Consider the following 576,716-nt stretch of genomic DNA (forward strand, 5'->3'; position numbering starts at 1 on the left):
CATTGGTAATAATAGAGTTTTTGTCATACAATCTTCTTCTCCTGAACATTCTTGATTGCTGCCACAGCCTTTAACTACCAAGTTAATACCATCCAGAACTAAAAACTGCAGATAGCCCTGTTCTTTCAAGAAAGGAAGTTAGTTCCTTTGTATGGAATAAATAACATTTCCTTCATCCAAAGTTTACTTGTGGATGAGAAGGTGATCTGATAAGTATTCCCAACACCTGGAGATATTAGGAAGTGTAGGCCATTCCTACATGTGCCTTTCTAGAGACTCAATTTAACACCTACTCAGTGGAGAAGTTTACTGTGCTGTATGCCAGACACTCATGGCAGTACTTCCCAACCTTTGGTTCTTCAGCTCCCCAAATTTTTGACTGTTGATCCTCTTGGTGGGGGCTTCTAGGGTTGAAGTCCCAAACACCTGGAGGACCAAAGGTTGGGAACTACTGCTCTATGGGCATTCCCTCTACCTCTCCTGGTATACTGTTCTTTTGAGTGCCCGACTGCCAATTTTCTGTTAAATAATGGTGTCACATGGCCATTGTTCATGCTAGCTAGGGATTGTGGGACTTGTAGTGAGGAGGACAGATAAAGAAAATACTTAACTGGTTCCGGGATATTACAAGTATGTATTATATCTCTTCAGGAAGAACCAAGTCTTCCATTAATCCCATAAACAAAACATGTTTTCTCTAAATCCTGGATTTCTCCACGGATTTGGATAACTTTGGGCCTTTACAAATACCCAAAGTAGGGGAATCACCACACCATGTGTGAGAGAATTGCTTAATCTTACTATATGTGGAGTTGCAATGCATGTAAAAGTTCCTTTTTTACATTAATTCCTTAAATTTAGTTCTGCATGATGTTGGAGTAAGGAAAAGCTACATACTTGTTTGCACACCATGCTTCCATGGGACTTCTGGAGGCCGTACTTCATAAAAGGTAACTATAACTATTCTATGACACTCTTCCACTGGACATGTCTGTGTTCCTAAGAGTGTAACTTCCTGCCTATAAAATAAGATTTCTGTGGCTTTAATCCAACTAGAGTTTACACATTTATATGCATACACCACCAGGATCTATATATGACATTCTGTGAGGAGACAATCTGGTTGTCATTACATGTGAAAGTCTCCAGCATCCAGTTACCCACCATCATTAACAGCATTAAGTTCCCAAGTATGCTGCAGGCTAACACTGCATTTGTCATCATACAAGAGGCAAGCACTCTGTTTACTTGAGTTCTGATCCACCTCCAGTCATCACAGCATCTGGTTAGTAACTGAGGAATGTAGTAACCAAATAATGTGTTTATTGATTCCCATATGCTATGATGAGGCATTTCAAGTATTAATTAAGCAGTGTAAACAGTGGCATTGCTGAGAAGTCTACATGCCAACACGGTGTGGACAAACTGAAACTCAGCTCAAACTTCATTGGCAGAAAAGCAGCTATTCTACTAAGACAATATTTTAGATGAAGAATCTTGTAAAAGCTGGTCTGAGGAATTCATGAATATACCCGAGCCTGAATATTGATATATTTTGCATATCATTAAACCAAGGTAGGTGGTGAAAAATAATTTTCATTCCCAATTGGGGAGAGAGAACGTGTGGGATAAAATGTAAAGTGGAGAAAATAAGAGGAAGAGCCAGAATAGACAAAACAAAATATTTGACTCAAGAACCTCTCTCACTCCTGCTGCTCTGTAGACATTTGGTACATCAGTCATATGATATGAGTGGCTGAAATAGTTAATACATTGAGTATCCCATGTATATGAATTACAACGTGTATGAATGAAACTGAGATAAAGCTGATAATAAACTGTAGCCCTTCTTCAGTCCATACCATTAGTCAGTGAGGGGACTACTTCAAGTGGTAGATGTTGTAGCCGGTGGTGGTAACCTAGCTTTGCTTATGAACTATTTGACTTCTCTTCTCTGCAGGAGAGCAGAGTGGTTTGTGCACAACAGTCTTTCCTGGCACTTTGCAGATTACCTATGGATTCAAAGTAGACTGTGGTGGAGAAAGTTTTCTCAGTATAATTTGACTAGCTGAATTCTGTAATGTGCACCAGGGAGGAGGCAACATCTTGTCCTTATGCTCAGGCAGGAAAAAAAATTGTCCTAGATTAATGATACCATTTATTTTATTCATTCACATTTGTTTATGTTCCACCTATATAAAAAATTAAATAAAATGTAATATATACTCTGTAGATAAAGTCACAAAACACAAGCACGGTTTTGTTGAAGTTCAAGAAGTAGCTGTAAGGTTGAAACATGCCCAAATAAGTACAAGTATGTTCTGAATTAAGGAACAATGTTAAATTGTTTCTGTGTCTTCGTCTCTGTCTGTATGTCTAATGGCATTGAATGTTTGCCATGTATGTATACATTGTGATCCGCCCTGAGTCCCCTTCAGGGTGAGATGGGCGGAATATAAATACTGTAAATAAATAAATAAATAAATAAATAAATAAGGACTTTTGGAAAATGTGACATTTCTGATTAAAGACTCTTCCACAGAGCAGGTGCCACTACACTGAATGTTCTGCTCCAGACGACTACCAAATGAATATCAGGAGTATGTAGCAATACAAGAAGGGCCTATTCAGATAACATTGTGGGCCTGAAAGATTCTCAGTCTCAGATTCTCTTTGGTTCTCTTTGGACTTCAGCTCCCAAAATCTCTTGGTGTCGAATAAACTGCCTGAGGCTTCTGGAAGTTGGAATCCAACCCATCTTGTGACTTGAAGTTTGGGTTGCTGACCTGAAGGCTGCCAGGTTCGAATCTAACCCGGGGAGAGCGCAAATGAGCTCCCTCTATCAGCTCCAGCTCCATGGGGGACATGAGAGAAGCCTCCCACAAGGATGGTAAAAACTTCAAAACATCCAGGCGTCCCCTGGGCAATGTCCTTGCAGACGGCCAATTCTCTCACACCAGAAGTGACTTGCAGTTTCTCAAGTCACTCCTGACACGAAAAAAACCCCATCTAGTGGAGAACTACTGTCTTATTAAATCAGGTTCCAGTTGGCATGACTTCCAAACACAGTAATGTTTATATAGTAAATCCTGGTTATGTAAAATCATGTTTCCTCTTAATATCATATGGCAATCAAAACAACCTCAAGATCCTGAAGGTTTCCATCTAATGCGAAAGGAACCCTTTTATACCTGGCTCCATAATGTGAAAATGTTATTTTTGTGCATACACTAATTTGAATCCCCACTGGTCATCTTAGTTGGGAGATTTGGGGGAAATAAGGTCTATAAAAGTAATTTTTCCCATCTCTGTTTATTCCAGAATAATCTGACCTACAAAAACCTGGCTTTTGAGAGTGGCATTTTCATTGGTCTCCATTTGATTCTGTCCCTTTTGATGCAGTTCTGCTTTGATGCCATGTTTTGTTGACCACTAACAGGGACAAGACTTGAAAACATCAGAGAACTGAAGACTTATTTCATTGCAGAAGGTTCCGGCTTTGCACTGTCCTGACAATTTGACACAATTTGTCACAGATGAGATGGTAGGAATTCATTATGTCAAAATGAGGAGATTAATTTTGTGTGCAGAACAGCTTAGCTGGAAGCTTGTGGGATGTGGTTTAATACTGTGTACCTTGTTGAACAAACCTGTTTTATAACATAACTGCCTCCCAGAGGTAAATCTTTTTCCCTTACTGGATTCTCCTACAGCCCACAAAGTGGGTGCACTCTATCATAATAGGTGAATTCCTAACCAGCTGTTAGAAATTGTGGGAGTTGAAGCCCAAAACTCCTGGAGGGCCCAAGTTTGCCCATGTCTGCTTTAATCCATTGCTCCATTTCACAGAATACAAAGTTGCAGATAATTGTCACTAGTAGTTCATTAATTCAATTCCAACAAACTAAAAACTATACAGAGAATTAAACTCTTTGGCACTGAAATCACCATGACAGAATGTTTGGGAGGAAGAGAGATAATATTCTGTTTTGCAGTTTGTATTTTTGGCTTCCCTTCTCCCTGCCATGAATCATTGCATGGCTTCTAATGTTCAACTTCTTCTCCTCCAGACAGGATTCTAGTGTGGAAAGATTATGGATCTAATCTGAACAAATTGTACTCCAACAGATTTCAAGAAAAGCTGAGATTTATTAGAAGGGAAGCATATTTAATTTTGAAGATATTTTATGTGTGCTCTTTTCCTCAAGCTGGCAATAGAAGCAAGAAAGAACTGTAGGTTGTTGGTTTGTTCAAAATGAGAGGAAAACCCCTCTGAGTTCTAACAGGATGTTTTACAGAATGTTCTGCTATATTTTTATAATATATAGTTATCAAGATCTCATTAAGAGTTTGTGAGGTTTTTTTTTAAAAGGTTCAGAATATTTAATGATTAAATCATATTTTGTAAAATTATAGGGAAACTAAACAGAAGTTTGTGTCAAGCATGCACCACACAAATGCTTGACACAAATACTTGATTTGGAGCTGATTGCATAGCCTTGTGATGTACGTCATTCAGCAATAGCATCTGAGCATGGCTTCAATCTTGTTATTCCTAGAGTAGATTCACTGAATAGGATTTATCTATATGGTGACTCACAATGCAACAATTGGTTCAATTGATATACTCTAGCTGGCAACAATTGACACGGAAATTGCATCTTTTTTTTTTTTTTGGCAGGGGGATGTTTAATGCAATGTTTGATATACCAAAGTGATAAGCTTTACACAACATATGACTGCCTACCAGTAGAAACAAAATGCCAAAGACAAGTGAATGCTGGGTGTCATACAGTAAGGTAATTTGTATGTTCTTGGGTGCTTTTCAAGAATGTGGGATATTTCATCCAGAATGATTTTCTCCCTCATAATTTTTAAATAAAAATATTTATACCTTGCCTTGTGTTGTGAGGTCTCAGAACCCATGGAACTATGAAATCATAATAAAGGATTAAAATAATAAAAATAATTTACATAGACTGAAAATTTGATGTTTGAAATGTGTTCTACAGATACTGTGGACTGCTAAAAATAAATGGTTCTTAGAGTCAATTAAATCTGAACTCTCTCTAGAAGCCAAGATGATCAAACTGAGACTGAGTTATATGGTCAGTGTAGGCTCATATAACTGCAGTGAAATGGATTATTTGGCCATCATCATAGGCTTTCACTCGTGGCTGAGTATGATTGCCTTTCAACTGTAGGGTCTTGGCAGTGGATCTGTAGGTGACTGTAGAGACCTATTCTTGATCTGCATGTTCTTTCGCGGTGAGGACATCAATTTCCAGATGGAAGGCGGTCCTGACAAGGGTTGGCTTGACGCACCTTTTTCTTGACATGTTTCTCCATTTCTCCCTCCATTTGTGCCTGTTCCAATTCCACAGCACTGTTGGCAACAGCTGGCCTCCAGTTAGAATGCTCGAGGGCCAGGGCTTTCCAGTTCTCGGTGTCCATGCTACAGTTTTTAAGGTTAGCTTTAAGCCCATCTTTAAATCTCTTTTGCTGTCCACCAACATTCCATTTTCCATTCTTAAGTTGGGACTTTAGTTAGTGCTTTGGGAGACAATGATTGGGCATTGAAAGACTCAATCAATGTGTTTAATGGAACACACACAAACAAAATATGTATCCTTCGCCAATGGAACAGCTTGGAACAGTATGGAAGAGCTTAGAAATGGTTCAAATGTCAACACATGATGGACTGTTTATATAAAGAACATAAATAGTAGTTCACCAGATCATGTTCTTATTTCCATCCCCAGTTGATCTTGACTGAATACACAGCAACTGCTCTGCCAATTCAGCCAATGCATTTATTTATTACATTTCTATCCCACCTCGCATCTATGGAACCGCAGGCAGTGCACACATGGTTTCCAGGCAATCTTGTCATCTAACAAGCAAGCTGATGAACTAAACCTTCCAGATGAAAAAAAATGCTGTACTGATACACCTGACTTGACTCATTTGTGTCCACCCCTGCAGTTTTCCCCTTCCTCCTACTGGTTTGCCTTTAGTGGCGCAAAAATCTTTCACAACAGTGAAATCGGACTGCTAAAAATTAAGGGGTGGTGCAAGAAGAATTTTCATCTTAAGATGTCATGCCTTTGCAATTCATTTAAACTCTCAGCAATTTCTGAATTGTGTTCTGTTCACCTCTTCTAACATCTGCTATAACCTCTTCCCCCCCACCCAAGCCTTTTCTTACAATAACATGCAAGCAGGTTCAAGAGGTCTTATTTCTCAATAGACTGCAGAACTGTTGAGCTTAAAAGGCCGTACTTTAATTTACCTGCTACCTCTACTGAGGCACAATTCAATCCCACTCTGGGAAATTTGCTAAATTGTTGTGTTTGATGTTTTAAAAGAAATAAATAAAAGAACTGACAGCATTTCCATTCAGTCACGACTCTGTCACTGATTTGGTAAGCCTTTGTTTTTTATCTTTAAAAAAAGAGAAACAAAGAGAATAGCTTTTCGTGAAGAGGAAATCTTTTTTTGGGGGGGGGGGGGCTATATATGTACATGTTGTTGTTTTAATCTGAAGAATCTTCCCCATCAGGCGGTACCCAAGAACATATAACTTTGGATTTCTGAACTCTTTTAATTAGGTTTTAATTCTAATAAGTCATCTTAAGAACATCTCATATTTTTTATGGCTTTGATAATAAAAGCAGGTCAGGTCTGTTGAATATTCAGCTACCTTCCAGAAGTGGGGACCATGTTTTCTGAACTACAATCCCCACCATCCCCAATCAGCCTTGTCACCAAGCTGGATGTGGATAATGGCTTCATAGTCCAACACAGTGGAAGGGCATCAGCTTTGGGAAGCTAGTATAAAGTGTGCTGCATAACAGGAGTAGGTGACACGTGGCTCTCCAAACAAACTGCAAGTAAATTGCAGTTTATCTGGCAAGCATAATCTATGATTGGGGACAATAGGAATTGTAGTCTAACACATCACATTATCTTCCTCGGTTATACAATATGGTTTTAACAAACATTGTGTTGCTTAAAGACTTAGTTATATGGGGGTTTTCATGTCAGAAGCAATTTGAGAAACTGCAAGTTGCTCTGGTGTGAGAGAATTGGCTGTTTGCAAGGATGTTACGTGGGGATGCCTGGATGTTTTACTGGATGGGAGGCTTCTCTCATGTCCCCACATGGGAAGTGGAGCTGACAGGAGTTCACCCTACTCCCCGGATTCGAACCTCTGACCTTTTGTTTAGCAGTCCTATCAGCACAAGGGTTTCCACCAGGGGCTCCATATAATCTAAATTATATGGGACTTAGCCCAGTCACTTGGGGATACCAATTAAAACGCACTGAAAGCATCTGTGAAATATGGAATGCCACATCTGTCAAGAAAGTTCTCCAGTTAGTTGGAAAATCCTATGCACCAAAGTGAGATGAGAAGATGGTGTGGATGGACTGGTTCACAGTGCTACCCCACAGCCCTGGAATTCCCAGCTTCCAAAGGTGCACTTGCCAAAGTAACTTTTTAAGCATTTCCTATTAACTCATAGTTTAGCTTTAATAGGTAAGCTTACACCGGTGGCATATATATTTTAATTATGACTATGTCCATTTTCTCCAGTCATACGGGAGGACCTAGAGATTTCTCAAGAGAACATCTTTTTAGAAATCTCTAGGTCCTTCAATGTGATTCCTGTGGAAGGTGACCATAAAGTCAGGCTGGAAGACCTAAGCATTTCTAGAGAGGTGCTCTCTCAGGTAAAAAAAAAAAAATCAATGTGTTTTTTACAGGAGCAGAATTCAAAACGATCTTAAGAGATTAGAGAGATAGGCCAAAACTAACAAAATGGTGAGCAGGGACAAATGCAAGATACTCCACTTAGGCAGAAAAAATGAAATGCAAAGATACAGAATGGGGGTGCCTGACTCAACAGCAGCACGAGTGAAAAAGACCTTGAAGTTCTCATGGACAGGAAGGTGAACAAGAGTCAACAATGTCATGTGGTAGCTTAAAAAACCAATGGGATTTTGCATCAATAGGAGTATAGTGTCTAGATCTGGGGAAGTCATGCTTCCTCTCTATTCTTTTTTGGTCAGACCACACCTGGAATACTGTGTCGAGTTTTGGGCACCACAGTTGAAGGGAGATGTTGACAAGCTGGAAGGCGTCCAGAGGAGGATGACTAAAATGATCAAGGGACTGGAGAACAAGCCCTATGAGGAGCAGCTTAAAGAGCTGGGCATGTTTAGCCTGCAGAAGAGAAGGCTGAGAGGAAACATGATAGCCATGTATAAGTATGTGAGGGGAAGTTATAGGGAGAAGGGAGCAAGTTTCTGGTGCCCTGGAGACTAGGATGCAGAACAATGGTTTCAAATTACAGGAAAGGAGGTTCCACCTGAACATTAGGAAGAACTTCTTGTGAGAGCAGTTCAGCAGTGGAACTCTCTGCCCCGGAGTGTGGTGGAGGCTCCTTCTTTGGAGGCTTTTAAACAGAGGCTGGATGGCCATTTGTCGAGGGGGCTTTGAATGCAATTTTCCTGCTTCTTGGGAGTGGGTTGGACTGGATGGCCCACAAGATGTCTTTCAACTCTATGATCCTACTTTCCTGTGCCCCTAAGCTTAGTGAATATGGATGTCTGACTGTAGCACAAAAAGTGCTATTTCACAGATGCACTATACTTTTTAACAAAAAAAGGGAAGAGACAGGAACATATGCATTTTTCTAATACTCTAAATCTTAGAATTAAAAATGAACCAAACTGAGGCTAGAAATAACATGTTGTAACTTGTGCAGCCAACATGTCATTTGGATAGTTAAAACCATTTGGATAGTTAGAGACACAGCAAAAAATACTCAGCAGCCTCCTGACCTATTTCCCCTATATGGAGAAACTCCTCAATGGTTGGTTTGAGGTTGATCCAGTTCCTTTCTTTGGATTGTAGCACTCAGGCAGGGATTTTGCACAATCTGTGTCTGGCTTCTGGGTAACAGGTGCACTGATTCAGCAGACTTATTGCTCAGTAAAGTGTAAGAAAAACTGGAGGAAGCAGCAATTTGAAAGAATCCTGTAATCATCAGAAAACACATGTTCTCTTTAACAAGATATTGCCTTATATGTCTGTGATAAGGAAGACAGAAGTAACTGGCTAATTATGGACTCTTAGTGGCAATTCTCAGGTGAAGATGTTGAGTTCTCCAATTCCTTGAACTATTGTGAACTCCAACTGTTTCTTCCCATAGCTATGAGTCAAAGCAACACCATCTATGTACAAAAAGGAATCAAAAGCAGGGTTAGGTAGGAAAGATTTACAAATTACCAATTGCCAAGGAAAAACAGAAATGCTTGATAAGGACTGAATATCTTCAGTGTCCATTAGGTGTTAACTGACTGCTGGTGGGAAAATGGCAAAACAGATGGAGAGTGAATGAAGGAAGCATGTGGATAACAGAGTGGAAAACCAAACAGGAAAGTTCCACACAGCATCATCTTGTTGCAGGTCTCACTTTGTGTCGCTGATGGCAGGGGTTGTTAACAAGTTAGCAACATATTCATGACCCCATCTGATGGAAGTGAGTTGGAGACCATGAAAGCATATGCCGAGTCAACCTTGTTAGTCTTTAAGCTGCCACAATATCTTAGCATATTCATAGTGGACTTGCAGTCATACTGAGATGATGTGGGATGATGTCTATTTTGGCCAGAATTTAGTTTCAGCCCCTTTGTTCAGTATACTTTCCTGAGTACCCTTAACTAAGCAATCTCTCTTGGACTGATCTCCCTCCAAGACAGATGAGTAATCTAGAGAACTGTTCTGTGTTTGCAACCACTACTTAGTAGAGATGTGCATGAAATTTTTCCTTCGTTTCCTTGATGCTATCATTTCGTTTCAACTGTTTGTCTACACAAAAGAATGACAACATTTTCGTAGGAAATGAGAGGCGACACAAAACTGAAAGCCGCACAGTCATCGTGCTTGCTTTCATTTTCCTTTTGTTTTGGCCCCATGACAATAAGCAAATACTGACAGAGGGCTGCTTTCCTATTACAGCTTATGTGTACCAATGGGTGTTAATAATATTAATATAAATAATGATAGTTACTCTGGGACCCTAAGCTGAGTCTGGGAGAGGAGTGCTTCTCCATTATATATGATGTGTACCAATGGCTCTTAATAACAATATTAATATATACATTAATAATGATAGTTACTCTGGGACGCTAAACTGAGTCTGGGAGAGGGGTGCCTCCCTATTACATCTGATGCGTACCAATGAGTCTTAATAATAACGATAGTTACTCTGGGATCCTAAGCTGAGTCTGGGAGAGGAGTGACTCCCCATTACATTGGATGTGTACCAATGGGTCTTAATAATATATATATATATATATATATATATATATATATATAAATGATAGCTACTCTGGGACCCTAAGCCGAGTCTGGGAGAGGAGTGCCTTTGACTGATGGCCCCACTCCTGCCCATGAGCAATCTCTATTGGAAAAAGAAGAAGCAGGGTGTCTCATTTTTAAAAGGTGTATGTAAACACTTTGTGAAGTTTGCCCAAAAGCCGATATTTAAAACAAATAAGTGTGTTTATTTTATTTCTTTGTTACAATTATATCCCATTTTCCCTCTAAATCAGGGGTTCTGACCCCTTTGGGGATCCATGGAAAGATTTCAGAGGGTCCATAAATTCAAACCGAAAAAAATCAGGACAGTAAATAAAGAGCAACACTCTGAAAACAGGGGAATTCCAGAAAGGAAACAACCAGAGCCAGCTAACACCTCCCAACAAAGGATTCCCCCAGGAGGAAGCAGCCAGGCTTTGAAGCTGCAAGGCCATTCAATGCTAATCAAAGTGGCTAATTGCAGTGTTCATACCTGTCGCACCGAGACTATTCATTATTATTCAACCTGGCCAACCAAGAATTCCGCAAGGTAGAAAGCGGCCCAGCTTGCAAGCAGCAAGGCTATTCAGTGCTGTTCAACCTGGTCAACCCAGATTTCCCTAGATAGAAAATCCTCAGGTTTTGAAGCCACGAGGCTACTCCAACCCATTCAACCTGCCCAAGGAAGGATGCTCCTATATAGAAAGTGGCCAGGCTTTGAAGCAGCAAGGCTATTCAGTGCAATTCAAATTGTTAAAAAAAAAACCCCATTCTCCTAGAACGCAAGTACCCAGCCCCCCAGCAGCAAGCCTATTCCATTGTATTCCAGCTCACCAAACAAGGATTCACATAAGAAGAAAATGCCCAGGCTTTGAGGATGCAAGGCTATTCACTGCTATTCCACCGGGTCAACAAATGATTCCCATAAGCCACAGCAACGCATGGCTGGGCACAGCTAGTAGCTGAGAAAACTAGTAAAGGTAAAGGTTTCCCCTGATGTTAAGTTCAGTTGTGTCCAACTCGGGAGTTGGTGCTCATCTCAATTTCTAAGCTGAAGAGCCAGCGTTGTCCGAAGACGCCTCCAAGGTCATGTGGCCAGCATGACTGCATGGAGCGCCGTTATCTTCCCATCAGAGCGGTACCTATTGATCTACTCACATTTGCATGCTTTTGAACTGCTAGGTTCGCAGAAGCTGGAGATAACAGCAAGTGCTCACTCCGCTCCCCGGATTCAAACCTGCAACCTTTCGGTCTGCAAATTCAGCAACTCAGTGCTTTAATACGCTGTGCCACCCGGGGCTGAGAAAACTATCTGCTACTATATTCTGAGAAGGGGCTGACTGGTCAAGGGATCCATGGAACAAAAAAGGTTAAGAACCCCTGTTCTAAAGAGACAAACCAGTACAAATGATCTTCATCCCCATTTTTTAAAACCTCAGTACAAGCCCTCTTGAGTTACATTAGGTCTACGACAGTTAAATATTTCCATCTCTTCTCTGATGAGCTTACTAAAAATGGAGATGGAAACAGCTATTTCTATTAGAGAACTAGATTCCATCCCTGGAAAAGCACAAAACAAAAAACATAACTTTACAGAAACCTCTGAGAATAACACCCACTCCATGCTTTAACACATTTTTGTAACAGAAGTGCAATCAGAGACTTATTATTAGTCATTTTAAAAAATGTTAACAGAAATTGTCCCAGCTTTGAGCATCAGATATAAAAACACCCTCAGCCCGGCACAAAGAAGAACAGTTTTACATCATTTAATATAATTATTGGCCTCCATTGTGCTTTGCTTTTTATCATCAGCACAGAGTACCTTAAGATAGCCAATGGGTGAAATTAAATATATCTGAGTAAAATTGAGGATAATCAAGACTCCCTTATTGGAAGCTTTTTAAGAAGGCAATTTCTGTTGCAGCTGCTTAGAAAAGATATATAATCTGCCAGAATGTTGGCAAGACGAAATAATTAAGCATGTAATAATTTTTTTTAAAACCCACAAGTTGTAGAAGTAGGTGTTAAAACAGAATTAGCTTGCAATTATGACAGTGGGTATGGATATGAATCAGAAAATACACTGCCTGCTTTCAAAAGAGGAACTTCAGTGTAACACTTCAAAACCATCAATTTAGAAGACAAGCTTTGGATTTCACCTTGACTCATCAGCCTAAGCTCACTTGATTGCAGAGATCTGATAGAGTACTTAATTGTTTGAAATAACAGGTTTTACTTTGTGTGTGTGTGTGTTTTAGTGCACACTGCAGTGCACACGGGGGCCATGGTGATTGATCAAGCAGAATGCAAACATATTCTGTTGATCAAGAAAAGAGGAGCACTAGATTGAAATATACAAATAAAAAAAATTCTGATCTCAAATAATGCATTGGGACAGCCTAACCAACATGTATTGATTAGAGCTTATCATACCTTAAGTGTTTGTAGAAATCAATGACTTACCCTGTTTCCCTGAAAATAATACAACACATGAAAATAAGACCTAGTAGAGGTTTTGCTGAATTGCTAAATATAAGGCCTCCCCTGAAAGTAAGACATAGCAAAGTTTGTATTTGGAAGCATGCCCACCAAACAGAACACCAGAGCATGCAGGATCAGTAAATGTACGTACCATAGATCGTTGTACATGAAAATAATGGTAGTAACAAGAAATTCTTGATAGGATTCACAGTTTGTCTGGTTATGCTGGTTTGTGATGACAACTACTGTACAGTATATAATAAATGTTCATTTTTTTGTTCAACTATAAATGTGAATTCTTCTTCATGGAAAAATAAGACATCCTCTGAAAATAAAACCTAGCACATCTTTGGGAGCAAATATTAATATAAGACACTGTCTTATTTTCGGGGAAACACGGTAGCTATGTTAGTCTGGATTCGTATGCAAAAGGATCTAGGAGCAACTTTGAAACTGAAAGAAAGTAGTAGCTAACATACATTTTCATAGACTTAAGTCTACTTAATTAGATGCCTGAGGTGGATCTAAAACAGATATAGGCAAACTTTGGTCCTTCAGGTGTTTTAGACTTCAGCTCTCAAAAATCCCAGCCAGGTTACCGGCTGTTATGAATTGTGGAAGTTGAAACCCAAAACATCTGGAGGGCTGAAGTTTGCCCATGCCTGATCTAAAAGGTGCTACAAGATCCTTTTGCTTATGCCAGTGGTTCTCATCCTGTGCGTCCCCAGGTGTTTTGGCCTACAACTTCCAGAAATCCCAACTCTGGGAGTTGAAGGCCAAAACTCCCAGGTTGGGAACCCACAGGTTGAGAACCACTGGCTTATGTGTTTGAAATTCAAGAAAAAAAAAAATCTAGGGTAAGGGTAAGATAGATATGCTGTCTTCAATATGGGTTGTGAATAGAATGAATCAGAGCAGAAGGGAGAGAGACTACTCATATTTAATTTCAAAGCTTTGTGAAGCCTCTGAGAAATATGTCTAACAGCATCTCCAATTAACATTATTAAAGGTGCGTGGATTTGGTGTCTACTTTGAAGCACAATATGGAAAAATATGAAGAGTGCTCACATGTTATATTCAGTGTGTAGATATAAACAGATTGGTGTATACTTGTACAATTATTCATCCACAATGTACACTGATTGCTGACTCATACACCTTTTGTATAATGAACAAAGAATGGACCCAAAGACATATAAACTAGTTTTTACAGCCAGCTGAGTAACAAATATAAAAATGTTCAGTGTTATTTGTGAATCGTCTTCTGAGCTTCAAAGGAGACTGCCTCCCACAACAGCCTGGGAATCTATGTTAGACACAACGACTGAAGACAATGAATATAGGGGGGGGGGAGTACTGCAGGCACAATTTAGACTTTGAACCAAGTATTCCTGAAACAGAATATTCTCATGCAAGATTGTAAAATCCTTCATAGATGAAAACACCTGTTTACAGCCAAATCCTCTTTCCTCCCTCCCTAATTATATACTGCTGAGGGTTGTATTTTATCTTCTGTAACATGAAATAATTTACTCTTCAGACATTTCTCATTCCCCATTGTAAAAACTAAGAGACAGTCCCCCATTTCTGGTTAAATTTATGCTAAAGAAAATATTGTTGCACAGTTTCTTGCCATTTGTTTACAGTCAGTTTGGCTAGGAAATAGGAAGCTCTAGCAGATGTTATGATACCTTAGTGTTCAAATGCAATCTAAATCCTAGGAACACAGAGAAGGAAATATAAGAACCGTTTGGCAGTGGAACCAATTGCCGAGAATGGCAGCAGACATTTCCCCCTTTTGAGGTTTTCAAGCATCAGCTAGACAGCCATCCCTTCGGGATGCATTCGTTCTGAATTTCCTGCAATGATCAAGGGTGATTTTATGCATAGACATAACAGAGACCAATACAGATACCCAGGGACATAACTGAAACACCGAGGACAATTATGGAAACTTCTGTTAAGGACGTTTTGAAAAGGTATATCTGGAAAGTGCATAAATAGGGACATGGATTTCCTAGGGCTATATCCCAGAAAAAGATTGCTCGTGACAATTAGAATCCACTGGCATTCATCTTTTCTTTTTCTCCATTATCCTTTGAAGTTGCTTCAGAAAGTATGTTAACCACACCTCCATTCCTCTTTCCCCTGCTCTCTCTCCCATTGCTTTTGGAGGAGGGGGCGAGACCGATCTTGAGTCATTTCAAATGTGCCATTCTAAGAACTCTGTAGGCTACTACCAGCAAAAGACTAAACAATTATGGCTTAATAAGAGCCTGTGCTCTTGGAAACCATTTCCCTATTTATAGAACATCAGTTGCTATGGGACAAAACAGCTCCAAGTAGTCCTGAAGAAGTTATATTTATGTGGCACTTTTATAAAGGAGTAGATTTGTAGAAATCCTTGGCTGCATAAACAAAGTTTCCTGGTTCGGGTCACACAAGTGTCACTTCTTTGTTACTGTATCTTTGGGTCACTAGGAAATATCTTGCTTCTCAGGGATTTGACTAAAACGAGCATGCTCATCTCATAACCATCACAATCTAGACGTTTTTGACAATTCATTGGAATGCAGTTATTTGGATGTTAATCTAATTCAACAAAATCTTGCCTTTTACACCACAACTTTCCAGAAAATCTTGATTTATTTTTTCCACATGTGGCTGACCTTCCGAAACAGTCTTGCATTGCTGTGGAGTTTGGGGAAGATGATAGTGGTAGCCGAAAAGGTTGGTGGGAGGTGAACTGGGAAAAGTGGGAATTGGATTTCCCAGTGTGGATTATAAATTTTCAGTTTGCCAGCATGGTTGATTTTCTATTTTATTTTATTTTATTTTATTTTATTTTATTTTATTTTATTTTATTTTATTTTATTTTATTTTATTTTATTTTATTTTATTTTATTTTATTTTAAGGAGAGTCTTGCATATCAGTATATCAGGATTAACACCACCACCCACCACCTCACACACTGCTTAACAGGAGTGGCCAAAGTTGTGTGGCCAAAAATAATGTGAAGGATCGGAGTTTGTTGACCACCCCCTTACACCAGAGCAAGTTTGCCAAGGGGAAAGGTATGGCATTCTCACATGATGTGTTTGATGTGCATGGCATTAACGGTGGTACTGTGAGATGTGGAATGTGGATTGAAAAAAATGTGGTTCTAAACAGGATTTTTTCCCCATCAGTCTAAACGGCCCTCAGATAACTATAAAGAAATCAGAGGCAAGCAAAATGAAGCACTTCAGATCTCGTTGGACTATAAGTTCTACCAGCTTCAGCCCCTATAGCCAATGCCAAGAGATGCCAATGTGCTCAGTCCAACTTTTGAGAGGTCACACTTTACTCACCCTTTCATACTGCTAATGTGCTAATCTCCTGATAGCTGAGAGATCAAAGTGCATCTGGCCAAAGCATATCTATGCTGAGTATGACGAAAGGCCCTTCTATGCTGACCTTTTAAGCAGGCTTGATCCGGTGTCCCAGATGCCAGGCCAAGTCTGCATGGTAGCCCACAAGGGGCTCTCTGAGCGGCAGGGAATCCCCACTGCCAGTCACAGAAAACACCGTTTGGCACTACTGGGCAGGGGCTCTAACTGTCCCCCCCCCCATGACATGACTACCTACTATATACTTGGTAGGTGGTGCAGAAGACCTCTGGACCTTGCAAAGGAGGCTGGGAGGAAGAGAGGGAAACATTGAGTAAAAACCTCCATGATTTCATGGGCAAAAGATCTAGGGAAAAACATAGACTTCGATAACTGGGAAAACCTGTGGAAAAAAATGCTTCAAATTTACAGTGGTGGCTTCAATCAGAGACAATTTATATAAAATGTTTTACAGATGTTACATAACCCCAGCTCTGCTAGCCAAAATAGACAAATCACAATCAGGATGCTGTTGGAGGTGTAAAATACAGAACGGGACCTTTTTCACTTATGGTGGTCTTGTGAATTGGTGCAGGTCTATTGGAAAAGAATCATAAAAGAAACAAATGAAATGATCCACAACAAAGTAAAAAAAAAACCCAGGGATATGCCTATTAGGGTTATTCAGTGATGAACTAGTGTAGCCAAAAAGAGAAATTTGCCTGTACAGTTTTGCAGCTGCACACATAACGATTGCCAGTGACTAAAAAGGTGAAAAAACATTAAGTATTTAAAACTGGAAGAATAAATTGTGGGATTATGCACAGATGGCCAAGATTTCTAGCAATCTGAAATATGAAAGTCATGAAGTTTTTGAAAGAAATTGAAAGCTGGCCTTAGCATATCTGATGGGAGAATTTAAGAAATAAAAACAAGGGGAATTTATTAATCCAGAAGCACATAAATTCTGCGTAGTTCAGTGTCGGGAGCTAAGGTGGTGGGTCGCACTGAGGGTGGGCTGAGGGGTAATTGTATTGTGGGTGGTGGGTTGTCTATGTATGTGTATGTGTATATGATTGTAATGTGTATTGTGAGTGTTTTACAATTTTAAAATAAAATTCTATTAAATAAAAAAATTAAAAAAGAAGAAGAAGAGAGAAATGCTTAGGAATCAGTCCAGTTGTCTTGACTGCCCCTAACTTGGCGGCAACCCAAATCCTGCTACAGAATTTGGGTTCTCCCCCAAGTTAACCTGGATCAGCTCTGCACTGTGGGGCTGAATGAACCACACATTGACCTAAGTGGTCAGTGTTGATGTGCCCTAAGAGAAGAAAATTCTGCAGAAGTACATACATACCTAAATACACCACTGGACAAATGGGTACATTGTTTTAAGGCCAAGTAGTCATTACAATAGGTAAAATATTCAAATAACAAACAGCAGCAATAATTTCATCAGCAAGTTTGGGCAACATGTTCTTGGAATGCAGCTCTCATCAGTCCTAGTCAATAAGCAATGAAAAGGGATGATGGGAATGCCAGTTCAATGATATCTGGAGAGCCATGCATATTCTGTCTCTTTTGAAGGTAAATGTGGCACACTCTGGCACATTTTATGGTATGCTACTAAATTACAACATTTATATAAGTACAGTAGAGTCCCACTTATCCAACATAAACGGGCCAGCAGAACTTTGGATAAGTGAAAATGTTGGATAATAAGGAGGGATTAAGGAAAAGCCTATTAAACATTAAATTACATTATGATTTTACAAATTAAGCGCCAAAACATCATGTTTTACAACAAATCGACAGAAAAAGCAGTTCAATACACTGTAACATAATGTAGTAATTACTGTATTTATGAATTTAGCACCAAAATATCGCAATGTATTGAAAACATTGACTACAAAAACATTGACTACTAAAAGGCCGACTGCTTTGGATAATACAGAACGTTGGATAAGTGCAGGTTGAATAAGTGAGACTCTACTGTATTATGTAAATTCAACACATAAATTGGGGGTTTTTTTGGTACCAATGGGTTTCATTCCTGTAAGCAAACTGCCCCAACCTGATTCTCCAGATGTGTCAAACTGCAATTTTGTGATGTGTGAGGTTTCAGTTCCTACCACCTCAAGTCAGGCTAGATGGGGATGATGGAAGTTGTATTCTCACACAACTGGATGGGGTAAGGTTGGGGAAGACTAGTGTAAGGAAATGTTTTATTTCCCAATTGTCACCCAACACTGATAGCTTATGCTTGTGACCTTCACTTCAGAGTTCCTCTGTTTCACTTCCATAAGAGAATGCTTAAATATAACATGTGATTATATTACTAGCTATGTTTGGCCAAGTGCTACATTAACGAGAGGAGAGAACAGTTATGACAAGACCAGGACAGCTGGGGTTCATATTAACTCAATGCATTTTCACTGCTTTGTGTCTTCTCTGTGAGTTGCTTGCTGCACCATTTTCTCATCCTGGCACCAGTTATTAATATACTGTTTCAACTCAGACTGAGTTGTGAAACCAAATCTGAAATGGTACATGAATCCACTGTATTCTGCTTATCAGCAAAGTGCTGGCTCTGAACGATTATTGAAATGGTGCTACTGCAAAGTGTGGCCATGAAGTGTGATATATATATCTGCATAAGTCCACCTCATGTATAAGTCAAAGGCAGAGTTTGAGAGTAAAATCATGGATTTTTATATAGCTTGTAGAATTGAAGGCAATTCCACAGAGAGGAGAAAACGCTAGTACTACCTCAGTGGCCAAATGCCCCTGGCTGTCACCACCAGCATTTTCCTACCCAGACATTCAAAAAGCCCAAAAGCAGTACCACGGCAAAGAGTTAGTGCTTCTTTTAGGTTCTTCCATGAAGGACTAAGCTCATATCTTTTGCCACTCTACTCAGAGTTAAGGTATAGTATTTACATTGACCTGTTGACAAGTTGACCCAGTTTGTTTGGTTCAAGTTTTCTACTAAAACTCCTAGACTTATACATGAGTATGAGTATACATAGTAAGTGGCTTCATGTTAGCACACTTTCTGGAAAATGCATACTATTTTTCAAATTATTTTCCACTCCAAATCCACTTGTGTGAAGAAACATCTGGGAAATCACTCTCTGGGTAAAAATCCAGGTGAGCATATGTGACCCAGTGAAACACAAGACAAATTTGTTTCGTGAGATACCTGAATGGCAGTATTTTCTTTCTCTGTTCTCCTATTGTCATGTATGACATAAAACTGAGCTCGTGTCAGGGCCAGAGGAATGTCACTTCTTTTTATGACACTTGAGATGGTAAAAAAGCTCACTTGTGCATTTGTTGGCATTTTGGAGGAGTTTCTGTCATCTTTTGAGAGCCACCCCAGAATGTCACTTCTTAAATCAGCCTCTGTGAGTCACAGCCCACACATAAAGACAAAAGATATCTGTGTTTCAATCTAAGCCTTTGTCCTAATGACACATGAAGGTAGGATGGGGAGGTCTGGTTTAATTTTGTTTTTCCTATAGCAAAAGGGGAGCATTCAAGTAGGAAGCTGAACCTTCTCCATCATGGTGCCAAAATATGACTTTCATGATCCCTATCTTATCCAGTTTGATCACCTCTAGAGTCAGAGCTTGACTGGGGAGAAAAATATTAGAAATGCAGGGAATGTGGAGGCTGTTTGGAAATAAGATTTAGGCAGTGGGAGATTTTAACAACCACACTTTTTTGCTTCACAAATTTGGGCAGGAAACCTTTTCTCAGTTAAATGCCACATTATGGGAGTTAACCGTTGTTGAGGCATACATCCCCCCCAAATGTTAGGTATGGCCTGAGAAAAATGTGGGTAGACATAAAATAAAAGTAGGTGAAGTATGCCTATGGATGAGATCCATGTGAAATTGTAATGTGGCCTGTGTGCAGCTCTCAGAATGCATTTTCACTATGATGCATTTTGTACCAGAAGTTGAAACGTTATCTTTTAGATTGTAAATTCTGGTATTCACTCTACCAAGGCCACTTTTTTGAGTAACTTTTCCAAGTTGTGCGTTGTTCATGAAAAAATATGGTACTGTGCCACTATCTAGGCAGATTCCAAAAGAGGGCATATACAGAGAGAGATAATCCATTTTATTGTGGGAGGGGAGTTGAAGGAGGAAAACAATTTCCCCCATTTTTGCCGGTCTTTCCCCCTCCCCCTTCTCATATCATAAACAAGGGTTGTTTCAACGACGAGGACATGGGTGGGGGGAATAACAGGAAAACAGGGGGAAATTGTTTAATTTCTTCAACCCCCCCCATCCCCTCCATAAAATGGACTATCCGTCCTTTTCTTGTGCCCCTTGTGGCCTCCACCCAAATGATGGAATACCTAGTACCAAAAATATTTTTTATATCTCACCATCACATCACCATCATCTCCAACCCATCCCCTGTTCAGATATCAGCCAGCATGCCAACACCTTAAATCAAGAAATAGCTTTCTAAGATCTACAGAGATACATGCAAGAACACCACTGTAAGCAAGAGTCCAAAAATGGCAGGCTAAAACCCAGAACCTTAATCCATGGCTGATACCAGATGAGAGACTTCCCCCTGGGCACACAGAAGACTGGGTGACTTCAAAAGTACTGATCTGACTGTGCTCTGGCACCACAAGGTGCAGTAACAATCTTCAGAAATTGGGCTACAAAGTGGAGTCCACGAAATGTGAGTGAGGAGAAGAGCAAACCACAGGCAACGTACTACAATGCAGCCTGAGCCCTGCCACATGCACAATGGAGGACCTTCTTACAGCAACACCAGAGGTAGTCCAAGTGGCCAGCTTCTGGTCAAAGAACATTTAGTATAATACCAAGTTTTTAAACTTTGTTTGTATATTTAAATACATTATAAATAGATCCTCAATTCGCTTCTGATATGATAAATAAATAAACCATCACTTCTTTGCTTTACAGTCCTCCCAGCATGCTCTTGCACTCTTGTCCAACAATGGACAAGTAGCGAAGATCTGCTTGGAAAGCTATGCACATAGGAAAGATTTGTATCCCCCCCCCCCCACTCAAATTATGTACCTGAATTGCCTGAGAGGGAAAAGCAGATGAGAGGCACAGCTAAATAGAAAATAGCTGGTTGCTTCTCAAAACTGCAACTTTTGGAAGCTGCTTGTCATTGAAAAATATAAAATGGGGCTATGTTGCATGCATCCATGACTGAAATTTGCTCCTGATTTGTCAACTGAAACACCTAAGCAAGAGAGTTTATTAAGAAGAACATTTATGTATTTTCATTCTAGGCATTCTGTTATAGTTTTTCTCATTTACAATCAGTTGTAAGGACATGAGTCCAGGTGGTGAGTTATCAATGCATAATGTTATGCTATGTAATGAATTCGGTCACAATTCCCACAACCCCTATTTACCAGGAAGCAACCACTGTGATCAATTAGCGTCTGTTCTCTTGTTTGTTGGAAGCACCTGATGTTCCCACTCACTTCCCTGAGTGCTTCTCCACTACAACAGGCAGAAGCAGGATTCTGTTACAATTTCTCCTTGGGCTGGAAACCAGTTGCATTGGGACTATGGGGACGGACGGACTGGGAGCTGTTCAGTAAGTGAGGTCTGGGGACTTTCGCATGTTCTATTCATCACCTAAACTAGGGGCTACCTAGGGATCATGAATACAAAGCAGTCACAAGCTTAGGGGAAGACTAAGATTATAGCCATTAAAATTGTAATAGTATTGCTGCGAGTAGAAACAAAACAGAAATAATAATTCCACTAGGAGCCCCCAATGGCACAGTGGGTGAAACTGCTGAGCTGCTGAACTTGCTGACCAGTGGTTTGAATCTGGGAGCGGGGTGAGCTCCCGCTGTTAGCCCCAGCTTTTGACAACCTAGCAGTTCGAAAACATACAAATGTAAGTAGAACAATAGGTGCCGCTCCAGTGGGAGGGTAACAACGCTCCATGCAGTCATGTCAGCCACATGACCTTGGAGGCGTCTATGGACAATGCCGGCTCTTCGGCTTAGAAATGGAGATGAGCACCAACCCCCAGAGTCCTAGACAACTAGACTTAATGTCAAGGGGAAACCTTTACCTTTTTAGTAGCTGAAAATTCTTATAAAAAACCAACTAGATGACTACTCTGTTGAAAACCAGTGGCTTGTATGACTACACCAGAGTACTGTAAAAAATCCAATTTAATATGATTTAAGTACTTCCTTGAGGGAAGTTGCCTTACATTCTGTTTCAGACTATGGGTCCATTTAGTATATCAACAGCAGCTTTCCAGGTTTTCATTTGGATAATTTCCCCATGGCAGAGATGCCAGAGATAAAGCCAGTGAACTGCGATGTGCAAAGCACCTGCTTCAACATTTGAGTTATGACCATTCCCTTAAGGTTCTTTTCTGTTTCCATAAATCATGGTGAGTAGAAACCAAAGTATCCTCTGTTTCAGCAACTAAGAAGGTGAGGTTAAAGGATTATGGCCAGCTCTTTGGACTTTATCAGACACATTGCAGAAAGTGTTTGTGTGTAGGTGTGTGGGAGAGGGAATTATCTTCTTAGCCAAGCGTATCATTCCCATTTGTTTTAAAAGACTTCATTTTGTTTTACAAATCCCATCAGACACTTTATGTTCTCCCATTCTGTTCTCCATTCTGAACCATCACATGGCTGAGTGCAGTTCCCACCCACCCCACATTTTTTTAAATCAGGGAAAACCTCAATATCGAAAGATTACTATGACCCTCATCCCATTTGGGGGTGGGGGGGGGGTATTAAAACCCTTTGCCACTGTCTGTCTTTCCCATGCCTGTCTTCCCTCCATTAGACCAGTGATATTATAAACCACTTTGTCACAATCTCCTCCCCCAGGCTTTGTTTCCCAGTGTTACACTCAAAATCTAGCAATAGCACAGTTTTGAAAATGCACTGAAAATAAAGTGGTGCTATCTTACAATAGTGCTGTTCTCATTATTACACTAATTTAAAAAAATTATTCTTCCAGGCTCATGCAGAAGAATTTTGTAAAAGAAGAGCATAGGAGACTGTCCATAGAAACACCCATTCCTCCATGTCACTGAAACTATTCAACTTTGAACACAGTCCCCTCACTTGATTTCAGAGAGATGTAGTTCACCCGCATCTAGAGGAATTGGGACCAAACTTGACACACAGACCCAACATGGCCAACTGTGAGTTTGGGGGTGTTTGTTCTTGGAATCTGGGAGATGTAGCTCATCCTTATCGAGAGAGCACTTACCTAACATCCAAAAATAAACAACGCCTTTTTCAAATAACTCGGACATTGCCGGGTACCCAAGCTAGTAGTAGTAGTAGTAGTACTAGTAGTACTAGTTGTAATTTTAAGGTGGCCTTTTGCAGTTGACAGATAGTAATTTTTTCAATGTTTATTTTGGTTTTTTTTCATATATAGTTTTTATTATGAGGTTTATAAGCAACTTGCACATTTCTTGTTACAATAAGAATTCTCATTTTCTCCATATAATAAAATACATACATGAGATCAGGGTATTGGGGGCGGGGGGAGACAGGTTAAGTAACCTCAACATAAAGGGTGACATTGACATAAAAGATAAATGACAATATTGAAACACCCAAAAAGCAAAAACAAAAAAAGGAGAAAAACCCATAACTACAACTTATGATTTACACGTATACAGTTGCTTTAATATCCTTGTTACTTCCAGAGCTCTAGATATGGTTCTTTTGTTTTGTTTTTCCTGTCTTTTAGTTTTGTAGTTACACCTATTTAACTACCTTAACTTTATATTATTATCCCATGGAATTTCCTTAATCCAGCTTTATACAAAAGTTAATTTTCTCTTTTTGCAAGTATTCGATCATAGGTTTCCAATCTGTTTTGTTATCTGGTGCTCTATCCTGTGCCAATTTTTGTGTTAATATGTCCATATTCATCATGTCCATTATTTTATTGAGCCATTTCTCCATACTGGGTATATCTTCTGATTTCCATAGTTGTGCCAGCACTATTCTCACAGCTGTGGTGAGATAAAATATTAGTCTGTCTGTGTTTTTATCTATCTGTTTGTCAATAATCCCTAATAAAAAACTTTCTGGTCTAAATTCAATTTTTTGTACAATTTTTGTCATCATTTAATGTATTTCTTGCCAAAAATTCTTTATCTTCTTACACTCCCACCACATACGTAGAAAGGTGCCTGTGTGCTTACCACATTTCCAACAATAAACAATAAACATTGAAAAAAATTACAATCTGACAATTGCAAAAGGCCACCTTACTGGGATCTGCATGCATCATCCGAAAATACATCACACAGTCCTAAATGCTTGGGAAGTGTTCGACTTGTGATTTTGTGATACGAAATCCAGCATATCTATCTTGTTTGCTGTGTCATTAATAATAATAATAATAATAATAATAATAATAATAATAATAATAATACGAAGAAGAAGAAGAAGAAGAAGAAGAAGAAGAAGAAGAAGAAGAAGAAGGAGGAGGAGGAGGTGGTGGTGGTTTGGATCATTGATGTCGCCATCCCAGGTGACAGTCGCATTGATGAAAAACAACAGGAAAAACTCAGCCACTATCAGGACCTCAAGATTGAATTTCAAAGACTCTGGCAGAAACCAGTGCAGGTGGTCCCAGTGGTGATGGGCACACTGGGTGCCATGCCAAAAGATCTCAGCCGGCATTTGGAAACAACAGACATTGACAAAATTACGATCTGTCAACTGAAAAAGGCCACCCTGCTGGGATCTGCACGCATCATCCGAAAATACATCACACAGTCCTAGACACTTGGGAAGTGTTCGACTTGTGATTTTGTGAAACGAAATCCAGCATATTTATCTTGTTTCTGTGTCATACAATAATAATAATAATAATAATAATAATAATAATAATAATAATAATAATAATAGGGTTTTCCTATCATTGCTGCTTCCAAGCAAGTGGTTTTCAGGTCAGATTTTGAACTGGATTCTGCTGGTGGATGTAATTGTGCTTAATTTCATCTTTCTCTTTCAGTGACATTGACATTTGTGCCTCAGCAACTCTATCACTTGTGGTGCATAACCCTGCGTTTGCTTCATATAGTTTATTTTTCAACTGTGGAATCAGGACTATGTGCCTATTAATACTTTATACAACTAAGGAAAGATTACACAGAGAAACATTGGCTTAGATAGAAACTAATACTTGGTGAAATTATGTCTTATCGATAAAGGTTAGTATAATAATTAGATTCTATATTTCACTTAATGATATCTTTGCATAATCCAAGCAATGCTATTTTTATTGTCGGGTAAGACTAATTAAATGTGTTATAACATCTTCCCTCTTCTCTGTAATATATGAAAGCATTTTAATACCAACATTTTATTGAAGATAATTTTATTATTCAACTTCCAGACAGAGGATCAAGTTGACTGTCAAGAACTGGGTAGTTTCCAGCAATCTTACAGTAGAGGGGAGATGAATGTCTGTGTCATGTTTGGTGTTCTTTCGAAATAATGTTCGCTATTCTTATTGTTGTTCTGCTATTCTCTGTGAAACTTTAACTTGTGCTCCTTTCATTTCGCTAGATTGTGAATCCACATGGGTGCAAGGATGAACCCCCCAGAAAACTCTTGTATACCCAGGATGCTAAGAAATGCTGTAAGGTGTAAATTATTAACCACTAGCTTATGTACCTGGTGATGCTATCTAAAAATAAATACCCATTGCTTGTTATGTATATGATATACTCAGTTTGCATTTGTTTTTATGAATGGTCTCACTAGAAAATGCGTAAGGATGTGGGTGAACTACAATGTCCAATATCATTGGTCTATTCCCCTCAAACTCTGCAATATTCAAAGTTGGTCATGTTGAGTATGTGTGCCAAGTTTGGTCCAGATCCATTGGTGGTTGGATTCAGAGTGCTCTTTGATTGCGGGTGAACTCCCAATATCGTGGGTCAATCCCTCCCAAAACCTCCAGTATTCATAGTTGACCATGTTAAGTATGTGTGCCAAGTCTGGTCGAGATGCATTGTGGGTGGGAGTCACAGGGCTCTCTGGATGTGGGGTGAACTATAACTCCTAAAATCCAGGGACAATCTCCTTGAAACCCCTCCAGTATTTTCTGTTGTTCATGATGGGTCTGCGTGCTAAGTGTGGCCCAAATCCATCATTGGATGGGTTCACAGTGCTCTCTAGATGTGGATGAACTCTAACAGCAATTCTCCCCAAACCCCATCATCATTTTAAATTGGTTATGTTGGGTATGTGTATCAAATTTGGATGAGATTTGTCATTGGTGGGAAACATCTTTGCCCATCAATCAGAAACAGAATATCTCTAACAATTTAAGTAATTCATATCACACTGCAAAAAATACCTTACAGAGATAGCTTTGGGTTTTTTTATTTGTTTGTTAGTTGATAGGTAGGAATATAGAAAGCTTTTCAGGACAGTGACATTTTCCTGTTTTGCTATTTCTGTGTTTTGTTTTGCTATTCCTGTGTTTCCTGAGAGCACAACTCCATTTTATAGCAAAAGAAAGCACATCCTTGGCACTTTTAAAAAATTCCTATACATTTGTTCAGATGCATTGGTACCTTTTGGAAACAAGTTCCCTAATACATCCCCTCTAACTGTCCTGATTTGTTAGATATACTGTACTCCTGAATTATCTTGTTGTCCTATTTTCTTAGCTGAAATGTCCTAGTTTCTTTCTCCTCCTTTCCTATTTGTCCCCAGCCTACTTCAATTGCTGGAAATTAAGGGTGCGTCTTCATTGTAGAATTAATGAAGTTTGACACCACTTTAACTGCCATGGCTCAATGCTGTGGAATTATGGGAGCTGTAGTTTTACAAGGTATTTCACCTTCTCTGCTAGAGTGCTGGAGTTTCACCAAACGACAACTCTCAGGATTCTATAGCATTGAGGCGTAGCAGTTAAAGTGGTGTCAGATGCCATTAATTTTAAGGTATATAGTTCAGAGTGAAAATGTAGTTTGCACTCAGTTTATTCAACAAGGAGGAGAAGTTTCCCAGTAGGTGCAATTAACCTGAGATGGTAAAAAGACCTGGCACATGTGGCCCCATTTCATCTGTGGAAACTTTGGAGGGTACGTATATATTTCACAGATCTTTTTCAGGGACTCTCAAACCAAGTAAATGGTTTGAGAGTCCTTGGTTCCTGGTCCAAAAATTTCTGAAAGTTGATTCTAAATAATATCTGAGAACGTCTTGGGAATGCACATAGGCCTAAATGCCTAAGACTTATTTTTAAACTGATAAAACTACTATCTTTTGAACACCTTGAGGCATGTGTTCCAGTTTAACCTGAGGTTACATTTGTTGCTCCACTATTTCTTTTTCTTCTATCTCTCTCCCCAAAACCACTTCTTAGTCATTCTTCATATCTCCTTTCATGTTAAAGAAATGGGGGGAAAGCTCTGCAAAAGCAATGTGTCTATCTGCTAAGAGAAGCTGCTTTCTCCTTTGCATACTATTAATGACTTGGGCCCACTCAGCACTTTGGCTAAATAAGGGGTATTGATTTCATTCCCTGTTGATGCACATATGAGAACTCTCTTCTGTTAAAAGCAATGAGTCAGCTAGTTTGCACATAGAAGATAAAGGGGGGGGGGAATATATCAAGTGGGTCTCTTTACGTCAGAGATCCTTTTAAATGGAAGGTACAGGAACAATCTCTTCAAGTGAGTTTCTTTTAATGAAAGTTCCTTTTAAAATGGAAGGTATTGGGATAATCTATTCCATGTTCCAGAATCTAAACTTCTTATTAGGATAATGCCTTAATGACGACAAACTAACAGACAAGAATGCCCTCCCAGGTAAAATCAAGCAGGCTTCCTCCCTCCTTTCCTTTAGTAAAAAAGTTAAGACTTGGCTGTGGGACTAGGCTTTCAATCAATAGTGGCATTATTAATTATAACATATGGCTCAGGATGAAATTTACAGACCCGGTTTTGGACTCGGAAAGCGCCTTAATATTCACTTATATGTGTATTTATGAATGTTTTTAATGTAATCTAATTTTAAATCAAGTTGAAATATTACTGTAACTGTTTATATATGTGTTTTATATTGTAAGCCACCCTGAGTCCCGTACTGGGTGAGAAGGGCAGGGTAGAAATCCTGTAATAATAAATAAATAAATAAATAAGAAAGCACAACATTGTGTTCAAGCTTTTCAAATGTTGCAAAAGGCAGGGAGAGGGGAGCACACCAAAAAAGGAAAGACAAAAAGTGTGGGACAGTGGTTGGAGCAGGCATGAGCAAACTTCACCCTCCAGGTGTTTTGAACTTCAACTTTTAGAAATCCCAGCCAGTTTACTGGCTGTTAGGAACTGTAGGAGTTGAAGTCCAAAACACCTGGAGAGCTGAAGTTTTCCCATGCCTGGGTTAGAGTGTTGGGCAAAGTCTGGGGATGCTCAGATGCAACTTCCTACTTGTCCATGAAGCTCATTGGGTAACCTTAGAGCAATTGTCATTTTTTTCACTTACCTAGCTCAAAGAATTATTTTGAGCATAAAAAGGGATAGGAACAAGTGTGTATACTGCTTTGAATTCTTTAGATATCCCTGCTACTGCTGCTCATTGATGGGAAGGAGATTATAGAGAAGCAGCTGACCTCAGTTCTGAGAGGGAAATGAAGAAATGGGGACATGCTCAGATATGGAGTGCATCGTTCCTTACTCTCCTCGCAGGCCCAAGCCACTGCATCCTCACTGTTGGAATTGCTTCCCCAACAAATCCTCTCTGTACTGTAAGCACTAGCAGCAACAAAAGTGACCCATCCTAGGACTTGACAGCTCTTGAGGAACATTTAAGATGGAGCACAAAGGGTTAGATAATAGCTACCAAAGAGACAGAAAGGGACACAGACCTAAACTCCCATGAGCCATAGCCAGTGTAGCCAATGGCATGTATGTCACTTGGTATCCCATGCTATTTGATCCTTCTTACCAAAGTTGGGAAGAACCAGGCCATGCAAAACTGGAGCTAATGGCTCAGGGTGTTCATTTGGGTTGGGAGAGCCAGTGGAAATGCACACCTCAGACTGCAATTTTACCCTGCTGTGATTGCAATCATCCAAACTGATTTCAGTCTAGGGCTTTTGAATGTGTGTGCTTAATCTTAAAATTGTGGCCCCTTCTACACTGCCATAAATTCCATATGATCAAATCAGAGATAATATACATTATCTGCTTTGAACTGGATTATGTGAGTCTATATTGCCATATAATCCAGTTCAAATAAGATAATCTGGATTTCATATGGCAGTGTAGAAGGGGCCTGTGTTTTGGGGAAATGCCTTCTGTCTATGCCTGGTTCCATCTACTGTCAGTTCTGTCCCCTGTTATTCTTACCGGTCCTGACAATTATGTTCCTTGCCTTCATTCCATTAGCCCTGATAGTCACCAGTCACCACAGAAGAAGAAACTCACTAGATAATAGTCTTTTGACATGGAGGTATGTTACATAGCCTGAAGACTTGTTAATACAAGATGTTAATTTCTGATAAAAGTAGCCAAGACGTTGATATCTGATAAAGGCTAGGGCTTCTTTTCACTTTAATATAACAAAAAATGTTTAAACATTTACAACTCTCATACAGAAGAAGAAGAAAAAACATTTATCATATGTTCTACAGCTTGGCCAAATGTTCTGCTTTATAAAGAGGAGGGGGAATCCTCCTCTTTTGACTGGCTGTCAAAAGAGAGACCACACACCCATCTCTCCATCCAAGAATTAATCAATAAATTAATCAAGTGGGGGAGGACCTGAACAATCATAAGAGAAACACTACTTTAAAACAGATTCAAAAGGCAGTTAAAATATAGTAATAATAAAAACACAGCGCATCCCAATGAAAATAAATCTGCAAGAGACAACAGGGAAAGAGAACAGGGGGAGGATGGGAGGAAGCTATCCTCTGTTTAATGGGCTGCCCAGTTTACATCTAGTAGAAAGACTTAAAAACATATCATAGTAAGAGAAAGACCTACTGACGGTTGCCTGTTAGCAATTCTGACCTGAGTATCAGATTGAGCAGGTCCACATCACTTGGTTACAGGTTTCTCTACAACAGGGGTCCTCAAACTTTTAAAGCAGAGGGCCGGTCCACAATCCTTAAGACTGTTGAGGGGCCGAATTATCATTTGGAAAAAAAAATCCAACAAATTTCTATGCACACTGCAAATGTCTTATTTGTAATGCAAAACAACAACAACAACAACAACAACAATGAAAGAACAATACAATATTTAAAAATGAAAACAATTTTAACCAACATAAGCCTATCAGGATTTCAATGGGAAGTGTGGGCCTGCTTCTAGCCAATGAGATAGTCAAGTTAATTAGGATTGTTGTTGTTGTGTGCTTCAAGTCATATCAGACTTTGGGCGAGCCTAAGTCAAAAATTATTTATTTATTCATTTACTACATTTATTTACTACATTTATATCCCGCCCTTCTCACCCTGAAGGGGACTCAGAGCAGCTGTATGTACATACAATATATTATATTATTAGCATAGCACAATATTAGCATTATATATTACTATATTGAACTATACCACTATACTGTCATATTATATGTAATATATAACATATAATTAATATTATTATGTGGTATTATTAGTATTATATTGTATAACATAATATTATTATCAATATTATATGTATATACAATATATTATATTATTAAAACTGATATAAAAAATATTATATTATAAAACTGAGGGCAGGGGCCAGGTAAATGACCTTGGAGGGCAGCATCCGGCCCCCGGGCCTTAGTTTGGGGACCCCTGCTCTACAATGTAGCATTTCTCTTTCAGTTACCAATTCCTTGTACATCTAATTTAACTCATGCAAATTTTAGGCATGTCTCTGCCCTCTTTTTTGGTGATTATTTTTTATTATTTTCTGAGACAATGAGGGGATTATTTTCTCATTGGGTCAGGGGATGTTTTATTTGGTTTTCTAATCTTCAGTCTCAATAGAGAATTAAACTTCTAAGTTTATATTAGATTTTGAATGTCATCTTGAGGGCAGGGAACTGTTTTTATATTAGAATCACAGAACCATGTTCTTTTACTTATAAAGCATCATGTATAGTGATGCCATTACATACATAAATGATATTAAAATTGTTATGTGCCTTCAAGCCATTTCTGACTTATGGAGATTCTGAAGCTGGTTTTCTTGATAAGTTTTGTTTGGAGGAGGTTTAACTTTGTCTTCCTCTGAGGATGAGAAAATGTGACTTATTCAAGGACAAATACTGGGTTTCCATAACTGATCAAGGATTCAAACTTCTGTCTCCTGGTTCATGGTCAAGCACTCAACCACTGCACCATGCTGGCTCCATAATAACAAAATACTGGAGAAAATGCCATTTTCTGGCTTTCAGTTCAGTGGTGTTGAACTCTATGATAAAGCTTGTATGTGTGGTCTTATTTTATTTTATTTTTGCTGATAATGTGTTTACAGAAGAGTTGACAATCTTATCATCCTGAATCCAAGCTGGGACAATGGGAATAATACTGTATTAGTCCTTTCAGTTGTGGACCGCCATTTCAAAAAATGCATAAATACATTGCAGCTGCTGACAAAGATATTGTCACACTTTCCCCCCTTAATGAGATTCCTATTGCCTTCAGCCTTAACACCAATTTTAAAAAATAATTAGTGCAGTGTGACATCACTTCAACTGCTATAGCTCAATACTATTGAATCCTGGGGTTCATAATTTGGTGAGGCATCAGTATTCTTTAGCAGAGGAGGCTAAAGTCCTTTGTAAAACAACAACACTCATGAGTCTATAGCACTGAGTCAGGGCAGTTAAAGTGGTATCAAACTGCATTGATTATTCTATGCAGATGCGCCCTTGGAGGCAAAGTGTTTAAAACCTCCATATCACAATATGAAATGAGGCTATCTGGTACACCCAGAGCCAGTTTCTGAAATATCAAAAGAGCCCAGGTCATCCTCTCCTCTCATCCTCTTTTTTATTATTAAAACCAAAGGATCAGAACTTGAAAAGAAAAGATTAGAACGGCTTTGGCTTACAATAAAGCACAAATTAAGAGGTGGCAATTGTTATGACTTTGACTTGCCATAATTTTTCCAGGAGGTGAACAGATTCTGGCTATCCTCTAAGAATTAAATTTCATACTTGGATTGACACCTCCTGCACCTCTTCCCCTTTGGCAACTTCTGACAGCCTTCTGGCAAATATATATTGGTTGCCTTTGCTTCTGTTCGTTTATGCCCCTGGTTGTCTCATAGCAGCTGTAAAATGTTTCGAAAAATACTCTATTTGGATGGAAGATTTGGTGCAGGAATTGTTCGATAAAGAAACTCTGTTTCAACAGGTGCAAGTTATGAATGACAAGAAAAGCGGTTCTTTTGGATTTATGCTTCTCATGTAACTATTAAGGCCTTGGGAACCATGTCAGAATATGGTGTCCCTTATTGGCACAACCTATGCCAGACTGTAGGAAAACTGCACATATTCTAGAGAATATCGACCGGCTTTCATTTTCATTTCATTAGGTTGGAAAGGTACCATAAATTTAGAGTGCATGCAGAAAGTTCCAAATTGAAATTCTTGCAAGCCACAATGAGAAACATCTATACCTCAAAAGCAGCTGACTGCCAGTCAAAGCAATTCCTTCCTTTGTTCCTATAGCCAAAGATTTTTTAACTCTTCTGTAGAGATCTGTATTGTTCCAGAAACAATTTCTGATCGAGGCTGTCTGTCTGAAAGATGTTATAGCCTTCGCACAAATCAGACCATTGGGTCGATTTAACTCAATATGGACTAGCAGAATGTTCTCCAGGATTTTCAAAGAAACATAGAAATGGAAGGACCACAAGGAACATCTAGTTCAGCACCCTGCCATGCAGAAAACTCAATCAAAGCATCCCCAAAAGATGCTCATCCAACTCTGTTTTAAAGATTTCCAAAGAAGGAGGGTCCAGAGTCCTCTGAGGCAATCTTATTCCACTGTTGAAACATTCTTACAAATTTAGACAGAACTCAGCCCCTTCTGAAGCTCCTTAATTGTCTCCTATCCAATTGGTCACCACAGTTGACCCTGCCTAGATCAGATTAGAGGCGCAGGGCTTCCTAGAAAAGTGGAAATAGAATAGATAAAAATGCTTTTAAACTTCAGATACCACCCCTCTGGAAACTCAAGGACCTCTAGTACAACTTTATGGTCAATATCTGACAGAAGTTGACTACACAGACGTATTCTTTCTAGGGATCTCTAGATCGTTCAGCAAAATTGTATGGTCAACATCTGGCAGAAGTTAACCATGGAGTCATAATGGAGGACCTAGACATTACTAGAGAGAATCTGTTAATCAAATCCATTGAAAATAAAATCTGCGAAAGTGAAAGTTGCAAATGAGGAAAGCCAACTGTAGGTTAGATGAGTTCAGGGCATGTATCAGCATTGTTGTAGAGCATATCTATACAGTCACATGTCTGAGCATGTGTATTGGAATTAGTGTGGAAAGCTAGTGTGGTTTCCCGGAATATTTTAGATTAGCACTTTCTAAAAGTAAATTTTCCAATTTGTGCTGGCTGGGGATTATGGGAATTGTAATCCAGTGTGGTTTCTTGTGAAGAATCCAGGTACCATATCTTTATTACATTGGTGAATCTGATAAATGGAAGCAACCACAATTCTAAAATGATCCATCAGAAACAGTGAGAACAAAGCATAACAGAAGCTTTGCTGTGCTTCACAGGGCACAGCAAAAGAGACAATTATTCTTGCAGTCTCTCTGAACAAAAAAAGTAAACAAAAATTACTTCTCATTCATGGCACATACACTGTTGCAGGCAAATGAAAAACAATCCCAATATTAGTATGTCTTTATACCAATTAAAATAGGATTTTATAATTTTCAGAATACAAAATGTTAGAAGCAGAAAAACAATATAAGGGTTGACCTAAAACACGAACAAGCAAAACCAAAGAGCCCCAATTGTCTCTGTTTGAGGTTTTTAGGTTCTGGCTTGATCCTCTAAGAAAATAATGATGTAGCATAATTGCTAAATAGAAAAACTTATCTGAGAAATCCTTGTTTCAGCTCCCATTTTTTCCTTGCATACACTAAGAATGGAATCTTAGGGTACATCTACATGGTAGAGATAATACAGTTTGGCACAATTTTGACAGTAATGGATCAATGCTTGAAATCCTGGGAATTGTGGTTTGGTGAGGCACTAACGCCCTTTGGCAGAGAAGACTTTTGTCTCATAGCATTGAGCCATGGCAGTTAAAGTAGTATCAAACTCTATTAATTTTATAATGTAGATGCACTCAATGCCTTGTCAAAACCCTTCTATACAAGCACTAAAATCCAATCTAAAGACAGCCTAATGTTGGGGTGTCTACAAAACATACATATTCATTCTGCCAAAAACAGTGTATTTAAAAAACTTACAGGAAAATTTAGTTTGAACCATAAAATCCACTGCACTCAGTTAACGTATATCCCATGGAGAGCTAGAACCTAAGACCAACATTCAGAGTGCTTGTGAGGACAGGGTTAGCACTAAAACATTCAGGGTAATAAACTGGATACACAGTACAACGAGAAGGTAAACTAAACAAACACTTCCCACTGGAGAGGAAGCCACAGTGGAATGCTCATTTTCCCTTTCTCATTGGATAGGCTGCTTCTTATCAGTGTATCCTACTGGAGGAGGTAGAGAGAAATATTCCTTGGATCTGCAGATCTTTTTGGCCATCATTCCAACTTCCAGGCCTGCCTGTGTAGGTACTCTGCAGGAAAAACAGATCTCTTTAATCCACATCCTAACTCGGTTTAAATGGCTGTGTAGAATGACAACATTTTGGAAGTAAAGGTTTCTCATTGTTTCTTTAAAGGGTTTTTAAGAGTGTGCTTTACTGTTCTATCTGAACACTTATTTACACTTCTGTTTCATCGTTTCAAAATGTTGCAGTTAATGCAGTTCCATTTTAATGTTGATCTTATGTATTATATAATTGTATTTTAATTTGGAAGCAGCCTTGAATGGTGAGGAACAAATAAAGATGATGATAATAATCGTATGTGGCTGAGGCCTCTTCCACACAGCTGATTATATGGCAGTGTGGACTCAGATAATCCAGTTCAAAGCAGATATTGTGGATCATCTGCCTTGACATTCTAGGTTATATAGCTGTGTGGATGGGCCCTGAAAAGTCATCACGAGGACCTATTAAACACTAGTTTATTCTTCTAAATTTTTGTTGTGGAATGCAGAACATACTATCTCTACTACTATTAAATTTTTAAAAGAAAAATAGGGGGAGAGAAATCTTCTTATGCACCATGTTTCCTCCCCATGGAGCAATTCCACTATCCTCTTTGCCTGGCTTTTTTTGCTACCAATGTACAGCTAAGTCATGTAAATAAAGATGACAAAGTAAGTCTTAAAACTGTAATTCTGCACACCGCATAATTTATTGTATTTGACTTTCCCTTACGTCCTATTCAGTGACATTTTATATCATATGTGATTTATAGACAACAAATCAAATATAAGGGGAAACTGCTAGCAGATTTCAACTAATGTTCAGGGTCCCTTAGCGCAATGTAACTTCTTTTGAAATGGTAATTGTATGTTCTAGTGAAAATTTAGATGGTAATTTAATTTTAGAACATTTGGGCTTTGAATGAATTAATGAGAACATTTGGGCACATTGGCATTTGAGATGATAAACAGAATATCATTTTCGTTAATTGTGGCTGAAATTTGTGTTTCCTTCATCTTCTATGTTAATAGAACATAGACAATTTCTCAGTTAATACAGCTTCACAGATGCAGCAGATTTCCCCTGATAAAATTCAAAATATAGGTCGAACATCCCTGATCCCTAATTCCAAAATCTGAAGTTCTCCAAAATCCCAATTATCCACATGGGCGGCTGAGATAGTAACACCTTTGCTTTCTGATGTACATAAACTCTATTTTATGCACAAAAATATTTAATGTATAAATTACATTCTTACTTACTTAGGCAATCATTCGTTGTCTGAGTATGATTATCCACCAAGTGGATAATGAAGATGTTGAATATTGTCCAGGAGCAGGAGAAACAGCTGGTGCAGGCAGTCTTCCAGTTGCCAAAGAGGCCTGATGAAACTGGTTTCAAGACTCTGCAAAAACAAAACAGCATCATCAGAATTTTTGAATATCCACAAATAAAAGTATCTTAGCTATTCTATATTTTGTAGTTCTCTCTCCAATTTCTTATTGTACAAGAGAAGCCCCATGATGATTTGCCGTGTTATGAATTTCAGAGTTTTGGGCCCTCTCACCTTGGGGATTCTGTCATTTTTATTCATTGAACAATGAGACTCTTCTTATATGTTAGCAGATGAACCAGCAAGGACTGGATTAGAAACTCCTTTGTGTCATGCCTTACCCTCTTTTGCTTTCCTTCTGCTATCCCTCCCATCCCTTTTAATTTCTCATTTATTTTCTCTTGCGTACCCTCCACCACTGTGCTCATTTTCACTATTCTTCAGCCATGTACCGTATCAGACAGAGAGAATTTTTTTTTTTGTCCAAGCAGGTCAAACCAAGCATTGAACCTCGGGGTGCATTAGGAAAACAAAATGTTTACAGATGGTTCTGCATTGTGGACAAACCACAGGTTTTAATTAATGGAACACATTCATTGCAATTAACTAATCAAGCGGCATCTAGATAAATTTTGGCCGTCATATACTTGTTGCTTGTTGTATGCCTTCAGGTCGTTTCTGACTTATGGCGACCTTAGGGGAATTTGTCATTGGTTTTCTTAGTAGGCTTTATTCAGAGGGGGTTTTGGCTTTGCCTCCCAGTATGTTTCTATGGCTGAGCAGGGATCCAAACCCTGGTCTCCAGAGTCATAATCCAATGCTAAAATCATGTTGTGAAGCCTTTCATGAGCAGACAAGAGTTTTTTCTCCTACCCTGGATCTTCCACAGATATATAAACCTCCCTTGCTTAGTTTCCAATGTACCTCACAACCTCTGAGGATGCCTGCCATAGATATGGGTGAAACTTCAGAAGAGAATGCTTCTGGAACATGGCCATACAGCCCAGAAAACTCACAACAACCCAATGCTAAAATCACTACATCATACTTGCTTTTTATACTTGATCTAAATTCTGGTTAGTTCCAACCAGCATAGACAACTTCAAATGAATGGGGATTTGGTACATCAACAAATACCGGTTGAGTTACATCTATTAAGCAGACATGCTGTAATTGGGCCTAACAATTGGATTTGGACTTTTCTGAATTTGTTTTAAATGCCTTTCTGTTTGGCTACCTAATAAGTGAAATGAATATTGACAGAATAAATCAATGGCTACAAAAATAAAATCATATTAGATTTCAGATGGTAAGATGAAATTGTTTATGCTTCTGTTTAAGACTTGGTCAGAGAATGGGTAGAATTAATTATACATCTTGGAAGGCTCACTCTGAAATAGTCTTTCATTGACATCTCTTTAATTATTATCCCTGGAAGGAAGTATTGCTTAGGTGGAGGCATCCAGCAGATCTCTGCTAATGCCTCCAGGTTTTAATTTAGTTTGGTTTTTCATGCATCTTCCACTTCACTCTCCTGTGGGAATATCGCAAACTGATTCTACTGCCCAGTACTCTGACTAGTGCAGTAATTTTATCCCCAGATTAGTAGAGAGGAAATTGGATATCGAGGAAAGGAGGCTTCTGGGAGGGAGGGAGTAAACTCTATGTTACAAACAATTAATGAATACAGTGGGATCTCCATATTCACTGGGGTTCAGGGCACAGGGCCCTGCAGATGTGGGAAAGCCCATAAATACATCCTCCCTTCTTTCTGTTTTTACCTGACAGAACACTTTTGTGATTAACTTCTGGCCGATACTGAGCACAGAGCTGTGCTGGAGGAGATAGGGATTCCTAGAGGAAACATATTGATCAAATCCATTAATAAAATTGTTGTTGTTGTATTTTAACTTCTGTACTATGTGTTTTAATATATGTATTTTATGTGTTTTTATACAGTGATACCTTGAGTTAAGAGTTTAATTCGTTCTGTGACCAAACTCTTAACTCAAACTGCTCTTATCTCAATGCAAAATTGCCTACTGAAATGCACTGAAATGCTGTTAATCCATTCTGACCCCCCATTTTTGTTACATGTTTTAAAATTTATTTATTTTATTTTATTTTATTTACTTTGTTTAATATCCTGCCCTCTCTCGCTCATAGAGGGACTCAGAGTGGCTAACAGTCGGCAACAATTTGATGCTATTCAAGCATAAGACAATATCAACTCAAATTACAAACCATCAGATATACAAAAATGACAGTACATGGTAAAACAGTATTAAAATCAACAATATTAAAACCAGCTCCATCTTATTGCCATGACCAAATTCCATTGCCATTAAGCACCGTCAGTCAGTTGTTTTCCCCAAAGGTTTTGGTTTTTATTTGCTTTCTGAAGGACAACAGGGAGGGAGCCATTCTGATGTCCTTAGGGAAGGAGTTCCAGAGCCGAGAAGCCACCATTGAGAAAGCCCTCTCTCTCATTTCCACCAGTCATACCTGAGATGGGTATGGAACCAAGAGTAGGGCCTCTCCATAAAATCGTAGTGCTTGGACAGGCTCGTTTTGGGAGATGTCAGATAGGTTGGGCCTGAACCATTCAGGGCTTTAAAGGTTAAAACTAACACTTTGAATTATGCCCAGAAGCAGACTGGTAGCCAGTACAGTTGTCATAAGAAGGTTGATTGTTCCCAATGAGCAACCTGGCCACAGATCTTTGAACCAGCTAGAGCTTCCAGACGGTCTGAAAGGGTAGCCCTACATAGAGAACATTACAGTAATCTAGTCTGGATGTGACAAGGGCATGGACCACTGTAGCCAGATCAGATTTCTCAAGATACGGGCTCAGCTAGTACACAAGTTTTAATTGTGCAAAGGCTCCCCTAGCCACTGGTGACACCTGGGCCTCCAGAGTCAGTGATGAGTCCAAGAGAACACCCAAGCTGCAAAGATGCGTCTTCAGGGGGAGTGTAACCCTGTCTAACACAGGCTGTAACCCTATATACCCTGATCGGCTTTCCAACTAACCAGGAGGACCATTGTCTTGTCAGGATTGAGTTTCAGTTTGTTTGCCCTCATCCAGTTCGTTACTGCCATCAGGATTGGTTCAGGGTTGTAACAGCTTCCTTAGAATTGGGTGGAAAAGAGTATTAGAGTTGGGTGTAATCTGTGTAAAAGTGATACCACATCCCAAACTTTTGGATGATCTTACCCAGCAGCTTTATGTAGATGTCAAAAAGCATGGGAGAATAGAAGTGACCTCTGAGGAACCCCACAGGACAAAGGCCAAGGGTTTGAACAGGAGACTCCCAGCACTACTTTCTGGGACCGGCCCTTCAAGCCACTACAAAACATTGCCCCTAAATAAGAAAATGAACTGTATAAATAACAAATAATGTATAAATATGCGTTCACATGGAACAATAAAAAAGAAAGATCAGTTTTAAAATAGTAGAAGCACAAAGTTGTGGCAAGGAATCACATTTGAGATGACAAAATGTGTGTTTGCCAGTATAACTGCAAGGCAAAACCTGCACATTCATATCAAACAATAAAAAGAAAGAAAAGACCAACTTTAAAATGGTAGAAGCACAAAGTTATTGCAAAGAAACACAAAGTGGCAAGGCAGAAGCCTCACTCCCTCTCTTGCTCTTTCTCCCTCTCTCTCTTCATGAAGCCAAACATGCTTGGAATAAAAATCACACAAAATCAACTAACCCAAAGCTTTTCCAAGCAGATAAGAGCAAAGCAGACAACTTTGCAGACAAGGTGGACAAGAACACGAGGCATGAAGGCACAAGGGCTGGAGGCTATTCCCTTGAAGTCCTAAAGCCCTGTACCCTTGCACTAGCGTTCCCTCTGGCACTAGCACCATTAAATCCCTGCTTGTATGTCAAAGCGAAACCTGGGTTGAGACAGCTCTTAACCCAAAAGCTCTTATGTTGGGACACTCGTAAGTTGAGATTCCACTGTATATGTATTTATGGTACTGTGTTTAAACTGCGTTGTAACCGACCTTGAGCCATGGGGAGAGGCAGGTAACAAAAATATTATTATTATTATTAGTAGTAGTAGTAGTAGTAGCAGTAAGCAAATATGTGAAAGCCAAATCTACAAATGGAGAGGGCCAACTGTAATAACAATGAATTACTTTTTAATTTAATATGTTTTCAGGATTTATTCCTATTCCCTCCTCCATCATGGGACTTAGCTGGGAAGTTAAAATTCATCTCAACACCGGTATTAGAGCTTTGGACTTGCGGAGTGTTTTCACTATACAATGGGCACTCTGAAGCATTATTAGGCCTAGGAGAAGGCTTAGAAAAAAGGACTTTCTGGGCCAAATCAGAACCAAAATAACATGAAACTGCCCCTTATTACCTAGTAGACTTTAGGGGCATTCAAGAAGAGGGGATCAATTTTGGAAAACAGCAAAGAGTTAGGCTCTTTTCCAAGTTTACTGAGAGTGCAATGCATTCCTCTTAATCATGGCAGTTGCCCACCATTTTTAAATGGATCTAATGCTACAAAATACACAATGCTTCAATGTTTCCTTTGATCACTGGGCTTAATTCATACCCTCCAACATGAAACCCAAGACATTTGTGGCCAAGTAACATCAGAGTATGGTCAAGACAGCAAAAGTGGAGGAACAGACAATGAGGAAAGCAGGGGCTGCAGCAGTTTCCTTTGCAAGAACCTACCGGGAAAAGCAAGATTTTGCCCCTCCAAGAAATGGTGGGCTCTCCTCTGGATATCCTCAACCAGACATTGGATCCTGCTGCTGTGGATGCTTTAGCTGGAGATCTGAGCTGGGGATTGGGCTCAATGGTCCATTAGGTTCCTTCCAACTCTATACGTCTATGATTCTCTTCTCTCCCCTTGCTGAGTGCAAACTATTTTTGTACTTTGAACTCAGACTGAACAAAGGGGGGGGGAGGAACAAGGGAAACCAGGAGAAAGAAACTGGGGCAGTCAAAAGAAGCTGAAATGGTTTTGATTTTTGCAGATTTGATTACTTACAGATTTTTTCTTTAGGGATCTCTAGATCCTCCAATGTGACTCTATGGTCAAATTCTGCCAGATAATGGAGGGAATGTAGACGGCTGATTGCACTTATATTGGCATGAATGAAAGAAAACCCTCTTTGTTGAACACTCCTGTACTTGTCATTGTGATTTTTAGATGACACCTGCTGGTCAGTTACCAGCAAAGCAATTTTCAAATTGTTTTATTTGCATGCATTTCCCCAGTCACTGTAAATGACATCATACACAAAAGCAATCTTGTTTCTTTCACTTTCTATTTTCTAACCACCAGGGAACCTGTGTTTCACCCAAAAGAGGAGATCATTCTGGATTATAACCAAATTTTACATTTTTAAAAATCGATGTTCAAACACTATTGATTTCTTCATCCCTGCAACCCTTGGAACAGCTCTAGGTACAATCTGAAACCATCACAAACCAGGAACACTCAAATCCTAATATTTGCAACATGCCCTACATTCTGTCTTAAGGCTGTGACTAAATGCACATGGCTTCAACATCAACCACTGTTTGTCCCTTTCCTTTGTTGGCTTTGTTCACAATCTGCCTGGGTAAGAGTCCTGATACACTCAAAAATATGCACACTGTTTTGTAGCTTTGGTGTTGGACTAATAAAGTATAACCCATTCTAACACACACTATGAAAATAAGATCTTTTTACATATATCTTGCTGAAATTTCTTATTTTCCTGGCTTCTTTGTCTTTTCTTGCTTCTTTGCTATTGACTTCCTCTTATATTAGCAAAATGAATTTTACTTATATATCTATTTTGAACGCATTTTTCCTAAAATCATTATGGTTATTATTCAATCAGGAGATAATGAGATTTTCTAGTTGGGGACCCAGAGAACCTAGAGATTCTTAGAGAGAACACTTCTCTGGTAACACACACACACACACATGCACATATTTTGCTGGAGTTGCACTTCAAAAATGTACCTATTTTGAATAACATACAAATTCAACTTAAGAACAAACCAACAGAACCTATCTTGTTTGTAACTTGTGCACTGCCTGAATTAGACAATGGAGTATTGACACAAATCCTTATATAAAGATAAATATCTCCTTTTCATATTTTTTGATGGCAACCAGTAAACTTCAACTGGACTACAAAACTACCATCCCCCAAAGCACATGGTTCGTGTCAAGGACAGAACGCCACCAGATAAGATTCAACACAGTTTATTAAAGATACAGAACCAAAAATGCTCATAAAAAACAAAGAGCTAGGCAAACACTCGCCTTCAATATGAAAAGTCACTCAAAACGGTTCAAAAGATAAACCGGATTAAACAGGAGTTTAATCCGGGTTAAACAAAAAATGCTTACTTCAGCCTGGCACTATAAACAAACAAAAGCTGGTAAACAAGATTCAATAAAACATAAATACTGGCAGTAGATTCCTCTCTGCTACTCGACAGCTGTGGTTGAGTAACTAAGTCGTTACTCCTCCGTGCAGCGGGCAAACTCCGGGTCCAAACACATCAATCAGGGTTGCAGCGGTCAGCGGGGTCCCAATCCGGTCCGAGGTCGATAGCCAGGTGCAGGCGTCTTAGGTTCCACGAGTTCCACCGATAGCCAAAGAGAGGGTAGTCCAAGGTCGTAGTCAGTCAATCAGTCAGACAGTCAGTCAGTCAGTCCAGCGTCAATTCCGAGTAGGTAAATAATGTCCGTCAAGAAGACGACGGAGGTCCAAGCTAATAAGATTAAACACAGGTTGCACAACAAAAGCCCACACAGTTCCTCCCACCGTCTATGCCCAGTGTCCTTGGTAACTTACGTATTCAGCAAACGAAACACACCCGTCTTCAGGAAATTCCCAACAAGAGCCCAAGCGTTCGTCCAGATTACCTTGCCCAACGCAATTAACCCTGGATTCAAGACCCCATTTTATGCCAGTTACAACTCCTCATCGCTATCAGGTGTTACCCTAATTCCAGGTGCCTCATCATCATCATCCTCATCAGAGCTAAAACATCTTTGACTACGCCTCACAGCATCCCCAGCTGTGGATCCCGTCCCATCCCTCCAACTCGTCCACGGGTCCGATCCTGCAACCCGCCAGTCGCTTCCCATGCTATCATTACCAGGAACACCCAAATCCTCCCTCACACGAGTCCATTCCATGTCATCCTCCTCTGAGTTAACCACCTCTTCTCCATTCTCTCGGTAAAACCCTCAAAGGAGTCTTCGTCAGATGGTTCTGCAAATATGTCCCGCAGCCGTTTCCTCTCTCGCTCCTCAAGAGAGTCTGACTCTCGAGGAGTCTTACGACCACGTCTCCCAGTATTGGAGCCATAAGGCTCAACCATAACAGTTCGTGAATGCAAAGGATGGAAATAACTATTTTCCTCTTGCCTTCCACAACCTGACATTCTCCAGGTGCTTTAACCCACTGTTTCTTAAACTGTAGGTCCCGGCCCCAAATGGGGTCCCCTTAATTCAATGTCGGGGTCCCAAAAAATTGGTAACTGTAAAAGGTTTCTGACTACCACCCATTGATACAAATCTGTTAGCAACAGTGTGCAATGTTTATAGTGGACTCTGCAAAAAATGCTTTGGTTGTACTTCATACAAAGGAAAACCGGCTTGTTTCATGAGCCTTGCAAATGCTGATTTATTATCAGTAAATGTTTGGCTTTTATACCAATTTTTATACCTATGATGTCTCATGGGCCATGTAGTCCTGTTCCTAGTATTATTGTGGCAGATGAAGAGGAAAACTTGGATTTCCCACCGTTTCAGCCAGAAACGGAGCCCTTGCACCTGCAGGATATTTGCCCTCCAGAAGTCAGCCAAACAAGCCTTGAGCAGAAATCTCCCCCATTTTCTCGCCGAGATTATTATAATCAAAAAAGAGGCGCTCGCGAGGCGACTCGCCGGAGCGCCAGGATTGCTGCCAGACAATTAGCTGATTAAGTCTGTTTCCCTTGGGAAAGTTTAAGGAGTCCTGCATCTGGACACAGTATAGGTTTCGATTCTTGTTCCCCAGAGAAAATGTGCTTTGGCGGGAAAACAAGATCCTATATAGGTGTTTGGCCACAAAGGAATCCTTGCGGAGTCAATTCGTCAGCTCGTGGAGTGAGATCGTGTGTAGACTTCGTACCCCAGTTCCCAGCTCCTGAATCAAGTTCCCAGCCCTGTCTTGTTCCACGGATTTGTATGGACTCAGTTCTTGTTCCACGATTGCCTTGTTTCAAGTTGGCCCTTGCCAAGTCTCAAGTCTTGCCTTGCCTTGCGTTTTAAACCACGGACCCTGCTTCTCGGATTCCAGCCTTGTTTTCTTTTCCTTCGGATTTACCTTGAGCCTCAAAGACTATGGACAGTTCCCCACACTATTGCTTGCCAAATAGTGTGTGTTTCGGTGAAGTGGATTATAACTTTGGACTTTAATATCATATATTGGACATTGTTTTCCTGGACTATATTTGACCTTCCCTGAAAGGTCTACTTCTGAACTATATTCTACACTTGTTTTTATTGACTTTAAATATTTCTTTAATAAAGATATTAGATAGATTCTGGCCTCTGCGTATGGTTATTGGTGCTCTGCAGCCTGGGTCCTGACAATACCTATATACCTGGAATCACATACATTTCCCAGGCAGAAAGGGGTCACGAGTAGAAAAGGTTTCAGAAGACCTGCTCTAAACTACACCTCCCAATATACCAAAGCTGGATTCCTGCAACTATAGGCCCCAAATTACAGGTTTGTTCTTAAGTTTAATTTATAGCTAAGTTGGAACAAGTACATTTTAAAAATGTAACTCCAGTCATACACACACACACATAGGGGAAGTTTTTGGTAGCATAGGGAAGGATTAACACCCACGTGGTGCTAATTTCGCTGTCTGTGTGGCTGTTCAGAAACGTTCACTTCACTTCTGTCCCTGTAATAATTGGATTTTGAAAAATGTGGCTTGTTTTGTAAACAAGGACTGGTGATAAAGTTTAATGGTGACACCTTTTCCCCATATCTTTTTCAGCAGTAAATTTCCCTTCCTGTTGTCTCACCCCCATTCTTAACTGAAAGTTAGAATGATAGAATGATAGAATCATAGAGTTGGAAGAGACCTCATGGGCCATCCAGTCCAACTCCCTGCCAAGAAGCAGGAAATCGCATTCAAAGCACCCCGACAGATGGCCATCCAGGCTCTGCTTAAAAGCCTCCAAAGAAGGAGCCTCCACCACTGTGATGTCTTAACCTAGCCTTTTCCTCCTGTGCTTCATTTTGTAGCGGAAGCCAGACTTCCCCTCTTCTCGGCTTCTCGTGTGTCTGTGCGGACGCAGTGGAAGTAGGAGACAGACAACTGGAGTTTTTTCCAAAGAAAGCAGTTTACTAAAGTTCATGCAGCTGCAGAGGTTCATCCCACGCACAACTAGGTGCTGAAAAGGGAGAACCCCGCCGACAGGGTCAAGTGTCTATTTATACAATTCAATGGGTTCGGTTTACGACCGCCCACATATCAAACCATTGGTGCATATTTGTGGTGCAGTATTACATTTCATCATTACTTTCGTTTCTCTCAAAACACATGATTTCGGGGAAATCATGTGATAACCCATCGGCTGTGTACCTGGCCTGCTCGTACCTCCTTATATGGCCATTTCCTCCTACCCCTTCATTCCTGCCTTATTCCCCCATTTTTTTTTTTGCAAAGCGTGTATACAAAAGCTGAAGCAAACCAAATGAGCAGACTTATGGGTCCCTCCAATCCCTTCTAGCTTGCAGCCGAGCTATCTTTTCAGTGGAAAATGAGCGCAGAATAGCATTTGTACATAGTTTCATCACCAGAGGTAAACAACACATGAGGATTAAAAATATTAATCAGGTTTTAGAAAGGATATAGTCCACAGTAGAATTCTGATCTAGCCCAGTCATTTGGCTTCTTCCGATGATGGATTTGTTGCTATGGCCAGAGGTGGCCATTCACATACATGTCCAACTTTCTGGTCTTTTCAGTCTTTGGCATAAGGTCAAACTGGGGGTGTGTGTGATGACTCATGGGCCATGTAGTCCCATTCCCAGTACTATGGTGGCAGATGAAGAGGAAAACTTGGGTTTCCCACCGTTTCAGCCAGAATTGGAGCCCTTGCACCTGCAAGATGTTTGCCCACCAGAAGTCAGCCAAACAAGCCTTGAGCAGAAATCTCCCCCATTTTCTCGCCGGGATTATTATAATCAAGATAGAGGCGCTCGGGAGGCGACTCGCCGGAGCGCCAGGACAGCTGCCAGACAATTAGCTGATTAAGTCTGCTTCCCTTGGGAAACTTTAAGGAGTCATGCATCTGGACACAGTATAGGTTTCGTTTCTTGTTCCCCAGAGAAAGTGTTCCTTGGCGGGAAAACAAGATCCTATATAGGTGTTTGCCCGCAAAGGAATCCTTGCGGAGTCAATTCGTCAGCTTCGGGAGTAGATTGTGTGTGGACTACACTACTCCAGTTCCCTCGGACCTTGTTCCAGTTTCAAGCCTGCCTTGTCCTCGGATCTTGCCACGGACCTCGTTCTTGCTTCTTGCCTCTTGTTGTCACGTATCAAGCCTTGTTTGCCAAGCATCTAGTTTGCTTCCAGCCTTTGTTGTCAAGCTCCATTGGACTAAAAGGACCCTGTCATTTCCCCACGCTTTGCTTGGCAAGGTGTGTGTTTCGGTTATTGGATTATAACTTTTGACTTTAATATCTTATATTGGACATTGTTTTCCTGGACTATATTTGACCTTTCCTGAAAGGTCTACTACTGAACTATATTCTTCACTTGTTTTTACTGACTTTATATATTCCTTTAATAAAGATATTAGATAGATTCTGGCCTCTGCGCATGGTTATTGGTGCTCTGCATCCTGGGTCCTGACAGTGTGTTTCCTCTTCCTTGATCAAAGGAATAATGTTCAATTAATTTGAAGAAAGTCTCTTTTCGTACAATCAAGTCTCTAGTCTCTAAGAATTGTCTCTGTGTAAAGAAAAGTCTGTAAAGAAAATCTCCATCTCTCACAGGGCTTTAGCTGTCATACCCAGTATACCCAGCGTGTGGTGTGGGGTAGACTCAACCCCTGCGGGTTTTGGATTCCAAAACAGGCCTTCCAGTAACAATGCCTTATGGATCTCCATTTTGGAAAACAGGCCTCTCAGTAACAATGCCTTATGGATCTCCAATTTAGGAAAACAGGCCTCTCAGTAACAATGCCTTATGGATCTCCAATTTAGGAACAGGAGTCCAAAAAACTGAAAAAGAAAGCAGGAAGATAGTGAGAGAGAAGGGGGGGGAAACGGATTACCCATCTGTCGATCATCCTGTTCGGCTTCACTTTTGTCTCAGCCAGTCTTGTTGAAATCCCTTGTCTCTTCACGGGTGGGGCAGGTAGGCCACTATTCAGCTCCCAAACGACCCCTCCATGGCCTCTTGAGAAACGATTCCTCCATGGGCCTTCTTTCGCGATCTGCAGCAATCCTTTTTACTCTGGTCCTGCTGCAATGGTTAACTTATTTTATTCTTTGTCACATTGTCTCCGTGCTATATCCTCCTTTTGGCTTAAAAAGCAAGGTTGTTAGATGGCATATGAAAAAGTCCCTCATTGTCTCTCAAATCCGGCAAAAATCTGAATTATTTGCAATGTCCCTTTACAAAAGGTCCTAACCAGGAGAGTTGGGTCAAAATAGAAAATTGTATGTTGTTGAGTTGGTCAGCCCTTACAGCCTCCAGCCTGATGCCACATTCCATCACAGCCTTAGCACTCAGCAACACCTATAGGCCCTCCCAGGCCTCTCAATAAACATGTCTCATAGACTTCTGGGTTTATCCCATACAGGAGTTCAGGACCTGTAAGAGACTAGCAAAAAACAATGAGAGGGAAAAGAAGGGGAGGGAAATACTCATTCTTCCAGGCTGTATGGCTCTTGAAGCACTCTCTCTAGTCGTTTCGCTCACATCCACGGCAGGCCTCCTCAGAGGTTGTGCCTTCGACAACACACTCATCTGTCTTGAAATCCAACAAAATCTTTCTTCTCTGCATCTTTTTCTTTTCTTTTCCGCAAACGATTTAACAATCGTCTATCCACTTGCTGCAATGCAATCTTCCACTCCAGTCCTGCTGCAGTGTTAAACTTACTCAACTCCCCTTTTACACCGACTCGTTGCTACATTCTTATTCTTCAGCTTTAACAGATAAAAATTTGTTAGTAACACACGTTGAAAAGCCTCCTGCCGCTTCTCAAATCTGGCAAAATCCAGGCTGGGGGCGATGGAAAAAATGCCCCTATTTGCATGATTTAATGTCCCGTTTACAAAAGTCCTAGTCCTCCCTTTCCGTAACCTTTAGAAAGAGCTGGGCCAAAATCACAAAGTCCAGAATCCAAATCTCACAAAATTATTATGAAGCAACATGAGATGTAGCCAATTATATCATGCCTTTGGTTCTCAAAAGGATAACTTTTTATCACTTGGGCACTAGCTCCCTTTTTGAATAAAATGTCAATCAAAAATTTAAAAATCAATGTCAGTTCTTAATCCTTCTGTGTCAGGAATATGGGATCATTTTTTTTCCAAAAATAAATATATATATTTTTTGCACTGCCACCTTGTGACAGTTTTTCATACAAAGTCTCCACAACTAATAACTCCTCTCCTTGTCCTCTCTTTTCAGTATCCATCTCCTTTCCAAAACATTCATTCACATTCCTTCTCCTTCTTCTTGACTTACCAAGATTACTTGTATTCCAAAGTGCTGCAAAAAAGAACTTTTAACATTTCCCTATAACCTGTAAGGGGTTTAAACAGTCTGTCAAACAGAAAAAGGGGGAAGTAGCCCACAGAGGCTTGAGTTTTCAAAAGTACACTTGTTCAGGCTCATTTTTTTTTTCTTGAGATTCAATTTCTGGGCAAATGTCCAGCTCTTATCTGTTGTATCACCATGTTCTCCAAAAACACTGAAGCATTGTTCTTTCAAAACAAGGATTTTTTTTCAAGCCTAAGACCATTTTTTTTTCCAAAAAAAAAAGATATCTACAGCTTCCGAATTGCTTCTGAACAAACATGTTGGCTTTTTCTCAAGACATTTTCCCAGGTCAGAATGCACAGCACACAGAAACCAGGATTTTTTCTCATTTCAGGAAATAGCAGATATTTACACACAGAATGATTTAACCAAAATCACTCTACATCTCTTATTTAGAATCACATCACTCAATTGTCATCTTTTTTCATTAAATTCACATGTCCAACATACATTTTAAAATCTACTAACATTGTTTATAACTCTTTATGCATTTTGAATTCAACACATACATCTCATTCACACAAGGTCAACAGGAATTCTGATTAGTGGTTAGTTGTTTAGATAAAGTCACACACTCTCTCTCAGCTCATGAAACATTCTCACCCAGTTGTCCCAAAACAAGTCCAAAGCAAGGATTTAAGATCCAGGTGAAAGACAGAACCCCAATATATAAATATATACATTTACATCATCACTCATTTATCATAATTTTTCTTTTGTTTTTGTTTTTTTCATATTAAATTTACATTACATTTTTAAAACTCCACTAGTTCACAGCGGCTTTCGTTGACCTTGGCTGTCCACTGGAATTCCATTATCTTTCTCTGGGCATTTAGCCTGAGGGAAGAAATATTCTAACAAACTTGGATCAGGTTTTTTTTTTTTTAAGACACAGTTAACAAGTTCATAACTTATCGTTTTTACCTTGGACTGTCTGCCAAGATTTTCCCACTATCTTTTTTGGCATGAGGCCCAGATGCAAAGAAAACTTTTTAAGAAAACATCCTTTGTTTCTCAGAAATAACAAGGAAAACTCTTTTGAAACACAATTTAACCTTTTAAACATTTCTCATAGAAATTATATGCTTAGTTTCCATTTATGCCAAGTAACTCAAAATAATTCCAGTTTTCTTGCACACACAAAGTCCTCATCAAAGGCTCTCTTTTGAAAGACAGTCTCTGAACCTCAACACAATTTTAACAGCCTCCCTCCCTTTTTCTGGCCTCTCTGCAGCTTGTCAGCAAAAGCAAACTAACAACACAGACAGACCCTCTTCGATTCAGATTTTTTCAACCGTAATAAAACATTTCTAGATATTTGTGCTCAACATTTTTTGTATAAATCTATAGACTCATTTTTTCATTTTCACTTCAATATTACCACGAAACATGCAGAACTTGAAACTCATTATTCCCCACACATGACAAAGAAATCAAACAGTTTTTTTTTTCAAAAGGGTATGCCACCTTCCCTCTTTTCATTTTTTTTTCTTCCTTTCCCCGGGAGTTGCGACTCAGTCTTGAATGGATTTGCATCCTCATGAGTCCTGCACGACTTGGTCTTGGGGCACCCTCACAAGTCTTGTTCTCTGGGGAATTCCTTCTACGGCTCTACTTGCAACTGAGCCAAAATTGTCTAACATACACTGTAATGGGGTGGTGGATTTGAACCCACTGCCTCCCATCCTGCCTAATAGAGGGGACTGCCTTGGCCTGGGCACCCGGACACTCAACGGTATGCGTCAGGAATCACAAGACAGAACCCCTTTCTACCTCCCTGGGAACCTTTGTGTGTCCCTCCCGGCGCCGGTAACTGTGTTCCCTAGTGTCTTACTTGACCACTATACTTGCCAGATTGCTGTAGACGTCGGACCAACCTTCGCCCCTGGACTTTTCCCTGGATCCTTTTCCTCCTGGCTGGTTTCTTTGGAACCTCACTGGCATTGCGGCTCCCACCGTCGGCCGGCGTTGGCATCAGAGGCAAGTACCGCAGCTGGTCTTGCAATATTCAGGGGCCCCTTCTCGTCTCACGGTAGTTGCCTCCGGCCCCCACCGCCGAGTTGGGACCGTCCCGCCAACGGGATCCGTCTCCGACCTCCTGGCCCGTCTTATTGTGGAATCACGTCGGGGTCACCAGAAAATGTAGCAGAAACCAGACTTCCCCTCTTCTCGGCTTCTCATGTGTCTGTGCGGACGCAGTGGAAGTAGGAGACAGACAACTGGAGTTTTTTTCCAAAGAAAGCAGTTTACTAAAGTTCATGCAGCTGCAGAGGTTCATCCCACGCACAACTAGGTGCTGAAAAGGGAGAACCCCGCCGACAGGGTCAAGTGTCTATTTATACAATTCAATGGGTTCGGTTTACGACCGCCCACATATCAAACCATTGGTGCATATTTGTGGTGCAGTATTACATTTCATTACTTTCGTTTCTCTCAAAACACATGATTTCGGGGAAATCATGTGATAACCCATCGGCTGTGTACCTGGCCTGCTCGTACCTCCTTATATGGCCATTTCCTCCTACCCCTTCATTCCTGCCTTACTATAGGCCCCAAATTACAGGTTTGTTCTTAAGTTTAATTTATAGCTAAGTTGGAACAAGTACATTTTAAAAATGTAACTCCAGTCATACACACACACACATAGGGGAAGTTTTTGGTAGCATAGGGAAGGATTAACACCCACGTGGTGCTAATTTCGCTGTCTGTGTGGCTGTTCAGAAACGTTCACTTCACTTCTGTCCCTGTAATAATTGGATTTTGAAAAATGTGGCTTGTTTTGTAAACAAGGACTGGTGATAAAGTTTAATGGTGACACCTTTTCCCCATATCTTTTTCAGCAGTAAATTTCCCTTCCTGTTGTCTCACCCCCATTCTTAACTGAAAGTTAGAATGATAGAATGATAGAATCATAGAGTTGGAAGAGACCTCATGGGCCATCCAGTCCAACCCCCTGCCAAGAAGCAGGAAATCGCATTCAAAGCACCCCGACAGATGGCCATCCAGGCTCTGCTTAAAAGCCTCCAAAGAAGGAGCCTCCACCACTGTGATGTCTTAACCTAGCCTTTTCCTCCTGTGCTTCATTTTGTAGCGGAAGCCAGACTTCCCCTCTTCTCGGCTTCTCGTGTGTCTGTGCGGACGCAGTGGAAGTAGGAGACAGACAACTGGAGTTTTTTTCCAAAGAAAGCAGTTTACTAAAGTTCATGCAGCTGCAGAGGTTCATCCCACGCACAACTAGGTGCTGAAAAGGGAGAACCCCGCCGACAGGGTCAAGTGTCTATTTATACAATTCAATGGGTTCGGTTTACGACCGCCCACATATCAAACCATTGGTGCATATTTGTGGTGCAGTATTACATTTCATCATTACTTTCGTTTCTCTCAAAACACATGATTTCGGGGAAATCATGTGATAACCCATCGGCTGTGTACCTGGCCTGCTCGTACCTCCTTATATGGCCATTTCCTCCTACCCCTTCATTCCTGCCTTATTCCCCCATTTTTTTTTTTTTTTGCGAAGCGTGTATACAAAAGCTGAAGCAAACCAAATGAGCAAACTTATGGGTCCCTCCAATCCCTTCTAGCTTGCAGCCGAGCTATCTTTTCAGTGGAAAATGAGCGCAGAATAGCATTTGTACATAGTTTCATCACTAGAGGTAAACAACACATGAGGATTAAAAATATTAATCAGGTTTTAGAAAGGATATAGTCCACAGTTCCCTGATGTTAAGTCCAGTCATGTCTGACTCTGCGGGTTGGTGCTCATCTCCATTTCTAGGCCGAAGAGCCGGCGTTGTCCGTAGATACCTCCAAGGTCATGTGGCTGGCATGACTGCATGGAGCACTGTTACCTTCCCCCCGGAGAGGTACCTATTGATCTACTCACATTGGCATGTTTTCGAACTGCTAGGTTGGCAGAAGCTGGAGCTAACAGCAGGCACTCACTCCGCTCCCGGGATTTGAACCTGGGACCTTTCGGTCTGCAAGTTCAGCAGCTCAGTGCTTTAACACACTTCACCACTAGGGCTCCTCCTAGCTTAGAATACCTTAGTCATCATAGTCCAGAATTTACCATAGCAAAGTCCAGTATTTTACCACCAAAATAGTATTTTACCAATATAGCTTAGTGTACTTCACCATAGTTCTGTACTTTAACATCTTAGTTCTGAAGTTAACTTTGTCTTTTGTTTCCAGTAAACTTATTTGGTTAACTTTATTCTGCCTCAAGAGTCTTTATTTTAAAGAACTGAAGTACATCAGAGGGTATACCGATAGCCACCGGGTAGAGCCAGACATTATAGTTTCCTTTTAACCCCGGCGTGCCATCACAACCACAGTTGTTCGTAAGTCAGATGTTTGTAAGTCAGGGACTGCCTGTATACAGAAACCAGGCCTGCACTCTTCATTTCAAGCAAATCAACTATTTGGATGAGGCCTAAGACAAAGTTTGAAATACCTTGCAACCCTGTTCTAACTTTAGAATAGAATGACAGACAACTCGGTAGAAAAAAACCCGAAGCAAATCTTGTATAGAGAGAACAACATGTTCCCCTGGAATAACAGTGGTGCAACTTGAAACAAAGGATTAAACAGCACTGCGAGTGACACAACAAAAAGTATTTCCAATCTACTTGGTGGAACAATCAATAAGAACAATTCACTTTAATGTGCACTGATGACTATTTTCAGGCATTCAAATGCTTCCCACTACTTGCTAATTGCCATTCAACATGAAATACATAAAAATCTCCAGGACAAAAACATCAAATGTAATTGCAGCTGTGCCAAGGAAAGGGTAAAAAATACAGCCGGAAAGTGCTCTGAAAACATCCATTAGACAGCGTGAACCATTTGGTTTGCACCTATGAACAATCTTTGTGTGCTACAGCAGGAGGGAAATGCAAAAGAACAGAGGTGGGGCATTTCTGTACTTTGACTTTTGTTATCTGACTGGTAGAAGCAGGAGTCTAATAAAATGCACAGATATAAGATGAGTGACACTTGGCTTGGAAACAGTCCATGGAACAGGGATCAAGGAGGCTTAGTAGATCACTAGCTGAACATGAGTCAATAGTGCAATGTGGCAGCTAAAAAGGCCAATGTGATTCTAGGCTACATTAATAGGAGTACAGTGTTGAAATTAACATTTTGGTCAGAGCTCAGCTAAAATGCAGTGTCAGCTCTGTGCAGCACAATTCAAGACGGATATTGACAAGCTGGAATGTGTCCAGAGGAAGGTGACCAAAAGGTTTGGAAAACAAGCCCTATGAGGAATGGCTTAAGGAGCTGGGTACGTTTAGCCTGGAGAAAACAAGGCTGAGAAGGGACATGATGGCCATGTTTAAATATCTAAAAGGATGTCATATTGAAGAGGGGACAAACTTGTTTTCTGCTTTTCTGGAGACTAGGACATAGACTAAATGGATTCTAATTGTAGAATAAAAATGATTATATCTAAACATCAGGAGGAATTTCCTAATGATAAAAGTTGTTCAACTGTGGAATATGATGCTGTCTCAAAGTGTGGTGGAGTCTCCTTCTCTGGAGGTTTTGAAGCAGAGACTGGATGGCCATCTGTCGAGGATGCTTTGATTGTGTTCCTAGTTAGACTGGATGGCCCCTGTGGTCTCTTCCTACTCTGCAATTCCACAATAGCTATCATCAATTGTATTCCCCTTAAAAATCCTCATATAAAATTCCCAAAAATGGCAGATGTGATGCAACAATGTGATGCAGTAGCTAAAAAAAGCCAACGGGATTCTGGCCTGCATCAATAGGGGTATAGCGTCTAGATCCAGGGAAGTCATGCTCCCTCTCTATTCTGCCTTGGTCAGACCACACCTGGAATACTGCGTCCAATTCTGGGCACCACAGTTGAAGGGAGATGTTGACAAGCTGGAAAGCGTCCAGAGGAGGGCGACTAAAATGATTAAGGGTCTGGAGAACAAGCCCTATGAGGAGCGGCTTAAAGAGCTTGGCATGTTTAGCCTGCAGAAGAGAAGGCTGAGAGGAGACATGATAGCCATGTACAAATACGTGAAGGGAAGTCATAGGAAGGAGGGAGCAAGCTTGTTTTCTGCTGCCCTGCAGACTAGGACGCGGAACAATGGCTTCAAACTACAGGAAAGGAGATTCCACCTGAACATCAGGAAGAACTTCCTCACTGTGAGGGCTGTTTGACAGTGGAACTCTCTCCCCCGGGCTGTGGTGGAGGCTCCTTCCTTGGAGGCTTTTAAGCAGAGGCTGGATGGCCATCTGTCGGGGGTGCTTTGAATGCGATTTCCTGCTTCTTGGCAGGGGGTTGGACTGGATGGCCCATGAGGTCTCTTCCTATTCTATGATTCTATGATTCTAAGATGTGCTTCCCTGTGTGGATAAAGCTAACTCCTATCCACATCAGCCGCGTTCATCTTTTTTTCATGGCTCTTTTGGGTTTTGAAGCAAAACAAACATCCTACTGTAGTATTGTAGAGGAGTGTGGCATTAACTGCCATGGTTCAGTGTAACAGCATTTTGGTATTTGTAGTTTGTTGTGGCCCCAGAGCTCTGGCAGAGAAAGCTAAATATCTCACATGACCACAAAAGCCATTAATTATTCTAAGCACCAGGCCATGGCTCAATAATACTATGGAATCATGATTGTTGCAGTTTGGCAAAGTCTTTCTCCCCCTTCGAGGAAGAGTGCTGGGGACTCACCAAACTACAAACCCCAGGATGCCATAGCAATGAGCCATAGTGTCAAACTGTATTAATACTACAGTATAGATGCCCTCTAAGGCCCCTTTCACACAACTGAATAAAATCCCACATAACCTACTTTGAACTGGGATATATGGCTGTGTGAACTCAGATAACCCAGTTCACTGCGGATATTGTGGGTTATCTGTCTTGATATTGTGGGTTATATGGCTGTGTGGAAGGGCCCTAACAAGAAAGCCCTTGGAAAAAAGGGTCCTTCCACACAGCTTTATAACCCACAATGTCAAGACAGAAAATTCAATAATATCTGCTTTGAATTGGGTTATCTGAGTCCACACTGCCCTATATCCCAGTTCAAAGCCGATAATGTGGGATTTTATACAGCTGTTTGGAAGGGCCCACAGAGAGAAAAAGAGTACAAAACGCCCCAACGGCACTCCTCCCCTCCCCTGTGACGTCACCCACTCGAATAAGACGCAGCGCCTGGCGTCGCCCCGCCCCTTCACTCGGCTTCCAAAATGGCCGCCCTGGCAACGAGGAGCCGCGGAGCGGTCGTCAAGGGCCGCCAGGTAAAGGAGGAGGCCGCCGACCCCAGCCCTTCCTTTCGACCCCCCCCCCCCCCCCCCCCCGCGCCTCGTCTTTATTCAGCCTCTTTTCCCAAGTGGCTCAGGATGAAAGGTGCCCGTTGTTTTGCTCGCGGTGGTCTTTTGTGTATGTATCTCTGTCCGTGCACCTTTTGCGCGGGAAAGTTAAATTGGACTCTCGGGCTTCACTGGTGTCTTCGGTCTCTTCCACACCGCTGTATAAAATCCCACGTTATCTGCTTTAAACTGGTTTATATGGCAGTGTGGACTCAGATAACCCAGTTCAAAGCAGATATTGTGGATTTTCTGCCTTCATATTTTGGGTTATATGGCTGTGTGTGGAAGGGCCCCAAGTTGGCTGAAAGACCACATTCTGTCATACGAGTCTTACCATGTTTTATGGACTTTGGAGGAGGCCTTTCTCTGAGCCCAGCAACCGTCAGAGGTACATTAACCTAAAGATGCAGTGGACTCTTGGGCCCTATCTACACTGCCGCATAAAATCTAGATTATCTGCTTTGAGCTGGATTATATGGTAGTGTAGATTTATATAATCCAGTTCAAAAGACATAATGTGGATTATTTGCTTTGATAATCTGGATTATATGGCAGTATAGAAGGTGTCTCAGTTAACCGGCACCCAGGGTGATTGGTAGGTGGTGGATAAATGTAGCTTCTGGTTGCTGTTCTCAGCCGGCAACCGTCAGAGGTACATTAACATAGAGATGCAGTGGACTCTCAGGCCCCATCTACACTGCCATATAAAATCTAGATTATCTTCTTTGAACTGGATTATATGGCAGTGTAGACTCGTATAATCCAATTCAAATCAGATAATGTGAATTATTTCCTTTGATAATCTGGATTATATGGTAGTATAGAAGGGCGCTTGGGTCTGCTGTATAAAAGAAGGTCATCCTAGTGGCTGCTCATAGGTGCTTGAGATCTTTCTGACGGATGGTGGCTCCTTCTGTACTTCTTTGCTTTCAGGCAAATACCTTTTTTTTGGAGGCAGGCCTTTTGACTTGTAACATGGATCTACTTTGAAGAGCATTTCATTTGTTGGGTTTGGGTTGTGTATTGAATGAGCTTCATTTTCTGGCACAAAGGCAAGCTGTATATTTACTTAACATATAAGAGGGTTCTTATTTGTTTGTGGCAAGAGACGTTCTGTATTAGCATTCCTGTTGTGCATATACAGTGAAGACAGAAATACTGCAAAAGAATGTTTGCATCATCAAACCCTCTGATAGCTCTGAATTTTCTGCTGTTTTGTTTCTGTTTGCCTCGCTCTGCTGAATCATCTTGGGGATTCAATATTGTAATAAATTGTCATGCTAGGATTGGGCATGATTGCCACCCAATCCTAGATGATAAACTATCAAAATGAACTGTTAACCACCATGCTGGTTGTGGGGGGCGCAAGGGTGGGAAATGCTGACCTGTATAAACTGGTCTAGTGTAATTAACATGAACAATATTTTTCAGGCCAGAATTATCGTTTCAAGAAGAAATATAACATGTTTAATTACTATTATTCTTGCCAATATTTTGTTCGGTAGAATGCCAGCAATTTCAATGGTCAAGGTACTGTTCAGCCTTTTCAGAATCACAAGATGAAAGCTGACCAACGTAAGAAAGCTGAATATTTCAGAACAGGAGATAAGCTAAAGAATCAGTAAGTTCATACATTTTTATTTGTTTATTTCATATATTTATACTTTGCCTTCAGCTAGAAAGGCTCCCAAGGTGTCTAACATATAATTAATTTGACAGTTCCCTGCCCTTAGGCTTACAGTCTAAATGAGATACAACACATAAAGAAAGGGGAATGCCAGATGATGGCTGCTCTTTACCCCTTCAGGACCAAAAAAAATGCCACTTGCAGCATGGAGGAAGGGGCTTTCATCAGGTGCTTGTCCACAGCAAAACAGACCTGTATCTGGATGCTGTTTTCTTCCTCAGAGGCCAGAGCAATTTTAGAGGAAAATTTCAGAATGAAGTTATCTTTTCTAAAACAAGTAAGGCCGCAGAGTAACAAACACATTAGAGCAACATTAACTTTAGCTAGGTATTGTAAGAAAGAATAGAATTCTCAATACATGAAGATTCATATTCTTTTTAAATACTAATAGTTTGTGAACCTTTACAGAGATCTATCCTGAATTATAGGCATAACCCTCCCATAGCATTTATATACATTTTAGAAAATGAGTCAGCCATCCCATGAATGTTTTCTCAGAAATAAATCACACTGAATGCTATAAGATTCACACACCCGTAAAAAGACTTCTTCCTGAACCCTGACTATATTATCCTTATATGTCTTATCTTTCAAGGAAATTAGCCTCCAGAGCATTTTAATTAAGAAAAGACTATAAGAAAAGCCCCCTCTTCTAGATATTTCTCTTATGACTACTTTTTAATTTAAATTTTTAAATGGTAGCAATTCTAACTGCATAACCTTTGCCTATCAGTGAGTGATGACTGGTATTTATTTATTCATGTTTTTATATTGCTAGAATAATTTACACATTAGATGGATTTATTAAAAGCATCCACTATGTTTGTTTTGTCTGAGTGAATGCTTTTAATTGAAAATGATGAGTAGTATTTTCAAATTTTTGTTAGAAAAAGATCTGTGTGGACAGAACTTCCAAAGTCAGCTTTAAGTGGCATTAATATTTAGCATGTAATTTACCAAATATATGTTTCTCCCTCAGGCTGGTGAACATTGAAAAAGATAAAAATTTCCTTCTCTTCAATAAGAAGAATGAATTTAGAACAGAATATTGCACACTGGAAGAACTGGAACACAAATTGAGCAAAAACCGCAAAGAAGAAAGTAAAATACTGTTTCTCCTTATTTTTATGCATTTTCTTACTACTTTGTTAATAACAGGAAAGAGTTTCCAGTGGCTTTTATAGCCTTTGAATAAAAGTATATGTCTATAAAATTGTTTTGCAAGATGGTTTAAACCTTCTGCTTCCAAAAGATTCATATGCACATGTTATAGTACAGATATTTGAAATGTATATAGTATTTTCATAATATCGTATTTTGGAAGCATTTTAAGAGTATCATGTATTAATCAAATGATACCTTAGTCATGTGTACGTTTTAGCAGCGTATGTATGCTTAATTTTAAGTTTAGATTCTTATTAGCTTCTAATGCTTTTTAAGGTAGATGTGGACTTTTCATTAAAAAAATGAAATAGCAGTGATTATGACATTGCCCTACTAGCCTTATATATCACCTGTCACATCAGCACTTTTAATCTTGTACCCATTACTCTGGCCCGGCCCAGTTCTATTGTGTTTTAGCGTATTGTTATTGCTTGTGGTTTATACTGTTTTAATTGTTTTTAATTTGCCTTTTGTTTTGTATTGTTATATTGTGTGTTGAGGCCTTGGCCTTTGTAAGCCGCATCGAGTCCTTCGGGAGATGCTAGCGGGGTACAAATAAAGTTTAATAATAAGATAATAATAAAAAAGGCATCTTCTACATCTGGCAGAGAAGAGCCATGGGCATATTTCTTAACAGAACAGTCTTGTGTAGGGTGTAAGTTCCATGATGTTCAGCAAAAGTAAGGCTCAGGAAAATGTTCACAGGATTTCAACCTATAAAACTTTATCTGGAGCAAACACTATTGGGCACAGAAGGACAAACTTGAATGTAAGTATTCATAGGATCAGGTTGTCTGTATTAACGGATGCTGTTGCCATTAATGGAGCAATCTGGAAAAGAGAATGGAGTGAATATACAAAGAGTCAGAAACAGGAGGTATATATCACAAGAAAAGCTATAAAAAACTGTCTGTCTAAAAGAAAGGTAATGAAATAGTCTTACAATGAAAAAGTAATGAGATTTTGTGGGTTTTGTTTGTTTGTGCAGAAGCTAAAATCCAGCAGAAACTAGCCAGAATGTATAACAATGTCAGGGGATTTCAGCGACAATTAAAGGATGTGAAACCAACCCCGGAATGTAAGTCTTTACTGATGTTTTTTCCTAAGAAAGCAAAATCTTTGAATAACTGTATCTAAACTCTCTGCCTTTGTTTAGTCTTAGTAAATTTTAATATATTTAAATCTGAAAGGAATTTGATTGTGTCCTTTTTTTTTTTGGTCTGGGGGTGGTAAAGATAGGTCTGATGAGAGTTGCATTAAATTTTCAAAGATGGCCTCAAGTTGTGAAGAGAGGCAGGCAAAAAATTAAACTATTATTATTAGTATTATATGCAAGCCCGTTTGTGCTTATATGAAATCAGTGTCTGTGAAATCACTGAGAGTTTCTTCTGAGGGAATATATGTGGGATTAAGATAGCTTAGTTCAGTATGTAAAACATGGAAGTTTCTTAGCTTGCTTTCTTATAACTTCAATTAATTCCAGTTTAGCAGTCATGGATGGAAATGTTATTTCTTCAATAGAAGGCAAGTCAGTGTAGCCAGATGGACATGAGAGCAGCCCCCCTGCCCCCTTAATTGTTGTTAAAAGGAGAAATTTCAGTCAGTAAAGGTTATGCAGTATTTCTTGGGATGAATTCAGATAGCTGTGAAAGCTAGAGGCATACATTTTCTCATTGTCCACAATTTCCTTGTTCATTAATTTTTTTTTAAAAAAAAATTCTTTAGAGTATTTATTCTAAATAAATAATATTCCATTTATTTCATAGTTGTTGACAAACTCAGAGAAATGATGGAGGAAACTGAAATGGCAATAAATGCTTTTAAAGAAGAACAACGACCAATGTGTGTATTTATGTTTGTTAAAGTATTTGTAACAGTTTTTTCAGAGCTCAGAGTAACTAACAACAAACAAGTCTAATAATAATGAAAAGTAAGCATCTTTAAAAAAGAGTGGAACCTAACAGCAGCTATAAACCTGATTTCACTCAAACATTGTTATATTATTATTATTATTATTATTATTATTATTATTATTATTATTATTATTATGTATTCATTTACATCCTGCTTTACTCCTAATAATGAAATTTGAGGCTGCTTACTGGTATTCTTTGTGCTCTAGTTTTAAAGCTAGTCATGTCACTCTAGAACAGAGTTTTCCAAACTCTGTCTCAACCTGTCAGTGTGTCAGATGCAGTGTATAGGTGTGTAGCATGAACATAACATCTGAGTCTATGTGAAATAAACAATACCAACTTGCATGCATTTGATTTTACAAATCATATATTTTAAAAATATAAATAAAAGGTTTTCATGAGATTTCATAGACCTAGAGATTGAGAGATAGAAATCGTAACATAAGCTTATGCTACCAACGTTGTTTTCTCTAAAATGTTATAAGGTTTAATGAATGTTTATATTATCAGACTTAATGAAGTCATAATTCCCCCTCTCATTCCCCCTTATAAATACATAGTTTATTCCATAAGAATGCTCGACCCTGAGAAACATACTCCATGCCAGATCATGAACTGCTTCTTGAATGCCCTGTATTTCAAAACTAGTCATAGGAGTCTTTGTTGCTCTTGTTGTTGTTTTGTTGGATATTTATTTTGGTGATAGCAAGTTAACAATTACTTTGTTCATCTTATTAGCTATGAGGACCTTATGCGAGAGGAAAAGTCTGCTACTAACGAACTTAATGCCATGGAGAGAAAAATGGAGAGGTGGGCATTGGATACTTCTTCAATGGGAAAGATTGTCAAAGAAGGCTTACTTCCTCTTGAAAAAGATGTCCAGAGCCATCTGCCTAAAGAAGTACTTGAGCTTGAAAGATTCCTTCAGCAGACAGGAGGGAAACAAGGTGGCTGGGATGAATATGATCATCAAATCTTTTTGAAGATATTTACAAAGCATAAAAGAAAACCATCATATATGGAAGAAGCCCTTGATTATCTTTCTGACAGAACAAGGGAGAACATTCAACAGCATGAAAAATGGTATCAAGAATTTCAAGTTTTAGAGGCTCGAAAAAAAGAGGTAAGAGTGATTTCTAATGAAGCTTGTTTTTTAATTCTTAAGTTGTGAATATCAGAACTAATGCAAATAGTTCACCTTTTTCTTTATTTCTACCTCTTTATGGTGCAGTGATGTCTTCAGCTAGTAAACAAGACCTACTACCTGCTAAATACTTAGTAGGTACACATAAAGGTATTCTTTCACTATGTATATGTTGTGTCCTTGCAGTCACAAAGAGGATTCTTTGAAATATTCTTTGAAATATGCCATGTTCCTGCATTGGTTATGGGTAGAACCACACATCTATCCTAGCAACTACTTCCTTTTATTAAACGTGCCCAGTGCTTGCACCCTCAGAGAGCATTGCCACTTAGCTGTCCATCAGACAATGATTTCTTCCCAACTTTCTTGATCTTTAACTAGACTAGAAATTTGTCCCTGGCGAGCATGCTTAGCCACAACTGAGGATACTTTTCTGCTTCCCTACACAGTTCCCTGAAGTTACATCTGGGAAATTGGGAGGTTTCAGCCTCACTTATGTCCTGTCTGAGCTATAACTTGGTTCTGTTCTGGTTGTTTCAACAACTGATCTTTCCACAGCCTTCTGTATCTTTAGTTCTTCTTATGCAAAGAATTTTTAGATGCCTCTTGTCTACTGCCTGGTGTCTACTGATTACTGCTGAAGCATCCTATCCCCTTTGACCTCCTCCTTCACTATAGGGAACATTTTATGAAGTCATCTGTATCACAAAGTAGTGTGCTGATGGGGCTATTTTGATATTGTCTGGACAAGACTTTACTTTCTGAATTGTGCTGGGTGATGTCATTTTGATTAACATAATACCATTTATATTTCAATGTAACTTATTTCAAAGCATTCTGTTTAATTTGGCAACCTAAATGTGGAGCTACACATTCGTCTCCAAACATGTATTTCTAAATTCAAGTTGCAAATCCTCATATGTTATTGGACCTGGGAGAATATGATTTACTATGTGTAAGATCTAGAAATGTGGAAGGAATTTACATCACTCTGAAATCTTATTATTTAGACCAGGATAAAAATAACAAAATCTATTTTAAAAATAAACTTGATATAGAACTACATGGAAAACATGATGCTCTCCAAATACTGTTTGGTTGCAGTTCCCAACAATGACAAATGCTGCAAATTTTGGTCCAACAGCTGGAGGGCCACAACTTCCTGCCATCTGGTTTAAAAACTGAATTAGCGGGAAAAAGTGAGTTTCATAAATGAAACTTGGCAACTGGTGAAAGGGTTAATTATGCCCTGCGTCCAAAGTTCTGCACTGCAAATTGTATTTTTCTGTTCGATTTGTGTATGAGGAGACATGCCCAGCATGACAGGATTTGTTCAGAAGGGGCTTGCCTTTACCTTTCTTTAAGGCTAAGAGAGTGACTTGCCCAAGGTCACTTAGTGAGTTTCCTTGGCTGAGCAGGGATTTGAACCCTGGTCCCCAGAATTGTAGTCTAACACTCAAACCATTACACCACACTGGCTCTTTCCATCATTGAATCAATAAATGACTTACTGGGCTTTAATTTATCTAATAGGCTTACTCTAATTGGAATTAACAATTGAATTTAGACCATAATTTGTTTTTACTATTATCCCCTAGTCCATTCAGAAATGGAAGTTGAAAAAGCAAGAAGAGAGAGAGAACGTCTTAGCCCAAAAAGAGAATCCAGAGCAATCTCTCAGTGCAGTCCACCACCTTCACCGTGAAGAAGCTCAGAAGCAGAAAGCCAAAGAAGAAAGAAAGAAACGACTGGCAGAACTTGAAGCATGGAAAAGACAAAAAGCAATTGAACATGCAATGAAACAAGCCACTCAGCTACAAGAGGAAGAAGAGAAAGAGAAGAAAAAACAGTGGGAACGTCGGCGGCAGTTTCAGATCAAGTTGCTGCTGGAAAATTACAACAGACAGAAAAAAGCAGAGGAAGAGCTATTGAGATTTGAGAAGGAGAAAAAGGAGGAAGCTGAAAGGGAAGAGAGGAAAAAAATTGCAGCAGAAGAAATTCTTAAGTTCCAAGAACGAGTGAGTGTTCTCATTTGTCTCCTCCATATTTATTTCAGGTTTGCTCATTATGGAATACAATTTCCCCAACTTGTTGACTTCCAAATACTTTGGATTGTATTCTAATGCAAGGCTGGGAACAAAGGGAGCTGTGCTGAATACAGCACCTGAGTGCCAGAAGTTCTTTGCTTATTATCTTTAGTGCTCTATAAGATCTGGTGACATTTTTTTATTGGGGAGAAAATACCACTAATGTCCCCAAAGATCTCTTTCATTGCTTGTTTTTAGACATATGACTAACAGAAGTTTAAATAAATAAAGGAGTGAGTGAATAAAAATTGAACTGAGATAACACAAAATAGCCCATTCAGTTTTCTTGTAATTCTGAAAGCAGAATGTTAGGCTGCTTCCCTTGTTAGGAAGGAGAGGGGCTAGTTATATTTTCTGCCTTCAGAAGGTATCTTTGGCTTGAAGGCCACATCCTGAGTTATGCAGCATGAGGAGCAATGGGTGAGATATACCGCCGTAAATGCTGCCTCTTGGATGGAAAATTGTATTATGGGGAGTCCGTTTGGAGGGATGTGGCCAGCTGTCTAAACTTACCAGCTCTTTTCTCCACAGTTTTGCTTTTCCACCTCCCATCACTAGAAAGATAGGTAAATACAAGGTTTTTCTTTTCCTACCATTATTAGAATACTGGGAATACAAGTCAATCCTCAGTTTTTATGGCAAAACTGAGACTTGTTTGCAGCTTTTAGCTTTGAGTGGAATAAAAGTAATGGCCATTTATTCAAAATTTTATTTTTGGAATCTTTTCTCTTAGGCTGCAATGTCCAATTGATATCTTCAGAGCTACTTGCAAATAGTAAAAATACAAACATTTTTACTAGGATGAGTAAGAATTGGATTTCTCTTGCTTCATGTTCTGAGACTAGTCCCATCTCCCCTCACAGCATTTATTAGAACCTAATGCCCTTCACAGCAGAAGAGAAAGAATAAGTGAACTGTCATCGCCAAGGCCTCTTTAAAGATCCTAGTATTACTGTCTTAATGGTATGTTGCTGTTCTTAACAATCTGCTGTCAAGCCATTCCAGGCAGCTTGTTGCTCAAGAAAGAAGGAAAAATACTACATAAATAAATACTTCAAAACGGTACCACAGTGAGCAATTACACTCTATAAATAAAAAGATGTTTGCCAGGCATGAAATGATAACAAGGCGTGACCTATCCCTGAGGTGGGATGAAAACTCTATACAAAGGTTTGAATTCCACTCCATTTGTTTTCATAGTGCTTTACAGAATATTCTATGATGTAAATCTTCACAAATATTTTGTTTGATATAAGAAAAGCTAATCCAGTGTGGTCAAATCCTAATGGTACAGTATACATGTACAGCATGCATGTTGTAAAAGAAGAACTATGTCCTAAGCTGTGGCTATTTTGTGTAGAGGTTTTTACTAAAGGTTACTATTAGAAAATAAAACAACTGTCACAGTGCACCACTATAAAATCACATCAGTATTCAAAATGCTTTCGTACTATATTAGAGTTCTTATTATTCCTACAAATGCTTCATTGTATTTTTGTTTAGGATTTGCATAAACTTGAGTTAAAGATTCAAGAAAAGCAAGCAAAAGAAGATGAGAAGACAGAAAAAGAAAAAAGACTGTCAAAGCTAAGAGAGAAGGTAATACTTTCATTTGTTACGCTCCTCGGAGGTGCCCCACTTTGTTCTGTTACTCTCAGTGTAAGATTTGCAGAACGCTATAAATAAAATATGTTTCTCTTACCTGTTTGCTGTTATTTTAAAGATAAGGTTTACACATCTAATCAAATCCAAGTCCTAATGAGTTTAGTGAAGCTTTCTCCCTTCTACTGCAGTCTCGGGTAGCAACTCTATAAGCTGAATTGGCCAATGTTTGAATATACAAAGGGATCTTGTAGCAGCTTTAAGATTAATTGAGAAAAGAGTTGTATAGAGTGGTCTTGCCCTTAGATATAAATATCCAGTAAAGAACTGAATCATGGCATGTTTGTAGATAGTTACAAAACATTAGAAGGGTGGCATATATTGGTCAATTGATTAACAGTTGAATTAAAAGTTAAAGAAAATAGAAGATAATGTCATTACTATTAAAAGCTGGCGTCAGTTATTTACGAGAAAGATTTTGTTCATTATTCATCAAGTTAATTTTGGAAATCTGTCACACAATTCATATGTTAGGTTATTATAGTGTAAATATATTAAAATGGCAAAAGCACTCTAGAGCAGTTCTTCTTATAGAATCATAGAATCGCAGAGTTGGAAGAGACCTCATGGGCCATCCAGTCCAACCCCCCGCCAAGAAGCAGGAAATCGCATTCAAAGCGATTTAAGTTTACTGGTAGTTACTTTTTCTCAGTGTACCGGGGACTGGCAGTATATTTGTGCCCATTGGCTACTATTCTTTCCTGGAAACTTACCAAGCATTGACAGCCAATGACTTGGAGATCAGTGCTGGTCCAGGGGCCACAATTTTGAGTAACACTCTTAAGTTTTTTACAGGAATATGTCTTAACAGTTTATTTTTATTACTTTAAAAAAATCGAATTTAATAGGTTGAAATTAATGTAACTCGGGACCCATATCGGTTGTACAGACCTACTAAAGTTTGGGAAGAACGGATCAAAGAGATTGGACCAGAGGGTTCAGGACCACTTCTGCATATTCCACACAAGTAAGGAAACAAAAAAAAGCCCCACATTTGAATGTTTAATAATAGTCATTAAAATTTAATTTAATTGGTATTTTTTTCTTTATAGGGCTGTCCCGAGCTGGCGACAAGGGCTATAACTCGGTATCTGCTCAAAGAAATATTAGAAGATATGTACATTTGTACAATTACTGGCTGTTTTATGGTTTTATAAGGATTATTATGAGATTTTAAAATGTTCATTTTGAATTGAGAATGAAGTTATGTAAACATGAATTTTATTTCATGTTTATAAAAGAGCAAATATAAACTGTCTTTATAAATCGCATTGTTGTTGTTTTTGTTGTTAATAATTCCATACATACAAACGGTCCTAATGTTGGTGAATGGTAATTCCTACAAATGGGCATTCTGACTTCCTTTGATTTCATTTTCCTTTTGCTAGAGTCTGAATCTAGCGATGTGGGTTTTGTCCTATCTTTGGAACACAAATTAGTTATCACACACCTGAATTCTGAAATGGTTACAGTTAAAGGTTTTCAGACCGGCAAATATTAATTCTAAAAAACAAAACTTCGCAGAAGTTTTTCAAAACAACATCTAATAATTAAAAAAAACCTTTTTAAAGCAAAAGTCTCACTTAAAAAGTATGAAGGTTCACTCACGTTAAGAAATGAGATAAAAAAGATTTTCATTGGGAAGCAGAGGTTCTTAGGGTGCCTCGACAGTGTTGGAACTAATGCAGTTTGGCACCATTTTAACTGCCATGGCTCACTCAATTCTGTGGAATCCTGGGATTTGTAGATTGGTGAGGATTATCCAATGCATTTTTGTAGTCAATGTGTTCAATGTATCGTGATATTTTGGTGCTAAATTCATAAATACAGTAATTACTACATAGCATTACTGAGTATTGAACTACTTTTTCTGTCAAATTTGTTGTATAACATGATGTTTTCATGCTTAATTTGTAAAATCATAACTTAATTTGATGTTTAATAGGCTTTTCCTTAATCTCTCCTTATTATCCAACATATTCACTTATCCAACATTCTGCCGGCCCGTTTATGTTGGATAAGTGAGAATCTACTGTATATATGCCTAGTTTCCAACAGAATTCATAACCTCTGAGGAGGCCTGCCACAGATGTGGTTGAAACGTCAGGGGAGAATGCTTCTCAAACATGGCCATACAGCCCGGAAAACTCACAGCGACCCAATCCTATGGAATACTGGGAATTGTAGTTTTACAAGGTCTTTAGTCTTTTCTGATGAAGATGGCTGAGGCCTCACAAAACCGCAGATCCCAGGATTTCATGGTATGGAGCCGTGGCAGTTAAGCTGAATGAAGTCTGACCTCACTTTAACCGTGTGGATGCACCGTGTAAGAAGGCAGCTTTGCGAATATCTCCAGAGAGGGAAAGCAGTGAGCTGCCTGGCTCCGCCCGCTTGAGCCGCAGGAGGGGCGGGACCGAGGGCCCTTCCTTTTCCCCGCCCACCTCATTAGCATAGCACGTGAGCGAGTGCGCCCGGCGACAGGACGGACGCTGCGCGCGAGGGAGGGGGAGCTTCGGGCCAACATGGCGGCGGTGGCGGCAGCGATGGCGGATGCAGCGGCGAGCAGGACGCCGGCGGCTGCGGAGGAGGAGGAGGACGACGGGGGCTTCGGGGACGGGGAGCGGCTAGATTTCCTCAAGGAGAGGCACGTCCGCTTCTTCCAGCGCTGCCTTCAGATTCTGCCGGAGCGGTATTCCTCCCTGGAGACCAGCAGGTACCTCTATGACAGGAGCGAGGGAAAGAGAGAGGGGCCTTTCCTCAGGAAGTCTGGTGGGCCTGGCTTCCTCAGAGGCGCCACGGGAGTGGGCTCTTCCCCGCAACTGGAGCCATGGAGCCACCCCAAAGCCCCCCCGACGGGTGACCTTCCACCTTCTGCTTAAAAACCTCCAGCGGAGGAGACCCCATGACTCCCTGGTTTAACATGCCCCACTTTTGAGCAGGTCCTGTCGTCAGGAAGGTCTCCCAAATGTTTGTTGTGTGCCTTCCAAGTCGGTTCCAATATAGGGATTTTCTTGGCTGCATCTTCACTGTGGAAATCATGCAGTTTTGACGCCGCTGTAACTGCCAGGCTCCCACGTTTTGGGATTTGCAGTTGTGATAATTGTAATTGGTTTTAAGTGCTGTTAATGCTTATTATTTATTTATTTCTTATTTTTGGACGTTATTATGCTTTGTGTCATTTTTGTCTTGTATTTTATGTTAAATGTGCTTTGATTTGTATTGTATTATATTTTTACACTGTGTTAGCAAGGTGGCACAGAAGTGGGCAAATTGTAAGCCGCTTTGAGTCCCCTTCGGGGTGAGAAGAGCGGGGTAGAAATATAGCCAATAAATAAATAAATTAGTAGTTCAGTGAGGCACCCCAACTGCTTGGTAGAGAAGACCAAAGACGTTGTAAAACTGCAAAGATTCCATAGCATTGCACCATGACAGTTAACATAATGGGTTGCTGTGAGTTTTCTGGGCTGTATGGCCATTTCATGAAGCATTCTCTCCTGACATTTTGCTTGCATCTATGGCAGGTATCTCCAGAAGTTGTATGATCTGTTGGAAACTAGGCAAGTGAGGTTTATATATAACACCTCCCAACAAAGGATTCCCCTAGGCAGTAAGCTTCCAGACCGTGAAGCTGCAAGGCTATTCAATGCTAATCAAGGTGATCAGTTGCAACATTCACGCTTGTCTCAAACAGACAAGAGTTCTTTCTCCCACCCTGCACTTTCCACAGATATATAAACCCCACTTCCTTAGTTTCCAACAGACCTCACAACTTTTGAGGATGCCTGCCATGGATGCAGGCGAAACATCAGGAGTGAATGCTTCTGGAACATGGCCATACATCCCAAAAAACTCACAGCAACTCAGTGATTCTGGCGATGAAAGCCTTCTACAACACAGTTAAAGTAGTGTCAAACTGCACTAAGATGCATCCTGAGTGTGACCTGCTCAAGGTGGAGCCTTTTTTTTCCTGCAGTTTGGATCCACTGCTCCGTGTCCTAGTTTTTGGAGCAGCAGAAAACAAGCTTGCTCCACTTTCAGTATGTCATCCTTTCTAATATTTGAACACAGGTATCACATCCCCTTATAACCTTCTCTTTTCTAGGCCGAACATACTCAGCTCCTTAAGGCTTGTGCCTTCCAGACCTTTGACCACTCTGGTCACCCTTGGTGTGTAATCTTGACTGCATATTATGGGAAGTCGCGACCCCTCACCCCGAAAACTTTCTCCTTAGAGCCTTGTGTCTGCAGTAGCTCACGTACTCTGGGAGTTCACTTTACATGGACTCAGAGATAATCTGATTCCTATGCTTTGAGCCCTTAATCCTACTAACTCCAACCAGCTTTGGTTCAGCAGCACAATCTGATCGCCTGAAATTGTGATCTGGTCTGTTTTCTGTTTTTTACACGTTTGTTACCGTTTGTGCAGCTGGCCGCTGATTGGAAATACTTGGATTTCGTGGGAATAGCATAAAGAGTTGGTTAGATGTTGAAATGCCTAGAAGCATAGAGTTGGAAGAGACCCTAAGGGCCATTTAGTCCAACTTTCTGCCATGCAGGAGCACATAATTAAAATACCCCAACAGATGGTAATTCAGTCTTTGCTTAAAGACCTCCTGAGAAAGAGATTCTACCACACTTTGAGGCGGCATATTCCACTTCTTAGTTCTTACTGTCGGGAAGTTCTTCCTAATGTTTAGGTGGAATCTATTTTCCTGCAACTTGAATTCATTATTCTGTGTCCTAATCTCCAGAGCAGCAAAAAAAAAAAAAAAAAAAACAAGCTTGCCTCTTTATCAAGATAGAGTCATTTCACATATTTAAATATGGCTGTCATATCTCTTCTCAGCCCTTTCTCCAGCTAAATATACCCAGCTCTTAACCCACTCATCATAGGGAGGAAAATACTGAAAATATTTGTTGTTCCTCTTTCACAGCTTTAGCCCAAATAGGAGCCACACTCCACCTTCCTCATGTAGACATAGCTTTTAGTGTGCCCTGTATCCAAGCAGTTGAATTTATCTGCCACATTTCCTTTCTGATCCAAATTAAGTTTCAGTATGCAAGGGGGTGAGTGTTGCAAGCAAGCTACTGGTAAAATAGCTTCATGAATGGAAGATTGTAAGCAATTTCTATTTTTCTCATAGATCTTTTAAAAATTAGATTTAAGCAAAGGGCTCACAGGTGGTCTTAAGAAAGCATGACTAACCAAGAGATAAGTATATCACTTTCTGTTTCACTTTGTAAAGCAAATTCAGGTCTTTTGCAGCCTTTACTCAGCACTCTCTGGGTGTGCAGATCAAACTTTATAACCCCATGCTAGCTGGGACTTTTTAAGTCCAGTCATTTAAAAGGCTCTGGTTTGGGAAGGGGTGCCTTAAAGTATCAGCATGGAGTGAGGCCAGTGTGGTATAGTGGTTTGAGTATGGGGCTAGGACTCTGGAGAGCAGGATTTGATTCCCTTCTTCTCTGTCAAAACTTACTGCATTACATTGGGTGAGTCACATACTGTTGGCCCAGAATACCCCATAATAAGTTGTCTTAGGCCGGTCACCATAAATCAGCAAACACCTTCAGGCACACAACAACAACAGAGTGAGGCACCTGCAATTTTTCTTCCACAGTTGCCCTAAAACAGTGTTTCTCAAACTGTGCGCCTTCAGATGTTTTGGACTTCAGCTCCCACAAGTCCTAATAGCTGGTAAGTTGGCTGGAATTTCTGGGAGCTGAAGTCCAAAACACCTGGAAGAGCACAGTTTGAGAACGCACTGTTGTGGGGGTTTTTTTGGGAGTAAAACACCAGATCCCATCCGATCTTGGAAGCTAAGCAGTCAGCTCTGGTAAACACTTTGACTGTCAGTGAATACCATATACCATAGGCTATGTGTCAGAGGAGAGAACGGGCAAAACCGTCTCTGAGTGTTCCTTATCTAAAGTATCTTCAGTTATATGACCTGGGAAGATTATTTGATAATGAGCAGCCTGTGGCATGGGCATTGTGACTTGGAGCTGATCTGTTTTTCTTGGGGAATTGGATTTGAAGGCCTTTAAGGTGATGTAGGTTTATCTACCTGCTTGCTTCTCAGTACTTACAATTATAAGCAAAGCAAGATTGATTCATTAGAGGAAAAGGAGTTATACAGTATATAGCCTGCTACTGTTGTGTGCATATATGTTGGTTTGTTCTTTCATAGTTGTCTCAGATTTATAATGATCCAGACCTAGACATTTCTCTGCAAGATTTGTTCAGAGGAGCTTTGTCATTTCCTTCATAGGCTGAGGGAGTATGACTAGCTCAGCATCACCCTTCAGGTCCAGAATCTCAAAGCTTCTAATCCAGCATTCAAAGCACTGTACCATGATGGGGTGCATCTCACACAAGTAGGAAAACATCTTTTTGCACACAGACTCACAAACCTCATCCGGCGCACTTTAAACTAGATCCACTGGGGGAGGGGAACAACAGCCTGGCGAACACTATATTACCCACGACCACAGGGAACCGCCAAAAGGCTAAACGGAGGGCTGAACAAACACAACAAGGACCAAGTACAGAGAGCACAATAATCCAAAATAAACAGCTCGAGGGGAGGTCACAGGGGGCTTACATGTCTTTACACTAATGCACAGAGCATGGGAAATAAGCAAGACGAACTCCAACTCTTAGCACAGCACCACACATACGATGTCATAGGCATCACTGAAACCTGCTGGGATGACTCCTATCACTGGAATTTAGCCATTGAGGGTTATAACCTCTTTCACAGAAATTGAACAAAGGGGAGAGGAGGGGGAGTAGCTTTATATGTCAAAAACTGTTACGTTGCAGAAGAAATGCAAGACTGTAATCTGGGAAACTAGCTTGAAAGCGTCTGGATAAGAATCAAGGGAACCGGGACTCAAAAAGATCTTGTCATGGGTGTCTACTACAGACCTCCGAGTCAGGATGAAGGATTTGATGAAGCCTTCTGTCAACAGCTTGACCAAACCGGCACAAAGAAGAGATATAGTAGTCATGGGCGATTTCAATTATCCCGATATCTGCTGGAAAACGAACTCGGCCAAGAGTACAAAGTCCAACAAATTCCTCACTTGCCTTGCAGACAGTTTTATGGTCCAGAAGGTAGAAGAGGCAACAAGGGGATTGGCTACTCTTGATCTAATCTTAACAAATGTGGAAGATCTGATCAATACAGTTGAAGTGGTTGGTTCCTTAGGGGCAAGTAACCATGTGCTCCTGCAGTTTGCAATACAAAGGAATGCTGAAACTAAGACAAGTCAAACACGCATTCTAGACTTTAAGAGAGCTGACTTCCAAAAAATGAAGGAATTACTGAGCGGCATTCCACATGTATTAAAAAACAAGGGAGTTAAGGATGGATGGGAGTTTTTCAAAAGTGAAATACTCAAGGCGCAAATGCAAACAGTGCCAACAAAGAAGAAAAATAAGACAAGTGCAAAGAAGCCAGAATGGATGTCCAAAGAACTTCTAACTGAGCTAAAGCTCAAAAGTGACATGCACAAGAAGTGGAAAAGGGGAGAAATCACCAAAGAAGAATTCAAACGTATAGCCAACTCCTGTAGGGAAAAGGTTCACAAGGCTAAAGTGCAAAATGAGCTCAGGCTTACCAGGGACATAAAAAACAAAAAAGGTTTTTTTGCTTATGTTGGTAGAAAAAGGAAGAACAAGGAGGCAATAGGGCCACTGCAAGGAGAAGATGGGGTGATGGTGACAAGGGACAGGGAAAAGGCAGAACTACTTAATGCCTTCTTTGCCTCGGTCTTCTCACAAAAAGAAAGCCATCTTCAACCTCAGCAACCTGGAATGGACGAAGGATTGGGGGAAATCCAACCCCAAATAGCGAAACAAGTTGTCCAGGAACACCTGGCCTCTCTAAACGAATTCAAGTCCCCAGGGCCAGATCAGCTACATCCAAGAGTATTGAAGGAACTAGCAGAAGTTATTTCAGAACCACTGGCAATTATCTTCGAGAGTTCTTGGAGAATGGGAGAAGTCCCAGAAGATTGGAGGAGGGCGAATGTGGTACCTATCTTCAAGAAGGGAAAAAAGAACGACCCAAACAATTCCCGTCCGGTCAGCCTCACATCGATACCAGGCAAGATTCTGGAAAAGATCATTAAGGAAGTGGTCTGCGAACACGTAGAAACAAATGCAGTCATTGCTAATAGTCAACATGGATTTAACAAAAACAAGTCATGCCAGACTAATCTGATCTCTTTTTTCGATAGAGTTACGAGTTGGGTCGATACAGGGAATGCTGTGGATGTAGCGTACCTGGATTTCAGTAAGGCCTTCGACAAAGTCCCCCACGACCTTCTGGCAAACAAACTAGTAAAATGTGGGCTAGACAAAACTACGGTTAGTTGGATCTCTAATTGGCTAAGCGAACGAACCCAAAGGGTGCTCACCAATGCGTCATCTTCATCATGGAAAGAAGTGACAAGTGGAGTGCTGCAGGGCTCCGTCCTGGGCCCGGTTCTGTTCAACATCTTTATTAACGACTTAGACGAAGGGTTAGAAGGCACGATCATCAAGTTTGCAGACGACACCAAACTGGGAGGGATAGCTAACACACCAGAAGACAGGAGCAGAATTCAAAACGATCTGGACAGACTAGAGAGATGGGCCGAAACTAACAAAATGAAGTTCAACAGGGACAAATGCAAGATACTTCACTTCGGCAGAAAAAATGGAAATCAAAGATACAGAATGGGGGACGCCTGGCTTGACAGCAGTGTGTGCAAAAAAGACCTTGGAGTCCTCGTGGACAACAAGTTAAACATGAGCCAACAATGTGATGCGGCAGCTAAAAAAGCCAATGGGATTCTGGCCTGCATAAATAGGGGTATAGCGTCTAGATCCAGGGAAGTCATGCTCCCCCTCTATTCTGCCTTGGTCAGACCACACCTGGAATACTGTGTCCAAATTGGGCACCGCAGTTGAAGGGAGATGTTGACAAGCTGGAAAGCGTCCAGGGGAGGGCGACTAAAATGATTAAGGGTCTGGAGAACAAGCCATATGAGGAGCAGCTTAGCAAGCTGGGCATGTTTAGCCTGCAGAAGAGAAGGCTGAGAGGAGACATGATGGCCATGTATAATATGTGAGGGGAAGTCATAGGGAAGAGGGAGCAAGCTTAGGAAGAACTTCCTAACAGTGAGAGCTGTTCAGCAGAGGAAGTCTCTACCCCAAAGTGTGGTGGTGGCTCCTTCTTTGGAGGCTTTTAAACAGAGACTGGATGGCCATCTGCCGGAGTGCTTTGAATGCTATTTTCCTGCTTCTTCGCAGGGGGTTGGACTGGATGGCCCACAAGGTCTCTTCCAACTCTATAATTCTATAATTCCTTTAAAATATTTTTTCTTAAACCAAAAACTTTTTAAACCATAGAATCAATCTAAATAATGGGGATGTAAACTGTAATTGATTATCTTCTTAACTGAGAATAAGCTCCATGTAACTGAAGAGTAGTGAGTGTAATATTTATTGTGGAGCTCTTTGTTGGGGCATCTATAAGGAGACAGTAAAACATGTTCACCACTTGCAGAGCAACCCTCATGCTAATGGTTGAAAAATGCTTGCCCGTTTAATATTTAATGTAAGTGCTTCCTCATCAGGGTTTGTACACTTATTCTTGTATCATGGTTATTAATAAGTAAGGGTACAAGAAATATAATTAATGAGGAATCTTGCCTCAGCCTTGAAATAAAAAAAAAAGTTTGAAATGTGTGTAGCAGAAATTAGTCTCCATGTAGTTATTTATTACTTGATAACTACTATATTGCAAAACCTGGATAGATAGACCTAAGAGTATCCTTTTAAGCAAAGCTGTAAGCAGATGTGTATCTTGCACAATTAATGGGCTGTTATGTGAAGATCCTGTTAAACGTGAGTGTGTTCTAGATAAATACTGTAATGGAAAACCTTATTATAATGGGGATTGTTGTCTATGTTATTTAATATTGGTTATATGACAAAGGTATGCAGGAATTAGCTACTTCTTATTGGTTGTTGCATCACCATGGTAACGTGACTACTGCTGTAGAAATGTATCTATTCTGAGAGGCCAGCAAGAAAGGGGCGGAGTTAGCTGAATGAAAAAAGGAGGGAACATTTTAAAAGTTAGCTCAGTCTCTAGTCTGATGAGCTAGAGGGAAAATGATATGTGTTTAATTGTGTAGCTTCCAATGTTGTATTGAAGTATAAAAGGACTAGTTTAAATCCAGGTTCTCAGTTGGGTAAAGCTGAGGGAAAAAGAGAATCTTTTGAGACAAAGTTTCAGTTGATTTATTGATGTTAAAGAGTGAAAGATAATATCTATTGTATGCAAGTGGAACTGAAGGAAAGAACTTTGTAACAAGATACGCTTTATATGCCAAAGAAGTAATAAATAAACATTTCTTTGTTTCAATATATATAATTTGTAGTTGTGTGTCAAGTTACAGGAAGAAAGTTTGGAACCTGAGAGTCAGCTAGTATATATGTTGGAGTGGCCTTTCTGAGGAAAATTGGAAGCTGCGTATTCGCCCCAGGTTTGGGTTATGTGTATGTTGGAGAGACATATACTGACAATTTGTAATTAAAATCCTGTAACATACTTATAAAGAGAGAAGACACAGAGACAAAGGGAGTGTCTTCTAGTTGTGAACTGCAATTCACGTAATCTACATGGATTCATCTATCACTCTCCTCTCATTGCCTCGCGCGCACACGCACTCGCTTATATGTTTATTGTTGGCAGTGGCTGGGATCTTGAAATAAAGATCACCCCCTGTCTCCTGATTGTGGAGTGTGTCTTGCGTTGCAAATATTAATAGCACACTGCTGATGTTTTCTTTCTACACAACATTCAAAATAAAGTTAGGCAGCACCTAGGTTCCTAAAGAAAAACAATGACACACAAATTCAGTAGTGTTGTTAGTATCTATAACTTGTGTGTAGGAATGCTATTGTATTGAGAAATCACTGGCTCAACCTGTTGTGTCCTACTTAGAAATAATCTTATCAGATTTAAATTTGACTTGCTTACTGTGTAAAAGATTCTGAGGTAATATGTTTTTTCACTAACTCTGATACATGGAACAGTGTATGGAATGCATATTAATAAGACATACCAGGGTTAGCAAAGCATCTGACAAAGATGTTCCTTTTTGCAGACCCCCCACCTTCATGTACTTTTTCTGCTTTCCGTCTCATCTTCTGACTAATGTTGTTTTTGTTTTTTATTTTTTTATTATTTTTCATCCACCTCTCCCTAGGGCTGGAGGCAGTGTTAAAATACATAGATTAAAAATACATAATTATAAGATTAAAGCACACACTAAAACTCATTAGTCCCTATAAAATATCAGTTTACAATTCATATTTTACAATTTATTGGATAGGCAAGGGGTGGCCAATGAAATGCTCCTTTAGGTGACAGTTATCAGTTGAGTTCTATCTGGTTGAAATAAATATCCCCCAGAGGACCTGTATGTATGGTGCAGATTGTCTGGAGAAGGTGATCCTGCTAGTAACCTGAACCCAAACCACATAGGGCTTTAAATATAATAATCAACACTTTGTGCTTTGCCAGGAAACTAATTAGTAGTCACTAGAGTAATTTTCATATAGTTGTGATGTGCTCACTGGATCCATTCTGGTAGCCATATTTTGAACTAATTGGAGTTGTGAACTTGGTTGTAGAGATAGCCCAGTGTATGGCGACTTGCTGAAGGCTAACTTTGAGGTCACCAACACGTACACTACCATCTTTAGATCCTCCAGTTCTAGGAAAGGGTGCAGCTTGTGTATGAGCCAAAGCTGGTAATAACCAGTCCTGACCATCGCATCTACCTGGGCTTACATTTGGAGAGAGGGACCTAGGTGCACTCCCAAGCTGTGAACACACTCTTTCAAGGGGAATGTAACTCTGACACATCTCCATCTCTTGGTTAGGACCCTTAATAGCAAGCACTTCGATCTTGTCTGGATTCAGTTTCAGTTTGTTATTTTCCATCCAGCCCATTACTTCCTCCAAGCATTAATTCAAACATATCCCATTATCCTTAGCTAAGGTTGTTTTTGAGGACATGAAGAAATATACTTGGGTGACATCAGCATTCTGATAGCGCCCCACCCCACATCTGTGGATGATCTCTCCTAGTGATTTCATGTAGATGTTAAAAAACATTGGAGGTAGATTAGCACCTTCTGGAATGCCACATAACAGCTCCTTTGATGAGGAGTGGCTGTCCCCAAACACCTCTGTCAGGAACCTGCCTGAGAGGTATGACTGGAACTACAGCAATACAGTGCCTCCGATTCCCAACCCACTTCCTGGTGTTCCAATAGGATACCATGGCCAATTATATCAAATGCTGTTGAGAGATCGAAAAGCACCAACAGGGACACACTACCCCTGTTAGTGTTAAGATGGAGATTATCCACTAAAGTGACCATAGCAGTCTCAACTCCATAACTTGCTCTGAAGCAGTTTTGAAGTAGTACATGGAAGTGTGTGTCATCCAAGACTACCTGGAGTTAGAAAGCAACTGTCTTCTCAATCACCTAGTCCCAAAATTGAATATTAAAATAGTTATCCAGGGAGAGATTTTTCAGAACTGGCTAATCCCTGCTTGTTTTAAACAGGTTGAAAATTTCTCCTTCCTAAAGAGATACCTTAATATTATATAGTATTTGAAATCTAATTGTATCTTCTCCCTGTGTGACTAGGTAAGAGAGGTAGGGATCAAGAAAGCAGCTTGTCCACATAGCAATACTTACTAATTTAAAGAAACCTGATTAATAACAGGTTGGAGAGCATGTTTGGGAGCAAGTGTGTCAGTAGCCCTGGTTAGATTTAGATTCCACTTTTTCACCAGGTCTTCAACAGGATAATCAATGATACTCGCTATAAAACCTTCTAAGGCCTCCTGGAATCTCTTTTTAAAATTAATTTTTATTCTAAAAACAGACCTATAATGATACAAACAAACATGGACATACTGAAAAACAAATTATACTGAATAAGTATCTCAGTTGTAAACAATGCTATAAAGCTTGAACTGGGAAAGAATAGGATTAGAATAGGATTCTAGCCGATCATACTATACTTGTATACCACCCTACAGCAAGAATGAAGTGAAAGAATGAAAGCGGTATATAAACGAAATAAATAAATAAATAATAAACAGCAACTGCCTTCAGAATACCTCACTGAATCTTTAGAAACCACAAAAGAGAGAAAAGGGGGAAACTGTTAAGCCCACACCATCAGTTCTCCCAACATGCTTTAAAATTTAGCTCTTTCTTGGTTACCAAAATGGAAATCATAACAAAAGTGAACGCTGGTGGGGAAAATAACCTCTGCATGCATTTTGAAAGAAGCTCTCAAATGGTTTCAAGAACATTTACAATGTTTTTATTAAGTTACGGAAAATTTATCTGACCTGGTACATTTCACATCTGTACATGAAACGTTTTAAACTCTTCTCCTTTTTGTGGTGCAGGAACCTATTCCTTCCATGTTATTTGTCCTTCTGGTCCTTCCCAAAAACACCTCTACTTGGTTAACTGAGATATACTTGTGTTGTTTATCTATACATAAATTGATTTTTAAAAACAGACAAAACTGTAGCTCTAAGTGATGATCGATTCCATGTAAATGTTTAATATGTAGCCCACAGGTTTATGCAAGAGCACTGTATCATATTTTAATGTGTAATTCTAGTACACTAATATCTATCACTTATGATTAAAAAGATAAACTAACACTCTTACCTGTCTCATGGTAGTTTGTGAAATGGCTGTAAGTGCTGAGGAAGTTGTGTGTGTATTTGTGCCTTTAAATTGTCCATCAGCCTACAGCAACCCCATGAATTTCATAGAGTTTTCTAAGGCATGAAATACTCAAAAATCATTTTCTCATTCTTTCCTTTGAAATACAGTTTACATCACCTTGTCTTTGTTGGCAGTCTCCCATCCAAGTACTAACCAGAGCTGACGCTGCTTAAGCTTCCAAGATCATACAGGATCTAGTGCTTTTATGGAAATTAGGCTATTGCTGAAAAAGTTGCCCTTCCCTGATTTTGTTGTTAATTCATTGCACAGCTTTTTAAGACATGTTGTGCATTCTCTGTGTGTGGCCTTCATTTTTTGCCTTCCAAGTGGAATCAGTAAACTGTTTGAAAGCCATGCAGTTACCTGCTTGCAAAGTTGTTATGTCAGCAACTCCCCTGCAGCTGATTGTCAGATTATAGCACCCACATCTGCTTCATCTTATGCTAGAAGCTTAGAAATGTGAGTTTTGTGTGGTTTGAAGTATGAGTTTTCATGCTTGTGGCCAGTTTGATACTCTTGATGAGTAATAAACTGCTGGAATTTTTTCCCTTTTCAGGTTAACAGTTGCCTTTTTTGCACTTTCTGGTCTGGATATGTTGGATTCCTTAGATCTGGTGAACAAAGAAGATATAATAGAGTGGATTTATTCTCTGCAGGTCCTTCCGACAGAAGATAGTGAGTGAGTTTTTAGCTTTTCTCATATTTTTAAAATATATTTTTATTAAAAACGTATAACTAGATTAAAAGTATACTGAAAAAGAAGAGAAAAATGCAAAGTAAGCTTAGTTAAAGACAAACGGCAACAACAAAAAAGGATTGCAATGAATTCAAACTTTCTTTAGAATTGTTATAAATCTTAATATAAAATCTTTAACTAATAGAAAATACTTCATACACTTCTAATTATAAAAGCTGATGACTCACAAAGCTGCCAGAACTACATTAATTCTCCAGTGTCAATGCACCTATGTTCTGTCTTTGACAAACTTTCTGGGATAAAGTACTGGACTGGAAACACTTTTCTCTTTTTTCACAGTTTCTAACATCAAGAGTTAATGGTGGGTGAAAACAGTTCAAAAACATATATATGCATGTGCATTTGTGTATATAACCTCAATGGGATATGTATGTTGAACCTCAGTATTATTGTCATCCTTCCACATTTGCAGGTTTAACTTTCATGGATTTGATTATTTATGAGTTTGCTATTAATAATTAAATGAGAATAATTAAATAGAAGGAGTGGTGGTTGTGAGTGTCAGACTACATCTGGGACAGGACCATCTCTGCATAGTGAAAGGCTTGGTAGTGGCAAATCAGAGAACAAGCCAGTTGCTTGCATCTGATCCCATTAGTCCCTGCAAATCTGGAGGACCTACTGTATTTTATCTTTGGCTACCAAAATGCAACTGAAATATCTAAAGCTACTTTTAGCTCATGACCTGGCCTGACCTAGGGCTTGGGAATATTCCTGGGAGATTATTATTCCCCAATTCTGTTTAAATTGGTTTTGATAATTGTTCTAACTTCCTTTATAGTTATACTAATGTGGCCGTGGCAGAAATACTGTACAGTTTAAGAAGAGACAACAAGAAAATATTGAGAAAGCATCCCTTGTTTGCAACTTATTTATTTATTTATAGTATTTATATTCTGCCTTTCTCACCCCGAAGGGAACATAGGATGGATCACAATGTACATATATATGGCAAACATTCGATGCCATTAGACAAACAACACACAGACAGACACAGAGGCTATTTAACTTTCCAGCTTTTGGCTTTTGTGAGGATATGCTTGATTCCGGCCACAGGAGGAGCTGCTGCTTCATCATCCACTGTGTCAATGAGTCCTTTTGATGGAGAACTTCCTCATCCGGCACCCACACTGCTTGATTTTTTTATGGTGTAAATTAGTTAAATTAGCCTCCCCGCATAAGCGGTCCCTAAATTTTCCTACTTGACAGATGCAACTGTCTTTCAGGTTGCTTTGGTAAACAACGATCTGGGGCTATTTAACAGTCAGGCTTTGAACTCACGACCTCTCAATCAGTAGTGATTTATTGCAACAGGCTACTAACCAGCTGCGCCACAGATTTCTTTTTGAGGTTTCTGCAGATGACTGACTTTAATGCCAGTACTTTGTAAATTTAAATATTGAAGTATTATTTAACATTAAACATTAATAGTTAGCAAAAGATCAGGTACAATATTATTTTTGCATGGGTTCACATTACAATTTCACTTTATACTTTATGGAATGTATTGAGGTAGTTTAACAAAGTTTAGTGTAAGGAAATCCATAGTCATGTTTCATCTTCATTGTGTTCAGGCTTAATGGATATGATATTTTACATTGTGGCAATAGTTTTCTACCTCTCTTGGAGCTCTGATTTTAGCTAACCTTAAAATATGTTATTTTACCTCTAGCACAAAATAGGTTTTATGGCACCTTAAAGGCAGATGTCTAGCCTTACAGTGATATAAGTCTTTTATCGTCTTCCAATAATGGTACTGTAGGCTATGTTTCAGAGGAAGAAACTGGCAGTCATTTCTAAATATTTCTTGCGATAAGAAAACTAAAGTTCATGGGGTTACGTAAGTCAGCATGCGACTTGAAGGGTCATATATACAGACATACTGGTGTGCCTTCCAACTTATTGTAGGTACTGTAGTTTTTTCAGGTTCTACCATAAACAACAAAAGCAAAAACTTTTTCCTAGTCCAAGTTCGGTATGGATTGAGGATAGGGAACATCATATATCAGTGAAAAGTATGTAGGCATAGAACAAACACTAGATGGTGCTATATCACAGTCATGTCTAAATCTTACAATTATGAGTGTGATTTTCTTCTGCAGAGAAGCAACAAAATTTTGTAGCACCTTAATCATGAAAATATGCATTGTGCTATATGATCATGCCATGTAATTGTTATATACAGTAAATCTTCTGCTGTTATAAATAGAACCAGAATCTTATGATATAAGTTATTTATTAGTCATTAAAATGCCAATTTATGTTCTTAAATGTCATGAAAAGTCAGTGATTATATTCAGCATTTTTCTTGACTGAGCTATAAAAATCAGGTGATGCTAGAATTCTCTATGTTTAGACATTGTGTTGAAGTGTAAAGATGTACTACTTACTTGATATTTTATCTCATTTTCTTCGTCAGTTAAAATAAATTCTGTACATGTTTTTCTATCATCTGCTAATTGAGTCTCGATAAAATTTATGCCATAATGAATCTGTTGTCTTCCTGTGATAAGTGTCAGATTTTGGTTCGTTTTGGTACAACTGTTCAATTCCAGTTATTTGGTAATGTGTGTGATGTGTAGTATTCATATTGAAAAAACATGTTCTTGGTTCTTTTTGTGGAGCTAGACAAAAATGCAACTAATGATGTTTAACAAATGAGTTCTGCTGATCTTCACCAAATATTCACCATTTAATTACATATGTCATGTTCTGTTCTGTTGAGACGTTTCTTCAAACACAAATGTGTTGACATCATCAACAATTTACTATCTTTTTGTGATGGTGATATTTATTGGTTCATTTGTCTCTTACAGCAAAAAATGTCAGACAGTACAGTCCTATACTGGCACTATCAGAATTACTCCTATCTATTTTATGGGGACCTAATAATTGGTAAATGTGTATATACCACTTTTCTTTGATTCCAAGTTGCCATTGATTATAAAATGTATACTAATTGTAGTACCACCAACAGAAAAAAAGCTTTATTAATATACATAAAATGCACCCACAGTTCTGAGATGCACCCTGTTTTTAGAGATGTTTATATGTGGGCGGGGGGGGGGGGGGAGCACATCTTAGAATAGAAGGAATAAAGTTCTTATATATGTGAAGGACAAAGTCTGGCATTAAAAGTGATCTTAGAATGTCTTTAGATTTAAGTTGAACTGTAAAGGAGCCCCGGTGGTGAAGTGCGTTAAAGCACTGAGCTAGAGACCGAAAGGTCCCAGGTTCAAACCCTGGGAGTGGCGTGAGCGGCCACTGTTAGCTCCAGCTCCTGCCAACCTAGCAGTTCGAAAACATGCCAATGTGAGTAGATCAATAGGTACCGCTCCGGCGGGAAGGTAACGGCGCTCCATGCAGTCATGCCGGCCACATGACCTTGGAGGTGTCTACGGACAACACCGGCTCTTCGGCTTAGAAACGGAGATGAGCACCAACCCCCAGAGTCAGACATGACTGGACTTAACGTCAGGGGAAAACCTTTACCTTAAACCTTTACCTGTAATCCTAAAGGCTGCTAATTTGTGGATGTTTCTTGCTGCACAAATGGATGTGCAAAGTTAATTTCATTTTCTTTCTTTCTTAGGATCCAACATGCATCGCTGTGGATTCCGTGGTTCTTCATATTTAGGAATGCCATTCAATCCATCCAAGGTTAGTGAGAGCTTGTTTTCTTTTTTCCATCTTTGTCTAATATTTACATGCTCATGAAATAAGTCTCTGAAGTGGGCATAGTTGCCAAAACATTTTAGAAACTTGACAGTGGGAATTGGAATAGTGAAAGAAAAGAAACACATGTTACCCTTTTTTGCTGAAAACCTGTGTGTTTTCTAAACAGAAGTACTTTAGAGTTTCCTTGAGAAATTGAAGATAGGTATAAATGTAATACTTCAATAAAAACTAAAAATTATTGCGATTTTAATTTTATTTCTTACATTATAAAACCAGTGAGATCAAGAATTAGAAGTGGTAAGAGCAGCTTTTTACCACTCGTTAAGTAATTCCAAACTATAGTTCAGTAGCACAGGGCCTATTCTTGTCCCTCTTCTCTTGGTATATTCTAGTCACTTCCTTATTGACAAAAAACTGTAATTCGCTTATGTTTATTTCAAAATACTATCAGTCACTTTGGATTTTGAAAAAGCCTCATCTGGCCTAAAAGAGCTAAGTGGAAATTGTCCATAACATTCTTTAGAGAGCATAGGGTACATTTTAAGTGTGATATTTAAAATACGCTTTAAAAAACTGGCCTTGGATATCTGGTCTTCCCCCACTTCTGTTCTAAATAATGGTTATGGGATTGTGTGAACTTTCTAGCCCAAGGATTGCAAATTGACATGAACATGAGGAGTACAGATCTTGACATTTTCATTATGCAATTTGCTAAAAAGTACAGTTGGTGCAAATGCTGTTCATCTCAGTAAAAATTCAAAAGCCATTTATGTTCTGTTGTCTTGAATGACAGTTGCTGCTGTTATTTGGATTTATATTCCCTTTTGACTATTTTGAGGGAATTGACAGGATTTTTGCAATATGTCACACAGCATAATACAAATAAGTGAAATATCAGTTTTATTTCAGAACACTTGCTTTACACAGAAATAAGCCATGGTCACTTGCAACTCTGGTTCTTGGCACTATAAGAAAATTTGCTCACTTTGCTCCATTCATAGAGATGGAAGCAAACATGGGTGTTCATGAATAGCTTTAATACAAGAAATGCTTCAGAATATTCCCAAAATGCATTTGAATATTGTACATTAAATCAGAATATGTTTCACTCAAAATCTTTCACTAGTGTCATTAAAAAGTTACTCGTTTGTTCTGTAGAAGGGCTAATAAGCTCAAAGTAGCTGACTGAGCCTATACTTTGGTGGTTTAGTAACATATTTGGAAGACGTTGCAAGTGACATTCCTAGACAACAGGAATACTTAACACTAACATAAGAAGAGCCCTGCTGGCTTAAGCTTATGTAGTCTGTCATTCACTTTGTGCAGTAGCCAACCAAATGCCTTTGGGAAGCCCACAAGCAGACCACAAATGGAGAAGGACTCACTGACTCTACTTGGGCAGATGGCATTCATAGCAATACTGCCTTTCTATACTGGAAGTAACACAAACATTTGTAGCCTTATTTTATATGGATTACACAGCTCGACCAAGTTGGTTGTTATCACTACAGTTTGTGGCAACTTAACACTAACATAAGAAGAGCCCTGCTGGCTTAAGCTTATGTAGTCTGTCATTCACTTTGTGCAGTAGCCAACCAAATGCCTTTGGGAAGCCCACAAGCAGACCACAAATGGAGAAGGACTCACTGACTCTACTTGGGCAGATGGCATTCATAGCAATACTGCCTTTCTATACTGGAAGTAACACAAACATTTGTAGCCTTATTTTATATGGATTACACAGCTCGACCAAGTTGGTTGTTATCACTACAGTTTGTGGCAATGAATTTCATACTTGTGCATTGTGTGAAGAATTCACAATCTTCCTTTGAACTGTCCTGAATGTCTTGCCATTTCCCTGAGGACCCTAACTTCTAGAATTGTCAGAAAGCAAGGAATTGTTTTTCCATACCATACACAATTTCAAATGTAGTGATCAGAGCTCCCCTTGCTTGATATTTTAAAAATCTAAAGTTTCTAAATAATTCCAAATGTTGTAACCTTTCCTGATACAAGAGTTGGTCCAGCCCTTTGGCCATGTTGTTTGCCTCCTTCATCAATGTTTTCAGTTTCTTAATGTGTTGTCCAGAACTGTACAAGTGTAAGACTCAAGGAAACTGCATTCATGGTGTCACTCTCCTCACAGTTTGGATCCGTAGCCAGACATTCCATTCCTAACATTTCTTCTTACTGTACAGCATCAGTTTATGTCTTGTGCACAAGGCCCAAAATAGATGGTCTCCTGATAAAAATAGTATGAGTGGCAGACAAACCCCAACACATGATCACACTTTTTTTTAGTTGTGAGGGATAGAATGGTCTTTAAAAGAAATGTAGTAGGTTTAGGGAACAATGGATTCTATATATGCCATCTGAGTTGTAATATATCCACCTTGAAGTGTCTGGCTCTTGTGTTTTTTTGGGTTTTTTTTTAAAAAATCATGCCCACAGAATAATATAGAATATATTCATTTTATTTATTTTTATTGAACAAATTTCCAGATATATTGAGAATGATTTTTGATACTAAATTCGCAACATCTCATTGCACCTTAGATTATACTAAATGTAAATCCCAGAAAATACTATAAAGATAGCAGCCTATCATGTTCTGTGCCATCATGTGTTGTCTTTCAACAGGATTAACTCCTAAACATATGTACTTCATTTTTGAGATCTTTTAACTTTCTGCATTTGCAAGTACACCAGAAATGGTTAATGGATTAATAGATTCAGTCAGTTCATTGTTTGTTTGTTCATTACTCATTACCAATTGATACGGTGTTTGAGATCTATCACATAGGAGTAAAGTGTGACATAGTGGAAACACCCATCTGTTTGAAGAAATCTGCCCAAAATCGTTTGGGTATTAGAAGCATATCCTGGATATAACTGCATTCTATTGTTGCATTTTTGCTGATGTGTGTGGCTCACATGGAGGTGGGCATTTATGTATAACCTTTCAGACTAATTTCCGTGGATGTGTTACTTCTTACCATTTCCTAGAAAGATAGTTCAAGGAATCATTCTTAGTTTTTTAAAATAAATGCTTGTGTCTTATAAGTATACAATTATGATTCTGTTTCACAAACTTCAACTTTCTTGTGTTTCAGGGGCCTGGTATTTCTCATCCCTATGATAGTGGGCACATAGCAATGACTTACACTGGCCTTTGCTGCTTAGTTATTCTTGGCGATGACTTAAGCCGAGTAAATAAAGAAGCCTGCTTGGCAGGACTCAGAGCACTCCAGCTGGAAGATGGAAGGTACAGTAAATTCAGTGTTACAGAGTGCTTAATATTTTTAGAAGGGAAAAATTGAGAACAAATACATAAAGCACTCTACTGTAAAGTAGGAATTAGCCAGACTGAGACCAGCTTGGAGAAAGAAAAGACTTGAATACATAAACAAGAAGAAGGCATTTTCTCTCGCATTTTTTATCCTGTCTTTTCTGTGGGAAAGGCAAATTTAGGGAAGGACCTGCCAGTGAATTGAGTGTTTTTTCATCAGTTTACATAGTATAGAGAGGACAAGCATATGTTCCTGCTTTTAATGATGCCAGTCACTGATGGTTTGAAAGTTCAGTCTTTACCGATCAGCTTTTGATTCCTTATGTCTTCTACCACCACAGTGGATGAAAAGGCTAGAACTGAGAGATTGTAGGCTAATGGTAACTGCTTCTAGAAAAGTACAGCTAAAAACTGAGATTCAAGTGTAGCATTTTGATACTGAATGCTTTAAAAGATGCATTAAAATACTATCAGCATCTAATGTGCTGTCCACTTCTCACCCTATTACTTCCTATACACAGCATAAAAATATCCCCCCCCCAAAAAAAAACCCCCCTTGATTTTGCCATTTTATATGAGGAACGCCCTTTTAGTATGTCATTGTATAGAATGGAACTTGAGCATTCATGGATTTTTGTCCGGTCTCTTTCCTCTTGAACTGGTGCAAATGTGCAACCTTATTCTTGAATTCTAAGGTAGCACAAGATCTATCTTTGGGATGAGCTCACAAAATTCATAGCTGAATATTGGATAATCTGGTATGTCAATCTGTCCCCAAGCTGAAGAGTATTGTGGCTTTGCACTGAAAAGAGCAAGCAGAGGTCTTACAGTCCCAAGTCAGGTTACTGGCCTGCAATGTGTGAGTTGATCATTACTGCATAGAAATTAATGTTTTGTGGGGAGTGTAAGTTTTTCTTTAGCTTTAAAATAAACTGGTGATGACTTTTTTATAGTGATTGTTGACTATTACTTATCTCTGTTTCAGTTTTTGTGCGGTCCTCGAAGGAAGTGAAAATGACATGAGATTTATATACTGTGCTGCTTGTATATGCTACATGCTGAATGACTGGTCAGGGATGGATATGAAGAAAGCCATAGATTATATTAGAAGAAGCATGGTGAGTTTTCCCAAGTGTCATCTTTTGAAAGATTTCTCATTCTCAACTTAGTTTGGTGGGACTTAACAGCCCAGTAAATAGGCAGAAGTTTATCGGTCTTGGAAGTTCTTGCGTGACTGGAGTTCAAGTTTGTTAATAAATCATTCAAAACAATATAACTATTCACATTTATGCTGACACACTATATTACTATGATTGCACCAGTGTGGCACACCTCTTAATATGATGAAAATATGTCTTCTTTGTCAGTTTTATTTAATCTATAAATCTGGCTTAAATTCAAACAGTTTAGGATTTATGAACAGTTAAAATTAAAAGTCTGACTTTGCATAATATGGAACACAGAATCATGCAGTAACTTGTCTAACATAGTAGCATTCTTGGTGTACATTCACAAATAATTACCTACATTCTGTATTTAATCTTTCCTTTTGTCTGATTCAGCAAATACTAAATTTATAGTAGTCATTTAAAATGTGGAGGTAAAGATAATGCACCATCTCACACATGTCCTTACGTCACTTTTTTACCAAATTAAGAACCCTTAACAGTGCAAAACAACCCACTACATGCAAATCATAGTAAGTAAGTAAGTAACTTTATTTTTCTATCCCGCCTCCATCTCCTGCCTGGGACTCGGGGCAACTAACACGAGGCAAAGGCCCAAAAACAATGAACAAAGTACCACAATAAAACATATTACAATGAATAAAACACAGTAAAATCAAGATTATGCAAAACAATACATTAACCATACAAACTCATTTAAAACATAAAATGAGTAAAAATTAAAATAAGATGGACCACCAGGTTGGTGGGGGATAGCATTGAGTTCCTCTGTGTGCTTCTTTCAGCAAATCAGGAAATTCAACTGGTTCATCTGTCCTCTGTAGTCCAAGAATCTGGCAGGGAAGTATTTTAGTCCTAATGTGATATGGAGAAAACACTTAGGTCACTAGAGTAGTACTAACAGTGAGGTAGCAGAGTTCAAGAGCACTTGAGTACATACTTCAAAAATCAACCGTCCTCCAAAACAGTAGTCTTGAAAAGCAAATCAGCCATCCATGTCCTCCCTCCAATTAAAATTCTATCATAGTGCAGACAGTTAGAGTATCAATTGCTTTACAGAAATAAATAGTTAAAACTATATCTTAATATAAATATAATATATATAAATATAAATAAATGTAATATAAAATGCTGTTGAAACAAAGATTACTGCACTTAATTTTACTTCCCACTAGTACTTCCATAAAGATTAGTCTTGTCAAATGGCAGATTTCTTTTTAAATGAAATATTGGAATTGGAACAGCACAATGCCATTTTAGGTTTAATTGATAAATTTCTGTACTTCAGTATCAAATTTATGGGCACATTACAAATAAAGTGATTAGAAGTTTATCAGTACAAAAACAGATAATCAAACACAGTAGTTAAAATGCAGCATAAAGTTCAAAAGATTGGGAAGTTATATAGTTTTAAGAACTACCTTTTCATAAATTTTGTAATTTCATATGTGTTAATGAGGAAAATTTTGCCACTAGTAATTTTATTGGATGTTCAAAGGGTAATTCAAATCAGCAAGTTCGACCTCTGCATGGATGTTACTATAACACTGACTTACAGACACTTGAACACAAGTACGAAAATGATCTGATACCATGGCTGACATTCTTGTGGGCTTGGTTAATCTAACAGGATGGACTGACAATTTTACTCAGTTTTTCCCCTCCCATGCATTCCTTACCTTGAGTCTTACATTTTTTCTCTCAGTTGGTTTGGAGCATTGCCAAGTTCCTATTTACCTGATTTAGAAGTAGTTCCATGTATTTACTGCACTTGAGAGAGGTGAGCAAAGTCCAAATTCATACCTGAGAATTGCATGTGGTTTCTTGTCCCAGAGCTTGTTTAAAATGTGTCCAATTTTATTCAAATGAAATTTGAGCTAAAAAGCAGTTACCATTCTTTCCTGACCCCCATGATATTGTTATACCACAAAAATGTGTAAGGTAGTGTTCTTGGAGAAAATGTAATTTGAAAGCTGAAACATTGAAGTCCTGCCACAGAGGTTGCTGGAAAGAACAAATATGCAAATAGAAGATGAAAATGTTGTGCTTGTGTTTGTGAGAGAGAAAATGGGAGATAGAACAATGCATGTATTTTGTGCATTAATTGCCTTGCCCTATGTTTATGCAATACAGCGCAAGGCAGTTCACTGTAATGATTGTGTATGAGGACAGCTTAGCCTTTGGCAACAAATAAAGGATTTCCCACCCCATATCTTGCTCCCAGCATGAAAGTAGAGGCAAAGGTCATTTGGGGAGAGGTGAAAGATAAAGAGTTCTCTTTGATCTTCTCCTCCTAACAAGCACCTTTTAAAAATGTCCATCCCTCTTAAGTACAGGTTTAGAATCCTGTTTACTGAATGAAGTTATTAATTATGATGCATGTTAGTGTTCATTTTATTTTCTGACTTCATAGAAAAATGCTCTGATAATCATCATTTTCATTCTTTCCCTCTTTGGATTGCTGAGTTATTTTGCAATAATATCCTTACCGTCCAGTAATGGTTTTTGGACTACAGTTAATTCAGATATATTTATGATACAGGTGTTTACTTGATATCTCTCACATTTTCCATCACAACTTTGATGGAAGTTGGTTTTTCATGGTGGGAACCCATATAGTAAAAGTATTACATAATTAATTTAAGAAAATAATATTCCATACTCAAGTTAGTGTATAATACTTGTCCAGCATTCTGAATGGCAGGATCTTGTAGCCTGACATTTTCTCAAAAACAATATTGTGGATAATAGAAAGTGAGATTATTTCTCCTCAACACTGTATTTACATGGAGAAATATCTAATTGTAATGGAGAATAACTATCATGGATGCAAATGATTGTGTTGGCTTTAATACAATTCTAATTTGTTCTGCTATGATCATTTTCATTATAGGCAAAATAGATGTCCTTGTCTGGGAGACCACTACATAGATATGGCTTTGTTTCACTAAGAAAACGAGGCTTGTTAGAGTTTTTAAACTTAATTATCTGCAGTGCAAATTAGCTTACTGCTGAGGTTCATATAGTTTGCTAAAGCAGCCATTTTTGACCTGTCAAATATTTCAAGCCAGTATTTTCATAGGCTTGGATGCATTGTTGCTCTTAGACAAACAGAAGACAGTATGCCTCTCCCATGTACAAATTTTCCTTCCTTTGTGCAGATTGCTCATCACTTACTGCAGAAGGTTCCTTGATCTGCTAGAGGCTTTTCAAGCAGATAAAATGAAGTCATCATGAAAACAGAGTAATTCCTGAAGAGGGATGTTCAGTTCAGTTCAACGCATAGGCCAAAATCAGGCTTTTCACAGAATACAATACTGTAATAGTTAAGGCTTGTCCTAGAATAAAATATAGACCATCAACAAGCACATGAAAACTCCTTTCTTCCTTTGCTTACTCCTTTACTGTACTGCCTCCTTAACTATTTTGGGCTGCATTTCCCCTATTGCATCATCTGCTCCATTTTCCCCAAGTTGAGCTCTTTTCTTTTTGGGAGAAGGCAGAGGCATAGGAGTGTTGAATAGTTCTGTCTTTTCTCTGTCCCCTGTCAGCATTTTTACCATCTTCTCCATGCAGTGTTATTCCTATGGACATAATTTGAAAAGCCCCTTTTGCTATTTTAAACCTCTCTAGCTAAACTGAGCTCATTCTGTGCTTTAGCTTTTCTGACTTTCTCCTTACATGTGCTGGCTCCTTGTTTGAATCCCTCTTTAGTGATTTCTCCCTTTTTCTATTTTTTGTTCATATCCCTTTTAAATCTTAGCTCAGTTGAAAACTTTATATAGCCATTGGTTTTTAAATCTCCCAGTACATTGAATGCTTTCTGTTCACTGCTAAATGTGAGAATGTCTCCAGGTTATTTGGGATATTAGGTGCCCAGTTTTGAGCATCATGTTAAGAATCATAATCTTGTCATTCACTTTGTCTCATATAGTCTACTTTTCTTTTAAATTGCTGCTTTGAATCAGTGAATACTTTTGTACTACAAGACAACATGCAAGACAGGGCATTCATTACTGGAAACATTACACAATAAGTCAAGCTATTTTAGTGTTTGTTGGTGTTACAAAGTTTTAATTAATAATAGTTGTAGTTTGGTGATTTTGAAGCAGATGTCTTTACAGTTCAGTAATGGAATTAGGATTGTGTAATGAGGGTATAAATTACATTCTAATTGAACAGTGAAATAAAAACTGTTACTTGGGCTCTCTGCATTTCCTGTCTTGCAGCAGTTTAACATATGATCACAGTCTCTATTGGAAAGTGGAGGCTTGCACTTCCCCCTTTTTAAAAGGGCAACATTTGTAGTTATTTTACTGGCAGCTGTGACAACACTCACAACCTGTAGATAAACCAATATCAAGCAATTTGTTTTGCAATCATTCATATAACTGACTACCTCCCCTTGGCTAAGTCTATTGTACAGTGTTTGTCCTCAACTTGGCAAAGTGTTTTGTTCTCATTGTATGCTTTGTGCATCATGATTTTATTCCAACTTTCCCTTTCACAAATGAAAAGACCTTCTCTGTTTGCAGAAGTACTTTTGCTGGATGGAATTGGGGAGGGTTCCCTCTTCATCCATTCATTTTCCCCTTTGCAGTAGCCAGTAATCGTCCTTGGTCTTTCAGGAGCACATTTACAAGAGACATTGGATAAAAGAGGCGCTAACAAGAATTCTCCCTACTCTCTTTAAAAGGCGCATCCTGTGAGTGGAGGCTCGCTTGCAGAAAATCTGGACTCTATCCTATATTTGCAACTAGACTATTCTAAAGTTGCTGATAGCATTCGTGATATGTTCCCCTTCATTCTTCTCACTACCCTAACCATAATTAGTGCACACAATTGCATTTAAGTAAGATCTTTGTGTACCCTTATTTTTCAAAATGTCATTCTTATAATTGCAAGAACTATTTTTGACCTTCCTTTAAAAAAGTGATCTCCAACCTGTTTTTATAAAGTAGAATGGTAAGGTACATACTTCAAATTCATTCATAGCATTTACAGATGAACCCTTTCACATTCAACTAGCTAGAATGATTTTGGTATTTCTGCCTTCTAGGGACTACTTGAACATTTCCAGAATGCATCCAGGGATCAGTCTTTCTTCCTTTCACCAACTTCCTTTTTATGATTTCCATTTTGCTTGCCAAACTTTCATATCTATCTTTCTTTAACATTCTAATGGTAGGTGATAAGGCAGAGTTATCTGCTTCCTCCTTTCTTCTGGTTTTATACTTCCTACATACAGAACAAGATCCCTGAAAGCACCTTCTATTTATGTTGCTCCTTGCAGACAGGCAGATAAAACTACAATACGTTCTTAGAATTTAAGGCTACAAAAAACAAACAACTTCCAGATACTCAGTGGCAAGCCAGAAAAAGGAGTCTGGGAGCACATTAAAAGACTTTGGGCTATGTCAGAGATTTTGTGATTTTAAGTATTTATTTATTTATTTATTTATTTATTTATTTACAGTATTTATATTCCACCCTTCTCACCCCGAAGAGGACTCAGGGCGGATCACATTATACACACATAGGGCAAACATTCAATGCCCATAAACACATCAAACAGAGACCGAGACAAACAGACGCAGAGGCAATTTAACCTTCTCCTGAGAGGATTCTGGCCACAGGGGGGAGCAGCTGCTTCATCATCCACTCTGATGGCACTTCCTCATTCCAAGTCGTAAATTAGTTAAACTTGTCTCCCACTTTTATAAGTGATACCTTATTTCCTACTTGATAGATGCAACTATCTTTTGGGTTGCTAGGTCAGCAACGAGCAGGGACTATTTTTTATTTTTAATTGATGGGTGCTCACCCCGCCACGGGCTGGCCTCAAACTCATGACCTCATGGTCAGAGTGATTTATTGCAGCTGCTCAACAGCCTGCGCCACAGCCCGGCATGTAACTGAAACATAGGATAAAACTATCCCACTACAGAAAGTGAATGTGTCACATTATGTTTTCAGTGTTCCTGATAGGACCTAGATTGTTTTATAATGAGTTGAAATCAGATTCTGGACGAACAGCTTCATTCAAATATTTCAAAAATGACTATTAATATTTGTATTCACATTTACATTTGTCTCATTTTTATTGCTTTTTTCTTTTTTCCAGTCCTATGATAATGGACTTGCTCAAGGAGCTGGACTTGAATCTCATGGTAAGAATGCTATTTACATTATCAGCTACTTTAAAATAAGCCAAATTTGATATCATTGTTAATTAGAGTAGTATGTGTGTTTTAGTAATTGGGATGTTTATGATTAATATAATTTCTACGAGTTTACTTGTAAGTAAGTCTAAAATAGGCTGTAATCCAACTGCATTCAAATTGCAGATACTAAGTGTACTCAAATAGAATACATATTGTGTCCTGTTTGAAAATGAGATTGCACATTCAAATAATCTCATTTGTTGAGCTTGGCTTTGACACAAGTGCTGAGAAAATTTGGAAATTGTGACTCATGTGTTCAGAGTTCTCTTCATGAAAAAATGGAATGCAAAGACACAGAATGGATGACGCCTGGCTCGGCAACAGTACATGTGAAAATGATCTTGGAGTCCTTGTGGACAACAAGTGAAACATGAGCCAACAATGTGATGTAGCTGCTAAAAAGCCAATGGGATTTTGGCCTGCATCAATAGGAGTATAGTGTCTAGATCCAGGGAAGTCATGCTCCCCTTCTATTCTGCCTTGGTCAGAACACACCTGGAATACTGTGTCCAATTCTGGGCACCGCAATTGAAGGGAGATGTTGACAAGCTGGAATGTGTCCAGAGGAGGGCGACTAAAATGATCAATGGTCTGGAGAACAAGTTCTATGAGGAGCGGCTTAAAGAGCTGGGCATGTTTAGCCTGCAGAAGAGAAGGCTGAGAGGAGACATGATAGCTATGTATAAATCTGTGAGGGGAAGTCATAGGGAGGAGGGAGCAAGATTGTTTTTTGCTGCACTGGAGACTAGGACGCGGGACAATGGCTTCAAACTACAGGAAAGGAGATTTCACCTGAACATCAGGAAGAACTGTGAGAGCTGTTCAGCAGTGGAACTCTGCCCTGGACTGTGGTGGAGGCTCCTCCTTTGGAGGCTTTTAAGCAGAGGCTGGATAGCCATCTGTCGGGGTGCTTTGAATGCGATTTCATGCTTCTTGGCAGGGGGTTAGACTGGATGGCTCATGAGGTCTCTTCCAACTCTACTATTCTATGATTCTATGAAAACAGCAGCTTCATTGCTCATCCAGTATTAACAAGAAGAGCAACCTCCTCCTATATTTTGGAATTTTTCTGCCCTCATCCTCTTCCTTGGTAAACATGCCTATGCAGTTCTTACCCCGCACATAAACCAATACAGTCCTGCTTTTTCCAGCTGAAGAAATTAGAGTTCAAGGCAACTAAAAACCCAGTGTTTTGGGGTGAACTTAACATTCAATTGCATTGAAACTGGTTTCACAAATACAGTAGGAAAAGTGAATATGCTGGATAATAAGGAGGGATTAAGGAAAAGCCTATTAAACATCAAATTATGATTTTACAAATTAAGCACCAAAACATCATGTTTTACAACAAATTTGACAGAAAAAGCAGTTCAGTGTACAGCAATGTTATGTAGTAATTACTGTATTTACGAATTGAGCACCAAAACATCACAATGTATTGAAAAGATTGACCACTAAAAGGCAGACAGTGTTGGATAATCCAGAATGTTGGATAAGCAAATGAGGCTCTACTGTAAGTATTTAGGCTCTTGATCTCACAATGTTAAACCAATAGTTAAGTGGGTTCTGGGTTGTACAGGCATGCCCTCAGCTGCCATAAACTACACCTTCAGAAAAGAATAATGGTTTGATTTGACTATATAACTTCCATGATAGAGCTGTAGCAACAGGATACTAATAATTTTATTTTCTGTGTTGTTGTAGAAATGCTAATGCTTTACTGCTGAGAGATTCTTTTGGCAATCAGATATCAGAACAGTGATGCATATGTAGCAAATTCTCCAACAAGAGTTACCTTAACATTTTTACTGGAAAATTGTTTCTCAAGCTACATGCTCTTAATTCTGTCCAAATGAATGTCCTTGGATCATCAGAAGCGACTTGCAGTTTCTCAAGTCACTCCTGACACACACAAAAAACAACAGAAAATGGTCTCATCCTTACTTATCAATAACTTCTAAGATGCTGAACACCATATTGAACTAATTCTTCATTTTATAGGTGGCTCTACATTTTGTGGTATTGCATCACTGTGCCTGATGGGTAAACTTGAGGAAGTCTTCTCTGAGAAGGAACTTGACAGGATAAGGAGATGGTGCATCATGAGGCAACAAAATGGTTACCATGGACGGCCAAACAAACCTGTGGATACATGTTACTCATTTTGGGTTGGAGCAACTCTTAAGGTAACATAAAAATACAAGCGATGGGGCCAAGGTGCACCATGGAAACTTTAGCATATGTCAAATTGTCAGTTCTGTATCAAATGCTTTATTTTCTGTTGCCAACTCTAGTAATATATTTTGGATATAAAATGTAAGGGTAAACAGAAGTCTTTAAAACACTTTGCATGTACAGTAGAATCTCACTTATCCGACATAAATGGGCGAGCAGAACATTGGATAAGCGAAAATGTTGGATAATGAGGGATTAAGGAAAGCCTATTAAATGTCAAAGTACATTATGTATTAACAAATTAAGCACCAAAAACATCATGTTTTACAACAAATCAACAGAAAAAGCAATCCAAAACACAGTAACGTTATGTAGTAATTACTATATTTATGAATTTAGCACCAAAATATTGCAATATATTGAAAACATTAACTACAAAAACATTGGCTACTAACAAATTGACTACAAGTAAAGATAGAATTGCAACATTGTCGCAAATTAAATCCATAAAAAGTTCAATCCTTGCTGCCTAGAGAAACAGCTGTGGATCGGGGTGGGAGGTACACTGCGTTGGATATCCAGAAAGTTGGATAAGCGAATGTTGGATAAGTGAGACTCTACTGTATATAATCTACTGTATATAATCTTTTCATAGTGTTTTTAAAATGGCTTATTTGTTCTTTCAGCTTCTGAAAATCTTTCAGTATACAAATTATGAAAAGAACAGAAATTATATTTTATCAACCCAAGATCGCCTTGTTGGTGGATTTGCCAAATGGCCAGATAGTCATCCAGGTAAATTCATTTTCTTGCCTGTCTATAGAAAGGGAATGTGGGCATAGTATGTGAAAGCGATGCCTCCAGATACTCCTCTAAGTTGACAAAGAATCGTTCATTTTTTAAAAATTGAATGTACATCAAGAAACTAAGGAAGGTATATGGAACGAAATAGAATAATGTGTTAATTCTAGGACAGTGGGACTCTTTTCTTACAACTCTCTCCACATTTCACAAAAACATGTTCCAGGACATAAACTTTCAAAGTAGTTTATGTACATGTGGAGCAGAAGCAGTGCTATTAACTGAAGGACTAGATTGGTTATTAAGCCATTTTTAACCTATTTATACAAGAGTTCTTTAATGTTGAATTGATTAAACTTCAAGTCATAGTGTTAAAAGTTGTTATAATTTTTTTAAGCAGAATATGCAACGGTTAAAATACAAGGAGAAAGATGTGTGCAGATGTGTGTTTCTTACATTTGAAGGGCTTTGTCAACAAATACAATAAACACTTCCATAAAGAAGTTTCCATAAAAATTTTGGTATAATCTCTCAAGGTTCCTGAAGATTCATAGCATTCATAAGCAAACTTTTCATCCTCCTAGGGATTAGAAATAGTTTATAAAACCAGAAGCAGGCATTGAATGAATGGAAGTTGTCATAATAAAGGGAAGTGGACAGTGGGCACCTTCAAGGGCTTGAATTAGGAACAGTGTGTGAATAAGTTAACTGCTCATCTGATTCTAGATATTAATGAATACATTATGTAACAAAGTTTACAGATGATTCAAGGTGGTGACTCAAATGGGCCATAAAGAGTATTAGAAGGTTCTTGGAAAACATTATATAAATTTAATATTCCCCAGAAGCCTGTTTTCATAGATGACAAATATGGCCAAAATGTTTGGAAAAAGCCTGGAATCTAGAAGCTGAAACAAAAGGCATCTTGTGTGAGTGAAAAGGCAGTGATTCTCATTCAAGGCACAACCCTTCACTTTCAATTCTGTGTTTCTGAAAGTTTTTTTCAGGAGTTACTATCTCTTGAAACACTTGTGTGTCAGTGAGAGCAACTAAAAAGAGGACATAAGTCAAGCTGTCAAATGAAAGTGGTGCAGTGGCACATATCTGCCCTGTTCATATAGCTTATGCTTATTTGTGGAGTGTTTCAAAGCACTCTGTAGACTTAACTATTTTAATGTCAATTTCTTGACTATGCTTGACTATTATACATTCATGGCTTGACCTGTCAGAATCAATGTCATATGCTGAGTATGTGTTCTGCTCGCATAGTAATGAAAGTTGACAGGAGCTGGCTTTCATTAAATGATATTCAATTTTGTTTTTGGTGTGTGCCTTCAAAACATTTCAGATTTATGGTGACTAAGGCAAACATATCACAATTAGGGGAGGGGGAGGGGTTGCCTTCCTCTTAGGCTGAGAGTGTGACTTCTCCAAGATCACACAGTGGATTTCCATCGCATAGCAAAAATACTATTAAAAATGTACACAACAATTTGTTCACTTAAATGGCTTGATCTAAATTGAAGATATTCAGATTTAGCACTCTTGGTCTGTATCTTCTTTCCACATACCCAAACTTAGGACCTCTAAGCTTAGGCCATGCCGTTTCACTGGTAGTCACCAACAAAAGGGAAGGTTTGCAGGGCGGCTCATTTCGGAGCTACCTAAAACACACTTTCCTCCCCATAGTGGTGGAGGAAGCGTCTTTCTGCACTTCCCCTTCATTTTGGGAAGAATGTGGGCAGGCCCTGCTGTGCATTGTGTGATGGTGCACAGCAGGCCCCAAAGCTGCAAATAAAAATTGGCAGATCAAGAAATTACTGGGTACTACTGCACAATTTATTCCTCCATTATTCTCATTCATTTTCCCAGATGCTCTTCATGCCTACTTTGGGATCTGTGGCCTGTCATTAATGGATGAGTCTGGCATTCGCAAGGTTCACCCTGCCCTGAATGTAAGCACAAGGACCTCAGAGCGCCTTCAGCACCTTCATCAGACTTGGACAACTAAAGACTCTAAATACTGTTCAGAGGAGCTGCCCAATGCCACATGACTGACTGACACACCAGTTGAGCTTGGTAGCATAATTGTAGCCCAAGGTTAAAAGCCATGTATAACCAATGTGCTCTTTTCTAAAGCGCTGGACTCATACAATCAGATTCATGTTACTGTCAGTATTTTGACAGCAAATGGCCTTCAGTCGATTCTGGATTGGGAGTGAAAAAAAATAGCATCCCACTCTTGGCAGAGTAACAAACTCAGTTTCAGAGAATCCCTTCTGAACAAAATTAATCATTTAGTTCTATTGTATTACCTTAAACAGTGCAATGGTGGAGTGTAACAATAGTAAAAAAGGCTCTTCAAAATGTATTTGCATATTTTCATACTTAGTCGCTTGAATCTAGAGACACCTATTTGACATATACTTCATATAAAATCTTATAAATTAAGTCTTGATTGCTAAAAGGTGTTCTAAATTAGAAAAGTCTATAACCTTTGTAAAAAAAATAAAATTATTTTATTGATTCTATACTGAACCTTTGTGTGGGGTTATTTTTGTGGTGCATCTTGTTTGCTACCACTTGGGCAACGGTGGAAGGCAAGGAGGCGGGGTCTTGAGATTTACTTGTATTTTTAAAAGAATTAACCAGTATGAAAACCAAATAAAAATTGTAATCATAGATCACCTTTGAAAAAACAAAGTGATCACATAGTTCTGAGCTAAGTTGGCATTTTTTTAAAAAAATGAGAATGTTCCTATTCCTTTCTAAATTGTAATTTATAGTGGATGCTGGCTTTTTGCCTTTAAAATTTTTTTGTGCTTTATATTTTTATTGCTGTAAAATGAGGCAAATGATTCTTTTCCCTTCTAGGAAGAACTTGTGGATAGTTTGTAAGGTATCCAGTTGCCAAAGAGTGCCATCCTTTCAAGAGTCATGACTTTTTTAAAGTCCCATAGCTCACTTAGGATGTAGAGATGTGGGAAGTACTTTTCTCCCTTACAGTAATTCTTTATGTGGCTAGGTACCAAAGAATGGGCTTACTGCTTGTCTCTTGTGACCCACAGCCAATTTCTTTTCATCCTTTGTGATCTCAAAAAGCACTGAGCCATGATAAAGTTGAGGTAATTCTGGTTTAACTCAGCAATTAAACTTTATTATGAAACACACATTTTGGCTTTCATGTTATTTGTTGAGCACAGCACTTCCCTACAAGCTGTCAGTGCTCCCTTGACAGAAAATAACATGGAACATGACTGAACTTAGAAAAATCCTTGGAACATTTCCTATTTCTATTCATCCCATCTAGTCCAGCCAGATCGCAATACAAAAGACAACGAACTTTAATTGATGTTTTGTAAAACTAATACAGACTTTGGAGTATTTGAAAATTTGATTAAATATATTAACTGTAGTTGGAGTATCAGACATTGAAGATATTCTGTAACAATTGAAGGAAATTTTTATTACCATTAGTAGGAAGACTGGAAGTCAGAATATATTTTTTTTCCCTTCATTCCCCCACCCCAATCTTTGGCAGCCTTTCATACCTTATTTTTAAATTTTCTTACTTTTTATGTATTTGTTCTCTTCTTTATTGTATGGTATGCTTTTAGTATAGTTGCAATATCTTAAATTTAAAAACATGCAAAAGACAAGCCCGATGATAAAATTTTTAAAGTAGGCATCAGTGGGAAAGTTAGTAGCCTTTTTTCTGGGTTGCTGTATGATGATGTTCCAGAAGCATTCTCTCTTGATGTTTCACCCACATCTATAGCAGGCATCCTCAGAGGTTGTGAGGTTTGTTGGAAACTAGGCAAGTGGGGTTTATATATCTGTGGAATGTCTAGGGTGGGAGAAAGAACTCTTGTCTGTTTGAAGCAAGTGTGAATGTTGCAGTTGATCACCTTGATTAGCATTGAATAGTGTTGCAGCTTCAAAGCTTGGCTGCTTCCTGACTAGTTACTTTTAGTTTTTGTTTTTTTTTTAAAAAAAAAAATCTGCTACAGGCCATTCACTTGTGGTATAAAATTACTGAAGAAGGAAATTACAGTTACTTAAAGTAGCAAATTATTTTGAACTATAGTTATTTCCAAGCTCTGGAAAGGATGATGTAATGTCTGTTGCAGGGAGTTATGAGATCTAAAGTATTGCGTCAATAGAAAGAGTTTATTTTTAAGCTGTTAAAAAAATAATTATGAAAAAGCAAACAGATGGCTCTTAATACATCATTTGGCTGCTTGGACGATTGACTGAACTAGCCTTTTAAAGCAAGTGTTCCTTTTTTCATTGAAATAGCATTCTTTGCCAATTGTCAACGTACTATAGAAGTTTTAGTGTATGTCTGCTTTTTTTCTCTTCTATGTTAATTGCAGATGGTTAATTAAAATTCTATGTTGATAATAATAATCAGTGTGTAAGATGATTCATTATTTACTAGCTTCATTGCTATTGCTTTTATATAGAACAGAACTTGAGAGGCAAAGATATCATCATCAAAATTGTAAGAGGATTCATCTAAGCGAATCACATATACCAAAAGTTCATCCAATGTTAATTCGGTAATTCGTCCATCAGCGTAGAGTCCTCTCCCATTTCTGCTACAGGAATCCCAACTGTGTTGCCTCTATTCAACCTCTTTAGTCTCTAAAATAACACAGGTACAGAAGAAATATCAATTAAGGCCAAATATTTCTACCATAAGATTTTTTTTTTTCCCTGAGTGGAAGATAGCCATTACCTTCCTCAAAGGATTAGGAAAGGGGGACTTGCCCAAAATTACCCAGTGGATTTCCACAGCTGAGAAGGGATTTGATAGTATCCACTGGAGTTGATTCCAGGACCACCTTCATCTCTGGATATGGATACCAAGGGCCCACCGTATAGTGGTAGAATATAGCTTGGAAGCAGATAATTAAAAATAACTAGTTATTTGAGATTCAGATCTTTTTCCAGCAAGACATGCAAAAGGATATTAAGGGCACGATGTATGAAACAGGATGTTTAACAGATTATATGTTGCCGAAGGCTTTCATGGCCGGAATCACTGGGTTGCTGTGAGTTTTTCGGGTTGTATGGCCATGTTCCAGAAGCATTCTCTCCTGACATTTCACTCACATCTGTGGCAGGATTCCTCAGATGTTGTGAGGTATATTGGAAACTAAGCAAGGGAGTTTTATATATCTGTGGAAGGTCCAGGGTGGGTGAAAGAACTCTTGTCTGTTGGAGGCAAGTGAGAATGTTATAATTAATCACCTGGATTAGGAAACCATGAAAATGAACAAAATCTGGCTACCAGTATTTAGAAAATCAGAACAGTAAATAAAGAACAATACTATAAAGCAGGAGAATTCCATACATGGAACAATCAGGGCCAGCTAACACCTCCAAACAAAGGATCCCCCCAGGCAGGAATCAAGACAGGCCTTGAAGATGCAAGGCTTTTCAATGCTAATAAAGGTGATAAATTGCAACATTCACACTTGCCTCCAACAGACAAGACTTCTTTCTCCCACCCTGGACCTTCCACAGATATATAGTACAGTAGAGTCTCGCTTATCCACTTTCACTTATCCAACGTTCTGTATTATCCAATACAGTTTGCCTTTTAGTAATCAGTTTTTGTAGTCAATATTTTCAAAACATTGTGATATTTTGGGGCTAAATTCGTAAACACAGTAATTACTACATAATGTTTCCATGTATTGAACTGCTTTTTCTGTCGATTTGTTAGAAAACACGTTTTGGTGTTTAATTTGTAAAATCATAATGTAATTTGACATTTAATAGGCTTTTCCTTAATCCCTCATTATGCAACATTTTCACATATCCACCGTTCTACTGGCCCATTTATGTTGGATAAGTGAGACTCTACTGTATAAACTTTATTACGGCCCATGGACCTGCAGCTGTTAAGTGGATAACATATAGAAGTTTACAGAACATTCAAGATTGGAGGAATGTGCTAAACAAACACATACTCCACAAAGTCAGGTAATGCCCTGATCGGAGACTACACTCTTTCTCAGCCTTGCTGCCACAGAATATATAAACCTCCCTTGCTTCATTTCTAATATACCTCACAACCTCTGAGGATGCCTGCCATAGATGTGGGCAAAACGCCAGGAGAAAATGCTTCTGGAACATGGCCATACAGCTAGGAAAACTCACAGTAACCCAGATTTATTATAACTTTCGAATGTTTGTTTATTAAACATATTTATATATCATTATTTAGCTCCTGTTTGGTGAGTCGTGTGCTATACCTCTTTCGTTTCTTGGGGTCTTTTACCAAAAGGAGACAGAAATCTCCTTATAGCATAGGATGCCAAGTCTGATATTTCCAGCTTTCTTAAATGGGTTGCAGGTCCTTCCATTAGTTTTCCACACCTCATATAATTTTATAATTTAAAAATAGCAAGTTTTTCTTTGCCAGACAGAAATTACATTTCTGTCCATTTAGCTCGAGCGTAATGGTACTATGGAATTTGGATACATGTCGTGTGGGCCCCTTGTATGTTGATCTCAAGAGCACATGCAGATTGAGGAATGCCATCAGGGCGGAAGAGTTCCCACGGTTTTCGTTCTAAAAAAGGCAACGAAATTCTGCTGCAGCTGTTGGTCTGATCCCAAGCTTGGATTCGGTTCTCTTGCTTTGCTTTCCCGTTCTCCCTCTGCCCCCTGTCTCCTTTTCGGCAGCTGCAACACTTTTACTACTAATGAATGAAATCTTTTTTTTTTAAGGGTTAAGTAAATGGGCAGTGAAGAATCTCTTTCTCTCCTTGTGTTTAGACAGAAAGGGGAGGCAAAATGAAGAAGGAAGGTTTGCCTGTGTGTGGTGCCTGTTGAACAAAATACTTCAGGCAGGCTATAAATAATTCCTTTTACTAGCAAGACCACCTTCCGTTCTTATAATGTGCATCTTAGCATTTCTTTTAAACCCCACCTCATCTAAAACATGTATAATGCATAAGTGGTGTGTTTAAACTTTTGTAAGGTGTTACCTCGGATTAAAAATCAAGGCAATAATTGTACCCACACCCATCCTACATTCACGCATTCATCCATGTTTATACCTGTCCTTAAGTCAGAAAGAAAGGCTCCCAGGGCTACTTACAAAGTGTAGCAACTGGCTCTCAGGTTTACCATCTAATTTTGAGATAAAAAGGGATGGGGAAGGAAGTGGGGGAGAATTAAATTCAAGGCTTATAATGGCCATCTGAGTTGAAACAGTTTAGATAGCCTGAACAAGTTGATGCTCTTTGGCAGCAGAAGGAAGGAAACAGCCAAGTTTTTCTCTGTTTGCTCTTCTATTGGAATTGTACTTTTCTCACTTGAGTTGTTAATATGTTTTCCCAAACTGTTGTAAAGTATACTTGGTTCTCCACAATTTCGGGTTTAACTTTTAAGGATGTGGTTACTTGAAGATTAAATTAATAAGTTCTCTCTAGGAATCCTTAAGTTTTCCAGCATGACTCTATAATCAATTTCTGCTGAAAATTGACGATAGAATCACACTGGAGGACCTAGAGATTTCTGTGGAGGTATTTTCTCAGGTTTAAAAAGTGGGTTTTCTATTTGCATTTCTCCACTTTCACAGGAGTCTGGCACCTCTAGCCCCAGCTGATATTAATGACTTTGCACTTTACTGTATCCTTTTACTGCTTTTGCTGCATCTTTCCTCACTATTAATGCCACCAAATTTCTTATTAGATTATGTTTTCTGAGTAAAACACTGACTCAAAACATCCCATTCCTGTCCAGTTTTGTTTGTTCATTTGTATATCCCATTTTTTGTTTTGCTATGTCCAGCTTCTCCTGATTCATGCTTCTTACACCCCATGGCATGTTATGTGGAGCTTTGAACTTTCATTCACCCTTTCGTACTTCAACAGCTGGATGTCTTTTTTGCTTGAATCCATTTGCATCATTATGCACAGACCTATTTGTAGTTGACTTCTGCTGTATGCCAATAGCTCACTGAGTGCAATCTGACCTGGGAGTTTTGTCTTCTGACATTATCTCTTGCTTCATTTTGGATTGCCTCATCATAGGGGCCAGGTGGTGCACCACCTGACATAGAATCATAGAGTTAGAAGAGACCTCATGGGCCATCCAGTCCAACCCCCTGCCAAGAAGCAGGAAAATAACATTCAAAGCACCCCTGACAGATGGCTATCCAGCCTTTGCTTAAAAGCTTCCAAAGAAGGAACCTCTACTACACTCCAGGGCAGAGAGTTCCACTGCTGAATAGTTCTCACAGTTAGGAAGTTCTTCCTAATGTTCTTGTGGAATCTCCTTTCCTGCAGTTTGAAGCCATTGTTCTGTGTCCTAGTCGCCAGGTCAGCAGAAAACAAGCTTGCTCCCTCATTTATCATTTATCATTTTAGTCTCACTCCTCTGGACATATTCCAGCTTGTCAACATCTCCCTTCAACTGCCGTGCCCAAAATTGGACACAGTATTCCAGGTGTGGTCTGACCAGGGCAGAATAGAGGGATAGCATGATTTCCCTGGAACTAGACCCTGGACTCCTATTTATGCAGGCCAAAATCCCATTGGCTTTTTTTTTTTTTTTTTGCTGCCGCATCTCATTGTAGGCTCATGTTTAACTTGTTGTCCATGAGGACTCCAAGATCTTTTTCACACATACTGCTGTTGAGCCAGGCATCCCCCATTCTGTATCTTTGCATTTCCTTTCTTCTGCCTAAGTGGAGTATCTTCATTTGTCCCTGTTAAACTGTCAGGAAGTAGCAGCCAATTCGCTTCTGACACAATAAATAAAATCATAGGGGTTTAATGATAAAAGATATTTAACAAAAATTTACTGTGCCAGCTTCATAGCATTAACTTGTATTAATTACAGTGTCACTGCTGTTGTATCTGAGCGATCCTCTGCTAGCATCATCCCCCACTACTGTTGCTGCCCAATAGCTGTTTGGCACATTTAGTCTGGCTCCTCACCAAAAGCATGTCTGGCATAGGAGACCCTATCAGCAGCATTGCTACTATCTACATAGCCTGTTCCCTCACAGGAACATGCAATCTCACCACCACGGAAAGGGAGTGCCATTAGTGCAAGTAGTTCCTTAGGCAAGGAATACTCAGAGTTGGTTTTGCAAGATCCTTCCTCTGAAAGATAGCCTACAGCACCTGGGATTCATTGGTGGTCTCCCATCCAAGTATTCCCAAGGTTGAGCTTTCAAAGCTATAGCTGACAGGCATCCCAGCTTTCCCTGTGCATGCTTGCTCAAAGAATTTGAAAATATTATCTCTATCACTGGTACAGGAACTGATGTAAGAAGAGAGGCAACATTTGTTATTTCTAAGATCTGCACATGCCCTTTATTCTGTGTTCCCAAGTTTTTCTCCTTTCTGTTTTGCTTCATTTCATTGAACAGGTATTTGGCCAGAGCCTATAAAGTCACCCTTGAGCGCTACACCTCTCCAAATTCCTCTGTAATAATTCCAAGTTTCTGTTTATCTATAATATACTCTTTCCCTTAATAATGCCACTTGTCCTTTTCTATTTCTCAAATAGCACCATGATTTTTCTTAGAATGAGAAGATGTCCTACAGTCGTCAAATAGTTCTCAGCAAAAAGAAATAATCTTTTTGTTTAATGCAGGGCAAACAAAAAGGATGTTAAGAATTGATAACAACCGTTAGGAGATTGATATAAATAGGGGTGTGGGTGATAAAAGAAAGACCTAGAAAAGTGGACAGTGATCTCAACCCTCTCCTCTGTACATTTATTTGTGGAAGAACCAGAGGTGTCCTGCTGTTTGATACACTTCAAAGCAAAACTGATTATGCAGGAAAATCTTCTGAGAGATGCTGCCTTGAGCCTGGGTTACTGTTAATTGCCTCGGAGTCCTCCTTTCCTCCTATTTCCATAAATCTTTAATATCATGTTTGTTTCTTGAGCACAATTAGCACTCTCAACCAACACTTCTAAAGCCAATTAATATTTTTAACCCTCGCTGCACCTGCATTTCTTTCAGATGCTACATCAATTCTATACATGATTACTCTGAAGTAAATCCCACTGAATTGAGATGGCCTTCTTTCAAGATGAGTAGAGCTGCAGTGAACATTATCTTCCAAGAAGGCTTCAATTTGGTTTTGAGTTGCTTTTCCTTCCCAACCTGCTGCGTATTTATTGCATGTGTGGCTGTGTGCTTGGGATTCTTCCTCATAAATATGTAATAGCAGGTTGAACATTATGCATGAAATATTTATATTGGTCTACATATTTAACCCATATTTCTGGCATGAACTTTCTCTTGCATGGTATATGGATCTTTCAGGAGAGTTGCTGAAAGGATAAATCATGCAGTAGGCATCATTTTCAGCTCTAGAAATATGACAGCATTTTTCTTCATTGTGTATATAATCCTGAGAACTATGCAACACTGGTTCAAAATCTTTTTCCAAAGCTTTGATTACAAACTTCTGTGAAATATATTCCCAGTTTGCATTTGGGTGGCCTGTCATGAATATGAAAGTTGCATTGGCAATCAGTAGAAATTACATTATATATTGTTTTCCTTAAATGTATATTTCATTTTCCCATAAAACTGGAGGAAGGAGAGACGGATAGGATTAATTTGGCTTTATTGTTGATGCTACTCCAAGCATCTTCCAAAGGCCTTTCCTCTGAAACAGGAATAGTTGATGTAAAATTAATAAACTGCTAATGTGAAAGCACTTAGATACCAAATGATCTGGACATAGAAACATAAAATATTTTCTCTTAATGCAAGTGGTAGAACAAAAGCCCATTCCATTACTGCATTTTCACCCCCAGGCAGATATTGTAATAAATAAGATTTACAGTTTTTTGAAAAAATTGGCTCTGCTGGATCAGGATGTACTGGGTTTATGAAAATTAGATGCATATGAGATACTTTATAGTCTTGCTTGATACATTCTCAGATCACTTTTGGCCATGGCTTTTTTAATTTCCAGAAGAACAACTACATTAGTCTGTTGTGGAATAAATGTGTTGTGAAGATACAATTGTGGGAGGGCCAAGGGCCACTTTTCAGGCTGGCCAAATGCTTGAGATGATGATGACAATGATTATTATGTTTATGCATACTCTGCTTTTTCTCTCCACAAGGAGAGTAGGAGCCACACATTTTTTGTTTGGGTTTTTACAAACTTTGTTATTTAAAACTTTTCTTTGCAGAAGGCATAACTGAGACACATTGCACAACAACAGAAATGTGTCTTTGTTACCTTTTTAATGTTAGACTTTTGTTACTTTTTTGAATGTTAGCAAAATAAAGTGGCCCACCATTCACAAATAATCACATTAATTTTTATTTGTTAAAATTATTCATTTCACCAAACTGATTATTTCTCAGCATAAGAATGACTCCGATATAGTTGTTATAATAAAATTTCTTGGTATTAAAATTAATTTGCTTTTTGAAATTTATTTATAGTAATATTTAATTTAGTATTCAACATAACTTTAATTTGCAATGATGACAATATTGACTATGGAAACTGGCCTGTGATGATTACTATGCATTTTACCATCAACTGTAATGTCTTTAATGACGGTGGATACCACAATGATAGATCATTCGGAATAAATTTCTGTAGCATTGGGGATTTGCAAACTGTGTCTTGTAACCTGATTATGCAGTGCTCCTGTGATTCCATAGCACTGAGCCATGGCAGCTAAAGTATGATGCATTAATTCTACAATGTAGATAGTTACACCTTTCGTCTTCCTCTTAGGGAGGGAAGCATATAGATAGATGAATGCTGGTCTTGTCCTAGGTAAAGGTAAAGGTTTCCCCTGACATCAAGTCCAGTCGTGTCCAACTTTGGGGGTTTGTGCTCATCTCCATTTCTAAGCCGAAGAGCCGGCGTTGTCTGTAGACATCTCCAAGGTCATGTGGCCGGCATGACTGCATAGAGCGCCATTACCTTCCCGCTGGAGCAGTATCTATTGATCTACCCACATTTGCATGTTTTTGAACTGATAGGTTGACAGAAGCTGGGGCTAACGGCAGGCCTTCACTCCACTCTCTGGATTCAAACTGACAACTTTTCGGTCAGCAAATTTAGCAGCTGAGCAGTTTAACCCACTACGCTACTGGGGGCTCCTCCACCGGGCGTGCCTGGTCTTGTCTTGTAGTCAAACCAAATCATCTTTCTCAAATTTAGGATTATATGAAAGGGCTATGATATTTTCTTTACTATTAAAGGCATCCCCCAAGTTACTAACAAAATAGGTTCCGTAGGTTTGCTCTTAAGTTGAATTTGTATGTAAATCAGAACAGGTACATTTTTGAAGTGTAACTCTTTCTACATATGCTCTCAATGGCATAGGTAAAGGTTAACACCCACGTGGTGTTTGTTTTGCTGCCTGTGCTCTGTTCAGAAGATTTCACCTCACTTTCTGTCCCTATGATAATTGGATTCATGTTTCAAACTGGCATGGATGGGGTGGATGAATTGGAAAGGGGACATTCCCTGCACTTGGCCAGCCCTGTCATGAAACGTCAACACGAGGCTACTAAGGCAAGGATAACCAAGGAAGAAGAAACAGTTGAACAGGGAGGACTTAGCTGGAGGAGCAAACCATGCCAAAGTTATTTGGCTTTTTATGCTATAACAGTGGTTCTCAACCTGGGGTCCCCAGATGCTTTCGGCCTTCAACTCCCAGAAATCCTAACAGCTGGTAAACTGGCTAGGATTTCTGGAAGTTGTAGGCCAAAAGCATCTGGGGACCCCAGGTTGAGAACCATTGCGCTATAAGTTACATCAGAATTTGCATAAGCTCCTACAACTCCAGGTTCCCCAATCAGCATCACCATGGAGGGATTGTAGTCCAAAAATAGCCTCTTTCAGTGCCTGGTGCCCACCACAGCTGCTGTTCCATTCCAATGCTGTGGCCAAGTATTCTTCCTTCTTGCTCTGCCAGAGGCACAACAGGGACTATTTTTGGAAAAAGAGAGTAATTTGCCTTCCTGCGTCCAGCTCTAGGATGTCTATTGACCTGTTCTGTAACTCAGAAAGAGGTGACAGAACTTTGGCAGAACTTTGGAAAGGTCTCATCTGCCATGAACAGAAGAGTTTATCTGTTTTGCTGTCCAGATACAAACAAAGCCAACAGTATAACATTACCACTTTTATGAAGGCCTTCTCCTCTGCATTGGTTGATGGCTGTCCTGGCTTCTCCTTAGAATCATATTGTTAGCCTGCATCCTTTGTGACAAGAGCAGAAGAGAGTGCTGAAAAAGGCACTGGAGATGTGCCGAGAGAGCTGAAAAGCAAGCTATTTAGCTAATGCATGTTCGATTGGAACTGCAGAGTATCTGGTAACAAATGAGCCTGATATCTATTCATGCTCTCAGTTTCCTGAGAAATAAAAGAGTATTTTATGTCAGAGACAACCTGTAGAATGGAAATGGAGTAGCATTACTAAAGTAAGCTAAACCACGGAGCCATTGAAAGGAGCCATTCTGCAGTTCTGAAGAGGAAGAAAATAAATTCAAAGGGCAGATATAATAAAATTAAATAAAATGCTGGGCAGGGGACAGGTTCTCATCAAATTAGCTCCCAATCTCTAAGGATGTTGTGTTCTGCTGAAAAATTAGGACTATCTAAACCAGAGGTCCTCAAACTGAAGTCAATCCTTCAGACTGTTGAGTGGCCAAATTATCATTAAAAAAATACAAACAAATTCCTATGCACACTGCACATGTCTTATTTGTAGCACATACCAAAAAAACAACAACAGTGAAAGAACAATACAATATTTAAAAGTAAAAAACAATTTTAACCAACATAAACCTATCAGGATTTCAATGGGAAGTGTGGTCCTGCTTCTGGCCAATGAGATAGCCAAGTTAATTAGGATTGTTGTTGTTGTTGTGTGCCTTCAAGGCATTTCAGACTTTGGGCCAGCCTAAGTCTAAAACTGAGGGTGGGGGCCAGGTAAATGGCCTTGGAGGGCCGCATCCAACCCATGGGCCTTAGTTTGGGGACCCCTGATCTAAACAGTCAAATGTTTAGCTATCAAGAAAGTGTGACATAACTGCAGGACAAGCCAGCTGAAACTGCAGAAGAAGGAAGCAATCTATATTCTTCCAAACATGAAAGACTAAAACTTATTGCTCTTTAGAACATTAAACCAACCGAGATTGAATCTACATGAGGGTTGTATCCCAGCTCCACTGCAAAGTATCCGAGCCCTGGTTTGACCTCTTTGCTGCCAAGCTCACCTGTTTAAATCCAACTTAAAATCTGTTTGGGAAGCCACACAAGACCCCTATTATGTACAAGAGGGAGCTTTTGTTTTTTTATTCTTGCCATATATGGGCATATTTGCTTAATTCACATTGTTCTGATTGGCCACCTGCACTTCTATAAAATGAAGCCGGTATTGCTGGTGGAGGTGAAATGCTGACGTGCAAAATTGTGCACAGTATGTATTCAAAGGATCATATTCATTATTCAACACAAAATCTTCCCTAAAAGAGGTGACATTGACTTTTCCAGATACTCATACAGAGTTGCATTTCAGTGGTGGGAGTGATGAGGTGACCTAAGTTAAGGCTTCTTAAACTCTTTCCACTTGTGACTCCTTTCTGACCCATAATTTTTTACATGACCCTGAGAATGTAGGTATGTAAAATCATTATTAAGATTAAATATTAACTGATATTAATCAGCATTTCCAAGTTTTGCTAAACAAACTGATTTTCCTTTTTATGAAGTACAGCTGAAGCATTTCCTGCAGAGTTCTCTGTAAACACTGCATGTTGTTGCTAAAAGACTTGTGAAAATGTCTAGGTGGCACTCAGAAACCTTTTACTGTTGCCATATTTTTCATGAACCTAACATTGAGGTAAGGAGACCCCATTTGGGTCTGGATCCATAATTTAAGTAGCAGTGACCTATAATAATATAATAATAAAACTTTATTTGTATTTTGCCCTATCTCCCCAAGAGGACTCGGGGCTGATTCCAACATACATTCAATGCCTCCATAAAACAAACAAATAGTGACATAAAATCCTAGGGCAACCCTACATATGAAACAACAATTAAAACCTAACATCAAATTAAAGCTAAGATCAATGAATTAAACCTAACATCAATAAATTAAACCAACATAGTCAGACAAAAATTATATAATTACATAAAATCTGAACAAACGTCCATATTAATTTCCAGAAGCCAACCTAGGCAAGCACTTGACTGAAATGACCACCCAAAAACCTTTGTCCCCCTCCAGATTCCACTGTGATCCAATTCATACAATTAAATCACATATTTGCTAAATTCCAAAAGCCCCCTCGAGCATCAAAAAGTCATCTTTTCAATGAAATATTGTTTATATGGAAGAGGGTGGCATCAATACAATTGTATTTCTTTAATTAAACTGCTTTCCTAGGAACATATCAAAAACATCCCATTAACAACGACAACACAATTGGCAGAGTGTCAACAGAATTAGATCCAGAACAGGCCCATAGAGAAATTCAGGGATAGTGTCAGCATACCTGGGTGAATCCTGAGATCAACAGCATTGACTTTGATATCGGGAAGCTTCTATGTGGTCCATTTCAGAGCTTGGAACTGTTACTTTTTATTACTGTAGTTCCTAGACTCCCCCAGCCAGCATAGTTACCAATTATATATAGTTGAGTGATTCTGGTTGTTGCAGTCAAAAGCTACCTTTTTCAAGATCTCATCCTGGAGCAACTTATTGTAACAAACTCAGAATTCTTTTCTGGCAATTTGCATGGCATACATTATATCTGAACATTTCCTGAGCAAAACAAGTGCTGATTATTTGATTTGCAAATCTAAAAGGCACCATTGCAATTCCTGAATCTCTAAATGCAAATGGAGATGCACAGCTTTCTCCAAAACATGGCACCTTACAACCTAACATTCAAATGCTGCTAAAAATATGACACTGGACCCACATTTAAAGATTTGAATGCTTCATCCACAACATTATGGCCATGGAATCATCCTCATTATTCCGTATCAGCATATTTATTTACTTTAAAGTAAGTACCACAGCATCCAGTGGGATCTATTTATTGGAACATAAACATGGAATATCTGTGGGATTTCTTCAACTAGAGTGCTACAGATACCTTTCTCTTCATCAGTTGTCCAAAACGCCGGTCCTCCAGGTGTTTAGGACTTCAACTTCCAGCAACCACAGTCAACTTTGTCAATGATCATAAATTCTGGGAGTTAAAGTCCAAAAAATCTGGAGCACTGAAGTTTGGAAATCATTGTGAAGACCGACTGAAGTAGTGAACTGAATAACAGTACCATAATTCAGTATTATTTAACTGAATGGTGCAAGCATAGACAATCACATGAATCACAGCTCATAAAAGTTACTTTTTAACTACAACTCCTAGAATCCCTTGTCTTGGATGGTCAGTGGTCATGCTGGCTAAGAGATTGTGGGAATTGCTGTTCAAAAAGTAACTTCCCCAGCCATTGGATTTTTATTTATTTATTTATTTTGCTGCAGTTGCTTTACACCCTGGGTGGTCTAAGATATTTCCCTGTCTGAGCTAGACTCGTCAGTCTAAGTCAGGATGCATAGTATCCAAAGCCCTGTTTAGGACAATAAGGCAGAAATTCTAAACACCTGTCCACAGTCCTGGCAGGAGAAAAAAACTACAGTCAGTCCTCCACATTCACTGGGGTTAAGGGTGCAGGACCCCCACAAAAGTGAAAAAAACACACACACACAAATTAAAAATGACTTTAAAAAATCAGATAACTTAGGAATGTTTACATTCTCTCACAAGTTCACATAGAGTCACACTAGAGGACCTACAGATGCCAGTGCAACTCTATGGCACAAGTTGTGATGCTGGAGGATCTAAAGATCTACAATACTTAGAATGAAGGTAGAACAGAACCATCAGATATGGATATACAAATAATTAATTGAATAAACAATTCCTGGACTATTTGCAAACCTGTGTCTCCTCATAGGAGTGCGCCAGAGCCTTATAATCTTTAGAGAAGAGCTTTCTGTTTTATTTGGTTTGTTTAATGGTTTTTTAAACTTTTATATTATACTAGCTGTGCCCAGCCACGTGTTGCTGTGGCAAAGTGGTGGTGGTATTGGTTAAAAATTGTTGTGGAATTTTTATTTGATATTATTTGTATTTTTTAATTAATTTTATTGTAACTTATATTTTTTATTTATTATATTTTATTATTTTCTTGTATTATTGTTAGTTATTTTCTGTTATTATAGTATTTTATTGTATTTTTAGTGTTTTTAATTATTTTTAGTGTTTTTTTATTATTTTTATTGTATTATTTGTATTTATTTTATTTTTATTCCTTCATTATTATTTGTGTTTTTATTATTTTATTTTATTATTTGTATGTATTATATTTTATTATTTGATTATATTATTTTTATTTATGTTTTTTTAATTGTATTATTTTATTTTGTTTTTTTATTTGTTTTTTGTATTTATTTTATTATTTTTGTTTCTCTTTGTATTGAGTTGCTTTGAGTTCTGTGGTCTGCCTGGTCATGTTCCAAATGTATTCTCTCCTGATGTTTCGCCTGTATATATGGCAGGCATCCTCAGAGGTTGTGAAATGTGTTGTAACAAAAGCAAGTGGGGTTTATATATCTGTGGAATGACCAGGGTGGAAGAAAGAACTGTTGTCTGCTTTAGGCAAGTGTGAATGTTAGAATTGGCACTAAATAGCCTTGTAGCTTGAAAGCCTGGATGGTTCCTGCCTGCCTGGAATGAACAAAATGTGGCTCTCAGTATTAAAAAAACCTGTGAAATCAGGACAGTTAACTAAAGAACAGCACTGAGCAATCAGGGAATTCCAGACATGATGTACTGAGGGCCAGCTAACATCTCCCAACAAAGGATTCCTCTCCGAAGCAGGAAGCAGCCAGGCCTTGAAGGTGCAAGGGCATTCAGTGGTAATCAAGGTGGCCAAGTGGAACATTCACAGTCGCCCCAGACAGATCAGAGTTGTCCCATCCTGGATATCATTGGTGAGATAGAAATAAACATCCCACTTGTCTGTTTTCAAACAGATCTCATAATCTCTGAGGATGCCTGGCATAGACATGGATGGCCATTTGGCAGCAGATAGGGTCGTGGGGGAATGTAATGTTTAATCGGCCTTTCCTGAATCCGTTCTTATTATCCAACATATTCAGTTATCCAATGTTCTGCCAGGGTGTTTATGTTGGATAAGTCTACTGTATATGTTATATTATCTGCTTAGAACTGGATTATATGAGGCTCCTTCTACAGAGCTGAATAAAATGTACACTGAAGTGGATTATATGGCAGTGTGGACTCAAGATAATCCAGTTCAAAGCAGATAATATAAGATTATAAATGGGTTCTATAGCTGTGTGGAAGGGCCTTGAGTCTACAATGCCATATAATCCAGTGCAAAATAGATAATCTGTATTTTATAGGCAGTGTGGAAGAGAGAGTGAGGCCTGAGTAGGTTGCTAGGAGACCAAGTGGGCGGAGCTTAGTCTTCTAACTGGCAGCAATTGGCTAAAGACAATTATTCCTCTCCCTCTAATTAGGACTTTATTTTTCTTTTCTTTTTGTTGTCGGAACATAGGGGCAAGGATGGTGGATTGTGCTGCCAAATTTCTAGGTTCTGGGGCTTGTACTTTTGTTGTTTAGTGGCAGGGGAGGACACCATTTGTCTTTTATATATATAGATATTGCTTTAGCTAAACATTTGAATACCATTCCATTATCTGGGCAGAGGTCACAAGGGAGCGCTAGAGAGAGCAGCATAGTCCATTTTACAGGGAGAAGGGGGTTGAGAGTTAAACCATTTCCACCCTGTTTTCCTGTTATTCCTCCCATCCATGTCGCCATAGTCAAAAAAAATTCTGATATGGGAAGAGGGGGGGGATAACCAGCGAAAATGGTTTTTCTCCTTCAACTTTCCCCCTCCATAAAATTAACTATCCTTCTCTATCTAGGCCCCCTTTTGGAGTCCGCCCGGATAATGGAACAGTACCAAAATTTGTTTGAACTGATATTGGAAGCTGCTTTGGGTCCCATGTTGGGGAAAAAAGTTGAAATATAAATTAAATAAATATAAGCTTTTGTGTGTGTACGTATGTTCAAAGACAAATACATAAAGTAGCTTCAAAATGACTGTAAGTTGACAAAGTTTCATAAGAATCAGCACTCAGATTTATTGAAATGAAAACAGAGAAGAAGGTGAGTCACATACTATCTGGCTTCTTGATGTTGCTCCTTGCCTGTGGCTCATTGATTCATGCACAACTGATACCATTTGCAACATGATTTGTACATTGTTGTAAACTTGCATGCTGGAGTGTTAGCAATGTCCTGAAAAAAAAGCAAAACAAATATAGGTATTCTGAACATTACCGGCAGAGAGCATAACATATCCAGCAATCTCATGCCACTTGTATGGAAACAAAGTAAAGTCACCCCTGACTAGTACTGGAATAAGAGCCCAATGAAGAATGCCAGGTCCTGTAAGTTTCAGAGGGAGGCATTCTTTGCCTAAGAAAAGTCTGTGGAATTCATGGGGTCACCAAAGGTTGACAGGTGACTTGGAGACCCATGTACACATGAACCTTATGATCACATGAATCTGAGTCCCTTCGGGGAGATGGGGTGGGATACAAGAATAACATTATTATATAAATCAGTATTCACACATATTAGTTAAGGATGCTTTGAGATTATTAGAGATCCTTCTACTATAGCTTGGGATATAAAGAGCTAGTTACGTCCCAGGACTAGAGGTGATGCTAACGGGAAAGACTAAAGAGACTATCTGTTGTTTATAATGTTGTTGATGAAAAACCATCTTTAAGTTTGAATTTTATTAGGGTTTACTGCAACAAATTGAAAGTGTTTTATCTTTGTGTATCTCTTTTTGGAAGATCTCGCACAACAGATTGACCCTAGCCAGAATTATGTTACCTATTTACTTATTGTAATGTCTATACGAACAAATACTGTGTAAGATCTACATAATGGCAGAAACAAGTTCATCTAACTCTTTAGAGAAGAGTTGAAAAATGTATGTTCCTCCGGACATACTTGGGTTTCAGCTCTCATCGGCTTTAGCTGACATGACCAATGAATAGCAATGATGGGGATTGTAGTCCAACCAAGTCATAAAGCTCACGTGTTTCCCCACCCCTGCTTTAAAGTATTGGGCAAAGGTTATTCTATCCCTGATATCTTCTTAGCAGTGCAAACAAATATGAATCTGAGGTTACATCTGTATGCAAACATACTTGGGAGCAATTCTTATGATCCAAGAGATTTGCCTCTCAGTAACATTTATAGGATGGGTTTTGTAAGGGGATTCTCTGTCTCCAATCTGCTGAGGTGTATAAACAAACCCATTATGCCTGCGAGCAGATATTTGGAACAAGACATCCATTATACTCTTCATGTATTTTAACAAAGATGAAACGCTTTCAGCTCCCAAACATGAAAAGGCCTGATCTACCCAATCAATACTGTGCTAGTTTAATTGCAGTTAAGTACCCAGTCATTTGCAGTGACCTGGTTGTTATTAGCTGGCCCTTGTCTCTGAATTGGCCTTGAAAGAGGACTGAGTAAAATGGACTGTGATGGTCTCTCTCTATTATAGTGAGCCCTGGTAGGGCACATGAAGAGCTGCTATTTGAATTTCCCAAATTATTCCAGACTTATATTACCACCAAGACATTGAAGGAATACAAAATCTCAACAAGGATCAGCAATCTGGCACTACTGAATGGACTGGGTGACAATAAAAATAAAACCACTATTTTGTATGGGATTGTGCTGTAAGACTACACTGCTGTTCACATTTGCATGGGAGTAAGACATTAAACTCAATGGCCAATACAGTACAGTCTTGTTTATCCAACATAAACGGGCTGGCAGAACATTGGATAAGCAAAAATGTTGGATAATAAGGAGAGATTAAGGAAGAGCCTATTAAATGTCAAATTATGTTATGATTTTACAAATTAAGCACCAAAACATCATGTTTTACAACAAATTGACAGAAAAAGCAGTTCCATGCACTGTAACGTTATGTAGTAGTTACTGTATTTACAAATTTAGCACCAAAACATCACAATGTATTGAAAACATTGCCTACAAAAACATTGACTACTAAAAGGCCGACTGCGCTGGATAATACAGAACATTGGATAAGCGAAGGTTGGATAAGCGAGACTCTACTGTAGTTTTGAGTAGAAATTTTAAGACATCACAATACAAAAGATGGAAATATTGACTGAGTAAATGAAAAACTGAGTTTAAATCCAATTGCTAGTGCTAACTAGGCTAAAACCTACCAAATCAATGGAATTTACATAAGGATTGACTCATGGTGTCCACATTGATTCAATTTTAGATTGAATTAACAGTAAGCTGTGGGTTTTTTAAATTTTTATTAGTTTTTGATGTATTTAAAATTCAGAATAAAGAAAACATATCAAAAAAGCAATGCTCAAATAGAAAGAAGCAATTTTAATAATATGTATTGCTAAAACTGTGCAGCTATTTACCTACTACAATCTACTATAGAACCAAAATCAAAACATACGCACTGGCAACATACCTACATTAACATACAGTAAATATGCAAGCTATATGAACCAACACAAACATAGTGAATGTGAGGTTTGTAAAACAGTCTCTATCTGTTGATAGGGGGATCTATTTAGAGAGATAAAGTGGGATAGAAATAATAATATTAAAGTTAATCATAATAATAATAATCTGTTATGTCATATATTATAAAAAGATAGCATCGAGCTCCTTTCTAGGGCCTTGAATAATTTTTCCAAGTGTTTGCTTTTATTGCATTACATATACATTATGCCTTTTCTCCAGGGGATAAATGGATCCTTATTTTTACCTTCATAACAATCCAGTCAAATTAACTGGTGCTGATCCAAGGTCATCCAATGAGGCATTTCAGGAGAGAGGGGACATACTTGTACCATTTTAGGCCAGTTTTTGTCTGCCTTTCTTTGGCCTCTGCCATTTGGCTTTCATGTCTGAGCCAGTTTGACTCTTTCTGCAGCTTGTGTTATATACGTGATAAAGTTTGTGTATGTTTATGTTTTGGTGTCTCTGGGTTCATAGGCTGTGTGCAGTAAAGGGAAGTGAAAACAGCCACTCCTGTCTGTAACTTGACTTGCCTACCATTTTCAAAGAATTTAGTTTTCAGGAAAGCATTTCTACTCAGATGCATGTTAAGAAAATGTTTTTCTGTTGTCATTGCCCATTGTATGTGTATAAAGTACACACACACACAAATGTCATCTGCACTTTCAGCATTGGGTGTAGATTTGGATGGACATTTTGGAGACACTGAATCTATTTTGGGGACAGATACTAAAAGTAATTTTTTTTAAAAAAAAACCTTTTATTTGTCTTATTTCTGTCCCACCTTTCTCCTGATATAGGGGCTTAAGGTGGCTGTTCCCCCACCCCCTATTTATTATATATATGATAATAATTTTTAATGATTGGTTTTAATGTTTGGTGTTTTTGACTGCTTTGATTTTAATGTATTTATTTATTTTTATGTATTTGTATGGCCTCAAATCGTTGCCCACTGTAAGGCCAGTCTGAGTCCCTTTTGGGGTGAGAAGGGCGGGATATATGTGGTAAAGAAATAAATCTTGTTCCTATTATTTCCTCTTTCACTTGTTTCATTTGAAACACAAAGGCGTATTAGTCAGATTACAACTCGTGTTTATTTTTGTTCCTTTTCTGGTTAAGTTTTATTTTTTTGGTCTTGTCTGTGAAAAATAAAATTGAAAAGCCTGTTTTGGAGGACAGGGTTCAATACCTTGGATAGCTCCTACAAAACCCAGATTCCCCAGTTTGCTGATATGAAAGCCAACAGGTACTTTCCTCACCACTCTTGCCCAAAGGAGATTGCATTTTCCTTCCTGCTAAGAAACTGAAGCTGTTTTGCATGATGTTGACCTCCAACTACTGAATGATGATGACGATGAAAATTATGTCAATAATAACAGATGTTTAGTTGCCAACACCCCAAAACAGCAAGCACTACCAAAGGTGTACAATCTAAAACAGGGGTCCCCAAACTTTTTAAACAGGTGGCCAGTTCATGGTCCCTTAGACCGTTGGAGAGCTGGACTATAGTTTGAACAAATTCCTATGCACACTTCACATATCATATTTTGAAGTGAAAAAACAAAACGGGAACAAATACAGCCTCAATGTTAATCATCATCATCATCATTGTAAAAATAATAAAGGGGGTTGGAAGAGACCCCTTGGGCCATTTAGTTCAACCGCCTTCTGCCTTTGTGCACCAAAACCAAAAACAAAGCACCCTGACAGATGGCCACCCAGCCTCAATGTTGTTAATAATAATAATAATAATAATAATAATAATAATAATAATACATCACACAGTTGTAAACGCTTGGGAAGTGTTTGACTTGTGATTTTGTGATTCGAAATCCGGCATATAGCTCTTGTTTGATAGCCATGTACTTGAAGGGAAGTCATGGGGAGGAGGGAGCAAGCTTGTTTTCTGCTGCCCTGCAGACTAGGACGCGGAACAACGGCTTCAAACTACAGGAAAGGAGATTCCACCTGAACATCAGGAAGAACTTGCTCACTGTGAGGGCTGTTCGGCAGTGGAATTCTCTCCCCCGGACTGTGGTGGAGGCTCCTTCTTTGGAGGCTTTTAAGCAGAGGCTGGATGGTCATCTGTCGGGGGTGCTTTGAACGCGATTTCCTGCTACTTGGCAGGGGGTTGGACTGGATGGCCCGTAAGGTCTCTTCCAACTCTACTATTCAATTATTCCATGATTCTATGATTCTATGATTCTACTGTGTCTTTGTGTCAATAATAATTCTAATAATAAAGAGGTTTGAAAGAGACCCCTGTGCTATTTAGTACAACCCCTTCTGCCTCTGTGCACCAAAAGCACTAGCAAAGCACCCCCTAATAATAATAATTAAATAATAATTAAAATAGCACTATAACGGCGCTCCATGCAGTCATGCCGGCCACATGACCTTGGAGGTGTCTACGGACAACGCCGGCTCTTCGGCTTAGAAATGGAGATGAGCACCACACCCCAGAGTCAGATATGACTGGACTTAACGTCAGGGGAAACCTTTACCTTTATAAACAAACAAAGCTTTGGAAGGCACGCACCGGGCGAGGGAGGAGGAGGGAAAAGTGTGAACCTCCCTCATGCCACACACGCCTTCCTCACGGAGGAGGGAGCTGCCGCCACGGGGGCCGGATAAATGTCTTCAATGGGCCGCATGTGGCTCCTGGGCTGTAGTTTGGGGACCCCTGATCTTACATACATTCACACACACACACAGGGGAAGGAAGGAATATAAAATTATATAGCTGTAAAAGGCACACTGACCAATACACGGCTGAGGGGGGAAAGGAAAGGGCCTGAGGCTGTTAGGAATGGTGGGAGTTGGACCCCAAAACAACCGGAGGGCCCAAGTTTGCCCAGGCCTGCTATAGAATCATAGGGGTTGCTCTTTGGTGAGACAGCAGCACTCTTTTGAAGAGGGACAACAGCCTCCTCAAACTGCAACTCCTGAGATTCTATCCACAGCATTGAGCAATGGCAGTGGAGGTGGTGCCAAAGTGCATTAATTCTACAATGTAGATGCACTCTATGAGTCTCTGAACGTGATGTAAGGAAGGGGGGGGAGGCGGACAGAGAAGGAGCCAGGCTCCTCTAGGCGGAGCTTAAGCGTCCCGAGATGGAGTTCAGCTAATGAACAATTAAGATCTCTTTTCTCTCCCCCCTCCTCCCGCTTCTTTTTCCGTTGGCTCCTCTTCGCCTCCTCCCGCCTCCGCTTTCTTTCTCCTTGTCCTTTGGCAAAGCCATTGCCTTCCAGGGAGCCCCGCAAAGTGGGCAAGCAGGCGGTATTATTATTATTATTAATATTAATATTCCTTTGCAGTTGGAGGAGAGGTCTTTGCCCTCGCCGCCCTTTGCTCTCTTTTCTCCCTCTTCCTCCAAGGATGATGCCGGAGGCGGAGGAAGGCAGCAAGTTCGGCTACTTGGTGGAGTTGCTGGAGAAAGGCAAGGTAAGGCTTCCCTCTTCCCCTTTTCGTTAACTGGAACTCATTGCAGATGCAAAATAAAGGGGAAACAAATGTGTGCGGTGTTTGATCCTGGTCTGGGCTGTTGTAGTCTCTCTTCCACGCCGAAGGGGCGGGGAGGCTCACCATCACCACCATCACCATCCTACTTCTACCACTAAGAGGAGAGAGGAGCGATCTATCCTCTCGGATATTAAAAGTAGAGGGTGCATCTACACTGTGGAATGAAGGCAGTTTGATGCTGCTTGAACTGCTATGCATCTGTGCTTTGGAATCCTGGGAGTTGCAGTTTTGCAAGATCTTCCCCCTTCTCTTAATAATAATAACAACTTTATTCTTATATCCCGCCTCATCTCCCCAAAGGGACTCGGGGCGGCTCACATGGGGACCAAGCCCAGCGATACACAATAAAATACAATCACATAAATACATAATAATAATAACATAAAATAGTAATAATAATACTAATAATAATATAATTTTATTTTCCTATCCGGCCTCCATCTCCCCGTAGGGACTCGGGGCGGCTAACACAGGGCAAAGCCTGAGAAACAATAAAACAGATGAAACAGCATATGCAAACACATAAGACACAATAAAATCAGGCATGAATACAAATGCAATAAAATAACAGTAAAAGCCAATTTGGAAAATAAATTAATGAGATAAAAAGGACCACCAATTTAGAGAAAGGAGTGACAGGGAGGGCAATTAGAATTAAGGTGCAATGGTGTATTCTAAGTTGCTTTTGGGTGAAGGAGACAAAGTTTGAGCATTTAAAACATATAAACATAAAATCATAAAACATATAATAAAGATAAAGGTAAAGGTTTCCCCTGACGTTAAATCCAGTTGTGTCCAACTCTGCGGGTTGGTGCTCATCTCCATTTTTAAGCCGAAGAGTCAGCTTTGTCTGTAGACGCCTCCAAGGTCATGTGCCGGCATGACTGCATGGAACGCCATTACCTTCCCACCGGAGCAGTACCTATTGATCTAATCACATTTGCATGTTTTCGAATTGCTAGGTTGGCAGAAGCTGGAGCTAACAGCGGGCACTCACTCCGTTCCCTGGGTTTGAACCTGGGAGCTTTCAGTCTGCAAGTTCAGTAGCTCAACACTTTAACACACTGAGCCACCAGAGTCTCCAAAACATATAATACATTAAAACATACTCAAGCAATAGCTAATAGTCAGGCACAGTGAACATAATTCACTGGGGGCAAGGCAAATGTTGTCTGTGTACAATATCTTACAACCTCTATTGAATGGTCCGGAAGAAGAGCAGTAACTGGGTCTAAGTGGAGGTAAGGTAAGTCTCTTCCCAAGAGGGCTGGTGCCTTGCCAAACTGCCACTCCCAGGTTTCAGTTTGACACCCCCCTTTGATTGCCATAACTCAGTGCAATGACATCATGGAAGTTTTAGTTTTACAAACTTCAGTTCAACATCTGTATTATTAGATCAGTGGTTCCCAACCTGTGGGCCCCCAGAGGTTTTGGCCTTCAACTCCCAGAAACCCTAACAGCTGGTAAACTGGCTGGGATTTCTGGGAGTTGTAGGCCAAAGCACCTGAGGACCCACAGGTTGAGAACCACTGACTTAGATGAAGGGCTAGAAGTTTGCATGATCATCAAGTTTGCAGATGACACCAAACTGGGAGGGATAGCCAATACTCCAGAAGACAGGAGCAGAATCCAAAACGATCTTAACAGATTAGAGAGATGGGCCGAAACAAACAAAATGAAGTTCAACAGGGACAAATGCAAGATACTTCACTTCGGCAGAAAAAATGGAATGCAAAGATACAGAATGGGGGACGCCTGGCTCAAGAGCAGTGCATGTGAAAAAGGTCTTGGTGTCCTCGCAGGGAACAAGTTAAACATGAGCCAACAATGTCATGTGGCGGCTAAAAAAGCCAATGGGATTTTGACATGCATAAATAGGAGTCTAGTGTCTCGATCCAGGGAAGTCATGCTACCCCTCTATTCTGCCTTGGTTAGATAACACCTGGAATACTGTGTCCAGGGGAAGTCATAGGGAGGAGGGAGCAAGCTTGTTTTCTGCTGCCCTGGAGGCTAGGATGCAGAATAATGGCTTCAAACTACAGGAAAGGAGATTCCACCTGAACAATAGGAAGAACTTCCTAACTGTGAGACCTGTTCAGCAGTGGAACTCTCTGCCTCTGAGTGTGGCGGAGGCTCCTTCTCTGGAGGCTTTTAAGCAGAGGCGGGATAGCCATCTGTCGGGGGTCCTTTGAATGCAGTTTTCCTGCTTCTTGGCAGGGGGTTGGACTGGATGGCCCATGAGGTCTCTTCCAACTCTATGATTCTAAGTCTCTAGTGTTCTCTGACAAAGAGGGCTGGTGCCCCTCTGAACTGCAAATCCCAGGATTCCATAGCATTGATTGAGCCCTACCACTGAAAACTTTCTCCTCTTTGCTGGATCCTCTTTTCCTGGCCCCTTGGCGTGAGATGCTTAAACTCTTCCTTCAAATGGAGGTTTTAAGTTACCCAGCTGCAATGGCAGGCATTTACCGAAGGGAAATGTCATAGCAGGGGCAGAATTCCTATTTGGAAGGCAACACTCTCATTTTGCTCCCAGTCTCATAGCCATCCATAAGCTTTAACATTTTGTCTTTTGGTCACTCAATGGGGGCATCCACATTGTGGAACTAATGCAATTTGACACCACTTTAACTGTTCAGTGGCTCCATGCTATGAAATCATGGAAAGTGTGATTTGGTGAGGCACCAGCATGCTTTGGCAGAGAAGGCTAAAAACATTGTAAACCCACAACTCTATACAGGTAGTTCCTCAAGTTACGGACAAGATAGGTTATGTGGGTTTGCTCTTCATATGCAATTTGCAGGAGAACAATTTGCAAATGCTACCAATTTCTTGGTTTAGGGGTGCATGCACACTGTGGAATGAATGCTGTTTGACACAACTAACTGCCATGGCTTAATGCAATGGAATCTTGGGAGTTGTAGTTTGCTGGGTCACCAACACCATTTTGCAGAGGAGGCAAAAGACCTTGTAAAACGACAAATCCCACGATGCCATAGCATTGAGCTATTGCAGTTAAGATGGTGTCAAACTGCATTGTAGATGAACTCTGCAATTCATCCAAGGTCATCCATAACTGAGCAGGGATTCAAACTCCAGTCTCCAGGGTCCTAGTTCAAAGCACTATGCCATAGTTTCTTATTCAACAACTTTAGAGTCTTGTCTATTTTGATTGCATGTATAGGTCAGATGCCCCTGCGTCAAAAATGACAGCCACAACAGCTGTTCCCAGCAAAGGAAAGGCTTTGGTGGATTCAGCTGGCTTTCCCCTCTTTGGCTTTTCAGGCAAAGCAAACCCAAGAGCAGTCACTTGCTACATAGCTGTTGGCAAGAATAGTCCAAGACCAAGGTTCAAATCCTTGCTCCCTGGGTGGCTATGGACAAGTTGCACTCTCTCAGCCTCAAAGAATGGCAACGGCAAACCTCTTCTGAACAAATCTTGCCAAGAAAAAACTTGAAAACAGACAACAACCACCACCTTGGAAAACTATGACAAGAAAAGCAGAAAATCATGTGACACCTTAGTCATTCCGTGCCCTCTAATCCAATTTGTAGTGATCCTACCATAGTGTTTTTTCCCCCAGTGGAGGTTTGCCATTGCCTCCCTTTAAGAGAGAGAGAGGGTGACTTGCTCAAAGTTATTCAGTGGGTTTCAATGGCCGAGAAGGAATTTGAATCTTCTCCCAGAATCTCAGTCTATTACTCAAATACTGCATTACACTAGCACTCTTCTTTCAGATTAATTCAACCCAGCCATTCAGATACCTACAGTGTGATTTGTTGACATTATCCTGAAATAAACTGTTCTGTCTTTAAAAGTGCTACAAGACCACTTTATTGCGCTTCCAAAGTCTGTATAACTTTCATCTGTATTTTTAATATACTGTTAGCTATCCTCAGTCTCAATAGAGAAAGGTGAGATATAAATAGTAATAAAAATAATACTGAAACATACCAATGCAGTAGTTTTTTTTAAAAAATAATTCTTTTGATAATGAATAAGCATGTTTTTGGTGCTTCTCTTGGGCGGTGGACCTTGCTGCCAACCAAGGAAGTCTGGTATGGTGCCACCCTGTTTCCCTTTAGCCTCATAGAAAGATCCTTTTATTCAAAGGGACTTTAAGAAACTCACTAGCTGTTGAGAAAATGGTGCTATACTTAAATATGTTTTAAAGTGTTTTTAGTAATAATGTAGTAGTAAAATTGATGTTGCAAGTCACTTTTTAACTTTTTAAAACTTTGTTTTTTCAAATGCATTACAACTTGTACCCTCGGTTTGCTTCTGACACAATAAAGAAATTGATTAATTGGAACTTAGTGTTTTAACTTTCTGTTTGTTTTTATTTTCCTCTGTTTAATTTTGGATGTGTGGGTACATGCATTTGGCCATTACATTCATGCTTATTTTTAATGTTGATCTGTAACAATTCAAGTTTTTGTATGCACCTTAGTAACATAGGATGCATATATATTCTACACTGTAGAATTCAATCAGCTTGACACCACTTTTATTGCCACTACTCAAAGCCAAAGGAATTGTATTATTATAAGGTCTACAAATCCCAGGATTCTATAGCATTGAGTCATGGCAGTTAAAGTGGCATCAAACTGCAATGTAACTGCACCTTTCATCTATGAAATCATATACTACAAACATCATCCGCAGACTCAAAGGTGCTACAGGATTGCTTTACATACTAATATTCCACGGTGTGTCTTTAATTTCAGGTTTCAATTTTTTTAAAAAAAATTTGATGTTAAATTTATTTTGGAAACTCCTCCAGTGAACTCAAGAAGGGGCAGAATATATATATTAGACAAAACATAAAACCCACATTAACCTGGGTGTCAATAACACAATCAGAAGTATTTTTGGTTAGCCATGTGTTAGTAGTGCACTTTGTGAGTTGAGAAGCAGAAACCATATATTAGGGATCTCCCTTGCCATGTATTTGACCTTATGTTCTTTATAGCTGTCTTGTGTAAGTGTATATGTGTATGGTAGACTCTGCTGTCTTAGCAAATGTTCCGCTTTGGCCTTATGCCACAGAATAATGGAATTGATGGGAATATTTTCATAAACAGTTTTTAAAATGTCTTCCAGTCTCCTCAACAGAGTCATGGTTCATATGCACTCTGTTATGTGTTAGCTAGAAATTCATTTAAAAGTCAAATGAGGGCCTGCAATGGCTGGAGGATGGGTTCACATTGGCATTCATTGCTAGATGAGCTTTTCAGTCCCCTGAGAATTATGTGCTTAATAGGCTTGAAATGTTTACCATAGAACTGTATGCTCTTGTACCAGGAGGGGCAGTCCTCGTTTGGTGAATAGTGTGGTCCTGCTGGGCAATAACAGGTGAAGGGGGTTGGTAGACTGGTGTACCATTTAACCAGAAATATGGACAAGAGGTATTGCATGTAGAGTTTTTGAACCCTCAGTGCTGAAGGCTGAAATTGCTCCTATTTTAGCCACACAAGGTGTAGCAAGCTATCAAAAATGGTTGGGATTTTATATATATGCCTCCATCCCCCAATTCAGTATAACTGGCCCTTAACTTGCCCAGAGGCTAAGAGCGCAAGATAACAACAAAAGTGGAAAAATGTAAATATCTTAATCCTCTCCCTGAATATGCACACTACTGTCTCCTCTCCTGCCAGTAGCCTCAGCCCATACCTCCCTTTCCTGTTCTGGTACAATTATGCCTCCGTCTCACTTAGAGGCCTCTTCTGCTGCACTTCTATCACGTCCACTGGTCTCTAAGCTTTTTTACCTCTGATGATGATGATGATGATGATAAAACTTTATTTATACCCTGCTCCATCTCCCAAAGGACTCAGGGCAGCTTACACTAGGACAAGCCCAAAACAGTATTACATCAATAAAAACAGTAACACAATAAAATCACAGTATAATAACACATCTTACAAAAGTTAAAATAACTTAAAACATAGATAGTAATCCTAATCAATAGTCAAGCATCATAGGACATGGGCCATTTTAAGGGGAAATGGAAACCTGAAAGTGCATAATCCAAGCCCTTGAAGGCAGTTTTTGCAGTAGCAGGATCTGGCTGTGGCAACAGTGGCCCTCGCTCATCCGTGTCTCTTTTCCTAGCTGTGACTCACACTACCCTTTCCTGCCTTGGCGCCATGGCATCGCTGCCTTGTTCAGAGGCTGCCTCTTTTTGCCCACCTCCATTCCCTATTTCATTTCACAACCCATCAAAACATAGTGAGGAGTATGATAGAATCATACAAACACAGAATTTTGGAGTGGAAAGGGATTGCAAAAGAAGCAGATTTATTGCCTCTCATGTGTACAAAACCCATTTTGGAGAGCGCTTGGAGATCCCCCCCAATTCTGGAAAGCAGTTGAGGGCTGGATGTAGTTCAAGTGACTTAGAGTACATCTACACTATAAAATTCAGTGTGACATTACTTTAACTGTCGTGACTCAATGCTATGGAATCATGTGATTTGTAGTTTGATGAGGCACCAGCACTTAATGGCAGAGGGGCTAAGCAGGCATGGGCAAACTTCAGCCCTCCAGGTGTTTTGGACCTCAACTTCCAGAAATCCCAACGCTTACAGTCTGGAGCCATGGTGGCACAATGGGTTAAATCCTTGTGCCAATTGGACATCTGACCTGAAGCTTGGGTTGCTGACCTGAAGGTTGCCGGTTTGAATGTTCAATATGGGGTGAGCTCTCATCTGTCAGCTCTAGCTTGCGGGGATATGAGAGAAGCCTCCCAGCAGGATGGTAACACATTCCAGCAACAATAACACATCCCCTGGGCAACATCTCTGTAGACGGCCAATTCTCTCACACCAGAAGCAAATTGTAGTATGTTCTCAAGTCACTTGTGACATGATAAAAGAAACATTTAAAATGCTTTAATGAGTTATACCTGAATATACTTTAATGTATTTCATAAACCTTAAGGGCAAATTACATGCACATCTTTTGGAAGGCAAAAAAGAGGTCCAGAAACTTTTTCTCCAGACTTTTGTTTTGAGTTCCATATGTGTAGCTAGCTACTAAACATGACCAAAGAGCCTTCAGTTTATTTTATGTTTTCAATTTTTCACTTCTATCAAGAGATGATTGGTATGATCAGGGAGGTGAAATAACTGGCTTAGGCAGAATTAGGAATCTGCTAGGTTCTAAGAAAGGAATGTATTACCTTGATTTCAAATATTTTCAAATGGAACACTCTTTCTCTCTAGTTTGTTGGCATACTTTGTCATATTTAAAGCATCTGTTGTCCTGAAACTAAGCTGTTTTTTCCATGATGGTATTACTTCTAAAAATGAATGAAATTGATATCTCAGTGAGACACCATTTCCTCTCTCTGGCCAGGAGTTTGATGTATTAAAGATCTGTCACTTGAACAATTAAGGCATAGCACAACTGCCAATTTTCAGGATCACCGAGCAGCTTTAGTTGGAAGGACACTGTCTGTCTTTATGTAGTTTAGTTCTGTCCACTAGAATTTCCTAGGCTGCTCACCTCAAGAGGACGCAGTGAGGTTGCTCTAATTTAAATGTATGGGAAAGGTGCTTCAGTGATCTGTGCACAGCGCTAGGCCAATTCTATGCAATATAGGTCTTCCAGCTGATCTCTGAATTTCTTTGTACGGACTTCTGGAAGACCCTAGACCACCTCTTCAGGTATTTTATTTTTGAATTAGTATAATATGTTAGACCTGGGGAGGTAAAGTTCAATTTGGAAAACCTAATGTTGTGAAGCTTTACACCAAATGAACAAAGCTATTATATCATATACGTTCCTTCTTGGCTACAGATGTCCAAACAATAATTGTACCCTGGCTATTTGACTCAGATGGCAACTTGCTCAGGTTACCATCGTTCTTTGCCTTCAAATTAAAGTAAAAATTCTCCTTGTTTTATTACAATGAGAACATCAGCAAATCTTTTTTTTTTTGGGGGGGGGGGGAGGGGTAAACTTCAATGACATTTTCAGAACACAGCAGGGATGAAGCCTGCCAGATTTCTAGACTTGTAGGGTTTTGTAGGAGCCTCCAGTGGTGCAGCAGGTTAAGCTGCTGAACTTGCGGTCTGTGGTTCGAATCTGGGGAGTGGAGTGAGCTCTCGCTGTTAGCCCCAGCTTCTGCCAACCTAGCAGTTTGAAAACATGCAAATGTGAGTAGATCAATAGGTACCACCTCGGTGGGAAGGTAAATGGTGCTCCATGCAGTCATGCCGGCCACATGACCTAGGAAGTGTCTATGGATAATGCTGGCTCTTTGACTTAGAAATGGAAAAGAGCACTAACCCCAGAGTCGGACGTGACTAGACTTAGTGTTGGGAAAACCTTTACATTTATCTAGGGATTTTGTGCTATGCATCTTTAACATTTGTGGTTTATTTTAAAGAGTTGTTCTCTGCAGTTATATGTGCTGTTTGCATAAACTTCACATACAAAATATAATAGTTGTGGAGTAAATTCGCCATACAGTTTTATAGGTATAGGTGAACTCTTACAAGGAGAATCTAGAAAGTTGTTTTTAGAGGACTGTTCACATTTGGTTTCAAAGTATTTTGTTATGTTCATTTGTGAATTGCTTTCTATAGTGATAGAAGAGAGCTTGGAAGTTTGTTGTTTTGTGTCTTCAAGTTGTTTTTGGCTTATAGTGACCATAAGGTGTTTTGTGGCAAGATTTGTTTGGATGCAATTTGCCTTTACTCTCTCTGATTTGCCCAAAGTTACCCAGTGGGTTTCCAATAATCAAGTGGTGATTCAAACCCTGGTATCCAGAGTCATTCCCCTGTTTTTTGCGGAGCTCAGCGGGCTAGCTCATCCTCATGGCTTTACTTCAAGTAGTGAAAAGGAGGTAGCAGATGGGAAAAGATCATTGTACACCTGTTCCTCCAGCTATGCTACTTTTATGGATGCTTGGAAGGATCAGCAATGTATTGTAAATTAACAGTGCATATCACTTTTTTTTTTTTTAGAAAGAAGGGAGTACTCTATACTAACATCCAGGGGGAAAGCACTACAGGAGTTTTATCAGGTTGTGGTTGGATAGTAGGTGCTAGGTAGATACCAGTAGGACACGAAAGTGGTGAATTTTTGAAGCACTGGCTGGAATTTGGAAATAACTAGTAAATAAACAACCTAAAGCTAGTTATTTTTTGGTGACAATGAGAGTGTAATGGGGTGACATTTTTTAAAAATTAAGTAAGAGTGAAGCTTCTTTACTGCTGTAAGGAGTAAAAATGTCTAGATTCATGTAAAAGTTACTTTTAAATCACTTTAGAGGCACATTGTAAGAGGATTTTCAAGTTTAATGCCATTCTCGTTTAAAAACTGAGGGATTTCCCATCAGAAAAATAATACAACAAAATTGGGTGAAAACAGCAAGCAAAGTAACAACGAACTTAAGTTACTTTTATTATTTCATTACCATAGTGAATAATGGAAACAGTTTATTTTTTAATTAGTGTAATAAATCTTAGGGACAAATACCTAACTTTTCAATCTCTGGTCATGAGCACTAGCCCTCTTTGCCACAAGAAAACAATGAAATAAATTCCTTCCATGCTTCTAATTTTGATTAGAAGTATATACAAGATCTCTAATACATCATAACTTGATTGGAAGCTGGAGTTGTCAGCAACAAAACTACCGGTATTTCTCTATGCTCACATTTTCCATTTTTGAGAGTTTGTTGGAGGTTCAAAAATGAAATGAGAAAGGTCAGAAAAATTTAAAAACAAAACCAAGAAACTTTTGAATTTTTATCTCAAAGATTTCAAAGCTTTGGAATAAATGCTCTTCACACTGGACTCAAGTTACTTGTTAACTGAAAGTTATGGAATTGCCTCCAAAGTGAAGCTATTCATTGTAGGTTTGTGCGTCATCCAAGGTGGCTGGCAATTCTTTTCCTTTCCCTGTATTTTAAAGGGTTGACAGCTCACTGTTGGCATCAAAAAGGACTAGATGTAAATCAAGAGTACATATCTAGAGTACAGAGTGGGAGAGAATATTGTTTTGCCTAAAGCAGAGTGTTTTTATAGATCGTAGCTGACTGAAATTTCATTATGTTACAGCAGCCTGGAGGATGAGAAATTAGATCTCTCTGGTTCGTTGTCAGTCATTTGATCACGGCAGCTCAAGGCCTGCTCTGGAGAGCTGATGGTAAAAGGACAAAGGTTCTCAGCAGGGAAGGATTGTATCATGTGTACATGCTTATCCATTCTACTTTGCTGTGTTATCTTAGGATGCTCAAGACAGCTCTAATTGCAGGATTTGGAAATGCTTTCCTTTGAACCTTCTAATTCTTGTAGCCCATATTTGTAGGGAATTTTGGCACACACTGGCCCCTTGTTGGCGTGATGAGCAGAGCCAACAAAACATAGTATAGTTTACATGACTTGCTTTCCTGGCTCATCTTAAAGAGTGTTCCAGTTTGACAAAAATACCCAGAGAAGGTATAAAGAGTCTTCAAAAACAGGAGTGCATTAGTGTTACAGAACAGATTGTAGAATTTGAAGTAGAAGAGAAGGACTTGCAGTATTATCATGATGCAGTGTAAAGTCATCCTTCTGAAAGTAGCTTTTCCCAAAGAGATATTCTGCCCCTAACCTCCACCTCTGGATGGTATGGAAGCTGTTCTGTACTGAATCTTTACTGGAACAATGTTAAACATGTCAACATTTGGCAATGCTAAACATTTACATGTTTAACTTATTAAATGTATAGCAATTAGAATATGATACATTGGATGTAGCTAGCTATGTCATAGCAAGTCCCTGCCTAAGGGCTCTTCTGCACTACATTGCATGTTGCAAGATGTTCAGGGAATTAAGATACATACTCCCTCAGTCCCAATATATCTTAAGGTTTACATTCCCAATTAGAATTAAACAACAACAATAGCAACTCCTTTGTATCTTCACAGTGTTGAATAGCATGTATCCCTCAAATAGCAACAATAAAAATTCCATTTTCATTGCAGGTTGCAACATGAATATAGAGAACATTTAAAGAGAAAATGAATACAGTCAACCCTCCATATCCACAGATTCAACCATCCACATCTTGTAATTAATAAAAAAATCCCAGAGCAAACCTTGACTTTGCCATTTTATATAAGGGGCAGAATTTTACTATGTTATTGTATACAGCGAGGCTTGAGCATCCACAGATTTTGGTATTCATGGGGGATCCTAGACCAAGTCCTAGTAGATACCAAGGGTTAATTGTATTTCGTTAAGGCACTGCAGATAGGGTAAGCCATGGCACACATTGCATGCATGTACAGTGGTAACCATATGTTCAGTTGCACAATATATGACTTCAGGGGCTGTTCTGGATCAAGATAATGTTAACAGAATGTGAACTCAATTGGCAAAGTTGACTCGGGACTTTAAACTTTTCTGTTTAATTACCAATTTGAAAACCTTTTTTCATTTTAATTATACCATTCTTTACAGTATATAAAGAGGCACTGCACAAAAAAAATCTGTGAAGAACTTAATTCGGTGTGGAATTTAGAGCATTTTTGGCTGGCTATATTTGCCTTTATTTTCAGATTTGCACATCGCTCTCAGCCTGGAAAAGGGGGGGGGGGTGCATATGAATTGTGTCAGTGCTTCTCATGCCTACTAGGAGTTAATTATGGTTCCTTAGGATTCACTGATGCCACAGCAATGGCCCCATGTTGCTAAGTGAAAGTCCTCAAAATACTTGCATTTTTACTATGACAGATAGAGAGTATAATAGGAAAAGGCTGTCATCTTTCAAGGAAATGATTCAGGGCCTGTAAATGTAGTTTAGGAGGGGAAACCAATAACGGTTGCATCTTTCTGAAACTCTGAAAACCAAATCCCATTTGGAGTGATGCCTCATGTCAGTTCCTAGTACTTCTTCTCTCTTCTATCACATGAAATGGGCAGCCTATGTTTTGTAACTTTGAGATTGAAAGTTAAAGTGGGGTCAAGTTGTATTTATTCTACATTGTATATACACTTTTAGCCTTTGCTGTCAATTGTAGTGTGATGTATGTCCTTGGACTAAAATTGAGCATTTGGATGAAGAGGTTGTAACAGATGTGTGGCTAGATTAACCCCCCTGAACACAAAGGACAAACATGATCGTGAGCATATTAACATGTCTCAGTGGCTGCTTTGAAGCTTCCTCTTTTTACTGTTTGTGAGCCCAAATCCTTTCCAGTAGGATTTGGACTTAAAGGAGGAAACCACTTCCTCATCTTATGCATACCCTTTATTTACAGGAAGAAAGTTTCCTTGTCTGGAATGGTGCTTGTTGTCTGACAGCAGGAGTTTGAAATACACAACTTGTGATAGTTTTTGTCTTGTTAAATGACAGCTCTGGTTTTGTTTCCTTCAGGATAGGGTTTCAATACTACAGAGCATAAGAAAATGGTTATATAAATATTGTGCCTGTTAACAAGCAAAGCATTTGAGATTTTTCATATCCTGTAGTATCCATTTGCAAGAGGATCAGATATCATTAACTAAAGCTTCCCTCCCTGCCTCTCAAATTTACTCTAGAAAATTGGGGTTAGAGAAACAAGAGGAAGGGAATGAAATCTATTGGGATGAGTGGAAATCTAATTGCAGGACCACAGCCAGAAGAAAATTTGGGGGAAGGGGGAGGGGGGTTAGCGAATGATGAAGAGTAGTTTCATAACGCAAAATAATTTAGAAATCAGGCTCCATTGATAAACTTCAGTGGACACTCATGGGGATTTGATTAATCAGTTAAAATTCATGAGTAAACCAGTTTTAAAAAAACTGAAAAATTGGGGGGGGGGGTTGAACCCCCCACCCCAGTGGCTACAGACCTGTCTGATTGTGCAACAGTGGCAGCCACCCATTATTTTGATGCCAGCAAGGGTTTCTGTTTTTTAGGCTTACAACTTTTCTTATGATCCCCAAAGACGTTAAAGTGCTTGCCCCTAATCATACTCAGTTTATTTGTATGCCATTTTCTCATAATAAATCTTGTTCAAATTAGCCTACAACTTCATAATTCACAAAACAGGGAGAGGGGATTTCCTGGTAAGAAAAAAAGATGGAAGAAGTAGAAAATAGAGGGCAACCTTTTGTGGCCCTGCTGCCGAATTGTGTGAATGAGAGAAAGCACCAAAAAAGCCTTGTCAAGAAGTGCCCATACTTTAAGGGAAAGAAACAGGTGCATATGAGGTAGGTTTTAGAGATACGTCTTTTAACTTGTGTACTCCTCAGTTCTAACTCATCAAACCCAGAATGGGGAATATGCCATCTTCTTGCTGTTTTGGATGTAACTTTTCAGACTCTTATAATCACTGGCTATGCTGACCAGGGCTGACGGGGCAGTAAATAGAGGACCACATATTCGTCATCCTTGCCCTACACAATAAGGTCAAGAGAAAGATTTTTGTGACCTCGGGGACTAGCGACAATAGCATGACTTGTCCTTTTAGTAAAATTGTATCCCATCTTACTTTCCTTGTGGGCACAAATGAAATTTGGTTTGGTTTATGGACAATTAGTTATAAAAAGAGGGCTGTTGCTCTTGTTTTGTATTTTCCTTGATGTTTCAAACATGACCTTTTCTCCTACATTGGCAATGAACAAACAGTTCTCATGTTGCTGAATTGCATCTCCCAGCATTCCCCACCAGGTTACAACTGATTCTAGTTGCAATCCAATAACATCTGAAAAGCGTTGTACTTTGCCCATAGCTGGTCTACGTGCTGCTAATTTGCCCTGTTAAGTTTCCTGATCTGACTTCAGAAAGAAACAGAATAGATTCCCCCTCCAAATTTGCATGCTTCTTTAATTAGAAATACTGTATCCTGTAATATGTGAAGTGTCAAAGATAAGTCCATTCCCAGATTGTGAATTCTGAGAGGCTGTTTTCTCATATAAGTGTCTTCTTCAAACTGTTTCGTGTTACTGTAGCCTATCAATATTTGACAGGTGCAATCCTATCCAAAAGTAAATGTCATTGTGTTCAGTGACATTTACAGTGCTCCCATGTAACAAGCATGGGTAAATTAGGAGGTAAGCATCATTATAGACTTAATGGGGGAAAAGCTCCATTAAGCACGGGAAACTTACTTTTGAGAAAACAGGGGCAGATGTCGATGTATCTGTGCTGGAAGCAGCTCACAATCTGTCATTTCCAGGGTCTATGAGGTCAGGAGAGCATTCAAGCCCCTTCTTCTCCCAACAGGCAGCAGTGTAATTATGTCAGCAAAGCAATTAATCTGTCTCTCCTGGAGCCCTTGTGGACTAGAATTGTTTTATTCAATCCTAACAGAAGTCAGTGGAGGGTGGAAAGAGTTGGCTTTAGCCTGTAACCCTATAATGCTTACTTGGGAATACTCTCTATTTTACTCATTGAGACTTACTTTTGAACAACTGAGGACCTCATCACATGGGGAAAATTCCTTGTCGCAGAACACTTTGCCCATGCAGACAGCTTGGAGCCTGCCAAATCTCATCACATGACGCACGTCTACTTCCGGTGGGGCTCCATGCTGACTGCGCCGGCAAAATGTTCTATGAGGGATAAATCTGAACATGGGAGACTATCTGTGTTCAGAAAGAAAATAATGGGGACAGTGTGGGTGCATGCTGGAAAGGTATGCTTTCTGGTATGTGTTGTGGGGTGCTGGGTGACGGATTTGCCCCACTGCCCCACAATTTGCCCCGCTGCCCTGTGGATTCCCTCAGTGTCCCCTGCATCAAGGAGGTCCATATGATGATGTCCACAATACTAATGTTTGGGCTTTCTTGTGAGTTCTGCTAGATTGTTCTAAGATCTTGAATTATTCTTTTATTCTGTTCATTTTATTATTTTATATACATTCCCCCAGTTTCTCATCTTGAAAGGCAGTTTATAAATGTATGCATTCATAATGAATGCAATAGTAGGTATTGATTTTTGTTGTGGTTAAGTACCTTCAAGTTGTCTCAAACTTACAAGAACCTAATCATAGGGTTTTCTTAGAAGATTTGTTTAGAGGAGGTTTGCCATTCTTGTTTTTAGACTCAGAAAAATATTGTTCTGTGGCTGAGTAGGGATTTGAACTCTGGTCTCACAGAATCCTATTCCAGCACTCATACCATTGCACCACACTGGCTTTCATGTGGGTAACTGGTATTCACATGTAATCACTGGTATAAAATATTTTATTAAAAACTTAATGTGATTGGAAATGATATAGTAAAGAAATAGGAAAAAAGCACATGATGTCACAGTGTAGCCCAAGACTCTGCAATGGGCAAGAAACAATTGACTCATATCGCCCAACTTACAGCTAGCTTCATCCCACAGAGAGAAGCTTCCACTGCCTGGCTTTCCCTCATTGTTTCAAAGGCAACACGACAACAACAACAACAGCAGCAGCAGCAGCAGCAGCAACAACAACACTTTATTTATAACCCACCCCATCTCTCTGTGGGACTCAAGGTGGCTCACAAACATAAAGAAGCAAATATTCAATGCCTTGTACTGTAATAAATAAGTAATATGTGCACCGTGTACCGTGTAATGAGCTCAGTTGCAAAAGGGGACAGCAAGCAGCATATGATGGGCAAATTGCCCCGTCTGATGAGGTCATATCTGGTTCTTCACTACACAAGATAAGAACTTGTGATTACTTAGTCTTTCCACTGAAGTAATGGATTGCTGCTTTGAACATACAATGTTGATGCATCTTAAAGAACATCTAAGACAAGTGGCGGATTATGAAACGGCACAATTGTACAACTATCCAGATTAAAGTGGTGCTTTGAAATATGCAGGCATGCCCACCCATCTATTCATCACTTTATTTATATTCCATCTTTCTCCTAGTCTGAGATTCAAGGCAGCTTACAAAAAAGAAAACAACAACAAACCAGAATGCACAATAAAGGACATGTAATAATACAAAATCAAGATAAAAAATAGTGTTAAATAACAACAGAATTAAGATAAATTAAAATCTTACTTTATGTTATATCAGCTAGGTGAAATGCATTCTTGACCTTTTGATCCATGGCAGTTTGAATGTGTATGGTAAACAAACAGGATAGTTCAAACTGATTTTAAAAGCACCTTAAAGCCCAAACAAACTGGTATATCAACAGGTTAATCCCTTTGATCTCTCAAAAATAGAACTCCCAGAGTAGTCTCTCACAAGAATTCTTCACAATAACAAAAATTGGGATAGGCAGCAGAGCAATTTATAATGGATCTACCTTGTGTACACAAAATAACCTATTGTTGTCTAATGCTTAGTGAATACATGCTGATTGTGTTAACTTAGTCTTAATAAGGCTTTGTTTATTCTAAAACTGGGACAGCCCAAGGTTTTCTTTTTACTGTCCACAACAATTGCACAATGATCTATTCTATATGAATTAATGGTTGTTGTTAATCATGAATATTCTTGAAAACAGAGAAAAGACTGAGAGGTAGGTTAGCTTAAACAGCTGTGAGTGCTATTGGAAAAAAAATTCTGGAAGGACGAAGATATTATAACAGATTATCTATCTATCTCTGTTGTAAGACCAGGATGGTGTAATGCTTTGAATGTTGAACTACAACACTGGAGATCAGAGTTTGCATCCCCACCCAGCTGTGGAAACCCACTTTGGCCAAGTCAATACTCTCTGCCTCAGAGCACAACAAAAGTAAATCTACAAAACAAATATTGACAAGAAAAACACTATTATAGGGTCATCTTAGGGGTGCCATAAGTCAGAAACAACATGAACTAATATAACAACAAAAGATCAACATCTTGGAATGCCTTGAAGGTTTGCAGGTAAGGCTAAGTTGAATGGCAAAACTAGCTCTATCACGTCAAAGTGCAAATGTGCTGTGGAACTACAAAACCTATTCTACAAATAGAAAAGTAGAGGTTCTGGCCTAGTACTCTGTTTTATTGATTTCCTATCAATAACACTTTTTAACATGAAGAAACTCTTGATTCAATATTCCTTTCAATTGCATAATACAAAAATGATATTAGTGATAGATGAATAACCTGTTTTTATTCATTTTGGAACCAGACATGGAAAACTATTTTCCTACCACGAAGAAAATAGTTCAGCTTACTCTGAGCCTAATTCAGACTCCATCAAGCTCCTGAAGTTATAACTAATAGTATGACTTTGTGTGCCTCTCACTCAACCCCCTTTGCTCCCAAACTTCTCGTGTTATCTTTCTGATTGTTTGGCCTGGTGGACACCCGCTTATCACTGGTACTGGTTGCAAAAGTAGTAATGATAAGGGAATGCTATTAGAACATGGTCATACAGCCGGAAAAACTCACAGCAACCCAGTGATTCCGGCCATGAATGCCTTTGACAATACATTGATAAAGGGACTTTTTAAAAACATCCTTTCCAACTTAGCAGCTGTGGGTGGGTTGCTACAGCTGTATTCAGACGTGAAATAAAGTGTAAAATATAATGTTTTCCAAGGCACTAGACAATCGTGCAAAAGAAATAAAGAGCTAAGTGCTAAGGAAAACTAAAATTTCTAGGCACAAGAAAGCCTAAAAATCTGCAGTGGCAATATTTTAAAATGTCAAGAAAGGGTGACCTTGTTCCTGTCACCCAAGTCATGCCAGGTGCCAGGCAAATAGATGAATGGGAGTGAATTCTTCTCTGGTTCAGATTACAGTTCAAACCAGAAAAGAATTATTTTGTTGCACTACTTGCCTCAATTCAGAAGTGTTATGTCTCATCATGATTTCTATTCTAGTTTCAAGAATAATCACTAATTGAGACATAACTCAGTATCCAGATTATAAACTGTTAGGATTACTTGCTCATATTAAAACCACTTGAAAAAGTTCAGTTTTGGACTATAGCCAGCATGCATGCCAACGGCCATGGCAGCCAACAGGTTTAGGCAGTTGCAGTCCAAAAATAAGTTTTCCAAGCTCGGGGTAAAATTAACCATAGGCATTTCATGTTTGCAGAAGAACTGCAGAAACAGAACACTTGGAAGCCTAACAAAGAAGTACTTCTTCTCAACTTTTCCTTCCATTTTTTTTAATGCCACTAATTTTATTTTAAGAAGCTAGTATTTTAAGATGTTAATTTTATTCCAAGGTGCTGAGAATAATAGTTACTGTAACCTCTTTACAATTTCAAACTTAAGCATATTGTTGCTCGGATAGGCTGCTAAGCAGACAAAATGTATATTGTACAGAATATTAATGTGGTAGTGGAGCTATACTACACAAATGTATGCTGTGTTGATGACTGTGGTCACATTCACACTGTAGAATGAATGTAGTTTGACACCACTTTAACTGCAATGGTTCCATGTTATGGAATCCTGTTTGGTGAGGCACCAGCACTTTTAGCAGAAAAGGCTAAAGACATAAAACTATAACTCTATTCCATTGAGCCATGGCAGTTAAAGTAGTGTCAAACTGCATTCAATCTGTAGTGTACAAACCTTTGCTCTGCCCCTAATGATTCCCTCCACCTAGCTGGTCTCATTTCCATGTACGAATTGTAAACAATTGTGAGAATAAAACTTGAAGTTTTAGTCGCTTTAGTGAGCATGAAAGATCTCAATCATCGCAGAAGAAGAAACAAATGATAATGAAAACATAAATGCTATGTCAATAATCAACTTTATAAAAATACATAGACCGGATTGAGCAGTCCTCTGGGTTTTTGAAATACTAGTTAATTCCTTTTAATTAAACCCTTTACAGTATATTAAAATGAGAGAAAGAAAGCGCTGAGGACACTGTTGGTCTAAATGTGTGGCTATTGTGTTTTTAGAAGGTTCACTTTACCTAACTTCAGGTAGCATTTCAACATCCTCCCCTCCCCTCTATTCCTCGTGATGGATTGTTTGCTCAAGGTAGATAAAGATGTCTGCTGCCTAGTTCTGAAGATACTTCTCTGAATTGTGTTTCTTTTTAGAATGAATTATAACTTCATGTTAATCAAATGGAATTCAGGATCAGCAGTAAGAAGTATCTCCTGTTCTACCTCCCCTTTCCATTTTATCTTTAAGCAAGTTTATACAGAGAAAGCATAAGCAGCTTTTGGATCAAGTGGAAGTGGGGCTCATAACTCCATAGGACATGGCAAGATTGATTCCCAGAAAATGCTTTAAGCCAGGGGTCCCCAAACTAAGGCCCGGGGGCCGGATGTGGCCCTCCAAGGTCTTTTACTTGGCCCCTGTCCTAATTTTTAGACTTAGAGTTGACCTAAGTCTACCTGGTCTTTGGAGGTCTTTTTGCTTACCTATGGTCTTATGGGATCATCTAGATGGTCTTTGGAGGTCTCTTTGCTTACCTTTGGTCTTATGAAACAATCTAGATGGCTTTTGGAGGTCACTTTCCTTACCTATGGTCCTATGAGACCATCTAGATGGCCTTTGAGGGTCCCTTTCCTTACCTATGGTCTTATGAGACCATCTAGATGGTATTTGAAGGTCTCTTTACTTAGCTATGGCCTTTTGAGGCCATCTAGATGGCTTTTGGAGATCACTTTCCTTACCTATGGTCCTATGAAACCATCTAGATGGCCTTTGAGGGTCCCTTTCCTTACCTATGGTCTTATGAGATCATCTAGATGGTCTTTGGAGGTCTCTTTGCTTACCTTTGGTCTTATGAAACCATCTAGATGGCTTTTGGAGGTCACTTTCCTTACCTATGGTCCTATGAGACCATCTAGATGGCCTTTGAGGGTCCCTTTCCTTACCTATGGTCTTATGAGACCATCTAGATGGTCTTTGGAGGTCTCTTTGCTTACCTATGGTCTTATGAAACCATCTAGATGGCTTTTGGAGGTCACTTTCCTTACCTATGGTCCTATGAGACCATCTAGATGGCCTTTGAGGGTCCCTTTCCTTACCTATGGTCTTATGAGACCATCTAGATGGTCTTTGGAGGTCTCTTTGCTTACCTATGGTCTTATGAGATTGTCTAGATCAGAGGTCCCCAAACTAAGGCCCATGGGACCCCCAAGGTTATTGACCTGGCCTCTGTCCTAAACTTTAGACTTAGGATTGACCTAAGCCTGAAATGACTTGAAGGTACACAATAACAACAATCTTAATTTGTGACTATTTCATCATAGTCCAGCCCCCCATTAGTCTGAGGGACTGTGAATCGGCCCTCCACTTAAAAAGTTTGAGGACCCCTGCTTTAAGCATTATAGCCATAGAAATCACTAGAGGCAATACACTGGGCCTTTGATGTCTACTGGGATTTGGTTCCAAGATCCCTCCATGGATACCAAAATCTGTAGATGCTCAAATCCCATTATATATAGTGGGATAATGAAAGGGTATCCCTTGTGTAAAAAGACAAGATCAAGGTTTGCTTTTGGGACTTCTTTATTTTATTTTAGGCTCAGGGCTGTGGCGCAGGCGGGAGAGCAAGCCAGTGCAATTAACTGCAATGAATCACTCTGACCAGGAGGTCATGAGTTCGAGCCCCGCTCGGAGCCTATGTTTGTTTGTCTTTGTTCTATGTTAAAAGGCATTGAATGTTTGCCTATATGTGTAATGTGATCCACCCTGAGTCCCCTTCGGGGTGAGAAGGGCGGAATATAAATGCTGTAAGTAAATAAATAAATAAATAAATGTTTTCAAGATGTTGAATCCATGGGTGCATAATCCGTAGAGACATAGAGGGGTTAACTCTGCAATAATCTTTGTTCAGATGTGATTTAAATTTTAGTAACACGATCTTAATAGACTTCATATGCCCCACATAGCTATTTTTTACCATACAGAAAAAATAAAATCAGAAGAATAATAGAATAATGAAGTTGGAAGAGACCACATTGGCAATCTAGTCCAACCCAATGCCATGCAGGAAAAGCACAGTCAAAGCACCTCTGACAGATGGCCATCCAGTCTCTGTTTAAAAGCCTCCAAGGAAGGAGCTTCCACCACACTCCAAGGCAGAGTTTCAGTGCTGAACAGCAATTATGGTCAGGAAGTTCTTCCTAATGTTCAGGTGGAATCTCCTTTCCTGTAATTTGAACCCATTGCTCTAAGTTCTGGTCTCCAAGTCACCAAAAAACAAGCCTGCTCCTTCTTCCTTTTGACACCTTTTCACATATTTAAACATGACGATGCGAATATCTTTGCTAGCTAAAAATGTACACTGTTTCTATTAATCTGATTTTGAAATCGTTGCAATTTGGCATTTAAATAGACCATCCTGTTATTATTTAAAATGTTTAAAAGCAATGCTTTTGGTTGGAAAGATCAGCCTTTTACAAGAAACATGCCCTTACTATTTTCATCCTAAATATCTCAGTGTCATCTTAGATTGAACACTAACATTTATGAAACACTGTATGAATACCAAGCACAAGGTAGCTGCACGCTTAAGCGGCTGAGGGGGAAAAGGAAAGGTCCTGAGACTGTTAGGAATGGTGGGAGTTGAAATCCAAAACACCTGGAGGGAGGGCTCAAGTTGGCCCATGCCTGGTGTAGAATCACATAATGTAGTTCAACTACATTATTTCAGTCTACACCAGGCATGGGCAAACTAAGGCCTGGGGGCCGGATGTGGCTCCTGGACGCTTACCTCAGGCCCTCCTCATTTTCCTTGTCTTCTCGGCATAAGGACACGGTGGCCCATCCTTATGCAGAAAGGAGGGAGGAGGAAGGCACACAGCAGCTGGGAGCCCTCTGGAGCACTCTCAGCCGCCACATGTCTCGCCCTCCTCCCGGCATAATACCAAGAGGACAGCCTGAAGATTGGGGGAGGAGGATCGGTGGAGGGAGATCGGGGAAGTTGCTGCATGTCTCGTTTTCCTCCCGGCATAAGGATGGAGCAAGCAGCTTCATTCTTATGCCAGGAGGACAACCTGAGGATGTCCCATGCCCTGCCCCACTCCCTCCCATCCCCACCCTCTCATGGCCCTCTCCTTCCTGGGACCTTCCCACCCAGTGTGTGTTCAGGTGCCCTTCCTCCTGGCCTGGCCCGGCCTTCTCAGTCAGGCCCACAATGCAGCCCAAAGGCAAAAAAGTTTGCCCATGCCTAGTCTACACTGACCATATAACACCATTTGGACCCTCACCAACTGCAAAGGAACAGAACTGACCATTTAATCGTTACTCTCAGTATATATATATATTTGCAATTGATGTTCTTCATTTTCTACAACCCTGTTCTCAAACACATGCAACAATGCTTTTTCTTCCATAGGCCTCTTTGGTTTTGCTGCAACAGTCTGCAAATAGCCATACCATCAGAAGGTTATGAATTGAAAGACAAATATATCACAGGGTTTGGGTACAACGTAGACAAGGTTACCCAAAAATAATACCAGTTTTTTTTTAATTTTGTGTCAAAAGCAATGCATAAATAAGTATAAAACCCATAAAAATAGAGGAAACACAAGTGGTTAAATAATTTTTGGAGCCTCTGGTGGCCTAGGGGATAAAAGCCTTGTGACTTGAAGGTTGGGTTGCTGACCTGAAAGCTGCCAGGTTTGAATTCCACCCGGGGAGAGTGTGGATGAGCGCCCTCTATCATCTCCAGCTCCATGCGGGGACACGAGAGAAGCCTCCCACAAGGATGGTAAAAACATCAAAACATCTGGGCGTCCCCTGGGCAACGTCCTTGCAGACGGCCAATTCTCTCACTCCATAGGCAATTCCGCTTGCTCCTGACACGAAAAAAAAAAAATTGGACCAAAAACGGCGACAACAGTGACCGCATTGTCTGCAGCTTCAAACAGTTTTTCCTCTGTACATGAGGCAGGGCATAGTGGGCAAGCAAACATATACGGTGTTTGTTGTGCTCCAGTCACACAAGGTGGAGGATTCTTCTAGGTCAGTGGTCCCCAAACTTTTTAAACTGGGGCCAGTTCATGATCCTTCGGACTGTTGGAGGGCCGGACTATAGTTGGCCACTAAGCAATAATAATAATAATAATAATAATAATAATAATAATAATAATAATAATAAAGAGGATTGGAAGAGACCCTTTGGGCCATTGAGTACAATCCCCTTCTGCTTTTGGGCACCAAAAGCACAAGCAAAGCACCCAACAGATGGCCTCCCAGCCTCAATGTTAATAATAATAATAATAATAATAATAATAATAATAATAATAATAGTTGGAAGAGAAGAAGAGAACCCTTGGGTCATTTAGCCCAACCCCCTTCTGCCTTTGTGCCGTGGGGGCCGGATAAATGGCTTCGATGGGCCGCATGTGGCCCCCGGGCCTTAGTTTGGGGACCCCTGTTCTAGGTAGTAAACACCTGGAGTCCAAAACACCTGGAGGGAGGGCCCAAGTTGGCCCATGCCTGGTCTACACTGACCACATAATGCAGTTTTAAATTGCATTATATGGCAGTGTTTGTGGGGCCTGGGCGTGATCTGTGGTGGCCTGGAGATTGTGGAGATGTCAGGAGGACAGCACCTCTTGTCACAACCCAAAGCTTGAATTAGGGGATTATGGGGTTGTCTACACGGTTAAAGCTGAAGCAGTGCCAAACTGCATTAATTCCACAGTGAAGAAACGTCCCCTGAGGGAAGCCCACTGGGCCTTTTTCTCCTCTTGCTTCTCCTCAGTGAGAGAGACTGGCCTACCAAAGGTGCCAGGTGGCCGCTTCCCATTGTGGCGTGGGCGTCGTTGCCAGGGCGACGTTGCCGCCCCGCCCCGCCCCCTCCGAGGCCCCGCCCCTTCCTCTGCTTTGGCTTTCCTTGCGGCCAGTGAGTGGCAACGGCAGCAAACAAGCAGCTGCTGGGCGCCTGGGAGCCGCTTCTCGCGCGCCCGCCCCTCTCTCGCGCGCGCGCCCGCCCGCCCCACTCGCTCGTTCCAGGCGGCTCTCTCGCGCTCCGATAGCGCGCGAGCGAGTGAACGAAAGAGAGAGCGAGAGAGAGAGAAGCAGGCACGAGGCGCGCCCCGGGAAGGAAGCAACACCAAGAACCGACTCCAGGATGGAAGGGGACCGGCTGGAACCCGCCGTGAGTTATAGAGAAGGGAAGGGGATGAATGGGAGGGAAACTCAAACAGACTGGGGAGTCAAGCACTGAGGGGAAATGTTGCTCTGTGTTCCAATCCAGTCTGAGGCACTTTGAGGGAAAAGAGTGGAGCCCTGTGGTGGCAAGCCATCGAGGCGCCCCCCTTTCTCTTACACTGAGGGGGCGTCTACGAACGCAGTTTGGCATCACTTTAACTGCCCATGCTCAGTGCTATTGAATTAGTAGTATTTTGAGCTGTCAGAGTGCTCTGGTGCCACAAGAAGCTTCAAGTCTCAAGATTATGTGGCATTGAGGGCACATCTACATTGAGGCCCCATCCACACAGCTGAATGAAATCCCGCATTTTCTGTTTTGGACTGGAATATATGGAAGTGTGGACTCGGATAACCCTGTTCAAAGCAGATATTGTGGGATTTTCTGTCTTGATATTCTGGGATATAGGGCTGCGTGGAAGGGCCCCCTGTTTTAACTGCCATTGCTCAGCACTATTGAATTAGTTTTGTGAGGTGGGTGTCCTTCCCTGTCGCAGGGCCCTGGTGCCACAAGAAGTCACCAATCCCAGGATTTTGTGGCATCGAAGGGCACATCTACATTGCATAATAGTTCATGCTGGTTTCAATGTTGAGGAATTGTAGCCATTGTAGTTTTACAAGGTTTTCCACATTCTGTGCTAATGAGTGCTGGTGCCTCACAAAACGACAACAACGACGATGATGATGATCATATATAATAGTAAAACTTTATTTATATACTGCTCTCTCTCCCAGAAAGGACTTAGAGTGGTTTGCACACAGAAAAAGGCAAACATTAAATGCCCAAAATAATGCACACACACCAATATGAAAGAACTGTAATACACAATAATAACAGTAAACTTAGACCAAAAGAATTAAATCAGTATAAATTAATCCAGTAGACATGATAACGCTAATAGCACAAATTAACATTAAAACATATATCCTGTAAGACAATTAAAATACATATTGTGGGTGTTCACTTAAAATATGTCATGATTCCACAGTATTGAGCCATGGGAGTTAAAGTGGTGTCAAAATACATTCTTTCTGCAGTGTAAATGCACCCTGAGAAAGCCTTCCCCAGCTTCTTCCGGGTTTTTTTTGTAGTTGTCTCCTTAATAAACTGTCTTTCTCCCGCCCTAAGGCTGATTCCTCTTTCCTCTGTTTGCTTAACACAAAGTAAGGCAAGAGCTGGGTGTGTTGAGCCTTCCTTGCGCCAGAGGTTTTGTGCAGACTCATGGTGCTGCAAAGGACCGCTTGGTGGACTCTTACATCAAGGAGGATCTCTGTCAGTTGTTTCCTTCAGACTGGGGATGGGGAGGGGTCACCTAGGATCTGTTAAGATCCGCAGAGGGTGGGGCAGGATCATTGCAGTGCAATTTATGTGTATCTGAGAGAGCTAGAGGCGCTTTTCACATGTGCTGGGAAGATGCTGACTGTAAAGAAATCTGCAAAGATCTTGCCCAAGGGATGCCCAGATGTTTGATGTTTTATCATCCTGTGGAAGGCTTCTCTCCTGTCCCTGCATGGGGAGCTGGAGCTGACAGACGGGAGCTCATCCCACTCCCTGGATTCGAATCACCAACCTTTTGGTCAGCAGTCCTGCCGGCACAAGGGTTTAACCCATTACGCCATCGTGGGCTCCATGCTTGACCATTAAAAATTGTGATAAGCATATCTAAGAAACTAGAGCTGATGTGATCAATCCAATGCACTTTTCTGAACCAGTGCACCAAGTGACTCCAGAAACAGATCTAAAAGCCAAGGCACCAATTTCTTTTTGGTTGGGCTGTGTTATTTTTTTGAAGAGAAACAGAAAGGAAATGCAGACAACCCTTTGTAATAGCCACAAGATCTTCATGTGAGATATGACTAGTGGGATGCCTCTGTCCTAGGCCTAGTCATATTTAATATTTTTTTTAAAAAAATAAATAAATGACTGTAGCCCCATCTACACTGACCATGTAATGCAGTTCGAAGCTAGCTTCAAACTGTAGCAGTCAAACAACAAACTCCCACCAAAGCGCATGAAAGAAAGCCCTTAATGCACATCAGTACTCTGGTTTGTGTATTCAACATCTGGGCTTCAGATTGGTTCCAAGGTTCCCTATGTAATCATCTGCATAGTGAAACCACTTTCTTTAAAACTGGATTAAATGCTCCATGTAGATGTGCCCTGTGATAATGAAATAGAATGAAAATTTATCAAATTTGCAGATGATACCAAATTTGGGATGGGTGAATAAGATAATACTGGAATGTTTGATAGACTGGAGACATGGGCGAAGTCTAGAAAAATGTTGCAAAGTAGATATGCAAGTGATATATATGGACATTTATAAGAATCGGAAAATATCAACATTTGGTTCCAGAGACCTGATCCCAATACTAAATATTAGTTTAAAATGTTACACAAAAACAAAGGAGGCAATTGTCAGTTGTTGGATTTATAAATTAGAAAAGTGTTACCAAAAATAGATGCATGGTTATATAATATCAATTAAAGGGAGTAAAACAATAAGGGGAAAACCCATGCGATAGTGAGTGTGATGTTTGCAGAACTGTTTTCTTGCTATTTAAATTTTTGCTTATGTGTATATGCATAGGTATGTGTTTTGTTTTGTGATGAATTTTTAGCATGGAAATGTATAAGAATGATTTATGGTGGGTTGAAGAAAAAAATTACTCATCTGGTTCTAGAGACCTGATGCCAATAACTTAATATTTGTTTGAAATATTATTTAAAATTTTCACTATTTGAGGTAAACCCACCACAAATCACCTTTGGTACTATGTGAGAAAAAAACGTGTTTTACAAACAAAGCATGACAACTAAAAAGACAAATTGGTTACAGTAATCAACTGAACTCTAGTTGGAATAAAAAAGTTACTGTTTTTTAAAATCCTGTTCAATATTTAACAAATTTATTTAAAATTCAGTGAGGAGATACATGCCTTTTCTGAGGTGGGTATAGTGAATTGATGAGGCTGCCATTGAATAGGGTCTGTTTGCCAAGAATTGCTGGCTTGATCTACAGGCGAACTCTCATCTGCATAGCTGGCTCTTCAGAAAGAATGCAGTTCCATCTATTATTGATTTTAAATCTACATACAGATTACTTGTGTTGGTCAACACTGTTGCCTGAATTAAGCTTTGTCTGTTCTGGAACTACATGCAAACACTTATTCAAAATTTTTGCTGTCGCCCTAGGATTATTAGATGGAATGGAGGTATATTACCATCACTCAAACCTCTCAATAACATCTGACCAAAAATTCATATTAATGTAAATGGAGCTAGAAGGCAGTGGTCTTGGAAAGAGATAGAATCCTCACAATCAAAAAATGTTCTGCAGAAATAACTGGAGTCTGTGTAAAACCTACAAGTTGTATCCCAAAGAAGCAGACTAAAAAGATACCACAGTCAATTGCAGCAAGAGTTTACAATAGGCATGGGCAAACTTCAGCCCTCCAGGTGTTTTGGATTTCAAATCCCAAAAATCCCAGCCAGTTTACTGGCTGTTAGGAATTATGGGAATGGGAGTCCAAAACACCTGGAGGGCTGAAATTTGCTTATGCATTGTCTAAAGCAGGAGTCCCCAAACTAAGGCCCGGGGGCCGGATGTGGCCCTCCAAGGCCATTAACCTGCCCCCCGCCCTCAGTTTTAGACTTAGGCTTGCCCAAAGTCTGAATTTACTTGAAGGCACAACAACAACAATCCTACTTGATTATCTCATTGGCCAGAAGCAGGCCCACACTTCCCACTGAAATCCTGATAAGTTTACAGTATGTTGGTTAAAATTATTTTTATTTTTAAATATTGTATTGTTTTTCATTTACCAATATTGTAAATGAAATACTGTAAATGAATGATATGGTAATAATATAATATATTGTAATAAAAATATTGTGTATACATATAATATTGATAATAAATATTATAATGTAATAAAATATAATATTTATTTATTTATTACAGTATTTCTACCCCCGCCCTTGTCACCCAATAGGGGACTCAGGGCGGATAATAATAATAATCATAATAATATATAATAATATTGTATAATATAGTAATATTAATTATATATTATATATTAAATGTAATATTACTAATAATATTACAGTATAATGGTATAGTGCAATATAATAATATGTAATGCTAATATTGTGTTATGCTAATAATATAATATATTGTATGTACATACAACTTGTAAGCCGCTCTGAGTCCCCTTCAGGGTGAGAGAGGGTGGGGTAGAAATGTAATAAATAAATAAATAAGTAAGTAATTGTTGCTGGGGTTTTTTGTTTGTTGTAGTTGTTGTTGTTGTTGTTTTGCATTACAAATAAGACATGTGCAGTGAGCATAGGAATTTGCTCTTTTTTTTTTCTTCAAATGATAATTCGGCCCCTCAACAATCTGAGGGACCATGAACCGGCCCTCCACTTAAAAAGTTTGAGGACCCCTGGTCTACAGTGTATCAACAAGGTTATCGTTTTCCTAGCCATTCCCCATGACTTCCCCATCAGATGAAAAAAGGGTTTCCATTCTCAAAGCAGGTCAAAAGAGGGATGGAATCGATCTAAATAGCCAGTGTCATCTAAAATATCATGTAAAATATCTTCAGTGCACTTGAAGAAGTGTCCTGAATGAACCGATGGTTTATTAGTGACATGAAACTGTCTTTGAAATGATCTCCGTGTTGCAAAACACCCTTAACAAAACAATGGGACAACAAACAAAAAAAGAGTTTGTAATCACAGGCAGTGATTATAAATTTCATAATGCTTTTAGTTAATTTAGAAAATATTGTATACTTTTACAAATATATTATGGGATAACATATAAAGCCACCTTTCTTTTTACCTTTGAATGAATGGAAAGTGAAGCTTTTGCTTCTGGAGAATGGATAGAAAATTGATCATCACTCACTGAACCAATGGCAGCACAATTCTCAAAGTGCTATTCCCAAAAGGCAAAGAGTTGGGCATTGCAGAGCCTGGCTCCTAATCTATTCAACCAGGCTATAACTTATTCTGACTGAATTGTAACAGGGACAAACATCTCTCTCATAACAATGTGTTTTCTTGTTCTTCAGATTCTTTTGGAATAGAGGCAAAGCATACTGTTGCAATGCACACTAGAGTATGTCAATTTAAAGGGCAAACAGTGTATTTTTGTATGCAGCTTTTCTAACCAGTTCTAGGAAATAAAATTAATGATATAGTTGCTTGGAGCTCCAGGTATCAGTGGATTGTTTTTAGTTATACCTAAAAGTAGTTATATAAATACATTACAATTGTTTCCATATCGAACAATGTACAGTAGAGTCTCACTTATCCAACACTCGCTTATCCAACGTTCTGGATTATCCAACACATTTTTGTAGTCAATGTTTTCAATACATCATGATATTTTGGTGCTAAATTCGTAAATATAGTAATTACTACATAGCATTACTGCGTATTGAACTACTTTTTCTGTCAAATTTGTTGTATAACATGATGTTTTGGTGCTTAATTTGTAAAATCATAACCTAATTTGATGTTTAATAGGCTTTTCCTTAATCTCTCCTTATTATCCAACATATTCGCTTATCCAACATTCTGCCGGCCCGTTTATGTTGGATAAGTGAGACTCTACTGTATTTGTAAAATGTGTTGCTGATGTTTACTGCCATACCATGGAATCACTGTGAAAGTGTAGCCTTCAAAGCAGAACTTAAATACTGTAGTACTTATTATTGGTACTTTGTGGCATTGTATTTGTTTTCTAACTTCATAGTGGAGCAGGATGTAATTTATAGTTCTATCTACAGTTATGGCTATGGTTACCATTTTAGTTGTCACGGTCCTATCTACAGAACTCTGAGATTTGTAGTTTGGTGAAGTGTTTAGACTTCTCAGAGAGCTCTTGTGCTGCAGTCTAGTAAATAGCTTCCTATTAGAGAATTTTAAATATCTCATTGAGTGCAAATCCTTGTCTTTTTCAGGATAGGATTCTTTATGACAAAGTAAGATGAACATGTCATTGACAGTATGACATGCATGCATACATATATACACATATATGTATACATATATGCTAGTACTCCTAAAAGTTCAATATGTGCCTAGAAACTGAGTTGAGAAAATATGAAAGAAGGAAGTTTTCAGTTTACTTTGGTTTTGAATATTTAGTTAGAGGCTTTTGAGTAAGACTAGTATTGTTTTAACAGATAATACATTTTAAAGATGCCTGAACAGAAGGAAGCAGGAACAATAACTTTGATAATCATGACAATGTGATAATTGTTTGTAAAACCCAGAACATCCAGTTTTTTTTGAAAGAATATTACCAGTATATTGATACTCTTATAATAGCACTAAATCTTATGATACTACAGATTGAGTCTCCTTTATCCAAAATGCTTGGACAATCAGCTTCATATATACATAGTCTGAATTTAATTGTATAGATAACATTTATTAGTAATTTTGTGCATGAAACAAAGTTTGTGTATGTTGAACTATCAGAAAGCAAAGGTGGCACCTCAGCCACCTACATGGATAATTTTGGATTTTGGAATTCTAGAGAAGAGATGCTCAACCTGTAGTTCGTTCTTGATTGAATTTACTTGTCTTCATTATTACTTACAAGACTGAATTATAATATCAGTGTACTCTTTGGATAATATAAAAAACTACAGTGGAATTCACATGATCTTTCTAGGTACTGAATGTTTTACATTGTACTAATTATGTTAATGTTTTACATTGTAATGTGTGTGATTGCAATTCTATGGTTTTATAGTTTTAGATTTATATATTGTCTATATGCGGCACTTCGTTGTATTTTCTTAGCCGCCCCAAGACCCTTTGGGGATTTGGTGGTGGGGTAGAAATTATTGTTATTAAAATTATTATTATTATTACTGAAACAAAACAGGAAAAAATAGATACATAAATCTAATATTTCAGGTTTAAAATGAACTGATTGAAATAATATGTAATTTTTGTTTTTATAAGTTGTTTCATTGCTAGTTCCATTTTAAAAATAACACTTAAAAGTCTGTCTTATTTGTTTACAGGTTACCATTAAGAATATTGAACGAGAACTCATCTGCCCAGCATGCAAGGAGTTATTTACCCATCCAGTTATTCTCCCTTGTCAACACAGCATCTGCCACAAATGTGTAAAAGAAATCCTCTACTTCTCACTTGAAGATCCGTTCAATGATTCTGCCTCAGAGACTTCCAATCAAAGTAGCCCTCGCAACCGAATGCATTCCCCTAGCTTGGATAGAATTGACAGGGTTAATAGATCAGGTACGTGATGACAACAACACAGATCATTAGCAAAAAATTTTAATTACAAAGTTTATTTTTAAGTTGTCAAACCATTTAAATTATTAACATTTAAAACCTAACCATTAATTACACTTATTTCCAAGATTTCTTATAATCCAGTAGAGTCTCACTTATCCAAGCCTCGCTTATCCAAGCCTCTGGATTATCCAAGCCATTTTTGTAGTCAATGTTTTCAATATATCGTGATATTTTGGTGCTAAATTTGTAAATACAGTAATTGCAACATAATATTACTGCGTATTGAACTACTTTTTCTGTCAAATTTGTTGTATAACATGATGTTTCGGTGCTTAATTTGTAAAATCATAGCCTTCAACCCACCCTCCACCCTCATAAAATGGACTATCCTCTTTCTAGCGCCCCCTAGTGGACTCTGCCCAGATAGTGGGGCAGATCCTAGTTTCTATTGCATAAAGTGACATTTCATACATGATACATGATACATAATCACCTTAAGGAACCCCGGTGGTGAAGTGTGTTAAAGCACTGAGCTGCTGAACTTGCAGACCGAAAGGTCCCAGGTTCAAACCCAGGAACAGAGTGAGCGGCCGCTGTTAGCTCCAGCTTCTGCCAACCTAGCAGTTCGAAAACATGCCAATGTGATTAGATCAATAGGTACTGCACCAGCGGGAAGGTAATGGCGCTCCATGCAATCATGCCGGCCACATGACCTTGGAGGTGTCTATGGACAACACCGGCTCTTTGGCTTAGAAAGGGAGATGAGCACCAACCCCCAGAGTCAGACATGACTGGACTTAACGTCAGGGGAAACCTTTACCTTTACCTTTTACATAATCACCTGTGATATTCTATACATAAGACTGTTTTTGCCCATCTTATTTACTCTCCTTAGTTGATTATATGTTAATGTCTCAAGAGTAGGAAACCTCTATTATCCTGAGAGCTGAACTAAATTTCACAGCAGTTCTCAGGGGATGAATGATAATTGATCCTATCCCCTAGCACTTTTGAATATGGGGGTTCTAATAAACTAAAAAAAACCAAAACACCGGACTCCCACAGTCTGAAACTTGTTCAGCCAGAATTGAATACAGTCATACCTTATATGTTCTCAAAATAATTTATGTGACTATCTGCATATATGAAATGTCTTTTAAATTAATGCATTAGTATTGCTGTTGGATAAGCACCAAAATAGGACTTTAAGCCTATATGGAATGCATAAACTGGATACAAAAAGAATGTAAAGTTATTGGTAACCTTTTTTGCTGGAAATAAATCTAAAATTTCATTGTTTGTAGAAATCATAACAATAATGCTTGACACTTACATTACTATATCATGTAGATAAAAGCATTTTTTCTTTCAAATAATGAGTCTATCAGTGAGATATATTGGTGTCTTATTGTTATTAAATCAACTTTTTTCTTATTTCAAGCCATTTAAAAATTGTACAGCAAAATCTGATGTTTATCTATGAAAAATGAGAATCAGAAAATGTGGTGGGGCTTATGTCTAAATTCATAGGGTTACCACTGCAACTCCTTACTCACCATTGGTTATGCTGGTTACGACTAATGGGCAGGGCACTAAAAGCCAAAGACATTGTGAGGGCCATAGTTGCCCATTTGTGTTTAACTTAATAGAAAGGAGAATGTCTGATATATATCTTGCATATACATTAATAACCCAATAGAAAATCCTTTCTTTTCAGCTTCTAAAAACAAATCTCTGTTCATTGTTTACAGCCTCACAGAGGAGGTCACTTGGGTGGAGAGGTAGAAATGCTTCAGTTTTGTATTGCTTTAGATAGCTCTTATTAGTGCTTGGGTCTTATCTTTAGATTAGACTTCTCTTAAGGATCAGTGGTCAAGTCCAAGCTTAGCAGGTTGATAGAAATACATTTCTCTGGAAATACTGCTCTCATTTTTGTGCAACAGCTATGAAGGTCAACTGGATTCAAAGGTGCAACTTGAAACCTCTTTTTTTGAAAATGATTTTAAAATTTCCATGCAAATAACACTCTTATAAATAGCTAGTTTTTAAAAACCAGATCTTGGTATGCTGCTGTTGCTTGCAAAGTAACAAATTAGATTCTCAAATGTAGATTATCATGTAACATACAGTGCTGTTATTAGTTGTCATGTTCAAAAGTGCAGATGTGACCCAAAGTATTAAATAAATGATTGGCAAAATAATATATTATGATATAATGCACCCTCATTTAGAGCAAAGTAAATTCTAAGAAAAAGTTATGTATCAAGAATTAGTTTTGTGGTACTGAAGCTGCAGCTGAACCCTGGCAGGTAGAGTAGTTTCCTTTCTTTAACATGCCTATGCTTGGAAGGAGTGACACAATACTGTTTCTGGCTTAAGGAAAATAAATAATCCTTAAGTTGTTTAAAAAGATTTTGCTTAGTATTTCCTATTTTTCTTTACATTTCAATCCGTTAAAACTCATTGGTCATAATGCTAAATCAGTTCATTATAATCTGCCTAGATCTCTCATACTTATGTGTTTCCTCTCCTCTTTCATTGTGACCGTGAGAAGGAATTGAGAAGTTTTGACTACATTTTATGATCAACTTGCTCTGCCATCTAATCCTGTACACTGGTGATTCTTACCTATTATGTAGTGAGATGGGTAGGTCTTTAAGGTTCCTGTCATAGCACAGCTCTTTGCATGATCTTCCCCATCCCAGAATGGGCTGCTCTGTATATGAGAGCTGTATGGTTGGCTCATTGAAAGATACCTTTCAATGAGACAATACTTATGTCACAATGTTTGGGGATTCTACCAACTCTTTTTGGTTTTGCTGAAGATCTTGAGTCCAGTTTGGCTTATATATGAAGATATGTTTTTCAAGTACCATGAACCCGAGACATTATAATCAGCATTGTGCTGGTGATAATTATGACTTCTTATGAAAGAGCTGTATAAAAGCTTTTTCAATAATATCAAAAGTTACATTTGAAAATGCAGACAGATGGAAGAGGGTTTACACTGCTTTAACTTCAGGTCTTCTTTAAAAACAATTATTTGAAGACGAATAATACCAAAAGTTTGCATATTTAATTGTAAACTGGATTTGCCTTGAACAAAAGCAACATACATGGATATAATTAAAATAAAGGATTTTAGTTACTTAATGCACTCAGTCTTACTATCAAGATGTGATCCAAAGGATTTTCAAAAAGTATTTTTTCCTGAGAAGAGCAAATATTTATATTTAACTTAATACATGAATCCAGTTGACTATTTAACAAAGTCTTAAAATATGCCCCAGAAATATATTTTTAAATCTTTATTTTGCTGGTGATATTGCTGTATTCAAAAGCTTAAGCTCAATTAAAGATGTATTATCCCTTTTCTGGTTCTTTTGGCATTTGTTTGATACATTCTGTTTTTAAATTATGCCCATTTCCTCTTTTGAACAAAAAACCTTGAGCTGGGATAGCAAAATTTGCACCCCATGTGCAATTTACTGCATATGTGTAAAAGGGCTTACTGGATTGCAGAAACTGATGCCACTTTTATCAGTCATGTGGAAATCAGAGGAAGACAGATGGTAGGGATTTATTTTTTACCAGAAGTCTGAAACATTTTAGGCAATGTCTGTCTGTGAAAAACATAGAAACAGATTTTGATTTATTTTAAACAATTGCATATTATATTTTGATTATAATATGCAAAGCAGTTTACAAAAAAGCTACATTTTAACAAAACTATATTAAACTATATTAAAATTGAAACATATTAAAGGCCTGGTCCAAAAATAGTTAACACACATTTAAAACTAGACAAACCAAGATAAGAAAAACCAAAAGATTGTAACTGGTTGCCCAAATGATAAAATAATTGATAACAGTCAAACACATTGTAATACTTCCTTCCTGGATACTTTCTGCCTAGCCTTTATGAAAGTAGTAGCACCTGAGTATATTTAACATATCTCTTAAAGTCAAGATGAGGCCCATATGGGATATGTTGTCCTTCAATAATCTATTGCCTATTCTGTTTAGGGCTAGCATCTCAAATTTGGTCTGGAAGTGCTGAATAGGTTTTTAACACAAATGCCACATGATAGAGGATGTCCACATTAAAAATGAGAAACCAGTGTTGAGAACAAGATGAAGTTTTAAAACATAAAGCATGTTTTAGATATGAAGCATAACTGCAGATGAAGATAAATTCAAAAACAAACTTTTCCTCTTATTTCTTTAAAACTTTGTAAGTTTTATTATCAAAAGCAAATAATAGAGGCAAATAGCTATTTGCTTCAATGCTTAATAATGGATTGCCAGATCTCAGTGCACTTTTAAAATACATTTTAAAACCTCAGTTCTTTACATCACTGTGCATGATAGTAGAAACCCATGTGCTTTAATAGGATAGCTTAAGCCAAGCTAACTAGACTCTGAAAAGGGATGGGACATCTTAGATGATCTGAAGTATTAGTCATCAGCATGGTGTCACCAGTATGTACATAATAACATGCATTCATTATCATGCTTCCCATTTTTAACTAATTGAAATGAAGTTCTGGGGTGTCTCATATTTTGGCTTGAATGAATAAAGTTCACATTTGCTGACACTTCAGAAGCATGCTACAGGCTAAGCATTTTAGATGTATAATCTAAACTTGACCACTGCACACAATTTTTTGGGTTTTGTTTTCAGTGTTTGTCTTGTTGTTGTTCATATGTGTTCATTGATTGCTGTAGTAGTCAGTGTAAAACCGATACTGCCATTTTCTATTAACTGCATGCTGCATGTTGCATTTTCTTTCTACTTAAATTTATCATTTACCTGAGGAGTAAGCCCCATTGAACTCAATGGGATTTACTTTTAAATGGAAATGCTTGTGCTTTAAATTAGTCAAAGTCTTCATAGTGTATATTGCATGTATGCCTTGTTGCAGTCATGTGATTTCCAGGATTAAATTTGCTTTAGGTGTGAAAATACTTCAGGATTCTCTTTTACAGTCTGGGATTAGGTTGGATCATAAGACTTAACATGGACATTAATAATTTGTTTTGAATTTAAGTTTAACCATTTTTCTAAAAGCTCCTTAGTGTCTTCTAAGAGATTATTTGTATTCATTACCTTCCCATTACTCATTCAAAGTGATATAGCTATAAAAATTAATTTCCACTAAAAATTAAATTAATTGATTATTTAGAAAGTTAGGGTTTGGGCCCAAAGTAACCTTCTTCTTCAGATGTCCAGATGTCTTGAATCCTTTAGTATTCAGAAAATGCACCTTTTGAGCTAAGACAAGATTGTACAGTACTGGCTTACATATGGCATATTTTAAACAGTTGATTTGATCATGGTAACCTATATTTGGTATGATGGTAACCTCCACAGAGCTGCTGCATGTGGTATTATGTCATAGTTGACATCTTGCGGCCTAAGTTGCATGCACACATCTTAAAACTGAGGAAAAGTGCAAGTGAAATCTCTGGTGTAGCTTATTTATTTGTCCTCATGGAAGTTTTTTTCTGCTGTCCACCAGACATGTAATACAACACACACACACACACACACACACACACACACACACACACACACACACATATATATATATATATATATATATATGAGAGAATTTGTCAGGACTACTGTATTTGGAATACATTTTGCTGGAAGTACATGGCATCCGAATGGACATCCTTGTGAGCACCTGGCCTTTAAAAAAAAAAGATGGAAAAAGATTGCCCCCCCCCCCATATATACCAAAACACCCAACCCTCCAGCAGTCTACAGAATGATCAAAGAATTTAAAAGAGATGAAATACCAAGGAATTAATATAGAATCCTATTTGCGAGATGGTGCAGAGTAAGTAAGTAGTATGGCATCCACATAGTGTTTGTCTGAATGATACACATACTGAGAAGTATAGGAGTCCTAAATAAAGATCTATTAGCTTACCAGTTGTTTACCTTACAGTTTCTCAAATAATTGTTATTGAACTGCAATTAAAACAAGTCCTGCCATCTACACAGGTTGGAAACGCAATTCATTGACTCCTAAGACAACAGTCTTCCCTTGTCCTGGATGTCGACATGACATAGATCTCGGAGAGCGTGGCATCAGTGGCCTGTTTCGCAACTTTACCTTGGAAACAATTGTAGAACGATACAGGCAGGCAGCAAGGGCAGCTACAGCCATTATGTGTGATCTCTGTAAACCCCCACCACAGGAATCCACAAAGAGCTGTATGGATTGTAGTGCAAGTTATTGCAATGAATGCTTCAAAATTCATCATCCCTGGGGAACTTTAAAAGCCCAGCATGAATATGTGGGACCAACCACCAACTTCAGGCCTAAAGTAAGTGTTTTTTCTTCTTCATTATGTAGTAGAATTGTCTTGTCTTTGAGCATATGCAGTTTGCATGTGAACTGTTTCTCTAAAACACATTGAAACTTATGAGCAGCAGCCTTTTTACTTTTTGTTACGTGGGATAGAGATGTTGAGAGGAAAAATAATATTTTGCAAATATTAAAGATGACAAGGTTGGGTCCGCTACTTGTAAAGTGGAATAATAGCATATAATAGTACTGATTCTCACATTGTGGATTTTCTGAGAAAATAATTCAAAGCTATCTTAACAGAACAACAGTTGTGGCTTTGGAGAAAAAAGGTTTTTCTGCCTGTGACTGATTTGGGGGCTTTAAATTATATTGTGTTTTTCCTGCATTATAGTGACTATTCCAGTATTATATTATATACATGTTATTATATAGGACAGCTGCAAGGGAAATTAGTCACTAGCATCAATGTAGTGCATTACAAAGTAAAACACCTTCTGATTCATTGGATGGGTGTGATAATACTGGGACTCATGGGAGCTGTGGCCTATCTTGGAAAGTAGTGTGCTATTGCATACTTCACATGATTACTTCTGTTTATAGCTATTTCTCTCAAGGGAAAATGGAACCCACAATTTGTTTCAGTTTTGTTGATTCCATCATTGTATTGTTGGGAGAGAAGCAAATCGGAATGATAGCTGCACTTGATTTTATATGATAAAGGTTAGGTGTTCTTGCTATGATCAGGTAGTGATCTGGCAGTACATACCAGTTTATGGCTAGTAACCGATAAGACAGGGTTTCTCTGATCGTGTTGTAATGTTTCAAGCATACCTTACAGCAGGCATGTAGCCGGGGGGGGGGGGGGGCTTGAGGGGCTTCAGCCCCCCCCTCTCGAAATTCTCAGGTTGGTCCGCGAGAAGGCCTTACATTTAGTATTTAAACTGTTTATTCATATCATGATCTGATCACCATGCTCAATATATCCCATATGCATGGGGGTATTGGGATAACAATACAAAAGGTTTGCTAGGGCAAATCCTCTCTCAGACTCAGCCCCCCCCCCCCCCCCGAACCAAAATCCCAGCCGCTCCCGAACCAAAATCCTGGCTACGGGCCTGCCTCACAGTATAGCTGCTCAGCATCAGGTTCAAGCAGGTAGGATTTCTTGTCAACCCATAATATCAACACAAAACCCCATTTATTATTTAAATAAACAGTTTAATACAGTAGAGTCTCACTTATCCAAGCCTCGCTTATCCAAGCTTCTGGATTATCCAAGCCATTTTTGTAGTCAATGTTTTAAATATATCGTGATATTTTGGTGCTAAATTCGTAAATGCAGTAATTACAACATAACATTACTGCACATTGAACTACATTTTCTGTCAAATTTGTTGTATAACATGATGTTTTGGTGCTTAATTTGTAAAATCATAACCTAATTTGATGTTTAATAGGCTTTTCCTTCATCCCTCCTTATTATCCAAGATATTCACTTATCCAAGCTTCTGCCGGCCCGTTTAGCTTGGATAAGTGAGACTCTACTGTACCTTGGACATTCCACAGATATATAAACCCCACTTGCCTAGTTTCCAACAAACCTCAAAACTTCTGAGGATGCTTCCATAGATGCAGGTGAAACGTTAGGAAATAATGCTTCTGGAACATGTCCATATAGCCCGGAAAACTCACAGCAACCCAGTGATTCCGGCCATGAAAGCCTTCAACAACAGTTTAATATTTCCATTCATTCTACCTGTATCAGCCTCTAAAGGAAAATTCAGAATCCTTATAGTTGCTACTTGTCTAATATTTTAATTTGGCCACTGAAGTCTCCATTGACTATAAGCTACACACTTGTGAAATATAAATGTCTTTATCAGAGACCTAATGCAATGTCAAACTTGCCTCTTAGTAATCATATCTGAGAATATTTATTTCTGAGATTTTATCTAATGATGCCAGAAATTAACATTTGCTGTATAGAGTTTTATCAGCCTTTACAGTTTCATAAAGCAAATTAAGTTATTTGCTTTCAACTTTATTGAGCCTGTATTCCAGATTTTAATTTCCCAGCTGGGTAGTAACTTCCTCCCAATTTCCAGTTTATAAATCACCCATAACTGCATATATTTACAATGTTGATACTGAAGCAGAGCAGTATTTATCTACTTCAAACCTATGTATAAATATTGGATCCACAGAACTATGAATGACACTGTTTAAATTGGTCTGGGAAATAAGTGGCCTTTCTGATGTCCTTGGACTCAAATTCCCATTACCTCCAGTCCCAATATGCGAGTTGTGGTGCAACAGCCTATTGAATTTACCAGGTTTGGTATTAATGCAGTATGTTTTTTTCTATTTCCTGAACAGTAGCTTTTCTAAGAGTTGTGGAACTCTTCATGAAAAATGTGGGACAGGCTAGAGACTGACAAGCAGGGGAAGGGGAAGAAGGTATGTGGAAATGGGCACATCCATGCACGTGATTTCCATTCAGCACACCTTCTGTTCATGGAAGCAGGTTTTTCAATAGTAACAGTATGGCAATTTTATCAGTTATTTCTTTACTGGTAACACCCAAGATGGAATAAGCTTTTCTTACAGCAGCCATATGCTGGGTTGATATTTGCTCTGTGGTGACCATTATAGTTTCAAGATCACTGTTTTGGTTATTTGCTACCAGCTCCAGTCTTACTAGTATATATGATAAGGTGACCGTTTTATTGTCCCCAAATATGTGCCTTTACATTTGCTTGGACTAAAACTTGATGTTTCAGTACCACAGTTTGGAGAGATTTTTTTTTAGCTCTTCAGAATTCATTCTAACCATTGTAAATAATTGGGTTCCATCAGCAAACTCTATTCACACTTAACTCAGTCTTATTAAGAAATTAAAAGCATTATATCTTTTCATTGTTTGCAGTTCTCTGCTACCTGTTCATTAACCAGTGCCACGTTTATCAGAAAACTTTTTTCTCTGTAATATCATGGCCAAGAAGGTGATCACATGAAGCCAGTTTCCAATAATGTGTGCCATTTTAAATGGAAATTTATGGTTCTATAAAGAGAGAAACAGATGGAACCCTATAATTGCTTGTAATCCTATTTAAATGAGTGAATCTTAAAATGTTAAATTGCAGGCTGACATGGGGTTATACTCAAATCTAGTTATATTACATCTCATATTTGCATTGGTGCTATTAAATCTAGAAAAGTACTATACAAGTTTAATCAAGTGACATAAAAATATTAACGGGTTAAACAAGTAACTTGAGTGAAACAACTTGCTTCCATCTGCTGTCCTTTAACCTACATTTCCCCAAGAAGGAATAACTTTTTTTCATCCCCTTCTGCAGAGCCAGATGGCTTGTTTTTAAAACAATTTTGTGTGGGTTAATAGTTTCATTGTTTACCAGTACTCCTTTGCTGTGTCTTAACCAATAAATATTTGATGGCAATTACTATAGTATAGTTTTTAGAGGTACTGCTTCATGGCTCTGGATTTTTCTAGAAAGCCTAAAAGTGGAGAGGTGGGTTTTGCTGGCTACATTGTTCATCAGTTTATGGAATCTTGCAGTTGATTATTTTCTCTCCTATACTGTTTAAACCTGACACAGAGCCTCTGGAAAAGGAAGTTCAGAGATGCTGAATGAATTGTTATTAATATGCTGCTAATATGCACAGCTCTGTTATTTCCATCACATTACAGGCAAGCTGTTGATGTTCTGAATTAGTGCCTGGCAATGATAATAGACTGGATGTAAGCCAATAAAATAAGATTTATCTAGCCAAGACGTAAATGGTCTTGTGTTTTGGTCAGGAGCGGGATTGATCATGGAATTGGATTTAGCTTCTCTGAGAGAGAGAGCAATACTTCAATTAAAAAAAAACACAGCTCTACAGTTTGGGCATTCTTGGACTTTGCTTTCCAACTAGGTTATCTAAAATGTGGCTATCACTCGTTATCCTTTTGTTAATATTAGATAATTAACCATCGGTGTTGATTCTTGCAAGGTCTTATTTAGCCATGATATATCATACAGTTTCTTCCATATTAAATTATTGCAAGGAATTCACCTTACTTACTTAGATGATCCCTTGTTGTCCAAGTATGATGGCCCTCCAAGTGTAGTGTCTTGGCAGTGGATATGTAGGTGGTTGTGGAAACCTATTCTTGACACGCATGTTCTTCCCACAGTGAGGACATTGGTTTCTAGGTGGAAGGCAGTCCTGGTCAGGGTTGGCTTGACACACCTTCCTCTTGGTATGTTTATCCCTTTTGCCCTCCATTTGTGCCTCTTCAAATATTGCAGCACTGCTGGTCACAGCTGACCTCTGGTTAGAGCGCTTAAGGGCCAGGGCTTCCCAGTTCTCTATGTCTATGCCACAGTTTTTAAGGTTAGCTTTAAGCCCATATTTAAATCTTTTTTCCTTTCCATCAACATTCCATTTTCCATTCTTGAGTTGGGAGTATTGTAACTGCTTTGGGAGATGGTCATCAGGCGTTCGGACAATGTGGCCAGTCCAGTGGAGCTGATGCTATAGGAGCATTTCTTCAGTGCTGGTGGTTTTTGCTTCTTCCAGGACGCTGACATTTGTCCATCTGTCTTCCCAAGAGATTTGCAGGACTTTTTGTAGGCAATGCTGATAGAAGTTCACAATAGATCTTTGAATAAAGGATATCTCATTTACTCCAGAGTTCAGGCCAATAACACCTGGATAACTACATGATTATACCATTATACAATTTACCCATTAATAATATTGATTACCTATTGTAGTGAGTTGCTTATTTTTCATTGGCTCTCTAACGGCCGCCAATACATGTAAGTCTGGGATTTAAATAAACAGTGCAGCCAATTCCTGCATAGAAAAAGATGACATGGCAGGTGGTTACTGCAGTTTGTTCTTGTATTATATAAACATCCACATAATCAGTGTGAAACTGGGGAAATTAAGATGTTTTTAGAAGTTTAGGTTTCAAAGAATAGGTCAATGCCATTAATGAATAACATACAAGATATAAAGTTAGAGGGACCAATTTAATAACTAGATAGCTGTACTTTCGAAATAGACATATTGGACTCCAGCAAGCTATTCATGGAAAACTGTTTCCATTTCCTGTATTCATTACATAAGCAATGATTAAGAAAGAAATCCATGATACTTATGTAGTTTATAACAGCATTCCATTCCCTGGTGCCCATCAGTTTTGAGCTTCAACCCTCATTGACTGCAATGTGCACAACCACTGATCAGGAATCTGGGAAAATGCACTCTTCATTTGCACTCTTATGATAAAACATATCTGCGAGATGTAATCAAGAACAGGTCAAACTGTATAAATATTTGGGAGTAACTTTTTCAGTGTCTTGGTTCCTGGAGAGTTCAAGTGTCTTATGTCATAGTGAATGCACAACAGAAATATAATTCACATCTCAATGTTTATGTTTTTGTCCTTGTGAGGCAGAGAAAGTAGAAATAGTTATGTTTTATTGCATTGTTATTTCTACTGTTACCTTCAATGTCATTTTATTAATCTAGTTTTTCGAACTTTACCAAGGAGTTCTGAAATGATTACCTTGCAGCTGACCAATTTACTGAGATTACAGCCAATGTAGCTAGTTTTTGTGTGTCATCAATAATATGTTACCACCATATGTTGTCTTTTTATCACTGTAACACAAATACTTTAGGATTAACAATATTTTAATTTTATATATAATACTGTATTCTTATGCATTGTATTGTGTTCTATTTTATTCCTTTTTTCTCCTTGTCATTGACTGAAATAAATGAATATCTATATCTTTATATATATTTATAACCATCTATTTTTTCCAAAAATTGTTAAGAAGAAACTGAGTTATAATTGTTATTTGAGCTTTTTATCAAGAGCTAAATATATTTGGAAGTATTGAACTTAAGTTGAATTTCCTTTACATTGTTCACGTAATCCAAAATAGGAGTGTATACATGCAGACAATATAATGTATTTTGTGTTCAAAAATTATTAAAGTACATTTTATGTTCTGATATTTCTTTGTCAGATTCTGATGTGTCCAGAACATGAAATGGAGAGAGTAAACATGTATTGTGAACTATGCAAAAGGCCTGTTTGTCATCTTTGCAAACTGGGTGGCACACATGCAAACCACAGAGTAACTAGCATGAGCAGTGCCTACAAAATACTCAAGGTAGGTAGAAATGCTTCACTTTCTATTTTCAGAAATAAAGAAACTTTATATTAATTTCCAGTGTATGTAACACATACACATTTGATTCAATGCTGCATACAAAATGATTGTTGCAGCTGCAAATATACAATCTCTTAAATTCTGTATAAGTTTTAGTCTTGAGAGTTCGTACTTTGTAGTAATTCGGGTCAAAAATAGTGTCATTAAAGAAATGGCATTAAAGAAAATGGCTAAGCAGTCTGCCTTCATATCATACCATATCAGAGATGGCATCAAGCATTGACCTGTAGTACAAAGTACAGTGTTCCCTCACTACTTCGTGGTTCACTTTTCGCGGATTCGGTTTCGCGGTTTTTCAATAACCTCTAAAAGACTATTATAAATCATTAAAAAATTACAATTTACAGCCTAAGGGAGGGAGGAAGGAGAAGCCAAAGGGAGAGAAAAGGAGCCCAAGTGGCAACGGAAGGAGAAGGAGGTGATTTATCAACACACGATTGGTTGATAAAGACTTAAAATAGTGTATAACTACTAAAATAATGTATAAATATTAAAATATAGTGTCCCTACTTTCCGGATTTTCACTTATTACGGGTGTTTCTGGAACCTAATCCCAATGATAAGTGAGGGAACACTGTATTGCTTCTGGCTGGTGATTAGAAAGAGGAGAGAAACTACAATTTAAATGTTCTAGAGACTTATATATAGAGATATACACAGCCATATAAAACCCTTATTATCTGCTTTGAAGTGGATTATATTAGTCTACATTGCCATATAATCCAGTTCAAAGCATACAGTCTGGATTTTATATGGTAGTGTAGATGAGGCCTTAGTGGACATTGTTGATAGCATAGGTTGATGGGGTTAAAAAGAGCAGTGGGCCTTTTTTGGGACAGGCCATGATTTCTGTTTTCCATGTACACAGTGTTGAAAAAGTCATGGTGATTTTGTGTGATTACTTTAAATAGAAGTTGCTTTCAGCTTTATGCAGCAACGTGGTCTACATTATTTTTACTGTTGAGCAGTTTTAATTAGATGGTGTTAAATTTACCTCATAAAACATAAGGCATATAAAATTCTTAATGTTCTTGAAGTGTAGAAATGTAAATTTAATTAATGTTGTTGACTACCATAGTCAGGCCATACCAGCTGTTCAAATAGACTTGGTGAAACAAATACCATCTTAAATTATTACTTTGGCATAGGCACATTGGAGATATATTTTACCTTCCTGTCTATAAAATAGTGTTAAACTTGTTTTGGTTATATTGAGTGTAGTTCCATTTTTCAAGCCTGTCTTATGTTTCATGGCAGTTTTATGTAATATATGTATATTTCTCTTATTCTATAGAAGAAATACAAATTTATTTTATAATCTAAACTCTTGAATTTTAGTTAATACTGTTTCACTTTGAAAATAATTTTGCTAAATAAAGAGGCAACATGGTGTAGTTGTCTGAGTGTTGAACTACGACAGCAACAGACCAGCATTTCATTCCTTACTTGACCATAAAAACCCACTGAGTGACCCTCAGAGAAAGACAGTGGCAATAAACATTTCCTAGAATAACTGATGACAACCTGGTGTTAGGATCAGCATAAGTTGGAAATGAGTTTAAGGCACAACCACCACTAAGAAGTTTAGTAATGATTATAGATATTTCTGTAAAATGAAGAGGCACTTGCTTTTAGGAGAAAAAAGTTTGTCTTCCTTCAGTTTTAGAAATCCTTCTCTGGTTGGTGTATGTGTAAGTCATGCCTAACTCCATCTACTCCTCCCCTGTGTTAGCTATGCTTTTTTGCCGTGCAATGTATTACAGCTGGTGGCAGTTAAATGCAGTAGGTACAAAACTCTTGTTGGGCTGCAATTGTGCCACATCTGGAAACAATAACTCTTCCCCCCCCCCCCTGTAATTGACTTGAATTATCTTTTTTTTGAGCTTGGATCAAAATGTGCTTTTTGTGGGGCTGCCTTTGAAAAGTGCTCAGAAACTTCAGTTGGTCCAAAGAGCAGCAAGCAGACTGAAAACTGGAGCTGGTTACATGGAGCCTACAAATTCTCTATTGCAACAATTCCACTGACTATCAACATTTCCAGGCACTATTCAAAGTTATGGTTTTGACCTACAAAGCCCCCTATATGGCTCTGGTCTAGGTTATCTGAATGACCATATCTCTTTCTATGAACCTGTCAGACATCTGCGATCAACTGGGGAGGGCCTTCTTTTGGTCCCACCACCGGCTCAAATACTTTTGGTGGGAACACAGGAGAGGGTCGTCCTGTGTTTACTCCTAGACTCCCCCCAAGAGAGACCATAGTTGCCCCATCTCTGCTTGCCTTCCTCAAGGCCTGTGGCAGCAGTCTTTGGGAAAGGATAAGGCGCATGCTGCTGGGGAGATTGTGGCTGGGATTCTGGGAGGGGATTGTGAGTTTTAAATGTAATTTTAATTCTATTTACTATATTTTAACTGTATTTTAACTTATTTCCATGACACAAATACTCAATTGTTTTTAAATTTTTGTATTCACTTTGTTTAAACTATGACTAAATGTTGCTGCTGTTAGCCACCTTGAGTCCCTATAGAGAGAAAGGCAGGATATAAATAATGTAAATAAAAAATAAATATAAATAAAATATTTTACTGCTGATTAAATTTTTAATGGAAACCTGCCTTTTATAATAATAATAATAATAACAACAGCAACAACAACAACTTTATTTTTGTATGCCGCCTCCATCTCCCCCAACGGGGACTCAGAGCAACGCACATGGAGACCAGGCCCAATCAATACATTTAACATCATAGTCATCAATTTTCTTTGTTCTGTACATGTACAAGCTCCTGCTCAATTATTTTTCATCTTCCGTGGCTACACTTTATCAGCATTTTGTGGCATTTGAAGATTTTCTAAACAATATTTGCAAGCCTGTTGTGCAGTTCTCTCATACATGGCTTTTGTATTCCAGTTCATAATGCACAAATATAGTCAAAGCATTCTTCTGACTAGTATTGATGTTTTTAATAGGAAAAACTTTCAAAGGACATAGACTACCTCATTAGCAAGGAGAGCCAGGTGAAAAGCCAGATTACGGAACTTGGTCTTTTAATGAAAGAAGCAGAGGTAAGAATCACTCATTGAATTGGGCCAAGCTGGGTTTTTTTATGAGACTCTTAATTTCTGTATGACTGGATGCTATTAATTTCTGTACGATTGGGTCTTGATCTCTCTTCTAAGGACAAAAACCTTCTGTGTAGGTCAACCATACAAATCTCCATTTAAATGAAATTGTTCTTAATAACAGTTCCCAGACTATTATATAGCTGCTGGAGTTTTGTACTAGGATTAGTGATAGCCACATTTACCCTATATTTAATGTATACTCATGTGTAAGTTAAAATTTTAAAATAGAAATCGGTCCAAACAACCTAGCCTGAATTATCTATGGGTCAGTGTGAAGTCTGTACTTTAACTCCTATCACAAAAATAACAATCTCCTTCTCTGAATAGAGCAGTGGTTCTCAACTTGTGGGTCCCCAGGTGTTTTGGCCTACAACTCCCAGAAATCCCAGCCACAAGGTACAGGTTGAGAACCACTAGAATAGAGTGATGAAAGGCAAGAGCTTAGTTTGTTCTGGCAAAATCTAAACGAAGCATAATCCCCCCCCCCCCCAATCTTTCTGCTGTGGTCTTTTGAATGCATGTGTGGAGAAATGGCAGCAATGGTCAGGGGTGGCTGATCCTCTGAACTGACATTGGTGCTTTCCCCTTTCCATTAAATGACCCTCAATTTGCCCACATGACATATCAGAACCCATAATTTTGGTCTAAGTACCTGCCCGGACTTATGCATGAGGTTGCCTTATATATGGGTATATACTGGTAGGTAAATCACCACTTAGCTGCGAAGTTCAATGCGTGTATTACTTCTAACCATAGCTTGCCTCACAGGTTACTATGATAATAGAAAGAGGGGAAATTATTGACTTGATATAAATGGAAATATGATTGACTGAAATGTTACTTATTCCAGTCTGTAACTTCAAATATCTTTTTATGTCATCATAAAAACTTTGAGTTTGAAGAGTCTACAAGTCCAACTCCCTGCCATGCAAGAATCAAAGCACTCTTGGTAAATGGCTGTCCAGTCGCTGTTTAAAAACTTCCAGAGAAGAAGATTCCACCACACCCTAAAGCAGCATATTCCATTGTTGAACAACTCTTATAATCAGGGAATTCTTCTTAATGTTTAGGTGGAATCCCTTTTCCTTTAGTTTGAATCCATTGCCCTGTGTCCTACTCTCCAGAGCAGCAGAAAACAAACTTGCTCTCCAGTAAAACATTTTTCCATATATTTAAACATGGCTATCATGTCCCAATTTTTCTTCTCTACACTAAACATAGCCATCTCCTTAAGTTACACGGTTTCCAGACTTTTTTTCCTTTTCTTTCCACTTAGGGAAATAAAATTATTCACCAGAATTGCCGGTAAATGTGCTTCTGAGGGAGAGCTAGGTACTATGAAAAATGAAGCACACAGGAAAACTAGTCTGCCAGGGGAAATTAAATTTCAATGAGATTACAGTGGCTGATAGGCAGCATGGTTGTGCATCACTGCTGTCATTGAAGTAAAATCACACGAACAGAATTGTATTACTTCTGTGTGCACTTATATAAATACGTAAAGCCAAACCAGGTAAATTGCTAGAATCCGTGATGAGATCTTATGTCTTTTAAAATATTTTTAGAAACATTTTTCAGGATGGTATTAAATTGGAGATATTGTGTATATTTCAGGGTGATTTGGTTTAACAATTTCTTCCATGAAATCTTCGTAAAAGATATCCTGTCCTGGTCTTTACTTGCCATGTTAGGTACAACTTATAAATTTAGTTCGAATTCAGTTATGATACAGCAAGTGTTATTTTGGCTAGAACTAATCAGTCTGATGTACTAGATACAAGTATTTGAAAATCTATATCCCCTTCAACAAATAACTATCCGCAAGATACTTAGTTTTCAGTTGCTGAGTTGGGTTTAATAATTTGACTCTTTTTTAGTGGTATGCAATGCATAAAGATTTGTTAGATTGGCACTGTACATAACATTTGCTTTTTTCTAAAGAACCAGATTTATGAACTATAAAGCAAAGTAACTCGATTTTTAACACTGTGCATTAGAAATATAGTGTTTGAAATAGTTTCAGATATCACAGAGATACTTCAGATCAGTCACACTTTCACCTAAAAGTTGAAAGAAATCTTCATAGATTTTGAGATTTTTGAATTTTTAAAAATAGTTTCTTATTCAGGTGAGAATATTTGTTGTCATTCATATCATCATGCAGAGCAGTGATGAATTTGATTAGACTAGAAATTGTTTACCTAACTTCTTTGTTATTACTAATGTGTATTTTGCACCAAAATCTTTTTTTAAAGACTGTAAAACTTGTTGTTCTTTTAAGAAACAATAAATTTATAATTATGCATTATAATACATCATCAAATATTTTAAATGTTTCCTGAAGTTGGTAGGTAAATATGTACATTGACCTAAATACCTCTTTTTGTTGCAACTCATCAGTGTAGTTGTATAACTGTCTCCCAAAGCAGTTAGTTTATTCTTATCTCAAGAACGGAAAACAGAATGTTGGTGGCCAGCAAACAAGATTTAAAGATGAACTTAAAGCTAACTTTGAAAAATGTGGAAGAAACACACAGAACTGGGAAGCCCTGGCCCTTGAGCGTTCTAACTGGAGGTCAGCTGTTACCAACAATGCTATGGATTTTGAGGAGACATGAAAACAGGGTGAAAGGAAAAAACGTGCCAAGAGGAATTTGTCAAGCAAACCCCTGTCGTGACCACTTTCCATCTGCAAATATATGTCCTCATTGTGAAAGACCATGCAGATCCAGAATAGTTCTCCACAGTCACTGATGGACTCACCACCAAGATTCTACCTTTGAAAGGCAATTATACTCAGCCACGAGTGATTGTCTATAGTAGAATAATAGTAGCCGTACCTCTAGTTTTCCTAGTAACTGATGAAAACTGTTCTCATTGGTTTTCAATATTAATGTAAATCGTGTATGTTAATTGTTTTTTTAATAGTGCAATGGTGAAAGAGCCAAGGAAGAAGCTTCTAACAACTTTGACAAGTTGTTTGATGTTTTAGAAGAGAGGAGAGCAACTGCACTCAGGGCTATTGAAGCTTCCAAAAACATGAGACTGGAGAAATTGCAATCACAAATAGAAGAGTATCAGGGACTTCTAGAAAATAATGGTCTGGTAGGATATGCTCAGGAAGTTCTCAAAGAAACAGACCAATCTTGTTTTGTTCAAACAGCGAAGCAACTTCATGAGAGGTATGCCATTTAATTTCTAAAAATCTTTAAATAATATATTTTAGAGTATAATTTGTTCTGGAGGTCCCGGTGGTGCAGCATGTTAAATCGCTGAGCTGCTGAACTTGCTGACCGAAAGGTTGGCGGTTTGAAGCTGGGGAGGGGTGAGCTCCCGCTGTTAGCCCCAGCTTCTGCCAACCTAGCAGTTTGAAAACATGCAAATGTGAATAGATCAATATGTACCATTCTGGTGAGAAGGTAACGGCACTCCATGCAGTCATGCCAGCCACATAACCTTGGAGGTGTCTACAGACAACGCCGGCTCTTTAGCTTAGAAATGGAGACGAGCACCCACCCACAGAACCGGATACGACTAGACTTAATGTCAGGGGAAAACCTTTACCTTTTATGGTTTATTTTAGACTTTGGGCTGGATATAAAAATACTATTCCCAATTCTTTGTATGTGCATCTGTGTCTTCTTATTGCCCTCTTGTGATAAAATGCACTCATATCCCACACCAAGCGCTAATATCTCACAGTTTAATCATTTGGAGGAGTCCCAGCATTAATACGGAGTGCTGTAAGTGCAAGAGCAAAAATTGGTACCTTCCTTTTATATCAGCAAAATAATTTCTATGCAGGGATTGTAGCCCTTGGATCTAAGTCCAGATTGTAGTCATAGGACTTCCATACAGTTCCCATTCATTTTAATTGGTTTACCTAGGAAAACATCCCAGTGGTTTGTGGTCCCACCCTCTTTAATTCTACTTATGTAAATTATACCGTAGAACTTTACGAGTTAATTAATACATACTCAGCTGCTAGATTCCATTTCATGGTAACATAGGAATGTGAATGTGAAATAATACTTTTTCAAATGATTAATTTACTGATTTAAGACACTAGTAGCTAGTAATTATAAAACAAAATAATAATTATAAATTATAAAAAATGTGTTTTTAGTGTGATAGAATTTTCATTAATAGAAGCTTTCCTTTTTCTCTTGCTTACAAGAACCTAAAAGCTAATTTGTCATAGAAAATGTACATGTTGCTATTAAATCTTTGTATGCTTTCAGAATTCAAAAAGCTACTGAATCATTGAGGAGTTTCAGACCTGCGGCCCAAGCTTCTTTTGAAGACTTTGTTGTTGATATAGCAAAACAGCAGGAGGCTCTTGGAGACCTGTCTTTTCATTCAAGTGGTAAGTTTAATGGAAGGACCATGTAATCGCTCTCCACTCCATCTTTCTGTTTTCAGCTTTCTTTAGAAGTTGGTGTTGTGCTATGTAACTATGCTATCTTCATGAAAATTTCTAATTACATGTTGAAAAAATGGAGGAAAAAGCAGATCCTATATATTTGGGAAACAGATCTTGGGTGTTAATGTATTTATTAACGTATATTCTGCCCAAGATGTGGACTCTGGGCCAAGTGTTATGATCAAATTAAATTTCAATACCTGCAAGATATGTGTATGCACACGGAAGCATGTGCTGAAGTTCTTTTTTCTTTCAGTATTGGTGTATTAAGCATGTTCAGTTTGATAATGAATCAAGGAAAGGTATTAGTAGAAGGAGCCGGGGAAAGATGGATGTAAGAGCAGAACTATTGTTGAGTAAGAATGATAGCCCAGATTTTGTAAATTGCAAAAGGATATCTGTTCTACTAATGAAGTGCTGCCCCCTACCTTAAGACTTATTTATTTAATGGAGTGAAATTAAACTGATTTTAAAATCTAAGTTATTTCTTGTATGTTTGATTCAGGTGTTGATATACCAGAAATCAATGAAGAACAGACCAAAATGTATAACAAAGCTTTGATCAGTTGGGATCAGCCACAAAAAATAAGTTCAGCTGATACGTACATCCTTGAATACCGTAAACTTAATAGAGAAGAAACTCCTCCAGTGTGGCAAGAGAGGGAAGTCTTCAGCAAGAGTGAAATAGTCTCTGACCTTGACACAAACAGCAGTTATGCCTTCAGAGTAAGAGGATACAAAGGATCTATTTGTAGCCCATGGAGCCGAGAAGTCATCTTGCACACACCACCAGCTCCAGGTATTTTAGCAGTTTCTCAGTGGTCAGCTAAAGCAAAGCTTAAACTGTGGGTTCCATAACTGAATCGGAATGTGTGTGCGACAGGTGCATACTTTTTCTTTTACACAGAAGACCTAGAAGCAGCTGAGCAAAGCATTGGGGAACCAGCATGCCACCCAGCCAGACCTTCCATCACTCTCTCTCTTCCCTTCCTCTTTCCTCTCTCCCTTCTTCCTTTTTCTATCTGTAATTCAGAACATATGCCAATTCCCGAGAGAGGAAGACAGAGTAGGAGGCATGGAGACAACTTCTTTTATCTCGGGTGCAAAGTCATCATGGGCTCTTTTTCTCCTCCTCCTGTTTTTCCTTTCTGCTTTCTCCCCCCTTCTTCTCTTTCTTTTCACCTTCCCCTCCTCCTGAGACAAAAGTACCTTCCATATAGGCTTCCTTTTCAGAGGGAAAAGGGCATCTGCAAAATCAGCTTGCCTTTTTAGCAAGCCTTGCAAATGCTGATCTTGCTTAATTGATCTTTTTAGTTTCAGAAATACTTCCCTTCAAATTTTGATTCTGAAAAACTGAGTTCAGAAACCATAATAAGATGAATTTTTTAAAAAAATGTCAGTCACCTGCCATTAAGAGTTTAAGACTTTACCTGTAACCTGTGCAGTGAGGGATAGGTAAATGCCACCTGTTTGTTTTTGTGGGAAACAAATCGGAGAGGAAAGGATATGGATTGCACACACATATGTAAACATGATGGGAACAAGAGGGAGGTTGACGTGGGTCCATTTTAGGTTGGTGGCCCACTCTGCTTTTGAGTTGGAGGTACAGATCTCATTGTGGTCCCCCAATTCAGGGGGAAAAGGAGAGCTTTATGTCCTCCAGCCAATATTTAATTTTTTTATTTTAAAATATACATCTATTCAATTAGTATGCAAATTGACTTTAATCTTTAATAAATGGTAAAATTATATGTATACCAAAGGATTGTTTTACAGTAAGTTTCTTTGTGATTTATTATCAGTAAATGTTTGATTTGTATACCTATTCTATATACCTATATATCCAGGGTCGCATAAAAAATGTGAAAAGAGGTCATTAATGGATAAAGTTTAAGAAGCACTGAGCTAGAAGAGGTTGAGATCTTAGCATATGTACCTGCGCATGTATGTATGTTAAAAGTGTACTCATGAGCAACTGATAATAAACTTGGAATATGTTAGTTCAGTTCCTGCCATCACTGCCATTTTTCCACTCATATTTGAAAAGGCCAGAAGTGGTGCCACAGTAGACTGAGTATGAAGATTGGTGCCTTTTAAAAAGCTCTCCTGGGACAGACTAAGCTTTTGGCTTTTGCCATTCTATTCAGAGAATGGGAAGGTTCCTTTTTTGATAAGAGTTAAGGTGTAATATTCACATTGGTCCATGGATAAGTTGAGCTTTGAGAGTTTTGTGATTATAATTTCTAGCCTTATACATAAATATATGTATTATGACTGATTAGAAATTCTGGAACTAAAGTCCAATATTTATTTTTCAGTTTTTAGTTTTCTTTTCGATGACAAGTGTGGTTATAATGCTGAACATCTCATACTGAATATGAGGAGAAATGCTGTGGAAAACAAGGCTGGATTTCCTCTGCTTCTGGGAGCTGACCGTATCCAGGCAGGCTGCTATACAACCTTAGACTACATCATTGGAGACACTGGTATTGTGAAAGGGAAGCATTTCTGGGCTTTCCATGTGGAGCCATATTCTTATCTTGTGAAAGCAGGAGTTGCATCTGATGTTAAGATCCAAGAATGGTTCCATAATTCTCGAGATTTAACTAGCCCAAGGTAGGTAATCTTTTCTTGGTTGTGCAATGTCTCATTTAGATGCTGTTTTCCAATAAGATAAAATGTTCTTCTTCCAAATAACGCCTAGTTTATTCCAGTTATATAATAATTGGTTATTGTGATGGATGATTGTTTCTAGCTGTCCACTTGCATGCAGTCAATTCTTCTGCTTGCTCAAGGAAACTTTGGATCTTTATGTGTCAGTCATTATCTGTCCCTATCTTTTCTCCAGCTAAGAGTTCTAAAAACACTCAGCAATAGCATTGGGGCTGAAGTGGGACTTCCATTTAAAGTTAAAAGTAAAATAAAACAAACCCATGTGCACACTGACACAATTGTGTGTTAATTTCACAAAATTGTTAGGGTACTTAAGTTAGAAACCTTATATGGTCGACAGACACACACAAACCCCCAAGTTGTTGTAAGTGTAAAAACCAGATCATTTCTCTGCTTGGAAAGAAAAATCCTGAAATACTTAAATTATTTCCTAGAAAACAGAAAATTAATGTTATAATCCCCTAGAAAATCCCTAGAAAATCTGCAGTCTATGTTTGAAATCTGAAGTATGAAGTCTATGCCAGACAGTAGAAACTGCTCCAAAACAAGTCACATCAGCTGTGGAAATAATTTCATTGTGTTAGCGTTTATTGTGCCTTCACATCAATAGGCTTTATCTAGAATAAGACAGGAATTTCATTTATGATTTTGCCTACCTTACGCTGCAATGATTTTCTAAGGTGTTTGACCTTCATAAAAGTGTCTTGATTTGTTTCTTAAAAGTAGATAATTTTAGAAGAGAGTTTTACTGCAGAAAATAATGTTAAATGGGAAGTTGGTCATTGATTCAGAAAACAGACCTCACAAATGAGAGCATGCAACAAAGCATTGCCATTTGTTCTCCCATCTTACCAAGTTATACTCACGTTTACGGTTCTTACCATCCAGTTGTGCCATTTTGTGGTCCCATAACTTAATGCTGTTGGGAGCTCAGGTAGAACATGTCCCTTCCCATCTTCCCAGTTTTTCATACTTACAGAACAATTCAGATTTCTCCCAAAAATGATGTTCTGTCCTATTTCCCTGTGATCCTGTCTGGGATCCATTTCCATTGGAATTCATACCCTTTTTTAATCAGAGAGACTTTTAAAAAAAATGAGTACATTGAAACAGTAATCTACTTTGGGTTAGTCTGATTTTTCTGAGTCTTTTGTAATAATTTTCCCTTCTGAGTATTGGTCACTCTGAGGTACAGCTACATAATTTATATGAAAAAAGTGATCTAAGTAGGCACTGGTAATGCGGTATCCTTAAACTATTTAATTTAAAGAGTGAGAAATTCTCCCAGAAGGAAATTCTCCCAGGTAGCTGCTTACTTTATGATTGTAAATTTATGATTGTACAAAAAGCATATTGATGGAGAAGTTCATCTGCAGGAATTGCAAGTCACTGTATTACCTCAGTTTTCCCAGTTATCACTAAACATATGCTATAGATGACACTGCAGTCATATATTACATTGATAAAGACTTTTTTTTTAAAAAGTAGATCCAAAGTTGGTAGTTCATTTATGGTTACTTTCCTAATTCAATACCAATTTTTTTAATCGGAAGCATTTGGAGGAGCTAGTTAACTGACAATCTCCCACTGGATGACTGTTTCCATACTGTGGCTGCCATAGGCATATTCTGAGTCCCCTGCAGAGTGAGAAGAGTGGGATATAAATTAAGTAAATAATTCATAAATAATAAATACATTCTGATACATATTTGTAGTGGTAGCTACCTGAGCTTGCTTCAAAGCAATTAGTTATTTTGTTCATAATCCTTGTTCTCTAATAATAATAATACTGACAAGTGCCATTTTTTTCCCTTAAGATTTCAGTTACGTGACAGGGGGAGGAAAAACTGTCATCATGAAGAGAAGGGCCAGAAGGAGGTGGAGGGGGGAAGAATGGAGAAAAGGTGGACAATTTTTAAACGTTAATATAGTTTGGTACTTCTTAGTTTTTTACTCTAATGAAGTAGTCACTGGAGACATACGTTTCCTGTTAGATCCTCCCATAGTCTTTGACTTAGTATAAGTAGTGATAAGACCTCTCAGCTGTGTAGCTGTGTTCCATTAAGCCTTCCTATTTGCATTTTCTTTAACAAAGTAAATTGACGATCCTGGTACAAATTTTACAAAAAAATATTCATATGAACCTTAATACAACGAGCTTACATTCATCATACAGAATACACTATGATAAACCGTAGCTAAGCATGAGTTGGCCAAAGTAAGGGTTTTGAAAGTCAGCCATGCAGTATTTTGTTCATTTTCATAATCCCAGGTGATTTCTCTTAAAACTATGTGCTAGGACCAGAGCATGATAACAACATCACACAAAATGCTAACCAGTTACTTTGCATTAAGTGCACACACAGAACAGAAGCCACAGGAAATGCTTGTCTCATGCATATTCCCTCTATCATTACCTCCTCCCGTATAAAGGTGGAATAGCCAGAATTCAGTTTTGTTGTAGTAGATATCTAACCTGTTATTCATAAATAGTGGGTTAAAAGAAAATAAATCAATTATTAAACCAACCAATGCAGTTGCTTATCTGGTTGGCTCAATAAAACTGATATCACAGTCTCGTTCTTGGTGTCTTGGTTTTTAGGCCTATTCCTAGGGTTATTTGGGCTGCTGATTTAGAAAATTGCATTTGATAGACGGCATCAGCTTTATTTTATCAGATATGGTTATCATGGTTTTCTATGGATGAGCTGATAGATGCCATATGATCTGTATCTCAAAAACTAAAGCTGATAGGGGAAAAAACTGATGCAATTTTTGAATCAGCAGGTGTAACTCACAAACAGCCAACATTCATAGAATCACAGAGTTGAAAGAGAGCTTATGGGCCATCCAGTCCAACCTCCTGCCAAGAAGAAGGAAAACTGCATTCAAAGCACCCCTGACAGATGGCAATTCAGCTTCTGTTTAAAAGTCTCCAAAGAAGGAGCCTCCACCACACCCTGGGGCAGCGAGTTCCATTGCTGAACAGCTCTCACAATTAAAAAGTTCTTCCTAATGTTCAGGTGGAATCTCCTTTCCTGTAATTTGAAGCCATTGTTCTGCATCCTGTTCTCTAGGGCAGGAGAAAACAAGCTTGCTCCCTCCTCCCTATGACTTCCCCTCATATATTCATGGCCATCATGTCTCCTCTCAGCCTTCTCTTCTGTAAGCTAAACATGCCTAGATCTTTAAGCTGCTCCTCATAGTGCTTGTTCTCCAGACCCTTGATCGTTTTAGTCGCCCTTCTCTGGGCACATTCCAGCTTGTCGCCATCTCAAATTGCAGTGCCCAGAATTGGATAGGCTTCATATGGGTTGTTTCCATTTGTTTGCATAGCCCAGAATCCAAAATGCAGCATTACATGAAAACATTCCTATATCTTCTATAGTTACCTCAGGAATCTCTCGCTTTCAGTATTAAATGGTAAAGTTGGGTCTAAGTGTTTCTTCAACCCTATTTTCCTTTTTAAGTGAAAACTGGCAAGGAAAGATTTAACTCCCCCTCACCCCCCCTTTCCTATCATTTTGCTGCTGGTGGTGATCCTACAGTTTTCAAAGTTATCCCTGAAAGCGCTTTTCCTTCAATTTTCTTAGCTGTTTGTTTTCCTCAACTTTATTCTCAGAAAATGAAAGTAAGTCTGGTTCGATATAAACATTTCAAGTAGGTATTGATTTTCTCTTTTTCTATCTCTCTGTCCTTTCTCTTATGCACACCACTTACAAATATACTCACCCACCAGGTCTTCTCTCTTTCCTCCATGCGACCCATATAGACACTGCCTCAGCAAAGTGAACTGGGTGACATTAGTCTCCTGAAACAAGGATTTGAGTATGGTCATAAAAGAAAATCAATGTCACAGAATCTATTATATTTGTGTGTAACTATGCATATTTTATGTTAATCTTTACCCAAATATTCACTTTGAATGCAGCAATCCTTTTCCTTCTCTCTCAAGATCCAAATATTATACTATAACTATCATTGAAATAATGGTGTACGATTTATCTGTATCCAGGAATTATGGAAATAATGAAAAATGTTACAAAGTTCAATTATGGTAGCATATGTAGAATGCAATATTATATAAAGAAAGCATCTAAAGAAAGAAGCAGTTTTTATAAGCCATGCCAGAGATCCACCTTAGAGATCATTGATGATGCCATAGATCGTTAGGCTTCATCTGTAGTTAATATTGCCATCAAAATATTTATAGAAGAGCAGTAATTTTATGGTTAAGGAAAGAGAATCATTAGAATTATTTTGTTCATTCTCCTACTATCAAGTGGTTAATGAGAACAAACCTCTTTCCTCTACCAACATTAATTAAACCAGCCTAAATCTCCCCAGTTTTTATGCTGTGATGGGTACTTTTTCCTTTGACTGCTGTCCACTGTGGAATAGATGCTTCTCTCTGTGTGTGTGTCTCCTGTACTCTGCAGTTACATGCCAGAAGATCTGGATTTATATAAGGTTTTAAAGTTTGGGGCTTTATTTTCCAAATGTTAATGTGTTTTACTATACTGGAAATACTAAAAATGTGACAGTACTTCTAATACATATACATTTTCTTGTAGATATGAACAAGATAGTGGTCATGACAGTGGGAGCGAAGACATCTTTGTTGAATCCTTGCAGCCTTTTACCCTGGTAACCTTAGGTATGAAGAAGTTTTTTATTCCAAAGGCCTCTCCTGCTCCAGTTACGCCTAAAGATGCTGTGAATAGAATTCTTCCCATGCCGTCAAGCATTGGCATCTGCCTTGACTGCGACAAAGGCAAAGTTGGATTCTACGACGCAGACAGGATGAAGTGTCTCTACGAGCGTCAGGTGGATTGTTCTGGTACAATGTACCCAGCTTTTGCATTGATGGGAAGTGCAGGAATTCATCTGGAAGAAACTATTGCAGCAAAATACTTGCAGTACCAAGATGAAGACATGTAATGCCCAAGACACCATCTTTTGCATTACGTCTTAATTACACCGTATCTCCTAAGTGCTTCTGCCGCACCCTTGCTTCTGAGTCATTCTGTTCTTGTTTGTTTTCTAAATTGCAGAGAGAAACATTCATCTCTTTCAACTTTACTGCCCTGAACATTCTTCCTGAAGCCACTCAGTTGGCATAGAATGATCCTAGGTGCTTTGGCTCAGTAGTCTCACTGCCCTTCATAGACTGGAAACCTGCCTAATTTTAATAAGTCCTTATATAATCATCACTAGCATTCACACTCAATTTTTTTAAAAGGAGGTAGGCTTCTAATAATAATATTTTCCTTTTGGCTATGCATTTGAGTATGCTCACTTTTAAAGGAGCTTATTTTGACTACATTGAGTAGTCATTTGTCTTAGGAAGTATCTTAGCATGGCAACAAAGTAGACTGTAAATCCATGCTGAGGTAGCAAACTGGCAAATAGGAAGGCGAGTCATAATGACTGTATCTAAGACAGATTTAGTACTACTTTTCAAACTGCTATAGCCGTATCAGTGATTAATAGCAAGGTTCCCGTATGTGTCAGTGCTGGAGGTAGCCTATATACGGTATTTTAAATATATTTAAATAAGTGCAATTTCTCTTGAAATGTCAGATCTTGGTGTTGAAAATTCTGCATAAATAACAAAGTCTTCTGAGAGAATAAATGCAGTCACAAATAATATTTATGGTTTTTTTTTAAAGAAACACTTTGGTTTGTGCATTTTATATCTTTGTAAAATAAAGGTTTGTAGTGTGTTTAGAATAAATGAACTGTTCCTTGCATTTGAGACACTTTTGCCTTAAGGTGTCATCTTTGGTCCAGGTCTGTTAACTAGAATACAATCTATACAAATTGTTCAAAGTTCCATATAGTCTGCTTAATGTGTGAAACATGTTGCTCTGAAAAAAACATTTGTGAAATACTGTACTTCTGATTAGAATTTTCTTTGGTGTAAAATGTATTTAATATATTTTCCTACATACTCTTTAAAAAATTGAACATGCAGGAGTTTCCCAAGATTTGGCAATTGTTTGTCCTTCTGGATCACTAAGAATAGTTCAAAGTTATAATTTTAAGCTATGTTTATTTATTCATTGTAATTATGCCATAATTTATTTATTGTGATTATATTCCGTTTTAAAAATCTTTAATCATAATTTATCAACATGTGGATTTGGGTGTTTCTGCTTCCTTTATACACCCTACTGTTTGAATTAAGACTGGGATTAGTGCTAGGAATTAGTGAAATGCTTGGGAACTACTCTAGGAAAGTGATTATTGCTGTTCAGTTTAGGGACCAGAGAAAAATCCATCCGTCTGCCAATATTGAGGTTCTTACTTTTCACCAAAAGGGAAAATTTCTAAACTGTCAAGAAGGGATGTGTGGATTCTTTTTAAAAGAGAAGACACAAATTTTCTACCCGAGAGAGGGAGCACTTTACATGCAAACTGAGCTGAAACATGTGTGGATCATTCACAATATAGCTGCTACAACTAACTAACCTGTTAGTAATCACTGTGATCTGCAAGGCTCTATACAAGTGAACATCATGTAGACAGTTTTCTGAAAATATTATTTGAAGCTTTAATGAAAACCATAAGGCCTTGTTTGAAAATATTGTGAATGAAAATGTAACTTTTTCATTTTTTTCTAATAAAATATGACAAATATAATTGCTTGCTCTTATTGCATTCTCCAATTTCTTTTAAAGTTTTTAATGGATCCAACAGACTTCTGGATTGTAGATTTAAAAGTGCTGATTCCACTTTGGGCTTTGGAATTTAACATATCAATCTATTGGTTTTATACATTCAAATGAATTCAGCTGTAAATTTGTAGCTTTCCCCACATGTTTTTGGCAAAAAAAAAAAAAAAAAAAAGGAATTGCCAATTGACATGCATGAATTAGGTCATCTCAAATTGGAAGCATTCAACAGTACTGTTTTTTCTCATTTGATTATATGAAGGCAAGATGTAGAAAATTTTATCTATGCAATATACTTGTGTTGCACTTCCAGAACTCATCTGAGTCTTGTTCTTTGTTAGAACTTATCTCTTTGTTACATTTTAATACAGTTAATACAGACAGCAGTGGTACAATTCCGAGAAGGAAAGCAGATTTTACTGAAGAATTTGCTTGCTCAAAGTCGCATCAACTTTCTAGAATATGTGAATTGAAACAGTTGATATCTGAAAGCTGCTTAAAAGTCTTTTGTGAATTAGGTGACTGAGAAGCTAATTTTTCATCTTTTAGAAATCTTAGAAATATCCAAATTTCCAAGGAGTATTTGTATAGATGTTTCAGAAAGAAGTGTATGTAAGTATCTTCTCCAAATTGGAATGTGTTTCTGAATTTCTGTGGTCCCAGGGAATCAGTTGGAAGGGCCCCTAGACCGTCTAAACCAGTGGTTCTCAACCTTTGGGTCCCCAGATGTTTTTGCCTTCAACTCTCAGAAATCCTAACAGCTGCTAAACTGGCTGGGATTTCTGGGAGTTGTAGGCCAAAACGCCTAGGGACCCACAGGTTGAGAACCACTGGTCTAAACCAAATCCTGTTGATGCAGATGTTACAGCACAGCTGATAGAAGCTACCCTTCTGCTTCAAAATTGTCAATCAGGAAGATCACATTTCCCCAAGGTATCTGTTCTATCACACAACTTGTACTATGAGAACATTCTTCCCAATATTTATTCAAATTCCATAATTTCAGCATATTGTTTGAAATCTCTGATTTAAATGGGACTTGGTCTCCACTATTTACGTTCTCCTGCACTTGTTCTAGTTTGTCTTATTCCTAAATTCCAGGCCCAGGCCCTGAACTGGACATCATTCAGAAATGAGAGGATATCTGGTCAAAGCAGAATGTTATCTGGAAATTACTGTTGTGGAATCTAAGGTGCATTCACTCGTTTAGTCACTAGATTACACTGCTGACTTAGTACAACAGCTGCAATATCTGTTATTTCAATAGTCTTTGCTAGTTTGTATATATCTAGTACTTCCAATGGCAAAGATATAATACTTTTTAAATATTCTGTTTTGTTAGCAAGTGTTACCATTCTCTCACTCTCTTGAGCTCTAAAAGAATGTAAAAGACCCTATTATCCATAGGACATATGCTCCAAGCCAGAATGTGATTACATAATATTGCAAATAAAATCAAATGCCATTAAATTATCTCAGTTCCAGTCCTAGATAGGAGCTCCTGGTGGCACAGCGGATTAAACCACTGAGCTGCTGAACTTGCTGATCAAAATGTTGGCAGTTCGAATCCAGGGTTAGAAATGGAGATGAGCACCAACCCACAGAGTCGGGCACGACTAGACTTAATGTCAAGGGAAAACTTTTACCTACCAGTCCTAGAGATTCCTAGAGTGGTATCCTCTCTCAGAATTTGCTAGGCCTCCAGTGGTAACTCAGTGGTAATTTTTAGGGATGCATGCCACAGAATCACCTGGAAGTTTTAGAAAAATGCCTAGAGGACCATTTTCCCCCACGAGTGTGTAAGGAAAACTGTGGATATGGGTTTGATGATTATGGGAGTCTTACAGAACACAATAAATGTAATGTATTTCCAGTGTTACTGAGCTGAATCATGATTCATAAGGAGAACAGGTACGGTAGTAATCCATTTGAAAATAAATATAATAGGCTGAATAATCTGTGATGTATGACTAAAACAGATGGCCAAAAGCCATAAGTATACTATTAAGTGTTTTTTCCACAAATAATCCTTATAAGTAAAATTGCTTAAGGATTTCTGAACAAATGCATAAGTATTTGATTTCTGATATATCTGTTGGTCAGTTATTGGATTGAATTCTTGTGCCTACAGTATTTGCACTTCATTGTACACATACTGATTTCTGGATTAAACAATGGTGACACAACACACTCCACACAGACATCCTGCTTGTCTTATAGCTACTGCTGCACTTGGCTTTGTTTACTTATTTCAACTAATATGATGATGGTGATGGTGATGATTTTATTTGACCAGTCATATGACCATTTTAAAGTACAACACAAATAAATACATGGCAGAAAGGAGGGGAGGACAAGTAATATAATATTAAGGCATTCTTTTGCATGTGTAAAACACTGCATCATAATTATACTCCAATGCTGAAACATATTTGTGTGGAGTTTAGGCAGTGAAACTCCATAGCTTTTTGAGATCATGATTCTGCCAAACTCACCCGGGAAACCTGTAGCCTGCTACCTGTAGATGAACAAATAGTAGTGGCATATGTGTTGTCGAAGGCTTTCATGGCCAGGATCACAGGGTTGTTGTATATCTTTCGGGCGGTGTGGCCATGTTCCAGAAGTATTCTCTCCTGACGTTTCGCCCACATCTATGGCAGGCATCCTCAGAGGTGTGAGCCATGCCTCACACATCTGAGGATGCCTGCCATAGATGTGGGCGAAACGTCAGGAGAGAATACTTCTGGAACATGGCCACACAGCCCGAAAGACATACAACAACCCAGTAGTGGCATAGTTCCTCATGATTGCCAAGCCTGGTGGGGGCTGATAGCAATAGAGCCCAGGAATGCCTGGAGAAACTCTGATCCACAAGCCATTCATTAAGATAAACATGAAGATACTCTTTTACGTCTGGGGTGGGGAATGTTTGGTTCTCCAGAGAGATTACAACCTGCCAGTCCTTGCCCAGCTAGATATGTTGAGGGATGATGGGAGTTGATGCAAATAAAATCTGTAAGGCCAAGCATTTTCTGTTTTAGAGAATATGAGTTGACACAGGGATGTTGACAGCAAGATCTTCAAGCACTTCTTCCCAAACCCACACGTTGATTCTCTGAAACTGCACAAGAATTACAGTATCTCTTGTATTTCTGACTAACTCAAAGTCACCACAACTGATCTTGAGCTGCTCCACTGCTCTTCAAGCAGCAGCAGATGTTTTGCTCAGCAAGCTTTTTCAGCTCACAAATATCTGCAGTCATTAATCATGCTGCCTGGTGCTATCTTTGGGCAGGTTGACATGTGCTTAACTCAACAAAGCAATACATACACACACACCTTCCTTTATTTGAGCTGGATTAAGGTTTCTGTGGGAATAACTAAGCACAAACTTGCCAGAGTCCATTAGATCAAGTTAGTACTGAAGATTTCAGTATGGCTCTCTCTTTGTAATCTCTGTATTGCATCAGACTGGTCCTTAGAGAAGACAAGGGCCAGCTGTGAGATAACAACCATTCAGATTTCTGTCTGCTGTAACAAACACTAAATTGGTTTTATTGCTGCCACAGTGAGGACACTCTATTATTGCTATTACCGTAGCTGGTTTTATGACCTTCTCTGAGCATATTTTGAAACAGAAAAAATATAAGATTTATCATGTATTTCTCCATCTGTTTTAAAATAATCAGCAAAGCAGTTGGCATTGCATTGTTTGGCTTCCTTCTCCTTCATGATACAGCATTTGCTTTTCTGATTTCTCTCTGGAGCCTTTTGTGTCTAAATTGTACAGAAGTAAAATATGTCACTGAGCAATGCTAACTATATTCTCTTCCAGGCACTCTGCAATGACTAGACTTGTTTACTTGGGTTTATGTAATCTCTTTTTAGATATATCTTTTAAAAATATACCCTGTGGTAGCTCATTCTATATTTTACTTAGGCATTTTATAATGAATTACTGCATTTTAACTGAACTGGGACGTTATTTTTAAAATTAGCAAAATCTCACTCTAAATTCAAAGAATAGTTATGATTTTTATAATGCCTTGTAGTTCGGATATGTCTACAATATTAAATCTACTTACTTTTTAAAATCTGCCAGAACATTGATTGTGGCACAAAACAAAAATAATTATGAAGGCCCCACTCCTATAATTGTCAAATTAACTAAAATAAAAGTATATTGAAGAATTATGTTTTTCTTCACCACATTATAAAATCATAAGGTAGTGTAATAATACCTCAGTTATTGGGAAAAGAAATTTACCAAGAGTAACTGATTAATTACAAGTAATTTGTTATAAATTACTAGAGACTTCAACCCACTGAACATGTCAAGTGTTTGGAAGAGTAGGTTTACCATACAGCTTAGGCACACTCCGTTTTGATATTTAATGGACGATTTTCCAACTTCCATCACACGCTAGCAAACTATCCATTTTATTCAGGAGTTCTCAGTTGATTTGCCATCACATAGTAGAAAGTTGTTCCCGCCCACTGTCCCTCCTGTTTTCTTTGTGAAAAGAAACACCTCCTGTTCTGGACTATGATTTTTGTTCCTGGGTTATAAATGTTATTTCCTAATTGGTTCTATCATAAATACATGGGAAAAGTTCATTAAACTGCAAAAACTTGGTCTTTGCAGGAGGGACATCCTGCTTTAGCACATTTTACTCTAGTTTCTCAATGATTGATTACCTTGTAGAGTCACCACCAATTTAACATAGTTTGTGGGCACAAAAATGAAGTTTATGGAGCACAACTACTACTTTCAAAGTAAGGACTACACAATTAAACAGGAAATAAGACTTCCAAACGAAGAACTTATTTTCATTATCATCATCATCATCATCCAGAGGCAGGATGGCTATCAGAATAGATGGCCCATGGGGTCAACTGGAGGAGGAGGAGGAGGGAAGGAGAAGTCTGGGGGCACTCCCTTTGCTGCCATTCTGGCAATCCTCCTTTTTTTTCTCTCTCTCTCCTTCCCCATGTTGGAAGAAGAAAGGGAGGAGGGAAAGGAGGAGAGGAGAAGGAGGTAAAACATAGCACACACACGTAACACAAAAGGAGGAAAGGAAGGAAGGTCTCCAAAAAGTGCATGAGACAGAAAGGAACACAGCATACTGCTGATCTTCCCTCCTCTGAGAGCAAAAGGTAATGGTGGAGCTTTTTCTCAAAGGGGCATTTTGGCTCCTCCCCCAAATTGCATAATCATATCATTTTAAAGCTGAGAATGACGAATACCACCATATTACAGAATTGGACATTTTGCCCATCTCTATCTGGATAATTTGCAAAAAAGTCACTTGCCAACCAGCTTAGAACGCATCTGAAAAGATAACCCTTTGCACCCCTTTTTAAATGCCAAGGTATATCCATCTTACACTTGAAGCATATGTCATGTGATGAACACAGTAGATTGCAGTTTCTTAAGTGCGTGGCTCAGTAGTATTTAATGAATGTGATGAAGTGGTACATCATTTATGATGGGTCACTTCTGAATCCTTGTTTTTTTTCTCAGATTTTTTTACCATTAATTTTTGTGGTATATAAAATTTTACATAAAAATCTTCATAATATATATTTTGAGTCAGTAAAACCTTTAAACTCTTCTACTTTTTCCAAAAAGGGGAAAAATTCCTATGTTTTTAAACTACAGTATTGTTCTTTCAAATTGTCTCACTGGAAAAAGTCTTTAGGAAAAAGGGATAGAAACATCTTCATGCCTTTAGTCCTCAATAACAATCTTTTTGATTATACAGAAAATCCAAACTAGCCCTGTGGAACATAAGACTCTATATCATACATTACTAGTGTAACTAGTTTTTAAAAAAATTGATTTTGAGAACAGTAAAAGTGCTTGGCTACCTTTATGGGAGTATCATAGGACAGTCTGTTGTGGAACAAAGTCTGCTCCTTCCTATATTATTTTTTTTAAAAGTTGCCATGCTCCTGATCTGGTTTGAAGAGACATCTACCCAACTGCACACAAAGAGTCAGTTTTTGAATTCTTTAAAGCAGAAGGTGGAGGCACAAAATAGACATCTCTCTGAGGTGCTGCTCCCTGAAGTGGGGCCCAGCCCTGCCTTTGTGAAGCTTACTCTGCTGTCAGTTGTACTGTGATTCTTTCAAGAGTGTGGACTCATTCACAGCTACTTTTGAATAGCCCCTTTGAAGTCATGCTGGGAAAGGCTTCTTCTGGGAAATGCAAGCCTAAGAGTATTGCTGCTGCTCCCTTAGCTGCCAAGCCATTTGAGATTTGCACAGTACTCAGTGGGTCAAAATGGGTCATGCTGACAGTACTATAAAAAAACAAAAAACTTTGAGGACTAGGGAGCACAAAATGAATATGGGTGATGGTTTGATGCTCTCCATTAAAGGGGCTGCTCTGGAAACATCTTTTTGCAGGGCAGGATTGGGCAGGGTACACAAAGAAAACCCAATGTTTTCACATGGACTGGTTCCTCATGGCTTGAATGATGGATTCTGTTATCTGTTGGTTTTTATTGTATCAGGATAATAATTGGATCAATGCCTAGATTGTACATAATTGTCAAGTTCTCCTGTGTAGAGTTTCATTTACCTGCTGCTGAAAAAATGTCCTCCCTAGGTAATTACTAGATCTGCCAGATGATCCTACGATATGCTTCTACTGCAGTGGTTCTCAACCTGGGGTCCTCAGATGTTTTCGGCCTTCAACTCCCAGAAATCCCAACAGCTGGTAAACTGGCTGGGATTTCCAGGAGTTGTAAGCCAAAAACATATGAGGACCCCAGGTTGAGAACCACTGTTATTACTGGAAGTTGTGACCTAGTGATATCTATAGAGGTGCTCTCTCTTAGCATTTTGTAGATCCTTCAATGCAACTCTGTGATATGCCTCCTCTGGAAATGGTTTGTTCAATAGGGTTTGTTATTACCCATAGTTTTGCATATTCGCACAATGTTCTGGAACATATCCCTCATGGATATTACTGTATTTCATCAATTCTAAGACACCATCAATTGTAGTACACACATTAATTTCATTGCCAGCAAAAATAAAATAAACTTTATTTACACAAAAAGTACTCATGGTTCCAAGATGCACTCCATTTTTAGAAATGTTTTTAATATGGAAAAAGTGCATCTTGGAATCAAAGAAATACAGAACTAATAAGGAAATAAATACTTACTTTTCTGGTTGTCATGCATGAACATAGGAAACCATATATCTTTTTCCTTTTCCTTGTAAGGCAGGAAGATATTTTCTGTTACTATTCATGAATGTTCTTATAGGACATTCTCACACACAGGTCAGAAAACATGTGCTCCAGCTGTAAACATGTTCTTTAGGAATGCTGGATATGTGCTGGATACTAGCCACTCTCCCCTGTTTTACCATACCATTTTAACAAACACAAACCTACAGAACCTGCCTGTGCTATTTCTCTTAAGGGAAAAAAGTATTTATTTTGTAAAAGAAGTACTATTATAAGATCTGCTATGGAGCTTTCTTTTTTCTAGAGCTAACACAATACAATTCAGATGTGGACAAAACAGAATACTCCCAACATACTACAAGCAGAGGATTAGCTTTCCTCTACATATGAAGAAGTAGTGAGCCTGTCAGTTAAAATATCTCTGAATACTTTGGGTGGAGGCTGTCAGTGAGTGAGGCACAAGCAATTACATCTTTGATAAAATAAGCTAGAATTCCCTGGTTTGCAGTCTTTACAATGTTGGCAAACCAACATGGTTTCATTAACACCAGACACCTGGTGTTCATGAAACCATGTTGGTTTGCCACCATAAACTATCCATAATAAGAACATTGATTGTGTGTTGTCATGGATGGCTCAGGCAATGTTTCTCAAACTCTGCTCCTCCAGATGTTTTGGACTTCATCTTCTTAAACTGTGAGTCCCGACCCCAAATGAGGTCCCCTTATCTCAATTTTGGGGTCCTGAAAATTTGGGCATCATGAAAAGGTTTTTGAACATGACTTAGTGGCTGCTTTTAGGCATTTCATAGAATCATAGAATAATAGAGTTGGAAGAGACCTCATGGGCCATCCAGTCCAACCCCCTGCCATGAATCTGTCATACAGTGTTTATCGTGGGCTCTGCAAAAGATGCTTTAGCTGTTCTTCATAAAAAAGAAAAATTCCACCAACAACAGACTGGGACCAAACTTGGTACAGAGAAGCCCCATGACCAACTGAACATACTGCAGGGGTTAGTCGGAATGGATCTTGATTTTGCGAGTTATAGTTCACCTACCTCCAGAGAAACTGTGACCCCCCACCAACAATGGACCGGGACCAAACTGGCACAGAGAAGCCCCCTAACCAACTGAACATACTGCAGGGGTTAGTGGGAATTTTGGGAGTTATAGTTCACCTGCATCCAGAAAGCACTAGACCAAGTTTGATCCAGACGTCAGATCTGGACCAAACTTGGCACACAGACCCAACATGGCCAACTGTGCATACAGGCCTGGTTTAGGGGTGATTGACCTCAGATCTGGGAGTTGTAGTTCACCCTTATTCAGAGAGTCCTGAACCCAGTCGACAACGGATCTGGATTAATCATGGCACACAGACGCAACATGGTCAACTGCGAATACTGGCAGGATTTGGAGATGATTGCTTTGGGAATCTGGGAGTTGTAGTTCACCCTTACCCAGACAGCACTGAACCCAGCCAACAATGGATCTGCATCAAACTTCAGTGATATTACTTAACATTCCAAAACAAACAAGGCCTTATTCTAATAACCTGGGCACTCCTGGGTCCCCAAGCTAGTTACCTATATACGTGAGATCATGTAAACACTTCTCAGGGCAAAAATGGTCATGGGTGGAAAAGTTTAAGAAGCTCACTCCAGTGAGGGAGCTCGATAAGTACTTTTACTGACAGAGTTCAAACAGAGTTCTCTTTCATACGGCATGCTTATTGCACTTTGACAACATTTTAAGTACTGTGGCTGTAATACGTGGTATTTTAGGATTGACAGTTTGGGTAGGCTCTCTAGCACAGAAGTCTATGTCATAGAGCTAAAAATATCAGGAATTCATAGGCGGGAGCTATATGGCAACACAAGAAGTATTCAGACGGGATAACTATGTAGCATGAAAGACACGGAGAACACTAATTTGCATCCACTAAAGCAAATCTAATGCCATCTAGTGAAGAAACAACATAATAACACCATACTCTTACAGGCATGATACATCAGAAGGTGCAATGCAGTGTCTCTGCAGTGTTAATTTTTTTTTGCATGAAACGACTTGTTGGATCAGCAACTGTGGATCAAGCTTTTGAAATAGAGAAAATAGAAGGCTCTGCAGCCATGTATGGTTATAACAATGTGTATGCGTGTCATTGTTATATTTGAAAGATATACTGTATCCATGGGGATACATGCCTGGACCATGTGCAAATATATGAAACCATGGACCATAGGAAACCCTGGACAATGAAACCACTAAGTGGAACTGCATATTTTGGTTCTGTGGGTACAGGATTGTACTGTATTTTGTTTTCTCCTACAATTCTGACCATGGAAGAAGGATGCAAAAAAAGGAACCAGATACCTCTGGGCACAGGTTCATCCCAGGGATTTTTCAGTACCTGAAATAAAGCTTTCATTCCCAGACTTTTCCATTTGTATCCTCTCCCATTTTACTCCTCAAGTTGGCTTGATTTCAGCAACCCAATTCAGAAGTAAAAAAAGGAAAGAGTTCTGTCTTGTTGCCTATTGTTCTTGTTAATTTTGTCAGGTTCAACTTCCAAACTTCACTGAAAATGAAAATGCAAGAGGACCATTTCTTGCAAAGTTTGGAAGATGAATGGGGCCATCCTAAAATATGGTAGTAGTTTAGTTGCTGCACATTTGGAAGACCCAGTGGCCATGTAGTAGATAATACCTGGTGTATTAAAAGAGAAAAAAGTTGAAATATCCCCTGCCTGCCTGCCTGCAGCTTAGATGTAATGTCTTGAAAGAACTAACATTGGCCAGAATCCCACTGGGTAATTCCGAATGCATAACCAATTCAAGACTGCTTTATATTCACAATCCCTACATTTCTCCTAATTTAGAGGATACAGATTTTTACATAGGGGCTGTAAAAATCTCCCAATTCCCCATTTATAATCAACGGAAGTCTGCTCCCCTGTTGCTCAGGAAATGGCTGACTGACTCATCCAATATATGTTTATGGCCACTAGTCTACTTTCTGCTCAGAAATGGAAAGATACAATCATTCACTGCAAGAAGACTGGCAGATAAAACTTTATAACCTTGCAGAGACTGATAAGTTGATTTTTTGATGTCCATTTTCTTTTAAAGACTGGGATTTAGTGGATGTATATGTGAAACAGTGCTGGGAAAAGTTAATGGTACTAGTATTTTAAGAGTAGTAGGATTTTCTGTTATTGTAGAAGTCAATTAGAGCAAATAGATATAGTTGGCAATCATGACCCCAGTTGTGAAATTGGTAACACCTCCATATTAGCAGGGATTTTTTTAATTTTTCTCCCTTTCTTGCTTATTGTTGTGGTTTAATTTTTTTTTAAAAAAATCTCTCTTTTGTTGTTGTTTTATTACTGTAGTACAGTATTGTCCTAAATTCTGTGTGATTTTTACAGATTTCCCCTTATATGCTGTTTTACAGATATAATATTTTCATTTAACATTTCATTTAAAATGTTAAATGAAAACGTTATTTTAAAAATGGGAATGGTTTGACTGACTTTCTCACACCATCTCATCTGAGCAACATCTGCTATAAAGGGGGATTGTTATAGTCACCTCTATTTTGCTTGAGAAGTTGCTCATTGACACCTGTGTTACAAACCTGTCTCTGGTTGTTGCATCCAAAAATTAGGAGAGAGCTCTAAATAACCCCAATCAGGTTTATCAGTTAAGTGTATTGAGACACAGAATGTAAAAGTATCAGATTGATGGCAAAGGATGAGGAGAAGGAGGGAAAGGGACTAGAGGAACTTGATATGCTCAGTTCTCTAACAGATTATAATAAGAATCCTAGAACGGATGGGAGATTAAGGTTGGGGAAAAGCTTACCATGTGGATTAAGAACCCACCCTTGCAAAATCTATGGAAAGCTTCTAAAGGACAAAACATGGAAACAAATGACTTTCCCATTTTCTTAGGGCTTTTTTTTGGGTCACATACACATGTAGTGCTATGATTTCAGTTTACCGTATCTTGTTGCATAGTATTTGCAATTTTCATCCCTCTTTTGGCTGAAAAGGGGGTGTGCGACTATTACGTGATGAAAGAAATTCGAGTTAGGGGGCAGAGCAATGCACCAGTTGAGTGACACACTGTAGCTCAGAAGGGGGCAGGTGCATGGGTGAGTGATACTTTGAGGAAATTAATTAAGGGTGTGACTATTATTCAAAGAAAGTAAACATACCAATTTGGGGGACCAAAAATGGGAATGTGACTATTATGTGATGAAACACATGGCAACATCCTAAGAAATCCTAGGGTTGTATTTTGATGAGGCACTAGAGGAGCTCTCTGGCTAATAATTTTAAATATTGTTGTTGGGTGCCTTTGAGCCATTTGTGACTTATTGTGACCCTGTCACAGGGTTTTCTGGAGTGAGAGTGTGTGCCTCACTGACATTCACCCATTGGGTTTCCATAGCTAAGTGGAGAATTGAACTCCGGTCTCCAGAGTCATAGTCCAATGCTTAAACCTCTACACCAGTGGTTCTCAACCTGTGGGTCCCCAGGTGTTTTGGCCTAAAACTCCCAGAAATTCCAGCCAGTTTATCAGCTGTTAGGATTTCTGGGAGCTGAAGGCCAAAACATTTGGGCACCCACAGGTTGAGAATCACTGCTCTATACCATACTGGTTTGGCTAAACTGAAGATCTCAGGATTCCTTAGGTTGATGGGGAGGCAGTTAAAGTGAAATACAACTGGCTCTCTGCATTTATGTGTTTAATTCTGTAGGTTTGATTAGAAATGGGTATGATTAAAATTTTCTCTCTAGGAATCCCTAAGTCCTCCAATGTAACTGTATTGGAAGATGACTATAGAGTCACCAAAGAGGACCTAAAGATACCTAAAGACACCCTTCTAGGAATCGCTGCATCAGTGGTTCTGAACCTGGGGTCCCCAGATGTTTTGGGCCTACAACTCCCAGAAATTCCAGCCAATTTACCAGCTGTTGAGATTTCTGGGAGTTGAAGGCCAAAAACATCTGGGGACTCCAGTTTGAGAACCACTGCTCTACATTGTCTGGTGTGATTCTGTGGTAAGCTTCTAGCTGTAATTGGCCATAAAATCATTTTGGAGAACCAAAAGATTCCTAGGGGAAAATAGCTATTTTTATTTGTGTTTTCTCACTTTTGTGGGTATCCTGTGCCCTAATCTGAGTGAATGTGAAGCACTGACTGTATAGTGTTATAATTGTGTTGTATGAAAGGGTCCTTGTTTTCTAGTACTCATATATCTTTTTACATCCATATTGCCATATAGGTCTGCAACTCTTTAGCAGCTTCACATGCATTGGGATTTCTTCAGGTGTCTGAAATAAATTTGTCAAGATTGGGGGCTAAGCTCAGCTATATGGCATAAGGAGGAGGACTGACTGCAGTCTTCCTTCCATCTTTTAGGTGGGCCCTTCTGCTCCCTTGGTGTGTAACCTGCAGAGACCTTTTAATCTTTACCTTCAAGCACCTTCCATGTAACATACCTGGTAATATTAGCTCAAGCATTATGAAATGTTTTACTTTGCTGTTCTTCATTCCTGCCAGTAGATGGTAACCACTGACCAAACATCAAACGAAGAAACGAGAGATTTTTATTCACAGCCACATCTCTAGTTTGGCAGACTTGCTGCTTTTCAGTATTTATTGCAGGGCCGAGTGTGAGAGAAGGCAACATCCCTAATCCTTTGGAACAAATTGAACCTGAAAACTTAAATGAACCTCTACAAATGAGTTACCAGGAGGAAATTCAAGTCAATTAAAGTGTTCAAATAACCTGTGGAGAAACATGAAAAACTACAGAGGCTGACTTTTAAAAATCTGCTTTTTAAATACAGACCTTTCACTAGTGGCTCATTTTCAAAGCATGATATGGAAGCCATGGCCACATACGTACAATTTCTAATCCAGCCATTATATTTTGGATTAGACATCATACTAAATCCATGGGCTAATCCAATTGAACCCAGATCTTGTAAAAATGAAAAAAAAATGGTTTACATAATCTCAGAATCCTGGATCATCCTGGCTGGAGGATTTGGAAAGCTGAAGTCCTCAAGTAACTTCATAATGTTTACCTGGGCGCTAAAGCTATCCATTTCATGCCACTGCTCTGCGACACTTTTCTCAGTGGTTGCTATTGAGACTTGCTGTAAATGAGGGGCATTTTATGATTCAGGAAAGAGACAAACTGCTTCCAATCTAGTGACATCAAAACCATCACACTATGCAGCACCTTTTTAAAAGGATGTTGCTTGTAAAAACTTTGTTTCTCTGATATTGTGATCCTGGAAGATTTTAGGTCCATGGAGCTTGCCTACTAAAGATCCACCTGTTTTGCTCTTCAAATGCTATCCTACATTTTAGGATACAATGCACGCACGCACGCACACACACACATATATACACAGTAGAGTCTCACTTATCCAAGCCTCACTTATCCAAGCTTCTGGATTATCCATGCCATTTTTGTAGTCAATGTTTTCAATATATCATGATATTTTGGTGCTAAATTCGTAAATACAGTAATTACAACATAACATTACCACGTATTGAACTACTTTTATGTCAAATTTGTTGTATAATATGATGTTTTGGTGCTTAATTTGTGAAATCATAAACTAATTTGATGTTTAATAGGCTTTTCCTCAATCCCTCCTTATTATCCAAGATATTCGCTTATCCAAGCTTCTGCTGGCCCGTTTAGCTTGGATAAGTGAGACTCTACTCTGTGTGTGTGTGTGTGTGTGTGTATGTGTGTATGTATATATATATAAACAATGTAAATCTTTATATAGTTTTCATGTTAAAAATGCTGACTGATGGAATAGAATGCATAGAGTTGACATACATGGGGAAAAGATAAATCCGTCATTCTCTACTACTAAGATGTAGACCAGAGTTAGCAACCCTAAAAGCCTTTGGGCCACACATGACCTTACAGAGGCTTTATGTGAGCCCTGCAGTTTCCTGAAGCCCTGTGTTCGATGAACACACACACACATACAAAAGTCTAAAGATGCATCTACACTGTAAAATTAATGCAGCTTGACAGCACTTTAACTGCCATGTCTCGATGCTACAGAATAATGAGATTTATAGTTGTATTAAGTCTTTAGCCTTCTCTGCCAGAAGGTGCTGGTACCTCACCAAACTACAATTTCCAGGATTCCATAGCATTGAGCCATGCTGGTTAAAGTGGGATGCTCCTACGTCATCAACTCCACTGTACTAGCCACGTTGTCCAAATGCCCCATCACCGTCTCCCAAAGCAGTTACTATACTCACAACTCAGAAACGGAAATCGAATGTTGGTGGACAGGAAAAGAGATTGAAAGATGGGCTTAAAAACTCTGGCATAGACAGCAAGAACTGGGAAGTCCTGGCTCTTGAGCACTCTAGCTGGAGGTCGGTTGTGATCAGTAGTGCTGTGGAATTTGAAGAGGCACGAATGAAGGGTGAAGGTGAGAAACATACCAAGAGAAAGGCATATAAAGCCAATCCTGATTGGGACTGTCTTTCACCGATGTCATCACGATGGAAGAACATGCAAGTCAAGAATAGGACTCTACAGTTACCTACATATCCACTGCCAGGACACTGAACCTGGAAGACAGTCATACTCGGACATTGAGGAATTGCTTAAATCCTAGGTGTCAAATGGCATTACCATTTAGGTGCACCTTAAATAAATGCTATTTCTGTTCCTGAAAGTGGCAATTTGTCATTTGAACAAGGTACCCTACCTGATTTTATAGGCTAGTCCCTGATTTGTCTGGGTGGCTATGGACGTTTTCTTGGGAAGAGGGACTGGTGTCTGGCAATCGGAAACTACCCCAGGTCCTCTGGAGATTGCCCATCCATGATGTAGGACTCTTCTAAGCTGCTTTGAGCTAGTAGAAAGTGTGATACAAATGCAATAGGTAAACGAATATTGTACTCCTTGGATTTTCTGCTGGTATCTTGATTTTGAGCATTGGACTATGACATTGGAGAACAGAGTTCACGTCCATGAAAACCCACTTGGGCAAATCACACTCTTAGCCTCAGAAAACCCTGTGATAGGTTCCCCTTTAGGGTCACTATACATCAGAAACAAGCTGAAGGCACACAACATCAACAACAAATCTTGGGTTATTAAACCAAGTACCTTTATCAAGATGGAAAGCCAAATTGCTCATTGCCAAAAGAATTCATGACCCACAACTAGTGTCAAATTTTGTTTCAATGTGACTGGCTGGATTCATTTGCCAGGATGCCCCTGTAACAAGATGTTCAGCTCTAACCATGACAGACAGGAAAGATGAATCGTGCTCTTTGCATGCTATAAACCTCAAGGCCTTTTCGTGAGCTACCACCTGGATTATCTCGCTCATCTTGAATGCATTGGCATCTGATGAGGTTGCTCTCTTGAACTTGCTTCTTTCTCGATTGTTACAGACATTGGGAAATTGGTGTGATAACCCCTGTGATCTTGTTTTCCTGCATGAATGCAATGCGATGTTTAATTTATTATGCTTTAGCTATTGCTCTTGCATCTGAATGTGACTAGAATATTTCACATTGCAGCATTTAGCACTCTCCTACATACTGCATGGCTCCTTCCTTTGCTTAAAAGACATAAATAATTCCCTTTATTGCAGATTGGACTACTATTTCACACTGAACCTGAAAGCGAAGGTAACTTTAAAACAATAATTACCTCCTTAAATTGGGTGTCATTTCCACAATTCATCTTAATGTGCAGACTTATAGGGTATACTCTTTTTAAAGAGAAAACTTACATGATAGAATCGTCTCTTACCAATAGGCCATAGTAATATACTGAGAGATTTCACTGAACCTACTGATATTCAAAGTCCTTTACGCTGGCTTTACATGTGCATTTTAAAGACTTCTGGCCTGATTCGAGTTATTTTTTGGCCCTGCTTTTATTTATTTATTTATTTGCAGTATTTATATTCCACCCTTATCACCCCGAAGGGGACTCAGGGCGGATCACATTACACATATAAGGCAAACATTCAATGCCTTGACATAGAACAAAGACAAAGACAAACATAGGCTCCGAGCTGGCCTCGAACTCATGGCCTCTTGGTCAGAGTGATTGGTCTCAGCTGGCTGCAGCTGGCTGCTCACCAGCTTGCGCCACAGCCCGGGTATGGGTGCAAATGGTGCATGAGTTTTAATTATGCAAAAGCCCCCCAGCCACCGCCGAAACCTGAGGTTTCAGGCTCAGTGATGAGTCCAGGAGGACTCCCAAGCTGCAAACCTTTGCCTTCAAATGAAATGTGACCCTACCCAGCACAGGCTGTAAACCTATACCCTGTTTAGCCTTACGACTGACCAGAAGGACCTCTGTCTTGTTTGGATTCAACTTCAATTTGTTCGCCCTCATCCAGACTGTCACAGTGTCCAGGTACCGGTTCATGACCTGGTAGGTTTCTTTTAGGAAGAGGAGGGCCCAGGCAAAATAGTGAAGTTCCAGACTGCTGTTCATGCAGCCTAGAAGACTTTTCTTCACCAACCAGCTGCTTAATTCTGGAAACAGACCTGGGCAGGGCCTGCATATTACCTAGCTTTCCCCAGTATTAATAGTAAGGTAGCAGGACGTGGGAAACACATGTTGGGCTCTCAGCAAGCTCTTTGTGTTGCTCCCCTGGATTTTGAAAACAGAAAAGGAAAAGAGAGAGAAAAAAGGGGAGAAAACAGGACATGAATGTAGAGTGTCTATCTGATTAATGTGATGGGCAGTAAAAATATGGAGCATGCTGTATATATTTATGTTTGCAAATGTTTACATTTGTGCATGTACACCCTACACAAGTATGAAGAGCAATGTGTCTATGCTTGCTTATGCATAGAAGAGAGACATGAGGAGGGGGAGAGCCCAGGCACACAGTTGGCACACAGTGTAGCCTTCAGGAACATAGAGCGTAAGTCCTATACAGATTTACTCAGAAAAGGACCATTTGTATTGAATAAGACTCACTCTGTAGGACTTTTTATTTAGGATTGCATACCCACCAATGTTTCATGAATTAAAACTGGGACACATGTGAATGTGGACAAAAGCAACAAAGTGGCACAGGCAAGTAAAGGGGAACAACACACAAACTATTGTTTTAAGCAGGGAAACATTTGAAATTATGTACTAAGTTTAGAAAAAAATTGAAAACAAACTCCAGCATGCCTACAGGAAAGGACAGGATGTCCCCCTTTTCTCCGTTCCGCTGAATTAATTGAATACAAATTACCGTATTATTTACTGGAATCTAATGCACATCTTTTTTGGCTTAAGTGCTTAGCCAAAATTGGGATACGCATTAGATTTGATGGCACATTACAGTCGCATGCCAAAAGATGCCTTTGCTTCTCCATCAGGATGAGACTAACAAACTCACCAGCCTCTGCCTGATGAAGCAGGGACTTCCCTCCCCAAGCCTTTCTCCTCAGTCTCCTAGCTGACCGTACCAGTCAGAGAACCCAGTCGTGTTGAAGCCAAATGGAAGACTTTGAGAAACTTCCAAAACTCAGCCTTCTTCCCCAGCTGGGAAGAAGGGAGAGAGAGGGGGCGGGCGATGGGGAGAGAGGTAGGAGGCAGAAGCTGTTGCCTAAGGGGGCCCCACAAAGTGATTTTTCCATCTCATTCCCCCGAAATATAACCTACCATTGAGGGTATCTCTTTCAGACATCAACTAGCACTGACCTTGCTTAGTTTTCAAGATCAGATCAGACTGTCCCGTCCCACTTTAAACCCTGCAGAGTTCTGGAGCTTGTAGTTCAGCGAGCCGAGGATGTCTCTTGCTGAGAGTAGGAAATCCCCTCCCTAAACTACAAGCCCCAGAATCCTGCAGGCACAGATTCTAAATCCTATTTTTTGGGTGATTGCCTCAGGAGTGTTTAGTTCCCATAATTCTTTCCAGTAAGTCAGGGAAGTTTCCAATGTGATTTGTTTATAGTTCCCTTTTGTGGCTCTAAGGAGATTTGTGGGCTAAAGTCTAGGACCCCAGCATAGCTCTCCTAGGATGCATCTACACTGTAGAATTAATGCAGGTTAGCACTACTTTGAATTGCCATGGCTCAGTACTATGCATTTCTGGGAGTTGTAGTTTGGTGAGGCACCAGCATTCTTTGGTAGAGAAGGCTGAAGACCATGTAAACAACTGCCCCCATGAATCCACAGCACTGAAAGTGGTGTCAGACTGCATTAATTCTAGTCCAGATTCACCCAAGGACTTTGGAATCACCTAAGATGCACCTAAACAGGATGTATGCTGTTGGATAGCACTGAGAATTATTCATTGTATGGAATCCTGGGATTTGTAATTTGGGGAGGTACCAGCCCTTCTTGGCATAGAAGGGTAAAGAGCTTGTAGAACTACAACTTCCAGGATTCCATAGCATTGAGCCAGGGCAATGAAAGTGGTGTCATGCTGCATTAATTCTATTGCATAGATTCACCCAAGGAAGCTGGGGCAGAATAAACAGGAGAGGCTCCTTGGGGGAAGGGTTACCTATTTCTCTGGTTTTACTTTCAGTTGCTGGAACATTTGGTGTCCTAACATTTTGGTTTTAAAAGAAGCAGTTCTAAGAAAGCAGCAACTGTAATACACATCTTTTCTGGCCAAATTTCAGAGTGCACTTTTTGCAGCTGTGCATTACATTTGCCAGCAAATGTGTTTTTTCGTTTCAGCGTTTTGAACATTGAAATGCGTATTACATTCGATGGCACTCTAAATTGGAGTAAATATGGTACTTTTGTGCCGTGGATTCAGTTAGCAGCACTAAAAGTGAAATGAAAGCAAAGGGTAAACATGGAAAGAGGAGAGAATCTGGGACATTTTAAAAGCAACAATGGAACTGGGACAGCACAAGATTAATTGGAGTTTTCCCTGCCAAAAATGGGATAGTTGGAGGATATGGGATTGTGGCTTTATACCACATTATTCATGATACCCCTCAGCAGAAATGGTTTGGGAAACCAGGAATAAAATCCCCACCCAGCCATGGAAAATACTGGGTTATAATTTGGAGCTGACTTTCATGACAACTTAATGACAACACATACAATAACAAGAAATAATGCATTACTTGTATTGCCATATACTTTTGATGCAGGAAATGCCCCAAGGGGGAAAAAAACATGGAATTTTGTTCCAAAGCTGTAGCAGAGTCAGAGAAGAAACACAAGGGGGCACTTTAGACCATTGACTAAATGACTAAATATTTTTGCCTCAACTGTAGCTTTCATGAAACTGGAGATAAGTACAACCAAGGCCTTTATCGTGATCAATGAAAGTGGTCTAGTTCAGATTGTTTAGAGAGAAAGGGTGCAAACATGAAACAGCCACTCAGCTCCTTAATGGAACAGCACACTGTATACAAATATACATTCACAGTCTCATTTCATACCTTACTAGATCCGAAAGGAAGCACAGAGGCCTGGATCCACCCCAGCTATTGATTCAATTCAGTATGCAATATGCAGTCTTAATGCTACCCCTTAAGTGATATTAAAATTGCTACCAAAATGAAATTAAAAACAGTTCAGGAGGGAAGATTATGATCAGGAGAGTTTTAAAATTGCAATATGCCCAACCTAATTCTCTACCGTACTGACACGAAGTTGTAAATATTGGACTCGACCTAGATACGTACTTGAATTAGACCCATGTAAATGAATTTGAATATGAGACCAATAAATATCAGATACTTTCAGAGGAAGTAACTGGCAAAATCACCTCTAAATAATCCTTATCTTAGAAACACTATGAGTCCCCTTCGGGGAGATAAAGCAGGGTAATAATAATAATAATAATAATAATAATAATAATAATAATAATAATAATAATTCATGAGGATGCCAGCTTGAAGGCATGCATGCAATCCAGAGTTTAGAAAATCTGTAGGCTACAATTTCAAAATCACCTAGCCAACAGCAGGGGGGAATTCTGGGAATTTTACTCCAGAAAGCAGATTTCAAGATTTTGTTTAGAAGCAACCTGCTATTTCAAGGCTACAGTATTATTTGCATGGAGCAATGGAGACAAGGCTTCCTATTAAGATAATTGTAGTGCCTTCCATATTAGTGGCACAGTGAGCTTATTATTTATTTTAGTAGGAACCTTGAAGTAGGTATCCAAAGTGTTCGACCTTATTTCCAAAATAGTTTCAGGACACTGGGAACTTCCTTTAAAATTCAGACTAAAAACAAATAAATTTAACAACTCACTGGCATTGGAGTCACCAGTGAATGTTGCCTCCAGAAGTGAGTTCTATGCATATGGGAGAAAAATCCTTAGTTCCAACTCTGAAGGTTAATCAAGTAATAGTCCTGACTGAACAGGAGCTATGCACACTGCTGAACAAATCCCAAGTAGAACAAATCCCAGTAGAGTCTCACTTATCCAACACTCGCTCATCCAACGTTCTGGATTATCCAATGCATTTTTGTAGTCGATGTTTTCAATAAATCATGATATTTTGGTGCTGAATTCATAAATACAGTAATTACTACATAGCATTATTTTGTACTGAACTACTTTTTCTGTCAAATTTGTTGTATAACATGATGTTTTGGTGCTTAATTTGTAAAATCATAACCTAATTTCATGTTTAATAGGCTTTTCCTTAATCCCTCCTTATTATCCAACATATCAACTTATCCAACGTTCTGCCGGCCCGTTTATGTTGGATAAGTGAGACTCTACTGTACCTCTTTAAGGGGGAGAAAATACAGGTGGAAACTGAATCCAGGCACCTTCCCATTCATCAGTGGGTTGGCAGCATTTCTGAAACTCATCACAGTAACTATCTGTTTTTCAGAGAAATTCTTGCATACAGCCTAATACTGGACCCAAAATCCTCCATTATGAGCCCTGTGTATTTCATTACTATTTAAAATGTCTGCAAAGTTACTGGAATTTGTACAAGGAAAAATATAAATGCAAAATGGGTGAAAATGATTATTACTATCAGTTTGTTACTAGAAAAGCTTATCATTAACGGCAGCAGCAACCTTTCAAGATATTCATCTTCCATTTAATTAATGATTTCTTGCAGTTCACATATTGAGTCAAAATGAGGATCCTTTACTTAAAGCATTCCTGCTCTAAGGGATTTTGTATCTCTCTCGGGTATCTTATTCAATTGATTTTTTTTGAGCTGGAGAACCTCATACACAATCTCCCTTATTTAAGTCAGAAGTATGGAGGAATTGTCTGTATTATTAAAAAGATCACATGCTACTTTTTTTGCATATTACCTCTATAAGCGTCCTTGGATAGGTCTGGATTCAAGGTGTAGACTTTGATATTCTGCAGTAAAAACAGATATATTTTCTTCTACAATGGCCTCAAGATAATTTAGGCTTCATCCTTCACAATTGTCCATACTTGCTGGATCTAATAGGATGTACAGTAGAGCCCCGCTTAACCGAATTAAACGGGCAGGCCCAATCTTGGATAACTGAATTTGATGAATAATGGGGGGTGGGCTATTATCCAAGCAGGGGGGCTGGACCAGAGTAATGTGATCCAAAGCCAAAAAAATGTGCAGGATCTTTAATACTTAACTGGAATTTATATGCTGCTGTAACTTACACCTTAATTGGTCACTATATTTTCACTTTTCAACACAGTCTTCCATGTATAGTACTGTGATGAGTCTTCCAATACCTTGTGCAAGAGTTCATAGTTCATTCAACAACATTAATATATTTTTCTTTTTGGTCACATGGGAGTGTTAAGGAGGCAAAGGAAGGAAGCCCCATGAAGAACTACAGTAAGAGAAACCTGTGTCATAAGGGATGTTTGATGTCATTCAGGATGGTGCTCACACCAGCATTGCTGGAAACCTCCCTCTCTCCTTGATTCCTACAATCACTAGGGTCAATCATAAGGTTAATCCAACCAAAGTACCAACTGTGACAGAGCACTCTTCCTGCTGTAATCTTAGTTGGAGAGCTGGTTTTGATACACGTGGGATTTGCAACCAGATGATGGATAAATTGCCCTTTCCCAGTGTCATCCAGATCATGGAAACCTTACTGTGAGTGAGGTGGATCATTTCCATACACATCTAAAGGAGTTCCTCAGCAAAGATTGGACTACTTTATACTGCACACACACAAAATCAGCATAGGGATCTGCACCTTTACCCTGTGGCTTATGACTATCTGTTGTCCATTTCAGAATAGGATGAGATCTCAGGGGAGGAAAGGAACTTTGTCAACTCATGACACATTTCCAATCATTCAATATGTCAAACAGTTTTCTCAGAAGGGTCTCAACATCTATACAGGGATTTTCTAGAAACTGTTGTTTAGCATACTGCACAATTGTAATGTGTCACGAATTGACACAGTCAATAGAAATGTGACTAAGCTCTCTAAATATTGTCATGCTGAAGTGGAGTGAAAGAAAATAAGAAGCTTCACCTTTATTGTATAATGAGCTTACACCGGTCCAAGATGACAAATGCTTCCTTGTAATGGCATTGTTTGTGGTTTGACCAAAAGGGGAGAGAGACTTTGTTGTTTCCTCCCATAATGACCAACCTAATATTCTGAAATAGCTGTGATACATCAGTTCTCAGCTGTTGCAAGGTTTTGTTTCTGTTCGTACACAATGGTAGCCATGGTTGCCTGTGGAACAGCACTTTTCTAGGCATATATGTAATTCTTTCTGTTGGAGCACTATTGAAAGAGAAAGTCATAATACAAAGTAATCTCTCTGCAGCTCTTTCCAAAGTGGGATGAGACTACTGCTGATCATGATTAGCTCCCTTTGTGCGCTGTGTTGAAATCAACACAACCTGGTCTATTAGCGCTGTGAGAACTCTGCTTTATTGAGTCTCCTTCCTTTCAGCTGCAGGGACAAAGCAAAACAATTGGCATCTAAATTCAAGTTTGATGGAGCTGGACTAAAGCTGAGTAATGGAGCTTGTGGGCAAAGTGCATTTATTCATAATGCACAACCATCTTTTTAGTAAAACAATTTAAGCAATAGAATGGGTACAGAAATACGTCAAAATTACTTTTGCTATAAGAATAAAGTTCCTTTCCTTTTCAGTAGATTCAACCCTCTCCCCAGCCCAGTTTTTTAATTGCTGTATCATTTCTTTGGTGGGTATAGAACACGCTCTGTTTCTGTTAACAAAGCCCCCTGAAACATGCTACAATTTAGAAACTCAGATTGTGTAGGAATTCAACAAAAATGCAATGTTCTTATTTGGATGATACACAATTTTGGCAATTTTATGGGCCTCCTAAGGTTAGCATAGTTTAGGGCAGTGGTTCTCAGCCTAGGGTTCCCAGATGTTTTTGGCCTACAACTCCCAGAAATCCCAGCCAGTTTACCAGCTGTTAGAATTTCTGGGAGTTGAAGGGCCAAAAACATCTGGGGACCCCAGGTTGAGAACCACTGGTTTAGGGCCTCAGTATGTCTAAATTCAGTCCTGTTTCACCATACATGGCTCATAAAATGTGGTATCTTTGTACACCCATTGGACTGGTTGATACAGCAATTTCTCCTTCTTTTTCAATGAGGAACAAATAATGCAAACTGTGTGTATCACAGCATACCCTAAATCAGTGGTTCTCAACCTGTGGGTCCCCAAATGTTTTGGCCTTCAACTCCCATAAATCCTAACAGCTGGTAAACTGGCTGGGATTTCTGGGAGTTGTAGGCCAAAACACCTGGGGACCCACAGGTTGAGAACCACTGTTCTAAATCCTCCTTACATCTTGCATAGGGTAAGTTTGGCAGAGGATCGGGAACATTATAACTTCTCCAACACGTAGAAGCTTTAGGAACTCTGAAGATAGGAACAAAGTCCTCAAATCTGTCATATCCGGCCTATTTATGCTACGCATACTGTATTTACACTAACTATGTATAGGGCAATATTAATTATCATGTTCCTCTCTCAAAGCCTTGGAATTGGGGTTTTTATTCTTCTGGATCAGCACCCCCTTTCTGCATGTTTCTATGAGTTATTTCAAATATAATGTCCATGCACCAAGCTAATGTAGCAGGGACATTATATGTCCAAGGGGAATCCAGCTCCCCAAATGAATAAGACCTACACATTTTTTCACAGTTGGAACAGAAGTTGGCCACAACTTTATTGATTATAGCTGATGTAGGGTTGGCCCTTCCATGAGTTGTGAATGCCAGCATCAACCAACCTGCCTATTGTCCAATGAGCCAATCATTCAAACCCATTGCTGGAACCCATGGGGTGACAGGAAAGCCACACATGGTGCCCCCCAGCGTAATCCCTCCTGTTACCAGGGGCAGTCAGGGCCAACTCCTCAAACTGTGCTAAACCGTTTGCTTGCACTCCCTAAGCCGCCCCCCCCCCCCATCCCCATGGGAAGCTCTCAACCACTGCTAATAGCCATGGTTATCTATCAAAGATCCCAGACCCATGCCAACCACCAACCATCACCTTCAGGTTGTGATCAATATTATACATTACATTTTTTCAAAATAAATTAATCACATGAGATAGTGTTAACAAACAATGTGCCATTGCTAGTTGCAGTGCCCCAGCTATGAATTTGCTAATGATAAGAAATCTAACTTCAAGAAACATGCAGCAAAGGTGCCTGCTCACCATGGAATGTCTGATAGATTAAATCAGTGGTTCCTAATCTTTGGCCCTCCAGTTGTTTTGGACTTCAACTCCCAGAAATCCCAGGCATTTTACCAGCTGTTAGGAACTGTGGGAGATAAAGTCCAAAACATCTGGAGGACCAAAGGTTGGTCCACTGGATTAAAGGAATGGGGGTGGGGTGCACTAAAGGTGAAAGGCTAGCTACCTAGCTCCCAGGCATCTGTTATACACTCTTCAGGTGGATCATAGTGGAAATCAGTGATGTGCTCTGGCTGCCCGTCAGCCAGTGAGTCCAGTGGTGGCTAAAACAATATGATTGCCACCATAAATATGGCAGCAACCTTTCCCCAAAGGCAAATAGGGAGGAAATGAGAAGGACAAGCTTTAGGATTTGTATTAGCCTGAGAATACTCATACAAGAGGACTGATTCAAAACCAGACTTGGTGTACTTGTGTAGTAGCTCTGATGACTGATGGTCTTGTTTTACAGGTGTATGGATTTAACAATAGTGTTACATTAATGCTATTTAATTTGCATTAAAAGCCAGTTTATTTGCTACCTGGCAGTACAATCAGATCTGTATGCCGATAACCAAATCAATAAATTATGCATCACAGAAGAGGATAATGAAAAATGTGTGCACACACAGCAACACTCTTAGAAAAAGAGATGATGGTGAGGTTCAAAAAATAAAGCATCTTCTTGAATACCAATGTCTTGCCCAGCCCCACTGTCTGTGCACCATTTACACATAACTTTTATTGAATATGGGTTGAACTCAATAAAATGTTGACATAATTTTTTTAGAGGCAATAAAGCATCTGGGCACATTCAAAAGCCCTATTGTGATGGCTAACCCTTAAAGCAGATGTTATATCTACTGGCATTTATTTAGCTGAATGTTGGCATAATTAATTCCAGGTAAAAAATAGCAAAGACAAATTAGAAAACTAGTCATGCTTAGAAATTCTGAAAAACCAACTTGGCATAGATTAAAAGAAAGCATTTGATAATTAATAGTTTGTGACTCTTTGCAATCCATAATTATTTTAGTTAGATCTTTTCCTCAACAATCTGCTCAGTTTACAGTTTTCTCCAAACTAGCTCTGAAAATATCTCCAGCTGTTTTGCATACAGACCAGCTGTATAAATGCACTCTGCACTAAAGGGAGATAGAAAAAATCCCAATATACGTTGTGTTTTGCTACTAACTTACACTCTGTATCAGTGACTCTCTCGATATAGTTGCTTATTGGTTTTGTCTACAATTCAATAATTATTCATTCATAGTTACATGTCACTATGATACTTAAAACATGTCTCATATCCTGCATCAAGTTCAAAACATCAGGAAGGTGAAAGTTATGGAAATGTTAAGCTAGAAGAAAAAGGATCCTGGTGATCTCTATTGTCACTAGCAGAAATGGGGTCCCTGTCACGATTCTCCCTTGTGCCCAAGATCATTCATGCAAGTGTTATTGAAAACCAAAACCCCAAAACATAACACCAAAATCTGCAGTTCCATAGGTGCCCAGCAATGAAGTCTGCAGTCATCTTTTCCCCAGTTTCAGGCAACTTCCAAATGAACTCTCCCAAAGTTGCAAAAGCGCCACATAAACACCTCAGGAGATTGCTGTGTGTTTTCTGGGCTGTATGGCCATGTTCAATCTATGGCAGGCATCCTCAAAGGTTGTGAGGTATATACCTTGCAACCTCTGAGGATGCCTGCCATAGATGTAGGCGAAACGTCAGGAGAGAATACTTCTGGAACATGCCCATATAGCCCGGGAAACACACAACAACCCTCTGATTCCAGTCATGAAAGCCTTCGACAACACACCTCAGGGGATGTCTCAACATTAGAATGAGGAAAAACCCTAAACTTCTCACAATACCCTGGGAAACACATAAAAGGCCTAAGAAGAGCCATGGGGCTTTTACCAATTGTATCTAACTTTATTCCTGGGAACATTTCCTCATCCCAGTCTCCAAAGCAGACCCCCTCCCTGGGTAACCCTTGTCACCCATTTTTGTGGCCAACCAAAATTCATTGTCCTGTTCTGAACAAGAATCATCAATCCCATGAACTCCAGCACAGCCACAATCCTTTCCTTCTTCACCACTTCCCTGTATGGACCAAAAACCAGCCTCTAGACTTCAAATCAGGCAATGACAGTTTATTAAATTTCCCACCACATTTTGCAACCTATCAACATCTATGGCACACGGAATTCCAGCACCAATTTGGATCTATCAACAGCTGACACGGCAAAGTCTCTTTGTTTTGAATAGCTGTCAAAGTAATATATTAATCTGTATTTTCTCAATTCTGCTTATGTTAGTTTTCAGAGCACAGATTCTGCTGAAATCAGCTTTGGCCAAAGGTGAATAAAAGCCTTTGTTCTTTGCTGTCATCCCATCTGTGTCTTATTTGGTCCTTTGGGAGATTGACATGTCGGGCCCTGAACCTACAGTTCTTGTGGAGCTGAAATCACTTAACAGAAGGGAGGGTGCAAATGTCAATCAGCCGCTGCCCAAACAACAGGTGAACCGATCCCCAGTGATCAGAGTAGAAGTTTTCTGGTAAGTGGGTATATGAAGACTTTCATAGTCTCTACATGTTTTTAAACAAGTGGGTACATAGGGATTATAAGTAACATACAATTATGAACATGTAATTCATGGTTACACATTTGGAATTTTCCAACTGGATTCTGGTTACCATTTTAAAAAGTCCGTAAGGGTCAAAATAAGTCAGTGAATTCACACACTATTAATAGTCATTGCAGTCAGTTTCTAATTAAAAGTGTGGAAGTAAATTATGGGAAATTCGGAGCCAGCTGGCTCAAGGCATTTTTTTGAAAATTATGACAAAATGGGAGCCCAGCCTACTATGAACAGGAGTCAGCTAGATTTGCTGCTGAATCTAAGGTTGCAACTACATTGTAGAAAGAATTCAGTTAGACACCATTTTAAGTGCCATGGCCCTGCTATGAAATCACAGTAGAGGTCTTCATCCTCCTCTGCCAAAGGGGACTGGTGCCTCACCAAACTACAAAACCAAAGTTTTCATCACATTGAGCCAGGCAGTTGAAGTGATATCAAACTGCATTCATTCTACAGTATAGATTTGCCCTTTGTGTGTTTTAAAATGTGTTTTATTTATTGTGATGTCCCATGGACCCTTGGGCTGTGAACCTGACTCCATTGTGGACAACAGTGATGAGGAAACAGGTTTAGTACCATTTCAGCAAGACTCTGCCCCATTCCAGATGTTCCCTATTGACAATTCTAGTTCAGTGCTCATTAAAAAGGGCCTTGAAATGGAGTCTTCTCTTCCCAGCTCTCCTCCCTTTGATAGGAAAATGTTTGTACAAATGAACAGACAGGAGAAAGCGGGACAAAGATGAAGCGCGCGATTAGCAGCAAGGGAATCTGCTGATTAACCTATTTTCCCCTGAGAACTCTAAGGGAGGATTGCATCTGGTCGAGATGTTGTTCTAGCTCTTTTCCCTTGGGAAAAGAGCAGTGGAGACACCTGTTCTGAGGGAAGATTCGAAGTTCTTAAAAGTTCTGTGCGCTGGCTAGCCAGCGCGGAGTCAACGTGTCAGTTTGGAGGATTAACTTCGCTTCCAGTCAAGTGTGGACTGCACTTAAGTCCACTACTTTCCAGGCTTGCCGTGCCTTGCCTAGCCGTGTTCCTTGTTTGGTCTTGCCGTGAATCCAGCCTTGCCTAGTCGTGCCGTGTATCCAGCCTTGTTCTCAAATCCTTGCCTTGGACTTGTATTTGAACGTTAGAAAAAGACTTGGACATTTTCCCCACTCAAACTGCTTGGAAGTTTGAGTGCGTTTCGGTTCTTGGATTACAAACTTTAAACTCTAATATTATATATTGGACAATATATTACTGGACTATATTTGACCTTTCCTGGAAGGTCTATTGATGAACTTTATCTTCTGCTTGTTTTCGTTTTAATTTCTTAATTCCTTAATAAAGATATTAGATTGTTTATTGGCCTCGGTGTATTGGTTTCCAGTGCTCTCACAGCCAGGGGCGTCACATTTATGAACATAATATTTTAATTTTCTATACTGTATTTTGCTTTGTGTGGGTTTGATAGCCAGTAGATAAAATGTTTAAATATCTTCATGGCTTAAATCTTATTTCAGTATTAGTGGAATGCCATGTCAACAGGCTAAAGTGTAGCAGGCCAGATGGCAAGGTCCATCTGTCCTACATCACTTTGATGTTGTTCTCTGTCCCCAGCAACTGCCACCTGAGATGCCTACTTCACTCTGACTAATTGTAGAGCTGGCACACCTTAACACTTTGAGCATAAGCAGTAAGTCTTACTGATGGTAGGAAAACCAATTTAATGGAATAGTGGCACTGTACTGTAGACAGCCACATTGATATATTGGTGTGAATGTTAGACTTTGACTCTGGGAGACCAAGGTTTGAATGCCCATTCAGCCTTGGAAACTCTCTGGATGACCTATATCAAGTCTAGGCCATCTCAGCCTAAAAGAAACACAGTAGCAAACCTCCTCTGAAAAAAAAATGTAAACAAAACCCTATCATAGTGTTACCTAAATTAGAGTCAGTTTGAAGGCTCAAAACAGCCACAGTTTAATGAAGCTGTAAATTTGTTGGAGGTGCAGGTGGAGCTTCCCATAGAACTGCAATACCTAGAATTTTTTGGACAAAACAATGGCAATTAAACTAGAATAAGACCATCGTGTTTTGTAGCAAAGCTCTAATCACAATTTACCTGGGGCTGTAATCCTAGGCTTATTTACTGGGAAGCAGGTCCAATGGAAATCAATGAGCCTCTCTTTCACAGAACTAAGTTTAGGACTCCATGGACATTTATTTTCATTTTGTTTAAAGTAAAAAGGAGCATGCCCTGAATTCCAGCTGCATAGTAATTTATTCGATCGAGATTAATTGATCTGGAACTCCAGGCTGCGAAACAGTGCAGAGGCAGTACTTCTGAGGATAAGAGATAATATTTTACAAAAATCTGAATTTTGGCCATCAGCCAGGATTCATTTTGCTTGATCAAAGTGCCCCGCTCCCATGTGGTATAGTATTAACGGAGCATGCAATTAAAAAGTATACTGAATGTGTTCAGAGGCCTTTCACATCCAAAATTATTTGGATGCATGCCTCCCATAAAATAGACATAGTGCAGGCAACAGAAAATGTGTGTCTACACAACACATTTGTTTGTTGGATGTAACATGCAGTTTGGGGGTTAAAGCATAGAAAAACCAATTGCCCCCACAATCTCTCTTTTTAAAATAAAAGAGAAAACAGCTTTACCCATTCCTCACTGATGTTGGAACATGGAAGCTGTGGCCCAGGGTAGGTTTATGCTGTAGAATTAATGCAGTTTGACACCACTTTAACTACCATGGCTCAAAACGATGGGATCACAGGATTTGCAGTTTGGTAAGCCCCCGATGACTCAGCAGGTTAAACTGATGAGCTGCTAAATGTGCTGACCAAAAGGTTGGTGGTTTGAATCTGGAGAGCGGGGTGAGCACCTGCTGTTAGCCCCAGCTTCTGCCATCCTAGCAGTTCAAAAACATGCAAATGTGAGTAGATTAATAGGTACCACTCCAGCAGGAAGGTAACGGCACTCCATGCAGTCATGCTGGCCACATGACCTTGGAGGTGTCTACGGACAATGCCGTCTCTTCCGCTTAGAAATGGAGATGAGCACCAACCCCCAGAGTCAGACACAACTAGACTTAATGTCGGGAAAATCTTTACCTTTTCTAAGCCATCAATGTTCATTGGCAGAGAAGGCTTTGTGAAACTACAACTCCCATGATTCCATAGTATTGAACCATGGCAGTTAAAGTGAGGTCAAACTGCACTAATTCTGAAGTGTAGATGCACCCTTGAATGCACCACTGTGCTTCTGAACATGATAGCTAATTGGAACTTGGACTTAACACTGAAAAAAGAACATCATTAACTTTCACTAGTTATGTTTGGGGATAGTGAGGGTTCAATGAAATTTTATATATATATTAAAAAGCACAAATAAAAATGAAATTACTGAGCATTAATTTCAAGTTACTTTAATGATAACAGCATAATATGGTGGTTTTACACAACAACAACAACAACAACAACAACAACAACAACAACAACAACAACAACCTTTATTTATATACCACTCTATCTCCCATGGGGACTCAGAGCGGTTTGCACATGGTCAACATTCAATACCAACATACATCATACAAGATACAACAAACCAATAACAACAACAACTCAAACATTATAAAATTTTTACAAACATTTTAAAAACAATGTAAAACCTTTAATAAAAAGCAATTGCAGATTGCTCTATTGGGTTATTCTACAACCAATGGGTATAATTTCTAGATTGGACAAGATGGCAGTATGGGTTAGAGTAGGGCTCACGTAGTAAAAATAACATAAAGCCAGGGGTGAATTGTGACTAATAGCAAGGAAACTAGGACAGGATTACACCACTTCAAACCTACTGTGTAATTATAAGGGTAAAACTAATAAAAACAAGCACCATAACAAAATCAAAGGAAGTGGGTAAAGTGCAGAACAGGAATCATGTAATGGCCAGGGTGGCATCTAGGGTTTCAGAGTAGTCACTTCCAAAAGCCTATTGGGACCCCAAGCTACCATTTAATGGCCAAGGTGGCGTCTAGGGCTTCAGGTTAATCACTTCCAAAAACCTATTGAAACCACTAAGTTTTCAAGTCCCTACGAAAAGATGATATCGATGGAGCTAGTCTTATCTCTTTGGGGAGGGCGTTCCAAAGGCGGGGGGCCACCACTGAATAGGCCCTCTCTCTCGTCCCCACCAGCTGTATCTGGGACAGCGGTGGGATCAAGAGGAATGCCTCACCAGAAGATCTAAGGGTCTGCGCTGTGGCATAGGGGGAGATGCGACCACGAAGATTGGTGGGGCCCGAACCATTTAGGGCTTTATAGATCATAACCTGTACCTTGAATTGGGCCTGGCAGCTGATCAGCAGCCAGTGGAGCTGTTTTAGTAAGGGAGTTGTTCGATCCCTATAACTAGCTCCTTTCAGGAGTCTGGCGGAGGATCTTTGAACTAGGTGGACTTTCTGGACCGTCTTCAAGGGCAGCCCCACGTAGAGTGCATTACAGTAATCTAGTCTAGATGTAATCAAGGCATGGACCACGGTGGCTAAGTCAGGGTTCTCGAGGTATGGTCGCAGCTGGCACACCAATTTTAACTGTGCAAAGGCCCTCCCGGCCACTGCCGACACCTGAGGATCAAGTGTCAGCGCTGAGGCCAGGAGGACCCCCAAGCTGCAGACCTGTGTCCTCAGGAGCAGTGTTGCCACCTGATACCCCGATCGGCCCTGCGACTGACCAGGGCCTTGTCTGGATTAAGTTTCAACTTGTTAACCTGCATCCAGTCCAACACAGCTGCCAGACACTTGTTTAAGGTCCGGGGTTTGGAGTTCGGTGGAAAGGAGTAGAAGAGTTGGGTGTCATCCACATACAGATGGCACCCAACTCCAAAACTCCGGATGACCTCACCCAGCGGTTTCATGTAGATGTTAAAAAGCAAGGGGGGATAGAATGGAACCTTGTGGGACCCCACAGGCCAAACGCCAGGGGTCCAAGAAGGTGTCCCCCAGCTTCACCATCTGGGTATGGCCCTCTAGGAAGGAGTGGAGCCACTGCAGAGCAACAACCCCAATAAACATTCCAGAGAGCCGCCCCAGAAGGATACCATGGTCGATGATATCAAAAGCTGCTGAGATGTCCAGGAGAACCAACAGGGACACACTCCCCCTGTCTAGTTCTCTTCGGAGGTCATTTAGTGTTGAACAGCCACTCACACACCAGGGTTTGAATCCCTGCTCAGCTATGGAAACCCACTTGGGTGACCTTGAACAAGTGACAGTCTTTTAAACCCCAGTGGAAAGAAAAGACAAACAATTTGAACAATTCCAGATTTCAAGGAGTTTTGGAATGACATTTTCAGGTTTCTTGTTGTCAGACTTTTAAAGCAACACAAAGGTAAAGAGCAGGACAAGAAGTAATGTTAACTTTCAGCATCATATGGGAACAGGGGTTCTTCTCAAACCTTTTCAGCCATGGAGCCTTTTGAAGCAAAAATTTCTTATGGAGCCCCAAGAAATGTTTATACACTTTTTGTTGTTGTTTATTCATTCAGTCGCTTCCGGCTCTTCATGACCTCATGTACCAGACTACGCCAGAGCTTCCTGTCAGCCATTGTCACCTCCAGCTCCTTCAAGGTCAAGCCAGTCACTTCAAGGATAACATCCATCCATCTTGCCCTTGGTTGGCCCCTCTTCCTTTTTCCTTCTATTTTTCCCAGCATCACTGTCATCTCCAAGCTTTCCTGTCTTCTCATTATGTGGTCAAAGTACTTCATCTTTGCCTCTAATAACCTATATTATATATTATAAACTATATTAATGTATATATATCAGGCATGGGCAAACTTTTTGATGCATTGTGTTTTAAAATTTGACAGACGGGCTGGGCCAGTGGCAGATGAATTGAGAGTGTTTATGTGAACTGACTGAAAAAAATTCCTAGGCACACTGCACATAAAAAAGGAAAGGAAAGAAAGAACAATATAATATTTAAAATGAATAAGAATTTTAACCAACATAAACTTAGCAGTATTCAGTGGAAGACCCTAGGGGCCACCCAGTCCAACCCCCTTCTGCCATGCAGGAAATGCACAATCAAAGCACCCCCAACAGATGGCCATCCAGCTTCTTCTTAATGATAAGTAGTAGTAGTAGTAGCGGCAGCAGCAGCAGTAATGATAATAATAATAAGAGCAACCCAGGGGCCATCCAGTCCTATTCCATTTAGCCATGCAGAAAAAACACTTTCAAAGCAGCCCTGAGTGGCGGAAAGGAAATAGGGTTTTGGAAGCAAGGAAGGGAAGGGGGAAAGGATTTGGGCAGCCAGGGAGGTGAGAGAAGGGGAGCAGAAAAGAGGAGGAAAAGCTTGGAGGGGAAGGAAGGGGAGGGAGGAAGAGGAGGGAACCACAGAGGCCCTCATTATACTTCATGGGACCCCAAGGGCTCCAAGGAGCACACTTTGAGAACCTCTGTATTAGATTATTGCAGTGGCAAACACTAGAGCTGGGGTTTCCAAACTCTGGTTTTCCTCTTCAGCTCCCAGAATCCCTAATCATAAGCCAAGGCAGCTGAAGCCTCTCGGGGCTGAAGTCCAAAACATCTGGAAGACTGGAGTTTGGGAATTGCTGCGCTATGTTTTGAATCTAATAAGAGTAAGAGTGAGATCCTGTTTCGCAGACCGGAAGCAACCTACTCATTCACTCCAGTGATGCAGTTGGGGTTTCTAGTTTCCCTTCTGAAGACTGAGTATATCTTTTATTTTGCATGACTTCCCACTTTTGTCTTTGGGAGTCATCTTTTTTTTACAAATGCCCCCTATCACTAAACACAAGATGTGTTCTGGTCCCTATTTGATTGGCTTTCAAGTCTTTTACTTTTTGGTCAAAACTGGCATGAAGCAAAAGTGGGAATAACTGGCACATACTGAATACATATTGAGGCATGATGAAGATGTAAGAATGATTTCCCATCTTCCTTACTGACAGCCAGCTTGAGTGGTTGGAAACAGAAAACTTTGAGTTTAATAGTCTTGGTGACTGTGGAATAGAGGAACCAGGGGTCTCCTGAGCTGAAATTTAATCTGAGCAATGGATGAACCACATAAATCAATGAATCATGTGGGAAGCTAATGTCACTATCCATTTGGAGGCAGAAGAAGCCTCTTATTGCTCCTTAGATGCCCCATGGCTTTGAAGTAGAATTTATAGGGGATTGTGGATGATAGAAGGAAGCTCTTACGTGTGCCCATAAGCCCAGAGTCACCCTTCAGAATGATGCACCACTCCACTTTACAGAACAAACAACACAGGAGCTTTTACTAAGTCCACGAGATCAACAGAACAATGGTATTTACAATAATCCCTCTGACTGCTTACAGAAATCAGCAGTCATAAGCAGTCCTTTCTTTAGTTCATAAATCTGCTTCAGTGAAGATCAGCAGCAAACAAGGGCTCAGAAATAGTCAGGCCTCTCTGAATACAGAGCCATCTTCTTTCCATCCAGTACTCAGTAGACTCACACACACACACACACAGAAAACCTGTTCAAACCAGTTCTCCAGCAGCAGGACGGCAACAGTTGCAAACTAATTCCCCAGGTCCTTGCAAACTCAGCCAATTGGCTTCATGCATTTGATTTTCCAGTTAACACACATATAGTATCTTTGCAAACCATGACAGAATTAACTTGGCACTTGTTGATTGAGTTTGTTAGGCATTTGATTTGTAGCAGATGCTTAGGTCTGAATAAATTCAAGGCCTTATACTAAGAGTATTGTGTTCTGTCTTCATTCCACTGGAAACAAGCAAGTAAGATTGTAGGAGTTTAAAGTTTAAGGATTTTATGATAGTTGCAAGTCTCATGTGGACTACTTAAATGTCATTTCCTTCAGGGGGATATACAGAAGATAAGTTCATGGCTCTGATTTAACAACTCCTTTCATCCATAACAAGATTCTAAAATATGTCCGAGTATTCATTTGAAAGAAAATCAGAATTAGCATCCCATCCAAATGTTTCATTTGTTCATTCATTCATTCTATTATACCTGTTTCCTGAAGTGGGACCCAAAGATTTTCCAATCCCTGGTATATGGTTTCAGAGAGACAATGTAGTGTATACCAAGTCTTGGTATATACCACACTGTCTCTCTGAAACTGTACGTGCAGTTTGGTGAGACACCAGCAATATTTAGCAGAACAGTCTATAGACCTTGTAAAACTACAACTCCCATAGCATTGAGCCATAGGAATTAAAGTGATGTCAAACTGCATTAATTCCGCAGTGTAGATGAACCTCGCATCTAATTTAGACTTGTCGATTGCAATCGAAGGAATGATTAGGACATGGCAGTTGCTCACACATTTAGATTGGGGTGTGTATTTCTAGAATAGCTTATACTGTTGACAAATCCATTAGCATCTGTTGTTTAACTTTAAACTAAATGCTGATTGAGTGGGAGGAAGGCACCCATTACTCTGAAATACAATTGACTTGGAAAATTAAATATAAACTATGCTAGCAGCATCCTTTGTAGTGACTAATATGTTTTATTTAATTGAATTATCACCAACAAGGAAGTAATCATTCTCACTTCTGTATGTCACTTTGCTGTTTGAACAGCATAGGTGACTCATTCCAAAGAAATAGAGCAAGAGATGATCCATTTAATTTTGTCTCATTCAGTTGTAGCTGGAAGCCATTTGAATTTCTTAATTTGGAAAACAGCTAAAGAAGGAGTCTCTTCTGTTCTACTTCTGTCCTTGAAGGGGTTGCAGTAATATTTAATTACAATGTCAAAAATCACCCCAAACCATATCATCCCATCAAAAAACAAAACAAAACATAGCTTTGAAAATAATGAAACTTCTATAGGGCGATAATGATCACATCATAAAATATGTTGCCTTTCTGGAACTTGCTGTTTGCCACCCTAACTTTTCAAGTGTACAAGGTAACTCTTAGCAATTAACTTCTGCAATTAACTCATTTCAGAAGAAAATGGTGCCCCGCCTCCCGCCCAGCTCATATCGGCCATGTCGCCTTAAGTTGCTGGACGCAGGCGCAGATCGGCCAGCCGATCTGCACCTGCGTCCAGCAACTTCAGCGCTTTGCAGTTTGGTGCGGCGTGGCGGCGCGGCAGCAGCGACGGTGCTACGGGGCACTGTCGAGGCGTCAACAGCGCCCCCTAGAGGCGTGTGCCCGAGGTGGCAGTTTAACCGGCCTCATAGGTTAAACCGGCCCTGCACACACACCTCAGAAAATGCATTTTTAAGTAGACAATTCATCATTTAGGAATGCTAGATGAGGACTGGATACTTATTCACCCCATCTCACATGCTTCTCTTCTTTCCGTATCTAATAAAATGATGTGCATTTAGCTTATCATACAGCCAAGGGATGTCTCCTCCCAATCTGTGCAACTCTATTTGTTCATCCCAATGGAAAAATGTTAAAACTGCGCAGCAGAAAACATTTATGACTTTACTCATGGTCTTTCAATGACTGCCACCAGAAGTGTATTGCTGGCCATTTCGGCAAAGGAGAATCTAACAGGATGGAAAGACCATCCCGCAAATCACGCCCTGAAAGACAGGTCACTGGCACAAAGGGTGAACTGCAGATGGGTCTACCATCACACACACAAAACATACTTCTGACGCAGGCGGAGAAATTAGGGATGAGTGAAGTCAATTGTTTCCCATTTTTCATGGATTCATTCCTCTGAGCATCTGCCGAGACAGACCTTGTGTCATGTGATAGGGCTTGCAGGTACCAATAGGCAAAGAGCATTTGAGACAAGATATGAATGTGTGTAATAATGGATTCAGTTGAATGTTATAGTATTTTAGCTTACTTTTTACTGCATTTCTCTTCTTCCTGAAATGAGATGGTAGTTAAACTTTATAATATAAATACTAAACTCTCAAGTATTTAAGTACAGTTGCGCAATTGAGGAATGGGACAGAAAGTCACAGAACACAGAAAAATGAAAATTGTGATCCTGGCTATAAATCTTCAGACAATTATATAAGATGACTGTGATGTCTCATGGGCCTTGTAGTCCCGTTCCTAGTACTATTGTGGCAGACGAAGAGGAAAACATGGGATTTTCACCGGTTCAGCCAGAATCGGAGCCTCTGCACCTGGAGGATGTTTGCCCTCAAGAAGTCAGCCAAACAAGCCTTGGGCAGAATTCTCCCCCGTTTTCTCGAAAGGACAATTATAATAGAGATAGAGGAGCGAGGGAGGCGAATCGCCGGAGCCTCAGAATCGCAGCCAAACAATTTGCTGATTAGGTCTGCTTCCCTTGGGAAATTCTAAGGAGTCATGCATCTGGACAGAGTTGGGTTTCACTTCTAGTTCTCCAGGGAAAGTGTTCTTCTGGCGGGAAACGAGACCCTATTTAGGTGTTTTGCCGCGAAGGAAACCTTGCGGAGTCAACTCGTCAGCTTGAGGAGTGAGATCGTGTGTAGACTTCGTACTCCAGTTCCCTGTTTCCCGGATCAAGTTTCCAGCCTTGCCTTGTTTCACGGACTTCTATGGACTCAGTTCTTGTTTCATGTTTGCCTTGTTTCAAGTTTGATCTTGCCAAGTTTCAAGTCTTGCCTTGCCTTGCGTTTTAACACGGACCTTGCTTCCTAGTTTCAAGCCTTGTTTTCCAGTTTCCTTCGGATTTACCTTAAGCCTCGAAAGACTATGGACAGTTCCCCACACTATTGCTTGGCAAATAGTGTGTGTTTCGGTCAAGTGGATTATAACTTTGGACTCTAATATCACATATTGGACATTGTTTTCCTGGACTATATTTGACCTTTCCTGAAAGGTCTACTTCTGAACTATATTCTTCACTTGTTTTTATTGACTTTATATATTCCTATAATAAAGATATTAGATAGAATCCGGCCTCTGCGCATGGTTATTGGTGTTCTGTAGCCTGGGTCCTGACAGTTTGACTCCGCCACCCTAAACACCAATTAACCTAGGCCAGGATGTCTACAGGAACCGGGGTGGAAGCCCAACCACTCAGCTACACCATTTCCAAGGAAGAATTCGACAGAATCCGTGATACACTCCGTACGCAGGAGGGAGAAATCCGGGGCTTGAAAGAACGCGATGTCCGGCTCCCTGCCCTAGCGCTTCCAACCAAGTTTTCTGGAGAAGCATCCAAGGTTCATGTTTTCCGTCGCCAGTGCCAGGCGTACATAGAAGCCCGCCAAGCCAAGTTCCCCCAAGAAGAAGTCAAGGTGGCATGGATTTACAGCCTCCTGGAAGGCCTGCGGCCAATTGGGCGACGGCGCTATTTGATGCGGGTTCCATGCACCTAAGTTCCGCGCAAAACTTCCTGAATCACCTTAAAGCGACATGGGGGATCAAGGACAACGAGGAGGCGGCCGGCCATAAACTCCGGCGTCTTTTCCAAGGGGACAGGCCGTTGTCCCAGTACATAGCCGAGTTCCGGGTGCTGGCTCAGAACACCGGCTGGAACGATATAGCCCTCAGAGGACAGTTTCGTGAGGGTCTCAACATCGAGATGCAGGAAGAAATCTCCAAGGTGGATCCTCCAAATTCTCTTGAGAGACTTATCAATCATTGTTTGCGAGCCGAAGTCCTGCTTGCCAACAAAAAACAGTGGCTCCGAGGCCAGAGTGGAAAAGCCGGTGTGAAACCTCCCGCTTCCGCCAATATTCAGCCACGTCCAGTGTGGAGACCCCCACCACCAGCCCCAAACCCCAGGGGAAGCGAGGAGGAGCCGATGCAGTTGGGCAATGTGCGCCCCAGACTAGATGTTGCCGAAAAGGCCCGCCGCCAACGTTTAAACCTCTGTTGGTACTGCGGGAATGGGGGGCACTTCGCCAAAGGATGCCCAGCCAAGGGAAAGCCCACCACCCGCCTGGCGGCGGCGTCAACCGCGGGGCGGAAGCGGCCGCGGCGACTGGAATCAAGCCGGTGGGGGAAGCCAGCGATCGGGCGTAGAGAGGCTCGACAACCCGGTCAAAAACCCCGCTCAATAGCCGCAAACCGGGGTCCTATTTCTCCTGGTGATTACGCTGTGGTCGGTGAAAAAGGGTCCCGTCATGATCCATGCCATGATAGACTCAGGGGCAACAAACAATTTCATCGATAGAGAGTATGCCGACTCTCTGGGATTACAATATCACGATTTCAAGAATGTCCGGGTGGTGCAGGCCATAGATGGTCGTCCCCTAAAGACGGGTCCAGTAAGCCAATGGACTGAACCCACCAGGATGTGGATAAGGGAACACATGGAAGAAATTTCCTTCTTCGTTACCGAGGTTCCCCACTTCCCTGTGATTTTGGGGATTCCATGGCTGACGCTCCACGACCCAAACATCTCCTGGTCCAACAGAGAACTACAGTTTGCCTCAAGATATTGCCAAAACCATTGTCTAGTAGCCAAGGTCTGCCATGCCACAGACGCTGAGCCCATCATCACCTTGCCCAAGAAATATTCGGACTTTTGGGACGTTTTCAATGAAAAGGAAGCCGAGAAACTACCCCCACATAGACCCTACAACTGTGCCATTGATTTGGTGGAGGGGGCCCCGATTCCGCGAGGACACCTCTACTCCCTGACTGAACCAGAGCAAGAAGCCCTCAGGGAGTTTATAGAGTCAAACCTTCACAAGGGATTCATCAGACCCTCTCAATCCCCAGCTGCTTCCCCAGTGATGTTTGTGAAAAAGAAGTCAGGGGACCTACGCTTGGTTGTGGACTATAGAGCATTGAACAATATCATGAAGCGGAACCGCTACTCCCTGCCTTTGATCTCGGACCTATTAGACCGGCTTCGAGGGGCCAAGATTTACACCAAGCTGGATCTCCGGGGGGCTTACAATCTAGTTCGCATCAGAGAAGGGGACGAATGGAAAACCGCTTTCCAGACCAAATTCGGATTATTCGAGTCCCTAGTCATGAATTACGGTTTATCCGGAGCTCCCGCAACATTCCAGCATTTTGTCAACGATATCTTCCAGGATTATCTAGATCGGTTCTTGATCATATACTTGGACGATTTTTTGGTGTTTTCTAGATCACAATCAGAGCACGAGAAACACGTCAGAATGGTGCTACAACGATTGCGGGATCATGGACTATATGCCAAGTTAGAAAAATGCGCCTTTGATCTGCAAGAAGTAGACTTCCTGGGGTACCGCGTCTCGCCACTAGGGCTCTCCATGGACCCGGCAAAGGTTTCAGCAGTATTGGAATGGCGGGCGCCAACCAACAAGAAGGAAGTGCAGCGCTTCTTGGGGTTCGCAAACTACTACCGCAAATTCATCCCAGACTTCGCTCGCTGGTCTGACCCAATCACCAGCTGCATCCGTGGGAAACAGCCTTTCCGCTGGACGGAGCAAGCAGAGAAAGGGTTCCAGCAGCTAAAGAAGTTATTCACGACCCAGCCAATTCTTCAGCACCCTGATCCTAAAACCCCATTTGTTGTACAGGCTGACGCCTCTGATGTGGCAATTGGGGCTATACTCATGCAACCAGTGGGAGAGCATCTTCATCCTTGTGCCTATTACTCCCGTTAACTAACAGCCCCAGAGAGAAATTACACTATTTGGGAGAAAGAACTTTTGGCCATAAAGGCAGCTTTTGAAAATTGGAGACATTGGTTGGAAGGGGCCAAATTTCCCATTGAGGTTCATACTGACCATCGCAATTTGGAACATCTAAGAACTGCACGAAAGCTAAATCAAAGGCAGCAGCGCTGGGCTTTGTTCTTTGAACGTTTTGACTTCCAGATCCATTATGTGACCCCGGCTCAGACCAAGCAAGCAGATGCTCTATCACGGAAACCGGAGTATGCTGCAGGGCGCAGAGAGACCTCCGAGTCCCGATTGCTGCAGCCCGAAAACTTTGCCACGCTCACAGTGGGAAACACCAAATCCACTCCAACTGAACCAACTCCCTCTAACCCAGAATCCCTTTGCTCTCAAGAAATTAGAGCCAGTCAACAGACAGATGCCTGGGCTCAAGAACAGATTCGCCAAGGACTACGTTTCCCATTTTCACTTAAAGATGGCCTGCTATGCTACAGGAACCATGTTTACATCCCTCCGGGCCCCGGCAGAGAAAAGGCACTTCGTCTGTGCCATGACAGCAAGCCAGCAGGGCATTTCGGACTATTTAAAACCATGCACTTGATCCTGCGAGACTTCTGGTGGCCCAAGATCCGCAAGGATGTGGAGAAATATGTCAATACCTGCCCTGTATGTCAGCGCTCCAAGACACGAAGGGAGAAGCCCTCAGGGCTACTTCATCCCCTTCCCACTCCTTCTCGTCCATGGGAGATAATTTCAGCGGATTTTATCACCGACTTACCACCCTCCCTTGGATTCACCACGATTCTAGTAGTGGTGGACCTTTTTACCAAATTGGCCCATTTCGTTCCCTGTGATGGCCTTCCCACGGCCAAAGAGACTGCAGATTTATTCCTTCAACATATCTTCCGCCTACATGGGTTGCCCAAGAGTTTGGTCACTGACCGTGGATCTCAATTCACCTCTCGGTTCTGGAAGGCACTGCAACAACTATTGGCATAGACTCTCGTTTATCTTCAGCTCACCATCCCCAAACAGATGGGCAAACGGAGCGCACCAATGCCACTTTGGAACAATACCTTCGCTATTATGTAAATTATCAACAGGACAATTGGGCTTCCCCATTACCTTTGTCAGAGTTTGCCTACAACAACGGTGTCCAGGCTTCAACTAAGGAAACCCCGTTCTTTGCAAACTACTGTTTCCATCCACGTTTCTTTCCTTCTGTCATTGAAACCTCAGAAGTCCCCGCAGCAGAGGACTGGCTGCAAGAACTCACAGCGGTGCAACAACTCTTGCACCAGCAACTGGATCAAGCCAAGGAGGACTATAAACGCCACACTGACGGTCATCGCCAGCCGGGCCCCGAGATCAAGGTAGGAGATCGGGTTCTATTGTCCACTCGCTTTTTGCCCTCCCACCGTCCCTGCCGGAAGCTAGATGCCCGTTTCATTGGTCCCTACCCAGTGGTGGCACAACTTAACCCCGTGACTTTCAAACTTCAACTTCCGCGCTCCATGCGCATTCATCCAGTGTTTCATCGTTCCCTGCTCCTTCCGGCAGATGGTGTACGCCCTGATGCGAACCGACCGGCCCCCACCCCTGTTTTGGTGGACGGGGAGGAGGAATTCGAGGTTCAGGACATTTTGGATTCTCGCTTTCATCGCCGCCGTCTTCAGTATCTCATTGACTGGGTGGGTTTTGGCCCCGAAGAACGCTCTTGGGAAGATGCTTCCACAGTCCATGCCCCCGACTTGGTCCGCCGCTTCCATCAGGCCTACCCTGCCAAGCCGCGGCTCCGCGCCCTGCGGAGAGGGCCCATGTTGGAGAGGGGCCTTGAGGAGGGGGATAGTGTGAATCACCCCAAACCATATCATCCCATCAAAAAACAAAACAAAACATAGCTTTGAAAATAATGAAACTTCTATAGGGCGATAATGATCACATCATAAAATATGTTGCCTTTCTGGAACTTGCTGTTTGCCACCCTAACTTTTCAAGTGTACAAGGTAACTCTTAGCAATTAACTTCTGCAATTAACTCATTTCAGAAGAAAATGGTGCCCCGCCTCCCGCCCAGCTCATATCGGCCATGTCGCCTTAAGTTGCTGGACGCAGGCGCAGATCGGCCAGCCGATCTGCACCTGCGTCCAGCAACTTCAGCGCTTTGCAGTTTGGTGCGGCGTGGCGGCGCGGCAGCAGCGACGGTGCTACGGGGCACTGTCGAGGCGTCAACAGCGCCCCCTAGAGGCGTGTGCCCGAGGTGGCAGTTTAACCGGCCTCATAGGTTAAACCGGCCCTGCACACACACCTCAGAAAATGCATTTTTAAGTAGACAATTCATCATTTAGGAATGCTAGATGAGGACTGGATACTTATTCACCCCATCTCACATGCTTCTCTTCTTTCCGTATCTAATAAAATGATGTGCATTTAGCTTATCATACAGCCAAGGGATGTCTCCTCCCAATCTGTGCAACTCTATTTGTTCATCCCAATGGAAAAATGTTAAAACTGCGCAGCAGAAAACATTTATGACTTTACTCATGGTCTTTCAATGACTGCCACCAGAAGTGTATTGCTGGCCATTTCGGCAAAGGAGAATCTAACAGGATGGAAAGACCATCCCGCAAATCACGCCCTGAAAGACAGGTCACTGGCACAAAGGGTGAACTGCAGATGGGTCTACCATCACACACACAAAACATACTTCTGACGCAGGCGGAGAAATTAGGGATGAGTGAAGTCAATTGTTTCCCATTTTTCATGGATTCATTCCTCTGAGCATCTGCCGAGACAGACCTTGTGTCATGTGATAGGGCTTGCAGGTACCAATAGGCAAAGAGCATTTGAGACAAGATATGAATGTGTGTAATAATGGATTCAGTTGAATGTTATAGTATTTTAGCTTACTTTTTACTGCATTTCTCTTCTTCCTGAAATGAGATGGTAGTTAAACTTTATAATATAAATACTAAACTCTCAAGTATTTAAGTACAGTTGCGCAATTGAGGAATGGGACAGAAAGTCACAGAACACAGAAAAATGAAAATTGTGATCCTGGCTATAAATCTTCAGACAATTATATAAGATGACTGTGATGTCTCATGGGCCTTGTAGTCCCGTTCCTAGTACTATTGTGGCAGACGAAGAGGAAAACATGGGATTTTCACCGGTTCAGCCAGAATCGGAGCCTCTGCACCTGGAGGATGTTTGCCCTCAAGAAGTCAGCCAAACAAGCCTTGGGCAGAATTCTCCCCCGTTTTCTCGAAAGGACAATTATAATAGAGATAGAGGAGCGAGGGAGGCGAATCGCCGGAGCCTCAGAATCGCAGCCAAACAATTTGCTGATTAGGTCTGCTTCCCTTGGGAAATTCTAAGGAGTCATGCATCTGGACAGAGTTGGGTTTCACTTCTAGTTCTCCAGGGAAAGTGTTCTTCTGGCGGGAAACGAGACCCTATTTAGGTGTTTTGCCGCGAAGGAAACCTTGCGGAGTCAACTCGTCAGCTTGAGGAGTGAGATCGTGTGTAGACTTCGTACTCCAGTTCCCTGTTTCCCGGATCAAGTTTCCAGCCTTGCCTTGTTTCACGGACTTCTATGGACTCAGTTCTTGTTTCATGTTTGCCTTGTTTCAAGTTTGATCTTGCCAAGTTTCAAGTCTTGCCTTGCCTTGCGTTTTAACACGGACCTTGCTTCCTAGTTTCAAGCCTTGTTTTCCAGTTTCCTTCGGATTTACCTTAAGCCTCGAAAGACTATGGACAGTTCCCCACACTATTGCTTGGCAAATAGTGTGTGTTTCGGTCAAGTGGATTATAACTTTGGACTCTAATATCACATATTGGACATTGTTTTCCTGGACTATATTTGACCTTTCCTGAAAGGTCTACTTCTGAACTATATTCTTCACTTGTTTTTATTGACTTTATATATTCCTATAATAAAGATATTAGATAGAATCCGGCCTCTGCGCATGGTTATTGGTGTTCTGTAGCCTGGGTCCTGACAATGACACAGGTCTTTCAAGTAGTTGGTCTGTTAATATTGAAATGTGAATGCTGAAAGTTATCATATTTCATCGCATAATAGTTGCCATCGTATAATAGGCACACTCTTAGTTCTTCTACCGGGTTGGAATATGTAAGTATATCCCAATTTAACTGCTTCTTTATCAATTTTCTTTAATTTTTTCTTGTTTTTTTTATTTGTAAGCTAGAGATTGTATGTTCAGAAACTCTTCCACCAGTTTTTGAGTGCTGTCACTTCCAATACCATTTATTGTTGTTGTATGTAGAGGGTGTTCTGTTGGTTTAATGTACAATATTGTCCAATATATTTGGGCCCCTTCGACGCTGCCATATAAAATCAAGATTATCTGCTTTGAACTAGATTATATACCAGTGTAGACTCATGTAATTCAGTTCAAAGCAGATAATGTGAATTATCTGCTTTGATAATCTGAATTATATGGCAGTGTAGAAGGGCCCTTGAAGGACACCAAATATTGCCCTAAAAGAATAATGTATGACAGATGCATGTGGACTTTTTACAATGTGCCTAACCAGAGAGTTCTATTTTTATGTTTTCTTTCCAAATAATTTACTTGCTTCCTTTTGTTTTAGTTTTAGAAGATTTCTCAGTGTTGTGTTTTTTCTGTGCCTAGCTATGATACAATGCCTTTGCAATATAGATTTTCGCTTCAGCTTTTTTCTCTCAGTGAAGTGGACAATAACTCTGCCCTTCTGTTCTTGCCAGCAGTTTATGCTGCACAGGAGCCAGGAGAGAATGTAATAGCTGTTGCTTTACCATGTGGCTGAGCTTTTGTACAACTTCCCTCTAGCTCTTTCTCATAATTTCTTGATTGCTCATAGGTAGGTGGTATAAGTCTTGGAACAAGTTTAAATGAAGAGTACCAAGGATTCTTCATGATGGTTATTATGTGCCAGTAAGGCTGGCAAAAATAACAATAAAAATATGTATTATGTTTCAACCATTTCATCATAAATATGCTGTCCAGCTGAGTTACTCTGAGTGGTGAGGAACCTCTTTAAGATTAGACTCAAGAGAGACCAGTAGTTCAACTCTTGGTTGCCTGCTGAGATCAATTTGCTAGACATTTTAAGAAGAAAATCCCTTGTACTTGCTCAGTACTTGATGCCACTTATCACAGAGACTGGAGAAATATCCGATGCCCCATCACCTCACTACCCTATTGCTAATATCTCCTTTCTGGGGCAAAATGAGAGAGTGGGTAGTTGCAGGGGATTTCAGACCTCCTTCTCCTCTTTCTCCGTATCCTGTCTTTCTATCAAAATTGGAATTCAAGGTGGCAAATTGTTTGAGGCAACAGAGTATCTGGAGCCATTCCAGTCTGGTTTCAAGGCAGAATATAGCACCAAAATGACCTTGGCTGCTCTGGGAGAACAACTATTCTGGAATTTTCAGTGCAAGGTTGTCATATTCCCAGGTTTGCCAGATTTAATCTGGATTCAATCAAAGGACGTCTATAGATCTTCACCAACCAGATATAGAATGCAAAACAAACAAACAAACAAACAAAAAAACCAAAAAAACAAAACAAAACAAAAAAAACCCCAAAAACAAAAAAACATAGTCCCATTTTTTTGTGAAAAATAACCTACAACTGTAACATAGAGCAGCGGTTTTAGTGTTTAGCTATAACTTTGGAGATTAGGCTTCAAATTCCTGCTCAGCCATGGAAACCTTTGAACCAATGTTGCCAACAAAACCCTGTAACTGTTTCACCTTCAGGTCACCATAAATTGGATACCAATTGAAAGAAAATAACAATAACACAAACAACCTTGTCAAATGAACAACAGGGGGCAACGGACTAGGGAGTCCCTAAATATTTCAGTGCCAGCAGCTCTGTTCCCTCTGAGAAGCAGGAGAAGAGCTTGGGCCAATGGGCAAATGAACATTTCCCCATTAACACCATACACTCTGAAAAGCAGATACATACAAATATATAAATCTCATGCACATATACAGCCAGACCCATTTAACTTCAAAGTAATGAACTAAATACACTAGAGCCCTGCATTGTGTGGGAGAACACAAGAGCAGAAGGATCAGCAGAATGCAGGAGCAAGTCATGATAGGAGAAGCCATTTCATTTAGTACATGAAATCATGCCTCAGTTCACAGTTTATTAAATAAATGTTTGAGTAAGAGATTTTAATCTGAGAGGAAATGAATATTCAGAAAGTATGAACATTGGTCATTGCTTAACTTTAGTCATTAGAGCCAGTAGATTGGTGGTAATACAAACATTCTAACATGGGTATGCTTACTAATAGGATTAATGGGAGGGAAAATAAATCAGGACAAAGACAATTGAAGCTAAAATAATTTCTATTTAACTATTTCTTTTTCATTTCTGAAGGAAACCAGAGAGAGAAAGATGAAGATTTTGCATGGAGCAGGACATGGGTAGAACTTGGTGGCCACTGTCAGGCCTGTAGCGGGGGGTGGGGGGGGTGGGGGGGTGGGGGTGCTAGGGGTCCCCCCCCTGAATTTTTTTTCTGGCTATGGCACTGGCCACTGTTCATGCCATCTGTGGGATTCTTGGACTTATGGTCCAGAAAGAATGTGTCCATGTGGTGTTCTGACCTGCCATTAAACAGAATGCTACTCAATTATATTCTTTATGATTGAAAAAAAAATGGAAAGGATACTGAGTCAAGTGCAATTAGGTGTAATGCTGGACATAATACCATAAAACCCTATTGCTAGTACTTACTAGTACAGACTCACTGAAACCATGAGATTTATCTATGTGGTGACACATCATCCAGCAATTGGTTTGATGGCCCCACTCTATTAGGGACTAACAACAGGATCCTTGCCAATGAATGAGAACTCCAATGTCAACGTTAATTTAATTTAAGAAACTCATACTCCATCTTAAGCCTAACGCATCAAGGCAGCTAATAAGTAATGGTAGTACAATGCTGTAACAATGAAAAACCATATCATCAATAACCCCAGTACATCAACAAATGATTGAAATTTCCAGCTGCTTTATTAGATAGGAAAGATTTCCAGCTTTGGTGATCCACTTAATGCTTTGCTAAAAAAAAAAAGAAAAGAAAAAAGAGGACAGAGAGTTGCATGAAATGATGGCATTTTCCAACCCATTGTAGATGTACTGAGATGATTGATTATATGGTTCTACGCCATACTGTCATTTTTTATTAGCTGCCTGAATGCTTAATGCAAATCTCAGCCTTCATTTGTCTTCTTTTGTTAGAGTTGTGTTTCCTTTCCTGTCTCCTTTCCCATTTTTTCTTTTTCGGTGATGTGCAAATGGACATCCCATTTCCATTCTTTCTTACATGACCTCGCTGAAAGGGAGGCGTTTTTCATGGTTTGTGGTTTAACCTCCCTACTTTTAGCTCAGTGCTAACAAAAACCCTTTCCTAGAAAATTGCTGTTCGCCATCCCCATCATGAAAAAAGAATCATTTGGAGGTAATTATAGGAACGAAACACTCCAGTGGTATGTCTCTGTGGGTGCAAACTAGCCTTCTCCCATTGAGAGCAAGTACATGGAAAACGCCTCATGTATTTAAAGGGATCCTCCCACTCTCCTGATCACCCACCATGCTCTGTATTACAGCTAATCGTTTTAAGTAATTAACACTAAGAACTGTGACAAAGCCTGGACTTCCCATACAGCTAACTGTGTGTTTATATCTGGTTTGCATTCAACATGAAAGAACTCAGAAGGGAAAGAACATTTATAATGAAAACTTCAGTACCAAGCACTATTTTCTATAATTCGACTATATTCCATTCTGATGAAGAACTCAAAGTTTAGATCCTGCTCTTATAACTTATAGGACTATCTGTAGGTGGCACAATCTTCCCACACACTGTTTAAGACATAGAATTACTGAAGCTTTAGCTTGCATATATTTTGATGGATTGCCAGTGCTCCTACTTTTACAAAATAATCTGGCTTTACATTCCCATAAGAGGGTACACTTCCTTTCTTCAGCAGCGGGTCATATTTAAGACAGAGTGAAACACAATAATGTTATGTCCACCCTTTTCTATGTAGGGCTTAAATACATAGTTTCTTAAAGCAGTTTCTCAAACTGTGCTCCTCCAGATGTTTTGGATGTCAGTTCCCACAATTCCTAACAGCTGGTAAGATGGCTGGGATTTTTGGGAGCTGAAGTCCAAAACACCTGGAGGAGCACAGTTTGAGAAATGCTGCTCTAAAGGCACCAGATTTCTGATTGTGGAAACTAAGCTGGGTCAGCCCCTGGTTAGTACCTGAATGGGAAACTACTAATGAATTACAGGTGCTGTAGGCTATATTTCATAGGAAAGAACTAACAAAATCACCTCTGAATATTAATTGCCTACAAAATGATGTGAAATTCAAGAAATTGCCATAACTTGACAGGTTAAGAAATACTTCTGTTTGGTCTTGTGAATAATTTGTTTGAGATATGTTTACATTCTATGATGTGTTTTTCATTAAATTGAAAACATTATTGGTATAGGAAGCATATATCGCTCTTGCTTATGCTTTTGTGTATCAGGGTACAGCTGAAAGGCATTACAAGGTATTCTGTTGCTAGTTGAAATGATTCAGAACAGTGGTTCACAAACTCTGGTCCTCCAGTTGTTTTGGACTTCAGCCCCCAAAATTCATGACAATTGGACCAATTGGCTGGGAATTCTAGGAATTGAAGTCCAAAACTACCAGAGGACCAACGCTTGGGAATCACCAGTTTTGAGGGATATCAATGCAGGTAGAAGCTATGGCCCTTCTTGGCCATGTGGAGACCAGTGCAATGTTAGACAGGCAATACAATTTTGGTTTTAGGGGAAAGGTCACTGTTTCATCCAGATCATACAAGGCTGCCAACAAAGATGGGGATATAAAGAAAATGTAAAAAAATAAATAGGGAGTAGAAAATAAGATTTGTGGGGGGGGGGGGGCAGAAATGAGGTTAAAGTCTTGTTGTTTGCATCCAGCTGGTCCAGAAAAGTCTTGGGTTATATCAACAGATCTGAAGTTCTCTGAAACAGGATTGCCTTATAACTTCGCTTGTAACTCTGGATGATGATCATAATTTTTGTAATCACCCCAGTTGAGTTTGTTTACCTGCAGCTACACCACTGTTGCTAGGGATAGGGATCCTTAGGACTACTCTCCAATTTTGTAAGGACAATAAAAAGAAGGCAATAGGGTAAACTGCCATCTTTTTGTTCTCTACTTGATATGCTTCACCAGGTGGGATTGGAGCCCTCATTTCCTCACAAGGGCCATTCGAAGAATTAGCTGGCTCTGGGAGTAAGTGACCAACTTCCTTCCTCACCACTTCTTGAGATAGCAAGTTTTTGCTGTTTTAATGAGATGTCGTTGATCATATCGATCTTATGTAAGCTGCTCTGGGAGCTTTGTCAGCTGGAGAGTGGAATGAAAAACCCATGTATAATAAAATAAAAATCTGGTTGCTTAGCATTCATTTTATAGAAGGGAGAGGAAATGAACCAAGAGGAAATGTGATGAGCTTTGCTAGAGAAAGAAGAGAAGCTACATCAGAAGTGGACAATGGGGAAGATGGGGAGAAAGAGAAAACAAGAGAAGTAAAACTATGAGATTGCAAAGGTGCAGACGGGATGAGATAGGATGAACATAGTTTAACAAGAGATACATTTTGGAAGAAGAAAAATGAGCTTCAGAAGAAATTGAAAGAATGGGTAAAAAAAGAGGTCAAAGAAGTGAAATGAAGCAGACAAATATTGAGAACATGATGAAGAAGATGGGATAACATCAGTAAATTTACATTTGTTTGGCAGAGAATATTGGATGAGTAGGGGGAAGTATGCATTTGTAATGAACAAAAATGAGAACAAGATTTGTTCAAGAGACTTTCAGGAGTTCTGATGCAGGATGAGAACAATGTGAGATACAGTCATAGCCATGGATGAGTGATGGGAATAACTGTAAAGTCTAGAGATTGTGTAGGCAAGTATGGAAATGACTGGGAGGAAGGAAACCGTATAATTGATCAAAGTCTCAAGAATGGGCATTTTGGGGGGAAAACCCAGAGATTAGGAAAGAAAAGTATGTAGATTGTTAAACAGGCAAGAGGATGACCTGAAACAGGAAATGGGACAGAATAAAGATTGAGGATGAAGGATATGAAGAAAATAACAAGTAAATATATGATTAGCAGAATGAATGGCAGTGTGAAATGAGATGTTTAAAGCCAAAGAATTTAAAATAATAAGAAATGTTGGACAGAAAATGTATACGTGAGTCACTATGAATATGGAAACCTCAATGAAGAAGAATGGAAATGGAAGAAGAACCAGGAAATTTGGATTGCAACTCAAAGTAGTGTTTCTAAGGGAACAAGAACTTGGATGCACCTGTAACCACCCAACCATCCTGAATATATCTGATCTCATCTGATTTTGGAAGCTAGCATAGAGAAGGGTTAATACCTCTGTGGTGTTTGTTTTGCTGTCTGTGCCTCTGTTCAGAAGATTTCACCTCACTTTCTGTGATGATTGGATTTTGAAAAAAATAGTTTGCTGTGGAAACAAGGTTTGGTGATAAATTTTTAGTGGAGATATCTTTTCCCCATGATAACTCTTTCAGGAGTGAATTTCCCTTTCTAGCGGTAGATTTCTCTTACTTCCTGTTGTTTCACTCCCGTTTTTAACTATGAGTCATATGTAAGTCGGATGTTTGTAACTCGTGGACTGTCTGTACTTTGACAGAAGACTTCCAGGGAATGCCTATTTTCAAAGAAGTACATGTTAGTCTCTTGTAACATGCATGTGGATATCAATTGACTTCTTCATATCCAGTACAGTGACATCAAATGATATAAAGCATATTTATACAGTTGATGAGGTGGGATATAATGTAATAGTATCCAAAAGATGCCCTAAACATTCAAAGAACTGTGTAAGGTGATATAGTCTTTCAGACTTTGCAGACGTCTGTTAGTGTTAATGTTGTATTAATGAAATAGATCTGCTTACCAAAAGTCAGTTTTCCTGGAATTTGTGGGTGTCATTCAATTCAGCTGTTTCTCTTTCTAGTTTTCCTTTGTAAGTTTTTTGTTCAAAGACTGTGACCTGTAAATCCAGTGTGAACAGGAAGATAGAAATGTTCTGAAACTGATTATTGGGTATTGCTATTTCTGATATCAGATCTGGAATCCTCAAATCCTAGGAAAGAATGTCATCAGTGCTGCTAGTCAAGGGCTGGAAAAATTGGACTAAATAGACCAATAACCTGACTTTGTACTTTGAAGCAGCAGTGGGGCTCATGAAGCCTTCCAGACTGGGGCTTCTTAAACTTTCATCCTTCATGTCTTTAGGACTTTGGCTCCCAGTAGCCTCAGACAGATTATCCAATGGTTATGTTTTCTGGTTTCTCCCAAGAAGCAGAGTCTCTTCAGTGTGCTTTCAACACATACTAGGTGCTCTAGCCAACAGGGCCAATGCTTAGGAGTGCTGGGAGTTGTAGTCCAGCAACATGTGGAGTGCTATTCTGTACCCAACTCTGTTTTAAAGAAACAAACGCAGAAAACAAGGTACATCTCAAAAATACTGAGGCATAAGTTGGATGGAAAAAGCAGGAACTGGCGCTGACAAGATGATAAAAAAACTTTCTGTCCATTTTCTGATAACAGATTGGAACAAGAAAAGGTAAAAATATAAGAAGTAAGGAGAGGGGAGCATTGTCAACTGAAGAAATCTGAATTTCTGTATGAGCAACGAATAGAAAAATACTGTGATAAAAATGTCATGCACACGTAAGACATATTCCCCGCATAGTAACAATTTTGAAAAGATCATGGTGAATCTGCTGCAAGGAACATAAAACTAAGTTAGGGTGATGAACGAGATCTGCGAAGTGGTCCAGACAGAGAATGACATCATCTCCTTTTAGTAACATTATGACAGAAATTGGAAACAAATACAACATGGAAAATGGAAAGGTTCCAACTTGGCAAAATCGAGAAAATTAGAAGAATGGCAAGTTCTCAGTTCTAACCATTAGCTGGAAAGGAATGGAGTGTTCTCTTGTAAATGGAAGTCAGAAAGCTTTCTCTGGGCTCATCAAAAGTATTTTAAAAATAGAGATAGCTTTCTATAAAAACACATCATTTCTTATCCATTAGAATTTCTTAGAAAAACATTTTCAACTTACATAGACCTCTTCAGGTTGGTGAGGTGGATGAAAGAAGCTAGGCAATATCACCATTAGACATCCATATTTCATAAAACTATAGAAAATTGCCCATGAAACATCTCCTTTGTATCTTTGTTCATTAATTGGCTCTTGAGATAGCCATGGCATTTTTAAAAAAAAGTACAATGTCTAAAAAAAAATTATTCTTCTTGCATAAATGCCATGTGGTACTCTACCATCCAGAATACAAAAATGATTTGAAAGTAAACTAACCAAACTGCTTGAGAAATTGAGCCTTTTTGGCATCTATCTTGAAGTAGGTATTTTTTTCTTCAAATCTTTTAGTTAGAAATATAACAGTTTGGCTCTCTCCCACCCACAGTATGAACAGTATGAACTCCCACAGTATGAACTCCATATCCACACCAGATATATCCCTGAACCCAACTGAATTGGATAATTTCTGCCAAAAGTTACCCAACAGAATAAATCTTCTCTAAGACTTTTCTATGCCATTTCATGTCCAGGCTGAAAAACCTTTAGCCTAAGAGTCGAATTCAATTTTGGGGAACTTCTTAAGGTTACATTCCCCTGGTATGAGGGGCAAAAGGGTGGGATTTAAAATATCAGTCTATTTTAGTTTAAGGAACCTGAGAGGCATTTTGGAATGGGAAAAAAACAAGTTGAGAAAACAACAAAGACATAGTTTGAAAGGGCCAAAGTTGTTCATTAGGAAGATATATTCCTTTCTGGGCCTGAGTTCGCCATCCTACTCTATGTTGATCTTGAACAACTATGTCAGCAGGTGAATCTGCACTCTAGAATTAATGCAGTTTGACACCACTTTAACTACCATTGTTCAGTGCTATGGAATCCTGGGAGTTGTCACTTGGTAAGACTCCAGCATCTTTTGGCAGAGAAGCTAGAGGCCTTGTAAAACTACAATGACCAAGATTCCATAGAATTGAGCCATGGCAGCTCAAGTATATCAAACTGCACTAAATCTCTATTGTAGATACACCCAATGAAATTTTCAGTTCAGAGATGCACTTTTATTTACTATGGGATACAACAATATTTATTTATATCCTTTCCTTTTCCCAGTTCAAAGCAGATTACAAGAGTTAAAACAAATGCAACTAAAAACTCACCTCATACCAAAGTTAAAACAACATGCAATTAAAACATCAATAGAATTAGTTAAAAACTCAAAAAGAAAGCAGTGAAAAGACAACACAGCACATCCCCCTTGAGAAGTCTTCAAAGCTCTGCTCAAACAAGTAAACAAACAAACGAAAACAAACAATCTTCATTTGCCCACAAAAGGGTAGTAGCAAAAGCGCCAGTCTAACTTTTCTAAGGAAAGAAGTTCTCTCCTATGTTTCTACTAGATATACTTATCAGAATAGTGAGATACAGAAGGTCTTCTCCAGAGTCATCTCAAAATATGATCTCATATGGGAGAAAAAAAAGTCTTTCACATAACCTGGACCTGAGGGATATAGCATTTTATAAGTCACTAGCTGTGCCCGGCCACGCGTTGCTGTGGCGAAGTATGGTGGTATGGGAAATAAAGTATTGAGGAATTGGTGGTAGTTAAGGTCAAGGGTAAAGGTTTTCCCCAGACATTAAGTCCAGTCATGTCCAATGACTCTGGAGGTTGGTGCTCATCTCCATTTCTAAGCTGAAGAGCCGGCGTTGTCCGTAGACTCCTCCAAGGTCATGTGGGATGACTACATGGAGCGGCGTTACCTTCCCGCCGGAGCAGTACCTATTGATGCACTCACATTGGCATGTTTTCAAACTTCTGGGTTGGCAGAAGCTGGGGCTAACAGTGGGGGCTCTCTCCGCTCCCCCAATTCAAACCTGTGGCCTTTCGGTCCAGAAGTTCAGCAGCTCAGCGCTTTAACACGCTGCGCCATCAGGGGATATTATTTCCTAAAGGTTGTGAATATACAATATTTCTGATTGTTTTTTTTTTGTTTGTTGGAGGCAAGTATGAATGCTGCAATTAGGAAAAATGATTAGGATGTAATAGCCTTGCAGCTTTAAAGCCTGGCTGTTTCCTCCCTGAGTGAATTTTTTGTTGGGAGGTGTTAGCTGGCCCTGATTGTTTCCTGTCTGGAATTCCCTTGTTTTCAGAGTGGTGTTGTTTGCGATATTTTATGTGCTTCTACTGTCTGTGGCCCTGAGAAAACAGAGGATTTTCCAGACTTTGATGATGGGAATACTTTGTTGGGAGGTGTTAGCTGGCCCTGATTGTTTCCTGTCTGGAATTCCCTTGTTTTCAGAGTGGTGTTGTTTGCGATATTTTATGTGCTTCTACTGTCTGTGGCCCTGAGAAAACAGGATTTGCCAGACTTTGATGATGGGAATACTTTGTTGGGAGGTGTTAGCTGGCCCCGATTGTTTCCTGTGTGGAATTCCCCTGTTTATTTACTGTCCTGGTTTTAGAGATTATATTGTTCTGCATTATTCTATCCCAGTAATTATTTCATATTAAAGAAGAATCTCACTTATCCAACATTCGCTTATACAATGTTCTGGATTATCCAACGCAGTCTGCCTTTTCATAATCAATGTTTTTGTAGTCAGTGTTTTAAATTCATTGTGATATTTTAGTGGTAAATTTGTAAATATAGTACAGTAGAGTCTCACTTATGCAACATAAACGGGCCGGCAGAACGTTGGATAAGCGAATATGTTGGATAATGAGGAATTAAGGATAACCCTATTAAACATCAATTTAAGTTATGATTTTACAAATTAAGCACCAAAACATCATGTTAGACAACAAATTTGTCAGAAAAAGTAATTCAGCACACAGTAATGCTATATAGTAATTACTGTATTTATGAATTTAGCACCAAAATATCACGATATATTGAAAGCATTGACTACAAAAATGCGTTGGATAATCCAGAACGTTGGATAAGCGAGTGTTGGATAAGTGAGACTCTACTGTAAATACTACATAGCATTACTGCGCATGGAACTACCTTTTCTGTCAAATTTGTTGTATAATATGATGTTTTGGTGCTTAATTTGTATAACGATTACCTAATTTGATGTTTAATTGGCTTTTCCTGAATCCCTTCTTATTATCCAACATATTCACTTATCCTGCCGGCCTGTTTACGTTGGATAAGTGAGACTCTACTGTATATTTCTAATCTTATATTATCTGCTCAGAACTGGATTATATGAGGCTCCTTCTTCACAACTGTATAAAATGCACACTGAAGTGGATTATATGGTAGTGTGGAGTCAAGATAATCCAGTGCAAAGCAGATAATATAAGATTATAAATGGGTTATATAGCTGTTTTGAAGGGCCTTGAGTCTACACTGCCATATAATCCAGTGCAAATTAGATAATCTGTGGAAGAAATCTAAGTAAGGCCTAAATCTGCCTGTCCCCTAACTGAATCCTGGCTGTCCCTTGGTTGCTAGGCAACCAAGTGGGCAGAGATTAGCCCTCTAAACTGGCAGCAATTGGATAAAAAAAATTATTGCTCTCCCTCTAATTAGGACTTTATTTTTCTTTTTGTTGTATCAACCTAGAGGCGTGGATGATGGGTTGTGTTGTCAAATTTTGAGGTTGGGGGGGCCTGTACTTTTGTTGTTTTGTGAATTGCCGTGATGCCATCACTCTTTTATATATATAGATAACCAGCATTTTGAATAAAGGACTTCATCCCATGAGGGGAGAGAAAACAGAGGGAACTATCTTATTTTGCTTCCTATCGTTGAGGTCTGTCTTCTGGGATGGCCAGTCTTTCTAAGTCCTTACCCCGTCTTTCCCCATCTTTCCCCTGTTGTCAGCTGTTTGGAGTCGGATAGCACCTAACTCATGAAAATGCATTCTGGCCTCCATTTCCATGTGCTTTGGAAAATGAATTCTACAGAGCCCCACAGAAATGCCTTTACATCATGTGATAGCCTCCATGGGATACTGTTTCTGAAGCACATGAAAATGGAGCCCAGAATGCGTGTGATGAGGTCCTAATACTATTTTAAAAATCATACTACATCTGTCAGTCAGCTAACCCAACCAGGGGGAAGGTATTTATCTACAAAAGCCTCTGACTTAACCAGTTTTATTAGTCTTTAAAGCACCAGACGATTCTTTCTTGTTTTTCTGTGTACGCATAGAATGTAAACACATTTTCAGCAAACCAAGTTTTTCATCATCTAAATATTTCTAGCATTCCAGGCACTTCAGATAAATGAGATTATACTATAAACAGAATGGCATGCAATAATTCCACTGTAACTCAGTATGCCAAAGCACCAAAATACAACCCACATCTGCCACACAGTGGGCTCTTTAATTATGAGGGGGGCACTTATCATTTTAAAGTGACACCACAAATGGATCAATACCTCCAGGGACCTCTAAAGGCTAATTGAAAGCATTTGAAGCATTAATCGCAAAATACTTCAAAAAGCAATTTCCAAATTGCTTCCTACAGAGGTCATGTTATTGATATATACATATGAGTCAGTTGGCCTGTGAAGAAATCAGCATTAGAAGAACCAAGATCAATTGCAAAGCATTTAGCTGAAGTGGTGAATCTAGTAGTAGTGAGGCAAGCAAAGGGAATAAGATTTCCTCACAAAATGGAAATCATGAATTTTTAATGTTTTTAATTTTAATAGTTTAAAGACAAATAAAAACAAAGTCATCAAATATAGGCACATAGCTTGAATTTTATATACAATATTTTAAATAATTTTGTAAACAGCTAAATAATGTCAGTGCTATCTTAAACTACCTAACATGGCAGATTGACCCTAGTACTTACTAATGTCCCAGGGATCAGTACCATATTTGTGCTATATTGCCGTTATCATATTTCCATAGCTTTCTGGAAACTCTATGTGGTCTGGCAATGAACTGCTTGCAGCAATCACTGTCGTGCAGATTGCCATTTGAATAGCACTGACTGTACCAAGTGACCTGATCTCAAACACACACACACACACACAAAGTGTAGAAAATGAGAGCACATAAATGCAGGTCTGGATTCTAGTATTCAGTTTCATTACCTCACAATGTTTCAAGAATCTTATTCACGGAGAAAACAAAAAGCAAATAAAAATCCTTGTGTGTGTGTACCTTCAGGTTACCTGTTGACCTAGCAACCCCATGACTTTCATAAGAGTTTTATTAGACAAGGAATACTCAGAGGTGGGTTTACTAATTTCTTCCTCTGGCTGTAGCATGTGGTGTTCATTGGTGGTCTCCTATCCAACTACTAATCAGAGTTGACACTCCTTAGTTTCAGAAAGGACCTGATGCTGGTAATTACAACCAAAGGTAAATAGGAAAAATAACTGCTGGGCTTTTAAACCTATTTAAAAAAGTGTTTCTATGTGTTTCTGATTTTCTTTTATTATAATTTATATCTAGAAGGAAAAAGAAGAGAATGAAGTTAGGACTTATAATTCTTAGCAGAAGAATAAACAAAATAGTTCTTATTGATCAGCCAATTGGCCTTATCAAAACATGCAATATAAACACAACATATAGTATACATCTAGTCCAAGTAAAATTATAAATATACAAGTACAGAGATAAAAAGTGGGTATGGGCAACTTATAACCGAATGAACCTTAATCTTAAGTATATACATCAGATGTCCTCGTTCCTTACACTGTATACAAATCTGATCAATATACTCTGATCTCCTTTTAGATGCTTTGAGGGCAACTTTTGTTGTTACAATGGGGAAGAATAAGAATAAAATTCACATAAAGAAATTATTATAAACACAAATATTTGTCTGGATTGAACCTTCTAATAATGATGATAATAATAATAATAATAATAATAATAATAATAATAATAATAATAATAATAATTGTGCGGTTTTCTGATATTGTATATTTCTGCCACTTCTGTAACTGTTCATTTGTATTTTGATTTTGTAGCCCACTTGTCGATGGATGTCCATAATCGGCAGCATCCACCACATTCTTTTTTATCCTGAGCGATGACCGAGCCAGTATAGACTTTATTTTGGTTTGTTTCTCAATAATTCTAATGGGTTGGGTGCTCTTAGTTCCACTCCTCAGCTGAGACCTCTCTGGCTTGGTTGGTAGTTACACTACTGCCAGCACAGCTCTCAGCATCCTTGGAACAGTAAAGCCCCCACCACCATGACAAGGTGGCACCCATGGGGGCTCTGGCATAAACCTGTACAGGTGGTCCCAGTGGTAATTGGTGCACTGGGTGCCATGCCAAAAGATCTCAGCTGGCATTTGAAAACAATAAACATTGACAAAATTACAATCTGTCAGCTGCAAAGGGCCACCTTACTGGGATCTGCGCGTATCATCCGAAAATACTTCCTGGCCCCATGCTGTACTGTGGCACTTGACATGCCTAGCACCTTTAGTTGGCCACTCCAATGTTGAACCATGGTCACTGTATCCTGGTTCGTTGATGGAGTTTTCCATCATTAGTTTTTAAGTTTTTGTTAACTGATTGATTTGTATGTCTTGTGCACTTATGTTCATTATTGTATTATACTGTAGTTGTTGTATGGTTTTAAGTTGCTCTATGGTTTCTGTTATGTTGGAAACCGCTCTGAGCCCCTTGAGGAGATAGGGCAGTATATAAATAAAGTTGTTGTTGTTGTTGTTGTTGTTGTTATTATTATTATTATTATTATTTATATATCACACAGTCCTAAATGCTTGGGAAGTGTTGGGAAATTGTGATTCTGTGATACAAAATCCAGCATATATATCTTGCTTGCTGTGTCATACTCTGTCTTTGTGTCAATAATAATAATAAAACTTTATTTATACCTGCCCTATCACCCCAAAGGGACTCAGGGCGGTTTCCAACAAACATTCAATGCCATGATATCAAAACCAAATCAAAGCAATGAATAAAACAACATCAATATAGACTTATAAAGACAAACCAAAAATAAGTACCTAACTAAACACAATATATCTCATCTAATACATTTACGGCATAATAAAATCTACATACTAAACTACCTTAAAAGTGTGTTGTGGTTTACAGCTTCCAACAGAGACAGTGTAGGTTCCAATATCCAGGTGAGATTGTATATTAAGATGTTCTAGTCTTCTTAACCTTTACATTCACAAGAAAGACTCACTAATGATGTGAACTTCATCTTTGTACACAGAAACTAGATGCAAATTACAGCTTTATGGGCATTTTAATAACCCCTTTGAAACAATCAAAAGTAAAACAAAAGTATGAATATCAAACATTTATTATGTTTTCTTAAACAGATATTTAGCACAAACAGCATTGTTCATTCCTCATTTTGCAAAATATTCTCAAATTTTCTTCTCATACATGTAATTCTACTAGATTTAGTTACCCTCCTGCTAGCAGCTTTTGCAACATCTACAACAAATCAACCCAGACTATTTGAACACCATTAGTATAATTCTAGTAAAGGCAGTTTTGAAACTATTTTTCTATAGCCTTAGTTTCTTTTGCATATTTGCTATTTAATAATAATAATAATAATAATAATGATAATAATAATAAGTTTATTTGTATCCCGCCTCCCGCCAAAGGGGACTCGGGGCAGCTCACAGAAATATCAGATACAAAACAATAACAATGTACAATACATCAATAAACAATAACATGCACCAGTTATAGTATTTACACATTAACCAGAAAATTAAAAAACACTTATTAAAAACATAGAATTAAAAACAGTGAGGCTGTAATAGTAGTTTAGCAAAGTGCACATTATGAGTTGCGAATTCAGAACATCGATTTGCTTTTTATCTCCCTAGACATTCATTTTACATTATTTGAAATATTCTAGATCTGTAAAATTGTATGCAGTCTGCAGACTTTGAAAAATAATGGCTAGAACACATATATAGTGCAATTTCTGCTTGTAAATAAAAATATATCAAATAGTGGGGTTCTTTGAAAAATCCCCCTGGGCCATGAAATTATATCTTCTTGCTCTGTTCCTGTTGTTTTACAAAGCCTAAATCTATCTTCTGCCAATAGCAGTTTTGAGGTTTGGTGATTCATTTTTTTTTTTTTTTTTTTTTAGAAATCTGAGTGATTTGCTAGTTCCCAACTCTGGGCATAGATCAGTGGCTGATGGTTGCTCTGATGTGAATGGGGAGATAAATTCACCCTGGGTTTCAGTGTGAGTTTTAAACGTGCTGAGCTTATTTGGGGGATAGAATTTTTCATCTTGGGTGGCTCCTTAAAATTCTAGACTTAAAACCAAGAGTGGATCCATCACTCCTATAACAGAGAAGCTACCAGATGCTTACATGAGCCTAACATGAACTCACGAGTCTGTCATAATCAGGGCTAAACTACACAATAGGTTAAGCAAATAACTGTGTGTCTGAAAGTTATTCTCTTTTTACCCCAGTGACATAGTTGCCACCAACATTCAATGGTGTGGGGCAGTGCTTCTGTAATAGGGCATGCTATTTGATGTTGTGAACCAGAACCATTTTTGTGCCTTATGGTTATCATCTTCTCTTTTCCCTGGAAAATCATCTATGGTTCAGCAGCCATTGGCTTCAAGACTGATACTGGTCCAAAAACTAGCCTCACAAGCAGCACTGGGGATAAGAAAGAAAACCACCTCAATAAACATCAATTTATTTTTTTCTCATGTTTTATTGTCTAACCCAGTTCTCAAACTGGGGTCCCAAGATGTTTTGGCCGTCAATTCCCAGAAATCCTAACAGCTGGTAAACTGGCTGGGATTTCTGAGAGTTGTAGGCCAAAAACATCTGGGGACCCCAGATTGAGAACCACTGTATTTAACCTGTTATTTGTTCTTTATTTTTTAAATCCTCCAATTGACAGTATAACTATATGACAAACATGATCAGTCATACATTATTAGACCTAATGTGTCTGTCTGTCTATATTTGTGCATCTATCCACCAATATGGAATGTCTATTATTAGCTAGCTACACTATTTTTTATAATGTATTAATACCTACTATCTTGAAAATTGTATTGATTAGTGTAGAAGGGGCCTATACATCACAATAAAATTAAGCATTATGTTTAACAGCCAGTTATTAAGCAGCTATGGAGAAGCTGTGTCAAAGGATAATAATTGCTGAGTAGAAGGGGAGCAGGTTTGTGGATGGTAAAAAAAATACAGACTTATAAGACAATTGCCTTGCAATTGGGTATAATCGTTTTCCTTATTAGTTCCTATTAACTATCATGTTGGAGCCTTATGATAACCATGATTCAGACTGGTTGCAGCCACTTATGCACTCCAACAACAAAGACACATCTTTACAGCCTGTTGTCTCTTCACCTACTGTGAGGATGTTCATCAAAATGACATTTTAAAGCCTTTTTTGTGTTTTGTCAAGAATAGGGTGGCATGCAAATTACCCCATAAATTTCTGTGTGTCATAAAATTGGAAAGTGGAGCTTTACAACCTATTCCATATCAAGAACCCCCTTTTGGAGTTAGATGAACGCAGAGGGAAGATATTTGCATAGTAATTTTTGGAGTGAGAATGAGGGAGGGAGAGGAAAACATCAGCTATTTAGGGGAAGTCATTATCACCACTGTTCCACTGTTGATAATGGGGGATAAATGATTTGTACAAACCACTTGAAAGTAAGTGCTAAAACACAGCAGAATGCCTTTGTTGCTATTTGCCTCTTAAAGTACAGTTAGATCCATTTGAAAAGATTGGGAGTGGGTGGGCAAGAAGTATGCAAGACATTTATTTTTCACGTGCACTTATTATCAATTGTAAAGCTTTAATAATTTGTGGCGTGGGAGTGTGGCCTTAACCCTGGGTGAAGAAAATACATAAAATACAGGTTCAGCCTCTGGTACCTCCTGTTCAAAGAGTATGTAAGAGTAGAATTGGAATTCCAGGGATTTTCTTGAGTGGTGAAAATTTCTAACATTCCTCACCACTGGCTATGTTGGCTAGGGCTCCTCAGAGCTGGGGTGCAAAAATATTTGGGTGGCTAAATGATTTCCATTTCTGAGACCTCTCCTAAACTGCCATATAAAATCCAGATTATCTGATTTGATAATCTGGATTATACGGTAGTGTAGAACTGGCCTAAAATGATTTTGTTGAATGAGATCTTTGCCTGAGATACCAGTGTTTATGGTAGCTGGTGCTTATGGAGATTACTGGGCAGGAAGTCACATCAACAGTAAACGAAATTAACTAGTTCCTCTTCTCAGTCAGTTAATGCTGTTGTACTGTAATATTCTTCCTTTACTATACATTTAACATCCAATTCAGTTGAAGAATGCTCTGCTATGTTGATATAGTAACTTCAAAGCTACCATGCTTGTTCTTCTGATGTGGAGAAAAGTGTGGCCTCTACTTCCAGTTAAGGCACCATCATATCTGATATCTTCTGTTCAGATATCAGCCAACATGCCAATGCCTTAAATCCACAGAGATATTCACAGGAACACCTCAACAAGTGAGAATCCAAAAGTGGCAGGCTAAAACCCAGAACCTCAATCCATGGCTGATGCCAGATGAGAAACTCCCCCCTGGGCAAACAGAAGACTGGACGACTTGGAAAGTGCTGAACAGACTGCGCTCTGGCACTGCGAGATGTAGAGTCAATCTTAGGAAATGGAGCTACAAAGTGGAGTCCATGACATGCGAGTGTGGAGAAGAGCAAACTACAAACCACTTACTACAATGCAGTCTGAGTCCTGCCACATGCACAATGGAGGACCTTCTCACAATGACACCAGAGGCACTCCAAGCTTCTGGTCAAAGGAAATCTAGTATAATGCCATGTTTTTAATTTTGTTTGTGTTTTTAAATACATTACAACTGCATCCTCAATTTGCTTCTGACACAATAAACAAACAAATAAATCTGGTAATTCCACAAAGACAACACTGAGAGAAAGATTAAGACTGTGCTTTCAAGCCAAACTCTGAGGCCAAAGGAAGGTCCCCAGTAATGACATTTAATTGGTATGATACATTAAGCAGCATCCACAGTTGCTAAGGTATAGCATTCAAACCCCATCTAATAAAGGCAATGCCTATCTCAAATACAACACACACTTTTTAGGTCTAGGCTTGGAACCTACCCATGAACTGGTTGAAAGTGAAGAGGGTGGCAGAAATGAGCTAGTTTGTAGTGGTCTGAGTCAATTTGTCCTAATGGACCACCCTGCAATGTCCCAGAAGACAGTTTCCAATAAGAATAATCAATATTGGACCTGATGGACCAATAGACTGAATCAATATCAAGGGACTTCTCATATTCAGATGTTTAGCTTACTGAGATAATACAACCCTTTTGTGTCACAGCCTTTATCTCACTACTGGAACTCTCAGAAGAACAGAGGTATTAATCTGTGTCCCATAGCATCTTATAGACACAATGCATTTATCATGCCTCAAGCTTTTGTTATGCAGAATCTGCTTAATCAGTCATGACTCTTTGCTCCTTTACACTGTCTAGCATTAAAAATATCAATCAGCATGTATTTAGAATCATAGAAGAATAATAGAATCATAGAATAGTAGAGTTGGAAGAGACCTCATGGGCCATCCAGTCCAACCCCCTGCCAAGGAGCAGGAAATCGCATTCATAGCACCCCGACAGATGGCCATCCAGCCTCTGCTTAAAAGCCTCCAAAGAAGGAGCCTCCACCACAGTCCGGGGCAGAGAGTTCCACTGCCGAACAGCCCTCACAGTGAAGAAGTTCTTCCTGATGTTCAGGTGGAATCTCCTTTCCTGTAGTTTGAAGCCATTGTTCCGTGTCCTAGTCTGCAGGGCAGCAGAAAACAAGCTTGCTCCCTCTTCCCTATGACTTCCCCTCACATATTTGTACATGGCTATCATGTCTCCTCTCAGCCTTAGGACTGTGTTATAAGACTTACTCAAGCTACCTTCACGTATCTCCATCTAAGCTATGTTACAAAATTTGTAAACATGCAGATTGTCAATGGCTAACTAAACCAATTACATTCTTTCCTGAGTATACCAAAATGGAGATTTGGTGAAAATCTGATGCACACTCTTATTGAATATGCTTGCTGTGGCTAAATTTGCCCAGAATACTTGGAGTGTAAGTAAGTAAGTAAGTAAAAGTTTATTTGTATACCGCCCTCTCTCCCAAAAGGGACTCAGGGCGGTTTCCAATATAAAATCAGCATAAAACATTGTACAATAAAACACTGAAAACACTATAAAACGCTATAAGAATTAAAAACAAAAACAAAACATAACAATTTACTAAAACAATCACAGAAGCAGAAGGAATATAATCACTCAAATAACATATGAATCTGCAAAGAAAAAAGAAAAAAGACCACTGGGATGGAGGAGAGGATGGCCTGGAGGGACCACTAGAACTAAAATACAATGTTATATTCTAAAATGCTTTGGGGCAGAGGAATAAAGTGCAATGTTTCAAGTCAAAGAGAAGGCCTGTGCAACTACTATAGCTATGGGCTCGGTTATCCAAAGGCGCAGCGGAAGAGCCAGGTTTTAAGCAGCTTTTTGAAGGAAGCCAGGGTGGGTGCTTGCCGGATCTCCTCCGGAAGGGAATTCCAGATCCGGGGAGCAACAATAGAAAAGGCCCGCTCCCTCGTCCCCGCCAACCGAGCCTGGGAGGGTGGCGGGAGCGAAAGAAGTGCCCTGCCGGATGAACGAAGAGGACGAGTGGGTTCATAGCGGGAGATGCGGTCACAAAGGTAGGCGGGTCCCAAACCGTGGGGTGCAACTGTGCTGTCTTTTCCTGGAGTAAGTTACACTTGTGGTCAGAAAGCATCACCTGGTATAAGAATGACCCATATATTCATGATAACAATAACCATGGATGATTTTTGGAATGGCACTTAACCTGACAGAAGATCTTAACAAACCCAAATTGCTATAGATGTTGCACTGAGAGCTCAGTAATAAGCAAATCTATTCAAATTCATTTGATACATTACTTGTAGAACAATGACTAATTAAGCAATATTAGATGACCTTATCAACAATCTCTTATTCCTGTTTAAAGAGGTCTGCGATTTGACTTTTGTAATGTAGCAACTTCTCCAAATTGGAGTTTTTGTACTCTTTTTCCCATCACTCTATTGGCCGTTCTAGTTTGGGATCATGGGAGCTGTAGTTCAAAGCAACCTGGAGAGCCACATATTTCCCACATGTATCTTAAAATGAGAGAATGAGATTCCACTAGCCAGTCAATAACCCTCTTGCACCTGAAAATCTGTTGGCCCAAAGATGTGCTTGGTGCATCATGCTGGAAGAAACCAACATGTCATTCTAGTCCCAGCTCATCCTCTATGTTCCAGAACCATGAACCAGGATGAGTGAGATGTAGCATTAAAGTGGAATGGAGGACATCCACCCAGGAAAAAATGTGAAGAGTGAGAAACCCAATTGCAACTGTTACTTGACAAGAACAAAGTAATGGATTTTGTGACGGAGGCAAAAGCTTTTCGAGACTTGGCAGCTCAGTTCCAGAAAATGTCATTTTCTGTGTATCTCAAAAATTCCACATTTGCTTATTCTATAATTTTAAAATGATTTCTATCTGTCAGGACTAGTTTAGGCTTGATAAAACAATAGGATCATAATTTCAATGATAATGCTTTCATGATGTGAAAATGAAAGAAAATTATGGAATGACTAATTGTTCCTATATTTAAAAGTATGGTATAAATATGGACTTTTTGACCAAAATGTGGGGAAAAAATGCCTATCCCAGAGTGTTAGCCCTTTTGGCAAAAAAATAAAAATAAAAATCAATCTGTAAGCCTCCCTCAGCAGTTTATCAGAAATAACATGCCTCTGTATTCAGCATCTCCCTGGCTAAGACTGACTTAATGTAGGCAGCATCAAGTTATGAACTAAAGAACTTTACTAATTACTTTTAGAATGCACATACTTTTGGAGTATCTACATCTTAACTAATGAAAAGATTAGTTAAAAGAAAGAGTTCCAGTGAGCTTATAGCTTTAGCTCAACATCTCAAAGGTGAAAACAAAGAAAGAGGAAGAAGTAAAAAGAAAGTTGATAGAGCATAAGGCAGTGGTTCTCAACGTGTGGGTCCCCAGGTGTTTTGTCCTACAACTCCCAGAAATCCCAGCCAGTTTACCAACTGTTAGGATTTCTGGGAATTGAAGGCCAAAACATCTGGGGACCCACACGTTGAGAACCACTGGCATAAGGAATTTTATATGGCCATCAACCTTTGAAGGCTGCTTTCTCATTTCTGTTCTGTATAAGCTATTTTTGCACTTTAACAGCAACTGCAATAAGTTCCGGAGAAAGAAGGAAAATGAAAGGAGGAGAGAGATATTGAAACATTTTGAAAGTGGCTGAGAAAGTGGGATGATAGAGGGTTGATCAGGACTGTCCTTGGTGGGAGTTGTAGACCAAAACATTTGGAGGGCAAAAGACTTCCATCATGACTTTAAACAAAATGTAAACATTCCTCTTCCTAAGTGTTATCAGGTGTCATTCCTTTATGTTTCTCTCCCATGGATAACTTGCTACACTGGTTCAACCCCAGACAATTCAAATAGAGTTCAGCAGATACTCATCTTAGCTGCTAACATTATCAAAAAGAAAAGCAGTTTCCTCTATTCACCACAGATTTAGGACAGTAGGCTTTTCCTGTGAGTTCTTTCACACAATCCTCTCTATGCATGCCTCCATGTCACCGGTTGACTTAAGGAGCCTCCGGTAGCCTAGGGGATAAAAGCCTTGTGACTTGAAGGTTGGGTTGCTGACCTGAAGGCTGCCAGCTTCGAATCCCACCCGGGGAGAGCACGGATGAGCTCCCTCTATCAGCTCCAGCTCCATGCGGTGACATGAGAGAAGCCTCCCACAAGGATGGTAAAACATCAAAACATCCTGGCGTCCCCTGGGCAATGTCCTTGCAGATGGCAAATTCTCTCACTCTGGAAGCAACTCCAGTTGCTCCTGACACGAAAAAAACAAAACAAAAACTGGTTGACTTAGGCAACCCCATTCATAAGGTTTTCTTAAAATAAGGAAAACTAAGAGGTGGATTTGCCAGTTCCTTTTTCTGAAATATAGCCTACAGTGCCTGATATTCCCTGGTGGTCTCCCACGAAAGTACTAACCAGGGCTGACCCTGCTGAGCTTCCAAGATCAAACAGAATCTGGTGCCTTTAGGACAGTGGTTCTCAACCTGGGGTTCCCAAATGTTTTTGGCCTTTAACCCTCAGAAATCTTAACAGATGGTAAACTGGCTGGGATTTCTGGGAGTTGTAAGTCAAAAACATCCGGGGACCCCAGGTTGAGAACCACTGCTTTACGGTATTTAGGCCACCACACAATCCTCTAGAAATGGAAGCAAATGACAATTTTAAAAATTCAAGAAAAAGAAGCAAATCAGGGGTCACCTATTATTTTCCAAATTGCCATCGAAATATTGCTCCAGAATTTAATTCAGTTAATTGCTTTTCATCAATCAGTGTGATCAACATCAATTAAATTCAAAACAAAACGAAGTAGTGCATAATTTAGTTGAGGGAATTTTAAAGTAATTTGTGGGTGGTGTGATGAAGCTAAGAAGATGAGGATGAGGGAAATTAGGAGGGAATGTAGGCAGAAAGAAGGAAGCAGAGAATCAAAGTGATGTGTTATAAGTATGTAACAATACCTTTAATAGAGTGGGCACTTGGTATCCTCTGGAATTTGGTTCCAGGACCTCAAATGGATACCAATATCTGTGGTTACTCAAGTCCCACTATATACAAGGGTGCAATCAATGTGTGTCCCTTCTCGAAAATGCCAAATTCAGCGTTTCCTTTTTGGATTTTTTGGGGGAATGTTTTTACGTTGCAGTTGATTGAATGCATGAATGAGGAATTTATGGCTATGGAGGGCCAACTGTATGCTTCTCCTAGGAATAACAAGTGTGTAGCTACACTATTTTGCAAAGTGAAAGTGTTACATTAAATATATAATGAGCCATGTTTGCATACATTATTTCTAAAAAGAACACATTTACTAATTCTTTGTTTAAATAATGCTTACTAATTAATCCTACAACAATAGTTTTAGAGGTCATTTGGGAGAGGATTTAAGGCCATTTTTCTTTCTTAAAGTACAGAATAGCTTCTGTAACCAGATTCTGCTCTGTATATGAATTTATCCACAAAGATATTTATTGGTATTAACATTTTGTTTCCTTCCTAAGGATCTCACAGCACTGCACAGACACCAGCTAATTTAAAACAATGACATCTCAATTAGCAAAACAAATGAGTGCATGACAGCCCAAATGCTGTGTGTTCTGGAAACCCATTAAGATTCACTTCTGCTGTGGCAAATAAGGCGCCATCAAATTGTCTCAAGAAAATGGGAAAGCGTATATGGTTACAGTAATTGAGCTTTATGGTCTTTGCAAGCCTTGCTAAACTCTACAAAAACAGGTGTTTAATAATTGCTGGATTTAATGAGATAGTCTTGAGAAACTGTTGGGCAAATTGATGGGGACATCCAACAGTATAAATGAGAGGCAGAAAAATTATCACATGGGATACAAAGCAACCAGGAAGATGTTGGAGGGAGAGAGGCTGAAGACCAAAATTTCAGGGAGCAAAAGAAAGAAAAGAGGTGGGGATCCCAGAACTGTGGGGATTCAAGGTGAGTAAGCAGGACATTTTGCATAACTGCATGCATGTTTTTATAAGACAGGGGTCATGGTGGCACAGCAGGTTAAACTGGTACCGCTCGAATGGGAAGGTAACAGCACTTCATGCAGTCATGCCGGCCACATGACCTTGGAGGTGTCTACGGACATTTCTTTAGCTTAGAAATGGAGATGAGCACCAATCCCCAGTCAGACATGACTAGACTTAATGTCAAGGGAAAACCTTTACCTTTACCTTTTATAAGACAAACACAAAAGCAATTAACAAAATTCCACAAATAACAATGCTGGGATGTTGTGTGGTTTCTGGGCTGTATGGCTGTGTTCTAGCAGCATTTTCTCCTGATGTTTTATCTGCTTCAGAGGATCAAAACTATGCTCTCAACTCAAATTACAGTTCCCAAAAATATGTCCACTCTCCTTTCTCCAACCTTCAAACTCCCCACACCCTAGAACTCTAGCTTCTAAAACTCCAACTCTCCAACTCCCCCTTTGGCTCCAAGCTGTAACTGTCACTTTGGCTCCGCCCACATTCTGTTACTGGGTAAACACTTCATTTACATCTGCCAATCAGATTGCCCTCCCTGAATTGGCTGCTGGATGGCCCCTCCCCTCTCGCTTCAGCCATGCCTTTGGAATCAAAGCTTATATAAAAATGGCTGCCCCTACATGCCAGCCCTACATGGTAGGCTAATCTGTTACAATTCTCACCACCCAGTTTTAGGATCCACAAAAAGCTCTGAACATTTGGCCTTCTTCTTTTGCTCTTAGTCTCACTTTCAGAAATTGAAACCAACTTACAAGATATGAGAGTGACTGGAATAAATAAGAAGGCTTTTTGGGTGACTTTTCAAAATGTGCCAATTTTTAAAGATGTATTTGTTTGTTTATATTCAATCTCTTTTATTAAGTGGTTTCCTTGAAAACTGATTTATCTCGTGGACAGTATAATAGAATTGTTTATGTCTTATATAACCTACATATTTGCTTATATCCAATTGCTAGTCTCAGCTAGAATAGATCATTACATTACTGCTGACTTAATGTCCTGAGTCAGTGGGTCCATTTTAGCTTGAACTTGCTAGATTTAGATCATGGGAACATTTTAGGACAATTTGGCTTAGGAATAAGAAATGAAGGCAGAGAGCAACTGACTGAATTTTGAAAGACCTGCACTTTGCCAAATCTTGTAGTCCAAGGATCTCTCAGAATTTTCCTTCAACACCACAGTTCAAAAGCGTTTAGTATCTTCCTTTGTTCAGCCTTCATCATTGTGAAGTCCAGCTCTTGCATCCATAGGTTACTATGGGGAATAATTATATATGTAATTGTTTTGATGTTTACTCATATTTATGTAACTTGTGTCTAATGCAATGATTTGATTTTTGTTTATATGTGGGGGTGGGTGGGTTGATGGTTTTGTGTATTATGTAGGTTTTTTTGTACACCGCTTTGAGTTCCATCTGTAGGAGAAAAGTGGGATAAAAGTAAATAATAATAATAATAATAATAATAATAATAATAATAATAATAATAATAATTGCAAAGTACAAAGAACAGGTGTCTAATATTAGTAGATATTAATGAGGAATGACTGATCTGTGTTGATAATACATTGCTATAAAACACAGTCCTCCCAACATATCCACAGATTCAACTATCCTACCTGGAAAATATTAACCCCTCCTCTCCCCAAAAAAGGTTCCAAAGGCAAACCTTGCTTTTGCCATTTTATGTGTGTCATTTTATTCCAGGTGTTTTGGACTTCATCTCCCACAATTCCTAACATCTGATAAGTTGGCTGGGAGATCTAGAAACTGAAATCCAAAACACCTGGAGGACCCAAGGTTGGGAACCACAGTCCTAGTAGATACCAAGCCCACCTTATTAAAAATGTATTCCCAGAACACATTCTTAAAATACTACACTGTTTTCCTGAAAATAAGACCTAGTAGAGGTTTTGCTGAATTGCTAAATATAAGGCCTCCCCCAAAAGTTTTTGTTTGGAAGCATGCCCGCTGAACAGAACACCAGAGCATGCAGGATCGATAAATGTATGTACCATAGCTTGTTGTACATGGAAATAGTGGTAGTAACAAGAAATTCTTGATAGGATTCACAGTTTGTCTGGTCATGCTGGTTTGTGATGACAACTACTAAAGAGTATATAATAAATGTTGATTTTTTTGGTTCAACAATAAATGTGAATTCTTTTTCATGGAAAAATAAGACATCCCCTCAAAATAAGACCTAGCACATCCTTGGGAACAAAAATTAATAGAAGATACTATCTTATTTTCAGGAAAACATTGTATGCTTTTTAAAATTTTGAAGCAGTTCTTGATCTTATCCAAAAATAGACCTTTGTGTGTCTTCCTATGAATCCCTCTTTGTCCTCGTGATAGAAATAATTTTTCTTCTCAATTCCTTAAATCTAAAAGGACTCTCCTGTTCATAAAGTAAATGTAACAAGGGCAAGAAAAATTGAGATATGGTTAATGACAGAATAAGTCTATTTTACACAAGTGATAATAACCTATGTGACATTTTGATCTTTAAGAGTCATATAAGCTAACTTGCTATATTCTGCAAGCCAGTCACATTCCAAACTGAGCAAAATTATGTTCTTTTTCAAGGGCAGCTCCATTATTAACCTTCCTTTTCTAACCCATTATGCCAGCTTTAAAACTCTGCACCACTTGCCATCCTCCATGGCTGACAGCTTTTCCTTTGTGTCCTTATTCTAGGTAGGAGGGACAGAAGAATGTAACAGCACAATCTAAGGGTTTCTAAAAACCTTTCTTCTCCCCCATTTCTAGTAAACAAGTTAGAAAAGGACCTCTTCCCCTCTAAGGAACAGAGAGCAATGCATACAAAACCAACCAAATACTATGGGGAAGATAAAATGGCTTTTTCTGAATACAAATTTCTTCCTTGTGTCTTGGAAAACTGACCACTGGTCAATTTTTCACAGCAAGGCAATCAGTTCCTTGGCAGAGTGTCCCAAGACTGAACGACACCACCTTGTAGGAAATTAAATCCTCTAACTACATAATGGCTGGGTCCCAGTTTTCTGCACAGATGAAACCTTGATTCTCTAATGGAGTTTTGTACGAGAAGATTTTCTAGAGTTTGCCATACTTCCGCCCTCCCACCCCGCTCCTTCTCTCCAGCGATGGGAGCACAGAATTCTCCAAATGAGGCCCTCTGCCATTCTCAAACCTCACATTAATTTGCATTCAGCACTGTTGAGTGATTACCACCCATTCCTGGCAGAAAAAATAATTAAGCTAGTCATTAGCACAATCTGCCTTGAATTAGGCAAACAACTGGCTCTTTTCAGCTGGGTGGAGGGAGGTTCAGGCCATTGATGTGTCAGCCTGCAATTTGGAGGAGGTGGTAGCCGGATCCGCAATGGCAGTAGCAGCTGTGTGTGCGTAGCAGAGGTTTGCATTCTGAAACACTGGCACCAAGCATGAAATAAGCACTTAGCAAAAAGTTATTTGGCAGGCGGCAGGATGATGGGAAGGAAGAAAATTTAGTGAAGTAGATGCCTAGGGCAGGAGAAATGAGAAAGAAACTGAAGACCATGATTGACTCCTAAAGTGCAATTTTTGTTTTATCAGGGTACTATGGGAAAAAGATACAAGTGGTTCTCCCCATGAAAGCCATTCTCATGTAGTGGTTTGATTACTGGACTACTGATTTCATCACATGAGGCAGGCAAATTTGCACGTTAGCTGGACTTTGGTCAGCCCCTATGACACGATGCTATGTGCATCCTGCTACCAGTTTGCCTTCTCCAAGTGATCATCCTGTTTCTGCCTTTTAACTTCATCACATTGATCACAATTGGCAGCATGCACATTACGTAAAGCTACTTCTGGGAGGGCTCCATGGTGCAAAAGGAGATGAATCAGCATATACCGCTACGGGGCAACACAGGAGGCTTCCCATGTTGCATTAGCAACAATGGGGGGAAACTAGGCGGGGGATGCTTCCCCCATAGCATGGGGTTAGGGGTAAGTCAGGCAATTCTCCCCTTCCCCTTGCTGGGCACTGGCAGATTTGACACACTCTAGGTTCCCTGGTGGCACAGCGGGTTAAACCGCCCAGCTGCTGAACTTGCTGACCAAAAGGTTGGTCGACCTTCCGGGGAGCGAGGTGAGCTCCTGCTGTTAGCTCCAGCTTCTGCCAACCTAGCAGTTCAAAAACATGTAAATGTGAGTAGATCAATAGGTACTGCTCTGGCGGGAAGATAACAGTGCTCCATGCAGTCATGTGGTCCACATGGGCTTGGAGATGAAGGTGCATAGAAGTGTGATTGCAGAGGCAGGGAATTGCAAATTGGCACACAATTGTGCTATTAAAGAGAGCTGTTATATATCAAAGGTGCTTAGCCCAGTATGTATCTACTAAGATAATGTAACTGTAGTTGGTGTGATAAAGTCCACAGACCCTGGGACACCAGGCTTCGAATTTCTATTTGGCCATGAAAACCCATTGGGTAATTTGGGGCAAGTTAGAGGAAAGCCATGGCAGCCCTCCTTGGAACAAATTTTGCCAAGCAAACCCAATTGTTGGGCAGATGGTGGCAATGGACATGGGGTATCGGGCTGGGCTCAAAGGTGCCATCACCTAAATCCAACCGACAAGTTAACAACTCCCCACCCTTGCTCTGCAGTGATTAGCTCGCATTTCCAAGGTCTTCAAACAGGGCCCTTTCCTTGCCCAGTTTGCAGATGACGAAGACTGACCATTCTATATGGAAAGCATGGACATGCCAGGACTATGGTTCTTCCCAATAGGAATTGGTCAGTAGCAGTCATTTTGCAATGAAGCTGTGTCTCAGCAACAGGAATTACCAAACTCTATCTATCCAACAGTAGAGACATCCTGCTATTCCTCTATAGGTCTCCAGTAGTAGTTGTGTCTTTGAGAAACAAGAAAGAAATCCAAGGTTGCTCCATACAACTGCAACCCTAGGTGAGAAAACACATTCGCATCTGCATCTGCAGGTGCATCCATCAAATTTAATGGACTGAAGCGAGCATCATGAGCAGCTAATCATGCTCATCCAGATGTGCCTTTCCATCAGTCAAATGAATGCTGATTTCTCTTGTGGGATGAGAGTGATTTTTCCTTCATCAAATCAGGTCTCTGTTTTCTATAATTGCTTAGTTGAGGAAAATGCAGTGCTCCCTTTTAAGGTCATATATATATTATACACACACACACACACACACACACACACATGCACAGTATATATAGTCAAGTCTGTCTTAGCCCCGCCCCACTTCTTACGAATAATCTGCTGAACCTTCAGGGGAGTTTCAATATAATGTTTGTGTCAAGAATTTTTAAAAAGCTCAGAGAGAGGCATTGGCAATTCCTTTTTAATCCTGTCATTTAGTGTTTGGATCTTTCCATTTAGAACTCTCTCAAGAGCGCTTCAAATGTTCTTTGACCCTGGCTGTTAAGTGATCTGCCAATATATGTACAGAGGCAGATGTAGAAGAAAAGTAAAATTCATTTTCATAAACTGTATCTCAGCAAGAGGTTTCAATACACACACACACACACACACACACACACACACAAACATAAACATGCATACATCTTCTTTAATCTCTTGCTATTCACAGGTAAGAAATAGCCACAGGCTGGCCACGCATGGTGTAGTGGTTTGTGCATTGGGTTGTGACTTTGGAGACCCTGTTCAGCCATGGAAACCCACTGGATAACTTTGGCAAATAACACACACCCAGCTCTGGAAAGCCCTTAGGCTTAAGTTGGAAATAACTTGAAGACACACAGCAACAACAAGTCCAAAGGGTAAGAGAGCTGTCAATCTGGCATCCCTTTGTCAAGAAAAACAATGTCAGATAGTCAATATATTCTGCAATGAAAAAAAAAAGTTTCCTGGTACTGTTTTAACCTATTTTTGGATGCTGAATTTGAAACACACACACACACACATACACTATTGTACCATAAATAGTTCTTTTAAAAATTCAATATTTAAATCAATTCAGTTATTACTTTGTTTCGATTAAGTGTAGGCGCTGATGTTCCAGTGCAATTTCTTATAGTGTATTTGAATGGATTTCTGTTGCTTATCAGCAAATTAAAAGTGTTTAGAAAGTTTATTAGAAGTCTTTGACCTTTTTAAAACTGTGTACTCTAGCTGGGGGGCTTCTGGGAACTATACTTCACAAAATGGTAAATTTTCAAAACTCTAGAATTTAATCACCATGCCTTGGCCCTGCAAGGCTGAGCCACTCTGTGTCTGCATGCAGTCTTCCACATTATAGCATCTGCTCTTAGGAGTTCAGCCAGGGTCATGGTCTCCCACTGCTCCCCTTCTCTTGGTTTAGCCTTCACTGTACAAATATACAAAGCATAAACCTATTTAAAAGTATGTTCAATCTAGCACTGTCTGTATGTACTGGAATACACGGAATAATTAATGCATGGGAATGTAAATCCCCATGTAATAATAATAATAATAATTTTATATCTTACATCTTTTCTCTTAAAATAGATTTAAAGCAGCTAACTAACTCACAGGTTTATAACGTATTTCCATCAAGGAACTCCCCCCCCCCACCCCATGGAAAGTGAAACTCAAATGGAATAGCCTATTATACTCACTGAGTTATATCTTAGTTGCAATGTGCAACTTTTATCTATCCTTGGTGTACTATTCAAACATTTGATTTATAAAACACCCTTGCTCACCCACCGCAATCCACGTTTGCTAGTATTAGGATGTTCTTGATCTTCATAAGGAGACGGACGTTGTGGGGCAGCATAAGGCTAATTTGTACACACAAGGAAAGCTCAGTGGAGAGAAGAACAAAGGCAGCATGAAAGAGGTGTGCTCCTGAGACAGTACTGGATGTGTGGCTACCTTCCTGTGTCTCTTATCTCTTGATAGAGCTAAGTTAAAAAATAAAGGGCCAAATTTAGCTTTTTAAGATTTTTTTCATGTCAGGAGCGACTTCAGAAACTGCAAGTCACTTGAGAATTGGCTGTCTGCAAGAACGTTGCCCAGGGGACGCCCAGATGTTTAATGTTTTACCATCTTGTGGAAGGCTTCTCTCATGTCCTCACATGGGGCGCTTGAGCTGACAGATGGGAGCTCACCCCACTCCCTGGATTTGAATCGCCGATCTTTTGGTCAGCAGTCCTGCCAGCACAAGTGGGTATAACCCACTTCCCCACTGAGGGCTCTGCTTTTCAAGATAAAAGTACAGGAGAGTCTCACTTATCCAAGACTCGCTTATCCAAGCTTCTGGATTATCCAAGGCATTTTTGCAGTCAGTATTTTCAATATATCATGATATTTTGGTGCTAAATTCGTAAATACAGTAATTACAACATAACATTACTGCGCATTGAACTACTTTTTCTGTCGAGTTTGTTGTATAACATGATGTTTTGATGCTTAGTTTGTAAAATCATAACCTAATTTGATGTTTAATAGGCTTTTCCTTAATCCCTCCTTATTATCCAAGATATTCACTTATCCAAGGTTCTGCCGGCCCATTTAGCTTGGATAAGTGAGACTCTACTGTAAATATATTTTCCATACAGAGCAACAATAAATAAAACCACTTATAGCTGGCATACTTAAAGTACCAATAACTGTGATGTTATTAACAATTTGGGAATTACTTGCTCAAGAGTAGCTTAACTGAGTCTTGCAGTGTCAATTCTGAGAATATATTTCAAGGGTAACTGAAATAGATGGGCACTTTCTACCTGCATTTTATACTGACAGAACCATGATGATTATAACAAGGCATTCAAAGGGATTTATGACCATGAATGAAGAGAGAGAGAAAAGATTCCAGGAACCCAAGCTCTCTCTTGAGATTCACAGCCAATTGCTTGTTAAAGAGCTCCAGTTGTCCCTTACACATGATAGCTTCTACCAGAAGGGTAAAAACAAAACTGGCACTGCTAATGGAATCTAAAGTGATATATCAGCTTAAAATTTGTGAGTGATCCATTTTCTTTAAAATGCTTCCGTAAATGCCACCAGTGTATGAAATCACTTTATTCAACATCATAAATTGCAGACAAAGGGTTGTGGCGTTACAGTTAGGGTTGCCTCTTATATCAAACCTACTGCCATACAGATCAACCTTCAGCTGCCCTTTTGGAGTTGCTAGCCATATTCCTTTGGCTAGCAACTCCATAGTGCTACTAATAATGTACTATTTAAATTTATTGCCATGTCCATGGGGTTAACTGCAGGGTGGTTTAACAATCTCACATAGGTGCATGGAGTTAGACCTTTTCCATCCAATTCTCAGCTTTAATAAGCAGGTTAATTTAGGACCCTTCCATACAGTCATATAACCCAGAATGTCAAGGCAGAAAATCCCACAATATCTGCTTTGAACTGGATTATCTGAGTCCACACTGCCATATACCCAGTTCAAGGCAGATAATGTGGGATTTTATTCAGCTGTGTGGAAAGGACCTCTCTTGACTGCCTCCACTCACCAGAATAGGTGGCAGAAGTGCCATAAAATGTCTTTGGTATTCTGGTCCTGTAACACCCAAAGCTGGGAAAGGAAACACGAGGCTTGCCACATAGGTTTGCACTACAATTCCTATTATCTGATAGGAATAACAGAGCAAATACATTGAAAGGGTCTCACATTTCTCATCTTGATTTAAAGGACACCCAAATGCTTTAAAATTAGAATTTGAACACTTGCAGCAGATTTTTACACCTAAATTATCAGAAGGAGAGGTTAATAGCATGTGGACAAAAGCATGTCTACTGTACCAATAGTGAGTGAAGAGCCCATTTTGTTTAAATTTTATCCCTAAATGACCTATTGGAATATGGTCGGTCAGGATGTCCATCCAGCTGCGGAAAATAATCATATTCTCTTGCCTTGATCCTGGTGTAGCAATCCAGTCATCAAAACATGTCCTCCTGCTGAGATCTTCTAGTGTGAGTTACTGCAAGGGAAGTTGTTTCCAGGGCATTTTCATCTCTGTCCTTACAGTCTTCCATTGATTAGAAAGAGAGGAAAGGTACAATGGCATGAACATGTGCAGTACATTAATTATTGGAGGAAAGGCCATGTTAACCATGTGAAATTGGAGGGCAGTAATACTGTATGCAAGAGTACCTCGCAGGGCCAAAGCCAGAAAAAAATGGGGGGGGGGGGGAGGTTGAATTTTTTTTTAACGAATCATGAAGAATAGTTCCATAACACAAAATAATTTAGAAATCAGTCTCCATCGATAAACTTTAGTGAACACTCAGGACAGATAATCTTGAGTGTACACTCACGGGGATTTGGTTAACAAGTTAAAATTCATTTTAAAACCTGAAAAAATGGGGGGGGGGGGTTGAACCCCTACCCCCCCCCCCCCCTTGGATACAGCTTCCCTCTCCTCTCCTATGAACAGAGAGTAGATGCAGTCCTGTATTGTACAATGCAGTAGTTCTATATACATTCCTATGCTAAACTCAGGGCCGGCCCTAGGCAATTTTCAAGTGTAACCATTGGCACCCCCCCCCCCCAAAGCAATCAACCCCCCCCCCCCCGTCCCGGCTCCCTCGCCACCGCAGCCATTTCTTTTGTTTTCCTGTGCCGTGTGGATGGATGCTCCTTTGCTCTCCCCCCCCTCACAACTTTGGAGGGGCGGTGGGAGGGCGAGGGAGCCCAGCAGAGAGGGAAGTGGAGACAAGCAGGCCGGCTTACAGCCAGATGTGCAAATTGTACTCTCCAAGGCACCTCAACTGCGCCCTCTAGAGGACTGCGCCTTCAGCAAGTGCGTAGTTCGCATATAGCTTGAACCACCTCTGGCTAAACTGAGCTATATACCACTCCCTAGACTTACTGTACAGCCTCTCATGCTTCAATGGGAACAGAAAGTATCAAAAAATGTCAAACCAGATGCAAAATGATTACCTCACTGCTGGGATTCTCCAGTTTCCTTCAGAGGACTGTGTCACTTATATTATTTTGTGGCTACAAGAATATAGCCAGACATTTTGCTAATCTCAGAATGGGGCTTCAGAGACTCTGCTGAGAGGATGCAGTGTTGCCGAGGGAGGAAGGAACGAAATACCAATCTTCATACGTACTGCCCCAAAAAGGATATACACAGTTGTAAGGGAAATTTATATGTTTATATGTCACTAGTAGAGCCCCCAGTGGCAGAGCGGGTTAAACTGCTGAGCTGCTGAACTTGCGGACTGAAAGGTCGGTGGTTCAAATCCGGGGAGCAAGGTGAGCTCCCGCTGTTAGCTTCTGCCAACCTAGCAGTTAGAAGACATGCAAATGTGAGTAGTTACAGCGGGAAAGTTACAGCGGGAAAGTTGGCGGGAAAGTTACTGCGCTCCATGCAGTCTTGCTGCATGACTTTGGAGGTGTCTATGGACAACGCTGGCTCTTCGGCTTAGAAATGGAGATGAGCATCAACCTCCAGAGTCGGACACAACTAGACTTAATGTCAGGGGAAAACCTTTACCTTTACCTTATATCTTGCTAACAAAATAGCAGTCTTTGTTTGTAACAAAAAAGCAGGAAATGGCTAATGATTTCATTTTCTATATTACATTAAGGGTATGTGTTCATCAGATTTTCCACCTCGTGTCAAAATAATTTGGCTTCCTTTGATAATGGTGACTTTAGCTTGGGTGGACTCATTTGTTGACCTGCTTCAAGCAGTAAAATTGTTGGGCCAGTCCTGAGCATTGCTACTATATTTTATTCAAGAGATGGAAGGTTTTAGAAATGGCAGATATGTCACTCTTAGCCTATTAGTTGGAGCTGTTTGATGGGTCAGAATTTGCCATGAAGATGACTGAAGAACAATCCTGTTCCATTGACTGTAGAGTCCTCAGGACCCGCTGGACCTGTGGAGCTAATGGCATGACACACATTTGTGCCATTTTAATAAGTGTTTGAGGAGTTTTTTATTATGACCTAAACATTCATTTTTCTACAGTAACTAGATTACTGTAATCAAATAAAAGCAAGGCACAAGCAAAATTGATGGCCTCCTTCATGAAAAGTGATGACCTGATTGATTTCTGTAAGCTAAAGTTTTGGTCAGGAAATGTATCATAATTTAAATTCTTTTTCAGCAAAGGATGCTCCTTCAGATAATTTAGTTTGAGATGAAATGCCATTTATCATCTTCTGAACTTCTTTGGAGTATCCTCAGCCAACATACTTATATTGGTGTAGGCGTCTGTGTTTTTTGATTGACTTGAATGAAAACCCATTTGACTTGGATTTTAACTTTAAAAAAATTAATACATGGATTAATGTTGTTTGCCATAGATAAAAGACTGTAGGAGGGGCAGAGTAATCTAATATTTTAAACAAAATGAAAAGGATTCTCCAGTCCTTAATTTAAGGAGTTGGTACTATACACCAGATGTAACCACGTCAGTGTAGATCACAACAACAAAAAAGAATAGATCACACAATGTGGCAACCATGAAGGAAGTTAAGACAGGCTGCTCAGGGCCAGAAGATTCTGCAGGTTTTTCCTACCCACCACTGCAGGCTCTAGAACAGGCATGGGCCAACTTCGGCCCTCCAGGTGTTTTGGACTTCAACTCTCACAATTCCTAACAGCCTACTGGAGGGCCGAAGTTGGCCCATGCCTGCTCTAGAAAAACTATAAGTATTCCATGAAGATTCCTGCACCATGGATTCAGTAAACGTACCTTTATTAAAATCTGAAAAATGCTGCAAGGTTTTCCTATGTAGTGGTGATCTAATGCCCCAATGTGCATTAGTTAATTTCCCCCAATCCTTAGCCAATAACAGTCTTCAACTATAGACGCATGCAGCATATCACCATTTTTTGCCTGCTCTTCTAATGATTCTGAAAATGAATTTCAGGATCCACTTTGTAATAAGCAGGGTTTAAGGAGGCAGTGGTGCAGCGGATTAAACCGCTGAGTTGCCAAACTTGTCAAATGAAAGGTTGGCAGCTTGAATACAGGGAATGGGATGAGCTCCTGCTGATAGCCCCAGCTTCTCTCAATCTAGAAGTTTGAAAACATGCTCATGCAAATGTGAGTAGATCAATAGGTACTGCTCTAGCGGGAAAGTAACAGCACTCCATGCAGTCATGCTGGCCACATAACCTTGGAGATGTCTACGGACAATGCCGGCTCTTCGTCTTAGAAATGGAGATGAGCACCAACCCCCAGAGTCGGACTTGACTAGACTTAATATCAGGGGGAAAACTTTACCTTTACCTAAGGAGGAAGTAAAGTGGAGTAGGAAGACATAAATACTGGCTGACTGAAGGAAAAAAAACACATCCAAATTGTCAAGGACAGAACGCCACAAGGTTCAAGATAACAGAGTTTATTGGATTACAGAACTCAAAAATGCCCGTAAAATACAAGGGCCAGGCAGTATTAGCCTTTAGGAGCAAAAAGGGGCAAGGAAAAACGTTCAAAAGATAAACCGGATTAAACCGGAGTTTAATCCGGGTAAAAACAAACTGCTTGCTTCAGCCTGGGGATAAACAAAACAAAAGCCGAGGAACAAAAGATACAAAAGAATGCAACTAATTGGCAGCAGATTCCTCTCTGCTGCCAACACTGTGCTTAGAGTAACTTGCGTCGCTCCCACACACACAGCAGACAGGATTTCCAACACGAACAGATCAGCCAAGGATTGTAGCAGTAGAGTAGACCCAGTTCCTTTCCGTAGATCAAAGCCAGAAGCAGACGTTTGTAGATTCCAAGTCCAAGAAGGGGGGAAGACAAGCCATGGTCAGTTCAGTCCGAGTTTTCAAAACAGGAGATGGCGTCCGTCAAGAAGACGACGGAAGGTCAAGCTAATAAGAGTAAGCACAGGTTTGCACAAACAAATGCCCACACAATTCCTCCCGCCGTCTGACCCTGAATTCCAAAACAACTTACGTCTCAGCACAGGAAAACACACCAGTCTTCAGGAAAGCGTCCCACACAGATCCCAAGCGTTCGTCCAGATTACCTTGCCCAACGCAATTTGCAATTGCTCCCAAGCCCCATTTTATGCCAGTTACAAATCCTCATCACTGTCAGCTGTCCTCCTTAACCCGGGCGTTTCCTCATCACTTTCCTCATCAGAGCTGGAACACCTCTGACTACGCCCCACAGCATCTCCAGCTGTGGATCCCGTCCCATCCCTCCAGCTAAGCCATGGGTCTAATCCTGAAGGTCCCCATTCATCTTCTATCCCATCATGACCAGTGGCACCCAATTCCTCCCTTACCCGAGTCCAATCCATCTCATCCTCCTCCGAGCTAACCAGCCCCTCCTCCATTCTCTCCGTAAACCCCTCAAAAGACTCTTCGTCAGATGGTGCTGCAAAAATGTCTCGCAGTCTTTTTCTTTCTCGCTCCTCGAGAGTATCTGACTCTCGAGGAGTCTTACGCCCACGTCTGTCAGTAACAGAGCCATGAGGCTCAATCATAACACTATCCCCTCTCACAAAGGCCTCCTCCCCCGATGGCGGAGAAGTGGCAGTGATACCCTCCGCTATAGCACCACGACGACTAGAGGTATCTAGTTTCAACAGCGAACGATGAAAGACTGGATGAACCTTTAAACTAGACGGTAAACGCAAACGAAACGCAATGGAAGAAATCTTTTTAACGATAGGAAAGGGACCCAAATATCGCGGCGCAAACTTTCCCCCAGCCTGTTTAATATGTTTGGAAGATAACCACACCAAATCCCCTTCTTCCAACTCCTCCCCTGCCTGCCTGTGGCGGTCAGCCTGAGTCTTTTGCGTTGCCTTAGCTTCCAACAGTAAGCGACGGGCAACATCATGCAGTGCAGCCATTTCCGAAGAGCGGTATACAGGGTCCGAAGAGACCACATTGGTCGACGGCGCCACACCTCCCCGTGGGTGAAAACCATAAGTTAGCTCAAATGGCATATGCTGACTAGACGTGTGCACCGCATTATTGTAAGCGAACTCCGCCACCGGTAACCACTTCACCCAAGCCGTGGGTTGATCTAAACAAAAACAACGCAAATACTGCTCTAAGAGCCCATTAACCCGTTCCGACTGTCCATCTGTCTGCGGATGAAAGGCTGAAGAAACGTTTAACTTAGTCCCTAAGCACTCATGGAAATGTTTCCAAAAGCGTGACACAAATTGCGGAGCCCTATCTGAAATAATCACCTCGGGTGCTCCGTGCAAACGATAGATGTGCTTAGTAAATAGTAAGGCCAACGTAGGGGCCGCCGGAATGGTTGAACAAGGAATAAAATGAGCCAGTTTGCTAAATAAATCCACCACCACCCAAATACAAGTATAACCCCCAGACTTAGGCAAATCTGAAATAAAATCCATGGAAATGATTTGCCATGGCCTCTCCGGAACAGGTAGAGACGACAACAACCCTCTAGGGCGCCCAACAGGCGTCTTACTCTGCTGGCAAACAGCGCAGCTGTCACAAAAGCGCAGAATGTCTTGCCGCATCTTTGGCCACCAGTAGCTCCTGGTGATAAGCTGTACGGTCTTGAACCTGCCAAAGTGCCCAGCCATGGGTTCGTCATGGTGGGCTCTAATCACCTCCAACCTGAGGGCCCCCACTGGTACGTATACCTGCCCCCTGCGTACCAATACTCCGTCTTGATCTTGTAGATGCGGCAGTATTGTACGGTTACCTGCTGATAGCAGCATCAGTTGCTCCTGAGTCCACACATCATCCCTCTGAGCCTCAAGGATCTGATCATGTAACCCGAGCTCATTATCTACAACACATAGAGAGGCAGTAGGCAAGATGGTCTGACATACTACCTGCTCATTGGTCTTAAACTCCGGCTTGCGGGATAAAGCATCGGCCCGCAAGTTTGCTTTCCCCTCCACGAACTGCACCTTGAAGTTAAACCTGGAGAAAAACAAAGCCCATCGGATTTGACGCTGGTTTAACTTCTTTGCTGTTTGTAAGTGCTCTAAATTCTTGTGATCAGATCTGACCACGATCTGGTGCCGTGCCCCTTCAAGCCAGTGCCGCCACACCTCAAACGCCACCTTAATCGCCAACAACTCCTTCTCCCATATGGTATAGTTCTGCTCGAAGGGTGTTAGTTGCCACGAGTAAAATCCACAGGGACGCAAGGTCCCTGAGGAATCCTTCTGAGACAATACAGCCCCCAACGCGTAGCTAGAAGCGTCCGCTTCTACCACGAACGGTTTGTCAACATCAGGATGTGTTAGTATGTTATCCGATTGAAAACTAGACTTAAGTTGTAGAAACGCATCGTGAGCTTCCCGCCCCCACACAAATGGCTGTTTCTTACGCAGGAGCTGCGTCAAAGGTACCGTGAGCTTTGCAAAATTCGGAATAAACTCCCGGTAGTAATTAGCGAAACCTAAGAACCTTTGTACGTCCTTCTTAGTCTTTAGCTCCTGCCATGAGTTGACGGCGTCAACCTTATGTGGATCCATTTTAAGTTCCCTACCTGACACTACATGACCTAGGAACTCCACTTCAGGCACATGAAAGACGCACTTGGAAGCCTTGGCGAAAAGCCCATTAGCCCGCAGACGGTGCAGAACCTGCTTGACATGTTGACGATGTTCTTTCTCGTCCTTAGAAAAAATCAAGATATCATCCAAATAAATCACTAAAAATTGGTCAATTAGATCCCTGAACACATCGTTCATGAACCTCTGGAAGACCGCATGAGCGTTGCAAAGTCCGAAAGGCATGACTCGGAACTCGTGGCATCCGAAACACGTGTTAAATGCCGTCTTCCATTCATCCCCTTCCCATATACGGATTAAGTTATATGCCCCCCGCAGGTCAAGCTTGGTAAAAACCTTAGCCCCTTGCACCCTTGATAATAGTTCCGAGATTAAAGGTAGCGGGTACCTATCCCGAATGGTGTATTTGTTTAGGATCCGATAGTCGCAGACCAGCCTAAGTTCCCCAGTCTTTTTGGCTACAAAGAATACTGGTGCCGCAGTTGGAGAGCTAGATGGGCGAATAAACCCCTTGGCTAAATTTTCATCTAGAAACTCCCTCAAAGCTTGCCTTTCCGGTACAGTCAAGGCATACAGCCTTCCTGCTGGCAATTTCGCACCTTCTGCTAACTTGATGGCGCAATCATATGGCCTATGCGGTGGTAATTTGTCCGCTTCTCTTTTACAAAATACATCAGAGAACTCCCCATACTCAGCAGGCACTCCCTCCATATCAGATTGAGTAACATTCAGAGTGCAACAATCCTGCCTCTTTAAGGTCACTTTACGTGTCGCCCAATCTACTTGTGGGTTTACTACAGCTAGCCAATCCATCCCCAGGATCACATCATATCTAGGCAAGCTCGTAATATCCCACACAAACGTTCCCGTTACTCCCTGCACCTCCCACATTACTGCTGAGGTTTCATGGTTAACCACCCCAGTCTCCAGCAGTCTCCCATCTGCTCCTTCCACCCACACGTCGCATGCCTTGCGCACTCTAGGAATGCCATGCTTCTTAGCAAATTCAATATCTACATAAGAGACCGTAGCCCCTGAGTCCAGCAGTGCCAAAGTAGAAACAAGTTCCCTTCCCCCAACAGATAATGTAATGGGTACGAAAACATGCTTCCTCCCCTCAGTTGACTGCTTGAGGAGCCCTAGTGCGTTGGACTCACGTCGCACTAGGGCTGGCCTTTTCCCGAAAGCTGAGAAGGTTTCACATTACAGTTTTTGGCAAAATGCCCCGCATTCCCACAGTACAAACACAACCCCAGCTGCCTCCTACGGCTCCTTTCCTCTGTAGACAGCTTTTTAAAGACCCCAAGCTCCATAGGCTCTTCCCCCATCACCACAGGTGCCCTGGTAATATGCATGGGTGGCGCACACATTGCTTTCGAGTGTTTACGAGCCTCGAACCTTGCGTCTAAACGCAGCACCTTAGCTACTAAGGCGTCCCAATTTTCAGCCGGCTCCAAGCGTGCTAATTCATCCTGGAGCATATCACTTAACCCGGCAGTAAATAAAAGCATGAATGCATTTTCCCCCCAATCCAGCTGGTGGCGATACAGGTTAAACTTATTTAAGTAATCCAAAACAGTCCCCTTTCCCTGTTTCAACCGATACAGAGCCCACCCAGCATTCTCCGTGCGGAGAGGATCCCCAAAAGTGTCAGTTAATAACTGTTTGAAATTATTCAAATTGTCCTTGACTGGGTCATTTCCCAAAATTAAATTAGTGGCCCATTGTCCTGCGGGACCGGTCAACAAACTCAAAATAAATGCCACCTTGCTAGTGTCTGTAGGAAAAGCATGAGCACTGAGCTGGGAAAAATAAAGCTCCACTTGTGCCAAAAAGGTTGGCAACTTGCACCTGGTTCCATCAAAGCGTTCAGGAGTCAAAACATGTCCTTTCACAGCATGAGCTGCTTGGCTGACGGTAAAAGCCGTTTGTAATTGGTCAAATTTGGCCCTTAACTCCTCCATCGTCTTCCTGACGGGTTTATTGCTGCAATAAACTTTTTATGGGCGTTGGGCAATCTGTCAAGGACAGAACGCCACAAGGTTCAAGATAACAGAGTTTATTGGATTACAGAACTCAAAAATGCCCGTAAAATACAAGGGCCAGGCAGTATTAGCCTTTAGGAGCAAAAAGGGGCAAGGAAAAACGTTCAAAAGATAAACCGGATTAAACCGGAGTTTAATCCGGGTAAAAACAAACTGCTTGCTTCAGCCTGGGGATAAACAAAACAAAAGCCGAGGAACAAAAGATACAAAAGAATGCAACTAATTGGCAGCAGATTCCTCTCTGCTGCCAACACTGTGCTTAGAGTAACTTGCGTCGCTCCCACACACACAGCAGACAGGATTTCCAACACGAACAGATCAGCCAAGGATTGTAGCAGTAGAGTAGACCCAGTTCCTTTCCGTAGATCAAAGCCAGAAGCAGACGTTTGTAGATTCCAAGTCCAAGAAGGGGGGAAGACAAGCCGTGGTCAGTTCAGTCCGAGTTTTCAAAACAGGAGATGGCGTCCGTCAAGAAGACGACGGAAGGTCAAGCTAATAAGAGTAAGCACAGGTTTGCACAAACAAATGCCCACACAATTCCTCCCGCCGTCTGACCCTGAATTCCAAAACAACTTACGTCTCAGCACAGGAAAACACACCAGTCTTCAGGAAAGCGTCCCACACAGATCCCAAGCGTTCGTCCAGATTACCTTGCCCAACGCAATTTGCAATTGCTCCCAAGCCCCATTTTATGCCAGTTACAAATCCTCATCACTGTCAGCTGTCCTCCTTAACCCGGGCGTTTCCTCATCACTTTCCTCATCAGAGCTGGAACACCTCTGACTACGCCCCACAGCATCTCCAGCTGTGGATCCCGTCCCATCCCTCCAGCTAAGCCATGGGTCTAATCCTGAAGGTCCCCATTCATCTTCTATCCCATCATGACCAGTGGCACCCAATTCCTCCCTTACCCGAGTCCAATCCATCTCATCCTCCTCCGAGCTAACCAGCCCCTCCTCCATTCTCTCCGTAAACCCCTCAAAAGACTCTTCGTCAGATGGTGCTGCAAAAATGTCTCGCAGTCTTTTTCTTTCTCGCTCCTCGAGAGTATCTGACTCTCGAGGAGTCTTACGCCCACGTCTGTCAGTAACAGAGCCATGAGGCTCAATCATAACACAAATCTTGCATTGGCAGATATTATATAACTACAAGACATAGCTCCTGTCTAACATCTTCTCAGCCCCGCAAGCCCAGCCTTTCTCAGAACAGCCCTTGAAATCTGACCACTCCCCAGTCAATGGTGAGCAGCAGTGAGAATGGCCGCAGACAGTCATCCAGATATTTTCCTTATAGCAGGACAAACAGAGACAGACATTCACAGTGGCGAAAGTACTCCATTTGTCCCTTTGCTTTCCACTGACCAGGAAACGCAATTGCTAAGTTTGATGTGCTGCCACTGAGACACAATGGGTTTGCAGGGGAGAAGTTTGTCATTGTGCAGTCAGTGGTGAATTACAGTGACAGGTCCAATTTACACCATTGTAATTCACCAACAAAATGATAAACCCTATATGTATCTACTGAGAAGCAGGTCCCATTGAGATCAATAGAACTTAAATTCAGTAAGTATGCATAGAATTGCAGTCTCAATAATATCTACCGGTAATTGTTTTCATTCTTTCCCTGTCTCCCTCTTCACACATACACAAGGAATCTAATGCTTGCCAAAATACATTGGGCAACAGCTTAAAAGCCTTAAAAAATAACTGTTTTTTTCTTAATGAGCACTTGCCTGCTTTCCCTTATATTCCCTAAAGAAAAGGAGCAAGAGATTACTTCAGTTTAATTAAAGTTGCTAATTCAAAGAAGGGACTGGGAATATCCCCAAGATGTCTTACCCCTCCCCATTAGTATTGCACTTTAACTTTGATTTGTACATTATAATGTGCATTAATATTTGGCTTATTTAACTTCATAGGAAGAATAAACTTAGGGAGCATAATAAGAACATATAGTCATCTCTCAGGGCCTTTCTACATAGGCCCAAAACCCATGATGGGTTGAGGGTTAACCTGAGATGTCCAAATGACACTTCAGATTTATCTGGATTAATCTGGAGTAAACTGAGATTTCCCTGTGTACTCCAGATTAATAAAACACCTGAAAGATCTGGATCTTACTGGAAGGTCCAGATCTTTCCAGGTGCTAGGCTGGTGGGGATTGACTCCCAAGGCTGCCTTCCACAATCTCAAGAGTCAGTCCCCATTGCCATCCCAGTTCTTTAGGGTCTAAGAGCCTGAAGGAACAGGATGGCACATCACCCTCCCCTCCCCCAGCCCCCTGTTTTTCCCCAAAAACCTACCGAAGGGGCCTGGCTGCATCTTCAGGCCCCTCTCCAAAGCTTCTGACATGTCACTTTGAAAAAAATAAAAGAGCATTAAAATGATAGCAACACCATGGCTCAAAATTCAGAGGCTGTGATGGTGACCGCATCCACAAGCAACCCAAACATAGATGGAGTCAATGAACTAGTGGGGACATGTGGAGGAGCCAGAGGGGGGGAATGCTCTTAATATATCTCATGCATCATAAGGTCTTCAAGCTGGAACAAGCTGGAAAATATCCATAGGAGTTCATTTATTAAAATGGTAAAAGTTCTGGAAGCCAAGTCCTATGAGGAACGGCTTAGGAAGCTGAGTGTTTTTAGCCTGGAGAAGAGAGAGTTAAGAATATGATGGGCATATTGAAATATTTAAAAGGATGTCATATTGAAGATAGAGCAACTTGTTTTCTGCTGCTCCAGACAATAAGACACTACAGGAAAAGAGGTTCCACATAAACATTAGGAAGAACTACTTGACAGTAAGAGCTGTTTGAAAGTGAGATATACTCTGTCTCTGGCTGTGGTGGTCTCCTTATTTGGAGGTTTTTAGACAGAGGCTGGACAGCCATTTGAAAGAAGAGCTTTGACTATGTATTACTGCTCAGCAAGAAGTTGGACTGAATAGTAGGGCTGTGCAAAACTTCGTTTGTAATTCATTTGTCATATCTATTTCATAAGATTTGTACATACAAAGCAATATTAATAAATGGGAGGGGCAGCCACGCAAAAAACTTAAGATTCACAACACTGACCTATGACTTTTTGATGAGTTATGTAAGTCTTGTAAATGGCTCCAGATCTTTGTCATGGGTGCTGCTTCTCCCTCAAAAGGGCTGGGTTTGGTTCCCTCAAAGAGCCTGAGGAGGATGGTGAAGCTGGAATAGAGGGAGAAGCCTGCTCTTCCCAAAGGGCACAGTGAGGGGGGAGAGAGGGAGAGATGTCTGGCTGAATGGCTAGGCAAGGAAGAAACTCCTTGAAACATGGTGTGGCCAGAGAGAGACAAGCAGAGATCATATTCACATTGAAGCCTTAATGAGAGAAGCGAGCAGAATTCTGGGAAATGTATTTTAGGGTGGGGCCTTTTGAATTCTCTGCCACAGAGGTCCTCACCTTGCCAAACTACATTTCCCAAAATTCTATTCACTTTAGGATACCAGGGCTGTCCACATTAAAGCTGTCTTGTGCCTCTTCCTCCTTCTGAAAGTTTTGGTGGAGGAAAACCCATGTTCATTCTCTAAAGGGATTTTGAGATAAAAGGGAATGTTGGGAGTTGAATCAACCCTGTGAGGTAGGCAAAGTTGAGAGGCAGTAACTCCAAAGTTTACCTAGTAGGTTTCCTATTATTATTATTATTATTATTATTATTATTATTATTATTATTATTTCAAAGGCTGGATGGGCATCTTTTGGGGTGCTTGGATTGTGCTTTTCCTGCTTGGCAGAACAGGTTTGGACTGGATGGCCCTGGGTCATCCAGTCAAATAGTACCATTAAGTTTATGTTGGTTAAAATTAGCTATAAATCAGTGGATCTGCAAATCTTTCTGAAACTTGGGGGGAATTATGCTGGTTATGTTGAACCATTGAAAGGAGATGGCTCTTGCAGTATTTTAAAAATGTTGTTCATAAAAACTTTTTAAACATTTTCAAAAATTGGTGGATGTGTGAAATGTTCTGAAACTGGGGAGGGGGGGTAACAGTGGTAAATGTGTTCTACCATTGTAGCAAGTCTCATCCCGATAGCTCTGAAAATGGGGGAGAAAGGAGCCCCGGAAGCTCCCCACTTGTGCAATTTCATAATGAAGAAGTAATGAAAAAATTGTTATATTGTTATAGTTACAATATAAACACAATATTTTAGAAACACTTTAGAAATAATCCAACTCCCCCCCCTCCCCCGATTAGTAATGAGTATTGAAACATTTTTTTTCATTGATAGCACAGGATAGCCCTTCAGGTCTCTTCTGTCCTCACAGTTCAATGCTTACTTATACAACTCATCACCATGCACACAGTATGAAGAAGATGGCACCACCCTATGTCCAATTCATCGTCCCTGTAGCACAGTTAGAAATGAGGCTGACACCACCAGTTCCTTAGCAATAGGGGTTCCAGGGACTGGTGGTGCCCACAGAAAGAAGGGTGATAATACATTGTGAAACATTTAAATGCCCTCAGTTAGTGTTTCACACATCCACTTCCACTCCAATCCTTATCATAAGCTCTTCAGCCTGTCCCAGTTTCATTGCTGAGCATAGCTGATGGATGGAATTTCTTTTGAGAAGGTAATCTGCCTGTCCTATCAATGTTTGATTACCCACTGGACATCAATATTTTTGTTGCAAGGATTTTGGCAGGCTAGCTCTGGTTGCTGCAGACCTAGCAGGAGGAGGAATTTTCACCATATTTTCACCTACATTTACTGCAGTTTTGCTCAGCTTTGCTGAGGCATCCCCTGTGAATAATGTATCCTTTGCTAAGAGGTGACAGTTTGTGTCATTTAGAAATGAATGGAGGCAGGCAAAGGGTAAAGGATCCATTTTAGAAGGAATAAAATAGGTCTGCAACATCCATTTAAATTCTTTTTAAAGTCAAAATCTCGTAAGGGAAATGCACAGAAATCTAGGAGAAGCATACATACAGAACACCCTTATGTTTGTATAGGACCGCTATTGTGTTGTGCAGCAATTTGAAACAATGATTACAATAACCAAAGATTGTTAAGAAAACTAGTTTCCTATATGTGGCTTTCCAATTTATCATTGTTCTGTTAATCATACATAAAACAACAAAAAAGTGAAGCCTACATGTAGGAAACCAGATTTTCCTGAAGGGAGGTTCTGCTCTAATATGCTTAAAATGCCCTGTGATCCATGGCATCAGGAGAAAGAATTCTCACCAAATTATTTCCTTTCTCTCTCCTAGGTCGTGTCATATACAGTGTGCTGTTGGGCTCCTGCCCAAGGACTCCTTAGTTAATTGAATATAATTATTCTGCATCCTACTTTCAAATGCTAGAACAGTTTCCCTGTTCTCGTAATACAATACGCCTGAAAGCTCCAATTGTTGTCTGGTACATGTAATTCTTTCCTCTCCAGTACATTTCCTTCCATAATAAGGCAGCACTTTGCTGGGTGTTGATGATCTTTAAATATAATGCATGATGGTCAGCTAAATTAGTAATGGTAGGTGGCTAAAGGCATTCCTTTAAAACATGAATAGTTCTTCACCGAAGACCTATGACTGGGAATCTTCCACATTTTTCTTTCTGTCATTAGCCATAAATAAATTAACAAGGCAGTCAATTAGCATGTGCATCCTGACCTGGAACTGACAAGCTTGTAGAAAGAAAAGGAGGTAAAGGAGGATGACTTTCACTGAAACCAAGACCTCAAATATCAATAATTGTCAAGAACAAAATAAACCCTTTAATCTGTGTGTAACATCTAGAAAGTCAGTTGGTGTAGCATTGCTTCCTAGGAGGTCTCTGGTCCCATTTTAGGCCCCAATTAAAGTCCCTTGTTTTAATTTACACATGATGTTGCAATAAAGGAACACTGCCATATGTTGCCCAGCTTCCAAAGAAAGATCAGTGTAAAAAACGGGGTGAAATTTAATGTGAGTGGAAGGTGGTTCAGGATTGTGAGCTTTCCTGTGTATAATTCAGAGAGAATTGTGAGCTTTCCTGTGGCACAAAATGATGGGCCTTCAAATCTGGGAAATGATGGTTCTCTCTGTGACAAAACCACCTCAGAAAGTGCAGGACCTCAAGGACATTCAGGGGAGTCAGAAGTAGCAACAGCAGATAAGAAATTGAGTGAAGAGCTGAGTGATAAGGAGGGTTCCCATGGGAACTCACCTACAGCTACGGAGATTAACAAAAGTCTTCATTTACAAATCAAAACAAAAATAGATTGCATCATTCAGAGAGATTACATGGAGTTGTGAAAGAAGTTCATGGGAAACGGAATGATTTCATGGGTGTCTATTAAACAACAAGTTGTTTACCTTAAGGTCAGTTCAGATAATGCTGTGTAAGAGTGAGAAGCTAAGCCTGAGTTCTCTTGTTCCTGGTTCAAGTCAAGCTTTGATTTTGGATTTAAAATATCCTGGAAGTTTTCTATGCTCTTGTTCATGTACTCCTGTTCAAGTTTTACTAGTTATATCTTCCTGATTGTGGACTTATGCTGTATCTGTGATTCCTGGCTGTTCCTCTACTTTAACTAAAAAATGTAAGCTAATAATATAAGCTATAAGACAGTATTTCCTATATATGCTACAGTCATAGAACATTCAATGTACAGACAAGGATTATAGAGATTCAAAATATACTAAATGCTTCAAAATACACGTCTCTAAACCGAAATATAATCAATGTGTTACAAACACACATACATTCATAGAAAGCAGAACTCTTATATTAAGGGTTTGTGAATCCAATAACAACCAGAGTACATGTTTGAATCTCTATAATCCTTGTCTGTACATTGAATGTTCTATGACTATAGCATATATAGGAAATACTGTCTTATAGTTTTTATTATTAGCTTACATTTTTGTTTATAGTGGCCTCTTGCCTTTGTATTTCGGGGAATCCCTTCTCTGTATTGTTCCTCTACTTTGCCATCTCTGGAACTTTATGAGACATTTGAAGTATTGTTTGGTTCTCATCTTTTGCTAAACCTTTTTGGATTATATATCTTCATTTCTTATTCCTGATTTTTTATATGCCTTTATATGTTTCTTACAACTGGTTTATATTCCTGGACTCTTGTGTGGTGTGGTGGCCAAGGTGTTTCCACGCCTGGAGTGCAACAAGTGCTAAGTTTCTATGCAGCTGTTACTAACAAAGTTGTGGCATTATTCTTTTTCTAGTTGTGTCCCAGGGCCCTTCCACACAGCCTTATATCCCAGAATATCAAGGCAGAAAATCCAACAATATCTACTTTGAATTGGGTTATCTGAGTCCACACTCAGATAATGTGGGATTTTCTGCCTTGACATTCTGGGATATAGGGCTATGTGGAAGGGCCCTGGGAGATTTTTTGTTGGGAACAGCACAACACACACTCACTCAGTGGGCCTGCAATTTTCCTTTCCCATTTTAGTCCCATAAGACACAGACTGCAGTATCAAGTAGATCTTACCAACATTCCAACAAAGCTTTCCAGAAAGTATTGGGAATGGCCTGAGGCGATGAAAATGGAGAAATATGGACCTATATCCTAATGTTAGTCCCAACTAAGAATAAAACCATTGAATCCATTGGGTTTACCTATACGTAAAATTGCTAGTCAACAATTGATTGACTGAGTCTACTCTAGCTGAGAATAACTAAAATGATCCCAGCCATATATCATGTGAACTTGTCTTCCATTCATGCAAAAGTGAATTTTGCCCATGGCTAATAACTGCTATTCATAAACTTGATTAGAAGGAATACAGGAAACAATCTGTATATTTTTCACTTTGTTTGCCTGCTGAACAATAATGTATTTGGTTCATATTCCTTTCAACTTTTTTTATTAAACAGTGTTGGAAATAACATGGGGTGCGTCTACACAGTACAATTAATACAATTTGACACTGCTTTAAATGCCCTTACTCAATACTATGGAATCCTGGGAGCTGTAGTCTTACAAGGCCTTTTGCCTTCTCTGCCAAAGAGCATTGAATAATGACAAAGTGGTGTCAAACCTTATTACCTTTACAATGTAGATGTACCCATTAAAACATAAATGGCTTTTTCTTTTTTCTTTTTTCTTTTCTGACCGTTCTTTTTCTTATATACACAATAAAACAATTCAAACTCAAAAAAGAAAAAAGAAAACAAATTGTTGTTTCAGATGTATTGGTTTTTTCTTCTGAAGTCCTATACTCTTATGCCTTCTGGCAGTGACACAATTTGCATGCAATGTGAATGATATGAAAATTGCTCCTACATCATCTAATGCACCAGCTGTAGCCAGCATTGCTGAGTTGTAGATCAGCAACATCTGGCGACACAATTCCCCCCAACTCCAAGGGCTTCATTTTAACTGCCATGGACTCTTGTTTGTGATATTTTCCTTTCACTTTGTTTACTTGGTGTTGCCTTTGGGCTGATCATCTATGCTATTAATGATAAATGTGGTATTCTTATTAAATGCATTGTACTGTTTTATTTTTTTCAGTTTACTTCCAATAGCAACACAAAATACCAATTACAAAACTATAAACATAAATGTTTTGGAAATGACAACCTTCTACAAGCCTTCTCTAGTAATGTTTATAAGTGTTCCTGTTGCTTACTGTTTCCTGTATGTATATTCTGGTATGCAGCTTCTTTACTCTATGGTTCCTGAGAAGTAATAAAAGGGTCTGCAGACCACATGCTCTTACTCTCTCTCCTTTTGACTATGTGATCTGTTGATAGCTGTGTTGTTAGAAGGGAGGTATCCTGGCCGGATGGCACAGAGAATTATCTCAAACATATCTGACACTGGACTGATAAGTTGTGTACCTGTGTATGCTGAACACACGAAGGTTGTGAGTAAACCAAATAAGTTAATTTTTTTTACCAAAGTCTACATCATTTTTGTCTCTTGAATGCATTATACAAAACAAGTAGTTTTATGGGAGAGTATATATTTTTGGGCATTGAAAAACACTTCTAAAGCTCTGCTTTATTTTTTATTTTTTATTTTTGCACTGGCAAATCTCTGTTTACCTAACAGATCAAATGTAACAGGTTATTCAGTCTAACAACTGAAACCTTGCCTTGCATAATTATATCTGGTTGTATACCCCAAGAAAAGATTATACTCTAAAGTGTTGTTGACTCTTCTCTAAAAGGCATTTCCCCCCCAAAAAATGCACTACCATATGACAAGAACGATTATATTAGAAAGAAAGACCTATGCTTTTCAGCCCAGAAAAAAATACATCTTTCTTTCCTTCTTTACTAATGAATGATCTTGATCTTCATTTCCCAAAATATAAAGTATCAAGAATCCTGTAACAAATGTTTTCAATATTTATGCTGAAACCCCAACAGTCTCGTAATATCAGAGGTGCTGTTTACAAAATCAATGAGCAGCTGGCATCTCTCAATAAACATGTTTGTCCTAGTTTTCCCTCTAATAACTTTTCACTTTGTTTTTCATTTAATGGCAGTTCCCACTGCCTCCTTCATTGTACTGTATTATTGTTTTAATCTTTTTGGGAATTGAGCCATTCTGGAGATTTTTGTGTTCAGATTGGAAAGGTGGTATATAAATATGCTATGAATATATAAATAAGAATAAATATGAATTAATTAAATATCTTCTTGGCATGGGTAAATAATTTTAAAATGTAAACAGTCATTAAGTTCATAACACAGCTCACAAACTATATGCAGATTTGTGGGGAGGTGGGATCGTAATTTAGGCCATATTTCCCAAATCTATTTTCAAACTAATTTAAAACTAATAGGTGGGGGTGAGGGGTGGTGTTGGTCAGGAGACAGGGTAAGTTCTAGGAATGACATACAAGTTACATATGCTCCCTTGTGGATGTCATCAATTTCTCTCTCTTTTTTTAGTGTTCTGAACTAAAATAGATTCAGAAATGACATTTAACCAGCTATTATAGTTTGGCATTCACTCTCTTCATAGGAATATGTAAATCTTGTACCAATTAGCCATGGTCCCCACACTTACATATCTGCCTGCCCTTTGGTGCTTAGCAAAATTGCCCCCCTCCCCCTCTATGTATGCTGAGAGCAATGCAATCTTAAGCCATTTTGAAAGAGAAAAGCCAAATTCCCTTTGTGCTTCTGTGAAAGCTGGGTGCAAGTTTCTCCTTTTGTCTGGGCAAAGTGAATACACTCGTGCATCACAGAACTATACAAACTGGTGGAAATCCAATGCCCCATCAAGATTAACACTCATTATATCCATCTAACTCTTGAATAGAAAGAGGAGATGCCTCTGAAAACACTATCAACTTAATTAGGTCAAGTGTCCTTATCAAAGGGATTCTCAGACTTTATCACAGGGAGTTACTTATGTTATAAAGAAAACTGCTCCTGGCGCCAGCCACAATAACATCCATTGTAATTGTGGCCAGAAACACACCATGATTTCTTGTCTTCCTTCAAGAACAAGTACCAATTCACATTGATCAATGGAGTATATAATATTTGTGTAGCTGAAGTTTCTGAACAATCTTCATAGGCAGCTCCACGTAGAGCATGTTACAGTAATCCAGACGGAATGTAACTAAGGCATGTGCCACCGTGCCCAGGTAGGCTTCTCAAGGAACAGGTGCAGCTGGTGACAAGTTTTAATTGTGCAAAGGCCCTCCTGGCCACCACAGATACTTGGGCCTCCAGGTTCAATGCTGAGTCCAGGAAGACAACCAAACTGCAGACCTGTGTCTTCAGAGGAAGTGTAACCCCATCCAGCACAGGCTGGATCTCTGTTTCCTGATCTGCCTTCTGACTGGCTCTGTTTTGTCAGAATTAAGTTTCAATTTGTTTGCCCCCGTCCAGGCCATTACTGATGACAGACACTTGTTTAAGGTCAGGACAGCTTCCTTGGCTTTAGGTGGGAAGGAGTAGTAGAGTTGGGTGTTGTCTGCATATAGATGGCACTGCACTTCAAAACTCTGGATGACCTCTCCCAGCGGTTTCATATATATGTTAAACAGCATGGGGGACAAAACAGAGCTCTGAGGAACCTCACAGGACAATGGCCAGGGGCTCAAAAAGAAGTTCCCCAGAACCACCTTCTGGGTACAGCCCTCCAGGAAGGAATGGAGCCACTGTAAAGCAGTTTCTCCCAGTCCCATCTCTGTGATACATCCCAGGAGGATACCATAGTAAATGGTATTAAAAGCTGCTGAGAGGTCCAGGAGAACCAACATGGACATACTCCCCCTATCTAGCTCTCTGTGTAGGTCCACCAAGGTGACCAAAGCTATCTCTGTTCCATAGCCAGGTCTGAAACCAAATTGAAATTGATCTAGATAATCCATTTAAACAGAAATCCCTGCAGTTGGGAGGCTACCACTCGCTCCAACACCCGAGAGTGTTGTCTTTTGGACATACTATGAGAAGACATGACTCACTAGAAAAAACAATGCTTCTTGGTAAGGTAGAAGGCGGTAGGAAAAGAGGAAAACAATGTTACAAATGAATAGGAGCAATCAAAGAAGCTACAAATGTTCTGAATCTGCAAGTCGTTCGCAGGGCTGTTGATGATAGCATGGCCTGAAGATCGTTCATTCATAGAGTTGCCATAATACTTTGTGGCACTTACCAATACTGAACAATTTAGTGTGTTAATGGATGAAAAACACGGTCAAAACCTAAAATTTCAATGTTATTTAGATGTAAAAAAAAGATGTTCTTCTTTATAAATATCACTTAGTCTTTTATGGCCAGTGAGTCCTCCACATGATTTTGAATGTCAACTCCCAGCAGCCCCATTCAGAATAGACAATGTTGAAGAATTCTTGGAGTTATGACCCAACAAGATCTGGAGCACTGCATGAGTCTCACCACTGATTTAGCTCTTTTTGTTCTCTGAATGTGAATGGTAGGATCTGTCAGGCTAAAAATATGTTTGGAGAGGTATTAATTGCTTGTGGACCCAATCTAGATCATGTCTTGTGCACTTACCCACAAAAAATAAAACACTTCTCAGTCACATTGTATATGATTTCAATTTGCAATCTAAGCTTCCTTTGTTCTTACATAAGAAAGAAGAAAATCCTTCAATCCCAATGTTTTCCAGATCTTTTACTCCTTTGGTGTACAGCATATTTTTGCAAGAGCAAAACTATCCATTTGGTTCAATGGACAGAGCAGCTCCTTGTGGCAAACCATTTGCATGGGCAAAATGACCACCAATATGGAATTAATATGGAAACTCTTGTGGATACAGTGATGTTCTTTGCATATACTGAAGGAGTGAGAATTCAGCAGGCCTCAATCTGTTGTTAGACCACAATCACCAGCAGCCAGCATATCTGATGGTAAGGAATGCAGGAAGTTTGATAACACTTGGGGAACCTCATAATTCCCATCTCTTATACTGGTGGTGGCACAGTGTGTTAAAGCACTGAGCTGCTGAACTTGCAGACTGAAAGGTTCCAGGTTCAAATCCTGGGAGCGGAATGAGCGCCCGCTGTTAGCCCCAGCTCCTGCCAACCTAGCAGTTCGAAAACTTGCCAATGTGAGTAGATCAATAGGTACCGCTCCGGCGGGAAGGTAACGGCGCTCCATGCAGTCATACCGGCCACATGACCTTGGAGGTGTCTATGGACAACGCCGGCTCTTCGGCTTAGAAATGGAGATGAGCACCAACCCCCAGAGTCGGTCACGACTGGACTTAACGTCAGGGGAAAACCTTTACCTTTACCTGCCTATACTGAATCAGGAAAATTGGTATGTTTTTTTCTATGTAAGCTACCCTGGTGGCGCACCGGGCTAAACCGCTGAGTATTGAACTTGCTGACCAAAAGGTCAGTGGTTCAGATCTGGGGAAAAGGGTGAGTTCCCGCCGCTAAGTCCAGCTTCTGCAACCTAGAAGTTCAAAAACATGAAAATGTGAATAGATCAATAGCTACCAGCGAGAAGGTAACGGTGCTCCATGCAGTCATGCCGGCCACATGACCTTGGAGGTGTCTACAGACAACGGCGGCTCTTCAGCTTAGAAATGGAGATGAGTACCAACCCCTGGAGTCTGACACAGCTAGACTTAATGTCAGGGGAAAACTTTTACCTAAGCTTCTCATAACAAGGCAAAGGGCTAGGAAAGAGCTCATGTAAAGGGAACTTGTGATTCTTAGAAGGCTTCTGTGGTTTCATACTAGCAGTATTTTTTCTAATTCAGTTAAATTCATGCAGTATTCTGGTATCTCTGGTATTTTTGCTACTATCTCAATCTGCTACTAATATCTGTATTGACGTTTGTGATGGTGTTACCACTGTTTCTGTTTCAAGGCTACAGCTTGCGCTGAAATGAAGCAACACCTCAGGAGAAACAATCCTCCTTAAGTTGTTCATTAAAAGCAAATCCAAAGGGGGCCAGTGAGCTGCAGCAGAATTTGATAGAATCCTCTTGGCTAATAAGACACTTTGAAAGTAGGTTACATACTCAAAATATGTAATGCTCTTCCTTATCACTTGCTCCCCTTGACATAATCAGGGAGTGTTTGTAATTGTTGACAGCTGCAGGCAAGGTTTTGCAGATCAGATTTCTTTACCTGGTTCCTTCCAGTCTCTCTTCCTCCTGCAATGAGAATCCACAATGATAAGGAGCACAATAACAACTGGGTTGTCCATCGACAAGCCACCTCCAGTCAAATTCCGTTGTTTGTTCTGAAAAAGTGAAAACAAAGGGGAATCAAAAGAATAATTTCAGTTATATGAGATTATTCTAAAAATGAATGAGGTTACTAACTGCTAAGTTTGGGTTTTACAAGACAAAGCAATTTGTCGACAGTCCAGCTGGGGGCTTCCTTGGCCTGATACTTTGCTAATGCCGAGAATAGTTTCAGCACTATGACAGTTCCATTAAAGTTCAGATTAAAACCCAGAGTGAATTTACCAGCTCAGTTATGTGGGGGACCACTATTTTTTTGGAATAAACTGTTTTAGGACATTTTGGATATTCAGTTCACAGTGTAACAAACAGAAGTTTGGCTAATTTATTCTGTGTCCTATAGACATATTTCCTCTTGGGAGAACATGTGTTTTGAGGGCCATTGCTTTTCTAACTATAGTTGGTGCAGATAAATTGATGTTTTCCAACTAGTGGAGCCACTGAGCTCAGGAGATTAGAAACCATAGATAAACAAGCATGAACCCAGACCGAGAAAGCCTGAGAGGATAAATAGGATTTCACCTGACAGATAAATTCAAAATCCTCTGCTAGCTACAGTTCAGTATCAGTTAATAGTCATGTCACTGTTGTGCTCAACAAACCTGGCACTAAGCAGCAACTAGGTTATAAAACATATAAAAAGTTAATATTTGTGAAATGATAAAAACTTAGGTATCAGTTAATTAGGTATCTACTTATAACATTAATTTGGAATCTCTTCTGTAAGCTGAGACCTTGAACATTACTTTGCCAGTGAAAGTATATCTGTTGGATATTAAGTAATAATAATAATAATAATAATAGCAACTTTATTTTTGTTTCCCACCTCCATCTCCCCTAGGGACTCAGGGCAGCTCACATGGGGACAAGCCCAACCCACACAGTTAAAATAAAGCATAAAATTCATAAAACAACATCATAATAACAGATAGACAACACACAAATAACATAATAAAAGCATCAAGTATGCAGTAAGAGAGCCTCAGTTTTATGAGCCGGGCTGTGGCGCAGGCAGTTGAGCAACCAGCTGCAACAAATCACTCTGACCAAGAGGTCATGAGTTCGAGGCCAGCTCGTAGCCCCGTGTTTGTCTTGCCTTTGTTCTATGTTAAGGCATTGAATGTTTGCCTTATATGTGTAATGTGATCCATCCTGAGTCCCCTTCGGCGTGAGAAGGGCGGAATATAAATGCTGTAAATAAATAATAAATAAATAAATGAGTTTTAAAAAAGACTAGTTCATTTATTATTTGACATTTCTTTAAAAGAAAATTAGCATAGGTAATTCAGTTACATAGAATTATGGTATACATTATTTTGACATTGGGACATAGTTCTTCCTTTTTAGGAGCTGGCCCCCCTCCTTGAGAGTTGCTATTGGACATTCGATCTATATTTCTCTGACTACCAAATACACATCCTTCTCTCTGCAAAATCTGCTTTGGGAGATTAGTGCAGCTGTTTTCTTAAAATTGTCTATTAAACTAAATAGGAGTCTCAATTTCAGGCTTTACTGATACAGCATGACCACTGTCTGAGCACAAGAACAAGGCCTGGATTGAAAGCGGAATACTGACTGAGCCAGGCAAGAGATAAGGCAGGACAATGTGTTGCTTCAGAGAGTGCTTTTGTGCGAATAACCTTGACGTATCTTGGACGACTGAGTACACATGGAGTCAGTTTGGTCATACATTGATTGATGTAGATGCTGCAATGGTTGGATGATCTTAACTATGGATAGATTTCATTTTAGTGTGGTTAACCTTTAGCAATATCTATGATGCTACTTAGCCATTCTAATCCCTCATATCAGAGGTATAGGGGCTCTGAACTGCAACTTCTATAATCCCTAACATGTAATGATTTTGCGAGTTACATTGCAACATCAGGAAAGCCACAAGATTGCCATTACTGCCATAAAAAATTAAAACAAGATTAGGGAGAATGAGAAGAGAGTAGCAGATATACTATTTCATTGATAAGTTTCCACAATAATTGTAATTGGTTTAAAATGTTTTAAATGCTTAATATTTATCTATATCTTGTTTCTGGATATTATGCATTGTGTGATTTTTGTCTTGTATTTGATGTTAATTGTACTGTATTTGTGATATACAGTACACAAACACACACACACACATACATAGTGTATTTGCAATGTGGCACTGAAATGATCAAACTGTAAGCTGCTCTGAATCTCCTTCAGGGTGGGAAGAATGGGGTAGAAATATAGTAAATAACAAATAAATAAATATAGTACTTCCATCACCATCTTTTTCAGCTGCCATGAATTGGAAGGCGGGTGTGTGCAACATAGAACATGTTTTATTTGTATAGATTGTCTTCACAATCAAGAACTTTGCGTCTTCACAATTTTAAACCTTTTGTTTTCCATATCAGCGGGGGCTCTGAATCCCTTTCAGGGTTTGGTTTGCACTTTTAAATGAGATAGGTTCGGCACCTTTGAAAGGTCCTTCAAGGTTTGAAGTAAAACCCACAGCAGATTTGTGCCCTTTTCATGGAAGTTGCCCACTACAGTACCTCTGACACAGGTTTCTAAACCTATACAGATAGAATAGGTGTCCTTTCACACTATACAATTATAGTATTGTAATTGCACTGTCATGGCAAAATCCTATGGAATCTGGAGGTTTTCAGTTTGTGAACTTAAAAATCTAATCCAGAGAACTCTTCTAGTGCTCCACCAAGCCCTAGGATTCCATAGGATGCAACTGAGGCAGTTAAAATAGAATCATAAATATATACAAAGTGAAAGACATTACTTGGCGAATGCTTGCCCTCCATTTCTTGGAGAATGCCAAAGAAGGCAAAGGAAAGCACAAAGCTCACATGCTATTTTGCACTCTCCTTAGAGCTGGCCCTACCATTGGGGAGGGTGAGGCACAATTTGCAGGCACTACATTTGGGGCATCGTGAAAGGATAGGAAATGATTCCCCCCCCCCCATTTTGTCTACAAGGAATGTGGAATATAAAGTTTTGGGGTCTCATGAATCAAAATAATTTGACTGCGTTTGGTAGTGGGCATATCAGTTGTGTGTGTGTGTTTGTTTGCATTCACACATGTCATTTGCTGCTCTGTTATGGTCAGCACATGTCTTGGGTCATACTGACAGTTCTAATTGTATAGAGGAATTAGATTAATGGTATATGGTTATGTTTGCCTGAGCTTATGTGTAGTCATAAAAGTGCTGTACATATCAATCTACATTTGGACAGGACTGGAAGTGACACTGTGTTGTTGGCAGCACGGTTATCCACATCATGTCTTCTTCCTTTTCAGTCCTTTAAGCAAAGTCTCCTATTTCTCCATCTTTTCTCATTAGAAGCTCCCCCACTGTGAACTTCTTAATAAACTAGATGGAAACAAATGCTTATGCAATTAAGTTGGAAGTTGTGGGGTTTGTTGAATACATTACCACCATGCTTACTATAGTTTTTCATTATACACACAAATTATTGTTCCAAATTGGCTTAATATTTTGCTAGTTAGTCATTATAATAAGATGAAATACTTCAAGCAGTTGATAACATTTGCATAATGGACGACAATTCAAGGACTTATCTTAAAAATAAAAAATGAAAAAGATTATTTTCTCCCTGTGAATGCATGTGTCCATACTAGATAATCTTGAGTGCAAATCTCTGAGTTGATTTGAAAAATGATGACAATCAAAATAATGTTGCAGATGGCGGCAAAAACACTGAGATGCTTAGACATTCAAACAGCTAAGGGAAAGACCTCACTGTCTTGTTTAATTTCTTTTGGCAAGACTCCTTAATAAAACAAGTGCCAAAGGAAAGAACATAGTGCTGTTAGGCACTTTCTGAATTAAACATAATATGGGTACAGTGTATAGCAATTCATATAATATAGCCCATGGGGAAATATATGTAAAAAAAGGAACAGCGATTCTATAAAACTAGATTATCTAAAATTTGAGATGCAAAATCACCAGTGAGGAAATCAGTAAGACTACTCTGGTAAACTCTTCTTCTATGAACAATAGCTATTTCTATCACTAAAAGCTGAATATGTATGGTGGAAAGTGTCCCATAGAACTGAAGCTCATGAGGCCTTTCTCTCTCGCTTTTTGTCATGCAGTAGAATCATTATTATCATCACTGCTTCATTGCAGCTTTCAAGCACTGGATGTGAAAAGCATCTAGGGGTCACAGCAGACCACACATGTTTTATATGTAATTTAATAGATTTGTTTAACGGTTTCATTACCTTTAACTATGCATTTTTAATATTTCATAATAGAATATACATAATAGAATACACATAATAGAATATACATAATTCTATCTAATATTTATATATGGAGAAAATTCTAAACAATCACCCTTCTTCAGAAATGAGCTCGCAATTGAAATTAAGAGCCTTCCATGACAACTTTTGGATAAAATAATGAGAGACCATTTATCCCTTTAGGAATAGCCAAAGACATTGGGCTACATTAGGGATATTTTGAAGATTGAAGGAGAGCATAGAAACATAGAATAGTAGAGTTGGAAGAGACCTCATGGGCCATCTAGTCCAACCCCCCGCTAAGAAGCAGGAAATCGCATTCAAAGCACCCCCAACAGATGGCCATCCAGCCTCTGCTTAAAAGCTTCCAAGGAAGGAGCCTCCACCACAGTCCGGGGTAGAGAGTTCCACTGCCGAACAGCCCTCACAGTGAGGAAGTTCTTCCTGATGTTCAGGTGGAATCTTCTTTCCTGTAGTTTGAAGCCATTGTTCCGTGTCCTAGTCTGCAGGGCAGCAGAAAATAAGCTTGCTCCCTCCTGCCTATGACTTCCCCTCACATATTTGTACATGGCTATCATGTCTCCTCTCAGCCTTCTCTTCTGCAGGCTAAACATGCCCAGCTCTTTAAGCCGCTCCTCATAGGGCTTGTTCTCCAGACCCTTAATCATTTTAGTCGCCCTCCTCTGGACGCTTTCCAGCTTGTCAACATCTCCCTTCATCTGCGGTGCCCAAAATTGGACACAGTATTCCAGGTGTGGTCTGACCAAGGCAGAATAGAGGGGGAGCATGACTTCCCTGGATCTAGACGCTATTCCTCTATTGATGCAGGCCAAAATCCCATTGGCTTTTTTAGCTGCCGCATTACATTGTAGGCTCATGTTTAACTTGTTGTCCACGAGGACTCCAAGGTCTTTTTCGCACACACTGCTGTCAAGCCAGGCGTCCCCCATTCTGTATCTTTGATTTCTATTTTTTCTGCCAAAGTGAAGTATCTTGCATTTGTCCCTGTTGAACTTCATTTTGTTAGTTTCAGCCCATCTCTCTAGTCTGTCAAGATCGTTTTGAATTCTGCTCCTGTCTTCTGGAGTGTTAGCTATCCCTCCGAGTTTGGTGTCATCTGCAAACTTGATGATCGTGCCTTCTAACCCTTCGTCTAAGTCGTTAATAAAGATGTTGAACAGAACTGGGCCCAGGACGGAGCCCTGCGGCACTCCACTTGTCACTTCTTTCCATGATGAAGACGACGCATTGGTGAGCACCCTTTGGGTTCGTTCGCTTAGCCAATTACAGATCCACCTAACCGTAGTTTTGTCTAGCCCACATTTTACTAGTTTGTTTGCCAGAAGGTCGTGGGGGACTTTGTCGAAGGCCTTACTGAAATCCAGGTACGCTACATCCACGGCATTCCCTGTATCGACCCAACTCGCAACTCTATCAAAAAATGAGATCAGATTAGTCTGGCATGACTTGTTTTTGGTAAATCCGTGTTGACTATTAGCAATGACCGCATTTGTTTCTAAGTGTTTGCAGACCACTTCCTTAATGATCTTTTCCAGAATCTTGCCTGGTATTGATGTGAGGCTGACCGGACGGTAATTGTTTGGGTCGTTCTTTTTTCCCTTCTTGAAGATAGGGACCACATTCGCCCTCCTCCAATCTGCTGGGACTCCTCCCGTTCTCCAAGAACTCTCGAAGATAATTGCTAGTGGTTCTGAAATAACTTCCGCTAATTCCTTCAATACTCTTGGATGTAGCTGATCTGGTCCTGGCGACTTGAATTCGTTTAGAGTGGCCAGGTGTTCCTGGACAACTTGTTTCCCTATTTGGGGTTGGATTTCCCCCAATCCTTCGTCCATTCCATGTTGCTGAGGTTGAAGATGGCTTTCTTTTTGTGAGAAGACCGAGGCAAAGAAGGCATTAAGCAGTTCTGCCTTTTCCCTATCCCCTGTCACCATCACCCCATCTTCTCCTTGCAGTGGCCCTATCGCCTCCTTTTTCTTCCTTTTTCTACCAATGTAAGCAAAAAAACCTTTTTTGTTGTTTTTTATGTCCCTGGCAAGCCTGAGCTCATTTTGCGCTTTAGCCTTGCGAACCTTTTCCTTACAGGTGTTGGCTATACGTTTGAATTCTTCTTTGGTGATTTCTCCCCTTTTCCACTTCTTGTGCATGTCACTTTTGAGCTTTAGCTCAGTTAGAAGTTCTTTGGACATCCATTCTGGCTTCTTTGCATTTGTCTTATTTTTCTTCTTTGTTGGCACTGTTTGCATCTGCGCCTTGAGTATTTCACTTTTGAAAAACTCCCATCCATCCTTAACTCTCTTGTTTTTTAATATTGGTGTCCATGGGATGCCGCTCAGTAATTCCTTCATTTTTTGGAAGTCAGCTCTCTTAAAGTCCAGAATGCGTGTTTGACTTGTCTTAGTTTCAGCATTCCTTTGTATTGCAACTGCAGGAGCACATGGTCACTTGCCCCTAAGGATCCAACCACTTCAACTGTATTGATCAGGTCTTCCACATTTGTTAAGATTAGATCAAGAGTTGCTGATCCCCTTGTTGCCTCTTCTACCTTCTGGACCATAAAATTGTCTGCAAGGCAAGTAAGGAATTTGTTGGACTTTGTACTCTTGGCCGAGTTTGTTTTCCAGCAGATATCGGGATAATTGAAATCGCCCATGACTACTATATCTCTTCTTTGTGCCTGTTTGGTCAGCTGTTGACAGAAAGCTTCATCAAGTCCTTCATCCTGACTCGGAGGTCTGTAGTAGACACCCACGACAAGGTCTTTTTGAGTCCCGGTTCCCTTGATTCTTATCCAGATGCTTTCAAGCTGGTTTCCCGGATTACAGTCTTGCATTTCTTCTGCAACGCAACTGTTTTTGACATATAAAGCTACTCCCCCTCCTCTCCCCTTTGTTCTATTTCTGTGAAAGAGGTTATAGCCCTCAATGGTTAAATTCCAGTGATGGGAGTCATCCCACCAGGTTTCAGTGATGCCTATGACATCGTATGTGTGGTGCTGTGCTAAGAGTTGGAGTTCGTCTTGCTTATTTCCCATGCTCTGAGCATTAGTGTAAAGACATGTAAGCCCCTGTGACCTCCCCTCGAACTGTTTATTTGGGATTATTGTGCTCTCTGTACTTGGTCCTTGCTGTGTTTGTGCAGCCCTCCGTTTAGCCTTTTGGCGGTTCCCTGTAGTCGTGGGTAATATAGTGTTTGCCAGGCTGTTGTTCCCCTCCCCCAGTGGATCTAGTTTAAAGTGCGCCTGATGAGGTTTGTGAGTCTGTGTGCAAAAAGATGTTTTCCTACTTGTGTGTAATGCACCCCATCACTTGCCAGTAGTCCATCCTCTTGGAAGAGTAGACCATGGTCAAGGAAGCCAAAATGCTCCTCTTGACACCATTTTCTGAGCCAGTTATTGACTTGTACTATTTTTCCGGCCCTTGTAGAGCCATGTCCTACAATGGGGAGGAGGGATGAAAAGATCACATGTACATTATACAGTTTTAGCTTTGTTCCCAGAGCTCGAAAATCATTTGTGATCTTTTGAAAAGTATGCCTAGCGGTGTCATTGGTACCTACATGAATCAACATAAGGTGGGGAGGGTGATGGGGCTTTAGGAGCCTGCTGAGCCTCTGAGTGATATGGTGTATTTTTGCCCCCGGGAGGCAGCATGTTTCTCGAGCCATCCCATCCGGTCTGGAAATGATGGCTTCCGTTCCTCTAAGGAGGGAGTCACCTACTACCAAGACCTGTTTCCTTTGAGGATTGACAGGGTCCCTTTTGTGCAAGACAGTGTGTATGTCCCCTGAAGAGTGTTCCTGTTGAAGTGAATCATGTAGGTGTAAAGTGTTGTCCTCCTCCTCAACATCCCCAGTGCATTCATCAATGACAATCCATTGAGATACATCCGAGAGCCCATTACTCTCCCAAGGATGTTCCTGTTGCTCCTGGTCTATGATTGGGGATGGAGCATTTGCATGATTACATAAGTGTGAATGTGGTGATGCACTGTCCCCATCAGGGCTATCCCCTGCGCATTGATCAAGGGTGGCCCACTGAGTAGTATCTAAGAAACTGTGGTCCTCCACAAGATGTGTTTCCTGATTGTATGTTGATGGTGTAAGAATATCAAATCTGTTGTGTAAATCCAGCTGAGCAGAGGAGTTCAGCGGAGGCTGCCTGGTCCTGTGTCTCCTTCTATTGGTGACCTCCTTCCAAGCTTGAGGGTTGTCTACCTTTGCGTTGATCTCCCCATAAGGTTCGTGATCATGGTCATGGTGGTGTTGGTGTGATGCAGGCTGCAAATCTACAGCAGCGTGTTGTGCAGTGTCCAAGAAGAGCTCGAGTGCCTGAATGTCCTTAAGGGTCTTAATACGGTGCTCGAGCTGTTGGATTCTCTGCTCCATCAGAGTCATCTGTTTGCATTTGGAGCAGATGTAGTTGACTACTTTTTGTGTGAAAAAGCGGAACATGCCGCAGCTGGTGCATGTGATGGGAATGTTTTGCTTTTGTTGCAACTCTTGGTGAGTGTGGTGGCCAAGTGGGATCTTTGTACAGTTAAGTAATATGCACGCACTTTATGCGCAGACTGCCCCAAACCACCTCTTTGTGTATTTGTTTATGTTGTTTTGTTTCCTGTATGTACTGCAAAGGATAGTTAGTAAAGGTGTCTTTTTCGCGCGTGCCGTGAGGCGCGCGCGACACTGGCAAATAAAGCTTTCCCAGAAACTCAATTAACAGGGGACAATGCCTGCTGTCAATCAACTAAAGGACCTGGCTCTCTTTCAACACAACAGTCACACAACAGTTAGACTTTGACCACAGGAGCCAAGCCCAAACACAGTTTAAAATCTTAGCCAAATCTTAGCCAAATCCTACCTGAAGCCAGGGAGCAAAAATGTCCTCCTGCTGCCTCTGCTTCTGCGAAAACCAACTGCCCTTCTGAGAGCAGCCTCTGGCAAATAAAGCTTTCCCAGAAACTCAATTAACAGGGGACAATGCCTGCTGTCAATCAACTAAAGGACCTGGCTCTACTTTCCACTTTGCCCAAGAATTGTCAACTTACATGAGTATCTGAGGCAGAAAACCCCAGAAGGAACTTTATCCATCTCCCCCTTAAAATGCAACAATGACAAAAAATAAGGAATGCACAGTCCTTTCTTAGGAGCCCAATTCACTTCTGCACAGTAGTTTCTTTGCAACAACAGCCAGTTTGGAGAGGCTTTTTTGTGGGTTAGATTCTTACTTTTCATGACATGTGGGTTAGTATACTTTACTGCTGCATCTCCCCCACTGATAATTAATTTGATGCAGAAGAGGAGAAGTGCACACTCCAGAGCAAAACTTCCCAGCTCCCCGTTGAGAACGGTGTCTATCGCACGGCAGCTAACCAATTACCTAAGCTGAAGAGGAGGCTACAGCTAGATTAAATGCTGCTTGGCAGATAAAACAAATAAACCAACATCACCAAGCAATAATTGTCCAGACCCTGCTTTTAAGGGATTGTAGCTGTATACCATTTTGTGCTCTAAGAAGAAGAAAGAACCCTTCTGATCTCAGACATTTTCCTGACTGATGAAGTTCCACTTAACTCTGCTGGGTGCTTTTAACACCTACTAGGAAATATCTGCATTGGATGGTAAAGCACAAACCATGTTGTATGCTCTATATTCATTGAGATAAAGTTTACACGGTGAAGAATCTTTTAGGCGATTGACTATGGAAAGAGGATTTCAGTGGAGTGAGGCTGATGACATAATAATTCTTGCCAACAGTTTAGTATTTTATTACTGATGGGATGAGAATGGACAATTTCACAGGGCCCCAGGATCTGCTCCCAAATTCAGAGGATCCAGGGGTTACTTGGATGCCAAAAACACAAAATAGAACATGACTGAATGAAATAAGGAATAAAATCCAACAACATTTAAAATGGTTTCAAGCCTACTTCCTGTTTTGAAAAAAAAAGTGTTTTTAATGCTAAATATTGCACACATACCCTGTGGTCTATTTTAAAAATGCATGGTTGCTCCTGGTAGCTTCTGGGTGAAGCAATCCTCCATTTTGGACAGAAAAGATCTGGGAAAGCCGGGAGTCACAAAAACAGGCTTAGGGAGGAAACATTAGAGCCATTCTTTGCCACACATTATAGTAGAATTTGAAAGTGTCTTCACTTATCCACCATGGCACTGGCTAGTTTTAAATTGATATCCCAAACACTGGGATCTCTAGAAACAAAGAAAAAAAAGTACACTTTGGACCTTATCAGATGTAGAGAAAACTGCCTTTTCTCCTCATTTCTGTACATTGACAAAATGAAGCCCCTTGGAGTCTATCATATAGACCAGGCATGGGCAAACTTTCTAACTTGGGAGCTGCATGGCAGGCCGGAGCAGGATGGACAGGCCAGGAGGGAGGGGGTCCCTGCCATTTATTCCCCTTCCCCTTCTTTCTGGAGGCAGAAAGTGAAGAAAAGATAGAAAACGTTTGGATCCCAAAAAGGTTGGCCTTGGTCAGATTGAGATGTCATTTCCCAGCCATTTGAAACCATTGCTCCCTTGTGCATGCTGGATAATCAGGGATATCCTTTTAAAGATTGAAACATTTTCATGTTCCCTCTCTACAACAATAATAACAACAACAACAACAACAACAACAACAACAACAACAACAACACTTTATTTATAACCCGCCCTATCTCCCAAGGGGATTCTACCTTCTCTTCTTCCAGCTACACATCCCCCAGGAGGAGAGTAGGAAAGAAAAAGAGAAGGAAGGAAGAAATGGAGGAAGAGAATGATGGAAAGAAGGGAGGATGGAAGAGAATGGAGGGAGGGAGGAAAGAGAGAAGGAAGGGTAGACAAAAGGGAAGGGGAAAGAGGAAGAGAGGGAAAGAGGGAGGAAAGAGGGAAGGAAGGAAGGACAAAAGGTTGCAAGGCAAGGAAGGATGGAAGGAGAAAGAGGGAAGTAAGGAAGGGAGGGAGGGAAGGAGGAAGGCAAAAGAGAAGGAAGGAAGGATAGGATGGTGAGAGAGAGGAGGGCCCGAGAAAAGAGCCCAAGGGGCCACATCTGGCTCCCAGGCCTGGGTTTGTCCATACCTGATATAGACGCAGGGCAACTTTCGGTGGGACTCTGTTTTGACAACATGCCGAAACAAGACCAGAATAGCTTGTTACTGACTCCTCATTGAGAGACACAAAGAAGAAGCTGAGAAAGGATGGGGAAAGAACAGAAAGCCACGTGGGATGGGAGGCCATCCCAGAAGACAGGGAAAGATGGTAGGCAATGACAGCTCCCTCCACTTCCCCCCTCTTTCCCCCTGCTCGTCTGATGAGGTCCTATAATTAATTTGGAAATAATTGTGAAAAGAGCTGGTATCTCTGTTCCGATTCCCAAGGAAAGAAAAAGAAAGGCAGGACAGCTGTAGAGGGCTAACACATTGCTACTAAGAATTAAGGGTGGGTTAATTTCTGAAATACTACTGATAAGATTCATGAGGTGAAAAAGCAGGACAACAGAGACAACAGAAGGGCCCAGCAGAAACTTTATGCATACTATGTGTGTACAGTCCTGAGCAGATTTTTTCCCCTGAGTATATTTCAGCTAATAGATATATTTACTGTTTTGATTCTGAAATACTGATGTTTAAGCTTCCAATGACAGGGCATATTATAAAGATTTGTAAATGAAGAGATAAAATACTCAACAAGAGCTTTATCATGAAACCTGAGTCTCAGATGAGAAGCTGCTGCTTGCTTTCATTACGACTGATAACAAATAATCTGCAGCAAACAACTTCAATGCAATCTCTTGAGTTTGTGCTAAATTAGTTAAAGCATGTAGACAGATTATGAATTGTATCTCTGACAAGTGTGTGCTGTGAGGAACAGTGTGTTCAGCCTAGGCTGTGAAAATCCAACCACCATCTTTCAATCAAAACCAGGACAAGGACCTGGCAAAGCATGAGAAATGAGGACATTAGGGGTTTTAAAAGCTACGTTGATAATATTTTGAGGCTGTCAGCTTTGCTTTATGTCATCGAACATTCATGATAAACATGCAAATTCTGGGGGCTGCACATATATGGGCTTCAAAGCACAAAAAAGATTAAACTGGAAGAGGTTGGAATATTACCATGTTGTCAGTCACACAGGCTTATAGCTTCCTTAAATCCAGTCACACAGTTTGTGATTTGTCTATCTTTTTTTTCAAATAGTAGATCCATTGACACCTCTCTCCTTGTTATCTGCGCCTCAAACAGCACATTACACAAAGCAAAGGAGACCAGCAGTTGGTCTGCTGGTCAATATCTAGCACACGTACCCCAACACTGAATTTGGGATTCCTTTCCTGTTCTTTATGCCAATACAGTGAGATCTTGCCTGCATTTTATATGTAGACAGGAACCCAGAACCATCTTGGCAGGAAGGTCATTATAAACCGTAAAAATGCAGAATACAGTGGGTGATGATGCTGGCTGGAATCCTGTACAGAAGTTACATATTCATAAGTGGACTTACACATTCAAGAATTAGAATCGGGTAGTTTCATAATGTGCATACTACATTATGAACAACAACAACAATACCTGCTGAAAATTATTAATGTGGCTATCATGAAGACAATGTCGGACTAATACATGCAACATTGTAAAATTGCTAAAAGTGTGGAACTAATTTTTCAAGGAAAGGGAAAAATATAGAAGACCCCATTAAGCAAATGCAGAGATGGCTTTAAACTAGGACACTTCTGACTGGCATTTCCCTAGCAGGCTCAATTGCATAGAAATCAGAAAGCTCTGATCCTCTGATCATCTTTAGGGGGAAGTGGGTTCAAATAATCTAGCTCAGTCCCATCTCGGTTTAACCTTCCCATTCCCCCCGTTCTAGGGTCCATGTGCATATAGGAGTACTTCTCAGTACAAATGCAGTGCGTGAGCCTTTCATGGCATCTAACCAAACTCCAAGGCAGGAGGTGGGGTGTGTGTGTTTTATCCAGTGATATGCAACGTCTCAGAGCAGTACCTCATCTTCACAAGTGAAACTGTTTTGGAACACACTACTGCACAGGTTCAAAGAACATATTGCTTCCAATCAAAACTCTGAAAATTTATTGTTATGAATTGCATCTCCCAGAGTCCCCCAGTCAAATTGGGCAGTGGCAATGCTGTTTGAAGGACTTTGTTAGATGGAGTCCAAAACAGTAATTGTTCAAACTTGTTCCTGCCTATTTTTTTTAATCGTGTCAGAAGCAACTTGAGGACATACTGCAAGTCACTTCTAGTGTGAGAGTATTGGCCATCTACAGAGATGTTGCCCAGGGGCGCCCAGATGTGTTACCTTCCAGCTGGGAGGCTTCTCTCATGTCCCTGCAAGCTAGAGCTGACAGACAGGAGCTCAGCCCATCTTGCATATTAAACCATCAACCTTCAGGTTAGCAACCCAACCTTCAGGTCAATAGTTCAGCTGGCACAAAGGTTTAACTCTGCTTCACCGCAGCTCCTTCCAGCCTAATGGTGACCTGGTAGTAAGCCTCAGATGCTTCTAAAGCATAAAAAGCAGAAACAAGCAAAAAGGCATCTTCTTGGTGCCTGTCGAAGACTATTTGAAAACTGAATACACTATTTATTTATCAGAATGCTTCTCAAGGTTGTTAGTTAGGAAAACACTAAAGCTACATTTTATATATGTATTTTTACAGAAAAAAACTTATTTTAAACTAAGTGACACCCATAATTCTTCTCCTTTACAGTTTGTCTATAAGTGTGAGTATAGTAAGTATAGATTTTAAGTGAATGTTCCAAGAGATGCAGTTTTTTCATCATATGATTAAGTCTGAGAATGTAAAAATCATTATCTTTTTTCCACAGTATTCAACATCTGTCAACATCTGATCAGTAATGACTATTTTTCCCCATAATCAGCTAATGAAATTGTTTTTAAGTACAATTTTACTCTGTGCCAGCCCAAGTGTGATTCATTTTCAGGTTGAATGAATATCAACATTCAACAAATAATATCAACAAATAAATTGTTGGTGAATTAACTGGAAGGGAAAGATGAGAAATGGGGACATCTTTTGTTAACAGCAGTAAGAAAGAAAAGGGGAATGTACAATGCAGTCTGGTCTGTTAAAACATTCAAAACAAATCCATTTTGACTGGACACTTTATTTTTTTTTATTTTGACTGGACATTAAATAAATGAGAAGATTCAGCATGCATGTCAGATGTGGTACCTTTAGAACAAAAGTGAAGCTTCAAATGATGGGTATTCTATAAGAAAAAAGGCTAATACATTCTGTATTGAATAGGCTTGGGCCCTAATCAGTTTGAACAAAAAAGATTTGTAATATTTGGTGGTCCATTTTATATAATCTCCAAAAACAGAACAGGGAGGAGGGAGCCACAAAGCCCAGCAAAATGAATTAAGGGAGCAGGATTTTATCAGTTTCTTGAAAGGAAGGAGTTAAGTCTGCAGTACACCTGAGGCAGGGATCTACTGTGTCTTTTCTCCCTCCCCGGCAGCAGAAGGTTTCCTAGGCTCCTTTTCCAGAGAGGGCCCTGCTGGAAACTCGCTTTCCCAGCAGCACTTCCATAGGGCGGGCATTGAAAAGTCTCTGAGTTCTTCTCAGAGCATGATGAGAGTTGAAGTTCTCTCTCTCTTTGTTTCTCAGCCAATAAAAAACCTGGTTGTGTACATGCTCTGACTGACTATGGACTGATCTTAAAGAGAGCTTAGAATGATGTCTCCTGAAATATCTGTACTGGAATGGAGTTCTTCAAACGTGAATGTAATTGTTCTCAGATGTGGATATGTGAGTATGACCCTTATTTATTTATTTATTCAAAACATTTATATTCTGCCCTTCTCATCTCAAAGGAGACTCAGGGCGGAGCACAACATATATACAGCAAGCATTCCATGCCGGGACATAAAATAATTATAAATATACACAAACATTAAAACATTAAAAACATTAAACATTAAAACATCAAACATTAAAATCAGTTATATCTACTTTAAAATCAGCTGTTTCAACCAACTCTGGACACCATGCTGGTTCCAGTCAGCGGAGTAGGTTTCCTATCATTGCTTCATTGCACTGCCCCAAAGGTTTGGTCCCACAGCCAGGTCTTTACCATTTTTCTAAAGGACAGGATGGAGAGGGCTGATCTAATCTCGACAGGGAGGGAGTTCCATAGCTGGGAGGCAATCACTGTTTCTCGTCCCCGCCAATCGCACCTGTGACGGTGATGGGACCAAGAGCAGGGCCTTAATCTCCATGGTAGTTCATAGAGGGAGATGCGTTTGGACAGGTATACTGGGCCGGGGCTGTTTAGTGCTTTATAGACCAAAGCCAGCACTTTGAATTGTGCTCTGTAGCTAACTGGCAGCCAATGGAGCTGACACAACATGGGTGTTGTGTGCTTCCTGTACGTCCCCTCAATTATTAACCTGGCTGCCTCTCGTTGGACTATTTGAAGCTTCCAAACAGTCTTCAAAGGCAACCCAACATAGAGCGCATTCCAGTAGTCTATCCTAGATGTAACAAGATCATGGACCACCATGGCTAAGTCTGACTTCCCAAGGTATGGGCACTTAGCCTACTTAAGACTGCGAGCAGATTGATAGACCTTCTCATTCATCAGGGATAGCTAGTCAAAAGATTTTCTGCTTCTTCAGCAATATTTTTTTTACTGTGATTCTGTCAATAGGCCTTTCCTTTTCTCATTTTAAAGGTATTGTGAAAATGCCTATCATATACCATTAGAATGCGAAATTTTGAAAACTCTAGTGCACTGTTCACTTTTCACCTTTGCCACTTGGCAAGAATTACAGATAGCTACTTCATAGGTATTTATTGCGGCATGTGAATATGCTAGGTCAAAACCTGAAGATATTGGCATACTCTGAAACTTCATTTGCTGTGCTGATTGTATTTCAGCCACTAACATATTTTGCAGAGTCATCTACTTTTCCATCAAACTCTACTTCATGTTCCATTCCCCTTTCACTGTTGCTCTGTCAATTCCAATTTCATTTGCTATTATTTTCTGTTCTTGGTTTTGCTCAAAGACTCCACACTTATCTCACATTTTCTTTTGCTTAGAATTAACTTAATGTGTATGTCTGTGCAGTGAAACTTTTGTATGAAGAAAAGTATGTATTCGGTTTAGAATATAAGCAATATTATCCAATATTATACATTTATAACATCACAAGTCTAAATGGTGCTGTCTGACTAAAAGACAAATATTAAAGTACAGCCCTGAAGTTTGTGCTTGGGCTTTGAGCCAGCTAACTTTAAACAAAAGATAAGAATGCAAAATGCAATAAACAGGAACAGACAGAAGGCAGTATTAGCAACTCACAACAAGGGGAAAACTTATGCAGAGTAGCTTTTTGGGACTTCTCAGAGCCTTTCATTTTGGGAAGTATTAAATCAATCCCCTTAGTGGATGAGAGAATGGATAAATTCTGCAGAAGCTATATAAACAGACAAAGTACACCACTTAACAGTAGTGGCTCTTTTGTATGGACTGAGCCAGAACAAACTGCTTGCTTTTTTGATGATGAATCCCCAAATGGAATGAGAATATTTTATTTTCAATGTTTTGATTGTTATACTTATTCCTTAGGTAAGAGTTAAGATATATGTCCACTCTCTTATAATAACTATACTGAATTAATGCAATGCTGAAATATTGAAAATTATCTGAGCTGTATTTTGAAATGTAATGTATTATAATAATAGAATCATAGAGCTGGAAGAGACCTTGTGGGCGATCTAGTCCAACTCCTTGCCAAGAAGCAGGAAAATTGCATTCAAAGCACCCCCAACAGATGGCTATCCAGCCTCTGCTTAAAAGCCTCCAAAGAAGGAGCTTCCACCATACTCCGGAGCAGAGAGTTCCACTGCTGAACAGCTCTCACAGTGAGGAAGTTCTTCCTGATGTTCAGGTGGAATCTCCTTTCCTGTAGTTTGAAGCCATTGTTCAGTGTCCTAGTCTCCAGTGCAGCAGAAAACAACCTTGCTCCCTCCTCCCTATGACTTCCCCTCACATATTTATACATGGCCCTCACCATGTCTCCACTTGGTCTTCTATTTTGCAGGCTAAACATGCCCAGTTCTTTAAGCCGCTCCTCATAAGGCTTGTTCTCCAGGTCCTTGATCATTTTAGCTGCCCTTCTCTGGAGACATTCCAGCTTGTCAACATCCCCCTTTAACTATGGTGCCCAGAATTGAACACAATATTCCAGATGTGGTCTGACCAAGGCAGAATAGAGAGGTAGCATGACTTCACTGGATCTAGACACTATACTCCTATTAATGCAGGCCAAAATCCCATAGGCTTTTTTTGCCGCCACATTGCATTGTTGGCTCATGTTTAACTTGTTGTCCATGAGGACTCCAAGATCTGTTGGAATGCTACCAGTGCCTGTAATGTACATAAATGCTTATATGAGAATTCTTCAACAGATGACATATAAATTATAATCCCTCAATATTGTGTAAGTGATGTTCCTTACTACTGTATGTACTACAGTTATCATGTGTCTTGTAAATATAGAATGTCTATTATAGAAGCAATGTGCCATGTGACATCTATGAAATAATGTATCTATTATTTGTGGAATGTAGTGATCATTTACAAGGAGTGCATAGCTGTGTAAACTAATCATTTTACTTAAGAAATATGTAAAAAGAAAAAAGAAAAAAGAAGAAGACACATGATTATTCTCCTGTCATATAAATTGCCCAACCACACAAATCTTAAGAGGTACTTAAAGGGAATGTTAATATTGATCTACTGCTGTTGTTTACAACCTTGTGAGCTCAGGTGACCAAAAGAATGCATTTTAAAGAACTCCACACAGATTGATAGTGATTGAAAGGTACAAGGCAAAGAATCTTCATCCCTTAACTACTTGGAATTAATTCTTATTTGAACTGATCAGGGCTTCGTTCAAAATGAAATATGCTTAAAACTGTGCATAATATCATCTGTATGGACTTTTATTGCCTGTTCCACAATTCTAACATTCCTTTCTTTCTATATCAGATTATTACTGTTGTTTTGGCCTCTAGGAAAATAGGCAAGCTATGAAAATAGGTAAACTGTGCTCTCATCATGTTTTCTCTTCTTACAACTTGTTTTTCTCATGCTCATACTTCTTCCATTGTCATCCACTAATTGGTCTCCAAGGGCAATTATGTGCAACAGTGTTAGAAGGGATGGATGATGTTGTAGGAATGAGAACACGGAGCAAACAGTTAGCAGATGCAGGTAAGATGCAATCAAGTTATATGAAAGCAGAGGATTTGTTTGGATGCATTCTGAAAAGCAAACTGCTGTAGGTGGTGGGTGGCCCTACAGCAATGAAGATGTCCATGGTGCTGAAACAATCGTATTCCTCACCGTTGATAGCTCACCTTCTTTACAATTTGGAATAAGACCCAGACCAGATTCACCACCTCACTAACATGAAAGTCAGCAGCAGCTACAGGGCCTGAAATAATATTCTGTGATATATTCTGTGATATATTCTTATCATCAGGATATATTGTAGACTTTGGCTATTGTCCTCCAACGTAGTTACAATGGATCTATGCTGATGGTTTATCAAGTGGAGACCACTCTGGTAATTTCCTGTGCCAGGGCTGGCCTTACCATTAGGACATATGCAGCAATTCCCACAAGCCGCCAATGTAGGGTTGCACGGAGGAAGATGTCACGACAACTTGAAGCCCCTTAGTCTGCTGCTGTCAGGTGGATCTTGCCCCATCACCTGTATCATTTGTCTACTAGTCTGCCCGGCTTGTGCCAGTGGAATGAAGTGGCCATGGAGTAAAAGCATATTAATTGACTCAATCACTAAAATGTGTCTCTGTTTTTGTTCATACTTCTCCACACTTTTGCACCACCTCTTGCTTACAAAACACCATAAAGATTGGCACAAGGAGCTGGGATGAAAATGTCCCAAGCATCTAGGCAATGCTTCTGGACAATGCTTCAGTGTGGCCATTTAAATACCATTAGATTTTGCCACATTTCTCATTACTGCAATGTCTTGGATATCTGTTTATATTAATAGAATCAACAAGAACTATCAATCCCACAAAATAATCACTGAAATTCTTGCCTCTGCCCCATAGTTCATCTGCTAGCTTGTACCTTAACTGTTGTCTCAGTACAGAAAGTTTTGACTGAGGATGTTGTAATTGAATATATGGGAATCTCATCTCTTTGTTATCTTAAATAGAAAAACTGCATTTAAGAGAGGATGTGCATCAATGTAAGGGGGGGGGGGGCAAACCCTGTTGTAATAAAACCTAATCATAGTAGGCTGTTCAACTTGAAAAGGGAGTTCAATTAATCAAATATAGCTTAGCAGGGAAATAAATTATGTTCCTTTTCCCTGACAGGCATAGTAATAATTTCATTTCCTTATTAGAGCTTTTAGAAAGTTCGGGGCATATTTCACGCAAACACATTTCTTCTGCTTGTTAAGACTTTGAGAAAAATATATTACCATAGGTTTTAATCAGTTTCCCTCTAAATTTATTCCCATTGCACATGAAAATGCAATAATCAATGTTTAGTTCGTAATTTGGAGTTTGTTTTTTCACAACTATTGAGTTAAAGGATTGTGCTGGCCAGCTGTTTTTAATAAGCCACATACTAAACTGCTATAAATGGCCACAAGAGGAATGGGATTGTACAAAAGCTTGTCACAACCTCCCCGCAATCTGGTGCTATGTGTTGGATTTCTATAACCCCAGTCAGCACATCCATTGGGCTGATCAGAGTTACAGTCCAAAACATCTGGATTCCACCAACAACTGTATTGCATGGAGGTGGCAAACCTGCCTTGAAGAAAGAATGTCACTTTTATGATGGTTATCATCACACAATGACAGTTGCTAGTCTTCCACCTCCCTGCAATAAACCTTCCTCATGCCAATACTGGGAAACTCAACAATTACCACAATTGTGCCATGGTCCTGTCACTTACTTCATGCAATGACTCCAATTCTCTTTTGTGCCAGCATGCTGGCACAGAAGTGACATCAGGGGGTGAGATTGCCCTTATCTCCCATTGTCCCTGACTACACTTCACAATAATTTGGTGATTTAATTTTAATTTTCTAACCTAACCTTTGCTAGAATTATGAAGCTTATTTTACAAAAACTATTTTTAAAAAGCAAAGCAGCAGAATTGTGGGAGAGTGGAATTTTAAACCTTACTATTAGTACATCCATGGAACCATAATTTCTGAATCGTCACAGTTATGCGACTACGAATAAGTGGGAAGGTGATCATTCTGCTAAGTTGTCAGTATCTCTGATTTCATGAATGTCATGGGATAGTGACTTCATGTGATAAAGTGGCAAACTGAGGATCCTTAAAGAAACTGAAAGTGTAAATACTATATGTGTCTATTCAAGAATAAGCCCTAAGTGAATCCAAAGAAGTCATTAATATGGCCTCATCTATGCTACCACATAATGTAGTCTGAAGCTGCATTATGTGGTCAGTGTACTCATACAATACAATTTAACTGCATTGAATTGCATTATATGAGTCTATACTGACCATATAATGCAGTTCCAAACTGCATTATATCGCAGTGTAGATGGGGCCATAGTTATACCATACTATATCAATTACTCAGGCTACTTTGAATTCTTACCACAGTGTGATAGAGATGCTCACAGGGTAGCAGAGACTTTTTAAGTCTACCATATGGTCAGCCTGTGAATGCCATGCCAACACCGAGCCTCCCCCACACCTGACAGTCTAGAGCCTTTCTCACCTTTATATTTGTCTTTTATATATCTTCCAAAGAGATGAAGTGTTGGTGTTACAATTCTTGCACAGGATATTATAGCCCAGGTATTGCTCATCACAATATAAATGTTGTGTATTTAAAAGCAAGAGAACTTTAAAAAGTGTAACTACACAGCAAAATTATGTCAGTTTGATACCACTTTAATTGCAACACCTCTACCCTATGGAATCTTGGAATCTGAAGTTTAATGAAGCACCTAGACTTTTCTGTTGGACACCAGTTAACTACATTAGAACTCTCTGGCTGAGTGCTTCAGCTAGCTCATAGAACTATAAATCCCAGGATTCCACAAGATGGAGCTACAACAATTGCAATAAAGTAATATAGTTGCTATAATTGTGCAGGAGAAAGAGAGAGAGATCGCAAAAGAGAAAATGAGAGCACACAAGCAATGTCACCGGGAAGGAAGTTACCATCACATTAGTGGGTTCTTGAAAAATTGCCTAAATATCTTGGATGCATCTGTTTTATGCATTTCTTATACAATATCTTTTTATGCTTCTGCTTTAATGTAGCCCACCATCAGGATCATATTTGCACACAAAACATTGCATTTTATTTGGTAAACATCTCTCTGCCAAATTGCTCTGTTTTCTTTTGAGGTTTCACTCAACTGAAAAATAAGGCTGACATTTTAAATGTTTAAAAGAAAAGCTAAACCAGTTACAGAATATTCAGCTTTGGGTATTTAAATTTTTTTTAATAGTTTGCAAAGATGTCGCTGCCTAATCTGCAACCCATCTACCTAGAGATAAGCCATATGAAATCCAGGAGGACTTAGGCCCCATCTACACAGGCACTAAAATCCATCTTGAAACTGACTCAACATTCCCCCCTCTCAATGTTAATTCCTACTGGCATTCACTGAAAAACAGTGTGATAAAAAAACTCATCAGAAATCCTTATTCCAGCCATAAAATCTGTCACATTCCTCCTGTGTATAAACAAGGCACACGAAGAATCCAAATGCGAAATATGGAACACAAATGTAAACAGAGAGAAGCTGGAGCAGCCAGAGCAAAAAGACAGCTGCACAGCCCAGAAAGGAACACCTCCCCACACCTCCTATCAATGAAAGCACAGATTTCCCATGAGACTGCTAGCTTTTACAGACTTTTACAGCCAATGAGGCAAGAGCTGGGCCATCTTTTGTAGGAGATAAGAAACAAAGAGGAAAAAATTTGATTTTGACTGAGTCACGATCAGAATTATGTGAATTATAGATATTTGGTGGCTCTGTGTGGACTCTTTTGCAACTTGCAGCCAGTTCCTGAGGTGCCTGTGGAGACACTCCACAGCAAACTGAGGCCCCTTTTACACTGTCATATAATCCAGATTATCAAAGCAGATAATCCACATTATCTGCTTTGAACTGGATAATCAAGTCTATATTGCCATATATCCAGTTCAAAGCAGATAATCTGGATTTTATGTGGCACTGTAGAAGGGGCCTGGATCTCTATAATCCACATTCTGATCTGGAGTAATTGCCTGTTTGGAAAAGCCCCTACTTCTACACAGCTGCATAAAATGGCTTCATTAACTGCTCATAATGGTAATTATTGGGGTTGTTAGTATTCTGTTTTTACTCTCATGAAGAAGAGATGCTTATGTGATGTACCAAAATATTTTGCCTGGCTTTACACTTTAACTTTGGATGGGAGAAATGCCATTTGCTGCTCTATCTCAGGCAGCAAATGTCTTCGGCTTACGAGCTATATCTTGTGCTGGAACATTGACAGGGCCAGCACCCCCTTAAAAGCATGGGAGACTAACCTAGATAGTTTATCTTAAATGGGTATATCATATTGACAGTGATGTAGTAGAGTACACACTTAGCAACACTATGTGCTGAAGTGCTTATGGAATTTCTGGCATAACACAGCTTATTCTTAAATTGTAAATTTGGGCTGAAATCCTATTGATGCACAATAGTAGGTTTTCCATAGTTGTGTTGGGGTGTGGAGGAAGGGTAGAGAAAATCTGTGAGCTCAGAGCAGTAGCAGCTTAATGCCACTTTAACGGTTGTGGTTCCGTATTACAGAATTCTGAGATTTTGGTTTGCTGGAGAACTTAGAATTCCCATCTAGAGTTAAGGGAGTTGTAGTTTAAAAATACTATAATTTGTTAGTATAGATACACTCTTGGGATTTCAAAGGGTAGCAATATGTTCTTTCTTTCCCTCAGTTTCTAAGATAAATTCCTCAGTTATACCCCAGTAGCTCTTAAGTACATCCCACTCATGCAAGCAAACCTGCTTTTGCAAAATTTGAAAGACCTTCTCAGCTTGAGAGGCTATTTTTCATAAATGGCACTTTTCATCCAGGAAATAAAGGCATTATACAATTATTTTGTGGCAGTTGGGCAGATATAGGAAAATCTTTTCAACTCAAAGCACTTCATTCCATGAGTGAAAAATGGCTAATGGGGTCTCCCTGTTGTTAGGTGCAATTTAGAATCTGGAGGAGAATATTAAGTGGTGGTATTTGTTGGTAAGGTATGAAAGCCATTTGTACTTCATAGCTTTGAAAGTAACTACTAACCATTCCTTAAGATTACCATCTCCTACACACCAACGTTCAAATCATAAGCAGAATGAATGGTTTCAATTTATAATGTACACAGAAAAGCATAATCTTTGTTGTAAAGGAATGGAAACAGAAGATTGCCATTCAATCAGCTACGTGGGGATTTAATGGCAAATCTGAATATATTTCAGCATGCCAGAAAGTGCCTTTTGCTTTGAATAGTTCACCTTTCAGTGCCAAAGCTGAAATGCTTTTCCTTATTTACTCTTCCTAATGGTGGCTTTGGGCACCAAAGTCCTGGAAAGGGCCAACGTTCCCCCTATGGTTGTAGCCCTACCGTGAGGCAGAGTGAGGCAGTTGCTTCAGGCAAAGGTGTCACAAGACAATGGCAAGATATTAGAAGACAGAGTTGCCTGATTTGAAGTCCTATACAATAGTCCACTATCCTTCAATACAAGGCTGGCCTTACTATTAGACAGAAACCTTGGATCCAATATTTCTACAGAATCTCCAGGCTGTTCTTCTCTGCTGGAAGATAAGTAATGTGTGTCACATAGTCTGACATGTGTCTTTCTGCTGCCCATAGAGGTAGTGGTGCACCTTGTCCAATTGCAAGTAAGATGATTTGCCAGTCCATTTTGTCTCCATACCTGGACTAAGATACAGAGGTGGCAAAATGTCTTTGCCAATATCAACAGTGTAGAATGAATGCAGTTTGACAACACTTTAACCACCATGGCTCAATGTTGTGGAATCATGATGTTGTAGTTTGGTGAGGCACCATCCCTTTTTGGTAGATAAGGCCTTATAAAACTGCAACACCCATCCCAATGAGAGCTAAAGTAGTGTCAAATTCCATTAATTTTACAAAGTAGATGGACTCTTTTTTAAAATGAAAGCAAATCCCATGGTTTAACTATGCACTATTTATTATGTTTGCACCTTACAAGTTGTCATCTCTTTATCACCATTTGCAGCTCCATGTGTGTACTAGCTCCATTAGTAACCTTTGTGCTTCTGATGATAAGAATATAAGAACTTTGCTGCCTCACGTCAAAAGTGCATCTAGTAAACCTTTCTGTTTTAGTGGCTAACCAAACATGAAAATTCTAACTCACATGATTCACTCATGTATGCAAGCAACAGCCATAACATTTTATTTGTTTTTGTTGTTTTTATTTGCTGCCAAACCACCGTTGATGATTGCAACCTTGCGAATGAGAAAGAGTCATAAACTACACTGCTCTGGTCTCAGAAATCCAGAGCCTCACCTATCTTTCTTGAATTTACTCATAGCATAATCTCCCTCTTTTTCTACTACCTTCCACTTTTCCAAGCATTATCATATTTTCCAGTGAGACATCTCATGATGCCTACAGAGGCATATGCTGCTCCAAACAATTTCTCAACATATTTTGTTAGTAGCAAAAAAAGAAAGAAACAATCTTCCTGTTTGAGACTGCTCACCCCCCCCCCCCAGAACTTGGAAAGAAGAACTAATATAAGGACAAGATGAAGCCACCAGTCACTAAGCAGTGGTAGGATAATACTTTGGGATCCAGTTTTGGATGGTTTCAGCACACCATTAAATTCAAGGGTAACACTGTCAGCCAAATCTTTTGTAATTTGTCATTAGTGCTCTGTTTTGACAACTGTTTATCTGATTTGGCAATTACACTTGTTATCACTTTTCTGAAGAATTATCCTTTAATTTGTCTTTGATGTATGCATAGTATAAACTGGAAAAACTTGGAGTGCCTATATATTTTGTCTGGCAAATACAATTGTAAATGAAATATGCCAAAACATATTTTTGCCATTGAAATGTTCATTTAGTACCCGTGTGACTGATATTTTTAGGTCCAGAGGGCAGGTTTCTGCCTCAAATACCTGCTGTGGGCTTCATGAACAGCCAACAATTTCAAACAAATGCCACAGAAGTGCCTGGGTGTCCACTTCTGATTATGAAAAAGATGGGCAGAAATCTGACATGGGAGATTTTTAGCTCTGATTTTTCTCCTGAACCAACACTCTAGACGTAAAAGCCAGACAGTCACTGGAGTCAAGGAGTTTTGACGTGCTGGCAAACAAGCACTGGAGGATGATACATCCAGCCCCTCTTACTATGGTGTGAAGGCAGGCAGCAGGACCCACATGGTGTTCTGCCTCAACTGCTGATCATATCATAGTTCAGTGGCAGGAAGGGGACTGGACACACCAACCTTCAGCACCCCACTTTCCAATGTCTCGAAGCTCCTGGCTGGTGTGGGTGCCTGGCTTTTAAGGTGAATTGCGGGGGGCGGGGAGGATTGTGGTTGTGGTAGTGGTGCCAATTGTAAATATTACAACATAATAAAACACTGAAGCATGATCAAATACTGAAATATGAAATAGCTTATACCAATGAGGCCTTAGATAAATAATTTACAATAGACAATTGTAATTTAAATAAACAATTCTTTCAACATTAAATATTTTAAAATTTAAAATGTGCATATAACAGAAAGAAGGGAAGCCGCAGTGGTGCAATGAGTTAAACCCTTGTGCCTACTGAACTGCTGACCTGAAGATCTGAAGGTCAGTGGTTTGAATCCTCAAGATGGCATGAGCTCCCTGTTGTGGTAATCTCTGAGCGGTTAGACTCAATTTAACCCTCTCTGGGGGAGATTCCACCAAAATCAGCAGAGTAGCAAAAGCAAAGCTTTCAAATGCAACAGTTACTTACACTGGCGAGCAAGAGAAGCCTTTTAGGATTGCAATGGACTGCAGAGTCTCAATAAAAGTTCAAAAAAGTATTTATTTAGGTAAAAAGAACTCCATTGTAGATAGAAAGGCTTGGGAGCTGTCTAGATATTACTATAGACTGGATTCTAAGGAAAAATAAGAAAGGAAAAATAACAAACATCTACATAGTTACATCTTGCCAGGAGAGATGGCAGGATGCTGCTTGTTAGTTTGAAGAACAAAGGGAGAAGAGAGAACCAAAATGGTTCCAACCGCATGGTCCAGTTTATTGGGGCCATAAAAGACACTCTGACCAATTGGAAGTTAGTGTCCCTAAAGATTCACATTTCTACCAACTTCAAAGTAAGGGACGTGACGTAAACAGGATAGAGTGAAACACAGTAAAGCCTGTCTAGGCATGCTTTGGAAACAGGGAAAGGATTCCCTCAATCTAACTCTATCATCTAACTACATTTGGACTTGAGTAGTCCAGGATGATTTCCCAACACTCCCATCTGTCAGCCCCAGCTCCCATGCTGGGACATGAGAGAAGCCTCCCACAGGATGGTAACATATCCGGGCATCCCCTGGGCAACATCTTTGTAGATGGCCAATTCTCTCACACCAGTATCAACTTGCAATATATTCTCAATTTGCTTCTGACATGATAAAAAAACCCACAGAAAGAACAACAAAAAGAATGAACAAAAAACACACACATAAACATGTATACATAAATATAAACATTTTTGAATAATGTTTCCTACAATTTGTACACTGTTAGTTCAGAATTACACTATTTTCTCCCCTCGCTATCCTGTTGTGTTGACTTCCTGTCATTTGAGTTGAGGACAATCATATATACCATAATTACATCCATCCTTCCTAGTGAAATAGTCTTCCATTCTTCCTTCTAGCAGAATTAAAAGGGTTCGTGCAAAATACTTTGGCAAATAAAAATTAAATTATGAAGCTATTAGTAAAAACTTTTCCCACTCTTTCTTTTTACAGCATTTAGAAAAAGTTGTCTATCTATCTATCTATCTATCTATCTATCTATCTATCTATCTATCTATAATTTTTATTAAACAAATAAAAGCCTTAACTACATAAAAAGTGGAGGAACAATTGAATAAAGAAAAGTAGGAAAATAGTAAAAGAAAATAGAGAAAAAAAGAAAAAAGGAAATAAATATATATACAGTAGAGTCTCACTTATCCAACACTCACTTATCCAACGTACTGGATTATCCAACGCATTTTGGTAGTCAATGTTTTCAATATTGGTGCTAAATTCATAAATACAGTAATTACTACATAGCATTACTGCGTATTGAACTACTTTTCTGCCAAATTTGTTGTCTAACATTGTGACGGCGCGAGTGGCGCCATCTATATGTTGGAACTATAAGTTTCAAGATTTGAATTGTTGTATCATGCCTGATTTTGCCCTTACCCTGTAAATGTAGTTGGATTGGTTATTTATATCTGTCAATCAATGTTGTGTGTACCTGTTATATTGCTCACTCAGCAAAACTGTTTGGCTCCACCTCTTCCTGGAGTAGGACTGTGTTTCCTCCTTTTCATTCCACCAGCAAGCTCTATATCGGATGGACGTGAGAGAGAGACTTGGCACTAAAAGCCCTTCAAAAGTTACCTCTCAGCACCAATTCTGAGGTTCTTACCCTTGGGACTCACACTTCATGTTCAGGGCCAACCTGAACAACGTTGAGGAGTCTCAAGCGCCTTCGCATCAGTCCTTTGGCAACAGAGGAAGACTCTTGTCTTCAGATATAGGTCATTGGACTGAGGCTGAGTTTGCTCCGGCATTCACAGCCAGAGAAAGAGGGATCTGGACAAGCTTCATGGACTTAAACAACCAAAGACTGTAATGTATATTTTCTTTTACCCCCTTTGTGAAGAATAAACCCAGTTTTGAGTTAACTACAGTGTTTTGGTCCAGTGATCTTTTACTAGAGCTAGCTTCAGCCAAAGGAAATCCAGAGCTGCCAGGTTTAGCATGTCTGGACCAGCACACGTCTCAGAGTGCCATTCTCTGCAAACTTCCTTTTCCTCTTCGAGAAGCTTGGGGAAAACAGGTGTTCAAGTACAAAGAGGAGAATGCAAATGTATACCCGCCCTTCACCTTTTTGGTGGATTTCGTCACTAGAGCAGCCCGTGAGAGGAATGACCCTCAAACAGGTCTTCTCGCTTTGTACCAAGACCTAAAGCTTGAAAAGACCTCCAAAGAAGACAAAGCCCAGGGCAAAGATCTTAGAATGAACCTGAGTGTCAAGATGACAGACGCAACTCCTGCAACTTCTGCTCAACCAGTCAGCAACAACACCATATCCTGTCCCATTCATCAAAGGCCACACAGCCTAGCTGAATGCAGAGGGTTCACAAAGAAGCCTTACAAGGAACGACTCCAAATAGTTCAAAAGGCCAAGGTGTGCTTTAGATGCTGCGGCGCCACTATTCACTTCTCCAAAGACTGCAAAGAAAAGGTTAAATGCCAACACTGCAACAGCATCAAGCATTGCTCTGCAATGCACAACTTCGATCCCCCTCAATTCAAAGCAAAGTCAAATTCTCCTACCAAAGAAGAAACCAAAGAAGACCAAAAGCCTACAGAACCTCAGGTAGCCCTCAAGGCTCCTGCGGTTGCCTGCACCAAGCTTTGTCAAAATAGCCACAAGCCCAGGATTTGCCACCCAATCTGCCTGGCAGAGGTGTATCCAGACAAGCAGCCGTGGAATAAGAAAAGGGTCTACGTCACCTTGGATGCCCAAAGTGACGCATCTCTTGCAACCCCAGAGTTCTTCGACATGTTCGATCTTCATACAGAGACAATAGAATACACCATATCCACTTGTTCTGGAAAGAATAAGATGAATGGCAGAGTTGCAACAAAGTTCAAAATCTCACCTGTCGGACAAAAGGCCAGGTACGATCTTCCTGACCTTATAGAATGCAGCCTGATTCCCAGGAACAAAGAACAGATAGCCACGAAGGAGGTGGTACAAGCCCATCCTCATCTCAAAGGTATTCAAGATCTAATTCCAGCTTTGGACTTAGAAACAGACATCGTAATGCTTATCGGTGCAAATTGTCCCACACTGTTCCGTGTTAGCAACCAGATTGAAGGTCCTAAGGGATCACCCATGGCCCAGCAGTTGCCTTTAGGATGGACAGTGTTAGGCCCAGTCTGCCTGAACAAGATGTTCCAGCCTGTCACTAAAAGGCCTTCACTAATGCAAGGATGTGCCAGCCACATCTCAGTTTGCTGCCAGGGAGTAATGCCCGATTACTCTTCCATCTTTGAAGTCACAGAGAGAGATGAGCAAACAGCCTTCTCTAAAAATGAACAGAAGTTTCTTGAGATGATGAACAACCAAGTCACTCAAGACCCTGAAGGTAATTGGATAGCACCTTTACCTTTCAAGCCGGAAAGACCATCTCTACCCAACAACAGAGATGTTGCCCTTCATCGTCTCCTGTCCTTAAGAAGAAGGATGCTAAAGGATCCGAAGGTAAAGACCCAGATCACCCAGTTTGTGGAAGACCTCTTCAGAAGCAACTACGCTGAACCAGCCAGCGTGTGTGCGGAGGGAGAAGAGCAGTGGCATTACATATCCACTTCAGAAAATCCGGCAGATGTGACATTCCGAGGAACATCAGCCGCAAAGTTGTCCAAGTCATCCTGGATCACTGGACCCAAATGTCTTCAAAATCCTTCCTTTCCAGAAAGCATTTCCGTGCTCAAAGACACTGAGTTGCCAGAAATTCAGTCCTGCAAATCTACCATCGATGGCCAAGACTTATCAAGGCAAGGTTTAAATCCAGCCAAGTTTGAAAGATTTTCAAAATGGACTAGACTTCAGGCAGCCATTACCAGGCTCATACATTACATCACTACAAAAAACAGTGGTGCAATTCAGCCCCAAGATCTTTCAAAAGCCTCAACAGTCATCCTGAGATCCACTCAAAGACAGTGTTTTTTAGAAGAAATAGCTTGTCTAGAAAGAAAAGCATCCTTGCCCAAAAATAGTTGTTTAAAGGACTTGAACCCCTTCCTGGACAATGAGGGTATCCTTAGGGTTGGAGGTAGACTAAAAAGAGCAAAGATTAGATCCTGTGTTAAAAATCCTTTTATTTTGCCACACCATAGCCACATAGCTCTGCTGTTGACACAGCATTTCCACTCAAAGGTCAAACACCAAGGAAGGTCATTTACTCAGTCTGCCCTAAGAAACTATGGGTTTTGGATTGTTAGGTGCCAACGTAAAGGTTGGGGATTTGGTGTTACTTAATCAAAGATGCTCCTAGATACCAATGGGCTAAGGGTATTGTGTCAAAATTATACCCTAGCTCTGACAATAGAGTGCGCAAGGCCCAGGTTAAGGTCATCTCTAACGAAAAGGTTTCTTTGTTTGACAGGCCTATCAGCGACATGGTTGTGTTATTTTCACAAGACGTACAGTCTTAAAGTTATTAGAGTTAAAGGTATTTAACTCCATTTTGTTTAGATTTCCGAAAGTCCGGAAATCTAGGCCGGGAGTGTGACGGCGCGAGTGGCGCCATCTATATGTTGGAACTATAAGTTTCAAGATTTGAATTGTTGTATCATGCCTGATTTTGCCCTTACCCTGTAAATGTAGTTGGATTGGTTATTTATATCTGTCAATCAATGTTGTGTGTACCTGTTATATTGCTCACTCAGCAAAACTGTTTGGCTCCACCTCTTCCTGGAGTAGGACTGTGTTTCCTCCTTTTCATTCCACCAGCAAGCTCTATATCGGATGGACGTGAGAGAGAGACTTGGCACTAAAAGCCCTTCAAAAGTTACCTCTCAGCACCAATTCTGAGGTTCTTACCCTTGGGACTCACACTTCATGTTCAGGGCCAACCTGAACAACGTTGAGGAGTCTCAAGCGCCTTCGCATCAGTCCTTTGGCAACAGAGGAAGACTCTTGTCTTCAGATATAGGTCATTGGACTGAGGCTGAGTTTGCTCCGGCATTCACAGCCAGAGAAAGAGGGATCTGGACAAGCTTCATGGACTTAAACAACCAAAGACTGTAATGTATATTTTCTTTTACCCCCTTTGTGAAGAATAAACCCAGTTTTGAGTTAACTACAGTGTTTTGGTCCTTGGGAGTTCCAGTTTCCCTAAAGGAGGGCAAGAAGCAATCCCCTGGGGAAAGATGTCACGTCCATGCCTCTTTCACTAAGAGTTTACAGCCCCAGGCGCGACGGCACAAACATGATGTTTTGGTGCTTAATTTGTAAAATCATAACCTAATTTGATGTTTAATAGGCTTTTCCTTAATGCCTCCTTCTTATCCAACACATTCGCTTATCCAACATTCTCCCGGCCTGTTTATGTTGGATAAGTGAGACTCTACTGTATATTGAAAGGAAGGGAACAAGGGAAAAAGGGGGGTAGGGAAGGGGAATGAAAAGAAGAGGGGAGGGAGAAAAGAAAGGGGGAATTTGTAACTTCTGTCCTTCTTCATTCCGTTTGTTTTTATGTAAATCCTTTTCACATTCTTAAAGCTTTTTTAGATAATTCTCAAAACTTGACCAGTCCGTCATTTTCAGTCCTCTACCGGTGGGTTCTTTTAGTAACAAAAGTCAGTGAATCCATGTCCTTTATTTCAATCACTTTGATTCTCCAGTCTTTCACCTCTGGTATTGTATCTATCTTCCATTTCTTTGCAAATACCATTATTGCTGCTGTAGCAAAGTAGGTAAAAAGCTTTTCTTTGTTGTGATCAGCAAAAAGATCGGTATCCAAAATTCCAAGTAGGTAGTATTCTGGTTTCATAGAAAAGTCCTTATTCAATTTTTTTGGCATTCTTTGTGTATATTTTTCCAATAGATCTTTGTCTCTTCACAAGTCCACCACATGTGAAGTACAATCCTTCTTTTGTCTTACATTTCCAACACTTGTTATCTGAATTTTTATACATCAATCGTAGTTTCTTTGGCGTAATATACCAACAATGGAGCATTTTTAGCCAATTCTCCTTCAGGTTTGTAGCATATGTAAATTTCATCTTATTTTGCCAAATTTCCTCCCATTCTTTTAACTGTATTGGTTGCCCTATATTTCTGGCCCATGTTACCACTGAATTCTTTATTTCTTCTGTTTCTGTAGCCCAACTCAATTATTTGTTGTAAATCTTCGTTATTAATTTTCTTCTCTGTTTGTAACAATTTTTCCCAAGAATCTTCTTTAGAAAATCCTAACTTTCTGTCCATATTAAAATGTTCTTTAATTTGTATGTAATGAAGCCATGAAACATCCTTATAACTTTCTTGAATCTTTTGATGTTGTCTTAGTTCAGGGGAGTCAGGATTGCCAATAATAAGTTCTTTATATGATGGCCATCTAGTCCACCCAAGTAATCTTCTCTGGTTCACTTCAAGTGGTGAAACCCATTTTGGTGTTTTTGTGTAGAAGGTTGTTTTGTATCTGTCTCAAACTCTAATTAAGGATGACCTAACAAAATGATTCCCAATTTTTTTCCCCGATACTAGTTTTCCCACACCAAATGTATGAGTGCCATCCTTTCCTTAAATCAAAGCCTTCTACTGTAAGTATTCTAGGTTTATCCAGAGCAATCCAATCTTTTACCCACATCAAAGCACAGGCTTCAACATATAATTTGAGGTCTGGGACTCCAAAACCTCCTCCTTTTTTTGATCTGTCATTATTGTAAACCTTATTCTTGGCTTTTCCCCCTTCCATATAAATTTCATCAAATCTTTATTCCATTCTTTTAGGATTTTCATGTTACGTATGATAGGAAGGTTTTGGAAAAGATAGAGCCTTTTTGGTAAAAGATTCATTTTAATCGCTGCTATCCTTCCTAATAAGGATAGATTTAGACTTTTCCATTTTTCCAGTTTCTTTATTTCTTTCCATTAAACCAGGTAATTATTTTGTAGTAGTTGATTGTTCTTTGCCGTTATCCATATCCCAAGGTATTTGATTTTTGTCAAAATTTATATGCCAGATTTCTCATGTAATATTTCTTGATTCTTTTTAGACATATTTTTAGTTAGAATTGTTGATTTCCTCCTATTTATTTTGAACCCCGCTTCTTGTCCAAATTCATCAATTGTATTTAGCCAGCTTTTTATATTGCTTCTTGTATCTTCAATAATGCAGTTGAGATCATCTGCAAAGGATCTCACCTTATATTCTTGTTTATCTATTTTAAGCCCTTTTAATTTTGTATCTCTTCTTGTAGTCCTCATTAAGACTTCCAATGCGAAAATGAAAATTAAAGGAGATAAAGGACACCCTTGCTGTGTTCCTTTTGAAATATAGAATTCTTCTGAAGACTGTCCATTAATAGTAATCTTGGCCCACTGTTGTTCATAAATAGCTTCAATTGCATTTTGAAATTGATAACCCATATCTAATTCTCGAAATAGTAATTTGAAGAAGTCCCAGTTTATATTATCGAAGGTTTTCTCCGCATCTTTGATAAAGTTATTTTGTGTATTTTCTTTGTTTATTATGGCCAATTTATCAATTTTTGCTGTTCTAAATAATTACAAGATGAGTATTATGGTCATTTAGGCTATAACACTTATCTCTCTACCAACTTATGAAAAACATTGGTAGAGAGATTAGTGGAAAAAAGAAGGGCCTTTTACTGTAACCATGAGCACGTCTGACTACACACATTGTTGAAAAAGGCTGGTATATGCTTTTTGAACAAAAGTACTGAATATGCTATAGAATGATTATCTCCACGTTAAACAACATTTTAAGGCGACATTAAGACCCAGATTACTTTGCTCCTGGGTTTAAACAGATCAGAATAGAAAAGAACAATTTAGAAAGCCAGAGTGCATCCATGCATATGCCACCCCCTCTTTTTTAAAGTTCAGTTCCCAGTTTGCCCTGTGGGTGGTTTGCTTCAACTTCTTTTTAAAAGCATGCCGAAGTCCCTGGCTGAGAAGTGCTGTGTAAGTGCTAAACCTTTATTAATAATGCAAGGATGAAGTGCTGGCCCGGTTAGGTGTGAAGCACCCCCTAATCACGAGTAATGAGATGTCATTGGGAAACGGCGTGGAGCACTGCACGCTGCATTGTCTTGATGGAAATAAAACGCTTTTGTGTCTCACTCCTCAGAAAGCTAATTGCACCAGTGTCATCGTTTAGCAGGATCCCATTTCATAATTTGCCAAGGAAGTGAGGGAGAGAAGCAATTTATTTTTATATCAGGTTGTAAGTGTGGATTGAAGAAAATGTGCACTTGCACTTGACAGTAAGTGTAGAACAGTGGATGAAGTGTTGAACTATGACTAGGGAAACTCAGTTTCAAATTTCTGTTTACTTTACTGTTTTCTGTTTACTTTACTGTTTAATTTCTGTTTAAAGCTTACTGCTTGGTGTTGGGTCCAGCACTATCTTTCACCTTAGTTTTCTTCAATGATTTATTCTCTATTCTCCTTACCCTTGTGGGAGGAATCATGGGATAATATCAAATCTTCCAACTTTCACATTAATCCTCTGTCATCCCACTTTTTCAGCCCCTTTAAAAATGTCCCAGTTTGTCTATACTTCTCCTATTTTCTTCCTTCATGCTCGACTTTTTAAATTGCTGTAAACTGAGTTTAAAAATACAAAAATAGTTTACATTCAATTTTGCCCCTGGCTGTTGGCCTAAGCAAAAGCAAACTGTTGCAACCTCTCCTAGCTCGTATTTTCTTCATTATTACTCACTTTGTCATCTTGTTCACACACTGATGTTGCCTGATGATATGTGTTCTTGTAATTTCAATAAAATATATTATATGAAATTAATGTAGGGAAATGCTATGGTTCCAAAGAGTCTTCTACATTCGATTTGATTTTTGTTTTTCAAGTTTGTGAGACTTTGAAAGTTAAAGAATGAAAATTATTACAGCAGCAAGTTTGAGTGGCTCTCATTGGTCAAGATTACCAAGAACTAGTTGTGCTGATTATATACATAGATTGTGGAGCTACACATTTTTCTTTTACTTCAGTGGATGTTGGCAGTTGAATGGTCTTTTGGCTTGAGTCCAGTTGCATCATTAGATACAGAGCTACTTGTTCTTGTCCTCTGCTCTTCCCCAGAAGCTTGTTCTGACCTGGGAGTCTCATCTTCTGGCACGGTCTCTTGTTTCATTTTAGATTTCTATGTCATAGATTTTTCAAGGTAAAAAGTTTACTATTGCCACCTTCTACACAGAACTAGCTCCTTTAGAGTTAACTATGGTGCCATTGTTGTTGCCTGTGAGAAATCCTTCATCAATGTCATTCACTCCCCCAGTACCGTTATTGCCCAGTAACAGTTTGGTATATCATGCTTTTAAAATGTTGTAACAGAAATTTGGTAAATGATAGAATTTATTCATCATTTCAGAATTCTTATTTTTTGGGGAGAGGGAGGATTGACTTTCTATAGCCATTTTCAGTTTTTTTTTAAAGAATCCCAATAATATATTAATATCATAAAGTATTTTTGGAAATATTTATGACAAATGGACACATTGTCATTTTTAAAGGTCAGTATTGAAGATTGCAAGCCAGAGCCACTATATCACATATATCAAACTCAAGGCCCGTGGGGCAAATCCAGCCCACCATATCATTTTATGTGGCCCTTCAGATGCTGCACTACAACTCCAGTATTCCTCATCATTTGACATCATGACTAGAGCTGATAGGAATGGTGATACTGTAACATCTGGAAGGCTGCAGTTTGTTCTGATTAGTCAGGATATATACAAGGTATGTAGATATGATGTCTGATGTCACAATGTCCTTTAACTTTTCCCCAACCTCAGGTCCACTAGTGCTGTTGAGTTGCAATTTCCACTATCCCTAGTCCACAAGGCAGATGATTAAAAGTGATTGGAGTTGTTGTTCAACAATACTTGAGGAGCCAAACTGGGTACAAACTAAAAAGCACCGACCACTATGTGTGTTTGTGTGTAGTTGGCTCTCTGTATCCACTGATTTCCTGTCTATGGATTCAACGGCCCTTTGAAGAAAACCATAAGGTTAATGTGCTGTGATAAGTGCTGATGATACATCTCTGTAGGTTATTTCTGACCAAGCAATGTTTCTTCTATGGCCTAAAAAACGCTAATGTGAGAAAGGCTAAAAGGACTGAGTAATGTTTTTTATGAGGCTTAAATAAAATAGAGTTTTAGGATTTTAGCTTAAATGACACATGGATATCGTCAGTGGCCTGAGGCGCAGGGAATTTTTAATAGTATATGTTGTAGTTTTTTTAAGCTGTTAATAGTTTTACATGGGTTATGAATTGTGTAATCTGTTTGTTCAGTTATGATGATTTTTGTTAAATTTTTAATGTCTGTAATTTTGTTGCTTTTAACACTGTATGTCATTTTGAATCCCAGCGATGGGAGAAAAGCGGGAGAATGATGATGATGATGATGATGATGATGATGTTCCCTTGATGAAAATGAGGTTGACATCCCTGTACTATATCTACAAATGCCATATTTTTACCTAGAAAAGGAAACAATGAATAAACATACTATAAAAGAAGATTTAAATAGCTGAGGTTTTTTCTTGTTGTTATTTCGACTGTTGTTTCGCTGTTCCTCCAAAGAGCTCAAAAGAGCATTTTTATCTTTGCACCATTCCTTGCCGCAGGCCGCCTTGTCTGCTCCAAAGCTGCATTGCAACTCAAATCCATTTTCCCCGCCAGTCCTTCCACTGCTTTCTTGCTGTGTTATTTAAGGGAAGAGTTGCCTGTCTTTCTAAGCTTTGGTATAGGCTGATGATTCATGGAGAAAAGAGAATGCTTTGCAAATGGGGTATTTATCTCTCATAGGAAAAATGTATAAAACAACCAGCTTGTGACCAAGCAACAGTTACTGAAATAAATCAACAAACCTGTATTCTTGGTATATGAGAGTGCTAGGAGAACTGAACTTATGTGTGTACAATACTATCTTCCTATCCATGGACTCGATATCTTACTCTCATTCCAAAAATATTCCCCCTAGAACTGTTTGTGGCCTTTCTTGATCCCCCAGTGCTCCTCTGGCCCATATAGTCAAAATAGGATTCACTATTACCTATAGTTTTAGGTATCTACATGGTACCTTGGAAAATAGCCACTACAGATGTTGTGGCTGATAGGAGAGATAACACCAAGAGCGACCCTTTCGTTGAGGCTGAAAAGGATTTTTATTTTCAGCTGAAAACTCTGGTGTGGAATTTCCTCCAAAAGCAAACCAGAGCAAGGATAAAGGCGTTCACATTGCCTTTTATACATTTTCAAACAAAGAAACATGCTTCTATATACATCTCATCATCAGTTAGTCACTTCACATGTCTACATACATGGGCATAAATATGCATGTCTCAGCATTTTTTTCTATCTAAGCACTCTAACCAGCCTGTAGCAAGTTACAGATACTAAGAGTACGTATAGATGACAGCCCCCCCTTCTCCCCCTGTCCTTCCAGCTTACATTTACACAGACCCTCTTGCACCTTCTTTGTGCCTGTGTCTGAGTGCCTGGTACAGAGAATGATTTTTCTACATTTCACTGCTTCTAATGTGCATACAATATATGTCTAAAAATCTATATTTTCCAGTTCCTCATCACAGACAACACTGGTCATTTGGCTGTCCCTCAAACTGTTTATCTGGTTGTTCTGCAGTAGTTACACTCCCGATCTTGGAACTCAACCGCATATATTCTGGGACAAAGATACCATAAGGCAGCTTTGTGTAGTCTGGTGCTTGCCATATGTGCTGGACTGTAACTCCCTTCAACTCAGTTAGTTACCTGCCTTGGCATATGTCCCTTGTGTCATGCAGTGCATAGGAGAGAAAATGCTAATTATTAATTTGGCCAAAGAAAGGTAGAGAAAATTGACAGGCTGATTGTTTTATTGATTGATTTGAGTGCTATATAGCAGTTTTGGAATCAGACCAACTCCTATTGTACAATAAAAATTATCATTTTTATTTTTTTTAGAGTATCTATTGTAATACTAGGGATTATTCCTGTTTGTGTGCAGGTTGGCTTTGCCATCCATTCTCTTGTGTTATAAAAGGATTAGACAAATGTGTTTAGGACAAGGCTGCTAATGGCTTACTAGTCATGATGGCTACTTCTTTTCTGTCTTCAGGATTTGCCAAAAAAAAGTCTCTGAACACCATGTGCTGGAGAAAGATCCTGTTGCCTGTAGTCCCTGCTAGAAGACTTCCTGGAAGCTTCTAGTTCACCACCAGTGAAAACATAATTTTGGACTAGAAAGGTCTTTTACTTCATACAGCAGGTTTCTTCTTCATAGTTGGAAAAACATACTATTTTGGACCACAGCTCGCATCATCCCCAGATAACCTGGATAGTGGTCACCCTGGCTGGGGGATTCTGGGAACTGTTGTTCAAAAAACATAATTTTTCAGTGGTCTGAGTTTCTTATGTGTGAATGAACAGTTTGATAATAATGTCATGAGAATTCTTGCTCTGAAATTTCATACCACAAGTTAATCTATTAAACCATATCCCCTGGGTTGTGCTTTATCTTCAGGAAATTCTTTAATGTGTCCTTCCAAATAAAGGAGCAGCGATTCTGACTTATCTTGAGTTTTTTTGACACTTGAGACAATTTTTTTACTAATTTTGGCTGCAGTTCTGCTGTTTATATATCACACAGGACTTCCAAAACATCAGTTATTCAGTGGTGGTCATTTTGTTTGAGATCTTATCTTTGCTTGAAATATGACTGTTAGAAGAAGACAGTAATTCTTCACTGCCTAGTGGTGTGGTCACTTAGCTTTCACCAAAAAAAGAAAAATTGCTTATTGCTCCATCTTCATGGCCTCCTGAAAGAGGTTGTTTGATGGAAATGACCCTAACACTCGCCCTGATCCTGCTACTGCTTGAAGAGCCAGGCATTATATTTGTTAAAGTAGTAGTGGAGAGCTGTAAAATAGGGCTGGAGAAGCTGGAGAATGAATGCAGTTTGACACCACCTGAACAGCCATGGCAGATTGGTATGAATCATGGGAGCTATAGTTTTACCTAGTCTTTAATCTTACCTGTCATAAAATCCTGGTGCTTCACCAAACTACAAATCACAGCATTCCATAGCATTGAGCTATGGCAATTAATTGTATAAATTAAATTAATTCTACAGTTTAGGTGCACCTTGGTTCTCCATGTCCTATCAGCTTCATTGAACTTGGGCACTGTTGAGGAGCCATCATAGCAGTAGTTCACCAACATGGATACCTTGGTCCTGTTCTACATTTTGGACCATAATAGATAGTGTGGAATCTACCACTGCCATTTCCTTCTGATGTCAAAGAGCAGTTGTGAGAAGGGCTTTGGCTGTTCTTCATTAGAATTGCAAAAAGCCATACTCCCTACCTCACACGCTGTGAACCTATTCTGTTCAGGACCTCCTGATGCTGATTTTTAAATAGCTCCTCCATGTCCTCCTCCAAAAAGAAAACCAAAGTACATATCTATCGCTGGTGCAGATTCGTCTTCAGGCTATTAATTCTTTGGAATTAAGTTGGATATTGCAAGCTATCTTGAATAAATGGGACAAAACAGGGATCTTTGGAAAATTTCCTTTTCTAAACTATTACTCCCAGAATCTCACAGCAAAAATTTCCGCCAGCTATGCTGGATAATGGATTTTGAATCTGGTAGTCCTCAAAATAACTTTTCCAAGATGTAGGTAAAATCAAAGCAGAGAAACAGAGAAACATGGATGTAAGAAAGAGACCTCAGCATAATCTTGCATAATCCTGAAGAGATGAGATTTTGGCATGACATTTCCCATCATTCATAATTAGCAGGTCCCACAAACCTTATTTGAATAGCTAATGATTATTCTAGCAGTGTAAAGTGTGCTTCTGTGGAGACACAAAAGAACACTTATCCTTTGCTTGCGTGGATTTATTGCACTTAATTCTGAGCATGCCTCTTTAAGAAGGGGTTTTACTCTAAGTCAATTTTTAATCACTGCACCCACTTGACTTGCTGACTTCTTGAGATGCCGAAGCAGCAGTCAGCCTGCTCTCTTCTAGAAAGGGTTGATCAGAATTTAATTAAGTGGTCTAAATATTCTATAATCTTGCCTAAGAAAGGTCTCATCATTGTTGCCAAAAGCACTTAAGCAATTAAGCTTTAGCCTGCAATGTTGTCACACTGGCAATGAGCCATCTTCAGTTACAGATACCGGGTTTTTACAAGAACAACATCAACTGGAATAATTCATACACTCCATGTGTTGTCTTTCCTCTGAATAATTGCTTTTTTGGCATGGGCCATCCTGCCACATTCTTTGAATGCCTCCTGCCACCTGCTGCCAGTTTGAAACAGGTGCAATGCGATGCTATGTAGCTCTTCTCTCATTAAGGACTTCATCACATGGTTTGTTACAAGCATCATAGGATGCTTACAGCACAACTGATGGATGGAGTCTCACATAGTCCATCACACAACACGGGCTAACTTCTGGTGGGGCTCTGTTGATGAACTGGGACCCAAATGTACTACAATGCTGTGCCCAGAACACGGAAGACTTCGCTTTGATGGGGAAGCATTGCTACTGGCAAGTGAGTGAACCTGGCAGCCACAGTGGCCAGAATCTGGTGGGATTGTCCATCAGTGGAATCAGTGGAATCAACCATAACAACAGCAGCAAACTATATTTACATCCCGCCCCATCTCCTCGTGGGGATTCAGGGGGGCTTACAACATAAAAAGGCAAATATGAATACAATAAATTAAGCAATACAAATATATAATTTAAAACAATTAGAAGGGGGTAAATCATTTGTGCATCTATGCGTAAGAACCTCTTTCATAGGTCCGAGAAGTCCTTTGAAACATGTACACAGAGGGATGCAGGTTATAATGAAGGGGAAGGAAAGGTCAGAAATTCCCACAATTCTAGCTACCACTTCTAGTGTGTTAGTGGATTTGAATCATGGGACCTCATTACATTGATGAGGTCCCCTGTGCTGATTCACCAGCCTCTGTGGCAGCGGGGCAGTGGGGCAATCCTGGTGACCTGGCTGACCCGCAGCAACTCTTCTTTATCACATATGGAGAAGTGTTGCCACACAGCTTGCCCCTGTGATAGTCCGTTGTTTCAAATGGAACAGGGGGAGCCTCCTGTGTTGATGGCACAGCATCTTAACACGCTGCCACCCCAGTTGAGCAACAGAAGTGAGGCTACGTCATGTGATGGGCAACATAGGGCTCCATCATTCAACTGGGGTGGCGGCCTCATAGGATGCTAAAATTCCATCATGTAATGAGATCAAATACCACTGAAGAAGTTTAAGTTCATTATTTAAGTAACTATTTAATAATAGACTGCACAATGCATGCAAATAATATCATATGGCTTCTGACTGGAACATTTATTTCTCCATCTTGCTGACTCTTTTTTCTCCTCTGGAGGCTCAGAGTAGATAAGAATATGTTATTGGGGGGAGAGGGGGCCGCAAAGGAGATATGCAGTAAAAGGAGGGAAGAGTAAAGGAGAACTAAACCATCTTCCTACATGTGCAATCAGCAGTATTCATATATTTCTTATGTTTCATGTTATCTCTCATCTTCTAGGACAGGAGGCTATAGTTCAGATTTTGGTGAACCCATACCTTTGTAAAACACATCTCAGCATACATAGGGTTGCTATACCATCCTGTTGGTTAGGCTTTACCTATTTTTCAGCCATGCCACTCAGTACCTATTCAAACTGCCATCTAGCCAAGGTCCCAAGTTTTTTTAAGTGAGCATCTATCCTTTGTATGAACAGAATTATGGGGCAAAACATGTAGTTGTCATTTTGTCCAATTACTTTGTAGGAAAGAAGTTTGTCCCTGAGTGAGCTGACCTCATTCACTTTAACTTCAAAGCTGCCCAAATGACCATAAATGATTAATCCCTGGAGTAGGAAAGTAGGAAAGAAACACCATAATGGACAGAGAAACTTCTATAAATTTAAGAGGACAAATGGAAAATAAATTCTATACTTCAAATCATGACTGTATTAAATAATGTCTGATGTTTAAATGTGATGTCTCCCATTTAATGGATCATTTATGAGGCAGGCTATGAAGACCTCTGTTCTTTTTGTTGCCTGTAGTTACAGAAGCATGTTAAACATGCTGCCACTATAGCCATTTGGAGCAGCAATTGAGCACATAATTTACATGCTTTTTGGTGCTCAGATTGTCCTAACCTGATGCTTTCACTTTGCTCTTAATGGATTTGGGAAAAAAATCCAAATCTGGGTTAAGTGGTACTTGCTGCCTTTCCTGTAAAATACCTGAGATAGCTGACACTGCTTTACATTTCAGAAATGTCCATATCTCTTGTTCTGCTCAGAAAATCAATTTCAAAGTGATCATGGATGTACTGTATTATTTTCAGCAACAATAATGTGTACATCTTACACAATAATGTGGCCTTACCTGTACTATCTGGAGCCCAAAGAGATGAGGCCACTTCTAGTTTAGTTAAGTAGTGCAAAGTGGATCCCAGTGGCAGCACACTGCCTCTTATTGCATTCAAACTTATCCACACCCTATTTAAACTCACCTTTTATATCATCAATATTTTATTTTTTGCTTGAAATTAAATTCATGGAATGTGAGACTAGTATAAATGTACATGTGAATGGACAAAAGGACAAAAGGGTACAGGGCATTTTAACTTTTTGTCTTCCCATGCAGTTAGGGTTACAATACTCTGGTGCCCTTTGCTTGAAAGTTTGTTCCATTTGTGATCCATCACAGCAAATGGATTCATTTTGGGAAATACAAATGACAGACATAGTGGGATGTCCTGGCCCACGTTGCGGCTAGGCTGTCCAGGTCTGGTCATGAGCTAAGACCCCTAGGGCCTGGCCCCACTTGCAGGCTGCTTTGGAACAGCTACTATACATTATTTTCAAAGCACAGTTCAGAAAACTTTCTCTGGTTCGTTTACCAGTTCCATGTGTTCCTAAAAGCAGAGCTGGGGTTGCATTTTTAATAGAGCTTGCAGTTTTCAGCAACAGAAATATTTACTCGTTTGGTAGGGTTAGGCTGCATTACAACATATCCTCAGCATAGTGTAAGTCTACACGTAGATATATGCTTCCTAGCACTATGCAATCACCATGCAGAATAGCATCAATGTAAACGCATGTTGATGAATGAGTGACATTGTGAAATGCAGAAGTGAAATGGCCAATGAAAATTGCTGTGTTGTGCAGCCACTTCCACCACTGTCTGCAGAATATGTCTGCTGTGCTATGATGACTAATTTGCCTCAATGTGTAGTACGACTTATGTATGTGTATGTCACTAACACGATGCCAACCTTTGTGTTTTATTTAATTGCAACGTGGTCTGTTTTTTTTTGCTTGTCACTTTTGTTCAAGTTTGATATGTTTTCTTCTTTTATTACTTTTATTTCTACTTTGCCTTCAGCACTTTTTGAACAGAGGGAAGATCTAATACTAGCTAAAGCAGATACCAATTACAGTCTAGAACAGGGCTTCTTAAACTGTGGGTCCTGGCTCTGAATAGGGTCCCTTAGCTCGATATTGGGGTCATGAAAAAATTGCAAACAGTGAAGTTTTTTGGACATCACTAGAGGCTGTTTTAGACATTTACAGGAATTCATTGTGCAGTGTTTACAGTGGAAGAAACTTCAGGTATAATTCATAAAATGGAAAATCAACCTGTTTACCAAGCTTTGAAACTGCTGATTTGTTATGAGTAGTTTGGTTTTTATACCTCTTTTATATACGTATATACCCCGAGTCATGTAAAGATTTCTTTGCCAAAAGGGGTCACAAGTGGAAAGTTTAAGAAGTCTTGGTCTGGAGAATCATGCTTTCCCCACCCATTTTCCAGGTTTTGAAGCTTGATGGTACTGAATAAGTTAAAAGGAGTCTTTAATATGTTTTTTCAATCTTCTTTGCAGAGAGAAGAGACAGTAGTTCCAGTAGCACTAATGTACCTCACTGTCTTTATAGGAATATAAAGATAATAGCCTTTAAATGCTGACATTATTCATGGCTTTATTTTAATCTAGACAGATAGTCAAAATAAAATTCCACAATCATCTGCTATAATTTCTTAGTGATTAATATGCCTGGCCTAAAAGCCAGTCCATTTCAAAAACACCTACCATAATAATTTATTAGAAGTTGGAAGAATGTTCACATATGAGTATTGTACAAGCTGTAACTTCTGTATTTGCAGCGAATCTAGAAGGAGGCAATATTATATTTGAAGACAAATTGTCAGAGACAGAACGCCACCAGATAAGATTCAACACAGTTTATTAAAGATACAGAACCAAAAATGCCCGTAAAAGACAAAGGGCTAGGCACACATTGGCCTTCAAAGTGAAAAGACACTAAAAAACGTTCAAAAGATAAACCAGATTAAACTGGAGTTTAATCCGGGTTAAACCAAAAATGCTTACTTCAGCCTGGCACTTTAAACAAACAAAAGCTGGTAAACAAAGGTTCAAAGAAACACAAATAACTGGCAGCAGATACTTCTCTGCTACCAAGAGCTTTGATTGAGTAACTAAGAAGTTACTCCTCCGAGCAGCAAACAAACTCCGGGTTCAAACACATCAATCAGGGCAGCAGCGGTCAGCGAGGTCTCAATCCGGTCCGAAGGTCGAAAGCCAGGTACAGATGTCTTTAGTTCACCAGTTCCAACGATAGCCACAGGAAGGATAGTCCGAGGTCGTAGTCAGTCAGTCAGTCAGTCAGTCAGTCAGCCAGTCAGTCCAGAGTAGGCAATTAATGTTCGTCAAAAAGACGACGGAGGTCCAAGGTATTAAGATTAAACACAGGTTGCACAACAAAAGCCCACACAATTCCTCCCGCCGCCTATGCCCAGTGTCCTTGGTAACTTACGTATTCAGCAAACGAATCACACCCGTCTTCAGGAATTTCCCAACAAGAGCCCAAGCGTTTGTCCAGATTACCTTGCCCAACGGAATTAGCCCTGGATTCTAAACCCCATTTTATGCCAGTTCACAACTCCTCATCGCTGTCAGCTGTTACCCTAATTCCAGGTGCCTCATCATCATCCTCCTCATCAGAGCTGAAACACCTTTGACTACGCCCCACAGCATCCCCAGCTGTGGATCCTGTTCCATCCCTCCAGCTTGTCCATGGGTCTAATCCTGAAGGCCCCCAATCGCCTTCCATACTATTGTTGCCGGTGGCACCCAAATCCTCCCTCACACGAGTCCATTCCATGTCATCCTCCTCTGAGCTAACTATCTCTTCCTCCATTCTCTCGGTAAAACCCTCAAAGGAGTCCTCGTCAGATGGTTCTGCAAATAAGTCCCGCAGCCGCTTCCTTTCTCGCTCCTCAAGAGAGTCTGACTCCCGAGGAGTCTTACGACCACGTCTCCCAGAATCGGAGCCATAAGGCTCAACCATAACACAAATTCTAACAGAACTCACACATTTGCTGGATGAGACTTCAGGTCTATGTACATACCTATGCATCGAGTTCAGCGTGAATTTATTTCAAGTTAGTATATATTAGGATTCTGACAATATGTATAAATCCTATTGTTAGTTCCAAATAGCAAAAAACCCAATAAATCAGGCAGATGTGGATACATTACTCAACAAATAATATCATGCATCTAGTCTAGCTGGAATTAACTAATAGGATTCAGGCCTTAGTCTAATATTATGTTATTAAATGCTGAAGGCACAATTCTTGGACCAATAGTTCTAATTTCCATTGAAGTTTCAGAGGGTGGAAATGGTCTTAGCCATAAAGACTGACAAACAGATAATACATTTGTAGGCCCAATGACTTTTTCTGATATATTTCCAAGCTACTTGTAATCCTATAAGAGTATTATTCAACCCTTTTGTTGGAACTGTCAGATCCAGCAAATGTGTTTTCCATTCTTATATTCCATACATTTTACAAGTGTATGATTATGGTGTAAATTCCAAAGTTGAGTCCTGGCACTGAAAACCAGTCCCAAGTTTGAAACTCCAGTTTCCAATTGTCTCCATAAAAGTTATCTCCTTGAAAAACCTTTTAAGGCAAGTTTTATATATTGATGAATAGGGTTTTTCCCACCTGGCTAATGCGGAGAAATGCACGAATTGTCCACTTTCTCCTTCCTGCCCCCATCCCTAGTTCCCAGTTAGATGTAAAATGTGGCATAACAAACACATTCAGGAGCCATATATCTGGCATTTAATACATTGGCCTGGAAGTTGGACTGCTGGCATGAGATATATCAGAATGAGGAGGAAACACTATGTGCTTAAGAATGGGGATCCATCTAGAGGTCATTCATTTGAGATATTCTTCAAGTGCTATCCATTTAAGGTAGGCGACCACATCGCAATGCATAATTTAATATGAAGGGTAATAGAAACCTGAGCATGTATTTTTAAGTCAGTGTTTAGACTAGAAGAACGCTGGAAAATAGGATGAATAAGGATGAGAGGATGTTCTCACTTCATATTTAGAAAGGTGATTTCAGTTAATAGAAAAGTAATACATGTGGATCTCTTGTGAATCCCAAGCAAAAGGTATGACTAAAATGTAAAGCTTCCTCACTTGTTGAATATTCAAAGTTCCTGCTTAATCCTCCAGTCTTGTGCTATTAACAGTTCCAGTGGAAATTATGCCTTGCTTTGCAGTTAGCTTGAGTGAATATATTAACTCTATAGTTTTTGATGGATGGTACCACAATTATCAAGTACATATAGTCCAGCAGTAAGGACCTGTAAATAAGACTGCCAAGCAAGAAGGTGCTTTTGATGTCATGAGGTGGGACGTGAAATTGTTGGTAGCAAGGCCAGAACTCTTTCTGGATCCCCTGATTGTGTCAAATGGGCATGAAGACAGAGACTTCAAGTAAAAACTAGATAACCGTGTGCAATATCTATTCATTGCTGGAAGCAGGAAGGAAAGCATGTAGCTGCAGCAAATGCTTATTCCTTCCATGTTTCATATCCTACATGGCCTTACCTGAAGCACACATGACACATGGGGAGGTTGTCCACACCCTACACTGCTGCTGGGGCTTGTGGAAGGCTTTTAACTGATTAGAAGTTGTTGGGTTCCTTTTTTACAAACCTTAGATAGAATTGTGGAATTGTTTTCTAAAAAAATATATTACAGCACAGTTGAACTGCAAGATGGCAGAATTAGGAGGCTGAGCAGAAGTATGCCTCCAGGACCACAGATTCTCAAATTGGTGCCGTTCTGCTAATCCAGAGAGGTGCGCTAGTGAGGATGATCATCCCAGTATGTTGCTGTTATTCATGATCACACAACTGTCACAGAATAGTGGCTTTGTGTGATAAAGTCCAACTCACCACTAACCTCCAGAAGAAGACCCCCCCCCCCCACTCAGACTTATGATGTCAAGACAACTTAACTGTTAACTGAAACCAGACTGGCATTATGTTTCATGTCACTTTTTCTTTGAGGTGCCCAGTTCTGTTTTCACATTCAGGACATTGTTAAATAAATTGTTCCTGGATATCCATTTTCCTGTTCAAAAGTATTATAAATGGAAGTGTCTTCACAGTATGTATTCCTGATACTCAGATTGTATTGAAAGTGAAAGGAGAAAGTCAATAGAGAGCTGCAATTACATTTACAGACATCAATAACCTAGCAATTTTTCTTATTGTCCTGTCACCAAAAAATATCTGAATGAAAACGAAGAAAAATCTTTAAAACCCTTATCAAACTTTAGGCCCCTTCTACACTGCCATATAAAATCCACATTATCTGCTTTGAACTGGACTATATGGCATTGTAGACTCAGATAATCCAGTTCAAAGCAGATAATGTGGATTATCTGTCTTAACATTCTGGATTATATGGCAGTGTAGAAGGGCCCTTAGAGAAATTGGGTAAAACCAACAGCAGATCTGAGATTGCAAAAAATATATATCTGGAAATTATTTTAAGTGTGAAGTAAGGAAGGAACTGGCAAAACCACCTTTGAGTACTCCTTGCCTAAGAAAAGCCTTTGAAATCCATGGGTCACCATAAAATTGATAGGTGAAATGAAGGCACATACACAGCTGTACAACTTGTCAAAGGCATTGAAACAGAGGTTGCAATTATGTACTTCACAGATTAAATTGTTGTTGCTGTGACTGTGTGTCTTCAAGTAGTTTTTGACTTATGACAACTCTATCAAAGGTTTTTCTTCACAAGATTGATTCAGAGGAACTTTGCCTTTGTCTTCCTCTGAGGCTGAGAGTATGTGACTTCCCCAGGGTCACCCAGTGGATTAATCACCCAATAGATTAATCTGTGGATTAATTTTTTTGGCTTTGTCTCAATTGGGTTTCTAAAAGTCGGAACTGGATGTGCATTTGGACACAACTATTCCTGAAAAATGCCTTGTACATACTGCTGGGAAAAAGAGAGAAACTATTCAACCAGAAAAAAAGCTGAAAGGAGGGAGAGGTATGATTAAAATGTGTATATATTAATGAATATTTAGAATAACCCCATAATGTAAAGTAAGGCAGCCATTTGCCACTGATACAAGTTGTAATTTTTTTCATCTTCTTTATTCTGTTTGAAGTGGAACCTGAATAATGTTCTAATTTTACAGATTGATAATTGATGGATTGGTAGAAAGAGAGAGTAGTTTAACACAACAGAAGAAGGCTATGGAAGTGATGTGAGTGAAACTACAATTTTGCCCTGAGGGCCCAGTTGCAAAAGAAGGTGAAGCATAAAGACAGAAATCCTACTCACAATAAGATTTGTGTTTTGGCATACCTGAATCTCATGAGCAGATTTTGTGTGTGTGTGTGTGTGTGTGTGTGTGTGTGTGTGTGTGAAGGTTTGGAAGTACCTCTCAGCCTACACATTATAGTTATCAGCAGAGAATTTCAACAGAATGATGAATGGATGTGAAGCTTTGTTCTGTCTTTCCAACATGGGTGACTGATTATGGAAACTATTGCCAGGAAATGATTTCCATGCTCTGAAGGGCAAAGAAGCCCCTTTCCTTTAAATGTCATTCCAAAAATAAAGGCAGAGGTTTGGTTTATTTCAAATTCATTGCATCCAAGCAATTATCTTGGTTCCCACAGGATATCTGTTTTTATCTGGTTGAGACCAGCTTACAATACAATAAGTAACTGGTTACAGTTATAATTCTGCCACCTCAAGTATTTAATTAGTATTATGGTTACCATTTTTTTAAATGAAACTAAATGTAAACTCCATGTATCAGCAATACTTTTATTAGGACCGCCTTCAATTCCACAGGTATGCAAGCAATAGAGTTGGCAGAACTCTTTATTGGACTTGGTTGTTGTTGTGTCTTCAAGATATTTCTGACTCATGGAAATCCTAAGGTGAACTGGTCAAAGGGTTTTCTGGGACTGAAAGGGTATGACTTGCTCAGAGTCACCCATTGGGTTTTCATAGCTGAGCAAGTATTCAAATCCTGGTCTACAGACTTGTAGTCCAACACCCAAATTAGTATGCCACACTGGTTCTCTATTTATTGGATTAGATGAATAAGAAAACAGGGAAAGGGGAGAAGCATGGAAATCTGAAAATGTGGTTAGCCATTCTAGGTGGGCAAACTGTGGTCCAGGGTCATTTGTGAGCCCAAGGCTGTTTTTGTAGTCCTTGGTTCCTTTGGTGTCCTTGGGTCCTCCAGACTCTGGGTCTAGCAAAGAAGGGAGTAAATTATCTCTAAAGCCTTTAGAAAGAGCAATTAATCTTTCAAATAGGTTCCAGCCTCCCTTGCTGAATCCATTTGTTAATGTTAAATTAATATTTTTGAAAATCAGAAATTGACATTTGGTCATTCTGGTAGCTTGGGGGCATTTTTGGCAGCCCCCAGGGGTCCTAGACCAGGCATTAACCATCATATCTGCCAGTGTTCTCCTTCTCTGCTTCAACATGTGAAGTCTGTGGTTAAACCCAAAAAAGAGAAAGCATGCCTTGCGCATTGCTAGGAGGTTTGCAAGCATCATGGGGGCAATTCCTTCTGGGTGAAAACAAAATAGGGCCTGTGCATATGCAGAAATCCATGGCAGGTATCAGCTCAGAGGCATCCACTGGTTACTTCAAATAACATATGCTTAAATACTTTTTTAAAATTAAGTAATTTTATGTAGTAATTTATCAAGAATGGCAATTACCTTTCTAATTAGTTATGGTTTGGATGGAATATATACATTCTTAGAATGAATGAAAGGAAGTAATTATTTGTCATTTTTTACTTCCATGTCCTGACTGAAATTCATTTTAGCTAGGGGACATTTTAGGTTCTGATTGCAACATTTTAGGTTCTATTCCATCTGACTTTGTCAATGGAGAATCACTCCATGACACGGGATGTACATGACATCTCACTTCACACAGTCTAAGGCAGGATCACAGCCATAGTGGTTTGTGTAGAAAATGGTTTTATGTAGCACACAATTCATTTTGTGCCAATGGTACTTTAGTAGAAACATTTTTTCACAAAAAGTCCCCAAATGTGTAAAATAATAATGCATAAAAATTCCCTGAGTATGGAGAAAATCTTTTATGGCCATCATTCTTGTCTGCAGGAATGAAACAAGAAATGATTTACACCTTTGTTCTCAATATATGCCAATATATTCTCATTTATATCTCTTGAGAAGAGAGACATTTTAAATAAGCTATTCACTGAGGCTGCTATAACTGGTGGATTTAAGGTAAAGTCAAATGAGGGCTTGAAAGCGATGGGATTACACTACGCAACTGTGATTGATCGGTTATCCAGGCTGGCCCTCACTTCCATCCCTTGGGCTCCTATTGCTCACCTTGTTCTTTCATCCTCATGATTCTTCTCTGGATCTAGTACACAGGGTTCAAGTGACTTCTATAGTAAACAAGTGGCTGTGTTTGTCATTGTGTTCAGTGAGGTACAACATGATCCATTATAAGTTACCATAGTGGCACATTCTTAAAGAGAAAAGCTTTCTAGGGAATATTCTAGCCTCCCCAATGTGTCTCTGATGATAGTCATTCATTCAATAGGGTTTGCTATTATCTATGGTTTTCTGTTTCCACAGGACATTCGGGAATGTATCTCCATGGATATGGGGGCCATACTGTATAAGAATGGGTTAAAACATGACCTCTCTGAACTCCTTGCAAATTCCAAGTTCCTCAAAACCTACCTTTTCCATTTCTTTAACAAACAAGAATCCAAGTTATAGCCTGTAACCAGAGTTGCCCTCTTCTGTCTTCACAGCAGACCTCAACTGCAATGTGGAATCTGGGGTTTATAGTTTGGTGAGATGTTTTGCATTCTCAGCCAGAGACCTATAATACTTTAGCTAAGAACAGATCTCAGGACTCCATAAAATGAAGTCATGAAACTGGTATTAAAGGGCTATAACTGAGAAGCGTGGAAAAAAAACAGGTCTTGCTGCTTGTGAGGATTATCTACACATTGCCTTGTATTCTATTCCTTTCTGTTCTTGCATGGGAATCTATCCTCACCATGTTTATTGTGCATATAATTTGGTTAAAATGAACCATAAATATGTGTTTTAATCCAGTATTAGCTCTGAACCAAACTGCATACATTTTTTTCGTTCCTTGGGAAAATAGTAATACAAGTTTATCTTCTCACAATGGTAATTTATCTACAAACGCTTTATGTCACTGAGATAAAAATGTTAGAATATTAAGCAGTATTTTAGTTGTTTCATATTTGCAAATGTTATGCCTTCTTCTGAAAATATCACAATTTTTCATATGTGTAGCATGAGTTTTGTTATAAGTGAATTATCTTTTTAAAACATCAGTTTGTAGACAAGCAGTGTTAGTTATGAACAGCTCATGAGTGTTAACTGCTTACTCTGAGCTGCTCTCCAAACTGCCAGAAATATGAATACTGCTGTTTCATAATCCTTTGAAGAAATGATTTGTCATCAGGCTTTTATCAGATTCTGAGTATTGTGTTTACTGCAGTTTCATTGTAAAAGTGAGCCATATTGCAAGGTTTGGCTCAGGATAGCAGAGTTCAGGCCCAAAGATAATTACAGGCTTATCTTGAGCAATGCAGCAAGTAATTGAACTGCAAAAATGATTTAAGACCAAATCTGGATATCCTTCTCTCTCTTCCTTTCATCTCCCTAGGAGACACAATCCTGACTTCCACAATATAAAAACAAACATTTGGGGTAGTTGTATTGAATCAAACAAAAACAAGAATACACATTTGGCAGAGCAAGGTTGAGTATAAGAATGCATCATTTGAAATCCTAAACCCACAGGTGCCAATTCACATTTGGTAGTATTGCCATTCACACTGAATACTTTTGGCATTGTAATTCCACTTTAACTACCATAGCAGCATACTGTGGAATCCTGAGATCAATACTTTAGGGATGAAAGTTTAGAATATATAGCCAGAGATTGCCAGTGCCTCACCAAAAATACTAGACCAAGAATTCAACAGGATACATACATGATAAAAGTGGAATTATAGTGCTGAAACAATGTAGTGTGAAAGGGCATCAAATGAAATATGGGGAGGTCAGAATCAGAGTCCCTGTCACAATTTTTGCTTATGTTCCTATACCAGGGGTTCTCAAACTTTTTAAACAGAGGGCCAGTTCACGGTCCCTCAGACTATTGAGGGGCTAGACTATAGTGTGAAAAAAAAATGAATGAATTTTTATGCACACTACACATATCTTATTTGTAGTGCAAAAAAGAAAAGAAAAGAAAGAACAATACAATATTTAAAATAGAGGACAATTTTAACCAAACATAAACGTATCAGTATTTCAAAGAGAAGTGTGGGTCTGCTTTTGGCCGATGTGATAGTCAAGTTAATTAGGGTTGCCATTATTGTATACCTTCAAGTTGTTTCAAAACTAGGGTAACTCTAAGGTAAAGTTTAGAGCGGGGGCCTGGTAAATGCCATTAGAGGGCCACATGTGTTCCATGGACCTTAGTTTGGGGACCCCTGTCCTAGGCACTTAATTTGATCGTATCTGAAAAAAGTTGTTTCTTAAAATTTATAATATTGACCTAGTTTTTTTTAGTTAGTCTCTAAGGTGCTACAACATCCCATCGCATAATTCTTCCAGACTAACATAGCAATGTCTTTGAATTTTATTACCCTGTTTCCCCGAAAATAAGACATCCCCGAAAAATAAGACCTAGTAGAAGTTTTGCTGAATTGCTAAATATAAGGCCTCCCCCGAAAGTAAGACCTAGCAAAGTTTTTGTTTGGAAGCATGCCCAGCGCCTGCCAAACAGAACACCAGAGCATGGAAATAATGGTAGTAACAAGAAATTCTTTATAGGATTCACAGTTTGTCTGGTTTTGCTGGTTTATGATGACAACTACTGTACAGTATATAATAAATGTTCATGTTTTTGTTTAACGATAAATGTGAATTCTTCTTCATGGAAAAATAAGACATCCCCTGAAAATAAGACCTAGAGCATCTTTGGGAGCAAAAATTAATATAAGACACTGTCTTATTTTCGGGGAAACACGGTATATACATACAACTATTTCCGATATGGGCAAACCCAGGCCCGGGGGCCAAATGCAGCCCCTTGGGCTCTTTCCTCAGGCCCTCCTCTCTCTCACCATCCTATCTTTCCTTTCTTCTCTCTTTCCTTCCCTCCCTCCCTCCCTTCTTTATTTCCTGCTTTCTCCCTCCCTCCTTCCTTTCCTTCCACCCTTTCATTCTTCCTTTCTTTCTTCCTTCCATTGGCTTTTCTGCAGAGGCTGTCCATAGGGAGTGCTTTGATTGTTCCTTCCTGCATGGCAGGGGTTTGGACTGGATGTCCCTTGGGCAGGGGTCCCCAAACTAAGGCCCGGGGGCCGGATGCAGCCCTCCGAGGTCATTTACCTGGCCCCCGCCCTCAGTTTTATAATATAATATATTGTATATACATATAATATTGATAATAATATTATAATGTAATACAATATAACACTAATAATACCATATAATAATATTAATTATATATTCTATATTACATATAATATTACTAATAATATTACGGCATAGTGGTATAGTTCAATATAATAATATATAATGCTAATATTGTGCTATGCTAATAATATAATATATTGTATGTACATATAATTTGTAAGCCACTCTGAGTCCCCTTTGGGGTGACAAGGATGTGATACAAATGTAGTAAATAAATGCAGTAAATAATAAATAAATAAATAAATTTTAGACTTAGGCTCGCCCAAAGTCTGAAATGACTTGAAGGCACACAACAACAACAACAACAACAACAACAACAACAACAACCCTAATTAACATGACTATCTCATTGGCCAGAAGCAGGACCACACTACCCATTGAAATCCTGATAAATGTATGTTGGTTAAAATTGTTTTTATTTTTAAATATTGTATTGTTCTTTCATTGTTGTTGTTCTTGTTGTTGTTGTTGTTGTTTTTGCACTACAAATAAGACATATGCAGTGTGCATCGGAATTTGTTTGTATTTTTTTTTTCAAATGATAATCTGGCCCCTCAACAGTCTGAAGGATTGTGGACCGGCCCTCGGCTTAAAAAGTTTGAGGACCTCTGCCCTTGGGGGTCTCTTCCAATTCTAGGAGTATATCAGAGTAGTTAATGCGGGGTCTAATTGATACACTTTTTCTTTCCTATCCACTATCTCATTCCTACCAAGGCCAACCTTTTTGGGATCCAAACATTTCCTGTCTTTCCTTCACTTTCTGCCTCTGAAAGAGAAGAGAAAGGGGAGATATCCTTTCTTCAGCTGCCACTCAGCTTTCTCCCCCACCACCATCTCAGATGTACCCTTTTACCTACACCCCTCTTTTGTGTAAAGGATGAGCCTTCAAGGGGAAAGGTGTGTGTGTATTGGTGTGTTGTGGAGAGAAAGAAAGAGAGTGAAAGTGAAAGGTGAATGTGACAGGAAGGAAAAGGTCTCTTCCTCTCTGGGCATCCAGTCCTCCTGGCAGGGAGGGGACTTGGGGAGAACCTACTCCCTCCTGGCCTGCCCACCCCACTCTGGCCAGGAAGGTTTGCCCATGCTTAAACTATTTAAATGGCTGCTAGGGCTGACAAAAGATGGATGTTTCTGGGTTCAAACTTACCCCCTTTGCAAGATACGAGCAGCATTTTACTTATCCCTCAGAGAAAATAAAGAGACAGAGAGAGCTTGATTTCAAAATAACTAATCTGTTTATAACTCAAAGCCAGTTTTTACAATAGCTAGACCTCAGTTTATAATACTATAAATCTTTGTGAGTTCTAGAAGTCCCCTAGACTTTTATTAAATAAGTTTTGTAGTTATCAGAATTATATATCTGCGTATCCTCAAACTAGGGGCCCCTGGTGGCACAGTGCGTTAAAGAGCTGAGCTGCTGAACTTGCGGACCAAAAGGTGCCAGGTTCAAATCCTGGGAGTGGAATGAGCGCCCGCTGTTAGCCCCAGCTCCTGCCAACATGCAAGACAAAAACATGCAAATGTGAGTAGATCAATAGGTACCGCTTCGGTGGGAAGGTAACGGCGCTCCATGCAGTTATGCCAGCCACATGACCTTGGAGGTGTTTACGGACAACGCCGGCTCTTCGGCTTAGAAATGGAGATGAACACCAACCCCCAGAGTCGGTCACGACTGGACTTAACATCAGGGGAAAACCTTTACCTTTTATCCCCAAACTGGGAGAGATATTCCCATTTAATTTATATTTATCATTTACTGTAATTGAAATGCTACACAATTTTCCTGCAATTCATTTCTTTATGTAATAAATACTGTATTTGTTTAATGCTAATAAATATTGCATTTGTTTACAGTAATTAATGCACCAGAGTTTATTAATTGGTTCTCTGTCAGGATATATTCAGGCTGATGGTCTTATTAATGTTAATGAAACAGCCAGATGGTATTTAGAATCAGTGGTAGTTTGGGACAGAAGGAAAGTCAGAAGTACTGTAGAGTGTGACTACAGACACACTAATATTTCAAGGCAGGTGGGGAAAAGGCTTCTACATTAATTACAGCACTAAAAGGTTTTATAAACCAGTGCTTTATTTCTGGAAATTCTGTACTGTAGCTTTAAATACATGATCTGGGGTGACCTTATGTTGTTTTAGAAATTTGCCTATGTGTTGGCTCTTCATTCGACAATTGATTCAATTGATTCACATTAGTTTTCAAAAACTGATTGATTCATTGATATACTGGTTTGTTCTCAAAGTGAGTAAACTGGGTCTAACGAACAGCATTTAGACCACACTGCCTAGTTCTCCAAATTGCTGTTGCCTTCTGTAACTTATGTTAAGTGTTAACTGTTGCAAAACACTGTTCCCAGTAGTAACAGACAAAATCTACTTAGTACAGTTTGCAACCAGTTTGGTAATTCTGTGATTTTTTTTTTTTTGGATGAGACTTCTTTTTGGACTTGGTACATGTCTGTTAATCTCTGGGTTTGGCGCGTGTTGACTAAGGTTTCCACTTTTGAAGTCAAGCTAAAAATAATTTTAATTAAGTATGAATAATAAGAATCATTTCTCAGTTCCCATCACACATTATCATATTTCCCCCTGAAAGCTAAAGTTCTACCAATCCTTCTGAGAAGTCTGTCTACACTCCAGAACTGGTCATGGTGAAAAACTGCTTCTCCCACAAACATAAACAAATCAAGAAACATATATATCTGCATGGAAAATAACACTCATGAAATAATTACATAAGGATAGCCCTTTCTCTTCACTTTTTGCTTGGATAGTTCCAAAGTTCACATCAGTCAGTGAGAGTTTGTAACACTAAGGACTTCTCTGTATGTGCTTTCAGAACAGTTGACTGGCTGTCCTGTCCTTTGAAACACGAACTAAACACACCTTCCAAAGAGATCACATAATGTTCCAGGTGGGAGAATAACATCTGAGATCAATTTGTATTACAACTATGTCCAAATTTGAAGTGTGAAAATGAATATCAATCAGGCCATTATGAACATTAGTGTCATGACTAGTTCCATGTTTTTTTTAAAAGCTAACTTTGTTGTGTTCCTGGAGCTTCCATTCTGCTACTACAGTATGACCTCCTTATCTGCGAGACTGGTACTTGCAATTTCATTTACCTATTTTTGACAAATCACGCCCTCTCTAGGCATTATCTATACTCTCCATCATAAGCCTATAGTATTCCAGGATCAGAAGTCTTTCATTTCAGTAGGTTTCACTATTATCAATGGTTTCACATATCCAAGCAAAATGCAGGAACTTATTCCATTTGGATACAAGTATCTATATATATAAAAGAGTGATGGCATCAGGGCAGCGGACAAAACAACAAAACTACAGGCCCCCCAACCTCAAAATTTGACAACACAACCCATTGTGGCCGGGCTGTGGCGCAGCTGTTGAGCAGCTGCCTTAAATCACTCTGACCATGAGGTCATGAGTTCGAGGCCAGCCCGTGGCGGGGTGAGCACCCGTCAATTAAAAATAAAAAATAGCCCCTGCTCGTTGCTGACCTAGCAACCCGAAAGATAGTTGCATCTATCAAGTAGGAGATAAGGTACCACTAAAGTGGGGAGGCAAGATTAACTAATTTACGACCTGGAATGAGGAAGTGCCGTCAGTGTGGATGATGAAGCAGCTGCTCCCCCTTGTGGCCAGAATCGAACATCCCCTCAGAAGAACGTTAACTTGCCTCTGCGTCTGTCTCTCAGTCTCTGTTTGATGTGTTTATGGGCATTGAATGTTTGCCCTATGTGTGTTATAATGTGATCCGCCCTGAGTCCCCTTCGGGGTGAGAAGGGCGGAATATAAATACTGTAAATAAATAAAATAAATAAATTATCCACGGCTCTAGGTTGATACAACAAAAAGAAAAGAAAAATAAAGTCCTAATTAGAGAGAGAGGAATAATTGCTTTTATCCAATTGCTGCCAGTTAGAAGGCTAAGCTCCTCCAACTTGGTCTCCTAGCATCCTACTCAGCCCAGGGGACAGGCACAGTTAGGCCTCACTTAGGCCTCTTCCACAGATTATCTAATTTGCACTGGATTATTTGGCAGTGTAGACTCCATTTAGAATCTTATATTATCTGCTTGGCACTGGATTATCTTGACTCCACACTGCCATATAATCCACTTCAGTGTGCATTTTATACAGCTGTGAAGAAGGGGCCTCATATAATCCAGTTCTAAACAGAGATTATAAATATACAGTAGAGTCTCACTTATCCAACATAAACAGGCCGGCAGAATGTTGGATAAGTGAATATGTTGGATAATAAGAACGGATTCAGGAAAAGCTGATTAAACATCAAATTAGGTAGTGATTATACAAATTAAGCACCAAACATGTTATACAACAAATTTGACAGAAAAAGTAGTTCAATGCTAAGTAATGCTATGTTGTAATTACTGTATTTACAAATTTACCACCAAAATATCACAATGAATTTAAAACATTGACTACAAAAACATTGACTACTAAAAGGCAGACTGCGCTGGATAATCCAGAACACTGGATAAGCGAATGTTGGATAAGTGAGATTCTACTGGATTACTGCGGTAATCCAGTCCAACTCAATTTTGCCATGGAGGACACAATCCAAGCACACCCAACAGATGGCCACCCAGCCTCTCAATAATAATAATAATAATAATAATAATAATAATAATAATAATAATAATTCCATTTATAATGGACTTAATGTAAGGTAAAACCTTTACCCTTTACCTTAACTACCACCAATTCCTCAATACTTTATTTCCCATACCACCATACTTCGCCACAGCGACGCGTGGCCGGGCACAGCTAGTCATACTATATATGCCTTGACTACCAGAGATGAAAAGATCTATCAGCTTCACTTCCACCCACATTTTTTAAAACTCTAGTTCTTTCTATCCTAAATATAAAGAAATTTGGAAGTTTGAGTATTTTTTTCAAAAACAAACAATATTCATTAAGTAATGCTATAGAAAGCACAAAGAAGATTCTATTACCTACCCACCATATGGCTGTTAAAGAGAGGCCTCTCAGGGCCCTTCTACACAGGCAAAAAATCCAAGAAGAATTGAGATTTTAAATCCAGCTTCCTCTCGGTATAGAGACCAAACAGCTGGCCCAAATCCCAGGATTTTGCAGGGTGGAGGAAATGATCCAAGATCAACACAGGTGGACAACGGCACTGTTGGCCTCTTCTTCCCTTCCCCCATTTCCCTCTCAACTTACCAGAGGAAAGCTCCATTTCAAGACTGCAGTCTTCCTCCCTCTCTCCTCCCTTAACCTGATTCCTCCTGATTTCTCCCACGTTTTGGCTAAACATCATTTAACCACACAGACATCCTTTTAACACGATTTAACCTGGGTCATAATGCATGTGTAGAAGGACCCACCGAAAACTAAGATGGAAATTCTAATTCAACATGACAAACAAGGCTGAATACAGTAGGCTCTTGCCTATGGGGTTTGTTTCCAAAAAAAACACCTCCTCCCCCAAATCTGTTATATACCTTCAACAGAGTTGTGGGCTAGTATGATGTAATGGTTTAAATGCTGGATTCTGGAAACCAGGGTTCAAATTCCTGCTTGACCATAGAAAGCCATTGGGTCACCTAGGGCGAGTAATACACTCATTAGTAATACACTAATACATTCAGAGGAATACAGGAGCAATCCCACTCGGAATAAATCTTGCCAAGAAACCTCTATGACAGGTTCGCTATAGTCACATAAGTTGGAAACTATTCCAAGGCACATAATAACAGCAAATGGAGCTAATGTAAATCAGGAAGTGCCTATATTTCAATGAATTTTGTTTGACTGGTAATGCCTTTCTTTGGGTTTTAGTTTGGATGGAAATGGATGCAAATTAGCCACTCTGAGTCCCCTCGGGGAGAAGGCGGGGCATAAATGCATGTAATAAATGTAATAAATAAATAAATGCATCTCTTTTTTTTCTTTCACATCCTTGTATCCAGAGCCTCAACAGAAAATGCTCCCCTCAGCAACTGTTTCTGCTTCCTTTAATTATTGAGAGGTATTAGGTATGCCTATGGCTGGATCATGGGAGATTACAGAAAATTAAATGCAACAATTTTAATGGGTTCAGGACATGTATTCTGATATATCCTATTTATTTCAGTGTTGCTTGTATAACAAAGGTTCTTGGTGAATTGTTCCAGTTATATCTTTCTCCTTCAAGTGTCCATAATAGGAGTAAAGTATTTATAATGAGTATATACTTAGAGTGAATGGTTATTAATAACTGTAATGTCTACACTCTGGATATTTCCAGTTCAGTAAGTGCAAAGAAGGACTTTGTGTAATCTCTGCTCAGAAAATGACCTTTTGGAGTGATATATTGGAATGTCCAATTCCTCAAACCAGTGTTATGCCTTTCGTATCACAGTAGTTTGACATTATATGTCATTTAATACATATTAAACAGCTCATCTTAAATGACTCATTTCCTGCTTATGGGATGAATCATTTAAAGTGCTTTGGGTTCTCCTGCCATGCTGATGTAATTATGCAGTATGCTCCTCTTCTAATTATTCTTTTGGGACATGTCCAAAAAAATCTTGGAATTTATGCAAAACATATAACTCCTTTTTCACTGCAGAAGCTGTGATCTGGATCTCTACAATGGCTGCATGGTAGTCTTTGCACAGATCTCAGAGGGACAGGTCAGGAGCAACAATCTATTCCACGAATATGTTTTTATGACAAGACAGAGGAAATCAAGGTTGGGTTGTATCTACTGAACTCCATCAAAAGATATATTTTACTGTATATTAAACCTCTCATATATCTTGTTAATAAATCTTCCTGCTCATTGAGTTTGCCATACAATACAGTTACAATTCTTCAACAATACAGCTCTGAGTATTGACTTAATAGTATTAGCCATGTTCAGAGTGATTCTATATGTGTATGCTGAAAATAAATGACATACGAAGGCTCTTAAGCTTAGGTGGATGGGTTTAGGATTGAAGCCTATTTGATATCTATTTTGTCTTCTGCTTCCACAAGTGGGGTATCAGAGGTGGCATTATTTTTGTTGAAATTATACTGGATTAGGTCCCAACTGAAAACAAATCTTAGATGATAATGAACTATATACCATAAATTATGAGATTAAGGGAGCAAATAATATGGAAATATCTACCTTAGGGTGAGGCTGAGGCCCATCTACACTGCTATATAATGCAATTTGGAACTATATCATATGGCAGTGTAGATCTAGCTTTTGTTTCTTTCTAGACAGAAAATTCCTACAAGAAGGCCAGATGAAAAGACAGGCAATTACTAAACTGAGCCATATTCCTTGACTTTAATTGTACAGACATGGACACTCATATAACTTCTTTGTTCCACCCATGACATTTTTAAAGGATAGAGAATACCCTGAATCTCTACATGTCGACGCAACAATATACTCAGCTACTCAGTTACTGAATAAGGAACACTTTTTCATGGAAGGAAAAAAGAATAAAGAATTACTTTATGATGCTTCTATAACCAATTGAAGCAGCTTGCTGCCAGTGGGGTTTTACTTACACTTTAATTTTAGTGCTATTTTTGGCATATGTGGATAATAGCTATATATTGCAGGCTTCCAAATATAAAACAAAATGTACTGTGCCCTTAGACTCTTTTAATATACTTTAATTCTTGGTTTAAATAGTGGTATCGGCATTACTTGATTAGTTATTTAATACTGTTGTTGTTGTGTGCCCTGAAATTGTTTACAGAAGCCCTGATGTGACCCTATCATGGGATTTTCTTGGCAAGTTTTGTTCAGAGTTTGCCATTGCCTTCCTCGGCTCTTAATGAAGAAGAATATACAAATGAGGAGAGGTTGCCACCATTTGGTTTTGATTAAGCATACAGGGAAGGGCCCTCTCCTTCCTGCTCAGTTGAGTTCAAACTACTTTTGCACTTTGATCTTAGTTTGTATAGTGTTATTGGACAGATAGTGGCAGTCACCAAATATACAAGTGGCAGACTTGTATATTATGAAAAGTTACAGAATATTTTATTAACTCAGTTATTATTATTATTGTATTACTGCCAGTGAAGGGAAAAATCCACTTTTGAGCCCTATGTTACCATGAAATTTGGCTTTGGGAGTAGATGGCACCATTTTCCGTCACAGGAAACAAAATATCAGTTGCTAGTTTAAATGACTTTGAAAAATGCTGTCTTAAAACTCTCAGAAAGATATTATATAACTTTACCAAACACTTTTTTCACTATCCATTTCCTTTTCTCAACTACCCTTGAAAATTTTGCACATATTCCCAGGTTCTCATGGGTTTTACCACTAAAAGCAAATGTATTTTACCCACTTACCATGCAGAATGGAAAAAAATGCAGATTTTTTCCTAGTGATAGTTTTGTGTTAGTGATAAAGCAAAACCTGATGTATTAATAGCAGGACAATTCACAATAGAGGATAGAAATTGATCTGTTAAGAATGTGAGAGTTGGAAACAGCATCTTCTCCTCATGATGTGAAACAGCCATTTCAGCATCAGTCAATCTACTGCATGCCATTCTCAACATTTCTTTTGCTTTTCATCAGATTTTTCAGCAAGGTGTAATAATTAAAGTGCATTGAGTACAAGAAAACTCTGTTCAAATATCTATTCAGTTATGATGTTTACTGAATGATCTTTGGAAAATCATCCTAACTTCAGATAGACACTAACCTCTGGGTAATATCAAATGCTCAGAGGATGGAGGGAACCTGTATCCATCGCCACATCCCACAGAGAGCTTATGCAATTTGAAATCCTAAGGGGCCTTGTTTTTCTGTATTCTGGTTTCCACAAACAGAGCAACCCAAGATGTTTTTACTACTTGAAGAAAAAGACAACTTTCCAATTTGAGTGGACTGGGATCTGAAATTTACTTTGATGAGGGCAATGGGACAGCCCTTTCCTCTTTGGAGCTTAAGGCAGAAGGGAACCTTATAAAGCAGGGGTCCTCAAACTTTTTAAGCCGAGGGCCGGTCCACAATCCTTCAGACTGTTGAGGGGCCGGATTATCATTTGAAAACAAAAATACAAACAAATTCTGATGCACACTGCACATGTCTTATTTGTAGTGCAAAAGCAACAACAACAACAACAACAACGAAAGAACAATACAATATTTAAAAATAAAAATAATTTTAACCAACATACATTTATCAGGATTTCAATGGGAAGTGTGCTTCTGCTTCTGGCCAATGAGATAGTCAAGTTAATTAGGGTTGTTGTTGTTGTTGTTGTTGTTGTTGTTGTGTGCCTTCAAGTCATTTCAGACTTTGGGCGAGCCTAAGTCTAAAATGTATTTATTTATTATTTATTTATTTACTGCATTTATTTACTACATTTGTATCACACCCTTCTCACCCCAAAGGGGACTCAGAGTGGCTTACAAATTATATGTACATACAATATATTATATTATTAGCATAGCACAATATTAGCATTATATATTACTTTATTGAACGATACCACTATACTATAATATTATTAGTAATATTATATGTAATATAGAATATATAATTAATATTATTATATGGTATTATTATTAGTGTTATATTGTATTACATTATAATATTATTATCAATATTATTTGTATATACAATATATTATATTATAAAACTGAGGGCGGGGGCCAGGTAAATGACCTCGGAGGGCCGCATCCGGCCCCCGGGCCTTAGTTTGGGGACCCCTGTTATAAAGTGTAGAGTAGTCTGCCTGGCACATGGTTGTTACCTTTAACACCACAACAGATCTCAAAAGCAAATGATTAGAATAGCACGGTTCTATAACAATTGCTTATCTCTGCTATATGTTGTCATGCTCTTCCAAGAGAAGAATGGTGCCATCATCCCCTCCTCCTCTCTACTTTTTAAAGAAAGAATGATATGCTCCAGTTGGAACATAGGAAGCTGGCATCCCTGCCTTTGAAGCTGTCAACCTTGACTTTGAAGCACACCTTGGACCATCCCATGTGAACCCTGAAGAGCAGAAGCCAGGGCCATTGCTCCTTTCTGAATGACAGAAACTAAAGCAACAACAGCAATAAAAGAGCTGGAGATGCTTTGATATTTCTTTAGACAACAAACAGTGAGATAATTAGAGCAGTTGTGCTGATTTACAGCTGATATAAACTAGCAGTCAAGATGATCCCATCACTGCAAGGCAATAGCTCCACTATGTATTGTGTGACAGTTCCTTGGCTTATTCCTTGGACTGCTCTCTTTGGTGACTCTATGGTTGGCGTTGAATCCTTCTGGCACTGGTTCTCATTCTCAGATTCTAGGCTGCATTGATCCGTGCTCTTGCAGATTTTCTGTGTATGGCCATGGACTGATTTGATTTGCAATGTATGGAAACGTGCAATAATCTTGGCCTGTTAATAATTTTGTCCTATTAATCTTAAACCATTTCTTTTGTTTTCTCCACTTTTTCTCTCTGTAGCTCAAAATAGAAATGGGAACACATAAACACATAGAAGTCACAGTATTAGACATCCGGAGTCGATGTTAGTTTTATATACTTTTGCTGTGTTGCCCTTTGCTTGGACCATTGAAAGATACAGGAAGACTCTTAATACACTCCTTTACTGTTAGGGAGGACAGAAAAGAAAATATTATCATCCTGACTTGCCAACTATTGTGAATTTTACAACATACTAACCTATTGAACCATAAATGAATTGAAAATTGCAAATAGCTATGGATTAAGCTATAGAATGCTTTTTCTTGCATAAAAATACATAGTAATTATATAATGTAATGAGTTAACTGGTAGTTTAAATGACTCTTGCTTATGTTGTTAATCTCTACACTCTGGGGAAATTTTCTTCTCGTAGCTTCATATAATGAGAATGAGCAAATTATACTTGAGGGCTCCAGTCTTGATGATATTTATTTAAGCTCTATGCACAAATAGTTGGATGGTGGGGGTGTCTTAATACTCTATGAGACATCTGTGCACACTGCGAACACCCCCTCCTAACATTCATGGAGGTATATAGAATTGGTAAAGCACGCGCTCGCTGAGTTGAGACAGGCACGGTTCCTAAAATTACTGAAACAGTAGATAATTTTATTTTGGCAATTTCATATGGAGAACATTTCTTAGGCTGCTTCTACACTGTGGTATAAATGCTGTTTGACACCATTTTAACTGTCAAGGCTCAAAACTACGGAATCATGGGAGATATATTTATTTATTTATTACAATATTTATATCCCGCCCTTCTCACCCAACAGGGGACTCAGGGCGGCTTACAATAAAATAGACATATAAAAACAGTACAATACACTATAAATCAGTTAAAAATTAACTTACATAAACATTCATAAAATGCATTTATATAGATAGGCGTGTACAAGTTTAAAAGACTGGGTCTGTCAGTTGAGTTCCAGCATACATAATAGTAATTAATGCTGCTGATTCTTATTCGAAAGCCTGGCCCCACAACCAAGTTTTTACCTTCCTACGGAAGGATAGGAGGGAGGGAGCCTGCCTGATTTCAATGGGGAGGGCGTTCCATAGGCGGGGAGCCACTACTGAAAAGGCCCTGTCTCTCGTCCCCGCCAGCCGCACCTGTGAGGCTGACGGGACCGTGAGCAGGGCCTCATCCGATGATCTTAAGCTTCGAGGTGGGTCATAGCGGGAGACACGTTCGGACAGATAAGCTGGGCCGGAACCGTTTAGAGCTTTATAGGCTAAAGCCAGCACCTTGAATTGTGCTCGGTAGCTAATCAGCAGCCAGTGGAGCTGACGTAACAGAGGAGTGGTACGCTCCCTGTACGCCGCTCCAGTTATTAACCTGGCAGACTCCCGTTGGACTAACTGAAGCTTCCAAACAGTCTTCAAAGGCAGCCCCACGTAGAGTGCATTGCAGTAGTCTAAACGGGATGTAACAAGGGCGTGGACCACCGTGGCCAAGTCTGGCTTCCCAAGGTACGGTCGCAGCTGGTGCACAAGTTTTAATTGTGCGAAGGCTCCCCTAGCCACCGCTGAGACCTGGGGCTCCAGGCTCAACAATGAGTCCAGGATCACCCCCAGACTGCGCACCTGCGCCTTCAGGGGGAGTGTGACCCCATCCAGCACAGGCTGTAACCCTATACCCTGTTCGGCCTTCCGACTGACCAGGAGGACCTCTGTCTTGTCTGGATTAAATTTCAATTTGTTGGCCCTCATCCAGTCCGACACAGCGGCCAAGCACTGGTTCAGGACCTGAACAGCCTCCTTAGTGACAGGTGGGAAGGAGTGACAGAGCTGGACATCATCTGCATACAGATGACACCGGACCCCGAAACTCCTGATGATCTCTCCCAGCGGCTTCATGTAGATGTTAAACAACATGGGAGACAATACAGAGCCCTGCGGGACCCCACAAGTCAACGGTTGTGGGGCCGAGCAGGCATCCCCCAATGACACCATCTGGGACCGACCCTCCAGGAATGAGTGGAGCCTCTGCAGGACAGTACCTCCAAGTCCCATTCCCGCGAGGCGTCCCAGAAGGATACCGTGATCGACGGTATCGAAGGCCGCTGAGAGGTCCAGCAGAACCAGCAGGGACACACTCCCCCTGTCCAGTTTCCGGCGAAGATCATCGACTAAGGCGACCAAGGCTGTCTCGGTACCATGCCCCAGCCTGAAGCCAGACTGCGCCGGATCCAGAAAATCAGTGTCAACCAAGAATCCCTGGAGCTGCGAAGCAACCACATGTTCCAAGACCTTGCCCAAATAGGGGAGATTGGAAATAGGCTGAAAGTTTCCGAATTGAGTGGGATCCAATGATGGCTTTTTCAACAGCGGCTTGATCACAGCCATTTTTAGGCTCGCTGGAAACTTGCCCTCCCGAAGGGAGGCATTCACCACCACCTTCACCCACTCGGCCAAACCCCCTCTGGCTTCTCTCACCAGCCAGGATGGGCAGGGGTCCAGGATGCATGTGGTCGGCCTCGCCTCTCCAAGGATCTTGTCCACATCCTCGAGCTCAACCAATTGAAATGAATCCAACAAAACTGGACAAGCAGGTGCACTCATTACATCCTCAGAGACTGCCGTTAATATGGTGTCAAAGTCGGAACGGATCAGAGCGACTTTGTCTGCAAAGAACCGAGCAAATGCTTCACAGCGGGCTGCCGAGTTATCAGGGCTCCCACCTTGATTGGTGGGAGTTAACAACCCTCTGATGACACGGAACAGCGCCGCCGGACGGTTCTGTGCGGACGCAATGTTGGCCACAAGGTGGACTCTCCTTGCAGCTTTGATTGCCGCGACATATGCCCTAAGATAGGAGCCTAGCCGTGTTCGGTCTGACTCGTTATACCCTGATCGCCACACGCACTCTAGTTCCCTCTTCTTTCGCTTCATCGCTGCCAGCTCCTCAGTAAACCAAGGAGCTGGTTTAGCTCGGTTACTCGAGAGGGGACGCTCCGGAGCGATCGTGTCTATTGCCCTAGTCATCTCTCCATTCCAGAGAGAGACCAGAGCATCAACAGGATCACCTGCCGAGGAGGCGGGAAATTCCCCAAGAGCCGTCAGGAATCCTTCTGGATCCATAAGTCTCCTGGGGTGGACCATTTTAGGTCCACCACCCCTGCAGAGGTTGGGGGGCGCAGTAAGTCTAAACCTGATCAGGTGATGGTCGGTCCATGGCAAAGGAGCGATGGTGATATAGTTTGGTAATACACCAGCACCTTTTGGCAGAGAAGGCTGAAGGCTTAATAAAACTACAGCTCCAAGGATTCAATAGCATTAAGCCATGGCAGTTAAAAGTGGTGTTAAATTGCATTTATTCTACAGTGTAGATGCACCCTAAGTCTACAAAAGCTCATGCTACACCTTTGGTTCTCTCAGTTGCTCTCTAAAGTGTTACAAGACCTATTTGCATAGCAATATGATGTAATGCTTCGGTTGCTTCGGAACTCATCCATACTGAGACAGAAAGAATGAGTTAAGTAATCCATATAAACATTCACACTACAAGGCAATACATGTTCCATTCTATTAGATAGAATATTTTTGTAGGTATCTCACTGGAAGTGTCCAACACCTGTATACTTTGGCTCACTCACCCCAGTAATTGCAACCTTTATATATTGCAGCACTAGTATCAGTGTAGCCTCTTGCACCCAATCCCATCAGCATGGAAAAGGAGTGACTTGGTGGCCCTACTTCCCATTTTTTCCATTACAACTCTCAACATCCCCAATAGCCGTGCAGTTTGGGGATTTCTGGGAGCTATAATTCCCTAAATAACATTTTCCAGCAATGATACAAGTATGCATTTCTATCTTAAAAGAAAACAAACAGACAAGGAAATAATTCTGTAGCACATTTCAGAAACATAAGAGCTGTAACATTACAATCTAAACTGTCTTTCTTGATGAATCTTCTAGTCATGCTTCATTCAACCTTACTTGTTCCACCTGGTTGTCAAGAGCATTCATGAGAAAACAATGTGAATATACTACAAAGCTTTGACTCGCCACATCCTGCAGTTAATTAAAAAATTGCTTTAGCTGGAGGCTAGTTTTGCAGAAACCATAATAGTTGCTTGTTTGAGTCAGTGTGGATTTGGAAAGGGAAGGGGGGAGATGAAGAAAACTTGAAGAAAAAGGAGCTATCCAAAGGCTCGATTAGTCTACATTTTGTTCCCACAGTGATCAAACAATGCGTACAGGAAACCCACAAGCAGAATATGGGCAAAGTAACAGCCCAAAATATTGTTAGGGCTTTAAATCTAAAGAGGCCCTAGAGCTCTCTGGCTGAGAATTCTAAACCCCCTTAAAGACTGCAAATCCCATGAACCTGTACAAAGGAACCATGATGGTTGATATGGAATAGCAATACTGCAATTGTGTGCTTTGTAAAGACACTGGGTCAGCAGCAACATCTGAAATCCCATCATCAGATCTATCAAGTTAGCAATGTTTGCCCAATATGTATCACTTTGTGTTTTCTATTGCTGGACCACATTTGCTATTTTCATACTTATTGGCCCCTTTCACTTTTTGTTTTACTCATCCTAAATGATTGGGGCTGTCATCAAATCTGGGCAATTTACATCATATCCTAATCTTGTTTATGTGTCATAAAAATCCATGTGCCTTACTGTTTATATTTTTCCACTATGAAAATAACTGACATCTTCTAAGATTTGATAACAATGTATATTGTTTTAAATGTTTATGTTTTATTGATTGCTTATAATGTTTTATATTTGTCCCTTTGGTGTTGTTGATTTTGTATTGTATTTTAACATGTTGAAGCCACTTTGAGCCCCTTTGCAGAAGCAAATTGGGAATACAGCTAGATAGCTACATAGGAAATCCTGGAACCAGTTTGAGGCCCAGATGGTCATTACAGAAACAGCAAAGCACTAGTGAACATTTCATGCACCGTGTACACAGGGCCCTAGTCTCTAAAGCAGGCATGGGCAAACTTTGGCCCTCCAGGTGTTTTGGACTTCAACTTCCACCATTCCTAACAGTCTCAGGCCCCTTCCTTTTCCCCCTCAGCCACTTAAGCACCTGGAGGGCTGAAGTTTGCCCATACCCTCTCTAGAGCAACAGAAAACAAACTTGCTCCATTTTCAATATGACATTTGGATTTCACATAGCTTGGCTAGCCTTGTGCTGTCTCAGATGATCCTTGATCATTTTGTTATGATTGTGCTCAGAGGTCTGGCACCTCTTCAAATTCAGTTCCAAAGAGAAACATCCTAATATATGTGCAGGGGTGTAAAATTACACATGGTATTCAACACACAATTCCCTGAAATATTTCATTCCAAAAGGCTAATTGCAGGACAGAACCATAACATGCATTTTGGAGTGAAGCCATCCAACACTCATCATAACTCATGATTACTCTCAATGTAACCTTTCAGAATCCCATTATGCTGTCCCTGTACTTTTATACTGGATGAACTGTGAATATATATCCAAAGAAACTTTTTTTTTTAAATCATTGGAGTCAATACTTTGTGTATGTTTGTGCATCTCAACCTTTATTTCAAGCACCCACTTCATTTGGAATTCACTTAAAGCTTCTAGACTCAATAAGATAAGGAAAAAATATGATGTATATAATATTTCTGAACATAGTAGAGCATCTGGTCTTAACTGTCTTAATTGCAGATCTCACGAAAATGCCATTTTCCAAGGGCCAAATTATTATCTTTGAGATTATCAAATTTTATTAATTTATCATGTCACAAGCAAACTGAGGGTACAAGTTGTAATGTATTTGAAAACACAAACAAAGTTTTTAAAAAAACTTGTCATTATACTAAATGTCCTTTGACCAGTAGCTGGCCACTTCGAGTGTCTCTGGTGTTGCTATAAGAAGGTCCTAATTGTGTATTTGGCAGGACTCAGACTGCATTGCAGTAGGTGGTCTGTAGTGTCGCATGTCGTGGACTTCACTTTGTGGCCACATTTCTTAAGGTTGACTCTGCATCTCGTGGTGCCAGAGTGCAGTCTGTTCAGCGCCTTCCAAGTCGCCCAGTCTTCTGTGTGCCCAGGAGGGAGTCTCTTATCCAGCATCAGCCACTGATTGAGGTTCTGGGTTTTAGTCTGCCACTTTTGGACTCTCGCTTGCTGGGGTGTTCATGAAAGTATCTCTGTAGATCTTAGAAAACTATTTCTTGATTTAAGGCATTGGCGTGCTGGCTGATATCTGAACAGGGGATGGGCCAGAGATGTCACTGCCTTGTTCCTTTCATTGTTGGCTGCTACTTCCTGGCAGATGTTAGGTGGTGCAATGTCAGCTAAACAATATAATTTCTTCAGGTTATCAAATGATTTAAAATGGTTATTATTGAAGTTGGGCCCTAATTTAGAAGCAAAACAGCCTCTTTGGATTGAAGTGGAAAGGCATAATAGAGCTGGATGTCATCCACATATTGATGGCACCAGACTCCCAAACCTCTGATACTGGATCTACTCATAGTGTTCTAATTGTAGCTATAATGGGCCTAGATTGTTTTTCCAGAATGAGCCTTGGCTAATCCTATATGTCACATGATATATTGTTTTTAGACAGAGAAATCCTATCACAATTAAAAGTCATCAGACAATGATTCCACTGTTTTTCCTCAATGGAGTTTTTTTTTCCTATTCAAAAACAGATGGAAGAATCAGTGAGAGCTCTTGGGAGCACCGCGGACTAAGGATGGCAAGAACTGGCTCTTCCACCTTATTGCAGAGTGAAATCTTCATCAGGAAACAACTATCAGATGTTACTTAATCACAACTAGTGTAAACCTATTCAGTTAATTGTTGAATGATGTATTAGGTAAAGGCAAAGGTTTTCCCTGTCGTCAAGTCTAGTCGTGTCCGACACGTGTCCGTGAGTTGGTGCTCATCTCCATTTCTAAACTGAAGAGCAGGCGTTGTCTGTAGACACCTCCAAGGTCATGTGACCGGCATGACTGCATAGAGTACCATTACCTTCCCACTGGAGTGGTAACTATTGATCTACTCACATTTGCATGTTTTCTAGGTTGGCAGGAGCTCCAGCTCATTCTAGGTTGGCAGGAGCTGGAGCCAACAGCAGGAGCTCACCCTGCTCCTGGATTCGAACCCCCAATTTTTCGGTCAGCAAGTTTAGCAGCTCAGTGGTTTAACCCACTGCACCACTGGGGACTCTGAATGATGTGTCAACATGTAAGTAAATCTCATTTACTAAAATGAACTACTCTAGTTGAGATTCATGATTCTTAGACTCTTAAATTAAATATTCTTAATTCCTCTTTACACAACTAGACCTAAATAAAGACTGTTTGGGATTAAATAGATAAATAAACAAAATAGCATCTATATTGGATTTTAAAAAATGAGCCATCTTGAGCAGCTAACACATCATAATACATATTGTGGGATGGTATTGATTTTAAGAATATGTCTTTTTATAAGGAGACTGATATATAGTTTGCATTGCAGTGTCAAAGTTTAAATTAACTATACTGCACATGGCTCTGGGCATTAAAATTCATAAATACTTAAAATATGTGGAAACTCCTCACTGGCCAGTCTCTTTTTACTGAATTAAATTGGAACTGTCCCAATGGCATAGCTACAGATCTGCCCCAGTTTATCTTGCAACTCCAATCCTTTCCAAATGTGTCTATTAAATCCATAACTTTAGGAAGTGAATGTGATTATTCTATAAATAATAAAGCAATGCAGCACACAAAGCAATTTTAATTTCCTGATCTTTGAGGTTAATTGCCTTTATTATATCATTTGCTTGGCATATACCATGTGCCAGAAGTTCAAGGGCCAAATTAACTAGAAGAAAGAAAAAACAACTAGATCATAGAATCAAAGAAATGGCAAAGATTGTAAGGACCATCTAGTCTAACCCTCTCCCATGCAGGAATACATAGCTAACATTGTTGCCAAAAGATGGCATCCAACCTCTATTGAAGGACTTCCAAAGAAGGCAAGACTATATTATACTCAAGAAATTCTTCCCAATATTTAGGTGTAATCTCCATTCTTATTATCTGAATCCATTAGTTTGTGTTCTAGAACAGATTCATAAACTTTTCAGGACCCTTTTTGTACTGAACATTTTTTATGTGACCCCAAGCAAGGGCAAGATGGATGGATGGTATTCTTGAAGTGACTGGCTTGACCTTGAAGGAGCTGGGGGTGGCAACGGCCAACAGGGAGCTCTGGCGTGGGCTGGTCCATGAGGTCACGAAGAGTCGGAAACGACTGAATGAATAAACAATAACAAGTGGTTTGAGGTTTGGGCTACAGCTCTGGAGATTATGGTTCGATTCCTTGCTCAGCCATGAAAACCCACTGGGTGACCTTTGATAAGTCTCAGCCATAGAAAACCCTATGATGGGTTTCGTAAGGGTCACCATAGCTCAGAAATGACTAAAAGGCACATAACAACAAATTTAAATGAGCTGTCATATATAATTTCAATTCTCTTTGAGCTAAGAAGAAGCTTCTCCTTGTCTCTTTCTGCTGGTGCATGCCAGCAGGTATTTATAGCTCCACATTTCAAAGCTCCACCTTTTCTTTTCTTTTCAACATTCTTCTTATTGCCTGATTCAATGCTGCTGGCAGCAAAGGCAGCTTATGTAAACCCTGCTCTGGAATGATTCTTCCTCACTACAGCCCTTAGCTAGGAAATGACAGCTTGTAATATGCTCTGGGAACAGGTAGTCCAGAGAAAAGGAAAGCTTGATGGCAAGGACAAGACCTCAAGGAGAAAAGAGGAGCTAGCATTAAAAGAAAAATGAAAGTTGGTCTTGGAAAGGGAAAGATCTTGGAACGAGGTGAAAATCAGATCAAAGAAAAGAGGGGGAGAGATGATGACCTGATGGGAGGAGAGCTGGTTTTGGTTATGTATTTTCTCTGTTCTGCTGTAAGTGACCGCTTAATTCGCCTTAATGTTGGACCGCCTCTGATTTCAGAATAGAAGAACTATGAAACCAAGGTCAGTCTGATCCAATAACTAAATTTTAATTAGCCAACCATGTGGTTATAGATGTGGCAATGGTGGTTTCTCTTCAGTGACACATAACAAGGATCATCATTACCCATGAAACATTTTGAGGGAACTAGAAGAAATTTTATTTTTGAAAAAGAGAATGACTGGTAACATGGGCTTTAGAAGCCATTTTAGTTCATAGGTGGCCTTTGAGGCTATTTTTATGTTCAAAAAAAAATATTGAGAAGTAATATGTTAGCAGAGTAAAATCAATATGAAATTACAAGTAACAAATGTCTTTGCAGAAAAAATTTCAAGCTTTATTTTTTTCTTTTTCTCTTCATCATCTATTATGCAGAGGAGATCTTTCCTTCACCATTTATGATACTGCTGTGGATGGTTCTACCTATTCCAGTCAAATTCCAAGCCCACTTTCATGGTGGAAGAAATTTAGACCAGTAGAAGTATACAACACTTCTACTTTTGGTGTCTACCTAAAACCAATATGCAACTGTCATACACAGTACTAGTTCCCTTCATGGAGTATGATCATAATCTCTCATGAGAAGGACACATGATTCATCTGGGTTCAGTATGATTGGCATTGAAGAAGTAACTGGGGTGGGGGGTGGGGGGGGTTCATCTGTGAGTCATAAGTACCCAAATCAGGCTTTGCCAGAAGATAGTTGTACCAGGATCGATGTGGAAGGATAAGCATGACGACAGTACCAGACTTGGGCAACAAGTAAGTTAGATCATGATTGTATGGCATTGTAGAGGCCTGAGACTCAAATGCTTTCAGACGATATGAGAGAGCCATCTCTACTATGGCAGAAGCCTCACTGAAATCAAGATATGCTACATCCACAGCCTTTCTTTCATCTACCAAATGTATACAAGATAGCATCTCATCTAAAAACAAGCAGCAGATTATCAAGTATCTCAATCAAGTATCCCTCAATCTCTCCCAACCCCAATGGCATTCCCAACATAGGGTCATTAAAGTGAAAATTGAAATCAACTCTGCATCTTTAAAAGGAAATTTCATCAGTAACTAGGCAGTCTAATAACTCTGCTGAAATTAAATATTTTATAGAACCAGTAAAGGTACGGGAACACTCTCCAGTTTTCATTCAGACAATGTTATGAAGTGATTAAAATTTCACAAGATGATGTCACTTCCTATTGTACTTTGGGCTGATTTTTGCCAAATTTGGTTGGATTTCAAAAGCCAGACCTTCAGGGAGGCTTCAGAACCAAAATGAAAGTTTTTTTGGGTCACGTACTGCTCTCAGACCATACTTCCCTCTCTATTGTTCTAATACAAACAATGCATCAGCTGGGAAACAACATTATGTTGATGCTTCCTTCCACATTTTTTTCTTAAAATGCCTCATGTTACATTTTGTTTTTTTAACCCCATAAGACAGAAGGGGGAGTGCTATTTTTGGAAGTATATGCAATTAAGAGGGTGTCTAAAGGGGCAGAACCCCTTTTCATTTCATTTTGAAGCAACCCACTATTTCCTTCCATTCTCAGAGGTCAAATGAGTGGCTCCAGCAGTTAATAATATTTAAGATCTGCTACATAAGCATTTCTGGCAAGTTTGTCAGAACTTTTCCTTAATTGCAAGGCGTTTTTGGCGAGCTGTGCTTCCAAAATTCTGTCACAAACCTCAGCAATTTGATTTTGTGAAGAGGAGAAGCCTGTAAATCAGTTACAAAAGCTGCTCATGGTTCCAGATTAACTGAAAATCAAGAACTAAATCCAGCATTTAGAACCTTGTAATCTGCATGAAGTCCTGTGCTTTTATAAGGCTATTTATCCCTGCATATTTAGAATTATCTTACACCATAGAATTCATGAGTCTGAAAAGTCTCTGCAGAAGACATCCTTGAAGGACATTACAGGAAAATAGCTGGACCTCTTCCTCTTAATACCACAACTGCTTGACAACTAAAACAATGGCTGTTTTGGTAGGGTATGCTATGCTTTTTATAAGGTGGGTTTTGAGGAAAGATTTACCTATGGAAGTGTAGCTGTGAAATGCATGTATGTTTCCTGATGCAGGATTTCAGGATTTTCAAACTACTTTGAACTGTAGAAAAGCTGCATATAAACCTTTTAGTTATTTCGTAATGGGGATGTCTCATTCCTTCCCCTTTTAAAAAAACCTTTTGTATACATTTTTATTGTGTTATGTAAATATAAAGCATACAATCTATGAAATTCAACAATCAAATTACAAATATTATTTCCCCAATCCCACCACCTCCCTATTCTCACCCATGAACCACCACCCATGACTTCTAGCCAGGGCCGGTCGGAGATAAATTTAAATATTAAGCGGGGGCGCTGAAAAGCGCCCCCCGCCGGCCCCGCCTCCTGCGCCCTGGCCCCGCCTCCCAACCAGCGTGCCCTGGCCCCGCCTCCCGCGCTGCGTGGAGGCGCGGCCAGGGTTGGAAAGAGGGAGGCTTCGCCGCCCGGGGAGGGAAGGAGGCGATCTCTCCTCCCCTCCCCGGGCGGGGAAACAAGCAGGCTTCGCCGCCCGGGGAGGGAAGGAGGCGATCCCTCCTCCCCTCTCCGGGCGGGGAAACAAGCAGGCTTCGCCGCCCGGGGAGGGAAGGAGGCGATCCCTCCTCCCCTCTCCGGGCGGGGAAACAAGCAGGCTTCGCCGCCCGGGGAGGGAAGGAGGCGATCCCTCCTCCCCTCTCCGGGCGGGGAAACAAGCAGGCTTCGCCGCCCGGGGAGGGAAGGAGGCGATCCCTCCTCCCCTCTCCGGGCGGGGAAACAAGCAGGCTTCGCCGCCCGGGGAGGGAAGGAGGCGATCCCTCCTCCCCTCTCCGGGCGGGGAAACAAGCAGGCTTCGCCGCCCGGGGAGGGAAGGAGGCGATCCCTCCTCCCCTCTCCGGGCGGGGAAACAAGCAGGCTTCGCCGCCCGGGGAGGGAAGGAGGCGATCCCTCCTCCCCTCTCCGGGCGGGGAAACAAGCAGGCTTCGCCGCCCGGGGAGGGAAGGAGGCGATCCCTCCTCCCCTCTCCGGGCGGGGAAACAAGCAGGCTTCGCCGCCCGGGGAGGGAAGGAGGCGATCCCTCCTCCCCTCCCCGGGCGGGGAAACAAGCAGGCTTCGCCGCCCGGGGAGGGAAGGAGGCGATCCCTCCTCCCCTCTCCGGGCGGGGAAACAAGCAGGCTTCGCCGCCCGGGGAGGGAAGGAGGCGATCCCTCCTCCCCTCCCCGGGCGGGGAAACAAGCAGGCTTCGCCGCCCGGGGAGGGAAGGAGGCGATCTCTCCTCCCCTCCCCGGGCGGGGAAACAAGCAGGCTTCGCCGCCCGGGGAGGGAAGGAGGCGATCCCTCCTCCCCTCCCCGGGCGGGGAAACAAGCAGGCTTCGCCGCCCGGGGAGGGAAGGAGGCGATCTCTCCTCCCCTCTCCGGGCGGGGAAACAAGCAGGCTTCGCCGCCCGGGGAGGGAAGGAGGCGATCCCTCCTCCCCTCCCCGGGCGGGGAAACAAGCAGGCTTCGCCGCCCGGGGAGGGAAGGAGGCGATCCCTCCTCCCCTCCCCGGGCGGGGAAACAAGCAGGCTTCGCCGCCCGGGGAGGGAAGGAGGCGATCCCTCCTCCCCTCTCCGGGCGGGGAAACAAGCAGGCTTCGCCGCCCGGGGAGGGAAGGAGGCGATCCCTCCTCCCCTCTCCGGGCGGGGAAACAAGCAGGCTTCGCCGCCCGGGGAGGGAAGGAGGCGATCCCTCCTCCCCTCTCCGGGCGGGGAAACAAGCAGGCTTCGCCGCCCGGGGAGGGAAGGAGGCGATCCCTCCTCCCCTCTCCGGGCGGGGAAACAAGCAGGCTTCGCCGCCCGGGGAGGGAAGGAGGCGATCCCTCCTCCCCTCCCCGGGCGGGGAAACAAGCAGGCTTCGCCGCCCGGGGAGGGAAGGAGGCGATCCCTCCTCCCCTCTCCGGGCGGGGAAACAAGCAGGCTTCGCCGCCCGGGGAGGGAAGGAGGCGATCCCTCCTCCCCTCTCCGGGCGGGGAAACAAGCAGGCTTCGCCGCCCGGGGAGGGAAGGAGGCGATCCCTCCTCCCCTCTCCGGGCGGGGAAACAAGCAGGCTTCGCCGCCCGGGGAGGGAAGGAGGCGATCCCTCCTCCCCTCTCCGGGCGGGGAAACAAGCAGGCTTCGCCGCCCGGGGAGGGAAGGAGGCGATCCCTCCTCCCCTCTCCGGGCGGGGAAACAAGCAGGCTTCGCCGCCCGGGGAGGGAAGGAGGCGATCCCTCCTCCCCTCTCCGGGCGGGGAAACAAGCAGGCTTCGCCGCCCGGGGAGGGAAGGAGGCGATCCCTCCTCCCCTCTCCGGGCGGGGAAACAAGCAGGCTTCGCCGCCCGGGGAGGGAAGGAGGCGATCCCTCCTCCCCTCTCCGGGCGGGGAAACAAGCAGGCTTCGCCGCCCGGGGAGGGAAGGAGGCGATCCCTCCTCCCCTCTCCGGGCGGGGAAACAAGCAGGCTTCGCCGCCCGGGGAGGGAAGGAGGCGATCCCTCCTCCCCTCCCCGGGCGGGGAAACAAGCAGGCTTCGCCGCCCGGGGAGGGAAGGAGGCGATCCCTCCTCCCCTCTCCGGGCGGGGAAACAAGCAGGCTTCGCCGCCCGGGGAGGGAAGGAGGCGATCCCTCCTCCCCTCTCCGGGCGGGGAAACAAGCAGGCTTCGCCGCCCGGGGAGGGAAGGAGGCGATCCCTCCTCCCCTCTCCGGGCGGGGAAACAAGCAGGCTTCGCCGCCCGGGGAGGGAAGGAGGCGATCCCTCCTCCCCTCTCCGGGCGGGGAAACAAGCAGGCTTCGCCGCCCGGGGAGGGAAGGAGGCGATCCCTCCTCCCCTCTCCGGGCGGGGAAACAAGCAGGCTTCGCCGCCCGGGGAGGGAAGGAGGCGATCCCTCCTCCCCTCCCCGGGCGGGGAAACAAGCAGGCTTCGCCGCCCGGGGAGGGAAGGAGGCGATCCCTCCTCCCCTCTCCGGGCGGGGAAACAAGCAGGCTTCGCCGCCCGGGGAGGGAAGGAGGCGATCCCTCCTCCCCTCTCCGGGCGGGGAAACAAGCAGGCTTCGCCGCCCGGGGAGGGAAGGAGGCGATCTCTCCTCCCCTCTCCGGGCGGGGAAACAAGCAGGCTTCGCCGCCCGGGGAGGGAAGGAGGCGATCCCTCCTCCCCTCTCCGGGCGGGGAAACAAGCAGGCTTCGCCGCCCGGGGAGGGAAGGAGGCGATCCCTCCTCCCCTCTCCGGGCGGGGAAACAAGCAGGCTTCGCCGCCCGGGGAGGGAAGGAGGCGATCCCTCCTCCCCTCCCCGGGCGGGGAAACAAGCAGGCTTCGCCGCCCGGGGAGGGAAGGAGGCGATCCCTCCTCCCCTCTCCGGGCGGGGAAACAAGCAGGCTTCGCCGCCCGGGGAGGGAAGGAGGCGATCCCTCCTCCCCTCTCCGGGCGGGGAAACAAGCAGGCTTCGCCGCCCGGGGAGGGAAGGAGGCGATCCCTCCTCCCCTCCCCGGGCGGGGAAACAAGCAGGCTTCGCCGCCCGGGGAGGGAAGGAGGCGATCCCTCCTCCCCTCTCCGGGCGGGGAAACAAGCAGGCTTCGCCGCCCGGGGAGGGAAGGAGGCGATCCCTCCTCCCCTCCCCGGGCGGGGAAACAAGCAGGCTTCGCCGCCCGGGGAGGGAAGGAGGCGATCTCTCCTCCCCTCCCCGGGCGGGGAAACAAGCAGGCTTCGCCGCCCGGGGAGGGAAGGAGGCGATCCCTCCTCCCCTCCCCGGGCGGGGAAACAAGCAGGCTTCGCCGCCCGGGGAGGGAAGGAGGCGATCTCTCCTCCCCTCTCCGGGCGGGGAAACAAGCAGGCTTCGCCGCCCGGGGAGGGAAGGAGGCGATCCCTCCTCCCCTCCCCGGGCGGGGAAACAAGCAGGCTTCGCCGCCCGGGGAGGGAAGGAGGCGATCCCTCCTCCCCTCCCCGGGCGGGGAAACAAGCAGGCTTCGCCGCCCGGGGAGGGAAGGAGGCGATCCCTCCTCCCCTCTCCGGGCGGGGAAACAAGCAGGCTTCGCCGCCCGGGGAGGGAAGGAGGCGATCCCTCCTCCCCTCTCTGGGCGGGGAAACAAGCAGGCTTCGCCGCCCGGGGAGGGAAGGAGGCGATCCCTCCTCCCCTCCCCGGGCGGGGAAACAAGCAGGCTTCGCCGCCCGGGGAGGGAAGGAGGCGATCCCTCCTCCCCTCTCCGGGCGGGGAAACAAGCAGGCTTCGCCGCCCGGGGAGGGAAGGAGGCGATCCCTCCTCCCCTCTCCGGGCGGGGAAACAAGCAGGCTTCGCCGCCCGGGGAGGGAAGGAGGCGATCTCTCCTCCCCTCTCCGGGCGGGGAAACAAGCAGGCTTCGCCGCCCGGGGAGGGAAGGAGGCGATCCCTCCTCCCCTCCCCGGGCGGGGAAACAAGCAGGCTTCGCCGCCCGGGGAGGGAAGGAGGCGATCTCTCCTCCCCTCTCCGGGCGGGGAAACAAGCAGGCTTCGCCGCCCGGGGAGGGAAGGAGGCGATCCCTCCTCCCCTCCCCGGGCGGGGAAACAAGCAGGCTTCGCCGCCCGGGGAGGGAAGGAGGCGATCCCTCCTCCCCTCTCCGGGCGGGGAAACAAGCAGGCTTCGCCGCCCGGGGAGGGAAGGAGGCGATCCCTCCTCCCCTCTCCGGGCGGGGAAACAAGCAGGCTTCGCCGCCCGGGGAGGGAAGGAGGCGATCCCTCCTCCCCTCCCCGGGCGGGGAAACAAGCAGGCTTCGCCGCCCGGGGAGGGAAGGAGGCGATCCCTCCTCCCCTCCCCGGGCGGGGAAACAAGCAGGCTTCGCCGCCCGGGGAGGGAAGGAGGCGATCTCTCCTCCCCTCCCCGGGCGGGGAAACAAGCAGGCTTCGCCGCCCGGGGAGGGAAGGAGGCGATCCCTCCTCCCCTCCCCGGGCGGCGAAAGAGGGAGCCACAAGGCCAGGGCGCACTGGTCGGGCGGCGGGGCACCGTCAGAGCGGTGCCCCGCCTCCCTCCCAGCCTGACGGCGCCCCCCGGGACCTGCGCCCGAGGCGGCGGCGTCACTGGCCTTTATGGTGGGGCCGGCCCTGCTTCTAGCACCACATAGTAAAGAACAGGTATTTAACAGCAATCTATCATCATTATTTATTTATTTATTTCCAGCATTTATACCCCGCCCTTCTCACCCGGGGGAACTCAGGGCAGCTTACAACAGTTGGCAACATTTAATGTCAAGAATATAATAAAATAAAAACAATACATATCATCAATTAAAATACATTATAACATTTAAAACATATGTAAATTAGATCCATTTGTCTAAAAACCTCATGTTTCAGCCTTAAATCAGACCATGTCGACATTATCTTATTACTCGTTAAAAGCTTGTGCACACAGCCATGTTTTCACAGCCTTTCTGAAACCCAGAAGGGTTGGGGCTTGTCGGATATATTACACTAATAGATGCCCCATGCGGCTATTTATATGTATTTTTGTCATCTTTTTAAAAATACTCAAAGGCAAGTTCCCATTTTCTAGCAAACTCTTCATTGCTGTTGAAGGGTTTCATGGCCAAAATCACTGGGTTGCTGTGAGTTTTCCAGGCTGTATGGCCACGTTCCAGAAGCATTCCTTCCCGACGTTTCACTTACATCTATGGTGAACTCTTCATTATTTCCTTCCCTTATTCCATTGGAGAGCTTGGCCATTTGGATATACTCAAATATTTTTTTATTTATTGATTTATTTGTTTACTTCATTTATATCTCATTTATATTTCTTCTCCAATTCTTAATGAATAGTTCTTTTTCCCCCTTCCAAGATTTGGCTATTGTAATTCTCATTCCACAAAGCTATATTGGCAAGTTCCTACATTTTCTTTACCAATTCTTTCCTGAAACAAACCCAGTAGGCATTTGTTTCTTAACCTTTTAAAAAATCCTCATTATCTGCCCTGAAGTGGATTTTATGAGTCTATATTATCATATAATCCAGTTCAAAGTAGATAATCTGTATTTTATATGGCAATGTAGAAGGGGTCTTAGTCTACCAAAGCTCACGCTACCATCTTTGATCTCTAGGTTTGCAAATTTATAAGATTGTTATGAGAGGGAAAGCAGAATATGCCTGAGATCATTGGAGGAAGAGTGAGATAAAATTAGAAGTAAGCAAATGTTTGCTTGTGGGCAAATCCCTCTGCTTTCGGTGGTTCACACTCAATTAAGTATAAACAGTACTGCCACTTTAGAAACATATCCTAAATTTGAAATCTCCAGGTGCATGTTTACAACCAGGCAGAAAAGTTAATATATTATTATTTCCCAAAACCTGAGTTCTTCTGATGGGTTTTGTCAACACATCAGGAAACTTCACTCTCTCTGCTAAAAGTTCAGGTGAGCTTGTCAGTATCTCTTTGAATTCTTGCATTGGATACTGACAAGCAGGAAGCAGTAAAAGTCCTTCACATCCCTTGTCTCTAGTTAGTTCTCACTCAAAGCTTTATTAAAAACAAAGACGAACTGAAAAGCATGGTGGCACTTTAGTTCAAGAGAGACCGCTTGTATGATGTACTTACATTAAAGCACAGCTTTAAAACTGCAGAGGGAAACATTAGTGGATGAGATTTTTTCACTCCAAAGAAATACTTTAAACCTTTTCCCCTTTCCCTGCAAGTTTACAAAACACTATTATACGGCGCTGTATTGAGTGCCTGCCTCAGAAATGTCTATAACTAATGGAATGTTTTTTCTTAAATAGAAATATTAGAATGGCTGACATTTCTGTGAGGTCGCTATGTGAAGATTTCTTCACATTGTAGAGGCTACAATTGCATAACAAGATTTTTATGTTACTATCTTTCCACAGGGAGCGTTTCATAAGAAAGCAGATTTCAACTCAAAGTCAGAGGCTAACAACAAGAATCACAGGGTGTGAAATCAACCATTCACCAGCCAGTCCAAGAATTCCTCAACAGAATTTGAAGATGTTTCATTTTGGGACTCAATTTATTATCAACTGCTGTCAAGTCAACTTTAGCTTATGGCAACCCTATGAATAAGAGACCTTCAAATCAATCTGTCATTGAGCCCTTGCAGGCTCAGGGCCAGGGCTTCTTTGACTGAGTCTATCCATCCATAATGCGGTCTTCCTGTTTACCTATTACGTTCGACTTTGCCAAGCACTATTGCTGTTTCTAGTGAGTCATGTCTTCTCATAATGTGTCCAAAGTACACATCATTTAGTTATCTTGGCTCCTAGGGAATATATTACAATTGGAAACCATTGCATTTCTCCATATACTGTCCTGGCAATAGCTTTTTATCCTTTGTACAGGTTATGCCTCAAGCAAAAACATCATGACCATAGCTTTAAGGAGTTCTATTGGTATGCCATTTGTTCCTGGTGATTTATTTCTTCTAAGCCCTCTGACTGAAACTTCTACTTCACTCTTAAAAGTATAGATTCATCTGCAAATGATTTTTCATTAAATAGATATGCTATTTTCCCATCTCTTTTTCATAGTTCTTCAGTGCAGTGTTTCCATTGGCTTTCTAATTGGCTATGTAATGCCAATGTTGTATATCACCCCAGCTCTTGCTTAATTTTTGCTTTGTTTTCCTGGATCTTGGGGAAGAGATCTCTTTTTCTTTCTTTTTCATTGTCATCTCCTATTTCTTTGCATTATTATTGTAGTTCTCTTTGTATCTTGCAGACATTGCTGAACAGTGGCATTCAGGGTTCTGATCCTATTTCAGTCATCTTTTACTTTTGCTCCTCATCTGTCCTTATCTGCTTGACGAGTTTTATCTATCATCCATTGAGGCTTCACTTTCCTTTTGGCTGCAGATAGTGTCTTTTTGCATTTCTCTCTCACAATGTCCCTGGCTTCAGTCCAGAGTTCTTCTAGCTCCCAGTCAGTTAATCTTAATAGTCCAAATGCATTTTTACATTATCTTTACATTCTAATGAGATGTTTATTTTGGCACTATGATTAATTTAGTGCTCTTCTGTAGTTTAATTCTAACTTTTGATACTAGCCCATACCACATTCTTCTCCTGGTCTCTTGGGTTTCTTGAATAACGTGTCTGCAAGGGAAACAATGGTTCACTTGCAAAATGTAGTCGTTTGCTCTAGTCCTTCACTTCTTGAGCCTAGGCTAAAATTTTCCTATTCTCTGTTTCCTATTTTTTCATTCTAATAGACTATGATTAGCAAACAGTTCTGTTTTGATGTGTGATCAGTTTCCTCCTGGACTCCACCATAGGGTCTTTTGATTTTCTCTGCCTCTGTAGTTGAGCCATAAACTTGGATTATGGTTACAGGGATAGGTTTTCATTGAAGTCTTATTGATTCAGGCAGCTCTCTTGATAGCATAAACTGGACCTTTATTGCAGTGCCAGATTTATGGCCCTGTGAGAGTTAAATTATGAGGCCCGTTAGTTGAGCCCTGAAGGAGGGAGGCCCAGTAGACCTACATTGCCTGTTGCAGAATCCCATAGACTATCAATTCTATCATTATGTTTGGAATTGCTCCAAAACAGAACACCTTCAAATTTAAAATTTTACCACATAAGCAAAATCAATTGTAAAAAAATGTTGGCAGAAAGATCCCCCCACCCCCGGCCAATGGGGCCCTGTGCTTAAGCACACCTAAGCACAATAGTAAATCTGGCACTGCTTTCTTGAAATTTCAAGGTTATGTTTTCTATCTCAGATTAGTAAAGGTAAAGGTTTCCCCTGACGTTAAGTCTAGTCGTGTCTGACTCTGGGGGTCGGTGATCATCTCCATTTCTAAGCCGAAGAGCCAGCGTTGTCCATAGACACCTCCAAGGCCATGTGGCCAGCATGACTGCATGGAGCACTGTCACCTTCCTGCTGGAATGGTACCTATTGATGTACCCACATCAGGCCTGGTCCAATGCAGTACGTAGATTACGCCTTGGCGTCGGGCGCAGGCGAGGGGGGGCGCTGTGTGGAGTCCTTGGCAGCACCACCGTTTTGCTCCGGTCACAGTGTTTGTCCAAATTGTCCTGGCGCCGGCAATGGAGGCCCTGAGTGCAGCGCATGCACAGGACTGGCATGCCATCGCCCAAAATGGCCGATGGGACTTCTATGCGCACGCGCACAGGACTCCCATCAGCCATTTTGGCTGTTTTTGTGCAGGCATAGCCTCCAGCCACCCACCACGTGGAACAGCCAGCCAGGAGGTGCTAGGGCCCGGCTGACTGATCGTAGCAGAGCAGCTTCTATCTTGCTGTCAAAACCATCTCACTTGTGCCTGCCTGCCCAGTCAGTGCCCACTTTCAGGTCAGTCAGCAGCAGCAGCAATGCAATGCATACAGTCATGATAAAAATTGTTTTTGAATATTTTTAATTGATGTTTTTTAATTTACAATTAAAAATAAAAGAAAAAACATGGAATTCGTGGTGGGGGAGGGGGGATTGGGTGAGGGGGAGAGGATCGGTATATTCCATTGGATCTTCGGTTCAATGAGTCTAGTCTCTTTGTGGAGCAAGTTGCTGGATGTAGAGGAGTAGTTGTTTTATTTTATTAGGGGGCAGATTGTGCCCCCCTTTTATGTTGCCTGGGTTGGCTATTTCTTATTTCAGTTATGGAGTTCCTTCAATCTGTGTCTGTCCTTTTCTTATATATTCCTGTTTCTTTGATTGGTTTTCCATTATGCTTCTTCATCAGGAAAGTCAGTCTGTCCATGTTCTTTATTTCCCATATCTTTGATTACCATTTTTTAAATGTTCCCTAACTGGCTGCTCTCCTCATCGCCACCATCCTGATTTACCTTGATTCAGACCGCTCCACATGGAGCTGGAGCTGATAGAGGGAGCTCATCTGTGCTCTCCCCAGGTTGGATTCGAACGGGCAAGTCATCAGTCCTGCTGGCACACTGTGCTATTGGGGGCTCCCACCTTCCCTATGATTAGTAGGTTAAAGAGCTGGGTCTGTTTAGCCTGCAGAAGAGAAGGTTGAGAGGAGACATGATCACCATGTTTAAATATCTAAAACAGGGGTCCCCAAACTAAGGCCCGGGGGCCAGATGTGGCCCTCCAAGGTCATTTACCTGGCCCCCACCCTCATTTATAATATAATATTTTTATATCAGTTTTAATAATATAATATATTGTATTTACATATGATATTGATAATAATATTATCATTTTATACAATATAATACTAATAATAATACCATATAATAATATTAATTATATGTTATATATTACATATAATGTTACATATAGTGGTATAGTTCAATATAGTAATATATAATGCTAATATTGTGCTATGCTAATAATATAATATATTGTATGTACATAGAGCTGCTCTGAGTTCCCTTCAGGGTGAGAAGGGTGGGATATAAATGTAGTAAATAAATGTAGTAAATGAATAAATAAATAATTTTGGACTTCGGCTTGCCCAAAGTCTGAAATGACTTGAAGACACACAACAACAATAATCCTAATTAACCTGACTATCTCATTGGCCAGAAGCAGGCCCACACTTCCTATTGAAATCCTGACAGGTTTATGTTGGTTAAATTTATTTTCATTTTTAAATATTGTATTGGTCTTTCATTGTTATTGTTATTGTTTTGCACTACAAATAAGATATGTGCAGTGTGCATAGGAATTTGTTCGGTTTTTTTTTCCAAATGATAATTCGGCCCCTCAACAGTCTGAAGGATCGTGGACCGTCCCTCTGCTTTAAAAGTTTGAGGACCCCTGATCTAAAAGGATGTCTTATGGAAGAGGGAGCAGGCTTGTTTTCTGCTGCCTTGGAGACTAGGACTCAATGGAGCAGTGGGTTCAAATTACAGAAAAGGAGATTCCAACTGAACATTAGGAAGAACTTACTGACTGTAAGAGCTGTTCAGCAGTGGAACTCACTGCCTCATAGTTCAGTAGAAGCTTCTCCTTTTAAGGTTTTTAAATAGAGGCTGGATGGCCATCTTTTGGGGGTGCTTTGATTGTGCTTTTCCTGTAGGGCAGGGTTTTGGACTGGATGTCCCATATGATTCTATGATTAGCTGACTGGTTGTTTCTGACCTCATCCTGAGTAATCCAGTTTATGTGGGTTGGGTGTCTCCATTAAACTGTTTTGGTCTATGAAAGGATGAACTAACTGGATTTCCTTTGTAATGATTTCATTTGGATGATTTCATTTGAGCAGAGCTACCTAAAGTGGGAGCCCTGATGGCGCAGTGTGTTAATGTGCTGAGCTGCTGAACTTGCGGACCAAAAGGTCCCAGGTTCAAATCCCGGGAGCGGAATGAGCGCCCACTGTTAGCCCCAGCTTCTGCCAACCTAGCAGTTTGAAAACATGCAAGTGTGAGTAGATTAATAGGTACCGCTCCAGCGGGAAGGTAACGGCGCTCCATGCAGTCATGCCGGCCACATGACCTTGGAGGTGTCTATGGACAACACCGGCTCTTCGGCTTAGAAATGGAGATGAGCACCAACCCCAAGAGTCGGTCACGTCAAGGGAAAACCTTTACCTTTACCTACCAAAAGTTCTGTGTTCATGCTAGGTGAAAGATTCTGTAAATTGTACGGAAGGTAACCTTGCCCAACTTTCATGATGGGCCTGAGGTTATTATGGAACTTTTCTCTATTGGATAGAAGGAATAATAAGCAGATATTGGCAAAATATTTAAGAGACATTTATTTATGGTAATTTCTTTATGACTGATCTACAAACCATCAGCTTTTTTTCCTTGTCAGAAGCGACTTGAGAACATACTGCAAGTTGCTTCTGGTGTCAGAGAATTGGCCATCTACAGAGATGTTGCCCAGGCGATGCCCAGATGTGTTACCATCCTACTGGGAGACTTCTCTCATGTTCCTACAAGCTAGAGCTGACGGACAGGAGCTCACCCTGTCTTGCAGATTTGAACTGGCAACCTTTAGGTCAGCAACCCAACCTTCAGTTCAGCAGTTCAGCTGGCACAAGAGTTTAACCCGTTGTGCCACCATACCTCCTATCTTCAGGCCTTGGAAAGTTTCCAGGAAAAATAATGAGTACAGTAGAGTCTCACTTATCCAAGCTAATCCTTGGATAAGCGAATATCTTGGATAATAAGGAGGGATTAAGGAAAAGCCTATTAAACATCGAATTAGGTTATGATTTTACAAATTAAGCACCAAAACATCATGTTATACAACAAATTTGACAGAAAAAGTAGTTCAATGCACAGTAATGTTATGTTGTAATTACTGTACTTACAAATTTAGCACCAAAATATCATGATATATTGAAAACATTGACTACAAAAATGGCTTGGATAATCCAGAGGCTTGGATAAGCGTGGCTTGGATAAGTGAGACTCTACTGTAATACTAAATGATAACATGAATCTGTCTAGAGGAGAGTGACTGAAATGATCAAGGCTTTGGAGAATAATCCCTATGAGGAGCGGTTTAAAGATCTGGGCATGTTTTGCATGTAGATGAGAAGGTTGAGAGGAGACTTGACGGCCATGTATAATAATGTGAGAGGAAGTCATAGGGAGGATGGACCAAGCTTGTTGCCTTCTGCCTTGGAGACTAGAACTTGGAAGAATGGCTTCAAACAAATAACCCACATTACGTGCTTTGAACTGGGATATATGGCAGTAAGGACTCAGACAATCCAGTTCAAAGCAGGTAATGTGGGTTATCCTGCCTTGATATCCTGAGTTATAGAGCTGTGTGGAAGGGCCCAAATTCTTTCTCCTTCTCTGCCAAATAATGCTGGAAAGTGTCCAGAGGAGGGCCACATCTAAGGCAGGCATCCTCAGAGGTTGTGAGGTGTGTTGGAAACTAGGCAAGTGGGGTTTGTATATCTTTGTTGAGAGGTGTTAGCTGGCCCTGATTGTTTCATGTTTGGAATTCCCCTGTTTTTGAGTGTTCTTTTTTCACTGTCCTGATTTTATTTATTTATTTATTTCCCATACTTCTGTCCCGCCCTTCTCACCCGAAGAGGTCTCAGGGTGGCCTCACAACTGACAACAATTTGATGACCGACATACAAATTCCAATAACATAATGACAATTAAACTCAAACATTTAAACAAAAACTACTAAAAACAACAAGTACAATCACACAAGTTCAAAATCATAGTCCAGAATCAGTCCAGTGGTCAATACTTAAAAAGTCCTCAAGTATTGCACTGCTAGGAATAATGCTCAAATGCTTGGTCCATAACCATGTCTAGCAAGGCTATTCTATGCTAATCAAGGTGATCAATTGCAGTTATTCACACTTGCCCTATTATCCAACATTTTTTGCTTACCCAACACTCAACTGGCCATTTATGTGGGATAACTGAGACTACTGTACTTGGATGGAGCAGCAGGCTGTATTTCTGCTGTGTTGTCATAAGCTGAAAGTTGTTCTATGTCATTCCCCTTCCTTGTATGACGAGTTGGGTTTTTTAGCAGAAAATGTCAAGCAAGAAGAAGCCATCAGGAGCATTTCATCGTAAAAGGAGGTTGCAGCATTGCAAAGAAGATGAGAATCAAGCTAAAGCATTGCAAAGGTTTTTAACGACTTCACCATCATGTGAGACAGAAAACCCAGAGACAACAAAATTGACTGAATCAGATCATGATGATGACGGCAAGATACCAATATCTGAGCCTCTACCTGGACCATCAACAAGTCAAGACTTCACTGCAACTTCAGCAACACCATTAGCACCTTTAAATATTGGTTGTGACATAACTAGGACCGACACGGAAGATGTGGATGATGATTTATTAGGAGATGTAGTCCTGCCATCTACAAGTCGGCAAACCATTGAATCTGTAAGTAGATTCAATTTAAAATTATTAGTACACATTTTAGGAAAATATAATTGGCCTTGGCCTGTCCAGTTCATTTTTTATTAAAGATTGCATAATGAGGTATTATTGATCTTGCATTGCATTACATCTTAGAAAAACTTTAAGAAGTTAACATAAACCACTTTTTTTTTCAGGAACAAAGCAGAGACCCATTATTATTGCTTTCAAATGACTGTGGAGAGTGGCCACTCAAAATAAATGACGAGGCACGGAAATTACTTGTTGAACGAGGACCTCAGCAAGTCAGAGGCATAAATTTCCCAAAGGACATTAATGGAAGGAAATTTTCCTCATATCATTATACAAGGAAGCTGTGCAATGGAGAGCAAGTCAACAGATATTGGCTACTGTATTCTGTATCAAAAAATGCAGTGTTTTGTTTTTCTTGCAAAATTTTTGGAAATGCCAAATCTGTTTTTGCTAGTAGCCAAGGGTATTCTGACTGGAGTAACTTGGGCAAGCTTTTGACCAGTCATGAGAAATCCCGTACTCATATTAAAAACCGTGCATCTTGGCATGAACTCTCTCAACGTTTACATTTAAAGAAAACTATTGATGCAGAGCATGAAAGACTTATTTATGGTGAAAGTAAACACTGGCAGCAAGTTCTGAAACGCTTGCTATGTATTGTACGGTTTTTGGGGGTTCAAGGATTGGCATTTAGAGGGACAAAAGATGTTCTATTTGAACCAGATAATGGCAACTTTTTAAAATTGGTAGAACATATAGCACAGTTTGATGATCCGATGGCCGAACATGTGAGAAGAGTCAGTTCCAAAGAAACACATGTTCACTATTTGAGCAAAAATGTCCAGAACGAGTTTATTGCTTTCTTGTCAGGCAAGATCCAGAATAATATTTTACAACACTACACGAGGCAACGTATTATTCTATTATATTAGACTGCACTCCTGATATTAGCAACACCGAACAAATGACATTGGTGGTAAGATTCGTTAAATGTGAAGCAAATGAAGATGCCTCAATTAAGGAACATTTTTTAGGCTTTGTTCCTGTTGCCAATCCTTCAGGTGAAGGTCTCACAGAAATATTACTCAAAGAGTTGGAAGCACGACACATTCCATTAAAAAACATGAGAGGCCAGGGCTATGATAATGGTTCTGCAATGAAGGGAAAACATGTTGGAGTCCAGAGGAGGATCCTTGATTTAAATCTTAGAGCCTTTTATGTACCATGTGGAAACCACTCCCTGAACTTGGTCGTAAATGATGCAGCTCTGTCTTGCAGTATTGCAGCAGAGTGTTTCACCATCATACAAGACCTCTATAACGTTTTTCAAGTTCTCCTCTAAGATGGAGTATTTTGTTGAAGCATGTTTCAACTCTCACACTCAAACCACTCAGCAATACTAGGTGGGAAAGTAGAATCGAGGCATTGTTGCCTTTGAGGTACCATATTGAAGAAGTATATGACACCTTATATGAAGCTTCTCAATGTCAGAAATTTGATGGATATTATAAGACCCATGCTGTTGCTCTTCTTAAAAGACTGCAAAGCTTCACGTTTCTGTGCAGTTTAGTGTCATGGCATGAGATCCTGAATAAGATCAATATGGTTAGTAAACAGATGCAAAAAGTGACAATTGATCTTCAAAGTTCTATGGATCTTATTAAGAGTGTGAAAACATTCCTAGAAAGGATGAAATCTGAAGAAGGGCTAAATAGCGTCATTACAGATGCAAAGGAACTTGCAGGAAAAAATCGATGCTACTTCCGACTTTGAAAAAGAACCACTACCTCGACCGAGAAAAGTAAGCAGACAGTTTTCCTATGAAAGTAAAGATGAAACTGTACATTCTGGTAAAGGTTCTTTTAAAGTGAACTTCTTTTTTGTTGTGCTTGACACAGCAATATCCTCATTAGAGGAGAGATTTCCGCTTATGGACAACCATAGTGAAAGTTTCAAATTTCTGTATGATATTTCAAACCTTGGAAAATGTCTGAATGACAAAGAATTGAAGAACGCCTGTCAACACCTTCAAACTGTTTTGACGGATGGAGAAGACCATGATGTGAATGGTGATAATCTGTATGATGAGCTACAAATACTTGCAAATATGCTACCCCCTAGAAGTCTCCCAGCTGAAGCCTTGTCTTTCATAAATCGTGGTTTGGAGGATACTTTCCCAAATGTCTACATTGCATTGAGAATTCTTTTAACACTTCCAATATCCGTGGCCAGCGGTGAAAGAAGTTTTTCAAAATTAAAACTTATAAAAAATTACTTAAGATCTACTGTGAGTCAAGGGCGCTTGAGTGGACTAGCAACCTTGGCCATTGAAAATAGCTTGTTGGATGAAATGGAAACAGATTCCCTAGTACAGGAGTTTTCAAAATTGAAAGCCAGAAAAATCAGTTTTCAATTTTTAAAAGTGTTCAAGTTAATTTGTATAAAGGAAAACTGGATGTTGAAATATCCACTCAAGTGAAGGGGCCAGAGGCTGGATAGGTTGCCACCCCCATGACAATGGTCCAGGCTGGCGTGGCACTTCTTAGGACAAGAGTTCGCTTCCTGAAAAAGGAAGTGTCTATTCTCCTGGGGTTGCATTCTCCAAAACAAAACTGATTATTAGCAAGTCCGAAGTCTGAAAAATCTGAGACAGCATGACCAGGAAACCTTAGTGTAGTACTTGTAGACTAAAAATAACAAAAAAAATTAAAATTGTTGCAAAGTTTATTAAAATATTTGCATTCTAAAATGCAAAATTGGTGTTAATTCTATGTAATGTTACTATATGAACATAATGTTGTTAATAAACTTCTGGTTTGTAAGGTAAACTCTTTTATCCATTCTATTCACCTCTACCTTCCACCTTTTATTTCTTGGTGATTGGTTTTTTTTGGGGGGGGGCACCAAAATTCTGTTTCGCTTACACTTGAAAATTACCTTAGGCCGGCTCTGACCCACATTTGCATGTTTTCGAACTCCTAGGTTGGCAGAAGCTGGGGCTAACAGAGGGTGCTCAATCTGCTCCCCGGATTCAAACTGCTGACTTTTTGGTCAGCAAGTTCAACAGCTCAGCTGTTTATTTATTATTTTTATTATTTATTCCAGTATTTCTACCCTGCCCTTCACACCCAATAAGGGGACTCAGGGCGGCTTACAAATATAAAACACACATATAAAGAATTACAATAACATTCCAATTCCAATTCAGTTTAAAAAATTAAATTACATTAGAACTTAATAAAATACACAAATAAATATACAGTAGATAAAGGTTTCCCCTGACGTTAAGTCCAGTCATGTCTGACTCTGGGGTGTGGTGCTCATCTCCATCTCCAAGCTGAAGAGCCGGCATTGTCTGTTGACACCTCCAAGGACATGTGGCCGGCATGACTGCATGGTGTGCCGTTACCTTCCCGCCGGAACGGTACCTATTCATCTACTCACATTGGCATATTTTCGAACTGCTAGGTTGGCAGGAGCTGGAGCTAACAGTGGCCGCTCCCGCCGCTCCCGGGGCTTGAACCTGGGACCTTTCGGTCTGCAGCTCAGTGCTTTAACGCACTTTGCCACTCACTTATCCAACATTCTGGATTATCCAACGCATTTTTGTAGTCAATGTTTTCAATACATCATGATATTTTGGTGCTAAATTTGTAAATACAGTAATTACTACATAGCATTACTGCGTATTGAACTACTTTTTCTGTCAAATTTGTTTTATAACATGATGTTTTGGTGCTTAATTTGTAAAATTATAACCTAATTTGATGTTTAATAGGCTTTTCCTTAATCCCTCCTTATTATCCAACATATTTGCTTATCCAACATTCTGCCGGCCCATTTATGTTGGATAAGTGAGACTCTACTGTACATTTAGGCATGTTTAACCTGCTATGCCACCAGGGGCTCCCTGTCTCAGATTACTACAGTATATAGTGAGATGCTACTCCTTCTCTTGATTAGAGTTGCCCATGGCATCTTTTAAAATTGTAGCTATGTAACATCTGGTAGTTTGTTTTCACCCTTAGAGTCTGTCCATGGAAAGATGATTACAGTTGTGCATTTGGTAGTTGGAAGAAATGGGGCTCTTATTTGGAGCTCTAGCTGAGCATAATGGGGAAGGTGACTTATTGCTCAGTGAGATAAAAGCCCTAGTAGGACTACCTAAACATTGCATACAACAGCTAAACATTTTCAGAATTTCTAGTGCTGGTACATTTCCTTCTGGGGAGGGTTCACATCGTGTTTCAATCATAGATTTGCTATGGGATAATATATCTTATTGAGGAAATAGAAAGACTGGTTTAAACATGGCAGTGCCTATGCAACGGCTGCCAGAGACCATTAAGGCAATGTAAATATTCCATCTGGCCAATGTGAGGATTAGAATACTATTTCCATGTGTTATGACCTGAAATTTATGAAGCATTTGACTGCCAGGGCTATAAAGCAGGCATAGAGGTTGGGAGGTTGGAAAAGGGGACATCACTGGTTTCCCACAATGTATTGGCAAGCACATGGTCTCCTGCTGCACCTCACACCCTCTTTTTCTTATTTGAGGTGGAGTGTTAATGCTTTAAAGCACCAGATGCTGTCTGATCTTGGGGGTGAAGCAAGGTTAGTTGAATGGAAGACCAATGAATACCAGGTTCTGTAGGCTATATTGATGAAGGTGTATTGGGAAAATATAATACATGTATTGGAAACTATATATTGAATGTAATCATATTAAAAATAGGAATAGGAAAAATGTAATCACAAGCAGAATTGTGTGCATATAGCCCCAAAAAATACACTCTGCTCAGCAAATAACTGTCTCCCCATAAGCAGAAAGTTCACTTAAAGAAGCCTCAAATATGCAGAAACATCTGTTAAGTGTCAACAGACCAGATAAGCCCATACCGGTGAACTGCAGACAAATTGAGGCTTTTAGGGTTGTCAAGGGGAGCTTAGGCAGCCTGTCTCCATGAGGAATGAAAAAGGGTGCTAATGGAGGTTGAGGGGGAGCCCTAAAAGCCTAGCTAGGAAATTCCAGAGATAAGGCCTAATGGAGGGTCAGAGGTCTTGCAAGAGTCTATATTTTAGGAAAATCCAAAAGTAGCTTTTAGTAAAAGTGCAAAGTAAGACTTTTTTTACACTAATTGGTGATGGATAATGCCTAGGTGACGTAGGTAGATGGAGAGAAATGGTATATAAGAACCTGTGTTTCTTTGTTTCGTACCTTCGCTTTCCAGATTACAGGAGAAGGTCTTTTTCCTTATTGCTTGTTTTCTCTGGCCACTGAGAATAAACGTCTTTTTTCTACGGCCACCAGAACACTCTTTGTTTCATTGCCTCAAACCTTTGTCTGCCATTTCAATATTTCAGAAGAAGAAATTGCCTAAACCAAACACTGTTAAATTCATGGGTGGCCATAAGTTAACAGGAATGTTGATGGCAAAATATATACAAGCATTTAGAGTTTGCACTACAGAGACTATCACATCTGAGAATAAACCATATTATGGTCCTTTCAGTAGCTGCCACATTAGAAATTAGCTTTTTGTGCATTTAGCAGGGCATGTCTGAAGTGTGCATTTTCAGTGATTTGCTAATCTAGTTCAGCTGTAGTCATGCTTAAAAAAGCCAGTGGATTCGGACTCAATTTCACCTCAACAGATACACATACCTGCTTTAACAGTCATGGTGTAGCATCATGACACAGAGTCAATATACAACCACCATAGAAAAACTATTGTCACAATCATCTCCTTCTTTTCAGAAGCACAAATGTGGTAAGTGCTTGTACAAAGCAGATGTTACACAAATGCCCCTTCTTATCTAAAGATTCTACTATTTTCAATTGGTCTACTTTAACTAAGGACTAACCTTGGGCTTTGCTCATTGTGTAAGTCTAAGGATAAATCTACACTGTAAAATTAATGCACTTTGACACCACTTTAACTGCCATGGCTCAAAATTATGGAATCTTTGGAATTAAAGGTCTTCAGCCTGCTCTGCCCAAAAGTGCTGGTGCCTCTCCAAACTACAGTTCCCAGGATTCCATAGCAGTAAGCCACGGCAATTAAAGTGATATCAAACTGCATTAGTTCTAGAGTGGAGATGTACCATTAAAATTCTCAGGCAAGGCTTTCTTACATTTCCACCATCCTTTCAGGCCCTGCTCCCAGGTTGTAGAATCTCTTTACTTGCGCTGCACCTTTTTCTGCTTTTCTTTGGCTGTCAGCCTTTTAAGTACTGTACATCTTGTTTCAACCTTGTTGTAAACCACGCTGAGTCTCCCAATGGGAAATAGGTATGCTATATATTGAGCAAATAAATCATAACTGAATATTGCATAAGACAGTATGGCTAACTTGCTAGGTTGCTGATGCTGTTGAACGACAGCTCCTTTTTTGTTGGATCATTGGCTGTGATGCCTGGTGCAGATGGAAAATGTAGTCCAACAGCATTAGAATGTTTCAGAATACTTGTGTTGAGGTTCCATTTCTTTTTATTTTGAACATTTTTAAAAACACATGGATTGAATTTGATAATATTATTAATATCCATGAATTGTATATGTATCTGACCATACATTCAAACAAGTTTTAAAAAATTCTACCTCTGATTGAACTACACTCTTGACTGTTTATGGTATTTCTATTAATTGGTATGTAATATGATTACTTTCCATGATGGGAAGAAAGAAGTCTGGTAGTAGCTGTGATGTAGCAAGAATAGGATTTACAATTTAAACTAACATCTTGCCCCTGGGGACCTGCAATTTGCCAATAACTGGAAACTTAATGAGGGATTTTTTCCTAGAATTTAACAGTACATAGCGGTTTACTTTTATTTAAATAAATAAACAGTCATTTGCTCAGCTTGTTTTATTTCCCCCTGAGAGGGTTTCGTGCAAAGTCCCCTTGGGGGTGATCACGAATAATCAGAGGGATTCTGCTACAGAACTCATGAATAACATAATCACTTTTCCAACCGTTGATGGAACCAAAAACTATATTAAAATCTCACCGTTATAAAATCATATTGACACATGTTAGCGGTAGTATGATAGCTTCCAGTCAAATGCAAGCATTTTTTTCATTCCATTATTTTCCATGGCAGAAAGTAAAGCAAATCTTACTGAGCCTGTCCTTAATATCACTTTGAATCCATTTTAATATAGCTCATATTTGGTTAGAACTTATCTAGGATATTTTTAATCCTGGAAAGAAGAAGAGGCAGGCACAGCCCCATCACACCCAGAAGTGGATGAAATGTCCTCCCTTCCACACAGCCATATAACTCAGAATATCAAGGTAAAAAAACTCCACAATATCTCCTTTGAACTGGGTTATCTGAGTCCACACTGCCATATATCCCATTTCAAAGTAGATAATGTGGGATTTTATTCAGCTATGTGGAAGGGGCCCCAGTTTCCAAAGTTGTGACCTTAGAGAGAAAAGAAGAGGCAGTTTCTGATGTATTGAATTTCTACTTGCATTGCCATTCCTTTTTTCCTTTTATGAATGCCTTAAATAGGCTGGAAGCCTGAGGGTAGGAACTGTTTTGTTGTTCTTTTACTTAGAATCATAGAGATGTAAGAATCCACAAAGGCCATCCAGTCCAACCCCTGCCATGCAGGAATAGACAAAGCATTCCCAACAAATGGCAATCCAGCCTCTGTTTAAAAACCTCAAGAGAAAGAGACTCCAAGAGCTCCTTGACAGTTGATTCCACTACTGAATGGCTCTTACTGTCAGAAAGTTCTTTCCAATGTTTAGGTGGAATCACTTTCCCCAAGGTTTGAATCTATTGCTCCACGTTCTGGTCTCTAGAGCAGCAGAAACCAAACTTGACCCCTTCTCAGTGTGACATTCTCTCTTCTCCAGGCTAAACACATCTGCTCCCTCATAGGGGCTTCCAAATCCTTTACCATTTTGGTTGTTCTCCACCTTTTGCCATTTTGGGGCCTAGCCAGAGCAGAATAAAGTGGAACTACAACTACAACTTCCATTTTTAGCTACTGCATCACATTGTTGATTCATATTCAGCTTGTGGTCTACTAAGACTTATAGATCGGTTTCACATGTATTGTTTTCAGGCCAAGTATCACTCATCCTATATCTGTGCATTTCATTTTTTTCTGCCTTAGTGCTTTATATTTCTCCCTGTTGAATTTCATTTTGTTGGGTTTGGCCCAGCTCTCTAATGTGTTCATGTCATTTTGAATTCTGATCCTACCCTCTGGAGTATTAGCTGCTTATAAAGCATGATGTACATTGATGGAATTATACAAATACATTGTTGTTTTTATGAGGAGTAGTACCATATCATTCCTATGGAGTAAATAATAGTACACATTACGTTTCATTCTTTCTCAAGATATATTGACCCCTCTTTTCTCACACAGGTATTCTGAATCTTGTTATGCTCTTGTTCTCTATATTGAGGTTACCGCATCCTTTAAATAGTTTTAAATATGTTTTTAATCACTTTTATGTTATTTTTATATCATTGATGTTTAATTCTGTTTTTCTGTTTGTATATTTGGGGATTTTAAACTGTATTGAAATGCTTTTAATATAAGCCACTGAGTCTCCTTTGTGGAGACAAAAAACAGGGTATATATAAATAAACATAAACATAATAATTATTACCTCACCAGGGCTGGGTAGGAATATTTTTCCCTTCCTTAATTTTTTTTAAAACTTAAGGGAAAAATACCAGGATACAACACTAGGATAACTTGGTTTTTTGCATCATACTGCTGACTGATAAGGTGAGCGTTACCAGTTAGATGCGATGTAGGGTTGTGTGATTGAGTAAATGACTGAGACCTGTTCTTTCATTGATGCAATTAAGGCAGGAATGAAGGGGTAGGAGGAAATGGCCATATAAGGAGGTACGAGCAGGCCAGGAACACAGCCGATGGGTTATCACATGATTTCCCCTTTTACATGTGTTTTGAGAGAAACGAAAGTAATGAAATGTAATACTGCACCACAAATATGCACCAATGGTTTGATATGTGGGCGGTCGTAAACTGAACCCACTGAATTGTATAAATAGACACTTGACCCTGTCTGCGGGGTTCTCCCTTTTCAGCATCTAGTTGTGCGTGGGATGAACCTCTGCAGCTGCATGAATTTTAGTAAACTGCTTTCTTTGGAAAAAAAAAAACTCCAGTTGTCTGTCTCCTACTTCCACTGCGTCCGCACAGACACACGACAAGCCGAGAAGAGGGGAAGTCTGGCTTCCGCTACATTTTCTGGTGACCCCGACGTGATTCCACAATAAGACGGGCCAGGAGATCGGAGACGGATCCCGTTGGCGGGACGGTCCCAACTCGGCGGTGGGGGCCAGAGGCAACTACCGTGAGACGAGAAGGGGCCCCTGAATATTGTAAGACCGGCTGCGGTACTTGCCTCTGATGCCAACGCCGGCCGACGGTGGGAGCCGCAACGACAGCGAGGTTCCAAAGAAACCAGCCAGGAGGAAAAGGATCCAGGGAAAAGTCCAGGGGCGAAGGTTGGTCCGACGTCTACAGCAATCTGGCAAGTATAGTGGTTAAATGAGACACTAAGGGAACACAGTTACCGGCGCCGGGAGGGACACACAAAGGTTCCCAGGGAGGTATAAAGGGGTTCTGTCTTGTGATTCCTGACGCATACCATTGAGTGTCCGGGTGCCCAGACCAAGGCAGTCCCCTCTATTAGGCAGAATGGGAGGCAGTGGGTTCAAATCCACCACCCCATTACAGTGTATGGTAGACAATTTCGGCTCAGTTGCAAGTAGAGCCGTAGAAGGAATTCCCCAGAGAACAAGACTTGTGAGGGTGCCCCAAGACCAAGTCGTGCAGGGCTCATGAGGAGTCGCAACTCCCGGGGAAAGGAAAAGAAAAAAAAAAAAGGAAAAGAGGGAAGGTGGCATACCCTTTTGAAAAAAAAAACTGTTTGATTTCTTTGTCATGTGTGGGGAATAATGAGTTTCAAAGTCTGCATGTTTCGTGGTAATATTGAAGTGAAAATGAAAAATGAGTCTATAGATTTACACAAAAAATGTTGAGCACAAATATCTAGAAATGTTTTATTACGGTTGAAAAAATCTGATTCGAAGAGGGTCTGTCTGTGTTAGTTTGCTTTTGCTGACAAGCTGCAGAGGCCAGAAAAAGGGAGGGAGGCTGTTAAAGTGGTGTTGAGGCTCAGAAACTGTCTTTCAAAGGAGTTTTCCTTGTTATTTCTGAGGAACAAAGGCTGTTTTCTTAAAAAGTTTTCCTTTGCACCTGGGCCTCATGCCAAAAAGATAGTGGGAAAATCTTGGCAGACAGTCCAAGGTAAAAACGATAAGTTTGTTAGAATGTTTCTTCCCTGTCATTCTTGTTAAACTCAGGCGAAATGCCCAGAGAAAGATAATGGAATTCCAGTGGACAGCCAAGGTCAATGAAAGCCGCTGTGAACTAGTGAAGTTTTAAAAATGTAATGTGAATTTAATATGAAAAAAAAAGAAAAGAAAGAAAATGATGATGTAAATGTGTATATATATATATATATATTGGGGTTCTGTCTTTCACCTAGATCTTAAATCCTTGCTTTGGACTTGTTTTGGGACAACTGGGTGAGAATGTTTCATGAGCTGAGAGAGAGTGTGTGACTTTATCTAAACAACTAACCACTAATCAGAATTCCTGTGGACCTTGTGTGAATGAGATGTATGTGTTGAATTCAAAATGCATAAAGAGTTATAAACAATGTTAGTAGATTTGTTCAGAAGCAATTCGGAAGCTGTAGATTTTTTTTTTTTTGGGAAAAAAAATGGTCTTAGGCTTGAAGAAAAAAAAATCCTTGTTTTGAAAGAACAATGCTTCAGTGTTTTTAGAGAACATGGTGATACAACAGATAAGAGCTGGACATCTGCCCAGAAATTGAATCTCAAGGAAAAAAAAATGAGCCTGAACAAGTGTACTTTTGAAAACTCAAGCCTCTGTGGGCTACTCCCCCTTTTTCTGTTCTACAGACTGTTTAAACCCCTTACAGGTTATAGGGAAATGTTGGAGGTTCTTTTTTTTGCAGCACTTTGGAATACAGGTGGTCTTGGTGAGTCAAGAAGAAGGAGAAGGAATGTGAATGAATGTTTTGGAGAGGAGATGGATGCTGAGGGGAGAGGACAAGGAGAGGAGTTATTGGTTGTGGAGACTTTGTATGGAAAACTGTCACAAGTTGGCAGTGCAAATATATATATATATATATTTATTTTTGAAAAAAAATTGATCCCATATTCCTGACACAGAAGGATTAAGAACTGACATTGATTTTTAAATTTTTGATTGACATTTTATTCAAAAAGGGAGCTAGTGCCCAAGTGATAAAAAGTTATCCTTCTGAGAACCAAAGACATGATATAATTGGCTACGTCTCATGTTGCTTCATAATAATTTTGTGAGATTTGGATTCTGGACTTTGTGATTTTGGCCCAACTCTTTCTAAAGGTTACGGAAAGGGAGGACTAGGACTTTTGTAAACGGGACATTAGATCATGCAAATAGGGGCATTTTTTCCATCGCCCCCAGCCTGGATTTTGCCAGATTTGAGAAGCGGCAGGAGGCTTTTCAACGTGTGTTACTAACAAATTTTGAGCTGTTCAACGAGTCGGTGTAAAAGGGGAATTGAGTAAGTTTAACACTGCAGCAGGACTGGAGTGGAAGATTGCATTGCAGCAAGTGGATAGACGATTGTTAAATCGTTTGCGGAAAAGAAAAGAAAAAAAGATGCGGAGAAGAAAGATTTTGTTGGATTTCAAGACGGATGAGTGTGTTGTCGAAGGCACAACCTCTGAGGAGGCCTGCCGTGGATGTGAGCGAAACGACTAGAGAGAGTGCTTCAAGAGCCATACAGCCTGGAAGGATGAGTATTTCCCTCCCCTTCTTTTCCCTCTCATTGTTTTTTGCTACAGGTCCTGAACTCCTGTATGGGATAAACCCAGAAGTCTATGAGACATGTTTATTGAGAGGCCTGGGAGGGCCTATAGGTGTTGCTGAGTGTTAAGGCTGTGATGGAGTGTGGCATCAGGCTGGAGGCTGTAAGGGCTGACCAACTCAACAACATACAATTTTCTATTTTGACCCAACTCTCCTGGTTAGGACCTTTCGTAACGGGACATTGCAAATAATTCGGATTTTTGCCGGATTTGAGAGACAATGAGGGACTTTTTCATATGCCATCTAACAACCTTGCTTTTTAAGCCAAAAGGAGGATATAGCACGGAGGCAATGTGACAAAGAATAAAATAAGTTAACCATTGCAGCAGGACCAGAGTAAAAAGGATTACTGCAGATCGCGAAAGAAGGCCCATGGAGGAATCATTTCTCAAGAGGCCATGGAGGGGTCGTTTGGGAGCTGAATAGTGGCCTACCTGCCCCACCCATGGAGAGACAAGGGATTTCAACAAGATTGGCTGAGACAAAAGTGATGCCGAACAGGATGATCGACAGATGGGTAATCCGTTCCCCCTCCCCCATTCTCTCTCACTGACTTCCTGCTTTCTTTTTCAGCTTTTTGGACTCCTGTTCCTAAATTGGAGATCCATAAGACATTGTTACTGAGAGGCCTGTTTTCCAAAATGGAGATCCATAAGGCATTATTACTGGAAGGCCTGTTTTGGAATCCAAAACCCGCAGGAGTTTAAGTCTACCCCACGCCACACGCTGGGTATACTGGATATGACAGCTAAAGCCCTGTGAGAGATGGAGATTTTCTTTACAGACTTTTCTTTACACAGAGACAATTCTTAGAGACTAGAGACTTGATTGGACAAAGAGACTTTCTTCAAATTAACTGAACATTATTCCTTTGATCAAGGAAGAGGAAACACACCCCCAGTTTGACTTTATGCCAAAGACTGAAAAGACCTGAAAGTTGGACATGTATGTAAATGGCCACCTCTGGCCATAGCAACAAATCCATCATCGGAAGAAGCCAAATGACTGGGCTAGATCAGAATTCTACTGTGGACTATGTCCTTTCTAAAACCTGATTAATATTTTTAATCCTCATGTGTTGTTTACCTCTGGTGATGAAACTATGTACAAATGCTATTCTGCGCTCATTTTCCACTGAAAAGATAGCTTGGCTGCAAGCTAGAAGGGATTGGAGGGACCCATAAGTCTGCTCATTTGGTTTGCTTCAGCTTTTGTATACACGCTTCGCAAAAAAAAAAAATGGGGGAATAAGGCAGGAATGAAGGGGTAGGAGGAAATGGCCATATAAGGAGGTACGAGCAGGCCAGGAACACAGCCGATGGGTTATCACATGATTTCCCCTTTTACATGTGTTTTGAGAGAAACGAAAGTAATGAAATGTAATACTGCACCACAAATATGCACCAATGGTTTGATATGTGGGCGGTCGTAAACTGAACCCACTGAATTGTATAAATAGACACTTGACCCTGTCTGCGGGGTTCTCCCTTTTCAGCATCTAGTTGTGCGTGGGATGAACCTCTGCAGCTGCATGAATTTTAGTAAACTGCTTTCTTTGGAAAAAAAAAACTCCAGTTGTCTGTCTCCTACTTCCACTGCGTCCGCACAGACACACGACAAGCCGAGAAGAGGGGAAGTCTGGCTTCCGCTACACAATGGCTTTTTTTTTCATGTCAGGAGCAACTTGAGAAACGGCAAGTCGCTTCTGGAGTGAGAGAATTGGCCGTCTGCAAGGATGTTGCCCAGGGGACGCCCTGATGTTTTGATGTTTTACCATCCTTGTGGGAGGCTTCTCTCATGTCCCCACATAGAGCTGGAGCTGATAGAGGGAGCTCATCCGCACTCTCCCCGGGTGGGATTCGAACCTGGCAGCTTGCAGATCAGCAGCCCAACCTTCAAGTCACAAGGCTTTAACCCACTACTCCACCAGGGACTATGGCTAACGTGAGCAATAAAATTGGTGTTAACCACAAGTCTGAGATGGCCATGTTGTAAATAATTCAGTTGTGTCAGTCTATTGAACTAAGGTTTCATTTTTCAATTTAGGGTGGTCTGCTCCGAACAGATACTACACATTCTATTGTCAGTAAAAATGACACCTTGCGCACCATATGTTAGCTTTATGATACTTTGGTTACATTTCAGCAGCATTTTTCAATTGCTTTGGCCCATTAGTTTGCTTTCTCCAAGTATCTATTTATTAATGAAAACTGGAAACCTCTTAAACTAGCTAAAATATAATTTAAGGTGAAAAGCTGGAAGGGCATCAGCTATAACACAGATGACCTCAAAGATACCCAGAGGAAGGTTTATGGGTTTGAAGTTTCATGTTTATTGATTCTTCCACTGGTGTAGTGATTTCAAAACATAACACAAATCATATTCTACTTTCACATTACCTCTGAAGAGTTAATAGACCAGGAAAAGATGGCTAAAATGTAAGCAAAGTATCATAAAATTAAAATACGATGGAGGAAGTTTGACCTATAAACTATTTTCTCTGTGCTGCTGAGGTCTTTCCTCTTTGCTCCCAAATGCAATTTAAAACTATTATTAACACTGCAGTCTCACATCCTACATTGTCTCATACACCGAACAGAGCCAAGAACATGAAACCACCATTGGATTAATTTAAAATGGCCACTCCACTAAGAAAATCCAAGTGCGAATTGGCCAATACTGTATATCTATCTAGGTCATTCTAGAACATTAATAGAACATGCTCTATTTTTATTCTCATTGCTTAAACAGGTACAATAGATTGCATCGAGATTTAGGAAATGTGCAACGGGGCTGGCAGTGGTAGAATTCTCTCTTCCTTCCCATGACAGCCCCTCAATCTTTGTCCCCATTTTGTTAAGCAGAGACTGGGGGTGAGTACAGCCAAATGGAAAAGGCTTTGGGGAAATTGGTAGAGTTACCTCTACTTCGTTAGAGGTGGGAAGTTTTGTTCCGTTCCCTTGGTCCCCATTATATAGTCTACATAACTCCTTGGGGGGGGCATTGATCTTCCACATACCATTTGTGGGGGGCTAGAGGGGTTGCCTTGGGCAAAAGCTTTCTGCAAGTCTCATTGCATGTACCCATGCTGGACTTAGTACAGAATATATCAAGATGTAATCATTAAGACAGTGTTCTAATAGCATTTGACATTAAAATGGCTGCACACACAAATTTAATATATGAAATTCTTGTTGAGAGTCCAAAACATTGTCATATTCCAAAATTTAAAAGGTACATTTTCTTCTGTGCCATTGTTTTGATTGTAGTAGCTTTTTTGAGATTTTTGAGAATGTTTTGAAAACATTCATTATATATACAAGAGAGATTTGGCAGAATTTTAAAAATTATTAATCAAAATTCATGTCATCTATATTGACTTGGCTTCTCTCATCTCTTTGGCAAGAAAATCATATGGCAGCTGAACTTCTCATCAGTCAAATGTACTGGCCCTTTCTCAGGTCAATGAAATATATAATGAGCCATTGTTCTTTGAGAACTATAGATTTTTTTAAAAGTTCACATAACTTGAAGACACACAACAACAAGAGGATGAGGAAGCATGAAACTCTGGAAAGCCACTAGGAGCCAGGAAAGACCATCTTGATCAAAAACACTCATTTGACACCAGATCTGTCATTACAGTAGAGCCTGGGTAGTGGTCTAAGTGTTGGACTAGGACTCTCCTGCATGTCACTGAATGTAATGACAACATCCGCAATTATGAAAAAACAGCAATGAAAACATCATTGTGTGCTTGTAGAGCTAGATGAAGAAACAAAATTATTTGAAGCATCATTGTAATTGGGTAATGATGACAGCTATGACCGGAGCACTCATATGCATTCGAAATTAGCAGAAAGTTTTAGCTATAATACAATACATGTAAACCGATCTTATGAAAAATGTTTTTGTGGTTATATCTAACTAAATGGGCATTTTTATTTTTAAAACTTCTGCTGAAACATTGCACAAACATTTTATATAGTCCATTTTATAGTCCAATCCATCTATCTGATCCTATGTTGTGTTGTCGAAGGCTTTCATGGCCGGGATCACAGGGTTGTTGTATGTCTTTCGGGCTGTGTGACCATGTTCCAGAAACATTCTCTCCCAATGTTTTGCCCACATGTGGGCGAAACGTCGGGAGAGAATGCTTCTGGAACATGGTCACACAGCCCGAAAGACATACAACAACCCTGTGATCCTATGTTATTTTGTCTGATCCTCTACCTAACACCTGCATTGAGTCTTCTATTTCTGTGGTCAGTTCATAGATGTACTATGCCTATATGTGATAGTTATTTGGTAAAGTAGCTCTCAGTGCTTGCAGATACCATGAAGTAGACTATAATCTCATGCACCTCTCCCCCAGCTTTTCCATAACATCTTCCTACACTTGAAAATGCTTCTTCTCTATTTTGAAATGAATAGCTAGACCAATCTTGTTCAGATTCTTTAAAATAGCCTTCTTGTTGTTCACAGCCCACTCAGGTGAACTGGGTACGAAAGAGCTAGAAAAATAACATTCTTCAAACATGGATTGCTATAAAGTTGGTTGCAAGGTGCTTGAACCAAATAGTTAAGATAATACTGGAAACATAATGACACAAAGTGATATCTTCTTTTTAATCAGAGGAATACTTTTTACCCTTAACTTTCTTTTCTCTGTCTCCATGGAAACTTGTAATAATGTATACCTGTATTTTTTATTTCCAACTATTTATATTAAAAAGTGCAGAAACAAATTTGTTAGGATGAATAGACAAATTTCACAGATGAAATTTAAAGGATGTTGAGAATACCTTTCACTTCTCAGATCCTAAACAAATAAAACACCAGATCTTTCTCTTGTTGCCCTTGCTGATCTGAGGAACTGTTTTTTACCCCCCTTCAAAGGGGCATGCATTGTAACATTTTAAGTTTGCAAAAGCAGTTGAGAAAATTTTCCCTGATACCAACATTGCTGAGTAGGCTAAAATTGCAATTATTCAACTGAGGCTGGAACTACACTGCCCAATATCCCAGGATCTGATCCCAGATTGTCTACTTATCCCAGATTATATGGCAGTAGAGACATATAATCCAGATCAAAGCAGATAATCTGGAATCAGATCTTGAAATATAGGGCAGTGGAGATAGCCTGAGACCAACTTGCAATGATATGTATAAAATCATGTTGTTAGTTAAGCATAGGACTTGTTGAAGTCACTAAAATTTCAGTGGGTATTTGGGGCAACTAATAGAGTCTGGAGCAACAAAGAATAATGTGTATGCTTGTGTGTGGAAATCTAGTAAAAACAGTTGTATTACCTCCATGTAAAAAGCTAACACAATACAGGGAAAGCAAGACTAATCCTTCCCCCTTCTCCCCGTAACGTACCTGCTCACCATGCTATGAACAGCACATGGTTCATGTCTCAAGGAAATGGTATTGTCTAAGAAAAACTACAATATAGAATTTGTACAATCCAGTGAAGACTTCAACATGTTCATAAATTCTTTTTAAAATTAGGGTTACCAAATTTCATAGAGCCAGCATGGAGCCTGACCGGAAGTAGCTGTGTGTCATATGATGGGATCCAGTGGGCTCCGTGCTGGCTGTGCTGACAAATTGTTCTAGGACAAGGAAAACAGGCAATATGGTGAGGTTGTAAGAATCACTGATATATTGTTGGATAGCATAACATATCCCAAGTAGTATCACTTTTTACAATTGAGATTGAGAGCTGTTGAATATCCACTTGTAGAATGAGCTATTTTTCTCTGCCTTTACCAAGTGGTTCTTTGTCCCTTTGTGAAGCTGAGGAATGTTTCACAGTGATATTCTATGTCAGCACTCCTATGTGGCTTGGTTGTGGTTATCTCAAGAACTATGTTCTTTCCTTCAAGGCCACTCAGGACCTGGATCTTTGGGAAAGGTCATAATCTGTCCTCCCACCCACACAAATGCATCTGATGGAGGTGTGTGAGAGAGCCTCCCTAATAGTTCCTAGGTTTTGGAACTCCCTCAAAAGTTCATTCATTGTCGTTTCCATCTTGAGACTAGGGGCATATATGCTATTATCTCCATCTTGAGATTGGGGATGCATTTAAACCCATTAATGCACTTTAACTGCCATGTCTTAATGGTACGGAATCATAGGAGTAGTAATTTGGTGAGACTCCAGCTCCCATAATTCCATTGGTAGTTAAAGTGACATCAAACTGCATTAATTCTACAATATAGATGCACCCAGGATTTCATTGAAAAGTTGAACTTTTCTATTTCTTCTCTCATACTGGGAATACTACCCAGTATGACAAAGTCTTTTGTAGAATTTGTTATCGTTGGTTCTATTAAACCCATTATTCCCAACTGTGTACTTGAATTTTTTAACTCAAAAATTAGCCTGTCTCCATGTTGTTTTGTATTTCCAAGGGCATTCACAGGATAGAGTTCTGCCTTTATGGCTGAAATGCTAGCTCTTCAGAAATAGTAACTCTAAAAGGCAATAGTGCTCAGTCCTTTAAAATTCAAATGGCTTATTCTCTACTTTCTGCCTAGTATGTAATATTACAGCCAACCAAATCAGGACTCTGGCATTAACATCGCTCTATATGTCTTTTCCAATTAGGTAAAAAAGCCCTTTGCTCTTTTAATTAATTTTTGCTCCATTCAGAAAATTCTGGTTTTCTTTCCAGCTGCTCTTCCTTTCTCTCCTTTCTTTTCAAGCATAGCAAACCTTGCCAGAATATGTTTTAATTATTCCTGTGGCACTTTGACAAGAACTTTTTTGGCTAATTAATGTTTCAACAATGTAGACTTTTAAGGACACATGAATTGCCAAGCTGGATCAGACCAATGATCCATGCAACCTAGAGCTCTGCCTTCAACAACAGCCAGATGCTCTGGGGAGCTCACACAGCCTTCCCTGCCAATCATTCCTGCTACCTGGCAGTTAGGTACATTTTGCTTCAGAGTAAAGAGGTTTTGTTTTAAAACCATCACACCAAAAGCCAATATGGATCTATATCCTGTATTAATCTTTTAAACACCATTTAGGCTAAGAGTCATTAACATACTTAAATTTAACAAAATGCTAGTTGACAGCCATGAACACAAAGGACTTTCACTCCCTTTCTTCCATCACTGCAATCTCCTGAACTTCCCAAAGACCTGCTGCAGAGGAATGCCTAATGCTGGCTTAGGTTTTGAGGTCTTTTGGACGCCCCAGGTAAAAGCACGGGAACTCACACTTTTTGCAAGTTGTCTAGATGTATCCCAAATCTCATTTCCTCACCAAATGAGCCTGTGAAAATGGTGAAATCAAGAGAAAGCTCTCTCTCAAGGATCTTAAGGTTTGGGTAGGTTCATTTGGAGAGATAGTTCTTTCAGAGTCCAAAAAGTAATTTCCCCATGTATATAAGGAAGAGGACCGAGAAATGAAAAAGGCTTCTGCAGAGTATATATATAATCAGCCATGAGATACAGTGTATCCTATATAATATCTAAATCTAGAAGATTTATCCTAAAAACCAAAAAAAACCCAAAACCTGGGACAACTTATCCATAAGTCAATTGGAGTACTGTACCTTAACTGTTATATTTAAAAAAGAACCATCCCCTTCTCTGAGTAGATTGACAAAAGGCAAGAGCTCAGTCTGTTCCTGAAGACACAAAAAGAAGCACCAACCCCCTCTACTCTCTGCCATCGTGCCATTTCGGGTTTAATTTAATGGCTGGGCAAGGAAAAACTGGCAGGAGCAGCTGGACCTCTGCAGCAGTATTGGTGCTTTACTTTCTCCATGGAAAAGCTCTCCACTTATCCCTGGGTCCCACAGACCACTTACTACAATGCAGTCGGAACCCTGCCACATACTCGATGGAGGACCTTCTCGCAGCAACATCAGAGGCACTCCAAGTGGCCAGATTCTGGTCAAAGGATATTTAGTATAATGCCAAATTTTGTACTTTGTTTGTGTTTCTAAATACATTATAACTGTATCCTTGGTTTCACTTCTGACACAATAAATGAATCCCTGGGTCAGATCAAATTCATGATTTTGGCCCCAAAATCTTTCCTTAACTAATATATGGCACCGACTTATACATGAGAAAATATGGTATGCTACAGATGGTTCTATTTTTCTTTTAAAAATAACTGTTAGAAACCGACAACATCATTTCTGCTGCAGTCATTATGCTTGGCAACAAGCAGATTTACAGTTGTGTTAATAATTTAGGACCATAGACCATGGCATTCATGATTCAACATACCTTCTCTTTCATTTCAGTTCTTTCCTCGTTTTGACTGGGATTCATTTTCACCTTCAAAGGAAAGAAGCAAGCAAGAAGGATACACTGGTTGCCAAAATGGAAGCACACACGAACAGGAGAAGGAAGGTTGGAGCTGTTAAATGTTATGCAACTAATTTCTAAATACTGATGTGATTACAGTCTATGGTGTTTCTTTTTTTTAAAAAAAAAATTCTATACAGCATGCTTACCATGGCAACCTTTTGATTATATAGTTCACATTTTTCTGAGTTTCAAAGATACACTGTGCTTTCTTCAAAAGACTCCCACACATCTCTTTGCAAAGCAGCATGAACATTTTGCTAACACACATGTTCAATCACACATGCACACACACACACCTGCAAGTATTTTGACAACAACTTCTTTGGTCTTTCTTTTTTCTGATACATAGTTGAAGCATGGTGTGTTATATGGCTGTACACCACAGCAATGTACATATGAATGCTATAGCATGATACATACAGTCTTTAACCTTGGACATTTTGTTTACTTTGTTCCCTGATCAGAGTGGTCTCAGAGAATGACGGGTTTGTATCTAGCTACATAGTTAGATGATACCTGGCCCTATGTGCTGATCACAAAATGGTTGGAGACAAGCAACTGCTGAAATATGAATCCTGGGGAATGAGAAGATTTGCCATAGATACACCTGGACAGAACTTTACACTATGTCCCTCTAGGTAAGATCTTGAGCAATTTTGACTTCCTTCTGGCTTGCTCTTGTCCTTTCCTATCTTCATGTTATCTGATTCTCTGTAAGACTCTATAGATACATGCCTGGATTTGCTTTTCCCCATGTCTCCCTTTCAATTTCCTTACAACTAATTTTGTCCTTCTCTATCTATCTGAAGTAGAATGTCAGTTGTCTTCTCTAGGCAATTTTATGTTCCAGTGTACAATAATTTAGGTAGTCTTTTGCTTGCTGTTTCGAAGCAGTATGGTAACCTTTGCTTTGCTCCTTTCAGTCATTATTAAATCAAGGACAACCACTTCTCTTATGTAGCCCTTGAATAACTGTACGACAGAACAATAATTTTATAATATCTATTATATTGTTTTGTTGCATTATCTAAATATACACTGTATTAAATCACCATGAAGATATTTGAAATTACCCAAGAACAAAAAAAATCATCCTTTCTTTTGCTGTTTCCTCTAATTTCTTTGCCAAGATCGATTTCAGAGCTTTAATCAAGATAGTGATCAAATGTCACCAATACTGGAATCCGATAGTGTGGCTGTTTGCAATGTTTCTTCGGTTATTTTTTCATCCTATCACTTGTACGTAATACCCCATTAAACACAAAGACTGTTCTATAAACCAGTCCTAATGCCAGTGTGATCTAGACTGTCCTTTCTATAGGTTTTTTTTAAAATTTTGGATTAGTTATACTAAATAATTCTCACTATTCTTCTGGGTTCAGCTAGAGCAGTGGTTTCCAACCTTTGGGCTTCCAGGTGTTTTGGACTTCGACTCCCAGAAATCCTAGGCAGCTTACCAGCTGTTAGGAACTGTGGAAGCCGAAGTCCAAAACACCTGGAGGCCCAAAGGCTGGGAACCACTGAGCTAGAGCAAACTAGCTCCCAAAGCAAAGAGCTCTGACACTGAACACTTCACAGAATGGAAAGTCCTGTAAGTCTCTTACTCAGTGGTTCTCAACCTGGGATCCCCAGATGTTTTTGGCCTTCAACTCCTAGAAATCCTAATGGCTGGTAAACTGCCTTGGATTTCTGGGGGTTGTAGGCCAAAAACATCTGGGGACCCCAGGTTGAGAACCACTGCTCTTACTGGAGGGTGATGTCATGGAGCAGTAGCAATGACCTCTGTCCAGTTTGTGTGCATGTGTGTTTCACCATTTTTTGCCATTCCTTTATCCAGGGACAGAAATCACACACAGTTGCCTATCTGCTTGCCACATAAGTGATCACATTTTTTTAAAATATTAACTTAATTCAGAATTCCACATAACATTTCAGACAACACTTCCAAATTGTATTTTGCCATGCCCTTGGTGCCCCTGTGTATTATGAGTCTCCATAATATCCAAGTACCAGCCTATTTAGATATCATACAACAGAATGGACTTTCCTCTATGTAGAGTTATTCTTGACATTAAATTATATGGATGCACCATCCAAGAGGTGGTCACTTCTAGTGATTGCTTTATATATCCCCAGGATATGTGCTCCCATCCTAGGACCTTCATGCTACACAACATCTGCTGATAAAGTAATCGTCACAGTAGGAACTGTTCACAGTGTTCCTGAAAGCCTCCTGTATGTATCTCTGAGATTCTTCCAATCACTTTTTTTAGCTTCAATCATACAAATTGGCTCTCTGGGACAACTATGCAATAAATTTCATTCTGCCACTCTTGATTAAGCTTACTGCCTTTTAATTGATGTTTTCCTTTTATTTGGTTCTAATATTATACCCATTTGCCAGGTAAATTCAGTGTACAGTTGCTGCTGCTGCTCAGTCGTTTAGTTGTCTCCGACTCTTCGTGGCCTCCTGGACCAGTCCACGCCAGAGCTCCCTGTCGGCCGTCACTGCCCCCAGTTCCTTCAAGGTCAACCCAGTCACTTCAAGGATACCGTCCATCCATCTTGCCTTTGGTCGGCCTTTCTTCCTTTTTCCTTCCATTTTCCACAGCAACATGATCTTTTCCAAGCTTTCCTGTCTCCTCATGATGTGGCCAAAATACTTCAGCTTTGCCTCTAAATCCTTCCCTCCAGTGAGCAGCCGGGCATTATTTCCTGGAGGATGGGCTGGTTGGACCTTCTTTCGGTCCAAGGCACTCTCAGGATTTTCCTCCAGCAGCAGAGTTCAAAAGTGTCTACCTTCCTTCACTCAGCCTTCCTTATGGTCCAGCTCTCGCATCCATAGGTTACTATGGAGAATACCATTGCTTTGACTATGCGGACCTTCGTTGCCAGTGTGATGTCTCTGCTCTTCACTATTTTGTCAAGGTTGGCCATTGCTCTCCTCCCAAGAAGTAAACATCTTCTGATTTCCTGGCTGCAGTCTGCTGCAGTGATCTTCGCACCTAGAAATATAAAGTCTGTCACTGCCTCCACATTTTCTCCTTCTATTTACCAGTTATCAATAGGTGTAGTTGCCCTGATCTTGGTTTTCTTGACATTTAACTGCAACCCAGATTTTGTACTTCCTTCTTTCACCTTGGTGTTAAGGCTCCTCAGCTCCTCCTTGCTTTCGGCCATCAGAGTGGTATCATCTGCATACCTAAGGTTGTTCATGTTTCTTCCAGCAATTTTAACTCCAGCCTTGGATTCCTCAAGCCCCGCATGTCACATGATGTGTTCTGCGTACAAGTTGAATAGGTAGGGCGACAGTATACAGCCCTGCCGTACTCCTTTCCCAATCTTGAACCAGTCTGTTGTTCCATGATCTGTTCTTACTGTGGCTACTTGGTCTTTATACAGATTTCTCAGGAGACAGACAAGGTGACTTGGTATCCCCATACCACCAAGAACATGCCATAGTTTATTATGATCCACACAGTTGAAGGCTTTAGAATAGTCAATAAAGCAGAAGTAGATGTTTTTCTGAAACTCCCTGGCTTCCTCCATTATCCAGTGGATATTGGCAATTTGGTTTCTCGTTCCTCTGCCTTTTCTGAACCCAGCTTGGACATCTGGCAACTCTCGCTTCATGTATTGCTGGAGTTTGCCTTGCAGGATCTTGAGCATTACCTTACTGGCATGGGAAATAAGTGCCACTGTATGGAAGTTTGAGCATTCTTTAGCAAAAGTTTTTATAAAATACCAAATGGATACATAAATAGTAATTAGCTCCATCATCTTGTTTATTTTTCACAAGTGTCCAGGTACATGTTCCTACAGTCAACAAGAACAGATAGTGGGAAAACCAGGCTAGTCCCATGTCTTACACAAGTTTAAATAAAAGCAGGAGCATGGTCCAGGCAGTCCAAGGTACAAACTTGAAAGGCAGCCCTGAGTCTGGTCCAATGCCAGTAAGGGAGGTACTAGAAAGTGTAATATCAAACGCACACTGAACTTTAGAGATCCATGAAGTCAGGCAAGATCCACAAAGAGAGCATTGGAACCTATTGTCTGCAGCAACAGAATGGCTTTGGCTGAGCTAAGTAATTTATAACTAGCTGTAAATTAGTCCAGCTGGCCTCGGTAGCTTAGCAATTTCTTTTAAAAGCAGATCAAAGCATTTTCTCTCTCTCTCTGCAACTGGTGTTTTAATCTACAGAGCTCCACAAGCTGAAGTACCTCTATATATTCCTCATGGCTCTGCTTCTGCCATTGCCATGGCAGTTCTGCTATCCTCTTCTAGCTCTAACTGGAGTCTGTCATTTTTTCTCCTTTTCATTGATAGAAGCACGCTCCTCTTTGTGGGACATGACACTCATCCCCAGCAGTTAAATTCTTAGAATAACTTCTGAGCATTCCATGTTGTAGCCCCAGCTTAATTTTTGGGACTCTCTGCTCTGAACTCACAAACTTATTCTGTGTGGAGTCAGTGTGCATAAATGCTTCACTAGTATAACTCTTGTCAAGATCTGGTATAGCACAGTATTTCACTTGTGTAACTTCATGGGATTGTGAATTGGAACCAAGATGACCAAACCGTTGGGAGGGTGCTAAGGTTGTTCCTGTGTCTCCATCAGAATCTGCTGGGAAATGTTGTGCAACCCAGAAGAACATTTACTCAAGGACATCTCAGAGACACCCTTCATGTAAGTCAGCAAAAGCTTCAACCCCACCAAAAATTTCAGAAAAAGAAATAAACAAATGGCAACAAATGATAAATCAATATTGTAATAATGGGAAAAGAACAGATTAAACAAAAGAACTCTGGTAAAAATCCCAAAAAGAAGGAAGATTAGGCCTACTGAGTATAAAAAAGTATTGTGAGGCAAATTAATTAAGATGTGTAGTAGAAAAGATGATGAATAGAAAGGGATGAGAATGGATGAAATCAGGGAATAAGAGTGGAAAAAGGACAATATATTTTTAAAAAATTAGAAGGAAGAAACTAAACTGATTGGAAACATACTATTAATAAACATTATGGAAATATGGAACAAACATAAAGGACAACTAATTAGTCATAATTCAGTATTAACACAATGGAAATTGATTTCCCAAAGGAATTAAAAGAAACATTAGATAAATAATTTGAAAACAGGGAACTGAAAAGGTAGGAAATTGGCTAGAATAAAAAATGGGAAAAGTAAAAATGAGAGAGGAACTGAGAGGAATAAATATTTCATACCTCCACTGGATTCAGCTGGAAAAAATGGAATAAAAATTGGTGAGTCCGAAATAAAACTGGAAAACAAATAAAGCAATTTGAGGAAATAATACTAAAAGGATTAAAAAGAGAAAATAAACAATTAAAAGGAACGACAAGTAAAATATATAAAATATTAATTAAGGATACGGGGGGAGACTAACATTAAGAGAATTGTGAGAGGTAGAAGTAGGAATAAAAATAACTGGGAAAGAATGAGAAGAGATATGGAAGGCAAAACAATTTAAACATGTCAATTATAGTAAAATAAAACTATTATAAATTAATTTGGAATTGGTATTTAACACTGAGAAGGCTAAACATAATGAATAGAAACTATAATGAAAAATGTTGGAGAGGGTGTCAGGAAACTAGAACTTATATGCATATGTGGTGGAACTGTATATGTACAAGATTTTTGGGAAATGGTTATAAGGGAAATAGAAAAAAAATGGATCTCGGAAAAACAATCTATGTGGTTTCAGATTCAATGACTTGAATGATGTCAAAACAACTTTAAAATCATGGGTCACAAAGCAAGACCCTGATTTTTCCAAAATGGTTTTGATGCCCAGGTTAAATGTTGGCGCAAATGTGTACAAATTGATGGTGACTATGTTGAAAAGTATTTTTGTATAAGGGCCAGTTCAGGCTATGATCTGTAGCAACTTCTGCTGTTATATGTTCATTCATAATGTTTTTATGACACAGGAGGCAAAAGCTTTTGACCTACCTTCATATTATGAATATAGAAATTAAAAGGAATCCGGCAGAAATATTACTATCAATTAAAGCAATGAATGGAAAGATAAGAGGAGAAAAAACTTAATAACATGATTTAACAACAGCTAGATTATTAATAGCAAAATATTGGAGAATGGCATTGAATGATACACTAACATCAAATTTAAAAGCAAAGAAGGGGCTATGGAAAAATGACTTTGAAAATATCTGGAGAAGATTTTTCAGAAAAAGTATTGAAAAAGAAGATGGGAATTTACCTCCACATGAAGAACTGAACTTTTGGTGGGATTTTAGAAGAAGAGATGGCTCTGGAGAAGGGGAGCACAGGGATAAAAGAAAATAAAAGAGGGGGTGATGCATAATCATAAGAAAGGTGAACTTATGTTTTATATATGTTTATATAATTGTCAACCTTTTTTTTAAAAAAATGAAAAGCTTCAACCCTGAGTGGAGCTGGACAGGTCCGTAGCGAGGGGGGGGGGGGGGTTAGGGGTTCAAACCCCCCCCCCATTTTTTAGGTTATAAAAAAACCTGGTTTACTCATGAATTTTAAATGGTTAACCAAATCCCCATGCTAAGTCTATGAGACGCAAAACATTAAGAGTCCCTCCAGTCACTATCTCAAGCAGATATTGACATGTTTGTAGTGCGGGGTGTTTGTGTGTGTGTGTGTGTGCTAGGGGTTCACCCCCCCCCCCCCCCCGAAATTTTCAAAACCCCTCCCGAATTTTTTTTCTGGCTACGGCCCTGGAGCTGGATATTTACCCTCGAGTAGAACTCCAACAAGATTTTGGCTTCCATTATTAAGGAGGAAGCCAGAAGCTCAAATTAGTAAGCAGTTCCAACACAATCAGACGCTTGAGTCATCTTCCAAGTGTCAGTAATCACGTACGTTTGTGCATATCCCCCAGACTTCATGTCTGCATTTAAAAGACTGCTCTCAAAGCTCCAAACGTATGTCATCTGGCAATGTCATGCGTTTTCTGATGAGCTTCCATTTCATTTGGATGAAATGCCCTCTAAGCTATGCAGCTATAAAACATAATGCACATAGCAACATAGTCCAGCTGTTTCAGTCAAGCTTAGTCAAGGTCTTTCCTGGCAATTGTTTTTATTTTTTTCACAATATGTGTGCACTCATGGTCATCCAGGCTTCTAGAGACTTTCACTACTGGAATTAGCAACTGGATTTAGGCCACGGGTTGCAAAAATGTAGAGGGTGGAGTAATGGGCTGGGCCCTGATTGACAACTTCCACATTGAAGATTTAACCTTGTGAAAAGTTGACACAGTACTAAATTTGAAGAGGTTATTAAAGAAGAAAAGAAGATGGAAATGAGGGAGACAGAAGGTCAGGTGGACATTGGTGAATGTAAAGTGGTGTAGAAGGTAGGAGTAGTTGTTTTAAGAGTGCTACACCTTAGTACCAGTTAGACCACAATTTTTACACTTTGATAAGGGCCACAGCTCTGTCTCATGGAATCTTGTGATCTTGTGTTTAATGAAGCATTTCAAATCCTCTTCTAGAGCGCTCCAGTGTCAACTGATGTTTTACAGGCCCATCTACATAGATCATTCAGTGCCATTCAAAGCTAGCTTCAAACTATGGTGGCCAGACAATACACTTAGAATCATTGAATCATAGAGTTGGAAGGGACCTCATGGGCCATCCAGTCCAACCCCCTGCCAGGAAGTAGGAAAATCACATTCAAAGCACATCCACCAAGGAATTGTAAAGAAAGTCCTTAATGTGCATCAATGCTCAGTGATTTGAATATTCACCATCTGGACCTCAAACTGGTTCCAGGATTTTCAATGTAATCATCTGCAAAGTGAAATCACTTTCTTCAATACTGGTTTGAAACAGCATTAAATGGTCAGTATATATGGGGTCCAAGTTAGTGACTCCATTAAATGTTTATTTTAACTGTAAAACAGTATCCAAAGTTTTGATCCCCTCCCTGAAATGTTTGCTTAAACTTGGAATGTTTTCACTAACACACTGACATGGGAGACACCAACCACCACAGTTGCAATGTACTCCTTTAAATTGCAACAATGCTAGAACTCTCTAGCTGAGAAGTCCAAGCACCTCTCAAAATAATACATCTAAGGATTTTGTGGGATTGGATACATGGCTGTTGTAATTATATTGAACTCCTATAACTCTCTTACTGTCTTTTTGATGACTTTATATCTCAATCATGTCATTATGTCTGTCTCTTTCCACCCATCTCTCCTTCTCTCTCCATATAAATATGGAATGGATTTATTTTGCTTTCTTGGGCAAATAGTGAACAGAGGAGAAAGTGATGGTGGTAGTGGCTGTGGCCCTCAGGGTTCCTCCCAGCAAGTCCCTTCAGTCTTGATGAAATATTTGTTGTATGTTTGGAAATGAAGGGTTGAAGTGGTGATGATTCAAGCAGCCACACTCGCCTCCATTCCTATGGGATGCCCTGCTGCTCTGCCCCCACTTCCTTAGTCAGCCACCATTAGCCCACTACTACCCCTTTCGACACTTTCTCTCAAGTACTTTAGTCTTCACTTACAATTAGTGCCAGCCCTAGCATTAGCCACATTGAAGTAGTTATCACAGCCTCAATTCAGAATAGAACAGAAAGGCTGCAAATTATTAGCTATTAATTCATTTATACTGTATTTTGCTGTTACAGGATTTTCTGCTAGAGACACAAACCCTTTGATTAATTTCCACAGTTTGGAGAGGTGATGTTTGCTACTCTGCTTCAGGCTGCAAAATATATTGGACTAACTATACCTACAAGGCAGATCAGATTCAGCACTACTACTTGTTCCTCTTCTATGATCTTGTCACAAAGGGCACTTTTCAACAGCATTCACCACCTCTGCCCTATTTCACCCATGGAGTCTGCTGGCTCCCATCAAAGAAAGCCGACGGGACTCCGTAGGTGAAGTAGGGTAGAAGTGTGCTCCATGCGCACTCTGTGCTTCCCCCATGATATTGCCCTTAGCTAGAGCAGGATGATGTGGGGTGTGGTGCACTGGGGTCCCCATGCCCCCCAATGATGTGAGACAATGTGGGACGACTCTGGCGGCCATGTGGCAAGGTTGCTAATCCCCATCTGTCAGGGTATTGTGTATTGTGAAATGTTAAAATCAATCTGGGTTGTTAGAAATGCCTTCTGTGTTAGTTTTCGGCAAGGCATTTCAGTAGTTTTGGAGTTAATGGGAACCTGCTATGATTGACGTATCACAGGACCAATGGGGTCAAGTTTGTTTGACCGGGACTTCCTTCTTGGTCTGTGGAATGCAGGGGAGTGTCTGTGTGTGTTGGGTTTCGGCTTGAGCTTTCACTGAAGATGGACTATGAATGCTATGCTCTGAAGCCGAGAAATGCAACTGTAAATAGATTATGTAAATAAAGTTAAACAACAGTTAAACAACTGACCCTTCACCTGCTGGAGTGTTTGTTTGACCAGTGCTGATTCTCCGCATGGGAATACAGTCTGGAGAAGGAGGTGAGACCGGGATGATGAATTTTGGAATTCACTCTGCACCCCATCATCCCCTGACACCATCCTCTTGCAGATAATGGGCAAGATGACACAGTGTGCTTTCTGATGCCTTTCCTCAGAAAATTACTTGAGAGCTTAGTGGGTCTAGCCCAGGCATGGGCAAACTTTGGCTCTCCAGGTGTTTTGGACTTCAGCTCCTACCGACTGCTAGGAATTGTGGAAATTAAAATACAAAACACCTGGAAAGTCAAAGTTTTCCCATGCTTGGCCTAGCCACTATTATTTTCATTCTTGTTTCAGAATATTTGTTTATGTGGCACAGAGTATCAAGCTGCAAAGGCTGGGTTGTGGCTCAAGAGCTTACAATGTTAAGAGAACAATGTGAATGAGTTTCGGGTCATTTGGAAAATCCCATAGCAGACTATTGATAGTTTTACTGAGCAGCAAAAGAATGTGATCTAGTTATCTTCTTGTGGTTTTAATACTCTGACTGGGAGTTCCCAATGAACTGTATGAGCCATGCAAAATGGAAACAATCCAGCTTCATCTTGGCTGAATATCATGCTTTTGGCAGAACACTTGTACAGAGAGAGACCTCCTTTCCTACTCTTCTGGCTCTCAGGTTTCAAAACTCAAATGAGACACAGACATTTGCTTCCCATCTCAGCCTCTCTGCTGACACAATGCATGCACACATATGGCAGGGTGTGTGGGTGTGCGCTTACAAAAACTGAGCAAGTGGTCAGAAGAAACAGAGGATACTGATGGGCAAGCAAAGACAGATGAGGCACTTAGCAGAAAAAATGAGCAAACAGCTCACTGTTCTTTTCAAATGGGGAAAAAACACAAGGCGGTTGGAAAGCAGAATTGAAGATGCATCTAAATAAGGTGTAGGATTATGACCTGTATAATCTGGATCCAATTGGATTGGCATTTATTGTCCCTCCTTCCCCTACTCTTAAAAATCATAACAGAATAATATATTTTAATTTAGTAAGTCAGAAATTGGAATTAAAAGTAAACCAAAACCCTATAAATATCAAACTCTTTGACAGGAAAGAGAAAATGAAGGCTTTTTATTTACTTTTTGAGTGAGTAGTACTCCCAAGATCTCCTAACTAGGATAAATCATTTTTCATTTAATGCCCACCAAATTTTTTGGGATACTGAATCTGGGTGAGAATATCAATGTGTTGGGCATAGATACACAATGATAGAAAGATTGAATCCCAATTAACAGAAATTATTGGAGAACTGTGAGCTACAAAATGATGTAAAAGTATAATCAGTGATCCGGTCTAGTTGACTTTTTAAGAATATGTTTAGATGCATCAGCAACAGATGGATGCCTTTTATTTAAGCTAGAGTTTCTCAAATTGTGCTCCTCCAAATGTTTTGGACTTCAGCTTCAACAATTCTTAACAAGTGGTAAACTGGCTGGGATTTCTGGGAGCTGAAGTCCAAAACACCTGGAGGAGCACAGTTTGAGGGACACTAGTTTAAGCAATGAATGTATCCAGGACTTCATCCAGTCCAGCCTTGTTTAACTTCTGTTCTCTCATCATTTATAGTGAAGAAGAGGCTATTAGACATGCTGCCTATGGAGGAAGGGATATGTGGTCAAACATATGAATGAGTGTGCCTCTAGATTTACATCATATAGAAAAAGGAAATCTTGAATATCCTTGGCAGTAGCAAGAACCTAGACCACAGTGCGGGCGAGATCCCCCCCCCCAAAAAAAAACTGATCTGGCTCCCAAGGAATTATAATGACTATCAACTGTTGGTCAGTTCCTTCCTCTTGGGTTTCACAACTCCAGATACTCTTGGATGGATCTGATAGGTTGGAACAATTTCAAAAACAACTACACATCTCATTTATTTCTGAGTACAATTTACAGTGCTGATGTTTATCTTTATAACCTAGTCCTATAATTGTTGAAATACTTTTTGGACTATTGCCTACTCTGAAAATATACAGTATCCACAGGGGATAGATTCTCAGATGGATATGTGAAACCACAGATAATAGCAAAATTTATTGAAATAAAGAACATCTGTCCTGGTGCCATAGAATCATGTCAGAAAACCTAGAAAATACTTAGAGGGAATATATTTTGTCAGACATAAATAAATGAAACTCTAGATGCCTGGTTCATTGAAATGGGGATCAAATTGTATATCTGAAGGACATTCTATAATTTGGACTAGGAGCAATACTATTGTCACATTTTCAGATGTGACAATCACAGCATATTCAAACAATTCTTAAGCTTAAGAATATGATCAAAATACAATCTACAATGAAAAAGAGCCATTTGCAACATGTTCTGATCGATATACCTTTCGTTTTCTTTTTTTAGATTGTGGGCATTCTACTCTCTATTTGCTTGGATCTAAACTAGATCCAAGACTTCACCAAATTTGCTTCTTTTTATAAACAGGACTGAGATCCAGTAGAGCAGTGGTTCCCAACCTTTTATTTGACCAGGGACCACTTTGACCAGAGTCCACTCTCCAACATTAGTACCAAAAGGGTTACGAATCCATTTTTGGTCAACTTTAGATTTGATTTGATTATTTGGGGCGCTGATTCAGAAAATTGCATTGGATAGACCACATCAGCTCTAGCTTCTGATACAGATCATATGCCATCCAGTAGTCACCACCTGCTCGCTCATAGAAAACCATATTTATTAATTTAGAGCTGATGTGGTCTATCCAATGCAATGGTCAGCTCTGCCAGATGGAGCAGAAATAAAATTAATAAAGTAAAGTAAAATACTAAAGAGGAAGGAAGTTTGTGGACCGGATTTTTGTTCTTGTGGCCCACTGCTTGGGCCATGGCCCACAGGCTGAGAATCACTGCAGTAGAGGATCCCATTCTAGCAGGTTGATTGCCAAATATCAGAGATGCTACTTTAGGTTTTAGAAAGAAGAGTGTTTTCCAATCTGCTGAATCTGTTTGAGATTGTGTTCAGCAATTTTAAAGCTCAGGCAAGAACGCAGAGCAAATTTACCACTCTTCTGACATGGAAGAAATCAGGTGTCACTGGAATCCTGCTGGAGGAAGGGGAAAATGTCAGCACTTCCATCTGATACTCCCTTCCACATAATCTAGCCCCACAGATTCAGATGAACCCTACCAGAACAGATTTTGATAAAATGCTGGGATATAGTGAGAAATGGATAGAGAGAGACTGCACTACCTTTTTGGGGTCAGCGGTTGGCAGCAATGTCCTGTGAGCAGAATTCTACTCAGAGTTTTGCAAAGTCATGACTCTAGCCCTTGTTTATATAGCTGCTTGTATTCTATATTGATGATGGGTATTTGCAAAGGCAAATCCCCCTCTCAACAAATCTTGCCAAGAAAACCTTTTGACAGTTTTACCATAGACACACAACAACAACCAAATGCCACAATTCTAGACTAGCAGTTCAACACCCAGCCAGAGATACTCTTGCCATGTCTAAGATTGGCACAATGTGACTCAAGAGCAACTTCTGTTGGTAATACCAGCTGAAAGACTTTTTGCTTACTGCCAGAGAAGAAAAGTTCATTCCTCCACTATTCAATGCAACCCTTTATTTTAAAAAAATATTCTTTGAGCATACGTTTTATTTTATATCAGTGATAACATATGCTTTAAGTACATGACAAGTTGTTGATATAAAAATTATGCTAACTGGCTGTTCTACTTCCAACCCAAATATGTAGTATATTAGCATGTTTAGAAGATTAATGTCATGAATTATGGCAAGAGATAACACTGCTAAGCATATTGTGTGCACTGATACCAAAGGAGTGGATTTGGTTTCATTTTCCAAGAGAAAATACAATTTATCTGCATTTGCATCAGCCGCTCTATTTATACAGTCAGATTTTTAGTTTTATCACCTATGTAATCAAAACAGAAGAAATGTAGATGCATAATAGTGTGCATGGTGTGGAGAATATAGATAAGAAAAAAAACTTTTCTTCCTCTGTCCTAATAATTTTTTTTGTGTCAGGAGTGACCTGAGAAACTGCACCCAGGTGTTTGATGTTTTACCATCCTGTGGGAGGCTTCTCTCATGTCCCTTCATGGGGAGCTAGAGCTGACAGATGGGAGCTCACCTCACTTCTCAGATTCGAACTGCTGACCTTTCAGTCAGCAGTTCAGTTGGCACAAGGATTTATCTCCTAATAATAATTCAAGGTTATCCTCCAAAGCTGAATAGCAGAAGGTTCAGGATAGATACAAAGAAATACTTCTTCATACATGATGTAGCCTGAATCTACATAGGCTAAATAGCACATTCTCACCTTAATCCCAGGTCTGTTGGAACACATAACCTTTGTCTTGTACAAATATGAAACATTCCTTTTCAGTGCCTGAGTTTTAAGGCAATTTTACATCTGGTTTATTCTGCTGGTCTGGGGAAGAACCACAGTTAAACTACAGAGTTTGTTATTAACATATGAAACGGTGGCTACCAGTCGGAAATGTGATTGCTTACTAATTTTGTTCTCAAAAGAAGCATTGAATCCTTTAGCAATTGTCTTCCCATCAACAAGAATTTTTTTTCAAAACTGTGTTGTTTTCAAAAACTATTCAAAGTGTGAAAGTATTTTGTGCCAAATTCATACATGTTTGGTGCCATAAGACTAACATTTTTTGCACAGCATTTCTGAATATTTATGAAAAAATGCTTCCAATCAGAAGTATTTTATGTTCATAAGTGTCTACAATCTAGGATTTGTTCTGTGGAAAATTCACACATTGTTGCTTGGGGCAGAAAACAGCATTTTAAATTATTTTCTGCACAGAAAATTCAATTTCCTCTCCAGTAATTGCCATTTCTGGCACAAAAAGTACACATTTTATGCAGGATATGTCCCAAACTGCAAAGATTAGGATTAGCCGAAAGGTCTTCTTGTCTGATTTCCCCAAAAGTAGAGAAATATATTTTTCAATCATTGTTTGAATTCTTTGAAAATTATTTCCATCAGCACTATCTACGTGGATAACTTTGAAAGAAGACTGAATAAATTCATGAAGACAAGATCATTGCCTATCAGTCATGATGAGAGGTAGTAAAGCTATGTCTGCAAGTCGTAGGAAAGAGTAAGAAAGTGAGCTTTTGCTGTGTCTATGGGCTGGCCAGTGTGTGTGAACAGAATGCTGAATTAGAAAGGCTTTGGTCTGATCCATCAGGGCACTTCTTACATTTTCAACACTGAAAAAATTGTTAGGGAAAATTAAAATATGGGGGTTGAAAGATGAAATTGATGGTCTGGAATTCTCAACCGTAGCATTTAATACTACAAAAGCTTGCTGCAAATCCCATTTGTATTTATTAATAACGGTGGTTGTCCTTTCCAGACAATGTCTCCACCCATTTTATCAATGACTTCCACTTCAACTGTGATATTTCTGGTGAGCCAACTATTTTCCCAGCTATTCTTCACCTGTGTTCTCATTGGAGTTTCCTTCTTGCCAACAACATGCATGTGAGTACTTGACGCCGTTCAGTTTATGGTGTGTGCTCTTTGAGGAAACGTATGTCTGCTCACATCAAAGTAAACTCTACTTCAGTTTGTGCATCATGTTTTGTTTTGGAAAACTGCTATTCAGTCCTTTCTGTTCTCCATAGTTGTGGCTATCCGGATGTACTTGTTCCACATCAGGGGATTAAGCTTATTCCTCTCCCATCCATACCCATAGGATGATATCAGCAACATTTGGCACCCTTGTGGAAAACAGGATGCCTCTGTTGCCAAGCAAGGATAAAGATCAGACTTCACTGTTGACAAATGCTGAAATATTGAATTTTAAAACCTAGCATGAAGCAAAGTCTCTGCCTGGGAAGCTAAGGGCAAGAGATGATGGCGTTTCCTTCTATCTGCTACACACAATATCATGGGGTATGTGCAGAGGAATAAAAATATTTTTTGGAAATAGTTCTGACTCTGAGAGCCAAGAGGAAGAAGTGGAACACTAGAAAGTTGTCATCCTACATCTTTTTGTTCTCAGAACAATAAAGACTTCTTGTTGCCCCTAAAGCAATTTCAGAATTTTATTTGGACTTGGTTCTTTTTTAACTTGGCACAGATGCAATTGTCAAGTTGTGCCCAGCTTAATCTGATTAAGCTATCTAAAAATACCCATGCTTAGTTACTTACTTCATTTCTGTACTGCTCAAAATTGATGGAATAGTCATGGAAGTTGTCGTGTGTTTTCTGGGCTGTATGGCCATGTTCCAGAAGTATTCTCTACTGACGTTTCGCCCACATCTATGGCAGGCATCCTCAGAGATTGTGAGGTCATGGAAGTGTTCCTACAATTGTTAATCCCTTTCCCATAATGTCCTGCAAATAATGCCACAGTATTCACAGGGAAGAAAATCTGTTTGCCTTCATTGGCAGCTGCCATTTTGTCACAAACACACACACACACACACACACACACACACACAGGGTTCTATAAATTATAAACTATGCTGCACAATGACACATAAACTTTCATTGCAACATTATGTGTATGAAAGAGGGGTGCTGGTTCTCACAAGGTGGGCAATGCCAATAATAATAATAATAATAGTAATAATAATAATTTATTTTTAACCCACCTCTCTCCCTGAAGGGACTTCACAATTGCTACAAAATATGCACAGTGGAATGGCAAGAAGGAAAATAATAAATTGATTTTGACATCCTTCCTTTCCAAAGGTCTCTCCAATCTAAGGTTAAAAAAGTGATCTATAACCATTTGATTAAGGAATTTTATGATTTGAGATTTAAAGTTGTACTGCTCATTTTTCTGTCTCATTTATAGCCATATGGCCAGTTATAGTGTATTAAAAGAGCACATGCTGCTGGTGGAATCTTGTAAATCCTAAAGATACATCCTGGGGTCATTCTGTGATTTACACGTCTCCGTATCCATGGGAAATGTTGCCCGTGTAATGATATCCACCTGGTTAAAAATAAAACCTAGTGGGTATTATTACATTTGAACTTGGCCTGGGAGGCAAACTGGGACTTGTTAAGCCTATCACATGTTTGCTGTTACTTAAACTGATTGTATAAATTGGGATTGTAACATGTTTGCTGTTACTTAAACTGATTGTGTAATTTAATTTGGGAAGAGGGAAACTCATAGTGTTGCTGCCTCAGCATGAAATAATCCTTTGTTTTTTTGCTGATTTTTGATGCAGGTTTTTGCAAATCTAATTCCTCACATGGTTAGCATACCATGATTAGTTAAATATTGTGCTCATAATGTTTGGGAAAGTAAACCTATTTTTGGTCAAAAGGCATTGGTGTGTACTATTTATTAGTGTTGTGCATTTGTATGCAATTGCGATTCGTTTTGTGTTGTTTCATTCATTTCAGCTCATTTCTGTTTTTGTCTCTGCTTCTGAAAATGGGGCAACTATCCGAATGGGATTTTCATCTTGTCTCTGGAAAAAACAAAAATGTTTTGACCATTGGGAGAAAATAATTATAGTTTTCCTAAGGGCCAGTTTTTAAGAGAGACTGAAGGTTTGACTAGAGACAGGAGCCCAAAAATGTCTTTGCTTTCAAAAAATATATGTAATCTATAACAAATAACAAGTAAGTAAGTACCAGCCATCTCATTGCCCAATGACCTCCTTAACTAAGCTGACGGGGTTCATTTTGGGCCTAGTCTTGGATTCACCTAGACTTTTGGTGCTGGGAGACTTCAACATCAGCTCAGGACTTTGTGGCACAGTGGTACATGCACTGATTACATCTCATTTGGACTACTGTAATGTGTTCTATGTGGGACTGCCCTTGAAAAGAGTTCGGAAACTCAAATTGATTCAGAGAACAGCAGCCAGGTTACTAACTGAAGCTGACAGGGAGCACACTGCTCTCCTGTTGAAACAGCTCCATTGGCTTCCAATTTGTTTCTGGGCCCAATTCAAGGTGCTGGTTTTAACCTATCAAGCCCTGAATGGCTTCAATCCAGGTTTCCTGGGACACCACGTTCCAAGTAACCTGGATATAGGCCAAGTAGATCTCTAAGGTCTAGCAAAGAGACTATAATTTCTAAACAGTCTCTGGCCAACATGCACCTAAAGACCACTTGAGAGGGCACATTCTGGGTTTGGCTCCTAATGTCAAGAGTCAGACGCCAGTTAACATACAAAACAAAGTTTATTCCGAAGATAAGCCAAAAAATAACATAACCACAGGAAATATCCTTGAAACACTTCACTTTTCAGTGTTTCGAGAGTAGATTGGACAATAATAACTCAAAAACGAGCCACGCTAATTTCCCATGCTGGCATTCAATAAAAAACTAAATAACGCTTCATTCAGCTTTGGAAAACAAATAGAGTTAATTGCTGGAAAATAAACAAACTAGAAAAGCAGTAAAGCTGCTTCCACGGTGCAGATAAGCCGAGAGCCTCAAAGGGATGATGAATAGCCGTCGTCAGAAGAATCCAAGGTCAGGTCAGGAGGCAGCAGAAATTCCGAAAGACAAACCAATAGTCAGAAGCCGGGAGTAGCCGTCAGTCAGAGGGCGTAGACAGAAGCCAGGTCAAATTCAATCCAAAGTCCGAAGAGGGTGCAGTCATCCAAAACAGGTCCACGATAAGACACAGCGAGAGCCAAGCCAGATGGTATCAGCAGATCCGAATCACAGTCCAAGTCCAGAAACACAGAGATCCCAATGGCGCCTCAGCAACACCTTGCCACACGCAAAGTGCAGTGGCCAAACATTCCCATTTTATTCCCCTTCCTCCTGGGTGACCAAACACTCACACCCAAACACCAGGTGTCCCAAATCTACTCAGAGTCTGAACTCCACACAGCTAGAGCTCGTGGATCTGGAGTACCTAGCAATTCGTCGGAGTCCCAATCATCCTGCCCACACTTAGCCCCATGAACACTTAAAGAACCATCCTCCCTTCTCCAAGCATCCCAATTGGGATCAGCTCCTGCAGAAACCCCAGGTTCAGAAGTATCCATAAGCCCCAAATCCCCAGACATCTCCGGTGGCTGTGCCCATTCAGTGCCCGCTTCCCCAGCCACCACCTGTTCCTCAGCATCCATCTCCCCATCTGAATCTTCCTCAGAAGATCCCCCATATAGCTCTCTAAGTCGCTTCCTGCGCAACTCCTCCAGTGAACCCTCATCACGAGGGTTTTTTCTTCCTCTTCGAATTCCATCACCATCAACCATAATCCCCGAAGGCGCAGTCACAACACCTAAGCTGTGGAACTTGCTTCCGGAGGAAATTAGATCGGCTTCCACCCTCATGACATTTAGGAAAGGGGTGATGACTTTTCTCTTCAAAGCAGCTTTTAACTGAAGCCAGGCACTTTATGGACACTGAAATATGGGAATTTTGGACTGAATGATACGGACTGACTTATGGATAAAGTACGAGGTTTTTGGAAGAAAGGATCTGAGCATACGTATTTTTAAAATTTATATACTGTAATTTTATACTGTATTTAATAGTTTTTAACAGATTTTATGTATTGTTGATTGATTTTGTATAGGCACCTAATTGTGCCAGTGTTGTAAGCCGCCCTGAGTCCCTTCGGGTGAGAAGAGCAGGATATAAATATTGGAAATAAATAAATAAATAATTTTATCTTTAATGGACAGCTTTAAGCATTATTGTACAGACAAATATTCAAACCATTGTGCCTTCATTGTGCCATTGTTGCCTCTCTATGTATGGCAAACCCATGAATTTGATAGGATTTTTTAAGGCAAGGAATAACTCAGATATGGTTTTGTCAGTTCCTTCCTCTGGACTGGAATATAGCCTACAGCACCTGACATTTGTGGCACTCTCCGGGTGTTGTAGTTGGGCCAAGGGGCAGTAATGGTTCTATGCGTGAAATAGCTAGAAGGAGAAAAAGGGCTAATAGAGAGCAGGTGCTTGTTGTTGTTAACAAGTAAAGCCAGTCCGGGAAATACTTATGGCTCCTTCAGAGGATGAGACATTTTATGGGGTTTCTAGTGATGAGGAGTCCATGCTAGATGATGATTTCGCAGAGAGTAGAGGAACTAAAAGGTCTACTCGAGAGCAGGAGTCAGATGAGGAAAGAGAAAGGAAAAGGATCCGGGATATACTCACTGCTCCCACGGATGAGGAGACTTTTGAGGGATTTTCTGGGAATGATGGGTCTGGGAGTGAGATGGAGAATGCTGACTGGACTCAAGTTAATGTGGATGATGAGCCAGCCCATGGGACTGCATCAGGGGATTGGCAAGCCTCTCATACTTCTGGGACACGGGGAGATCTAAGTCTTGAACAGAGATGGAGAGGCTGGAGGGATGGGAGGCAAGGTCTACTAACAAGATCAAGATCAGCTGTGATTGATGAGGAAAGGGCGGAGGTCTCATCAGCATCGGACTCCGATGAGTAAGTTAAAAGTAGAGTTTGGAGAACTGTTGCCTTGCAGAAGGCAAGGTGTCATTTTGGGGACATTGCTTTGTCGCTGCCTGTTCTCCTTGGGTCCTGGCTGTACAGCTTCCTGTTAATCTGGTTTGAATCCTGCTTCTGACTCCTGTTTGGCTCTTGACAACGAGGTTCCAGTTCAGCGTTTCCAGCTTGGCGTTTGCCTTGGCGTTTCTGATCCAGCGTTTCCAGTTCAGTGCTAGTGTTGGCGCCCCTGCTTTGGCGCCCCTGCTTTGGCGCCCCTGCTTTGGCGCTCTTACTTCAGCTTTCCTGGCTCCTGAACCTGGTCCGGCTTCTGGCCTTCGTCTGTGCTTGCTCATGGCTTGGCGTCTCTGGTTTTCTCCCTTTGGTCTTTGGAAACTTGGCCTGGCTTCGACTACGATTCTGCTTGCTGCCTTTTGGGAGCGTTTTGCTCTTTTCTAGCCCTTTGCGCCACAGCATTGAGTGGCGTCAGTTCTGGTAACGTTTCTGTTACATTTGATGCGGATTATCAAGCCAGATAATCCGGTTTATCCTTTTGTTCTTACTTTTGACTCCTTTTGAACTAAGATGTTTACTTTTGAAGAGAAACACTGAAGTTAAGTGTTTCTGAGTTTAAAATATCATTTAATAAACATTTTAAAACTTTCCTTTATGTGTGTGGTTTTTTAAGAGGCGGCTGTGTCATGACACCGGGCCCTTCTACACAGCCCTATATCCCAGAATATCAAGGCAGAAAATCCCACATTATCTGAATGTGGACTCACATAACCCAGTTTAAAGCAGATATTGTGGGATTTTCTGCCTTGATATTCTGGGACATAGGACTGTGTGGAAGGGCCCTCAATCCAAGTACTAACCAAAGCTGAGCCTGCTTTGCTTTAAAGATCAGATGGGATATGGTGCCTTTAGGAAATGTGATGTATATATTCAGTTTTATTATATTTATTTATTGTATTATAATAAGTGTTTTATTTTACTTACTATATGGTGTGTAATCATGTTTTATCAAGACTTTTTGTTTGGTTTGGTACTGTGATATGGCCTAAGGGCTAATCAATGCATTTACTGGTGCCTTTAGGGTATTATGAGGCAGCCAATAAGAAATAAACTATCATTGCAAGCAACAGCAGCGATATTGTTTCTCCAAATATTTACACTTTTCAGTTAAGTCATTTGATCAATATGTAAACCTCTGACATGACAAAATTTGATGTGAACTATTCCATTTACAGAAAAAATTGAGGTGCAGCAGTTACACTCATATAAAATAACCAAGAACTTGGCAGTTGTTATTTCTTTCTATTTATGCCTCTGTTATTTATATTTGAAAGATTCCCTGGTGACCCACAGAGAGGGAAGGCAGATGAGTCATTTGCATTGTAAACTAATCTTTGCTCTCAAGACAAAATGTCAAGGGCTGTCTCTCCCATCAGTGATATTGCCACTCAACGTTTCTCCACTACCAGGGGCATTCCTCCTAGCAACCGTATGTTAAAAAAGCATGGCCAATAATATACACAAATGCAACTCATCAACATGATCTTAACAGTCAGGCCATTGGTTCCACTGTCTCTAACTCCACTCCAACATCTGCAGAAGTTGTGGGGTTGATGGTGCTTTGTTTGAGATTGGCAAGGCAAATCTTAACAGCGCAGGCATTGACATGAAGCCATATTCCCAGCTGCTCTTTCTGGTGATTTTGTTTCCTAGGCTGGCTTGGATATTGGCTCAAGTTTCATGGTGATTTTAACAAGCTTTTGCAAACAGCTGCTGCAAAACATTCATTGCAGACATCCATTGAATCTTGTCCTTGCTCTCTCTTGCTGTCTCCCACTACCTTATCTAGCTTAGAAAAGATTGTAAACTGTTATTTTAAAGGCACAGCAGCTCTTTATAGAGTTACCTCAAGCTCTCATTTTTCAGAATATGATTTTAATTAATTGAATTTCACTCATAGCTGACATTAAAACTGCTCATGTTTATTGCAGCCTAATTTAAGATCTCATTCGTTCAAATGAGCAAGCTGTTCGCTACTTTTCAGGAAGCACTTTGAAATTCACAGGTAGATCAATTTTCTCAGTCTCAAAGAGCCATTGTTTTCTCAGAGACTATTTTGACACTGTCTGTTGGCCAAAGACAATTTAATCTTCAAACCAATGAAAATGCCATTACAGATCCATGTCATTTTTTAAAGGGAAGTTAATTGAAAATATTTCAACATAGCTTTAATTAAATGTAAGCAATCCTGTTGATCAAAATGAAAATGAGTGGTGCACACTTAATAATGAAATTTACAAATTGGAGACTAAGAACTATTATATTTTTCCTGCCAGTTCATTTTCCTCATTGATTCCTACTCTCTCCTAGTGCTGAAAATGATTGTTTTTCTTAATGTCTGGTCCCAGAAAACTCTATTAAACAGCTGCTAAGGACTGGGTGCTTCATTAATGTGGGTGAGCAGGACAAAGGTAAGAGTTATATGAAGACATTTGGTACACAGAGATTATGTTTTTAATAATCTGCCATGGTTCTCTTGGTGTGCCGTGCAAGTAAAATTAGACTTCATAGCAATAGCAGAAAGTATTAAAAGGTCATGGATATTACGTATTAAGGAAATATGGCATGGAGAAAAAGCTTGTTCCAAACCTGTAGGGGTTTTCTGCCATTCCTCACCATCACTGTGCTTTGTTGTTATGGGCCTTCAGTTGTTTGTGATTTCTGGTGAGCCTAAGAAGAACTTGTTAAGGAGCTTTTTCTGGGGCAAAGCATGTGTGTGACTTGGACAAAGTCATCTGGTGAGTTTCCATTGCCAAGTAGGAATTCAAACTCTATTTTCCAGGGTTGATGAAGCTGTTTTTCTGTTATCGTCTTCTTGTAATGTCATTGATTTTATTGAGATATGTTTTAATCTGTGTTTGGTTTTAATCTTTGATGGATCGGGCTTGTCCCCATATAAGCTGCCCCAAGTCCCTTCGGGGAGATGGAGGTGGGATATAAAAATAAAGTTATTATTATTATATATTATTCTCCAAACTACTATGCTACTACTATGAGAAAAATTGCAACTGCTATTACACTGCTATAACTGGGTTCTAGCCAGAAATTATTGTTTGTGAGATAGTTAGCCCCAAATTGTTTGCATTCTCACTGAGAATGACAAAGGTCATGAATAAGTTATTTGCTTCTCATATAAATCTTTATTTAAAACCTATCCTCAGAAGATGGGGCAAGATCCTTGAATCCAAGCCAAATGTTATGTCAGTCTGGGTTATCAAACCTACACCAACAAGACAGATTTTGAAACAAATCCCGCTGTGCATGGCCCTTGTAAACTGAAATAACATAGTTTTTCAACAGAGTTGGATAGAGACATTGTTCAGTCCAGATGGGTTATTAAGAGATTTGTGTTTAGGTCAACATGAACAGAGAAAAGAGATTACTCTCTTTTCTAAGAGGCAGTTGGTGCATGTGTCACCACAGTAAAGACTTAGGTTTCATACAGCAGTCAACAAGCTATGTGAGTAATCCACAACACGCCCATTAACCTTTATTCTGAAGCAAATTTAATGTTGCTGAAGCCATACATAGCTAGATCTGGGAGGAAATGAGAGAATCCTTTGTGTTGAGTAAGCTGTGAGTAATGTACTTCCAATTTTTCAGGGTTGGGAACATAAGAGGTTACCAAGTATTGGTAGTCTGTAGTATACCAGTATTGAGTATCAGAGTAAGTATCAGTATCAGAGTAAGTCTGTAAGTAAACCAGTATTGAGAACACTGGCTAGCATTAGCTTTTCATTGTTTCTGCAAGGAATTATACTCCACTTATCTGGAAATGACAGTGATTGGACCCAGGACCAAGTGCATACAAAGCACATGATTTGCCATTAAGCTATGGATTGGCAGAATAGAGGAATCATAAAATGGTGATCTCATAATATTATATATGAGAACCAGTATGGCATAGTGGTTTGAGTGTTGGACTGGGACTTTGAGAAGTCAGGATTCAAATCTGTGCTTGATCATGGAAACCGACTGCGTGACCTTGGGCAAGTGATACTCTATAAGCCTCAGAAGAAGACAAGGACAAACTATGTTCAAGCAAATTTTACCGAGTTTTATGTACAGAGTAAAACAAAAGAGAGACTAGGGATCATAAATTCAAAATTCACACTGAGAATAGAATAGTTACAACATCAATCCAAAAGTAAAAAGCTGTGTTTGATTCTAAGATCACCTTTTTTAAAAAAAATCGATATCCTCAATTTCCCTCAATAATAAGTCTCAAGGTGGCTAAGGGTGTGAAGCATGTCATCCTAAGACTTGCAGACCCATCACTCCATCTTCTGTGACCTCACCTAATGATATTTAATCATGCTAAACTTTAGTTGTTGGCTAGTACCTGCTGCTGTGGCCTATATTTTCCAAGAGCAAAATGGCCTTGTAATTATCAGGGGTTGTTTTCTGTTCTGTCAAGATGTACTCTTCCTCACATTCAGCAACTCAGCATTTCCACTCCATTTGCACCACCCATTCATTCGCTATCCTATTTCTTATTTTGGGTTCTGCCTGAATGCACCCTCTCCCTTCCAGTTTATATAAACTGAGCATGAGCTCCTGTCTTACATGAACGGGCCTGTTATGGTCCACATTGCCCAAGGAAGATGGAAACCCTTAAATATCTATTGCAGACTGAACCTTCTGTATACTTAGCTATTGGTGCTAAGATTGTACAAAAATAAAGACCAAAATGCCATGCTAAGCAGCTGTCACAGTATTATCCAAGCATTTGTAAAGCCACCAGACCCAGCTCTGTTGTTTCATTTAGTTTCCATTAGTATACAGTGCTCCCTATCTTGTGAAAGTAACAGAAAAGGCAGAGCCCAGATGGAGAAGATCTAAGGGCTACTGGCTGATACTGAAAGAGGAAGATGAATGGCACCACAAGCTTGGTGTCAGACCTGCCTATGCAACATGAATAGAGGTGACAAAATCAGTAGGATGTGGAACTGGACAACGAAGGACACTTGAAGCTCACTTTCCTTTCCCACTGCATGACACCTTTTGGCACTGGGAACTGGGGAGGTTGGCAGAAGCTGTTTTATGATCTTGTGAGGGATAAATGTTTCACGGGTTCAACTGTAGTGTAAAGAATTGTTTCAAGAAAGGATTCCACTCCACTGTGTTTCTGATATACCTGCCCCCATAAGATTTCCATATCTGTGGTTTCATTTATCCATGTCTGGAGGGAAATGATCCTTCTAGGAATTTTCTAGTTCTGCAGGTGATTCTCTGGACCTAGCAAATTTCTATAAAAGATACCTCTCTAGCAATGTCTAGGTCCTCCAATGCAACTTTGGGATATGCTGGGTCTGGTAAACAATTTAGTAGTCTTTGATCTTGCCTATGGTTTCAGGTGAACACAGTCTGGTTGAAAAAGTATCCTAATGGATACAAGGGTTTCATTATATTATATGTGTATGTGAGGGGGAGGCAGATTTATTAAGAAGTATGATGGGATGTCAGCTTGTTAAACTTGTACCCCCCACTTCCCTCCACAAACTCTTTATACCTCTTTCTCTTTTGCCATCAAGTTTTGTCTTGGAAATACTGGCGGTTGATTTCTAAATAACCTTGTCAGTAGATAAAGAAAACATTTCTTTTTGAGAGCTCTCATAGGTAGTTAGCTTAGAAATGTTCTGTTTTATTTATTGGAGTGGTTAGCAACCTGGCTTTCTCCATTTACCAATGAACTGAACCCACTTCCTAGAAAAACAGCAGGCTTCTTATATCTTTTTCTGATTTTCATAGTTATGGTTCTTTCCTCATTATATGTACTTTTAGTTTTTGATTTGAACCTTGAAAATATATTTTGACATAACTATTTTACCTTAAAAACAGATCCTACTTGCCATGAAAGCACATTTAAAACAGGGTTTTGAACTCTTGAGGGATAATGAAACTGAATATTTAAAACTGAGTGCCGGGATGTAAATATTTAGCCCATTAAAGAGCTTGCAAGAGAACAGACATCTTTTTAAGTAGAATAACAAACACATTCATTTTTTAAAATGAAGTTTCTATTCCTCTAAGCTTTAAGGTAAAAACACGTGGAAACGTGATGAAAAGTAGCAATTTGGGTTTTTAAAAATGTGAGCAAGGCTTCTGTGCTTTATTTGAAATGCTCCTGCATGCTTTCTTCTGAAACTGTAATTCAGGTGGAAATGATTGATGACGGGGGACACATGCTGTGGGATGCTTCAGCACGTGCCTAGATCTGATTATATGATCCTACAGATCCATTCATAAAATGACTCATAGAGAACTATCTGTCTCCTTTCATAGTTTGCAAAGAGAAAAATGATGATCCATAAAAATAACACGTTTGCAATTTCATCACTCATTCCAAGCTGCCATGTGGCTATTTATATACACTTCTAAAGTCTGTCTTCTTTTCTATGCAAGTGAAATTTTGTATCCTGTGATACGAAAAGCAAGAAAATCGGAAACCATGTCTGATTAAAGCAGATTGCAAAACTGACAAAGCTGCAGTCCTAAGACTACTTATTCAGGAGTAAGCTCTGGCAAACAGGCACATTGACAGAAGTATCTATTATCTGTGAGGAGGTAAAGGATGATTCTGATCTACTGAGCTTGGGGCTTATTTCAGTAGTGTCAGGACAAGCTACTTTTCTTTGACAACTCACAACATCCCCCAGGTACCATATTGGTTAGAGATCGTAGTAGTTGTTATTCAAAAAGTGCTCAACTGAGAGCAGGGAGCTCCCAGGTCAAACCTGCTGCATCCAAGAACCTATTTGGTGAGCTTAGGCAAGTTATTCTGAGTTGGCTACCAATAAACAAATATGACCGTATCTCCTATCATAAACCTGCCCGATCCCTTCGATCGTCAGGGGAGGCTCTCCTGTCGCCACTGCCGATATCTCAGGCCCGCCTTGTGGGAACAAGGGAGAGGGCCTTCTCTGCTGTGGCCCCCCGATTGTGGAACTCACTGCCCGGTGAGATTAGGCAAGCCCTCACATTAGCAGCCTTTAAGAAAGACCTGAAAACATGGCTCTTCCGTTGTGCCTTTGGAGAGTAATCACTACATACATCCCTTTTGCTGCTCTCCTTCAATATTTGTCCTCCAGATTGCACCGCCACTTTATGATCCTGTCCTCTGTGGTTTTTACTCCTACCTCCTTTCTCACCCCGAGTTTTAACCTAGTGTTCATGTGGCCCGCCCTTCGTTTTATTGTTTTGATCTTGTTTAATGTAGTGTATATTTTCTTTTATTGTGTTGTTTAATGTGCTATGATTTGTTGTTCTATTATATTTTGTTTATATTGTATTGTTCTGGGCATGGCCCCATGTAAGCCGCCCCGAGTCCCCGTTGGGGAGATGGTGGCAGAGTATAAATAAAGATTATTATTATTATTATTATTATTATTATTATTATTATTATTATATCAGCTTCACACTCTTCACACATTCACATTTCTAAACTTTCCAGTTCTTTCCCATACATGAAGAAATTTTTAGCCATCAATATCTATAGAATTCTTTTCCACCATTTCTGTACATGTATTTCTTCTTTTGCACTAATCACTTTTCCCATTGGGTTGTTATGTGTTTTCCGGGCTGTATGGTCATGTTCCAGAACATGGCCATACAGCCCAGAAAACACACAACAACCCTGTGATTCCGGCCATGAAAGCCTTCGACAACACTTTCCCATTGTTGGCAGGTATCTCTCTAGTAGTGTTGCAGTGGCAATATATAGCTGAGCACCCTTGAAGAAAAAGATTGTAGAGTGGAATCAGTGCTAGCAGGAACAGAAGATGGAGTAGGAACAGAACCAGAATTTTGTGAATAGCAGTGATTATGCTAATATCTACCACCTGTCAGGCTTTTCCATTTCCTCTGAAGTCAGCTGCAAACCTCACAGTAACCAAAGCTTGAAAAAATATGAGCACTTCCAGAACCCCTAATTAACCTTGATTATTAGCCATATTGATAGGGGATCCTGGAATTCACAGTCCAAAAAGTGACATCCCCAGGTTCAGGTAGCTATGAGTAGGCAGATGTTTCCAACAGCAATATATTCTTGTGATCTATCCTTGTTGTAATTTGGGGAAGGGGAGTGAGACTAGTCTTAGATGAACTTGTACAAGACATACAAAAACCCTGTTTCTGGTGGTCCTGGAAGTTCCTGATATGCTGAAAAGGACGATGATGATGATGATGATTATTATTATTGTTATTATTATTAACTTTATACACCGTCTTTCTCCTCGTGGGGACTCAAGGTGGCTAACAATCCCACACTTTAGTTCTAGTTTTAACAGTGCAATACAAAAGTTAAAAACTATTAAATAGTACAGTGTGATAAAAACAAAATAAAATATAAGAAATACACTGAAAATAGGCTTTGAAACACACACACACACTCCAAATCCCACATAACTGCCTGCACATTTGGGAGCACATTTATAATGACATTAGCATAGTTATTACAAATGACTACAGTATATTGAACAAAGAATCTAAAATTAGTTATAAACAAACAAAGGCAATTCCTTCTTTTAGATTTCTCCCGCTATCCTCTTTCATGGCATCCAAAAGGAAGAGATCGCAGCATGGCAGTGACTTGCCAGGCAGAACAACTAAAACTTTTCTTTAACCTTCAAAAACAGTTTTCATGAACAAAGTAAAATAAAAGCAAAAAGCCACAGGAAATCTTTTTGACTTATTTATGAGTGAGTAATATTATTTTTTTCTTTTCTTTATGTTTCTCTAATTATTTGGCACATGCTACAATCCTCGTCAGAAGACCTTTATGTTTGTAGATGAACAGCAGAAGTTTGAAACAGATGTTCTGTTTTTATGAAGTCATCTTTTCAACTAGAAGCTCAGAGGGTGCAAATGGCCTAGAAAGAAGCTACCAGAGCAGCACTTTTGCCAAAGGGATGTTGCTTGCGTGTACTGAGAGCCAAACAGCAATGCTGAACAACTTCTCAGTGGGTGGGTGGGAGGGAAGGAAACATATGGTTCTTACTGAAGCAGTGGGTAGGTAAAGGTAAAGGTTTTCCCTGATATTAAGTCCAGTTGTGTCCTGGGGTTGGTGCTTATCTCCATGTCCGTAGACACCTCCAAGGTCATGTGGCCGGCATGACTGCATGTAGCGCTGTTACCTTCCTGCCAGAGCGGTACCTATTGATCTACTCACATTTGCATGCTTTCGAACTTCTAGGCTGGCAGAAGCTAGGGCTAACAGCGGGCGCTCACCTTGGAGGAAGCAGTAGAGAAAATTATTTATAAAAAAAACCCCATAGTTGTTGTTATTAATCACAATTGTTGCTGCTGTTGCTCCTTGAAAAGCTCAGGGAACGTGATCCATGCCCCTCAGTCCCCAATGTGCATGTTGTAACCTGGAAGTAGACAACTGTGGGTGTTAGAGGCTGGTTCTCCATCCTGATCCCAGTGTGAGCCACAAAATATTTCAGTTTTCCTCTGCAGACCTTCTCAAAATGTCACCTCATTTCCATTTTGAGAGGAACTCCAGAGAGAAACAGGTGTTTGGGAGTAGTGCATGACTTTGGAGTACTTATGGGGACAGGATAGAGGAATGTTGATGTGTTTTCAGTTTTTGGGGAGTCTTTGTGTATGATTTTGAGGTCAGACACTCATATCAAAATCATGTCAAAACCTTGGAGAAAGAGATTCCTGCCAAAATCATGACTTTAAAAAAAGGAAAAGAAGAAGAATGTTTGAGAAAATCTAGGACAGTTTCAGGAGCAAGAAAAACAGGGTCCAAGAGTCACATGCCACTTGTGCTCTGCAATGTGACTTCCTCTGCTATAAGACAAGACTACCTATTTTTGCTACTGATTTTCATTCTCAGAGTTTTGAAGTTTGATTTTTTGGACAGTTTGAACCTGTTGGTAGTCGAGTTTGACACTTTCAATCAGTTGTTGTATGATGAATCAAAACACGTAAATCTGTTTCAGTGATCACCCTCCAGTTGTGGAGTAAAGATTTTGGATTTTGGAATAGAGCTCTAAGACAATGTACAATGCTACAATGCTAATGTTTCCATTTTTTTCCAGATTGCGCAGTAGTATTGAGGAAATGGAGCCCCTGTGGCACAGCGGATTAAACTGCTGAGCTGCTGAACATGCTGACCAAAAAGTTGGCAGTTCAAATCCAGGGAGCAGGGTGAGCTCCCACTGTTAGCCCCAGCTTCTGCCAATCTAGCGGTTTGATAGTATGCAAATATGAGTATATCAATAGGTACCGCTCCATTGGAAAGGTAACGGCACTCCATGCAGTCATGACAACCACATGACCTTGGAGGTGTCTAAGGACAATGCTGGCTTTTTGGCTTAGAAATGGAGATGAGCACCACCCCCCAGAGTATGACACAACTAGACTTGATGTCAAGGGGAAACCTTTATCTTTACCTTTATCTTTTATTGAGGGAAAGGAAAGAAAATCAGCCATCTCAAAACAACTTATTTCTCCACGCCTTGCTTCTTTCACAGCTTCTACACCAGTGAATCTTTAACCTTCTGATACAATTGCCTATGCAAAGGTAATTCTTTCTGTCAGGTTATTCAAATATTCCAAAGTAGCTTTTCCAACATTTTTTCATTCTTTCAACAGAACAATAAAAGTAAAAAAAACAAAAGCACAACATAAAAGGAAATGGTGACTTAGAGGAGGGGAAAAAGTGGAGGAATACCTTTTATTAAGCTGTATTTCTATAGAGGCTGTAATATTTCCAGCCATTGGTCCTCTTATTACAATTGCCTGTAATAGAATAGAAACAGTTCAAAGAGAAGAGGATCCAACAGTTGTTGATTTCTACGATGAGTTGATGGAGTAGCCATGTTTCCTCTCTCTTCCTTTTCTACAACCTAATGGATGATAGTTGCAGAGAGAAGGAAAGTCTGAGAAAGCAAGCTTTTAACAGAGCTGATGCCTAATAATAGACTTGTTTGCTTTCTACAGCTGTTGTCATGTCACTGATGGATTCCCATGATATCACTCAACTGATCTCCCATAGGGACCAGGTTGAGGAAACTTCTTTGAAACTGAAGGCTGAATTCAATTTCATAGGAATTTTTGGGACCCACATTCTACTTGTTGGTTGAGGCCCAAGAGTATGACCAAATATTTGAGTATATATTAACTTATTGCCAATAATTATGTATAATGAGAGGCATATTAATATTTTAGAATAGGGGAAATCCCACATAGAAGTCTAGAGACCAAGAAATCGTGGTATCATGAGAAACAGGGTGGACATCTGGGAATCTTGTATGGAGTAGACTAGGACTCCAGATGGGCCACACCTGACCCAAGAGTCTGAGCTGACATTCCTCTCCTCAGGCAGTCCCTGAGTTACAAATATTCGACTTACAAATGACTTATAGTTATAAACAGAGGTGAGACAACAGGAAGTAAGAAAAATCTACCCTTTGGAAGGGAAATTCACTCCTGGAAGAGTTATAATGGAGGAAAGGTATCTTGACTTAAGCTTTATCACCAAGCCTTGTTTCCACCACAGAGGTGTTAACCTTTCCCTTTGAGAGATATAGAAGTGAATCTGAGGGTACAGTTGTAATGTATTTAGACACACAAAGTTAGAAAACTTGGAATTATACTAAATGTCTTTTGACCAGAATCTGGCCACTTGCAGTTCCTCTGGTGTCACTGTGAGAAGGTCCTCTATTATGCATGTGGCAGGGTTCATGTACTGACCATGAATCATTTTAACTGATGGGAAAATGTAGAGAATTATTGTTTGCTTCACTCACAACCAGAATAACCAGCAATGATCTGTATTTTGTCTTTTAAATATAGGTGTTCCAAAAGCACATTAACAGTATGTACTTATTCGCTTCATGATTCCACACAATATCTGTCATGAAAATATCAGCAATGCATCAGCCTTTTCTTTAATTTCATTACTGCAATAGTAAATGGAAATATTTCCCTAATAAAGGAGGCAGTTATGAAGGTTTGTCAGGAGTGAATAGACAGGATGCTGTTTTTCCTTTTAACAAGTTGTCATAACTTTACTTGAAATTGTTGACGTCTAATTTTTTCCAGCTTCTGCTATTGATGCAGCCTTCCTTCAAGAGGCAAAGAAATAAAAACAAATCCTTTTGCAACAGTTTTGGAGTCACTGGTTCCTTTTATACCATGACAGGCAGCTAAAACATTCCCAAACATTTTAATTGTCTCTCCACCAGTGCAAGGCTGTTAATTGACAAGAATTACATTTCCCAGGTTTTTTGTCTTCTTGCAAAAGTGACTTTAGTCTTGGCATCTTTAACTGATTACTCAGGGGATCCTGCAGTTTGTTACATCATCCATGCCATCTTCTTTGCATGCAAAGCAAGATCAGCGGTGCAGGGTTGTATGTGTTCCCAAACAAAAGCTTAAAAGGCAAAGTCAGATAATGTAAGAATTACAATGTTAGCAGGAAAGCAAATTATCTATCTTGTGTAAAATTAATACTAAATCCCCAAACAGAGAGGAAGAAAAGGTTTTCAGTAGGACAGTCCTGAGTAAATTAAACATTAGTTTCCTGATCTTACAATATTTATTTCAAATGCACCATGAATCTCAATGAAATAAAGTTTTCCCATACATATAGTGTTTATACTCATGTATAAGTCGAAAAAAATTAATTAAAGGATCAACCCAAAAAAGCCTGGGTCAACGTATCCACAGATCAATATTACTACTGTGCCTTAACTCCTATCAAAAAAGCAACAACCACCTTTTCTGAGTAGAGTGATGAAAGTCAAGTGCTGGGGGAACCTAAAAGAAGCATTATACTTGCAACAACTGTGTCATTAACTTCTGGCCTTTTTGAATAACTGGGTGGGAAAATGGCAGCAGTAGTGGCCAGGGAGGAAGTTGGCCCTTCGAGGCAGCAATGGCACATTCCCCCTATGCAGAATTACTTTCAACTTATCCACAGGTCATGTCCAAATCTATAATTTTGGCCCCAAATCCTACCCTTGGCTTATACACGAGGTCAACTTATACATGAGTATATATGGTAAGTATTTTCTTATCATTGCTTTGACAGGATAAACAACCCCCTAACTGTTCTGAGATGCCTGGGCATTTTTTGGTACTGGATGACATTACTGTGCACTATGGAGACTCCTATATTCTCTAATTGTCCTATGCAGTGCTATGCAGTGAAAGATGATATTCTAATATCAGCAAGATTCAAATGCCAATCTAGTTGGTTTCCCACAATGAGATGAAGAGTGGGCCATCTTACCTTTGCCTCAGGCAATAAAACCTATGTGATTTTCCTTCTTCTATATGGATTAATGGGGCAACCCTAAAGGAAGGAGAGCCTTCCCCATATGAGAACTATAGTGTCCATCAGAGCTGCTTGAATAAGAACAACAACATTCACAAAAAACCAGCAAACCTGGGCAACCACTACAAAATAAACCATCTCTGTATTAGTCTGTCAAAGCAAGAACATCAAAAAGTCTTGTAGCATCCTGGACTCAGCCCTGACCCTGGAGGCCCATGTGTTGGCGATGGCCGGGCGGGCTTTCTCACAGTTAAAACTCGTTCACCAGCTGTGCCCATACCTTGAAACACCCGATCTGGCCATGGCAGTATATGCTTTAGTCATATCCAGGCTAGATTACTGTAATGAGCTCTATGTGGGGCTGCCCCAGAAGAGCGTTCGGAAACTTCAGCTGGTTCAAAGGTCAATTGCTAGACTGCTTATGGGAGCGGGATATGGAGAAAGAACTACCCCGCTCCTGAAGCAGCTACACTGACTTCCAGTTTGTTTCCAGGCGCAATTCAAGGTGCTGGCTTTAGCCTACAAAGCCCTATAAGATTTGGGCCCAGCCTACTTAAGGGACCATATCTCCTTCTACCAACCCACTCAAGCCCTGAGATCCTCAGGAGAGGCCCTTCTCTCAGTCCCACCACCATTGCAGATGCGTTTGGTGGGAACAAGACAGAGGGCCTTTTCGGTGGTGGCCCCACGGCTCTGGAACTCCCTCCCTAATGAGGTACGATCAGTCCCCTCCTTATTGGCCTTTCATTCAAAAATTAAAACCTTTCTGTGAAGCCAGGCCTTCCCAGACGAATGATAATAGGCACTGCCAATCTGAGAAATGTTTTGATAGTACTTGACAAATAACTTCAGTGGTTATGGCTATCTTTAACGTACAGTTTTTGCTGTACGTTTAAAAAAAATTATTTGATGTTAATTCATTTTTTATATTGGGATATGATATTTTAACTGATTATGTATTGCGGTTGGATGTATTTGTATGAATTTCATATGTTGTATGCCGCTTTAAATCCCACCCACGGGAGAAAAGTGGGATACAAATGAAATAATAATAATAATAATAATAAATCTACAAACCTGCAAAGGTTGTGGAAAATGAACACGCAAAGATACTGTGGGACTTCCGAATCCAGACTGACAAAGTTATGGAACACAACACACCAGACATCACAGTTGTGGAAAAGAACAAGGTTTGGTTCATTGATGTTGCCATCCCAGGTGACAGTCGCATTGAAGAAAAACAACAGGAAAAACTCAGCCGCTATCAGGACCTCAAGATTGAACTTCAAAGACTCTGGCAGAAACCAGTGCAGGTGGTCCCGGTGGTGATGGGCACACTGGGTGCCGTGCCAAAAGATCTCAGCCGGCATTTGGAAACAATAGACATTGACAAAATTACGATCTGCCAACTGCAAAAGGCCACCTTACTGGGATCTGCACGCATCATCCGAAAATACATCACACAGTCCTAGACACTTGGGAAGTGTTCAACTTGTGATTTTGTGAAACGAAATCCAGCATATCTATCTTGTTTGCTGTGTCATACAACGTCGTTGTGTCAATAATAATAATAATAATAATAATAATAATAATAATAATAATAAACATATATTGGCCTAAGTTTTCATGGGCTGCAACCTGCTGTATTAGATGCCTCTGAAGAAGTTGGCCTCAGTCCACAAAAGCTTAAACCAGATAAAGCCCACAGGTTATATGGGCTTATATGCCACAGAAGTCTTTTGTTGTTTCATTTTACACCAGCCATCTCTTACATGATAGCCACTATCCACCTTTTGAGGTTTGCCACAGCCAGAATTGTGTATTGGAAGCTCTCTTTAAAAAGTAGTAATGTGCTCCATTCACCTGTTTGACAGGCAGATACAATAAGATCCCCATATCTGTGTGTATACATTCCCAAACAGACTAAGGTTACCTGAAACCATTGATACAACTGAATGCCATTAAATTACCTGACGTCTGGTCCAGTATACTAGGTTTTCCAGGGTGACTCTATGGTAACATCTAGGAGGAGCAAACCATAGAATCACCTGGAGAAATTAGGAAATTCCTAGAGATACAATTTCCCCCTAGATGCAGGTAAGTGAAAATGTTACGGGGTTTTACTGTATTAGTAGAAAGATTGAATCCATTTTTATAACTCCCTCTTCAAAACAGCTGATTATCTCACCTCCTGCTTTTTAAGTGTGCACTCAGAAAAAACCCTTTAACAATACACAGTAATAGCACCATATTTCTACTTTCACTGGTATGACATCAATCCTATGGAATCCTAGAATTTGTAGACTTCTCAGGCTGTGAATTTGAAAGACTTCTCCCTAAACTGCAAATTCCAGGGCTTAGTAGTATGAAACCATGACAGCTAAAGTAAAACCATGGTGCTATAATGCTGTTCTGTGAAAGGGCCAATACTTCTGGCAGCTAGATATGGACACGGACTTACTCACAGAGAACACATGTTCATAGAAGTGTTGTCATCTACGCAGAAGCTTTTAAAATTTTTCCCTTCCTGTTTAAGCAGATGGTTCCTCCTGTTTTCATTTTTGAATTCTTGAAATAAAATCATTTCTTAACACTGAATAATTCCTGGATGTTTCATCTTGGTTGCTCAGTTCCAGTACTTTTGACATGCCATGCTTTCCACACATGTATAACAATTGGCCCTGATTCTCTAATATATGCACAATATGATTTTTTCAGATATGTGTACATTAATACATGTTATTTATACAAGGAGCTAAGCAAAATTCTGAAGATTGTCCAGACTCTACAAACCATAATTGCCAAACATTTGGGGGTTGGTTCCAGGATCCCATGTGAATCCCCAAATTCCTGGAAGCTCAAGTCCCAATATATACAATGGTGTAGATAAAAATTGTGTCCCTTATATCAAATTGCAAAATCAATGTTTGCTGTTTAGAATAGTTTGTATACGGCAAGACTGTGATCACATGTGATCTTGCATCAGGTCTAACAACTACTATAATTTCAGCGTATGGACGAGTGTAAGCAATTTATTGAGATATGTAATAACTATAATATTATATGAAATATTACTGTAATATTTCATAAGTGAAGAAAATGCTAGATTTCAGTGAGAGGTCAGTGAAAATAAAGATATTAAGTTGATTTCCTTTTCAATTCAAGTTAATAGGGCCCCTGAAATCTTTCCACAGACCCCCAAGGGACCCCTGGTTAAGAATCCCTACTGGTCTCATACATACACTTCCACAATATCCATTAGAACAACTTTTGTGGGTGGTGAAAAACCTCTCTGTAAGATTGGAAGGTCAGAGGGAACCCTTCATGGCTCACCATGATGAATTTGCATGCTTTCTCAGACAAATCAGTCAGACACATTCTGACATGGATCTCATTATTTTGTCAGAACTGGAGATGGATGCAGCCAGAATTCCATCCACCCATACTGTTTTAGATAGTTTAGTTTGTGCAACCTGATGATGTAGGTAGAAAAGTTACCCAGCAGTTTCAGATGAAGCAGAAAAATGATCAAAAGGCCTAAATGAGTGAGAATCATGTTGAAGAAAATGGTTTTCTTAGATCTAAAAAATGTTTTAAGTTTCTCAGGTTTTTCTCAAGTTAAGTTGAAGATGTACAATATGTTCTGAACCATGTTCCAAAACATCTTGACATTTTTTACTGATTTGGTAACATCTAGGGCACCAAAATAAGATATACAGAACAAATGGGATGTACATAATTTGGGAATAATGCTTGCTCTAAAATTAGTGAGTTTGTATGAACATCGTAGGGTTTAGTGCTCCATTGCTGTCACTGCACATTTTTTAAAGAATTCTATCTAAGGCTGATTTAATATCTTTTTGGGGTGGGATCCTGGTTTTCCAAGCCAAAATCTGCACAACACTGCAGCATTAAATGAACTCCTGAGTTTGATCTCCATTAATGAACATGACAGACTTGGGGAAAAAATTAAAATTTCACAGACTCACCACCTGTCTCGGGCTCTCTGTCCTTGATACTAAACATTTCAGAACTGGGCTTACCATCTAAGCATCAGCGATCATTAATGGAAGGGTGGCAGTGATCAAAACTTTATTTATTTATTTATTTATTTTATAGGGGATCCTTGATACATTCTTAATGTTTTGATGGATTTTTTTGTTAAAGGTACTGAAAGATATCGTTATTTTCTAGAGTCATAACTGGAATATCAGCACAAGGTGTTCAGAGCTGTTCTAATCCATCAAAGCCATTTGAACCTCTACAGATGGTAATGGATCTAAGCAGATCCTCAAGCAGATCCAGCCACAAAACAGGTTGAATAATTCTAAAACAAACTGAAACTAAATTAAAGAACCACCCACTAACAGACCTTCTGTGTTCTTTGGATAAAACCCTCATTTGCTGGTTCTTATCCAATTGATTGTGGTGGCCAGGTCTTGTTCTAGCACTACTATGCCTTTTTCTGAAGCTGGAAAAAGAAGTGACAACTTACCAACACCAGCTTTCCAAATGATTACACTCAAGAGTTCCCTGTAAATATATCAAATAGCATGAGTAATAATATATAACCATGTATTCACCCTGAGGTTCTCTCCATTTTGTTAGAAATGCCTCAGCATTGAATCTATGTGAAAATACAGTTTTGATGGTCATGTGGTAACACCTGTGGAATAACTGAGAAAAATCATGATTAAATCCTTAAGGGGTGCACAGAAATGTAATACTCATGTGAGGTTTATGACAAGGGGTTGCATCAGTCATTTGTCTCTTACTGATGACAAGTCAGCAGGTGGTGATAAAAGGGAGATGGAATGCACAATCTTTCTCTCTTTCCTGTGTGAATCTCCTGGTGAATATCTCTCTGTCTCTGAGAATTGTTTGTACGTACAAATCTGATTGTGGATCTATGCATCCTGATTGAACAGCTGTAAACAGTGCAACAATGAAGATTAAAGACTCCTGATATTTTTGGATGAAAAACTGGATCTGTGAGTTTACTAAACAGTGTGGATAAGCTTAGATGTTGCAGTTGTACTCTGCTGACAAGCTGATTAACTGACTAAAGTGTTTTTGCTGTGAATGGACTCTGCTAGGTTTTGCTTGCCTTTGTGGCACTTGCTTGTCCAGTGTGCAGCGATTCCAGGGAGGTTGTGATTGGAAAACTATAAGTCACTTCACAAACCTATCCTGCAACACATTTTTAATTCTATATTACATATCTGTTGACTTGCTTATTTGTTCTCAGCTCCAGTAAATTGGATGTTTGCAAAGGTAAAAGAAGGTACTCTGGGATGAATGATGTGGTCATGATTTCTCCATTCTCCACAATGCTGACAGCAAATTGATAAGAAAACTATAAAAAGTCCTCCCTCCTAAACCTGTACAGTGGGTTTTTTTTAAGGCTTAAATGTAGAATTTTGCTTTTTTTCCCCTACTGAATTGCATTTTATTGATTTCTGCCTAATTTTCTTGTTTATCTAGGTTCTTTTGAAGCCTGTTCTTATGTTCCAATGTGTTGGCTATCTTCCCAGTTTTGTATCATCTACAAATTTGACAAGGACTCCCTCTAACAACTCGTCATTTAAATCATTGCTAGAAATAGTGAAGAGCATCAGCCTCTGTAGCATTCTACTTGAGATCTCCATTTTGAAGCACAGCAATGATGACAACACTTTGAGCATGACCCCTATTCCATATTTAGTCAGTTTGCTAATAAAAGTATCACAAGAGATCTTATCAAATGCCTTGCTGAATTCCAGAATAATGACATCCAAGGTATTCCCACCATCTAATCTAGTCATCTGATTGAAAAATAGATATAAGATCAATTTGGTTGAATTTGGTTCTGACAAAGTTAGTGGGACTCTGAGTGAGCACTACATTGTCATCAAGATACTTGCAGACAGTCCCCTATATAATCACTTTCTAATATTTTTCTTGGTGTTGAAGTCAGGCTGACTTGTCTGTAGTTTCCCAGATCTCCTTTTTTGCTTTTATCTCAGAAAGAAACAATGTCTGCCCTTTTGCAGTCCTTTAGTGCCTCACCTGTACTCCAATATTTATCAAAAATGATAGTAAGTAGTCCAGAGAGCACATTGGTAAATTCCTTCAATACTTTGATATTCAGTTCATATGACCCTACAGATTTGAACTGAACTTTAGTTTAGGTGGATGATCCCTGATGAAATCTTTATCAATCCTGATTTGAAATTCAAATTCTTGGCCAAGGCATCTGCTGTTGCAAGGAAGCACAGTTCTCCTTGGTGGGGGTGGGGTGGGGTGGGGGTGGGGTGAGCAATTCCTTCCTATAGGTTAGGTTCAAATCCAGGATTGTTGTTATTGTTTGCACAACAAATCAATGCATTTGGTAGCCACAATACTTACAAGATTCTGGGACTGTCATCAAAATATAATTTCTCCATGCTCTAAATACAATGTGTACATTTAATGAATTCCTTTGTAATGTCAAATTGTTGCCTTTTCACCACACTGTACTAATACAACTCTACTTCCACAAAAGCCCAAGCAAGCAAATGAAGCCAATTGCTTTGCTAGGACATGAAGGACCTCCTTGCAGACATTTGTTATGTGCCAAAGAGAAGGCGATTAGCAGACACTGAAGGATTCCAAGGATGCCAGCTCACAATAGGTCTGTACAAATGAACAGTGCAGGTAAAGACATCCGGAGCTAAATGATTCATGCTGTTCACAGACCTTCTGGGAGATATTAAAGCTCGTGCAACCCATCTGTACAGAGAATGCGAGAAGACACTAAAAGTGTAGTGTGCTCTGTGCTTTGTATGTTGTTGGAACAGTTGACCAAAAGTAGACCAAAGAGGAGGAAGGAATGGCTGGAAGGGACACTTTTCTATCTTTCTTTACAGCTACAGTAAATGTGGTGTACCTGTAGCTCCAAGAATGGCATTGTTAGCTGACTACTTGAAACAGAGTATTACCACATCTGTTTGGATCAGATGCAAATATCCCCCATTATTCTAAATGGCTTTGGTTCTGCTCAAGTAAAGAAAAATCAGTGAACAGGACAGAACAATCTCCATTAAATGGTGTGACCTTAACTGCAGTGTTGCTATTGAAATGGGGCAATGAGGAGCAATGAGGTATAGAAAGGCTGGATTTAATTAAAAGAAGATAGCTGTTTGAACAGTGAAAATCAGAAGATGTGCAGAAAAGGTGCAGAAATATTCTACCTAATTGTTTTTGAGAAATATGTAACATTTAGGAAAGCAGGGGTAGTGACAAACAGATGTACCCATTAGGCTGGACCCAAACTTTGAACTCAATAGGAATGTTTAATCCTGGCTAATTTAGGTCTCACTGATATCTCAATTCAACCCATTGTCTTGAGAAAGCATTAATGTATTAATGTATTAAATGATTTAATTTAGCTTAAACCCACCACTGAGCCCAAATCCAGAGTTCTGTTGCCTCAGAAGCCTTGTCTTCCACAGGCTTGACTGTAGGGTTGCTGAATCAGCTGTTAACAATTCAAAGAAGTATTTTTTTAGCCCAAAATATAATTACTAAATTAATATGTAAATTAGACTGCATGAATCTGGATAACTGTAATAAACCTTAGTCGAGATCTGAATATGGATTTGGGCTCAGTCTGGTACTCTAAATACTACCAAGTTACTATATCTGGCAGGAATTACACAGCCCGATTCCTACGGGTATTTGGGGTACTGATTCAGAAAATTGCCTTGATGCAGCTCTAGTTTCTTGGATATAGTTATAGTTTTCTATGGGCAAGCAGATGACAACTGGTAGATGGCATATGTACTATACCTCAAAAATTAGAACTGATGGTAGAAAATGAGTGTCATTTTTGGAATCAGTAGGTCAAATACACTCAGAAACAGGGCTAATATTTGGGGCACTAAAATCTGTGTTGGCCAGTGTTATCATTATTCCATTTGCTCTAGACTTTGAAAAATAAACCCAAGGAGAAGTATTAGTAAAATGGTTCTATTTCTAGAGAGAAAATAATGCACTAAATCAACGAGGCCTAAATAAGTTGTGCCTAATATGCCATGTTCATACCAATGGTCGTATCCTAGGCCAGTAACATTGGATTTAATCCTAGAAGTGTTTGCATAAGCACAACTGGAAACACAAGACATTCTGTTGATTTTTCTGTAAAAATGTTGGTACAGAATATAGAAGAAACAATGTATTTAACTCCATGCATATAGAATCTAGGCATGCCTTCAAATCAGGTCACTTGGCAAACTGGTCATGCACTTTTGCAGATTTATCTTTCCTTCATCAGATAAAGGTCACCTTCTGACAGGGGCTTTGCTCCATGCTCTATCAAAGGATGTTAAGTCTTTAGGATTCCCAGAGAACTTGGAACAGAGGCATAAGGGTTTGTGTATCGAGCCCAACTCCATTCCCCCAGACAAAGCTGGAGGGCTTTCCCTGGGAAATATATTAAACTGGATCACCATGATTCCTGTGTAGTTGAACCTTTTCAAGCATTATCAGTCAGAAATCCACTAAATGTTCAAGCACTAAGAAACTATAAGACAATTGCCATTGAGCCCTCCTAGAAAGAATAAGGACTGGTTGCACAATTTCTTAGCAGTGACATTGAACATTTGCATACTTCTCTTTACCCCCTTCCTTTTCCTTAATGATATCTACACAGAGTACATATGGTGATGCCACAAGCTGTTCACAAGCACCATGCGATGCCCATTTATATCTAGACAACATGCCACCCCCACCAATTTGTTAAAGTACGGATTGAGGTAAATGCCATATATTGGCCAATACATGTTTTAAAAATATTTTCCTCACTATTCCTACCTCTTAACCTCTGCTTATTCCCTAGTAAATTGTCTATATTTCCCCCAGTCTCATGCCTAATTTCTTTCACCACAGCTTTAATGTTCTCAAACAACATTTCCATACTTCAAGTGTCGTCAGTCAAATTAACCAGATCATATTCCACCTGGTTGTTAAGCTTTTCATTGGATCTTGATATTGGACCTCCACCATTACATAATCTTCTTCATTTTCTTTGTTCTCTTCTTCCTTTTCTTTTTTCCATGACACTACATCTTGCTATTCCAATGCATTCAACCTTTATTCTTGATCATGATCCAGCTGTATGATGCTGCAGGAAAGATAAATGCTATCTTAACCTAGTTTAATAGAAATTAAGGCTGGATGTACACTGCCCTATATCCCAAGATCTGATTCCTGATTATTTGCTTTGAATTGTATTATCTGAGTCCACATTGTCAGATAATCTGGGATAAGAAGATAATCTGGGATCAGATCTTGGGATGTAAAGCAGTATAGATGCAGCCTAAGGCACTTCCACACAGCCCTATATCCCAGAATATCAAGGCAGAAAATCCCACATTATCTGAGTGTGGACTCAGATGATCCAGTTCAAAGCAGATATTGTGGGGTTTTCTACCTTGATATTCTGGGATATAGGGCTGTGTGGAAGGGCCCTATGTTTCAAGGTTAAGGGAAGTAACAATCCCACTGCATTCTGCACTGGATAGGTCTCATGTGGATTACTGCATTTAGGTCTGGGTGCCTCATTTTAAGAAGCATATAACTGAGTTAGAGTGAGTTCAATGAGTTCTTCCCTCCATCCCATACCAACCTTCAGTTTAGAAACATCCTTTGATTAAAATACAATTTAAATCAATGAATGGTCCAAGAATGGGAAAGTCTTCTACAGAGAACTCGTATTCACTAAATATCTGATGGATATGGTATGTAGACAACACATGTTTTATGGACACTCTGCAAGGGAAGCTGAGGACTCAATTTTTATTTTATTTTTTGCATATGTATTTGAAAAGAGCCTAGCACTGCTAATCTATGTGGCTAGTAGATTTCCCTGCCTTTAGCATTTAATGTATCTCTCAGCTTGGAGGCACCAGAAATAATTTCTGTTGCTTCTATGTTGATTTGGTAATGAACAAGACAATTTTTGTTAGTTAACAAATTGGACAATTTGTATGCTGTTTTTTCTGCTAAGGTACAGCAAAACTGAGGCCAGTGAGTTGTGCTGAGAGTTTAATTATAATGGCTTAATATACATTTGCTACCATGAACAATTCTTGTGCCAAACGCATACAACATTTCCTTCAAGGAGCTTTCAGTTGCATCTTGCTATTACTAATTCGTAGATAAAGTAATGTAAAGTAACTCACATTGCTCTTTATAACTTAACACCATCATTAAAATGCAGAAAGCAACATGGACACATTCTCTACTAGTTTTTCCATGAAAACCAAAAGAAAGAATTGTTCTGTGTCTTCTAGTCAGCCTCATCTACTTATGTTCATGATTCTATCATGTGTTTTTTTTAAAAAATTTCTTGAGAGGAGGTTTGCTCTTGTTGGAAAGTGTTCCTTCCCCCAAGGTTCCCAAGTGGGGTTTCACTGCTGGGGGAAGATTTGAACCCTAGTATCCTAGGGTCCTAGTCCATCTATACCATTATACCACATTGGCTTTTCTTATTTGCGATCTTATAACCTTGAGCATTATCCTAAATACCTAAAGGCACCACATTTTGTTTGATCTTGAAAGTTTCACAGGGTCCGCCTTGGTTAGTATCTGGATGGCAGGCTGCCAATGCATGCAAAGTGCTGGAGGCTATCTTTCTGAAGAAGGAACTGGGAAAACAATTTCTAGATAGGGTTGTTGTATGTCTTTCGGGCTGTGTGGCCATGTTCCAGAAGTATTCTCTCCTGACGTTTCACCCACATCTATGGCAGGCATCCTCAGAGGTTGTGAGGTATGGATACCTCACAACCATACCTCACAACCTCTGAGGATGCCTGCCATAGATATGGGCGAAATGTCAGGAGAGAATACTTCTGGAACATGGCCACACAGCCCGAAAGACATACAACAACCCTGTGATCCTGGCCATGAAAGCCTTCGACAACACAATTTCTAGATATTCATTGTCTAAGGAAACCCTATGGAATTCGTGGGATCATTGTAAGATGACAGATACACAAACCAACACAGTTTTAGAAGTGGTTTGAAAAACTATTTATTAATTCCTTTTGGTACAATACCAATTTTTAAGATGTAGAAACAGGCAGCTTAAATGTCAAATGTGAAAACTATTGCTTGGGATTGTTGCAAAAGTAAGGAAATAAATAATATAAATAATAATAAATAAATGGCAGTGCTTAGTTATACAGTACTTTTAAAATATAAAAATGCACAAAATAGATCATTTCAATATCTATTTAACATATTTTTGTTTACATTCATTATTATCAAAATTAATACATTTCTTCCCTCTTATTTTAAAGAAAATCCTGTCAAATCCTGGATAAATTAACACCAAAAGATTCATTTCATGATTACAAAAAAAATCTTCCCCAGTCATTATATACAATACTGGCTGAGATCCCGTATCAGGAAAAGTATCTCTGGCAAATAGCTATATCTTGCAATATACACCCTCCCAAATCCACATGTTCAGTGTGGCAGCCATCCGCACCCCTTCCCACCAAGATTTCCTTGTTGATAGCAGTCTAAGTACCCTAAAGGCACCAAAGTTCATCTGATCTTGGAAGGGCCAACCCTGATTAGTACTTAGATGAAAGACTTCCAATGAATTCCTTGTGCTGTAGGTTATATGTCTGAGGATGGAAATGGTAAATATCTTTGAGCATTTCTTGCCTAAGTAAACCCTATGAAATCAATGGGGTCTCTATAGGTCAACAGACAACTTGATGGCACATATACACAGGTGTGCCCAGAATATGGAGAGCAACAGAAACACATCCAGTTACCTTCTTTTAGCCAGATGCCCACACAAGCATCCCCAAGGATGTTCCAGAAGTCTTCCAAATGACCATGAGAACATTGCTGTGCATCCAGCTATAGGGAAATAGCTGAACACGCCTCTGCCAATCCCTCCATCTTCCATAGGCATGGAAAATGAAAGGATTTAGTTGAGGGGCATACTGGTTGTCGAAATTTCAATTTCCATAACATCTGAAAAGTGGGTTAGTTCTGTGAGTTGGATTAACCATAATAGCCAGACAAAATATTTGCAGTCACACTTGATTCGATATATTTATAGGGTGAACAAAATCAGCAAAACGATGAGCAAAATGATGTCTGCTACTTGAGACTACATGACTAAGTGAAAGATTCAAAGAGTGAATGAAGTTCAATGTATGAACATCATCCTAAGAAACATTGGGTGTATCCAGTCTACAGAATTTTGTCCACTTCATATCACTTCAGTTGTTTAGATCCATCTTATGGAATCTCGGGATTTATAATTTTGTGAGATATTTAGAATTCTGATGCTGCAATTCAAGGCAGTATGCAAGAGAATTCTAAGTCCCTCACCAGATAAATTCCATGATTCTGTAGGTAGAAACCCAGACAGTTAAAATGGATCAAGGCACTATAATTGTGCAATGTGGAAGCAACTGGGAGGGAGGGAAAGGCAGTGCTGCAGGTAATCCTAATTAGCTGCCTCCACATCTATCATTCCCTAGTGGCACATAATTCCTCAAGAGTTGTTGCATCTCTTGTCACTTCCAGTGGTGGAATACTTCTTAATGTCAGAACTGTCAGCTCACAACAAATTAGTCTTACTTTCTCTTATACTGTTTGTATTCAGCACTGTATGAATCATGCCATTGGCCATGTTGGTTGGCGACTGTAATTGTTGACCGCAGAATAACTTTTGCATCTCTGTCCTTCCTTCAGTTTCATTTGCTGGATAGTTCTTGCTTACTAGCAGGTTTTGCTAGTCATTTCCTACAGTCTTCTGCTTAATTGTGTGACATCAGGAAAACTTTGAGCTCTACAAGTATTTCACTTCTCTCTTGGTTGCTGGTTACATGTCAAGATGCAGATCTTCACAGTCACAGCTTTTGTTGAGTAACATCAACTGGTGTAAATCCTGGAAGAAACAAAATAAAAAATATGATTACCAGACTTTTTATTCCTGAAGGTCCCCTTGTGCCTTTCAAAGCTGTATGAGAAGGAATTGTGCCATTCTTCCCCCATGACTCAGTCTCCATAATGAGTATGGCTTTGATTGTTCTTACTGTTTGTCGTGCCACAGGAGACTTGGGAGGAAAACAAAGGGATAGCTGGCTTCCGAATAGATATTGCTCCTACTGTGAAACTCAGCTGTAATCAGAATGCCATTAAGCAGGCAACATCCTTTTCTCAGTAAGTGTTAAAGGGATGTCCAGTTGTCTGCAGTGAGACTAAAGAGTCATGGTGATATATAATATGGAGCAGCTGTTATAAACCTTTCTTGACACTACATTTCTCATGAAAGACTGTTATTTCCCAATTGGAACATACCAGAGCTTTAAGTTGTACAAGGGAGGACTTTCTCTCAGTCCCACCACCATTAATGTTGCGGATGCAAGAGAGAGCCTTGTCAGTGGCTGCTCCTATCCTCTGGAATCTCCTTCCATGGGAGGTTGGGCTGGCTGCCTACCTGCTTTCCTTTCACTGACAGGAAAGAGGAAACTGCTCATTGGAATGGGTGTTTTATATTTATTTTAAAAACTTTTGTGTGTCTTTTAAATCATTTTATGCTGTTTAATGGGGCTGTGGTGGTGCAGCAGATTAAAACACTAAACTGCAGAACTTGTTGACTGAAAAGTTGGTGCTTCAAATCTGTGGGATGTGGTGAGCTCCCGTTGTTAGCCCCAGCTTCTGCCAACCTAGCAATTCGAAAGCATACAAATGTGAGTAGATCAATAGGTACCGCTTCGGCAGGAAGATAATGACACTCCATCCAGTCATGCTGGTCACATGATCTAGGAGGTGTCTGTGGACAATGCTGGCTCTTGGCTTAGAAATGGAGATGAGCACCAACCCCCAGAGTCGGACCTGACTAGACTTAATGTCAAGGAAAACCTTTCTCTTTTATGCTGTTTAGCGTAATAAACAGCAAGTCTAAGTCTAAAACTGAGGGCAGGGGCCAGGTAAATGGCATTGGAAGGACGCATCCGGCCCACGGGCCTTAGTCTGGGGACCCCTGATCTAATGTGCTACAAGATCCCTTTGAGTACTGATATTCCAGACGAACACAACTATATCTTTGAATCGTTTTTTAAATTCATCAACAAAAGTAGTTATCCACTTTGTTGTCTTTCCCAATTCATCTTGGTATCTCACCTGAGTTCACGGATTGATGGTTACATTGTGCTTCTATTTTTTACACGTGTGAATAGTACTTGGTATCAACTATTGCTACATTGCTGAACCAGGAAGAGTTGTTCAGGACACTGCAGGCAAAAAACAAAACAAAACAAAAACATTAATGGTCAAGAACATTTGAAAGTCCTCTTCATAGCTTGCACCAACTGAAGCAGGCCCTCACTGCCTACCTGTACTGGAGACCTGCAGCCCAAGTTATTCAAACAGATACAACACTTCCAACCACGTGTTTAATTGGATACTTGGAAAAGGTTTTGGAATGACAGGCATTAGGTTAATCTCCCTGGCAGCATAGGCAATGCCACTTTTCCAGTTGCCTTTAAAATGTCCCTATCTCTCTGTCTCCCCCTTCCACCTTCCCTCTCAGATTACTTCATCTGCTGCAAAGGTCAAAGTGGAAAAGAAGTGTGTACACAGGTAACTCAGCAAGAGGGGAATGGGGTGGAAGGGGAAAAATCTTGCTCTTCTGAGCAGCTTTGGGCAAAATCAAACTGCTGCAGTCTCCCTTAGCTTGTGTGTTCTTCCTCAGGAATACTTTTGGATCATCTTGATCATACTCCTTGGCCAATGAAATATTGGAGGGCATATGTCTTGAAGTTGTTTTTGACTGGAATATTATTAGTTTGTTCTAGCTAGAGCAGACCCATTGAATCAATCCTAGAAATCTCCTATGAGTCAAACTACTGAATACTAGCCTAATTAGAAAATTAGTCAAGTATAAGACAGTTTCTTATGGTTCTGGCTCTCATAGACATTCTGGTGGAATCCTTGTGACTTATAGGCTGGTGAGGTGTTAAGTTTCCTCTGAAAATATCCATAATCTGTTTGCAGAGACCTAAAATTTCTCAAGGTCTCAGGGGATGGGAATGATGATGTCTTTTATTTTCTGTTTTGCAAAAATATATCCTGTCTTTCAAATTCCAGAGACTAATTTTATGATTAAAAAGGGTAGCAGCTGGCAAATAAGTGGCAGGCAAATGGTTAAGTTCATGAGGTGGTTTCAATGGCCAAGAATCCCACATAACATATTCTAGGCAGCCTGTCAATTCATCGGAAGAGATGTGTGAATATAATAACCTCTTGTGTCTCTCGTTTATCACACAAAGACACTAAACAAAGATCAAAGAAGACAAAAGGCCAGGAAAATATTGTTTTCCACCAATCTGCTTGTCATTTAGAGAAAGCTTAGTGTATAAATGTCATGGAAACAAGCTGTTCCTTGTTTTAAAAAGAAAGCTAGTGCTTCTCCCACTCCTCGCTTTAGTACAAGGAATAAACAAAGCGAATATGAGGGTTTCCTTGGCTCCAGGTACAATATCTCAGTAGTTCTTAGGCACCTGGTGAGTTTATATGTATGTACTTTCCCATAACAGACCCTACATACATGACAATGTGCATGCATGCATACACACACTTAAACATTTGTATAGAAAACTTTGTATATATAGAAAATTGGCCAAATTAATGTGATATGAAATGCATTTATTATGTACATTTTAAAATGCAAGTAATAGGCATAGGAGTTGGGGGTTTATCTTGTTAGGATTGTAGGGAGAGTCAATCATTTCCAATCGGTTCTAATTAAATCACCCTGGAAGGTGCTTCTGTTTGTTTTGGGAATAAAAATTCTGCTCCAAATCAGAAGTTACTTAATTTTTTAAAAAAATGTGTGCATTATATGCAAAATTGAGTTTGATTCTAAAATACATACTCACAGATGAAACAGTTTGCTGCTCAGCAGTCTGAGAAACCTTCCATCAGAGATTAAGAGATTCGAAAGTTACAAGCCATGCTTGACGAAGTAGAATTACCTTACTCCCAGCAGTGAAGAAACCTTGACAGTATACCAAGCAAGAGATAGACACATTTTATTAGAGTTTTACATTATCTGTGATCATTGATTCCCAGACGTGGTCACATATTAATGTTATTCTAGTTCATTTCTTTTTAAACTCTAAAAAAACTGCATAAACATCTGAAGCTTGTCTACAATAACCAAAGTGGGACACATTTCCATACTAATCCATGGCATTTTTCAACTCACCAGGTCAAAAAACTTGCCTCTAATGTGAATCAGCACCTGAAAAGTTTCTTAACAGAGTTTATACTAGAATATCAAATCAAAGCCAGTGCCTATCCCAAAATGTTTCCTAGCTCATTGGACTAGGACATGCAGAGCATATCAATTTCTACTGCAAACATGAGAGTGTGTCACCATTTTTAACATTCTCATTCAAGTCCCTAACTGATGTTGGCTGGACTGGGGTAACCTTTCTTGTATATGCAACGTCTTCCTCAATTATGAAATACAGAAAAGGAAATAATGTGAATGTTCTCTATGGCATAGGCCTTCAGCAATAGTATCTTATCCTTTGCCTTTGGACATCTTGCTTTTATACTTCTGTTTCTCCCTTGGGCTGCCTCCATTTTGTGACACTAGCAGGCCTTTTCTCCGTGGCTCTTGATTCATGCCTTTGACCTAGCTTTCAGGTGACCATTTTTAGCACATCTCAAGACAAGTCCCTTTGCTAGCTAGAGGATTGTACACCATCATTTTTAGCTTTATCTTTTTGTGATGTTTGAGACAATAATTCACACTACACCATTCACATTACAGAAGTATAGCACTATTATTCCACTATGCCACTAGCATTCCATGTTATGGGATCTTGGGATTGGTAGGTTAAGGTAAAGGTACAGGTTTGAGAGGAGTATTTAAAATTTTCATTAACAGCACTTCTCAAAATTATAATCTTCAGGATTCCATAGAATAGAAAGATGGTAGTTAAAGTGGAATAACAGTATTATTGTTCTTGCAAACAGCTTTTGAATCAGAAAAACATATAAAATTCATGGGGTTGCTTTAAGTTGACAAGCAATTTGAAAGCACAACATATGTCTTGAAGGCACACACAAACCCACACAACCCTTCTTGCCCCAGTCCTAAATGTAACACATTTTTCTTTCTTTCAGTCCAAATATACTTCCATTGATTTAAAAACATACCTCTTAGCAAAGATGCAGGATCCTGAATCTGAACCTGGAAGATGGCTTCCGTCAGCTCTTTTCTAGGAAGGCTGAGTGGGCTATCCATCTATATGTAGACAAGTTTTCTAAAGGGACAAAAAGAATTACAAAGCATTGACAGAAACTGCTGAATCCATCACATCTGTTATTTGGACTGCATTGCTTGCCCATATTGCTGCTTCTCCACTGAAGCTTCCCACACATTTTTGAACATTTGCCATCATGTATAGACCTATAGAGGCATCTCAGCTGTTGTAGACTGATGGATGTTAAGAGTGACTACCATCAGCCCTCCACTTTTATGGGTTTGATTTTTTGTGGATTTAATTAGTCACAAATTTGATTGAAATGTATACATTAATGTGGAAGATATGGATGTAATTACTATTACAAACATAATTTTTTGTCTCCCCAATCTGCTTCCCCTTTTTTTGGTGATACATCAGATATTTATATACTCTAATTTACTAATCAGAGCTCCACAATTCACACACCCCTTTCTACTTTTCTCTTTGTGTGTATGTGTGTGAATAATACTATGTGTTTTTGTTTTTTTCATATATAATAATAAAAACTATTATCCACACACAAAAATAAATGTTCTGTCTTGGAATCTCTTGGTTTTCCAATGGGATTCTATCATCAATGTCTGTTAGAAACTGACTAGATCATCACACTGGACATAGAGATTCCTAGACAAAACGCCTCTCTGGGAAACTTAGGATCTCCAGTGCAATTTTGTAGAAGGTGACTGTAGAATTATGCTGGAGAACCTAGACATTTCTAGAGAGATGTTCACTCAGATAAAAAAGTTTTTATTTTTGGTTTTCCCATCTTTAGGGGATCTTACATCTGCGGCCCCAGCAAATGTGGAGGGCTATCTGCATCCTGAATACAAAAAGAGATAGAACATTATTCTATCACAGTAAAAGAAAGGAACAAATGAATGTTGTTGAATTAAGATGCCGCATATGCTGTGAATGAATATTTTTAAAATGGCATTTAAAATTATTTTGACTCCACAGAACTTAGCCCTTTGTTTGAACAAAAGATGAACAGCAAGAAAGTCAATAGACAAGAGATGCTGAAAGAAAACAAGGAAGATTGTGTTTTGAATGTTTTAATGTTCCCGAGCTTCATTTTAGACAGACTGTTTAGCAGCAGTGAGCAATCTTGCCGGATGATGATAGAAGGGCTCATAATTTCTGACTGTGAAGTCTTGTCTGGCAGGCCTAATTGTTCAAAGAGGTTATTTCAAATGCAAATCCCAACCAATCCACTTGTGTTGGCATTCTGCAGCTCTGGCCTAAAACAATAAAAATGTTTCAAGAAGATAATATAAAATCTCTGCCATTATAAGCTGAATTCTCAAACTGTATGCTAATTGATTACACACATGTACTGAATTTCACCCTCCACCACCATTCTGCAGCTTGAGAAATTTTGTCACACTAAGCACAGGCACTCTAAAGCTAATTATTACATTAAGAAAGAGAAAAAGTAATTAAAAATTAAAAATCTAGGGGGTAATACGCTTCACCTATCCACAACCATTCCTGTCCAAGAGTACAGAAAAATGAATACAAACATATATTCTAGTGCAAACTATAAATGGCTCATGCATCATTTTTTTCACCATAAGAACATGGGCTGAAGTTCTTTGGATCTCTTCATATTCAGTGGTACAGTTAGGATTCAATATTATAATAACAGACCCTACATACATGACAGTATGCATGCATGCATACACACACTTAAACATTTGTATAGAAAATTTTGTATATATAGAAAATTGGCCAAATAGGAAATTGATATAACGCAGATCTGAGCTTTAGATAGTTAGGCACAAATAAATCACACATATTTAAGAGAAAAGACAGAACAAGAAATAGAGAAAAAGAGAAGGGAGGAAGAGAGACGGAAACAGCTCAAGGAATGTGTGAACTGTGATACCATCATTATGGTTGTTGCTGCACTTTGTTTGGTTTAACAGATGCTATGCCTTCCAGATGTGAGTATATTACACTTCTCAGTATGGAGAAGATCATGTTTCTAGAGTCTGTTGAGGGAAAAATTCATAATGGTTAATCCAGAACAAAAGGCACTTATATGTTGTCATCAACAATTGCTCTCAAGTGACTTGTCACAGATAAAAAAACATACCCTGGGATCTTGGAGAATGGCAGTGCTTAGTGCTTGTGGAATAATAACAAGGAAAGTTTCATTTTAGGATGTTTTGGTTAAAAGACAATCTTTCTGTAGTTTGAAAATGAGGACATTTTAGTACATGACCTACAATATACGCATGGACATGGACACCAGAACTAAGATTCAGATTATGATCATTTATGTGCGCAGCCGGCTTCTTTTTTGTAGCCCTAGCTGGATGAAGAATCAAATACCCAGATGAATATAAAGCCTGTGGCTTTCCTTTTGGATTTAGCTGTGGGAGCTGAATATGCTGAACCATTTTTAACACCTTTATATTCTGTCAATCAGTTTTTTAAAAAAGGGAACAGCAATCTGGATTCCATCTTCCACCTCTCTTTCTTGCTAAGCAACCCATCAGTGGGTTGGATGGTGTGCGTGTATGTTTGTGTTTGGAGGGATCTTTATATGCTGCTCTGGTCACTGCTTTCATGTTCAGACTCTATAGGGCACATGTGTCAAACTCAAGGCCTGCAGGCCAAATCCAGCTCACCATGTGATTTAATGTAGCCCTCCAGATGCTGGACTACAGTTCCTGTAATCCTCATCACTATACATTATCATGACCAGAGCTGGTGGAAATTGGGACACAGTGACATCTGAAAAGATGTAGTTTGTTCTGTTGAGTCAGGAGAGTGGGGTTTGAAATGAGATACAAGGCTTGTGGGTAGGATGTCTGACTTTAAAAATGTCCTTTAATCTTTCCCCAACCTCAGAGCCACAAGTGCTACTGGGTTGCAATTCCCATTATCCCTAGTCTGCATAGCAGATAATTAAAAAAAATGATGGGAGCTGACATTCAGTAACATCTAGGGACCCAAACTGAGTAAAAACTAAAGAGCACAGACCAGTATGTAAAAAAATATAGCTGGCCCTCTGTCTCTACAGATTCTTAATCTATGGATTCAATTACCCTTTGAAGGCAACCATAAGGCTGATGTAGCAGCCTTCAATGAAAATGAGTTTGACACCTTGTAATAGGGGTACAGATGTTGAATGACAATATACTACCACAAACAGAATCATTCAAGAGCAATATAAGTTTATAGCAACACCTTTTGCACCTAAGAACTGCTGGGCTGATGCCATCTTTTCTAAAAGTAGACTTACTTCAAATGCAACCTTCTTTCCTGGGGAAGGAATGTGATACAACCATAGCACGTCAAAGGTCCCGGTTTGAATGTGCAGCATCTCCTTGTAGCTCTGAAACCCTGGAGAGGCACTGTGAATATATTTTAGTACACAAAGAGCAGGAATCATGTGACCTTTCAAGTGTTGTTTACTGCAAGTTCCAACCAATCTGGTATGCTAACCATACTAACCAATAGTGTGAAATGCTATGATCTGTAATCCAATGATTTCTGGATGGACACATTATTTTCACCCCTGCAAGGGACAATACTGAGCTAGATGAAACAAATTTTTGACTTGGTATAAGGTAGTTTCTTACATTCCTATCCACAAAGTCATAGATAGACATTATTCATATTAATTAAATACAAATGGATACTGCTAGAACTATTTACCTTAGTACAGTTATATATCAGTTACTTATTAGACTTTGTGAATCTAACACAAGTGTGAGAATTATACATATTATCTAGTAGATTGCAACTCTCATCAGCCTCGACCAATTTAGCCAATGGAGAAGAATGGAATTGCTGTACATCTGGAAAGCCACATGATTCCCATCTCTGGCCCAGTAGATGAAAATAAAGTCACTCATAGGTTTGGTTCTGCTAGAGCTAATATTCACAATATTTTGATTATAGATGTGGTGTGGCATTTGATTATGCAAGCACTTTAGAGTGAATTATGATGAGCAAAACGCAGGTGGGCACAGATGAACTCACCTCAATTCTGCTCATATTCCAGTTTTCTCTCCCCACTACCATCTTTTTCTTTCAAAAAAAAGAAGAAGAAGTGTCAATTAGAGCAAGGGAAAATGGCTGATAAGTGAGAGATGGCCGCAGATGGCAAGAAAGATTAGCTGGGCCTCTCATTGACTGAAAATTACGCCCTGATTTAGTGGAACCCCATATCTGGCAAGAAAAGATGCTCAAGGAATAATTTTCCCGTCAAGGCGAGACTTGATAGTTCTGTGTTCTGGTCACTAGGACAGGCAGTGGGTAGCAAATGGGAAGATGGCATTGTTGTTTCCAAGCACACAAAGCTGAGTGCTTGGAGTACTGTTCATGACTGCTTGACCATCCACATGTCAAAATTCAAGAGGTGCAAATGGTTTCTGAGGTGAGCTTAGTAATATTAATGTTAGAATTCTTCATTTCTTGCAGCTCCTCTGTTTTTTCACCCCAATGTAAATTAATATAAACATTTAACTGGAAACAATATGATGCATATGGACTTGGAAGCAATAGCATGTGGTATTTTAAGAGTATGCACAATATTTTACATGCATATCATTAAATTGTAATGCAGCCCTGATGAGTAGGCTATGATTGTAATAGCTATGTGGAAGACGGGAGGCTGGGGAAATGCTGGCTTGCATAAAACCATCGGTTGCTTTTGTGATTTCATCATGTGTCATATTTCTTGCTGATATGAAGCAGGAAACTTCCTGGATCCCAGCTCACATTCTCAATCTCCATGCTATGTAATTTCCTGCTTATACATCACATTTATCTCAACTGAGAGGAGTCCATGATATCAAATGGAACAGAAATGTGGTAGTGGGGGGGGAATAGAAACAATTGTATATATTGGGATAGGCAAGTTTCTGGGGATTGGGTCATTTCCCTTCCTACTCCCCATTATCTATTACAAAAAGCCTACTCCCGATTATCTATACCTTTGTCAAAGTCCTTCCCAAAATAACAACCAGAAGTTATATTAAGTCATTTTCTGTAATGGTTTTGAGGAGAACTCCAAAAAGAAACAGGTATTTTGGAGCTGGTATTTCTGAGGTCACGGGGCTTGGGATGTTACATAGCAAACACAAAAAGAAGTTGGCCGAGGGTGCAACTGTTTGGTCAGGCAAGTGTGGAAACAAGCAAAATGGGAAGCTAAATAAAAATGGTTCACTCTTGGAAAATCCAGGTAACTAGGTAATACGGTAACCTCTTGTCTGGATGACAGGGCAGGAGTCAAACTGCACTCATAGACAGTAAAGATGGAAACTCCCGTTTTAAAAAACGTAAGGGAATGACTGGGCCTTCAGTTTCCCATGTGGAAATGTATGTACCACAGCCAAAATATACTTTTTAACTGATTTTTTTTATTAAGTAATTTGATAACCCCGCCCACCTTTCTGTTTATGCATTTGGCAAGGCATTCTGGTATACTTGACCAAATGCACAAGTAGTTAGAGAAACAATGGTCAAATGCATGACTGTTTTGTTGTAACACATTTCAAAACCTCACCAAGTCTTTCTTTAGAGCCAGTGTTGGGACACAACTGAAATTTGCTCCAATATAATCTAGTAATTCATTAATCCTTTCAGCACCAGCATGTTGAAAGAGAAAAAGCTTTCAAATTTGCCTACGAAGATGCAGAGATGTCCATTTTGAGGATTAGCTTGTAATGCAATATGTATATTACAGGTTTGTTCCAAATGTGGTCACAACCGTGCCCCACGAAATCTACAAACTCTCACCCTTTTGTGTGGAGGGTGAGGGTTTTTTCGTCTATCAGATCAACAATATCACAAAATAGGACAATTTTTGATAGTAAATTAACTGAAAATGCAACAACGTGCAAAGAACCAAAACATAGCTTCAAGTAGTACAATTATAATAAAGATATGCATTTCTAAATACAAATACTATATATTTCTGTCTTTGACCTTGAAAAAGAACATTATAAAAATAGAACATTTTCAGCTATCCACTGCATGATATTGAGACATAATACAGGGCGTTTCAAAATGATGGACTCAATTTCAATGCAATACATTTTATGATGGCAATTACACAAAATGTTATGAATAGGTTAATGAGTTATCAAGTTGTCAAGTTTTACTAACTATTTTATAAATGTTTTATGTACCCTTCATGGTGTACTGCAATTACAGATTCAGTCTTGCTGAACTGCAAAACAAAAAGCATCTTATGTTGCAGAGTTGCCATCTTTTGAATGACTGAGGCTAGGGGCTGTTTATGTGGTGAGAGAGGCATTTGATAGTAATCATTTGAAACGCCATACCTCATCCTTTCAAGAGTTTCATTCATGGTTGCAGAGATGTAGTGACTTCAAATCAGGTCCATCTTTGTGAAACACCCTGTATTGTTACATTGCTATAGTTATGTGCAATTCTAAAAGTATTCAGGTTTAATAGATATTTCTATTATAATTGTGCTGCGTGCAGCTGTTGTTTCCTCTTTTGGTTCTTTGCAAATTTTAGGTTTTCCGTTATTTTGCTGCATCAAGACATGTCCTAAAGACCAGTCAATTCTAGGTACATCTATGCACAGATGTTCAATGTCAATATCATGTACAACCTTATTTAGCAGAATGGAACACTGCATATAGATATTGAGAAGTTTGGATAAATGGAAGAGTTTACAGAGATCTCACTAGCACATAAAAGACACACAATACATTGAGATGCCAAGACATTTTTGATCAATGAAGACTTTCTCTTAAGACAAACATAAATAAATGCTATTCCTGCCAATCCCCATTTGAGAAATGTTAAAATGATTTGAAGAACTATATATCAGCCCTTTCCCCATTTTTGTAAACTATTTGGCATAAATAATCTAGAAGACCCTACAGCATGCAGTCAGTGATGGAGGAAGTGAGCAATAAGGAGCTGGTGCAGCAATTGTCATTTCTGAACTTAGAAGCCATTAATTGAAAAAAGTAACTTCTCAGTTCACTGTTTCCAGCTGACCTAATGAAAATGAAAATGACAATGACAACTTTCAAGACAGACATGCAGATTTGGCATATATGTGTCAGGAAGTTGGTGGAATCCTGCACCAGTTATGCATGCATGATCCTGCTTACATTAACTGGATGGACAAAAGGTGAATTAGAACTAGAACCATAGACAGTTACAGTTTAACACAGTCTTTTAAATCAATACATCATACACATTAACCCCTCTTTTTCTGCATAGCAAGTATGTGAAGTAAGATTATCTCTGAATGATGTTACAGAATAAGCTCAGTTTTCTAATAACTGAGGCGTATTCAACATTTCCGTAAAAAAATTAATAAGAACTGGGAATGTTAAAGTCAAAGTGACCAAGCAACTATGTGCAGAAATTAACCCTTTTATTATATTGTATACTGTAGTAGTAAAGTTTGTTGGAAGTGCATGAATAAAAAGTTAGTGAAATTACAGGAGGAACAATCTATATAGCAATAATAGGTGCATTCACTGTGCATCTGAAAAGAAAAGAGAGATAGAGAGAGTTTTCACTCATTTTGGCCTAAAACTTTGTGTTCAGGTTTCCAGAATTCTGACATCAGAACCCAGATAACACTGATTAGAACCATAAGGCTTTACAATAAAAGCTAAAATATTGACCATATGATGGCAAAAAGTCTTTATTTTGTGGTTAACTTATTTTCTTCTAGCTACTCTCTGATGAAGTGGGTGGTGCTGTGGAGGAAGACCTCCTTCGCCTAGACAAGGACCTTGACCGTTCTGCGCTGTAGGTAACATGCTTATCATAGTTTTGTATCTGAGCTTCAAGGAAATCCCTTTGTTGTTGGCTGATTGTCTGGCTAATCAGTCCAGGGAGAGCTTGAATGCTACCAATTAATGTTTCCAGTTTTGTTTCCAGAGTAACAATCCTCTTCTCAAAGTCTTCACTTCTTTCATTTAAGTCAGAAATCATATCATACATGATGTTTTGAGTCTGAAAGAAAAAGGAGAATGAGGATGATTGGGACCATGAGATTATTCTACTAATTCCAAACATTTGGAGATTGCTTGGTTCTAAAACAATGTATGTTAACATGGGCACAACCTCACAAATGTTGGACCCCTCTGCCTAATAAGAATTCAAGACACAGTGCAAAATGGTAGGTCTGTGTTTACATATCCAAATTCAGGAGAGAAACCAGAAGACAAAATGGTATTCAGGTTAAATATTCCACTAGGAAAGAGTATATTCTGTGGGTAGAGAAACTGATTTGTGTGCAGAAAATCTTTGGCTCATTCTTTGGCATTTCCTGACAGAAAGGAATAGATGATCAGACAAATTTCTGCCCTAAAATTTTGAGAACTGCTAAATGGACAAATAATCTGACCTGCTGTGAAGCAGTTTGCCTGCTAGTTTCTGTAAGATAATTATATTATGATAGAAATACACAGCCAAACAATTGTTCCATTACTTAAATAGGCAAAATTGATTGTCCCACTCCACTCTCTGACTCTTGGGTCATGCTAGCAGATTGACATCTATAACCTTGGAAAATTGCTAAATAGGAATTTTACAAGGAACAGGTTTTCCTGTGCCAGTCCTCTTGCATTGTCTTTCTTATTGACTATGCATCCTCCAATCTCTCCATCTTCTTTACCCTGCTTTTCCTTATATTTGTGGTATTGTTCCAGTTTTTCCTTTCTCATAATAGGAATTATTCTGCACCTCTCCTTCTGCTGGTATATCTGTCGACATTTCATCTCAAAACACCAATATCTATTTGTTAGTCACTTTTGCTTTCCTTTGCCTCTTCTCCTGTTCACACATCTCCTCCCATTCTTGTGGCTACATGTGCTGTTTCTCACAGTCAAAATCATGCTTTACTTCCACAGAAGACATTTGTGTGGATTAGCTTCACACACACAAACACACCATCAACAACAAATTGAAATGTCTCTTTCCTCCAGTCTGTGGTTACCTGCACCCACTGCAGTGTTTTCAGAGAGTCCGCACCCCATTGTACCCGGCATTGTTCATGAAGAAATAGCAATCTTTATGAGAGATTTAGGGAAGATGAATTGTGGAAGAAGGGTTGAAAATCCTTCCTTGCATGAACATACTTTTATCCTCTGCTCTTAGAACCTATGCTATCTTGTTTTTGACAGTTTATTTGCTCAGCAGTTAGAATACTCAACTTTCCTCAATATGATGAGAACAAAATAAGTCATGCCAGATAGGAAGATATCTTTAAGCCAGCCTTGTGTTCACATAGCAACTTTCCAGCTGCCTAAGGGAAGCCAACTAGGATATGAGCAAAATATTATTCAGCACTTGATAAATAACATCAGCTAAAAACATCATCTAAGTAATACCTAGCAGCTCACAGATATGTGATAAACAGAAAGTATTTAGTCTAATAATTCTGGAAATATCTTATTAATTATTTCAGTTGTTGAATTACATTTTATTTTGAACTTCAGAGTTTTGATGGATGTCAGGTTACAAAAGCAATAAACTTTGCACCAACCTTTGCCAAGTCCACCAAGGTGTTTGCCTGATCATTTAATTTCCTCTGTTCCATTTTAACACTTCGTAATCTAAAAAATGAAAATCCAAAGTCAGATACCATGTTTTTGGCCACCTCACAGAAGTTGTATACAGCATGCATCTAGACAGATAACCGCATGGACAATGTCTCAAATACTTTGTGTACAGTCATAACTGGTTATGTGTCTGGTACAATGAAAAGCATGCTTCCTTAACACCGCAAAAAAGAAAGAGAGAGCAAGAAATGTGATGTCCCCGAGACTACTAATTGCCATGGTTAACGCTGAATTCAAAGTGGTAGGTAAGGATTTATTCATAGTGTATGAAAGAAAGCCAAAACATTCCTTAAAGCTCCAGTATCCTGGCAAGTAGGCATAGGAAGCCACGAACTATTAAATCTCATTATTATTGCCTTGGTAAGCAAACCACTTCCTTATGCCTACATGATTAGATACAGGTAGAAGCCCTTTTCAGTCTGAAATGGATTTTGTTAGGAGGTGTTTGAACCTGATGAAAATACAGTGATAAGTGAGTTCCTTCTTCATTTTTAAAAGCTTTTATCTGACCAGCAGCTAAATAAAGAGCACCCTTGTTAATATCCTTTTAATGTCCTTAATGTAACAGACTAGGAATACCATCAATTTTTAAAATGGGTATACACATTAAGTCTAAATTGGTTTAGTTGGCCTGTTTATTTGGCAGGGATGAAACGAACAAGCATCATAGATGTATGTTGCAAAAGAGACTCATGGGTATATTCTTCCCTAGATGCATAATTCTATTCAGGCTAATTAGCTGAGTATAATGAGAGGAAAAACAAGATGTGTTATGTTGCTCTGGAGTAGGAAAACCACTGCATTTTTAAAAGTTAGGCTGCCGCAAGCTGAAAAATCTGGGCATCATTTTCCCTCAGAAATGAAACATGTAAGAACAGAAATGTTCTCCATGATAACAATAAGTCTCGCTTGTTGTTGTTAAATTGTTGTTGTGTGCCTTCAAGTTATTTCTGATTTATGGCTACCATGAGGTTAACCTGTCATGAGGATTTCTTGGGAAAACTTGTTCAGAGGGATTTCCCATTGCCTTCCTCTGAGGCTGAGAAAGTGGCTTTCCATTGGCTCGTGGTTTCCAAGATTCGTAGTCCAACACTTAAACCTCTATACTGCAGTGGCTCTCTACTTGCTACATATGGTATTATGAATGGACTAAACAGATAAATGTTTCAATGCATAAAATAGTCCAATTCAGAATTACACATTTATATCAATGCAACACAGAAAGAATTCCTGTAAAAGGAGGCTTCTCTATTTGTCTTAAGGGAGGATTCCGATCTAAATACGATATGTACACAGACAATTCTAAAAAAGTTATCTCAAGTGAAGCAAATACAGAGAGCCTTTAGGTTCTATAAGGTTTCCTGGTTAAATCAAATTTGAGCTCTTTTTCAAACTGGCCAAATTTATCCCTTTCCCTCTACAGACGTCACAAGTCCCCAACCCCAATCTGATTTTCCTGGCACTTCAGGGCAACCTTTAAGGTTTTCAGTGTTGCAAGGAGGTGTGGGCAGAAAGGGGACAAATCCCTTCCTGCTTCATGGTGTAATCTACTTCATTTGTCATGAAGCAGATTACACCGTATTGGATACTGGTCACAGTGTTGGATACTAGTCTAATGGTTTCCTTCAAAAGATGAAAATTCATACTTCATTAACGAAGTAAAAAATTCCAGGACTGGATGTGGATGTCACACTTTTTACCCTTCCAACCCTTCCCCCTTTATTGGTTTTTTGTGCTTGCTTTAATGTAGTAATCCTGAATTAGTAGCACTTGCACCCACACAATAATTCACATTAGACTCTAAACAAATATCTTCAATAATTTCTTTAGACATAATTGGCCTCCTCCACAATTTCAGGACTCAGCTGCTTCATGATTCTAGCTAAAGCTCTCCCTTTCAACAGCAAACACTTTTGGAGGATTTTGTGGGAGAGAGGTGTAATGCCGATGAACAATTGTGTGGCTGCAGTAACACAAATTCAGCCTTATGCTGGGGGAGGGGAATCAAACACATAGTTTCAAGAAAAGGATTGCCTGTGAATAGTTTACATGAAGATTATGTAAGACTAAAACCAATGCTAAAATGAAATAAAAGGCCATTAACTATTTTTGGAAGAGAGAAAATCAATCAGAAACATTGTGGGCTGAGCCTTCCTTCATTCTGGTCTTCCATATAAAAATGTATGGGTTTATGATTTTTGTATTATGATTATATATCTCGCTTGTAAATTATTCTTGAAAAGGAAATGTTTGTGTTTTTCAAGGTAAGCGTATCAGCCTTAGAGGTAACCATGGAGAGGCAAACATTGTATAAAGGAATCATTTCTTAGCTGCAACAGTCAGATTAAAATGAAACTAGCCAGATGTTTCTCTATAAATTGAGAAGTATTGACACCCTGATTACTTCATCCTGAACTTCACTTATCACAGAAGAAATTCATGACTTTGGATTGCAGTTTCACAGTAGCAACCAGACTATTGAAAATTCACAAATAAAGTATCAATTTATTGCATGCAGACAGTGGTAAATTCTGCAAATTTTAAATGAGCAGCTCACACAACTTACTTCCGAGCTCTATTTTCATTGTCGAAATAAAAAGACAAAACAAAAGAAAAGAAAGTGTAAAATAGACTAAAACAAATCAACACAAGGGAAGGTCTTCATGTGAGCACAGTGGGCTCCATTAGGTAGCTTGTACTTCATACATTTTCTTCCCCATAAGCACTCTGTGGGTCAGAGATTGTCAAAGCTCAACTCTGGTGCAAGATAAGGCAGCCGTATCACTCTGTTCTCTGCTTTCATACCACCTTTTATCATGTATGCAAACAAGCAATGTCTTCTCATCCTCCATGATACAAACATACAGAGTGGTATCTAAAGCGTGTTAACCTTCCGCTCCAGCTTGCAGATGAGAATAAATGGTGGACATTAAACATTAATCTGATGACTAAATGTTAAAAGCAGAGGGATTCCGTGATTTGTGTATGTAAACTATGTAAGTTGGATCTGTCCTCCTCTTCCTAACTTAAGTCTTGGGTGGGCTATAGAAAAGAAACAGAGGGGGTTAAAAATCTAAATAGACAAAGAAGGTGGTCAGACTGGCATGAATTTTTTAAAAATAGATATACTGGGCTCAGATAGAAAAACAAAACAAACATTCTGAAAGCTAACATCTAACCATATATATTTAACCCTGGATATAGGAACTTCACTGTTTACTAAAATACAATATTGAATTTAACCCCTTCCATTTGACATGGAGGGCACATGATGAAGACAAAGGAGAAGTCAACATTAAAACAAAATCCTGACTCTGAATAATAGGGAAAGATGGCCACTATAGGAATTGCTTTATTACATTTCTTATTCAATAGCAGATGAAGGCTACCTTTATGTAGCACTTTTGAGAGTAATAGTCCCAGGCCCTGAGAATAAATTTCTAACACCTAAATAGGGAGATCAAAAATCTTTTTTAAGCTCCAAATATTTCTAGCAGGGGACACCTAGTTAACAAGATTAGCACACAAACCTAGCATTACTTAATTGTATTAATATGAGAACAATTGTGGCAGCTAATAGCCAGTCTGTTTCATATCTATCTTGGTGCCTATTGCTGAGACAGATTCTGCTGTAATATGGAAAAAGGTAATGATCCTGGAAGGCTGAACTTGAGTGGATTCATTGCAGTAAAACCTGCTTCTCAGTCCTAATCCTTTCAACTCAGAACAAAGTCCTGCTGAATTCAGCAGCATGTGCTTTCTAGCAACTGTGTACAACCATCTTGCTAATAGAGTCTCACTTATCCAACCTTCACTTATCCAATGTTCTGTATTATCCAACGCAGTCTGCCTTTTAGTATTTAATGTTTTGTAGTCAGTGTTTTCAATACATTGCAATGTTTTGGTGTTAAATTCATAAATACAGTAATTACTACATAAAGTTACCATGTATTGAACTGCTTTTTCTGTCAATTTGATGTAAAACATGATGTTTTGGTGCTTAATTTTTAAAATCATAACATAATTTGATGTTTAATAGGCTTTTTCCTTAATCCCTCCTTATTATCCAACATTTTTGCTTATCCAACATTCTGCCAGCCCATTTATGTTGGATAAGTGAGACTCTACTGTAGTACTATAATATATTGATCAAGTTCAATTGTGTTATATTCTGCAGGTCACATATGTTACTAAAGAACCCACCCCCAAAATTGTGCAACAACAAGAAATGAAGTAAATTGATTTATCGAGTTTAATTGGGATATCAACCTAAAATAAAAGTTAATGAGAACTATTTTGTGTTTTTCCATTTTTTACCATAGCTATAGAATTTTATTTGAACATACTACATAACCATTAATAAATTATGTCTCTTCCAACTCCTTCTTTGAAGGTGAAAAAATAGCATAGCCACTTAATACATTCTCATTATTTCAAAAGTAGCAAAGCATGAGTCATTTAATCGACTCCTTGTTCTCCCAACTCCTTTCTGGGACAATATGTAGCTACACACTCTGAAATAAGATCCAGGAGTCTCGGGCAGAGATTATCTGAAGCACAACGGTCTTTAAGCAAATAATACCCAGATGCTACACCTCCCATGTTACATTAGTTGTGGAAAATACCCTTTGACCTCATTCAGATGTCATTATAAATCGGAATTTAGGATTATGAGAATGAACCACAGTGAGTCTCAGACTCAGTCATTCGCCCTCCTTCAGTTCAGCTCAAAGGAATTTGGAAGATTTTGGTTTAATTCTAGAATAACTGTATATTATTTTGACATCTAAACCCAAACAAATGGTGGTTAATCTTTCTTTAAACATGCCAATTTCAAAACAACCTATGCTTAAAATTAACCACATGGTAGACTACATGCTAAACAGCAGAATTTAAAGTTTGCCCATCTTGTTACAAACCAATGTCCCACCATTCCCCCATTCCTCCCTGCCCTGTCCCACAGTTCATGTGAAATTAAAAGATGTGACAGGAGCTGGACAAAAAGGTGGGTAGGATACCTCAGGTCATCTTTAGATCTTCTGTTTACGACTCCACCCACATGCTATACCCTATACGTTTATTGCAACATTAGTTGTGCAGGCTCTATATTATTTGTTTTAAGAACTATTTTGATGCACCAAAAGTACATTGGTGGGGATGTTTATTTCCTGTCACCAGAAATTGATTTGTTTTCCTGTTTGATGGTAAAATAATGGCTGACCACTTCTTAAAGACAGACTTTAAGAATCTTTTAAGACTTGTGGATCCTGTACTTTCCAAATAATATTCCATTTGAAAAATCAAGCCCAACCCAAATACTTTTGTCCTTCTGAGATGCCAGCATAGAACCAACTACTCTCTTATTATTTTTCACCAAGTATAACCCTTTAGCAATAAATAAGGAAATTATCTGTATATGAAATAATTACAGAATTTGCAGATTACTAAACCAGGCATATTGGTGGATTCACTATTTTTAATAACTGAAGTATTTTGAAAAGTCTTTAAAATATATTATCTCATATAATGAAATAAAAGGCATAATACAATATTCCTCAGAAAAAATATAACACAATAGTATTCATAGTCACATCTGTGACATATAACATACAAATATAACTCCCATTCCAAGCTACTACATAGATGAAGCACACTTTCTTTTAGTTATATCAAAGACAATTCACACTAAGATGTTCAGTTGCAAGTGGTGGTGGATCATATCCTAGCAGATAGGGAGCAAGTTATGCGTGAAACTTGTCCACTTACAGCAATGTACACTACAGTTCCTTGTCTCAGGATCTCCATTGACATTTCATGGTTATCTGAGCATCTTGGATATCTTTGCTGTTAGGAACAATACGCATATTTGTGTGCAGACTAGATTATGCCTTTAAAAGAACATTTAATGTCAGATGCTAAACTTTTATTTTCAAAGGGATTTACGAGATTCAAATGCATATTCACAAACACACAGATACATTTCTCCATAGGCTAAGGAAAACAGAATTAGAGAGAAGGGAGTTTTGGACAGCTGCCTTCACCAGTAGAACAATATCCACATTGGAAATTAAACCTGCCAGATTATCACAGCACCCCTAAGAATGACAAAATAGATAAACTGAAAAGGTACTTACTGGTGAATAGCTTGCAAGAATTTGCGCTGATGTTTCCTTACTTTTGCATGATCTATCTTTTTTACCAGCTTTGTATTCTTATAAATTAACCATGTTTCCCTGAGTACATTGGCAGCTGCATTTTTCACCTGTTTTACAAAAGAAAACATCAGGCTCAATAAAGTATCTTCACATCCCTTTTGAGTCTTCCCTAGAGCTAGACAAATCTCATACTGTTCTCTCTCTCTTTCCATGCAGATGCCTTTACGAAACATGACAAAGATCGTTCTTCAAGAGACACGCTGTATAATTATGTCATCGCAGAACTACAATAGGTCTCCCCTTTCTCCTCCCATAAAGTTTTCCTTCCTCCTGTGTTGAGGCTTTTCGTGGGTTGTGGAGGGCAAGACCCCACAAAAAAGACTGGGAGAATAATAGAGAGAGAAAAAACTACAGACAAATTTATCATCAAAGTATTAATAGACGAGTACCATATATAGTTGAGTATAGCCCTCCCCCTCCAGCTTATACTCGAGTGAGAGTCCTAGCCGACTTATATTTGGGCTGGCTTATACTCGAGTATCAGAGTTGGACAGTCTTATTTTAAATTATAGTTTTATGTAAATATTCAAAAACATTTAGTCTCAATTAATGTAATTTTACTGATATCTATTTTTATTTTTGAAATTTACCAGTAGCTGCTGCATTTTCCATCCTCGACTTATGCTCAAGTCAATAAGTTTTCCCAGCTTTTTGTGGTAAAATTAGGTGCCTCAGCTTATATTTGAGTTGGCTTATACTTGAGTATATACAGTAAGGAATATTATAAAGCAATATTATATTATATAATATCATTATATTGCCTGTAATGATGATTACAGGCAATATAATGATACAATATATAAGTACCTGTAAAAATAGCAAACAGCTATGAGATCTATGAGAGCAGGGAAAAATTAAGAATTGTCTGGCCATGTGGCTGTTGCCAGAAGGAAAATGATACTATCATTTTCACAGACCTCCTAAGATGCCTCAGCAGATGCCCCCATCAATGTGTGTGTGTGGCTATAGTCAAATGCCCAGGTACCTCCAGATACTTATTCTTTGTTATTCTCCATTTAGATACTTAGTCTCTAAATGGATGTGTTGGTGGAGGAGCATTAAAGGATAGGATAGGTAGAATTTCAAGGTAGGATTTCAAGAAATCTGGGTTGTTCTTCAAAGGGGATAGAGAATTCCAGCCTTACTAATGACCGTACTACAAATATCTGACTCTATTTGTCCCTTTTCCTTAGCAGCTATCCATATCTAACAGCTTGGAAAACAGTTCTGAAATAGTGATATAATAAATACTTATGTTCCCTGCTTCTTTCCCATATGCAGCAATTTCCTCTTTATCATGTTATGTCATAGAGAATTTCCATTTTACAAAAGAACAGCAAAAAACAAGTTTGGATTTTATGCACATTAGGAGACAAAAGTAACTGTAGAATTGGAATTTTAACTGGAGTGTCAAGCATTTTTATCTGAAAAATTATTTTATCTCATTTGCACAAAGAAGCTAGATTTCTACCATGTCAGGTATTTGCTACAAATGGGATTTCTATTGTAACATTTTTTCATAGAAAAGTAATTATACTGAAAGATATCATAAAGATTGTTTACTAACCTATTCCAGTATATGTGCTTTAGTCTAAATTATTTTCTAGTCAGTTAATTCACTAGTCACAGTTTTGTACTATGATAGAATCAAAACAGAATACACTGCATAAACCTTGAGTCACTATCATCACTGCAAAAATATATTCCAGGATGTACTTGGATGGACAATCACTAATAAATACTAGGTGCCATATGACATTTTTCAAAGACAGAACCTCTGAGTGCTCCTTGTCTAAGGAAACCCTATGAAATTCATGGGGCCACCATAAATCGACAGACATCTTGAAGGCACATACATAGTTTCACTAGACCTCACAGATGCATACTGTAACTTTTTGAACAAGAACTACCAAGGCCCTAAGCCAGTGGTTCTCAACCTGTGGGTCCCCAGGTGTTTTGGCCTACAACTCCCAGAAACTCCAGTGAATTTACCAGCTGTTAGGATTTCTGGGAATTGAAGGCCAAAACATCTGGGGACTCAAGATAAGGTTGGTCAAAATCAGCTCCCACAGGTTAAGAACCACTGCTCTAAGCTCATGCAATGCATAATGGTCAAAAGGAAGAAAAGGGTGTATATGTGCATTTGTGAAAAAATAATTGTGTTACAGAAAAACTGTTGATTATACAGCCTCGGAGAAAGCATAATTGCTTGTGTGACTATCTGCTTTATGTCACGATAGATCTCCTAGTAGGATAATTGACTTTATGTTTCCAAGCCAATCTTCCATCCAGGCACTGACAAGTTCAAATCTTACTGATCATCATTATGATTGCTCCATCATAAACTTCAAATCATATCCTGGAAGTAGTTTACTATTAAAATGATACTCCATAACAAAATATTTATTTCTACCATCAGTGGATAAAATACCCAAATGCTAAAACGAACCTTCAAAATTCAGTAACTCAGGATAGGGTTGTTCGAAATCAGCCCTCTAGAACTGTTTACGATGAGAAAAGAATGTTAAACACATTGGTACTTTTAAATTACAGAATATAAAAGTAACACCTGTAACTTACTCTTTTAGTTAGCTGGGTATCCATCATGAAATTATGCACATGTTTTTCAGCTTTGGTAAGTTCTAATTTCCTTGCCACCACAGCCACCACCAGTGCAGTGCAGCCAGCACCCTGGAAAGAGCACAAAACAAAACCCAAACAGTGATCACATCTTACCACAAGAATAAGCACAACATTGACAAAATGGGGGAAATCTGTTTAGCTTGTGGCTAGGATAATGTTGCATTCGTTAAATTTCTTCAGTTAAATTACAGAATTTGAAGTTGCCAGTAGTTGGTACTAATTTGGTACTAATTCCATTGAAGTAAGAACTTGGGTTTTATAGTTGTACCATTCTCTAAAACTGCCAGCTGAACAGTTCATCTCCCTCTTTTCTGCCCTCCATGTATTTCCCACCAGCAGTGCCAAAGCAGACAATTCTCTTGTTCCAACACTTCAATGGGGAATTTGTGGTCTTCCCCTGCTTCTACTCTTTTTATCCCAGACAGAGAACAATGGAATACAGAGAAGAAAACATTGCAATTTGCTACAAATACTCAGAGGATGTTTTCTTTAGCCACCCCCAGATTGTGGAATGACCTGTCAGAAAAGCTTTGTCAGCTCAAAATGATGCCTGTGTTTAAATCAGCAGACCAATCTCTTCAAGTAGGTACATCCAGATTATTTTTGAGATATATTTTTAAAGTATTTACTGATGGATTTTAATACATATTGATTTTATTTTGTAATGGTACCTGTTTTATATGAACTTTTGTTTTGTAGATTGTTTTATATGAATTGTTGTTTTTATATTGTTTTTAGGCATTGAATTTTTGCCTATTTACTGTAAGCCGCTTTGAGTCTCCTCGGAGAGAAAGGCGGGGTAAAAGTGATGTAAATAAATAAATAAATAAATTTATATGCTCGTTTAGTTGATGCTACAGGTAATGTTATTTGTTGTTGTTCCCTGCCTCGATCCACAGGAAAAGGCAAGTAAGAAATGATAATAAAAGCGGCCCAATAATATTACATAGACACATTTTTGTGGATTTGATTATTCACAGATTTGATTAAAATGTTCTGTCTAGGGTTCTCTCTGTCTTCCAGTATAATACTATGGTCAACTTCCTCCAGTCATACTGGTTGAAGAAAAGAACAAGTTCTCTATTTTTAGTTTTTCACTTTCATGCCTCTAACACCAGCAGAGAGCTAACTTGTACTACTAAAATTGTTAGTTTCTGATATAACCTACTACTTCAAAACACTATTTTGGCATTTGGAGGAAAATTTGGGACATTTTTTATATTTCAAAATGAGTTTTTAAAAACCAGCTAAACATGCTAAATCTATCACTAGTGTGCAATGTTACTGATTTACTCATGCATCATGAGTAGCAATTGCCTTTTTAAAAGAAGAAGAAGAAGAAGAAGAAGAAGAAGTTGTTTAAGATGCTTTAAGATGTTTTCAAATTATGTTTGTAAAAGGTAAAAATTGGAGGTTGCAGACATCTGAGGGGGGGAAAGTTGTTATTCTACAGAACCAAAAGAAGCGTAATATTAGAGTTGAGATTTTGGAAGGAGAAGATAATATACTCAGTGGGGTTTGGGGGTTAGCTTTTGCAAAGCAAAATCTAGCTACTATATATCTTTATCTATGCATATACACAGACAGTGATAAAGAAATCATCAATTGCATATAGACATAATGAGTTCTCTGTTTTCTCTGTAAGGCAGGAAAATACATTAGAAAAACCTGCATTATTAATATCAATGTTCAAAACAGCATTTAACATTTAGACTGCAGCAATAATGAGCCTAATTGAGCCTATTCATAATACCTGATTACAGTGTCTTTGAAGAGAGAAAGTATAATTTTATTAGGAACTGATGCAATAAAAACAGCAGCCTGCTTAAACTTTATCTTTGGACTTCAATAGAAGTCTTATCATAAATCTAATTAAACCACAAAGGGTAAAATACTACTCTTTGTATTACCCAGAAGGGAGAAAAACTGACAGTTTACAGGATTACATACATTACATTTTCAATGAAACCAATGTTTTATTTTTCTTGTGATACACTGAAATCTTAGTTATCTTTCTAAACATGTTTTTTTACAAAATGTCCATCTGCTCTTTAAAGTAAATGTATGTAATTCATATTAATAACAACAACACAGTAATGTGCCTACAATTTAAATGTGTTAATTTTCAAGTTTGTTCCACCTTGTTTTGTCATCAATTTATATTGTTAAAACTGCAAGAAAGTTTAGATTATTAATTTCTCCCCAAAATGATTTTTTGTACAAATTTCCCCCTAAAATACAGATTTGTGTAAATGTTTGATTATTCAATTTGCAGCTCTGTGTGCATTTGAGATCTGCAAAATTCAGAGAAGTGTGAAAACCCCAAAAGCTGTACTGCTGTATTAATCTAGAAATTACAAAGGAAGAAGATATTTTATTTTTAAAAGTTGACCAAATGTTGTTGTTACATAGACTATATAATAATGGCAGTTGTGCTGCTGCTCACATGGTTTAAAGTAAGCATTGCATCAAGTTATTGCTTCTAATTCAACAAAGCAGAAATTGACCCATCTCTTTAGCACTGAGCAGTACAAAGGGCCACCTGCTTGTGTGTATTTCTTGCTTCGTTGGATATGGTTGATGGCCTTGGATACAGGTCAGTTTAGTGGCATACAAATCACAAGGATTAAGTGAGAAATCCTATCTTCATCAAGAGACTGACTGAAGGTCCGTAAAAATTATGTAAGTGAGTTTTCACCAACCGAGAGGGGAGCTCAGGCAGAAGGCAGGATGATATATCTGGTGTTGGAGCCCACTGGTGTTAGTTGATGTTGTTCATGTGTGCCTTCAGGTTGACTCTGCTAACAGTGGCCCTATCTGAGTTTTTCCAGGTAAGAATGTATTCAAAGGAGATCTGTTCCATGAGACTGACAGAATGTGATTTGCCCAAAGTCAATCCATTGGTTTCCAAGACTGAACAAGAATCTGAATATTCGTTTTCTTGAGTCCTCATGCAATATTCAAACCACTACTCCACACAGGCTCACATGGGTACGCTTGTGTAAAACACCAGTGGCATAGATGCCCTGCTAACAGAATTATCATGGTGGTGGGACACAAACACAGATAGATGAGAAACATTCTGAAGTTGTTTTTGGAATGGTTGTGAATCTGAAAAATTGATAATCTCCTTCTTCCACTGACACATCTACAGATCTGGAGGAAAACGAACAGTCCAGCCTCCACCTTTATCTGTAATGGACCAGTTAGGATACATATATGGTAACAGACCAAGAAAACTGCAGTACCCCTCAAGGACAACACTGCCCTGTTCACTGCCCATTACAGGCTACAGATAAGACAAATTACAAACAAGATATATAGATTATAGCGGTGTAATCAAAGATACCCCTACTTGACTTATTAAAACCACAACAGAATATCCATAAGAAAAATATTTTAAAATATTTTTAAAATTAAGCACAAAAATATACAAATTCCCATGTTCACGCAAGACTGAGAATTTTGTTGAACTAAAAATTACACATTTCTAGAAAAACCAGAATTCATCTCTAGACGAAAAGCTTGAGGTCTCCAGTGACTCTCTTTTAGTACCTTTTAGTAGTATCACCACCAATTATAACTTTTAGATCCTCGAGATCGACCTAGTTGACACTCAACCTTTCTCAATCTTAACATTTGTCTCAAGAACATAACACTAATAAAGTTTTAAAGAATTTGGCTAAAAAAACCCTCCATGAAAATTCAGTTTATTTCATCTTGTTTTTTCTAATTCCAAAGAGGAAAAACAATATAAGCCATCTAAATTCTATATCTTATCCATACCATTAACCGTATTGATATTTATTATAAAATCAAGACAAATAATTTGTTCTAGTCATCCTCCATTTAAGTCAAAGAAAAGTCCATTTTAGGACTTTTAGGACAGGAGGTTCAGTGATACATGCTGCCTTTTGAATTATATTATATTATATTAGAATGATATAATTTTGATGAATTGCTTATCCCATGGAAATATGCAGAATAATAATTCCACATTGGTTCAGAAGCAAGGAGAAAATGGCCATGTGTGACAGAAAGAATGGTCATCCAGGAATTGCAGTAATCTGTCGGGGGCCACCAAGACTGGCAGCATACTCAGAGACAATGAGATGCACCATAGGTTCCTCATAGATTACTTGATACAAGCCAAAGGGGTGGAGCTGACTACCATAAAGGGAAAAATAAAACTTAGTTCTATCAGAATATGTATTTCCATCATTTTTAGGGTGCTTTTTCCCCCAAAATAAGTTTTCTTTCAGGTGCCCTGATTGGGCAACATTAGAGGCAGCTAGGATCTGAGTTTTGGGGCTTACATGAGGCTGCAGAATCCATAGAAGATCAGCTTCTGTTTCGTGTCTGAACTCCATATCATGTGAACTCACACACTAATTTCTGAAAGATGGAAATAAGATGACAGATGAAACTAAGATAGCTCTATAAGAAAAAAAGGTGTCATGGGTAGATCGTGGCATATTTACTTTGTTTGGTCTGTTCTCTAAACTATTTTGCACACTTTTCCCTAACAATAAAAGCTTTCACCTGTTTACCAAATCACCTTGCTTTCCTTTTCAAGACTATCCTCTCTCTGATTACATGGAAATAAAACAGCACAATTTGGCAATGTATCAAATCCATTGCAAGCATGTATTCCATTTTCCCCTTGAGAAGCTCAAGAAGAATAAAATTTTGTAGGTTTATTTTTAACAAACTGTCAAGCCTTCAGAAATGTAGCCAAGAGCTGCAAAATGTCCAGATTCCTTTTGAAACCCACCGCTCCTCCTCCTTACATTGTCTGTATGATAAACTTCCCAAAAGTTCAACCACTTCCAAAAAATGATTATATACCATAGTTGGCACTTCAGTAACTAATTAACCTTTGGAGAAAGAACACTTTTGTTAAAATGTCATCAAACGCACAATGAGTAGTGAAAGCATTCTGAAATGTCTAGACAAAGACCAAAAACTAGGAAACCTTTAACAAGGTGATATAGTTTTTAAAAAATCAAGGAACAAGTTTTGGCTAAGCATATAGTTTTGACCTATGCTAACAGTTTTTCCATATCTTAAAATATCAAATAGGCATATGCCACTGCAGTGCTTAAGTCCAGCTCAAAATACAGTGTGTTATAGCCAAAAGACTATGAAATGCCTGCACAAAAGTTTGTGCAGAAACTCATCCATAGCTACGATCGTAGGAGTCATCCTGCTCCTGGCACATATGTATGGATTAATATTCACTTTCCTTGTGCAATTCCATAATGCAAGGTATAAAGTGATTCTTTTGGCCTTCTGTGCTACAAAGGAGAATGTGCAGAGCTTGGTGTGTGTTTAGCCCCTATATTATGTCATGTCAGGCCTGAAATAGTACTGACAACTTATTAAAACAATGTATGCACCTTGAAAATCTAACGAACAAAAACAATGAGACAATACAGCAGTTAACAAGTCACATAGATCTTGAGATACAAATTTCTTAACTGAGGCAAAACATTTTCTGATTCTTTTTTATTTGTCTAATGTGTTTTTACTCATAATTTTTGACTTTGTTAATGCTATCTTTCTGTTAAAGCTTCTATGGAAACTCCGATGAATTTGACATGCAGAACTGACATGCTCTCGGTGATGGTGGAGGTAAATCTCATAGAAGAAACTCAGAATAATAATCTAGAAGAGGGTTCCTCAAATATTTTTAAGCAGAGGCAGTTCGGGTCCCTCAGACTGTTGGAGGGTGGACTATAGTTTGCAAAAAAAAAAAAAAAGGAACAAAACAACGTGCACACAGCACATATCTTATTTGTAGTGCAAAGAAAACCATGGAAGAACCATTTTAACCAGCATAAGCTTACTAGTATTTCAATGGGAAGGGTGGCCCTGCTTTTGGCTGATGAGATAGTCAAATTAATTAGGATCGTTGTTGTCTGTTTTCAAGTCATTTCAGACTTAGAGGGTCCCTAACTCTAAAGTTTGTACAAGGGGTAAATGACTGGGGGGGGGGGATGACCCTGGAAAGCCACATCATGCCCATGGGGCTTAGTTTGGGGACCCCTGAACTAAATCTTAAAGACTGCATTTTAAAAAAATTTGGCAAAAGTCTTGTTCTAACTGTTAAAAGCAAAAAATGAGGCTTCTGCCCATCTGCAGCAGCGTTCCAACTAAACAGAAATGTTGGCTAGTCATGACTTTCTGGATGTGTTACAGGGAATATTTGCTAATGTAACAAGGGGAAGCCATTATTTTAAATTATATGGCAGTCTACGCTGTAAATGGAAGACCTTGCACAATCGTAATAATAACATAAAAGTTTTTAAAAGCAGCACTGGTTTTCCATCACACACATACAGAGAAAGAATGAATAACTTACAGCACTGAAATAATTAAGACAAAAAGAAGCCAGATCTCAATATAGACAAAAGTGAAAGCTTTTCAACCTACAGAAAAATCTAATTGCAAATTCTACCGACCTACCTACCTATCTGTCAAAAGGTGCTTGGGTTTTTTTTTTTTTTTTACTTAATTCACAGACAGGAATGTCAGCATTGCTAAGGTTTTTCTGTAACTGACAGCTGAAATTTGGTATTCAACAGTCATACACATTCCAACATAACATGACTTTTCCTTCTGTTCAGAGCATAGTCTGTGACATGATAACAACAAGCCATGAGCCAAGGCATAGGTGGCATAAAATAATATGCTATAGGAATTTCCTCTCCTCTACTCCATAAATACTCAAAGCAACCTCAGATAGAATGAAAATGAATGAAGTTGCAGAAGCAACTAGAAATACAGAAAGTTTGAAAATGAGATTTCCCATATATTAAGCCTCATATTGTGAATTGAAAATTTACAAAGCAAGAAGCAGGGCAAGCATTAGAACCAGAGCCGGCCCTAGGTATTTTTCAAGTGTAGGTGAACAGAATTTTGGCGCCCCCCCTCCCAAACCAATCACTGAAAAATAAAAGCGTTGGATAAGCAAAAATGTTGGATAATAAGGAGGGATTAAGGAAAAGCCTATTAAACATAAAATTACATTAAGATTTTACAAATTAAGCACCAAAACATCATGTTTTACAAGAAATCAACAGAAAAAGCAGTCTTGACTGCGCTCCCATATGTTTTGCGCCCGAAGCGACCGCTTAATTCACCTCATTGTTGGACCGGCCCTGATTAGAACAAAAGTATATACATCCATACACACAGAACATTATAGCTGTTGTCATATGACAAACAATATTCTCTCTTGAATTGGCAACTAATGAATTCAGCTTCACTGCTTTTCTCTGCTTTTTACTGTCAAATGACATGATCTGATTGTTCTGAATTTTTCAGGCTGAGCAATGTTTTAATTCCCAGTGCAAACATTTTAAGAAAGGTTGATTTAGCTACATTCTTTTCAGGCTTTTTAAAGGGAGCAAAACAGATTATTCTGCTCTTTACTAGTACTTCCTAATTTCATCTTTCATTTTTATTCAATGTTTTCTTACATCTTTGATTCTCATTTGACTTTTTATAAAAGATTCTATGAAAATATATATAATGCAGTCTTTGCATAGCAAAGCTAATTATGTAGTTCATGCAGAAATAACAAGCATAGCCCTAATATTTATACCACCGCCTTCCAAATCCCTTCATTCATCTTTTTTTTTCTCATTTCAGAAAGCATAAAAATTGGAATAGTTGTTCCACAGTGGAAAAATAACACTTGATTTCACATTGATTTCACAATCAATGATTTCACAATCAGTAAGCACTGTAAATCCTAGTTTATATGTTTTTATAAGAAGCTAAGCAATTTGCCCCTCAAATATAAATTCTACCCTATCAAATGGAGTTTTCCTTCAGTTGCTAAATTTCTGGCATTGCAGAGAGTGAGACACTGAAAATAATTAACATCTAGAACTATTATATTTCCTCTGTTTGCATTTTCTGTGTACTTTTTCTTTCCCCTTTTCTAAGAAGATCTAATATGATGTTTTTAAACGTTCAATGATATTTCAAGATACTGCAGTGTTAGAAATTAAGGTGCTAAAGGTAAGTTTCATGGGAAGGAGAACTCTTATTTGTCAGGGAAATTTTGCCCCCCCCCCTTTCTATCTACATCTTCAAAGCAATCCCAGACACAACATTTCATTACAAGGAATAAGTGAATATAATAAGGTTCTGTGCCAGATTCAGCTGGAATTGGCCATTTGCACATTTTTCAGCTGCTTGCAGCACTGCACCAATGATTAGCCTGAACCAAAATATGCAAATAAGCATTCACATTATTATCTAAGCTTGGGTCAATCCTTTTCTATGATGGCATGGATGGGATGATTTTGGCAAGACAATGAATTTGTTCCAAGTTTAGTTGAACTTTAAGGGAGCTCTCTTAGGAGCTGAACTTGTTTAGAAAATGAAGTTTGGCACTTTGGATAGCCCCTTTAATTTTAGGGGACAGCACAGAGGAAATTCATGACCCCTATTACATAGCTACCATTAACTGCCATTGCTATAAGCTATAGTAAGATAAATAATCCTGCCATTTATCGCTCTTCTATTAAATTTCCCATTTCCACCATGTTTTTGTTTAACTATGAAAAACTAGCATTCCCAATAATGATAAATCCATCACAATTCAAAAGAGAGCCTGAGACTTCCTAGTATTCAGATCTTACATACTTACAGAAATGCATTTACACACACACACACTTGACTTGCAAATCTGGAAAACTGTGCTTCTAAACTAAATGTATGCCAAAGAAAAACTGCTAGGCGGAGTTGATCCACCAAACCAGCATTTTTTTCACTGACAGAAAGACAGTAGATTTCTGAGAGAAATTTAGAAGAAGGGCAAGAGGATCATAATATCACATCCCTTGTACCCAATAGATGGTGATCAGAAACAGACAGCTTTCATAAGAGAAATTTCATTAGTTGTTATTTTTAGTGTGCAGAGACAAATTTAACCTCTAAATAATTATCTAATTCTTTCATAACAGTAAAACCTCAACATTTTCCAGGCACTGGACTGCCTGGAGGCATAGAAACAAATAGAATAGAAAAGGAAAAGGCAATGGAAAGGAAATACATTGGATTTGGGTGTTATTGCTGCTATGACTTTTCTAACCTTTTCTTCTTGAAAGCTGAAACATAACCATAGGGGAGAAGAATAGCTCTGCACTGAAGCTTTCCTCCTGGCAAGAAGGGCTAAGTAGTACCAATGATCTCTAAAAAGGGGGTGCATTTCCTCACTTATACAGCTTTATTTTCTGTACTGAATTTCTGAATCTGAAAGCAAGGCTAATGACACAAAAGAATAAGGATGTAATTCTAGGCTTCTTTAAGCCTGAATTCTGGAATGGACAAAGTGGCCCAATCCAAAGTTAACCCTCAATTTGTCTGTTTCTCCTACCTGTGTTTTGAAGAAAGATGAGTAAACACCTCTCCAAGAACTGCAGTTCAACTTTCAAACACACTGTAGGCTCCCAGACTGTTTGACATAACAGAATGCTTATTTTTCAACTAAAGAGAGCCAGATATCTGATTAAGCTCAAGCCACCATCCTTAAGAATTGCCTTTACTGAGCTGCGATTCCAAGTAATGCCTACAGCAGTGTTAGATGGTCGCTATCATAATGTGCCATGGGAAAATAGACTATGTATCTGCGGCCAAAGTCAGGTAGAAGACATTGTGCATTACATGTTAGTTTGTCCATTGTATAGTGCCCCAAGAGAAAGACACCTGGAACCCCTGTTGACTCAGGGTAAAGGGAATTGCTTAACAGAAACGGTGTATTTTCTGCTGAGTGACACAAACAACTATGTAACTCACAATGTAGCCCTGTTTGCTCTATCTGCAAAAAAGATCAGAAAAATAGAATTAGATAAAATTGCCATCAACTGCTGAGGAGACTCAAAGGATTAAGTGGACTCACAATATGCATCTATATGTGAACTCTTTTGCATTTTTTTAACATTACTCTTAACTGGCATTGTTTTAGCTCCTTGCGGGAGCATGATTATGGCTTCTGCTCAGTATCATTGGAGTCTATTGCTCCGAGGGTACTATTGTGTACATGCGTTGCTTTTTGTCATGGCCTTGGGCCCGTACAATAAACTATTTTGATGATGATGATGAGAACTAGATTTCCAACCACTTTTCACTCTAGCTAGAATGGCTCACTCCTGCCATAATGCTTTTCCTTCAGCTGTTTTAATAGTTATACTATTACTATTGCATGCTCAGTCTGGAATTGTTCTTCAGATACTTAGCTGAGGTCTTCCCTAGTCTCCTGCATGAGATATTTTAACTCATTGGGAGTCAACTACATGGGTGGAAAGGACCAACTTTCCTTCAAACTCTCTCCTCTATGGTGCACTTTTTTCCATAAAGAAAGTCCAAATAATCTCATTCCCCTCTACAGTCAAAATGATGACACCATAGATTCCCATAGGTTCCATAGAGCACTGTATTCAGAGCTCTATGGAATCAGCTAAAAGCAATATTTCTACTCTTACACCTACGGGAAGGCCCAAAACAATACTATTATCACTGATATCCAATAGCATGGGAATTAGATGCACGCCATTATTTGGTGAAAGTCATAGTTCAAAACAGAGTAGAAATCAAGATCTAACAACAAATTTATAACAAACTAGCTGTGCTCGGCCACGCGTTGCTGTGGCTTATGGGAATACTTTGTTGGCCAGGTGGAATTGCAGTGAATAGTCTAAGTGCAGCGAGTATGAATGCTACAATTAGTCAGCTTGATTAGCATTTTATGGCCTTGCAGCTTCAAAGCCTGGCTGCTTCCTCCCTAGGGTTATCCTTTGTTGGGAGGTGTTAGTTGGCCTTGATTGCTTCCTTTCTGGAATTTACAATTTCCCTGTTTTCAGAATGTTACTCTTTATTTACTGTCTTGATTTTAGAGATTATATTGTTCTGTATTATTATAGCACAGTAATTATTATATATTATATATGATATTATATGATCTGCTTAGAACTGGATTATATGAGGCCCCTTCTACACAGCTGTATAAAATACATGGCAGTGTGGACTCAAGATAATCCAGTTCAAAGCAGATACTGGTTATTATGTGTCTTGGCATTCTGGATTATATAGCTGTGTGGAAGGGCCTTAAGTCTACACTGCCATATAATCCAGTTCTAATCAGATAATCTGTATTTTATAGGCAGTGTGGATGAGGGCTAAGTGAACTCTGTCTGTGCCCTGGGTGCCATTTTGACTAAAGGGAGTTGCTAGGATGTGAAGGGGGTAGGGCCTAAATGCAGCAGGGCCTACCTTTCTTAACCAGCAGCCGGGGGGGGGGGGAGGCTTTTCCTCATAGGGTTGCTGTAGGGTGACATGCAACTTGAATGCCTGCATAGGTATCCACTTATACATAAGCATGGATTTCATTAGTATCCCATTACCCTGTTATAAACCACAGGCAAAGTACAGACTAGACCTGAAAAAGTTGAGCATTTCCAATCACCACTTAAATAACTGGTGGACAACACATGGTCTGTAGACCACACTCATTTTGTGGCCCCTGGGTTTTCCTGCACCCCCTTCTTTAAAAAAGACTTTATATTTATATAAGGTTTGAGGAGCAAAAATCCCCATTAAAAAATCCCCATTAAAATAAATCTGTAAATATTTTATTTTATAGACACACACGCCCTCCTGGAAGAGAGAGTTTTCTGAAAATAGAAAACTCCCATCCATTTCTAAATTATTTATGTGGGGATCCTGGGGCAAAAAAACAAAACAAAGGAAGGCACAGTGTTTTTATGATTTGTGAAGTGCTGTCTATTCTCCTGATAAAATCTAGATAAAGAGACAAGGCAACACCAAATTCTGGAGCAGGAATATAAGCCTTCACTTATTTCGTCTCACATGTGATGAATGTAAAAATTTAACAGATTTATTTCTTTTGAATGCACCTTTTCTGACTAAAGTTAAAACTTGTGATTATTTTGCAAAAAAAACTTATTTGTGCAAAAAACATTATTTTTATGGAAAATATGTTTTCATGCCAAAACATTGTGTTTTGAGCAAAACAGAAATATCTTGTGCACCCATATTGTATATTTTTAAACCAATTAAAATAGGGAGAAAGTTCTGGTTGTTTCATCCCACCACACGCCACTCAGAGGCTAGAAATCTTGCAGCACAGGATAAAATATTTTTAAAAAATATTTTAAATCTCAAGGACATAATATCTGTAAACATTCTGTATATCCCTTTTGGGTGTGAAAGATGGGGAGAGAGTCAACAGTCTGAAACATAATCCAAAGGTATTTTTGGTGGCCAAAGATACTTCTGCTTGTTTTTATCACATCTGGGTGTTTTTTTATGGTATAACCATCATAGAATCACAGAATGATAAATGCATAATGTGAAGCCAAGGGGGAACTAATATAAAACCTGACAATGAAAAAGTCTACATCTAAGTATCCATGACAAATGGCCATCTAATGTCGGTTTAACTCTCTGCATTGATCACCTCTCAAGACAGTCAGTTTTGCTGTCAAACAGCTCATCATAAAGTTCTTCCTTTTTGTGCTATAATTTTATTATGTTTGCGTTTTATTTTCCATTTCTTTTCTATTATTGACTTGGCCTTTTCACTGCCATTGTACATAGTACTATATCATAATAACTAATGCATTATTGCGAACATGTTCAGTGAGATACTGATATGACAAGTTTATAAATGTAAGTTCAATCAAATTTAGAAGAACTAATGTAGCAGCTATAGGTCTGATAAATAATACATATAAACAAAACTAAAATAAAATACCCAAGAATACTGACTGCACCATGAGTTCTGGCTGGCAGGTGAGATGTTGGGTGCTCAGAATGACTATCATTTTAATTCCACCTATATCTTGTATATCTTTTCCTCAAAAAGACATACATTCCAGTGTTTGCCTTTTAAAAACTTTTACCATGTACATGTCCACTCAGATATTAACTGACCTCAATGTTATTTGCTATCAGTTAAATGTTATGAGGTCTCATGTTTCATGTGGCTCCTTCTGTATATACAACTGATTGAAATGTCAATTATATATAAAATGTTCTGAAAAGAGTTTAAACAAATATATTAGAAATGTGAAAAACTAACATGAGAGTACTCACCATTATTCCAGTAAGCAAGCAGACTCCTTTCCCACAGTACGTATTAGGTACCATATCACCATATCCAATGGAGAGAAAAGTTATTGAAATCAACCACATTGCTCCAAGGAAGTTGCTAGTAACATCCTGTTGATCATGATACCTGAAAAACAAAATTTCCTTACCATAAATTCTTCAGTACAGCTTTTTAGCTTTGAAAAGTATTTTCGGACTTCAATAATATTTTTGTGAATTCAATTATACTATTAGCAGCATACTTTTTCTGCTTTTTGATCACAGTTCACAAATAAAGGCATAAAGGATTGTGTTGTATATACATTGGTAAAATCCACTGTTGTGTGTGGAAACATGTATATCTGCTAGTAAATATGGAGATTATTTTGTCTTCAATAATGCTGATTTTCTGGCCATTCCAAGAAATCTAACATATTGCAATAACAGCACAAACAAAATAACAGGTCAAGTTTTAAAAGGATACACAAAATTATAAAATAGGAAGTTGGCAAATCTAACTGTTTGCATACAAACAGGATACAAACATAAAATACAATGGGACTCAATCTGAAAAATGCCACCCTACAAATCAGTATCTGCTTAGGCCAGATAAAATGTATCAACACTGTTTTCAAATAGTATTACAGGCAATCCCCAAATTACAAACAAGATGGGATCGGTAGGTTTGTTCTTACGTTGAATTTGTATGTAAATCGAAACAGGCGCATTTGTTAAGTGTAACTCCAGCCACACACACACACACAAACACACACACCTTTGGATACCACAGGGAAGGGTTAACACGCCTGTGGTTTTCTTTTGCTGTCCGTGCCCCTATTCAGTAGATTTCCCCTCACTTTCTGTTCCTGTGAGAATTAGATTTTTAAAAATTTAGCATGTTGTGGAAACAAGTATTTGTGGTAAAGTTCCATGGAGACTCCTTTTCCCTCCCTGATAACTCTTCCAGGAGTGAATTTTCCTTCTAAAGGATAGATTTCTCTTACTTCATGTTGTCTCACTCCTGTTCTTAACTATGAGTTGTTTGTAAGTTGGTTTTTTGTAACTCGGAAAATGCCTGTATTATCCATTTAAACTTCAGAAGATCAATAATGAAGTGTCACAAGTTATGTTGGAGACATTCTTCTGAAATAGGTGCTTGGAAACTTATGTGGTTAAGATGTTCCAAAATATTTAGGTTTTGGGCGGAGCTGTTGGAACAGATAAGTGAAATGATAGGTCAGAAAATTATTGCAAAGGAGCATTACTACCTTGTTTCCATATTTGAAAGTGAAAATGGGAATCTGCCAAAAGGAATCTCAAAGCACATTAAGTATTACATGATTAGAAATACAGTAGAACCCCGGTAGTCCGAGTTAAACGGGCGGACCTCTGCTCGGTCAACCGGATAACTCAGATTACCAGGCGCTGCAAACGCCCCCCAATCCAGCCCTCGTCCCAACCGCGGAGAAGCCTCTCAGTGGGGATGAAGGCTGGATTGGGAGGCGCTGCAAACGCCTCCCTATCCAGCCCTCGTCCCAACCGCGGAGAAGCCTCTCCGTGGGGACGAATGCTGGATTGGGAGGCGCTGCAAACGCCTCCCTATCCAGCCCTCGTCCCAACCGCGGAGAAGCCTCTCCATGGGGACGAAGGCTGGATTGGGAGGCGCTGCAAATGTCTCCCTATCCAGCCTTCGTCCCAACTGTGGGGAAGCCTCTCCGTGGGGACGAAGGCTGGATCGGGAGGCGCTTGCAGGAGGCCTCCCCACGGTTGGGAGCACCCACTGAACCAAGGGGCTCTCCCTCCCTTTGGTGGAGGCCTGGAGCCAGGGAAGCGACTCCCGCTTCCCTGGCTCCAAGCCTCCGCCAAAGGGAGAAAGCTCTTTCGTTCGGCGGGTGCTTGGAAGAAGCACCCGCTGAACGAAAGGGCTCTCCCTCCTTTTGGAAAGTCCCTTCATACGGCAGGTGGGTGAACAGGGAGGGCCGCAATCTACCTAGCTTGCTATCTACCTAGCAACACGCAGGGGCCACCTCCCAAGGGGCGAGCGCCCCGTGTGTGTTGCTAGGCAGCTTGCTATCTACCTAGCAACACGCACGCCAGTGAGCAGGTGAACGGGGATGGCCTTTGCGGCCCTCCCGTTCACCTGCTCGGATTGCACGGAGGCTTGGACGAGCGGGGCTCGAACGAGCGGGGTTTTACTGTAGTCAAATCATAGAAAATATCAGAAGATCTCTCACTACAGATGTGGCTAAACAGAAAATGGACTGAAGTTCTTTCAGAAATGTTAACACACAAAGTGAGAGCATCATTGTTGTCATGTATTATGTACCTTAACAGCTTAAGATGAAACCCCTATAATGCAATTGATATTGGCTGCAGCAACCTCTTTGAGTCACTTGTTCATTTTTCTAACATGATTTTAAAAAAAAAAACAAAAAAAAACCCCGTACAAGTTATACCTGTAGAGTGTACTATTTCCTATATTTCTTGTGTGCATCCAGAGGGGCTTACCGTGTTTCCCCTAAAATAAGACCTCCCCAAAAAATAAGACCTAGCAGGGGTTTGGGGGGATTGCCAAATATAAGGCCTCCCCTGAAAGTAAGACCTAGCAACTAAGTCTGCAGGAGAGTTCCATTGGGAAGCATGGCTGCAGGGCTAAAGCAGCACTCATACACAACGGAGGGAGGGAGAGAAAGTGCTTGCTTTCTGTGCCTCCCTGCCTTGCCTTGCCTTGCCTGTCCCCCAGCCGCGGCTTGAAAAACCTTCCATGGCTGCTGCTGCGCTGCCGTTTCTTCCTTGGGAGACAAGACTCCGTCCTGGCCATGCTCGCTTCGCTCCCAAGGCTTCTGATTGGCTCCTGGAGCCAGGGCAAGGGAGGGTGGGAGGGAAGGAAGAGGGCTTTACACTCGTCCTGCTACTTCTGCTTCTTAAAGGTACAGGACGCATAGGGATTCTCCTCTCATCCTTATTCCTATCCTATGCCATGAAACTTATTATTTTATACTATTATTCTATTACCATATTATTATATCATTATATTATTATTCTATTATAATATTATATTTTCATATTATTATATTATTATTCTGTTATTATTATATTCCATTTTATATTATCCTATTAATATATTTTATATCATTATATTCTATACTATTCTATTATATTATCATATTATTATTATTTTATTATTATTATTATTAGCATATTCTGTTATTATTATATTCCATTTTATATTATTGTGATGAACCATGGGCCTTGTAGTCCTGCTCAGGACATTGTAATCCCTGATGAAGATGAAAACTTGGGTTTTTTACCTTCCCAGTCTGAACTGGATTCCTCTCAGCCAGATCCTTCCCAGGCAGATCTGGAAACCTTGCACCTGCAAGAAAGTTGTGCCCCAGAAGTATGTCAAACAACCCCAGAGCCTACTTCTCCTGTGTTCTTGCGCCGGGAGTTTTGTAAACAACAGAGAAGTTTGGATTCAGCTTCGCGCAGGAGTGCGAGGATAGCAGCTAAGAATGTTGCCAATTAACATTGGTTCTCGTGAGAATCTTTAAGGAGTTTAACATCTGGTCTCAGAGTTTAGCTTTCGTTTCTGTTTCCCAGAGAACCGCTTTGGTGAGAAAGTTGGACTCTATATAGGTGTTTTGCCCGCGTAGCAACTTCGCGGAGTCAATTCGTCAGCCTACGGAGCGAGTTGTGTCTGGACAGCGCGCTCCGATTCAAGCCTCGCTTCAGCTCAAGCCTTGCCTTGCTATCCAGCCTTCGCCTTGCTTCCCAGCCTTTGTTTACCTACGGACTTTGCCTTGTTTCCCAGGACTAATCCTTGCCTTGTTTCACGGATTTTACCAAGTTATTCCACGGACCTTGTTCTTGTTCTTAGTTACCTTGTTCCACGTTCAAGCCTTGTTTCAAGTATCAAGTTATTTCCTAGCCACGCTCAAGTTTTATGGACTAAGGACCTTGTCATCTCCCCTCACTTTGCTTGGCAAAGTGTGTGTTTCGGTTATTGGATTACAACTTTGGACCTTAATATTTCTTATTGGACATTGCTTTTTTGGACTAATTCTGACCTTTCCTGAAGGGTCTAATTCTGGACTATTTTCTATACTTGTTTTTATTAACTTTATATATTCCTTCAATAAAGATATTAGTTAGATTCTGGCCTCTGTGTATGGTTATTGGTGCCTCTGCCGCCTGGGTCGTGACAGTTTGACTCCGCCACCCATAAGCACCAACTAACCGAGGCCAGGATGTCTACCGGAGCCGCGCCGGCTGGACAGCCGCTCAGCTACACCATCAGCAAGGACGAAGTGGACCGCATCCGTGACAGACTCAACGCGCAGGATGGAGAAATAAAAGGGTTGAGGGAGCGCGGAGTTCGCCTCCCGGCCATGGCGTTGCCTACCAAGTTTTCTGGAGAAGCTGCTAAGGTTCATGTTTTCCGCCGCCAATGTCAAGCTTATCTAGAGGCCCGTGATGCCGAGTTTCCCCAAGAAGACATCAAGGTGGCGTGGGTCTACAGTCTTCTAGACGGACCAGCGGCTAGCTGGGCGACGGCCCTGTTTGATCAAGCCTCCCCCCACCTAAGTTCAGCACAACGCTTCTTGGATCACCTTAAGGAGACCTGGGGAATCGAGGACAATTTGGAGGCAGCCGGTCACAAACTCCGGCGCCTCCTTCAAGGAGACAGACCCATGTCTCAGTACATAGCCGAGTTCCGCGTGCTGGCCCACAACACCGGCTGGAACGATGTAGCCCTCAGAGGACAATTTCGGGAGGGTCTCAACATTGAAATGCTGGAAGAAATCTCCAAGGTGGATCCTTCCCAGACCCTCGAGGCACTCATTGATCAATGTTTACGGGCTGAAGTCATGATTGCCAACAGGAAACAATGGGTTCGAGGCCAGGGCGGTAGAGCCGGGGCAAAACCCCCCGCTCCCGCCAGTGTTCAGCCACGTCCGGTGTGGAGACCCCCGCCGCCAACCCCATACCCCAGAGGAGGCGAGGAGGTGCCGATGCAGTTGGGCAATGTGCGTCCCAGACTAGATGCCGCCGAGAAGGCCCGTCGTCAACGCTTGAACCTCTGCTGGTACTGCGGGAACGGGGGCCACTTCGCCAGAGAGTGCCCAGCCAAAGGGAAGCCTGCCGCCCGGCTTGCGGCGGCGTCCTCCACGGAGTCGAAGGCGTCTGAGCCGACTGGCACACAGCCGGCGGGGGAAGCCAACGACCGGGTGTAGAGAGGCTCGCCAACCCGGTCAAAAAATCCATCCAAGAGCCGCCAACCGGGGTCCTGTTCCTTCTCGTGGTCACATTGTGGTCAGCAAAAAGGGGACCCGTCATGATCCACGCCATGATAGACTCTGGAGCTACCAACAATTTCATCGATAGAGAGTATGCCGACTCTCTGGGATTACAATATCATGATTTCAAGAATGCCCGTGTGGTGCAAGCCATAGACGGCCGTCCCCTCAAGACGGGCCCCGTAAGCCAGTGGTCGGAACCCACCAGGATGTGGATAAGGGAACATATGGAAGAGATTTCCTTCTTTGTTACCGAGGTTCCCCATTTCCCTGTGATTTTGGGAATTCCATGGCTGACACTCCACGACCCTAACATCTCCTGGTCCAACAGAGAACTGCAGTTTGCTTCACCGTACTGCCAAAACCATTGCCTCGTAGCCAAGGTATGCCATGCCACAGACTCCGAGCCCATCATCACCTTGCCAAAGAAGTACTCCGAGTATTGGGATGTATTCAATGAGAAAGAAGCCGAAAATTACCCCCACATAGACCTTATGACTGTGCCATTGACTTGGTGGAGGGGGCCCCGATCCCGCGAGGGCATCTCTACTCCCTGACTGAACCAGAGCAAGAAGCTCTCAGGGAATTCTTAGAGACAAACCTTCGCAAGGGGTTCATCAGACCCTCTCAATCCCCAGCCGCCTCCCCAGTGATGTTTGTGAAGAAGAAGTCAGGGGAATTACGCTTGGTGGTGGACTACAGAGCATTGAACAATATCACCAAGCGGAACAGCTATCCCCTGCCCTTAATCTCGGATCTACTGGACCGACTTCGAGGAGCCAAGGTCTACACCAAGCTGGATCTTCGGGGGGCTTATAATCTAGTTCGCATCAGAGAAGGGGACGAGTGGAAGACCGCCTTCCAGACTAAATTCGGATTATTCGAGTCCCGAGTTATGAATTTCGGTTTATGCGGAGCTCCCGCAACGTTCCAGCATTTTGTCAACGATATTTTTCAGGACTATCTAGACAGATTCTTGATAATCTACCTGGACGATTTTTTGGTGTTTTCCAGATCACAATCAGAACATGAGAACCACGTCAAAATGGTGTTGCAACGACTGCGGGATCATGGACTTTATGCCAAGCTAGAGAAATGCGCTTTTGATCTACAAGAGGTAGATTTCCTTGGCTACCGCATCTCGCCTCTAGGGCTTTCCATGGATCCAGCCAAAGTTTCAGCAGTATTGGAATGGCGGGCGCCAACTAACAAGAAAGAGGTGCAGCGTTTCTTGGGGTTCGCGAACTACTACCGCAAGTTCATTCCAGATTTTGCCCGCTGGTCCGACCCCATCACTAGCTGCATCCGTGGAAAGCAGCCTTTCCGCTGGACTGATCAAGCAGAGAAAGGGTTCCAGCAACTGAAGAAACTATTCACCTCCCAGCCAATTCTACAGCACCCAAATCCTGGAACCCCTTTTGTGGTGCAAGCGGACGCCTCTGATGTGGCAATTGGGGCTGTACTCTTACAACCGGTGGGAGATCACCTCCACCCCTGTGCCTTTTATTCTCGTCAACTAACCACACCAGAGAGGAATTACACCATTTGGGAAAAAGAACTACTGGCCATAAAGGCAGCCTTTGAAACTTGGAGACATTGGCTAGAAGGGGCCAAATTCCCCATTGAAGTCCACACTGATCATCGTAATCTAGAACATCTAAGAACTGCCCGCAAACTAAATCAGAGGCAGCAACGTTGGGCTTTATTCTTTGAACGTTTCAACTTCCAGATCCATTATGTGACCCCAGCTCAAACCAAGCAAGCAGACGCCCTGTCACGTAAACCGGAATACGCTGCAGGACGCAAGGAGACCTTTGAATCCCAACTGCTACAACCTGAGAACTTTGCCACGCTCACAGTGGGGAACACCAAATCCAGTCCCATTGGTTCAACTTCCCCTACTCCAGGACCCATCTGTGCTCAAGAAATCAGGGCTAGTCAGCAAGCAGATGCCTGGACGCAGGACCAACTTCGCCAAGGTCTGCATTTTCCCTTTTCGCTTAAAGATGGGCTGCTCTGCTATAGAAATCATGTTTATATCCCACCCGGACCGGGCAGGGAAAAAGCGCTTCGTCTGTGTCATGACTGCAAACCAGCAGGACACTTCGGACTATTTAAAACCATGCATTTGATCCTAAGAGATTTTTGGTGGCCCAAGATCCGCAAGGATGTGGAAAAATATGTCAACACCTGCCCAGTATGCCAGCGCTCCAAGATACGAAGGGAGAAGCCCTCAGGGCTTTTGCACCCCCTTCCTACCCCATCTCGCCCATGGGAAATAATTTCCGCGGATTTCATCACTGACCTACCACCTTCCTGTGGATTCACCACGATCTTAGTGGTGGTGGACCTATTCACCAAGTTAGCCCATTTCATTCCCTGCGAAGGCCTCCCCACGGCCAAAGAAACTGCGGATCTATTTCTTCAGCATGTTTTCAGACTACATGGATTGCCCAAGAGTTTAGTCACAGACCGTGGATCTCAATTCACCTCTCGTTTTTGGAAGGCACTACAAAAACTACTGGGCATAGACTCTCGCTTATCTTCAGCTCATCATCCCCAAACAGATGGGCAAACGGAGCGCACCAATGCCACTTTGGAGCAGTATCTTCGCTGTTATGTAAACTACCAACAGGACAATTGGGCTTCTCTGTTACCACTGTCTGAGTTTGCCTACAATAATGGAGTTCAAGCTTCTACAAAAGAAACGCCGTTCTTTGCAAACTACGGTTTCCATCCACGTTTCTTTCCCCCTGTCATTGAAACTTCAGAAGTTCCCGCAGCAGAGGATTGGCTGCAGGAACTCACAGCGGTGCAACAACTTTTGCTCCAGCAACTGGACCAAGCCAAGGAGGACTATAAACGCCACGCTGACAAACACCGCCAGCCGGGCCCCGAAATCAAGGTAGGAGATCGGGTTTTTCTGTCCACTCGCTTTCTGCCCTCCCACCGCCCATGCCGGAAGTTAGATGCCCGCTTCATTGGCCCCTATCCAGTGGTGGCGCAATTAAACCCCGTGACTTTCAAACTCCAACTTCCGCGTTCAATGCGCATTCACCCAGTGTTTCACCGTTCCCTGCTCCTTCCGGCGGATGGTGTGCGTCCTGATACAGACCAACCGGCCCCCCCTCCTGTTTTGATGAATGGGGAGGAGGAGTTCGAGGTTGAGGACATTTTGGATTCTCGCTTTCATCGCCGCCGCCTACAATATCTCATTGACTGGGTGGGTTTTGGGCCTGAGGAACGCTCTTGGGAAGACGCCTCCACAGTCCATGCTCCTGATCTAACCCGTCGCTTCCATCTGACCTATCCCACCAAACCGCGACCTCGCGCCTCGGGGAGAGGACCCCAGTTTGGGAGGGGCCCTGAGGAGGGGGATAGTGTGATGAACCATGGGCCTTGTAGTCCTGCTCAGGACATTGTAATCCCTGATGAAGATGAAAACTTGGGTTTTTTACCTTCCCAGTCTGAACTGGATTCCTCTCAGCCAGATCCTTCCCAGGCAGATCTGGAAACCTTGCACCTGCAAGAAAGTTGTGCCCCAGAAGTATGTCAAACAACCCCAGAGCCTACTTCTCCTGTGTTCTTGCGCCGGGAGTTTTGTAAACAACAGAGAAGTTTGGATTCAGCTTCGCGCAGGAGTGCGAGGATAGCAGCTAAGAATGTTGCCAATTAACATTGGTTCTCGTGAGAATCTTTAAGGAGTTTAACATCTGGTCTCAGAGTTTAGCTTTCGTTTCTGTTTCCCAGAGAACCGCTTTGGTGAGAAAGTTGGACTCTATATAGGTGTTTTGCCCGCGTAGCAACTTCGCGGAGTCAATTCGTCAGCCTACGGAGCGAGTTGTGTCTGGACAGCGCGCTCCGATTCAAGCCTCGCTTCAGCTCAAGCCTTGCCTTGCTATCCAGCCTTCGCCTTGCTTCCCAGCCTTTGTTTACCTACGGACTTTGCCTTGTTTCCCAGGACTAATCCTTGCCTTGTTTCACGGATTTTACCAAGTTATTCCACGGACCTTGTTCTTGTTCTTAGTTACCTTGTTCCACGTTCAAGCCTTGTTTCAAGTATCAAGTTATTTCCTAGCCACGCTCAAGTTTTATGGACTAAGGACCTTGTCATCTCCCCTCACTTTGCTTGGCAAAGTGTGTGTTTCGGTTATTGGATTACAACTTTGGACCTTAATATTTCTTATTGGACATTGCTTTTTTGGACTAATTCTGACCTTTCCTGAAGGGTCTAATTCTGGACTATTTTCTATACTTGTTTTTATTAACTTTATATATTCCTTCAATAAAGATATTAGTTAGATTCTGGCCTCTGTGTATGGTTATTGGTGCCTCTGCCGCCTGGGTCGTGACAATTATCCTATTAATATATTCTATATCATTCTATTCCATTCTATTATTCTATTATATTATCCTATTATTATATTATTATGCTATTCTGTTATTATATCCCATTATTATATTATCCTATTAATACCATATTATTATCATATTCTGTTATTATTATATCCTATTATTATATTATCTCATTAATATATTGTATATCATTATATTATTATTATTATATTATCATATTATTATTATAGTATATGATATTATTCATCATTCATGACTACATTGAAACTAGAATAGAGAGAAATCAACGTGGAAACCTTGTGAACCCTAAACTGCAAGAGGTACCATAGATTGTTGTACATGTAAATAATGGTAGTAACAAGAAATTCTTGATAGGATTCATAGTTTGTCTGGTTATGCTGGTTTGTGATGACAACTACTTTACAGTATATAATAAATGTTCATTTTGTTGTTCAACAATAAATGTGAGCTCTTCTTCATGGAAAAATAAGACATCCCCTGAAAATAAGACCTAGTGCATCTTTGGGAGCAAAAATTAATATAAGGCCCTGTCTTATTTTCGGGGAAACAGGGTATATAGACGTGCACCAAAATAAAACAAACTAAATTATTTTGCAACAAAAATAAAAAGGTAAGAACTGTCTCACAATTAAAAATAAACAGAAGAAATCTAAAACCGACTGTTAAACAGAACATATTCTGGAAAAATAAAGCTGCTATAAAGAACACAGTCTTGTAGAAAACAAAATGCAGATTGATTGAGAGAATTAACAAAGAACATCTGCACACAGCTATGATTGGGTTTAACATAAACAGCTCAAGCAATGCCAATCTCACAAACTTTTTTCCAAAACAACTTTAATGAGGAAACACTGGAGCACCTTTTAACTGCAGAATGATTGGAGGCAGCTTTAGCAGTTTCACCCAAGACAAAAAATAGCTTAATTATCAGTGTCCTTCAGATGACTTTCCCACTGAAGCTGTGTATATCTCTTTTTAATAACACATTACTCCATGGCCTTGATCAAGTGCTTTCTCAGTTTTCCACCACAGGATGATTCGCTATGAATTATTTTATGCGGCTGTGATTTAGCACCATTTAATTTACTAGATTAGTAATTCCAGTAAAGCTATTATGGTTATAATAAACAATTCTGAAACTGCGCTGCTGGTATTGCTAGATCATTAAAGCACACACACAAAAGAGTGAGGCAACAGATATAGTGATCTTATAAACACAGATTCAACGCTTATACAAACTATATTGCACCACCTTCAGTATAACTGTAGAAGGTTTATTGTCCTGAGCAACTTGTGTCTGGCAGCTACAATAAGTACATACTGAAAAATATTAAAAACTCATAGGATTGACTCTATTTTCAATTATTAATATAAATAATTGACTGTTAGTCCTATTGTATCTGTAAAAGGCTGTACCTTCTGTAATTCTAATGTGTCATCACCAAGCAGGGTAAGTAGATGTGCACATCTTGAATTGATTCTCAAGGCCATGTCACAGCTGATGCGATCTGGGCTGGCATTAGTCACACTATGCTTCCCATACACAATTGGTACTATTGGTGCTACCAATTAATTGTTGGCATAAACATGTAACTGTCAGGTTATGTGACAGTGTACTATATATGTCCCAATGCCAACTGACTGCAGAGGTTTATATGTACAGTACAACAGCCATACCTGCAGGACCAGTACTAGCATTTCCATCTACCTGCACATGACAAAATATGACTATTTATTTATGAAATTTATACCTTGCCTCAAGGGCCCATGACAACTTACAGCCAGTGAAAATATACAATACAGAAATTAAAAACAAATTAAAACCATAAACGTTAGGAAATTCTGTGAAACACTAATTAAAACCCCAATAAAATACATTAAAAACCACCCTGATAATACTTAAAGAAGTCAAAGGGCCATCCTAACCTTCAGATATCACTAGTTTCCTCCAAAGACTTCCTTGAGAGGGAAGGTTTTTAGACTCTTCATGAATGCCAACAAAGAGGGTACAGATCTTTTTCTTTTTTTAAAAAATTAATTTTTATTAGTAAAAGTGAAAAACAAAAAATAGAGTAACATGTATCCATATACAGCCGCAGAAGAAAAAGGAAGAAGAGAAGTAAAATAAAAAAAAATAAAAAAAAATACAGACAGGTATAACAATTTGCACTGTAGTGTCGCTAAACTAATGGATGAACACAGATTTGCTATACCATTGTTGTACCTTAGCTTATCCTTGTCCCCCTTGCCCCTCACCCGTGAACCCGACCCCCTAGACCTCCGATACCCCTCAGTAAGTATCACGTAACTGACCGTCAACTACCCCTGTATCTTCTTTCGCTAAATCCCCTTTATGGCTGTCATCAAATCTACCTTTGTCTTCTTTTCCAAATACCCAAATGCCAGCCTCCATTTATTTGCAAACTCCTCATTATTTCCTCCTCTGTTACTATTTGTCAGCTTGGCCATTTGGATATATCCCCCCAGTTTATCTCTCCAGTCTCTAATATTTAGCTCTTCTTCCCCCTTCCATGTTTTTGCGATTAATAGTCTTGCCGCAACAAAACAATATTGGCAAATTTCTTCATCTCCTGCGCTAATACGTCTTCTAAATAAACCTAATAAGCATGTCTCGGGGTTCTTCTTGACCTTATTGGTAATCATATTATTTGTTTCTTTCACCACTTTTATCCAGAATTCTTGAACTATATTACAGGTCCACCATAAGTGGAAAAATGTTCCTTTTACTTTCTTGCATCTCCAACAGGCCCCTCTTTCTGTTTTCTCTATTTTCGCCAGAAGCTCTGGAGTTATGTATGTTCTATAGAACATTTTAAACATATTCTCTCTAATTGAGCCGGCCAGCGAGAATTTAAACCCCTCTTTCCAAAGATATTCCCATTCTTCCAGGTCTATGTTTCTACCAAAGTCTCTGGCCCAAGAGATCATAACGGTTTTTATTTGGTTGTCTGCAAGGTTGTAGTCTAGAATAAATTTATAAAGCCTTGAGAGTAAGCCTTTGTTGCCTCTGTCTAAGATACATTCTAACTCGGATTTTTTGGATGCAAATCCCGCCGCCGCATCCTTTCTAAATCTATCATGCAGTTGGTAAAAACTGAACCAGTCTTTTAACCCTAATTCTTCTCTGCCCTTAAGTGCCCATTGCCCTCTTTCTTTAACTAAATATTCCTCATAAGTTCCTACTTCATTACATGTAGCTGGTCTCAAGACTGCTTCAAGTGGGCGCAGCCACAGAGGGGTTTTGGGCTCTATCCCCTTCTTGTATCTTTTCCACGTTGTTAAGAGACTGGATCTTATAATATGCCTTTTAAATTCTTTATTCACCTTGTCCTTTTCATCCCATAGATAAGCATGCCAGCCATATCTTAAATTGTGTCCCTCTAAATTAAGTAATTCTTTGTTGTCCAATTTAATCCAGTCCTTTAGCCAGCTAAAGTTAGCAGCTTCATAGTAGTATCTGAGATCTGGGAGTGCCAGGCCCCCTCTGTCCTTCACGTCAATAAGATTCCTATAGGCAATTCTAGCTTTTTTCCCATTCCAAATGAATTTAACCAAATCTTTCTTCCAGTTTTCAAACACCTTTACCCCCTTGATAATTGGTAAATTTTGAAACATAAACAGCATTTTGGGTAGCACCATCATTTTAATCACAGCAATCCTCCCTAGCCAGGTAAGTTGGAGTCTTTGCCAATTTTCAAGGTCTCCTTTTATCTCCTTCCACGTTTTGTCATAGTTATTTTGGTAGAGTTTGCTGTTTTTGTTAGTTAACCATAGTCCAAGATATTTTACTCTTGGCACTACCTTGCAGTTAGACAATTTCTCTAGGTCAGCCGTATCACAATTGGATAAATTTTTGGTTAGAAAAACCGATTTCTCCTTATTGATTTTGAAGCCCGACACCATGCTAAATTTGTTAATAACCTCAAATAATGCGCATGTACTTTTTAATGGTTCCCTTAAAAAGCAGACCAAATCGTCTGCAAAAGCCTTCCCTTTAAATTCGTGTCCTTTTACCCTGACTCCTTTGATTTCACTGGTCTCTCTAATTCTGATGTTCAAAATTTCTAATATCCAAATAAACAGTAGCGGCGACAGGGGACACCCTTGTCGAGTCCCTTTTTGAATTTCTATGTAGTTTGTCATTACGTCGTTTATTTTTAGCTTGGCCCTTTGTCTAGAGTAAATGGCTCCTATGGCCCTTCTAAAATGTTGTCCCACTCCAAAGAGCTCCAACACTTTCAACATATAATCCCACCGCACGTTGTCGAATGCTTTCTCTGCATCTAAAAACAATAGTGCAATCTCTCTGCTTGGGTCTTGTTCGGCATATTCTATTATATTTAGCACAGTTCTTACATTTTGGCTCAGATGTCTGCCTGGAAGGAAGCCTGCTTGATCCCCATGTATTATTTTTACTAAGATTTGTTTCAACCTGTTTGCTAAGATTACGGCAAATAACTTATAATCATTATTGACTAATGAGATAGGTCTATAGTTCTTCACTTGTTCCATATCTCTGTCCTGTTTGGGTAACAGAACTATTGTGGCTTCCTCCCAGGACTCTGGCATCTCTCCTGTTTGGAGCACTTGATTCATAGTTGAGAGCAGTAATGGGCCTAGCTCTTCTTTATACAACTTGTAGAACAGAGCTGAGAAACCATCCGGACCTGGGGTTTTATTTAGCTTGGCCTTGTCAATGGCAGACTTCAGTTCTTCCCATGTAATTTGTCTATCCAAGTCTGATTTCATGCTTTCAGAAAGTTTGGAGACCTTCATATCTGCTAAGTACTGATCTATTTTTTTTGTATCTGTCTGCGTGTTTTTATAGAGGTTTCTATAATAGGCTTCAAAGATTTTTTGAATCTTTCTTATATTTGAAATAGTCTCCCCTTTGTTTCTTATCCTGGCAATTAGTGGTCTCTTCCTATGATCTTTCACCTGCCACGCTAAGAGCTTGCCGGGTTTATTCGCATTTTCAAAAAAATTATGTCTCTTGTACATAATTTTTCTTTCTAATTCATTTGTTAAAAATAATTCATATTGCTGTTGGGCTTTTGCTAGATCTTGCTGTACTTTTTTCCTATCCACCTTGGACTTTTCTAATTCTTTCTCCTTATCTCTGATTTTGGTACGCAGCTGTACTTGTATATTGTTTTTTCTTTTACACCAGTTGGCATGTTGTTGGATACAGATCTAATCTCCCCTGGGAGGGCATTCCAAAGAGAGGGAGCCACGACTGAGAAGGACTCTGCTCTAGCAATCTTCACATGAAGATTTTTAGGAGTTTTCTAGATCATCTAGGCAAGTCAATGGTATGCTTCTGCCAGGAATTAGCATAAAGTCATGTTGAAAGACCTAACAAATTTCTAGAGCGGATATTTCCCTTGGAACTTTCCAGGTACTCCAATGTAACACAACAGTAACTTCTGACGGAAGTCATTCATTTCAATAGGATTTGCTATTATCCTCAGTTTCCTATTTCTACAGTAAATTCAGGAACACATCCTCCACCAACATGACGGCTGTGATGTATACAAATCTAAGCATATTGATTTAAAAAAAAGGTCTTAAAGGGTTTTATTAGAGTTCTGGATTTGATTTTGCACACTTACATCATTCACTGGTATCATTACTGTACTAGTGAACCTTATTTCTTAGCTGTACTTTCAAACTGAAAGCAATGTCAAACTAACTTAAACTAGGAGACGTCCTGAAACTTATGGCTACTGAAATATTCTATTTGACCCATTGAGAAGGAGGGGGAGAGAGAGTCAACATTTTTGTCTTTTGTTAATTTTATGAAAGGACACAGATGGTGGTCCTGCGATAAAACAATGGAATTTTGGAAAATGACACATAAAGAAAGTCAAAAACTATTGGAAGTAAACTACACAATGAGACCCGAAGCATATCTACTGGGAATATACGAAAAAGAATTTATTACCAATACAAACAAAGAAAAATTACTTATATATCTGGCAACAGCAGCCAGAAGAGTTTTTGCAAAAGAATGGAAAACAGAAAAGTTACCAACTAAAAAGACATGGCTAAATAAGGTTATGGCAATAAAAGATATGGATACGTTAACATACTTTTTAAAGAAGAACAATGAAAGAGGCCTAAAAGTGACTGACTGGTCATCCTTCGAGAAATATATTAAAAGGTCTTACCAAGTTTAGAAGCTGAAACTAAGACAATGAATTTGTTAGAAAAAGGGAAAGAAGAACTAAATAAGGAGAAGAAGAACGGAAGCCAAATTTTATTATTTTTTTCTCTTCTCTCCTTTTTTCCCCCATACCCCACCCACTCTCTGCCCTCTTTTTTTCTTTATTAGTCTTTTCTACCCTTTTATTTTATTCTCTTTTTTTTAGTAATTGCATTGGTTTTACTTTCATGAAATCTTTAATAAAAACTATTTTTTTAAAAAAAGAAAAGACACAGAGGAAACAATAATATTCATTAAAAGTAGTTACATTAATATCCATTTTTACCAAGATATTATGGCAGATGCAGACAGAAGTGTAATAGGCAGGGGTTGTATCCACTCTCTCCAGGGTTCAGCCAATTGAACATTATGAAGAAAAGTACAGAGAACCAGTGATGCAGTTAAATAAAAATATAACTGCCTGCTTCTTCTGCCCAGGCAGTGGCCCGTTCACAATACAGAATGAAAAAGCTATTACATTCCATTTGAACTTTCAAAGTTCCATCCTATGGAAGCTTGGGATTTGGAGTTTAGAGAGGGGCATTTAGAATAATCGCCCAGAAAGCTCCAGCGCCTCCCCAAACTACACACCCCAGATTTCCATAGACATTTAAAGTGGAATTATTATGCTACAGCTGTATAGTGTAGAAGGGCCCCAGGAAAAGGAAAACAAGAGAGGGAGTATGGTCAAATTTAGAAAATGTTATGAAGGATACAGCAAGTGACCTGAGAATAGCAAGCAAGTATTGTTTGTTTTAAGACAAGACTTTGAAAATAAAGCATCTTCATTTTATTGTGTATATAACCACGGGCTGAGCAAAATTTGTCAGAGGAATTTTCTAGGTCCTATTCACACACCAGTACAGACTCAGGCCTCTTCTACACAGCTGTATAAAACCCCACATTATGGCAATGTGGACTCAGATAACCCAGTTCAAAGCAGATGTTGTGGATTATCTGCCTTGATATTCTGGATTATATGGCTGTGTGGAAGGGCCCTTAATAACACACACTTGATCCTTTTCTTTCCCTTAAAAAACCTGGAATGAATTTTGGAGGAAGGTTAAAATAAGTTGATTGCCATGGGGAAGCTATAGGGATGCTCTTAGCTAAAGAATTATATCTTTGATGTTACAGGCCAATGGATACTCCACCACAGACATCAGAAGAGCTGCAAGGCCAAGAACAAGCCATGACAGACAAGACAAAGATCCACCCAGAGGAAAGGTGTTCTTACCATACATCAAGGGAACCACTGACCGCATAGGCAAACTGATGAAGAAGCACAACCTACAAACTATCTACAGACCCACAAAGAAAATCCAACAAATGCTACGGTCAGCGAAGGACAAGAGGGATCCTCTCTCCTCTGCAGGAGTCTACCGGATACCATGCAGCTGTGGACAAGTGTACATAGGGACCACCAAACGCAGTGCCCAAACAAGAGTCAAAGAACATGAAAGGCACTGCAGACTAATTCAACCAGAGAAATCAGCCATAGCAGAGCACTTGATGAACCAGCCTGGACACAGTATATTATTTGAAAACACAGAAATGCTGGACCATTCCAACAACTATCATGTCAGACTACACAGAGAAGCCAGTGAAATCCATAAGCATGTGGACAACTTCAACAGAAAGGAAGAAACCATGAAAATGAACAAAATCTGGCTACCGGTATTAAAAAAAACTCTAAAATCAAAACAGTGGATGGGAACCAACACTCTGAGGGCAGAGCACAGCTAATGACTAACAAAGGATGCCCCCAGGCAAGATACAAAAACCTTTCCAATGCTAATTAGGTTGATTAACTGAAACATTAATGCTGGCTTCCCAGTGACAAAGGACTCTTGCCACACCCTGGATTCTACACAGATATATATTCTTTCCTTTCCTTACTTAGTTTATCCACACCTCACAACCTCTGAGGATGCCTGCCATAGATGTGGGCGAAACGTCAGGAGAGAATACTTCTGGAACATGGTCACACAGCCTGAAAGACATACAACAACCCTGTGATCCCGGCCATGAAAGCCTTCGACAATAAATTGCTTTCTGCTAAAGCCATTCTCTCTATCCTCTATATGCCTCTATCACTTTTCTCCTTAGAGCAAAAGCTCATGGTTATCTAAGACCCCATCTACACAGACATATAATAATCTGCTTTGAATTGGATTATATGGCAATATAGACTAATATAATCCAGTTCAAAGCAGATAATCTGGATTTTATATGGCTTTGTAGCTGGGACCTTAATCACCTAAAAGTAGAACTTGCATCTGAAGGCAAGCCTTGAATTTTATCATTCTCATTCATTTTTTTCTTGTCCAAGAAACCACATTTATTTTTGCAGATAGTTTAATTATATTTTAATTATAACTCTTTGTATGTTTATATTAATATTGCGTTTGTTTTTATTTTTAAACCACTTTCAAAGTGGTGCAGTGGTTTTGAGTCCTATGGAAAAGATGGGATATAAATTATTAGACTCCATAAAATTGTTTCTTTAATCTTCAGCCTTAAAGATGTTAGGCTTTATAGATCCTTACTGCTCATCACAAAAAGCTCCCTGCACATTAGAGAAAATGTTCATATTTCAACAAAACTGCACAATTAATACCAATGGATATGAGGGCCCTTCCACACAGTCCTATATTCCAGAATATCAAGGTAGAAAATCCCACATTACCTGCTTTGAACTGGAATATATGGCAGTGTGGACTCAGTCAACCCAGTTCAAAGCAGATATTGTGGGATTTTCTGCCTTGATATTCTGGGATATAGGGCTGTGTCACACAAATACAATGATATCTTGAGTTAAGAGTTTAATTCATTCTGTCGCCAACCTCTTAACTCAAATTGCTCTTATCTCAAAGTGGATTTCCCCATTGAAATGTTATTAATCCACCCCAGCCCCTCAACGCCCCCCATTTTTTGTTACGTGTTTTTAAATAAGAAAATGTACTTTATAAATAACAAATAATGTATTTTTAAAACCCTGCACATTCACATGGAACAATTAAAAAACAAAGATCAACTTTAAAATGGTAGAAGCACAGCGTTGTGGCAATGAAGCACAAAGTGAAGAAGCAGAAGCGTATAGAAAACAAAACTCTGCTATCCAACCTTAGCTTTCCTATCTTTTCCCAACCTCAAACTGTGAGCAAATGCAAAAAATATCCATGAGACCATTCATACATATTAGCTCTTTCATATCACTTTTAATGCTTGACTATGACTCTAAAATCCATCAGCCTGGCAGAAGAGGCTCAACTCACTACAATAACGGTTTTTCCCAAATGCAAGTTTGTTTCATTCTGTTTCCTCATAGATCTGTATTTTTTTGAAAGAAAAAACTCTTTTTAAATAGACCATATTAATTTTAGATGTATAAATATTTGCTTGGATTTTTTGTGCTCAGTCTCTGGAGAATATTTGTATCTTGATAACATTTCTCTCCCATGTATTATTTATTTGGAACAGTTTCTCTGAAACATATTTTTGCTTTCACTACTACCTACTGTATTAATTTTTGTACATTTTCTGATCAAAATACCTTTGGAATCATAAACTTTGGAAAATGTGAAAACAAAAGGATAAATGTATTATGGCTCTCACATTTATTTACATCTGTATTAAAATGAGGACCAAAGTAATTGCCCCCTTCCTGATTTCTTCCATTTGTATAATGGACTGACATCCAGTGAAAATTGGGGGGGGGGGGGTGTCTATGCTTCACTATGCAACCTTTAAGCTTACAAGTAACCTGGTCATAGTCGTCTCAACTTGAATGAGATGTTCTGTCATTTTGTCTAACTTATTCAAAACACCTAATTTTGCATCAGTACATGAAAATTGAGAACCATCATAGTATTGTGATTTGATTGTTGAACTATGACTATGGAGATCAGGGTTCAAATTACTCCACAGCCATGGAAACCCAATGGTAACCTTGAGCAAGTCACACTGTCTCAGCTTCAGAGAAAGGCAATGGCAAACCCGCTCTGAACAAATTTTCTAAGAAACGTCTGTGATAGACTTGCTTATGATCACCATAAGTCAAAAATGACCTGAATGCATGCAATAGACATATAAATAATCAAGTGCCATTTTAAGCAAAATAGTGCCCTCTTCTGCCATCATTTTTTGGTAGTACAGTAGAGTCTCACTTATCCAACATAAACAGGCCAGCAGAATGTTGGATAAGCGAATATGTTGGATAATAAGGAGGCATTAAGGAAAAGCCTATTAAACAACAAATTAGGTTATGATTTTACAAATTAAGCACCAAAACATCATGTTATACAACACATTTGACAGAAAAAGTAATTCAATATGCAGTAATGCTATGTAATTACTGTAATTATGAATATAGCACCAAAATATCATGATGTATTGAAAACATTGACTACAAAAATGCGTTGGATAATCCAGAATGTTGGATAAGCGAGTGTTGGATAAGTGAGACTCTACTGAATGTGTCTTCTTCTTTTTCAGGAAATGACCATCCTAGTTCTTATTTTTTGGAAAGTCTTTGATTCTCAACCATTTTATCTAGCTTGAAAAAGATGAAAATTACTTTCCACTTTCCTTCCAGAATTCCATTAAATGGTCCCAACTCTTTACAATTTGTTTTATTTTATTTACACCCTTCTTTCACCTTGCACTGGACACAAGGTTGATAAACCATGTAATAGTGCTCTAAGTTTCTTCTTGATTGATGTTGAAAAACTGCAAATATTTGGGGAATTTGGGGGGGGGGGGGTTAAAATAGCCATCCATTTAAAAGCAAGAATATATCCCTCACATTTTAAAAAGTTCTAAACTTATTGTTCAAGCCGAAGTTTTCTCAAGAAACTTCTTAGGCAAGTAGGCACTGTATCTTCAGATAGAGGAGAATCAGAATAGGCATTGAAAGGCCTCAAAAACATAGTTATACATGCCTCAGAATGTATTCACACTAAAACGAATGTAAGCAGGCATTAAACTCTGAGGCTGTAAATGAAGCACAAAATGATCCTTCTCCTTGTCATCCTGAAGTTAGTGAATTTTGCCATTGGCTTCAGCGGGGATGGAATTGTTCATAAAAGCCCTAGTGATTTATGTTTTTCAAGGCAATGGTCCAGGTTATTTTACTCTCCTTGGTCCGTAAAGGAAATTACAGCTGCAAGTATACCTTTGCCTAATATAGCTCCCACTGTGTATTTTATGTGCACACTGCATTCTATGCTCCCACAGTGCATGTATATATCCCAATATTATTTTTTGCCTACAACAGTATCTATATACATCCTACTATCATGTTACAATAAATGCCTGGTATTAGAACACAATTGCTACCCATCAGTTCTGCCATGATAACTATTTCACATCCAGTTTAATGCAATTCAGTTTAATTCTGTTTTTTAGTTTGAAATAATGTAAAATAAAATTTAATGTTTACATTATCTGAGCAATAGTTAGTCTCAGTTTAGTTGTGCTACACATAAAATGTCATGAATAAAGTCCACCATTTATCAGTTTGCTTACCTAAAAAATTGCAGACCAAATCACTGGGAAGATTAATAGGCAGAAAGACTAGGGGTGGAAAGCATATTCAGATTTTAAAAAATATCCTGAAAAACAACACTGATCTAAGCAAAGCAAGAGCCTGTTAAACATTATCCAGTTAGAGTAATAATAGATACAACTGTACAGCCCATTACATCTGAAACTTGTCAATTTGACGCTGAGTGGAGTAACTAGTTATTAAACATCACTCCAAACAATAAAGCTCTGTCTTTTCATCACCAGTTTAAATAATAGGTAGAAGAGGATGACTCCCCACCATCCGCTCAAGAGTTTTTATATGTTTTTTTCCCTTTCAAATAAAACCCATGCTCATTGTTAAAGCACAACTAATTTGAATCACTGTCTAATCTAAAACCTACTGACTCTGTGTCTTGTGTTGTTTGAAATATATGCTTGAAAGGTACATTTGTGTGACTCCTTCACCACAGAAAGATTTGTCTGCCTCGCGAATCTATATCACATACAAACACACAAACAAATATGCAAACCTATAGAAAAATATTACAAAGCTAAAGAGAACAATTCACAATACAGAAATCTAAAAAAATGGAAGGGATGTTGTATAGGACCCCAATCAATGAGCATTTACTATTAATGGATGATAGTAAGGTCTCCCATGTCAGAAAGGTTTGGCAGAGAAGACAGACTAAATGGGCCAAACAGTTATTTGGTGGGAAGCAGTAAGGAGAGGGGGGGGGGGCACTGGCAGAGAATCTCTCAGAGTCAGCTCTCACATTGGAAATTACTCCACATTTTATTGATGTTGGTGTCGATCTTGTGTGTATTTTGGTATATGCATTTTAATAGTGTTGTCTTTTATCTTAATAATAATAATAAAAATAATAATAACTACTTTATTTTTATATCCCCTGTCACCATCTCCCCGAATGGACTTGGGGTGGCTTACAAGTGGGACCAAGCCCAGTAACAACAGAGATAAACAACAAAAACACATTTTAAAACATAATAAACAAATAACAATCTAATTAAACAACTAAAACAGTAAAGTATAAAAACATCATTAAAATTAATCAATGCAAATCTCAATAACCAGACCCAGGAATGGGCAGATCAGAGGGGCTGGGCATAGGCTTGTGCAAAAAGTGATTATAGGGCCAAGGCTGGGGGTAAAGTGCTGAGTTCAATCTGACAGTCGATTTGGGATGGGCATTCATGGACTGAGGTGTAACCATTATCAAATGCACATTGGAACATCCATGTTTTGAGATCCCTGCAGAAGGTAGATAGAATGGGTGCCAGCCTAATCTCCCTGGTAAGGGAGTTCCAGAGTCGAAGGGCCACCACCAAGAAGGCCCTCTCTCCCGTCCCCACCACCCATGCTTGTGACGGTGGCAGGAGATAGAGAAGGGCCTCCCCGGCAGATCTTAGGGAAAATGTGGTCGCGAAAATAGGCAGGACTCACACCGTTAAGGGCTTTGTAGGTGATAACCTGCACTTTGAATTGGGGCTGGAAACTTATCAGCAACCAGCGGAGCTGTTTTAGTAGGGGTGTTGCCTGCTCTTTTATCTGCCTGTTTAATCATGTTGCACCTTGCCTCAAGTCACAAGGAAAGACGGGCAACAAATACTTTTTTGTTGTCATTGTAATTATGATACATTAGAGGACAACTATGTGTACCACTGTGGCTAACCATGCAATTGGACTCAAGATGAAAGGACATTCAGATGTTGACATGTTCAGATAGGAAAGTCTGAAGCTGTACAGCACATATTATAGTAACATTCACCAGAAGAACAAATCTGAAGTACCCACTCCCCATTTTACATTTCGTGCACCAGGATAGGATATTTTAGTTTCCCCATTGCCAGATTCTATTACAAAATCTGCAAAAACTAGATTTACAATGCAAATATTCTGTGGCATTGTCACCTAAACAGATGAAAACAATGTGCTCAGGTTTCAGTTGTTTGCTGTGCACTTTTTTCTCCCCCTCCACCCCTTGACAAGACTGATGGGAGAAACTGTCCCAACTTTTTGCATTAAGGTACATTTTTCCCAGACAATGTCATACATTGGCAAAAGAAAGCCAGTTTACAGTGAGTCATGATAGAGAGAAACAAAAACAATGTGCCCTGGTTGCTAGCTGAGTACATCATTCAGACTGGAGTAGGGAGGGGTAAAAGATATAAGAAATCTTCTTGGGATCAAGATGAGTATATTAAATTGTAATGCTAATCCTAATGGCAACCCAGACCCTAAACATAATCCTGATATTACTGCTAACTCTCAGTATTTGGGAATTCTCACTGGGGTCAGAAGATACCCAGCTCACAAAATCCAAGTGTTTATAAAAATCAATGCATGAGGATTATTTTTGTTAAGCTGGCTATAAATCCCCATGACATCTGAACTCAGTGAAATATGGTTTATTAGAAAAAGGCAGGTTCTGAAAACACTTTTAGCCTTTTCTTATTGTGTTCCACAGTTCCCTGAAATCACTAGTTGTTAGTATAAAATCACCAGTGAAAATTTCTATCTCCAAAAAGTGAAAGATGTAGATATGAAACTCATCATAGCTCTTTTCTATAGTCAAACAAGCATGATTTCACATACCTAACTAGGACCAGATGTATGAGTCTATAAACTGGGGTGGGGAATCTCTGCTGCTCATTAAACAGTTATAACATAAAACACTGTCAAACAAACATTTGATAGAAGTCTTTAATTTGTAACCTGCCAAGACCAATGAATCGTAGAATAGCACAAAATAGATTTTATCCTTTAGATATATTAAAAGCATTGAGAGCTGTCAATTCCTCCTGTTCACTAATGTGGCATTGATTGAAAGAGACAAATAGACTGGCTGAGAATCCTCAGAAGAATATCGTAGCAATGTGCAGGGTTGCCCCCAAGTTCATAATCAGGCAGTACTAATTTTGAGAAGCTCTTTAAATTGACCCCATTTTCTCACTACAATGATTATATTACAATAACAAGGATTATATTATGTAACAGGGACCAAGTTATGATGCTTCTCCACCAGTATCTTCTAATGAGCTCAGAGGCATTCTCATGTGTATCCAGTGTTTCTCCTGGAAGCAGTTGACTAATATGAATTGATGCTAATTATTCCTTCTAACTTATCTTCCTGAAAAAGGAAGGCCATCTCTAGAATCTTCTGATTATTATTCTGGAACTAGTTTTATTTTATTTATTTATTTGTTATCATTTTAAACAGTCTTATAACACTGCCTGGAGAGTCTTTATACTTGAAGATAACTCACCATCTCCTCTGAAGCTCAGTGCCTATAAACCAGTCACAAACCTGACACAAACCTGTCAACCCCGGGAAATGGTCCTCCGTTGCCCTCACACCTTCCATTGAAACGGATCAAGATGGAGGGTGGATGGGGGACGTCAGTAGGGCACATCCAGACAGGGCGCAAAATGCAAAACCTGTTGGACTTTTACCAGAGGTGTCCAAATGATGCCTTTGGCAAAAGAGAATTAATTTGGGACAAAGCAGGTAAACTCTGCTTTTCTTGAATTAATTTGATATTCCATTAGATCCACATCTTCCTGAAAGGTCCTGGTCTAATGGGGTATGGGCCCTTTGGGAGTGACTACTGGGTTTTCTCGCGACTACCCAGGGGTCAGTCCCCACAGCCCATTTTGGTTCTACGGGCCCCATAAGCCTGGAGAACTAAGGGTACCTCACCCCCCCCCCCAAGTCCTTAAAATAAGAAAAAAACTTACTCGGTCGCTATGATGCTTCTCCAAAGGCCTCCTGATGCATAGAAATGATGCCCCAAGAGGCAGGAGGCAAATAGTTCCTACGCCCCCCCCCCCCCCCCCCCGCTTCCTGGCACATCATTTCTCCTTAGACTCCTAGCATTTTTCCTAGTTTATGTCTCATTCCTCATTAATGACTTTTCCCATTATGGTCACATTCTGATTGCCCATATTTGCCCTGCTTTTCATCTATTAGAGGGTGTGAGATCACAACCTCACCTTTTCCAATAATTTCAGATTGCATGGAGATACATGCACACATTTAGTTTCAATCACTGTGCAGTACATCAAAAGCAAAATAAACAATAGTGAACACGAGGTACTGGCAACTGCTACACACATTCTAGTTTCCCCCAAAGTGGACAGCGATTGCAAACTTCACATCTATTTCCTTAATGTTATTGTCTTAAGAGTGTACTATTGTTTTTGTGTGCAAATTTCAACGGATTTCAAATACTTATGACTACAAATGTGGTTTAAGTAATATCATGTGCTGAAACCCTGTATCAAAGTGATCCATACATTTTGATAGTTTTGATCTGTGAATAATATCCTATTCCGAGCCAACAATGGGATGCCACCTATAACTCATTCTCCCTCCCTCCCTCTCTCTCTCTCTCTCTCTCTCTCTCTCTCTCTCTCTCTCTCTCACACACACACACACACACACACAGACAGACACACACAGACACAGACACAGACACACACACAGACACACACACACACACCTGATTTGGTACCTTTCGGTAACAAACTCCATATTTATGTTTTTGACTTTTGCTGATTGTATTATTCTAGGAATTGCTAGGTCCTCCAGTATGACTTTATATTCAACTCCTGTGGAGGACCTAGACATTTCTAGAGAGATCGCCTTTGTAGAAATATCTAGACTCTCCAAGGCAATTATACATTCAACTCTACAACCATAGAGCTGTGCTAGAAGAACAAGAATTCATACAGAGGTTCTCTCATGTAAAGAAATCTTTATTTGTGTTTTTTTCACATTCACCAGAGTCCTGTGCACTAATTCCAGTAAATGAAGAGGGCTGACTGTACTAATGTTTTGATAAGTGGCCTACAGGTACTTTGAACAAACAAATCTGATCAATATAGATGACAGTGAAAACAATGTATTATAGTTCATCTGTCCTTGCTCTGTTCACTCTGATTTGTTCTATCCAATCTTCATCTCTCTTTCTCTTTGTTTGACTGCACTTAGCTGAAAGAGTGGCAAGGAAAAAAAGAATCTGGTTCCAAAGCACATTATATAACAAATATTCTGAACTCTCATGAATGAACTATTCTCTCAGCACACAGTAGTGACATAGCAACTTCTCATATCATCTTTGACATACTGTATATAATCGAGTATAAGCCGACCCTAATATAAGCCGAGGCACATAATTTTACCACAAAAAAACTGGGGAAACTTATTGACTCAAGTATAAAACAAGGGTGGGAAATGCAGCAACTACTGGTAAATTTAAAAATGAAAATAGATCCCAATGAAATTATATTGAAGCATCAGTAGGTTAAAGATTTTTCAATATTTACCGTATTTCAAAGAAAAACAGTAAGCTATCTCTGTAAGTGGAAAAGTAGGGTCAACAAAAACAATATGGTATTAGCAATAACATAATAACAACAACAACAACAACAACAAATTCATTTGTACCCTGCCCTATCTCCCCATGGGGACTCGGGCCAGCTTCCAACATAGTAACAGGCAAACATTCAATGTCTACATAAACAATGCAGAGCTAGATATAGATCTATAATTATATATACTAATTTCACATATGCATTTCCCCCTGAAACGTTTGCAAATCCTCTCTCTATATATGTGCATTTCCCTCCAGCAATATTTGCAAGCCCTATATATTTATATTTATATCTATCTAGAAATCTGTGTGTGTGTGTGTGTGTGTGTGTGTCTGTGTGTGTGCGTATTTCCCCTGCAATATTTGCAAGCCCTATGTTCATATATATCTATCTAGACATCTCTCTATATATAGATAATTATATCTGTATAGGATTTGCAAAGACTTGCAAACATATGAGGTGAAAATTCATATATAAAATAATGTATACACATAGATACAGATATACAGGTACATTGAAATCTCTAGATATCTATATGTTTATAGGATTTGCAAAGACTTGCAAACATATGAGGGGAAAATTCATACGTAAAATTAATGAATATAGATCAATAAATAAATAGATAGATACAAATATAAAGGTACATAGGGATTGCAAAGGCTTGCAGGGGAAAATGCCTATATATCTGTAACAGAGATTAACAAATATTTCAGGGAAATACTTTTATATATTCTTCTTCCTGACTTGCAAGGGCTTCTTTCCCTTTTCAAAATATTCCCTTGGTTAAGAGCGAGGGAGGCTTTGGAAAAGAAAACACTGATAAGGAAGGGTAAGATGAGAGATAAATATATCATATATTGAAAGCAACAGCCTCCAGGCTCCGCTGCTGGCTTGTCCTTGACCCGATTATAAGCCAGGGGAGGCTTTTTCAGCTCATAAATAAGAGCTGAAAAACTCGACTTATCTTTGAGTATATATGGTATAATGCAAAAGTAGTTTTAAAGTATTTTCATTCAAGTTTCCTGGCCTTCAAAGAACAAAACAAATTTTTCCTTTTCAGGCACTAGTTTAATTATCGTTCATTTTGATAGTTTTGATTTTTAGTCTTTTCCTTTTATAATCAAATTATGTTTGCAGTATGCAGCCTGTATATCTTGTTCAAAATAAGCTTTATATAAACTATGCTGATTCTTATAATGCGTTTGTATTATACAAACAGTATATATTCCAACATGTTAATATCACCAGTCGTCTTGTTTTACAACTTCCAGTTCTTCCAAATCAAAATACCTTAATGAATTTATAATCTAAATGCTCTGAACTATTCTTAGGCAAATAACAATGAACATACGTGTGGATATAGTGGGCCCATCATATCCATATGGTTGGCGATCTCCTCACCGGGAAGCCCAGACTTGCCACTGCCTCTGTTGATGCCCCATGCCATTTTATAAATAATGTACTTAATCACCTGTACTTTTAGTTATCCATGTGGGGTCCTGGAATCAAACCCTCATGGAGACCAAGGGGTCACTGTATATTTTTTCCAATATATACAAAATATGGATATCATTAGGTTCAAAAATAAATTCAATAATTTTAAACTGCAGAAATTGGGAAATGAATCTGCTGTCATAAACAATAGGAATCAGGATGCTTAATTGGTTGAATTATTGCTAATTAACTCACGGATCAAAACTTTACTGTGTACTAGACCATGGAATTTACAGAAATCATCCGTTTTGAGTGTAGGGAAATACATTTTGTTAATAGCTCATTCAGAGGGGTTGTTTCTGTATTTTTCAAGTTGCCTACCTCCACTTAGACTATAAAGCCAATAATGTGATTATTGTAATAAAAAGTTGTAAATTCAAAACGTCTGGGAATTACTAGGTTGGAAAAGACTCAAATCATGGGATCTTCTCTTATAACTACCTCAATTTTGTTGTTCACTCATCTTTGTCTCTCTTTTCTCTCCATCCCCATCAACATTCCCTCTTCAAATGCCATGCTTATTAAAGTTTAATAAGGAATAGCAATAATCTTCCCCACATTTACTTGTTTTGACTTTTGCAGATTTGATTATTCACATATTTATTTTAAGATGTTCTCTCTTGGAATCTCTGGGTTCTCCGGTGTGACTCTAAAGTCAACTTCTTCCAATCATGCTGGAAGACCTAAAGATTTCTAGAAAGAATGCCTTTTAAGTTCCCCAAAGCAATTATGTAACCATCCTCCAGTGTAAGTTGACTATATTGCTAGAGAGATATTCTTTCAGGTTAAAAATTAGCAATTTTTAACCTGAAAAACTCAGTTTTTTCACTTTCATGGTGCTTCTATGCCCACAACCCTATTGAATGTGGCGAGTTGACTGCATTTCTTTCAGTTAAAGGATACTGATCCACCACAAGTACAGCAATAAGAGGATAGCTATAAAGAGGGGTCACTTGATCAAGAGTAGAAAATCTTAATGCTTTTAGTGTTTCTGAACATAGGCAGAAAAAGTGATTATGCAACTGAATCCTTTCTGTTTTCTCACTCCCAGTTAAGAACTCTGATCGGCAAAGGTTAATACATTGACCCTTGGCATCTACTGGAGTTTGGATAATCTAGAAAAGTTAAACCACTAGAAAAACCAGTATTCTGCCCTTGAAAACCTATGCCCAATAGCAATATTTGGAAGTAAATGACTTAAAGAGTTAAAACATTTATTCGTTCAAAGTAACAAATAAAACAAAAGGAAATAATGAATATTACAGGGCAGACCTACTTACATTGTGGACATTGAAGAGAAACTGTGCAACAAAACACTTTTTGAAATCCCGGTTAGAGCAATAACTTTCCTGAACTTAGTCATTTCTTCTAGTAGAATGTCTTAATCCTTCCATTAAATTTCTATTACTTCTCTCCAAGCATTTTGACAGACAGGCACACCCAATTAAAAAAAAACATAAACATTATTTTATATTACAGAAGGCTGTGCTGGAAGCAATTTTTGAAAAGTAGTCAAATTTAGTGTGCAGTTCTTTTAAAAAACAGAGAAACGTTTTGTTTACTTTTCCACTTCTGACAGTTCAAACTGTTAAACCCAGTTACAGAAGTGTTGTGGAATATTTGCTAGACGATCCTGAAAATGAACAATGTTTAAGAGAGTAATCTGAAAATATGCCAGGCTGAATCAAACACTTTGCTGTTCTTTTCATGACAACACTTAATGTACTTGTTTTCACTGTTGGTTATGAAGCCCCAACTCACAGTGTTAAGAACTGTAGTATAAACAAAATTAGAAGCATTATATATTTTATGCCGAGTCAGAATGATGTTTCAGCATTGAACAGCAGCTATGAAGACCAGGGTTTGGTTTGCTCAGCCATAGAAACTCACTGAGTGACCTCAGGCAAGTCACATTCTCTCGGTCTCAGAGGAAGGCAAAGCCACACCCCTATGAACAAATATTGCCAATAAAAGCCCATAACAAGATCACCTAGTGTTGCCATAAGTCAGAAGCAACTTGATGGCACACAATACACAACATACATATTGCAAAAAAAAAAAAAAAACATCTATAGCATGTCCCTCCCTTCATTATTTTATGGTTCCAATTCAAAATGCTTTGAGATTCTCAAAGTTTGTTATTTTACTGCTTTCTCATAATTTAACTGCATGGGAATTGTCAAAGTACGGAATGATTAGAAGCTTTTCTGACAAAAAAAAACTCATGCACATGAAGCTGCTATAACATGGAAGTCATATGATCACAAACAGCAGCTCCATACTGCCATAAGTACCTTCATTATCACATGCAACTGCAATGATTTGCCAATCTGTGGTTCCACACTTGTACTTCTACATACCCTTGTAACTATTATTATTTATTTACTTACTTCACTTGTATACCACTTTTCTCACCCTGGATGGGGGACTCAAAATAATATGTCTTACTGCAGTTCCACCACTCAATAATATTTTAAAATAGTTTTTCTAGCCGTTTTGCAAATTCGTATGGTGAATTTCAAAGAAGTCAAATAATACTCAAAAGTAAACACCAGTTAGTGAACAGGAAGCAGGAGGGAAGGAGGAGGGAAGTTCCTCCCCTGAATTGACTTTATTGCCAGCATTTCTGGGATAAAGGAGAATGAGAATGATGGGTGCTGACACTAAGCTTACCCCAAAATACCTTTTAAAAAGTGACAGTGAGGTAAATGAATCTAGACTTTATCGCACAAGGGAGACAAACCAGCATATACTAGGGCTGTTATATACATAAGCCAACATAAACACTAGAGAAATAGAAACCTCAGTTTTACATTTCTTTCATAATGTTATGCTATACCAAGTATCCCCAGCCGTTCTGATGCTAGCTTGTAGTCATACATTGCTGCCACCAGGTAAGCGAACTGTAAAGGGCATTCTCACATTCACAGCCAACCACGTTTTGAGATCATGATAAATTCCTGCTTTCCTTTAAGGACAATGGAGGACAGTTTCCTTGGAGACAATCCTATTTGGGGGCTTATGCAGAAATCTTGCTTTTGTTGAAGCTGAGAGGACAACAAGCAAACAAGAAAGTCCTTTCCCTTTGTTTTCTCACAATTTCCAGAGAAATTGTTTTCCCTCTTCTTCCCTAGAAAAAAAGTCTGCCAGAGCTCAATGCAACAACAAAAAATAAATATCTACAAATGTATAGTCCAACAGGGTAATAATCTAAAACAATGGAGGCAGTGATACTACTGAAGAATACTTTAAATATAATACTATCATCCCCTTAAAACCTCAGCCATCTATTCAACAATGCAACAGTTTGTTTTTTTATTTAGCATGGAAATCATTCAGGAGAAAGGGAAAGAGAGGTATAGAAGAGGCTGTGTTGGTTGTACTGGCAGGATTTCAGAACATACTTGACTGTGGTGGACAATTGTCAATGGTTAAAGGACCCTTAACAACCTTTGAGGCAAACAGTTTTCAATTTCTTTGCCTTCTCAGGGCCACAAAACCCTTGTTCTGTGAGGGGAACCCTCACAGAACAAAGTGAGGCTTCCCCTGCTTATATACAACTACTCTACACTATAAAATCTTCCCCATATCTCTGGGGAGAAGGGGCTAATATTCCTTCTGGAGTAGGCTAGAAGATTGCACTGGAAGGCATTGAAAATGTGTCCTTAATCTGGTTTAGAGTACACAGCCATTTTAATCCAGCAGAAAACAGTGTGGATGCAGATCTTCCTTTATAATGGCAAGGACAGTGGAGGAATGATAGCTTACAGGATTTCCTCAACCCTACCCTCTCTATCTTTGCAGAATTGAATTCTGCAGTGTTGTGGCTTGATGAGTTTCCTGATGTCTAACCACTATTGACCCAAGGCCAGGATTATGGATATCTCTCAGGTCAGATCTATTTTTCAGCTCTGCTTGCTATGCTATGTCTCAATATCTCTAGTATTTTTAGTAGCTTCCTATTCACAGACTTTTACAGGCATGAAAGGCAGGAAAGGTTCCAGAGCAGCATTTCTGGTACATTAGCCAGTTCAAAAACGGTTGCTGTCTTGGATGGAACATTTGGGAGCCAAGTAGGAAGTAATGACAGTAACTGGATTATCTCCAGGTCACCAGCGTTGAAGGCAAAGATTAAAAATAACCAATTACATATGATTACATCCAATATCTAATATACATATTTCTAAACTTCATGAAGGCTGTACTTTGGTGAGGTGTAACTCTACTGCTTTTGCAATTGAATTTTAAAAGTTACTTTTGCAGATATAGGGTATACATTTCCTCAATGGTAGAAGAATACCATCAAGTAAAACTGCTGCCTCCTGTTTTGCCTAATGCTACTGCATACAGATTCGAAGCAACTTGGAACAACTATTCTATGTTTAGGAAACCAGACGTAGCTCTAGTTAAAGATTGTCTTCAGGGAGGCAGCTCAAGAATGTTCTGCCCTACAACAATGGACAAAATGGTGTTCCAATCTATACCACACACAATACTAAAGCGGTTGAATCTGGCTTCAGTATTAACAAGTAGATTGTATTCCCCATTGCACCAGACAGCAACAAGTTAGTTCCAGCTGTGGGTAAACACTAGCTGTGAGGTGCAAATAGCTTGGTTTTTCAAAATATTTATTGTCAGTTCTCAGGGCATGTTCTCGAGTTTCCCGTTTGCATGGTTATCTTCAGACAGATGATGAAGATACATGTTCTTCAGTTCTGATAGGTTCATCTCTGGGCAAGAGGTAATAATTGTATGCAAATTTCCAGCTGAGCTAGTAAAGCAGTTGCTTACAACAATTTGCAAGGTTTCATTGATTTGTTGCTACAACTTGCAAAAACACTCCGGGGAGTCTATGTATTTTTCCTTCTTTCTCAGTATTATGGTACAGGAGTTCACTCTCTACTTTGTTCTGCATCTAGCTTCTGGCTAGAATCAACTGGGCAAAATTAAATGTCTCTTCTTCTGCATTGCTACATAAACAAGATGAATGAATCCCTCACATTTAAAGATGTGAGCAACTGTGGTTGGCATTGAGTACATCAGTAGATGTCAGAACTTGGCTCAAAAATTCAGGGTCTAGATAGATCCTGAACTGGCAACCTTACTTGAAATCTTGCCTCACTGCCTCATGGTTGTATTAGACTTGGTTGTCACCTTGTGGGTGGGAAACTGTGTGCTTTATCTTCCTGCCCAGAAGAAGGAAAGAGTCTCTTTTTCCTTCTGGGGGTCCTGTCAGAGTATATTGTGTCTACTGCCTTCCCAACCTTGGAGGGCAAAGACTTCAAGCTAATTGACCTCCTGCTTCTGTTTTGAGGACAAGTGCCCCCCCTACACATTTTGTTCTCAAGCACAAATTGTTTCTTCTTTTATCTCTTCATTTACTCATAATGTATCAATTTTTCTATACACATGCAAGATCACTCTGTGATTTTTCTTTGATATAATAACTATGTATTCTGCTCTCTAATGCAGTTTTCATTTGGGATATAGTACACATTGTATCTATGCTTTGATCATATATTGTTGCTAATAAAATGGAATATTTTAAATCCTAAACCTTGAAGGTCAATTTGATCTCTCAGTAGGAAACTGCATTTCAGCTTTTCTAACAGAACACTCAGCCTAATGGCAATTTTAAAGTAAGTTGCCAGTAATGTCTGTATGATATAACAGCAAGAAGTAAGGGAAGTTTTAGATTAGGACTAGAGGGGCTCATATTTAAATCCCCATGCAGCCTTGATGCTCACTGGGTGACCGGCACTGAAGGGTTATTAGGAAGGTGGGATAAAAATTGAATGAATAATGAATAAAGGAATGCCATTTTCTGCCATATGTGATTGGAAGCATTAGATAAACTGAAACAAATCATACATTTTCACTTCCCCATATTAAAACATTCACAATAAGTTCATATCAGCCTATTATACATCTCTTAAACTGAATTACTGTTCAGGAATTATGCTTTTATCTTTAAGAACCCAGGTTTGCAACTAGGGCCTTCTCAATGGCTGCCCCTAGGATCTGGATCACCTTTTGTAGTGAAGTTGCAATGATCTCCTCCTTGCTATCCTTATATCACAGTGGTTCTCAGCCTGTGGGTCCCCAGATATTTTGGCCTTCAACTCCCAGAAATCCTAACAGCTGATAAACTGGCTGGGATTTCTGAGAGTTGTAGGCCAAAACACCTGGAGACCCACAGGTTGAGAACCACTGTTCTATCAGGAAGCAAACCCTTTTGTATTCCAACAGAGAACTGAATGTTTTTTAAAAGGTGCTATCCTTCTTTAATAGTACTGATTTAACTTTTTTTAAAAAAAAATGCAATGGTTATGTTTTGAGCTGTTTTAATATTGTTGATTATTCATCTTTTAACTATATTTGTGTGGCTTTGGTTGTTTCATTTTGTTAGCACCTTATGCTGCTGCTTGTTGTAAACTGCCCTGAGTTTTAGCTTTATTATTCTATTTGTTTTGATTTGTTATATGTCTTCATATTCAGTTTTAAAGATAATGCAAACAACAAATAAAGTTAAGAACAAGCACCACCAGACATGTGAATGGCCAAAATCTGGAAAATCAAAGGAACGGTTTGTTCTTGATGAACTAAAGGGATCTGGAGTATTTTAGCATAAAACTTAAATTTTTTAAAACTCTTGTAGGAGCAAAGGTGCAGGTGGTTTATGCTTGCAGATAGGATTCTAGTAGCCTCCAAATGACCTCTACATTGAGGTTCATGTTACCAGTGTTTGCTTGCAAAGAACATTAGAGGACTATCTAAGACTGTAAAAATTGCCGTTATGGTGATATGTGCCAACTCTTATTCTACCATCTACATCTTCCTTCCAGACATGTTTCCAGACACAAGAACTGGCAAGAAGCACTTCAGCAACACAGTCAAATCATTATAGCTGACACCCTTGAGAATAATAAATGCTACACTTTCATTTCACTTTGATTATTGTAATTAATTCACTTCCCTAATCTTGCCATACTTATGATTTGAATAGTAACTGCCTTCTAATTGGAAAGGGTGCTGAAATTCAGCACCTGTGTTTTGCAACCTTAAAGTTATGCTGCCATCATGAATGTATTTCATACTTTCTCAGTGGCTGTCATGAGAAACAATCAGAGGGTCCAAATATTTGTATCCAGCCAAAGAGAAGCCATTAGCTAATACCTGTATAGATATTTCTTCCCTTTCTTCTCTGCAAGGATTTTCTTTACACTGATCTAAAGTCCTAAAATGAGCAGGTTTGGGAATGACTTTTCTTTTAGTCAACGTATGTCTGATTTTTGCATTGTAATTGCTTTCAGGGCTAGAATTCATTAAGGTTTCAATGGCTGACTCTTTCTTGTTATCCACATGTTCTTCACATTGCTCACCCATCCCAGTATTTCAATCTTTGGCCTGTCTATTATGGTATGAATATGATTTATTTCATTACAAGGCCATCCTTTTCCATATTTGCATAGTCTACTGTGCTCTTGCATAAATGATAATGGTGAGGGAATAAAAAGCATTCATGGTATAAATCTCTTTATAATAAGTAGACTTGACAGACTAATTATGTCACCAAGCCTGCAGCCACCAGTCCTGTAAGCTATGCAACTTAGCAGAGAGAGCAGCGAAGGCAAGGTCTGCATTCTGCTTTGAAGCAGATGCCGTTGTTAGAAAGCAAATATGCCGTGTTAGGTGACTGCCTTTTAGAGCTGCTGCACACAATGTGTGTCTGGTGGCGGATCACAAGGCGAGAGAATTAATGTCACAATTTTAATGCCAAATAAAGTACTTTGTTCTGTGCTGGCAGAGTTATGTAAATTATGCACAAACATAAATAGTAACTAATAATGTCTCTGAAAGATAGATGCAATGCAAACAGAGAACCCAGCACAGACAGAAAGCAATTTAGGGGGAAAATATTTTGTCCCCAACTACCACTTTTTCAATGTATAAAGTGCATTACAATTCATTTTTTATCTATTTGCCTTCAGAAAAATTCTGGGATAGATTAGGCTGAAAGATAATGATTTCCCACAGCTATCCAGAAGACCTTATGGCTGATCAAGAACTATAGTCTGGCTGATCAAATGATAAATGATTATGTCTGTGATAAATTGTATTTCTCTCTTTTTCCCTGTAAAAGATCAGACCCAAGGTCTGGAAATGCACCTAACGCAACCAGTTTCTAAAATAAGACAGGGAAATAGCTGGCAGCCATGGTCAGGGGTATATTTTATTATATGAAAACATGAATATACCGTATACCGAATCAGACTAAATGCCTATTATAAATGACAGTAGCATTCTAATACCACTAGCAATTAGGCAGCTATTTATACAAATTATTTAGGGTGGTTAAAACAAAACGGGGCAGGAAAGAGCACCAAAGGGATCTCTCTACACTGGAGAAATGGGCATTAAAACAGAAAATGCCATTCATTGTTAGCAAATGTGACATTGGATGTTCTTAAGCAAAATAGACAAACGTCTAGTTTCAAATATACGCCAATGGAGTTGCAAGTGATGGTGATGGATCAGAAAAGGGATCATGTGGTTGCTGTGGGCAGTATGATGAAAATGTTGACCCAGTGAATAACTGTTTGAAAAATGAAAATGCCTCATTGGGGAATATTAGAAAGGGAATAGGAAATAAAACTACTAGGATGACTGTTCAATTCTCTTAATCCCAGCTGAAAAGGCAGCAGGAAGAATGAACTACCAAAATTATTAAGGGGTTGAGGCAGCTACCATAAAAGGAAAAATTACTATTTGGGCTCTATGCAACTTAGAAAGAAAGGAGATTCAGGGACAGGGGGTATAATGATTGGGGTCTGTAAAGCAGGCGTGGTTTGAAGAAAGAGGTTATAAAGTTGTCTAACACCCAGATCTGTCGATGGAAGATACTGTGTGGAAGATTTGAGCCAAATGAAAGTCCTGTTTCATATAGGACAACAGTGAAACTACGCAACTCATTCCATAAGATACAATGCTAGCTATCAACTTGGATATGCTAAAGTGGTTAGAAAAATTAATCATACATACAACATTTCATAGTTACCAACTAAGATGACTATATAAACTCTTCTGTAACAGATGGAGTGCCTCGCGGTACCAATGAGACAGTGGTAAGGCCCATGTATCTATTTGACAGGCTTCTGGTTGGCTAGCCATGTCCATTCGGTGACTATGGAATGGAATACAGGATGCTAAATGGTTCAGCTTCTTTTCTGATCCAGCCTATGCTTTAGGATCTTATGAGTTTCTTGTATGATCTGCCCTAGTAGCTTGAGATCTTTGAACATAGATCAGGGCAAGGGGGGAATTCAGGGCACGTCCAGCTTGCCCTATAATTATTATATGCAATGGAGCCTCAGTATTTGATACTTTAGTTCTATGAAAATCTCAGTATTGAATCTTTAATGAACTGCTTAACTGAAAAAAACGGAAAATTAAATTTCAGGGTATCTTATCCCAATTAATATGATTGTATGTGAAGGTATAGATAGGTATAGAAAACACACAGAGAGATTGAGATCTCTGCCACTTTGATACCACCTAGGTAAGCAAGTCATTTGATGACAGGAAAATATTCTAATTTTGAAAGATATGATCTGAGAGAAGTATTCCACTCATGAATCAAGCTGTCTACTAGGATGCATTTACACTGTAGAATTAATAGAATTTGGCACTATTTTAATTGCTATAAAATCATGGGAGTCATAGTTTTATAAGGCTTTTAGCTTTTTCAGCCAAAAAGGGCTGGTGCGTCACCAAACTACAGATCCCTAGATTCACTAGCATTGGTCCATGACAGTTAAAGTGATATCAAACTGCATTAATTCTACAGTGTAGAAGTACCTAGTTTCTTCATTGAGATGCATCAATATCCCAACTTCCTTATTTTTAGTTTGCAGGAACAGACTAAAATGTGTTTATGGTTTTAGAATCAATTTCTTTAATGCTAGAGCAGGGGTTCTCAAATTTTTAAAGCCATGAAGCCCTTTTTGAAGGAAAAGTTTCTTAAGGAGCCCCAAGAAACTTTTGGACACAGGGGCAATATTGCACTTTAAAATTTGACAGATGGGCTCAGCCCATGGATGGAGAATGTTTGTGTGAACTAATTGAAAAAAAATGAACAAATTCCTTCCACACTGCACATATCTTGTTTGTAGTGCAAAAAAGAAAGAAAGAACAACACAACATTTAAAATGAAGAATAATTTCAACCAACATAAACTTAACAGTATTTCAGTAGAAGACCCCAGGGGCTCTCCAGCTTTTAGAAGAAGAAGAAAAAGAAGAAGAAGAAGAAGAGGAGGAGGAGGAGGAGGAGGAGGAGGGGAGGGGGAGGAGGGGGAGGAGGAGGGGGAGGAGGAGGGGGAGGATGACGAGGACGACGATGACGACTCCCCCCAGGGGACACCCAGTCCAATCTGTTTCTACCATGCAGTAAACGCACAAATCAAATCACCCCCAACAGATGACCATCCAGTCTTTCAAATAGTAGTAACAACAACAACAACAACGGGAGCAACCCCAGGGGCCACCCAGTCCAACCTGTTTCTGCCATATAGTCAAAGCACAGATCAAAGCACCCCAAAATATGACTTTGAAATAAAAATAGTAATAATAACAATAACGCTAACAATAGGAGCAACCCCAAGGGCCATCCAGTCCAACCTGTTCTGCTAAAAAGGAAAAGCATAGTCAAAATGGTGGTGGGGAGGCCTTCCAGACCATGGAGGAAGCGGTGTTGGGGAGGCCCCATAGGTCATGGGAATGGGGCTCCACAGACTGTGTGCTTCCTAGGCAGAGGGGAGCGGGGTCAGGGGGCGCAGGAGCCCTGTGAAGCCCCTGACTGTGCTTCACAGTGCCTTAAGGGCTCTATGGAGCACAGTTTGGGAACTACTGAGCTATAGGAAATGAGAAATGCTGAAGAAAATTAAGTACTTGGAAGTTCTATGATCTGAATCGCAACTATTTGGCATTTGAGGCAGTATTTTCTGTTTTGCTTATCTGACCTGATTTTAACATCTTGATTTCTTGCATGACACTTATTTCAAAATTCCTTCAATATTCCATTCAGATTTGCACATATATGGATATGCATTGTTTTTCAAGGTGTGGAAAAATGGCTGTTTAGCAAATGCATCACTAAACTACAGAAATGTCTAGAACAATCCAGGAAATTCACATTTCCCATGTTTTGAATCAGAACAAGGAGGATTTGCTCATCCCTACTGACCTAGAAGAAAATAGTACTTTTCCCAGTGTACAAAGTTTCCTAAGCGATCTCAGCCTTTCAGTTATAAAATATATTGGGCCTTTTAAAGGTCTCTTTATCAGCTGATGCCTGAATAGTTGAAGGAAAGTACATTTGCAAAGCAGTGTGCTCTCTTTTCACCACATGACTCCCATTAACCTTATGTTCGGATGTGTGGCTGGGCTTTCACAATGCTTTGAAATGTGGCTGTTATGACTCTTCTTTCTACCTCTTATCATGAAAAGCAAAACATGTCTCCTACAAGTGCAATAAAAAGTGATCCCCCCCCCCTTATGCAATCTAAATGCAAGACTTCTTTTAGGAACCAAAAATAGTTTTTGAAAAAAGCTGTAAACTGAACAAAAAGTATTTCCTTAGGCCATACTTTCTTCCAAGCTGTTCTAAAACACATTTACTTAAAAGCAGGGTTATACATACAGTTCAAAAAAAACACCTGAACCTACCGGGATATGAACTCAAAATCTGTTCACAAATCAATCTTGGTGATATGAACAAAATTGCAGTTTTGTTTGGAAGGCTAGACAAATATTTTTAAAAGAAAATGATGCTTCATGGGCTTGAAAAAGATAACATTTATGGAGAGGATGATTGGAGAGCCTGGAGGAATGAAAGCCAGTGAGAAATGAAAATGCAGGCAACATACAGTGGCACCATCCACCATATTTTGGTTTATACCCAGCATAATGGAAGGTAAGCAAGAGTTTCAAAACACCAGTAATAGGTAAACGCTTCATTGGGCTTGAAATGAATAGTTGTGATATGAGTAACTATAATATAGAATCGGTTAGTGATAGGATTTATGGGCTAGCAAAAGTGAGAGAAAATAAATACCATGTTGAAGTTGTGATCCATAAATAATGGATCACAACTTCATTAATCCATTAAGTCACTCAAGAAAATAAATAGTTTTGACTGTTTATCTAGCATGGCTTCAATTGACTCCTTCATTTCTAAATGTTCTTTATGATCCCCAAGGAACCTCTCTTAATCCAGTGGCTAATTTTCTCCTTCTAAATTTTGAAGTCTGAGCATTGATCCTATTTTTATGTTGACCAACCTTCAAAATAAGTTTGTCTAGCTAACAATATTATAAAAAGGCCATGCTTTTCATTCAACATTGAAAAACAAACTAAATAAGATGTGAGAAGCCATAGTCATTCACTGCTGTAACTGGCACATTGGAAGAAGTGTGGGATTTATTCATTACATCAGTGTCTTAAGTCTAGGGAACCAACCACCCTTCAAAGTAAAAGATACTGAACTGATATACGTAGTAAGGAAGGAAAGTAAGCTGGGTGAAAATTCAGCTAACTTACCCCATGCTTGTCCTTTTGTGTAAAGTGCAAGCCCTCCTACTTAAGAAGGATAATACACAAAGAGCACATATTTCTAGTGTCTTGTTGTCCTAAGTTGTTAGTTATGCCCTCAGATGACCTTATATTAATTTTTAATTGAAAAGACACATTTTTGAAGCTCTGCTGTGTGAACCAGGTTTGGGCATTGGACTGTGACACAATGGAAACACACTGGGCAAGTCATATTCTCTCAGCTTCAGTGGAAGGCACAGCAATCCCCCTTTGAACAAATTGTGCAAAGAAAAAACCCTCTGGTAGGTTCACCTTAGGATTGCCATAAGTCGGAAGTTACTTGAAAGCAAACAGCAATAACAACAGCAACAGCCATCAATATGAGGGCTATACTGCACTCTCTATCTATCCACCGTATTTTTGATTTTTTTTATTCCAAAAGGTAAACTTTGATATCAAAATTGTTATAGATCAAAGGGGTTGCAACTGAACATCTGAAGAGCCACATGTTATCACTCTCGTATTTTCTCTAATTTGCCTCTTTCTGTAATGTTTTGCTGTTCACCATCTCCCTCCTGACACAAGTCACACCATAAGCTGGTCGCCATAGGTCAGAAATGACTTGAAGGCACACAATGACAAACAACAACAATCTGCTGTGCCTCGCAGTTCTTGCTCTCTATAGCATCATAATGTTTGTAGCACAAGGAGAAGCTTGCCAAATGAGATAGTGTGGTACAAACATCCCGTATCAACATCACTAAAGTAAAAATGCAGAAGCAACTGCAGCAACTAACAATCAGGTACATTACCCGTTTTGCCATTTTAGTTCTACTCCAGCACCGTGCTGTGCTGCAGATCTTCTTAATTAATTGATAACACATGATAAATGGATGTAAAACCATCCATAAGATGGACAAGTACCAAAAATGTGTGGCTGGCTACTGTATCTTTTCTTCCCATGTGTTTTTTAAAAAATAGAGAAAATATTTTAGCATTACTCTTCCATCCTTAAATTACCTTTCTTGTTTAGTATTCTTTTGACATGTCCTTTTAACACAATGAGCTAGACAAATTAGCCCCCTAACTCAAATGATTTTTTGTCACCAACTCATTTTTTATTTGAAGCATCAACAGGCATATTTTTCTTTACTGGACTCAGATCCACACTTCTCTTTCTGTAGATGAAAATGCTCCCAGCATCTTTGAAGGCACTGTTGAGACCGGGAGTCCAGATCATTATCAATTCACTCTCGTCTTGCAGACTCCCCAAAAGAAATTTGCTTCAGAGAACTGAGGCAGCTCCCAGACTAGTGATGGAGTTGGCAATGGGGAATGAGGAGGAATTAGCAAATGCCCCCCCCCCATGCCTTTCAACCAGCAGAACAGTCTGAGCAAAAATTAACCCACAGTGATTAGTAAATTGAATCTTTCTTAACCAGCTTTTCTATTAAAAGTGGCTCACAGTAAAGAGAAGGTATAACAATTTAAGGGAAACAATAAAATTATACATGCATCAAAGCAATAAAGAAGGTTTTTTTAAAGGCAGCAATACTGAAAGATCAGCATAAATGTTATGTAAGCAATGCCAGGACACTAATTAAGCTGCAGCTTTTATGTTAAAAAGTCTTTGATATCTCTCAGAAGATGGAAGGAAGGGGGCTGGTGAACCCAAGGGAGTTCCACCATCTTGAGTTCTTAATCTAAACATCAGAAAAACAACAAAAAGTGGAAAAAAACATTTTGGACATATTATGACATTACTATTAAAAAAAATCCAAGGTGATGAAGAAGCTATTGTACAGGTCTCCCTTGTGCTTATATGTCCACATAAGACTTTTCCTTGGATCCTATTGTTGATTCCAATATCCTCAGTAAGAGCAGATGCAGATAATCAACTGCTGAATGATTTTTTTTTCATGTCAGGAGCGACTTGAGAAACTGCAAGTCACTTCTAGTGTGAGATAATTGGCTGTCTGCAAAGACGTTGCCCAGGGGAAGCCAAGATGTTTTGATGTTTTACCGTCCTTATGAGGGGCTTCTCTCATGTCCCTGCATGGAGCTGGAGCTGACAGAGGGAGCTCATCCAAACCCAGGTTGGATTCAAACCAGCAACCTACAGGTCAGCAACCCAACCTTCAAGTCAGCAGTCCTGCTGGCACAAGGCTTTAACCCATTGCGCCACCGGCGGCTCCAATGATGAGTCACCACACAGGCAAATCTGTGACTTTTCTATAATGGGGGCTAACAGGATTCGGGACACCGAGATATAGGAATGTATCTTCTATATCCCTGTATCTAAAGTGAAGAGTATGGCATTTAAAGAATATTCTTGGTATATTTAGGTAACACCTGATATAATTTTTTGCCAACTACTTAATTACTTTTGTGGAATTGGATTAGATGGCCCATGCAGTGTCTTCCAACTCTATGATTCTAATTAATTTTCTGGGGTTGGTGGAATAGGCAATGACAGGATAAAGTGGGGAAACTGAACAACCCCCCACTCCTGGTACTTTTTTCACTATAAAGACCTCTCTAGCAAACTCCAGTGGAAGAATGGTAGGTGTCCACCAGACAGGCATGATGAAGGACCTACAAATGCCAAGAGAAGTGTTCTGTTGAGGAATCTCTTCATTCTCCAATACAACTCTATGTTTAACTTATGCCTGCTCCCAGGAACTGGGTGCCGAGTCTTCTTAAAATTGGGTTTTAATTGTTTCTAATAGTATAGTGTTTTGTTGCATTTGGTTTGTAAATCAAGTTGGGAATCTACTTGTATCTCCAGCAATTGAAGACAATAAGAATATAAGTACAATTAAATGAATAAATGAATAGTCCTTCATCCACTTGTCTTATTTATTCACATCCACTGGGACTGCCTGAAGCCCATGAAACCAGCACAGCCTCTTTCTTCCAATTCATTTACTGGGATTATGGAGTTTATGGTGTAAATTCCCCTCCTCTATCCTAAATACCACTTCTTCGTTGAAAGCATTTCCCATATGTATCAAGGGGATTCCCTTAACAGCTTGAAGCATCTATTTAAATTATTGTTCTCAATTTCTTCCTCTAAGTTCATACTTCTGTTCCACCACGCCATTTTCTATGACATCAATTCCAGCAGAATTAAAACCAGCCCTCTTGGATTTTTATGATATTCCGCACAGGAACTAGTTCCAAGCGTACCAGCTTAAATCATATACTGTATTTCTTCAATCCTAAGACTCACTTTTTCCTGTTTAAACATATCCAAAATGGAGTGTGTCTTTGAATTGCAGGTGTATCTTATGTATACTGGTGGTACTGAAATTAGGATGCATCTTAGAACTGATGGTGCCTTACAATTGAAGAAATATGGTATAAATCTCCATGGACTGAACCATACAAGTCATGTATTTTCTAATGTTATCATGGCAGAAAGGTTTGATGCAAAATACAGATTATCATGATTTTGAAAAGTGTCATATGCATCAGACTTCAATCAAATGACAATCACTTCTGCGAATTTGGATAGGTTGTGTGATGTGATGGTGGCTTTGTTGGCATCTCAGATGAAGATACAGTAGAGTCTCACTTATCCAAGCTAAACAGGCCAGCAGAACCTTGAATAAGCGAATATCTTGGATAATAAGGAGGGATTAAGGAAAAGCCTATTAAACATCAAATTAGGTTATGATTTTATAAATTAAGCACCAAAACTTCATGTTATACAATAAATTTGAAAGAAAAAGTAGTTCAATACGCAGTAATGTTATGTTGTAATTACTGTATTTATGAATTTAGCACCAAAATATCACGATATATTGAAAACATTGACTTCAAAAATGGCTTGGATTATCCAGAGGCTTGGATAAGCGAGGCTTGGATAAGTGAGACTCTATTGTAATAAGAAGCCTAGTCTTAGATGCATGTTTTTGTTTCCCATTTGCATTGACAAGTGAGTGTTACTGTCTACAGAATCCAACAAAACTTTGAAAATAACGGTTATGTGGTGGGAAGAGGGAGAAAGTAATCAATTTACAAATTCTGAATCCTTCTCTAAAATTTATAAGATCTTATTTCATCCTCCTGCCATTTAAAACCAGGCTATTCCTCTCATAGCAACCATTTTGTGATGGTACAGTACAGATGCCACTTCTCCAAAACGCCAAAAGAATCTGTCTTAAACCCTACATGACTACCTTTTAGGATTTGTTTGAATGCATCTCCTGTTTTATCCAAGCCATGCTGCTATTTTATCCAAGCAGTGAAAATGCACAGGCATAGTAAAGAACAACAAGATTTGAATCTCTGTTCAGCCATGGAAGTCCACTTGGTGACCTCAGACAAGTCACACTCTCTTAGAGAGTGGCCATGGCAAACCCCTGCTGAACAAATCATGCTTAGAAAATCCTGCCATAGGTTCTCCTTGAGGTTGTTGTAAGTCAGAAGTGAAGTCACACAACAGCAACAAATATGAGGGTTGCCATAAACTGTAGAGGAAAGGATGATATGCCTCTGCAGATGTTGTTGACTGCCGTTACCACCAGTACTTGGCAGTATATCAAAATCATGAGAGATCAAAGGAGCTGTGATTGAACAACATCTGGAGAGCCACATGTTACCCATCCCTGCCTGTAAACTACAAGTTTCACACTTTTTAAAGTGCTTTGCTTTCAACAGTTCATCGTCTCTCCCCTCACACACACAATGTGCACCACACCATCTGCTCTCTATTTGGTGCAGTGTATTTCGTTATGTAATAACTGTATACTTGCCTTTGAACGTCTGTTTATTTTAAAAAGTGCACAATCATGGAGTGGCGCTAACAGGTTTCTTCAGATCAGACAAGGAGGAACTAAAAGATCAACAGGATCTGCAGGAGATGTCGCCCAACTTCCATCATTAATCAAATGCTCAAATGCTGCTTATATCATTTCATATAACTGTACTTTACAAAGACCTTTAAGATCCATTCCACATTGCCCTATAGCCCAGTATCTGATCCCAGATTATCTGCTTTAAACTGGATTAGATGAGTCCCCATTGAGAGATAACTTGGGATAAGCAGATAATCTGCGATCAGATCCTGGGATATAGAGCAATGTGGAAGGGGCCAAAGAGATAAAACTGCAATGTTGAACTATCATCCACTAAAATGACATGGATGAAAACTAAATACAGTAGAGTCTCACTTATCCAAGCCTCGCTTATCCAAGCTTCTGGATTATCCAAGCCATTTTTGTAGTCAATGTTTTCAATATATTGTGATATTTTTGGTGCTAAATTCGTAAATACAGTAATTACAACATAACATTACTGCGTATTGAACTACTTTTTCTGTCAAATTTGTTGTATAACATGATGTTTTGGTGCTTAATTTGTAAAATCATAACCTAATTTGATGTTTAATAGGCTTTTCCTTAATCCCTCCTTATTATCCAAGATATCCGCTTATCCAAGCTTCTGCTGGCCTGTTTAGCTTGGATAAGTGAGACTCTACTGTACATCTAATATTTTTAGAACAGAATATCCTAATTATTAAAATGGTCATTATAAACAGAAGGGAACAATCTAGCCATGGCTAGCACTTGCACAACTGGGTTACACAGCAAAGATTTCCTGAACATTTACTATTACCCCTCGCTAGAAGAAACAGAACATAAAATAACTTCACCTTGGCCACTATAGTTACTGTAACATTGCAATTTGTTTTAGCTTCACTGCAATTTTTGTGCTATTTAATCAAACACTGCTTCAAAATCTTTTGAATCTTTTACCATACACCAGGTGGGTTATATTCAGTCACGTAACAACATAAAATCCATAAGGATAATACATGTTCTGCTCAGTTTACAAAACTTGATAGGTAATTCCTTATTTATTTGTGAAAGGAAGTCATAAAATAAAGGAAGAATTGCAAATTGTTAGAATGATTTGTTTTAATTGATTGGAAGCCCAAATTTGCTATACAGTAGAGTCTCACTTATCCAAGACTCGCTTATCCAAGGTTCTGGATTATCCAATGCATTTTTGTAGTCAATGTTTTCAATATATTGTGATATTTTGGTGCTAAATTCATAAATACAGTAATTACAACATAACATTACTGCGTATTGAACTACTTTTTCTGTCAATTTTGTTGTATAACATGAAGTTTTGGTGCTTAATTTGTAAAATCATAACCTAATTTGATGTTTAATAGGCTTTTCCTTAATCCCTCCTTATTATCCAAGATATTCGCTGATCCAAGGTTCTGTCGGCCCGTTTAGCTTGGATAAGTGAGACTCTACTGTACTTACAACAGTTTCTATTCTTTTTGGCTGCAGCTGTATTTACACTTACCTGGGAGTAATTTCTATAATCAGTAATTGGGTTTAGGATTGGCATGCTAACATCAACTCATAGCGACCATCACAAATATAAAACAAATGTGGCTCTACTAGTACGCAATGATACACCTCAGTTACTGGGCAATTACCTCTGTAAGCAATCATAATTTTATTATAATTAAAAAGAGTTGTCTGCAGAAAATATTGAGAACTCCAGAAAGTGACACTATGTTCACATATTGTAAAAGATTTCACCGGAATCTGCAATTGGTTTTCTGGTAATTTCTCCTTTGTTAAGTAAGAATGATCATATTAAAAGCCATACCATAATTAAAATACACCCATTATAAAGCATAATAATATAATACATTTAGTTAGTTATCAGCCATTTTTTGTAGTATCATAGGTAAACCATAATAAAAGTGGACAGATTCTTACGACTAAATAGCAGTTTAGATGAAAGCAAATTAAATTGTGTTCAGCATTGTAAGATGCCATAATGAAAAAAAAATTCAATTAATTTTCTCCCTAAATTACTTAAAAAGCAATCACCTAACAATCAAAGGATAAAGGAACAGCATAAACCACAAAACAACTAAGATTTATGAGAAGGAAACGCTGAAATAACCAAGATCATTAGGGACCAATTTACTGGAGCAAAGATGTGCAAAGTATGGGCCTTGGATGGGATGAAGCAGCCAGTGCCTCTGGCATGACCCTTCTACTTAGGCTAACTTAATGTCCCCCCTCTCTTAAAAAAATCCACATGCATCCCATAGCAACTGCTCTCACAACACTTTCAGAGGAGCGACTTGCTGATTGAATATCTGTCCATCCCAGAGTGCATTTCAGCCCCCTCAAGGAAGTGACTACGCATCCTGCCAACAACTGAGGATGGCAAAACTGAAACCCAGGCCTTCAAAAGTTGCCCACCTTTGTAGCAGAAAAACACAGTTGTACCACCAAAATATATTTTTGTAAAAAGGGAACATACCTTTCACAAGCTCTGACAGTCCATGCAGCAATTATCCACAAGGAGATACTAAAAACCAAAAGTACAGTTCCTGGGCATATTGTCATTAGAGTCTTCATAACAAAACGAGTATTGAAGTTTATCTTATTTAGTGCTCCAATGCTTCTGGATGAGGCATCAGTGAAAAGTTTGCTATGCAAAAGCATAACTCTGGCAATAAGATAAAGTCTTAAGAACATTGGTATGGATAAAATTATATCCACATCAGCTATTGCCGTAGATGGGATATAGGTGAAAGCAAGCCGAGCTGTCCATGTGAATGTATAGTTGCCAGGGATAGGATGTATAGCACACACCAAGATTTCCAAGCAGATGAAGAAAATGCGCTCATAAGTCATGGCTATTCTCCAGTCATCTGCTCCATTATCCACCATAAACAGCTGCAAAAGAAATGCAGATGTTCAGCATTAGTGAAATGTCAGCAGTAATATCAAAAAACATATACTTTCAAATATTATTTGGACTCCTACCACAATATAAAGTGTTTATTGCTAGAACGAAAATTGTATTTCTGTTCCTTGGATTGTAATTGTGAAAGTTCCTATACTAGTCATTCAAATATTAACACATCATGATTTTATTGACTGATTATCACCTGACCTGACAGCTGAGCCTTAAAATTTTGCAAATAGCTGGACAGCAGTAAAAGGTCAGATCAATTTCTGGCCATGATTCAGCACAGAAATTTAGGTGTATAATTAACGACAGATAAATGCAGATGCAACGTTTTCAACGGATGTGTACTATGAACATTTTGAACATGGATATTCATGCATTTGGGAAAGCACAATGGATTGGCAAAATCAGAAAAATTGATTGACATATGGCTATCTCTCTGTGGCCTTAGATTTACAGTACAACTAACCTGTTGTTGTAGGGGTTGACATCAGTACCTTGTATCTTTCTCAGTTGCTATAGTCACAAATAAACTCCTTTTTAAATTTCCCAGATCTCTTAAGAAACAACTCCAAAGTTAAAGAAGGCATATGATTATACCAGGTAGAGTTCAATTGTCTGAAAATGCCTTTCAAATGACAAGATAACATCTGAGGATTCCTATAAAATGCAAAATCCTGTTTTCACACTATATGCATATCCACAATTATATAAGAAGAATCCTATAAGGAAAAAAGATTGTTTGCACAGAAAATTACTCACAGATACCTAAGAGTGCACCCCTATACATTGTTCATTCAAAAGGCAGTTCTCAGTGAATACAGAATGATTTACTCTCCGCTAAGTATGTGTTGGATTGCAGCTAAAGATGTAGTACTGAACATTTTAGCAGAACATTAAACACTGGGGAGGTTTTTGATGGCTTTCCAAGGGATCTACAGTGATATAAGTATCATTTTGTTGAGTTCTGGAAAATCATGATGAGACTGAAATGAGCAGAATCTTCACAGTCTGGGATTTATTTTACACAAACTTCACATACAGTATTTTTTAACAGCAAACAGCATTTTTCTCTGCAGGCAATGTTGTTTCCTGTGCAGAAAATATTGGGAAATCTGTGCAAAACCACCACATGTATTTAAATCCTCAACTGTGAATAATCCTTGAGAACTGTGTACTTTTTTTGAAGACTTTCTCACAGCAGGAAGGCAATTAATCAGAGAACATAATGCTTTCTTCAAAAACAAAATTAGAAAATAATTTATATTCCTCCTTCAGCATAAAGCACTAATAAATAAGCCAAACACACTGACAACTACAGATTTAAATATAGTCACCCACAACAGTTGACAATGATACTTCTCTGTTTATGTTATTTTAAAGCACAGAAACAGATATCTGGTATTGCTTAAGTCTGTCAATGGGAACCACATTAATGGAAATATAACTATTCAACGGGTGGAACTACAATTATTCAACTAGGGTCACTTGTATTAAATACAAAATGTTTTTTAAAAAACATGTAAATATCCTATATACTCATGCAGAAGTCCAGACGTTTTAGTAAAAAAAAACAACCCAAAAGCCTGGGTCGACTTATCCATGGGTGAATGTAAGTACAATATTTTAAGTCTTAGCCAAAAAAAAAAAAAAAAAAAAGGAACCACCCTTTTCTCTGTGTGGTGGGACATAAAGGCAAGAGCGTAGTCCACATATGTCAAACACATGTGAACTCAATCCGACATGCAACATCATCTCATGTGGCCCACATAGCTTTCAATGCCAGGGCAACATCGTTACAAACAGCCCTTTCAAGGCAAATATAAGGCTGTTGTGGCCCTTGGTAAAAATGAGTTTGACATTACTGGCTTAGTCCATTCCAAGAGAACATAAAAGAAACTCTGACCCCCCTCTACGCTCTTCATCATGATAGCACTTCTGGCCTTTTTGAATGCCTGGGCAGAGAATTGTGGCAGTCACCAGGGGTAAGACAACATTGGTGCTTTCCCTTCAAAATGACTTTTCACTTACACACAGATCATATTAAAATTCATAATTTTGGCCCCAAAGCCTGCCCTAGACTTAGATATGGTCAATTTATCCATGAGGATATACTGTAGTTATGATGTACGATTTTTTATTTTTTGGGTTATTGTGCCCTTTCCTGAAAACTGAAAATACTATAATTAAAAGAAACAAAGCAACTGTTCAGATCTGTTTCCTTGTTTAATTTCCACTTGTTTAAAATTATCTTGCATCCTGGTATATAGGGTAGCTCACTGTTAATGTAACGATGTCATAGAAGCATGGGACAGTTTTACATCCTTCTAGGACCCTTTCAGACAGGCCCAAAACATAGAACCTGTATCACTTTTAACAGAGGCATCCAAACAACACCTCAGGTAAAAGTGAATGAATGCAGAAAAGAATGGGTGTTCCCAGTTTGCTCTGCATTAATTAAACACCTGGAAAGATCAGGATCTTAAGCTAAGGTCTGGATTTTTCAAGGTGCTGGGCCTGTGGGGATTGACGCCTGAGACTGCTTCTGCAGTCCCAAGGGTCAATCCGCACAGCCCTCCCCCTCCCCTCCAGCCCCCCCCCCCATTTCCCCCTTTAAAAACTTACTGGCAGGGCCTGCTGGCAGCGCAAGCCCCTCTTGATGCATGAAAATGGCATGTCAGGAGATGGGGAGGGGGAGGAGAGATTTCTCTTCTGTACAAAAGGGTATGTGTTGCCAGCAGGCCTCTCCAGTAAACCTTTTGGGGAAAATGGGGGGTTAGAGGGAGGCTGGATGCCATCCTGGATCAATGTTTGGTTGACTCAGGATGGCATCTATCCACCCCTTAAGGGAAAGCCCTAGGTTGGGTTAGTGGTGGAGACAGAAACTCAGGAAAAAGCGGGTTATTTTAATCCACTTCCTCCCAGGTTTTAGGGAAGTATAGAAGTCCCCCTAGTTGACCAAAGGGAAGACTTGCCTTTCAATGTCCATCTAAGGGGATCCACTCCCTGGCTGACCCAGATGAATGACATTATGGTCCCTGCTAATCAAAACTTCGTAGTAATTCGACCTTGTCAGCCCTCAATCTGTTACAAGATTTCAACTCACTTGTTGGAGGATACAATTTGCTGAGTCAACTGCTGAAGTCTGCACAGTGCTACACAATGTTATGCAAGAAGTCCATTACTGCCTCATTCCTTTCATGAGTAACGCAAAGCCTTATATACTTCCCTGGTACTTATAGGCTCAATTATTTACAACACAAGTAAGTTAACTCTTAATTCACTAAAACATACTCTTGAATACACAATATCAGAATGGCTTAAGAATGGATTTCTTAATTCCACCATTACCATATATATACTGCACTGATTCTAATTGGCATCACAGTGTGTGACTATATGATTTAATTATTTATTATTAAATAATCTTAATGAATAGAATATGATCTTGTGTAGGCACATCGAGTTACTTTGAGGGCACATAAGATATCACAGTAACCCTATCAAAGGGAACGTGGGCAGTATATCTGACCTGCTTAGAAAATGATGGAGCTCCTTTCCTCATAAAATATAAATGGCTTTGTCCTCATGATTCATATTGTAGACTGAGGTTAAAGATATTAAAATATTCAGTTTTTTAACTGAGCAGTTAAGTAACTTTTTCCTTGGGTAATATTTAAAACTAAAATATGCTATCTGTTATAAAAATTTGGCCCCTTTATTTCCAACCATTTTGAAAATTAAGACTTAAATCTCTCTGAAGTGTTAAACTATACAATTAATCTAAACAACTAAAGCTGAATTCACCTCCACATACACAAATACAAAAACCCTTCAATATATATAATGTAATATTGAGAAGAACAATTTTGATCTAGATTTCTCTCTGACTTCCATAATACAGAGGCTGCAATTTTATTCATTTACCTGAGAGTAAACCTCACTGAACATAATAAAAGATACTTCCGAGTAAATCATTTTGTGCTGTGCATGACAAGCAAGAAGGCAAAATAAAAGATTGGCCACCTCCAAGGTTTAGTTACCTTCACAGTTACAGAGGTGTAACCTCACTACCTAGTAGAGGAAGGATATCACATGATTCAGATAGTGGCTCATGCTATGTGTCATGATGCTATGTCATTGCACTCCATGGTGTGTATTATATCACAGACCAGCCATTGCAAGAAACCTTGTGGTGAATTAGGCCACACTGCAGGCAATTTTACAAACCAACCTTCCCAGGATGTTCTTAGGACAGAGCCACCTTCCTCCCATTTCAGGAGGGCAGTACTAAAGACACTGAACCAGCAAATCTCTTTTCCTGTTGACAACCATAATGGACATGTCTTCCTTTCTTCAAGAGCTTTCTAATAAGAAACAACTGCTGGTGCAATCACAGAAGCCTCATCTATACTGATTATTTAATAGAGTTTCAAACAGGTATTGAAGAGAGTGGTTTTACTGTGCAGATGACTACACAGGAAATTCTGGAACCAGTTTAAGATCAAAACCACAGAGCAATGATGCACATTAAGGGCTTTCTTTCATGTGCCTGTGTGGGCTAAAGACCTTGTAAAACTAAGCTCACATGATTCCATAGCATTAAGCCATGGCAGTTAAAATGGTATCAAACTACATCAAGTCTACAGTATAGATACACTTACAGGCTAGGTTTTTTTTTCCATGTCAGGAGCAATTTGAGTTGCTTCTGGAGTGGGAGAATTGGCCGTCTGCAAGGACGTTGCCCAGGGGACGCCCGGATGTTTTTGATGTTTTTAACATCCTTGTGGGAGGCTTCTCTCATGTCCCCGCATGGAGCTGGAGCTGATAGAGGGAGCTCAACCGCACTCTCCCCAGTTGGGATTCGAACCTGGCAGCTTTCAGGTCAGCAACCCAACCTTCAAGTCATTTAGTCCACTACGCCATCTGGGGGCTCAGGCTAGTGCAGTGTAGGTATATATTAAATTTGCAATTTCTATGTATGGTTGTGAATACTGAAAAAAGTTGATCGTAAGAAAATAAATTCATTTGAAATGTGGTGCTGGAGAAGAGTACACTGACAGCTAAAAAGACTAATAAATGGGCCATAGGGCAAATCTAGCCAGAACCCTATCTTGAGGCCAAGATGACAAAACTGAGAATTTCATACTTTGGCCATCTTATGACTCATGACTAACTAGCAAAAGACAATAAAGTTTGGTAAGATAGAAAGTAGTAAGAAATAGGAAGACCATATTACAGATAGACTCAATTGATGAAAGTATAGCTCTGTGTTTCCAAGACCTGAGCCTGATGACAGAGGGATTTGGAGGTCTCTCATGTATAGGGTTACCAAGGTCATAACCACAATGAAGTATACAACAGATTCTCAACCTGTGTGTTGAATCTGAGCCTGAAAAAATTGAAGTTCATTCACAACCCATTTAGAAACTCACTACCAGTTTTTCCCTCTTTGAAAATATACTCTCTATGTGTAATAAAACAGTAATGTCCATTAATTATCTCATAAAGTAGCAATAAGGATTAACACAATTTTGATTACCAGCACAAGGATGGCAAAGCTATGTGTTAACCAAAATGTCAAATGAATTAATATGTAATAATGCAGAACTAACTTACACCAACGTTTGAGAAATAAAGGAGGGAAAATAGCTCTTCCCAAAATGTTTACCAAGCTCTTACAGAAGCGATTTTCTGATCTTTTCCACACATGCAATAATATTGTACAAAATGACACCCATATCATAATGTTTTAAAGAAGATATAAGAAACATGAAAAAGACTGGCATTCATTTGGAAAAGATAGTGGTCACATCAAAAATGAATGTGATAAACGTATATGATTATTTTAATCCTTCCCTCAAAAGTACTGAATCTAACCTATTTATCTTATTTAATACATACTACTAGTGACTTGCAACCTGACTATATAAAATAGGAAGGAGGAATAACGTTATGGTATTTTATCATAAAGCATGCCAGTGGGGTGTAATGGGTTGAGTATTGGACTCCGGGAGACCAGGGTTTGAATTCGCATTTTACAATGGACCATAGGTAGCCTTGGGCACTATCTCAGCCTCAGAGGAAGGCAATGCGAACATCCCTCTAAACAAATCTTGCCAAGAAAAGTCCTTGATAGATTTGCCTTATGATCACCAGAATTCATAAATTACTTAAAGTCACACAACAACTTTACTGTTGTGCTTTCAGACGGGCTAATGAAAAGTAATATCATAATACTGTTAAACAAATGGTTTAATTAATAGAGAAGGCTAAGCATGTTTTACAGTTAGACATTAAACCTAAAAGCCAACACTGCACCAATATATATTTTTAGGAATCCCAAAAAGGTAAAACAATTTGCATGTAGATTGTGTATTATATAACCACATTTGTCTAATCTCAACATTTCTTTATTCTAATGTTTCTTTCATCTTCAAAAATTCTCATGGCTCCTTGCCAAGCACTCACAGCAATTGTCAGGACAAAATGAATAAATAGGAAAGAGATTAGAATGTGAAAAGAAAATGGGATGGGGAAGAGCTGTATAAAGCTAGTTGTAGTTGCAAATGCAGTAAGCCCACCAAGTGAATAGGCCTTGATAAGTGAAAAATTACCTGCCCTAAAACTTAACTTCTCTAAATGCCTAATCATTTCATTTAATTATTTCTTTCTTATTTAAAAATATTTTTGAAGAACAGTTGACAATGTCTATAATGTTTACACTTCAAATTATAACAAATGTATAACATGTATACTTCAAATGTTATACAGTTAAACTTTCTGATTAAAACTAAAAGACATCTCAATATATACAAGAAAAGAGATAATGTAACTTATAATGATGTCTGCACCATCCTGTAATGTGTGGTTATGCAAATTGCTTGTGCTTTGATCATACAGTAGAGTCTCACTTATCCAACACTCGCTTATCCAACGTTCTGGATTATCCAACGCATTTTTGTAGTCAATGTTTTCAATATATTGTGATATTTTGGTGCTAAATTCATAAATACAGTAATTACTACATAGCATTAATGCGTATTGAACTACTTTTTCTGCCAAATTTGTTGTCTAACATGATGTTTTGGTGCTTAATTTGTAAAATCATAACCTAATTTGATGTTTAATAGGCTTTTCCTTAATCTCTCCTTATTATCCAACATATTCGCTTATCCAACGTTCTGCTGGCCCGTTTATGTTGGATAAGTGAGACTCTACTGTATGTCATTGTAACTCTTAAAATGGCATTAGGAGTTTTATTTTTCATATCAAGAGATCACAACAATGCATTGTTTGTTAGTAGGTGCTCAACCCGTGATTTTGAATTAAAAGTGAGCAAGGTTGCTGTGAACCTTTTGACATGCTAAAACCCAGCTCAAATTTCTCTCCTGCTTGTAACAGGACACTATCAGTATTCTCCATTTCCTGTCCTGAACTGTAGTATAATATTAATGTGTAGCGTTGAACACTATCGGTCAGCTTCAGATTCCTTCCTTTCAGCCGATTATCCTGTAGATCTCATGGAGAGTACAAATATGTCCACAGATGCAGACTGTCATCACAGAAGGGCAGGGACAGCCATGGTTAATCGCTGGAGAATGCGGCCTTTTCATCACTGCACTATTAAACCAAAGCAATTACAAGTTACTCAGCTTCTTCTGTCAACTTGAGGAATACTTTCAGCCCCTGATGTTTGCTCCAGTTGAGGGCACAAGATTCTCAAGAAAATGGAAAAAATGTAAATTAAAAAAAATAATAATCCGAAAAAGCACTTCTGTGGAAGTGATTCTATGGTCTGGTTGCAGCAGAAGTTGACCAGAGTTACACTAGAGGGCCTATAGATACCTAGAGAGAACATATTAATTAACTCCATGAATATTCAAATTTTGAAAAATTAAAACCAACAAATGTGGAGGGCCAACTATACTAAGGAATGGTTTGATTCCAAACATCTTATTTGCTGTACAAGCAATCCGATCGACCCAGGTATGTATGAACTTGCCTGAGTAAGTCTGAAATGTGACTGCCAGTCGTGGGCATAGCAGGCAAAGTCATGTTTCTGTGATTATGTGTCTGAACACTCTAACTGTAGAAATTGCCACTATCTATAGCTATTGTCATGTTAAGTTGTCCACTTGAATATACATCTGACAAGATGCCTCTCTACAAGTCATTTGTTGCAATGGACAACTCTAATGCATTGAACATAAGATGCAGGAACCTCGGGCCTTGGACTGTTTGTGTCCCCTTTACATCTCCGAGAAAGGAGAAATTGATGTGCTGAGCCCTTGTCACTTTTCTGTTTATTTCTTCCTCTAGAGAAGCTACAAAAATGTTTTCTGTTTGAAGTAAAACCTACTAAATGTGTTACTGTTAAATTTCAACTATGCTGAAGACAGACATTTCATTGAAAAACTATTTTGCATTTAAAAGCAAAAGAATTTATACAAACTTTCAAAAAATATTGGCCACCATGGACAGCTCATTTTGCCGAGGTTTTAAAGTGCTATGCAAAACGTGTGCTTTGGGAAGCAATTTGCTTTTGATTGTTACAGAGTTTTGCGTCTAATAATCTGGGAGATATTTTGCTAGTGGTAATTTTAAGAAACTCAAATTTATATTAGTATAACAAGTCTTCTCTAAATATACCAGATTGTTTTTTTTTTACATATGTCGACTCTTATGCATAAGTGATCAGATCACATGCATGTGTTACAATTTTAATACTTTTAATATTCAAGTATATATTGGGCAGTTAATTCAATTATAATTCAATGCTCAGGGTCACATTTCCCCTGAAGTGAGAGTAAACAGTGTAGTGTGATGAAGTCCTCAAGTTTCAATGTTTGAAGCCTTTTGTAAAGTGAGCAAGCTGAGAAAGCAGATATTATTCTACATTAATCCAAGCGGCAACAAAGATGCTCCTTTCTATCTAATCTACTTAGCCTTGCCAACAGTGTGAAGTCTTGAAGGGTGCAGTGCCGAGGTAAAAGTTTACAGGCACAATTTCATATGGTGTCATTTTGACAGTTTACTTATGTGCTTTAAAGGGATGACTTCTAGATGCTTGCTTCCCAAGTGCTGTTTAGAACCAAGGACATTTCCTTTTCAAGAAAGAAATAAACGAGAAAAAAGCTACTTTTTTTGGGGTTAGTTGATAGATCGGGATGGAGGATTAAAACAAGAAACGCTACACTTCAATTTGCAATTTTAGATTCCTGAAGTCCTTTTCAAAATATATGGTTTCCTCTAAAATGTTTTCAAATGAATTGTAGCTGGCATATACAGAACATTCACCTCTCAAATTGAAGGTTTTAAAAGAAACTATTAAGTTTCTACAAAGCGAAACACAGAAGTTATTTTCTAACAGTAGATAGTGAATACTGTTATTAGAGCGATATTTTAAAGACATTAAACCATATGGATTATATCAGATGAATAGACAACAATATAAACAATGTAAAATGGGATAAAGGATGATGAAGAAAATAAAATGAGTACTTTTGAGAAACTCAGACAGATGGCTATGTATAAGATTAATAGGATTCAGAGTGATAACAAAATAGCTGGTGAAATCAAGGCAAATGATTACATGTTTGATCATACTGAGGTATACTGTAAATAATCAATAGTACACCTGTACCTTCGTATTACATAAGGAGAAAGCAAGTTCATGGGTGGGAATGGGAAGGTAAAAAGAAAAAACAATAACAGTATATTGTTTGTTTCTCAAATCTGGTCTATAGCACCATTCATTAATTTGAAATATTTCCTATTTAGATATTCTGAGCTCTATGTTGTCTGATAGTCCCACCTGATCTAAGAAGCATTTTCATTATCTCAGTGACATTATAGGAACATTCAGCCTAAATTTTCATTTAATACAACTTTTATTTGAAGAATATATAATATTATAAAATCCTTTCCTTGATATATTTCATATGATGCTATATAGTTTTATTTTAATCTTAATAAATAACCAAAGTAAACCACATCTTAATAGTGTGATTAAACAAAAAATATGTTCAGAACAATACCTTATCATCTTATTGATTCTAGTCAACAAGGATCCATACTTGCTGCCCAACCACAGGAATAAAGAGACCAGACACAAGATATATGGACGAAAAACAGGCAATTTTATTATTACCTATTTAATTTGTTTCTTGAGGCTGAGCAAAACCAAAAGGAGGTAAATAAAATGGTGAGAGAGGTGGATATAGGTGGTCATGATAATCGAATTCTAACTAACCTTAATCTGTACGACAGATCCTCATGTATCCAGGTGCATCTACACCAGCGGTTCTCAACCTGTGGGTCCCCATATGTTTTGGCTTTCAACTCCCAGAAATCTTAATAGCTGATAAACTGGCTGGGATTTCTGGGAATTGTAGGCCAAAACACCTAGGGACCCACAGATTGAGAACCACTGATCTCCACTGTAGAATTAATGCCATTTGAAACAACTTTAAGGCCACGGCTCCATGCTATGGAATCCTGGGATGTATACTTTGGTGAGGCACGGGTACTCTTTGGCAGAGAAGGCAAAATACCTTGTAAAACTACAACGCTAGCGATTCCATACCATTGAGCCAGGGCAATTAAAATGAAGTCAAACTGCATTAAGTCTTCAGTGTACATGCACTCTCAATGTTATTCATGGTTTTGCCATAGTTGCCTGGCATCTCCAACTAAAGCTGGAAGATACTTAAGTCTGAAACCCTGGACAAACTGATAATATGACTTTTTATATGAATTTTTTATTAGACAGTAAAAGAACTTCAAGGCAAAAAGCTACAAATAACCAAGTGAATCAAAACTTTAGCATCATCTCCTGGTTGCAGATGATAATATGATTGTGATTATGGTCATTATTTCATTTATTATTACTCAATGTTTTCCTCCAATTCTGGGGCTGAAAATGATCTTAGAAATTACCAATATAAAATATTTGTATATTATCATTGGGATTTTTAGGCCAAGTTAATAGTTTGTTTCTTTAGTCCTAACGCATGAATGCAGAGATAGAAAACTCTTAAAGATAAATTTGATAATCTAGTCTTACTGAGGATGCAGTAATCTCTTTATCTTAAAACACAAACATATTCTTTCAAATGATCAATTTCCGCATATATACCTGGGAGGTGACTTATGTCTGCTGCAAAGTAGGAAGCCTGAGAATTAAAGTCCAACTTTGCTCTATGTTCACTATTTGTAACATATAGAGATAACATGCTGGGATGTCTTTATTAGATTTTATTTTAACAAAAAGGATTGTTTATAATTTTTAATAAATAACTTGACATAAATATTGTATCAGTAAAAATTATATAAGGGCTCCTCTCAGTAACTCTATACTGTTTTGCAAACGTCTTTGGTTAAAACTGTAAATAATCTACTAGAACACCCATTTCAAAAATCAACTTAAAAATCCAATTAGAAAATGTCAAACTATTTAAAGTTTTACCATTTAACAAACAATTCATTTTAAATCAAAAGCTGTTTCATGAAATAGATTAATGTTTTATTACCCTGAGGCAAATGGTATAATAAAAATATCAACCAAGATGTTAATAATTTTGCCAGGCTGAACTAACACAGGTAAACTGTGAAGAATTGAAAATTATTCCCCAAAGGTTCAGTATTTCATCTTATCCCATCAACCTAAAGGCTATTCCTATTTTTTTAAAATTATTGTTATCATTATCAGATTTTGCATAATGAAGTTACATAGTGCTTTCTGAAGAGAGAAAGGGAGTTATGGATAGAATGGGGAGAAGAATATGATTTCAATTATTCTCTCCCCCCCTCCCAATTAATAAGACAATACAGTTTTAAAAGAGTACATTCAGCCCTCCAGAGTTGTGGATTTGACTTTTGAAGATGTGGTTATTTATAGATTTAATTAAAATGTTCTTTCTAGTTCTTTAATCATGCTGAAAAAACTAGATATTCTTAGGTAAAAGAAGAGAATTTTAATATTTGCGGTTTTTCATTTTTATGGGGGCCTTGTGTTCCTAACCCATTGAATGTGGAGGCCTGGCTATGATACAGTGATACTTTGAGTTAAGAGTTTAATTAGTTCTGTGACCAAGCTCTTAACTCAAATTGCTCTGATCTCAAAGTGATTTTTCAAATTTAAATGCTATTAATCTGTCCTGGTTCACCCCATTTTTGTTTTGTTACTTTTTAAAATTAAAAATGTACTTTATAAATAACAAATAATGTACTTATTCCAGCCTCCTTTGTTCTCTTGCACTTTCTCTCTCTCTCTCTCTCTCTCTCTCTCTCTCTTCATGAAGCTGAACATACCAGGAATAAAAATCACACAAAATCAACCAACCCAAAGTTCTTCAAAGCAGATAAGAGCAAAGTGAACAGCATTCTCCAAAAGCGGACAAGAGCACAAGGCACAAAGGCTTCTTCCTTGAAGCCCTAACATTTTTTTTTATTCTCATGCTAGCTCTCCCGTTAACACCACCTCTTAACTCAAAAATTGATCTTATGTCAAAGCAAAACCAGGGCCAATCAATAGCTCTTAATTCAAAACACTCTGAAGTTGAGACTCTCTTAAGTCGAGGTTGCACTGTACTTTGGGAAAGACCCAATTCAGTGAGTGAAGTCTTCTTCCAAGAGTAAGGTAGTGCTGAGAATTCTAATGTATGCACTTATTTCAGGATTGTTATTCTATGCCTTCAAGTCATTTCTGACTTATGGCAACCCTAAGGTTATTATGGGGTTTTCTGGGGCTGAGAGAGTATTACTCGTTTTTCAAAATCAACTAATTACGGTTATTTTAGTTAAAAAATAACTTTTTGGTTTCATATTTCTCAAAAGCAAATGAATAGTTCTCTTCAGTTCTCTTTTAAAAAAATAAATGCTGCATGCTGTTGGCTTGCAGTGCAAACACACCCTTCTCCTATCCACCATGCTGTTGCCTCAACAGCAAACGAGCACTTGAATTATATGATAGTCCTCCTCCTCCATTTAATGAGCCTGTACCCAAGTACACAAAAAGGTAATCAAAAGGGGTGAAGCTAATATTTTGCAAGTTACAATCATTATGTGATGTAATTATATTTTGGTTACTAGGAAAATGAATAAGTTACAAGCATTTTGTTATTTGCAAATATTTACTTCAAAGCTCTCGGAGACTGGGGAATTGGGCCTAAGGATATATTTCTTCACTAACGTTGTTCTCAAAGGAACCCGCAAGTAATGTCTTTGAATATCATGCAATCCTCAAAGATTATGTGAGTTACATTGAGGAGGGGCCAAGCTTGTTTTCTTCTGCTCTGGAGATTAGGACATGGAGCAATGGATTCAAATTGCAGTAAAAGAGATTCCACATCAATATTAGGAAGAACTTCCTGACAATAAGAGATGTTCGGCAGTGGAATATGCTGCTTTGGAGTGTCATAGTGTCTCCTTCTCTGGAGTTTTTAGCAGAGGCTGGATGACCATCTGTCAGGATTGCTTTGATTCTGTGTTCCTGTATGGCGGGAGGTTGGACTAGATGGCCCTTGTGATCTATTTCAGCTCTATGATTCCATGATTTTATGATTCCATTTATAGTGCAAGAGTTATGCTGTGGAAAATTAGCGCATGATATTTTTTGCATAGAAAACAGCATTTTCTACACAGAACATAATGTCCATTTTATTAAATTGTATGAAAATGCTGGCTGACATCCTGTTCACTATTTATGTTGTCATAAGCCAGACTTAACGATATCATAAATACTGCAATTCATACTTACAATCTTAGCATCATTGCAAGTGTCACAAGTGCCCTCCAAAATCTTTCTCAGAAGTCAGAGAAGTTTCAAGACATCGGAGAAGGATTGCTGAACAATCACATCAGCCCCTTACACCAACAAAGTATGGTGCAAAAAAGATAGCAAAAGGAATCCACAGGAAAGGAGGGGGAATAAAATTGGCATGTAGTTACTGAGCTCTGTTGCTGCTACTATTTCTATAACTGGGGGATATATTCTGTACAAAATTATGCCATATCAGGTTTTGCAAACTCATAACCATGACTTCCTTTTTTGAGCTTTATTTATTTACCTGTAATATGGTATTTTCCTATTCCCTTCCATTTGTTTTCTTCGTAAGATTTCAGATGTGTGGTGCAAGTGATTATGGGAATATACCTAATGGATTCTAGGATTGTGGTCAAAAGAGTAACTTTTCAAAACGATGAGTTTATTAGACAAAAGGATACAACCTATCTCAGTTAAGCTAACTTCAACGCTAGATGTTACTAAATAAGATCAAAAAATGTGCTACCATAGTCAAATTTCCTGGGGATCCACCTGACACTCAACTGTTGACTATATTGATCCAACCAATGCAATTATTTAAAAAAACAGATTCCTATTTCCCCAAAGTTGTGGAAACATGGGAAAGTGTTCTGGGGAATATTTAGGTATGTGAGTGATTTTTTTTTTCTTCAACACTCTTTGTGGACATATTTGATTTGAAAAATATTATAAAGATAGAAGTGGCTAAATGTTGGCTTTGAAAGTTATTAACCAGTATTCATTATAAACTGGCCTGACACAACACTTCCAAGTGGTAGAAATATAATTGCCAGCAGAATGGACTTCCTTCTCGGCACATAGCTGATGTCTGATAAAGGAGGAAGGGTATGGTCATGGCAACAGTATCACAATCAAGACTTAACTGACAGTCATGAAAAATGAAACAGTTATGGATGTGTAAATCTAAGTAACTACTTTGCATTCACGATCACTACTTAATCATGATTGTGACTATATTGCCTGATTGTAACTTCCTCCCTAAGCAGTCCGTTCTACTGCTGTTCATATTGTGGGCAAATGAGTTTTCCTCAGGTTTACTGTTAGGAGAGTCCAGAAGAGGTTATATAACTGAGTATCTGATATAGAACACTGGCCGATATTTCTCTGTGTGTGACATAAGCAGCATGTCAAGAGGTGACGGGCACCTATTTAAGGAAAGAGAAGGAAAGGAAATGTGGCAAGACGTTTAAGACTGACTAGTGGCTTTTAAAACAGGCAACTTACCCTCTCTATCAAGAGAAAATCATGAGAAAGGATGGTTGGACAAGGTAACATGAAAACAGCCAGAGTGTACTGTGTGTGTGTGTCTTGAAGCCATTGTCTTCATCAAAGGAAATGGGTTTACATCATGTGAAAATAGAAACCAAGAGTGCAGCCACATTTTTCTCCCCTTCCTCTCTCTTTTCTTATTTATGCAAGACACCAGCATGGCTACTTTGGAAATTAAACTCTGACTTTTAGTACATTGCTATTAGAATTAAAGCAGAAATGACTGAAACACAACATTTTTGATAAAGTTAATGGAAATGTATACAAACATATGCATACACATATTCAACTTAATATAAGAGAAGGCAACCTGATCATAGATAGCTGTGTATGGAATAATCTCTATATGAATACGTCTACTTACAGACTACCAAATATAGTCATTTATAAGTCTAGAAATTTTAGTCCAAAAATCACCCTAAAAATTCTAGGTCAACTGATCCGTGGGTCAATCTAAGTATTGATGCAATGAAGGCACTTTTGTATTCCCATGCAATTGATCTGCATTTTCTTAGACCCACTTGTGCCTGGTTTCCTGCACCACACTTTGCACAGCCATGATTTGGTAGTTCCCTCCTTATCCATCCAGACTTTAGGGTGAGCAGCGCTATGCCTACTAAAATTTTGTAAGGTCTTTGGCACCATTTCCTTTTGCTTTACCCTTTAAATCCTTTGTTACATGGCTCTAGGTTTCACCTTCGACTTATTAACAGGTTAATAAGTCGATTTTGGCCCTAAACTCTGCCTTTGACTTATACATGAGGCCAACTTATACATGAGTATACATGGTAACCATCACTATAAATCCTCTAAGAGGCAAAATGCTTCCCCAAAACAGAGTTTCGGTCAAAACCATGGTCTCAGAATAAATTTAGGGCATGCTTAAGAAAAGAAAGCACACTGAAGTTTTCAACTCATCCATTACAGAATATTTCTTTCCTGGGATGAACAAGTAACCAATGATCTATGGATGGATATGCTTTGCAGTAAAGATATGTAACACTAATTTAGGATAATTTCCAACTACACTCAAAAATTATTGCCTCCCCCGTTACATAGCAGCTTCATTTTTCTAATCCTAAAGCTGGTTATTTCACTGGTTTCACTTCTAGTTTAACCTCTTTAACAAGAGGTTGTCCAAATATGACTTTAGAATGGAGGGGTTTTTTCCTGTCAAAAGAGAGTCGACAGATTTGGATCTTGCCATGAAGGGAAGGTTATTTTTATTCACAGAGGAACCAAGGATTCAAACCTCAGCATCCCTGAACACAAGATCATGTGGCATTTCATACTTTTCAGAGATTTTCCAGGCATAGGGAAACTCACAGCATGATCCAATTTGCGGAGTTTTTCTCATGCAGTTCAGAATATTTATTTCTGACAACCAAAATATTATTCTTAAACCCAACTTGAGTATATTTTAAATCCTGCTAGGTTCCATTGTTTATCAAACTATGAGTTATAGAAGCCCATCTTCCTTTACCCTGGTGCTTGCTCATCCTTTCTCTCTGCTCACTCTTCTCCCTCCACCTCAACAACCAGCAAAATTCTGCATTTCTCTCTCCTTACCTTTAACCTGTCTAAAAGGTTTGAAGGCCCTGCAAAGGAGAGCAAATCTGAAATTGTCTTTAGATCCCATGGAGAGAGTAATATACCTGGCTTGATTTCCACATTGTCCCTAGGCAGTGTTAAGCACATCTGCTGCTAATAGTTATAGATGGGGTGGCAGGCTGTAGGCATACTTTAATTAACTAAAATTACATAGCCAACTTTGAAAAACAAAACAACTCCAAGGTGCTTACTCCTCAACTATGCTTTGTATACATGTTAAGTTCAAGTGGGGTTATGGTGGAGACAAACATTTGAAAACAAACTCATTTGTTGTTATACATATATATCTAATATACCAACATAGTCTGTAGAGCAGGGGTCCCCAAACTAAGGCCCGGGGGCCGGATGCGGCCCATCAAAGCCATTTATCCAGCCCCCACAGCACAAGAGCAGAAGGGGGTTGAGATAAATGACCCAAGGGGTCTCTTCTTCTCTTACAACCCTTATTATTATTATTATTATTATTATTATTATTATTATTATTATTATTATTATTATTATCATTATCATTGAGGCTGGGTGACCATCTGTCAGAAGTGCTTTGCTTGTGCTTTTGGTGCACAAAGGCAGAAGGGGATTGGACTAAATGGCCCAAAGGGTCTCTTCCAACCCTCTTTATTATTATTATTATTATTATTATTATTATTATTATTGTTATTATTATTATTATTATTAATTATTGCTTGGTAGCCAACTATAGTCCGGCCCTCCAACGGTCTGAAGGATCGTGAACTGGCCCCCTGTTTAAAAAGTTTAGGGACCACTGCTGTAGAGAATAGAAAATGGTTTAAGCTGCTATTGAGAACAAATCCCTCTAAAACTATTAATTTTGATGCTGCTGACTAAAACTGAATAGAACTATTCTATAAGACTTCATTCTAACTATGATTACCAAAGCACTTACTTGCTTAATCTATTTTTTATCTATCAAAGCCAACAAATGCATACAATAAACACAATTTAAGTATAATATTTCTGGTTCCAAGAAATAAGGAGACATGCAATTGGCCCTTGGTATCCGCTGGTGTTTGGTTCCAGTATCCCCCATGGGTTCCATAACACATAGATGGACAAGTCCCATTATGTGCAATGGCATAGTAAAATGGTGTCCCTTATATAAAATGCAAAATCAAGGTTTGCTTTTGGAATATTTTAAAATATTTTCAAGCTGTAGAGAGTTGAATCCATGGATACAGAATTCATGGATACAGAACGCCAACTGTATTTATGAGTATAAATGAACTCACTTGAATTATTTCTCAGAAACATTATTTTGGGTCATCAATAATATAAATAATAATCAATTACATTTTAAATTCACTGCTCCTTGATACCTATGTGGTTTTTTTCTGCACTGTTCTACTGTTCCAGCTAATGAAAAGGACTGATCTAACAGCTGAGAAATCAACCATTAATTTAAAAAAAAAAAACCTCAGATCACTGGAAAGCAAAAACTTCCATCTGTATTCTAGCATTGTAAAACTGTTCTAACATTTAAAAATCATACCTGCAGAATCATGATAAACACCAAAAATATCTTGCTCTGAAAGATATGGTTTTAACTATTAGGTAGCAGCTCTTTGGCAGCATGCATGCTTTCCTTGTATAAGGTCCTAATCATTGCCATGTTAAGCTTCAGGATATCAAAAGAAATGGCAAACACAACCAAAAAGGAAAATGCCATAAAGGGCAAATGGTAATCAGTCACCCTCCAAGTGTCTTGCTGTAAGGCAGCCCATACATCTTTTAGTGGACTTTTAACACATAGATACCATATGACAAAAACACATAATCGGTTTACCATCCCATCAGTCACAACCATCTCCTCAGCAACACAAACTACGTTTACTGAAGAACAGTATATTTCTGTAAATCTGAGAAAGTCAATCAATAGTTTGTCTCTTCATGAATACTGGTGATGTGACTACAACAAAGTGCTAAAAATGTATATTTCATGCTCATATGGCTTATTTCCTACATTTTCGCTTGAACATACAGTCAGCCATCTACATCTCCAGAAGATTGCCTACAGGATCTCTCTGCAGATATCAAAAAATAAAGTTGCTCAAGTTCCCAATATATAACTTTATATAAAGCTTGAGCATCAACCACAACATCATGCGTGTACCCCAAAGGCAACAGCCACCCATGTGTACAACCACAGTCTCCCCTCCAGCCATGACAACCAGTTCCTTCTCTTCCTCCTCCTCCTCCTCCTCCTCCTCCTTCCTCTCTCTCTCTCTCTCTCTCTCTCTCTCTCTCTCACCAGCATCCCCACTCGCTCTGTAGCTTCTTCACCCTAAGCAGGGGAGCACCACTAAACAGCTTCTGCTACAGTTTTCTTGTAAGGCCACCAGGAATGGTGATGGATTGGTGGTACCTCCCACACTGAATATGGTTGAATATTTTTACATATAGCATTGTTTTTTAATACTTGGTTTTTAAATTAATATTTTCAATTAATGGTTGGTTTGACCCACAGATCCAGAGTCCACTTTCATAGAATCATAGAGCTGGAAGAGACCTCATGGGCCATCCAGTCCAACCCCCTGCCAAGAAGCAGGAAAATCACATTCAAAGCACCCCCGACAGATGATCATCCAGCCTCTGCTTAAAAGCCTCCAAAAGAAGGAGCCTCCACCACACTCGGGGGCAGAGAGTTCCACTGCTGAACACCTCACACAGTTAGGAAGTTCTTCCTAATGTTCAGGTGGAATCTCCTTTCCTGTAGTTTGAAGCTGTTGTTCCGCATCCTAATCTCCAGGGCAGCAGAAAACAAACTTGCTCCCTCCTCTCTATGACTTCCCCTCACATATTTTATGTTTGTGCCGATACTGAAAACAAATATTAGTACTACACAAAAAATAATTCATCAAGTCCTAGCTGTTTTTCTTCAAACATTAGGCATACAATCCTTTTTTAAAAAATGAAGCAGGAACTCTATTCCTATAGCTATGGTGTTTGGGGGGGGGGATTTTTTTCCTAATGTTCAAGGACTGATCCCACATTTACTTCCATTGGCTGCAACTGTTCCTTTCTTTCCAAAAAGTTATCTGCAGCACAGAAGCCAATGGCTCATGGATGGGCATCAGTGGAAGCCACCATTCTGAGTTGCACTGCTCTAAACAAACACCACATTTCATTCATCTTCAGTCGCAAAATTACTTTTCTCTTTGCTAATTACAATACTTTAAGGCAGTAACCCTATGTCCATTGAATTGTGATTAGGCTTCAATAAGCTCACATTTATCTTGGAATGGATATGCACCTTATGTGAAAGCTTTAGAAGAAAGTTATCAAACCTGTCATACTCCTGGAAGAGAAACATAGGATTTCATGAAAAAACATGAATTCAGAAGAAATAATACGTTGACATTCTTAATTATCATTTTTTTAAAAAATCATTTGTACATTAGAACATTTTTTCCATCCTTACACATCTAAAAGTCTTGACAAAGAAAAATGCATACCGTCCTCTGTTGGCCTACAGCATGATCTTCATATATATGATTCTGTTTTAGTTTTTTTAAGTTATCATAGTTTCCTTAATTAAATACATAGAACAAATTTTATTTCTAAAACACTATGAAGATCAATAGCTGTGCTTCTCTGTAAATCAATATAACTGTAGAGGCTTGCATAATAAGTTTGCAAAATATGCTGTGTACTACTTTTTGATAAAGATCCTATTTAGAAGATGGTTTCCTCTGTACTCCACGTATGCTTATTGGAGCAGAAACATTAATCGTTTTGCTAATGGATTTAGAACATGAACATCAAGCTGTGTGTTGACACAAGTTTTCTAAGGTCTGAGAAAACTTCTGAAATAAATTGGGCAATGTAAGAAAATCAAGAAGATTCCTTAGTATTGATTGCATTTAAACACATTCCACACAGTGAAAATTCTTATTATTGCTTTTCACTCAGATAATTCTCACACCATTTCACTCAGATAATTCTCACACCATCTTTGACCAGATTATGCATAAAACTAAAGTAGCCTATGTGGATCTTATATAGCAAAAAAGAAAACATTCACCCTAGTCTAAAAGTATTGGAAATAAAACCCCACACTGGTTTTCCAGAAATACTTCAAACTGACTCAGCTATATGTTTACACTGGTGCATTTTATGCATGTGTGTGTGTGTGTGTGTGAGAGAGAGAGAGAGAGAGAGTGTATGTGTGTGTGTGTGTGTGTGTGTGTGTGTATGTATGTATGTGTGTGTGTGTGTGTGTGTATATATATATATATATATCACAGTCCTATGTATCTCAATTTAGAAAAAGTCTCACTCAACTCAACTGGATTTACAGAATGGTGACTTAAAGTGCATTTTAAAAGAAAGGGGAAAAACCTTCTGATACTTAGAGCTGTCCACAGTGCTGAAATATGAAAGTAACAGTCCAAACAGTCTATTATTTTATTCTATAGAAATTGAGTTTTGGGAGCTATGTATATGTGTGTGTTTAAATACTTTATACTTCAGCTGAATTCAACCAGGATTATCAGGTTGCTCCCACACAATGAGATGTATAGTGAAACGCTTCACTGTGTTCTAAAAGCAGATACAGAGCAAAACCCAGATAGATTTCCTACCAATACAAGCATATGTGTGACCCAACGTATTTACAGCGCAACTAAGGATAATTACTGCCAATAGTTACAAAAATATCACTTCATAACTCTTTGAATATTCAGTCACTAAGATCTCTGGGGATTAAGCTACTAAAACCCAAGGAAACAATTTGTTCAAGATACCTTTTATATGATACTTTCTGGGACTAAACCAATCCTCCGTTTTCATTCTTTATCACCAGAAAGCCACAGCATTCTTGAGTACAATGTAATTTCAAAACTAAAACAATTCACTTCAGAATAATTACATAAATCTTTTCCTATCCCTTCTGACTTTACATTATGATGACTGAAATTGCTTCAAGATGAACCTAAGTAGAAAAGCCACATAATCCACAAGGACTATCCTAATATGAATTCAAAGCACAACACTCATTGCCATATATTTGATTTGCCTGTATTAAGAACAGTAAATATCTTTCAAGAACACACTTGTTTTTTCTAACTTTTGTCCTTATTTGGTGGTTACTTTAAAATGAGCCAATTTATCCCATAAGTGGGACTAAAAGATATTTCTGAGACCACTGCAACTATGAAGAAAAAAGACAAATGTTTCTCTCTTTGGTATGCTCCAAAGATATGCCAACAACTTTATATCAATGAATGTCTGACTACAACAATTTCCATATTTAAAGAAAACCCTACCACTATTACATAGAACCCAGAAATATGATACAACAAGTTGCCTCTATTTGTAGAAAATTATCTTAAATGTCTGGACATACGGTAATTACAGAACTCTAACAATAGATTCAACATACATTTTTATAAATGTATGCCCTAAAGTAAAAAAAATGATGTCCATCTGAAGACTTTGTAATTTCTTTAACTTCTCCCTGAGCTCCAGTACTGTAGACAGAATACTGTTTTATTGAACTGAATAAGTTTCTAGAATAATTTTAATATTGATGTTCAGTTCTGTTCCACTGAACTCACTAGAAGAAGGCACTTAGTTATTGGCAGAACACATTGATCTTCTTTACTCAGAAATAACTTCTGTTGTGTTCAGTGGGACTTGGTGCAAAGCTGCTGTCCTGCACTGATTTTTAATCATTAATACAACTGTTATTTGTTATATGTTATTTACAACTGAGTATTAAAGTTTCACTAGTGTCTTTTTTCTGTATATATATAGAGAGGGGGGGGGAGCGTATATATATTTAAAGAGTATATTCTTCAGATCTCCTCTTTCATTCATGTTCATTTGTTAGTCAAAGTCCTCTTTTATATCAACCACAAAGGTTTCATGGGCTTATACAGAATGTAGAATTGGAACCTGAGAAATATTGGCTGATATTTATTGTAAATTCGTATATAAACTTTTTAAAAAGTAAAAACAAGCTAAGCTATGGATTCCAAGAGAAAAATCTATGAAATCAAGGTTTTACTTTGTATTTTGGTTAAAAAAAGGGGGGGTTCTCATATACATTTCAACTGTGTACCTTAAAATGCACAATTTTTTCCTAGGAGAATGGATGTTTTAATTGTGAAATATTACATATATTTACTTGGGATGGTAAGTTGAACTCAATGGGCTTATTTTCAGTGTAGACGTCTACAAGATTGACAATGAACACATTTTTTTTAAATGCAAGAGGACTTTTGTATACAAATTCAGTCAACCAGATCCTGTGCCACTGAATGAAATACATGTACTCTACTGGATAAGAATATTCAAAATGTTTGGCTGTGTTTGGAAGAACTCAAAAATATTATGACAGTGACCATGTAATACCATATCAAACTGTGATATATCTCACAGACGACTTTGTAAAATATTATATAACTATTACTATGATATAGTAACAATTGTCCATCACCTATTGAAAATTCCCCCCATCGGTATGTAATAGTACTCGGGGGGGGGGGGGGACCTTAGTTGCCCTGACTGCAAGTTCTCTGCAATAAAATAATATATTATTATACATGACTGGGAGGTACCCTTTACATGATAATTTTCCAATACAAAGATAATTTCCATGGTTGAAATCCTATGCTAGCCTATGTGAACATAAATGCTACTGGAATTAATGGGACTTACTTCCAAGTATGTATTAATGCATAGTAGTAGGCAGTATGAGGGCAGGAGGACACAAATTTGCCCCTTGTAAAGTACAACTATTCTATATCCCCCAAAGATGAATCAGAAGTCACGTTTCATAAGAGAAAATGCTTTTTAAAAACTCACGAGACAGGATCATTAGAGGAGAAAGTAAGGCAATATATTTTTATCTCAAGATAAAATAGCATGATCATTACATGTCTTAGAAAGCAAAAGTAAACATGAACTCAAGCTGTGCTTTGCTAACTTTTAAAATTATTCCCAAGGTTCGTTGTGAAAAGACTGCAAACCTTGTGACACTAACAGATGGAATTTAAACCTGCACCATTTATTTATTAACCTTTTCAAACAGAAGTCCCACGATGATATTTAACGGTATCACCAAGATATGTTTGGAGGTGACTCGAGCTGCCACAGTTAATCACATGATCCTGTATGGATTAGCATAACATGCAGTTATTGTAGAAGGGCAGACGCTCTATCTCCCACGTTTGCATTAACAAATTGCTTCTGAGGACAAGCAAAGCACATCTAGTACATGCAAATGAATGTTTTCAGACACTCCAAGTAGCAACACAGTATCTCAGAGGTTGCAATGTTCCCTAACCAAGAATGCTTCAGTGCAGTCTGCCTAGTTTCACAGAAATGTCCTTGAAACACAGGTAGCAGCGAGCCTCAGACTCACAAGTGGAACGTACCTGAATTTCCCTTGCGTGGTATACAATGATCAGACCAAGCAGAATGATTGTAGAGAGGCTAATAAGGCATTTTAGGGCTAATGAATACAGCGACTCCTGCAATAAGAAAAGAGAAAAAAATCATTTTTACATTGATTGTTTTCCCCCTTCGTCTCAAAGATCACAGAAGGGAATACGAGCTGTCTAAAGGCTGAGTTCACTCTATGGGTCTTGCTCTCCTTGATTTAAGAAAGGAGTAAGCATGCCAATGTTTTGTTTTGAAAGATGTTTTAGAGGTGTGAAAACTTGTTGGAGCAGAGGACCCCAGTGCTAGGAAGAGATGAGTTTCAAGGAGACTGACAAAGTAACAATCCCCTGCAAAAACTAACTCTCAGATATAACATAACTAGACAAATCTTTTTGGAATTGAAACAGCATTAATCTTGCTATGGATTATAAAGCTTTAACAAGATGGCTTTTCAAGTTATCTTATCAAGGCTATTCTCTTCCATCCTCTTCCAGAATGACAAAGAGACAATGTTTCAGATACAACTATATAGCTGCAAATTATGCCAGACGCAGATGAAGAAAAAAGCATCCATATCACAGCATTCGTCCCGAGTATAGGGATGAACAAGAATGGTACAGATACAGAAATCTGGCTTAGCTAACCTGTTTTGTTTGAACAAGCCAGCAAGAGCAGAAGGATATTGCAAATTTCTTCCATAACAAAGCACAGATTTTGAAACATCTGTTGAAATAGCAAGCAACCTGCAACAAGCCACCTTTCACGATGAACTGTGGCACTGGAGGCAGGTTCCAGGAAAAGTACCGGTAGTTTAAAACAGAAAACATTGTCATGATCACACAGCAACAGTCCCATGGACTTACGAGGGAGAATTTAGGGAGAGTGTTCTCCTGGAGATCAGCATGTGGCTCTGCAGATATGAACACTGCCATGGACTTCTTTGCACACAGCTATACAGAAACAGAGTGTTGGCCACACTCCCCCAGAAACAGGTGCCACTCAGGTAATTAGACTTTCTCAATTAAAAAATAATAATGCATTCAGGATGGGGGAGGGGGGTTGAAAGGGTGACAAATGAGGTGGGAGAAAAGAAAGAGAAGATGGCTCTCAGATAAACAAGGAGTGAAAAGGGTATCCAACTACAATTCTGGAGAGCAGGGTTCAAATCCCCGCTCGGCCTTGGAAACCCACCAAATGACCTTTGGCAAGTCACACTCTCTCAGCCTCAGCGGAGGGCACTGGCAAACCTCCTCTGGATAAACAGGGCCATGGGTGATGTAGTGCATTAAATTGCTGAGTTGCTGAACTTGCTGACTGAAAGGTCGGCAGTCCGAATCTGAGGAACGGGGTGAGCTCCCACTGTTAGCCCCAGCGTCTGCCAACTTAGCAGTTTGAAAACATGCAAATTTGAATAGATCAATAGGTATCACTTCAACAGGAAGGTAACGGCGCTCCATGCAGTCATGCTGGCCATATGACCTTGGAGGCGTCTACGGACAACGCTGGCTCTTCAGTTTAGAAATGGAGATGAGCACCAACCCTCAGAGTCGGACACGGCTAGACTTAATGTCAGGGGTAAACCTTTACCTTTTACACTACGGAAGTAATGTGGTCTAGCGACATTTGAACCACCACGGCTCAATGCTATGAAATCATGGGGTTTTATAGTTTTAGAAAGCCTTTAGTGTTCTTTGCCAGAAAGCTTTAGTGCCTCGTTCAACTACAATTCCCAGGACTCCATGGTATCGAGCCGGGGCAGTTCACCTGCTCCTGAACTGCATTAATTCTCCCTACGATGGCACTGCATCCTTGTAATTACCATAAGCCAGGAATCTACATTGGGGTGCAGCCACTTTGTAGAATCAATACAATTTTACATCACTTGGACTGCCATGACTCCTGGTGTTTGTAGTCTGGTGAAACACTGCATTCCTAGGCAGAGAAGGCTAAGGACTTCATAAAACTACAACTCCTATGGTTCTATAGGAGGCATGGGCAAAGTTGGGCCTTTCAAGTGTTTTGGACTTCAACTCCCACCATTCCTAACAGCCTCAGGTCCTTTCCTTTCCCCCCTCAACCACTTAGTGTTAGGAATGGTGGGAGTTGAAGTCCAAAATACTTGAAGGGCCTAACTTCGCCCATGCCTGTTGTACAGCAATGAGCCATAGCAGTTCAAGTGGCATCAAACTGCATTCATCTTAAAATGCAGATGCATTCTTGAAGGCAAGCCACAACAAGGAAAGAAGCAAGGAAGGAAATGCAAGCAATGAAGGAGAAATAAAACAGCATAGGGAAAGGGGGAAGCGATGAACAAAGGATGAATGAATGAAAGAAATGTTTTTTAAAAGTGTAAGAAAGTGAAAGAAAGGAGTGGTGGGGCCATATAGACATTTTGGGATAAGGTAACTAAGGAGACAAATAAAATGCTATATCATAAGATAAAAAAGCCCAGGATTGTTTCTATTAGGTTGAGATAGAGAAAACAATAATCAAAAGGACCAAGAAATATATCAATATAGCTTTGCCGTGGGAAGATTAACCATAGCCAAAGACTGGAAAGGGGGAAAAAGGACTGGAGGGAATGAATTCGAGAATATATGCTAATGGCCAAACTAACCAATAATAAATAGGAGGAACAAAAGTAAAGAGGACTTTTTGACAAATGGAATTTGGCCATGTCATATTTGAATGGAGAGTCAGTGACCTAGAGGAGCTCCATTAGGAATTTAGGATTACTATGAACAAGGATAGATAAATTAGCTTAAAGGCTTCATAGTGCTTCAGCGTCTAAAGTCATGGTGAAGGGTGCATGGGTGCGGGTAAGAGGTTTTATTTTGTATGGGATAGGGGTTCTGGGTGCATGTATGATCTTTAATACTTTGTGTGTTGTTGTCTGAATGTAATGGTGAAACCTATATTAAAAAATAAATGAGAAGAAAGCATAGACTGAAAATAGTGGATAACATGTAGAAATAGTAAGACTAAATAACTTAAGCTATTGATATTAATATGCATTCAATGTCAGAAATAACTAGTTGATTGACTAATGTAGATATGCATGTATATATCAAAATTATTGTCACTTGATTATATCTGCTATGATCTGTTATTCTGTTGTGTACCATAACTATAATAAACTGGGTTGCTGTGAGTTTTCCGGGCTGTATGGCCATGTTCCAGAATAATTCTCTCCACGTTTCGCCCACATCTATGGCAGGCATCCTCAAAGGTTGTGAAGTATATTAGAAACTAGGCAAGGGAGGTTTATATATCTGTGGAAGAAAGAACTGTTGTCTGTTTGGGGCAGGTATGAATGTTGCAAATGGTCAGCTTGATTAGCATTGAATAGCTTTGCAGCTTTAAAGCCTGGCTGATTCCTGACAGGGGGAATTCTTTGTTGGGAAGTGTTAGCTGTCCCTGATTGTTTCATGCCTGGAATTCCCCTGTTTTCAGAGTGTTGTTCTTTATTTACTTTTCTGATTTTAGAGTATTTTAATACTGGGATCCACATTTGTTCATTTTCATGGTTTCCTCCTTTCTGTTGAAATTGTCCACATGCTTGTGGATTTCAATGGCTTCTCTGTGTAGTCTGACCATGGTGATTGTCAGAGTGGTCCAGCATTTCTGTGTTCTCAAATAATATGCTGTGTCCAAGTTGGTTCATCAAGTGCTCTGCTATGGCTGACTTCTCTGGTTGAGTTAGTCTGCACAACTCCATTAGTGGACAAGTCTACATAGGGACCACCAAATGAGCAACCAACCATGAATCAAGGAAGAGGAAAGGCACTGCAGGCTCTAAAATCGGGGCAGTAAATAAAGAACAACACTCTGAAAACTGAAACATTCCAGGCATGAATCAATCAGAGTCAGCTAACACCTCCCAACAAAGGATTCTCCCAGGCAGGAAACAGCCAGGCCTTGATGCTGCAAGACTCTGCAATACTAATCAAGGTGTTTAGTACTGCTTCCAACAGAAAAGAGTTCTTTCTTCCACCGATATATATAAACCTCCCTTGCCTGGTTTCAATATACCTCATAGCTTCTGAGGATGCCTGGCATAGATGTCGGCGAAACGTCGGGAGAGAATGCTTCCGGAACATGGCCATACAGCCGGGAAAACTCGCAGCAACCCAAAGAAGAGGTATAAGAAATAAAGGGAAAGATGAAATCAGGAAGGAAAGAAGGAAGGATTTTTAAAAGTGTAAGAAAAGGAAATGAAGGGAAGGTAACGGGGAAAGGATGCCTGAGAGAAAGGGAAAAGAAATGAAGGGCTGTCGAGGGGCTACCTTGGCATAGAAAAGAGAAGGAAAGAAGGGCGATGAGAAAGTGGGAAGCGAAGAAGAAAGAAAAGGGAAGGAAGGAAAGAAAGAAAGAAAGAAAGAAAGAAAGAAAGAAAGAAAGAAAGAAAGAAAGAAAGAAAGAAAGAAAGAAAGAAAGAAAGAAAGGCAGGCGACGGGAAAGTGGACTCGACGAGGAAAACAAGCAGGCGGGCAGGCAGGCTCCCCACCGAGCGCCTGCTGCTCTCGCTCACCTTGCTGTAGGCGCCCCAGGAGAGCTCGGTCTCGATGACCATGACCACGATGCCGAACATGCCGAAGATGAGCGCGTAGTCGCTGAGCCGCTTCCGCTTCTCGAAGAGCGCCCGGCGGTGGCCCAACTTGTAGCCGATGTTCTGGTTCTTCTTCTTGCTCGACTTCCCGCCGCTGTTGGTCTGGCTCCCGCCTCCTCCTCCTCCTGCCGCCGCTCCGCCCGAGCCGTAGAGCGCCAAGTTGTTGGAGTTGTTGTGCTCGGGCTTGGAGACGACGATCTCGGGTCCGGCGGCGGCCGAGGCCGAGGCGGAGGGGCTGACGGGCTGCGGAGGCTGCTGCTGGGGCTGGAGCGGCTGCGCCTCGGAGTCCAGCTCGTGGAGGTTCCTCCGGGAGGAGCTGAGGTTGCTGAGCGGCCGCATGACGCCGCCGTTGTACCTGCAGCTGCTCATGGCTATTTCCGTGAAGGGGTTGCTCTCCCGGCGCGGCTGCTGCTGCTGCTGCTGGGAGGACGGGGGATACTGGTGGTACTGGAGGCTGCCGCTGCTGAAGGTGCTGTTGGGGCTGCCGGCGGGTTGGCACTGGGGGTAGTGGGAGTGGTGGGGCTGGGCGGCGTACTGGGAGGAGGAGGAGGAGGCGGCGGCAGAGGCGGAGGGCTGCCTGGGCGCGCTGGCATGGCTGGAGGGGGTCAGCTCGCCCGGGCGGGAGGAGGTCCGGAAAGGGGCGCCCGAGAGGGGCGAGGAGGTCCGCAGCAGGAGCGGCTCCCCCGAGGAGGACGAGTAGGCGCAGGGCAAGTGGTTGCACTGGAGGCAAGGGCTGCCTGGCAGCGGCGGCGCCTGAGGCTTCTCTTGTTGCTGGCAATGCGGCTGCTGCTGCTGGTGCTGCTGGTGGTGGTGCTGCTGCTGCTGTGGCTGCTGCTGCCGCTCTGAGCAGAAGCCCGCCTGGAACTGCAGCGGCGTGTCCATGTCAGAGCTGTTAAAGCTGCAGGAGGACCAGGCGGTGGTGCACCCTGCGCAATGCGTTATGGTCGGCAGAGGGGAGTCCGGTTGCCGCCACGACGGGCCCATCCCGGCTCCCGTAGAAGACGAGCGGCGAGCCCCATTGGTCGGGCCGACCAAAACAACGGGCATCACGTCACCTGGAAAAGGGCGGGAGGGAGGGAAGGAGAGAGAGAGAGAGAGAGAGAGAGGGAGTGAGGGGGGAAAGCTGCAGAGTGAGGAGGAGGAAAGCGAGAGAGAGAGAGGAGGGGAGGGAGGATTCCGGGAGAGGCGCGTGCCAGGGACAGGCCGGCAAGTGGGCGCGCGCCTCGCCCCTCTCCCTCCCTCCCTCTCTCTCCCTCTCTCTCTTTTTCCGCCCGAGGGGATCCCACCTGCCCCTTGCTCCCGCCGCTCCTTCCCTCTCTCCACCCGGGGGAATTCCTCCAAACCTTTCCCTCTCTCCTCTCCCTTCTCGCAGTCCCAGCCTGGGAGCATCCTACTTGCCCCCTACTTCCCTCCCTCTCTCCGTTTCTGCCCAGGGATTGCCCCTCTGCCCCCTCCTCTCTCTCTTCATCAAGGGGGATTCCATCCTCCTCCCTCCCTCTCTTCTTCAGGGGAGATCCCACTTGCCCCCCCCCCTCCTCCTCTCCCCTTCCTCTCTCCTTCCGCTCCCGGAGGATCCCATTTGCCCCCCTCTCCCTTCCTCCTTCTCGTCTCTTTCCCTCTCCCTCTTTCCTCCAGGGGATTACACTAGCCTGCCCCCTCCCTCCCTCCTACTCTCTCCGCGGAAAGGGGGGATCCCCCCTCCCTGCCCCCTCCCAGCCTCTCTCCGTTTCTTCCCAGGGATATCCCCTCTGCCCTCCCCCTCCTTCTCCTTCTCTCTCTCTCTCTTCATCAAGGGGGAATTCCACTCTCACTCCTCCTCTCTCCCTCCCTCTTTCCTCCAGGGGGAATTCCACTTGCCCCTCTCTCCCTTCTTCTCTGCCTCCCCTTCCTCTCTCTTTCCTCCCCGGGGGATCCCATTCCCCCCCCTCTCTCTCTCCTTTTTTCCTTCTCGCCTTTCTTTCCCTCTCCCTCTTTCCTTCAGGGGGATTGCAATTGCTCCCACCTGCCTCCACCTCTCTCTAACCCCTTCCCTCTCTCCTCTCATCCCTCTCCTTCCCGCAGTCCCACCTGCCCCCTACCTCTCTCATCTTTCTGCCCAGGGATATCCCCTCTGCCCCTTCCCCCTCCTTTCTCTCTCCTCTCTATTCATTTCTCTACTTTCTCTCCTCTCTCTCTCGCTTTCTTCCAGGGGAGATTCCACTTGCCCTCCCTCCTCCTCTGCCTCTTCTTTCTCTCCTTCTCTCTCTCTCTCTTTCCGCCCCGGGGAGTCCCATTTGCCCCCTTCTCCCTTCCTCTTTCTCTTCTCTCCTTCCCTCTCCCTTTTTCCTCCAAGGGGGGGATTGCACCTACCCGGGGGATTTCCACCTGCCCCCTTCCCTCTCTCGTCTCCTCTCTCCCCTTCTCGCAATCCCAGCCCGGGAGTATCCCACCTGCCCCCTTCCTCCTTTTCTTTCTTCTCTTTCTGCCCAGGGATATCCTCTTTGCCCCCTCTTCCCTCCCACCCTCTCTCTCTCTCGCCATCAAGGGGGATTCCACTCTCCCTCCTTCTCTTTCCCTCCTCTCTCTCTTTCCTCCAGGGGGGATTTCACTTGCCCCCTTCTCTCCCTCCTTGTATGCCTCCCCTTCCTCTTTCTTTCCGCCCCAGGGGATCCCATTTGACCCCTTCTCTCTTTCCCTCTCCCTCTTTTCTGGGGGGGGGGGGGGTTGCACTTGCTCTCTCTCCTCGGAAAGGGAGATCCCATTCCCCCCCCCCAGCACCCGCTGCAGCACAGCCCCATCCCAGGAGGAAGATGAGGAAGAGGAGCTGAACTGCCACTCGCCACCTTGCTAAGGGTTTGCTCAGGCAGGTAAGGGGTTATTTCTTTTCGTCTCCCACCCTCCCTTCCCCTCCTCTCCTCTTTTCGGGGCGCGGGTGCCTTTTGAACCAGGGCATCCCTTTCCTGAAATAATTACTCAGCAACCTCGCAGCGTTGCTAAGTAACTGGCAGATCTCTGTGTGTGTGTGTTTCTCCAGAAGGTGAGGGTCTCCCATCGCCTCCCCTTGGCATAAGCTTGAATATTCATCGCTTTTCGTGACTGTATGCGAAATAGGGAAGGTGGGAGGAGAGGAGGGGGGCCTTGCCAGCATGCCCTCGAATGCCAGGCTTACAATGTTAGACATACCTGAAATGGCTTCATTTCACATCCAGATGGATTTAATTCAAGTGGGGAAATTGCGGCAGGTGTTGGTTTGCCTTGGAGCGGGAACAGGTCTTTCTCCTGTATGGTTAGTGCAGGGAGGGGTACACTTAGGGCGTGCAGGGGTTTTGGAGGTCAACTCCCACCATGCCTAACAGCCTCACGCTTAAGCGGCTGAGGGGGGAAAGGAAAGGGCCTGAGGCTGTTAGGCATGGTGGGAGTTGACCTCAAAAAACCCCAAGAGGGCCCAAGTTTGCCCATGCCTGAGTTAGTGCCTTATGTTTTTCTTAGGAGGGAGATTCCCCTGATGTCTCTTTCCTCCTTCCTCCAATGGCCTAGTCTCGTTGATTTGCGCATCGGGAGGGAGAACTGCGGCTGGAACGGATTGAGGGAGGGAGGAAGGCGGAGTGTAAACAACCATCTCCCTCTAGAGCGGCTCCCCTTGAAGCCCGGGAGGCGAGAGAGCGAGAGAGGGAGAGAGAGGATGGCGGCGGGGGAAGCCTGCAGAGGGAGCGAGGATTCCCGGCTCGGAACAAAGGGAAATCCCGGAATGCCGCCGCCGCCGCCTGTTGGAGAGACGAGGCAGCGAAGGCGCTTCCAGTGAAAGGCGAGAGGAGGAGGGAGGGGGGAGACCTCGTTAACCCCTTCAAGGGCACGCCGATCCCTTCTCCTCCTCCTCAAGGCGGGGAGGGGGCTGCGGCTCTGCAAGGAAGGAGGAGAACAGCATCCCCTTCCCTCTCCCCTCCTAGAAAGAGGCTTTCTTTGTGGGGAAGGGTCTGGAGTTGGTGCCTGTGGTGGGGAACCCTTTCCTCTCAACCTTGTCCTCTCGCACTCCTTCCTGCACAAACAACCCTTTATGTGTGCAAGAAAGCCTGAGGAGAAGAGGTGGAGTTGAAGGTGGTAGTAGGGTGGGGGAGAGAAACTATCACCCCCTCCCTTTATATTTTGCAATGGTTCTCATAGCCAGGATTTTGATTCGGGAGGGCCTGGGGGCTGAGTCTGGGTGAGAGAGGATCTACCCTAGCAAACCTTTGGTTTCGTTATCCCAATACCCAGGGCCGTAGCCAGAAAAAAAATTTGGGAGGGGTTTTGAAAATTTCGGGGTTCAGACCTGTCAATATCTGCTTGAGATAGTGCCTGGAGGGACTCTTAATGTTTTACGTCTCATAGACTTAGCATGGGGATTTGGTTAACCAGTTAAAATTCATGAGTAAACCAGGTTTTTTTTTTACCTGAAAAATTTCGGGGGGGGGGGGGGGTTGAACCCCTAACACCCCCCCCCCCCCCCCCCGCTACAGGCCTGCAGATCAGATCATGATATGAATAAACGTAACAGTTTAAATAATAAATGTAAGGCCTTCTCGTGGACCACCCTATTTGGGGGGGGGGTGAAGCCCCTCAAGCCCCCCCCCCCCTACATGCCTGGTTCTCAACCTTCCTAATGCCATAACCCCTTAATCCAGTTCCTCATGTTGTGGTGACCCCCAACCCAGGCATGTAGCTGGGGCGGGGGGGGGGGGCTTGAGGGGCTTCAGCCCCCCCCCTCCCGAAATTCTCAGGGTGGTCCGTGAGAAGGCCTTACATTTATTATTTAAACTGTTACGTTTATTCATATCATGATCTGATCACCATGCTCAATATATCCCACATGCATGGGGGTATTGGGATAACGATACAAAAGGTTTGCTAGGGTAGATCCTCTCTCACTCAGACTCAGCCCCCCCCCAACAAAAATCCCAGCGGTCACCCCCATCAAAATCTTGGCAATGGGCCTGCCCCAACCATAAGATTATTTTCCTTGTGACTTCATAACTGTCATTTTGCTACTGTTAGAAATTATAATGTAAGATGTATTTTCATTCACTGGACCATATTTGGCACAAATACCTGATTACGCTCAAATTTGAATATTGGGGGGATTGGGATTTTGTCATTTTGGAGTTGTAGTTGCTGGGATTTATAGATCACCTACAATTAAAGAGCATAATGAACTCCACCAATGATGGAATTGAACCAAGCTTGGCACACATAACTCCCATGACCAATAGAAAATACTGGAAGGGTTTGGTGGGCATTGGCCTTGAATTTTGGAGTTGTAGTTCATCTACATCCAGAGAGCACTGTGGACTCCAATGATGGATCAGGACCAAACTTGGCACAAATACTCAGTCTGCCCAAATGTGAACACTGGTGCAGTTTGAGGAAAACAGATCTTGACATTTGGGAGTTGTAGTTGCTGGGATTTATAGTTCACCTACAATCAAAGAGGCCCTTGAACTCCACCAATGATAGAATTGGGTCAAACTTCCTACACAGAGCCCCCATGACCAACAGAAAATATTGGAGGGATTTGGGTTTCTAAGACCATCAGAAATATTTGTTTTCTGATGGTCCTTGGCGACCCCTCTGAAACCCCCCTCGTGATCCCTTCAGGGGTCCCAACCCCCAGGTTGAGAAACACTAAGCTATAGGGAAGCTTAGGGAGAGGTTTTGTTTGGCAAGGAGAAGATCATTCCTATTATTATTATTATTATTATTATTATTATTAATACCCCACTTTTGTCTCCATAAGGAGACTCAGAGCAGCTTACATTAAAATCAATACAAAGTTATTGACCTGGGGAAGCTTTGCTGGAGCTTTATCTGCTGTCCTTGTTTCTACAACAATCAAAATTCCACTCTCACAGGGATAGGAAGTGAGGCGGAATCTCCTAATCAGGGGCACAGACAGCAAAGGAAATGTTATCAGGTTGTTCACCCTTCCTTATGCAAGCCAATATGTTTGGCTGGAGTGACACTTAAAAATGTCCCTCTTCTGCCTTACATACCAATTTGACTTAAGAAAGAACCTACAGAACCTCTTTTGTTCCTCACTTGGGGACTGCCTGTATGTATATGTATGTGTGTGTATATATATATATGTGGCTGGAGTGACACTTATTATAGGACCCTGGTTCTGACTTATATACAAAATCATCTTAAAAACAAACCAACAGAACCTCTTTAGTTCCTCACTTGGGGACTACCTCTATGTATGTGTATGGCTGGAGTGACACTTCATAAAGATCCCTGTTCTGACCTATATATGTATGTGTATGTATGTGTGTGTGTGTGGGTATATATATATATAATCTTAAGAACAAACCTACAAGCACCTTTCCTGTCACTTGGGGATGGCATGTATTCTGAGGTTTGCCCACCTTCCCCCATATAATGGGTTCCATGCCCTTACTTTCCCTCACCCCCATTTAATTTTATATTTATCGCTATAAAGTGGTTCTCCCTGAGGCGTTATTTTGGCGGGAGGATGTGGGAGCTTGGAGAAATAGGGCTGCGATGGGGGGAACGAATATCAACCCCCCCCCCTTCATTTTCCTTTCACCATCTCCTTTTTCCTCCTCTTTAGCTAGAAAGCGGCGCCCCCAAAGCTGTGGGGGTGAATGGGCTGCGGTGGGAGATGCACGCTCACCCGCACTTCCCTCTCTCACACACATACCCCTCCTTTCCCCCCTTTTCCCTCACGAACCCCCTCCAATTTGATTCGCTACAAGGGGAGGGGGTGGAATTGGAGCGTCAAGAAGGAGCTGCTTTGGGGGTGGGGCTGGGGATATCGCTTCCTTTTTCTCCCCATCCCTCATCCCCCCCCCTGCTTAATTTTTGCTAGAAAGCGGGGCGCTCAGGGCTTTCAGAGCGGGAGGGAAGGCGAGAGAAGTCTGGGGCGCCGACTCCTCCGCAGTGGCTTGTGCGGGGGCGGCGCGGGGAAGCCCTGCTCGGCTGCAGGGAAAGCGAGGGCGGGAGGGAGGGAGAGGAGAGGAGCCTGCTTGGCTGGGGGCGGGGGTTTCCCCCGACCTTGCCAGGCAACCAAGGCGCGCGCTCCTCCCCCTCCCCTCGCCTCTCGGGCGCGCGCGCACAGAACAGGGAAGGGAGGAGGGAGGACCTTGGCGCACATTTACGCTTTTTCCGAAACATGCCGAGCTGTGCGTGCTGCTCCCGTCCGTCCTGTCTTCGGCTGAGTCCCCAGAGCAAAGCGAGGGAGGGAGGAGGAAGAGGAGGCCAAGGGTGGGGTGCTTCCTTCCTTCTTTCCTTCCTTCTTTCTTTCCCGGGGAGCTGTCCAGCCTGGGCGAATCCCCCGCCGAGCCCAGTGGGGTTGGTTTCGCCCCACAGCTTCCTTTCTGCCTGCAGTAGGAGTCTGCAAGAAAGACATACATATTATTTATGTTATTCACGCACACATACACATAGGGAAAGAAAGGGGAAAAAAGATGTGTGGTCACAGGCTTTCATGGCCGGAATCACTGGGTTGCTGTCAGTTTTCCGGGCTGTATGGTCGGCCACATGACCTTGGAGGTGTCTATGGACAACGCCGGCTCTTCGGCTTAGAAATGGAGATGAGCACCAACCCCCAGAGTCAGACATGACTGGACTTAACGTCAGGGGAAACCCTTTTTTATGGTTATGTTCCCAAAGCCCCCAATGGTGCAGTGGGTTAAACTGCTGAGGTGCTGAACATGCTGACCAAACGTTCAATGGTTTGAGTCGGGGGAGCGGGGGAGCTCCCGGTGTTAGCCCCAGTTTCTGCCAACCTAGCAGTCTAAAAACATGCAAATGTGAGTAGATGAATAGGTACTGCTTTGGCAGGAAGGTAACGACGCTCCATGCAGTCATGCTGGCTACATGACCTTGGAGGTGTCTAAAGACAACACCGGCTCGTTGGCTTAGAAATGGAGATGAGCACCAACCACCAGAGTCCAACACGACTAAACTTAATGTCGGGGAAAATCTTTACCTTTACTTTATGGCCATGTTCCATACGTCGGGAGAGAATGTTTCTGGAATATGGCCTACAGCCCTGAAAACTCACAGCAATCCAAAGAAAAAAGAGCCAAGGTGTTGGGTGATCTCTCCCTTGCCTGCTTCAGCAAGCTTCCCTGCTTCTAAAAAAAAATCCACTGAGGAGGGAGGATGACTATAAACCCATCTAGGCAAAAGAAAAAAAGGTTTTTTGTTGGCTGGCTGTGAGGAAACACCATGGAAACAAAAGCACAAGATAAAATACAGCCTCCTTAAGCCTTCTCTAAAGAATCACAGTTAAAGGCAGGCTTTCCTTCTCCCCTTTCTTCTTTATTTCTCCCTATTTCTCTATTTCCCTTCCCTCTCTCCTCTTTTCATTCTGTGACTCTTTCTCATCCTAGATTAAAGAAACCTGTGCAAATGTTATAGTAAAAATATATTGTCAAAACCTTTCACGGCCGGAATCACTGGCTTGCTGTGAGTTTTTCCGGGCTGGATGGCCATGTTCCAGAAGCATTCTGTCCTGATGTTTCACCCACATTTATGACAGGCATCCTCTGAGGTTGTAAGGATGCCTGCCATAGAAGTGGGCAAAAACATCAGGAGACAATGCTTCTGGAACGTTGGCCATATAACCCGGAAAACTCACAGCAATCAAGTGAAAATATAACGTGCCCTTGCCCATATTGTGATGAGGATCCTTGGGGCTGCATTTTAGATTAGATGATTGCGTATCTATTTTTGTGTTTTGGTTTTTATTTCTTTATTCTATTCTCCGGCAGCTGATTTTGATATTGAAGTGCACTAGAAAAGGAGAAATAACCCAATGCTTGCGTAAGGCAATTTCACAAACAACCCTATAGTATGTGAAACTTTAAAAATAGCATCCTTTAAAAATTGAAGAATGTTATTGAGTTTATTTAATTCTGTAAGACAACCTAACATGGTTGGGTTGTGTTATAGATTCCATCAGTGTATACAATATTTCACTGTTCATAAAGTGCATCACTAGAAATATATGCAGTGCTACCCAGCAATGCTCGTATCGTCTACCTCTTGTGCTGGATAAAATGAGACTTTAGTGCCACTTATGATATAAAATGAGTGCATTGCGATAATAATAATGAGGATGTGTGGGTAAGACGTCTATAAGGAAGGGAGATAAGCTGAATTCATATGTTACGGTACTTGTTGCAGCCGTTATGCAGCCAAGTTGTACTCAAGCAGCCAGGCGAACCCAAGCCATACAAAGGCAATCTTCTCCTTCGGGAGAGATAAAGCGGGGTATAAATAAATATAATAATAATAAAGTGACACCACTATCACATTGATGGTGATATTACTGCATGTTGGTACTGTTCACATGATTTTCTGGTTAAAGTGAGATGAAAAGTCTATTTTAGAATCTATTCAATTGGGTGTAGGAATTATTATTTTTTACATTTTATAGCAAAGTTAATTTTATAAGACTTCTTTCATTTGCAGTCATTTTCCAGAAATATACAAATGAATGTTTTGGAAGTAGTAGTAGTAATATATGCGTGTTTGTGTGTGAAGTTTTTTTTAACCTCTTAATATTTTATTGGGAGCGAAACATCAGAGAAAGAAAACACAGTAGTCAATGGCAGATTTGCAGTTTCGTTATAACTCTGTCTGTGTATGGGGCCATCACAACCTGATGAATTTCATAGGGTTTTTAAAGGCAAAGAATACTCAGATGTGGTTTTGCCAGTTCCTTCTTCTGAAATATAGGAGACTACCAATAAGCAAAATATTCATTGCCGAAGGCTTTCATGGCCGGAATCACTGGGTTGCTGTGACTTTTCCAGGCAGTATGGCTTCGTTCCAGAAGCATTCTCTCCTGATGTTTCGCCCACATCTATGGCAGGCATACAGCCCGGAAAACTCACAGCAATGGAACAAAATATTCAGTTGATAGGGACACTCCCAATGGATCAACAGAAGCCAACAGTGAAATAGAATCCATTGTCATTAAGTAATTGAAGTTCTGACTAGGATCCAGTTTCCTGAAATTCTATTCTACAGCAACCTTAAAGTTGATCATCTGCTACGAGTTTGTATCCCCCCCCCCCACCTTTAGGTGAATAATTCATATTAACAGATCCCAAAGAGAATATATGCTGAACAACCTCTGTTTTGTTTCATTTTGTGTTGACTTATAAGTCAAAGAAAAAGAACTATAAAGAAAAAGAAATATAAAGAAAAAGAACATTCAAAAGCATTTCATGCACTACACCTATGTTCTCAACATTTATTCAATGGGCAATTATATTTCTATTATGCCTGTTATGCCTTGGCTTGACTCCTAAAAAATAAATCCTCGAGGTACAGTTTTCTTGGATGGATGACACTGCCAATCCAAATTAATCCTGCTCAATTTCTGATGTCCAGTAAGTCTCTAACAAATGTATGCGGGTGACATGCTTTGGTCTGTTAACTTCTTCTCTTAGAACTCATGTCATGATAGGTTGCATCTGTGCAATCAGTATTTTAGTGTCATGAAAATAAGCCAGATGATACTGCTTATCCAGATCCTGCAATGTTCAAATCAGTCTCATATTGGATTATAAAGGACCTGTTACAAGATTATTGTAATAGCCCAAAAATCAGGATTATTCTAGCTAGTTTCATTCAATTGGATTGTTATAATCCAGGATATTGTAGTGATTTATAGAAGATGTTGTAATCTACTTCGTTTATAATCTAGGGTTGGAGTACCCTTAATTTATATTAATTTTAAAGCTGCTTTTGTTATGTTAGAACCTCCAAGAACAGTTTCCCGGGGATAAATTCCAGTGAACTTGGCAAGATGCTCTTCCAGGTACATATACTTAGAATTATGCTACATGTTCAGTTATGTTAAACACAGTCTGATCAGGTCAATCACTATAAACAAATGATAAAATCACCATCTATGTATTTTGACAATATACCCATCAGAATGAAGCTTCCTTGTTGAATTAAATGTTCCAGTTATTTGGGTATCACAATACTTCAGAATGCCTAGACTGAAGATAATTTTTGCAAATGGAAACAGTAGCAAAGCTTAGCATTTACCACGGAATCAAGGTTACTCATGAAAGATTTAATAAAGCCTAAATTTGCTACTTTCTGCTGCATGTTTCTGTACTGTCTTAATTCCAGGTTTCTTTCTTTAATCCATATAAATTGCTTGGATGTGTAATTAGACATTATCAGTCATTGGCTTTCTTAGCAGATGAAGTACACTTAGATCTGCATATATTCTATTAATTTTCATTATGATTGTGATTAGGTATTGACTTGAAAAATTAGGCAGTGACTGCAATCCTGGGCATACACCCCTGAGAATCATTCACGCAGAAACCAATAAATTATACTGCTGAACAGATATTAAAATTAAAGAAATTTCAATGCACATATTAAAATTTGATGGTTCTTTGCAGGAAGTTTTAATTTCACCCAATATCAAGAGCACTATCAGTATAACTCCAAGTAATCTTGGCTTCTTATGCCTTCCAACAATTCATACATTTTGTTTCTAGTTTCTAGAAAAGGTAGGCGACAACACATTAAACCAGCAAACACTGGAATATTCAACACAAGATGTCATTCTAATCCCTATAGCATTAATTGACACGACATAGTTTAAATTATTGAAGTTGTTTTAATTCTATCATTGCTGATTGGAAGACAATTAATTTGTACAACTAGTACGTTATGAGTATGTTTCTTAAACAATATGTGCATAGCATACCAATTTATAATCCACTTTTGAAATGAAGAACGTACAAAGCCATTTGCTATATTTGCTTATCTATTAATTCACTGAAGTATGTGTAGGCTACCTTTGAGAATATTAGTGTACCTTTGGGAATATAGGCACCACAGGTTGACATAAACAAAACTGAACTATGTGACACTGCATCAAAGAAAGCAAATGATATTTTAGCCTGCATTAATAGAACTGTAGTTTTCCAAGACAAGGGAAGTAATGGTCTCACTATATTCTGACTCAGGCAGTACCATGTTCAGTTCTGGGCACCTCGATATAGAGTAGGTTCTAAAATGATAAGACACATGAAAAACAAAACATATAATGAAAAACTGAGAAAACTGGATGTAGAGAAGACAAGGTTGACATAATTATACTCTTTAAACACCAAAACAAGTGTCTACCTGACACATAAAGTAGAACCACATCTAATGATTTTTAATTACAGAATGGTTGATTTTGATTGAACATTAGAAGGAACTTCTTGCCAGTAAGAGCAGTTTGGCAAATGAATTACCTAAAGAAATCACTGGGCTTCTTTCTCTGGTTGTCTTCACCAAAAGTCTGGGTAGCAAACTACTAGAGACATTCTAGCTCAGTAGTTTCCAACCTTTGGTGCTCAACTCCCAGAAATCCCAGTCATCTTACCAGCTGTTAAGAATTGTGGGAGCTGAAGTCCAAAATACCCGGACAACCACAGGTTGGAAACCACTGAACTAAAGCATCTCCACTGGTCTAGCTGGATTCCTGCATTGAATAGAATGGGGAATGAGCTGGACTCAGTGAACTGTAAAGCCTCTTCCATGATTCTGCAATTCCATGATTAAGAAGCATTAATTTAAAATTATTAGATGAAGCCATGGTACATACCATAACACCACATCCTGTAAATTAGGTGGAAATTGTACCATGAAAGTTTGCATAAAAACACATTAATCCAAAAGTACTCATAGAAGAATGCAGCTCAGACCAGGTAATTCTCTAAAGCTCATTTGAAGGCCTGTGCTGTCATGGCTATGCATAGGTCATTTGAGAAGACGCTATTTCTTGTGACCGCTAACTTCATCAGTCTTAATCAATGACTACATTAAAATACAAAGTTCTTAATCAATCTGAAAAAAGAACCAATGAAGTTGGGATTCCTCATCCATTTCCTGGAGCAAGTATCCCTCAAGAAAGCCAAATTCATTTATTACAAAATCATGTTGGAATGGTTCCATATAAACAGTTTCCATCAAAACTATCTGCAGTTGAGATGCTACCATCTTTGCCAAAAACCTCCTCAAAATATAAGGTTCAGTACAATATGTTATCCCAAATCATGAGGTTATGACAGCATTTTTAAAAGGATCTCATTGCCGTTTCCTTAAGACTGACAGGATTTACTCCCTCTCTTCCCAACCAGGAAACTTTTGTAAATTCAGAGTTCCAGGTCCTTGGATCTTCTCAGCCAAATCTGATGGGCAGTGGCCCAAGAACACATGGTGGGCCCTAGTCTTCCAAAGTGTTTATCCACATCATCAGACTACAAACATCATGGCACATTATTCCCATTCAGAAGTAAAAAGGGAATGTAACTGGCCTAGTTCTTCACATCATGCTTTAAAAAATTCAGTGTACGAGAGGAAAATATTTATGGTAATACATAAGATATTATGTCTATAACTTATTTACCACAGAAAGAACAGGGTAGTAAAACATAATTATGGTGTTTTTCAAAGATGAAATGGCTGGTTCTTGTATTAGTAATAATTACCATGGTGCTCCTGGAGCATAGCAGATAGAAATTATGATACATAATAAAATATGTATTTTGTTTCATTACCTGCTACTGACAGTTGAACAGATAAACTATCAATGTACAGTTTCCATCAGATGTAGAGAGCAGATTTCCATCTAGCCTCAAATCTTGATTTATTTATCACCCAGTAATAGATACAAAAGCTGATGAATGTAACAATCTCCCATAGTGATAGAGATTTGTATGCAGAAATTTGTTTATTTAATGTCTTGCCTTTCTCCCAGCACAGGATTAAAAGTGGGTTATGAACACATAACCTACCAATTAAAAAACAATTAAATTTTTAAATTAAAACTACAATTAAAAAACTATTCATATAGTAGTTAAAGCACAAACCAGGTTTCTGTTTTTAAACAAGATAAAAATATAAGTTAAAACCATTTTTAAAAAGCTGCATTGGCCAAAATATAACAAAAACCAAATGCCTACCTAAGGAGAGAGATCTTTACCTGCCAATAGAAAGACAACAGAGAGAGGACCAGCAGACCTCCTGAGGAGGAGGGTTTCACAATTTGGAAGGAGCCACTGGGAAGACCCCCATAGCCTCATCAAATGTGCCTCTGGTGGTGGTGGGACTGAAAGTGCATCTACACTGTAGAATTAATGCAGGTTTACACCCCTTTATCTGCCATGGCTCAATGCTATAGAATTTTGGAATTTGTCATTTAATGAGGCACCAGCACTCTTTGGTAGAGAAGGCTAATAATCTTGTAAACCTGCAGCTCCCACAATTCCATAGTAGTCAGTGGTGTCAAATTGCATACTAAGGTTTTCCCACAAAAATCTTGAAACCTACACATTTTGCAGATTCACTTCCTGTTACCCTAAGATGGAATTGAAGGATCCTACATTCAAGAGTAAACAGTATGGGCCATTCATCTATCATGGTGCGAGATAGCTTCCTATACTGCAAGCATGGGCAAACTTCGGCCATCCAGGTGTTTTGGACTTCAACTCCCACAATTCCTAACAGCCGGTAGGAATTGTGGGAGTTGAAGTCCAAAACACCTAGAGGGCTGAAGCTTGCCCATGCCTGCTATACTGTGTCTTTCACAATGGAAATCAACTTCAGGAACCTACAATCAAGAGCAACTGATGTCATTTTTCCTGTGAAAAAAATCACACCTCTTCCTAACTTCTTCCCTTTGTCTTCATGGCGGAGGGAGGAACTGTTTCCAATGGAAGGAACAGCAAGGTGAGATTGCTGTATGTTTAGCATGTCCACCCTGTTCTGCAGGTGTTGTCCTTTTAATGGCAGTTTCTTGGGTCTGCATCAAACATAGGAACTAGAGGAAAAGAACTATGTCTAGAGTTCTCCATTCACATGTCTGTTTTTCAAACAACATAAAAACACTCTGAACTAAGCAGGCAGCAGCATTTGAAGATAAATCCTTTTGAGAGCATCAGCTGTACCCAACGGAATGGTTTGAAACCAACACATAATTCAGAAAGACTATTAATAGCATTGATAGCAGCTATATGACATGTTTACTTTCTAATCACAGCATGTGGAATATCAAGTACTTTGAGTATCCAGTAGCAACCCTATGCATAAAACAAAGCAAGCTTTGAGATCTTGAATGACATGGGAGAGATCAGCTTATGAACTGTGACTGAACCTAGCTTCTAGTGTGATCATTGGCTTTCTTATATTTCCGTCATTGTTAAAAGAAACCTGTACAACACCTTTTGACAATGTTCCTGAGAAGGAAAACTGTTAACCTGCATACCTTTAATTGCAAACAAAAAACAAGTATTTAAATAGGATCCTTGGGGTTTTTTTTTTTGGGTTATTAACAGAATATAATGCACAAGTAGGTAACATCCTTAGTTTGGGTAAACACAAGCCAAGCTAAGGGTTTCTGGTATGCCTTAGGCATACTGGAGCAAGGTCATCATCACAGAAACATGTATTAGATACCTGAAGTACTACTAAGAATTTGTAATGAACATCCATTTATGGGGGGGGGGGTGCCAATAGGATTTATACATTTTAGCGAATATCTAGTGTCATGGAACCAAGTCCCAGGGCTGAATTTCCAAGCTCTGGACTTGGAGTCATAACATAAATAACCCTGAAAGCACCTGGCGGGAGAAGATATGATGAGCCTGGGAACTCAGGGTTGAAAGTATAAACAATTATAATTGGTATAGTGTGTGGGAATAGTAGAAATGTGATACAAAGGGTGGGGTTTGATGATGATATTTGCGTGTGGTGTTACGTTGCATCAGAGGTGATAAAAATGAGTGTATGTAAACATTAGGTCATTCTCGACTTTTCCAAAGTCATGTATTCTTCAATAAAGATTGGATTTGAGAGCAGCTATCTCTGATCTGCGTTCAGACTGGTCCTTTGAAGTGAGCCTGACATTTAAGTCGAGAATCCCGTTCTCACCCTCCTGCGAATTCGCAGTGAAGTGATAATGAGTGGAGAAGGAGATCAAAGCCCAAATGGAGCAGAGAGGCCTTTGCCAGGGGCCCGGCCGTTGGGGGAAGAGACGCTGCAAGCCATAGCTTCCTCTACGGGGTACCCCAGGCCAAACGGCGTGACCCAGAGGATTCCCAGAGGAGGAAGAGGCGTTTCGGCGGCGGCAGAAACCAGTTGGGGATCTGGAGGAAGCATGCCGGAGACCGTGGCCCTGCGGTTATCCATCCTGGAAACGAATTTATCCAGGCTGTCGGAAACCGTGGGGAGGTTGGTGCCACTATTGGAAGAGAATCTCCAGAAGGAGCCCACCCGATATGGCGCCGAGACAGAGCCACATAAGGAGGAAGATTGGAGCCAGAGGGGCCAGCGCGCCTCAACGCAGAGCCCCGTGGCGGCGAGGAGCGAGGGGGATGAAGAATACTGGCAGGAACTGGAGTTCCGAGACAGAATGGCGCGTGAAGTGGAGCGCCAGCAAGCTCTGGGAACTCTGAGGCCGCCAACTCCAACAGAACTTCCAACCCAACTTCCAACCCCCCGAATGGGCGTTGGGGTGGAAAGACCACTGAGGCCAGGGATCGGGTCCAGTGGATTAGAAGACGAAGGCGGGGAGGAGCCGGAGATCCAGGAAGGGGAGGAGGATGTGCCGTACGACGAGGGAAGGCGAGGTGCGGGGGCTACAGCGAGGCCCGCAGTCGGATGGGTAGAAGGGCCGATAGCAGCGGCAGAATTTCGGGAGCCGCGCAGAACGACCGCCGGAGTGGGGCGCGGCGTGTTCAAAGGGGCCGTCCAAGGAAACCCGATGCAACCCTTCCCCATGCCTCCCAGACAGCAGCAACGGGCCGCAGAATGGATGCAAAGGAGGGAAGATCTCAAACTGGAATACGGAGGGGAATCATCTGAACTGAACTTTTTCCTCATTAGCATCAGAGGATATATAGAAGACAACGCACACACATTCCCCTCCGAAGCAAGCATGGTTCGGGCCATCGGCAACACACTAAAGAGAGGAGCGGCCAGCTGGTATGTGCAACTACATGCCAGACGCGACCCGTGCCTGAAGTCAGTGCCCCGCTTCCTCGCCGCACTGGAAAACCGGTTCAGAGACCGGCTAGAGCAATTGAGGGCTCGAGACCAGCTTAAAGGAATAAAGCAGAGGGACAAAACGGTGCCCGAGTACGCAGAGGAATTCCTCCATCTCGCGGAAAAGGTACCAGAGTGGTCTGAAGTGACCAAAGTGGAGATATTCAAAGAGGGACTACGCCCCGAGGTTTTTAGTTGGGCGGCGCATAGAGACGACCCAGAAACACTCCAGGGCTGGATACAACTAGCGGGGCGCATCGAATCCACCCTGGCCCAGGTGAAGCGTTTCAGGGGCGGCGGCGGCCAGCAAAGACCGGCGGCGAGAGGTCGAGGAGAAACGAGGAAGCAGGAAAGGCCCGGAAGGAGGCCGGGGACCCCCTTCAAAGGAGATGACAACAAACCCAAGCCGGGATGCTTTGTATGTGGGAAGACGGGCCATCGAGCAGCGGAATGTTGGGCCCGGAAGGGGGAGCCGCCAAAACCCTCAAAGCCCAAGCCAGCAGCCGGGAGGCGAGCAGAGGAGGAGGTGCGAGCCCCAGAATCTCCGGAAAGGCTGGTGAGTCGAGACAAACGCATGCTAGTAGTGCCAATCTGCCTATCGGGGCTAGAGGATCAGGCCACCTGCAGGGCATTCGTGGATTGCGGTTGTTCTAGGAACATTATAACTCCGGAACTAGCAGGAGCACTGAAATGCCAGCAGACATTACTTGACTCCCCGATTGCATTTTCGCAGCTAGATGGATCAGTTGCTGCTGGGGAAGTATCTACAAAGGAAATACGAGGGGTCCCATGTAAAATAGGCAAATGGGAAGGAAGAATATCCTTTGTGATAGCCCCTATTGCCACATACCACGTAATACTAGGGATCCCATGGCTCGAACAGGCAAATCCTGAAGTAGATTGGAGAGGAAAGAGCCTAGCATTTAAAGAACAACAGACGCAATGGGAGATAAGCAAAATAGCAGGAGAGGAGGACGAGGGAGATGAAGCAGGTGAAATAGACCCACAGCTATTGCCACCTGAATACAGAGACTTTGTGGATGTTTTCAATCAGAAAGAGGCAAGTAAATTACCTCCCAAGAGGAATATAGAAGTAGAAATTGAAATAACCCCAGGAGCAAACTTACCAAAACCAAAAGTGTATCCCATGTCTGTTCAGGAGAAGGAGGAATTGAGGAAATATATTGATAAGAACCTGGCGCGGGGCTTTATTAAGCCATCCAATTCTCCTCTCGGAGCCCCAGTGTTATTTAGGAGAAAGAAAGACAACTCCCTAAGATTGTGCATTGACTATAGAAATTTAAATGCAATTACTAAGGACAATAAATACCCTATGCCCTTAGTAAAGGATTTAATTACCGTATTGAAGAAAGGGAGCATATTTACTAAACTTGATTTAATTGAAGCATATCATAAATTAAGAATCAAACCTGAGGATACTTGGAAAACTGCATTTTCCTGCGCATTCGGCCATTTTGAATATAAAATTTTGCCATTTGGATTAAAAAATGGCGGCAGTTGCTTTATGCAGCTTATAAATGAAATACTGCACCCATTGTTGTACCGAGGGGTATTCATATTTCTTGATGATATCTTGATCGTGAGCGAAGATAAAGAAAAGCACGTGGAATTGGTCCGGGAAGTTTTGCAGAGACTAAGGGAAGCAAAGCTGTACGCAAAACTGTCCAAATGTGAATTTAATAAAACTCAAATTGACTTTCTGGGGTATCGGATATCTCCAGAAGGATTAGCTATGGACCCGTCTAAAGTATCAGACGTAAAAGAATGGGGAGTACCTCAAACAAGGAGGCAATTGCAATCATTTCTGGGGTTTGCAAATTTTTATAGATCCTTCATAAAAGGCTTCGCGCAAATAACCGCACCCCTTACTGAACTTTTAAAAACAAAAGGGAAAGGGGAGACAGCAAAAGTGAAAGCTCCTGGCGCCAAACTGAGTTGGACGCCAGAATGCCAAAAGGCATTTGAAACCCTAAAAGGATGCTTCACAGAAGAACCCATCCTAAAACACCCCGATATCAGGAGCCCTTTCATAATCCATTGCGATGCTTCAGACTGTGCATACGGGGCAGTACTATTGCAAAAGGATCAAAATGGGAACTTAAAACCTTGTGGATATTTATCCCGGAAGTTCAGTGAAACTGAAAAATGTTGGCCCATATGGGAAAAAGAGGCATTAGCCATATTAAAAGCCTTAGAATGCTGGCGACACTTCCTCGAAGGGAGCGGAATCCCATTTGAAATTTGGTCTGACCATAAGAACCTCCAGTATTTAAAATCTCCTCGAAAATTGTCCCCCAAACAAATTAGATGGGCACAATACTTCAGCAGGTTCGATTTCCAATTAATGTTTTTCCAAGGGAAGCAGAATGTCTTGGCAGATGCTCTTTCACGCATGCCTCAACACGAAGGCATGACCACAGCAAAAGAGGGAACAATATTCTCTGATAAACAATGGGGCTTAGCTGTCAGGACAAGAGCGCAAACCCAAAAAGAGAACACTGCTATTATTGAACTCGACGGGGAAAATAGTTGGGGAAAAGAACTGAAACAGTCTTATGAAGGAGATCAATGGATCGCATCCAACGCAGAAAAGGGGGAGCAGAAGGGGGGATTTTGGTTTGTGAACAAGAAACTGTATATTCCAGCAATATTAAGGATTAAGATTTTGCATCGTTTTCACAATAACCAGAGCGCTGGTCATACAGGAATTACAAAAACAACAAAGGCAATAGCAAAACATTGTTGGTGGCCAGGAATGAGGAAGGACATAAAGAATCATGTTGTTCAATGTGATGATTGTGCCAGAAATAAATCGAGAGGAGGGAAGCCAATGGGATTATTACAAACAGTAGCGGAACCTACCAGACCTTGGGAATGTGTAGCTATGGACTTTGTGGGGGAACTGCCGGTTAGCAAAGGACATCGTTATATTTGGACAGTATTAGACCTGTTTTCTAAACAGGCCCACTTTATAGCACTGACGAAATTACCATCGGCAGAGAAACTAGCTGAATTATACATAAACCATATTTACAAACTTCATGGATGTCCCAGTAGAGTGGTCAGTGACAGAGGGGTTCAATTCACAGCAAAATTTTGGGAAAAATTCTTGGAAATGCTAGGAGCAGAAAGGAGTCTAAGTTCTGCTTTTCACCCCATGACAAACGGGGCAGTAGAACGTACTCAACAGACGCTTGGGCAGTTCCTTCGAATGTACTCTAACATGAGACAAAATGACTGGTCTAGGTGGCTGGCTTTTGCGGAACTAGCTTTTAATTCAACTATACATTCAGCAACAAATAAAACTCCCTTTGAAGTAGTTTACGGGTATGAAATACAGCCTCTGCCCCAGTTGCCAAGATGGACAGAGAATGAAGAAACAGGGGCAGGGAAATGGAAAACTCAAATGCTAGAATGCTGGAGTCAAGTGACTGCATCCTTAAAGGAAGCACACAAAAAGTATAAAACGTTCGCAGACAGAAAAAGGGTGGAAGGCGATAAATTGGGGAAAGGAGATCTAGTGTGGTTAAGTACCCAAAACATCAAATTGGGGCTACCTTCGAGAAAATTGGGCCCCAAATATATTGGACCATTCAGAATACAGGGTGTTATCAATGAAGTAACTTTCCAGTTGGCATTGCCAAAAAGTTTAGGGAAAATACACCCAGTATTCCATCGCAGCTTACTGAAAAAGTATATGGGGACTTTGGACAAAATGGACACATAGAATTATTGTTTGATTTATTTCAGGATTGTGATGAAAGAAGAACCGAAGAGGAGGACGAAGAAAAAGAGGGCGCCATGTCATGGAACCAAGTCCCAGGGCTGAATTTCCAAGCTCTGGACTTGGAGTCATAACATAAATAACCCTGAAAGCACCTGGCGGGAGAAGATATGATGAGCCTGGGAACTCAGGGTTGAAAGTATAAACAATTATAATTGGTATAGTGTGTGGGAATAGTAGAAATGTGATACAAAGGGTGGGGTTTGATGATGATATTTGCGTGTGGTGTTACGTTGCATCAGAGGTGATAAAAATGAGTGTATGTAAACATTAAGTCATTCTCGACTTTTCCAAAGTCATGTATTCTTCAATAAAGATTGGATTTGAGAGCAGCTATCTCTGATCTGCGTTCAGACTGGTCCTTTGAAGTGAGCCTGACAATCTAGTCTTCCCATATAATTGGCTCAGTCCAGGATTGCTAAAACATTTGCATTTGTAAATGTCCCTGTTCAGAAAATGCCAGTCCCATAGAACTGAAATATCAGACAATGATTCTTATTAGATACATATACTCGTATTTTGAGTCCTTCAGCCTACTCTCTTCCAGACTTAAGGATTCAATTTAAAAGGAAATAATGGTTACACTATTAGAGTTATTTTTGGAGCAAAAGAAGCAACAGATACCATGGTGGGGTGGTTACACTAGATCCGGGATTCTCAAACTGTGCTCCACAGAGCCCTTGGGGCTTCCTGAAAAGTGCTCAGGGGCTCCCCAGGCGCCCTACCTTCCTGGCCCCTCACTTTCCTTCCCGATATACTCGTTCACAATATGCTAACCACGTGGTCCTGGTGAACAAATTATCTCCATGTGAAGCAACCTTTGGAGTACAAGGGAGCCATTGCCTCTGCTGCCAAGGACAACGACAAGGGAACCACTGCAGCCAAACCCCACTGAAATACTCTTATGTTTATGTTGGTTAAAATTGTTCTTCATTTTAAATATTATAAATTTTTGCATTGTGTGAATTAGGTCACACAAAAACTCTCCATCCATCTGCCCCTGGCCCGGCCCATGCTTGATATATATACATTATATATAATATATATATTATAGAAAACATTTATTGGGGCTCCACAATAAACATTTGCTTCAAAAAGGGCTC

The 576,716-nt window shown here is 39.8% G+C and overlaps 5 protein-coding genes and 2 long non-coding RNA genes across 11 annotated transcripts; 4 read left to right on the top strand and 3 right to left on the bottom strand.

Moving 5' to 3' along the window:
• Positions 1-21,268: 21,268 nt before the first annotated feature.
• On the bottom strand, positions 21,269-42,346 carry LOC103279353 (uncharacterized). The gene is made up of 4 exons (XR_506726.3): positions 41,068-42,346; positions 39,576-39,723; positions 36,288-36,430; positions 21,269-35,049 (listed from the first exon to the last, which is right to left on the bottom strand). It is a non-coding gene; the product is annotated as an uncharacterized LOC103279353 (long non-coding RNA).
• Positions 42,347-56,329: 13,983 nt separating this feature from the next.
• ccdc112 (coiled-coil domain containing 112) lies at positions 56,330-67,460 on the top strand. 2 transcript variants are annotated; one of them, XM_003223000.3, is made up of 10 exons: positions 56,330-56,457; positions 58,035-58,150; positions 59,196-59,317; positions 60,369-60,458; positions 61,147-61,222; positions 62,035-62,419; positions 64,039-64,458; positions 66,031-66,126; positions 67,038-67,156; positions 67,242-67,460. In XM_003223000.3, the coding sequence occupies exons 1-10, from the start codon at positions 56,407-56,409 to the stop codon at positions 67,270-67,272; spliced, it is 1,506 nt and encodes a 501-aa protein (XP_003223048.2). In that variant the 5' UTR covers positions 56,330-56,406; the 3' UTR covers positions 67,273-67,460. The 2 variants fall into 2 exon arrangements, with proteins under 2 accessions (XP_003223048.2, XP_008112234.2); XM_008114027.3 differs by lacking the exon at positions 56,330-56,457 and adding an exon at positions 56,513-56,599.
• A 1,185-nt stretch (positions 67,461-68,645) lies between these two features.
• pggt1b (protein geranylgeranyltransferase type I subunit beta) lies at positions 68,646-109,561 on the top strand. 2 transcript variants are annotated; one of them, XM_008114026.3, is made up of 9 exons: positions 68,646-68,902; positions 80,580-80,698; positions 84,373-84,440; positions 87,572-87,723; positions 88,733-88,865; positions 95,059-95,104; positions 97,160-97,344; positions 98,020-98,128; positions 108,138-109,561. In XM_008114026.3, exons 1-9 carry the CDS (start codon positions 68,712-68,714, stop codon positions 108,173-108,175), a joined length of 1,041 nt encoding a protein of 346 aa, XP_008112233.2. In that variant the 5' UTR covers positions 68,646-68,711; the 3' UTR covers positions 108,176-109,561. The 2 variants fall into 2 exon arrangements, with proteins under 2 accessions (XP_008112233.2, XP_003223047.2); XM_003222999.4 differs by lacking the exon at positions 108,138-109,561 and adding an exon at positions 100,007-100,672 and having other exon boundaries at positions 68,650-68,902.
• Positions 109,562-123,120: 13,559 nt separating this feature from the next.
• trim36 (tripartite motif containing 36) lies at positions 123,121-184,079 on the top strand. Of its 3 annotated transcripts, none has more exons than XM_062972170.1 (11): positions 123,122-123,264; positions 154,391-154,628; positions 160,642-160,967; positions 167,005-167,151; positions 170,183-170,278; positions 173,267-173,520; positions 174,580-174,704; positions 175,267-175,560; positions 177,080-177,377; positions 179,252-179,338; positions 182,009-184,079. In XM_062972170.1, exons 1-11 carry the CDS (start codon positions 123,199-123,201, stop codon positions 182,373-182,375), a joined length of 2,298 nt encoding a protein of 765 aa, XP_062828240.1. In that variant the 5' UTR covers positions 123,122-123,198; the 3' UTR covers positions 182,376-184,079. The 3 variants fall into 3 exon arrangements, with proteins under 3 accessions (XP_016850339.1, XP_062828240.1, XP_008112231.1); XM_008114024.3 differs by lacking the exon at positions 123,122-123,264 and adding an exon at positions 147,022-147,287; XM_016994850.2 differs by lacking the exon at positions 179,252-179,338 and having other exon boundaries at positions 123,121-123,264.
• LOC134296671 (uncharacterized) lies at positions 162,657-395,310 on the bottom strand. Its single transcript, XR_010003489.1, has 3 exons — positions 395,174-395,310; positions 178,091-181,245; positions 162,657-165,817 (listed from the first exon to the last, which is right to left on the bottom strand). It is a non-coding gene; the product is annotated as an uncharacterized LOC134296671 (long non-coding RNA).
• On the top strand, positions 373,030-376,836 carry LOC134296670 (uncharacterized). Its single transcript, XM_062972169.1, has 2 exons — positions 373,030-374,945; positions 375,119-376,836. Exons 1-2 carry the CDS (start codon positions 374,583-374,585, stop codon positions 375,884-375,886), a joined length of 1,131 nt encoding a protein of 376 aa, XP_062828239.1. The 5' UTR covers positions 373,030-374,582; the 3' UTR covers positions 375,887-376,836.
• A 55,862-nt stretch (positions 395,311-451,172) lies between the features above and the next one.
• kcnn2 (potassium calcium-activated channel subfamily N member 2) lies at positions 451,173-555,833 on the bottom strand. The gene is made up of 8 exons (XM_008114022.2): positions 554,679-555,833; positions 550,141-550,236; positions 525,601-526,019; positions 477,385-477,526; positions 464,191-464,301; positions 461,530-461,657; positions 455,320-455,389; positions 451,173-453,785 (listed from the first exon to the last, which is right to left on the bottom strand). The coding sequence occupies exons 1-8, from the start codon at positions 555,801-555,803 to the stop codon at positions 453,498-453,500; spliced, it is 2,379 nt and encodes a 792-aa protein (XP_008112229.2). The 5' UTR covers positions 555,804-555,833; the 3' UTR covers positions 451,173-453,497.
• Positions 555,834-576,716: the final 20,883 nt, after the last annotated feature.

The sequence above is a fragment of the Anolis carolinensis genome, chromosome 2 (assembly GCF_035594765.1).
Source record: "Anolis carolinensis isolate JA03-04 chromosome 2, rAnoCar3.1.pri, whole genome shotgun sequence".
In the NCBI taxonomy this organism is placed as follows: Eukaryota; Metazoa; Chordata; class Lepidosauria; order Squamata; family Dactyloidae; genus Anolis; species Anolis carolinensis.

Bases quoted from the DNA above. Each gene is read 5' to 3' on its own strand.
- kcnn2 (XM_008114022.2), bottom strand. From the start codon at position 555,803: ATGCCCGTTGTTTTGGTCGGCCCGACCAATGGGGCTCGCCGCTCGTCT. The intron at 464,302-477,384 runs GTGAGTACTCTC...TGCTCTTTCCAG, and splicing joins GCTTGCTTACTGGAATAATG to GGTGCTGGCTGCACTGCACT. The intron at 455,390-461,529 runs GTAAGTACCTTT...TTCATTTTTTAG, and splicing joins TTCTTGCAAGCTATTCACCA to ATTACGAAGTGTTAAAATGG.
- pggt1b (XM_003222999.4), top strand. From the start codon at position 68,712: ATGGCGGCGGTGGCGGCAGCGATGGCGGATGCAGCGGCGAGCAGGACG. The intron at 88,866-95,058 runs GTGAGTTTTCCC...TCTTTTTTCCAG, and splicing joins ATTATATTAGAAGAAGCATG to TCCTATGATAATGGACTTGC. The intron at 98,129-100,006 runs GTAAATTCATTT...TCATTTTCCCAG, and splicing joins ATGGCCAGATAGTCATCCAG to ATGCTCTTCATGCCTACTTT.
- LOC134296670 (XM_062972169.1), top strand. From the start codon at position 374,583: ATGTCAAGCAAGAAGAAGCCATCAGGAGCATTTCATCGTAAAAGGAGG. The intron at 374,946-375,118 runs GTAAGTAGATTC...TTTTTTTTTCAG, and splicing joins GTCGGCAAACCATTGAATCT to GAACAAAGCAGAGACCCATT.
- ccdc112 (XM_003223000.3), top strand. From the start codon at position 56,407: ATGGCCGCCCTGGCAACGAGGAGCCGCGGAGCGGTCGTCAAGGGCCGC. The intron at 58,151-59,195 runs GTAAGTTCATAC...TTTCTCCCTCAG, and splicing joins GGAGATAAGCTAAAGAATCA to GCTGGTGAACATTGAAAAAG. The intron at 60,459-61,146 runs GTAAGTCTTTAC...TTTATTTCATAG, and splicing joins TGTGAAACCAACCCCGGAAT to TTGTTGACAAACTCAGAGAA.
- trim36 (XM_062972170.1), top strand. From the start codon at position 123,199: ATGATGCCGGAGGCGGAGGAAGGCAGCAAGTTCGGCTACTTGGTGGAG. The intron at 167,152-170,182 runs GTAGGTAGAAAT...TGTTTTTAATAG, and splicing joins GTGCCTACAAAATACTCAAG to GAAAAACTTTCAAAGGACAT. The intron at 179,339-182,008 runs GTGGACAATTTT...ATTTTCTTGTAG, and splicing joins GGGGGAAGAATGGAGAAAAG to ATATGAACAAGATAGTGGTC.